The sequence below is a fragment of the Chrysoperla carnea genome, chromosome 3, assembly GCF_905475395.1.
Source record: "Chrysoperla carnea chromosome 3, inChrCarn1.1, whole genome shotgun sequence".
Lineage (NCBI taxonomy): Eukaryota > Metazoa > Arthropoda > Insecta > Neuroptera > Chrysopidae > Chrysoperla > Chrysoperla carnea.
Window position 1 is genome coordinate 63,804,156 of NC_058339.1, and position 576,716 is coordinate 64,380,871.

A 576,716-nucleotide genomic window follows, 5' to 3' on the forward strand; every position below is an offset into this window, starting at 1 on the left:
TGTTTTAATGGAAGTTGAATAATTTGTTGAAGTTTAAATTTTAATAATCTATCTATTTAAGTTTAAATTTATAAGAGTATATCGTTTTTAAATTATCATAAGTTCAATAAAATCATTCCATAATTTAAAATGCATTTTAATTTTTTTATTAAGCTGTGCTTAGTTATTGAAGACAAATAACGTATCATATACAAAAATTGCGTCCAAACACTTTCTTACCAAACATCAAATTTATTTTATCAAACATTTCACAAAACACAGCAAATTAACAGTTGAGTTTAAATTCTTCGTCGTATTGGCATCCGTAAATTCTAGCCATTTTAACTCGCCTTACATATAATTAATTTTTCATTTAAAATGATAGAACTTGGCTGCAAGTCAGAAAAAAATGTGTAAATGCATATAGGCTCCGTAATCCGAATCTATTAAAAACTTGAGGGTGTGGAATTACAGGTATTGTAGCGCAACATTCATGTGAGTGCATTATATCACGGGCCCGTACGCATGGGAAGGTGGTTGGTGGTCAAAATCCCCCTCTCCACATTGAGAAATTCTCCGCATAAATTGGAACTAGAATATAGTCATTTGTAGATCACATTTCTAGTGACTAGTTAGCTTTTCAAGATGTTTGTCGACATTTGTTGATATTTATTGATTTTTGATACTGAGACTTTCTACCACGAATTATCGTCGTTTTTTGTAAATGAGATCCGTTTTAGTAGACGAAGTTAAACTTTGGCGGAAACGCATTGCTAGACAGGACGTCGAAAAACTCTCAAAACACTCAATATTTGCAATGAAGATGCGTTTCCAATGTTTACTTCGCATTCTAGGAGTTTTACCTGTGATAACAGCGCGAATGAACTGTTTTTTTCAACTTTGCGTCGTCTCAAAACATCCCTTAGATCGACAATGCCTGAAGATTGGATAAACGTTTTAGCCTAAGACTGAGACTTCACTGTAATCTAGAAATCTAGAATCGTGTATAATAAACAACAAAATGCGGGTTTTACAATTATTCATTAAAAAAAAAACAAATATTTTATGATGCATCAAAGAAATTTATTTTTAAATCAATACATTTCCTAGTTACAGTTAATAATAATACTTAGACAACTACAATTGAAATTAACTAAATATATTAAACGCCTTGACAACTCTATGAATTAAAATTATATTTAAAAAATAATAAGTTACTGTTCAACAAAAAAAAAATTAATTAATTTGTAAAAATATCTAATAAAAAAAATTCGTGATTTTTTTTTACAAAATTTATTTTAAATAACTTTGGTTCGAACTACAAAACCATTTATTTGAATGAATTGTTGAATATCTTTCATAATGGTAATTAATTAAATAAATCGTATTCTAATTAAGTGTTTTTGTAATTAAATTAATAGGCTAATAAATATTTTACAAAACATCACTTATTGGTACAATTTTACAAGGGGAAAACATACATTTTTCTAATTTTAGATAATACCAATAAGGATTTTTTTTTCATGCTTTATTAACAATAGATCTAGACCTAGGCGTAGTATTTGATAGTCATTCTTTAACGGCTGGAAATTTGAAAAGCTGTTGTCATAGTTGTATCAAACAAATTTTTCGTCTATGAAAATTTTCATAACCGTGGAATATTTTCAAAAGATTTGGAAAATTATTAATTGCGCGGAATGCTTAAAATTTATGAATATTCCATTGAGGACGATATTCAGAATTTAAATAAGAAAATAAAAAACAAATAAATCATTTCGTCGACAGTAAAAAGATCAATAAGTCCCTTATCGTATCGTAAAAAATTGGAATTTTCTAGTGTTCGATGATGAACACTTTGTTTTTTTTTTAGTATAAAAAAGATTTTTGTAATCTTATTCAATTATTATCTTAATTGAAAACCGTAAACCGTTCTCGTGAAAATATAAATTTTAAGCTTGTCGCACAATAAAAAACATTTACAGCCTCTCTTAAAGAGAAATCATTGTTAATGAAAATTTTCAAAGAGAAAAAAGTTGTTTAACATGACTTTGACAACAGCCTTTCAAATTTTAACTATTAGAAATTATTGTCAAATACTACGCCCGACCTTAGACCTATAAATTCTAAAGGAAATCTCTAGTCACGACATTAACAAATTTTTAAATATTTGTATTTATATTATTTGGGAATATTTAAGGCAAAAATATTGAAACTTATCGACTATTTTCTTTTAAAGACACATCAAATCCTTGACACATTCTAATAAATTCGATATTATTGACGACAACAAACAATTTTATACAATTATTTATAGCCATTTTGGAATTGTTAACGCCGTTTTTGAATAGAAAAAAATGCAGATTATAAACAAAGCTTCAAAAAAACATTTACAAAATAAGTAGAAATTTGAGAATTATTCATAAAAAAGGAATTCATTCTTAAATAACTAATTTTGGTAGAAATAGAAAATAACCGATTTTTTAGTAAATTAACAAATTTTTAGAATTTATTAATTTTTATAAATTTTCCATGATACCAAAAATAGTTATTCACTCAGAACATAATTTAAAAAAATACAAGAAATTTTCAAAAAGAAAGAAAAATAAATACTAATTACAATAATACGACAAAAAAAAGGATTTTTTTAAAAATAAATACAAAATTTTGTAAACTGTAAACATTCAAATATTTTCCATATATATAAATGTGTGCGTATAATATTATATTAATGGCAGTAGAACACAAAGAAGATATACAACGTTTTTTTAAATTCAAAATTACAAAAAAGAAAACTACTGAATTCTTTTAAAAAAATCACTAGGTAAGTAAAAAGAAACAAAAAATTGAAAATATTAAAAAAAATATATCACACTTTCTTTTATTCAAAAAAAAAAAATAAAATAAAATAAAAAAAATGAAGAACAAAACAAAATCATTCATACATTAAGTTAATTGAATAATAATCATTAATTGTTTTCTACGAGTATTGCAGGTTATTATTTCTATTGCTGGCCATGGAGGTGTTTGAAATGCAAAAACTTTTCCATCATGCTTTTATTTTGAAACCGAACGTATGCTTTTTTTTATGCTCTTTATACAAGTCCATATATGATGTATTTAATTACTTAAGCAATTAATTTGCTATATTAACACATTATTCACTCAATAATAAAATAATAAAATACGCAATATTTGCACGCGTGTAACTTTGCTCTTCTTGGTTTTTTGAGCTCTACCAGCGAAGTGAACTTTGAGATCTCATATAACAGTTTTAATAAAAGGAGCTTGATACGATCCGTCTGTTAGGACAAACATTGAACTTTTTTCCTTTTGCAAATGATTTTGAATTTCTAATTGCCATGGCAACATATTGAGTCTTTAGAGTAAATTGGAGTAGTGCATATTGAAGTTCACTTCTTTGCTCTTAAAATAAACAAGAATAATAAAGTTACATTCCTGCAAATATTGTACATTTTTATTGAACAAATAGTGTTACCCTTTGATTTTTGCGGAGTGTATATTAATTACATATATGGACGAGACTGTATAATTTAATGGATTAACGCATATAACTTTTTTTATTTAAACAAATATCAAGAAGCGAATCTTCTTTTTATTTGTTGAAACGCCTCCTCGGCTAACGATAGCGACAATAATCTGTATAAACCAGTTATTGAATGATTAATTATGGCAAGATACTGATATACTCATTTTCTGATGTGCTTTGGAGTAAAATTAATGTTTTCTAATATTAAAAAACGAATAAAAAGCGGAAGTTTATGAACGATATTTTTAATAACTATCGCATTTGGAGAGCACCATAATTTAGAGGAGAAAATTCTAAGAAAAACGATTCTTTGCAGTTTTCAAATTCGATGTAAAATTAACGAAAAAGGCTTCATTAATGGCCTATTATTTTGTCAATTTCTCAACCTATTCGAATTTTTTTCTAAATTGAATATTAACGACGTTCAACGGTTTAAAGAAAAAACTTTAAAATTTTTGACAAACAATTAAATTGTGTATTTTAGAACACTGAAAGTAAATAAATATTAAAACTCGGAAAAAATGGTAAAAACAAAACTTTAAATAAATTTTATTCTTTATCTCGTTGATATCGAATTAGAATTTTATCCTTTCTCTGACTGTTCTGCAGATGCAATATTTAAGTAACACTCTGTTTATCAACAAGAAAATAAGTTACTGTTTTAACTTTCAGATTTTAACTTCAACTAATACATTTAGAGGTAAAAACTTTTGGAATAAATATATTTGTTTCCGAAAAGAGATAAATTTATTTATTGAAAAATGTTAGCTTTACGATAATCATTTTGTATAAAAAATCTAAAAGCTTTTCAGAACATTTCCCTTAAAATGACTATAATAACTTTAAAATATATTTTTTTTCTTGATTATTTAAACTTTTCTTTTGATTTCATTTCTTCAACATTAGAATACTCTAACAAAAATAGGTATCTCAGAAAATGTAATATTCCAATATCCGATTATGCCATATAAACTTTTTTCCTCAATTTATGACTTTAGAACAAAAATTAATTGGTATCATGAAAAAAACTCACAGAATTGACAAAAACACTTCAAAAAATTATGGTGGATGGTAAGTATTTATACTTATTTTTTAAACAAATGTATTAATCTGAATTGAAAAAAAAAACTAATTATTGTTTAAAAATGAAATGTTATTTAAAAATAGTCATCATTTTTTACGAACAAAATTTAAATTTGAATAAACATTGAATACAGGAAATCATTGAAGTCAGGTGTGCAATATGGAATATCCGTTATGAATTCGATAGTTCACGTATTTCTCTTTTACCTATATAAAGCTCTTATACAAAGCCCACCACAAAAAAAGTTGTGTACAAAATTTATCGTTTTTAACAAAAATTAGAAGTCATAAGCTATCGGATTCAATTATTAAATTTCGATATTAAGATATAATAAAATTTACTATTTCAAACATGACAAAATAACTTTTTTTGCCAAGGTCACTGTATCTTAAGTTCTATCAAACCAACGTAGGATAGATAGATTTCAAAGTTCGAGTATTAATTTGTAAATTAAAAATATTCTTCCTTCCTAATAACGATTCTATTCTTGATCCTGAATGCCGATTTTAATAGAACTATTACATTAATTTATAATGTAGCTGAAGAATTTTTTAAATCAGACATCCAACAAAGATGTTTGATTATAAAATAAAATGTATAAACCTGTAAAATGTACGAATTGAATTACCGTTAAGGTTAAATAACGTTGGATAAAGTAAAATATTTTCGTAGATAACTAATTTTAAATTAACAAATTTGCCTGAGTTATTAAAATAAATAATAAATATTGGTCCAAGTGTCGATCGTATCACAATCTTCCTGATAATTTGACCATAAAAATTCATTTCTATTGGAAATAATGAATCCCAGAATGAGTAAAAACAAACCCTCTTTCTTTATAAATAGTAGAAATTTAAGATATTGTAACGCAAATACGATTAAAATACGGGCGACTTAAAAGCTTTATGGATGAAATAAATATCTTTTGCCAATTTTTTTAAAATAAATGTTTAAAAGAGAAAATATATAAACAAAAATTATGTATCGGAATTGGCCCTTTTTCAATATTCTATTTCAGTTATAAAATTTGTATACTGATTAAATAAAATTTGTTATCAAGAAGGGATTAATACGATCGACTTCTCCTATTTTTATATCATTCTTAAGGCTGTGTTCATATTTAAAACATATTTTACATGTTCAAAATGAAATATGAACGAGTAAAAATTGTGGAAAGAAGTACGTTTTGATATAATTTTTCAAAATTTTAAAGCTATAAGTAACAACCCCAATGAATAATTGTTACACTGGAAAACGAGGGGAATCAAATACGAATTAAAACTATTTTCATATACTTATATTTCAATGAACACAGAGTACATATTATATTTTTTGTGCGTACTTCTCATATAATTATTTTTATTTTAGCATATCGGCCAGCGACAACAAACGATTGTACTATTTTTATCCTCTTTGTTTAAGTTAAAAGCACCAATTTTTGTAGAGCTGACTAGCTAACTAAATTTTTCGAAGTGATATATTTGATTTTACTACGAAATTCGTAATATTGATCACAATTTTTTTTTTTAAGAGATGAAAATGTTGTTAGGCACTTGGTACACACAGAGAAGAATAATTGAATCATCCTTGTTTTTTTTGTAATGAATAAATTGATGAATCTTCAATTGATTCGAACGTTTCACACACAACAAACACAGTCTTAAATAATAATTAATTACGAAATGGAACACATCCAACGTTCCATATGCTAACATAATATTCCTCGATCCACAGTGATTACTGATTTTGTTACGTTATGAGTACTGTGACAACATGTTGCACCGCATTGTGCACAAGATAAACATGTGGCGGACTTTCGTTGTGATACTGGTGTTAATGGTTGTACTTTGTCTTCGGCATAACTATATCCATTTACTGTCGTCGTATGGTTTGATTTAATATTTTCGACAGTGTTATTTGTTATTGTGTCACAAGTATCTTCTTCAGCTTCTATTTGTAAATTGATTTCATAAGATAATGGGATTGTGGAAATAGGTAGTTTACTATTTAACCATGGATGTTCTAAACATTCTGATGCTGTCGGTCGTCTCCTAAAAAAAAAGGATTACAGGTTAAATATTTTATTTATAATACTACGTCGAGTTTAGCGTTGAATTGGAACTGGAGAAATTTTAAAAGTAGATGGAAGTATTTTACCAGAATGGTTTACATTTAATTTAGCAGAATATTTTAATAAATAATATAACCAAAAATGTCAAATGTTCAGCTCTTAATGGGTGCAATCTATCGTAAAATTGAAATCGTAAAATGTCGTATTGTGGAAAAAATAAACCATATTTATGAATTAAAAAAATGAGCAATACATACCTTGGATCTAAGACTAATGTGTGTCTAATAAAATCTCGTGCAGAAGTTGATACATCTGAGAATAATTCTGGAGGAAAAGTTAATTCACACTGTGATATATTCAAATAGGTCTCTTGCTTTGTATCAGCTCCAAATGGTGAATAACCGGTTAATAGTACGTATGCTAATACACCAACTGACCATATATCTGTTGCTAAGCTAATGGGTTCATAGCTTAAAATTTCTGGAGCTAAAATAAATAAAACAAATTTTGTTAATAAAATTCAATTTTTCCATGAATTTTCATACTTTAATTACTGGACCGTGATGGTAGCGTGCAATTAATGACCAGCAAGGCAAAACGCAATCGCGATCAATTGTTGTTTTAAATCGAAAGAATGGGAGTGTCAGATATTGACTGCAAAATAGTTTTACTCATCTACTAGATGGGCATATTTAACGAAATCCAGTAATTTAAGTCTTAATATTCAAAATCAATGGGGTAATCGGGAAAAATTGATTCGGAAAAAATAGATGTTGTAATAACGAGTTGGTTGGGTTGAGTTTATCGACTATGAAAGATTCGGTTGGGTTCTGAAGTTTTTAGCCCTTACGTTCGAATGGGAAAGTATTACAGAATTTTTTTTCGGTCAATGAAAATACTTACCAACATAGTCAGGTGTTCCTAAAATTTCTCGCACTTCCACACCCGGTTTTATAACACGGGATATACCAAAATCACATAATTTTACTTCGGCATCTTGTGATGGATAGTTTGATGTAAGAAGTAAATTTTGTGGTTTCAAATCCAGATGTGCTATATTTCTTTTATGTAAGTCTGCAAGTCCTTCTAATATTTGTTGCATTGTTCGCCGTGCAGTCACTTCGGGAAGGCATTCTTCTGTATCTAAAACTCCTTGTAATTCACCACCAGCAGCTCTAAAAATTAAATACAAGAAATTTTGTTAAAAATTTATTTATAAATATGATTTGTATGTATGTTTAGTTTTATTTGGAAGGCGATAAATAATTGTAAAAGTTAAATCCTTAAAAAGTAAAATTTCAAAATTTGTATTATTTTTATTATGATTTAAATATTATAATTTAAGACCAGAATTGGGTCTAAATCAATGTTGGAAAAATGAAAATTCGTTTGTAGTGGTACGGAATTCTGAATTATAATAAAATAAATGTTTTATACTTACAGTTCTAGAATAAGTGCCACTTCTGTACGTGTATCAAATACTTCATGAAGTTTAACAACACGGGGACTTCTAGAGCATTGCAACAAAACAGCTACTTCGTGACCTATTTCACGACTTGTGTCCTGAGCACGGCGTCTCTTTCTTATGAACTTTGCAGCATATTCAATACCAGTTGCAAGATGACGTACTTTGCGGACTGCAGCAAATTTACCTCTGTAAAAACAATAAATATTATATTAATGTTTTTTAATAATTGTTTTTGAAATCAATTTTATACAATTAGCAATAACAATAGTCAAAAAAAATATTTATTTAGTTTTAAAGAAAGTTTTTCATTATGCAATTAAAAATATTGTACATGAGTTTTCACAATGTGATTGATATACATCTATGATACTTCAATTATTTTAAAATAATATAAAAATACATTCACGTTTCCTTTTACTTTTCTGTTTGTGTCACGAATCTTTTATTCCTTATTACATGATTTTATATAAATTCTTGATTAGACTTTTTAAAATTTAATGTAAAATTCAATATTGTTTAATTTTTTTATGTTCTTAACTATTGTAAATTGTTAAAAATCAAATAAAAATGTTTATGATTTAATATCGAAGAAATTCGATTTGCGATAGATTAAAATTTTTATTTTTGTCTCCAAACATCCTCATAATTTGACCATACATTTTTATATTCATATTATGAATTCCAAATTTCATCAAATTTTCTAAAACCCAGATTGTTTTAACTTTTTTTATGGTAATACTTATCCCCAAAATTGATCGAAACAGGTGTTGGAACTCGTTAATAAAAAAAAAAAACAGTCTATACCAAAGAGTGAGCCTCAGAACGATAAACCTGAAACTTCTAAAAAGCAATCTAATTACAAGATTATTACAATCTTTGATCTATAATAACCTATAGGAGTCAAAACCTGACACTCACGTAGATCAATAGATAAGAAGGTAGAGAAATCTCCATCGATTCCGTTGGTTTAGATTGATGTGATTTTTCAGAAAATATGAAAGATTAGAAAAAGTTTATATATACACATCGATCGTAAATTTGGTACTCGATAACTTTGGACTAATCTATTTTTTTCTAAAATGCAAAGTTTTAGAGTAAATTGCAAAAAATTGTGGAAAATCGTTTAATTATCCGAAATCACCCTTTTTTTGCCTCTATGAAAATATTTATTCTATAAGTAAAAAAGTTAAAAATTGGCATAGGTGGATGGCATTGTTGCGTCCGAAATTTCATCTAATTTGATGGGAGTATATCCTTAGAATTTTCGATGTGTTAGAAGCCTCATTAAGTAGCTTTGTTAGAACCATAAAAGCCCATAGATTTTTTTTTCTGCATATTTTGTATTTTTTTCGATTCTAAAGAAGATCTGGATTCGAAGACTAGACATATATAATATAGCTATTCTTTAGAATGGTAAAAAATTTCAATAATTAATATAGAAATTTTCATGTTTCTTTAACTCTGTGATCGTGCCAGAGCAATCTTAAATTATTTTCTGAATTTGATATCTATTTATTTCTCTTAGTAATTAAAATTCGAATAATAGAATTTCGATCGAATGTAAAGAATTGTTTTTTAATATTTTATATTAACTTTTTGTTACATGAGAAAGTCTATACGTAAATATATTAACAAACAAACAATTTCAATAAATTTTTCATCAATTAAATACATATATAATATAATATCTATCTCTAACGAATGTGTTTATCTTAAAAATGTTTGTTTATAAAAGAAAGTTAAAAAGAACGTGAAGTGGAAAGTTATATTAATAATCATATTTTCAATTATTGTATATATTTATAGTAAGTGTGTATTTGTTGAGTTGATTGTTATGAAATAATATGCACCAAGTTTATGGTTAACAATTTATTAACTGACCTTTGATTGGAATAATAGCTATTCTCAATTATTATATTTTTCTATTATACAAAAATTCGTGAGCATCAGGCTCCCATCATTAAGGTTATATTTTCCCATCATTGAATACTTGAGCATATTTAATATTCAAGGAATAAGAAAGGCAATTGGGAAATTGATAATTGATACTACAAATGAACTTCTTGTATGAATGCACTTCTTTAACATTAAGTCAATTGACATGCAAATTTTAAACCTTCCTACTCAATTTGATGGGGCTGTCGAGGTGCAGCCTCAAAAATCGCTAAAACATTATATTTCGATAAAAAAAGGGAATGGAGGTTGTGAGAAGCTGACATTTCCCAGATACAAATTTCGACTCTTTTGCTAAATTTGAAGAACCTGCTTAGAATGCAATTCGTTAAAAACTGCAAAAATTTTGTTACAAAAAGAGAGTGGAGGTACTGAGAAGTACCTCCAGGGGGTTTCACAAATTTTCAACCCTCGAACTCAATTGATGAGTATGGGGCTGTTGGAATGGGGTAGTTTAAAAAAAAATAGTAGGCGACGAAGTTTTCCTCCTGATTATTCTCTCTAAACTGCTGAACACAGAGCATAAGTCTATATTTTCGGGGAAATATGATTATAAATATTACAGCACTGTTAACGATAATGTTTATTTAATTATTAGTCGTGATTTTTACAATAAGCAATTTTATTTTAATAACGAGTTTTCTTATCGTTTAGCTATTTTTTTTTTAAATTAATTGTCTTGTCAGTTCAATACTTCAATCAATAAAATGAAACTTTAAAATAGAAGAATCAACGTAATTCATTATTAAAATATTCTATGTATAGGAATCTATTAGATTTAAAAGGTTTGACGCCACTAGGAGCATCATTTTGAACTATAAATTAAAGATTTCTATGAAAATGGTGAACGAGATACAATTTATGGCCACCTGTTCTGTTAAAAAAATTGAAATCTGTACATATACTTTCAATTTGTTTTAACTGTTATACAGTCTTAATTCATTAAGTGTATCAGAACAGTTGGCCATAAATTGTATCTTTTACCAGTGTAAAACATTCCCTACCCTTATTTCGAGTGTTTTGAAACGGGAATACGTGAGGCCAAGGGAGGTGGATGCTATAAACCCAACAAAGCGGGTGGATATCAAGCTAGTAATGAATAAATTGTAATGATAAATATTGGGGATTAGATATGAAATGACCAAATCTCTTATAGAAAAAAAAGCTGAGGCTTAGGAACCTTACTGCAAGCATTTTCTTGTAATTATCACGAAGGTTTATTATTTAAGTTCGATTTCATGTGAAAACTATGGAAATAAGGTACTAACTCTCCAGATTTGATTGGGAGATTCCCGAAATTGTGTAGTCTTCTCCCCGACTCCCGATATCAACATAAATTCTCCAGAGTAGTGAAAAAAATATTTTTGGATTATTTTTTTCATAATCAGGTAAATTTGACAATTCTGAGCAGTTCTTATTTTAAATTACTTGGGGCATATTTATTTAAATATTTAATTATGGGAAAACTGGGTACACATCAAAAATAACGAACAATATTATAATTCGGTGGTATAATTAGATTAATTTCACTATTTCCCGACTTTTTGGTTTATTTTATCTTTCGATTTTGCGAAACTTGAGGTATTTGGTTATTTGAAAGTAAATTGTATACGAATGAAATCGCAGATATATCTTATGAGTTAATCGTCAAATAATTTAAAGGGAACTAATTGTCTAAATTTGATTTTAACTGTTATTTGTTGATGGTACATAAGAAATTCAATTAGTGTTCAATAACCTTTTTATATTAAAAATTTTTGATGAAAAAATAATAAATAATTTATTATTCATATTTTATTGACATTGTTGATAAAATGTAGATAATTAAATACCCATTCATGACGAATTTGTTAATATGATTTAACGAATCATATGTAATACCTAGACACACATGCACACACAACGGGTACTTGTTTTCATATAAACATTGAGATGAAAAGAATTAAAAAATTGTTTTTTTTTTATATACATTTATTTTAAATGAATATGAAACAAACGGTTTTTGATTCGGGAAAAAAAAATCAGGTAACGGCTCACATAACATCACATGAAGACTGGTGTATTGTCTAGATTTTGTGTACAGGAATTTTATCAATTTTTTTTTTAAATATCTACTGATATTACTGAGTCAATCAAATTTTTTAATTTGTTTATCAATTGTGTATATAAATTTTTAAGAATTTAATTTTTTGACAGGTTCTACTGACATTTTGTTGTATTTTTTCTTCCGTAAGTTAGTGAAAAAGGTCAATCAACTATTTGGAAGAATTAAAATATATTATTTTGATTAATAACTAAAGTCGATGACCGACCTTGTTGTCACTGAGTGACTGAGAATCACATTTGACATGACAATTGAAAAGCCCTTTAATTTTTGTTTGCAGAAAAACAGTCAGACATATTATGTAAATTTCTATTGAAATTAGAGAAATAATTAATCGTTCTTTTTATGAAATTGAATATTAGAAATTATTTCTTATTGACAAGTAAATAAACGACCCTATCAAATTATAAAAAAAAATTAAGGTAGTACGGGCGCCAAAGCAAGTTTAGACTTGTGGCTGAAATTATTTGAACTTTATTTTCAACTTTGATGATGAATTTTGATATAACTTCATGAATGTAGACGAAAAATAAGAATAAAATTTTGCGATATCTGCCTTGGTTTTCGAAATATTGAAAGCTAAATAATTAAACAAAATTTTCGATATTTTGAAAATTACTTTAGATATCGAAAAATTTTATTCTTACTTTTCATCTGATATTGTCAAGTTATAACATAATTCACCATCAAAATTGGAAAATATATTTTTTTAAATTTGTATCTCATCCTTAATTAATTGGTCATTTATTTATTTAAATAATCGGGCAACCCTCCGAAAACTTTTAGAATGGATTTAAACTTAGCCCAACTTCATATTTAGAAAAAAATCAAGCTTCTTATTTAAAATTGCCTTGGTGCTTGTACATCCTTAAGTGAATTATTATATTCAAAACGTACTTTACTATACATCTCTATATATTACAAATGCGAAAGTAAGCATGTTTGTTTGTTTGTTTGTTACGCTTTCACGCTAAAACTAGCGAATGATTTTTAATGAAACTGTTCAGCAATGTAGCTGATATATCACAATAACACATGAGATATAATTTATAAAGATATATTAATAAAAAAATAAAAAAAAATTTAAAAATTAATTTAATTTGACATTACCATAAATTACTGATTTCTGTAAAAATAGTCAATATAAAATATTTCAAGGCCATCTTCTCTGATATACTCAATGAATAATTACTATTATACATTTAAAAAAATAGAAAACCATACATATATTTTACCTCTGTAAAACAATTCTTACCATTATTTCGAGTGTTATAGAAAGAGGATAAGCGAGAGCAATCTTTATCAATCTTTACTTTTATGCCCAGCGAGCGAGTGAGTATCTATAGTTTACTATAAATCGTAAATAAATATTTTTGTTTGTCTCAAAACTTAACAATAACGAAGTTTCTGGCTAGTTAAATAAAAATTTCGAAAGAAAGATAAAAAAACAGCAGTGGTTTCGTTTGTATAAAGTCTTTAACAATATTTGTTAAAAGAAAATAAATTTCACTATCATTTAACTGTGTAATGCAGAAAAGTTGGATAATTTCAAATAGAATTAAATCAATATTATTTAAAGATAACTATCATATTCGCATAGCTATAGACAATATAATTAATATAATTAAAATGCGTCGTGCAGTCAGAAAACTAAACTATCAGAATAAATTTCACTTTCTCATAGAATATATTTAAACATGATATAAATTATTAAAATTAGTGTAATGATCAATAAATGTTTTTTTGAAACAATACAAAATAACCAATTAAATATTAACATTCATTGTAAGTTAGTTTTGTATGAAAAATTTATATTTTTGTTTTGTTTAATTGTACTTTATTAGATAATTTATTTATTCATCGTGCAATACTGAAAATAACAATAAATAAATAAATTAATGTATAACATAATAAGTAATTTTGTTTTAAAACGACATTACTTATTAACATGAGAATAATTTCACTAGTATTAGTGTAGTATTTATTATTAAAATCTAATAATAATACATTTGTCTTTACTTGTATTGGGGTTTCTTGCGAGGACAATACTTTTATCGATTTCGCCCAAGTTTCGTTTCGTTTTCGAAACATTATCAGTACCGAAATTTAAAAAAAAAATCGAGTCTAGGTCGAAACTATATCGTTCGAGTCAAGAAATTATCGAATGAAAATAAATGGGACACGACGAAAAAAAAAAAGAAAAACTCTTTTTTCCTCTTAAAGAAAAAGTGAGTGTGTTAAAATGTTAAAATTAGGGCTTCAAGAGAGACTAATGCTTTTATCTGCTACGCTTCGATTTCTTAAACCAGCAAAAAAGAAACTGAAGCTATTTAGAGACCACGACCAACTAAGACTCAACAAAAGTTTTACTCCAAACAAGGAGTCAGAAATTTCATTCGGGAAGGGGAGGGGGTGTGGCTGAAGTGATTGTTAATTGAAATTCATTCAGAAAGTTTCAAAAGTAAAATTTTCAACATGTATTCTTTGGGCAGGATTGTTTAAAGTTTCTAGGATTTTTTCCGTTAGTGTTTTCCCCAAAACTACACAAGACAAGAGTGAAATTTCTGTATATTTCGTCTCGTTTTTCTTTTCTTCTCGTGAGTGGTCGCACACTTGTTGTCAGAAATCTAAGACTTCCAAAAACTTCATTGAAAAAATCCAATTATGTTAAACCCTATTATTTGGGCGGTCTATCATAGTCTAATCTCTCTCAATTTTTTTAAATTTATTTTTCCATATTTGATGTAGCTATATCAATATTAATTCAACCATAGTTTATAGGAAAATCGTGAGCTGCTTAAACCTTATTATTTTTAAAACCTGGAGTCCTCCATTTTAAAAAACCCTAAACTGCCAGCCGCCACGCTTTCTTTGCTTTTCATACTACGCAAAATGGGCAGAAATTTAAATCTTGCGTTAATGATCACTCTTTATTATTAATTTTAACTTGGAATGCGGAATTTAATGTCCAAACAAGATTTTTGATAACCAAAGATTCATGAACAACGTAAGTTAGGTTGGTTAACTTATAATAAACAAACTGATGAATATATTACCTACATATTTATAAACGTCCTTAACAAACATCCAACCGATGCACGATGGATGCAATGGATGCAAACCTTTTTATATTAAATAAAAATTATAATAATAATAATAACTTTCTCTCTAACACATCAACTAATTATGTATAATTAGATACTATTATTGCTGTCATTCAAAAATGACTATTTTATTCAAATCAGTTATTTAATTTTAATATAACTTGAAAAATATCTCCATCAGACAAAACACATTTCTCGTTGAATGAACAAGTGGAATTAAATATTCCAAAAATAATAGAAAATTTCCATTGCTTTGATAATTTTGAAAAATTCCAGGGAATTTATAAATCGAGCAAAAATAATGAAATGGTAGAATACAGTATGCCCGAAATAGGGATAGTTCTAAAATTCGGAATGTTAGCAAGTGGTAAGAAATAACTTTTGTTCAGTAAACTTTTCCGTAAACTTATTGAGTTCGGCTTAAATCGAATGCAAAACCAAACCAAATTTATTTCTAGTAATAAATTAGTCATGAATCTTTTAACTATTATAAATAAGTAACATAATTGTTTAATAAAACTTTTGTCGCATAAAAAAATATATTATATCCGGAAACATAAACAAATACGTACACAATAACATCCACTTTTAGTAATTTAAGAATGAAATATTTTTACTATTTTAGTAAAGAGTTGCGTATTGTCAACATAAATTTATAAACATTGTGGATTGCAACAAAATATCCGTATATAAATCAAAAACATACAAAATTAATACTTTTTTAATATTAATAAATTGTTTATAAATTAAAACACATTAAAAAAAAGTAAGTATAAAAGTAAAAAAACAAACATTAAAAATCTTTGAACAAATAAAATTTTTATATACTACAGGTCAGGCATGGGCAAATGTGACTCAGAGAAGTCCCTCGGACTCTTCACGTAAAATACGAGTAAGACAGTGACGACCTAACCAGCGACAACCTAAAATACGAGTAAGATAGAGAGAAAACATTTTTTTCTACCTATCTCATTACTTATTAAGAGAAACTGGGATAGGTAGAAGATTCGTATACCCGTCTCGCTTCTTCCTCTATGAGTAATGTGGACTTGGATAAAGAGACACACAATAGAGTTTATGACACACAATAAAGTTATAACAACTTAACTTCGACTTAAAATAACTCGCCCATGCCTACTATAGGAACATGTTGAGCTCTGAATTTATAAAGGGGACATAACAATATATATTTCTAAAAGTATGGATGAGATGGAATAAACAACTAGTCAGGAAGATATGAAAAATGTTGAGGATTTATATTAACAATTAAATATTTCGAAACAAATAAATATTCTATTATGAATTTTCTTTTATGGCAGAAATTTTTAATCTGTTTAATAAGAAACATAGAATATTTATTATAAAAAACGATCTAAATTTTAAAGCAGATTTAGGTCAACATATAATCAAGCCATCAAGGTTGTAAGTTATATTATACAATGGACTACCATAATTTAATATTTTTTGTTGATAATAATTTTATTAGAAAATAAAGAATTTATTAAATTATTATTTTGTAGGTAAATTAATTTGAAAATTATATTTTAATTTGTTAACAAAAGAGTTAAATAAAAATATTATTAAATTTTATTTTTTAATATACTTTATAGTGAAAGAGTGAGAGGTCTAATTTTGGGTACGTAGGTCTAGTATTTAAAGACTTGAATATCCTCTGAGCCAGTATTTATTGTTTCCATCCCTCCAGATTTGAATTAACCACTTCAGAATTTGTGTAGTTTCTCCCGACTTCCGATATCAATATAAATATGTTCCAGAGTTCAAAAAATAAATAAATATCTTTTTTATTTGTTTTATATTCTGAGAAGCTTATATTTTAAATTATTTGAAGAATATTAATTTAAACTTTTAATTATGGAAAAACTGTTTACACAAATCGGAAAAAATCCGACCTTCTGGTTTATTCCCGGATTTTGAGGTGGAGCCTTACTTGTATCTAAAAGGTTCCAGGTCATAATTTCGTAGGCAATTCTAGTTTAATTTTATTAGATAACATATTTTTATCAATTTTTAAAGATGCTTAGCTGGAAAAATAGTTCTTATCAACAAATTAGAATATTTATTTTTTTTGCATTGTAAAGAGTTTTTTTAGATTTTTGAGGCCTACTTTGTAAAAAAAGATCAGTGATTAATGTTTGATAAAACACAAAAATGGTGGTGAAATTGAAAAATTAAATTTTAGATTTTAAGCATCAAAATTAGCTTTTTTAACAAAATCCAGACTAATCACAGATTATTTTTTTTTTTTAAATTGTAAAACCTGAAAGTAGTCTTTTTACGAGGTACGCTATATTTATCACAATAATTACCTTTTTATGAAGAAATCTTCATAAAATCTACAGAAATAAAAAACTTTTTTTTTATAAAAATAACGGGGAGGTTCTGTTTTTGTAAAATAAATTAAAGCATTTTTTATTTCGCAATAAAAGTATATAATACATTTAAAACAATAACAGGGTATGTATATCAATGACTTGACTTTTCAACAGGTTTTCTGTTTCATGTGTGTGTATTAAATAGTTAAAATAGAAATAATAATAATAATAAAAATTAAATATTTATTTATTGTGTAATAATTAATTGTTTTAACTTACTAACTAACTGTTAACAATAATCATTGTATAACTTTTGTTATATTGTATATTAAAAGATTAAATTATCAAGGTAACAAACACATGGGTACTAACTAACATTTAAACATTTAAACATTTTTACGTTCATATAATTACTTACAAATTTTTAATTATAATTACCGACTAACTAATAAGATATATTCTTTAATTTATAAGAAAAAATGCTTTGTGTTCAAATTAATCGAATTTACTAAATTTATTCTAATTATAATGCTACCTTTTACTTTCATATTATACAAAATTTTATTATTATTAATTAAATAAATGTATCAAAATTTAAAATTTCAAGAGTAAAGGCTCATTCAACTTTAAAAACTTCCCCTTTGGTTTCTTAAAGTTTCGCAATATAATTATTTAGATTAATAATCATACAAAGATAATGCGAATTCTAGTTCAAAATGGTTTGTTTTGAAATAAAGTAGGAAATAATTATACAAAAAATATAACCATTTTTCTTCAATAAAATAAACTGAAAAAGGTAATGTCTAGAATTCTAATATTGTTTTATTATGAAAATTTTAGTATATGTTTATTGAAATACAAATTATAAAATCAAACAACGCAATTAGCTTAGTTTTTAAGTCAGGTAGCTAATAATTAAAATATTATTTACATAATATTAATTAACAAATGCAAATTAATATTATTATAAAGAAATTATTACCATCCATGGATGGTCGCAAAAAAAACACAGAAACATTGTAAACAATTTATATTTAAATTAGATGGAAATTTATCGAGGTTAATAGTATCAGTTTTTTTTAATATTAATTTTTACAATATCCAAACATGGTCATTAACACCCATTGGTTAAATTTTAAAGGTTAAGGTTTGAAATGGCTGAATATGTATTTTCGAATATTTGTTATAAACAATCGCCTACCGAGGTAAACGGTTCTGTTAAGTTATCGGGTTTTTTGTCATATTGATTCCCTTTTTAATATTGATTAATGCACTGTATGAAATGAATATATATTATGGTTTCGGATTTCCCGCTACGTTAATATCCATTTTCGGTGGTCGTATTTAGTTCAAATAATCGAAAATTGGGCTTGTAGAGTTTTATTTCAGGCGAATAAGGTAATTAAATGTGGCGATTGATTTAAGCAATTTGGAGAGGATTAAAGGGGGGAAACCTACTCTTCCGACGGTTTCAGGGATTTATGCACTTTTACAGCACCTCCAAATTGAGAGAAGAAGTGTGAAAATTTGCATGTAGTGTGGAATGACCTTTTGGAGGGTGTAGCTTATTCACCCCCTTATACCCTTTTATGCTGTGATGGTGATAGAGATCCAGGATTGAAAATTTGAATAGAGTTATTATTAGTCTCCTTCCTGTTTCTTTGTTTAGAATTTTATATTTTCAAGAACACGAAAAGAGTACAATTTTTCAATTTAATCAAAGGCATCTAATAATAACCATAAGCAGCTATTGAAGGTGAGATGTGAAGAAATGTGAATGAATTTCAGATTGAGAGAAATCCATCGACAAGTTTTGTACCGGCGATGATGACAATGAATCAGCAAGTTTTGCATGCATTTTCTATCATATTGAAACGAAACATAAGAAAAGTTTTAATCTATTAATCTCGCATAGTAGTTGCGTGTGTTTTGATTACACAAAACACATTAAAAACAAACATTTATTTCTCCCAAGATTATTATTTAATTTGATTCGAGTTTTTTTCTCGCCTTTCTATTGTTTACTTACATACATACAGAGATACATACGTACGTACGTAGAACGTATTTAAAAATCAATTTAACTAGATACTCTTTTGTATAGATATTTAACCTTACAATTGTATTAATTAACCCAATTCTCAAATGTGGAATTAGTATTTAAGTAAAAAAGTATGTTATTTTATTAAATACATACATTTTGTATTTATTATTTACACATATTTGGAAAGATTATTTTTATTTATTATTATTAAGATTAATGTTTTTCACATACAATTATTCTATGAACATGTCTAGTCAAACGATAGCATACACTGCTTGTGATATCGATATAACTGACAAACATATTGAGCGATAACCAATAATAATAACACAGACACTTGGTCCAAAAAAAGTTTAAGAAACAAAAAAAGACTTCGATTATCATGACAATTTTGCTATAGTACGCTACACCCACCCATATGTATATAACTGCATTGCAGAAAGTAATATGTTTATTTTTGCAAAACTTTCCTCCAACCGAGTGCCCCACGACACCTTATGTACTTCATTAACAACTTAGTATCAATAAAGAAATACCTTAAAATTTTGCTGTAATTGAGATGTTGAATATCAAAAGTGCTTATTATAATGGAGTCAATGAAACGAGATTAGTAGAAAATTTTATAGTGATCGAATGACGTATGCGTTTAAGACTCATTGTCCTTACGATTATAATATATTATAAATGTGAAAGTAACAATGTTTGTGTGTTTCCGCTTCCACGTAAAAACTATTAAACATATTTGAATGAAAGTGTACAATAACATAGCTCATAAATCAGATTAACACATGAGCTATAATTTACATCTATGAGTATAATTTCGAACTATAAATTAAAGATTTCTGTAAAATTGTGTACAATATACAATTCATGGCCATCTGTTCTGATGCACTCAAGGAATTAAGACTATATAACATTTAAAAAAAATTGAATTCTGTACATATATTTTACCTGTGTAAAATAAGCTCTAGCCTAATTTTGAGTGTTATGTGAGGGGGACGAGCGAGAGCAAGAGAGATGAAGACAATAACGCGATGGTCTTTACTTTTAAGCCAAGCGAAGCGGGCGGGTATCAAGCTAGTTATTAATAATTAGGGTAGATATATTAAATAGTAAAATTAGAACAAGAAACCTACAATCAATTTTTATTTTTGAGCTTTGAAGAGATCAAAATGAATTGTGTTCATCATAATTACATCATTCGCGTGAAAATAATAACGCTGTCGTGTGATTATACGAGGTGCTAAGCCTTTATTTAATATTTTACTCAAAAATATTATTTTATCAAAATATTACCTTTAAAAAATATGATATGACCTTAAGATTATATTATTATTATTATTATTATTATTTGTCAGAATATAATAAGATTAGAGTTGTGTTATTACATTAGATGGCATTTACATAAGTTGGTTTGGAATTTTAAATGTAAATATTTATTCTTTTAAAAAAGACTTATTTTTGGTCCATGATAACTAATTTGTTTTATTATCAAGCAGAAGATAATTATTTTTTGATTATGACTGTGTTTAACTTGTAAGAAAATGAATAAGTTTAATTTTTATGATAAAAAATTCATTATAACAAAAAATGAGAGATCTCAAAACAAAGATAATTATTTCAAACATAGTTTAATACTAGAAATACTTGTGATTTTGTTTGGGTTTAGAATTGACGCCAAAATATTTATGATATTGTAGTAGAAAAGTTAGTATATTGAAATAACGTTAAATATTTCGAAATATGTTTTTTTTTGCGTCTTCAGGCATGTATTATTAAAATAAAAAAACAAACTGATAATAATAAAACTATTTCGAGGGACAGTTAATAGGTATCGAATACCTATAACTAAATAGTATACAAAGAAATTAAAGAAAATTTCTCACATACAAGGATATAAAATTATTACCAATCAAATTTATGATTTATAATAACACCTTAGTACTTAAAATATCAAATTTTATTAATGTTTTCTTAATAAAAAAATTATTTTAAAATTCATAATCATACAAGTACACCTTTATTAGGTAGGTGGTGTTTGATTAATGGACTGTAAAAAGAATTAATGTAACTCAATACAATAAAAAATATATAAAAAAAAACGCTTCGATTAAATATCACTTTTTTATTATAAATATTTTAAACTTTACATTTTATTAATAGCTTTAAGGATGTACGAGCACCAAGGTAATTTTAGATAAAAAGCTTGATTTTTTTAAATATGAAGTTGCATTAAATCAATTCTGAACATATTAAGGAGGGGAGGGGGGGGGTTGAGCGATTATTTAAATAAATAAAAGACTTCAAAAGTAGGCATATTTAGCATTGGTTTTATGGTAAAACCGTAGATGTGGAAATGTCGGTGGAAATTTAAAAAAGTAAAAATCTAAATTATTGAAAACAAGCAAACCCGCTTTGCCACACTAATTAATTAAGGATGTATATAAGCACGGTAAGTAGCGTGGACAAAAATCTAAAAAAATATATTTTTTCAATTTATGTTTGTTAAAAGACGAAAAGTATAATAATAATGGTGTTTATCTGGCATATACGCCTATAACAGGGGCCACCCACATCATTATTTGTTAATCTTTATTTATTTAACTACATTCATATTTACATTTACAATTTTGATGTGGGTGTGAGTCGGTTACTTCGTCCTTATCCAAGCGACGACAATGTGATCAATTCTACCGCCCCAATTAATTATAAGTGTTCACACTGCCGCTGCCTGAATTTGAACCCACAACTTAAGATATCGAAAAATTTTAAATCGTCATCAAAGTTGAAAATAAAGTAAAATTTATTTCAATCCTAAATCTGAACTTGTCTTGGTGCTTGTACATCCTTAATAGCTTTAAAATGTTAAAAGTATTAAAAAAAAAAAATTCAGAACAAATGATCATGTAAAATATGGGAAAAGCTACATGAATGATGACTGTATAAGGATTGTAATATCATGATTCAGAGTGGTGTAGAATAGGTAATTATTATATTATATTTATTTATTTATGTATATTAATTATCATAATTTTAATTTGCATTTTAAAATGATACGTTTTATTTGTGTTAAAGGAATTATCAACACTCTTGACAAATTAATACCATCAAATTCAAGCTGAACTATCCGAGATGGACACTTGTAATTATACATTTTTTGTAAACATTAAAGAACGTATATTTACAATTTCTCAAAATCATGAGTAGCAGAGCCCCGTCACTAATGACAGAGAGGATAAGACATCTTTTCTTCCTCCCCTTCACTGTGACAGCTCCTGCACTAGTCATGATAAACTGTCAAATCGGCCTCCATCTAGATTGGCCTTTTTAAAATATCTTCTTTGAGAAGAAACTTACAGTTCGCAAAAGGAACTCCCAGATGTCTACTGATACTTGTGTCCGGCAGCATTGTGCCATTTCTAGCAAGGTCGTCGGCTTCACAATTTCCCAGAATGTCTCTGTGTACAGGTACATTCATTTGTTCCAACAGCTCGTTTAAGGGCGATCGACACTCCAGTGCTATCTCTGAACACCAACTTAATTCACACGCAAATTTCCACCGACTAAATTTGGAGTAGCTTTAGAGGTAAATGGGTTTTTGAGCCTTACTCCTACTGTATCCCTTGTAAACTAACTCCAACTTTTAGGGTGTTATCTACCCAAGAAACTGGCTTACATGTCGAATTTCAAACTTATTTGGCCCCAGAAAGGACACCGAGAATTCCCAGACGTAGCAGAAAAAAACGATATATAAAGGTAACCATAAATGAATAAATATTATGTAATATGTTTACGTTTTGGATAAAATGTTGTTTGTTCCACTTGGATCAATTTTGTGGTATGAAGTTGTACGTACTTACTCTGTTTTTTGTTCACCTTCAATTGACAACTTAATAATATTTATGACAATTTTATCTAAAATGCAATTAAGATAACATAAATATTGGTGGCAACTGTACAAGTATTTACAATTATATCAGCTACGGTTTGATACTTTTTAATCGCCAGGATTGACATTTTACTTAATATACGACCCACACTGCCTCGGTACGTAATAACTATTTAGAACAGTAAATTTATTTTATCGAAATTGTAATGTACTAAATATTTTTAATTTTCTTTGCAGTATTGTTTTTACTTCTATTTCATAGTTTTTGGAGAAACGGGAAATTTATTGCCATAAACTTTCCTCTTTGATCACTTCAATTTTATCGAATGAGGTGAAATTAGGATCAGTAGATACACCATTCAAAACTATTTACAAATAGGGGATCGGACTTAATTTTTTTACCACTTCAGATGAAGAAATTCTCACTTCACGAATAGAAAAGTGAAGTTGGTTTTTAAAAATCTTTACTAGGATGAAAGATGAAAGTTTAAAATTCCTAATTAAACAAAGAGGAAGATACCCACTAGTGACGTGGGTATCGTCATAGAGATTACATATAAAACTTTGTTTTGCTAAAAAGAGATGGGCAATCTTTGAATGCAATCTTTGAATTCAATCTTTGATTGCTTATAACTCCTTCGTTTTTTAATCGGTCATGGTATCAAGTCTAGTTTTACATTTTTATGGGTAATATGGCCAATTCGGCATCAGGATTATCCCCTATTTGCAATCTTCTTAAATATTTGCAATCTTTTTAAAATACTTAAATAATCATATGTTTTTTCTCGAGTCGATCGAATGATTTTTGGAGAAGTCCCTCTTTCCCAATACATTAAACTTATATTAAGCTGTAAACAAAATTTGCATCCAAAGGGGAGCTATATTTTGTAAAAAATTGTTTTTGCATTTTCGAATTTTATGAAATATTTTCCCTGATTTGATTACAATAACTTCTAATATATTATGTTTTTCAAAATGGTAATTAAAGTTTAAAACAATGTATTATTTTTATATTTCCTAGTTAATAAATCAAAATATTTTATTAATATTATCATACTAACATATATTAAAATAGCTTATTTGCATACGATAGTTAATAAATTAAAAAAAAAAAAAAACATTGCAAATAATAATATAACTTTATAATAATACATCTTAATTTATGTATTTGTTAAAAGACTTCATTAATAAACAATAAATAATATATAAAAAAAATAAATAGAAAATTGCATAGACAAGTTGCCCTTAACATAATTACAATCAATTAATATATTTATTAATATTAAATATAAAATATATGTTATTATGATGAATCCCTGCAGTTTCTGAGTACGTCTCTATTTACAAATGCGAAATATATAGAACAAATATAATTGTATTTTATTCAATATTATAGTGTTCGCCTAATAAAAATATAATACAAGATACGGTTATAAGGCTGACCTTCACCCATCTGATAATAACCAGATTTTTATGAAATTTTATTGATTTTTAAATATTATAGTTTTTCTATCGAAAAATGTTCATGGCTATTTTTAATTAAATTAATTTTAATCAATTTTTTTCATGAACGGTTTTTTTCAGGCTCTCATTATTTTCGTAATTAAATTATCTTTCCTCTGATTCCAATTTCCATTGGTATTTTTTTAAATCCTTTATCGGTCCGTTGCATTTTAATTATGTGGACTTTAATTCGTTAAACAATCGATTGAAAAATTTCCTTCCTTTGAGAAATAGTTCAAAATCAAAAAATACATGAATCTAAGCTCCTGAGTCGATGTGGAGCATTTTATCTCATAGGCTATATAAAATGGTCCACAAATTCATGGATTTTTTGACGCACCATATCCTAAACTATTTCTCAAAAGAAGTGCAATTTTTCAATCGATTGATTAGCGGTAACGATATATTTATATTATTACTCCTTGTAAATAAAATTAGTAAAATTGAAAAACATTTCTTTCCCTTACCAAATAAGTTCCCTAATGATCGAACACCTCCCAAAACGCCCGAAAAGGGGTAACATGGTTTGATTGATGGTAGTCGGGAAAAGAAGGGGAGTTATGTCTGCTAGCATTGCGTTAGATTTATGCGGTCGTTAGGGAACTAGTTTGGCTGATATTGAACTGATAATAATTTGTTCCTTTAAATTGAAATTATTTGACTTATATTTACTGTATATTAATAATAACAAGATGAACTCAATTTATCCTGACGTTTATTAATAAAATAAATAAATCCTATTGTATAAACCATCCACATATATTTTGCATTATTTAGATTGATTTTTAGCATAAAGTAGGTCATTAGAGAATTTGATGCTTAAATGGAGGTGCACTCAAGTATTTGAATTTAATATCTAAATTGCATGAATAATTAGACCAAGGTCGAGTATCTATACACAAAAAAGAACTAAAAAAAACATCATTGCAGAGCAGAAAAAAAAGCAATTAGATATAGTTATTTTTATATATTTCATTGATTTTAGTGTAAAATAATTTTTAAATTCCGTGCAAAAAAAAAAAAAAAAAAAAAAAACAATTTAACCTTTTTTAAATGATCTATTATTATTAGTCAATTTAAATTTTTTTATTAGTAATGATTTTGTGATCACAATCTAAAAATATATTCTTACTCATTGAAAAATTACAATATTGGGTTGAACAACTTCGATTCGAGAATTGAATTAATAAAAAAGAATCCATTCTATTGATTGATTCATTTGCTTTAAAATTCTTGTTAATAATAATTTTAATTTTAAAGCCAATTAAAATTGTTGAGCCTATTATGAATTGATTTGCATCTTATGAAATGATTTCTAAATTCTATTTTTCAATCCTACACTAATTGATCATAAAATTAATTAAATTTTAATTGTTGTTTGATGATTTTATAATTCGTGGCTGTTGCACTTTATGTGTCTGTCTGGACACTTTAAAGGATGAATTCATTAAAATAATTAATTACTAAATAAATTTTATTTTAATTATAACTAATTTAAATCGAGTTCGAAGAATTCGACATTTTAACGAGAGGGGAAGGGGTACCCAAATTTCATGCTTGGTTTATTTATTCTTTTTTACCCCCGAAACAAAAATAGGAATGTTTTAAGTTTGACCGCTATGTGTTGCTATGTGTCTGTCTGTCTGTGGCATCGTAGCGCTTAAACGGATGAACCGATATTGATTTTTTTTTATTGTTCGAAAGATAATTTAATGGAGAAGTGTTCTTAGCTGTGTTTCAATTGCGAGGTAAGAATTCCGTACCCGGAACAACAAAAAATAGGCCATAATCCTCAAAAGCGGTTCAATTTGGAGAAAGCTCTAAGGAAAAAGGTAATTTAAGGGAGAGTGCTCTATACATATCTTTCAAATGCGAGTTTAGAGTTCCGTACACGAAAAATTTGTCGGGGTTTTTAAATTTTGTAAATTTTACTTGTTATAAAAAATGTTAAAAGATATTTACGCAATAAGACCTTCAAATGTGTAAATATTGTGTCCCTGGCCACAGACATTAAATACGCGTTACTATCCTCTCTGCATGCGATTAGTTTGCAGAGAGGATAGTAACGAATAGTTACGAATAATGGTATAGTTTGTTTATAAAAACACAGTCATGTTTAAAATATTTGATTTAAAAATAAAAATAATTTTCCGACATATTTTAACAAAATATATTTATTAAATTTTTATATTTCTGCTTACGTAAAAACTATTCAACATTATTTGTATAAATTCCAATGGAACACGGCACAATATCAACAAATTTTTCATTATACATTATTTTTTTAAATTTTGGTAAAAATATTTGGTTTTTATTTTTTATTAAAGTAGTAATTTTTTGAAATCTTATCTGAGAAAATAAAACAAAATTCAAATGTGATTTAAAAAATAAAAAATAAATTTACTCTATATTTTGTGACACATTCTTAATAAAATAAAATAAACAAACAAGGAAATTAAATAAAAATAATATAATTTATATAAAATATTATTATCAAAAAATAAATAAAACTGAACACTGTCTGTACACATATAAATAATATTTTATTTAATTTGTATATTAATTTATTTAATATAATAATTATGAACAATAATTTCAAAAATGTGTGTGGTTTGTTTATATTATAAAATAGTAATAATAATATTAGCAAACATGTGTTTTTGTAATTGTAATTATAATAAAATTTCATATATTATTTATTGTACCTAATATTAATATATTTATGTAAATATTAAGATTATTATTAAAATTATTATCTTAGTACGGTATGAAATGACATAGACTCGATTTACTGTGCTTGTATTATATAGGTTTGATCAAGTAAATGTAACCACTTGTATGTGAAACTTATGGAAACTTAAGGAAACTAGTGGTAACCTCTTTTTTGATATCTATTTAAGTATATTTGATTATATGATCTTTAAGAAAACAAATTGTATTCTGATAGCATTTAAAATTTTCGAAAAACACTTAAAGTAATTTAAACTAGCTGCTATACGCAGTTATACCTCATATTCATTCTGTGGCGTATACGGGTTTATAATATTTATTTATTAGAGAAAAATAAAGAGATATTAGAAAAGTTTAAAAATTTCAAGAAATTCACAAGAAACTCGAACTTAATTTATGTAAGATTAAGTACTAAAATAACAGGGACCATCACGTAATAAATTTCAGTTGAAAAGTCATTTTTCTGACTTATTATTCTTCACATAGACATAAAATATAATGATTAATAATGGTCTAAGAGACGGAATAAGGTCTACACCCATCTGAAAACCAGATGAGACAAATTTTTTACGAAATTTTATTGATTTTTAAACTCTCCTACCATAGTTTTCTATCGAAAAGCATTCATGGCTATTTTTAATTAAATTAATTTTTAGCAATTTTTTCGATGAACACTTTTTGCAGGCAAGCCTATATCGTTATTTTCGTAATTAAATTATCTTTCTTCTGATACCAATTTTTATTGGTTATCAGATCAGTGTAGTTATCTAGGTTGACTTACCTGTTCATATGATATGAAGCAGATTTACACCGATCTGTTAACCAATTGAAATTGATATCAATAGATAGACAATTTCATTACGAAAATAATGCTAGGAGCTTGCCTAAAAAAATATTCATTTAATTAAAAATAGCCATGAACCTTTTTCGAAAGAAAAATTATGATAGGGAGTTTCTAAAGAACAATAAAATTTCATAAAAAATGTGTCTCATCTGGTTATCAGATGGGTTTAGATCGACCTAATACCGTCTCTTGTACTACAAATAAATAAATAAAAATTGTATTGTATCAGCTGTCAATTTTATTTAGATATTAATTCTTATTTTATTTAAAATTCTCTTTTCTCTATGGTAATGTATAAAAAAATTTATTATTTAATTCCTTCGATTAAATATTTGTATTGTTCTCGAAATGGCGATTCTGATGAAATATTGAATCTTGAATGCTTTAACTTATACTAAAATCGATTACCAAATTACTTAAAAATAATACCAGATTACTTAAATATTTAAAAAAATATCAAATAATAAATTTTGCGAATTCTGGCAGTTTTCGATATATCAGTTCCAACTAATACTAAACTAGACACATAATTACTCTATTAAGTGTGAGTGTATTGTATTTATTTTTGTATTCCAGAAAAAAAATCTTTTTAAATTATTCGATTTTAGAATTGTGTTGGTTGAATCAATGTATTTGGTTATTGTAATTGTATGTAGTGTAGTAAGAGGATGGATAAATATTTAGTCGCCTATTATTATTTATAAATTATTTTGCATAAAAATTTTAATATTTTCTCATAGAATTTATAATTAGTCTTTCGATTTATTTTATTATTGTCTTTGCTATGTTTTGTTTAGTACATATTAAATTTTTTTGATTAATGTAAATAAATTTTATAATTCATATTTTGTAAACGTATCAAATTCACACATAAAATATTTATTAGAAATTAAAAATTCAATTTATATATTAAAGCAATTAATAAAATAAATTCAAAATTCAATTTTGGAAAAATTACTAATGACGTCAAACAGTCCAAAAGGGCAGTTATAATCAGGCCTTAAATCTTATAAAAAACAACACTGGTTTATGGAATGCCAAGAACATCAAAAGAGTAGTCTATTTTTAGGTCTCGAAGCAAAAAAGAGGGTGTTATAAGTAAGTTCGCTATGCGTGTGTGTGTGTGTGTCTGTCTGTGGCATCGTAGCGCTTAAATAGATGAACCTATTTTAATTTTTTTTGTTTCGTTTGGAAAGTAATTTAATGGAGAGTGTGCTTAGCTATGTTTCAAGTGCAAATTTAAGGTTCCATATCCGAAACAACTAAATAATACGCGATGATCCTCAAAATCGATTCATTTTGTAGAAGGTTTTAAGGGAAAAGGTAATTAAATGGAGAGTGTTCTTTGATATGTTTCAAGTGAGAGTTTAGGGTTTCTTACCAGAAAAATTTGTCGGAGGTTTATTAAATTTTGGATATTTCACTTGTTTATTTAAGATAGTCAATTCATACATATGAAAAGTATTGTTGTAAATCACTGTGACCGGGGATAATTCTTATCTGTGAGGTTTAAAATTTGGTAGAAAGAGTCACTTGAGCAGCTTGAGCACTCACTTTTTTTTATTTCTAGCACCGCTCTCATGTAAAATTGACAATTTATCGCACTTGTTGTACAATATACTATTAATCAAAGTCGTAGAATTACATTGACAAATTTAAAATGTAGACAAATAAATCATTCAACATTAATTACTATACCATAAAATTAGGACACCACAAATTTATTTTAAAAAAGGGAACAAATCAAAATTAGTTATACTATTCTTTTTTTTTTTAATTGTACTCAATAAGTAATAAATTATTTTATTTTGTGCATTTAATATTATAATATTTGTGTATATGTTATTAATTATCAAAAGTATAAATAATAATAAGTTAAAGTATAATGTCCATGATCTAATAAAATAATGTACCATATATTTCATAAAAGATGTGTTTGTATACGGCGCCATATTGACTGTGTTCACTCTAATGGTTCATTTAGCAAATAAAGTACACCCATGTCTGGTGTAGTTTTTTTTTTTTTTTTTTCTTTCATATTGTATAATAATATATGCTCTTTTATAGAAATATGATGATCATTAAAACTTCAACTATTAAAACTTCGGTACTGGTAAAGTGTTTTAGGGTTCTAAAACGTGAGTACAGTGCTTCATCACAAAGATCATATTTACCCCTCATTAGATACATTTTATTGAAATAGGATTTTTGTGTTTTCAGGATTTTGAACACATGAAATTTTCACGAGGGCGAGAAAGGGACGCTGAGTGTCGACAGTACCGAAAAACATTCAATTCTAGGGTAAATATTCATAGCTCAATTTAGAAGAGCTGTGGTCTCCAAGGCCATAAAAACAGTTAAAATTATCCAAAAGTAACTTCCTTGATATTAATTTCACCTCCGAAACGCCGTTCTGGATCACTTTGGTTGAAATTGACCCTTGCTACTATCTAATATAATTGATAAATAAGAACACTGCATATGTTTACTGGGAGTATACAATTGATTTAACGTGTTATCAAAGTGGCGTATATATTCATATAACAAGATTATATGTGCGAAAATTTCTTCTTGATTTTTCTACTTGCGTTATTAAACCTAACCATATTTTTTGAAATCATGAAAATGAAAATTAATAAAAAAAGAACCAGAAGTGTATTATTATTTAATTACCAATATTAGTTTTGCGGTTACCTTACAGGTTTAGTGTAATTAGTTTCGTTAAATTTTTCTCTCCCGATACTTTTTGCATTTCTGTGCATTGGTAATTTTAGGTTCAATTTGTTTTTTTTTTTTCTTGCAAGATACAGACCTGTTTGCATATCTGTGCATTGGTAATTCTGAAAATTTAAAGTATTCATTTAAGAAATCAAATACTTGTTTTATTGTTTAAAGAATTAAATATTATAGCTTGTTTAACTCTATACTTTATGAATTAATTGTAATATTAGCTTAATAAAAAAGATGTACTTCTGATTAAGTAGTCAACCCAATATGTGCGTATATTACCCACATTTTTTTGATCAGGATATTTAATATGAAATATATTATTATATATTATAAAATTTATATAATAATATAAAATTTATATACATAACATAAAATTTCCTTGTACTTACTTTAAATTATCTCTATTATGTTTAACTTCTGATAACTCACAACTCATTTTTTTGAATGAAAAAACATAAATTTTGGACAAAAGATACTTATTGTAAAATGTTTTTGCGTATTCCCATATTTCATGGCAAGCTGAATTGATTAAAAAAGTTTTAGATTCCTAAATATTACATGTCGGTTTTTGGTGTCATGTTACGCACTTTTTAGATTCACTTCCCAACCAGCAAACAAATCAGAACGTGCGATAAGGAACATAGTTCCAATAGAAATAAGTTAAGATATTTTTGAATCAAATTGTATAAAAATTTTTGCAATGATGAATAGTGCAATCATTAAGAAAAGCACACAAGTTGAAATTTAAAAAAAATATGATTGATTATAATCAATTTAAAGTTACAAGACAACAATGCGGACGGACATCGGTCGGTGAATAAATAATCAAATGCATTCACTTAATAAACCACATGAATAAATTTGTGTGAAGTATAAAAGTTATTCACATGAATTAAATTGCAATTTATTAATGAGTTTTGAGTTGCACCTTATTTATTATGTTCAAATGTATTTCATATTTTTATGAAATGAGTATTTTTACTGTTGGTAGAAATATTTATTTAATCTCGATTGAAATTTTTTGAACTATGTTCCTTATCGAACGTTATCGTTCTAATTTGTTTGCTGGTTGTGGGGTAAAACAAAAAAAAGTACAAAAAAAACGACATCAAAACTAAACGTGTAAGTCATCTAAGAAACTAAAACTTTTTCAATCGATTCAGCTTGTCATGAATTTTGAGAAAATGAAAAAATATTTTTATAGCTGTCAATATGTATTTTTTGTCAAAATTTTATGTTTTATCATTTTAAAAAAATTGAGTGCTGAAAGTTATCAGAGATAATTTAAAGTCATTAGAATGAAATTTTTATGTTATGTCATAATAAATATCCTGATCAAACCAAACGTAATGTACGCACATATTTGGTTGAATACTAAATCAGAAATGTGTCTTTTTTAAACTAATAATACAATTAATTTATACAGTAAAAACTTAAAGTAACTACAAAAATTAAGAATCAAACCAGTATTTGACTCCTAAAATAAATACCTTAAATTTTCAGAAAAATATCTTGTAAATAAAAATTTCAATTTCTTGTAAATAAAAAGTAAAAAAAGTAAGAGATTATGTACCAAGGTACGAAAGGAATATAGTTCCTATCGAGTGTACCGCGACACCTCTCTTTTTTATTTTTCATTTAGATTGTAACTGATTAACCGTTTATTACGATTATTCTAGCAAAACTTTTAAATTTAAATCCTTGAACTTTTAAATATTAGAACGTATTTAGAATAGTTCATTACACTTGTGATTAAGTCCTTTGAACTAAATATCATTTAATCTTAATTACTTGTTTGTCAATATAATCACACAAATCAATTTTTAAATATGTAGTTCAAAAAACTTTAGTAATGAATATTATTAGTAAAAATTTTTAAACTTTTGAATGCTATTTCTTATTGTTTAAAATATCAGATCATTCGAATTTTGTTTTAAGGTAGTACGAGTGCCAAAGCAAGTATAGGGTTGTGGTTGAAATTTTTTGTACCTTATTTCATCTTTGATGATGAATTTTGTTATAACTTCATCAATGCAGACGAAATGTAAGAATAAAATTTTTAAATACCGAAATGCTAAATAATTAAAAAAATTACTCCAGATATTGAAAATGTTATTCTTACTTTTCGTCTTATTGAAAAAATATATTTTTTTTTAAATTTGTGTTCTCACTAACGTGCTCATACATCCTTAATTATTAGTCGGGCACAACGGTTTTTTTGTTTTCAATAATTTATCAAGGTTTAATTTAACTTTAATTTAAATAGTTTTTTTATTTATTTCCACCGACTAGTTTTAGAGAAATCTATGAAAACATAGCATCCATCTACCGTTTTCCCATAACACTAACGTTAAATATGCCTACTTTTGAAGTCATTTATTTATTTAAATAATCGGGCAGCATTTGAGAATTTCTGTATTGATGTTAGCGAAAGTTACACAAAATGTGATCATTTGACCATTTTTTCAAAATAATTTTTTTTAACTTCGCAATAAGATCGAATACGCAGAATTAGAAACAATCGATATTTTGCAATAGTTTGCAATAGTAACTATATTTTTAGCTTACTAACCAAAAACTGGTTTTCGTATATCGTAAGAAAATAATCTTTGATACGAAATTGAAATTTAATTCATATTATTTGATTAAATTCAAGGTTTGAAAATTAAAACATTTTGTACCAAGGCAATTGTTGATAACTACACAATTTATTTTTCAACAATTTTATTATTTAGATATGCATAATATTACGCTTATATTATATTCCTAAACATTCCAATAGCGTCAAAGAACAAATTAAGCATCAAAGTTAATATTAATGTGTATCAACAAATTTGGCGAAAATATCTTGACAACTTTTGACATCATTCAGAGAGCTTTACCCTAAAAAGAGTTGCAGAGGTAATTTCTTTCTATTTTCCTTCGTAATAGCAATTTTTTTCTAATTTTCTTCTTAATATTGCTGTGGGTAGGAATTGTGTGAAATCCTGAATCTTGCTTGAGTTACAGAGAGTATAAATAGTTAGCTCGAGTACGAGTAGTTTTACTCGAATGACAATAAACTTACTCGAGTGATTCGTGTCACAAAATCCTACTCGAGTCGGATCACTAAACCGTATACCAATTTGTCTGAAATGGGAGAGGCAGCTACAAAGCCATTAAACTGTTTGACATCATCAAGAATTGTACTAAAATTTATATAGACACTTAATATTTTGAGTAATTAATCAACTGCCATTTAAATATGACTGTCATTGAGTGATTACCACCAATTTCAATACCAAACAAACCAGACAGACATTTCGAATTACCATAATAATTATTAACAATTAACATCATCTATAACAGTCGAAACTTATTTAAAATAGATTTTATTTAAACAAACAAAAAAATTCAAGGTCGCTTTTCAACTTTATATATTAAATTGTTAAAATTAAATCATCTTTTTTGAAATAAATTATATTAGTTTTTTATGCTGTAAAAATAAGTATCAAGCAACCATTTGTAATAATTATCAGTTCATGTGTAGGAAGAACAACAATTCAATAATCGAGTTGGATGCAGGTAAAATATTGATTTATGTGAATTAATAAGACTTTAAATATATGAATATTTAAATTTGTTTGAATTTTAAATAAGTTATCAAAGAATCCTGCTGCATATATTCAAATTCAATCAATTAATGGCGCCGTGTCATGCGGGGCTGTAAATAGATATATGTTTAAAATTGTCTTTTGTAGGTATATCTTCTTTAAATATTTTCATCTTTGGCAAAATAAAAATAGATTACGCTTTCTTAAGACAATTAATGGCAATCGATTTGTAGTTAATTACAATTAACTTATCCGTGAGATTCAAATTATCGTCGTTGAATCTAATTTCCAAATATATATACTTACATTATCACTGATAATTATAAAAGTCAACTATTAACATGACAGGCGAATAGTATGTGGCTTTACCTGCAAAAAAAGAAACAAATATATTAAAATTTGTATAATAATTTCTATTTTTAATTAGGTTATTTGTAGTACTTAAATTAATACTTCAAATCATGTAGATTGAAATCCAAATGTATTCATTTTTAATTTCCTTAAATTCCTATTTTCATATCATCTGAATCAGATAAATATATTGCGTACTGAGACAAAACGGCTACAAACAAAGCCGTCGTTGGTTGGATATCAGTCGAAAAATTTGGACTCAGTAAACAAGCGGGAATAGTTTTCTAAAAGTATCGGCCATACAATTACAACATGACTTGGAAATTTTTCTTTTCTTGAATCGGATTCGTTTGAAATTTAATAACGCTTTAGGGCATATTAATGATTAAAAAAATTTTATAATATCCGATAATAATTAATTATTATCACCTTGTGGTTATCGTAAAAAGACTAAAATTTCTCAGGAAGATCAAAAAATCTCAAAGGTAATTTTTAAGAACAACAAAACAGGCGGAAGTTCAGGATAGAGGGCCTATAGATTGATTGATTGAGAAAGAAAACAAAATAGAAAAAAAATTCCTTGTATGACGCCACTGTGCAAATTTATATTTACATAATTGCATTTTGATAACAATTTATTTAGTGAAATTAACAGTTTCAAAATAAAATTTTATACAATTAAAAAGTAATTGGAAAAAGAATATTGAACAATTTATTATCATATTCAAGGATATACAGTGTGTCCCCGGATAGAGGTAGCTATACTTGTAAATTTTCTTATTTTGAATCTTGATATTTTGTATAGAGTCATAATTGTTAATTGCGAGCAACTTTTCTGAATAACATTTTGTCAACTTATAAAAAGGAAGGGTAGTTTACTAAAAATAAAAATAGTGATTCCCAATTTTTAGCTACCCTGTACATTAAGAAGTTATAAATACACCTATATACTTTTCAGAATAAGCAAAACTTCGTATAAAGAATGACTTTTTTTCGTATAATGAAAAATAAGAAAATTTATAAGTATAGTTACCTCTATCCAGGGACACACTATATGTTGCTTTAATATCTTGAAGATAAATAAATTTGCAATATATTTCAAAAAATTTAATTTAGTCACATTTTTTATAAATAGCGATGGAATTTTATCTAAAATTATAAGACTTACGTGATGATATTCCATTTTATATTTTATTATATAGGTTGGCAGTATTTAATTTTATAATTATTTATCATTATTTTTAAATTTTCTATTTATTATTTGACTTTTTTTAAATATCAAATATTTTTATCAGTCATTAGACAGAATGGTGTATCAATATAATAAAAATTCAGACTAAACCCGATTACAAACAAGCTAAAAATAGAATATAATAGAATCAGAATTTAGTTTTTCCTTTTTTGTTAAGTTGGACTGTAGTTTTTAAATTTTATTTACGTGGCAAGACCTTTTCAAAATAAAAAAATATTTAATATAACTATTTGTCAATAAAATATAAGCCAATGAATTTTCAGAAAAATTCTTGCTACTTATTAGGTGTCATTTCAACATTATTAAGTTGATAAAAAATTGTTGCAGTTGTTAAGTAATTCCACCTACAATCGCATGTGCCTAATATTCTACTATTCGTCGATAAATCACCAACATAATAACCTATTAAGACATTCTTTAAAATGAAATATTAAAAAAAATTAATTCAATATGAAATCAGTGATATATAAATATACTGAGAGATATTTTGGTTGGAAAATCTTTGACATTATACAATGATTACCACCAGTCTACATTGTAGACAATTTTTTTTTTGTATACCTTTCAGTATAACTTATAAGATTTCGCAACGAATAAATAAAAAAAAAATTGCGAACAGATTAATAGCATAAACAGTAAACCGATCGTGTTTTAATCATAGTCTATTTAACTTACTACATTTTTTTCTTGACGTCATGCATAAATAAAAATATAATCCAATAAAAAAACCGTTAAGGAAGATTAAAAACTTTTGCTAAAATTATGAATTAATCAAATTGGATTAAAATCAAAATTTTTTGTCTATCAGTGAGATTTAATCTGACATAATTGTTACGTGTAGGTAAGAATTTTTGATTTTTATGTGACCCTAAAATACAGTTTAGGCTTCCATAAAGTAATCTTTATAGACAGTAGTTGGTTATAGCGATGATAAAATTATGTTAATTTAATTTTCAGATTTGTTAATACTTTCATGTATTTTTAAAAAATTAAAAAAAATTTTCCAATATGAATTAATCATTAGCTTATATTAAAAAGCTTAAAAAATTGATTATATAATCCAAAGACATCAAGATCAGGTAGATTGATTTTGAGATTAAACGGTAAGTTTCTAAGGTATCAACCGAAAAAACTGCAGTGGAATAATCACTCCCTGTATGCGACTTTACTCGAAATCAGATCGCAATATATTTAAAACTCCTGCCTTGACAAAACGTCTATACTTAATATATAATATTTAAGCAAACCAAAGACTTAATATTTTTCTTTAACTGTACGAATATTGAGAAAAATAAATTTGATTTGGTTGACAAAGTGTAAAATTATAAAAACGAAATTACGAACCCACACACAAATTATGATAACATTCTCATATTACAAGAGATTTCTACACTCACCTACATCAGTAATAATGTTTATTTTTACCTAAAATTATGCAAAATTTTATTACAACATCTTTATTATATTTTTTTTGCTAGTTTTATTGGTTTTTTTCTAAAAACAAATGCCTCTTTAATTATTATAACATTATTAATAACAAGTTTTTTTGCATATTTTTGAAAATGTATGTCAAATGCTTAAAAAAACCAGACCTTGGAGTGTAATAAGGCTATTTAATTTGTTTCTATGTATGCCAAAAATAAACGTGATGCCTAAAATAGGTGGAAAAGGATGCCCAAAATAGGTTCGAATCTGCAAATGAAGTCAATTTGTGGTATTTGATGATATTTGGGGGGGGGGTACAAGCACTGCTAATAAAATTTACTGCATTTAATATTATTATAAATTTTGCCTTGAAATGGGCATTAACAACGGATATTTGTTTCATTTAAAGAAAAGCGTATAATTAGCATTCGAAAAGGTGAAAGATTTACAATATAATTATTTAGAGCTATATGCTCAAAATTTCTGTCTTTATGCGCATAAATTTCTCAATTGATCCTCACGTGTTTGTATAAGAGATTGTTTAAATAATTCGAGTGCAGGCTTGTTTTTTTTTCTTCTAGTAACGCAAAAAACAATAAAAAAAAAAGTTATTTAAGTTATTGTCTACCGAAACAAAAGGAAAATGACACAAAGCTTTTAATGAAATAGACAAAAAAAAAGGCCATTCTTTACTTTTGTGAATTATAAGATGTAATTTAGAAAACAAATGTGTGATTTGTAGTTTGGATTATGAAAAACAATTTTTATTTCTTACACATGTTCTGATGTGGGTATCGCACGCGTATATTTAATAGCATCATATTAAAAAAAATTTAAATATAAAAATTAATATTATTTTTGTGCAACAATTCTAGTTACTAATTAAAATAAATTTGCGTATAATAAATTCAATAATTATTAAATAATACCTACTTGTATACAAACAATTTATTTATTTAATTTTACTGTAAAAAATCGACGCTTTTTAAAAATAGTCCAGTAAGCAAATTTCACAAATTTTATTCATTATTAAAAACTTTATTTATCTCTACCAGTTTATTTTATGTGGTATTTGGAAAACTGTTTTGGAAGAGCATTTTTTTTCTTAAGTTACCTGCTTATAGAAAACAGTATATTGAAAATAAGGTACATTTTTTAATTTTCGTAAACTTAAGTCGAGGTGTGGTAAAATACGAATACAATATTTCATTTTCAAGAAAATTTTCAAACAAATTCCGTAGATTTATTGAGTGAACAATCAATTTATAGTTTTAGGGTAGTTGAAATCTTTTAGTGGATAGGTTTATTCAGTTATTTTTAATAAAATCTTATCAAATACGTTTCTGTTAAAACAAATTGGAGAATTACGAATCAAAATTTTTACTAGAGGTCTTTTTAGTCGAAGAAATTGAATGTCCGAAGCTTTGAACTTAAGAAAAGTATTCGTAGAGAAAGCTTCGAGATCTTTGCTTGAATATAATTTTTTTTCTTTTCTATAATAACATAATTCTTCGATCATTAGCAAGTATTTGTTCATTGCCCAAAAAGATGGAGCCCAAGAATAAAATTTTATTATCGCGAAATTGATCTGAGACCAAATCATGAATAACAGGAACAATAAGTTTTTTAACTGAATAATAAGATTTTCTTTTAAATGCATGTATTTTAATACCTAATATTTTAATATAGTCGCCCACAATAAAATACTTTCCGTCTTGGTGAAAAATTATCGCTTCGCACGTGTAAGAAAAATAATTACATAAAAATTGCAGTAATCAATACAAATATAGATGATAATTATTGTAAAAGAAACTTATTTTTTTAAAATTAATAATAGATTTTAAAATGAATCAGCAGACGAGTGTGATCAATAATCATTATAATTACACATACTAATTTTTCAAAGAGAGTTTGTAAAATATTGATTTTATAAATCCATCGAGTTTTCCCAACGAATTGTTCAGAGAATTGTTCATGAAAACCATTTTGTCATGTCAAAGGCGGCGCTTTTGATAAGAGCTACGATGACAAGCTTAAACCGTGTTTCATTAGGCTTTAAATAAATAGATATATATTAAGAAACCATAGCTATTTGCAACAATTTTGTAAACAAATTTATGAAGGAATTGTCTAATAAAAAATAGCCCATTCTCTTAATGGTCAAACCATTCAATAGACCACAGCCATTTTTCCAAGTTATAAGCCGACTTACCATTGACATATTGACTAATTGACGTCTTTAGTCATTTTCCCAGTAATAACATTTTAATTGTTTTACGAACTACATATTCTCAATGGGATTGTCCTTGAAAGTGCATATGGTAATATAGGAATATATTAATTATTTAATTTTAAAATATAAATAAATCATATTATAATATTGATATAGTCATTAGGTTAAGATTAGCTGCTATAGGTATTATATGCATAATATTTATTAGTCAGAGCTCGCGCGAGATATAAAGGTTACTTTTATAATAATTTGTTTAAAAAAAATTGCGTCGTTATTTTACTATTAAGCTTGATATTTTAATAAATTTAATAAATTAATATTTTATATTAAATAAAAATAATCACATTAAATTTGTTTATAATTATTATATGGCCCACGCACACGTAATTTTGTTATGTAATCAAAATAAAAATGTATACATTTTTTTATCAAATTTTTTTTGGAATTATTATAATATTTGTGTATGATATTATTACGTCACTTATGATTTGTTTCATGATAAAATGAATTCTTAAAGTTTTTTTTTAAATATTGATCTTCAATGTTTTTTTTTTATGATCACGACTCTTCCACCTCGTTATATAAGATTTTAGTTCAAAAAGGGGTTTTCATATTCTTCTTTTTTCTGAAAGGTGTTTACTTGATTCAATTTAAATCGGCCACCCTAGTTATAGGAGTCTAGAAAATTATGCATGACTGTTGAATACCAAACCTGAATGCCGAGTTCGTATAAGCAAACTAGGATTGCCAACTGTACTTTATAATAAATAGCCTATTCTTCTCTATTTTCGATAAAATATTTGCTAGCGCAGGAAATGCGTTAGCTAAGCGAATGCTTTCTTAATAGATGAGAATTCTTTAAAAATTAAAAAAATGTAATATTCGATTTTTTAATTTTTCAAGAATTTTTATTTTGAAAACATCGAAAGCATCTAGAGAAAAAATCACAAGAGTACTTTTTTGCTAAAAACTGATCAAAATATACAAAAATATTTTCCATTTTGTTAAAATGAATTTTTTTCCCGCGTACGAGCTCGTTCGTCTAAATGAAGTTACAACCGGATGTATATGAATGATTGAGGCTTTAGTTACAAAAGCAGAAAGTTCGAAATTCGAAGTTCGATGGATTTTTTAAGCTATTTACTTTGATGAATAATACAGCATTTAGATAAAATTGTATGTATAATAATTAGAGGCGTAACAGTATTTAAAATCAAAATTTCAGAATTTATTTCACAATTTATCATTTCATCCATAATAATTACCATTAATTACGAATAAAAGTGAGATTTATTTATAATAATTTTCCATATCAAAATATTATTAAAAAATAAAATTACCCAAATAACCCAGTTAATTAGTAACAAATATTATAAAAGTAAGTGATGGTTGGTTATCTTTCATCTTTATCTATGACTGCATTCATTATATGCATATTATTATTATCATTTTATAAGTTGAAAATCAAGATGATTTTATATGTTTGTTTGTGATGTATTCAATAAATCCAGCCACACCATTTTTTACAGACATATCATATTTTTATAATATGTATGCAAATTAATATTCTTTTTATTCATAATATGATAAATTAGTTTGATTTCTAATTAAAACTGGTATTTATAAAAGTAACACAGTTTTAAATTTCATTTAAAGGAAAATTAATATATCTGGATTTTTGATTATTTTTAAAACACTTATATAGTTATTTTTATCACGCATAAGACCAGCAGTCTAAAAGAGATAGAAAGCAATTCAATTTAAAATATATATAAAAAAATTTTAGTTCAGTATACTTGGGTGAAGTGGGTGGAAAACTACCCCTAACAGAATTTTCTGAGTAGAGGTAAATTCGGAACGTGATTGGATTTATTTTCTTCAGAAAGAAAGCTTGAAAATGGCAGCAAAGGAAAAATAATCTATTCATGTCATCTATACATGTTTTGTCCTGATTGACTGACTAACTAACTGACGAATCAACGCACAGCCTAAATTGCTGATCGTAGTGACCTTTTACCTGAAGCCTGAAGAGTGTGTTCTTTGTATGACGTAGGCGTCCGATAAGAAAGAAGTCTCCGAAGTTCTACCCCTTAGAAGGTGAAAAGCGGGAGCAAAGTTTGTATGAAAATCCGTCATTTTTGAATCCACTACTTAACCGATTTTAAAATTCTTTCTTCTATTAAATGCTACAATATCAGCAGAAAACATGGGCAGTGGGTTGTAATTTTATTTTCAAAAAGTTAGGGTTATGTACCACAAAATTAAAACCCAATTAATTGTGAACAAAAGCGGTGATAAGTGAGTGCAAGGGAAGAGAAAGTGGTAGTATTGCGGTAGCCTTTAAAGTTAAAATTTCCCAGCGACGCGGGGCAGGTAGCAGCTAGTAGACTATATAAAAGAACTTCTACATTTTTTTAAAGTATAAATGATTTTTTTGAACGCTATGTCAAATTATCAAATTATACGATCTCAAAATAGACTTAATTGCTTACGTTCTTAATACTCACTGTATTTTTATTTATTCTCGAGCTGGTTATTGAACAATCCGTGAATGATTCAATGTCACTGACTTTCTTTCTCAGTTTTCTTTGAAAAATGTGAAAAATAATAACTCTCGTTTTATAATTTCTGATGATAAAAATATTAACAATAGACTCCGAAATATCAATTTTGAACAAAACTTTTCATACTATAATAATAGTACAAGATCCGAATGAAAGTTATTTTTTATGAAATGTAAAATATTAACAAATATTCCTGTAACGGGTTGCCTTAAAAAATATGGTCCAGACCATTTTTAATATAAATATCAAAACTTGGAAAGCTTGTAAACATTATTTTTGACCAATATTTTGTGGCCAATCATATGCCACCGTAATTGTAACAAAATTATCTTTATTTAGATATGCGAGTCAATGAATTAACAGATGCACGTAATGACTATTTTCAACTTGTATAAATGCGATAATAGTGAACGAAAAAAGGCAAACAACATAGCTGCTGCATATTCTTTATGGCTTTTACTTTCGAGTAGATCAAAATTCGTAAGATATGCAAGTCAGTGAAAAATTTCTAAAAATTTTACTCTTGATATTTTCACTAAAAGTAGTCTGGACCACATTTTTATAGGCAACCCATTGCAGGGATATTTGTTAACATTTTATATTTCATAAAAAATAACTTTCATCCGGTAAACAGATGGGTGAAGGTCGATCCTAATTGGGATCTTAGACTATAATGGTCCGGCTAGAATAAATTTATAAAAGTATATTTAATTTTCTAATTTTAGACATAAATATTATTAGTTGAATGAACCAAAAATATAATAATAATATTATTTTAACATTGATTTTTTTTCAAGTGAAAGTAAACACTTCATATTCAAGAATATACTCTTTTCTTTAAAGATATAAAAATATAATATGTATTTATATTTGACGAATGAATATGTTGATTAATGATAGCTGGTTTTGTGGCGGCTATCACATGCAGATGAGAAGAGGCTAACTGACTGAACTGACACAATACCTATAATATATCTGTACAGATATATTTTACCTATGCATGGAGTGTTTCGATTGATGTAAGATGATCTTCTGAGACAAACTCTATTATAAAAGTTTTTCATTTAAAACTATAGAATTTTAAACTTAGGATAGTTCCTTCTTGCTCTTAGATTTAAACATTATCTTAGATTCGTGCACTCTTTGTGGCAACCATAGACTATTATACGCAGAGAACGCGAGGGATTTACTAGCGTGTAAGTCGATGCGATATGATGAATGAGAAAGAAGACTGCCAGTGAGTTCCCCTGTGTCCTTATCATAATCATATGTCATAATCATATGATGCATAGAGATTTTGTGTCTTTCCAACAATGTAAGACAAGGACACAAAGGAACTCACTGGCAGTCTTTTCTCTCATTCAGCATATCGTAAGTTTTGAGCCATGGCGTTCTCTAGTTTAATATTCTCTGGTGACAACAGAGTATAATAATAATACATTGTATCATTCTTTATAAATTATTGTTTCAAAACATTGTTTTTGAAAAAAAGTGGTAAGAACCTCTTTCGAGATATACAGAAAAATATCTATTTTTTATACTAGCTGTACCTTCTGCATGTTGATTTTTCACGTTTTAATTGTTATTAATATCTCATTCACAGGCGGTGAAAAAAATTTCCTTTTCTTAAGCTGCTATTTCAATTTTATTGAATGGACCGTTGTCCTAAAATTTTTTTATTGCTTCAAGGAGCGTTGGTTATTGAGCCAAAACATCGTGTGAAATCAATTTTTGGATAACATGAATAACTACGAAAGTATGAAGGATTTAATTGTACAAAAAGAAATAAAGGAAAATAATACTTGGTTTAATTTTGATTTCAGATCTTGTCATCTATTCTCGCGCATTTTTAAATTTTAACGAAAGATGCATTGAAATCGACATCAGGTCAAAGGCCTATTCCACTATTGAACTTTAACGTCAATGTCAATGAGAATCGACTATTTACCGTTTGGAAAGATATTTTATCTACGCCCGTGAGCCGATGCAAAAATTTTTCGGGTGAAATGACCCACCAGAAATCATGTTGAAAAAGATGCTCCTATATGTAAAAGTAGCTCGAACCGAATTAATTGCAATTGGTTGGTACCATATATCATACAATTTGCTATAAAATACTCCTTCGAATAAACAAAATTTTTAATTTTTTTCTAAATTTTATCTCATATGTACACGGGTCGTTTTAGTTAATATTAAGGTTCTACCATTTTAAATGTAAAACCTGTTATAAGGTACATATATCATTTAATTGCTGCAATGTTTACAAATAATAATTAACCTACTTTATAATAGGCTATACAACGCCTATATTTTCATGTGTTTAATAAGATGCATATTGTAAAACTTGTATATTTTTTTACATATTTTTATTTTTTAAGAACTTGTATTTTATCGTTTTGTTATGATTATAATTATTATTTTTACCAAAATTATGATTGTACTGTTTATAAATAAATTATGATTTAAGTGGTTGGTTTTTTTTAAGTGTAAATCAAATTGTTAAAGATTATTGATAGCTGTACATTTTAGGTTTATTAGTGATGGACAAAATCAGTCTTGCTCTTGCAGTTTTGGTTTTGACTTCACAAGACTTGCAAATCGACTCATGCTCTTAGTTTTTGCGAGAATCTTGGCATTGTTTTCATCTTATTATACCCTGTATATATGGAATATACATCAAAGTATACTAATTTTAATTCCAAGTTTGCAACGCTTATAAAAATTGATGATATGAACAAATTTTTAGTATAGATGTTCATTAAACCAAGTAATTAATTCATTTCATGTCAGTCCGCCCGCTCGTCCGTCACACGATAACTCAGAAACGAAAAGAGATATATGTCAAGTTGAAATTGTGTAAATGAGCAAAATAGGTCAATTGTCTTGAAAACTATTAGAGATAGAACCGTGAGGTCTCAAATTAGGACAAAACTTTGGAGCCAACTTTTGGCAAAATTATAAAAGATAGGGAGTTGGAAATTTACAGGTAGCTTCAATTATTGGTCATTAAAAAAATTCTCGAAAAAAGAAAAAAAGTTCTAGAAAACTTTCGAAAACCAAAACAACATATATATAAATGTAATATAATTGTGTTGGTTTTTTCAAGTTTTCTAATTTAATAAAAATAATGCAATCACTGACTTCAAACACTTTCTAAACAGGGTATTTCAACAATTAATTTTGTCAATTGTTTGATTTAACTTGTTTTTTACCTCTTTTTAACATGAATTTTTGTGAAAGAGATCAGAGCCCTTGGAAAATATGATTTAAATTTAAAAACTGTCAAACATTGAAAAAATATTAACAAAATTTTAGTTTATTCCAAGATGAGCCTAGTTCTATTTATTACTCACTCTGACCGAATTACATTTTGGAGGAGGGTCTACATTTTGTATATCCTTCCCCGAAGTTTTACTATTATTGCCATAAAATTATGATTATAATCAGATTCATATTGAAATAATCTAACAGATAACTTATTAAGGCGAAAGTCTTACAAATATAAAAATTTATTTCACATTTTCGAGTTCTAGGTACTTAGAAATTAACAAATTTGAACAGGAAGGTTAAACTTTGTGCTTTTCTGAATTGATATTATAAAGGCTTCTCTTCCTTGTGTAAAATAATGAATGAATCATTAGAGTCAGAATGGAGTTGTTTTGCGCCAGTTAAGGAGAGATCCAAATTACAAAAATAATTATTTCAAGAATTAAAAATGTAAAGCATATTTGTAAGTATTTATCATTTAAATTCATGTTAAGGATGTATGAGCATGACAACAATGTTTGATTTAAAGGCTCAAAATTTGTTTGTAGGTAGTCTTTTACTCAAAGAAAATGTGGTTAAAATTTCAGCTTAGGTATCCGTGCAAATTTTTAAGAAAAAATTCATTAAAAATCGATATAAAATACATTGGCTCTTATGGAGGAATCTCAAAAAACGACAGATTTTGGAAGTTTTTGATAATTTTCATTTGGAATGAATGAAAACAAATTTAAAAAGGGTTGAAATTATTTTTATCTTATTTTCAACTTTGATGATGAATTTTGTTATAACTTCATGAATGTAGACGAAAAATAAGAATAAAATTTTTCGATATGTGTCTTGGTTTTCGAAATATCGAAAGCTAAATAATTAAACAAAATTTTCAATTTTCGATATTTTGAAAATTAAGCCAGATATCGAAAAATTTTATTCTTACTTTTCGTCTTATATCGTCAAGTAATAATATAAATTTATCATCAAAATTGAAAATATCTATTTTTAAATTTGTGCCCCCACTACCATGCTCATACATCCTTAATACAACTCAAAATCACAAACTTTGTATAGTTTACAAAGTCATTCGTCATTATATGTATGTGAAATAATATAATAATAGTATTATAGGTATTCTTATATTATATTTATTAATATTAATATCAGTATGATGATTGATATTTTACACGTGTTGTTCCAATGTAAGTAAGGCCATCAATACTACTCACATATCATCAGTTCATCACATATAAGTATAAGTAAGAATAATATAGATAATACATACTTTTGTTCACTAAAAATTAAGTAATTATTATTCATAGCTTATAACATTTATTTATTATTAAATACGGATTATATTCTCATAAATAATATGATAATACATTTTTAAATCGAAATCCGTTTAGCAACTTTCTAATTCTTTTTTGTTTTATATTGTGAGTGCCAAAAAACAATAGGTACATAAGAAATTGAAACACGAAATGATTTTTAATAAAGGTTTTAAGATTTTTCTATGTATGCATGTATATTTCGTACGCGCTTAAATCTAGTATTACCAGTGGGGAATTAAGAGAGAACTAAGAGATATTTTGTATAAGGGTATCGCGAATAAAAAAAGTTTTCAATATAAAAAAAAGTATGAGTTCAAAGTAATACTAATTTTATGGTATTTATAAATAAAACTCACTAAAAGAGATGAAAAAGAGAAAAATAATTGAAAAGCTCACTGATAGATAGATATGATTTTGCCGCTTACAATAATGGTAATGATTTTAGGATATTTTCTGTTATTAAATAATGGTTGTCAAAAAGAACAAGGAATCGTAAATTATAAAATAATTTAACCCTCAATACACCACTGAGTATTACTTATCCACGCCACGGACATCAGTTTGAGATTCAATCATATACTGTGCATATCATTTACTCGCACTTGAAACATATCTAACAATACTCTCCATTAAATTACCTTTTTTCTTAGAGCCTTCTCCAAACTGACCCGATTTTGAGGATTATCCCCTACTTTTTAGTTATTCCGGGTACGGAACCCTAAACACGCACTTGGAACATAGTTAAGAACACTCTCACAATAAATTATCTTCCAAACAAAACAAAAAAAATTCAAAATCGGTTCATTCGTTCAGGCGCTACGATTCCACACACACACACACACACATAGCGTGTCATAACATACGATTCACAATCTCTATCTCTAAATCGGACTAGAATAGTCTCCGTTGAGCTTTTCCGACCTTCACAGTATTTTTGTGATATTTTGCGTAAATTCCAAAGAATACCTCAGCTATTATTTGTCTACCTTTTCTTTGAGGAAAAAACGACTCTAAATGAAGAATTATCGACGACAAAGAATCTCGGTGGTTAATCGAAACATCCAAAAAGTAGCACACATGCCTTTAAATATTTAAAGTTTAACGTGAGTTAAACTTTAGATAATTAACGCGTTCTTTTTGAAACCATAATTTTGATTCGATTGAGAAATTTTACTCCCGATTTTGCTCGACTCTTTTGTTTATTGCCTCCTAAAAAAATGGCAGAATGTGATTTTTTATTGCGGCTTTTGTATACTAATATTGGATTTTAGCCTCAAACAAATAGAAATAGGATCAATTTTTTTGTACAAAGAGTGTACTTGGATGTGCATTGCATGTACACAAAAAGATAGCCGTGACCTTTGCACTATTTTATAATAAATAAAAAGAGATAGAACGATGAAGAGAACATCCTGTATAATATTAATAATAATATGGTATGTATTACATGTTTGTTACTTATTTAAAAAAAATGATGAATTGTTATTATTTTTTGGTGCTACTTGATGATAAATCACAGCATAGGGTCTTGTCTTGTCGATAGAAAGTACAACTGTACTGACTGAATACATGTAACATCGATCGATCGTTGTTCTTCTTTTTGACTGATTGAATATATCATTTACAGTAACATATATTTAACTGATATTGTTATATTTGGTGAGAGTACACGTGGAGTACCTACTCAATTTCAAATATTGATTTTTTACAATGAAATTGTTTTCAAAAAATCTCCCGGGCACGCTTTTAAGGGTTAACAGCAGCATACAAAAATCATACCAAAAAATATTTAAGCAATAAGCTGATTTCGATCGGTTTTAATGTTTTTGCTAGTGTTACCTGTTGAAGCTACCAAAGAAAACAATTGAAAGGGCTAATTGTAAGCTGTATCCTTTAGCACTGATTACATGTATGTTTATAGACGAGCTTTTTAGTAGGAGTTTGAATTTATAAATTTCAATTCATTTAAAATGCGACATGATTTACTCAAACTAGATTAGTTGTAAAAGCTGGAGACGCTCAATATAGATTTCGAAGCACAGCAAGCTTTTCTAAATAGTTAAGTTTGTGTGACTGATAGGGAAAATTATTTTCTACTTCTTAGTACAATAAAAGCTTTTTCTTTAAAAACGGTCTTTTATTTAAATTTTTAATTTAAAACTAAAAAACGCATGTATATTATGGAAGTAATGGGAAAATCATGTCATGTTTACCATAAATATGCATTATCATCTGATTAACATATCCATGCAAAATTTTGTTTGCATAATTGCAGAACATAGATACAAGTGAAGTTAATTAAAAGCTTATAATAAGCCTATGCTCTAAAATTTTTCCTTGTTTCAAAAGCCGTTTGTTATCGAGCCAAAACATCGCGTGAAATCTTGTTTTGGATAGCATCAATAACTACAAAATATGAAGGATTGAGAAAAAAATAGTACATGGGGACGTAATAACTTGTGGCTGCCATAGAAACAACAAATCAAAAAGTATTTTGCAAGAATAAGATAAGATTATTTAATAGCTTATATCTTTTTTGTATATCAATGGATTTTAATTTTAATTTCAGATCTTGTCAAGACCCATTTTAATGAAAAAAAAAAGTAACTACTAATACATGTACACTCGTTCATGCCTACAATTTTTGAAGGAGCAACTTTCAAAATTTTGCTCTATTTTATTGAAAATAGAAAATTTTATTTTCCAAAATTATTCTGTATATGTAAGAAGTTATGAGGTATTACCTTCAGCATAGAAAATATAAATCAAAAAAATATTTCCTTACACTCCCACAAACAATGAAATAAATTTTCATAAATATTAGGTAACAAAAAAAAAAGGTTATTGTACTTGATAAAAATAAATTAAATTATTTAATAAATCGTGAGAGATTGAAATTAATATTTAAAATACAAAATGATGTTCAGATCAAAAAAAATAAAAATAAAAATTCAAACTTCGTTAGAATTGAAATGATATCGATTGATAAAAAATTGGTGTGGATTGGTATGATTGTTCTGTGTGATGGACCCCATATTGAGTACGTTGTTCTTAAATTTTTTTTTAAGATTTATCATACATGTACAAGAAATATAGAACAATAACCGTTTTTGTTTAAAATACATATTACAAAATTTTATTTGAAATTAACCGAATACGATAAAGGTGATATTCGAATAAAAAAATCCATCTTCTTTTCATCAGTTGTTACACGATGTTAGTGAAACCTTGTCATTGTGATATACAAACTTGCCGAAATATTAAAAAAAAACGTAGAGGGTTCTGTAGTTACTTACATGTAGTAGTTAATTTGCCATATACAGATTTCAATGTTTTATATATCACAAATTTTCCATCAAATTCATCCCAAGTATTATTATACTCGAACATTTTAGGTTATACTTAACACAAATGACTCAAAAATGTCATTCTAAACAAGAATCTAGATACAAAAATCTCAAAAAATTCGACTTAATTGGTAATTTTAATAAAAAAAGATAATTGACATGTTTTTAGCTAATTATTAATGGACTCTATAGCCTAAGTGTGTCCTTCGTGGATAGCCAATATAACCTAACATAACCTAACCTAGCTAATTATTATTAATTTTCCAAATTAATCATAAGAAAACATAATAAAATTACTATTCCTACAATATAATCACTTTTCAATAGCTAAATTTACAAATTTTAAAAACCCGAATATAAAAATTTAGCACCGTACGGAGTATTAAAAATTTAACTTGCTTATAATAAGAGAGACACGATTTAAAGATGATCTCAAGAAAACGCAATTTTAAAGGAATGTCGTCAAGAAATACAAAGATATACAAGCACTAATATTATGCTTTGACATTTTGACTACAGAATCGTAAAGTTATCATTTGAATGAAGTAAATTTTAAATCAAGATTAGAATTCAATAAAATAATACAAATTTATATGTATTTTCAATTATAGATATTTGTTTTATTAATTTATGTATCGAAGAATATTAAATTTTATAATTTAGATCAAATTATGATTATACCTAAAAAAGCAACAGTACATATTGATTTTTTTTGTACCTACCACACAGTTCAATGTTTTAAAAATTGTTTTAAATTTTTATAAAATTACGATTGTAATTTGTTTTTATGTAGTTCAATATCCTAAAAATTTCAAAAACCAAATCGATTATCTTAGCAATTAGAGTACGTATGTATAATTTAAAGAAGACGCACGCATCTTTGATATATTTTTCCACAGGTCACTAAAATGTTCGCATAAAATTTAAATTTATAAAAATGGAAAAATAGTTTTAAATAGTGTTAGATTTTAAAGACTCAGGAGACTTTCCCTAGTAAAACGCCAAGGAAAAAGGAGTTATAAAGATAATTTTAATTTTCGATTTTTCTATATAACACAATTTTTACGACTATTTAATTGCATAGTACGTAATATTGCAATTTTTTGTTAAATTTGATTAATAAAATAAATATATTTGTAAAATATAGTTCTTATTTATTTTTGAGACATTTATTGTTAATGGATACGTTTTTAAACTATAACTATTTGATTTTAATTATTTTTGAAATAAAAATCAACGATGAACAAGATAAAGTTTATCCGTGGAGTTTTGGTATCTTTTATTTATATAGAAACACAAAACCAGGTAGAAATTAACAATGTATTTTTGTTTTGGATATTATTTGAATAAGAATAAAATAAATAGGTTAAAACAGCATGTCTAATTATTTGACTGCACTTAATATTAGTTACAGCGATCAACTTTCAGTCATTAATGAGTGACAAGTTGATTGTCTACTTTGTAGTTTAAAGAAATTATCAAGAAAAAAAAGAAATACTACAAAGACGATTTTTGATTGTAATTTATTTTAAAATATAATTCAATCAAGATAATTTACCAAAAAATAATGGAATACATTTATTTATTTGAATATTTAGTGAGGATGAATTATAAGGTTTGTTATTTTATCCTCTTTTCAAATTTATAGATTAGCCTATATTCTTGTATTTTAAGAAATTGATGAAAAATTGTTTTCGAGATCTTAGATAAATTTTTTTGCGCAGTATTGATAAATTGTCGTATAAAATCAACCAAAAAAATTGAGGTAAATGTTTCTTGTTTGATCTCATGTTAAGAATTTTGAATAGAAAATTTAAAAAACTGCACTACGATAGCTAAAACAATATAACAAACAACAAAAAGTAATACCTGGATTGTTCCTAACTGACCCTACTTTTTATGACATGTTCTGTACAATGTTTGCATTGTTTAATAGTCCAGTACAAATAACAATTTTTTAATATACGATTCTGTTGAAATTGTATAATTTGGATAAGATAACTCGATATTGGTATAAGACATATGTATTACATTACTTTACCTTTAAAACTTAATTAAAACTCAATAATAGAGAAGACGCGGGTGGTGAATTAGCTTCCGTTGTTTGTGTTCAAACTTCTCTTACATATTTATTTATAGATACAAAGACTAAATTAAATGTTTTTAAAAAAAAAGGCTATGTTTATAAAATTATCTTTCGGATTTATGAATTTCTAATGTAATTAATACGATACACAAGAATGCATGCAATCATTAAAAAACGATAATAAATTTTATAAAAAATTCCCATAAATTTGTCTTTTAGACATACCGAATTTAGGCGCCGAACGGACAGATAATTTTGAAATAATATAATAAAAAAGTTAAAAATAAAAAAGAGATGTCAATTTTGATAAACTTAAATAAAATATTTCCCTTTGTGCGTATCTACGGTCTCTGAGAAAATAATCGAAAATAGTATTTAGATATCCATTTCAGAATAATAAGGGTAACAAAATTCTCCTCTTCCCTATATAGACTGAGATTGGAGTACTCTTCGTTATTCCACGGTAATCTGGGTTCATTTCTTGCCGACTCCGAAACCGGGTTTTTGGTCAATTTGAAAGGCTTCTTTTAATGTTGAATGAAGCTCCAGTTTCATGATTAAAATTTTAAAAAAATTCTAGAGGAATCAGGATTTTTGTTAAGCATGTTATTCATTAAAAATTGAAAATAATTTATATTGCTTCTAAATTAAAAGCTAACGAAAGTTTGTCCTTTATCTTTTAGATAATATACTGAAAAAACACCTAAGAACCTAGTTTTACTTCAAAATTGATAACAAGCCATGAGATTTTTTATAAAATCATCACAAATCTAGAATATTTAAAAGCGGGAATTTGATACTGCCCTATTCCAGTATTACATTACAAAATCACCTTTATCGGATTTCATGCTATTTTGAAGTATTTATTAAATATTATTCAAATAATAAAAGTATACTTTTTATGATAAAACTTGTAATTTATCATATTAGTCATTATGTAAATTTTATCTTTTAATAATAAAAAAAGCTGTAGTAATAATGCCTTTGGTGACAAAATATAGGCGCCATCTGTAAACTTATTATTAATAACACTACAATATTTTTTATTAATAAATGCATTTATTAATAATTTCTCAATATTTATTATTTATTGGAAACATTTTTTATTAGTAATAAAAATTGTTAAAAAATTAACTTTTTTTAATACCTTAGTTTTTTTCGAATCTTTTTGACGCCCGCAGCTAAAGAATATCATGTAGGATATTGCACCGAAATCTTAGCTTGAGCTTATTTCAATTTCATCAAATTCTTAAGAGACAGTTTTTGAGTGAATTACGTGGACATTAAAACAAGTTTGAACAAGAATTTAAATAAAATATTTTGGCAAATAAAATTCGATGAAACTGATCATGTATAAAAATATGTACATTAATCACTTGAGTAAGAAGCCCCTGCTACATAATAATCATATTATTTTCGATGTTATTTATTTTATTATTATTATTATTATTTTATAACATGAATGACCTTGGCCTCTCTTTTCCTCCCTCTTTCGTGGTCGGACGCTGACCGTTGATGTACGTGTTATTATACTCCTCAACGAACGAATAATCCTCAACGTAATATGTATATTATAATTCAGTAATTATATACTAAATATATAAAACAAAATATTTTTAATATTTCTCTTTTGTATAGAGTGTTCTTCAAACGTATCCTAGAGAGTAGATCAATGACTTATGAAGTAATTGATATTTTTTATGCACGAATTTAAACTATAGGCAAAATACAAACTTCCTCCTAGTCTCCCTTAGTAGACAGATCAAACGACAGTAGAATCGAATCAGCTCTTTTTCATTATTGGTAAATTTTTCTGTCATGTGGCAATCGATGGCTTAAAATAGAACTACGATCACTGGCTTAAATTGTGTTTAAACTGGCATTGCAAAACTAAATTGATGGAAACAAAGTAATCACAGTTACTTACAAGAATACTATTATATTATACGTATGAAAAGTCGATCAAAATTTAAGTCTAGTTACTCTTCGTCTAGTAATTCTATAGACCACTGTAGTTTTTTTTAAGACTTAAGCTTACTTATAGCTGCCATTTATTTCGACTGCTTGACCTCATTAGTGACTTGCCCAATAAAAATTTGAAATGATCTTTTATTTTTTCTATATTTAAGCCCATGGCTATCGAAAATTATAAGTTTCTGTATTGTAATAATGTTTTTTTTAATACCAAAAGAAGTTTTGAAACAAAATTAAGATGGACACCCTATATAAAACTATTTATTTTCAACCATACGTAAAGAATTTGTCTATCAAGGGAGAGTACATAGACCTTGTATATTGGTGTAGAATAATTATATAATATTTTGTTTACTAAATAATTGGTAAACATTTTATAAATATACGGAGCTGGTTTGAACTGCTTGCTCATTGCAAAAAAGCAACATTAAATTTAATTCACATATTTCCAAAAACGTGTGTTTAGCATATTAATAATAATTTAATATAAAAAAATTTTTACCTATGATAATAATTGCTGTTTTATTTATTTCATTCACTTTTCATTGCGTGCTGAATTGAATTTAATTAACACCGTGAGTAGAAACATTTATAATTTCTACATCTTTTCGTTATTTTATTGAGATTTCAAAGGTTGATCATTTATGTAATAATTTTGCCTATATTTTATTTCTAATAATAATGATTTGATGATGAATTGGTGTTTCAAGTTATTCTTTATATGGCTAGATATTTCCAATAATCAAAAAAAAAATATTTTACCTACGGGTCAGAAAAATTGTAAATACGGCACTGATAACGATAATTTATACACTCTTATAGCTACGGTGGATAGTTACTGAAAACTTTGCCTTATTGTCTGGGGGTAAAGATTAATATAATAGGATTTTTTCAGATTCCATTGCTTTATAATGACGAGGGAATATTAAAAGAAATATAATAATTGGTTTACAGCTAGTATTCAATTATTTCAATTCCTACTCCTTAGTAGGATCTCGAGTTCCATTTTAAAATTTTTAAAATGACTTATAATACAAAATATTGGTTACAAATATGACATAGTAACATTTACGGCATCATAATTCCGTTAAAGTAAAAATAATTATGTTTTAAAATATGAGAAATATAAAACTGTTTCTAAAAAAGAACACGGAAAACCTCTAATTTAAAAAACACTTATAATGTAATATAAATATAAATGATTAAATTGCATACAACAATAAAGTTATTTAGTTGTAACGAATTTCTCTCTCACAGTAAATAAAATATTCAATTTATGAAAATCAATAAAACAAAATTGATTTGTTAATAGAAAAATAACAATACTTTGAATATTATGTGATTTATTATCAAATTAATAATTTTATTCGATACGTAAGAATAACATAACCGTACCGGAACATCATACATCATAATCTGTATTTGCTATGCAATATGACACAGAATACCTGTTGAAAAATTACTTTATTGAATGAAAATTTTGTCGGACAAAATATTTTATTCTTTAATAATTATTAATATTATCATAGTGTTCGACCAATTCTCTGCTGTGTTTTTTCAGAACGATAACTTAAATATGACGTTATCATGCTCATTTGAAAGCGCAGTTGTCGTAGACTCGCCAAAAAGAAGCCACTAACGAAATTTCGAGTATGTATTAATAATTTCACAGGGCACCATTTCTGTATTGCGGTCTATTATTTTGTATTATTTCCGAAATAATAAGATATTAAAAAATAATTCGAGAAACTTAATTATCATAAAGGTACTTAGGTTAGGTTAGGTTATATTGGCTGTCCACGAAGGCTATAGAGCCCATTGTGATACCATATATGTGTTTTACCACCTTATCCGCTGATAATTTCATATATCAGCTCCTCAATTATTTTCAGAAGCTGAGTGCACCTTCTTCATGCATATACCATGCACTGACGGCGGCAATCGAGCCCTCTACCCTTGGCATACCGCGATTGGAATTGGTTTCACCCTAACCAACTGAGTTACTAGGGTTGACAGGTTGAAAGGTATCTAAAATCAACCTAATTTTTTGGTACAGTAATATGATGGCATCAAACATCGCATCAACAACAAAATCATATAATTTGATTACTTAGAAGTCCATAAACCTTTTTATAATATATTAGAAATAACGGATTATCTAAACAAAAATTCGATTATAACAATAAAATGTATTGAACCGGCACGATTGAATCGATATAAGAATCAATTTGCACTATTTATTTTATTATACAACCAATTTCTTTGTTATTGAATTTACTTGATTGATTGATTGAAAAAAAAATATTAAAAAATGTTTGATCTTTTAAAATTACATTTATTTTATGTGGAATTTAAAGAGACCTCTCTTTGGTTGTTTGTAATAAATGAAAATCAATGATATCAATCATGTTTTATTGTTATTCCAATTTTGCTTAGTACTTATTGGTAATGGATATTTAAATAGTTTTTTGATTTGTAATTATAGGTAATCGTTTTGTATGCGTACAAATTATTTCATTAACTGCAGAGTTTATCCACTAAAATGTTATCTTTTAATATGAATATATATTTATGGTATTAAGTATTAATTTCTCTAAAATTGATTTTAATAGATATTGCTATGTTTTAAAAAAAAAATGCAAACCTTAGATAATACAAACGACATGCATAACATATACGATCTATTTTTAAGAAAGTAATTCGTAGCTGCAGCAAAAGAAATAAGTTTACTAAAATTTTCCCATATTGACTCAAATTGTTTATAATTTTAAACCAATGGATAATTAATATTTGCAAAACTTAAATCAGCTTTCATTTACATCGAGGATATAAGACAAGAAATTTGTGCTGTGTAAATATAATTTCTATATTTTTCGTATTTAATCGTTCGGAAGGTTTCTTTTGGAAGACGTATAGACCGACATGGAGATACTTTCAACATAAAAAATACCTTTTTTTAGTCTTAGAAGAAGGAAGATAGTGATTTCAAAGCATTTCAAAAACTTATGCCTTAATATTATGGGACAAATTGCTTTTAGGGTCATAAAATATGTGATTGAAAATTTTGGCTCAACTTTTAAAACTTTTCGATTTCATTTTTCTCACCATATTCTTATGTTTTATAGTAACTAAATATTAAAATGAATTCTACAAAAATTATCTTATAAAGAAATTACAATAACGTGGGATCATTGAATAATACATAATCTAAGAATTGTTAAAATTGATAAATTTTATGGATAATTTAGGTGACGATTGAATTTGTATAACGCAAGAAGATAAACGGCTTTATAGATTTAAAATGAAAATAATGCAATATGTTATAAATTATCTAAAATCAATAAAATTTAACATAAGGCTAATTAATTAATTATGTAAACAAAAAAAATAAACATATTAAAATTCATAAAAATCTTACAAATTTTTGAAGACACCATATAATAAATAAATAATCGGTATTATAAACCCAATTAAATCTTCAAAACCAGCTCGCTATTATTATTAATTCCAATTAATTAACATACATACCTGAAACACATAAAAGAATGATATTAGTAATTTGTAAATTAACATAGTAATTATTAAGTAATAAAATATTATAAATTAATTAGCATTTTCTCACAACCTCAATTGGGGTTCAACAGAAACGCCATTAGTCTTGTAAGTTAAATTAATTATTGCGGATCTAATAATGAATATGATTAATTTAATCTTAACTTTAAAAGTTCTACCAAATTTTTAACAAGCATTTATTAGCTTGGTATGTATTTATGTATCTATGTAACGGAGTCTTTGAACGTGAGTTTCACCCTCTTCAAAACGTCGACAATACCGAATTTTAATAAGTTGTTCTGACCAAGATCTTCAAGATTAACGATTTTTCTCATATCTGAAGATATGTACATTTATTTGCGCTCCCACCATAATTTTTTGATAAATAAATAGTAGTTTTAAAAGCCAAAAAATACGCTTTGGTAGCTAGCTGAACTAAAAAGTAGAAAATAAATAATAGTTTAAAAAAACTAAAAAAATACGCTTTTGTAACTAGCAGAATTTCTATAAGCTCAAAAAGAATAGACTGATTAAAAAAAATCATACTGAATCACAATGAATCTAACTTGCTCAAAGCAAAATAAATTTTAACCATCACTTTGCAAACATAATCTTCGATCTATGAAAACAATGAACAGTTGAACTACCAGGTCGGGCCACGACAGTCCAGTAATACACAATAATATCAGTGTTATAATTTATTGTATATTTGATAACACAATAATTTTACCGTTATGTTAGTTTTATAACTTAATGTGACGTTTTGAATATATTTGTAGTATATTAGATCATAGATTCATAGATGATATTCTTCAGATTACAAAATTTTCAAATGTTGTAATATTTAAAAAAATAAATAAAAATATTTGTGTATTTTATTACTATTATTATTATTTATGTGATAAAACATGTTGTTTATTATCGTATCTAAGTTGTTTCTTTAGTTCTTTGTAAAATTGCGCTAAACTTACATAGAATTTACAGCATTTTTTATTTAAATTATTATCATTACCTTGTCAACAGTTTTGATCTTACATAATATTTTTATTTGCATTTTTTGCAATATTTTTTATAATTTTTTATTTATTTAGATATTCTTTATCGCCATTCTATGAGTCCGTAGAAAAAAATTTAGTATTTTATGCAAAATTTTGTTACGAAATAATACTTCAAAGTAAAGATTGTTGACGACATTGACGGTTTTGACTGATCATATCGACTGACTCACAGTTTTGGCTTTTTAACAGTATTCCTTTAAACAATCTTTAGAAACCGTAAGTAACTGCCAGAATTTTGTGCAGCTCTACGGAGGAAATTTGAAAAGTGAGTTAAAATTATTATTAATAGAAAAATAAAAAAATAAGATAAAGATATGATACGTTTTTCATCGTATTTTCTTGGTTTCGATTAGAAGTTTATAGTATATTGCTTATTATTATGTTATCCATGATTTTTACACAGGCCAGGAGAGTCAAGTTAAATAAAAAATGCTTTAATATAAACTGGAAATATTTACTTAAAACTTTCGAAAATAACTTTACAATAGACTTTTAAGGATGTACGAACACCAATTTTAAATAAAAAGCTTGTTTTTTTTATATAAAGTGGGACTAAGTTTAAATCAATTCTGAAAATATTAAGGGGGGGAGAGGGAGGTGCCCGATTATTTAAATAAATAAATGACTTTAAAAATAGGCATGTTTAACATTAGTTTTATGGTAAACCAATAGATGGATATGTTTTCATAAATTTTTCCAAAACTAGTAGGTGGAAAAAAAAAACTATTTAAATTAATAATTAAGGATGTATGAGCACGGTGGTGGGGACACAAAATTAAAAAAATAAATAGATTTTCAATTTTGATGGTGAATTATGTTATAATTTGACAATATAAGACGAAAAGTAAGTATACAATTTTGCGATATCTCGAGTGATTTTCATAATATCGAAAATTTTGTTTAATTATTTAGCTTTCGATATTTCAAAACCAAGGCGGATATCAAAAAATTTTACTCTTATTTTTCGATTACATTCCTGAAGTTAAAAAATTTCATCATCAAAGTTGAAAATAAGGTACAAATAATTTCAACCCTAAATCTAAAATTGCATCCTACTACCTTAATACGACCCTGAATAATATTTAATTTTACAAAAAAAAACCTTATTGTATCTTTATATGAATTCAAATAATCAGATTATTTTATAATCAAATAACATAATACTTAACATAGAAGAAGAAGATTTAAAGAATCCGCTAGTAGTGAGGTCAAAAGATCTATCTACATTTGCGGGAAAATCTTTTTACGGTAAAGAAAGTGTATAAAATAATATTACAATCTTATAATGTACAAAGGCATCATCTAGTCTAACTTGTGATTTATAATGCCGCCACACAATTTAATGATGATACGATGTTGTAACGGACAAATAATTCTATTTAACCTTTTTGTAACCACAAAGTCATAGGTTGGAATTACTATACTACTATCTGTTGAAAATCTTATAAATTAAACAAAAAATTTGTTGTTAGAAATAAATAACTGTTAAATTGTAAACAAAAGAAATTGTCATTTAATCGTGAAAATATAATTGGAGCAGTATGGTATAAGAACTGAAAATGTCACGAAAAAGTGATTTTAAGACAGCCATATTTTTTATTTCTTACTTACGACATACGGTAGAGATGAAGTGCGCATTCCAAAAATTGCTAATATTAAAATAAACTTTTTCTGTTATTTTTACTCCGCGGCAGATATTATTTTAATAATAACCAAAACTACTATAACTTTTACAACATGCTGTCAGTTCCTAAATAAAGTAAACTGGAAAGCCAAAAGTATTATTTTTAGATCCCGTAGTAACTTTATCAGTTTTTGTGCTGAATAGAACACACAAAAAATTCCGAGCAAATTTCTTTTCATTAGAACTCCTTAATTATTAATTTTTAAGGTTTTTTATAATACTTAAAAAGTGTACGATATACTTTTTTCAAAAAATGTCAAATTTTTCATTTATTTGTATTTCTCTTTCTATTCTCGTTGTCATTTTCAACGTATATTTCTCCACCACTTGGGCAAAAGCACTACTCGGCATTTAACTTTCGTTTCTTGGGGTCTTATCTACTTATCGTCAAACTTTCAAGTCAATCGGAGCTATAGGAAAGAATTGAGAGGTTTAATCCTCGTTTACTGGAGTAACGGTAATTGCCAAAAATCTGTAAATTTTAGAACACCGTAGCCGTGAGAACTTTTGATTCTGCTGTAAAGATCTACAACATGAACCCATTTGAATATGATTAGAAAATTTTTCTACAGAATATGTAATTTAATTACAGAATGTAGTAAATGTGAATGAGAATATGCATTTTTAGCCCCCGAACCAAAAAGAGGAGTGTTATAAGTTTGACCGCTATGTGTGTCTCTGTGGTAACGGGTGAATCGATTTTGATTTTTTTAAATTTTGTTTGAAAGGTTAATTAATGGAGAGAGAGTGTTTTTAGCTCTGTTTCAAGAAAATCGGTTTAGAGAGCCATAAAGAAAATCCGCATTTGTCGGAGATATTTTAAATTTTGTAAATTTCACTTGTTTTTCTCATATTTTGGATTAAATACGTTTTGATATAATACACATTTTTTTAATCTTTACAATCATAATTCATACGGTTTTTATTTTATTCTCCAGCAGTAAAAGTGAATTTATCTTAATTTCTACAATATAAAATTCGTACCACAAAGTGTTAAAATTAAGAAGTTAAAACAACGTTTTTTGTTGTGTACTTATCAACACTACGATTTGTTATACAAAAAGGTCACAATGTTAAGATGTAATATACTTTTTTCATTCTACAAGTTGGTAGTACCTAGTGATGCTGATGAGAGCACCTTTTGTTAGTTATATGTTAGTTGTGTGCTGTATGAGGTTGTGATCTTCACGACTCAATATCGTGATCCTCAATATTATTTTATTATATATCGCAGAGGTATTGCACTAGTAAACACAAATACATAAATACATTTACAAAGATGTATAAAATATTATCAAAATGTTATTCGATTTACAGGATGATTTGAAATATCGACGAGTCATTTGATCAGTGATTATTCAGTCTATTTAGATAATCATTTCGCCATGCGACAAAACTCGTGCCTTAAAATAGAACTACGACAATACTGTTTAAGTGCAATGAACTACTCTTTTAAAGGTCTAGTCATTCAATAGACTACTTCCGTTTTTTTTACGATTTAAGCTTTCCTACGACTGTCATATTGAATCTGTTTCCAATAATTATCCAAAAGTTTATTTGGCTATAATATGAGTTCCCAGTATCGACTAAATAGGTATGGCAGGAGTACGTCTCACAGGAAGTTCGACAACTCAATAACTTGCAAGTACAATCGTTTAATCAATTAAATAGCGATTAGATGAGTATTTTCGATATATCTGAAAAATTGCTTCGAAATAAAAGCTCTTCGTACAGGCGTTGTAGGCGAAATCTGAAAAGCTACTCAATACCAACTTTTATCGAATTCCAAAATAACGAAATCTTTGTGATTTTCTTGCTTTTTTCAAAAGAATGTACACCTTAAGAAAATTGTTAAAAATCGGGGAAATTTGTTTCTTTAATTTGGATAAAAATCATATTTTAGAGTTATTTTGTCCCAAGAAACGCTGCTTGACAATAAGTTGCATAGTTTCTGAGATTACGCTTAAAATTGTATATGTTAACTTGCTTTGGGGCAAGCTACACTAAAATTGAAAACTGTAAAATAATTTTGCTGAATAAGAAAATTTAATAATCTTAATCTCAAATTACATGAAAATTAAGCAATTATTTTGGATCATAAAAAAAACTTCTACTTTATAAACATCCTGTATTTAGATATGTAACTTAACAATAACAAGAATTAAATGAAACGTCAGGCAATAAGATGATTAAGACACTAAATTGACTTAACTCTATCAAATCATCATCATCAGTATCATAATCATTCATTCACACATTTCATCACTTTACAAAGAAACGAAGATATTATGGTTTTACAGAAAAAAAAACAATAAAATATTATAAGGTTTTATATCTATTAACTGAACGTAGAAACAGTACAGTTAATAGGTTAAGGCAAAAAAAAATTTACTTTGCGATCTACAGTTTAGTTCAGAAAAACCGAACTTGTAATCTACGATAGATTAAATTTGAGGAGTAGTCCATCTCAAATTATTGGATCAAAATATTATACAGAAATAATTGTTTCCTTGGCAAAATTTTTCTTGAACCAAAAGTATTATCTTAAAAAAAAGAAAATTTATTTGGGATCAGAATCAGTTTTTGGGAGAAGAAATTTTTTTCTTGTTTTTTTTTTTTTTTTTTAATATAAAAAATATTATTGAGTTAATAAATCCATAATTTTGTAAAAAGGGGAAGCCTAGGTACTGGTAACTTCAAAGTACGCGTGATAATATAACATGGAAGGCGAAATAAAATCAGGATTTAAATCTCCTCCATACAGCCATACTACAAACAACATTCGACGACATTAAGAGTAATTAGAATTTGAACAAGAATAAATTTGTTCAATTTGATTGAACAAAACTGTACTGATATTCGCTATAATTGTTTCAATCATTATCATTAACGACAAAAAAAAAATTAAAAAGAGAAATTTTCATCAAAAAGTTTACTATAATATACTCTCTTACAGTGATAAACGCAAGAGTATATTGTTATTACTTCAAACCTTGAGAGATTACTTGTTGAAGATAAATTAATGCATTGTGTTTAATTTCTTTGAACTTTAAGTTGATTGTTTGTACTAATGTTTAGGTCTCAGTACAGAAATCGTGTTTCAGTAGTTTATTTTAATGTGTTATTTTAAATTAACATTTTAAAACATTAAGAGCGTAAAGTTACTTTTGCTATATTAACATTAATTAGCTTCTTCGCTTTTGATTTTTTAGCTATGGTGATAAAGTATAAACTTTAAATATATGCGACGCAATACTTGTTCTTAGGATATGGAAATATTTTTTGTAGTCGATTAAAATCAACAAGTAACGTTATGCTAATTTTATAGTAATTAGAATTCTAATAAATATCAAATTTATCCAAAAATAATTTTTAAGAAGGAAAAAAAATCACTCTATAAATTTTTAATAATTTAATAGTATTTGATCAATACAAAAATGTTAAAACTACAATGTCTGAAGCTCGGGCCCCAACACATTTGATCGAAATTCATCTTGTTAATATTTTCTACTAAATGATTTAACAATATTTTATTTATATATCCCAAAAAAGCTGGTCAGATACGCAGTGTAGAAAAAGCAATGGTCATAATATTTAGTGGCTAGTCCAGTAATTTTTAAATAAACAACTCTGAAGCAACCAGCCGAAGAAGCTTAAGTCAATTTAGATCAGACAAAAAAGGTCGAGCTCGCCTGTCGACTCACCTCGGTCTCTTTTGTACACTTCGAACAACAAGTACATAATACCAAGGAAACCAGAAGAAAAAAATCTCCATTAACTTGAAAGGTAGTAAAGCTGAATTTGACAGGTTTAATTAAGGTCAAGATACTGTAGACCTTTTTAAAAGGTCTAATCTGTCCAATTATCTGGGTCTCTTCTGTATACTTCGAGGAACAAATACAAACCAAGAAAACCAAAAGAAAAAAATTCCCAATAACTTGAAAGGCAGAAAAGTCAAATTTCATTTGTTTCTTCAAAGTCAAGAGATTCCAGACCTTTCTAAAAGGTCGAATCCGTCTATCCAATGACCTAAGTCTCTTCTGAACACTTCGAGGAACAAGTACATACCAAGAAAACCAGTAGAAAAATATTTCCATTAACTTGATATATTTCATTTTTTTTACTACTTTGGCTTGTAGAAATTATGAACCTTCGTCTAAACCCTCATTTAACTACTTATTTTGTTATGGTACGAGAACTGGCAATATTTTCGAGAGTTAATTTTAAATCGGCAGAATTTCGACTACTTCTTTCCTTATCAAATTTAGTAGCAATGAAGTACGTCTTGCACCTGATACCGATTGGCACGTAATCAGTAATGGTAAAACTGTCAACCAATAGTTTACCAACCTTTTAGTAGTTAATACTGCTAAAAGGATATGAAAAATGCTTTAATAAAATCTATCAGCAACTTTCGCAGTTTTTTTCAAGAATAAGCACTAGAATGCCGTAAAAGTAACCGCAAGTCTCAGTTGCTAGATATACTTGTATATAACTTTTCGTGTCGTTGGATCTTATAGCCTTATACCATATTATCAAAAAAATTTTTTAATTTAAGACGATCTTCTTCAAAAAATTTCGATATGGCTTTTTTTTTTTTAAATTGTGATTAATTTTTTATTCTAAGCGACTTAAATAATCTTGTGAGCAAACTTATGAATGAATTAATAATATACTCTTTCAAACAGTTAAAATCTCACTGTATAATAATAATATTCAAATTCAAATCTAAATAAATAAATCAATTGCTATTTTTTTATATTTAATTCCCTAACAATTTCCTGGGGCCAATAAATAAAAAAGGTCATTGCACGTCTAATTTATAGAGTTGTTGTACAAAACAATTACATATATATTTACAATGTTTAACATGTAACACATCACTGCAAACAAGTCACACTAAAGAACATCTAAATAAATTTTGAAAACTGTCAGAAATGTTTTTAAAACAACGCAACGATGAAAAACCAATTCTCTTACTTTATAATACAAACATTCGTATATAAAGGTAATTGAGAGACAAAATTGACATAACAGAGATATTGTATTGTAAATAATAATAATTTATTATTATTAAAAATATTAATCATTAAATAAATTTTATACTAAAGGGTTTTTCATTTGAAGTGATAGAACATAAACGAGCTAGTGCATTAAAAAACAAATTTATATAAAATTATGTAGAGGTTATGATTTACAAAGTTAAAGAATATTTAACGCATGTGCAGAACGCGTGAGCAAATCTCATCACGCGACTTACGATTACCGAACGGTTGATGTGAGTGCTGACGGGATAGAAATTTTCCCAATATTAATTATATGACACTGTCCAGCAACGTTTGCGTATTACAATTAGGAAGACTGCACGAGAAGAAAAGTGAATCAACGTCATTGTACGATATCAACTTTGGTTTTCTGAAAAAAGATGGGCAATCAATCTTTGAATGCTTATTACTTCTTCGTTTTTTAAGCAATTTGAATTTCACTTTCAAATTTTGTCGTTTGATATCAAGTTTAGTTTTACATTGTTATGAGTAATATGGCAAATTCACAGGCAACTACCGTATTGACATAAAATACATTCATAAAATATTCTACAAAAATTTGTTTGATATCGCAAACACAAGTTGTTTAAGTTTTAAATTATATCATTTTAAATGGTAGACCGTTTATATTGGTATATCATATCCATTTTTTTGAACGTATGTCAGTCATTACTAGTGAATTTGTTATCAATTATAGATTTTATTGACGTATTAATAGAAAAATACAAATATTTTGAACCACAATATTTATTATCAGAATTATTATCTTAAAAAAATTTTTTATTATTTTTAGTATTAACAGCTGGTGAACTTGACGAATTGTCAAAATTGTTTCTTTAGATCTTACAATAACTGTGGATTGGAGTTAAAAAAGGCTTTATCTTTTATCTATCTTTTTTTTTTAATTTAGAAAAAAATTAATAAAATCAACTTTAAAGTAAGGATTCAAGGGATTCTTTCAATTTTTTAGACAAAAATAGATTTTTTTGAAGAAACTTAATTTTTTACGGGAAAAAAACCTAATTTTATATTTAAGTATTACAGATTATAACCAAATTCTTATTTTCGACTAAAAACTTACACATACTTGTATGAAAAGTTTAAGTAAAAATCAGTCAAATAAAATGAAAAAAGTCGTGTGAGTGCGACCCCTGTAGTCCACACGACAAGCTTCCCAGAGGAAAAACATTAAAAAAAAGATCTTGTTAGCCTTCATAGATTTCGAACATGTACAGCAGCTTATGCAAGAACGATCATTATCTCCATGGATAAATTATGTATTTATCCACGTTTCAGATTCTGTTTATTCAGTTATTTCCAGTTTTTTTATTACCATAAAAAAATGGGGTAACTAATTCTGCTGAATTAATCTTTCAGTTCTAAAATACGAAATTACGCGTCGAATAAGCCCAGTCACGTGTTAATGTCATAACTGGTTCGAGAGATAATCGAGGCGAAAGAATCCGAACGAACATACACACATACGTACACACACACACACACAGACATCACATTGAAAATGTTTGATTCGGATATTAAGGCCTTAAAACTCGAGATTTTCAAAATCGGCTTTATTACATGAACTTAATCTGGGAAGTAAAAAAATTAAAATATCAGTTATAAAGCAAAAGTTTTACCAGAAACTGCGATGATGTTAATATATTTAGTTTTTTTTTATTCAAAGTTAATAAAATGGAGAATTTACCTTATAATAAACAAAATTATAATTTAAATTTGAGTATCAAACCTATTTAAATTATATTAACATTTACATAATGAGTATATTCAATTTTTCAACTAATTATTTATGCATTAACCTTTTTCATGGCTAAAAAAATATTATATAAAATTTAAAAATAATCCAGGAATGTTTTATTTAGGTCAAAACAAAAAATAATTTAATAGTAAGTTTTCTAAATTAAAAAAAAAATTCTTTAAGATGGTTATAAAATAATCATATAATTAATTACTAAATTCAATTAAATAATTAACCTTCTAAAGAACTTTTTTTTCTTAATTAATCAATATTATACCTCATATAAAATAAAATTTTGAAAAAGCTTAATAATATAATAAAAATGTATATAAAAATTTATTTTTAAAAATAACAAAAAAAAAGTACTATAGGTATATTAAACAACATTAATTACAATCGATAAAATGATTATAAATAATAATAGATCTGTTTTACTTTACGGTGGAAATCTCGGAAATTATTATTCCAATTGTCTTTCGAAGGAAATTTTCGCATTTTTTGTAATAAGATGACCTTGAGAACTGAATATATGAAATTCGAAGAAAATTTTTTGATCATTTTTCGGTTTTTCGGAAAACTCCTCAAAAAAATTCCAAACAAATCGAAACAAATTGTTTGTATCCAAATTAATTAAAATTCAGATTTTCATTTTTTTCAAAGGAAAATTTTAAAAAATTTCAAAAAATCAAAAGAAATTTCGTTTATGATATCATAAATATTAGTTTATAAGAATATCTTGTTCCAGAAAAATAAAATAAATCCACTCTATTGGACAGTCAGATAATTTCCTCGTTATAGGAAAATAAATATAAACCTTTATAAACATAATAAAAATCCTTACTTTCAACGATTTCAAGAGCGATTTTAGGAGGTCAATATATGCAAGAACCATAATTTTGAATTATTTCCTGTTTTTTAAAAACAAAAACGGATGTTTAAGCATAAAAGTTTTTGTAAAAAAGAACTCTAAGAAGCCCCACAAAATTCTAAGAAGTCGGGAGATAAATCAGAAAGTTGGGAGATATTGATATTACTCTAATTATATCACCGAATTATTACTTAGATATTTTTGATGTCTTGTTAACTCAGTTTTTCCATAATAAAATATTTAAATACATATGCTGCTCAGAATTATAGAATTTATCTGAATACAAAACCATTAATATCAATAATATCTTTTTCTACTGAACTCTGGAGAATTAATTTTGATATCGGGGAAAGAATGCACGACTTGGGAATCTTCCGATTAAATTTGGAAATGTGGAAGCCCTAAAGAGAACTGCTACGTATAATTTTCATGACAAAACACAATATGCAGTTAAAACAGACATGTTTAATAAAGATAACCATATACACTCATACACTCACATGCTCACACATAACTATAAAACATTAGAAAACGGTAAATTTCCAAGTTGATATTGTTATATTATGATTGTATTTGTTAGTACAAGATATAAGTTATTTCATATATTTAAAATGCATAAATGTATGTATAGTAAAGTACTTATATATAAAATTTTATAACAATACTAGTGTTGAAATGAAACTTGTATGTAATAAAACATGTAAGTATATATAGTCAATATAAATGTATTATAAGGTTAATGCTCTATTATCACAAACATATATTATAGGGTAAGCTGTAGTACCGGATTAAAACAGTACCGGATTTTTGATCATAAACCGTCTACTTTTTGTGGGGTATGATTGCTCTCAAAAACTTACGCATCGCTGGATGGAAAAGTTTGAAAAGATGAAAAATCATGCATATTACATGTAACAGCATAATGAACGATTTATCACTGATTCACATGTAGTATAAGACGCTCAGACGCTCAGAGTAGTCTATAAAGAAATTCATTATGGTTTTTAATACTTCAATCACCTGCTTCTATATGATGCTTGCTTCCTAGAGAACTGTAAAGAGTAAATGTTAAAAACAATCGGGGGTGGAGGATCTTAAATAAAATAAGGTGTGATCCATGGAGCAATATGATCTTATTCCATGTATAGCATATGTTGTACCGTGGAGAACACGTTGTTATTGATAACTGTTTAATATTCAAATTTTCAAAACGTAATGTTTCCAAAATTGATCTCTGGTACTTCATTCTCCCCTACAATACACATATGTGTTATTCTTTATTATTGTAGGTATATTTTATTGTTGATGAAATTGTATAGTTTTATGTGTACAATCAAATATTTTTGGTTGGAAAATATACATTTAAGTAGAAACCCCAGTTCTCTAAATATCATACAAACATAACAAAGTCTTTGGTATTGAACTCATTTTCAAATATTGCAAGCTTCCACCTCATCAGAATAGACCTCAAAAAGAAAATTTTTACAACGAAAGAAAGCAGTAGAAGATATAAATAACAAATATTGAAAAACAGTTGTATTTATAAATATTATTGATGATTGGAAAAAAATTAAATTCTTTTAAAATCAATAACAATATCATATAACGTCGATAATACAAGTTTGTTGTTCCATGCTATAAATTTCTCTGTAGAATAAATTCTGTAATTTGCAAAAAATTAAATTTTAATTTAACAATCTTTGTAACTAAAAAAGAATCAATTTATAGTTTTAATAAAACAAGACAGGTATAAGAAGTAATTACAATCCCCTAATTTTTAAACCACTATTTAAAACATTATATTGTTTCAAAAACACATTGTCATATTTTTTATCAACTAACAAAATACACCTTGCATTCAAGTGGCATCCATCTATTTTTAAGTAATGAAAAACGTGTTTTTTTTTGTCTTAGCCGATGTATGTAACAAAATATCCAGACAAAAATGATACTATACAAAATAATACATGTATGTAATACAAACGAAAGTGCATTGGGGCAAAGTTTGAGCAATCAAGTATTCTAATGATTTTTCGAGAACACGACCCCACTTTTTAAGTCCATAGCAGTAAAAATTTCAGCTTGATATGTCTTTTCGTTTTTGAGTTACCGTGTTGTCAGACGGACAGACGGGCGGACAGACAGATAACTGAAAATGGATTAGGTGATTTTATGATCACCAATACCAACATTTTTTTTCATAGCTATATTTTTAAGCGTTACAAACTTGGGACTAAACTTAGTGTACCTTGATATATATTACATATATACATGGTATAAAAACAATTGGATTGGCTTTAAAAGTTTCATATAATAGTATCATTGTGATCAAATGTTTTAGAACAAACGCGAACTTGGTCCTTCTTTTATTTTTTGATGAAATGTATTTTATAAGATATTGCTTACACATACATTAAACATTGTTGAAGTACATATTGTTTGGTTAAAAAAAAAAACCATTTTTTTTCCCATTGTTTTTACACAAAATAACAACAACAAAAAAATCATAAAAGAACGGTTATAATTGTTATGAAAAAGTTTAAAATCATCAAATTTTTATTATAGTAATCGATTAAATTATTTAAGTATTTCACACAAAAATTCATTGATATGTTTTGGTGTAAAGATATTACTGTTGTTACTTAATGTTATTTTGTGCGTGATACTAATAAAATATTTTATGAAATGCATACACAGCAGACATTGAACTCTCACTTAATAATCACTAAAACCAAAATAAAATTTAACATGATTTAAGTATTTAATTTAATAAAAATGAAATTTTGTGTTCAAATTAAGGCTGATTGGAACAAATAGTTAAGCTATTTTACGATTATTTATACATTTTTCAAAACTTTGTGTTAAAATTAATAGAATTATTACTATCATCAAAAACGATCTCAAACTGGGATGAAGACTAATACAAATTTTCACATAACTTATAATTGTATCGGATTTTGAGCTTTCCTGTACCATAAAAAATTTGGAGTTAGGTCCATTTAAATTATGACATCAATATAATAGGGGATAAAACTAGACTTGATATCATGACAAAATTTGAAAGTAAAATTCGAAAGTAAAATTAAAAATGATTAAAAAGCGAAGAAGTTATAACTAATCAAAGATTGCATTCAAAGGTTTTCCATCTCCTTATAGTAAATCAAAGTTCTATATGTAATCTCTATGGCGATACCCACGTATGACGTCACTACTGGGTATCTTTCTCTTTGTTTAATTAGGAATTTTAAATCATACACTTCAGAAGAATTCTTCACCTGGAGTAATAAAAATCGTCTATTGTTCAAAATATTTTAAATACCGTTCAAACTGTTCAAGTCTTTTTTAAAGTTTACTGAATTTTTTTAGAAAAATGGAAATAATTATTTCACTGATATCCCTTTTCAATCTAATTTCTTCCAAAATTTAATATAATTGGAAATTTTTTTCTTAAACAAAATTGCGTTTGCCGTTTTGAGTTCGTTTGTTCCTTTGCATTCATTTTCTTGCCGTTTTTTTCTGGATAATTTTCTTTACAAAATCTTCAAAAACAAACTGCATCTATATATTTATAATATTTTTATAATTATTCTTCAACAAAAAAATCAAATATTTAAAATAATTTTATTTTTAGTTACTAAATCAAATCTAAACCGTTATTTAATTTTTTTATACACATAATTTTTTTTTTTTTTGCTAATTGTTTATACTATTTCTCCCGGAAATCTACAATTTTAATGTACATGTATAGAAGTAGATAAATATATTATGATGATTTTTGTTATTCTCTATACGAATTATTGTTTAAACTAAATTTAATTACATGCTTTATTTCCGTATAATTTTTTATATTTTAGTTAATTACATGTAAATTTAAGCGTATAAAAATCAATTTTTTTTTCTCATTACTCTAATTGTGTACAAAAATAATAAGATAAATTAAGTTGTTACATCACTACATTTATACACTGTAAAATAGAAGTACTGGTTGCCAGGAAATATGTTCTTCTTATCCATGGTTGATGATTATTTACTGGCAAATAAATATTTTCTTGTAGTAAGTAAATATTTACTTGCCATACTTCAAATACTCATTTTCTGGAATTAAGTAACGAGATGGTTGACTCGAAGAAATATTTGCTTATTCTAAATTTATTAACATCCAAGTAAATGCTTTAAGGTAGTCCTTTCACTGGCTGGAAGTAAACTGTGCACTGGCTGGAAGTAACTTGTGCTTTTTTTTAATTAACATTGGCGGCGAAAGGATCTCCTTAATTTAATAAAATAAATATTTGACTTCTTAAAAATTAAAATATAGCAAGGAAATACTGTCTTAAATCAAAGATTTTCTTACTGCCTTAAGAAAAAATTTTCCTGCTGGTACGTTTTTTTTCAGTTTTTTATTTTAGTTGAAGACTTGCACATTCAACTAAAAATTGGGAAGCATTTTTTTGTGGTTTCTATTTCCTTGTTACCCAATAAAGAAGTGGTTGTGATTGTTAGTTAATTAAATAAAATTAATAAATAAAAAAAAATATGCTTCAATTGTAAATAAAAATTATTATAAAGAAATTTCCACGAAATATAAAACGTATATATTTTCTTTCACCAAGTACATATACGTACAATTCAACTATAGGTTCGATATTTATTACCTAATTGGTAAAATATATAAAACGTTTTATAGAAATAACAAGAAAATATCATCTTGTATCAAACGGACACTAGATGAATTGTGATTATGTAATGGCGCCTATTGTTATTATTATTATTATTATTATGAAATACGAATTTTTATTACGTTTTCAGTTTTAAATAGTTTTGCTTATTTCTTAAATAGAATAATAGATTAATGATAATTTGTTTGCATTTATAAATACTTGCTTGTGTACTGCACGTGCTTGTATTTATTATTTTATTATATTATTTTGTTTACATAATTCTGAATTCAAGGTATCATCTTGATTGTAAAATGATAAAAACTTAACTTTTATGTCACAATATGACTAAGCGTGTGAAATTAAAAAAATATGTTTATATGTGTCTTACTTCATGAATGTGTTCATCATAACATCGTGATGATATTAAATTTAAAAAAAAAAATTAATTCGTCTTTGAAATAATTGGTCGAGAGCAACAAATAATTCATCCAAAAAGCAGACAAAATAAATCACAGAATTTGAACTTTAGTATGAATCCACGATACATAAAAATATAGCCTATAATCGAAAAATTCTGTTTTAAGATATAATGAAATTTTCACAGATACTTTGTTCTTTAACACTTTAATAATAGGGGATCGGACTTAATTTTTTTACCACTTCAGAATAGGAATTCTCACTTCACGAATAGAAAAGTGAACTTGGTTTTTAAAAAACTTTACTATTATGCCAAAAACGAACGTTTAAAATTCCTAATTAAACAAAGAGGAAGATACCCACTAGTGACGTCATACGTGGGCATAGCCATAGAGATTACCTATAAAACTTTGATTTGCTAAAAGCAGATGGGCAAGCTTTGAATGCAATCTTTGATTCCTTATAACTTCTTCGTTTTTAAATTAATTTAATTTCACTTTCAAATTTAGGCATGGTATCAAGTTTAAGTTTACATTTTTATGGGTAATATGGCCAAATCGACTTCAGGATTATCCGTTTAATAAAAATTTTGAATTTGAAGAATATTTTTATGATTTGATATGGACTCTAAGTAAGATTCTTTATTTTATTTTGTCTATTGGCACCATTATTATAACTTCTTATAACAAATACTTCAAATATTTCGGATGTAGTAAATTGACTAAAAATTAGTCTATTTTATGTATTAAAATTTAATAAACATGAATTAATGAATCATCCATGTCAATTTCCAACTAAAAATACAATTTAATTGCATCATTTAAACAAATATTTTAGTAAAAAAAAAACACCGTTTGTAAGTTTAAATAACTTAAATATTATTGCAATAATTACTAAAATATTTATACAAAAATATTTGTTGTAATACACAGTGTGATTACATTAAACATTTTAAAATTATACATGAAGAGATTATGTATCCAAAAATAGATTAAACAATTTATATATTTTACAAGAAGTTTATTAAATATTTAAGGGAAAGCCCATTGAAAAATAAAGGGCACTATTTAAATATTCGGTGCATTTAATTACTGTCGGTCGTATCAATACTGATTTGAGAAATAATTATTCAATATAAAATGAAAAATAAAAAATTTAATTATACTGTTATATTCATTTATTTATTTTTAGTAAAAAGTAATGGCACCATTAATTGGCTGTCGTTGTGCCGAAATAGAACATTAGAAATGTTATAGTGAAAGTTAAGACAATATAGTTTTATGTTTCGGCCATATACAGCCTGATAATAAATCTACGGCTATAGCTTTTGCACTATCATAGAAATCAAACCTAATTGACTGAAAATGGCGACATGGTTTTAGCTCTGCCTTGAGCACAGCAGTAAATATATAACATTATGAGGTTAAAAAATCATAAATTGTATTACAAGTACCACTTTTATGGGTTTTCTTAAATCTTTATTTCTTATTTTGTCAAAAAAATACATAATTAAAAGTAAACACTGTTTATGGGCTCTATAAATACCATCTAATAATCGGTTGATTTCTAAAAACCCAATTAAATTCTCCATTATCGATTGATTCGAATCCATGATTATATTAGAATCTACCGAAAGTTGTGCTGAGGACCGTTTATTAATTACATAAGCATAATGTTGACGATTTTTGAATCCCCTCTACCAGGTAAGCATACATAAGAATTTCCAACTCCCTCCCCCATCTTACGTAAGATTCAATCTCGTGCCGAATAATAAAACGTTGTTAGAAAAGAATCAGTTACACTAAAACACGCAGTTTGACGTAAATTAAATATTTTTATTCTTTAGCATAGAGATGTTAGTTCGAGATGTACACACATTATTTCTAATATTAAATTTCAACTCATAAAATCTTACATAAGAATGGGTTCAACCCTCTTCCCCTCCAAATAAACACATGAATAGATTTAAACCCCCCTCCCCCAAAAGTAATTAGCAGTTTTTGGGTCCTAAATAATTTGTGCACATAAAATAAGATAAATGGAGTTTTGTTACTTGAATTTAATAGAAACTCTCGGTATATATTATTATGAAGGTTAGTGATTCTCTTAATATGATTATTATACATTTGGTTAAAGTGAATATAATTTAATAAAAACATTTATAATAAAATGCATTACGACCTATACACACATATGTGTATCATTGATCTGCGATTATTCTATTCTGTGTTTGTGTGTGCTATCATATGTAAAGAAAAAGGGTTCGACAACACTTTACGCGGCCATACTATATAGTATAAATGTAATATGTAAACAAATAATGTTGTAGACGAACTGAATTGTTGTTGGTTATGGCGACGATAACAACCAAGATGTGGACAGAAATAGCTATCGGTTGGCGCCGCCGTATGTTCATCAGAATTATATTATATACGCTGTTTAAAGGATGTGTTCAATTACATCATTTATTAACAATAAGATATTTTTAATTTAATATTTTTATAAATATCTAGATATTAACTCTGCCCAAGTAGGGCTTCGAAAAGTAGGGCTTAGGGAAATTGACGAGAGTTGAAAATTTTTTTTTAATCTCCTGTACCGAAGTTTTCGGATTTACTTCTGTACGGCATTTATGTAATTCGCTTCGAATACTTATGCAGAGGTAGTATCCAGCAACGCCGTACATATTTGCTGGTGCAGGGTATTACACACCAAAGAGTGTGACATTCATATTCTCACCGGTACCTACCTGTACCGCGCAAAACTGACGTCATGGTGCTTAAACTCACTTTTACAAATAGGGGTACTTTTACAACATGATTTCTGGTGGGTAATTTTACCCGAACAAATTATGCATGGACTTGTAGTCTAGAATGGTGAAATGGGGAAAACTAAGCATGATCCTAAACATATTCATTTATCTTAAAAAAGTGAAAGTTTACTGTAAATCAATTGCGGATGTAACCTTATTTTTGACATTATTTGTGAAACAGCCTTTATTTCATAATTTACAAAGTAACCAAGAGTCTCTCATTGATTCTTCTGCATTACAGTATGTTTATAATATATATCGTTAACTTAACTCATTCGCATCCATCGCTAATAATTCACTGACGACTTTGTTCTTATAAATAATATCTTAAGAGAGTAAAGAAACTGCAGCCAAACAGCTCCAGCCAACAAGAAAACAGCACACTTCAATAATAAAATTTTTTTAATATTATTTTTAATACTATAAAATACAGTATTTATTTATTTATTCGGATCGAATCTCACTTTCTACATTCCATTTTTAACTTGTTCTTTGTATGTCTGATGACAATTCATTTTGGGTACTTAAGTTTTAAAATTATTATAAGCTAAGCTTATATTTGATGAAATCAATAAACGTATTTATTGTAGTGTTTATCCATCTATTACCAGGAATGGTAATAGAGAGTGCTCTTCTTTGAGTTTGAAAACCTGGGTTAAATTTAATGTGTGCGTAATATGTGCGCCTATAGACCCAAATTTTTATCGATAAAATTTATTTTACGAGTTTCAAGCATATGTCAAGTTTAAAAAAGCACTCTTCTTACCTATCAAAATAACAAAAACATCAAAATTAGAAATCAAATCTAAAATAATCTGTTCACTTTCTTTTGTAGAAACAACCCTACGGTCTCGTCTTATCTCAATCGTCAATTCTCTAATACATTTCTCTAAGTAAAAAAAAAATATCCTCATTAAAAGTTAGTTACACACGAATAAGATCGCCTCTCCTTTGTATTCAAATTTTGTATAAATTAACAATCTCCAGACATTTATTTATTTAAACATTTAGCAGCATAACGACAAGAATCCATAACGCCTTCCAAAGACATAAATGTTTTAAATCCTGATGGACATGATACTACATTACACAGAGGTAAAGTAATACATGTTATCTTGTTCCATCATGGTCTTAACTTTATCACTACCATTGCTTTACCTATAAATATGTTTGGGTACAGTATAAATAGTTGTTCTTAGCACAAGCTTTAGAACGTTAGGTAGGTATTCATATCAAGTGCGGATACAGAAAGAGGTAGTGAGAGCATTGTTGAAAAAATAACAGTTAACTAATTTGCCAAATAACACAAGTCTGCAACAAGAATATTATTGAAAAAGCTTGATTTAAAAAGCTCGTTCGGGAATTTTTTTTAGCTCATTTTGAAGAAAAATAAACAAATTTTTGAGCGGTCTTCATAAATTTTTTGAAAATAATTTTTAAAATTTGTGTAGGCTTTTATATTTCTTATCATTTCCAACCTCCGTATAAAGCGGCAAGGGATGACAACCATTTTTGAGCAATAGATTCCAAAACTAGATAACTAAGTTTTATATTGAGCATGATAAGATATTAGATAACGCCATTTTTTTTAATAAAATGGCAGCCAGTTGAAAAAACGCCTAAAATATGAAAAAATTCTGTTATTACATGAAAAAAAAAAGTTTTAAAAGAAGGTAACTAAGTTTTCGGGCGATATGAAAAAAATTCATTGCGATGATTATTTCAAAAGATGGAGAATTTTAAATCCAGAAGCATCAATTTTGCTTGGAAGGCAAAGATCTTGAAAGATTGTACTGGAATTTTTAAAAAACTCTTTTTCAAGAGAAATAAATAAGCTTTCCAGTGGTTAATAAAAATTTTTTTAAAATTTTGTTACGCTTCTAAACTATTTTTGATCAATAGATACCAAAACTAAAAAGTACAAGTTTTCAAATGAGCTATTGAAGTTCCGAATTCGATAATTTTTCACGGGGATAGAGCTGTGTGAAATTTAATAAAAAATGCACATGAAATGCTCAAATGGCCCCTTTCAAAAAATTATATGAATCCGCACTTGAATACTGACTTGTTAAATTCTTTTTAATATGGTATTCCTAATGTCAACATTTACTTCCTACTGTTGTTAACTACATTTTTATTATTTTATTTTCTAGACTTAACACATAAAGTCTAGAACTACTTTTACAATGTGTAATGTAATCTGATATTTCACACTCACTCACCTCTAATATGAAAACTGAAGAACAGAAGATACATAGATATTCATTTACATCCAGTCTGTCGCAGTTTATACTATTCAAATGTACAGGGCGTGATTATGAGATAACCAAAAAATACTATTATTTCTCTATTTTTTGGAACTATGTTTCTTATCGCACGATGTTTGTTTGCTGTTTGGGAGTTAAAACCAAAAAAACTGCAACAGACATCAAAAACCGACAACTAGGTTACTAAGGAAACTAAAACTTTTTCAATCGATTCAAGTTGCCGTGAATTTTGAGAAAATGCAAAAAACTGTAAATATGAATTTTTTGTCAAAATTTTAAGTTTATTTATTTAAAAAAATTAAGTTATCAGAAGTTAAAGAAAACAAAGATAATTTAAAGTAAGTACAATGAAATTTCTGTTATGTCATAATAAATATCCCAATAAAACCAAAGTTAATGTACTCACATATTGGGATAACTACTAAATCAGAAGTATGTGTTTTTTTTTTTTTTTTTTTCAAACTAATGCTACAATTATTTCATACAGTAAAAACTAAAAGTAGCTATAAAATTAAAGAATCAAACAAGTAATTGACTTCTAAAATAAATACCTTAAATTTTCAGAAAATTATAAAGTAAATTAAAAAAAGTAAGCGCTACATTTATAATGTATCAAGGTTCGAAAGGAATATACTTCCTACCGGGTGTCCCACGACACCTTTCGATCTTTTTTCTTTGCTTATATCAGTTCATTCTGCATGTTTATTTATTCACTGAAATATTTCTTGCAGTTTTCATCTGTTAATCGCTAGACTATAATAGTAATTCAATTTGATAGTGTTATATTCACATTTAATGTTTTGTTGCGATTATTATTTTACAGTGAAACAGTTTTTATTTATAATGTAGATCATTTACAATGGTTTTACAGTAAATCGTACTTTATTTTATGTATCAACTACTACAAGTTAAAGAGATATCAAGTTCAGTGTTGTTTTGAATAACTAATAAAATTTAATTACACTTACTTTACCTACCAATGATTTTATACCATCGTTGTCTGATAAATCTGTTTGGTAGTCAATAATCCATAATCATAAATTTGTATACTTAAAATAATGAATAAATTGATTATAGTGCTTGATTATATCTAGAATTTATTTATGTACGGATAAATAGAAATCTTTTAAAACAAAAACGCATATTTTATTTCTATTCGTTCTAATTTAAAGCAGCTTAAGCAGCTTATTAAAGGAGATAATAGAAAACTATTCTCACAAATTTCATCAAAATTTGTTCTATTCTAAGAGATAACAAAAAATAAAAACCCGCATAAAATTTTTCGGGAATGGAACCCCATACTCGCATTTGAAACATATCTTAGAACACTCTCGCTTAAATTACCTTTTTCCATAGACCCTTCTCCAAACTTAACCGATTTTTAGGATCATGGCCCATTATTTAGTTGTAACGGGTACGGAACCCTAAACTCGTATTTGAAACATGGCTAAGAACACTCTCCATTAAATTACCTTTCAAACGAAATAAAAAAAAGACAGACAGATAGACACAGACACGTAGCGGTCAAACCTATAACACCTCTTTTTTTGGTTAAAAATAATAATCAATCTCTTTTGTATATTATATTTAAGACAATATCTCAAAAGTCTGTCATCAAATGATTTTTGAATTTTATGAGAAATTATTTTAGAGAATTTATTAAAATCAGGGACGAAGAAATTTGGTCGTTTTTTGCAATTTTCTTCTGATAAAACTTGGTATATGATGAGATAACTTTGGTCAAAATTAAAAATTAAGAATTTCTTTTAACTTTTAACGATTAAAGAAGTAGATATTTATTTCATATGTTACGAAGGTATCCATGGATGAAATTGCTAACTACTAACTATTTAGCATAAGATATTTTACTCTAATCAAAGTTAATTTCTTCTCTAGCTTATGACAAAAATCTTTCCTCTAGTTTATGACATAAATCACGGATCAGGTACGAACAACGTCAAAAAAATATGCGAAGACAAAATAAATTATAAGAATCAACTTAAAAACTTCATAAGTACTTAAAATATTACAAGATGTCAAAACGAAATATTAAAGTTTTACATTAAGAACTTAAAGAATTAAAATTTACAAGATATTTAATTGGTTTAACTTTTTTAACATGAATGAAATGGGTAGTTTGGTTCAGTTTTGAATGTGTCAATTTGACGACAGATTCATCTTTTAAAATAAAATGCCATACCTAAAAATGTCAAATGTTTTGTATCAAAAAGTGTGTTCTTTTTCTTAAGATAAACCAGCATGTACATATATTAATAATTATTATTAGAGGAGACTCTTGAAAGATGATGTCTAAAGATATAATTCAATAATGAATATTTACCTACAGTAAAACTGTACTATAAACTAAAAAATCTTGTTCACAGATCAGTACCATATTAAATTTTGTTCAGTTTTTTTAACTTCTTCAACTTTTGAGCCACTTTTTGTCTAATTTGCAAAGTTTCACCTGAAAGCTGCTTACCCCTCTCTTTAACGTTTGCTTTAAGTTATCTTAATTTGTTCTTATCTTTTAGTCTTTAAAGAAAAGGTGCATGTTTGCGCAAGATTTTTGTTCATAATCATATTTTAGAAGACATAAACTTTTCCTTATTACCAAAAATTTTACTCGACAAAAGCTCACACATAAACAAAAAACTTTGAGTATGATAAATTTAATGAAAAAAAAATTACCTTTTTTAACAGCAAATATGTATAAAAAACATTCAATTATTTTAAAAGAAACATAAAAATTAATTATTAATAAATAGAGCACAAAGCTTCTTTTTCAATATCCATTATATATCTTTTCTTAATTTCACTAACGAACACAGTAAACATAAATTGAATGACACGGTAAATCGAGTTCGATAACCATAATAACATGCATCCGTAAGACAACCATAATAACATGCAGGTAGATTGCGGGCTGAGGTTAGAAAGGTGGGGATGAGGTTAAGGTAAATCAAATTGCCTGTTTGTGATGGAGTGATACACCAAAAAACAGCTTTTAATGAAAAACAACAGAGTTGGTTTTTCTGACTTTTCACCAGAGAGATATAAATACTCAACTGTGCGTCTGTGGGAAACCCAATTTATTAAGCCTGTTATCCAAATAGCGATAAAAGACTACACTTTAGTTCTACTGTACTTGCTTTAAGAGTAAAAAAACAAAAGGGTAATGTAATTTGTGTATAGACTATAGAGTAAGTCCATTCAATTAGACTGTTAACAGATATATTTATAAGAACGAACATTGATGGTACATAATGTTTTTCTTAAAAGTATGGATGCGGTATGTACATTACAAGAATGTATAAATAAGTCAGAGAAAATAAACTAAAGGCCAACCAACCTCACTTCAATTTACCTTGTCTATAAATGCATACATACTTAATCTGTCGCATATGGTTTTCTGTTTTATTACAGTATGGCTCAAACTATTCTTTGAGTTCAAAGCAAGATGAAATTGAATCATCTTGTTTGAAATAGAAAGAAACTTGAAAAAAGAAAAGCATTTTCTATATTTTTAAATTATAAAACGAAGGGTTTTTACTTCTCATGGACAGCAAGCAGGATAACTTGGTTTATAGTTTTGAGTAGGTATTTGAATAGTTCTGGAGTTTTGTTCAGTTGAATACATTTTTTTGGCTATACATATGAACTAATTTTCTAACACGGACTCTTAAAAATATGATGAAGGTTTCAAAGAAATTTTCTCCTCAGATAAAATAATTCATACACATAACTTGATTTCGGCTTGGTGATACAGAAGTGTATACGTTTTCTTTCCGACGTTTTCTTGGTAACGGTACATTACTTTATTAATATAATGTTATGGGTGGACATATAAGTGTATGGATTATGCATGCACATGGTTTACATTGAAAATTTAATACTATTTTCTAACAAATGCTACTCAGTAATTATGTTCATTTACATTTAAAAATTTATACAATTCTTCTGTTATTTTTACAATTTCTAATGCAATTTTATTTAATTTTTATTTTTCAATAATTTTAATTTGACATTTACTATAACACTTACTCTTAATACATTTACAAAGGGAGATAATTCTGATATCGAATTGGTCATACTACCCATAAAAATGTAAAACTAAACTTGATACCATGACAAAATTTGAAAGTGAAATGAAAATTGATTAAAAAACGAAGAAGTTATAAATAATCAAAGATTGTATTCAAAGGTTGCCCGTCTCCTTTTAGCAAAACAAAATTTTATATATAATGTCTATGGCAATACTCACGTATGACGTCACTAGTGGGTATCTTCCTCTTTGTTTAATTAAGAATTTAAAACGTTCATATCTTGCATACTAGTAAAGATTTTTATAAACCAACTTCAGTTTTTTATTCGTCTAGTGAGAATTCTTCATCTGAAGTGATAACAAAAATTTATTCCGATCCCCTATTGATAATTAATCATTATTTTCCCAACACAATTCACATTTACTCTTTTGAGGAAGAAGAAATCGTCCAGGATGTCTTGAAGAATTATTCCCGAAGACCAGGACCATCCATCGGCTCTACAAGAAAAAGAGAATTCATCTCGAAAGGTTTCAGCAATCTCAAAATCCATCAGCAAAATTTGGTTGCTTTTTTGTGAAGTCATATCAAAGATTTTAATAACCACATTGTTTTTATAAAGTACATATTTCCATCAACATTCACTTACAATAACAAATGCATCCTCCACTATTTAAAAATTCAACTACTTCTTTTACAATTTAAATATTGTTGCAGCAGCCCAGCCAACAACCGTTTCTTCTCGTTTGTTATCATCCATAGTTTTTCATTTAAAATTATGTTGTCTGAGTTAACTTGTTTTGTTGCCTTTTATACTTGTACGTGTATATTTTAAGTATGATATCAATTAGTTAAGTATAATCAATGAATATTTATAAAATGCAACAACATCTGTCTTTAAAAAAAAAAAAAAATTATATAATAAATGTGAAAACGGATATGTATACAGGCGGGAATTACTTAATGACATTCTGTAAATTTTTCACCTTTTAGTTTACATTTTTTTCATTTAAATGAATACGAACACGAACAAAGAAATTATTTGATAATACACGTGATTTTGATACCTGATTTTTTATTGTGTTTATGTTAAAAACCATAAGTTTTAATATTAGATGGTACGTTTGCAATCCCACTATTCTGGAGAATGTAATAGCTTACAAATATGTAGTAGTTTGTATATGTATGCATACAATGTCTCAGTATAAAGTACAATATCAATACTGTTACGAAAATGTACGTATATATTAGCATATTTATTAGGGTATGTATGAGCGACAAGGCAATTTTAAATAAAAAAACTTGATTTTGCTTTTTATATGAAGTTGGACTAAGTCTAAATCGATTCTGAAAATTTTAAGGAGGGAAGAGGAGGGGAGGTTTCCTGATTATTTAAATAAATAATTGACTTGAAAAGTAGGCATATTTAATTAACATTGGTTTTATGGTTAAAGGATATATAGATGATATGTTTGCAAGGATTTCTCCAAAACTAGTCGCTGGAAATTAAAGAAAAAATATTTAAATTAAAGTTAAATCTTAATTAAATATTGAAAACAAAAATAACATGTTGTGCCCGATAAGGATTAAGGATGTATGAGTACGGTAGTGGGGATATCAATTTAATAAAATATATATTTTGATGGTGAATTATGTTATGACTTGACATTATAAGACAAAAAGTCTTATATTTCTGGAGTATTTTTCAAAAAATTGTCAAAAAATTGAATGCGATATTTTGAAAACTATGGTAAATATCGAAAAATTATATTCTTATTTTTCGTTTATAATCATGAAGTTATAACAAAATTCATCATTAAAGATGAAAATAAGGTACACATAATTTCAACAGTATATCTAAAATTGGCTTGGTCCTCGTACTTTAGCCTTTTAACTTCTTATTTTCAATAATTTTGATTCCAACATCCCTTAGGTAAATTATTTAATAATAATTAGTGTTAATTTTGTAATAAAATGTCCCTAAATTAAATTTTTTGCCATTAAAAGAGCTAAAAGTCGTTTTGTAGTAAGTATCAATTTTATAAATTGTGCTATTCATTCTAATCCATGTGTCAGTAGAGAAGATTTAATGTGAAAGCCAAAGATTTTATATTACGCATATTCTTTTTTTAACAGTTTTTGTTTTGTCAACGTTAATTTATTTCTTTTATGTCACTTATTAGAGTATTTTAAAGAAAATAGATCAAAAGAAATGCTTAGAGGATTTTTAATCTAATAATTTTTTTATGGATGTTGATGTTTGATATCTATAAACAATATATTTAATATTTTTCTATGAATTTATGAAAGTTTGGTGAACTAATTGTAATGAGCATTTAAATGGGATTAATTGTAAAGAAAAAGTTGCTTTGAGCCAAGAATTACCCGGCATAACAGACATTGATGGCTTAAAATATAAATACGATAACAGGCTTAAACTAGATTTTAGCAGGCGTAATAAAATAATGGACTAATCATGCTATAGACCACTGCTGTTTTTTCATTGCCTGATTACGACTGCCATATTGACTGCTTGAAGTCATTGGGGATTTTCCCAATAGATTAAGTTATTTTAGTTCACAGACCACCTCTAAATATTCAATTTCTCAATCGAGTAGGTGGTCCCATTCCTTTCGTAAATTATTACTTTAATAATTTAATTTTTACATTAAAAATATTATCACCTCAATATTTTAAAATTGTTCTATTAAAAATATTTGGGAAAAACCGAATTTTGATGCATTTTCAACGCAAAGAATACAAATCTTGTTCGAATACAATATTTAAAAAAATTTTAAACAAAAAATCCATTTTTAATATAATAAGTTATTTACAAAAATTCAAGAGATAAAAAAATATTTTTAATTATTAAAACATAAATTCCAGAGAACCCTTTCATTTTATTTAATTTTATTTTATATAAAAAAGTTTATACGTTTGACATTATCACTATGACATGACCTTTAAAACTGATGACAAACAAACCATTAAAAAAAATTTAAGTGAACGTTGTTTTAAAAAATGACAACGCATAAAAATCCCAACATAAAATCGTTTGCCAAAAACGATAAGACATTTTAGAGAGTGAACAGCAAGCACTCACTACATGTAATTAAATATTACATATGTAATGCTAAAAAATAAGGCACGTTTTGTTTTTAAAATAAAATTCTCAATGTTTTGATGAACTTTTGAAGTTCATTGGCATTTCTCATCATATAATATAAATAATATATAAATATAATACATATTTTATATAAAACAATTTGTTTATTTAACGTTTGTGTATGTTTCAAGAAAACTTTACTAGCATAATAATAATAATATTCATAATAATAAAAAACAAATGGCTTTTTACCACTCACTACTGAATTTAACTTACAATACAATATTCAGTCTTATTAAATTCAACATGGTTCAAAATAAGTGTCCATCGGATTCAATTGGATAAATCCATCAATTTTAAGAACTGGATAATATCAAATAGATGTATCTTAAAAAAATTTAAAATGTCAAGTTTGATTCGAAGTGCCTCAAGCTTTTACAACATGTATGAATAACGCATAAGAAAATTTATACTTTGTGGTAAAAGAGCAGCTGATCCCTAAAAGAGTATTTTTTAGTCAAGTTTTTCATTTAAAGCTAAAAAAATGTGTATATCGAACGATGAGAAAATCAGGTTATACTTATGGTTGCATTACATTGTTATAAGAACCAAGCGTGTGGGTTAATATCAATAGCTTTCGTGGAAGTGTGTTAAATATTGATTGCAAAATTCCAGGAAAATAATTTTAAATATTAGCGCCATATCCAAAATTCACAGTTTATATAAGAATTTATTAGCCATAATGTATGAAAATATTCCTTTCTTGAAGAATATTTTCCAATAAATATATGATAATTATATTGTAAAAACCATTAACGCACAGAAGCAGTTAAGCTTTTTGTAAATAATGTCACTAAAAACTACAAAAAAAAATTACCAAATTAATGAACTTTAATTGAATTGCTGATAATTAGCTTGATATAAATACTAATTAGAATTGAAAAATTCGCATATATTTTTGATTGCTGCATATAATTTGTTTTATTTTTGTAACCTGGGAAGAAAGACATTAAAATCAGTAGAGACATAAAACTTTATTCATGCCAATTGATTTTGCAAATATAAAGAACTAGCAACAACTTTTCAACCCGTGCGTAATTCCACTCCCGTAGTTACCGTAACCCGTGGCTACCCTATAACCGTGGTTAAAAAGAACAAACAAAATTTCGTAGAAAAGTGGTGAAAAAACTCAAAAATTCTTAAATTAATATTAGGATAACATATTAAAAATATTAATTATATGTCTAGAGTATTAGGAGAGTATCTGTAAAAACTAACATGTTTGCCTAATAATGTTTTGAGTATTATATGTCTTAAGTATTAGGAGAGCATCTGTAAAAACAACATGTTTGCCTAATAAACTTATTATTTAAATTTATGATATTTTTTCGTTAAAATTATTTGTCTAACATTTTTAGACCGTGAATATATTTTTCGTCGAACCTAGACATAGTAAGCTGGAAAATGAGGGGGTGAATTATGGAATTTGATAAAGGAATAAGGAAGATAAGGGTAAAACTTGCTACAGTAATAACATATAAGATCCATTCATTGCTAGGCTAGGTCTGTTTTCTTCGTCAAAAACTAAATATTCGGAAAAAACCAAAATATTGTGGGAGTGTTCTAAATTTTGTTAATTTTTACATGCGATAATTTTTATAGATAAACAAATTCCACAATCTTTATTAGAATTGATGGCTGGGTTATTTAATTAATACCAATTTGTATAATAAAAATTTCACGTTCAATAAAATAATATGTCCATCTGTTTAAAATTTGAATGAATAATATTCCACTGCTACTTCACTTAAATTTTATAAGGTACATTGCTTTTAATAAATACATACATACATACATACATACACATAATATTATGTATCATGTATGAGTTCGAACACACATATGTGTGACTTAATTTGATTGTATTAATTTAAATAAATATACAAAATTTTATGAATGATGTGTTAAATATTGTGTTTAAATTTATTTTACGAGTTAATAATGACTTTATTTTCCTGTGTTTATTAATTATGTTTATATTTATTGTAATATATCAGAAATATAATGCGTTATTTAATAACAAAATTATCTCAACGATAAAATAAAAATCGATTTAAAAAATCCTACAAATCTTTTAAAATATAATATTAGGCAGTTTGTGAATGGGAAGGGATCATTTGACTGACACTTGTCAAAGTAGCCCGATTGAAAATAATCTATTACCTTATATCGTTACGAGAATAAACTGTTGAAGCGACGAAATTACAGAACTTCCATAGTAAAAATTATCTGTGATTATTTAAAACAGGCATTTTAATACCGAAAAAATGAAAACGATTCAAAAAAATCAATTCATCATCCTTTTATACGGCTTTTGTGAAAAATTCGTATCGATTTTTGAGAAATTAACTATCAAAGTAAGTTTTTTTTACCAAAAAAGGGCACATTTCTCATAAACCAGAGAATCGATATGAATTTTTCACAAAATACTTATATATGCAATAGTGATTAATTGATAAATAAAATTTTAAAGAAGTTTTTTGTAAAAAAGTTTTCCAATCTTATGCACAGTTCTGAATTTTGATATGATTTTAACGCTTAAAACTTGAGGAATATTGATAAAAAAATTTTGTGAAAATGTTAACATTTATAAAAGCAATTATTGACTAAAAAACCAACATTTATTACGGCATCTTCATATACCACTATGTAAAAAGGGCCTTTTTTAATAATTAATTTATCGTAAACTGTACAGAGAATCGACTTGAAATTTATACAGAGGGCGTATTAAATAACTCATTAACTGACACACAAAATTTCAGTTTTTTTGGTTTTGGAATTGACCAAAACCAAACACTTTCGTTTTGGTATCGAAACGCTAACTTGGAAAGCTGAAAAAATAATCGGCAATTAATTTTTTTTTGAAATTTGAGAATAAATTTTACTGGTCATAGGTTCACGTGATTGTAAAATAGTTAAAAATTGTAACTGAAATCTTATTTCCACAATTCTTGTAAATGATTAGTTTTATATCAGTATTCCTATTATCGTAACTGGTGTGAAACCAATATTGAAAGACTGTTGTAATTTAAAATTTCTTGTTATTGTATTGAAATAGGAAATTACAATTTTTTTTTTGAAATATCGTTATTTTAGCAAATTGTTACGAATCGAATACATCTAAAAATGATCGCATTATGTGGCAAAATTTTTTGCCTGATAAGTATCATTAAGTGTAATAAACATGAATACATAAAATATAAAAACTAATAAAACGAATTAAAAAAATACTCACATATTTCAAATAATTATGAGTAAGAAATTTTTACCCAAAACATTTAACATTAATCAAAAAAACGTACCTGAAACAGAAAGAAAAAATTTAATTAATATAAATAATTTTAAAGCTTCACTTAAAATTAAGTAATAAAAAATAATATCCAAAGGTGAACAAAAATTTATGAAACGATAAAAAAATATTTTTCAAAAATAAATGTGTAAATGTAGGGCCATTAAACTTTTTATGCGTAAAATTTTAATAGGATATTGCACTTTTTAAAATATGCACAAACTGCGTATAAATCTCAATAAATTTATGCAACATACTAAAAGGCAACGGACAATAATTTCTTGGTGTTTAAGTGTGTAGCATGCATATTATGAATGGCAGCATGAAATAACATTAACACTAATAAACGTAACACTCAAATTAAAAATAAACGAAACAATCGGAACAGTTTAAACCGATAAAAGTTATAAATCATGATCTTGAAAGGACACGAAATTTCCAAAATTCTTTTTCTTTTGCCCTTTTGAGAATTAACTTCGCCATCTATGAGCATCATTTTGAACCCTTAATTTAAAGATTTCTTTAAAAATGGTGTACAATTCATGGCCACCTATTCTGATACAATCAATGAATCAAGACTATAAAATAATATTTAAAAAAATTTGAAATCTGTACATATTATTTTACCTGTGTAAAACTATTCCTACTCCTATTTCGAGTGTTCTGGAACGGGGATAAGTGAGAGCAAGAGAGGTGGAGGCAATAACGTAATGATCTTTACTTTTAAAACGAACGAAGCAGGCTGATGTCAAGCTAGTTTTAAAATGAAACCAGCAAGCAGTATGTTAAAAGATCTCTTAAAAAGATCTATTCTGTTGTGTTGCCAGACTCTCATATTTAGTTGAAATTTTAATATAATAATTTATTTTGAAGTGAAAATAATATTTGTTTTATAATTCTAATATTCACACCATGTCCCAATAACTATCAATTTTTATGATCAAAAGCGTCCAAATTGTATTTATATATGTTTGCCAACTAGGATATGGTAAACTAAATTCTTCTCTTGAGGATGATTCTACATCATGAAGTTAGTAAATAAATCTAGTATAAGTCCATTTTATTATAGACGTAATCTTAGATCAATGCCAAATTTGTCTTGAACTCGATTTTACATTTCAATTGCAATGATACACACAAATATAAATTAGATGGTAATATAATTAGATTTTATTACTTTAAGTGCATTCTAATTGTATGGCGCACAGCACCAGTGTTTTATTATTTATTTGTATCTAATAATATTGTAATTAATTAGTTTAACTACATTAGCAGCTGTCTTATCAATAATATACCACTTTTTGCAGTCATTATTAATAATTAATGATGTACAAAATTTTATGCATTCCTTTCGTGCATCTTAAATTAGGTCTCAGAATAATATTAGATTACTTTATTCGAATTATTATTATTATTATCTAAAAATTTAAACTTTGTTAATTTTAATTTATACCGTATGTTAATTTATTAACAGGATTATTATTTAACAAGTGAAATTTACAAAATTTAAAAAACCCAAGAGAAATATTACGGTTACTGACCCCTAAACTCGCACTTGAAACTTAAATTACCTGTCAAACGGAAAAATCCAAGTCGGTTCATCCGTTTAGGCGCTACGATGCCACAGACACACATAGCAGTCAAACTTAAGAAAACCTTTTTTTTGGTTCGGGGGTTAAAAAAAGCAATAATATTCGTAGAGTGCAAAAAGATGTCGAGTTGTAGATAGAAAATTTATACATGACATGAAATAATTGCAACTGTTGAATGCTACAGACATATCTGCTATGTTCTGGCCAAAAGGCGTATCTCGAAAAAGTGAAAAGGTTTTTCTGCATTATATAGTGATATTAAATACGCCTACCTACATCATACACAGGCAAAAAATATTAAAAATTGTAGCCTCTTCATTGTCAAAGACCACTTTTTAACAAAAAAATTCAAACAAAAGAATTAATTGGTCCTAATTCATATAAAATTTAATGCATATAAGAAAATTTTTGCAAAACATAATCCATTTAAATTGAGATTTTCTTTTTATCTTAAATAAAATTGTAAAAAATACATAATGTTTCATCCATAAAACGACGAAGAAGGTCGTGAACGAAAATTTTTAAATATTTTACATGGAAAACATAAAAAAGTATATTTGAAAAAACCTTAATAGTTTAACAAACTTATAAAATGAAATTTAATATTATTATCGTACGTAGGTTTTGGAAAATTGTTATTTTAAATGCCAATTCACTTGAATAAAAATTATAATATGAAATACGAAGGTAAGTAATAAAATTTATAAAACAAAAAATGATTCTAGTAATAATAGTAATAAAAACATACGATTTACGATGAAATTATGTTTGCGTATAATAAATATACAGGATTTAAAGATTCACGTTTATTTAAAGACCGTGTATCAGTCTTTGTATCCTGTTTAATTTGTGATGTTTTATTCACAAAAAATTCTAGAGTTTTTTCAGCCAGATCTTCAGACATAAGGCTATAAGAGCAAAAAAGAAAAAGATATGAAAAGTTGATTTAAGAGGATTTTGTTTTCTTTGTATGACGTAGGTATCCAATAAGATAATATTTTTTCCGGTTTACGGCGGGTGAGTATCAAGCTAGTTAAAGAATATAATCCTAATTTGCCAAACAAAATTCTGGGGTTTTACGAGCGCGCATCCCGCGTTAATTAACGCATTTACAAGACGAGACGCAAGACATACTTTGGTACTATCACGGAGCCTCAAATATTTTCCCTTAAATGCATTTAACAGATCGTAATAAAATAATAATTTGGAAAAATTGATAAAATTTTCAAAACAGCACATTTGTCTGCCTCACTCTGTATAAAATGACTATGTTAAAAAATACCAATATTATAATGTAAAGAAAGGTATGTTGAGTTATTAATAGTGAAGATGTACCGACATTAATTACCACTTGGAACTAAGAGTTAGAGAAGACGAGACGAGACGTTACAAATATTTGTATATGAATATTATTACATATACTTACATAGATAAAATATATAAAATGCTATAATTATATTATCATTGTACATTGCAATTAAATATTAAAAAAGAGCTAGCAACACACTGAATACTGCACGTATTTGTCGCGATTATTATAAGAATTATGAAAATATTTTGATATATTTATGACAGTGTGATAGATATTTTATGTGTTATGTGTCGTCAATATAGATTACTAATTATTACGTGTGAAATTTTAAGAACAAAATATTATGATGAATAACTACATTTTAGTTATGGCTAGCTAGATTTATTTATTTTTATCACAAGACTCCTCGTAACATTTTAAACCTCAATGTTTGAGACAAAATGTTTAACAACCGTTGAGTACAATTGACAAATGGATAAAATTTTGTTTTTCCTAAATTTTAAGTTGAATATTATAACTACCCGATAATTTGAAAGTTTAAAAACAAAATTAACTTAATGGTTTTTCAAAATTTTCCGTACATAGACAAAAGTTATCAAGTGATATGAAAATGCACCAAGTGGCTGGTTATCATGAGGTTAAATTGAAAACAGTATTTGAATTGACATTTGTATACCATGTATACATGAAATATATCTCAAGATATACTAAGTTTAATTCCATGTTTGTAATTATTAAAAATATTTCTACGCTACAAACAAAATAATTGTCTGTACATGGTATTTCAACAATTAACTCAGTCAATTATTTGTTTTCACTTGTTTAATAACAGAATTTGAAATGTTCCTATGGTGGGAAATTTGTTACAGGTTTGAGCAGTGAGCTGTCGCTAGTAGCAGTCAGTTATCGTTGCATACAAGGTTGAAGCAGGCTGTTACTTGCCCATTTAAAAACCGATATAAGTCAAATCAAATTATTTTCCAATTAATAACTTCCAATTACTACCCTTTGTCTATTTTTTCACTCCGAGGTAGTTAATCAAACGGAGGTTAATCAAAGGCAAATGCTCAAGGAGATATTAGCCTAATTCAAGTTGCACTATATAGGAAAAAAAAGAGGAACTTTGTTTTTTATAAATAGATTCAAAATTTATTGACAAATTTTATCAAGAAACTTTTTAAAGGCTATTACTTTTGTTTCATTCCTCACAAAACACAATGAACCTACGTTTTTAGTACTCAAATTATAATTGGAACTTCTGAAATGAGCTGAGCTCTACTGAAGAAACGCAGTTCCACCAAGGTGGACGCTAAGTGTATTTCAACGTCAATAATAATTAATTATGTTTTCGGAATGCACCACAAAAGTTATTTATTAGTTAAAATTTGGTAGGTGATTAAAATAATGAAGTTTTTGAGAATATCTTAATAATATTTTGATAACTATGAGTGATTGATAGCCTTACGCATTGTTCATGAAATTTTTCCTCAATTTGATACTGACAAACTAGATTTGAATTTCCATTCAATAAACTTTTAATTTCAATATTTCACAAAACAGTTTTTACAATCAAGGCTATTGAGCTAAATTTTAATGCACTAAAATAAATTTAAAAGAAAATCGATAACAACAATCTAATTACGAATAATGTTGTTTAAAATTAAAGACGGGAAATAAAAAAACCAATACATCAATTTAGAATGTTACGAAAATAAAACATTGAAATATCTAAAACTAAATTGACCTTTACGAAAATAAATAAGTTGACAAACAATTTTTATGTAATTTAAAAAAATTTACCTAAAAATAAATTTGATGAAATTAAGAGTAAGTACTGTTGTTAGTGCATGTTATTAATAGGTTAATTAAAACTGGCATGTAACAATATTATTCGATATGTGCACTCGAAAAAAAATGCGGGCTTAACGTAGTGGTCATTAGCTGAGGACAAAGATGGATTGGTATGCGATAACATAAAAAGACACCTAACGAAAATATAAACTTAGTCGTCGTATAGAATCTATTCTGAGATCGAGGTCGTCTTTATGCGGACGGACAATGGAATGCATTTGCAATCTCTCACAATTAATGTTTGTTGAACAAACATTCTCACTTTTTCTTGATGATTTCATTTTAAAATTCTATGTAATGAATCACCGTTAATACTAAAAAGTTTTATTATGTAATTGACTTTTTATATGATGTGATCGATATGCATTAGCATTGAAGTTTACATTTATTTCAATAGGGAAACAAATTTTTTAAGCAAGCAGGAGAAATTCTATGGTTTTTCTTTCCTAGCGCATTTCCCTCATTTTTTGAGATTCAAGTCGGTGAAGTTTCCAGCATTGGCACAATCATTTTAACTTGTTTCTAAGTTTCATCAAAATTACTTTTGTTGAAGAGATCAAAATCTCCACTAAATCCTTTACTATAAGCATGAGTGGTCCTTCTATTGGATTCGATATTTTCTTATAAAATCCCTATCGCTAAAGACTAACAGACTTTGGTGTGGGAAATGCAAGACGACGACGCTAAACTAAACAATATCCTAGTTCTTACGCAATTTCATAGAAGGCTGACCATGTGAATCAATTATAGCATCCCGAACTGAGCTGTCACTTTTTCCCAAAGGCTAGACTGCCTTTAATAATAATGATAATGAAGTTTAACCTCCGTTTTTCTTAATTTTTATTTTTAAACTTCATCCATATATACAATTAACTTTATGATGTGGGTGGAGTCGGTTACTTCGTTCTTGCCCGAGCGTCGAAAGTATGATTAATCAATTAGCCAAAACAGTAGCCCAGTAGCCAAACGAGTAAAGTCGATTGCGCTTAAACTCGCGCGGCCACTAAGACTGGCTGCCTCTAATAAGTGTTATATAAGCAGGTTTCTGCCGGTGGTATCATAAATATAGGTTTAAACCTTTTAAAAAACAGCAGTGACCTATGGAATAGCTAGACCATTAAAAGTTTTAGGCTATCTTTAATTAGAAGTTAATTCGTGCCTTTAAAAAATATTGTTATAAATTACTATCGTTTCTTAATATACCTACATCAAATTATCCAACGCTTGCTGAAAACCCAGTTTAACTCTGTTATCGTAGTTCTATTTTAACCGTCCTACCCCAACACATCAACAAAGTGGAATAATATAAATATAAAACTTAAACTATAATATACTTATTTATATGCAAGAATGTGTTTTGTTTGGATACAAAAACCAAACGATTGGATTATGGATGATGAGAATAGGATGATGAATCAAACGAAGGTAACAAGTGTTTTATTTGCAAAGAATGTGTTATTTATTTTAAGACACTTTGCACACTTGTAAAATTTATCGATGTTATTTTTGTAATGAAGATTAGTCATTATATAAAAAGATTAACAACATTCCATGTTATGTTATTTTACTTTGCATATATTTTGAAAATATCTCCTGGAGGCGATTGGGGACACGATTGTGCCATTTTCTTAATAGGGTACTTTCGGTAATGAAAAATAAATTATGAAATTTGAAAAAAGTTAAAATTTATGTAAAATAATACATACATATTCTGATTTCGAGTCATAAAAGCACATTTTTCTTTTATAATATTAAAATTAAAAATCGTAATTTTTAAACTGTATATCACGTGTCCTAAAACGCGGGCAAGCTCTGATGTGATGCCATATCGATATGAACCATAGACCAGTTAGTTCGGTGTAGACAGCTGGGTATAATATATCCATAGATAATAAATATTTATATTTATTATAATTAGTTGTCTATGAATATATCTGTCAAACTTATCTGTGTTATTTCGTATAATGATACCGATATTACCTCACCAAAATGCCCGCGTTTTTGGCAGTCTAAAAATGGTATAAAATTTAAGTTTTTGGCAAGAAAGCGTGTGTATTTTTCCGAAATAAATTTTTGTTGATTTTTTATTAGCAAAATCAACATTTTGAAATACTTTTTCAAATATAGTAGTTTACCCTATTGGGATCTTATTAACTTATTTGGTCTATAAGGGAATTTTTTATTTTGAAATTTCTCGAATTTTTATAACCAAAAAATTAAAATAATTACAGAAAACAATGCGCCTTTGAATAGGGAATAGCGATGATTTTTTTTTGTTTGCTTTAAGAAAACCTCATTCATGTAATAAACAGCAAAGAAAAATTATTTTTCGAATAACTATTGCCAAGATTAAAGTCATTAAAAATTTGTTATGTTGAATACCCTGCGGAATCCTTATTTCTAAGTCTTAATTTTAAGCCCTGTTTTTCTAGCAATTATAGATAGAAAATCTTATTATGTTTTTGTTCTTTTAAGTTATAAGATTTTTCAAATACAGTAGAATCTCGATAAGTTAAAGTCCAAGGGAAACACAAAATATTTTAAGTTATAGAGGTTTTAAGTTATCAAGTGTCTATGTTAAATAAAGGTTAATATAGAGGTATGTACATGTTTCTATGTACCCTAGTTAATATAGAGGTATGTACATGTTTCTATGTAGTTACTGAGAGCCTATACAGAGATTATTTATTTAAGTTATAGAGGTTGCGTCTTTTAAGTTATAGAGGTTTTGGGCTCTGATGGGAAGGGAACATAGTATTTTTTGAAGTAACAGAGGTTTTTATGTTACCGAGGTTTAAGTTATCGAGATTCTACTGTATAAAGTTAAAAGTATAAAAACAAAATTTTGGCAAATTACAAATATTTTCATTATAAAAGTAAACACTAAATAAAAATGTAATTTAGTTTAAAAATAACTTAACAGTTAACATTTTAAGTATTTAATTGAAAATTACTTTAATAAAAATACAAAATTATATCATTTTTACTTTCATACAAAATGTTTGATATGTCTGTACTAAAATGATTTTTATATTCTAATACGATAAACTTTCATATTAAAATTTATATTTTAAAATTCTTTAATCATAATATTTATAAAAAACAAAATAAAACAATTATCTGATTAAAATGATTTCATAATATAAATTTTGTAATTTTTTATTTATTTAATTTTAAAAACAATCAAAAAACGTGTTAAAAGAATTAAATTTTAAATACTACATGATTTGAATACTAATACAATTATAATTAAATAGTGTTATGAATAGTTTTTAAGAATATTTTTTAAAAATGTTGTGAGAATTTTAGTAACATTTCTTTAATTAATTAAGATTGCAAGTGAAATTTACGTTGGTACGTTTTCATCAAGTTTATAATGGTAGATTTACCTTTAATAATCAGGATTGCCAGCGGTATCCATGTTTTAGCGGTACAACGTATTAATTTTTTACCCATCCTACTGCTATATCGCCCTTTTAGCTCAGCGGTATACTTAGGGTAGCGGGTTCGATTCCCGCCGTCGCAACAAATTTAATTTAATTAATAGTTGTGATGGGCTGGTGTAGTGCATGGTATATGCATGAAGGAGCTGCATTCAGCCTCTGAAATTGAGGAGCTGATAAATGAAATTATCAGCGGAAAGGTGGTAAAACACATACATGGTATCACAATGGGCTCTATAGCCTAAGTGTGTCCTTCGTGGACAGCCAATATAACCTTACCTAACATAACCTACTGCTATACCGATTATTTTCGAAAGTTTTCTGCTTTTAGCCTGGTGTGACGAGGATTTTCTTTATATAGCATTTCGAATAAGCATTGATGATGAAATACATAATTTCTGAGATATCGTCCAAAGTCACATACTAAAAGCCATTTCTGGAATCCATGATTTCAAAGGAAATATTTTTGTATTAAGCTCGTTTCAGTTATTAGCGAATTACCGAAGGAAAGGGAGTTATTGTTTTTTTTGGGAAAATTTTTTCAAATGTTCATCTACCAGATTTTAAAAATTACCATCGTTAAAATTTATACATGCATATGAAAATATATATGTATCTATACGTTTATGTGTCTGTAAACTCTCTAGCGGTCGCAATTGAAGTCCGATTTTAATAAAATTGAGTATCAAGAAGGGTTTTGGTATTTGAAAGACCAAGTTGTGTTTTTTTTGTATCTCTGAGGCAATTCGCTTAGCTAACGCAGCTCCTACGCTACTAATTTTTTTTATGTATAGTGTCATCTTGCTTTACTTTTTAACGGTGCTATATGCAGCTTTCAAATGTATGTTACTTTATTTACAACATATTATTAACGTTGCAACAATATTATATCGAAATAAAAACTTCACTATGTTTTTTCATTCAATTTAGAATTTACCTCTGTAATTTATATTTTATAATACTTTAGTAAAAAAATTTTCATGAAAGTAGTAAATTGTTTTTAATGTGTGTTTTATTTGTATATGTTGTGTATGTACAAAAAAGATATGTGTTGATCGTGGGAAATTATTAGCACCTCACGAATTATATCTTAGCGTAAGTACAGTTTTATTCAACAAAATTCAATCCAACTGAAATCGATGATGATTTCTTAACGGTTGTTTGTTTATTTTGTGCCTTATATTAAAGAAAGAAACAATTATAACATTAAATACTAACAACGATTGATCACTGGTACAGGATGCTGGTTTAATTTCAAGTACATAATGATGCAGGTTTCCTTCCGAACTTACAAAAAGATACAAAAATTGGCAGTACATAAACGGTGTGGAAAAAACATTAAAAAAAGGTCTTGTTATCCTTCATAGATTATTCTTCGAACATGTACTGCAGCTGGAACGATTATTTTCTCCATAGATAAATTATGTGTTGATTCCACTTTTCAGATTCTGTTTATTCAATTTTTTTTACCAATAAAAAACGGCTGAACTAATTCTGCTGAAAGCTCTTTCAGTTCTTAAATACGCGATTACGCGTCGAAAAAGCCCAGTCACGTGTTAATGTCACAACTGGTTTGCGAGATAATCGAGACGAAATAATCCTTACGGACATACGCACAACCGAACATACGTACACACAAACACACAGACATCACATTGAAAAGGTTTGATTCGGATATTGCGGGCTAGAAACCGCGGGAATATGTAAAACTGGAGATTTCAAAATCGGCCCCATTTCCTTAACTTCCTCTAGGAAGTTAACAAGACATTATCTTCAAGGAACAAAGATCTACCTATTCTAAATGCAAACTAGTGAAGACAGAGTACCTACTTTTTAGAGTGGATCATTGTTTTTGAATTGTTGTATACATTTTGTGTGTAAAAGTTTATAAATTGCCTTTGATTTTTCAACAACTAATTCTTTGATTTAACTAACTCTTTGAGACTGTTGAGTTGATGATGTTGCACGTACTTATCATTTACTTATCTTTTGAACAAAATGAATAGAAGAAATATATATTTACAGCAATATACCGAGCAACCGAATCAACAGCGAGCGCATCGTTTCCATATCCTATGAATACAATGTACTTTTTTTGAATTATGTTTTAGTTATAGTACGGTAGATAAATTTTATCAACTCAAAATTTGATTAGCTTTTCAGTGGACAACTATTTTTTTACATCTAACAATCGAACTTTTAAAAAATTTTCTTCTAAATTAATTTTTTTTTTAATGTAGAACAAACTGTATAATCATAATATCGAATACAATAATTCATAAAAAATATCACGCAGTTAATCCATATAAATTTGCGTCCTCTTTATGTAGACAATTTAAAAATTAAGAGAATAGAAATGCTTATAATATAATTAGTTAAACGAATTTTATATTTAGAAATATGTAATGTAAACTTGACAAAGCAGAACACTGCATGTTTTACCAATAAAAATATGAAGTGTTCTGCTTTGTAAAATTTTTATCACATATTTCTATTTAATGCGGTCAGGTGGTGATAAAAATCATTTGATTAATGCCTTTTGGAAAATTATTTTAATGATTCCAATACATTAGATTGTTGTTAGAAGTAGAATATTAAAATCTTAAATATATCTGAAAAAATAAAACAAAAAAAAAACATTATATAACGTTCGTAAAAAAGTTAAATTTTGAAAAATTAATTTTCCCTGAATACGATATTTGTTTCTGTATCTGCTATACTAAAGGCAATATAATTTTATGGTATGTATGGATAGATGTATGGGATGGGATGCTAGGCTGTTTGTGTACATCTCTATAAAACCGCTGATTTGTGCGTGATAAATAAAGTAAGTAAAACTCTATAGTGAAAATAAATTGCTATGTACAAATGTTAATGTTATTTTGTGTTAATGATTAGAATATTACCATAAATGTATTTTAAAGCATACCATAAACTTCTTTTTTTTTTTTAAATTTATTGTAATTATAGTTTCATTATATATCCTTAATTACATTAAACATTTTAGCTGCAGAAAAATCACAACCATTTTAATTAACAGTTCTAAACAATATATAGTTAACAACAAGCTGAGCTGAATATGATCCAAGCTAAATTAATCTAGGAACAAATTTGATTAATTTAGGGCCAACATTCGCCAAACATTGTCATACACTAAAGCAAAGTCCTGTATGATTCGACTAGGGCTTTAGGTTACGTAAAAACTAATGGGCGCATTTTTGTTGTTTAGATCATTAAGTACATAGACTGGACGTCAAACGATTTAAAGTGAGCCAACATCTGAGTTAATTTCTTGGGTCAAATCCATCATGGCGGCGGTGTGAAATATCAAAACAAAGTGTTGTTGTCATACTTGTAATAGTAAAAGTAAAGTCATAGTAACGTGATATGTGATAAGTATTTTTTTTAAGTTAAAAAGCGAAATTTTTTTTAAGTTAAAAAGTTTTGTGAAATCACGATGTTTTATGTACGTTTTTTTGATAAATGTCCTTATATAGAATGTATATTTTTTCGACAAATGTTCCTATATTCCTTTAACAAAAGTATTTTTTTGGTAAACGTCCCTAACTGACCCAATAATTACCTTAGATGTTGGCACACCTCTCACTGTGCGGAAAGGTAGGCGATGCTCAGTCCATGCACTTAGTGATCTAAGGTTTGAATAGTATATCAACGTTCGTTCATTCGTTCAACGTCCATTAAGTGTATGGCCGACCTTAAATAAAATATACCTATTTGAATAATAAGATTGTATGGTTTTATAAATAATAAATACAATAAAATTGTATATTAAAATTTATATTTACAAAAGCGACTGTGGCTATTTTAATACCGCCATTTCTCATAAGCTATATATCGTTTTAATTAAATTTGATGAAAGATTAATTAATAATTGTTTAATTTAATTATTATAATGTATTTATTGATTAGTATAATTTGTTGTTACTTCTTTATTAATTTTATATTTCTATGAAAAACTTCCTTCAAAGTCCGTTCTTTAATTATTATTCTGAAAGATTCTAAATTTATTTTTTTATAATCTTGATTGCATATTTAAAATGTTCGAATAAAATTCCTATATTTGCAAACAAATAGTATTCAAATATTTGCAAACAAATTCTGAGACAGAAAATTTGTTGATAATTTTCCATGCTTACACGTTAAAGCCTAGAATCAAAACTCCATAGATTTTTGTACGCCAAAACTATCAGGTGAAAATTTCTATGCGGCGTTCTATGAACCCGGGATTTAAAAATTAATCATATTAAACTAAACATTGTTGTGTTAGGTAAATCGCTAATGACGTCAAACAATCAATATGGCAGTGACCTATGGAATTAAGCAGTTCAATCATAAACATGAAAAGTATTGTTGTAAATTACTACGGTTTCTTAATATACATCTAAAACCATAGTTCTATTTAAAGACACCATTTGTCGTATGGCAAAATAATTTTCCCAATAGGGTGCATCAAATGCCTTCAACTTCGCGGTGCTTACTCTAACGTAGATCGTATCAGATCTAATTGTTATTTGCCTCTTCTTCTACACTCTATTATAAATGACAGAGCATGAATCCTTAGAAGCTTCAGTTTATTACCAGAAGAGCTATTAAAAGGTAAATCCATACAGTAAATTTCAAGTGTGACATAGATATTGAAATATGAATACATATTTCTTTATAAGACTATTTTTTCATAAACCTATAAAATGTAATTGCGTATCTAATACAAGTGAATTTATTTATACATTCATACATTAAATCTAATATTTTAATTAAATTATAAATTACTGAGTTACACAGGTAGGTAAATAGAAAATATGTGTTAATTAAAGTAAAAGTCATCATAAAATATAATCACGTAATTTATGTTTCAGGAGCAATAACAACTTTACTTACATTTTTTTTCTTTTCATAAAAATATTATTCTGCTCTATTTTTTTCTTACTATATCTAACAAACTTGTATCTATAAATAAATTCAATAAATATTTGTTGGTAATATATTTCCCCAATGGATTTTTACTTTTTTCAACAGACTTCAAAAATAATGAATCTTTTACAGTATGTACGAGCATCAAGGCAATTTTTGATAAAAAGCTTCATTTTTTTATATGAAGTTGGACTTAAAGTCTTAATCAATTCTGAAAATTTAATAGAAAGGGGGGGGGGGTGCCCGATTATTTAAATAAATAAATGACTACAAAAGTAGGCATATTTAACATTGGTTTTATGGGTAGATGGATGATATATTTCCATAAATTTCTCCAAAACTAGACGGTGAAAAAAAAAACTATTTTAATTAAAGTTAAAACCTTAATAAATTATTGAAAAAAAAAACACGTTGTGACTCACTAAAGGATGTATGAGCACGGTAGACAAAAATTTAAAAAAGGATATATTTTCAATTTTGATGGTGAACCATGTTATAACTTAACAATATAAGACGAAAACTAAGAGTAAAATTTTACGATAAATGGAGTAATTTTCAAAAATATCGACAATTGAAAATTTGGTTTAATTATTTAGCTTTCGATATTTCAAAAACCAAGACAGATATCGAAAAATTGTATTCTTATTTTTTGTCTACATTCATGAAGTTATAACAAAATTCATCATCATAGTTGAAATAAGGTAAAAATAATTTGAGCCCTAAATCTAAAATTGACTTTTGCACTCGTACTTACTACCTTGAGGCTAGTTATATTTTTTTTTAATTTCATTATTTTCAATTTACGAAGAAGTATAACACAGTATATTATGTACTGATGAAATGTAATATATTCAAATGGAGTCTTATCTTACAACAAATAAATAATAATAATAATTGACTTTCTCCATTAGAGATAGTAAGTAAGTACATGAATACTAAAATATCTACATTTGTCACACACGCATACATTTCTATAATTGATAAATAAATACTTTTTGTTTTATTGCTTCCTTGGTGTTTGGTATTTGATTAAATAAATATACTGAAAACAGAATGGATTGATTATACGCATTTTTGTTTGATAATAAAAATTAAAAAAGATATTGTATTAATATAATTTCACTTATTTGTGAATCAATTTTTGTTTATTCATTTAGAAATTATATTTTATGTTTAAATAATTAACTATTAAAGTGAGAATAAAATTTTAATCTACTGATTTTATTTCCGTGGTCTTTTTCTTACATACCATAAATATACTAGCATAGTTTCATGTGAAATATGAAATCATGAACAAATTTTTAGTAATTAAAAATTTTATACTTTCATTCTTTTTAGTTTAGTTCGATGAATACTCTTTTGGTTTGCGTGGAAAAACACGAAACTCAGGTACATTTTAGGATTGAATGAAGTTTATTAAATATCGACTGAAATTGCTCCGGAATGTTGCCTTTTCAACAAAATTTCAGACGTGGGCTCCGAAATAATTACACGTTCAATCAAATTATTCTTTTTGGAATTTCTTGTTCCATAATTACTCTACTACTATAATTTTTATCTTAATCAAGCTCAAAAAAAAAAAAAAATTTCTCGATTCTCTCAAATTTTCTTATGATACCACTCCTTTCAAGAAATATAAGTAGTTCTGAAGATATCTCGAAAATAATTTCCTAATCAACTTCTTCACTTTTTAAAGAGGGTAATAGCTCTAACTACATCCTTATCGGCGCACTAGCTTCCTAAGTCATGTTATTCCAGAATAAAACTTTAAAAAAGCATTATAATAAGATGAATGAAATTACAATCTAAATATATTCAACTCCAGCTTTGCATGATTTAAAAGTAAATTCTTGAAAACGAAATTCTTGAAAAAAATCTACGAAGAATTAATGTCATATGGTTAGTTATGGCTGCAAGATATTTGTTATAACGAAACAGCAAGCGATCATCTCTTATTTAGTTGCAATATATGCATATTGCATAAATACCTTTAAGTGGTGTTGTGCGCACATTACATTTGCAAATAGTACAAAAATAACATTGTGACTTTTAAAAACTACAAACACGACCAAGAATAATGAGAAATCAACAGGTGTAATCATTTCTTATGTTAGATTCTGTTGTATCTACATGTTCTTATAATATTTTCCTTACAGAGAATGACTACTGATGGACGAACATTTATGAACACTAAAATCTCAATAATAAATCTTGTATAAAAATTAAAGCATTGGAAACAATATTTGTATTAAATAAAGTTATACCATGCTATTAAAAGGTCTGCCAAATTATGACCATGAATTGGAATTCTTGCATTAGTTTTCTGGAAACCTTTGACGTATCATGACGGATACTTAAAAAAATGTCATTAATGATATTTTGAAGTACAAGTAGATATCTTGAATTAATCGGATCTTCAAATGAAGTTTGTCATTTGCAATTTTTTTGGGTAAACACCGTCAACCTCATCGATACACATTAATGCAAGAAACCATACAATTCTATAATTAAAGTAGTGTATCGTTACCATGGAAACGACTCCAAAAAAACTCACGCGCGGTGTGAATAATCATTTAATGAGGGAAAAATATAACTTCAGTGAGAAATTTTCAATATTATTATGGAAATAAAGATACAGATGTCATACCACCAAGGGCTACGAGAGTTCGCAATATTTTTGAGAGTCTATTTTAAGACGGCCGAATTTCGAATATTTCTTTCTTTATTGACCGTAGGTGGAGATGAAATGCGGTCTTATATACGACAGTTATCCACAGACGAAATTTGAGACATTGTTTGCCGTCGAAAAGAATCATTAAATTTAATATCCACCAGTAAACATTATTTACAACAAATATAAAAGTAGTATATGCAAAAAATATGTAAATAATTTTAAAAATAAATGCACATATCTTTCCAAGATGTAGTTACAAAGATGATGTTGTTGGTTGCTGCACTAGGAGGCGGAAGTAATGGTCGCACTTCGTCACGGTCACACGAGGAAGACGATATTATAAAGGGACTATATTGAATAAACTACACGGTCCAATATTAAAACACTATAGGCTATTATTCTTCTATGATAATGAAGTAGATACAGATACTATGTACAGGTACTTACACCTGGGGTTGTTCAACTTATTTAAGAAGTTTTATCATCACTTAGCTTACTTCTTCTTCACAGTTATTGTTTATTTTCTTGTGGCCTGACCGTTGTTGCATTTGGTTGCAGTAACATCTACATTTTATATATTATGTGTTTAACCAGACATAACCATTTACGATTTATATCGAAATATTTTGTATTCTCAAATACTTTATTCGATTTTAATGTATTCCTATTGTTTTATATGGTTATTTTTACACTTACTGTAGTGTTAGAACGATAAATAAACGGTATTTATTGTATGTTGGATCAACACTTTCATATAGTTCATTTTTTATATGAAAACATATGAATTACACGTATGTTCTTTGGTTTGAGACTGTTGAGAATACTTTTGAATGCTTCAGAGTGTTTCAAGTTATAACAGGACTTCAGCAAATGGGTTTACAAATTTTGGAAAAAACGACATTTGGCACACAGTATGAGTTAAGGATCCTTCATGAAGCTCATGGTGATAAGTTACGAAAACCACTGCTGGAGTTGATATAAGTGTTCAATAATCAAATTTCGAAAACATTTCTTTCACCACTGGCTTCATTACAAATATCATAGTGTTAAGTATCCTTTAATTTTAAATGAAGCCAACCTCAGAAGTTTTCGAAACGGAATTATGGGACCTCCAAATCTACATCGCTGGTTTTGATAACCTATCGCCACAGTTTTTAGATTATGACAGATCCACAGGTCATACTATGTGCTAAAAAAAAATTTCGGCAAACAAACAGGCAAGCACAGCCTGAAACTTTCCAGGCAGACCGCTGGTCGATTAAAAAAAAAAATTTTTAATAAAAATGATAACAAGTGAAATTTACAAAATTTAAGAAACTCCCAAAAATTTTTCAAGTACGAAACCCTGAACTCGCACTTAAAACATATTTAAGAACACTCTCCATGAAATTTTCTTTCAAATGAAACAAAAAAAATCAAAATCGGTTCATCCGTGCAGGCGCTACCCCTCTTTTTAGTTCGGGGGTTGAAACAATAAAGGGAGATAGTAAAAACTTGGTTTTTATGGGTTAGTTTTTTGTAATACTCAGAAAGTTAGTATTTTTGGAGATCTGTCCAAAATCACTCCAAAATATTAATTTAGCATTAGGAAAAATCACAAAAAAATATTTTTGGTAAAAATAATCTTAAAAGTAGGGACAAATTACGAAAAAAATTGTTGTGATTTCCCCGGTTAAGGAGGGCGGGTATTTTTAAGCAAACTGCGTAATCGGGAAAATTGACTTAAAATTCTAAGTCAAAAGTTCCCTGTATCTTGGATTTCATCAAATTCGGAAAAACTTTTCTTGAATTTATGGATTTTTTCAAAGAGATTTACGAGACTAAAATGCTTTTAATATAAAAAACAAACTATATTAGAAGTATCATTAAAATTAAAAATATAATAATATGTACTTGTATATGTTTTACAAGTACTTTTTGTTTTCTTTGTTACAATTAAAGCCTAATTTGGAATTGCTTCAAATGTGCAATGAATTATAGATTTATTTTTTTCTTCTTCCATTGTGTGAACTTTTCATTTTTACAGTAGAAACTTTCTTATATTTCGTATACGCAGGAAATAAAGTCACTCACCCAATTATTTTTGAAAACTACATTCGGAAAAGTCACCCTTTGTTGTTCTTAGTCTTGATACAAGTTTTTTTTTAAATAAAATTTTTTTCAATTGAATGGGATTGACAATCAAGCTGAGATACTTCATAAAAAACTCTATCTCTATCTAAGATAATGAATTCATTCACAGTATGTAATAATTTAGTAAGCATGAAGTGAAGTATGAAGTATTATTAATTGAGATAATCAGATAACATCATTAAAGGAACGTATCGAAGAAATGTTATCCATCCGTTCATGATATAGAATACATGATGGTGTAACTAAAACTTTAAAGCATAATTATTTCAATTACATTTCAAGTAAAATAATATTTTAAAAAATCTATTTTGTATAGATTGTTTCATAAGATAGATACAAGCACTTCAACTAACAATTTTGCAACGAGACGATTTATCTACGATATACAATCAATTTTATAATGTTACTTCTTATTCAGCATTATTTTTTTAAAGTGATGTCTGGTTGCACGCTATTTTGATAATACCGTGTATCTCACTCGTGTCTTGAATAATTTTTTTTGTTTCAATAGATCCTCAATCCTGGAATAGCAATTTAGGTTAAAAGTCATAATATTTACTAAGCTTATTATTTAATATTTTATTGTTTTTGATTTTGTTTTACAATTAAAATTTGAATCAATTATGGACCAACCATTATTTTTAGTTTCAGAGAAACATCAAACAGTTTAGCGTAAGGCGTATACCGAAAATAAATTTTTTTCACTTTTCACAATTCTATGAACTTTGAAATGAAAATTCTCAAATTTTCAGGAGGCTTGGCATTTGTTTACTCTGTTGACAATAGCTTCCATGGGGGTAAGTTTGTAAATAAAAATCAAAGTTTGCAAACTTTATTTTGATTTTTGTAGAATTTTGTGCCAGATTTTTCCTTCTATTATTTTGGACTTTCAGCTCTGTATTACTCGAGTCTCTCGAAGAAATTTGAATAATTATTTTTTTCGAATTATTCGACAAGTTTATGGAAGTTAGTCTTGTAGGTGGCCTTCATTTCTCAATAAATTAGAATCTTAATCACTCGAATTTTATTGGAAAATACAAATAGTCGAGTCACTGGGGTTCTCGGCTGATTAAGATTTGATTTATTAAAATCGGAAATAATAATTTGAAGTAATAGAATTTTAAAGTAATTGCTACGTATTCGCGATATCAGACACCGGGGACGAACTCTGTCTTGTATAGATAGAATTTCGAATTCCCCTTCAAAACAAAGAAAAATTCTTTGGGTTTACTTAATTTTGAAATATTCGACTTTATACAGTAGTCCAATAAAATGAAGATTTAAACTACCATCAAAAGCCTGCATTTTCGAATATAAGTTCGTGTTGAATTCCAATAAAGGGGTAGATACTATTGAATTCTATTAAAGGGGAAAATGTTAAAAACTCCCCCACCCCAAAATCACTTTTTTGAAAATATCTCGAAAACATACGAAGATAAAAAAGTTTTAACTAAAAATTGTAGATATAAAAATTTTCTATAAAATAATGAAAATATACTTCAAACTTATGTCAAATCGAACTTGTATTCAAAAATGCAGACTTCCGTTTGGATGGTAGTTTAAATCTTAATTTTATTGGACTATAGGTAATGATAATGAGTTGAAATGAAGACGATTTATGAAGATTCGAGTTATTGAAGTTCGTTTCCTATCATATTGACGTGTGAAAAACAAAATAGACGACGCTAGCTTGTATACTGACACCGTATTATTTTAAATGTTACCGATTTTAAATATCGTTTGTTGTACTAACAGATGATGACATAATAATGACATGTTTGCAATTTACATGAATGATGATAATTTGTTTATATATTTAATTTCAAAAAAATGTGTTTTTGCCATTGTAAAATAACAATAATTATATACCTTTGTTTTTTAATATAACTGTTATATTGTTATTGTTGTTGTTTGTAACAAGACAAGTATTAGTGGGAAAACAAAGTAACGCATCTTTTTAGTATCCAATTGTCATAACGGATTCTGTTCGTATATTATGATAATCTTTACTTATTTACTATTTATTTTATAGCAAAATAATAAAAACATGATATTATATCTTTTAAAAACCAATTTAACCAACTTGAAATAAATTACGAGGTTTGTAAGGTTCAATGGTCACTGAACACTGAATTTATTACGCCAATAATTAAAAAACTTCGTTTTAAAAACGTTTTTTCTAAAAAAATTTTATGTATAAAACATTTTATATGAAGTTGGATTATGCCTAAATCAATTTTAGGGGGGTTGCCCGATTATTTAAATAAATAAATGACTTTAAAGCTATGCATATTTAACATTGGTCTTATAGGAAAAATGTAGATGGATGATATGTTTCCATAGATTTCTCCAAAACTAGTAAGTGGAAATTAAACAAACTTATATAAACTTAACCTTAATAAATTATTGAAAAAAAAACCTGTTGTGCCAGACTAATTAAAGATATATGAGTACGATAGTGAGTGCACAAATTTAAAAAATTATATTTTTTCCATTTTGATGGTGAATTATGTTATAACTTGCCAATATAAGACGAAAAGTAAGTAATTTTTCGATATCTGGAGTTACTTTCAAAATATCAAAAATTGAAAATTTTGTTTAATTATTTAGCTTTCGCAATATTTTGAAAACCAAGGCTGGTATCGAAAAAGTTTTATTCTTATTTTTCGTCTACATTAATGAAGATATAACAAAATTCACCATCAAAGTTGAAAATAAAGTACAAATATTTTCAACCCTAAATCTAAAATTGCCTCGGTGCTCGTACTACCTTAAAAATACTTTCGAAAAATGTGGTCTTCTTCTGGCAACTCTATCCAAACTAAACCTCTTTTCTTGGAACATTTTCGATCAATTTACCTTGACACCTTATAAAAAATTAAAATCACACACACACGCAGTGACCAAACTGATAACACTCCTCTTTTTGCGTCGAGGGTTAGAAATAAAGACGTCTTTACAGTTTTTCAGATATTTGTTAATAAAAATTTTCCAACCATTAACGTTTCGACCTTTGATTGAGAATCTTTTAACATATGACAATTCTACATACGTTTGTATTTACACAATTTTTAAAACTTATTTTTTGTAGTTTTTTGATTCCCCAATATATTCAAAGATTTTTGTTGTTCACATATCCATTATGACTTGCTGCGATAGTATTTTTAAGAATAATATTGCTTAATCATAGCACGAACTGACAAGGACGCATGCTACAACCATAACAACATAAGTTCATTTATATTTTCTTCGTTGTTTTTTCTTTTTGCAATTTAAGAGATAAATGTTATTTGATTGACCCTGGTCTCTATGGTTCAATATAAAATGACAAATGAAAAACACACATTCGAATCATTCTGATATGAATCTTTGCACACATGTGTACTCGTAGATTGTAGATGTAGAAATGACATGAGAAATGTATTCATTCATTTATACTTGAATGAATTTAATAAACAACTATAAAAACCATTACAATTATTATAAATGGTTGTAGTAATTTGCGTCAATGTTTTTATGGGTAAATGGATATCAAGATAAAACTTTTCTTAATTGCAAAAAAATATTTTTACCTTTTGTTTTATACATTTCATTGCACTAGGACTATTCAATCTTTAGCTGCTAAAAAATTGTACAGTAGGTATCACCGTCACACAAATGCTCCAGAAAATTTCAAAAAATTTTTCATATTCATATAAATTATTCTAAACAATCTCAATTCATTTAAATTTTTCTTTAATGATACATCTACTCCAACGAACTCCACTTGCTTATTATCTTACAGCCTCATATTAATAAAGAATTTTTACGCAACTAATGCAAAAAATGATTTTTTTTAAACAAAGAACAAAAACATTTTAGAGAACTTAATGTTATATGAATCTCTTAATAGCTTTTATACAAGATTTGGAAAATAGAAAACTAATTACTTGCAGAAAAACGATTCCCTACGGTGACATTCCAACTTAAAGAATATTATCTCAAGGCGCTTTTACATGTGATTACATGTGACTTTAAGCCATTGCTTAGCACGATGTGTGTCTAACATAAAATTGACAAATCGTAAAAGATAGTAAATCTTTTAAAATCAGTGCAAATAAGATGCCAACGAAAGCATTTGCCTTCAAAAACTGTGTAATGAAGCAATCAATGAACGTGAATAGCTTTTCATTTAAAAAATGATTCTTTTTTGTTTCGGACTGTTTTCAATCAACTAAAGACATATCTTATATCTTCTATCCTTGTCAAAGAGCGCTGCTTGAAAAAGATAAAATATTTTTAACTTTCTTAGGTTGAATAGTTTTTTGACAACTGTCTGAAACAAAAGCAAATCGATGAAAAGGGCTATTAAAAAAAATATTCCAAATTCGTATTGCATAAAAATTACAAAGTTTTAACTTGAAAGTATCAGAATCAGGTGATAAAATACTCGAATATCATTGGCCTATAAGGACCATGTTAATTGGCCAGACACTCATGACCTGATGGAAGCTGATTGGCCGACATCACAATTTTCACATTACAACAAAAGTACAGACCGTCACCAAGTTAGCAACGAGTAACAGATACTATAAGAGTAATTTTACGATTAGCTTAATTCATACTGATGATTGACTACATGGTATTCGAAATACGTATTTATATAAAATGATTTTTAGTTTTAAATGAAAAACACTTTTTAATGGGTCACTCATAGTTTGAAGCTCTCGGAGCCATCCTTGATATTTCAAATTTAGCGCGTCCAGTGTTTACAAATACTTGTGTATGAGTGATATATTATTTAATACTTTTTAGTACAATAAAAGCTTGCGCCCAAAAAAGTATAAATTTTTAAAAATCTCATTTGAATATATTTTTGTACATATCCAACTCAAATATATATTATTGACTCTGAAAGTATAATCTCCGATTATGGAGGGTAGTATATATAATAGCATTGCATCACATTGATTATATAAATTGTATATCCGCCATTATTTTTAATTTATATGCATATATAACAAACAAACAACATTATATAGATGATTATATAAATAATATTATTTATTTGTTTTATTTTCATATGTGCGTCGTACATTACAATAATAATAATAATATTTAATAGTGTTTATTTATTTTATTAATTCACTAAATGTGTACATGATTTAATTGTGTGGCCACATTTTAACACTATACAAGCTATATCTACATGCTTATATTTAATAATATTAAATGTCATAAATGCAATACACTGCTCAATGTTAAAGTTTATTAATCAAAAATATGCTAACTCATAAATAACTGAACCAATTTTATTAACAGATTTATAATTCCGGAATAATAGATACACCGGATGATTTTTTAAAAACTTTTTACTTTTTCCTATAACAGCTCATCTAAACAAAAATTGCCTTTTCCGTCAAAGAACAAAAATCTATGTTAAAAATAAATATGTAGATCCATTTAAAAAACATATTTGGCGTATTTTTAATATGCTTTCCGTATTCGAGTTGCAACTCCTTAAAAATTTGCCTATGACCAAACTTTTGTTGGAAACATTTTTTGGTATCTGACTTTTTTTTAAATTTTTTATAAGCGAAATAACTCATATTATGATCCTTTTTTTCAAACAGATTCAATTTTTTTGATATGTACAATACAATGATGAAAGTGAGTATTCGGCCCCACATCATCTAATTCATTTATATTTTTCTCTTATTATTATTATTATTATTAATATTATTATTGCAATGTCAATAAACCCACTATATACAATATTTTATTGACGAGATCAGATCGTTCATTTTGAATGTTAATGTTATTAATAAAAGAAAGAATCGGTCGCTTGTTCTTTTTTCCCGACATTCATTTTATGCCATGTCAAATATAATTTTTTCACCCTTCAATTGAAGTGACATCTAATTCTCTCTGTAGTAGGGACTTATATATAATTGTATACAATATTGGATCGTATTTTTAATTCCCTAAAGTATTATGCTTGATGTGGTGTAATATAGTATTTGTATTACGTAATTCGAGTAGTATTTATTAGAAATACGATATAAATATTTATATAACATATACACTCATAAAAAGTTCTATATATATCAATTTTACAAGTGTTGGAAGCTGTGGCTTACTTAGTTATGGCACGGAGGCTGATAACGTTGTCGAGGGATTGTTTTTATATGTTAAGATGGTTTAATTTCGGATATTTCTTTTCTTATTGAAACATAATTTTGAAGTACATCTTGCTGGCGCAGTGATAGGCAACAATGAAAATGTATGGCAATTATAATTTATGTTGCTAAAAGAACATGAAAAATAGTTTTTAAAAAATGGCCTTTAAATGTTTTTAAGATAATCCATTTTGGCAACTTTTTTCTGAAATTTGCACTAGTAAACGTAGTTAATACAACCGTCTTTAAACCACTCATTTGTTTTTTAAATTTTACCTAATAAATTGTTGTAAAATATCTCAATAAAATTATTTCAACTTTTCAAAACAATCTCAAATTTCATTTTAAGGTATTTTATCCCTATGTATTATAATTGTTAAAGTAAGGTTGCTTGTTTGTTTGTTTATGTATTTATTCGTTTGTTTCGCGTGCACGCAAAAACTGCTGAATGGATTTGAATGAAACTTTACAAGAATATAGCTCATACATCAAACTAACACATGAGCTATGATTTATAGATATGTTTTTTTTTTAAGTTGTTTTTGGCATCAATGAATATCACTGCGCCATCTATGAACATCATTTTATAGGCAAATTAAAGGTTACTGTAAAAGTGGTGAACGAGATACAATTTATGGCCATCTGTTATCATATACTTAATGAATTATGACTATTTTACATAAAAAAAGCAATTTAAAACTGTACATATATTTTACCTATGTAAAACAATTGCCAGAGTTATGGAAGGAGAGAAATGAGAACAAGGGAGAAGAGTCTTTACTTTTCAGCCTAGCAACCCGTGTGGATATCAAGCTAATTAGAAATATATTTTTACCATATTTTAAAGAATGATATCAAAAGAATGAGAACTCTTCATAAAGAAACAATTAAATCTAAATTGTTAGTAAAAAATTTTTAATTCATCTTAGAAAAAAATATTACATATACATAATTATTTTTACACACACACTCATATAAATGTGTTTATTCTTTTATAGAAAAACATTTCTTTTTACTTACTAAGATTTCTGACTTCGTTTAACTGACTCAGAGACGACGTGACTATAGTTCATATACGTTGACCAAATTTTATATAGTTGGCACTAATGTGGGCTAACATCCTTGAGCTTATTCAGAAAATCAATAATTATTGCGAGTAAATTGAATTTTCATCAACAAATCCATCCAGTATTATTTTGTTAAAATCTTTTTCTTTTTTGCAATTTATGTTCTTTCTTGCAAGTAATTTGAAAGTTGAAATCAAATACGCACATTTATAGAGAAGAGATATGTTGTAAAAACTTACAACAAAGTGTATATGCAAAATAGACATTTTTCAAACGGAAGTCCTTGAGGTTTCACAATAATACATATATTTAAAAAACAAACGAACATATAAACAAATGTAAACATATACATAATATGTGTACACATAAACTTATAACGCAGACACTGATTGATTTATGAATATTATTATTTATTTGTATTGAAAGGGCTGTGGGTGTTTAATTCAATAAACATACCACACCATAGACCAAAAAAAATGCAAGTAAAAATTTTATACAAACATTAGTTATGGTTAATAAAAAAGTATTTGCTTGAACTGTTCAAAAATTAGTAGCAAGGGTAAAAACTTAGTACAGTAAAAAATATGTACCGGAATAAAAAGTATAAATTCTTTACAAACTTTTAAAAACAAACGTCCATTGTCATTTTGTAAGGATGTACGGCGCCAGAGCAATTTTCGATAAAAGGCTTGACTTTTTTTATATGAAGTTGGACTATTAATCAATTCTGAACATTTTAGAAGGGGTTTCTCGATTTAAATAAATAAATGACTACAAAAGTAGTTTATATTTAACATTGGTCTTAAGGGAAAACGGTAGATAGGTGAAATAAAAAAAAAATATTTAAATTGAAGTTAAAATTTTGATAAATTATTGAAAACAAAAAAAACCCATTGTGTCCGACTAATTTAGGATGCATTATGTAGTACGATAATGGGACACAAATTTAAAAAATATATATTTTCAATTTTTTAAAACGTTAGATTAAAGTTTTTCGATATCCGGAGTAATTTTCAAAATATCGAAAATTGCAAATTTTGTTTAATTATTTAGCTTTCGATATTTCGGAAACCAAAGCAAATATCGAAAAATTATATTCTTATTTTTCGTCTACACTCACGAAGTTGAAGTTAAGGTACAAATAATTTCAACCACAAGTCTAAACCCGTACTACCTTACGAATTCTTATCCACTTTATAAATAATTGAACTGTACACGCATTGTACATCGATGTGAATTATTTGTCATTGGTATTTATAATTATTTACCATTAAAATTCAATGCGTACTACACGGAAATTAACAGTTTTTTTTTATTAAATCTACATATAAACTTTATTTACATACATATGACTGAACTGAAAAAGGAAAGTGTTTATTAGAGTACAAAATTTATTTAACAAAGGTGTTGAATTGAAAAATAAAAGTTTATATGCAAATATTTGGGAAAATTTTATTTTGTGATTTTAATTCATTAATTTTGTAATTTATTATCTAATATTAGTCGCATCAAGGAATACATAAAAAAGCCATTTTTAGAAGTCCTCAATAGCAGCGCCAATTTTGATTTTTTTTTCAATGTTTCCTTTTATTTATTATTTAAAGTCGGAAGCCTTTCAGAGGGAAAAAATAATCTGAGAAGAAGAAAAGTAATGTCCCCACTGATATATATCAACGTCCTACCTAAATCGCTAACTATAGAAGTTTGAAGTCTCGAGAATACATTGATTTTATACTGTGGCCGTGGGTGGGCCAGACTGACATTTTTTATTTCTATACTTAACCGATTTTAAAAATTCCAATAGAATGCTACATTATTATCAGCGAGTAACATGGGCTGTACTTTATTATCAAAAAAATTAAGGCTCCGCACGAAAGTTAAAATCCATTTAAAGGTGAAACCATTATTTTTGAGATCACTAATCTATTAACCGATTTTAAAAATTGTTTCGCCTATAGAAAATAATCAAAATCGGTGCTGCTATTGAGGACTATACCTTAATATCAAATAAATACACATTTCGATAGATTTATGTTGATTTTTGATTTCTATACACAAACTAATAACATGATCGACTTCATTTTGGCTGAAAACACATCACGGATTGCTAGAGGATTTCGGTGCCAGAAGACTTTTAATATATTAAGGGGAATATTTTGGAATCAGCAATAAGTCTCCAGGCACCAACTAGTCGATACTTAGTTACCTCTGGAATCTCTTTTGCCTAAGAACGTTCGTGTAAATTAACTCGTCAAACGAAAATAAACCAATTTATTATTCACTTTTAGGTAAAACTTAAAAAAAAAAGGTAAAACTTTTCTAACAAACCAAAAAATATTCAATGTAGAAAAATCAACTTTTACATTACCAAATTTGTTTTCTCGATATATAAATTTAACGGACTAATTCATTTGCTTTAGAAATAAAATATATGGTTACCACACCGACGCATAATACATTACTCTTCTTAACTCCCGCAGACAAGGGAAAATATTGATTGTATAATTTAAATATTACATCGTAACCCTTTTAAAACTGTCATTCGTTTATAAATTATAAATACCCGCGGGATATCATTTTATTCTCCCTAATGTGTCTGGGATTATAAATTATTTTAAAGTGCAAAAATTGTTGAATTTTTATTTAACATCTACACTCCAGCTCAAAAAAATTTTTACACTCTTCACTAAAATTTAGTGGAGCACAATTTAAAAAACGTTTATATTTGAATCGAACCATAGATTTTAACTTTTATTCCCGTTTTGAAAAACGAAGGTTGTGTATGACGAAATTTAGTGCTAACAAGTGAAAACAAATAAATGGCTCTGTCACATTACACATACAAACATGTGACACACATATAACTGATATACCCATATAATACATACTAAACAATTTGCGCATAATTTGCGCTCTCACGGATAAACAATGATGTTTAAGAAAAAATGTTTCAAACAAAAGTTATTTATTTTTTTATAAGGAACATTTTTTACATTTAAACTTTTGTTCAATATCTGACGGTTTACAAGATGGGTCCTACGGATCCAAGATCCAATTGACTTATGTGGCTCAAATTTCAGCATGATATCTCTTTTCGTTTTTGAGTAATCGTGATGACAGACAACCGGAAATGGACTAATTAGGTGATTTCATGAGCACCTATTCCAAAATTTTGTTCATAGCATCAATATTTTTAAGCGTTACAAACTTGGGACTAAACTATTTATACCTTGGTATATTTCATATATACATGGTATAAAAATGTTTAAGCTGCGAAATGTCTATTCAGTTAAAAATAGAACAAAACGTGAAATTCAATTTATTATTCTGTAAAAGGTGATAGAAATTTGAATGTATCCTAAAATGAACAATGTTAAAATATGAATCATCGAAACTGTTCTAATAATAATATATATAATAAAATATTGATAAATTGAATAAAAAAAAATTGATTTTATATAAAAGAAACTGTGAATGTGTTCATGTTGTCAAGTTTTCCAAATATGAGCACACAATACATAAATAAATCAATTTTTATAAAATACTCATGAAGGCGGTATCAAGTATTTAAACACTTTTTTTTTGCAGGTGTTCGCTTCTAATACATAAAGTATGTTTTTATTATGTTATTGTGTTATTTATGTATCAAATATTTCATAATTTTTGTTCTATTGATAAACGAAAATAATTGAATTTTATAATTTTTAATACAATAATGATTTTATTTAAACATGAAATACTAGCTCAATCTATTCGTTGTGTGCGTAGTCATGGTAGGGACAATAAAATCGATGCCAGCGCAACCAATGAAAAATTTTGGCGTTAAAGAAGGCTGTTATGACTAATTTGAAAATCTTTCTATGGAAATGTTATAGTGAATGTCAAATTAAAATTATTGAAAAACATTAATTAATTAAACTTAATGAACTAAAAATTGTGAAAATAAGAAATTAAATTGCATAAATATTATTTTTTTAAATGTAAATTATCATAATTATTTATTTAAATTTGTGAGCCAATAATATAAAATTTTCAATGTAAGTCATAAATGCAATCCATACAATTATATATGCATCCATACAATTCTATAATTAAACTAGTGTATCGTTACCATGGAAACGCTTCCAATAAAACTCACATACGGTGCGAATAACAAATTACAAAGTTGTATTGAAAATAATAGTTCCCCAGACATAAATCTTAAAAGGTTAATTCAACCGATTATAGAATATTTACGGGAAAAATATGTAATCAATACTTAAGGTAGTACGAGCACCAAGCCAATTTTCATCCTCCGAATTAAAAAAAAGGGATGTTATGAGTTTGACCGCTATGTGTGTGTGTCAATCTGTTTGTCTGTGGCATCGTGACGCCTAAACCGATTTTGATTTTTTTTTACGTTTGAAAAGAAATTTAATGGAGCGCTTCTAAGCTATATTTCAAGTGTGAGTTAAGGGTTTCGTACCCGAAAAAAATTAAAAGTTGTGCGATGATCTTCTAAATCGATTCAGCTTGTAAAAGGCTTTAAGGAAAAGGGTTATTAAATGGAGAGTATTCACAGGTGTTTCAAGTGCGAGTTTAGGGTTCCAAGTTTAAATTTTCGTAATTTGTCGGGTGTTTTTTAAATTTTGTAAATTTCACTTGTAGATTTAGAGTTGAAATTATTTGTACCTTATTTCCAACTTTGATAATGAATTTTGTTATAACTCCATAAATGTAGACGAAAAATTATGAATACTTTTTTCAATATCTGCCTAGGTTATCGACAGCTAAATAATTAAATAAAATTTATATTTTTCAATATTTTGGAAATTACTCCAGATATCGCAAAATTTTATTCTTACTTTTCGTTCTATATTGTCAAGATATAACATAATTCTCCATCAATTGAAAATATATTTTGTTTAAATTTGCATCCTTACTACCGTGCTCATACATCCTTAATTAGGCGAGCACAACGGTTTTTTTTTTTGTTTTCAATAATTTATTGAGGTTTTAACTTTAAACAGTTTTTTTTAATTTCCACCTACTTTTATGCAATAATTACATATTTTGTAAATAATCTTCCTACCAAATATGATAAAAAATCGTTCGGTAATATTACAGAAATTATTAAATTACATTACAAACAGAAATCATACTTTTTATAGATAATTGTTTAAATATATAAGCAGTACATTTCAACAACAAATAATAACAATTATTATTTATTTAAGAGTAAAAATACACAAAGTCGGTAATTTTTTTCAATAACTTTTTAAAACAAAACAAAAAAAGGAGTAATCATCATAATAATCATAATGTGATTAAAGAGAGAACTTCTGTAACGGATTGAAACTGTTGGTATTTATCGACAACATTTATCTATAATTAGGAACATTTGTATCATTCCGTTGATTTATTGCAACAAATTGATGGTAATAATGATGAGTTTTTCAACAAAAATAAACGAGTACTTATTATTTAATCGATGTTAATGTAAGTGTATGTTCGTACTGACTCAACTACTTCAAAAAGCATTTAAATCATGAAAATGTGAATCTTCAAGAACAAAAGAATAATTAGCCATATTCATGAGTTAAATGGATAATACAGGTTGAAATTTAATATTTGGAAAAGAAGTGAAAACATATTGTCACGAGTCTTGTATTTATGAGTAAAATAACAAGTCAGTCGATATGGAGAGTTCTCTACGGACAATCATTGTGAATAGTTAAAATAATGGGCTCTTTTTTTCTGTCTCCTCAATGACTGAAATTGTCCCAAATATTCATAAATTTGACCGGGAACTGTTTCCAAAAGGAACGATTGGGCTATTTTATGCTTAACTGATGATAAGCCATTCTATTCTATAATCAAGTTGATTCATATATCGAAAACTAATAACTATAGAGTTTTGAGATTATCATTCAGATAATTAAAGAGTTTGAGAAGTTGATAAGCAAAAAAAAAATCGGTTTGGTAAAAAAAGGAGTCGTATAAGAATAATTACACGCTTATCTCAGTTTTTGTTAAAATTTTTGATCGCAGTGGTGATGGACAAGGGTGAGTAAACTATTGTCACAATCCAACGTGAAATTTGCAAAATTTAAAAAAACTCTAACAATTTTTTTGGCTACGGGACCCTAATCTGGCATCTAAGAACACTTTCCATTAAATTACCTTTTTCTTTAAAGCTTTTTCCAAACTGAGCCGATTATGGATATCATAGCCAATTTTATAGTTTTTTCGGGAACACAACCCTAAACTCGCACTTGAAACATAGCTAAGAACACTCTCCATTAAATTACCTTTCAAACGAAACAAAAAAGCAGATTCGGTTCATCCGTTTAGGCTCTAGGATGCCACAGACAGACAGACAGCCACACACTCATAGCGGTCCAACTTATAACGCCTCTTTTTTTTTTGTTCGGGGATTATAAAGTTTTTTTAAAATTAACAGAATTAATGTGTGTGTGTAAATGATGTATAAAATGCAACTCGGTATGTTATGTAAAAAAAAAAAATACAAATCAACCGTATTATAGTTGAATAATTATAATTAATTATTATTATTTTATATTGTAATGAATGTATTTAATAATATATTTTATATTAATTTGTTCTGCGTAAAAATGTGTAATTATACAAATAATTATTCAAGTTTCATATAACATCATTATACATAACTCGTATACGAAGGCGATGCGAAAATATTTTTTTTGTGATGGAAATATATTTCTTAAAAATAATTTTGAATTTTGATATCTCTATATTTTAATTTATATAATGGACAATTTATTTATTTATAATTTACTAGTTACCGATTTAACTATTCGAAAGAATTTTAATTATGTTATGATTAAATTTAATTTCATTTACAGAGAGTAATGAAAATATTGAAAGGGGTTTATTTTTTTTCATTTATGTTGTATAAATAAATTCAAGTAGGTAATTGAATTTCAAAATATTTATTTGAAAAAGAATTTTGCGTAAACTTTAAATAATTCATCGAAAATAACTCTAAACTCACCCATTTCTCGATTCTAGAATTGAATTTATTAGAGAGTTAAAGGAAATCACATGTTACTAAGAATGTTTTACGAACTCGTTTTGCTATTTCCTATAATAAATAAAATATGTTTCGTGATCGACCTAGAATTAAAAACCATACTTACTATTTGTTTTAAAACAATTTTATGGATCGAGTTTATTTCGGAATCTTACCTGAAACAAAAACGAAAATGTTTATAGATACTGTATAAAAATCCATCTTCAATAAAAGTTTGAATATGGTATTTGAAAAATTTGATTCATAATTTATAGAAGAATTTATTTGAAAAAATGCAATAAAAAACAAATTTGCATATACCAATTTATGACATTTCAATTTTGTTTATACATTTATTATAAAATTTATTAATAATAAATCGATTTTATTAAAATGACGTAATATTTATTTTATACAAATTGTTTATAAAATTTTGAATAATAGTTTATTTTGTAAAATATAAACAAAAATATCAAATTTATTAATTCATTACCCATTTGTTAATAAAAATATTTTGATTTGGCAAATATTATTTGACATAATATCAACAAGGTATCCAGACAGTATTTTTACGTGACAATAACTATAAATAATATAAAAGAATTCTTTCAATGAGTGGCGACATTTTTGGAAAGATTAGGTCGGTCGCCCTGAATTGAAAATACCATTCACAAAAAGATTCTTGAGAAAGCGGATTTAATTTTAAATTTTTATTTTGTTAAGTTAATAAATAAAAGCATTATATTGTAGAAGGAAAACTTTGTATTTTTTCTGTGCCGATGATCAGAAACGTAAATCAGAAAGGTGTAAGAAACTTTAAACCAATTCCCCTGTAAAGTTGGAACAGAGTCTTTTCTGTACTTACATATTTCACAAATATAATTTTCCTAGTTGGGATACTAAGTTATCATTAAAATCTGATGTTTAGATATAAAAATGCCATTAAGGTTTCTTAGAAACAGTTTTTACAGTTATAAAAAATATTGACATAAAAAATGTAAATATAAATCATAACTCTAGTTTAAATAAGTCTTAATTTATTCGACAACCGATCTTAATACCATATATACAAATTTTGTCAATAAAATATTTTTCTTTGCAATTAACACTTTATTGTCGAGTTGATTTTTATATTTTGAAAGATGTCTTTGCATGAGTTTATTTTTCGAATGGCAATCGTTAAAGGTGGTTAGTTTTATATTATTATATTTATAATACCACCTGTCTTCTCCTTCGGGGGCAACCATCAACAAAACAACCGCGACCTCCCGCCTAGCACTGTTATGCATCGCTTTAAAAATCAGCTAGCTATTCATTATTATTTGCTTATGTATTCAAATAAATAAAATGCACTCTTAAGTAAAACATTCAAATCAACTTTATTTCTTAAAATGCTCTTATTGGATTTGGCAAAAAATATGAATAAAAGGAACGAATCGCTTAGAACCAGCATGAAAGACGTTTAGAATTCGACGAAACGATTAGTCGTTAGCGTTTTGGATATAAACATAATTAGTATGTAAATTATTTGTTTTAATTTTATAAGCAATTTCTTACGCAAGGCATTAGTATTGGTTGTTTTTTTTTAGATGATCTCTAGAACCATTTTTATCGTAGAGTGGCTCTCTCATGCTCACTTTGAGCAAAATATACTCGTGCAACTTTTGTTATGTAATAAAGATCAATGCAATTGCAAATTATTTTTCTTCCAATACGCAACGGCCTGTGATATTAAATCCCTATTGTTGAATAATAAATAATTAAATTATGTAATTCCATCAATTTTTATTGAAAATTAGAAAAAATATGATACGTTTAGCCGTTTAGGAAATAACATAAAATAATTTTGCGGGACAATAATGAAAATAAAACTACGTAAACCTTAAAATCTCGAAAAGTTTTGACTTTTAAGTTTTCTTTATCCTCTTATCGTTTAAAAGATGAATAGTTCCTGAAATCGAAATATATTTTTCGTTCCCTATATTATACACGGTAAGAAATGTATGGCGTTTACCACGATGCTGGTTTGGTATAGAGACGGTACAAATGTTACCATAATTAATATTACAGTATTTAATAGAGCTATCAACCAGAAGTATTGTGTGTATCGCCAAATAGTATGAGCCTGATACTCATACTGTATTGACTCATCCGCTATAACTATAGCTAATGTTACTATTCCCTCATCATATTAACACATGATCGTTCGTTTTATCTTTTCCTTCAGAAAAATTTGCTTGAGTACCAACGTACCTAAGCAATGTTGAAGAAGTCTTGTGGGATTGAAAATGTTCATTAAGCACCATTTTTGCGTCCAGTCAGTTTGGAATAACCTTCAATTCAAAAACATTTATTAATCTTAAAGTTGATAAGTTTTAATTAGTTTTCTTCTACATTTTGCAACTTCACTTGTATGCAATTTTGTGTTAAAATAAATAAATAATTTGTGTTTGAGTCATATTATTATAAAATAAATTTTTGATAATTTTATATTTATTTATTATTTACTGTAATAAAAATATGAATGGTGAGTTATTTACGAGGTCATTGTCAAGTTTAAAACATAAAATTTGTTTTTAAAAATTTTTATGCCAAAAAATTTTTGTTGTTTTATTTTTTCATCGCATTTTATTATGTTTTTTTCTGTACAATAAGTAAAAATGAAATCACGATTATATATTTTTAAATAGGCGTCTAGATGTGTATTATTACAAGTTAACTGTTTTGTAAAAGAAGACATAATAATATTATAATGCAACACATAAAATACATAACGTCTCAAAAATATCTTTATTCATAGGTTGATCCAGAAGTTTGTTATTTTTTTACAACAATTTCACATTTTCGTGATTTGTATTATAAATATACTTTACTGGTGCTAATTAGCAAATTTTAATTATCTATAAAAAATTAAAATAAAAATAGTGAAAGAACGATTTCGATATCCTCAAATTTTATTTAGGTACGTCATAAACATTTGTTATTAGATATGTATATTATATTACTTGATTGATTAAGGATGTATGAGCATGTCAATAAAATACATTACACTTAAAATGAAATCTCAAAAACGATATATTTTTAGAAATGACAAAAAAACCAAGTGTCTCCGTCCCTATAAGGCATGTACGAGCAGAGCAGATTAAGGATTGAAATTATTTATCGTAGTTTTATTAAAGCTACTGGTAATAATTTTCCAAATAGCAAACTTCACTTGAGGAAACATTTCAACATTTGTTCAAACTTTATTCTATAAACAGCTTAAGTATGCAGGTTAATTAATTAATTTTTTTTAAATTGATGTATCCTTGAGATAAATACGGGAGAAATGACCTATTCTAAGTGCACCCATTTTAATAAGTATCCTGTAATTAAAAATAATCACACAAAATCACTTATTGGCGCCTAGACATAAGAAAGAGAACAATAGAAATGTGGGTTTGTGATACAAAAAAAATTATCGATTCCATAAGCAATATAAAATCAACTTGTATATAATAGTTATGTACACATATGCTGCCAGGCGTGAGTGTGATTTTTTTTTTTATTTTGTTGGTGTTAAATATTTTGGCAGAGGCGACAAGAGTCACATTCCAAATATTTAAGAAGATAATCACCATTGCAGAAGGAGATCATGCCGTGTCAAATCACTATATGTATGTCTGTGTATATTATACACAAAATTGTACGCGCTTTCAATCATTAATCATTTTATTGTGGCGCTTATTTTTGTGAACAGTAAACTCGTAAACACCAACGCAAATGCATAAAAAATGTGTTATTTAATGTTCGATAATTAGTTATTTGTAAAGCAGTAATAGATTTTTAATTTTTTTATTTATATTTTGGCAATAATGCTAAATTTTTTAATGTTCTCCTAAAATTTTATACTAATTACTTTAAAATTATTTAATTTTATAAATCTTTTAATAATAAATACAATGACAATTTTATGGCGTCTATTATTATGAGAACCCATTATTATGATGTGACTAAGATTGGATGGTCGTGGTATATATTCCATGTCTTTTTTTTCTTACACGATCTTCAAATTTATAAAATATAATTACTATCAGTGAAACTAATTATTATTAATATTACACTGAATAACCGCAATTCAGAAATTGGTTCGTTTTATAGCATTTATCAAAGAAGTAATTAAATTAGTCAGTAAATGTTTTTTCAATGACATGGTTCTATTTATATTGCACGCGAACAATCAATTCAACGTCAGCCCTAGTAGCTCAGTCGGTTAAGGCGTTACCATTTTCTTTCGCGTTATGTCTAGGGTAGCGTGATCGATTCCCGCCGTCACAACAAAAATTTATTTACTATTATTTTTTGTGTTGTGTACTTTTAATCATGTATACGATATTTATTTACATCAAAGTCTCTCGATTATAATTGAATATTTTAATCCAAGCATGAATCTCCACTACTCCGATTTTAAAATGGTGATAGAAATAAATCAAGTCCATACATTTTTTGATGGCATGTGACGAACTATTGACGTTACAATATCAATAAAATAAATTTAAAATACTCTTGCCATATAATGGTTACAATTTATTCATTACACTGATTGACATAATTCAATTAATAGATGTTTTTAAAAAACTAAATCTGGGATTGGCATCAACTATACTTAAATGTTTTGCTACATTACATATTTTTTATGAGTTCAAAAAATCAATTATTATTGACAGATTATTGATGTTGTGTATATATAAGAATAAAATTTACATTTGTATACAATTGATAATTTTAATATAATTATATTATTTTAACATTATTTAAATTGGTTCTTATGTTTTATTTATCAATAGCCATCTTTGAACAAGATATTTTTTTGTATGTTTTTGGGATGTGGGCATATTATTCAAAAAGTTTTCAGGATTATGTTCAGGGTCATTAAAGTATTTAAATGAATTACAATTAGTTTTTTCAATGTCACCGATTATATATCACCGATAATAGAAAATATCAAAACTATACCCTGACAATCAAAAATACTTACCCATTAAAAACCTAGTCTAATTTTGAAAAACAAAATACAATTTTTAAAACGAAATAAAAAGTTTTGTATTCTCCTCGTAATGTGTTAAGCTGTCGTTGGATATTTGGAATGACCAGAAAGTGTATAAAGTACGATCAAGTAAAACTTACCGTGTCATGATAAGATTTTATTGTTTTAAATGTACAAATTTGTACAAATTAATTTTTTATGACAGAAATTATCGAAAAACAAATTGAAAGTAAATAAGGCCGGTAAGTTCCACAGAAATATAATAATTTTACTTGAGATTTCACTGTTTGTGTAGGATTTTACATCCAATCATAAACACATTTTTTGTATTTTTTGGTTCAAATTTTTCGTACCGTGGGTATTGAGTTTTATTGAAATTGGAAACCACACAAATTTTCTCGATTTTTCTGCATTAACTTAAGGGATAAAGGATCCCTTTGTAAAAATCGAAACAAATGTAGACAACTTTTCATTTTCGAATTTATATAATCCCGTATATAGTGTCATTTTGATCCAAAAAAAAAAAAAAAACACAAAATTCGGAGTCATTTACAATTTTCAGTCTTACAATTTTGGAAGAATTTTTGTCGGTATTTCAAGACTCATTATTAATCTAGTCGTCAAATAAACTCGGATTTCGTGGTTTTCGTCTATTATTTGAAAATCATTTCTACTATAGTTAAATTAAAAAAATATAATTTTTTTGTACACTTTTGGGATTTAGGAAAGACCGAGCAAAATTACTGTAATAGTGTTCTATTTTTGAACTCAAGGGCTAAAAACTTCAGAACACAACCAAATTCTTTATAGTTGACAAACTCAACCTAACCAACGCGAAATTACAACAATGTTCTTTAAAATTTTAGAGCCTATAAAATTTTCGGTCTTTTTTTCCGATATTTTTTCCGATTACCAAAATTTTGACATGAATTAAGTAAAAAGTCCACGCATTAAGGAAAATGCAATAGAGAGGTAGACTGGATCTATGTGATTAGCCAAGAATGCGAATTTTGGGGATTGTATAATTTTTTGGAACTGCTTTACGATAGAAGTAAGTCCAAGAGAAAGATATTATTTAGTAAATCGAAATCAAAGTCAAGAACACGTTAACTAGTTATTAAGTCTAGGTAATAGGTATATATCTCTATCATACATTTTATAAATAGAAATAATAGTGTATGAAAACTAAGTCAATACACTTGGAGATAATACTTGCACAGCACAGCACAGTGTACTTACTTACTTACTAGGTAAATAATAATTATTTATGATTACATAAAATGATCAACATGAGATGGATGGATTGATGTGTGCATTGGATAATAACTACAGCTTGCTTGCATTCAGATACATATTACATACTAAATGAAGATGAAGATGGAAGCTTTTAAGTCATAAGCCGTTTGTTTGTTCGTTCGTCGACAGACACAATCGAATGTTGTTTATAATCATTCAACCAAAGCAAGTCAATTCCACCATTATTTATACTTATTGGTAAGAAAAATGAGAAATTTAAAAAAATCGTAAACAGAAGCCCATCACTAAGGTTATATGCCCTCCTTCATTGAATAGGATTTTGAAAACCATGGAATATCTACATAGGCTGGAAAGAGGCCGGAGTCAATATTATCAAAACTACACTTCTTCAACATTTACATTTACTCATACAGGAATTTTCAGTCAATTAAATGGTGCAGTAAATGTGCTCCAAACTTTAAAAACAATGAAATAACAAGTTACTTCTCACTAAGCGTACCTTTGACAACAAAGCTAAACAAAATTAACTGCAATTTATCATCTGGTCGATTCATCAAGGACCTAGGTCTTTTTGTTTGGGGGTAGTTAGATGATTTCGTTCCATAATAGAAATATTTTATAGAAATTTTGTCATGGTATCAAGTAAAGTTTTACATTTTTATGGGTAATATGGCCAATTCATCAATTCCACATCCCCTTTTAATTCACTTCTGGATTAGACTAAATAAACATCGGAAAGTAATTTTTGCTTATAATTGATTTTTCGTAAACTAAACAGTCAATTACAGTTTATTTAGACTAGAAACATTCCTGATTTGTACATTTACATATAATTTGGTTGCAAAGTTACTTCCTGTAGCAAAATCACGAACTAAAAATGTTCCAAATTGTTTTTTAAATAGTATTGACTCCTATTCTTTACGTGTTGTTGAAAACTACTTCTTTACACAATTTCATACAAAACTACTTTTAGTTTCATGTCATTAAAAATATCTTAAAATTATAGTTCGATTTTATAGGCTTCTGGTGAATAAATTACATAAGTATACAAAGATGATAGTTACAATTTGAAGCTTTGATTCTTTAATTTTTTTAAAGAGTGTAAGCGTAGTAATCCGGTTTTGTTACCATTCAGTATAAGTTGTTTGATTAAATGCATCATGGTATCAATCGTACCATATAAGAAATATATGGTTACCTTTTGAAGGCCATACAATGTCGTTATGTCAACGGACTGCTTATGTTGCTCACAATTCCGAATAATCCTGTTCGAGTTCGTTGGTTATATACAGTTATATCAACATTCTGCGGTAGTTGTTTTATTGCCGTCGCCAGAGAGTTGTAGATGATGTCCTGGTGCTATAGTCACCAATACAATCAAGTTTGTATTATTATTTTAGATCAACAATTGAAAGAAAGAATTTTAATTTTTTTTTTTTTTACGAAACACTGTTAATATCTTTAAAATATTTTTAAACAAACAATTGGTTTGAATAAAAAAATAAAATCAATTTTTATTTTAAAAAATCTAAAGAAATAAGTAACGGGATTTGGAATTAATGAAATTATTGCAATGGAAATATTTGTTTGAAAATTTTTTAGAATTAATAAATCATGAGGTTATATTGAAATCGCTTTATGTTTTTTATTGTTCAGTTTCAGAAAAATTTAGGAAACCTTAATGGGTAGCTAATAAGACAATTTATATACAAATATTATCCAAAAGTATAGGCAAAATAACCTTTTGAACTGAGTTTTATCAAATTCTAAAAAAAAAAATTTCTCAATTTTTCTCAATTTTTTAAAAGGATGATCGTATCATTTGATGACAGGGTGTATAGTTTCTGAGTTATCGTCCAAAATCTCATACAAATAGCGATTTCTCGTATCAATTTGAAGTATAATTTCATTGAATATTTGTCTAATAGTCAAATTAACTGAATTTTCGTGGTTTTTAGGTCCTAATTAATCTACTCTAATTAGAAAATTCAAATACCGTGATAAAAATGTTCTGATTTCTTGCAATTTTTTAAAGTTCTCAATTAAATAAAAAAAAATCGAATACAAGTAAAATTGTAAGAATCACAAAAAATAGATTTCAAATTTGATGGAAATCAATAATCCAGGGTAGTAAATCTTAGCTTCTAAGATATTTGTATATCAAAATTTAATCTCTACATTTAATTCTTAAGTAAAATCGTCAGTAAAAAAAGTTAAATTTATATGAATTTTAGGCTACAAGATTTTAATTCATGTGTAAAGGATACATATACTTTTACGATACACAGTTGAAACATTCCATGTTATTTAGAAATAGATTTTTATTATTTTCAAATGCACCGGATATTTAATCATTCCTATAAACTGAAGAAGCATGATGAACAAACAAAAATGCACACATGAAAGTGAAAACTTTTTTGTTTGTTTTATATTTCTTGACTATTTTCGAACAGTAAAAATATTTGAAGAATTTTTTTTCCGTCACTAATTTATCTGTAATATGACAGCAATTAGTAGTTATGTTTATCTCGTTATAAATATTATGAATTATTGTAACGAAATAACTATATTTATCTTACGTTGTTTTATTTTTGACTTCAAGCCATATGTAGCACACACAGCTTACAGCTCAAAGAATATATTTATTTTGGTCACTAATTTATTGTTATTCATATTTTAAATTTGAGAAAAAATGTATTTATAAGCCTTATTTATATCTTTATTTTTGTTAATATTTTTTGTTTTGTCTTTATTTTCTTACTATTTTTTAAATTTTATAATTTTATTTACGGATTTCATAAATAAGAGCTGATTCATTTGATTGACTTTATTTTAGACACATATCAAAAAACTTTTTTGAAGAATTTTGTTCGACCCATAAAATCTACTTGAAATTTGTACAAGCAATTAAAACTGTGGCAGCTGAACTAAATAGTTATAATTGACTTTATCCAATTGAAAATCTAACTAAAAATTTATCTAATCTCTCTAGTTTTAACTAAAATTTTTGATTAACAAAATTCAAAAAAATCGTAAAAAAATTTTCTTTGTGAATATTCGATTCTTAATTATTAACTAAATTAACTAAAAAATTATTTTACTCAGAAACTGTTTTTACTTTTTTGAGCTTTTGGTACAAAATATTTCCAGTGTTTATGAATGTTAGCAGAGAAATTTTGATTTGTATTTCTATCTACTTCTACTCTTCAATTTTTTTCACTCGATCTATGCAAAACGAAACCAAAAGTGTCTTGTTAAGAATAAGAAATAAAGATTTTGACACATTAAGTCGAAAAAAAAATTATAAGGTTAAGAATAAGAGGTATATGCAGTTTTTTTTAATCAAAATATGAGCCGATTTTGATAACAGTTTTTATTTTAAAATTAACAAAAAAGAACAAAAGAAATTTGAAACAAAATTTGCATCACTATCAAAATAAATGATTCTGATATCTTTTTTCATTAAACAACCGTTTTATCTTTATAAAATAATATAAAATTATTTTAAACTGTGAAGTTAGGCTCTATTTTTGTTACGTCTTAAATTCTGTTTAACATCAACCTACCGTAAGCCTAAGTTCATGTAATATTTTAATAAAATTCTCAACTTATTATACATTGTTTTTGTATGATTTGCAATTACTCACTTTTATGATTAAAAGACTCGGCGCCGTATTAGTAAAAAAAAAATTTTAGCAAGAAGTTAACATATCGTATTAGTGTTTATTACAAATTAACATGATATGTGATAAAAATTTAAGTATATAAATGTAATTTAATTAAACTTGATTGAAATAAAATAAATTTATAATAACGGACAGGCTTCGTAAAAATTATATACATCTTTATTTTGTACACAGTGTTTATAAAATATTGAAGGCAAATTTTATTTTAAATTTTGTAAAAATAAAAAAGTAAGAATACATATTTATAAATACAAAAAATACAAAAATTGAATTAGTGTTTTACAATTTTGAATAATTTTTCCTGGTTAGAATAAAAAACCACGCGATAAGAAATTTTTTACTGATATCACTATGTAAGAGTATAGGCATGAATACTGTATGGTTTCCATGATTTGCTATAAAATTAACATTGATGAATTTATTAAATGTATTGGAACATGAACAACAGTTACGGCGTATGACCATACTAACGCTGGTCATATCCATAACACTTCTGGTGAATAGTACTATTTAACACTGTAATGTTACTGATGCTACTAATGGCATAATAGCAATATTTATTAAAATTGCAAAATAGGTTAAGAATAATAGAGTGCCGAGCAATATGACTACAAGCATAGCGTTCACACCTATACGGAATAAGATCGTAGTTCAATAATGTATGTTGATAAACGTGCCAAAAATCATAGCGGGAAAAATAAGTGGTATGAGACTCAGGACATTACTGCCGAGTTGAACTTACTATTTACTAATGCAAGTGACGCAAAGTTTTTATACCATACAGTATTCTAAATAACGCCATACTTATGGATCTTACGGCAATATTACATAGAGTGCTATGGGATACTTTTTGAGTATCTGCCCATATACCATACCAGCACTTTAATAAAAGCCATACATTTCTAACCGTGTGTTCAGAACATGTTTTGACTAGCATTATAGGTGCAGTTTTCAAATTTTTAAATGTAAAATAGGCATGATTCATTCAGTATATCAGAACAAATGGTTAGGAATTGTATTTTTACATTTTAACGTTTACTGTTTTTACAAAATCTGTAATGGTTCACAATGATGTTCATAGATACTGAAATGCCAGACTAAATTTATTTTTTTAATTTTTTTTTAAAATATTTATTTATAAATTATAGCTCATGTGTTACTGTTGCGTAAATGCGTCACAAACAAACAAACAAACAAACAAACAAAAAGCCTTACTTTCACATTTACTATTTATGGAGATTGTATTCCTCCTTCGGTAATTATAACACTCTCTTCAAAATAATATTGATACACAATTCACATACTTAATAATGTTATGTAAGTATTGTAAAAGATATTATGAAGATGATAATTTTTAGTTGTTTGGGAAATTAAATGTGTAAAATTTTCAATAAACATGTCTTCTGATAATTAACGGTAATTAAGAGTGACGGATGCATCTGTAAATACAACATAAGAAAGAGGTATAAACATTACATTACAACATGCATTTTATTTATTATATAGAAATCGTTCGCGTTCGCGTCGTCAGCAGTTTAGCTAGCTAACTTGCAGCTTCCTGGAATACACTTTTTTTTATTTATTTATTTATTCCACTTCAGTTCTTGAGTTAGTATTTATAGAGTGTTTTGTGTACATTTGATTCCTCGACAGCAGCTCATGTTGGTATAATATAATACTGGATGGCGACAATAATTTAGTCTCAAGAATTTCAACTATGATATTGCTACTATTTGTGTTAGATTTTTATTTTTATCAAAAAACTATTTCCATTGAATTTATGTAGTAGCCATAATACGTAATGGCAGACAAAGTCTATGAAAAAGATTTTAAATGGAATGCTGTTAATCTGCGAGTGACACAAATATTAAACGGTTTATTTCGATTCATTATTTCATTTATTTCAAACAGTTATGTTAAATTTTTGAAATTTTTCCTTCGCTACATAATTAAAATGAAATGGTGAAAACTGGAAAGAAGTGCGTAATTTGACGATCCAAGAATAAGCTGGTGACAGTTGAAAGAAATTTAAGGCTCTACGACTGTGTCTAATATTTTAAGAATACCTAAATTGAATTAAACAAAAAACACATGCAAGGTTTTTATCCAGATTTGCCCGAAAACTAAACATAGGAAACTAAAATTGTATCACCTTTATATTTCACCTCACTTGATACAATTCTAAAAATTTAAATATTTACTTTGAATTACACGAATTTTTTAATTAAATACAAATACACCGTGTTTGAATTATAATTTATCATGTTTACAGCATCCATATCTATCCACGATCCAATCCATCTATCTCTCTAGTTAAACTCAACTCATTACTATGATAATTAATCCTGATGCATAACACAAGAAAACGTTAATTAAACTAACACTATAAATAAATATATGCAGTTAGTAAATTATACAAACAACTCATGCATAATAGTCGAGAGCTGTAATTATTCTCCTAATTCAACTTCTGAGTACTTCGCCTTTTCTCTTAGTATGTGCAGTATGAAATTTTATGTAATATTTTTTAAAAAAAATACAACGAAATTATTCAAGTGATGTTTATTTAATTAATACGAAAAATTTTCGTATGCATATCGTTTGAAGAACATGCATATTTCGATAATTAATTTAACTAGTCAAGAATTTTAGAGCCAAATTATCATAATGAATGTAGTTGAAAGTATATAAATAGTCAGGTAAATTCAAATGAAATTACTCTAAGAATATCGGGAAGAAGGAATAATATTTATTTTATTCAAGGAAATAACCTAAAAATTTGATTATAATACATGAGAGATTACTGCCTTCCACTATCAACCTCTATCTCTATATATTATAAATGCGAAATTAAGCATGTTTGTGTGTTTATAACGCTTTCACGCTAAAACTAGCGAATGGTTTTTAATAAAACTGTACAGCAATATAGCTGACATATTAAAATAACACATGAGATATAATTTATAAAAATATATTAATAAAAAAAAAATAATAATAATAATTTAATTTGACATAACCATAAATTACAGATTTCTGTAAAAGTAATCATTTTACATTACCATAAATTACAGATTTCTGTAAAAATAGTCAATATAAAATATTTCACGGCCATCTTTTCTGATATACTCAATGAATAATTAAGACTATTATACATTTTAAAAAATAGAAACCATACATATATTTTACCTGTGTAAAACAATCCTTACCATTATTTCGAGTGTTATAGAAATGGGATAAGTGAAAGAAATCTTTACTTTTAAACCCAACGAAGGGGGTTGGTATCACTCTAGTATACAATATTTTTCTCCCCTTAATCGACACATTTATTATTTTTTTTAAATAGGATATTATGAACCTTAATTTAATCGATTTAATTATCTCCAGGACTTGCTGAAATGAATTTAAACCAGATAAAGCTGCATTAAAGAAACAATCGTTGTCGTTGACTGAACGACATTAAAAAAGATGTATATTTTCCGCTATGTCGGAAACATTTTCTCAATACCACAAGAAAAAATGTATGATTTCTCAAGAAATAAAAAGGTATAAAAATCGTAATTTTAATTCATCCTGTAAACTTCAATGTAAAAGGTTATTGAACAAGAGAAATAAAAACAATACTTTATGAGGTCAAAATCCCTGATCCCTTGAAGTATATTTATTATACAAAATAGTGAATAATATCGATAAATCACACGATATGTAATAAATTAAATAGAAAAATATATTGGCTTTGGTCCAAAAATTGTATGAATCATTTATTGGTTAATAAGAAAAATAAATAATAGTTAAGTACAATTATTGAATTCTGAATTTATTTTCATCTTTGTATCCACAAATAGTACATGATAAAGGTTATCTTGATGAAAATTAAAAAAAAAATTTTCCGCGCATTATCAATTCGAAATTTGTAAAATTCAATATTATAATAAGGCCCTATATCAGTGGCGGATTTACCAGCAGGCTGAGTAGGCTGGAGCCTAGGGCGGCAAATTTTAAGGGGCGGCAAATTTAGTTCATAAATTTTTTATTTCGATTGACAAAATTTAGAAAAAATTATAATACACACACAAAATACGAATTTCAAAAATTATAGAGGAATTAAAATATTCAACAAAAACCGAAATATAGTCCTATATACAGTGCTAAATAATAAATATCTCAAAATCTCTGCATAAACAATTGCTAAACGCTTTTGATTATAATGTAATGATCATGAATTTTTAGAATATCGCAATAGCGATTCCATATTATAGTCGAAATTTAGTTATTTTTACATATTTTCTTCACTGATAATTACTATAATTTTTTCTCCGTGTACCTAAAATTTTATGAGATCTCCTTACACAATTCAATCTTGATACAATATCGATGGTCTAATCATGATTGCTGCAGCAAGTTTGCAAATTGTCAAATTCTATTCCAGAAAGTTATTTCTTTATGCGTAAAAAATACTGACTAATTTTTATTAAATAAAAAACTAGTTCGATATCTTATAGAGATTCAGAATAAGTATAGTCTTTTTGTTTAAATCAATCGAATAACTGATATTTGAACGATTGCAACATGACAATAAAAAAATTCCCTCTACTAAATATGAAGTTAGACAATTTGCGGATTAGAAAATGGATACATTTTATCAGTTAATTATTTTATTTGTAGTAAGAAAAAGTTTGGAAAATCCAAATGATCATGCCTTAAGCTTGTAACTGTAAGTGTAATAATAAATATTTATCAACGTTCGCAAAATCTAGATTTTTTGTGTAAGCTTTATTCCTATTACATAAGTATTGTATAGTTTTAACACATACCTTAACTTACTTTAAAATTGGTACATGTTTGAGATATTTTTTGCATAAAATATTGTTTTTTGATAATTCTTTGCTGTAAAAATAATCAAGGATCTAACACGATACCATAGTTCTCGATGATACTAACCATACGGAAAAAGTTGATGTAATGAGGATAATGGAGCACAAATCATAAAGTTGCAATTTTATTGATAGATAATTGATATGATTGTGAACTAAGATATCAAAATTTAGAGGCGGCAAAAATTGAATAGCCTACGGGCGGCAAATCTCTAAATCCGCCACTGCCCTATATAATAATATTAATTAATATCCTTCAAATAATAAATAAAATTAAATAAAGAACATACACGGAAATTTTATTTGTTGGTCTGGTGTAAATTTTTTTGAAAGTACTTTTTTTTAAATAAATATTGTCCGAGTATTATTATTATAAAATGTTTTTGATTAATAAAAATTGACATTTTAAAGGTTTATTACAATTCACGTTTCTTTTGTTTCCTGATTAGTAAATAAAAGTAAATATACAATAGAAAAAATCTTAAATGACTGACCCCCCACAAAACATCCAGATACAGATGAAGAAGGTATATTAGAATGTTTTAACAGTCTCTCAAATTCAACCCCTTAAACTTGTGATCCCAAGTTGTAACATGTGAAAATATATACATAACGAAAATTTTTAAAGATAGAAGTATCATCGTTTATTATTTTGTAATTTTTTTTTTTTTAAATCTGTTCAAAACTTAAAATAAATTCTGATTACAGATTTTCAAATTCGAAAAATACGTAAAAATAATTTTTTACAGTTGCAAATTTGTATTCAGGGTTTATTTTAAGTTTTGAACTTTGTTCCTTAAAAATTAGTTTTAAAATAATAATAACTCTTCGTTAGATGGATATTTTCACGTATTATCTTTCAAGGATTACAATTATAAAAAAAGCGCTTAATTTTTTATAAAAAAAATGGATTGTTCCATAAAAATTTTTGCACTCAAATGGCTTACAATGAAGCAGCCATTTCGAGATACTACGTTGAAGTCTATATTGTAACGACCTGGTGATTCTTAATTGTTACTGATCGTATACAAGATCAATGAGATCCATAGTTACCATCTCATATATATTTCTTTGGTTACACAAACAACCAATTGCCCTCAGAAATTGGATTTCAAGACGTCAATTCGCACCGTTTGTGAGTTTTATAGGAGGCGTTTCCATGGTAACGATATACTACTTTAATTATAGAATTGTATGGATGCATATGTAATTGTATGGCTTTCATTTATGACTTACATTGAAAAATTAATATTATTGTCTCTCTCTCTTATTTAAATAAATAATTATGATAATTAACATTTAAAAAATAATATTTATGTTTTTCAGTATATTAAATTTTATTTTTCTATAACATTAACATGTAAAGAATTGCAAATTAGTCATAACAGCCTCCTTTAACGCCAAAATTTTCACTGGAAGCGCTGGCATCGATTTTATTGTCCCTACCATGACTACGCACACAACGAATTAGTCGTCATTATTTCTTCTCCACATTTCTGCATTAAAATGTATGAGCAATATCATACAATATATATTATTTTGTATATAGAGGTAAAATTAAAAATGAATTGCATTATTTCTAAAAAAAATTTTTGCATAAAATTAATGACCCTTATTAGTTTACATAATAATAATATGAACAAGATTATAATTGTATTGTCTATTTGTCTATTAATAGTCATATATATTGGAATTATAATACTGTATCTGTAAGAGACAAGTTTTTTTTTTATATTATGTTTAAGGAAGTAAATGTAATTTTTATAACAAGGTCATTACAATCCAATTGTAAATGTATTTTTATTTTGTATAAATAAATTATCATTCTCAAATAAATTATATTTATTTAAAATTAAAAATAAAAGGTATTTCAGAATTTTTATAAAACCTGTTCGATATTCGATATCATTTTTGCTAGAAAAAGGGATGTAAAAGTTTTGAAAGATTACTACTTAAATACCAGTAACAAAATTACTTCCTCTTCTTTTAAATTTACTGTACCTACATTTTAGAGGTACTGGGAAAATGACGCCAGGCAGTCGGTATGGCAAACATAAGCAGGTTTCAAAACTAAGACCATTAAAAGAGTAGGCTATTTTAAGACAGTTCACTCATACATTTAAAAAGTATTGTTGTAAATTACTATGGTTTGTTAATACCAGTCTATTTATTCAACGACTGCTGAAATCCAATTTAAGCCTGTTTGATCTTTCTCTTTAAAGGTTGTTGTACAGAAAAATTACACTCCTAAAATTATTTTGAAAAAAAAAAGAATTTCGACTTCACGACAGGTGCTTATTGATTGAGATCTTCTGAATCAGCTGGCCAATTTTTAAAACGTAAGTCGTTTATTACATAAATTATCGTAAACAAAACTTTATAATTTTAGGATCTGGAGTAAAGAGAATTTAAATGTAACCCGAATCTCAAAAGTTCAAATCGATGAGAGGCACAAAAAATCCTCGTAGTCGTAGGTTAGGTTAGTCTATATTGGCTGTCCACGAAGGACACACTTAGGCTATAAAGCCCATTGTGGCTGAATGCACCTCCTTCATGCATATACCATGCAAGAAAATATTAATTAATTAAATTCTTGTTGTGACGGCGGGGATCGAACCCGCTACCCTATACATATCGCGAACAGAATTGATTTTCTTTAACCAACTGAGCCACTAGAGTTGGCTCTCTTAGCCGTAGATACAAAAATATTTTTCTACAGCATAAGGAGGAATAAATTATTCAGACAAAATATAATCAAATTTAAAGAAGCGAGTCGTCATCTATAGGGGGTAACCATTTTGACTATTCCGGAATATATTACAATAGTTTATAAGCGTAAGAACGAAGAAAATAATATGATACCCACATAAATCAGTAAATTGCACCTACTCAGATAATTTCCTTACGTATTGCCTTTACACTGAAATTATATGTACGAAAACGTCAATATTTTATGAACATTTTTCGGTGAACATGAACGGTGAACTCAACTGTTATTTTTATTAAAAATTCGGTACATGTTGTATTTATTTACAAATTTAACAACATATAATTACAAAAATAAATAATAATAGCATTTGTAATGATAATTTTCCATTTAAACGGTAGATTTTTTTGTTGTTACTAATGTTTTGGTTTGTTGTTGTAAAGGTCACCACAGAAATTAGAAGTCATAATATCACCAACATCACATACAGTCCAATATATTTTATAAATAATGTGAACAATATATTTTATTTGTTTTAGTATTTACAGTTTATAGAGATTATCTTCTTCTATGCTCGTCAATTGTCCGTTATAATTGCATAAAGATGATGATCTATGATCTAGAATCTAAAGTTGATTTTACAGATGTTATATAATATTTTAAAAAAAAACGTAACTATAATCAGATGATAATTATTATAGATGTCAACATGAAATGTATCGGTAATAATGTTGTTTTATTTTACTTCCCGTTTTGGGTCCTAACAGTAAAATTTAATTACTTTTATTTGATATAAACATGCTATTTACTGGACAGAAATTGATAGATTTAAGTATAATAAAAAAATAACTTTTTTTACAAACTTTTTTTAAGACAACGTTTTAAGACAATATGTTTTTTTAAGGATATACGAGCGTCAGGGCAATGTTGGATAAAAGGCTTGTTTTTTTTTTTTTTGTTATATGCAGTTGGACTAAGTCTAAATCAATCCTAAAAATTTTAGGGGGATTGCCAGATTATTTAAATAAATCAATAACTTCAAAAGAAGGTATATTCAACAATGGTTTTATGATAAAACGGTAGATAGATGATATGTTTTCATAGATTTCTCCAACACAAGTTCGTGGAAATTAAAAAAAAAAAACTGTTTAAATTAAAGTAAAACCTTAATAAATAATTTCAAACAAAAAAAAAAACCGTTGTGCCCGACTAGTTCAGGATGTATGAGCACGGAAGTGGGGACAAAAATAAAAAAATATGTATATTTTCAATTTTGATGGTGAATTATGCTATAACTAACTTGACAATATAAGACGAAAAGTAAGAATAAAATTGTTCGATTTCTGGAGTAATTTTCAAAATATCGAAAATTGAGCATTTTGTTTACTTATTTAGCTTTCGATATTCGAAAACCAAGGCAAGTATCGTAATTTTTTATTCTGATTTTTTGTCTACATTCATGAAGTTATATCAAAATTCATCATCGAAGTTGAAAATAAGGTACAAAAATTTTTAACCAAAAGTACTTGCCTTGGCGTTGCCATGTTAAAACGAAGTTAAATCCCACTTTCCGTTAAAACCCATTTTTTTCACAGGCTATTGCTTAAATTATAATAAATATCAAAATATCAGAAATTTGACCGTTTAAAACACGAGATAATTAGGTAGTTCCAAAATTACTATCTCGAAAACAAAACGATGGTACAAAACTTTGCAGCTGATAATTTCGCAATCTAAACGACCAAAAATTCTGCAACTTCAGAATCTTACAGTCAAGATTCATGCTGAAAATACCTTAATTTGGAAAAATTAGACACTGTGCCTAGATCAAATACTGCCAGTTGGTTAAGACGATGCATCCATGAGCTCCAGATTCAACTTCTGAGATGTGTTTTTCTTTTCGTTTGTCTTTATTTTAATTCGAATGCACAAAATGAAAAAAAAAAATTGGTGGAGTTGAATCAAAAATACAAAATCGATATTTTTGTTACACCTTATATGCAGAATCTATGCTTGAAGATATACATAAAATTAAATTTTAATTAATTTCCGTTCAAATGACATTGATGACATTGACAAATATTAAATAACTCATTTAATAAAAATAAATTAATTTAATTCATGTAATAGTTACATTTTTCAATTAATTAAATATAAAATTTTCAAATAAATACTTTTATAATTATGAGAACTTATCTATTTTAACAATAAACAATAAATAAAATAATTTACAGTTATATTTTGTTGTGATGATTCAATTTTACTCTTTACGTATATAAGAAATAAAACATAAAGTTATTATTGCCATTTAAAATGCCCTTAAATAGAATTGATTATCACTTTTACACTGTACGGTGCAAATCAAGTAAATAAATAATGGGTAATAAAAAAATGTGTGTATATAAACTAAAAAAAATTATTTTAGTATGAAAAATATTTTATATTTTTTTAAATGAGTTGTCAATAAAAAATCTTGATAATTTATAACTTTTTAAACTAATATATATTCTACATTTTCTTTTGTAAATGAAAAATAATTTATTAGCTATTTTCAATTGAAATATTTAAAAAATGTTATTGTATAATTTTACACAAATTAATATATTATTTTAATGTTATTTATTATTTTTTAACCGACTTCAAACAAAACGGAGGAAGTTATCAATTCGACTGAATTTTTTTTTTACGTGTGTTACCTCAGAATGTTCGACTGGGTGAACCGATTTTGATTACTCTTTATCTATTTGGAAGCTGGTACTTCCCGAGTGGTCAGATTTCATTTAAGTTCAGTTCTGGCAACAGCATCCATAAGAAAACCATAAAAGTATCAAATTTGCATTAAGTATGCACGACAAGAGGACGAATAACTCAATATCACGCCAACCGATTTCGATGATTCTTTTTTTAGTGACAAATTAGTTAGTTTGTAATTTAACAAAATATAAAGCGAAATGATTCCAATATTACCAAATGGGTTCATTACTCCACATTTTAACTCCCGAACCAAAAAAAATGGTGTTATAAGTTCAACCGCTATGTGTGTCTGTCTTTGGCATCTTTTGTTTGAAAGGTTGTTTTGTGGGGAATGTTCTTAGCTATGTTTCAGGTGCAAGCTTAGGGTTCCGTACCCGAAACAACTAAAAGAATGGAGATTATACTCAAAATCGTTTTAGTTTTGTGAAGAATAAGGTAATTTAATGGAGAGAGTTCTTAGATACGTTTCAAGTGCGAGTTTAGGGTTTCGTAAACGAATCGGGGGTTTTTAAAATTTTGTAAATTTAACTTGTCCTATCAAACAAGGCAAAAAATCCAAAAATATATCAGCCGCCTCTCATAAAACTGATTTTGCGATTTTTTTGTTGTTGAGAAAATCTAGCCTTCAAGCTGATCTTCAAGATGGATCATCGTTCTTACGGTACGACAAATACTTTCGTAAAGTTGAAACTAGGGAAATTATTCATTTGATCCATAATTCAATCAATATTGGCGATTACTGACTGCACCTTATACTTGATTATCTTTCGATAGATTTTTTTTAAACTTTGTGTTACTAATCATTTTATAAATTAATATGATTACATCAAATAATTTTTATTCACATTTCTAATTAAAATTAAATAATACCTACATTTTATTGATAAGTTGTGACTAACTGTTCGATATAATTTATTTAATTAATTTTTATGTACATAAATGATTATGTGTTTGTTGAAATGGCGCCTTACCAGCAACTTAACATTTGAATTATTCATTTACTTTTTTTTTTAATTAATGTAAAATTTAAATGAAGAAATATAATTAAAATTTTCATAGAAAATTAAATGTAGGATGAGAAAATTTTATTTAATTTTTCAATTATTTTTTGTAAAATAATAATTAGATGTAGGTATTTCTGCTTTAATGCAAGCTTCAATTTACCTTGAAAATTAAAGTGAACACTTCTTTCTTGTTGGATAACGAGATCGGTTTCGTTAAAAAAGCAGAAGGTAAAAATCGGATTTTGATAATTAAGTCGTAAAACTTTTGCAAGTGGTTAATTTGTTTTATAAAAAATACAGAAAAGGAGTTTTCCGGTTTCAGAACAATCCACGCGACTTTACGCACGTGGTTTTTATCTATACATTGTTTTCTTTTTTCTCAAATTTCAAGAACCTCATATTTTCAACTTTCTCTGATAAATTTTCGAAGAATGTAAGAATTAAGTTGCAATTCTGGAAAAAGATGTAACTTATGATCATAATAAAGGGTGGTAAATTTAGCCCGATACCAATCTCAATTTTGAAAATTAAAGTAAATTTTACGATTGTACGTTTATTTTTCGAGATATCATTTAAAATATTAAGATTTCAAGTCATATCTCAAAAACTACTCGCCTAATAGTGATATAAATATAAATGGTTTTCGAAATTAATTACAAAAAATACAAAAATTCGGTTCATTTGATGATCAATCGACTAATTATTTTTATTATCATGAATTATTCATCTTGTCATCAAATAGACTAACTAGAATTTTGATTTCTGGGATCAATCCCAAAACTTCCATGGTCTATATATACTATATAATACTTATGTTAGTTAAAATAAAGTAGAATTTCTTAGCAATAAAAGTAACCAGTAATTATTAATCCAGTTTGATAAAGCATTCTAATAATTCTAAGTATTCAAATTCTTGTAATTAACTTATCGAATTTTATTTTTAGTTTTATTATTTTATCAACATCAATTTTCAACTTGCGATTTATTTATGTACGTTTCAATGAAATACAAAATAAATACATGAATTATTACATCACACTTCCTTTGTTGGTTAACGTTCCTACATTGTTTATTTATTAATATAATTCAGAAACGCATAAGGTACATAATGTTTATCTAAGCATAAAAAAACTGATTCTTGGAATGTAGAGTAAAGTAAGTTGATTGCAGTTGTAATATTAGTTTGTGTGTTACTTAGAAGAAAAAATAATACGAGTACTAAACAATAAATATGTAATAAGAATAAAAATAATAAATATTTTATTATCTGAAATGAAATAAATAATAGTTATGATTCAATTAACACCTTTACATACGTGTTTATAATCTTATGTATGTATTGTATCTCATCACACTGTAGCTGTTCTTAAGATATAAAAAAAAAGAACAGTCAGTCATTATTATATTTTACACTTGTAACTTTCATATATTATGTTTAAAAAAATGTTTTATCGTCTTGTCTATATAAAATAAACTTTAATCTCGTTTAATCGTATGTTTACATTGTATACAATCAAATTTAAAATTTTTTATCTACACTGTAAGAAAAATTAGCAAATTAACAAATTATGTATTTGAAAAACAAAGTGAAGCGATATTACGAAACAATTTTTGTTTGTGAAATTCTTATTAAATTCTATCTTACTAAACCACTAAATAATCATAGGCATTTTTAACAGTGTATAGGTATGAGCACTTAAAATCCATTATTATCTCAAGACTGCTTTACATGTTGTCCTACAGTACATTTCAGTGCCAATAACACCAAACATACAAATACAATACAATAGTCACTATTAATCTTGAAAAGGTCATTCAATGAATTAGGATTCATTTTATCTTTCACCTATTTTGGATCGTTCTCCATTAAACTGGCAGACTGGCGTGTCTTGGGGTGATGGAGGATTAGAATACTCAATTTGCTGGCTTTTGTCACGGAAGGGGTTAAAGTAACGAAGTGTTCAAGAAAAAAATTTGCTCTTTTTTATTCGGATGTATAATCTTACTTGACTTGCCGACCATTGTGCTACAATATATTTTGTGGCTCTTACAATAACTACTTCCCACTTTCATACATTTGATTGGAAAAACCTTCTTAAATTCGGAAAACTACCATGTTTTGTGAGGATAAAAACATACAAGTGGTGTGAGAGACGGTATAAGATCGATCGTCACCGAATCTAATTAACAAATTAGATATATTTTTTATGAAGATTTATTGATTTTTAAACACTCTTATCATAGTTTTTCAATCAAGTGTCCATCATTTCTATTTTAATTAAATAAATTTAATTTAATCAGGCAAACCTATACTATTATTTTCGTTATGAAATTATCTCTCTTCTGATACAAATTGCGATTGGTTGTCAAATCGGAGCAGTTACTACTACCTATATTGATTTATCTGTTCATATGGTATAAACAGATATACGCCGTTAACCAACCGAAATCGGTATCAGAATAAAAATAAACTTGCCTGAAAAAAACGTTCCTGGAAAAAATTAATTAAAATTAATTTCATTCAAAATAGTCAAGAACATTTTTTGGTAAAAAAACCACAATAGAAGTGTTTAAAAATCAATAAAATTTCATAAAATATATGCCTCATCTGGTTATCAGGTGGGTGAAGATCGACGTTATATCACTATATAGATACGTAAGTGCTTAAAAAATATGCCTGGAACTGAGACATTAGGCTTAGAATATGTTTAGCATTAGGATAAAAGCATATCGGATATCGTAGATGCAGAACAAGTACTTTCAGAATTAGCCTAATTCATTCAGTAACCAAATATCACCTTGCTTTTAGCCAGTCAACTACGGTGTGTTTTGGCCTTACAAAATCATTTTATCACTTGTTGTTTCGATAAATGAAAAGTTAATGTTTCAATATGTTAAAAACAACACTTTAATTAATCATCGCTGGAATAGTTTTTAACTATCTTCGAGACTTAGTAAATAAGGCAGATCGCTGATAGTCTATGGAAGATGCAGTATAAATTCACTACAATGAAAACTCATTTATTTCTAACGAGATAAATTCCAAAATAATTTAAATACATACGTGCTGCCTGTAACTTGTTACAATTAACAACTAGCTGGTGGCCTTACCTGTAACAAAACAACAAATAAAAATTATTATAATATACTCTAAACATATGTATTTTAATTATATTTTAAATGTATACAGATAATAATACATTTATCTAAAAAGCACTTAACAGCAAAACGTATTTATATTTCTGCAAACTATCCACTTAAAAAAAAATAACTTCTTATTTAGCCTCTAAATGACAGATAAAGTATACTCTGTGTCATCAAAAACGCACCAGTTAAAACGTTCTAAATATTGTTATTGTTACTTTAACATTACATCAACATGTGTTCAATACTTTAAGAATGTTACTTACTGTTGCAAATAAATTGACACCGAGTATCGTGTAAGCTGTTAGTTGTTATTAGTTAGCTACTTGAAAAAAAATATTTTTGTTTTATTTACTTTATTTAATAATAATTACAAATCTTATCAATTAATAAATAAATACATTAAGTTTTATTATTAAAAGGTATTTATTACTCGTGTTAATCATACTTAAAAAATTTCCAATATAAATTTATCTAACAAATATTTTTTGCGTATTTGCTTAAATTACAATGTAGATAAGTCGATAAACATTGTTTACAGACATCCAAACGACAAGTTTTTTAAAAAGTTTAATCAAGGGACATAATGATACGATTATTTCTATCTTTTCTTAAAAGTAGAGCATATTATTTGTAACATGATGTTTTGTAGTAGGATTAGTAAGAGTAATTATTTATGAAGAATTCAATCCTTCGGCCTGTAATTTCATTCTTTGGTCATTCATGCTGATCGGTCTGAAATGAAATGTCGGTGAGCCCATTAGTTAGTTACTAGGTCCAGGATGTGTTGTCTTTCAAATGAGTGGATATATGGCATCTAATTTTGAAATATTTAATATAAGGCTTATAAAGGAAATTGAATAATTAAAAATGTGTATTTAAAAAAAAAATCTGGAAAATAAGAAGCCGTGAGTTCTTTATTCTACTGTCAATTTATTTGAATTTTCAGAATAAAAAATAAAATGAAGAGACTGCAATAAAATATATCAAAGTTTCTAATACAAATGTAAACAAAAAGTTAAAAGTTTCATCTAATACAATTAATATTTTCAAAAATTAATAAGAATTTTAGTATGTTCTGGTTTATCGCTGATAATATTGCAAAAAAAGGTGTTTTATCGTCAGTATGGTGAGAACTACTTTAGGACTAATAAGTAAACACGGTATTGCTGAGTAAAGTAGTTTAATGTTTTATTAATTAAATTAAGTAAATACCTTAGTCAATTTTCATGTTAGAAAGTTAAATAAAAAACGAAAATGTACAAAACTAGATCAGCTGAATGATTTTTAATTAATAAAGCATAAAAGCACTTAACTTAAAATATCTACTTTATTGGTTAAATTTCATATAATGCCCATAACTCCTTAACTATTGGGTTTTGGATAAAAGTCCAAGAGTCACTTTCGATTTAAAATTATTTAGAGAGTACACCCAGTATAACCCATGAATTACTTGACATAATTTAATAAGATTGAGAGAAATTGAGATCATGTAGGGAAAAAATTGCTGGTTAAATAATGAGTAGAATTTAAGTTGTTGAAAGGAAAAATAACATGTATTTCAGAAAAAAGTTTTATTTAATAAAGTTTTGAAAAGATTGAAAAATCTCGTTAATACACAAAATAGGTCAGCGAAAAAAATTTATTTGTACATTTTTCTTAATTCAAAACAAACACAAAAAATAATAAACATTTTACAAATTACATAACAATTTCGATTTAAAACAAAGAAATGTTAATGATGATACTCATTTCAAAAAATTTCATTTGACCTACAAACAAAAAAATTATCTTTATAAACAATTTCAGACTGTAATTTATATTAAAAAAAAAACGTAACATTACAAAAAAAGCAGTGGCATTTTGTTCAGTATAAATAAAAATAAATATTTACAAATTTCTTAAACAATCTTGCTTTGTCATATTTTAGTTAAATACAAACATTTAGCAAAAAAAAGACAATTACGAGATGACTAACCTAGAAATGAATTTTATTAAAACAATACAACACTCATATTGCATGCAAAAAGCAAAAAATATATAAAAAAAAAAACTTACAAAAACAACATTAAACGCATACTTGCTGAATGTTTTTTTAATGGCATGCCAGTTTGTTGTTTGTTACACAATTGTACAGTAATAATTGTATATGTATATGATTCGAGAAAAAAATTATTGTAATGAAAAATATTTATATGTATTTATAATACTGAAGAAATGAAAGGAAATTCTTGTGTTCTCGTTGTGAATATGTAATCATGTAATAGCAATTTGTTGTATGAAGTTATTTATATGTATAGGGTGACCTATTTAAAATATAGTACCTACTTCTGGAAATAGTTTTAGATTTTCAAGGTAATGTTTTCTCATTTGAAATTAACATCTTTACCGTCTTGACACAAAAGATTCCCAAAAATTAAAATTAAAATAATAACAAGTGAAAACAAGCAATTGACTGAGTTAATTGTTGAAATACCATTTAAAAGCAGTGTTGATAACGGAATGGTTTGTTTTTTACATCATGTAAGTAAAGAAAGACACACATACATACATATCACACACACATGACTGATTTCATATTATACTAGACATACATACATACAATATTTGATGAACCTAATTTGCGCCTTCACGGGTAAACAGTGATGTTTCGAAAAAAGTATAATGAAGTAGGTATCTTTTGACTTTTCGTTCAATGAAAAAATTGAATCTAGCAAGAATATTAACAAGAATAAGGAAGTGGAAAATCAAACAAGTTTGACAGTGTATAAGTTTGATAAAAAAAAAAGAATAAACATAGAAATGATGAAAACAGCTCATCTGAAACATCTTACGGAAAAAGTTAATTTAAGTAATGTCAGAGTATCCAATTATTAACCGTCTCATGTGCACTCATGTGTATTCAGGTGATTCATATTGTCACTTGACAAATCAAAAAAATACAAAATGACAGGTAATATGTATTTATATGACCAGTGGTAGGTATATTGCAAAATGTAGGAACCATCCGTCGTTTTTAGGACAAAAAAAAAACACACCAAATTATAACATTTTGTGTTTATTCCTAGAGACAGAATAAATTCAGACAGTATTTTAAAGACAAAATATAAATATTGTAACTGCAAATTACCGATATTATTCTGTTAATGGGCACTTATAGCCAACTGATTTTTATGCCATGTATATATGAAAAATACATAGTATAAGAAGTTTGGTCCCAAGTTTGTAACGCTTAAAAATATTGATGCTATAAAATCACTTAATTAATCCATTTTCGGTTGTCCTTCCATCCGTCCGTCTGTGAACACGATTACTCAAAAACGAGAAAACATATCAAGCTGAAATTTTTACAGCTAACTTAGGACGTAAAAAGTGAGGTCGAGTTCGTAAATGTGCAACATAGGTCAATTGGGTCGTGGGTCCGTAGGACTCATCTTGTAAACCGTTCCTTATCAAAAAATAAACAACTTTTGTTTGAAACATTTATTTGTAAACATCACTGTTTACTCACGAGGGCACACATGGGATTATCAGTTATGTATGTGTGACTTATATAGGTATATGTGTAATGTGACAGAGTAATCAACACTGTCTATACATGGTATTTCAACAATTAACTCAGTCAATTGTTTGTTTTCACTTGTTTGTTTTGTCATTATTTACTAAAGATGTACGAGCGCCATGGCAATTATGGATAAAACGCTTGATTTTTGAAGTTGGGCTCAGTTTAAATCAATTCTGAAAATTCAAAGGGGATGAGGAGTTTGATTCAGTGAGTGTATCAGAACAGGTGGCCATGAACTGTATCTCGTTCACAATTTTACAAAAATCTTTAATTTATGGTTGAAAATGATGCTCATGGATCCATACTTTCAAATTTATAATATAGGAATGGCTATAACAAAAAATGGTTAATACATATATAATCTGTGAAAATTAGATAGTACGTATTACCGAAAATTTCTTAAATATTAATATCTGCATACACTTTTGTGGTAGAGAAAGTTGTGATCATTATTTCGTACGATTTTAGAACAAAACAGACCAAAACTCGTATTAATATTTTTTCTTCTAAATTTTTTGAATATATATTTTAGTTTTCCGGATTTTCTTTCCAGCCTGTACATTGCATATATAAATAATGATAAAATATGAAATGCATTACATTATTGGCGTGATATGTCTTTTATTACATTCTATTTTACACTGACATATTTGATTACTTTTAATCGTTGTATATTTAAAACTACCACAGCTCCTATAATAATAAATGTATATCTAACAACAATAATGATATATTTATGTATATTTTATTTTACAAGTGTAAAAAAATTATAAAAGTAATTTATTTTAAAGCTATTTAGTATTTATATGCGCTATGCTTGCTATACATATAGTTTGAAAGTCATGTCATCTTACGCTCAGCTAAAAGTCATATTATTATTATTATTATTATTATTATATTAGTTAGAGTTTATAAACATTGAATAATTACAACATGTTTTCAACTACATGTAGGTATCTTTAATATCATGACAACATGTTGTAACTAACGATTGTACCTATTATTTATTATGAATGTATCTGTATGCACCTTTTAAATACCAGAAATACCTTTATGTATCAAATAAATTTCATAATATTACATATTTAGTTTATTTATTTTGCTAATAACAATTTAAAAGATCACGAAAATGTTTCAAATAAGACGTGAAGATAACAACGAACTGAGCTAAGATAAATACTGCATATTTTTCAATACTACTCTTTCTTTAGGAAATATAACTCAAAAGTAATGAAAAAAAACTTTCAACTTCAAAAGAAAAAATTTTCCAAAACAAATTAATATTCACAAAAAAGTAAAAAAATTACGATAATGTAATGTAGTTAAAATTATTGTTATTTTTGGAGACGGTGTCAGCCAAGGAAAAAACTCTGACAGAACAGCTTGCTACATAATCTTGGCTGACGCGGTCTCCAAAAATAACAATAATTTTAACTACATTATATTATTTGTAATTATTTGACTTTTTAGTGCATATTAATTTATTTTGGAAACATTTTTCTTTTGAAGTCAGTTTTATTTTTGTTAAAAGTTATTTTTATTTAATGATTTATAGTGAATTTGAAGTACACTAATTTGTCTCTAAAAAAAAACTTAATGCAAATTTAAGACTTTTATGGTTTTATCATGGATGCCGTTGTCAGAACTGAACCAAAATGAAATGGGACAACACGGGAAGCACCAGCTTCAAAAAAAGAATCATTAAAATCGGTTCACCTAATCGAAAGTTCTGAGGTAACAAACATTAAAAAAACAAGTCGAATTGATAACCTCCTCCTTTTTTGTATAGATCCGAGATCTCATTTTTCGATATGTAATCATAATCACCTTATGTAATCAGTTTTATAGAAACAGAAATTTAAAAAAATTGCTCGATTTTGTTTAGATTTTAAGGAATGAAATTTATTTAAACAGTTATAGCTCAATTATTGCAAATTTTGTATTTTATTTAAAAAAAAAAAAAAAAGATAAAATCTTATCAAAAGGCATTCGTAGATGCATAAAATTTTATATTATTATTATATTTTTTTTTTTTTTTGAGAGTTAGCATCCTTCTAATTTCAGTCAGATGTTAATCAGATTATTAAAAAAACTATAAAAATTCAACCAAAATCTAGAATTTCATACGGCATTGATTAGGCCGGCGTTGTTTATTTCAACCTTTTTAGTGGAGTTTAAGTTAATAAAATCTTACGACCTTCCTTCCATTGCAATAAAAATGAAATAAAGATGTTATTAATTAAGTTATATAAAAAGATATGATCTCAAATGTTATAATAATATTATTTGCATTTTTAAATCTTTTTTGCATATTATTTCAAGATAAAGAAATAATCAAATTTTAACATCATAACCACAGTTGGAAAAAATATGTTATAATGATTTCAAATTTACACGGAAAAATAGTTTTCTTGGCTCAAGAACATGAAAAAAAAACACTAAATTTTCTTAAGACAAATAAGATAAGAATACTTTGGAAAACTACTTAATCGAAATCAAAGAATAGATAGAGAAACACTTGACGAATATAGGTACGACGAATAGATGAATGGACGATAGAAAACATGAATTAATGATGCTCAAATTAGTTTATAATACAGTTTTACTGTAATATAATCTGAAAGTATAGTTTTAATAGAACTAATAAAAAGCATAATCGATTTAAAGAAAAAAAGAAAATAAATACTTGAATAAAATCAGCATACAATTTCGTTGTGGAAGAGAATGGAGATTTGTTTGACAAGGTCATTTGCATCAGTAATAAGACTGACTCTTCTATCTATTTTTTGTTGTTGTTTTAAGTGTAGAAGTTTATTCACACGATAATAACTAAACATTAAACATAGTTCGAAAATGCATTTTTATTAAACTTTTTTAAAATGTAAATTGATTAAATACGGATAATTTAGAAAACATAAAAATTCATTTTGTTTTTTGATTTTTAAATAAAGGAACCCTTGATTATTTTTTCTCAGCAATTCACTTTTCATCTTGTTCCTCCTCTCTACTAAAACATTAGGATTTTCTATCGTAATCAATGATATTAATATTACACATTTGTGTACACATTAGTGATGTGCTAATTTTGTGTATCCATATCCAAGAATATTCGAAATAAATCTCGAAACCGTGTCTTTTCACGGATCACTTTCTTAATTGTTTTTGGAATTTTACACCAAATAGAAGAATTAAAGACTAAATTAAAATAAGATTTACCAGACAAATTTAAAAAATGGAAAATGAAAAAGATACTTGATGATAATTTTGATTTAAATTTTCGGATTTTATTTTAGACGATCCGTTATAGCTCGCACATAACTTAAAAGATCTTTCTGGGCCGTGTACACAAAGAACACCAATAATACATTTAAATATTATAAATAAATGAAAGATTTAAATTAGTTACGGTTGGATCAAAATATATATAAAAAAATGAATCCCGCTGACTTAGTCAACGTATGTGATATTTATTGTGTTGTATTTATACATTGAATGATGATATTGCAAATTTGTGACGGAGAAAAAAAACCGTCTATATTTTATTATTACTACTATTTTTCTATTTATAACAAATAAATGTAATATTTACGACATTTGTGGTTAAATGCATGATGCATGCAAGAAAATCAAATGCATCATATATGTACAGGTTGGGTAATTTTACTCGTGATTTTATAAACGATTGATATTTAGGGAGTGGGTCGGAAAAGTCTCTCTTCCTCTCTTCTCTTCGGAACAACATGTAACTGAAACTTCACGGTATTTGAAAGAGAAAATCTTTATCAGTAAATATTTCCCACATCTTCTTAAAATGAAAATGAAAGCATAAACTTTCGGGTTATTTCAATAATTATAAAAACTACTTCCATCATGCGTTTAAAGTGTTAAATTAAGAAACCGAACTTTGTAGGATTCAGTATATTTTTACCTCATATAATGCCCCATGATCTATTACACACACAGTATGTATAATGTAACCAACACGGAATCAACAAACTTTAATATAATGCATTGTAAAATACATGAGTTTGATTTATATTTATTTCTGTTATTCTTTACATCACTTGACTTGTATTATTTACTAAAAAAAAGATATCTGTTGAGACAGAAATTTATGGAAAAAAATTGATCCCTCAACTCAAAAGACATGTCACATATATTATTTCATCGTCATATATCACCATTATTGGCGAGCGTGCGTGGTTATATTATAGGTGAAATTCTTTCAAAACAAAATCATCTGGGTAGGAAATATTCACGATTAAAAAACGATTCCTTTTTTCTTTTAAATTTCAATTTTTGTTATTCAATGCAATCGAGCAATGCTTGTCAATAAAAACGATTGTAAAATTAAATAATTATACTGAAAAAATCATTAATGACGTCAAGCTGTCAATATGACACGGAGAAGTAGGTTTACGTCCTTTAACAAACAGTTTTGCAGTTGCGCCAGAAATGATTCTAACATGTACTTTAAAATAACGCTTTTAAAATGACTTTGATTTTCCTGTAATTTTGATTTGATTTAGTTTTATAAAATTAAGTCATCTTAACATTAACTACCGAACACACTCCCAACTGTAGTATCTAATACAAAAAAAAATAATAATGGGGGTTTAATCTCCGTTTTTTGACATATGCCTTATCACAGAGGCCACCCACATCATTGTTTGTTAACCTTTACAAATTTTTATTGAATCAATTACAAACATATTTACAATTACATTTTTGATGTGGGTGGAATCGGTTACTTCGTTATTATCGAAGCGACGACAATGTAATCAATTCAATCTTGATTAATTTATTTCATTGTGCTTGTCATTGAATATATAAAATAAAGCGAAAGGTACTTCATGCTGGCCGGGTGCCTCAGATATCTCATGCACTTTCAGTTTAATATCTTTGTTAATTTATTTCATTGTACTTGTCTGAATATATAAAATATAACGAAAGAGGCCTCGTATTAGCACGGGTGTCTCAGACACTTGATGTAGTTTTACCTATTCAGTTTCAATATCTTTTATTTTTCAATTAAACAATCTTAAAATGATTTATCCTTGCATTTTAGAAGACGGGAATGGAAGTAGGTACTAAGTATAAGAAGTGTTATCTCCTCTTAAATAAATTTGCTAGCTACGTGCCTGTATTTTAAATATCAATAGAAAATTAAACGTATTACTAACAAATAAGTTCCAGTATTCATCATCAATATTATTAACAGTAATTGAAATGACACAAAAATACTAATGAATTGAAAGAATATCACACAGTATGGATAATGAGATATTTATTACTTATTATTGGTAATGTATATTTATATTTATTTATCTAACGGGACTTTTTTTTGTATTGGTATTGAACGTTCTTAATACAAGTCGCGTTAATATTAATAATTATATATTTTATAAATAATATAAATGATTTTATAATAAATTTATATTAAAATTTAAAAAAAATATCATAGATGAATCATTATATTATTTAATTATAATTATTGAAAACATATAATTTACGAAGAAGTACTACATCATGAAAAAAATATAATACACTGAAGCTCAATTTATTGTAAAACTTGAAAAAAATTTAATTTTAAATTGAATATTTATGTACGAGGACTAATGACCAAGTGAGTGAGACCAAGATCAAGATCAAGAACATAGTTATATTGCTGTTGGTCTTGTCGAATGTATCTTAGTATTGGTTCTTGCATTATTAGTTATAATCTTGCAGAGTTAGGTTTCGGTGTTGCAAAGTTGTGTCTTGGTCTTCTTTTTGATCATGCATCAAGTATATTTTGAACTTTCAAATTTTAACATAGTCTTGTATTATTTCAGAACTTTTGGAGTCTTACTTTTAATAATCATTACAAAAAAAAAATCAATTATCTAGATTTAACACATTGAAAAATTCTCTAGAGCATTAATTATTTTCAAGAACAAGTTTGGTTCAAGTTTTGTTATGAGTCTTGGCCTAGCAGAGATGAGGCTTGTTCTTGATATTGATTATAGATACGGTCTTGGTATTTTGGTCTTATCAAAGTGATTCTATATTGGCTTTGGTCTTGAAAAATTTACAAGATCAAGACCGAAATTAATTTTGCTCATCACCAACGAATACGTGAAAGTTACATGCATAGTACTAAAATATAAATGCAAACTTTATACTATAAAAAGAAAATTTCTCTGTAAGCATAAACTTACTTAAAAAATGACCTGATGATAAATTATAGTAAACTTTATTTCTCACAACTCTGCTTTTTAATTTAAAACGACAATTAACGAAGCTTTAGTCGGGAATTTTTCTTCTTAAATTTAAGTAAGGAATTCATAGTCTCTATTTAGTTCAATGATTAAGCGCACCTTGTAAACAATCGTACCAAAATATATCAAAGCAATTTTTCTTGTGTGGATAGAACTTTTGCTATGATAAAATTTATTTTCAGTTGCCAGAATGCCTGTTAGAGAAACTGACTTTCCCGACTTATTTATTTGTATGTCATCAGTGTTAATTAAAGATTAGATTAGATTTCTTACAAAATTACCTTGTATTCATAGCAATCTTCAAAGATAATCTCTTTAACCAGTATATACGGGAATGTTTTCGCTGTAAAATTTTTTTGAAAAAATATTAATTATATTTTATTATAAGCACCATGTATTCTTCAAGCGCAGAGTAACTGAGCACGTAATTTTAATACAATTTTATTATACATTAAATCTATAAACTAATTAAGAATTGTATGAAAATTGTAGAAGGCACATGAATGCATAATAGAATTACAAGTTGAAAGTCTAATAATAATAATAAAAAGCTTAATTAACTGCCATTATTACAATCTGTTCATGATCAATTTATTATTAAAATGCTTGAGTTTCAACGAGACATCCATACTACATCAAACAAACAAAACATTAACAGTGTTTTTAGTGATGCAAAAAAATTTTATACCTAATGAATGAGATGAGTTCAAACAACCAATCAGCCAAACTAAACACAGTATATATCATCAGTAAGTAAAATCGTGATACATATTCTTTAGGATCAAACTAAGAAAATGCTCATGGAACGAAAATACAACCATACAACGCATTCATTTTTGTATAGAACATAGAAATACAGAGGTAATGTTTTCTGTTTGAAAATTCAATGATTTCAATGGATTTTAACGTTTTAATTATCGCTGATTCAAAAAATATTATTTTCAACCATTTATATGCATTTGTTATGGGATGTCATCAAATTGATCCCAAAACATAAGAACTAAAAATCATTCTAATTTCACACACTTGCTGTACGTGAATTAGCTACGTTTTTGAGTGTATATTTTTAGACGATTGAATTTCGAATATTTCTTACCTAATGGAACTTATGAGGAGATGCAGTACGTCTTGCACCTAAGAGCGGATGTATTACCTAGCGCGTCGTATGGCCTCATTAAACAACCAAATTTCTGCCTGTCAAAAAAAGTACAGTGTCTTTATTTATTTATTAGAATTATATCTGCTGTAGCACCGACAAAACTGCAAGATGGCTTATTAGGTGTGTGTGGCAATTATAAGTGGATTTAATTTGGATATATTTTTTTACTTACATGACGTCAAAAAACAAACGATTGCGACATCAACACTGTCTATACATGGTATTTCAACAATTTACTCAGTCAATTGTTTGTTTTCGCTTGTTTCTTGCTACTGCTAGTTCCATTGCTATTGATAGTTCTTATACCATCAGAATATTTACTGTAGTACAATTAAATAACATAATGAGAAATGCATTGCGATTGTTTTCTACTTTCAATGGGCATTTTTAGACTTTGAAACCAAGAGCACATGTAATTAAAAACTACATGTATGACTATTTATTAATAATTTATTTTATTCATATCATCTTGATAATATATTAATTCATGTACCTATTCATTTTTATTCTTCCCTAGTTAAGCGTGTGTGGTCTTTTACTACATAAAATATTTCACCCATCATCAACTGATTGAATACACGCACAATATGGCGACCACCAGACGCCATATTGTGAAAAAGCAAAAAAAATTAAAGTCGATTATGTTAAGTGGGGTATCATTGATTAAATATTGAAAATCCTGACTAAAAAGTGTAGATACAAAAATCAAAGAATCCTACTACGTAAAAACTGAAAAAAAAAGTTCAGTAGTTTTACATAGCAACTTTAACAGTTGGGGCCCATTAAACTCTAGACCGGCTCAAATCTTCCCACCTTCTTCTTAGACTTGATTTTTTTTCGTTTCAATTTCTATTTAACGCATTCGGGTTTTGTATTATTAAAATTTATTTTTTATGTGTCTTCGATTGTTTCTAAATTAATCACATCATATTTGCTTTTTGCATAAATGCAAAGAAAAAAGCCCTATATAAAAAAATTCAAACAAAACAGTCAAATTAGTCCCATTTTTTCATTACAAAAACTACCAAAACAATTGGAATGAAGTCCTTCCTGTTCAAGCAAACATGGTTGATATTTTCAAGATATTTTATTCAAAATAAAACTTCAATGTCTAAGTTTTAAAAAAAAGCTTTGAGTTTCCTTTTCAAATTTAAAAAACTATCATTCTTATTGAAATATCCTAAATAATCTCGCCCAGGATAAATGATTAATTCAATGAACTTTCCAATCCGTAGATTAATGATTAATTTAATGAATTTTTGTAATTCAAGTTGATATTTACCTAACTGCCATCAAAATAAATTTTATAACAAATGTAGATAGAAAATCATCTAAAAGATGAATGAACTTTTAAATACAATTTGATGGATTATAACATTTCTAAAAAAAATAATAATAAATTATGCATCTTAATTTTCATTTAAACTAATTATTTCCATGAGAAAGTTTAAAATATAATAATATTAAGATACTCTTTTCTATGTATATAATAATAATTTCTTATATAAGATAATATTTCATTTCCATTAAAATAGATCGGTCATATAATTATATACAAAATAAACGTATTCTATCAAATGTCATTCAAACCTAAATAAAAAATTTCATTATATAATACCTGAAAAAAACCACAATTAGTTCACATAAATTTTAAATGGAAATGGAGAAAGATATCTATCTATCTTCTAAATAATAAATTCACCTTCCAACCTTTCTAAATAAATAATTTAAAAAAATATTTTGATTGAATTCATTCTAATCATATGTAATTATTATTAAAAACATTTATATTATGTAACACATTATATTCATCTAAAAATTCATCTAAATATACAAAATTGATTAATTATTGCATATATTTTGAATATTGCACGTTTTCTATTTAATACAAACTTTAATTACTATTTCAAGTAATTATTAGATTGTTTCAATATAAATATTTTGGTTATTATTTTTTACGTCTGTATACAAATAATACGAAATATTAATGAAATTTAAATTTGGTTCAAATATTTTTTTTCCGTAATTTTATTGGCTGGACAATTTAACTTAACTATTATTTTAGTAATTAATTACTTTTTAATTACTTAAAATAAATTAATAAAAGTACAAATTCAGTGAGAAAAATTCAAAATTTCTAAAACGGGAAATTCAAACGATAAAACTCTATATAAAAGGTAATTTTGACCCAAATAATAAAAAAATTAGGTTCACGTCACGATGATTGATGAGCAATTTCTGAGATATGGCTTGAAATTTAAAGATAATATAAGCAATAATTCGAAAAATACATGTCCAATCATAAAATGCGCTTGATTTTTGTATATTTTGGGTCAAAGTACCTTTTTTTCCAGTTTTATCAAATTCCAAAACAGAATATTTTTTTGTAGCTTTTGTAAAGGCAGATAGTTAAAAAAACGTCAAAAATCGAGTAAATTTTTATATTTCTGATTTTTATAGAAGATTGGATGTATAGTTTCTGAAATACCGTCCAAATTATCATATAAAAACCGACGTCTCGAGTTGATTGGGAAATTAGAAAATATTTGTCTGAAAGGTAAATAAACTGAATTTGAATTACTTTTGGATACTAATTACTAATGACTATAGAAAGTCCAAAACAGATTTTTTAGTTTACGGATTATAATTGAAAAGTGAATGAAATCGTACAAATTATAAAACTTATTGTTATTTTAATAATAAATAATAAGTCTTTGAACGGGATCTTAAGTTCAATATCGGTTAGTTGAGAGTCGATTAAAGTCGTTTGAAAAGTCAACAAAAATAATTTTTAGACGATTCGGTAAAAAACCATCAGATGAGAGACTATTTTTTTCATATCTACCTTTTTCAGCATTTTATATATATTAAGTTTATTCTTGTATATAGAGGTCATAGGAGTATTTTACGGCAATTTCATAATTGAGTTTTACTATTTAATTCAAAATGTTGATACGATTTTTTTAAAATCACAATTTAACTATATTTTTTATAAATGATTATTATGAAATAATTTTTAGTGTACACTGTTGTACAGATTAAAATATTAATTATTTTTTTAAAAAGTGGTATACATGGGATCAATAAAATAGATGATTTCAACAGATAACAAAACACTATTTGTATTTTATGATATGACAAAATACTTATTGAGACAATTAAACTTTCTCTAAGACATATTTCATAATCAGTCTTGCTATTTAGTTTTGAATTAAATTTGTGTGGGGTTTATTTAAACACTATAATTTTATGAAAGAAAATGAAATTGTTATTTTTCTTACAAAAACTTTATAAGAAATTGAATTTATTTATTACCCGAAGCTTGATATTCAAATTTATCAAGTGATAGTTCACAATTTTATACATATTTATTACCAATAAATAATTTTAATATCAAATTGAGATTAAATATAAATATGATAAATTATGTACTGTAAATTGTTATATTTGAATTAAAAAAGGACATTTTTAATATTCAACTTTCATTTATGTCAATCGCTAATAAATATAATAAATTTTAAAGGATTTACCACTTGTGCAATAAATTTTTGCTTTACTTTCTAAATAAATATTGTTTACTATATTTTAATAACAATAACATTTTATAATACGAAAAATATAAAAAATTACAATATGATTCATTTTAAAGGGTTATTTTTTACAAATTGTTTTTTCCAGATACAGATTTGAACGAAAAATTAAATAAAATTGGAATAAGGCAAATAAAACAAAAGGAAGGTAGGTCAGAAATTGCCTTTAGTGCACTTCTACAGCAAATCAAAGGTAGGATAGCCGATTTCCGATACAAATATCATTTCCTACTGAATAAAAGCGTATAAACTGTTAATGAAGGAATATATGTAGAAAATATTTTGGAATTCGAATATTGAAATGTTGGATTAACCCCCGAACTAAAAGAAGGGGTGTATTAAGTTAGACCGCTATATGTGTTTGTCTGTATGACTATCTGTTTGTCTTTTGTAATGGCGAATGTTCTTAGCTATGTCACAATTCAAGTGCGATTTTTAGTGTTTCGTACCCGAAAAAAACTAAAAAATTGGCGATGATCTTCAAAATCTTTTTTAAATTTCACTTGTATTGAACATTAAAGAAAGCACAAGTCCAACAAATTTCGGAAAAAAAATAGTTTTATATATGCAAATAAATATTCTATTGATCTTTATTAACTAAAACTTATAATGAATTATTATAATATAATTATGTTTATAATCTATGTGGGAAATTATGTAACTCATTTAAATAAAATTTTTACTTAACAAATTTATTTATTATTATTTTTGATGTATAATATAAATTTTATTTTTAAAATTCAATAACACGTTTTAAATTTTTGACATGTAAATATAATATTTTTTTTGTGTTTGTTCACACCATGGTAGGATTTTTTTAAATAACTTGCACGTGAAAATAGTTAAGAACCATAATTCTATCTTCAATTCTAATTTAATCCGCGGGACAACACGTTAATTGATCAATACATCATTATTGTACATTATGATTTGATCCCCCTCTCTCTAAATTTGTAACGTAATTTAAGTACAGTCCCTAATCATTTAACAAAAATGGTGCTGTCTCGCGGACTAACTAATTTTAAACCGATTAATGAACACAAGCAGTTTTTTTTTAAATTATATTAAAATAATTTGATTATCTTCTCTTCGCGTGAAAGAAAAATATAATACTACGCTGGCTTGTAAATAAATTTCGTTATTTTTATAAATATATATACATATATCATAAAACAATTGGATTGCATAAAGTAATAATATATTTTTAACACTTTGAAATAAAAAAATATTTAATTTTACAAAACACTTTTTAATATAATAGAATCAATCAATAATACCCATTGAGAGGTAGACATTTGCGAGTTTATTAGGTCAGTAATGTATTCCAATACTACAATATTTATTATATAATATCCATATAATACAAAATATTTCTTCATATTATTTGAATATTATAAAGTTAGTTTAATTTTATATTATATTCTTCAATTGTGAAAGTATTTATAATTAATTCAAGTAGTTCGTAAGTTCATGTTGTTTTTTAATCAATATTGATTTTTGTGTAGTTCTGTTATTTTATTTTGAGGAAATCATTTTGTTCTATTACGTCATTATTATTATTATACTAGTTTAATAAATTTGATTTGATTTAAAGTAATCTTCTAGAAACATTTTTTAATTTACTTAAGGAAATATGTAAGGATTAAATAATACAAGAGATTTCAATAAAACTTAATAATAAATACATTTTTTAATGAACAAAAGTTCCCAAAATCACTAAAAATTCCTAGGTCATCGGGCTTTTTATTATTATTTTATCGTTCAAAGTTGGCTGAAAAATGATGAATCATATAGGTTATCCTTTACAATTGGATATTTCTATATCAAAAATTCTAGAGAGTTTGATAAAAACTAAAATATTTAGACAATCTGGTAGTTTATAATAATACCCTTGCCGATGATATAAAAACAAAATTTTAATTTAATTCTGTAACTCAAAAATATATAATATATTGTGTGCAAGTGCTGCTTATAAATTTGATAATAAAGATATCGCTCTTCAATCATCAATACTCGAACTATGATCGTCTATCAAATGATGGATCTTCGATGAATTCACAATTAAATTATAATTTTGTTTTTAAATCATCGACAAACTTATATTTTTATGGTATTATCATAAACTATAAGATTGTCTAACTAAATATTTTAGATAGTTTTATATTACACTCTCTAGATTTTTTGATATAGCAATATCCAATTGAAAAGGATAACCTATATCAGCCAACTTTGAACGATAAAATAATAATAAAAAGCTCGATGACCTAGGAATTTTTTGTGATTTTGGGAACCTTTGTTAATTAAAAAATTTATTTATAAAATTTTATTAAACTTTAGTATTATTCAATCCTTGCATATCACCTTAATTCGGCATTAACCAACTTCAAATTTCTTTACTGGATAGAGTGTTGTTTTTAAGGTAATGTTATCCGCAATTTAAAATGAAATAAAATTATTTGTGTTTCAATAGAGTCGCTATAGAATAATACATAAATTTTATGAATCGTTCAATTGAAAATATATGAAGTGCGATATACGGTATATAAACACAAGTATGATATTGTATGTATTTATTGAACGCACATGATGTGGTTCGGGAAGTACTTATTTTTAAATTATTGAGTTGTTTATTATTAGTTTAATGAAAGTAAAACAATTTTTAAATTATAATTACATTGCGATTTATGAGTTTCAAATACAGAGTATTTTTAAAATGTTCGTGTTTGAAAATTATCGGAAATGTGTGGTTTTTAAATCAGTCAGTAAGTCATTAGTTTGAGGAACTCTAAATCTTTTTTTGCTTATACTTAATAGCACTATTTACCTATTTGTTTCTTGTGCAAAAATTCCAAAATTTTTGGTGTCATACTAGAAAAATTTGAAAGTTTCGTTTTTCGTTATTTATATACAAAACCTTCCACTCTGAGAAAATATCTTTAGTTAATTGGATATTTCTTTAGATGAAAATTGAATTGAAGCTTATATAGATAATTGCAACATCAACCAGATTACCTATCGATGAATTATTGAAGATATCTGTGAGTTATGCAGGGTGACCAGAATCCAAATGAAAATATAATTTTCGAAATAACTTCAGAATCGTATCGAAATAGATTTTGATACATTTAAGCAATATCTCTTAAACTCGCCCTCATCAAGTGAATCCATACGAAATTTTATCAAATTTCTAAAGAGGCATTTTTTGGGATTTTTTAGATTTTCTCCAAAAGAGTATTCCTTAAGCAGAATACAGTCGAACACAGAGCCTCCTTCTTTCTTTTGAAGTTTGTTAAAAAATCAATAAATTTTTTTTTGTCTACGAATGAGGTAAAGATTATTTTCGAGACTAAATTTTACTATTTTCTCAAACATCGGGTAAAATCAAATAAAAAGGATAATATCCCGAAATATTTTCACTCGATATGCTTAACGTAAATGGTAAATAAAATATGATACTGGCAAAGTATTATCTCTACAAGTCTATCCAAAAATTCAATATGCTAAATGATTTCAAAATTTGGAAATTATTTTGCTTTGGATATTATTCGAACTCTGTTAAACTTTCTTCTGAATAATACATTGATTCATAGATATTTCTTTTATTCCAGTACATTGTATTGCCTACATATTAAATTTAATTGCAAGTATTATGTAATTAGAATTAAAAAAAAAAAAAGAAAAAAAAAAAGAAGTAATAAATTAAACAAGGTAGTGATCTACATTCGCTTGTATGAATTCAATAGATAATAATAATAATAATAATAATAATAGTATTATTATGCACTAATTATTATTCATATTATCAATGAATAAATATACTTACGCATCATCCAGCGTTTATATAACATTCAATCACGAATAGGGCGTAGAAATAAATACAAAATTATATAATGCAGGTGTTGAGAGTTTTTTAAAATAATATTAAATTAAAAATTTAAAGAAATTCTCGACATAAGATCAGATCTGGTCGATTCGTTTATGGCATCGTAGCTGCTAAACGATGATCCAATTTTGATTTTTTTTTTCTGTTTGAAAGGTAGTTTGATCGAAAGTATTGTAAGCTATGTTTCAAGAAAGTCTACTCAGTCCTTTGAAGATCAGCATCTCTTTTCTAGTTGTTTCGGGTAAGGAAGCCTTACCTCCTACTTAACAGAAAAAAAAAAAACTAAACTATAAAATTTAAGATTAAAACAATTACTGGATTAATCTCTACGCACTTGACTACAACATTTAACAAGGTACAGACAAAAAAATTTTTAATTGTTCATCATGCAATAATGTAATTTTATTTAAAAATGTTTTATTATAAAATTTTGCTTCTAACCGTTGAGTTTAGAGGTTTTATACACGAATATACACGAGTTATAATTATTATGCTTCTAGCAAAGTACTACTACTATTTATAACTTAAATGCATTTTTATCGTTTCTATAGAGGGCAATTTAAAAAGAAACAAATTTGTTCTGGTAATTATAATCAAATGCATTTAAAAACTTGAATGTAAATTGTAAGTATGCACGATCTATCCATTATAATTATTATAAAGTTAGTTTAGAAAAGTTAAGGGATATATATTTATATCATACTTGGAAGCTTATTGAAAGCTTTTATTTATTCGTTTTATGATTTTCACTTAAAAAAATCAATACATTGGAAAAATTGAAGTAAATTCAACTGGCAAACTGAATGTATAATTAATAGGACCTAAAACACGTCCCTGAAGTACTCCAACTAAGTTATTATATTATTGTGCTATGTAAAAGTGTTAATGTGATTGTTTCCCTACAGTAATGTAAAAAAGTTTTGGTTTATTGCACGGTACATACATATAAACCAAATGCATGCTTTGCAATCAAGCAATGAGTTATATTTGGCTTTACAATACCACGCAACTACAAAAATATATAATATATTGTGTGCAAGTGATAATATAGATATAAATTTGATAATATAGATATCGCTCTTCAATCAATTAGTCTTAACAGCCTTCTTTATCGCCAAAATTTTTCACTGGAAGCGCTGGCATCGATTTTATTGCCCCTACCATGACTACGCACACAACGAATAGAAATATCTAATTGAAAAGGATAACCTATTTGATTCACTATTTTTTCAGTCAACTTTGAACGATAAATTAATAGTAAAAAGCCCGGTGACCTAGGAATTTTTTTTGATTTTTGGAAACTTTTTTAATCAAAAAATGTATTTATAAAAACATATCTCCTCAAAATAAACTCTCTAAAATGATCACAACTCTCGTATCAGTATATCGGATAAAGTTTATATCAAGACAAATATTTAAGTTACATTCCTTTTTGGAGCCATAAATTTTTACTTACATATCAATATTGAGAAATTAACATATAATAAAAAATTTAGGTTATACTTAAATAAAAGATTTTTGATCGTATATAATAAATTCATATTTCGAGGGCAAACATAAACATTAAAAAAATCAACGCGAGATAACGTAATATTTTTGCATGTTAATAAAAAATGTTTTTATGATTTTTTTTTTAAAACATCTTTAAGTTGTACTATATGGTTCGTATTGTTGATGATCTCAATAAAATTTATATTATTCCACTTCAATTCGGTCAACAGGTCAATATATTTTTTATTTTCTTAAGTATATTTCATATTTTTGCACTGATGAACGTATTTATTATTGTTCCACATGAATAAACATAGAACTTGTAAATGAAAAAGAGATGCTGCGTTTTAATATACGCTACAATGCATCTCATCGTATTGTAAAGCATTTTTTTTTATTTATAACTATCATTTATATGAAATATTTACAATAATTTATAATAATTTTTAATTAAATAAAAATTGGCTTGTATGTATTATACTGATTAGTGAAGTCTCTTTTTTACTCGTGTTTATTTTTTGACCTTTTGAAACATATTTTAATTTTAAACACAAATTGAACATCTAGTTAAACGGAAAAAAAAATCGAAAAAGTAAAATAAAAATTTGTCTTAGAAAATAACTACCGATGAGATATCGAAATATGATGAAAACGTTATCGAACTAAATTAATTCATTTTAAAAAATAATACGCCAGGGAAACCACTATTATGGTCGTGTGTTGTATACTACTATCTTTCTTGGCCTCTAACCAGAAGTACGATTTTTGAGTTGAATGCGGCCCGCCGAGTAAAGAGCTGTGCTTTCACCTAGGGTACCGAAAAAAATACATTTTTACGATAAACCGAAAATTTAAATTTTCATTTTTAAGAATAAGAAACTTCTCAAATACGTTAAGTTTTTGAAATATTCTTAGCTTAAAAAAAATCCGTTTTCGGTTATATTCGAAATACCGCAACACCACTATGTGTAATTCTTTTTTTTTATAGAAATTGGAAGCCTTCCTTTTCTTTCTCTCTTCTGTTAAAATATTTTTGAATCCTTCCCATATCCTAGTTGCTCTTTGAGAAATTATGTGATATTTATTATATCTAAATTACACATTGTATTACTCCTGATGCAAATTTTTAGGTATAATTATGCTATTTCCTGGAAGAAGATTTTGGAAAAATTCAAAATGACTTTTGAAGAAGAATAAATGATATTTTCAGATGGAGTCAATTTTTTTGTGAGTACAAGTGAAATTTTCAAAATTTAATAAACCCCGAGAAATTTTTTAGGTACGAGCCCTAAACTAGCACTTGAAACATATCAAAGAACACTCTCCATTACATTACCTTTTTCCTTAGAACCTTCTCCAAGTTGAACCGATTTTGAGGATCATCGCCTATTTTTTAGTTGTTCCGGGTACGGAACCTTAAACTCGCACTTGAAACATAGCTAAGAATAGTCCCCATTAAATTGTCTTTTAAAAAACTCCGTTAGGCGCAACTATGCCACAGACAGACACACATAGCGGTCACACTTATAACATCCCTTTTTTTGGTCCGGGCGTTCAATAATAATTCACCGATGAAACATGCCTTCAAATTTAGAGGAAAAAACAAGCTTTTTCAAAGGGCGAATTTCTCGAAAACGTGCGGTGCTAAAGCAATTTTGGGCTCAGATGTATTTCGCACATCAAAAACCTTTTAAAAAGTAAACTCATGCTTCTGTGCCAAAATTTGTGTTGACCAATGAATTGGCAAAAAAATGAGAGATTGGATTATACTAGAGAAATAATAATCTAATAAAAGTTAAAAATAAAAGTTATTGAAAAAAATTAGTATTATAAGCTTCCCATCCATATATACACGTGGTATTATAAAAATTATAAATCAATAAATAATATTTAAGTTTAAAAATTATACAGTATGGAAAAATATTTTGAAATAAGCAATGAATTTTGATGACAGTTTCAACGAAAATAAGATTCTGTTTTTTTCCTTTAATATTTGTTTTTTATTAATCAAAAAAAAAAAGAACATAAAAAATTACACTGCACATAAATAATAAAGTGGGATAAAAAGAGAAAGTGTCTGTTATAATGAAAACAGATATGAACTATACGCTGCATTATTATATTATTATTATTAATATGCTAACAAGTTTTTCGAAAAATTTTATATTTATGAATTAATGTATACATAGTGTTGACTTTTCACATAATTTACGACTTTTTTTTCGACTAAATACATATAATTATACAGATAATATTAATGAAGTGTGCAATCTTTTTCTATCTTCGATAATAAAATTTACTTTTTATTTTTAAAATCAAAAGTTATTAAAACAAACATTAAAAATTGCGTTATCTACACAAAATAATCAAGAGTTCATGGATTTTTTAATATAAAAAAATACTTGTTTTTATTTTTTTATTTAATTTATTCATATTTTTATGCTGAAGATGTTTCTCTTAGAAATTTTGGTCTTATAATTTTGCATACTAACATATTTTAATAAAACAAGAACATTAATCTGAAGTTTGATTTATACGATATGAAATTTATGATATCAAATTCAATTTTCAATTCGAAATTTTTGAGGGCACACTGGCATACAAATTCAAATACATTTAATCAGAACTAAATTAAATCATCAGCCATTTACTTATGGTTTCCCATAAACTATTTATGTGAAGTAACTTTTGGCGTCATTTCAAGTAACGAAGTAGTATCCTCAATCCTACCTTTTCACTCTATCCGGTTCAAAAATAAAAACCAATCGTTATTTTAACAATGACAGAATATCTAGCAGAATATCTTCACACTAAAAGCAGACAAAATTAATTTTTTCGAAATTTGATAAAACTTTGATTATATATAGTAATTTTGAAAAAAAATATATATAACAAGTAAAATATACAAAATTTTAAAAACCCTCCGACACATGTATCAAATACGGACCCCAAAATCTCACTTGAAACAAACAAACAAACAAACAAACATGCTTACTTTCGCATTTATAATATATAGAGATGTAATCTGATGCATTGAGTATACGAAAAGCTTTTGTTTCGAAAGGATTCTGGAAATATCTTAAAAAACACTCATTAAATCTTCAAATGATTTTTTTGATCCCAAGCAAACAAATATTCCCGTTTTTTTGTAATTTTCTAATGAGGCGTCCTTTTCTGAAACAATTCGTAACCATAAAAAGTATACCAAGTAACCATGCTATGGCTAAAGGCTGCAAATCCACTTGCATGATAGTAATTAACACAACTGTAATGTAAATTACCTTCTTTTAAACTTTAGTTGACTTTTGAACTCTAAAGAAATATTTAATCATTAAAATTTTTTTTTTTAAATATAATAATAATTATTTCAATGTCATTAATATGCATATATTAAATAAATAAAAATGTACATATCTTTTATGAGAGATTGTTTTAAAAAAAAATCTTGCATGTACCGTTAACCCACTTAACAATTTTTTTTTATTTTATCAATTAAATATTACAACAGCGGATATGACAATTTAATTTTGTTATTATATAATATTCATAATGCATTAACACAAGAAAATTATTATATTTACTAAAAAATTAGGTTAATTTAAAATATATATAATTTATCAATAAAAATATTATTTATTGTACATTAATATTTCGAAATGTATTCATAAAATTCATTAATTACAAATTTTACATACATGTTATCAACAAAAACAAAAAAAAATAATTTATTATTGTTTAAAGTCGAAGAACTTTATATTATATTTTTTTTGGCCAATGAATGAATATAGTAAACAGTTTTTGACGATTTGGTATCGTACCGACGAAATTCTTGTTTGTATACGATTAAATTTTGCTAAGCGGATTAAGATTCGTTAGAGTTTTGAAATTAGTCCAGGGAATCAACCCCTTAGGCACAGGGGGAAAGGAGAGGGGGAGGTTCGAATAATGTATCGCGATGCTCGAATAATGTAGGGGTCGAAAGGCTTTTTATCTTACTTCTCAGAAGAAAAAATAGCGACTGAATAACACATATCTTTCTACATGAAAAAAGAGCTTCTTGTTTTAATTGACTTTATAACCTAACATGATGAACACCCCCCCCCCCTGTATCATTCCTGTGAACGGGCCCTTCTTTGGCATTCCCTCTCTGGAAAAATTTTCAAAATTATATACCTTCGTCTTATGATTTCATGAGTGGGAACTTTCTTTTTCCTTCTGATTCTATAACTTTACAATAGATGACCAAAGTTGGAACTTTTCATATATTTAAAAAAAGTATTCATTTTCTGATCTATTATAATCGGGAAATCGTAAAATATCAAGTGGCAAACTAAAAAACTGTAATAATGAGCAGCTATAAAAGTGAAAGCCGAAGAAAAATGAAATTTATTGTGAACAAGAGAAAACAAACAATTGACTGAGTTAATTGTCGAAATACCATGTATGGACAGTGTTGATTACTCTGTCTGATACTATAACTGATATAACCATAACATACATACTATACAATTTTGTGCTCTCACGGGTAAACAGTGATGTTTACGAAAAAATGTTGTTTAATATTTTATAAGGAACATTTTTTACATTTAAATTTTTGTTCTATCTCTAACGGTGTACAAGATAGGTCCTACGCAGCAAAAACCCAAATGACCTTATGGCAATTTTTTCAAGGGGTACCCCTAAGAAAAATTCCAAAAAAATCGTAAAAAATTATTTGTTTTGGAATTTGATGAAACTCAGTTTATAAGGTAATTTTGACCCAAGAAATTCAAAAATCAAGTTTATTTAGCGATTGGCCGAGTAATTTTCGAAAAAAACGATATTTCGGATCGATTTCTGGTATTATCTCGAGAATTATTCGCCCAATCGTTAAAAGAAACCGATTTTTGTATTTTTTGGGTTAAAATTACCTTATATACAGAGTTTTATCGAAATTGGAGACGATAAATTTGTATCGATTTTTTTAAATTTTTTCAAGGGGTACCCCTTTGAAAAATTCGAAAAAATCGTAAAAAAGGTATTTGTTTCGGAATTTGATGAAACTCAGTTTGTAAGGTAATTTTGACCCAAGAAATTCAAAAATCGAGTTTATTTGGCGATTGGCCGAGAAATTTTCGAAAAAAACGAGATTTCGGATCGATTTCTGGTATTATCTCGAGAATTATTCGCCCAATCGTTAAAAGAAACCGATTTTTGTATTTTTTGGGTTAAAATTACCTTATATACAGAGTTTTATCGAAATTGGAGACGATAAATTTGTATCGATTTTTTGAAATTTTTTCAAGGGGTACCCCTTTGAAAAATTCGAAAAAATCGTAAAAAAGGTATTTGTTTCGGAATTTGATGAAACTCAGTTTATAAGGTAATTTTGACGCAAGAAATTCAAAAATCGAGTTTATTTGGCGATTGGCCGAGTAATTTTCGAAAAAAACGATATTTCGGATCGATTTCTGGTATTATCTCGAGAATTATTCGCCCAATCGTTAAAAGAAACCGATTTTTGTATTTTTTGGGTTAAAATTACCTTATATACAGAGTTTTATCGAAATTGGAGACGATAAATTTGTATCGATTTTTTGAAATTTTTTCAAGGGGTACCCCTTTGAAAAATTCGAAAAAATCGTAAAAAATTAATTGTTTCGGAATTTGATGAAACTCAGTTTGTAAGGTAATTTTGACACAAGAAATTCAAAAATCGAGTTTATTTGGCGATTGGCCGAGAAATTTTCGAAAAAAACGAGATTTTGGATCGATTTCCGATCGATTTACCTATACCAAAATTTTTTTCGTAGCGTCAGTATTTCTAAGCGTTACAAACTTGGGACTAAACTTAATATACTATGTATATTTCATATATACATGGTATAAAAATTAAATATGTTTCCGATGTATTTATATTATTTCACACTTATTTTAAAATTATTTGACACGTGCAGAATAAAACAATGTATACCCATAAAATTTATTAACGCCCATAAAACAAACGAACAATATGACAACATGAAGGCAGAATTTCTTTATGTTTTAAGATAGAACACTATGGTCTTTTTTTAATTTTATTTAAAATAATTATCAATTGAAATAGTAAATTATGTAACTAGTGTACAACGTAAGGTTTTTCTGATGAGTAGCGAAGATGCACGTGTTGATGCTTCTAATGTTTTAAAATGAGATCGAGAAGTATAACATCAACACAGAGGAATTGAAAGATGATGAAGATGTACCCAACTCACACCTAACAGGCAATTATCTTTAGAAAAGAGTTATACACATTATTTTTTGAAATAATCACTTCGAAAGCTCCATTTTTCTTCGAAAGCTCCCAAAACGCTGTACAAACAAATTCTGTTTAAGTATAAAACCATAATTGTTTTACATATTATAATAAAAAACATATGTTTACGTAATAATCTTTCCCCAAAAACTGTGGAAAAAATTGCTCCACATTTATTTCCTACAAACAAGAAGGAAAATACAGTGAAATTATATTCGTATCGTAAGACGGTTATAGTGTATTACGATTCAATTACGCTACGAGTATGATTAACAGAATTTAATTTTCACAAATAATTGGGCAATCGCAGAAGTGCGTTAATAATGCGTTATCAAACGTATATTGTATGCCTCTTAAATATGAAAATAAACTATTATTATAATTTAAAAGCCAGAAGCTATTGAGAAAACCAGAACCTTAAATAATTTACTTTAGTAACTTATTATTAGCTTTGATTTTGATAATAATTTGGCTAATTGGATGAAAATTCGTGGGGTATTAAATTATTTTTAACCCACGAAAAATGAGGGAGATAAGTAATACTTATATCACAGGCGTAGATAAAATAAACCTCATGAATTACAGCGCTGCTAACTATAGGTTTAGCTTTATGAAATAATTTCAGTAATGATAATAATGCATAACAATGATTGGAGATCCGCCAATACAGTTAAAATAATGTCGTAAATGTTTTAAAAGAATGAAAAACTGATTTAATATTTGAGTTTCGCTGTTGTATATAAAATCACAGGTAAACAAAATCAAAGTAAACACATAACAAACCTCTTATATTATATTATATAGGTATGTCTTTTATTTATTTGTTTGTTTGTATATTTTGATGACTCATTTCGCCAATCCACAATAAGAATTGATGTTCTTGGTTGGTTTGTTTAGTGAATATAAGAGAAGTTGTTGTTCTTAAAATAGCCTCTCCTTTTCAAGCAAGGTTGCTTTATTATTAAATATATACAAATGCCGGAATATGGAATTGTTTACATCAAATTCAATTTATATTTTTTGAATGTGTATTATATTAATTTACCTCTATACACAATGCATACGTATGTTTTATTTACGTTGTCGAAAATTTAAAATTTTACATTTTGTGATCACCTGAAAATATAATTATCTTATTGTAGTGACCACAATGGGAGAAGATCTGTGAGGAAGGCGTTTTTACTCAAATATTCAGAAATAAGTTGTCATGGTTACCAACTTCTTTGAAATCATAGATGGCACCACCTGCCTTGTCGCTCACGTTGTTTGTCTGTCAAGTGTTACTTCCCTTACAAGTTAAATATTTTGTGAATTCGATCAAAAGTGATCTTTTGGAAGTTCTATTTTATTACATATTCTGTCTTTTTTATCTCTGTTTTATTTGAATTGTCTATAATTAAAAAAAAAATTTTACATTTGAACATATTTAAATAGTTTTTGGTTTGTACATAGAGGTCGTGTGGCGTTCACATCACATACTATAAATTGTCATCTTAAAAAAAAACCGTAATCATCTATGTTATTGTAATTCGTATGTATAGATTTGGAGAGGGTTATAATTGAATTTTTATTATAAAAATCAATAATTTTACACTTCATTGTGTCTTATTGAATCAATTAATTTAAACAGTCACTAGCAGTTGGTATTTTAAGTAATAATATTTAACTTTTGTTAATTGCTTACCGCCCCCCATGGCTTTGTTTCGCGTTAAATTAATTTTTTATCGTTTATGATTGTCATGTTATTTTAATATTAAAAATACTTCCATAAAATTATTTTATTGATTAAAAGTTTATTATGACGTATTGTTGGAGACAGTGTTTATGGATTGATGCTAATAACAAGAGTAGAATTCATAAAATTTAACAAAGCACTGACGTAAAACATCATTTTTTCTATATTTTTACTAAATACTAAATTTCGTATATCATTTCGGTGGACGAACCGTTTCAATTTTATACTAAATACCACTGTCGCTCATGAAACGATGCATTCAAAGGAGGAAAGCTTTCTTTAGTTAAATCTTTAAATGATGATCAGCTTGTTTGACGATGATGTTCTTCGAATTCAATTTTGTCATATTTTTACCACATTTTTAATTATGATTTTAATATTCCTCTAGTAAATAAATCAAATTTATCAAAAAATGTTTCACATCTTAAATTTTTTTTATTAAAAAGTGTGTTAAAATAATAAATTTTCAGGTGGTTAAAAATCAATAAAAATATTAAGTAAAAAAAGAAAAAAAAAACTGATGAATAAATCATCAATCAATTAATTTTAAATTTATTACTCTTACCAAAATTGGTTACATGTCCTCTATAAAAATGGTAAATTTATTCATACCTGTAACAAGAAAAAAAAAGAAAACTTTAATAAATAAATTACTTATCATTTGATTAATTAAAATTATTAAAATGTTTAAGTTTTAATTTAACGAAAGATATTATACTTTTAGAATGTTTTCAAATATTGTATAACACTTCTTTATAATGCCCGAAAACAAATTCCGGGAATTTATCTACTGCTCGTGTGAACTATCTCAATAATTTAGTTATTAGAAAATTTCACCAAAATGACTTACTCATTGAAAATTATTTTCTCCTGGTTATAAATAATTTTGTCAATATCTTAACCGACCACGAATATGTCTCTCCGAACTTCAAATCTGTCTTATTTAATCTAGTTTTTTTTTATTTTTTATTTCATTAAATTCTAAGTTGGAAGGTAATATTTCAAAATGTTACAAAAACTCTAAGGCTCATCACCTAGATTCGATTATAATGGTGTTGCACACAATTCCATGGTACGCAAAAATGTTTAGCATTTTCTTCCACGAAAGCAACCCATATGTCAAGGACTGATTACGTCAAATTAATAATACACCTACTGTAGATCTCCATTGATGTTTAAACAAATACGGGCAACGATTAATGTACTAATTTTTTTAATATAAAATTTAAAAACCTATACCTGAATATTGTTAAATTTTTCAAATCATGCTTTTTTTTAAATAAAATCTCTATCTGCATACTAAATTGCACACGAAGTACTAAAAAATCAGGTTTTGTCTCAGATTTAATTTAATAATAAAAAGAAAACCGAAGAATTATGGAAAAATTTTATTTTGATGAACTTGTGTGTATGAATTTTAATGTAAATAAACGTAAATGCGTCAAAATACTGAATATACTAAATATGGTCATAATAAACAAGAAGTAGTGACGTGTTAAACTTGAATAATAATTTTAATAATATTAAAAGTTGTACATATAAACAAAACATACATACAAGCATGCATACACACAGCAAGACAGAGAATGTATCTTTGTTATAAAACTCCAAACGACCTTGCCAATGTCGTTCGTTTCTTTTTTTATTATTATTTGATCATTGTATTTTTGACTACTGTACCAAAATGCACAGAGGTACAATAAACCAACTTAAAAATATCTCGCACAACAACTATACGTGAATATAATATGATCTTAAAAATAATTATGATGCTGCCAGAAAAATACAGGTGTAATCGCTAGGTAAATGATTTTATAGCGTATTCATTTGCAGTTTTAAAAGTATTTTAACATGACCCATTCTAAATGGGTTTTAAATGTTATTTTTTATTTTATAGAATTTTTAAAATATTATCTTGGCATGTATAGTAAAAATACAGATTTAAAGATTTTGGGTTTGAATAAGTAATTAGGCAAATACATTAAAAATTTCGATATTATTTAACTCTGTCCTTAGATTTTGCATTGTGAACATATTCTGGTCCAATAAACATTATAATTGATAATGCCTGAATATCTTAAATATTCTGCATCTTGTCCATAGAAATGGTGAATTGTGGTAATTGGGGGTTTTACGCCCTTTTTTCGATGTTTAGTTATTGTGTTTACAGACAATCGTACACGAAAAATCGTTTTTCGTGATTTTCTCATTAACTTTTTTTTTCATGTGGTTATTTTGAAAAAAGTTTCGTACAAGTTTTTCAATTTTGTATTATCTACAACTTATCTGCAGATCATTTTTCGATAGAAGGTCATTTTTTTCGCCCTAAATGACAAAAAAAACAACGGTTTAGCCCCTAAAATCAATCTTTATTTTCAATGATCTCGACTTGAATTGGTTTTTACTATAATACTTACACCGCAAAATAACATTTCCACCTAATTGCCGCAAGTTTTTTCACCAACTTTTACGCTACAATCGATAGTTTCCGAGGTTCAGAGATTTAAACCATTAAATTGTTAATAACTTTTGTTTGCACCATTTTACGAAAAATCTAAGCATATATTCGTATAACATTCAGAAAAAACTGTCTACTCATCACAGGTTTACTTCCAACGAAACCTTTATCCCGCGTAAGAACTAATCGCTGATATTTCAACCTTGTATTCATGTTACTGCTAAGCAAGTTTCTTTTAACTAAAAATCCAGTTTCAATGTGTTTATTGCTCCAATGTTATCTTTGCAAAACAGCAGTCATGAGCGTAACACTATTGAATGTATAGAAGTTTTAGACCAAAAAATTCCGAAATTGCTTCCCTCTAAAAACAAAATTCATGCTTTGTTGTTATTAGCTGACAAAACTTAAACTAACTACATAAAAAATGCTGATTGTCGATTTCTATCGAATACTAGTTGGAGGATTACTATTCGGCGCTACGGTTATTTATAACGTGTTAAAGTCCGTTTCTCTAGATATAGTACAACATCTTTAAAAACATTATTTACATTATAAAATTGTTAATAATAACTGTAATTAAAAAAGAGAAACTTTCAAATAATGAATATATGATTTGAGAATGAATAAAAAAAATGTAAAAATAAACAAATTTTTTTGTCATATTAAATATAATTATTTTTTTACAGTTAATATAAAATTTATTGTTTCAAATTATATATGTTTTGTTTACATTAAGTAGAATTTAATTAAAAAAAATAACTTATTTATTTAAAAAACTAACTTTGATTTGAATCGTTTTTATTCTTATTCTTTTATTTATAAAAAAAAAAAACGTAAATAAATAAATGCTACTGTTTTACGTTTTAATTATATGTTCAAGTAAATTAAAATTTCATTTTGACGGATGAATAACAAACACATTATCAAAAAAGTTAATCAGAAACCAGTTTTGCTACATCTATAGAAGTATAATCATATAATTTATGAAAATTTTTTACTTAGTGAAATTTATTATATTTAGTTTCTTGATCCATCATTAATTTCTTCTTCATTCATTGTCTATTATTAGGCTTTTGTAGATATATTAATATCGATGTAAAAACATAAAACAAATCTAGAAACAGGTACATTTTTAATTCATTTGCTTGGAGCAACAATTTTTTACTGTATTTACAGCTTCTTAAATTTAACTGTGTAAAATACTATTTACAAATAATTCTCAAAGTATGCGTTTTACTCAAGGAGGTTCTTTTCCCACCAATGTTAATTAATAAATATTATATTACAAGGAAAAATAATTTTTTTATAATTGATTTAAGACAATATTTTCTTGCTGTACTTTAATTTTTAAGAAATCAAATACAAATATTGAATTAAGAAAGTCAATATTGAATTAAGAAGGTCAATTGTTTGTTTTTACTTGTTCCAAAGTGTATTTTTACCTGAATGCATTCAAATATAAAGATAAAAGTGAATTTTTAAAAATAGAAATTGGCATGTACAAAAATAGAACTTGGAGTAAAATATATATAATCAATAAAATTTAAAATTGAAAATAGTCTCTAAATAGTTGATGATATGAAAGTCCAAAAAAAGGTATAATGAAATATTAATGCAACTATATTAAAAAATCTGGTTTGACATTCTCATATGACCCCCATATGGAGGAACTAGAATCAACAACTTGATATTGATAGAAATTTTTTTAGAAAATTAAAATCAGCAATTATATACCGTTTAAAGTGGAGACAGCAGTTTTTCGATAAACTTAATATTTTAAGAAATTGGACGAAAGTCTATAAACATTCAATTTAAGGAATTCACAAGGGTAAAAAATTCATAAGACTGAAGCCTGAACAAAGAAAATACACACATTTGATAATACCTACGTATAATAAAAACAAATTGGGGGATATATGATTGTTTATAGCATAGCTCATTCTTGGGGTCAATTATTGAGTGTCTGAAAGGTATTCGTAGTGTTCGTAGTCATGACAGGGACAATAATATCGATGCCAGCGCTTCCAGTGAATTTTGGCGTTAAAGAAGGCTGTTATGACAAATTTGCAATTCTTTACATGTAAATGTTATAGTAAATGCCAAATTATCACAATTATTTATTTAAATTTATGAGACCATAATATTATATTTTCAATGTAAGTCATAAATGCAATCCATACAATATATATGCCTCCATACAATTCTATAATTGAAGTAGTGTATCGTTACCATGCAAGCGCTTCCTATAAAACTCACGCACGGTGCGAATAGAACATAAATGTAAGATTTAATTCGGGTATTCGATAGCATTGAATATTATATTTTTAGTTACAAACAAAGGCATAATTATTCAACGAAAGATATCAAAGAACTACAAGTTTTATCTCACTCTACCAATGTTAGTTTATCAATTTGTACATGGAGGTAAAAAAAATATAATTATTTAACCTATAATTTTTAACAACACCAATTTACATTTAATATATAATGAATAACTATTACAAAAAAAAAAAAATAAAAAATAAAAACAACGTATATTCTTCTCAAACAACCTTGAGACAACTATTTTGTGGGAGCCATCACATAATAACATCATAATACATCCCATATAGGTATATACTTACCTATATTATGATGTTTTTGTAATAAATACCAATATTTTTTAATTTTTTAAATCAAAAACCCAAATAATTAATTATAAATAAATAGTAATATTTAATTGATGTTTAGGTTTTATTGCCTCATTAGTAGGTGAATTAATCACTTTTGCTAAAAAATATACAAACAATTATCGTATACAATCGAAATCGATTGACCTTCATATTTGATTAAATTTTTAATTAAATGAATTGTGCTCTTTTTGGTTTTAAAAAAAAATAAAATATGAAATGTGTGTACATGGGTTGTGAAAAACCATTGTACAGATTTAGCTTTAAGTAAAATGAAACATGCGCAGTATTATTATTTGTGTTAAAATTGCATACAACATGTTTTTATCTTATAAATTTAAATAAAAAAATGATTTCCTGCTAGATAAAAATGTCTTGCTTTAAAATTATAGTAAAATGTAATCAATGAAATAAAATATTACTATCGGGTAACAAAACTTTTTGTAGTTTTCAGCCTTTAAACTGGAGAATAAATTATGTCTTGATGCGTTTGCGAAAAAAAACTAATACAAAAATTTTCTGATTATATGAATACCCCGAAACTACCTACGTCCAAGAGATGAAGTTCTCAAATTTATCATAGGTACGGGGCTCAAAAATTAACAGACTTTTGGAATAGAACCTAAAGGTTAGGATTATCGAAAATTACTGACGCGGGAAATACAATTACTTTACAAATTATTTACAATGGAAAATGACTTCACTTTAAGCGAATAATGTTTGAAAAAATATTTCGTAAGGCTTGGATCGATATTGGTGGCATATGTAAACGAAGAAAGAATGCAGAAGTGGGAGAGATCCTTAACAATGACGATATCATACGTATTTCTGAATCTTAAAGACTTCTATGACTGGGACACAATATAAGAATGGCAGTAAAATTAATCAAAATACGAGTCAGAATAGTATTGATAGTCACTGGCCAAGGAGACAAGAAGGTAAGGCACATGACAAATTTTAATAATAATAAACGAAGATTTTAAAATGTTAGCATATAAGATGTAGATTCTTAATAAATTTTACTAAAATTATTTTAGCCTTTTTTATCTACTTTTTAAAATAATTTAGAAAACTTTATTTTTAAAAAAAAATTTGAAATAATTAGATTTTGTAATGATAATTTGCCAATTGATAGTAATTTCTAATTAGAAATGAATTTTATCAAATTAAATATACCATATCAATTAAATAAATTTACATATGTGCTTTCTTTAGCCCATATATTTCTTTTCTTAAATATCAAGGTAACAATAAAAAATCATAATTGAAATATTTTTAATTATCATTTAACATTTTATAATTTGTATTAATAAAAACTTTATTTTGCTTTGTAAAAACAAAGCTATTGTGTAATTAGAATTAAACAATTATTATAATTTTATATTTATTAAAAAAAAATTATTATATTTTATAAATTCCTAACATTATGATTTTTCAATCAGAGGTACGAATTTACAAATTTTTTTAAATCTTTATGGATGTAAGCATGGCTAATCTTACGACAAAAATGTAAATAATATTATGAAAAAAATATAAATAATCTAACAACAAGATTATTTCAGTTTGTTTTAATATAAGGTGTATTATTAATCGAACAACCTTAATAAGTACTCAAATGTTTTATTAATTTATCATACTTAAATAGAACTAGATATTTTTATAAATCAGTGATGTAACAAAAATCTATACAATAGATTTACGCTTGTATGATTATTTAGGAGTAAAAACTTGTGTCTTGTATATTTATTCTGTAAAACAATTATTAACTTTATAATAAGAACGGTTTCGAGGTAAAAATGTTATATTTTAAATAGTACTCAACAAAAAATATGCTTAAGAACATTGCTTTCATTTTTCATAATTTTCAGCCACTTAGAAATACAAAAAAAAATTACTTTTCTCCTGCAATATCTTATTACTTTTTTTTAATATTTTGAATCCGCACTTCAATAATAATATTTTTACAAATTAATATTGTGTGGTAAATTTAAAATTGATTTTTATTACTCACGATCGGTGCAAAATATACATTTTAAAAAGTACATATTAAAATGATACCTATGATTTACTTATGCTCGCTCTATTATTAAGGTCATCTATTAATTATCTCCCTGTGTAATTTTTGTAATGAAATTTTAACTGCAATCAATTTCTAATTAAAAATATGGGTTGAAGGATAACCGAACGATGGTTTAAAATATAAGGTTTGTACTATCTAATTAAATTTTTCTTTCATATTTCAACATTCAACGAATAATTTTGTATAATTACATATATTTTATAAATTTTTCCTTTACTAATTATGCTCACATTTGATATTATCTTATTCACCTTCGCGATTTGGTCTCTTTGGAGGTAATTGGTGATGGTCGAATTTTTAGTTATACATAAAAATTGAAATATGAAAGTTACATTAAAGTTAATAACATATCAGTCTTACGAGGTTTTTGAAAAAATATTTCAAATAAAATTACGAGATTTTCGTTGAAAAAAAAACTTTTAACAAAAAGAAAACTGACTCCAAAACTTTCTCAAAACAAATTAATATGCACTTAAAAGTAAAAAAATAACGATAATATAATGTAGTTAAAATTATTGTTATTTTTGGAGTCTGTGTCAGGCAAGGAAACAACACTGACAGAACAGTTTGCTACATTAGCTTGGCTGACAACGACTCCAAAAATAACAATAATTTTAACTACAATATATTACCGTTATTTTTATACTTTTTAGTGCATATTAATTTGTTTTGGAAAAGTTTTTCTTTTGAAGTCGGTTTTCTTTTTGTTAAAAGTCTTTGTTATTTTGTGATTTTTAGTGAATTTGAAGTACACTAACTAATTTGTCACTAAAAAGGAATCATCGAAATCGATTGGCGTGATATTGATTTATTCGTCCTCTTGTCGTGCATACTTTATGCAAATTTAAGACTTTTATGGTTTTCTCATGGATGACGTAGTCAGAACTGGACCAAAATTAAATGGGACCACACGGGAAGCACCATCTTTCAAATAGATAGAATCATCAAAATCGGTTCACTCAATCGGAAGTTAACACACATAAAAAGAAATACAGGCGAATTGATAACCTGCTTCTTTTTTTTGAAGTCGGTTAAAAATAGATAACATTTTTTACAGCTTTCAAATATAAATTTCAATTTGAAGACTGGAATGGGTTGGAAAATTTTCATCGTTTATTGTATGTTGTATATTTTACAATATACAATAATAATTGTATATTGTGTTAGTAAATTGAATCAAGTTTTCTTTTTCTTATACTTTTGTGTAACAGAGTAGTAATCCAGGCGTCCTTGCGTGACACCACGCTAATGGTTGCATTCAATATGTGGAGGAATGATTTTAAATTGTCTTGTGAGTGTAAGTGCATTTTAGCTAACAAGTAAATAATACTTATAAATGTTTTTTTTATATATACAATGTGTTTATGATAAATGCCGTATAATCTACATAATTAATTTTTAATATTTTTTGTTTATATGATTATTTATTATATAGTTTATAAGTAAATAGTAGTATTTTCACTTACTTTATATTGAATTTGTTTAATTTTCTTCAATTAAACTAACTTTCCCTTGAAAATGAGTTTCTTCAAAAAATAGAAATGGATTATGAACGCAGACAGATCTTAATACAAGAAAGGCGTTTTTCTCCAGTGATTATTCCCGTGATAATTTTAAAGGGTATATTAGCCTCAGTTAGACATCGTCAATTTTATCAACCTAAACTAATTTTTGGACAATGAATAACTTTCACACATCAGCACAAAGCATTTGAAAATCAAAATATTAAATTGAAAATAATTGAAAATGGCTATAAACAAGCCGAAACGATCGTCAAAATTTTATTTTAAATAAATAATTTATAAAAAATATTAGTGGCTGTTATTGCTAAAAAATAAATAAAAAGTATAATTCCACAATTTAACGCTCGATACAATTAATAACAAAGTCTTTCCCTGTTAGTAATTAGATATGCGTGCAACGTGCGTAGAGCTTTATTATTCGTAGTTCATAAGGTATATTTTTCTCTACGTTACTTTTAAAGTTACGTCTAAAGGGTGTATTTTGTTTATATGAAAAGTAAGATTGATCAAATTGAAAACTAGCTATGAATCAATATGACCATTTACAGCAGACGCAATTTATTATTATATATCTTTGACTTGTCTGTGTTTGTATAAGGTCATTCGCTATCCATAATCCACGATACAACACTATCATTTTCAAATAAATGTACAGAGAGATTAGTTAAATGTGTTTTCATGAATTTAATGTTTTCAGTTTTACAGCGTGTTCAAAACCGAATAAACAATCGTTTGACATTTTAGCCCCAAAAATTAGTTAAGGATGTATGAGCATGGTAGTGGGGGCACAAATTTAAAAATAGATATTTTCAATTTTGATGATAAATTTATATTATTACTTGACGATATAAGACGAAAAGTAAGAATAAAATTTTTCGATATCTGGCTTAATTTTCAAAATATCGAAAATTGAAAATTTTGTTTAATTATTTAGCTTTCGATATTTCGAAAACCAAGACACATATCGAAAAATTTTATTCTTATTTTTCGTCTACATTCATGAAGTTATAACAAAATTCATCATCAAAGTTGAAAATAAGATAAAAATAATTTCAACCCTTAATCTACCCTGCTCTTACATCCCTTATATGGACGGTGACACTTAGTTTTTTTCTTTTCTAATTCATTGCTAATATGTTTACTTTCTATTAAAAAGTTTTTTTTTTAAATTTGTTTTCATTCATTCCAAATGAAAATTATCAAAAACTTCCAAAATATGTCGTTTTTTGAGATTCCTCCATAAGAGCCAATGTATTTTATATCGATTTTTAATGACTTTTTTCTTAAAAATTTGCACGGTTACCTAAGCTGAAATTTCAACCACATATTCTTTGAGTAAAAGACTACCTACAAACAAATTTTGAGCCTTTAAATCAAACATTGTTTTCATGCTCATACATCCTTAAGAGCACGGAGCTAAGTTAATTATTGTTTGAAATTTCGAAAATTTCGCGATTAAAAAAAATCTAAAAGTTTTATATTATGCAAAGTTGCAAAGAAAATAAATACACCTACTTGAATTTATCCACTTAGAATCTTTTCTTTATATTAAAGGAGGTGTTCTAATTCTAATATATACAAAATTATAAATTTTTCTACAGTAAATTTTCGGATTTTAAATATAAAAATATCTACGTAAATACTAAAAGAAAAAAATGAAGATAAAATGCAGTACGTTTTATTTTCTACAATTTTGCTTATTATTAAATTTCAAGTTGACTATAATAAAGTCGCGGGGAAAAAAACTTTCAAGTGAACTTCCTCTAAAACATTCTACTGTACTTCTACGATAGATTTTCTGCGTGCAATAATATATCGAATACCTATACTTGAATTGTTTTTAAATAATTTGTTTAAATAAAAATTTACATTTAATTAAGATATTTATTAAAATATCTTATATAATTTATTTACGAATGCAAATTAATTATATCATTAATAAAATAATATTATGATTAATAAATAATTTATTAAATATAATTATTGTAATTATTCTTAATAAAATAGAACAATTTTTGAATAATTGCATACATACACAACTTATTGATTACTTTTAATTGTACAGTAGAATCTCGATAAGTTAAAGTCCAAGGGAAACACAAAATATTTTAAGTTATAGAGGTTTTAAGTTATCAAGTGTCTATGTTAGGTAAAGGTTAATATAGAGGTATGTACATGTTTCTATGTACGCTAGTTAATATAGAGGTAATAGGTTGGCTGATAAGTCCCCGGTCTGACACATAAATGGCGTCGCTAGTATTAAATGCATATTATTTTTATATAGTACCAACCTTCAAATGATTCGTGTCAAAATTTGACGTCTGTAAGTCAATTAGTTTGTGAGATAGAGCGTCTTTTGTGAAGCAACTTTTGTTATTGTGAAAAAAATGGAAAAAAAGGAATTTCGTGTTTTGATAAAATACTGTTTTCTGAAGGGAAAAAATACAGTGGAAGCAAAAACTTGGCTTGATAATGAGTTTCCGGACTCTGTATTTTTTCCCTTCAGAAAACAGTATTTTATCAAAACACGAAATTCCATTTTTTCCATTTTTTTCACAATAACAAAAGTTGCTTCACAAAAGACGCTCTATCTCACAAACTAATTGACCTACAGACGTCAAATTTTGACACGAATCATTTGAAGGTTGGTACTATATAAAAATAATATGCATTTAATACTAGCGACGCCATTTATGTGTCAGACCGGGGACTTATCAGCCAACCTGTTATGTACATGTTTCTATGTAGTTACTGAGGGCCTATACAGAGATTATTTATTTAAGTTATAGAGGTTGCGTATTTTAAGTTGTAGAGGTTTTGGGCTCTGATGGGAAGGGAACATAGTATTTTTTGAAGTAACAGAGGTTTTTATGTTACCGAGGTTTAAGTTATCGAGATTCTACTGTATTAAATAACACAAAAATTTATTTAAATTGTTCAAATGAATGTTGTTAAATATTATGAAATTTTTAATAATAATTATTCAAAAAATTATATCTGATATAATTATAAAAAAATATACATAAAAATTATATTAATATTTATAAATTATATCTAAGCCGCGAACAGTGATAGAAATGTACAAAGCGAACATCTTCTGGTTAATATTGGAATTAAAAATATTTGACAACTTTGATTCAATGGTTTTTCCGTTTCGTAATTGGGTAGTATTTTTATGTATTATACTGGTAAAACATTAGAAATGAGATAAAAATCTAAACTACTTTAGACTCAAAAAGATTTTCAAAAATACCAAAAATGGTACCTACAATGAATGTAACAACTCTTTAGAAATATTGTGTCCGATTTGATGATAAAAAAATCCAAATTTCCAAGAAATAAATTAAAGCAAGCGACAACACACTTATAATCGTTTTCAATTCTCTTAAATAGGAAGAAACCATAAATGCAAAATTCTCTTTCTACACACACCACACACACAAATAAGCCAAATTAGATATTCTTTAGGTATTATAAAATTATAGAATAATACAAAAAGTAAATATTATTATGGTAACTAAAGCGTTGGAGGGTAACAAAAACAGTACAGAGGCACCAATCACCACACACTATTATCAATTTATACAGTAAAACCGTTTATAGCGTGTACGACATCGAATATTATGAAGAAACCGGAGAGAAGGAGGACGTAAGCTCTAAGCTAGTGGAGGCCAAAACTGACCATTAATAGGAACAAACAGTGAAACGGAAAGTAGGCATACATCCGAGAACAGTATTGGCTTTTATTTAACAATTTCTAGAGGCAGTTTTTAATGTCATTAGGAACCGTTCTTTTTAGAGAGGATGTTCCTTATTGCACGATATTTGTTTGCTTTTTGGGATTTAAAAAACTGCAACAGACACCAAACACCGATATCAAAGCTACCAAAGAAACTAAGCTTTTTAATCAATTCAGGTTGCCATGACTTTTGAGAAAATGCGAAAATCTTTTTATAACTGAGAATTGTATTTTTTATCAAAATTTTTTGTTTTATCAACTAAAAAAATTGAATTGCAAGTATTTGACTTCTAAAATTAATACATTAAATTTTCAGAAAAAGATCTTGTAAATAAGAAAATTAAGCGCTGCATTTATAGTGCACCAAGGTACGAAAGGAATAGAGTTTCTACCGGGTGTTCCACGACACCTCTCGTTCTTTTTTAAATTTAGTTATGAAGAAAAAAAGTAACCTGTTACAAAATGAGTGTTGTAATTAAAATGTTACCATATTTTGTTTAAATAAGATTATGTTTACACATCTAGTTAATAAAACATTTTTTACCTTACATTTCAAGGAATACAATTTAAATCTAAACGTACCTGTAACAAACAAACAAAAAGCATTACAAATTTTCGAATAATATAAAAGAAAAACGTTAGTTAGGGCTTTAAAACAAATTTCTTATTCCGATGCGATGATTCCGTTCGATATTTCTATAAAACACTTTTCACTGTAAAATTTATTTGTGAAACCACGAAAGGCATCAAACAAGAAGCCACCACAGGCGCAGCAGCAGCGACACCATCATCTTTGTCTTCGTTGCAACAAACACAACAACGAGGTCATCCACCATTCTCTGTCAAGTTCATATGTACACATATATCATTGTGTTCTATTCTTAGTCACTGTACCTATACATTTTTTTTTGTTATATGCTTTTTGCATTCTTTTTCAAAACATAAATTTATTATTTTTTTACTGTATATAGCTAGCGTTTGAGTTATGTATGCATATCATTATTATTTATAGCTTATAATGTTTCAAGTATTGAAATTTGAGAAATTTATGCGAATTATTTGTCAATTGATTGAGTAACCATGAATATTAACAAACATTACACAGAGGTCATTGCTGCTTACTGCTTCGACAATTTTGAGGAAAATTAGGAAATAGTATAAACATGGTATAAAACAAAAAAAAAATCACAAGTAGTCAAAATGGATTCTGGAATGTACTCAAAAAAGTTTCCTTTATATTGTACTAAGAATTAGTGATGTGCCGAATATCCGCTTCCATATCCACAGATATCCGCCATAAATAAAAAGTTCATTTCTTTTTAATAGAGTTTATAAATGTTTTTTGTATGATTCTTTTTTTATTTTATATCAAATAAAAGACGCTTAAAACATAAAATTAAAAAATCGTAATTTTTAAACTATATATCACGTGATCTAAAACACGGACAAGCCTTGCTGTGATGTCATATCGGTATGAGCCATAGACCATTAATTAGTTCAGTGTAGACAGCTGGATATAATATATCCATAGATAATAAGTATTTATATTTATTATAATCAGATGTCTAGGAATATACCTGTCAAACTTATTTGTGTTATTTCACGTAATGATACCGATATTACGTCATCAAATTGGATGCCCGCGTTTTTGAGAGTTTAAAAAAAAGGTAATTAATTTAAGTTTTTAGCAAGAAAACGAGTGTATTTTTCAGAAATAAATTTTTGGTTGGTTTTTTATAAGCAAAATCAACATTTTGAAGTACTTTTTCAAAAATAGTAGAATACCCTATTGTGTAAATAATGCATACCTGGGGATACCAAAATTTCCTGTGTGAATTATTTTTCGAATACACGACGAAATTATAATAGGGAGTTCTTAATACCTCTTTTTGTGATGTCATTCATTCTACGTAATACGCTCGACTACCCATCCGTATTACCAAAAAACAAATTCAAAATTTGTTCACAGTGGAACAACTGAAATGGCGCATACAGACACATAGATACGTAGCCATTATCATTTTGTCATGTGGCAACCGGTTGCTTAGAATAGAATTAAGATAACAGGTTCAAACAGGGTTTGAGAAGGTGTTGAATAAATAGATGGATATTAAGGAATTATAGTAATTTACAACAATACTGTCTAATGAAAAAATTGGCCGCTCTTTTAATGGTGTAGTCACTCCAATAGACACAAACGTATCAAATTGCAAAACTAATAGCCCATAATTATTATTAAAGACATGGATTGGAATATGTTCCAAAAATAAGAACAAAAACTTTCGAATTTTCACTCCTCCAAATACTTTTTTCATAAAGATTTTTGTGATTTTATTTAATATGTACTCAATTACAATGAAAAAAATAATAATTACCAATTAGCTTTATTAATTGCAAGTAAAAGTTTTTCACCTACAAATTTTAAATGCTAATCTATTAAACAAATAACAATAATTATTTTATTGTATTTTCTATTGTCGTCAAACATTTAACCTAAATTTAAATATTATATGTTTATTATTTGCAAAAAAAAAAAAAAACTTTCAATTGGGACCCATCAATTGGCTACAATTATTTAAATTATATTCTTTCAATATTTTAATAATTAATTTTAATAGTGGGTAAAAGTTGATCTATTTTATATATTACTTAATAATTGTATTAAAATTCAACTCAATACTTATGATGTCTCGGATTTATTTTTCTCTACAAGATACGAACACAACGATTAATTCTAGCAGTTAGAATATTTTGGCTAATAAATTTTGAAAGTCAAAAAACTATTATGTTTCTGAGTTAACAATCAAAAATTTCTATCACTTTGTACACCCATGAAAAAAATCAAACACACACATATTAATTAATAATTGCGTAAGAAATACAATCACAATCACTATAAAATTATCTTTTTTTTTTAAGCAAGGGGGAAAAAGGCGATATTACAACAAGTTCGACACAAACAAATTATTATTATTTTTTATTAAAAGTTATAATTACATCCCACACGGGCTATCAAAAAAAATTATAGGATACATTGTTTAACCTCATTTTAATTTACAAATTAAAAAAGATCAACGACCAATATTTATAGGTTTTTTATTTTTTATTTAATTTAATTTTTTTTTTAATTTTATTATTTGTTTGGTTATTCATTAAATAAAGTGTACCAAAAATATCGAGCAATATTTTTGATGGACTCTTTTTTGAGAAAATTGCAATAAAAGAGTACCTACGTCCAACGATGTAATAGGCTTTAACAAAAAAAAGAAAGAAAATTTTTTTGTATATATTTGATTGAAGAATTCGTATTAACATATTTTTACATTCTTATTTTTATGCAAGTAATCTCATAACTACTTACAACACAAAGGCACTATGTCTGAAAAATTTAATTTATAATTAATAAAATATAAACTGATATTTCTGATACACCCTGTATTTCGTCAAAAATTATTACTATTCAAAAGATTCATTCGCATTGATTTGTAAGTAGACTTTTTAGAGTATGGTGATTATCACAACTCAATTAAATTTGATTTTTTTTATAGCTTCGCTAAATATGTAATTATGAAATTTTGATTTCATTTGTATATTTTTTTATTATGTCTCTTTATAGTACATTTAACATAGCCATATTTAGTATAAAGGCATTAAACTTAATTGAATAAAGTTAATAAAGTTATTGTTCCTATAAATCGGTCAAAAAATCATTTTTATGATTTGTAAAATTGTCATAAATAAACTTTTCGTCACAGCTAACAAGTTGGTGTAAAATCCGGCCTAGCTTGAAGTTAATAAACTTGTGTAATAAAAAATTATATTTTGTTCATAATTTTTCATCAATTAATTGTGAAATTCGATGCTACTACAATTTTCGAGTACTAAATATCAAATTTAAGATTGGGGAAAATGTTTCTTGTAAGTATTGTACAACGATGAAACATTTCTAAAGGAAACTAACATTCATACAAATCGATAAAATCAATAAATACATAGTAAATAAATTAATAATAAGAATACAAATCTAGAATTGTTTATTTATATTTAAAAGTTAACGGAACCTAATCCACGCAATACAAATTAGTAAATCTATATTGTGTTTGTTGTGTGTGCCACCTTATATGGCTTCCAAACATGCTACAAATATCCTCTTTTTGCTTTTATATTTTTTTAATTAACATAACAAAACACCAGGCTTTTTGCTTTTGCTACATATACAGGTGATCAGGTGATACATTATTTATACATATTTTGTTTCATATTTCTAAAAAAATACTCTTTATTAACGATTTATAATATTGGAACTATCGTTGGAAACTTTCATAATTCACAAGATAGGGAATTTTTTTTTTATTAATGTAAGTTTTTATTAATCTAAGTTGTTTAACGGCTGTACGTTAACCAGCTTAGGTCATACGTGCAGCCAATAATATACAGTGTATTAATGTTATAATTTGTTAATTAATTTTGTATCTTTATGTATCAAATTAAAAAGGTAGTTGATGAAGAACCGATGTAAATGAAATTGTGTACAGAGATAGTATAGAGGGGATTGAAATAGGGGATGAAATTTTATATGGAAATTATGTCATTTCAAAAGTTTCCCAGCGAAGCGGGTAGTTTACATCTAGTTATGAACATATATCCTTCCTTCCTTGTTTGTTAGTAACATTGAGTTACTACACGTAGGACATTTTGAATGAGCTTGTTTGATGTAACTAATTCTACACTGCATACAAGTACAAAAATTACATAATAAATAATAAAAAAAGCAAAAAATCACGTATACCATTCATAATATAAAGCGTATCATGTTTTTATTAAAACACGTAAACAAATGTTAACTATGCGACAACATGTGTGCACAACATATATGAGATGATAACGTGAATAACAGCAGCAAACAACATTGGAGTTGGACTGACTAGCTGGTTAGTTTAACAGGTTGACGAATGACTGGGACACGGTGCAGATTAATATTAGTTTAGTTCAATGACGGAGGCAATATCAACCAACAATAAACATTGCAGGCAGCCTGTGTTTGTTTGGGTATAATAGCGCGTTTTTTGTTGTTATTTTGATGAGAGTGCAATTTTTAATTTCCTGTTATATAATAAAACATACAAATAAATGGTATGGTCTGTATATGTGCACAACCAGTGTGACAAATAATTTATTTGCCTGAAGAAATTCTTTTGATAATAAATACTTTGGAAACGTGGTAATGGCGGATTATGGTTAATAATTTTAAAAAAATCAAAATAGTTATTTTTAATGAAAATCTTAGCTAAAAGATCAAAACGGTCAAGACGCCGAAAAAAGCGTTTATTTACAATGAAATTCCTCTAGAAGTAATGGATAGATGCTAAAAACTTGGTTTGCCAAATCTCTGAAGAATGCAAAAAGAGCACCCCACGTTTTTTAATGCTTTTTTATTATGTATTTTTCAATCTGTTTTGAAAACGTGGTATATTTAATACTTTATCATCCAGTTCTTATCTATTTTCAAAATTTCAAGTCTTCGATTAATTACGAAATTTTAGCTGAACAGGCATACATTTAAGCGAGTTAATAAAATCGTGCTAAAATAACACACCTAAAGTTGAAGAGAAATTCCGATTTTTCGGAAAAACCTAAAAAATGTTAGATATGTTTGTCTCGTTAGATAGTTCTAAGTTTGTAGATCTCATGAGAAAGTTTTTAATGAACTTCTCTCGCTACTTTTAAGCAATTGATATTAAGCCGAATTTAGGTATCGTTTACTTTAAGATAAAACACAAACTTTTCCCTACTAATACAAGCTTAAATATTTAATTTCACTGTAACTGTTTAGATGAATCTACGCAACTTTAGCGTATTAATATAAATTAAGAAAGTTAATTAACAAATAATAATATCCTGGCGACTTTGGGATTGACGATTTAAAAATTTAAATTAAAACTTGTATAAAGGATTTGATTAAAATAAGTTTCTGAATCCAGTAGAATACTTAAAATTAAAATCTTGAAAATTTAATTATTTTTTATTGAAAACTATAATGTAATTTAAAAAAGCGTGCATATTAACCCTTACTGATTACATTTAATATAATAAAATAATAGTTCTTGAAAGAACTAATCTTGAATGCCTTAAAAAGTCTCTACAATTAACAATATACATTTAATTAAGTAACATCAATTCACTTTTTTTATTACAGTTTTCAAAAATCTGTTTAAAAAACCTTTTTTCATGCCGACATATTGTCCTGTGAATGTTTTTTTATTATCAAAATGAAAAAAAAAAAAATTACTTTATGTAAGTGATTAAAAAGATACAAAGTGGATAATTATCTTTTTTTTCTGTTATTATGCTTTAGGACATTTTATATAAAAAAAAATTTTTATAAACGATATACTTCTTGCATCTTGTAAATTATAATAATAAACACAGATGAGTTATTATTAAATCAACTGAATTTAAAACGACTTAGTACACTTGAATTTATACGTATTGAATCAATACAATGTACGTTTTATGTAATTTTATTAGTCTTAAGTCTTAGGGAAGTACCTTAATGCTTACTAAGCTTGGAAAATTGTTAGTTCCTATTTGAGTAAAATTAAGTACATACATATTTATAAAAAAAATTTAGTAAAATTAATTTTGATCCTTCAAGTCGGATTTGAAATTGATTTGACGGATGAGCAAAATCAAAGCACACTTTGCCTTGTACTTTGATGTTGCTCTTACATCTTGTTGTACTCTGGTGGAGAAAAATATCTGACCAAGTGTATAAGATAGTTTGCACCTATAAAGCTGTGTCAGTTACACATTTCGCTTTTTATTTTTAGGGTTGTTTTCTTTTATTTGTAGTGATTAATCTACCATCAGACCATTTTTTCACTAAGTATAATATTCAGTTTTCCTAATACTAGTCGAGAAATTTTTTTAATTAATAACGAAAACTAACAAAGCCCTAACTTTTAAACGATGTGTCAAATCGAAAATTGTCGGACGAATTTTCGTCTTAGACCTTCATCCCACATTCCATTTTTCGGTTGTTCACTAATTCGAAACGAATTATTTATTTCTTCAAATATGATCAATTTTTATGAAAATCAATGTACAAAGAAACATAATTTGTACAGTTCAATATTTAACATTCAATACAAAGAAACGCAAAATCAATAAATAAAATATATTAAATATATATTTATTTAACTCTTCAAATTAAAATATCTGAGTAACGTATATGTTAATAATTAGCGCATATATGTCTATACTATAAAATAAATATTTATTGATAACCCGGAAATATACTAAACTACCTACCATTACTCGATATATCTACCTATTTAATAAAGTTCAACATTGTATTATATAAACACTATTAGATTATTATATTCAAAAGACAGGAACAAAATAGTAAATAAATATTAATTTATCAATCATCTTTTTGTTTATAATATACTTCTACAACGTAAAAGAAGTATTTTATATATGACAGATTCATTAAATATATACAAATATATTTTAATAATAATAATAATAAACATAGGTACAGGTCTTTGGACTTATATAATAATAAACATTATATAATAGTTATTATTATCATACAACTTCTGACATCTACTTTACGTTATACATATAATTATAACTAAATCGGTTTCTTCAATATTATATTAAAATTATTATTATATTCAAACTAAAAATATTTATAATGATGTGGTTTATATTTACTGTCCGTTGAGAAGTCATTCCGTTTTTTAGTAGTAATAGCATCTTCATTTCGGTCCACACTATTGTTGATTATAAATCTGGCTCGAAGGACCAAATTTTAATAAATCGTTTATCTTGTCCTAAAGCAATTAGATACCTCGAAAGAATAGTTTTTGGTATAACGAACATAATTCTGAATATACCTCCTCTTCTAAGTTAGAAGTATCAATAATACTTTATTTCTAGTTTAAAATATTTAAAAAATATTTTTATAAATCCGGCTCGAAGTACCAAAAAGTCTGAGGAATAATTTTATTGTTTCTGCTGTCTGATTCTAACAACGGGAAAAAATTGAGGATTATTGTAACATTTATTAGCGTCTTACTACTCAAATGCAGACATATACATACAGTATAGAGTCGTTTTTATCAACCAATCGGTATTTTATGTTACATAATACAAATATATACAGCATTACTTACATAAGAAATATGGTCATTATTGATTTTAATTATATAATTAAGTACATAAGTATTGAGGCACGCATAACTTACTACCAATTTGATTGTTAAATAAAAACAATTTAATTCGTAATATTTAATGATGGATGATTATAGATAGTACACCAATATATATATGATTATTGTCGTTTTGAAAACTGGCATGTAATATAATTCATTCTTTAATTAATATTATCATTATTAACTTTATGTGTATAAAATTCCTTATTACTATTATCATTATTTATGCATGTCAATCATACTGCATATCTGCCTAGTCTTGACAAAAGGATGTATCTTTTTAAAACACTATATTTCTATATTATACAGTCGTATACAGTTTAAAACAGAAGAAAAACTTTTTTAAGATACACTCTCTTATCAAGATAAGGTAATTTATGTAATCTACTAGCTTAATACCTGCCCGTTTCGCTGGGTTTAAAAGTAAAGACTGGTAAAGATCAGCCTGTTATATATATAGCCTTCTCCACCCTCTCTCTCACTTATTATTCTTTCATATAACACTCGAAATAGGGATAAGGATTGTTTTGCAGAGGTAAAATATACGTAGTTTTCAATTTTTTTATTAAATGTAAAATAGTTATAATTCATTGAGTATATCAGAACAGATGGCTATGAATTGTATTTTTAATATTTTTAAGTTTACCATTTTATGGTTGAAAATGATGCTCATACACGCCGCAGTGAAATGTCAAACTAAATTTAATTAATTTTTTTAAATATATCTTTATAAATTATAGCTTATGTGCAAGTCTGATGTATGAGCTATATTATTGAAGAGTTTCAATCAAATTCATTCAGTAGTTTTTGCGTGAAAGCGTCACAAACAAACAAACAACCTTACTTTCACATTTAGAATATATATGGATAGGGATACTTGCTATTTTTTTTTTTACAAACAAATCTTTTTCCCTATATTGAAAGCTAATATGCAATTTGTTTTCATATTTTCGTATTTTGAAAAATTTGACACGATTGAATAGAATTATGAAAATCACACATTAATTAAGAAACTAATTTTTGTGTGTTTTCTTTGGTTCCAATTCAATGATTTAAACTACGAGACTAAAGGTATCTAACCATTCAGAAAACTTCAATTTAAATTGTGCAAAGATCGCCTATGAAAGTTCAATAAAATTTGTCATTTACATAAAACTAATTTGCATAAAGCAAAGTAATAAAACTTTTTGAGAAAATATTTAGTAATTCTAAGTCAATATACTAAGACAAAACAGTAGGAGAGCATCTTAATGTTCGCAAATATTTGTACGTAATTAAGTAATCATAATATATTCTTACAAATTTACTCTCACAGCTAATAAAAAGATACAGAATTAATTATAGTAGTGACATTTTAAATGTAAAAAATATTATTTACATCGATATTTTTTCTTTTCAACTACTTACTAAAAAAAATCAATGTGCAAAAACAAACGCAAAGTGTGAAATACAATGTTGAAATTTATATAAAATATTACTCAAAATCTAACATGAAGATGTTAATTTGTTAATATTTTATTATTGCATTCTTCTTATAACTGAGTACAAAAAATACAGTTCATTGAATTTATACATTGTAATAAGTTATTACATTTTGTGGTCGGACATAATTAGAAAACTACATTGAGTAAAACAGAAATTGATTTGTAAATTTTTAAATGGATTTATATAAAAAAATGTTGACACAATGTGAAAAGTTTAATAAACTGTTTAGTAAGTTTAATTGCGAAAAAGTAAAATAGTTGATTTTGTTTTTACTCTTGCAGTAAAAAAACTCCCTTTCATCCTGTAACAATTTCATCAATCGAAAATTCTCAAACCAGTCGTTCAATCGCAAAATCAACAAGATTTTTGTATCGACAGACTGTTAAGAATAACTTTAGGATCCAAAAAACGTAAAAATACAGTGATTAGATGATATTTTTCGAGATCGAGAGTACCTCTGGAATAAAAGCTGCTCAAGAAGGATTTTACGTTATATCTTCAGAGAAGAGAAAAAATAGATCCAAAAAAATTTCTGTAATTGTGTCCCATTTTTGAACGCAAGGGCTAAAAACTCGTCCAACCGACTCGTCTATAATCGACAAATTCAACCCAGGCAACTCGTAATTACAACAATACCCAGGAATTATTTTTTTCGATTACCATCTTAAGAACCATTCACCTATAATCATGAAAAATATGAGTTGAGAATATTTTGCAGTAATTAACCGTTCAGATAAGTCTTTATGACAATCAGTCAATAGGGTACATGTGGGTCAGATCCTTTGTGTTGCATATTAAACATAACTGTGATCGGATCTCTTATGTGACTAGAAACAATAATCGTTTATTTTTTTAAACAAGAGTCAAGACGCATCCTCTTTGTATAAAAAACTAGAAGATGAGAATTATTTATAATTAACTAATTAATAATGTTCGTAGTTAATTAATAAAATACATGCATTACTACTATTTTGCAGTCATATTTCTCCCTGAAAATATAGACTTATGCACGAGAACAAAGTTATAAAATTAGTAGTTGATTTCAGCAACAGAGGATTCTCAGAAGATTTGAAAACCGGTATGTAGGTTGGAATAATGTCAAGAAAGTAACTTTTGAGGATGACAACTTCTCATAAGCTCTCTTCTCCCTTTGTTTGTGGGTAGATATTGGATTTTCGGGGTTTTTTAAACTTTATTCGCCTCTACAACCTCTCCAAAATTAAACTATGTGTTGAAAATTGTAGGCTTGAAAATGTCAAGAAGTACTTTTTGGATTGGCAAAGTTTATTTCAATCCAAAAAACATGTCAATCTTTTCTCATTTATATGCCGAAAAATGATGAATTTAAGCAGTTTTTGCGAGAGGGAAACTACATTTTTGCATGGTAGGTTCGGTAAGAGTGGCTGTCCTGGGGTAGGACACACTTAGACTATAGGGTCCGTTGTTATATCGAAAAAGAGTTTACATGGTAAAATGTAATAAAAAATTAAAAATTGGAAATAACTAATAGTAAGAAGTATTTAATGAGGGGGAAATATGACTTTAGCGGTGGAGCCGTGCTGCTCAAGAGTTTTTTTTTTTTTAATTTTAAAGGGAAACACAAACAGCACGAGTTCTCGAGACGATGTTGTGCTGAAATCATATGTGAAACCAGTTTTAATAATTCGCATAAAAATCATTAATTAAATACAATATATGAAGTAACAGATGAACCGTTATAAAACGTATATATACGAATTATGAATAAAAATGTAATTAATGCGGTAATTAACCTTATGTGATATTTTGTTTTTACTATATGCGACCGCGGCACGACGGGTATATCATATGACTGTGTGACCGACCAATGATTACCAACTCAATCAAAAAATATTTATTCACTTCATTGATAAAAAATAAAAATATATGAATCCATCAGTTAATATGATTAATTTTTTGAAAAATATATTATTTATGTCTTGACAATAATGATCGATGATTATTTTGAGTTTTAAGTAACATCGATTAACACTTTTTTGTTTTGAAGATTTATTATACGTTATTACGTGATTAATTTGAAATTAGTAGTTAATATTTGCTTGATTTTATTACTTGGAAATCATTTTATACAAGTCGAAATTTTTTATATTTTAAATAAAGTCAAACCTGGGTGAGGTAGACTTTGATAACTGAGAAAACTTTACACCTGAGAGAAATTTCTGAGTCTCGTTATTTTTACCCTTTAAAACATCTATAAGAGGGGGGAGGGGCACGTCCTGTATCAGTTATCAAAATCTATACTTAATATTGAAACGGCGCTCAAGAATTTGAAGGGTTTTCAACAATTCAATCCCATACGTTTTCAACATTTCGAATGATGAACAAAATAAAAAAAATAATAAATAGGCTTTCGTGCTAAATTTGATAATTAGGTTTATACATTAATATCTGATTTACACCAAAAAAGTATTATTTATAAAAAAAGATACCATTTGCATTATGTATTTTATTACATTTTCAAAAACCAAATTAAATTTACTTCGAAAGTGTCATGGCGTCTTGAATGACATCAAGACTTACCAAACAATCATTTTTGTGTATGAAAGCTGTAAGCAGTTGTAAGTAAACCATCATTTTTGTGTGTGACAATCAATCAAGTAACATGCATCGTTCTATTAAAATGTCAACATCATTAATAGCGCTTTTTTAAATAATATTTATTTTTTTTTTTTTAATAATTTTGTGTTTTGTTATTTACATATCATGATTAATAATTAGAAACTTTTATCCAACCGATTTATTCTTAGTGGACAAAAAAAGCCTACAATAATTAAATTTTTGATTCAGGGATTTTAATATCTAATCTAGAAATAAATTCAGATAATTGAAAGTTGAATCATTCAATTCTGTGGAAATTCTTTTGAAAATCTTGCATTAATTTCAAAATTACGAGAATAAAACTAAATCCGTCTGTCATTATATAAACAAAACGTTGGTGTAATTTTTTTTGTACATATAACTTTATTTAGACAACATTGAAATTTCAGAGTACAATACGCCTATGCAACAAAAATATAAGTGAATTATTTATTTTAAAAAAAATTTTAACGTAATATTTAAGGTATCTTTTAAAGTGATTCATTCTAAATGTATTTCCTTGATGAATATTTTTGAATATAAAATTTTTAACTAATTAATTACTATTGACATTGTGTTGAAGTGATGATGACAACGAACTTTTCTTTCTTCCAAAAAATCATAATGTAACCTACGTTAGAAGTGACATTCAAATTTTATTTTATTGCATTTACTATTTTCAGATGTTTTTTGTTATTCATGAAACTTTTTATTATTATTTCAAAGAAATATACTTCACTATCTTTGTGGGGGGATGATACTTTAGTCTATTCTTTGATTTTTTTTTCAGAATCAATTAAGATTTGCTTCTGTTTGAGGCCACCCATTTAAGTTTAGTTTTGACAGTTTTTTAATAATTTTTCCACGATCATCTTCATGTAATTTAAGCTAAAGTTTATTACTATAAAACAATATAGCTTACCAAATTTTGGTATATTTGAAAATATTCGATCGTTCATCCCCACTATATCCCCTTATGCCGGGGGTTAAGAAACGTGCTATATGTGAAATTTAATTAGTTATATTAAATAATTATACCATCTTTTTCATTTTATTTTACCTTAAACATTTAGCTCAATATTAGACTTTTCTTTTAATATTGAAAATAAGTTTTTTTCACTTTTCGTATTCAGGCAAACAATATAAAAAAAGGTGTAGTTATATGTAAATAAGTTTGATAAATATGTCATATGACATGATACGATATAATATGACGATTATAACTATATACATTTAATTAATAATTAATTTTTTTAGTGAAAAAACTCTTACCAATTTTTTGAATGAGAAAAGGGGATGATTGTTGAAAAAATTCAAAAAAAATCAATTTGATAGTGTTAGAAATAGGAAAAACTTACTTTTCTACAAAAAATGTTATGATTTCTAATAATACTATTATATCTGAGTTCAATATTATTTAATATTTTCGTTAAGTCATATTCTTGTTTGTGTCATTTTTATTGTAAAAAACTTGTTTTTAATAATTTTAGCATAATGTACGAATAGATAACATAATTTGTCAATACAAAGAAACAAAAATAATTAAATAAAATTAACTACATAATTAAATATAAAATTAAGTAATCCTGCGCCATTAAATGAAAGTTTAATATTATTAGCATTACGAAAGATGTTTTTTATAGTAGTCTCATCCTTTGAATATTGTTTTCTAAACAAAGGGTAGAAAAGTCCATAAATACTCTTTGTTACCTTAATAAAAAATCGCATCGTGTGGTCTTCGAACACTCCACGACGAAAAATGCCAGCTCAAATCTAGCAATTTTTATTGTGCTGTCAACCAAGCTTAAATCAGAAAATCAAGCAGCATAGTAATTTTTTAAAAGCTAACTTTTTGTTTCAAGATTAGTTGACATACATAAAAAATTAAATTTTAAACCTTTTTTAAACTGTCAAAAACGCGGGCATCCAATTTGATGACGTAATATCGGTATCATTACACGAAATAACACAAATAAGTTTGACAGATATATTCATAGAGATCTGATTATAATAAATATAAATACTTATTATCTATGGATATATTATACCCAGCTGTCTACACTGTACTAATTGATGGTCTATGACTCATACCGATATGACATCACAGCAAGGCTTGCCCGTGTTTTAGGTCACGTGTTATACAGTTTAAAAATAACGATTTTTAATTATAATATTTTAAAAGAAAATTGTGCTTTTATGACTCGAAATTAGAATATTTAAGTATATTTTTACATAAATTTTAACTTCAAATTTCATAATTTATTTTTGACTAACAATAATATCCTATTATTAGATTTCAGTTGGCACTTCTTTCCTTTTAGTTTCAAAAACATTGTACGAGATTATCCAGAGTTTTTTTTTATTATTTTAGCAATTTTAAACAAAGTCTGAACATTGTAAAAGTTGCGCATCGAATAATTTTTTAAGAATTATGTTTCAAAAATATCATGATTCATTTTTTGAGCCATTCTATAAGTTTATGTTCAAAAGACGGTTTTAACATAAATAATTGTTATGGATTCACATTTTTAAATGATAAAACATTTTCAAATAAAAAACATTTCAATTAAGCAGCATGTCATACTAAATTATACTATCACAAATAAATTAAGATGATACACATTTTACGGTTGCCCATAAATTAAAGTTTATCCAATTTTGTTATAACAACCATGTTTTAAAGTGTTCATATGGAACATTTTACATACACTAATGTCACATTTAATTTACAGTTAGTGGTCTAAAAATCTTAAACAATTATCAACCAGAACTACTGTTGTAAATAATGTCTTATTAATACAAAAAAAAGTATTAAAACTGTAGGTGTTATATAATCTAAATTTTTTTTTTTTTTAGATTAAAAACTAGTATTGCCAAAAATCAGGTGTGACAAAGTTATAAGTTTCGTATCACCAGACGAGAAAAAAGTAGTTTGTCTATAAATGATCATATCATACACTACCACTGAAATGACAATTGATAACTAATTGTTTTAAATATTAAATTATAATTCAAGCTAATAAATATTCTCATTATTACTGTGTAGGAATTGTACAGCATTTTCCATTATGAAGTGTCACATAAATTTTTTTTTTTAAATCTTCCGTTTACTTGTGGAACACACACGATATCATGTAAATGTTCTCCACGGCTTCTCTCATAATTCTCATTTATTTTCCATCCATATTTTCCTAAAAATACCTTTTAAAACTTGTCCATGAGAATATTATGACTAAAAAAGGTCAAAAATAATAAAGTTGAATGGATGACTTCGTTAAATTATATTTTATAATGTCTATTAATACTTAATCACTAATATTTTATTATTGATAATAAATTTTAATGTTAATGTTTTTTAATATAAGGTAATTACTATTACATAATCACTACACTAAACACATCCGATCACTTTCTCTTTAATTAAAAATGTATCATCAAAACATACTCTTAAAAACTTGACTTTAAACTACATGATGCATATATGTAAATTGTTTTTTTTTTTAGAGAGATGCATCATGCCTTGGTGGGTTTTACCAGAAAAAAGTATATTTTTAAATTACTTAAATAGATTTTTATTTTATGACTTCAACATTAATCATTAAAATGATGCATATTGAAAAATTGGGAAATAGTGATATTTTTTATGATTTCTCAATTTTAAGCTTATAGCATCAAACAAAATGCAGCCTTTTACCTCTTTAAGCATTTTAAATTTAATAATAAAGCAAAGTTGTACACTATCGTTGCCAGAAAAATCAACTACGGTATTACGGGATTACCCACAGAGCAAAAGTGACTGGCCTCACGCGTCTATGCCTGCCAAAGTGTACAAATTTTGGATGGGGGCAGACGATGGAAAAACAAAATAAATTTCAAATTTATATTAAGACTAGAGTGATAACCACCCGCTTCGCTCTGTTTAAAAGAAAATATTGATAAAGATTGCTCTCGCTTATCCTCTTTTTATAACACTCGAAGAATGGTAAGGATTGTTTTACACATGTAAAATATATGTATGGTTTTCTATTTTTTTTAATGTATAATAGTCGTAATTATTCATTGAGTATATCAGAAAAGATAGCCGTGAAATATTTTATATTGATTATTTTTATAGAAATCTGTAATTTATGGTAATGTCAAATGACTACTTTTACAGAAATCTGTAATTTATGGTAATGTAAAATTAAATTAATTTAAAAAAATTTCTTTTATTAATATATTTTTATAAATTATAGCTCATGTGTTATTCTGAAGTATGAGCTATATTGCTGTACAGTTTCATTAAAAACCATTCCTTAGTTTTAGCGTGAAAGCGTAACAAACAAATAAACATGGTTACTTTCGCATTTAAAATATATAGAGATTTTGAACGATAAAGAAAAAAAATACAAAATTACAACTTTATCATGTAACTGGACAAAAAGTTTAAGAGAAATTATTAACCGAATTTACATCTTTAATGTACCTTCAATTATTTATAATTTTATTGGTTGAAATAATTGTAGTTTTGTATTTTGTAGATAATAAATTTTTATAAGTTTTTAATGGATTTTATTGTTTTAAAATCTGTACGCACGGCTGGTAATAATTTTATAATATTTAAACAATATTTGATGGGTGGGACAAAATTTAATGTTTCTATAAATATTTTTTAGAAATCGCTTCTTGTTTTCGTTGTTCAATAATAATCAGTAATATATTTCTATTGTATAATATTCTTAAACCAATTTTATATTATATGATGTAATGTTTGAAACGATCGTAAAAAAACAAAAATAATTTAAAAAACATAATTATTGATACGGAACGAATATTGCTGCGTGGGCGAATCTGAAAAATATAGAAATCGTTGATAAAAACCAAGCCTGCGCAACATCAATGCAAAAATTATTTAAAATGATTTGAAGGCTTGCGGTCTTTAATATGCGAAAGTATTTGTGAGAGGCCAAAAAGGAATTTACTTTTTTTATGCAGATATTAAATATTATCTTATAATCCAAAAGATTCTATTCACATAGTTCACGTGGATCGATAGAAACTAAATACAAGAAAAGAAAATGGCGTAACAACCCAGAGGGAGGTGAACAGTATTTGATTGCAATAAGAAACAGGTAGCACAAGGTAGGTTTTTTAGGCGGTAAGATAATTTTAATGACTCAGCAATTCAAACGTCAGGATGGATAATTAGAAAATTTTCGATAGTTAATATGACGCGAACACCTTTCGTTTCATATTTTTTTAATTTGAATTTAAAAAATTTATCTCTAAAATCTGCTCTACGTCGGATAATTCTAGGTTTCGAATATTAATCTGTATAATTATTTGTTAATCACGAATTTTGTATAAAATCTACTTAAATCTGGTTAGTAAGTTGTATTTATTATTAGGTTTTTCTTTCAACCGATTTGATTTCAATACTTTTATTTTCTTTGCAGACAGAATGTATTTAAACATTGGACGACCTTTGATTTTAATCTCATTTAATGTTTTTTTTTTTTAGTAGCCGTTATAAAAATTACATAAATTATTTTATTTAATAATTCCAAATTAATTTAGATAATTTCGTAAGATAATTCTTTTAGGATCATTTAAATTTTTTTATGATACAACTAATTACCTACTGTAAACATTTTTATTGATCTAAATACACAGTAATTAAATTTAATGATTTATATTTTATTAGACGTGCTAATTATATTATCTAATAAAAAAAATATTTCGATTTAACAAATCAAAATAGACACCCACATTCGTTAATATAGACCTTAGACCTAAATACCTCAAAAGTTTTCTAATTAGAAACACCTTCTATTACAATTAATAATTAGTAGTCGATTAACAACTGTGTTAATCAATTAAATATTATAATGAATCATAATTCATAATTAATAATGAAATAGTTTTGAAAAATATATGTATTCATATTTCTTGAATTTTATAAACAAAATATCGACTTAATCTGATTTTGCAAAATATAATTATTTATGATCTACCTTCAGGTCAAAACTATTAATTGTCCAGTTAATTTATATTTTTATTACATATATAAAATTTTATTTAATAATGGTCCATAATAATAAATATTACCAAATATAAACAATGGGACATAATGTGTACAAATGAGAGCCCTGCCCAACCCAAAATACAATTTGTGTCTGGCAAACCCAATAATAATATAATATGCTTGCTGTATTCAAAAAAAAATTCGTAGATATAAAATAAATCAAATTTTTTTATTTTATCGTTTATTATAATATCGTTTGCTGTTTTTTTTTTAATGCTACCATATTTTTTGCTGTTGGTATTTGGTAGCCCACGTACCTATATCCAGTAGGCTAAACTTACACGATAACATTGTATGTAGTTCAACACTCTAGTGGTTTGAGGTAATACGATTAATGTTTCTTAAATTTATTACATGATTTTTTTTAGAAGTCGTTATTTTTATACACTTGTATTACGTGGAACAATAAATAGGCTAAAAACATAATTGCAATAACTAAATCAGTTTAAAATTATTATTGCAGTTTTTTCGATTATGCTAACTTCGTATTTTTGTATACTTTAATTTTTTTTTTTAATTCGTAGCGCAGGAGCTACGTTTCCAAGGCTTATTCCCTCAAAAATTGAAACAGTAACACATTTATTTCGAAAACTTAAGCGTCTCGAGAAAAAATCATAAGAGTACTTCAAAATTTTTTTAGTACTTTGCGCATCATCTTTCAAATACCAAAACCCATCCAAATACCTAAACGCCAGAGAATTTACAGACACATAAACGTATAGATCATACATATATATAAATTTTAACGATAGTCATTTTTGACACCTATTAGGTAGGATCGATGAATATTTGAAAATTTTTTTTAATATTTCCATAATAAGCAGAAAAGCAATAGCTCCATGTCCTTCGACAATTCGCTAAAATGATGGCATTTATGTTATAATATCTTACATCAAGGCTCGCTTATCTGGAAATTAAAAACTGCATACTTGCGTTCAATAAAAACGCGACACTATCTATATATTTGGTGGCATTACACACATTAAAAAATGTGTATTTTTCAAGCACCAAATAAGTATATGTAGAAAGTGTCACGTTTTTATTGAATGCAAGTGTACATCCTTTTTTGATATTAATAATAATATAAGGGTATATATTTCAATTATATCAACAAGTAACCAACCATCATAACTTGGATTTATTATGACTGATTGAAAAATACTTTAATTGTTAGAATAGTCATTTATATTAAAATTTCCTATTTCCTGAAATAAGTCAACCGTTTCAACAAATATTCTTTTATTATTTAGTTAAAATCTTAAAGAACATTGTAATATAACTAAATAAAAATATTTACATATGTTTTTTTCAACTAAACGATATTTAAATTATTTTACAACAAAAATATTTAATGTTTTCAGCGCCTACAACAATAATTATATTACATGTCGCGTTGTTTAATTACACAAAATATAATACAATATTATAATAAAATATGATAACAAAATTTAAAGTATGTCAAAAAGAAAGATAGATATAATAAAGTCGTATTGGATGTGATCTTTGGAGGTAAAACCAATAACGAGTAAATTATTGTTTTCATTCCCTTATAATTATGATAAAATAAATTTTCTACCACGTATAACAAATCTTTTACTATTATAAACAGGGAAATTTCTATATTTTTGTCTCTATTTCAAGAAATCTAATTCTTCAAATTCAATTATCAGGCAATTTAATATTAATTTGTTTCATTTAAAGAGTCTATAATTTAATTTAATAATTATTAACGCAATTGCTGTGAAAACTAATTCAAATATTATAACATATATTTATTTTTATTTTCAGGCTAAAAACCAATAAATTTCTATCATAAAGTTGAAAATACTGATAAAATCATACAACAGGGACATTTATTAATTATCTCTTTTTACACTAATTTAGTACGTCTTGTTAATAAATTATGTCTACATAAAAATTGTTTATAACAGTTATTAAGATATGAAATTATTTTAGAGGACATGAAACTCTAATGCAATGCGAATCGATATTTAATTTGTAGAACAAATTGTTGATTTAACCAATTAATAATTTTTGTAATTATTTTTCAAGGTTCAGTTGCATAATTTTTATGAAAATTGCAAAAAAAAAAAAAAAAAAAAAAAAAAATTATAATAATTATCTTAAAAAAAAAATTTAATATTTTGATAACAACTTAGTATGCAGCCAAATTATTCAAGGATATATCAATTATTTTTTTGATTTTTTATCAATTATTTTCATAAAGCAAACTTTGGACAGACGACCCTTATTTCCATGTGGATATAAGCTTCGTGCGTTCCAAGGTGTTTTAAGGGAACGTAATAATTTAATTTCATATTCATAACAAGTTATTTTGTACAAAGGATGCCAAAATTTATTTCGTTTGAAGACAAAAAAAATTGTTCAATGTAGCAATACGTTTTGTAACACAACTTCTATAAAAAGGGATAATAACAATCAAATTTAAATTCTTATTCATACTTTGTACTAAATAATTTTTATTGCTTTAAATAATAAAGTTTCGTCTAAAACTCTAAACCTAAAGACGTTTTTTCTGAGTGTGTTGAATTTTTTTACTACGTCTTTACCTTAAACTTGTTGTACTAAATTGATTGTGTATTTTTATTGCTATACCAATGTTCCATCGGCCTTAAAATTAAAACCAAACCGAACTTGACAAATATAATTCTTTAATATCAGTAACATAATACTTGGTCGAATTTCCAGACAAGCGCTTCTTGATGTACCTAATATATTATTATATATGTCGTCACTGTTTTAAATTAAAGTATTCAAAAATATGAAATTAACATAGTCTGAAAAACTGCAATAATAATTATAAACTGAATTAATTATGGCAATTATTTTTTTACCATTAATCTTCATTTTAAATGCAAATTTTAAGGTGTGTTGGTTGATATAATTGAAATTAATTATTACCTATATTTACTTTAAAAAATTTTTAAACAAATAAATTTGTAAACAGTAATAATTTAAAAAATTATATTTTTGTAAAAAAAAACCCTGTCCTAATAAATTTAAAAAGAAAAAAGAAAAATGTCCAATACCACTTAAAAATAAAATGTTATTTGTCAGAGAAATTAAATTATAGATAATGTTTAAGCCACAAATAAGGGACACATCTATATTTAGAAAACAGTTCAAATGTTCAAGAACATGAAAAAAATATATTGAATACTACAGAGTTTATTAGACAAGACATTTTTTCAAGGTTTATCCGTTACTGATTGATTATTTTATATGAAACGCATAATGAATTTATATAACATGTATTGGGGTTAAAGGTTAGATTAGTAAAAGTGAAGTAAATTTATGGTTAAATTTTTTTAATAAATTATTATGATGCTTTTTAAAAAATCGTTTTAATGAAACGCAAGGGCTTACACCCGAAATTAACCTTAAAAGACGTAAAGTTGCATTTCGCCATGAAATATAATCAAAAATTTGATTAAAGACAATCCGATTATTGTAATAAAATCGAAATTGAATATTTTAAAAATATATAGTTATCGATTATTTTTGGCTATCACCTTGGTTTTATCATCCCTAAATATAACGAATCCATTTCTCTATCAATTTAAGTTCTTTCAACGATTTAACGAAAAGCAGGAAGTTAAATTTTGTTAACGAAATTCAAATGTGTTATATATTCAAGTTATATAAACTCAATCCAACGAAATTCTCAAATGATGCCTATACATTCTAAGAAAACGACGAGTGAAAATGTAAATGAAATGAAAATTCAAAATAATATGTGAAAATGTAAGAAAATAGATACATCAGAAATAAAGAAAATTTGAGTTCGAGGAGATCCTACATTTATATTTTACACTTGAATATGAATGTCAAAGTCATTTTATTGGTAAATAAAAATAATATATTTTCTATTTCTATTATTGTTGAATGGATTTTATACGTTTATCCTAAGGTCATTTTATCTTAATATGGGCAATCCAAGGCGGATATTTCTACAAATCAAACTAGTTTTCATATACATTATAAAACCTTTTAATATTAAATAAATAAATAAAAAACGATATATAATAACAAATTTGCAGACGTGGATTTATTTAATGTTTAAATCATTTAAGTTTTTAATTTCTTGTTGATCAAATTGAAACATTATTAAATTGAGAGTGAAACTTATTGGCAGATTAGCATAAATTATTTAATTACAGACATTATAAAAATACTTAAGGAATACCAAATTAATCCTAATTATCCGATTAAAAATATTAATTCTTGAAAAATTGAGTACTCATTAGTTACGCATCTGATTAGCATGTAGTATTTAAAACTTAAATTCATTTGGAATTTAAAACATATATGCTATATTTCCAAAAGCTGTATATTATTTACGGATTTAAAATTTTTTGATATTTTTGTAAACTTTAAGAATAAAATTTCAGCAAAATTTATAGAATTAATAAAGAAGTTGTCTTTTTTCAAAAACAAAATATATACATATTTGATGTCAAATTTTTGTATTTTACGCTTTCAAAGAAATATTTATGCCAAAAAACTCGTGGAAATAAACTTATTATGCCCGTCGATTTATTAGAAAAATTATGAATTTTCAAAGTCTTTCTGCACAGTTGTATGTGCGAAAAATAGCTTATTACGGAAAGAATAAGAAAAAATGGCGTGTACAACTCATTACACTCTCGAGGGGACACATCGGCAGTACTTCTGACTGTACTCGCGAGAGCAATTGACAAATATCGGAACTTGTTGTACAATATACTAATTAGATCACCATTTCATTAGCATATAGAATAAATATATCATAATTTCGATAAAAGCTTCGGAAAGTCTTGTGAATTTGTAAACTGATAAATAAAGAACGATTGTAGCTGTGAGATTTAAACAATTCTAAAGCGGTAACCAGCCGAACACGAATTATGAAAATCGAATAAAAAGCATTTATATTAAATTGTCAACTGTACATGGAAGTTTAAAATTAAATCACATATTTACATATATTTTTTAACATTTTTAAGTAAATATAAACAAAATAATTCATATTTAAAATAAAATTAAAACAACTATTATTTTGAACATTTAAATGTAATTGATGTTTTAACAAATTACGCCTGCTCATGCGAAATTTAATATATATAAATAATAAATTAAACCACCAAAAACAGTAAATAATCTCTAGGAAGTGAACATATAACACAGCGACCTTCAAAAAAATATATATTTATATAAAATAAAATGCGATGTTTGCAAAATCACCTATAACTTTCCCATTTTTGTAAAACTCATCGAAAATAGTATTCTCACTGAAGGTTAAAAATAAATAAAAAATTATTTTCAAAATAAAATGTAATATTTTAAAAATTGATAAGGATCTTACCTACTGAAGTTTAAAGTTTTTATAAGAAGAATAAAATCATTACCTGAAAAAAAAAACAGAAAAATTTTTATTAATTTTGATAAATGAGATATTTATATGAGTGTCAAAAAAAGGCATATCTGTTTTGGTTGAATTTGAAAAATAATTTGTCATTATCAGAATATTACCAAACTTATTATCGCCAAAAGCATTTTTTTTGCTAGACAAAATAAAAAACCTTGATACTAATTTGATTCACGATTAATTTATTTGATGGATTTCCAACATGTGGTGTTGTTTCAATTTCAATATTAAAAAATTAAAGAATAACTTTTCCTCTTTACTGTTGTGATGGATTATCAATCATCCATCAAATGTTGGAATTTAGCCCGAACAAGCTTCTGATTCTGCCGATTCACTATTTCCATCTAATAGTAGAATCAACTACGAAAATAAGAAAAAATAAAAATGTATTCGTTCAATCGTAAAATGTACTCGTTTTTAGTTTTTTTGGGGTTAAATTAGCCCCATAAACTGAGCTTAATCCAAGTGAAAACAAATAATTATGATCCATAAAAAAAATGGTTATGATCCATAAATGAATCGATTCATTGCTTTAACTTAGAATTGAATCCAATACCAATATGAAGTCAATAACACTCATTAAAAAATAACTTGAGGTATTCGGTTAAATGTAATCTGATGATTTGGTAAAAAATCGATTTGATTTTTTGTACTTATACAATTATATAATTTGTGTAATTAATTTTTTTTTTTTTTTGTATTATGGCGTCTATAACCACAGTTTACTGACCGAAAATGTGATATTCACTGTATAGAAGAAAAAAAAACTTGTATAATTAAACCAAATTATTTTATTAAACATTTGTTTTTTTGTTTCTTTGAAATTAAACTAAATTATTTTCACACAAAAGAATTTGTTTTATTATTTATTATTATGAGCTGTTAGAAAAGCCTTGATTTCAATTTACGTCAATCATACATATTACTTAAACAAATGAGAAAAATTTACATTTTTTTTTAAATAAGAATTTTGCAATTTTAAAAAATTATTTGCAATTTTAAAAGCATTGTAAAAAGTTTTTTATCATATGTATTGAAATAAATTGCATGGAAAATTTCGAATAATGGAAATAAGTTTGGAACAATTAATATTATTACCTAACACTGATAGGCTATTTTGGTAATAATAGGTTTGGAAATAGTAGAAGTTTTTATGATAATCTCTGCCCGAATATAATTACATTCTTTAATTGTAAAACTTTTTTCATTTGTAGAAAGGAATGGGCTAGTAAACATAATTTAATGATATATTTTTATATTTGGTCTAAAAAAGACTGAAAGTTGTAGAGGGATATTTAAAGATACGAAAATTTTGACGTTTCACAGTGTTTATGCACTTGAATTGTTAAAGTTTTTCCTTAAAAATAAAAATTATTTCAATACGAATAAAGTTAGTATAAATCGTTATACAAGACAGCAGCGCAGTTATGTGAGCTCTTTATGCGATTACAAATGTGTAGATTTAGGACCTCGAAACCAAGCAATTCGCCTGTATAATATATTTATTAGTTGTAAGATAATTATATAATGGAGAAAGATAGTTGGACTTTTATAACTGCCGTGAAAACGTACTTATTGACTATCTGTCCGTATTCTCTATATGAAGACTTTACCTAGATTCTCTTATTTTCAACAGATCATGACTTTTTGGACTCTCTGAAGCAAAAACTTATTTTAAAATATCAAGATTGTAAACTGATAAAACAAAATATTCCAGGTATGTATATTACTACAAGTTTCTATTATTTCAGTCACGTACACTCTAATTGCCTATTACTAGCATTTTCGATAATAAATTTGTACACATAAAAAATATATATATTTAAAAAAATTTTTCTTTAAAAATTATCGATTCTTGTAAAATATGGCTTGTAAAAGTACCTACACAAAATAACAAAAAGGGTAGATTTTTTGTTTGTTTGTGTGAGTAAACGATGAACCTCTCTCACAGTATGATAACTGAGTGAGGATAAATTGTTAACTGTTGTTCATTGTATTATTTTTACCTTTAAAACACTTGTTCAAATCAACTTTCTGAATCGAAGGACCGACCGACAAATGGCCACCTATCCATCCACTTACCTTATAGCGTGGGAACATTAAACATACACTACACATAAACTGGTTAAAATATAACTCTTATATGGCTTATTATGTAAGTTTTAAAAAAAAAAACTGAGTGGTTTAAAAAATGAATGCAATAATTAGTAATAGGAAATATTCATATTTTTTTAAATTCATTGTTTACACCGTTATAACAAAGTAAAAAATATAAATACTGCTTAAAAATCCTGTATTTTAGTGTAAAAAAATATTTAAAATACATTATAATTTTGAGATATTTAAACGCAGTTTTTTGGCGCTCTCTGTTGATGACGTATAATACGTGATCTGTCAATTGGTGACAGTTCAATGTATTACTTACACTTTAAAAAAATGAATTTACAACACAGAATTTACACTCGTTATTATTAAGTTTTCTAATAAAAAGCCGTAGAATAGTATAATTTAATGAAATACCAAATAAAATCTAAGTAATTAATATCAAAAAGTATCCGAACTTTGTTTAGCTAAAAGGAGTTGGAAAAACAATCTTTGAATGCTTAAAAATTCTTCGTTTTTAAATCAATTTTAATTTCACTTTCAAATTTTGTCATGGTATCAAGTCTAGTTTTACATTTTTCCGTCCGTAAATTATTACCAAATAAGGTTGTTCAACATTAAGGATGTTATATGTTATTAATTTGATTGAATTTTGGTTTATAAGTTAAAAAAATGAAATGTTTATGAGGACAAAGTTAACAACAGAAAGATACCGAGACAGAAACATAAAATACATTTTTTTAAATATCCCCGAATTAAATCAAACTATTAACCTAATTTTAAACATTTATAGAAATATAACTTTTGTAAAATTACTGTTTTCTGACACATTTTTTTGAGAAATTGAGACATGGTTAATTTAAAAAATGTAGAAGATAGATTGAAAACTGCATTTTAAGGAATTAAATAAATAATGTTAAAAATAATAACATTTTATTCAAGGTGCTACAACATCAATGTAAACCACTTTGTAATTTAGACAATACTTATATAAAAACCATATCAAATATTCTGAAGAATATATTACAATGTTTAAGTTAAATTGAAGATGACCACCAATTCATATATAATAAATATTATCCAAGTTTACAAAATGCAGTTGGTTAGAAGGATGAAACTACTCTTTACTTGTTTGGTGGGCTAACCAATATCATTTTCAATGGAATATATCACCCACAATCTGATGTAAACATTTGTTCAATAAAATTGAATCAAATGAATTTGAATTGAATAAATTACTTTCGAATACCGAGTTAATAAAAGTATTAAGATTTGTAAACCTTTCAATCGGACGAATCCAAAATTGACGAAACCAAAAACTTGTTTTTGACTCACCAAAACGCAAAGAGAAAAAAATGATAAACTAACAAAATTTTTTTCAGCAAAGCAATATTTTTTCAAAAGTACATTTCCACACATTGACGTAATTTTTGTTTATAATCTATTTTGCAAAATATAGTTCTTTGGTCAAGTAAATTGAAATGTATGAAGCAATAAATAAAATCTAAATTTCAATTGTGTATGTGTTGGGCCTTACATTTTGCTTATGTTTCATTTTTTTTTTAGCTAGAGTGTATTTTATAAATATTGTTTTTTTTATTTTTAATATAAACTATCACCTTTGATAATATTGTTGTCAAAGTTGTTACTTTTTTTTAAATTTTATTTCTTACTTTTTCAAAATAAAATACATTATGTATGTAATATTTATTTATTTATTTATGAAAATTTAAATAATAAATTTAGATGTATATTTCTGTGTAATTCTTAGAAAACATGTCGATACGATGCTAAGGTAAAAATATAATAGAGGCGTTAAAATTATGACAGTGTTTGTTGCGTGACATGCGTGAAGTGATATCTGTTTTGTTCACACCTTTATTTCTTTAACTTTTGACTGTGAAAAGACATTTAATATATTAAGTCATATTTGTGTAAACCTTTTAAATAAAATTATAGTATCCGCTTGGTTTTTTATTTTATTGGTCGTAAGGATGATAATTCAGGTGCTTTATACTCCTGGCGTCGTCTGCTTCGAAGGTAGCTGGAAAGTTTATCAGTTAGAATGAGAAAAACATTACAATATATGGCGTGGCTTTAATAATGGAAAACTTGTTTTCTATTGTCAGTTTATGCCAACGAATTCGATTATGGTAGAAATTAACACTGAAAAACAGCAGACGTTAAGGTTGCAAGTGACAAATGCGTTGAAATAAAAACATCTGATTTTCTCAAGAAATCTTTTTGAAGTACTTTAGAAGAGTTCTTGTAACGGAGTGAAAAGAAGGGCTGCAATTTTTTAATGAAAATTTTAACTGTTCATGATTATCCATTTCCCTTAGCCAACTTTTGGGATAATCATTAATGACGTCAAGCAGTTAATATGTAAGTCATAAGCAGGCTATGGAATACTTAGATCATAACATTTTATACATTTGAACAAATTTGGCGCAAATTACTATGGTTTCTTAATATCCATCTAATTATTCAATGCCAGCTGAAATTCAGTTTAAGACCGTTATCGTAGTACTTGATATTTTTCCAAATAAGCTTCTGACATTTTATGAATCGGTGAAATTGGCTCTTTTTGAATTATTTAACAGAAATTTGTTGAAAACTGTAAAAGAAAATATGAAAACCGACAAAAACATTAAATGCAATATGAATGGTATCTATATGAAAAACTAATAAAAATAATTTTTTTAATTTCCTTGTAGCGTAGGTGCAATGAATATATTTACACAACTACTGAATACAAAACCAATTATTATTATTAACTTGTTTAAAATTCAAGGTTAAACGTATTAGTAGTAAAAAAATAATAATAATATTAATAATAAAAATATAATAATTTTTTTGTAATTAAAATTGTTCAACACAATTTTTTTTAAATGGTTTTTCAGTTAAAACGATAGAACTTTACACATAAACAACAAATTTTGTACGCGATATGACATTTTCTTTGTATTTGAAATAGTATTTTACAAATGCAACCTACGGCTGTGATACAAGATGCGTATAAGAAATTTACAATTTTTCGTTCACTCAACCACATAGATTTGATTTAAAACTTCAATAGAATCGTATCTACTTTATTTTAAGGGCACACGATAAAATCTCACGTTTCGACGACATTGACATGTTGTTTGATTTCAACATTGCATGATGATTTCCGCAATTCGTTGTGTGCGTAGTCATGGTAGGGACAATAAAATCGATGCCAGCGCTTCCAGTGAAAAATATTGGCGATACAGAAGGCTGTTATGACTAATTTGCAATTTTTTACATGTTAATGTTATAGAAAATGTCAAATTAAAATTATTGAAAAACACTAATTTATTAAACTTAATGCATTAATAATTGTGAAAATAAGAAATCAAATTGCAAAAATATTATTTTTCAAATGTAAATTATCATAATTACTTATTTTTTGTGAGACAATAATATTAAATTTTCAATGTAAGTCATAAATGCAATCCATACAATTATATATGTTTCCATACAATTCTATAATTAAAGTAGTGTATCGTTACCAAGGAAACGCCTCCAATAAAAAAACAAACTCACACACGATGCGAATATACATTTTCGTTACTCCTCCAGCTAAGCTACGCGTTACAATTGGCTGTTATCATATATCACACAAATTGCCAATAAATCAAGTAAAAAAATTTGTATGATATCTCATCCACCAAGTTGTTCATATAATTTTAAATGGACAACCCCTTGTATAGTTTATTAGTTGCTAAAAGAATATTTTTGTAATTACTATATTTTTTCAAATTAATTATCATTATAAATATTATGAATAATAAAATAAAAAAAAAAATGTACAATTTGCACTTTATCTGTGCATAAAATCTGATATAATTATCATGTTATACAGATAATCATAATCATTGCTTGGTCAGAAGGGTCCGTCCTTGTGATGGTAAGATTATAAACTATATTCGTTTCTTGCGTAGGAGATGTTTATTAATTTTTTTTTCTTCAGAAGTTACACACAAAACAGGTTCCGTATTCCCTATTTGTGTATTTTATATAAAATATAATTAACCATTTAATAAATAAAGAAGTTATATTATGGATATCTTCATAACCTAATCGGCTAATATCAACCTTGTTATTTTAAATAAAATTAAATCATATTTTCATTTTTTATTTCTTCCAACCTTTATGATTCACTAATTTTAATTCGATAACAGTATATCTAATATCAAGTAACTTTAGGAAATTTAAAAAGAGCAGAAACCCTAAACAATTTTTTTAATACATCTGCTTTGTTTGACGAATAAATATTTTTCGGAATATGTGTGCAAGATTTTAGGCAATATCTGACCATAACTACTGACTTAATCGCTAAATAATTACGATTTTTGTAAATTTTTGTCACTTGTTAAAGCGAGTTTCTATTCGTTTCGAAATTTTGTGAAATTATTGATTTTTTCAAAGGAGTAAAATCGAGAAAATATTTTGTTTCACCTCATTCAACTTGTTAAATCACAAAATCAAGTTTTTACGAACAAACAAAACGTCCAGCGTCAGATGGACAACAAAAAGAAACGAATAAATTATTAATAAACTAATTCAAAGAATACTCATGAAAATTTTAATTGCCCCCTCTAAAAAATTTTCTATTTGTAGACTTTATTCTGTAAGTTTATTGGTATTCACACCAAATTTATACCTATGTATAAATGAAATATACATGGTATATTAAGGTAGTTCCTCCGCGACCGTCCAGTCAAAAAGTTTTGGACTAATACTATCATTCAGTGCATTAACTGTGCTATGACTATTATGCATATACCATATATTATTTTCAGAAGACTGTAGTTCCTCACTACTGTTTCTAGTATACATATACACACACACACTATGACATATGCCTTTAACATTAGTCTTCATATCTTTTCCACAAAAATCATCGCTAAAACGAGTTATTTATTTAAGTTTTTTATCGAAACTATATGGTAAATAATTTTTATTTTTATTTATATATTTTCTAAATATAGTATTCTACATTATATTAGTTTTTCATAGAGATGGTGGACGTCATTCATTGGTAAATAAATATAATATTTGTAAATTTGTGTATTTTTATACACTTCTCCCATGTACACGTACAAATTGCGTCACTTTTAATTGCTAATATCTCATGTATGGCATGGTAAATCATCTTCTAATTTTAACAGCAAGTGTATTATGAATTAAATATTTTATATTCTGAGTTTTGAGAAATTCTTGGAATATCACTTTCGTGTAGGTACTACCTTAAGTTTAGTCTCAAGTTTGTAACGCTTAAAAATATTGATGCAACGAAAAAAATGTTGGTATAGGTGTTCATAGAATCATCTAATTAGTTCATTTTCGGTTGACCATCCGTCCGTCTGTCAACAAGATAAATCAAAAACGAAAAAAGATATCTGAAATACAGTGCACTCAGGACGTAAAAAGTGAGGTCGAGTTCGTAAATGAGCAACAAAGGTCATTGGGTTTTGGGTCCGTAGGACCCATCTTGTAAACCGTTAGAGATAGAACAAAAGTTTAAATGTAAAAAATATTCCTTATAAAAACATAAACAACTTTTGTATGAAACATTTTTTTGTAAACATCACTGTTTACTCACGAGGGCACACATTAGATGCAAGTTTTATAGTATGTATTAATATGGGATTATCGGTTATGGTTATGTATAAGGTATATGTGTAATGTGATAACCAGAGTAATTAACACTGTCTATATGGTATTTCAACAATTAACTCAGTCAATTGTTTGTTTTTACTTGTTTAATTTAAAATATAATAATTATGTAATAATTTAACATATTTTTTTATGTTTTCATGAAATAAAAGAATAGGTAATTTTTTGATAAATTAGTTATTATAGAAACATATTTATGCATGTATTATTATAGACAATAATGTTCTATTATTTCTATTGTTTTAAAAATAAAATATATAATTTGAATATAATAACATACTAACAGGTACTTTTGATTGTGTTTTATCATTTTAAAATATCTCTCTACTCAATGCATTTAAAAAAAAAAAAAAAATACAAAAATTTTTATTGAATATTCTCGTAATACAGAAATTTAGAAACATAAATAAACTTTTATTTTATATTAATTATATGAAGGTTATAATTAGGGTATTCTTTTTCCATCCCTTAACACAAATGAGATTTTATCTGGTTTTACTAAATATAAAAATATTTATTGAAATTCATTTAATTTTTTTGGGTTAAGTAGTTTAAGGATAAACGTTTTATAAGATCAAGTTAAGATTCTCTCAGGCCATATATTTAAAAATCGAAAATAGATTGAAAAATTACTAAAGTAGTTTCGAAAACTTTATTAATATTTCATTGATACTAGATACTAGATATTTCTTCTATTACAATATTGTAAATATTATGAGTGTCAAAAAATTTATATGACAAAGGTTATATACTGAGTGCTTCGAATAACATCAATTCTACATCAAATTTCCCACCAAAAAGTTACCTTTTTTAGTTATTTTGTAGTACCAATGTATCTAAATCGAGAAAGAGTTTCTTAGTTATCGTTTTTAAAATTTTTCGAAAAATATTGGTCAACATTAAAGTTTTATAATACGAAACTTGTAAGAAACAAAAACTTGACTGCAATCTCTTTTTTCCTCAGCTTTCAAGTTTTAAAATATAAAATGAGACAGCATACATGCAGGAACCGTTTTTTTAAAAGGGTTTTGTTAAAGTTCGTGAAATAATTTTTTTTAAAACTTTAAGTTAGAAAATGAGTTTTTATATACGCGCAGAAATTTGTAAAATCCATATTCTCATCATTGATTTGATTCTCGTAAATATATCCCCTGATATATTTTAGGTCCCTGTGCTATCTGCTGTGGGTATTTAATCAAAGGTTTTAGAGACTAGGCTCGAATAATACATAATCCTGATAGAAATTCTATATTACTTTTTTAGTTGGTAAATTTACTACATCTGCTCTGCACCCAATGTGGCAACCAAGATACTTAGGTTTCCTTTTCTTTTGATATGTTCTGTATCGATTTCTTTCATCATAATTTCTAATTATATGACCAGAATCATTTAAATTACATATTATCTAGTTCCTTGCCTTAGCGATTCAAGGCATATTTATTTAAATTACATTAAAATGAATCTTAATCAACTTTGACATAAATAACTAATTTACATGAAACCAAATCAGATTATACGATGCATATGTGCAAGTTTTACGCGTAAAAAGCCGCGAGACATATCGAGCTATATAATACTAATATTTTACAATTTGATAGCAATGAATATCTATTAGATTTATCCTGCAATAAATCTATTAATAAAATATATATTTAGAACAATAAATAATAAAGAATGTCACATGCATAAACTGCAATAAATTATTAAATAAAGGAATCGTTAAAGATTATTGTATAAATAAATTATGAACACTAATAATTTGATATGTTTTTACACTGATCTTTGTAGGAGGAATTGGTAAGTGTTTTATATTAAAAAATACTGCACACATGAAGGAATTATGCAACAAAATAATAAAAATAAAAATTGTAATTGCATGCGCTAAGCAATGAATAATTAATTGGCATGTCTTTATTAAATGATAATATGCGTAATAGGATTGACTTTATTATAAAAGTTGATTGTTTGTTGGGGCCTGGCAAATGTGTAGGTTGGATCTTTAATGAGCTTGGTTTTATTTGTACACTGACTTGACTGACAATAAACGAGTATGTACAACATTTTAAAAAATGTTTAAATACATAAATAAATATTGCACTTATTTGCATAGTAAATGGTTAGTTGGTCAATTTAACAATTGCAATTTTATTAAAATTAACATTTTGTCTCTACAATTTATGAATAAAGAACGACGTACAAAGTTTGATATAAATGTCTCAACGAAAATTACTTAAGGTACTTTAAAACCGAAAAAATGGAAATGATCCAAAAAATTTTATTTATCAATTAATCATCCTATTATACGTCTTTTGTGAAAAATCTCCATATCGATTTAGGAGAAACGGTTTAAGAGAAATTAACTATCAAAGTCAAAGTTTTTAGTTTAGCAAAAAAAAAAAATTTGCATTTTTATGAACAGCTCTTACTTTTGGTATGATTTTTAAACTTAAAACTTGATAAAAGTTTTTTATGTAAATGGTAAAAAATTTTTAAAAGCACTTATTAATTAAAAAACCTAAATTTATTACGATTTCATCATATACTTTCATGTAAACGGGGCTTTAAATTATCGTAAACCGTACAGAGAATCGACTTGAAATTTATACAGAAGGCGTATTAAAATCCTCATTAATTGACATACAAAATTTCAGTTTTTTTTGGTAAACACTTTGGTTTTGGTATATGATTAATTTTTTTTTAAGTTTAGGGAATGTAAATTCTTTTTTTTTTTCACAAACTAGTGTGTTTTTCCATGTTGACAACCGCACATGGATTTATTAACTCATAGAATCGTTTATGGTACCGTGGTGATGATAATAATAATAATAATAATAACATTCGTGTAATAAGTGTTAAAAAAGCATCCATTAAAAGACTTAATACAATTATAAAAGAGTTAATAAAAATTAAACTCAAACAAAGCAACGGAAATAAAACGACGGGTCGGTCGCTTTTTAAAAACGGATATCCGAAAAAACAACATAAAACGTGATCCCACCATATCAAAATACCTATTTAACTACACAAAAAACTAAACATATTTTTTAAGAAGAAATAAACAATATGTAATATTTAAATTACCTTAAAGAAAAAAACATCTTCAATAGATGTCTAGTCTACACTACCCCTGCGCATATGTGTAGAACATGCTAAGAACCAAATGCAGGAAGTAATTAAAAATTTATAGTATTTATATGTTCTTACTTCAAATAAACAAATATGAAACAAGATTTGACTTTTTATATTGATATAATCGTAACAATCATGATTTATAAAAAGAAACTGATTGGCTGACTGACTGATCGCAGCGGAAGGCTGCGAGAAATGTGTTCACTACATTTTTGGAAATGCATCTTCTAAAGGGTTAAAAGTTTGCCTGAAAATCAATTTTAGAGTTAGAAATGTGCAAAATGAAATATGAGCTCATGGTTCAGAAAAAAACTAATTACAGATTTCCAAGGAGATAAAAGGGGTGAAAGTTTATATGAACCTTTGTCATTTTTAAAGTTAGAAAAGTAAAAACTAATAATATGTACTCATGGTTTGAGACAAAAGTTTAAGGTATCACTTTTATTATGAAAATGCATTCTTTAAGGCGATAAAATAGGGAATGCTAATTTGTACTGATTACCATAATTACGATACACGATGCACCGAAGTACATATTGTACCTATCCGAAATGTCTGCGAGGTAGTCAATTTCGGCGAGACGATTTCTTTAATGTTTTTTTGGAAGGGAAAACAAAATATTTTATATTTATAAGCCTCGCATATTTAAATACGCCCGATTGTTTTAATTTAAGAAATGAGAATATGTACCTAAAAAGAAGATTGAGAATGTACGGATATAACAATAAACCATATAAAACAATAATTTTTAATTATATATCGTTGCTATAATTATTATTAATATTTAATTAATTAATGATATTTACAGGGTGTCCGCAAATATATCATTTTATTACTATCAAAAACGTCAAAATAGTATCTCCCCCCTGCCTCACATTACAATATTTTTGGTGTTACAATAATTGCCCGCCTCTCTTTAAGAGTACTTGTTATCATGGTCTAAATATATTTACTTTGAAATATATTATTTCTCGTAGCTCCTTAAATATTTACGAAAGAATATAAAGAACCATTTTGAGCTTAAAATTGTACAAGGAATACTTTCTTAAAGATTTTGTAGGTACTTATTTATTCCGCAATCACTCTGTATATTTTTTCATAATTACTTATTGATAATAATTCTTTCAATTAATAATAAGTAGACTAATGAACTGAAAGAAAACTGATATGTAGTTCACAAATCAAAGAGCATAATTTATTTTTCAAATTTAATTAAATTCATTCGTCTCAATATTATATGAATGTATGTGTGTATATATGTATGAATCGAAGATATTTATTTATTCATTTTAATTAATCACGGTATGTCATTTAGAAAATGAAATGTGATGTGTTTCATTTTTAATTTAGATTATTAAAATTATTTTAATTTCGTGTACCAAAACAGTATATTAAGATAAATGATGTTAGCAGAAAAAAAAGTAATTTAGATTGACGAGTTTTTATTTGCTGATTGTGTTATTATAAGTTTGTGCATAATAATATCGAGGTATACATCAAAATAATTTAGAAATTTAAGGTTTGCAATTCAATACTTTAAAAGTATTATACTTTTTCGACAAAATATTATCAAATACTTCACGTTTTACTACGCCCCTTGTTATTGATCTAAGGACCATTTAAAATTCAACCGCGCTTAACACGTTGGTGTTTTTAACTTATTTAAAAAAATGATGCCTTTCATTCTAAGCTATTTAATTTAATACATGCTTAAGATCAGGTAAGTCTCTGGGAATAAATTTTGTTCTTTGCTATTTGATAATGCATATTATCATTTTTATTCTAATTATAAAAAACATTCTTCACCAAATTGAGTTGTTGAATAAACAAATTTTGAGAAAAATGCGCTGAAAATTTCATGAACTTTTACAAAACCCTATAAAAACATGTAACTGAAGTTTCAACTAGTTATTAACTGAAAATTATAAAAAAAAAATGTAGGCCGCCGTCCACCGATTTTATCAAAAAATGATTCTTTGTAATGTACTTAATAAAAAAGTATTAGGCCATTTTCCAATTCAAAGGGCTAAACACCCCCCCAGGGCACTTTGAAAATTTTTTACATATACATAACTGAAAAATGGTCGCCGCCGTCCACCGATTTTTTCAAAAAATGATTCTTTATAATGTACTGAATAAAAAAGTATTAGGTCATTTTTGAATTCAAAGGGCTAAACACCCTCTCAGGGCACTTTGAAAATTTTTTACATATACATAACTGACCCTTATTCACCTCCGCCGTCCACCGATTTTTTCAAAAAATGATTCTTTATAATGTACTGAATAAAAAAGTATTAGGTCATTTTTGAATTCAAAGGGCTAAACACCCTCTCGGGGCACTTTGAAAATTTTTTACATATACATAACTGACCCTTATTCACTTCCGCCGTCCACCGATTTTTTCAGAAAATGATTCTTTATAATGTACTGAATAAAAAAGTATTAGGTCATTTTTGAATTCAAAGGGCTAAACACCCTCTCAGGGCACTTTGAAAATTTTTTACATATACATAACTGACCCTTATTCACTGCCGCCGTCCACCGATTTTTTCAAAAAATGATTCTTTATAATGTACTGAATAAAAAAGTATTAGGTCATTTTTGAATTCAAAGGGCTAAACACCCTCTCAGGGCACTTTGAAAATTTTTTACATATACATAACTGACCCTTATTCACTTCCGCCGTCCACCGATTTTTTCAAAAAATGATTCTTTATAATGTACTGAATAAAAAAGTATTAGGTCATTTTTGAATTCAAAGGGCTAAACACCCTCTCGGGGCACTTTGAAAATTTTTTACATATACATAACTGACCCTTATTCACTTCCGCCGTCCACCGATTTTTTCAAAAAATGATTCTTTATAATGTACTGAATAAAAAAGTATTAGGTCATTTTTGAATTCAAAGGGCTAAACACCCTCTCAGGGCACTTTGAAAACATTTTACATATACATAACTGACCCTTATTCACTGCCGCCGTCCACCGATTTTTTCAAAAAATGATTCTTTATAATGTACTGAATAAAAAAGTATTAGGTCATTTTTGAATTCAAAGGGCTAAACACCCTCTCAGGGCACTTTGAAAATTTTTTACATATACATAACTGACCCTTATTCACTGCCGCCGTCCACCGATTTTTTCAAAAAATGATTCTTTATAATGTACTGAATAAAAAAGTATTAGGTCATTTTTGAATTCAAAGGGCTAAACACCCTCTCGGGGCACTTTGAAAATTTTTTACATATACATAACTGACCCTTATTCACTTCCGCCGTCCACCGATTTTTTCAAAAAATGATTCTTTATAATGTACTGAATAAAAAAGTATTAGGTCATTTTTGAATTCAAAGGGCTAAACACCCTCTCAGGGCACTTTGAAAATATTTTACATATACATAACTGACCCTTATTCACTGCCGCCGTCCACCGATTTTTTCAAAAAATGATTCTTTATAATGTACTGAATAAAAAAGTATTAGGTCATTTTTGAATTCAAAGGGCTAAACACCCTCTCAGGGCACTTTGAAAATTTTTTACATATACATAACTGACCCTTATTCACTGCCGCCGTCCACCGATTTTTTCAAAAAATGATTCTTTATAATGTACTGAATAAAAAAGTATCAGGTCATTTTTGAATTCAAAGGGCTAAACACCCTCTCAAGGCACTTTGAAAATTTTTTACATATACATAACTGACCCTTATTCACTGCCGCCGTCCACCGATTTTTTCAAAAAATGATTCTTTATAATGTACTGAATAAAAAAGTATCAGGTCATTTTTGAATTCAAAGGGCTAAACACCCTCTCAGGGCACTTTGAAAATTTTTTACATATACATAACTGACCCTTATTCACTGCCGCCGTCCACCGATTTTTTCAAAAAATGATTCTTTATAATGTACTGAATAAAAAAGTATCAGGTCATTTTTGAATTCAAAGGGCTAAACACCCTCTCAAGGCACTTTGAAAATTTTTTACATATACATAACTGACCCTTATTCACTGCCGCCGTCCACCGATTTTTTCAAAAAATGATTCTTTATAATGTACTGAATAAAAAAGTATCAGGTCATTTTTGAATTCAAAGGGCTAAACACCCTCTCAGGGCACTTTGAAAATTTTTTACATATACATAACTGACCCTTATTCACTGCCGCCGTCCACCGATTTTTTCAAAAAATGATTCTTTATAATGTACTGAATAAAAAAGTATCAGGTCATTTTTGAATTCAAAGGGCTAAACACCCTCTCAGGGCACTTTGAAAATTTTTTACATATACATAACTGACCCTTATTCACTGCCGCCGTCCACCGATTTTTTCAAAAAATGATTCTTTATAATGTACTGAATAAAAAAGTATCAGGTCATTTTTGAATTCAAAGGGCTAAACACCCTCTCAAGGCACTTTGAAAATTTTTTACATATACATAACTGACCCTTATTCACTGCCGCCGTCCACCGATTTTTTCAAAAAATGATTCTTTATAATGTACTGAATAAAAAAGTATCAGGTCATTTTTGAATTCAAAGGGCTAAACACCCTCTCAGGGCACTTTGAAAATTTTTTACATATACATAACTGACCCTTATTCACTGCCGCCGTCCACCGATTTTTTCAAAAAATGATTCTTTCTAATGTACTGAATAAAAAAGTATTAGGTCATTTTTGAATTCAAAGGGCTAAACACCCTCTCAGGGCACTTTAAAAATTTGTTACATATACATAACTGAATAATGGTCGCCGCCGTCCACCGATTTTTTCAAAAAGTGATTCTTTTTAATGTACTGAATAAAAAAGTATTTGGTCGTTTTCCAATTCAAGGAAAGAAACACCCCTCCAGGGCACTTTGAAAATTTTTTACATATACATTGTTGAACCTTATTTTTATCCGCTGTCCATAAATAATGCCAAAAAAGGATTCCTTATAACGTCCTGAAGAATTAACTAGCGAGGCATTTTTCTATTTAGAGGGCCCATCACCCCCGTGGTTCGCTTTGAAATTTTATTTTTTTTAACTTAAAAATTTTTAATTAAAATTTCGAATATGATGTAATACTATTTTAATATTACTAATAATTAGTAATAACTACTAATAATTAGTTATAACGCTTAAAATATTTTAGTGTTTCGATTTTAGTGACCAAGAGATATATGTTTTTTCATTTTTAATAAACATTCTGTATAGTGGGTTCGTACATGCTGCCTGTATATAATACACATATTATTTTATTTAAGATACTGTTTCAATTTTAAAGTTTAGTCGCTGGATGCGTTACCGTTTGTAAATTATTTTCATACTTGTTTCGCATGATGTAACTTTCATTTTATTAACGTGAATATTATATTAATAATAATTTTTCCAGTAAATTATTAAGAACAGTAAGTAAAACTCATACTACGAACAAATACAAAATTTTGATTTCTCTTTTTTGAATTCGTAATACTAAATTTCTTACCTTGTAATAAAATTTTCCTGATTTTCATTCATTCATTCCTTGTAATAAAATTTTCACTGATTTTCACTCATTTCACTTTAATCACTTTCAACATTTAAGAAACAATGCTTTTCACAGATTTTACAAATTCACTTAAAAAAAACACTCTGAATTAATTCAAAAACTACATATTCTATTTATTAAAACTCTGAATTAATTCATAAACTACATATTCCACTAATTAAAACTCTGAATTAATTCAAAAACTTAAAAAATTTTCACCCAAAACACACTGAATTAATAACATACTAACTTAACTCATCATAATAATTTTAACAACTGCAGAATATATCGAAAATCCATATAAAAATGAATTAAAAAAAGAAACGTTTATCAAAGAGAGTAAAAGATATTCAAAAAAACAATAATTCTATCCTTTTGTCCATATTATTAACTGTATCAACACTCAACGATATTAAGATATGTTATTGTAAATTTTAATCAAGTTTTTACATGTTCTTCATAATATCTTTTAGAGACTGTACTGTGGATGGACAAAAGGATAGAATTATTGTTTTTTTGAATATCTTTTACTCTCTTTGATAAACGTTTCTTTTTTTAATTCATTTTTATATGGATTTTCGATATATTCTGCAGTTGTTAAAATTATTATGATGAGTTAAGTTAGTATGTTATTAATTCAGTGTGTTTTGGGTGAAAATTTTTTAAGTTTTTGAATTAATTCAGAGTTTTAATTAGTGGAATATATAGTTTTTGAATTAATTCAGTTTTAATAAATAGAATATGTAGTTTTTGAATTAATTCAGAGTGTTTTTTTTTAAGTGAATTTGTAAAATCTGTGAAAAGCATTGTTTCTTAAATGTTGAAAGTGATTAAAGTGAAATGAGTGAAAATCAGTGAAAATTTTATTACAAGGAATGAATGAATGAAAATCAGGAAAATTTTATTACAAGGTAAGAAATTTAGTATTACGAATTCAAAAAAGAGAAATCAAAATTTTGTATTTGTTCGTAGTATGAGTTTTACTTACTGTTCTTAATAATTTACTGGAAAAATTATTATTAATATAATATTCACGTTAATAAAATGAAAGTTACATCATGCGAAACAAGTATGAAAATAATTTACAAACGGTAACGCATCCAGCGACTAAACTTTAAAATTGAAACAGTATCTTAAATAAAATAATATGTGTATTATATACAGGCAGCATGTACGAACCCACTATACAGAATGTTTATTAAAAATGAAAAAACATATATCTCTTGGTCACTAAAATCGAAACACTAAAATATTTTAAGCGTTATAACTAATTATTAGTAGTTATTACTAATTATTAGTAATATTAAAATAGTATTACATCATATTCGAAATTTTAATTAAAAATTTTTAAGTTAAAAAAAATAAAATTTCAAAGCGAACCACGGGGGTGATGGGCCCTCTAAATCGAAAAATGCCTCGCTAGTTAATGCTTCAGGACGTTATAAGGAATCCTTTTTTGGCATTATTTATGGACAGCGGATAAAAATAAGGTTCAACAATGTATATGTAAAAAATTTTCAAAATGACCAAATACTTTTTTATTCAGTACATTAAAAAGAATCACTTTTTGATAAAATCGGTGGACGGCGGAGACCATTATACAGTTATGTATAGGTAAAAAATTTTCAAAGTGCCTTGGGAGAGGTGTTTCTTTCCTTGAATTGGAAAATGACCTAATACTTTTTTAATCAGTACATTATAAAGAATCACTTTTTGATCAAATCGGTGGACGGCGGCGACCATTATTCAGTTATGTATATGTAAAAAATTTTCAAAGTGCCCTGAGAGGGTGTTTAGCCCTTTGAATTCAAAAATGACCTAATACTTTTTTATTCAGTACATTAGAAAGAATCATTTTTTGAAAAAATCGGTGGACGGCGGCAGTGAATAAGGGTCAGTTATGTATATGTAAAAAATTTTCAAAGTGCCTTGGGAGAGGTGTTTCTTTCCTTGAATTGGAAAATGACCTAATACTTTTTTAATCAGTACATTATAAAGAATCACTTTTTGATCAAATCGGTGGACGGCGGCGACCATTATTCAGTTATGTATATGTAAAAAATTTTCAAAGTGCCCTGAGAGGGTGTTTAGCCTTTTGAATTCAAAAATGACCTGATACTTTTTTATTCAGTACATTATAAAGAATCATTTTTTGAAAAAATCGGTGGACGGCGCGGCGGCGACCATTATTCCAGTTATGTATATGTAAAAAAATTTCAAAGTGCCCTGGGGGGGTGTTTAGCCCTTTGAATTGGAAAATGACCTAATACTTTTTTATTCAGTACATTATAAAGAATCATTTTTTGAAAAAATCGGTGGACGGCGGCAGTGAATAAGGGTCAGTTATGTATATGTAAGAAATTTTCAAAGTGCCCTGAGAGGGTGTTTAGCCCTTTGAATTCAAAAATGACCTAATACTTTTTTATTCAGTACATTATAAAGAGTCATTTTTTGAAAAAATCGGTGGACGGCGGCAGTGAATAAGGGTCAGTTATGTATATGTAAAAAATTTTCAAAGTGCCCTGAGATGTTGTTTAGCCCTTTGAATTCAAAAATGACCTGATACTTTTTTATTCAGTACATTATAAAGAATCATTTTTTGAAAAAATCGGTGGACGGCGGCAGTGAATAAGGGTCAGTTATGTATATGTAAAAAATTTTCAAAGTGCCTTGGGAGAGGTGTTTCTTTCCTTGAATTGGAAAATGACCTAATACTTTTTTAATCAGTACATTATAAAGAATCACTTTTTGATCAAATCGGTGGACGGCGGCGACCATTATTCAGTTATGTATATGTAAAAAATTTTCAAAGTGCCCTGAGAGGGTGTTTAGCCTTTTGAATTCAAAAATGACCTGATACTTTTTTATTCAGTACATTATAAAGAATCATTTTTTGAAAAAATCGGTGGACGGCGGCGACCATTATTCCAGTTATGTATATGTAAAAAAATTTCAAAGTGCCCTGGGGGGGTGTTTAGCCCTTTGAATTGGAAAATGACCTAATACTTTTTTATTCAGTACATTATAAAGAATCATTTTTTGAAAAAATCGGTGGACGGCGGCAGTGAATAAGGGTCAGTTATGTATATGTAAGAAATTTTCAAAGTGCCCTGAGAGGGTGTTTAGCCCTTTGAATTCAAAAATGACCTAATACTTTTTTATTCAGTACATTATAAAGAGTCATTTTTTGAAAAAATCGGTGGACGGCGGCAGTGAATAAGGGTCAGTTATGTATATGTAAAAAATTTTCAAAGTGCCCTGAGATGTTGTTTAGCCCTTTGAATTCAAAAATGACCTGATACTTTTTTATTCAGTACATTATAAAGAATCATTTTTTGAAAAAATCGGTGGACGGCGGCAGTGAATAAGGGTCAGTTATGTATATGTAAAAAATTTTCAAAGTGCCTTGGGAGAGGTGTTTCTTTCCTTGAATTGGAAAATGACCTAATACTTTTTTAATCAGTACATTATAAAGAATCACTTTTTGATCAAATCGGTGGACGGCGGCGACCATTATTCAGTTATGTATATGTAAAAAATTTTCAAAGTGCCCTGAGAGGGTGTTTAGCCTTTTGAATTCAAAAATGACCTGATACTTTTTTATTCAGTACATTATAAAGAATCATTTTTTGAAAAAATCGGTGGACGGCGGCGACCATTATTCCAGTTATGTATATGTAAAAAAATTTCAAAGTGCCCTGGGGGGGTGTTTAGCCCTTTGAATTGGAAAATGACCTAATACTTTTTTATTCAGTACATTATAAAGAATCATTTTTTGAAAAAATCGGTGGACGGCGGCAGTGAATAAGGGTCAGTTATGTATATGTAAGAAATTTTCAAAGTGCCCTGAGAGGGTGTTTAGCCCTTTGAATTCAAAAATGACCTAATACTTTTTTATTCAGTACATTATAAAGAGTCATTTTTTGAAAAAATCGGTGGACGGCGGCAGTGAATAAGGGTCAGTTATGTATATGTAAAAAATTTTCAAAGTGCCCTGAGATGTTGTTTAGCCCTTTGAATTCAAAAATGACCTGATACTTTTTTATTCAGTACATTATAAAGAATCATTTTTTGAAAAAATCGGTGGACGGCGGCAGTGAATAAGGGTCAGTTATGTATATGTAAAAAATTTTCAAAGTGCCCTGAGAGGGTGTTTAGCCCTTTGAATTCAAAAATGACCTAATACTTTTTTATTCAGTACATTATAAAGAATCATTTTTTGAAAAAATCGGTGGACGGCGGCAGTGAATAAGGGTCAGTTATGTATATGTAAAAATTTTCAAAGTGCCCTGAGAGGGTGTTTAGCCCTTTGAGTTCAAAAATGACCTAATACTTTTTTATTCAGTACATTATAAAGAATCATTTTTTGAAAAAATCGGTGGACGGCGGCAGTGAATAAGGGTCAGTTATGTATATGTAAAAAATTTTCAAAGTGCCCTGAGAGGGTGTTTAGCCCTTTGAATTCAAAAATGACCTAATACTTTTTTATTCAGTACATTATAAAGAATCATTTTTTGAAAAAATCGGTGGACGGCGGCGACCATTATTCCAGTTATGTATATGTAAAAAAATTTCAAAGTGCCCTGGGGGGGTGTTTAGCCCTTTGAATTGGAAAATGACCTAATACTTTTTTATTCAGTACATTATAAAGAATCATTTTTTGAAAAAATCGGTGGACGGCGGCGACCATTATTCAGTTATGTATATGTAAAAAATTTTCAAAGTGCCCTGAGAGGGTGTTTAGCCCTTTGAATTCAAAAATGACCTAATACTTTTTTATTCAGTACATTATAAAGAATCATTTTTTGAAAAAATCGGTGGACGGCGGCGACCATTTTTCAGTTATGTATATGTAAAAAATTTTCAAAGTGCCCTGGGGGGGTGTTTAGCCCTTTGAATTCAAAAATGGCCTAATACTTTTTTATTCAGTACATTATAAAGAATCATTTTTTGATAAAATCGGTGGACGGCGGCCTACATTTTTTTTTTTATAATTTTCAGTTAATAACTAGTTGAAACTTCAGTTACATATAAAAACACGGTTAATGTATGATATCCCATAGCCTGTCATTTCCTGACCCCTAAATTACCACTACTTATGCAAAAAATCATGTCAGTCCTTTGCTCTGTGAAAAATTAAAACAACTCTATACTATGGGAACCATACATATTACCGGGGTCTATGTGCTATTCAAGAATATAATCTATCCTTGTGCCAAATTTCATCCAAATCCGTTTGGTAGTTTTTGCGTGAAAGAGTAACAAACATCCATCCATCCAAACTTCCACGATTATAATATAATATCAGATATTTATACATAGGATTGATTTTGTATTTTAACATTACTACGTCATGGTGTACAAATAACGTTTGTAATCTGTGAATTCTTTTGTATATGTTTTTCATTTTAATAATTTTTTTTAAAATTATACATAACTCTTAAAACAATTTTCTTGGCGAAGTTCAATATTATTTATGACAAAGAATTGAAAAAACAAACAAACAAACAATTTATCTACTTTTTCATGAATTATTACTAATTCAAATTTTCCTTCATTTATTCTGCCCACTTTAATTTTATATATTAATTTCCAACAGGACGTCGTTATTCGTGATTTCCTTCATACAAAAGTGTCGTATCGAAGATGTTTTGAACGAGTTTTTAGTACTCGTCGTATACTAGGTAATTAACCCAACATTCACTTGTTATATCCATACAAATATTTAAAATTATTATTAAGTGTTATTAAATTATAAGCAAAACAAGTATGGTCTATAAAAATGTTACTTAGCATACAAACACAACAAATTACTATTTATACAAAGTCACCTCATTATGTCGTTTAAAAAAATCATCAAGTCTTTATTTAAGTTGGCAGTTTAGAAATTATAAATATCGAAAGTTATGATATTTATTTAGTTATTTTTTGTATGCTGTAAAAACCGTATAAAATCAAAGGAAATAAAATTTTACTTACACTAAAAAATTTACTTAGAAATTTACTTGATTATAAAAAAGTAAAAATATTTGAAATTACCTCATATTACCTTCATAATAAAGTCTAACTGCCTCATTGTATTGTCTTGCCATTTGCCTTTACAGTTCAAAATTTGAGTTGTGGAATTATCTTACAATAGGGAATTATCGATGATTTGTTTTGCGCATTTCTTAACAAAACATTAAAAACATCGTAAAAAAAGATGAAAAAAAATGAAATTAAGGCCAAGAAATACAAATGATATAAGCATTTTGAATTACTAATTAGACAGAGAGATCGGATATAGTATTTGACGTCATAACTATGTTTCCTATAAGAACTTGCGAAAATCGGTTTTTCTAGAAAAAGATACAAATCTTTGTTGGTTTTTATCCTGATGGTAATTATTCGAAAAATAATTTTTCTTTTCTGTTTGTTACATGAATGGCCTTTTATTAAACCAAAAACAAAAAATCAATATTTTTATAGTGATATTATTGTCTTTATCTTAATAAAGATGATGTGAATCTGGTCAAGACGAAAAAGCCGAATACAAAATATGAAACATATTTAGCGAAAATAAATAATAGTTAACTGGCATCTTTTCCTCAACTCGTATTTAGTGGTTAAAAATGCATGGGAATTTTATTCTGACCCATGAATGAAAACCATAACATAACAAAAATAATGTCAAACAAAAGAAAAAAGGGGGCTTAAGAAGAAACACTTTCTTATGGAATGAAAAATTTAAATTTTTAAATTCTAGAGTTTCTAATTTGTATTTTTTTTTCTCCTGCACAATAATAAAAAAAGTGGATTTGACCAGTTATTAGACATCATATGACCTTGATCAAGATTGAATAATTTTATTGATATCAAGAAATTGATATAATACTGGAATCATAAAAATTGAATTTCGTATCCAATCCATCACAAGAAAAAATCACCAAAATATGATGGATGTATATTTCCGTTGAAAACTCGAAGTAGAATTTTTCGCCGATTACAATACTGCATTATTACTTTGTACTACTAAGGAGTAGGTTTCAGCAATGACAGGTTTTCGATTTGTGCACAATTCGAAATGTGCACAAATTGTCTATATATGAAAGTAAAAACATATGTACAACAAATTCAGTTGATTAGAACTAGTACCGGTCAACTGTCAATAAAAATATAAAATGTAAGGGAAATATATATTATATACATATACACAATTAGTTTTGTTTAATTAAATTAATTGATATAAATGTTTATAGTAGTTTATTAAAAGTTTTAATACATAAGTAATATTTATAAATTATTATTATTTATCATTTTTAAATAACAACTTGTCAATAAAATAAACCACCTATTTGTTTAACATACACTGACAAACTGTGCACATACTAGAGCTGGTAATACTTGTTCAAAGATTTATATAAAAAATAAAAATAAAAAAAATTTAGCATATCAGCGGATTTGACTTTCACAAAAAATCTAACCACTTTATAAATATTTTATTTCTTAACAAACAAACAAAAAATAAGTTGATTGTGAATTACAACAATCGAATAATTTTGATTAAATTAGTACCCTGTAAATAAATCTAGTAAGTTGACTTTCAATCACTCTTTAAAAAAATTTAAGTTTATGATATAATGTTTGTTTTCTTTTCGAGAAAAGCAAAATCAAATTTTCATGATAACTATGTTTGAATGTGTTAGCCACGATAAGAAACTTTTGGAAATTTTTCAGTAAATATTAATTTTTTATTAAGCATAAGGATTAAAAATTAATTTTTCTATTTTTTCATTTATAGGACACTTTGTTCTTTGCTTATCCAAGTCTCTTTTAACTTCTATAAGCAAGATTGAAAATCTAATCAACTTAATTTTTATTGCAACCAAAATAGTTCATCGATTGATAATATCGATGATATATCCTTAATATTATAAAATATTAACAATTGCTACTTGTTTGACTATTGAGTACTAAATTTTATTTTTAATGATGCTTTTGTACAGAGTAGGTTACTTATTATCTTTCTATTTGTCTGAGTTAGTCAGAGTTTGATCATTATTGTCTATAGTCAATTCTTTTTTATAGATACATAATTATAATTGAAAATAAATGTGGGTTTATTATATCAATAACGTAATTTTATTAAGATTTGTGGTAGTGGATAATGGATATTATCAGATAAAGTCGAAGAAAAAAAAAATTTATGTGGTCTTTTTATTGAATAGAATAAATATGAATCGCTTAAAGATTTTGCCGTATGGATTTTCTTTTATTCCTGGTACTCCTGTTAGTATGCATTGTTTTCCTTAACCAATCATTTTTTCTAGAATTTTCTTTATCTTGAATTTCGAGCAATAACATAGAAAATATTAGAAAAATCGTTAAATGGATCAGATTTTCGTATTCTTTTAGGTCAAAACTACTTTAAATATCAAACTTTATCAAATTCCGAAACAAAAAGTTGAATGTGATTTTTTCCTATAACGATAAAATATAATTCTTCACATGGGCTTATTTTGATCAAAATATTACAAATATTGCGTTTATTACATGATTGAGTGAGTGTAGTTTCTGAGATATATCTATAGATTCTTAACATTTTAAGTGATATCTCGGAAAATGCATGTCTAATCGTAAAATAAATTCGATTTTTGTATTTTTGGATCAAATTTATCTAAGTAATAAAGTGTTATCAAATTCTGCAACAAAATTTTTGAAGAATTTTGCAAAAAATCGAGTCAATTTACTTGTTTTTGATTTCCATAAAACTTAAAGTTATTTTGACCCAGAAAATACAAAAATATGATTTATTTTGATTGAATGCATAGTTTCTGAGATATCGTCCTAAATCACATACATAAAGCGATTTTCTCGGATCGATTTCATGCAATTTCATAGAAAATATTTATATAATAGTTAAATAAATAGGGCTTTCATCTAATTTCTATGGATAATCTAAAAACAGTCTAGAATGTATATATATATTTTTTATAAATTTTAGTTTATTAGAATCGAGTTAAAAAGTGGGTTCAAGTAAAAACGTAAAAATCACAAATTCATTTTAATAATAAATAATTTTAACTATGGTGTAAGGCAACTATATTTATGGTATTATTTTAGTCACACTTTCTAAGAGTGTCACATACATCTTTTTAAAACAAAATAATCTGGCAACCCTGTATTACCACCCATAACGAAATATAAAGTTAACGACAGACTAAATGTCCCTTTAAGTAAGTATGATGTATTTATTACTTAATAAATTTAAATATGTCTACATTTAATTCATCCTCCTTACACCAATGTACTAACTAACATACAGCAAGCAGTACATAGTGTGAATTAGAATATTTAATAATTCATTGACCGAACTAAACTAACTAAATCGAACTTTATTATTATTAACATTGAACAACGGATGTGTTTGTTCTAACTCCTCCCTCACTCAATCTTATTATTACTTCTCTTATTTCATTATGAATGTGTGTATAAGTAACAACATATATAACATAGTACCATGCACACACACATTACCATTATTAAGAGAGATTGTTAAATACCGTTATTTCATTTACACATATTGCTTGTTGGACATAAATGTCTAGACATCAAGCAGTATAAATGCAAAAGACATTTAATTTTATATTATTTGATATTGGATGTTGTATATATATTCCTACAGGGAGTTTCTCTTAATTTTATTCTTCTGGAATTCTAATCGAATTCAAACTAAAATGTTACCGATAAAAGAGATATTTGACCCGATGCTTGCCCCCTCAATCAGTGTAAGACAAAAATAATTCAAATGAATCAAAATCAAGAGGTAAGCTTTCCAATTTGTATACCATGTATATGAAATATAGCAAGGTATACTAATTTTAGTCCCAAGTTTCTAACGCTTAAAAATATTGATACTAAAAACAAAATTTTGGTATAGGTGTTCATAAAATCACCTAATAAAACCATTTTCGGTTGTCAGTCTGTCTGTTGTCTGTCATTATGATGACTCAAAAACAAAAAGAGATATCAAGCTGAAATTTTTATAGCGTGCTTAGGACGTAAAAAGTGAGGTCGAGTTCGTAAATGAGCAAGATAGGTCAAATCTTGTAAACCGTTAGAGATAGAACAAAAGTTTAAATAAAAAAATGTTCCTTATAAAAAAAAAAAACTTTTGTTTGAAACATTTTTTCGTATACATCACTGTTTTCCCGTGAGAGCGCAAGTTGTATAGTATGTATTAATATGGGAATATCAGTTATAAGTGTGTGACATGTATTATGTGTAATGTGATAGAGTAATCAACACTGTCTATACATGGTATTTCAACAATTAACTCAGTCAATTGTTTGTTTTCACTTGTTTATTATTGTAATTTGCATTATCACATACCAAAACAGCAGAATCTGATAAAATCTTACTTTACACTTAGTAAAATAATCGAAAACAGTGGCTTTAAAAATTATGCCGTCTTTTATATAATCATAATAAGATCGCTTGAAAGATATCTTCCGTCTTAAAAATATCATTGACCGAAATATTTTGAACAGTGTTCAAAATATACTCAAAAAGTGTTCAGGGATGGCATGCAATTTTAGACATTAAAAATGAGAAAAAAAAATTACTTCGAAACTTGGATAAACATAAAATCTTAAATGTTTCAACAAAATTCAGTATACAAATTGCCAAAATATTTTGACGACTGCCAGCTTTATTAGAAAAGAAAGTATGTACATTTAAAAAACAGGTACCTATTCTCCATCGTGGAAAATTTACAAACTCTCACTAAATCTACCAATATAGTTTTAATAATATTGGTCCATTGATCTTTTTATATCAACATTTATTTTAACGATAATCTCAACTCGTTACAAATCCATATATCGAATCGAACAAGCTTCTCAAATAAGTGCGACCCTTAGGATTCGCCAATTCAACTTCTGAGATCAAAACCTGGCACTTGGGAAAGTTTTTTTCACGAGAAATCAACTTCAATCTAAAAGTGATATTATTACATTGTCCTGATCATGAAACGTAAAAAGATATGTTAAGAAAGGCTCTATACTAGGAAGTTCATACGACCACGGAAAGGACATCAAATTCTTTTTGTTCGTAATATGTACACGTTTATCGCAACGGATACTTTTAATAGATAAATCCACGTTTGGATTGCTTACCTGCATAAAATTTTATTAAAATTATTCTAGAAGATTTACCTGAAACAAAAAACGAATAAAATTAACAAAAATTACAAATAAAAAAAATTTATAATGCAAAAAAATTAGTTGATTACAACGCATTTTGCTGATTTTAGGATCTGCACATTTGGCTAATATCATGAATTGCGAACTTAACTCATTTTGACAAATTGAGCGTATTTCATTTTTTTAAATACTGTTTTCGAAACTGGACAACAAATTGACGCTAAAAACAAACCCAATTTTAAATACGAGATCATGAAATTTATTCAAATTAATTGCTTTTGAATTGATTGTTATTCTCTAATTATTTCACGTTTATTACCTAAATTTAATTTAAGTTACAAAAACACAAAGAAGTAATTAATATTTCATTAATAGGTTTATTATTGTTTGAAATAATAAATTCATATTAATGATTCACATGTACCAGTTAGAGCAGAGGGGCGATGTTATTAGGTATAAATTTCCTAATTTATTTCCATATATCATTAAATAGTGTTCTCATGAATACAAAAATGAATCTTGAGTTGATGTGTCAAATTTTGGATTTACAAAATTCATTAAAAAAAATTAACTATTTCAAAAAATTGTGTAAAACCTTGATATGACAAATTGACAAACTGCTGAAAAGTCGAAACATATGGACTTTTCATTCCAGATATTAAGCCCTATTTAGGTAATATTCACCCAATCGCGAAATAAACTCAATTTCTGTATTTTTCGGCTAGAAACTACCCTGTATGCAGAGTTTTATAGAAATTAGTAAAACTCAGTTCATTAGATTAACACTTTCTTTTTTATTTTAAATTCTTAAAAGAAATTAGAGACAAAAAATCTTTCTCGACTTTTAGCATTTTTTTTAAGAGCTCTTTTAAAAAGTCGAAAAAAATCACAAACAACTTGTTGTTTCGCAGTTTGATAAAATTTTATGAACTAATCTTAAGATAAAAAAAATTCAAAATCGGTTTCATTTGACGCTTAGTCGAGCCTTCACTGATTTGATATCACTCGACATCTAATATAAAGAAAACATCCACCGCTAAAACCAACTGGTTGGCAACTTTGGTTAACTCTATTTCAATCAACAAGCAATTCATAGAACAGACTTATAAAATAAGTTTTCTATTATTGTAAGAGTTTTGATTTGTAAAAAAATGTTTTCTATATTTTAAATCGAAGTGGTAAAAAATTTAATAAAACTAATAAATTAATAATCCATACTTATGATAAATAATCTAATAAAAAATGAAATCAGCAAGAAACGTAAGAAAATTTATATGTATTACAAAGGTTGTCATTTAAATATGAAATTAAATATTGAAATAACAAAGCAACAAAAAATTTTATAAAAATGAAAATGGTGATGTATCCACTCACTATAAAACAACAAACATTAAGAATATTTAAAAGCATATAAACGTTGTCATTATTAAAGCATATCAATTTACTAACCAACATGGTGGTCCTGTAAGAAATAATTATCATGCCAGTGTCAAAACACACAGATAGACACAACTGACAATATTACGAGATGTTCTTTTTACTACTGCTGGTGCTGGTACGTAAAAAACAACCGGTCAAAGAAGAATATTAAATTCAACATTTCAAAAAAACAAAAAGCAAAAAGAAACGATTTGTATAGTGACGGAGAATATGATCGAATGTTACTTAATCAAAGAAAATCATATATTGTTAAAAATATACTTTAATATTTTTATAACATGCATATATGTAATATGCAAAGTATAGTAAATTCAGTCCCCAGTTTGTAACGATCAAAAATATTGCTGCTACGCACAAAATTTTGGTATAGGTGTTCATAAAATCACCTAATTAGTGCATTTCCGGTTGTCTGTCCGTCTGTGGACACGATAACTCAAAAACAAAAAAAGATATCAAGCTGAAATTTTTATAGCGCACTCAGTAAAAAGTGAGGTCGAGTTCGTAAATGAACAATAAAGGTCAATTGGCTCATGGATCCATAGGACCTATCTTATAAACCGTTAGAGATAGAACAAAAGTTTAAATGTAAAAAAAATGTTCCTTATCAAAAAATAAATAACTTTTGTTTAAAACATTTTTTTCGTAAACATCACTGTTTACTCGTGGGGACGCAAATTAGGCGTAAATTGTATGGTATGTACTATATGGAAATATCAGTTATGTATGTGTAACATGTATGTAGTTTTGACCTGCGATGTATTAAAATTCCCTCTTTTATATAAATTCAGCTATTTTCTCACACATATTAGAAGCAGTGTAAAGTAAATAATTATTTATGAGTAAGATATTCTATTTTATTAATAGGAATTATTATCAAACAGTTAGTTGTAAATATGAGAGAAATAAAAATATATTTTATGAACTATTCTAACAAGTTTTTGCTTTATTTTATAATTTCATTCATCGTTGCTTGTTTCAAGTTTCGTGTATTATAATATTTGTTCAAGGAAGATGAAATCTTTATAGTTTATTCAAAAATATCTGCAAACTTTTCTTAATGAAATCATTAACGTTTTAAACGTTCTTTTTTCAAAATTTACTGATTTTTGTTCTTAAGTCCATACTTCATTCATTTCTTGGAATTATTTTTTCATACACTGTAAAAGAAAAGTACTAGTTGCAAGAAAACGTGTTCTCACATCAATAAGTACTATTATCAAATTTGTTTTTCTGATTTGTAGCTGATTGGCCCAGAAAAAGTATTTTTAAATTTTTCTCTAGTCTGTATATTTTTATAAATTTATTTTGTCAATACAATTTCAGTTAATTAATTAATACAATGATGTTGATAATCTAGAAAATGCATCTATATAAAATATACAGCATTGCAGCCATCCTCAGTGGTATCAAGACCGAATAGTATTCTTATTTACAGAGTTGCAAACCATAGGAACCTAAAATTGGATTACCCTTTATTTAAAATATTAATTTTCATATTATTTACACAAAAATGAAATAAAAAAGTTTGTCCCCTTGTTAAATTTGTAGACACATTTAAGTTCAATAAACGAACGAGTGACTAGACAACTGGTAATTATAGCAAGTACACTTTGAACAAGTAAATTTATTTTGATTGACAAAAATGTAAATACACATAATACATATTTTTCTTAAAAAAAAAATAGTAAAAAAAAAAACAATTAACTTGTGTAAATATGAACTGTACTATATCTTCTTTTGTAAAATCAACAAATTAAATATTCAAAAACAATATGTACAGCAATTATAATATAATTTTACGAGCACCGGAAACATTTAATTTTGATAATTAACACGCGTGAACCAACATAATTAAAAAAATGTCTAGTCCAACATTTTTTATATTTTTTGAACATCATAAAAATTATTATAGTTTTACTGAGAATTTTAAAACCGCCATGCCATACCTATATTCACATGCTATCGCAAAGATAATCACTTGTTTTCTACTGGGAAGATCACTAATAACGTTAAGGAGATGCCAGCCTAAAATATTTTCAAAAAGTTTTCGACTATGTGCGCGGTAAGATAATATGAGCTTGTAGTGAAATGAACCATAATTTTTTTCTAACACTGAGCCCGCAAAGGCTTTCACATACACAATACTCTACTATAGTATTTTTAACTTTGCGTTATTATATCTCAACAGTGAAAATGAACTCAGAAATACAATACTGAAAATAAGGTTTTTGAAATTTCTGAAATTTTTCTTCTAGAAATTTGTTAAAATGTGTTTTTAACTTCTAACTTCTCCAATGCTGTATTTAACAGTCTACTCTTTTAAAATACGAAGGAAGACTTAAGTGAAGTAACGATACTACTTTATTAAATTTGGAAATAACACTAAATTCACGTGAAAAATAACATGTAACTTAAAAACTAGCATGTAAATGAATATGCCAAATTTAATATGTCCCCAAATATAAAAAAATGTTTAAAATTTCAATTCACATGTAAACAATAAAAACAGTTTTTTATTACGACCAGCCTAGCAAACACATCAAATGATATTTATGAATTTTTTCGTGGACAGTTGATTTAATCATAAAAAGATACATCTAAACAAGGCGATTTCTCGTATTACTCCAAAATGTTTTATTAAATTATTATTTTGATAAAATATTTTTACATCTTGATTTAATGCTAATAAGTTACACACACATCTTTGAAAATTTTAAAGCTTATAATTGAAAATAATTGTCCTTGCTCATTGTCTTTATTTTTGTTAGAACCAAATTTATTTGATGGTAAGACGAAAAGAAACTCAATCGAGTGAAAATTTGGCAATTACTTTTGAGTTGAAACCTTGTATCTTTTTACGAAAACAGAGTTTTAGGATTAGCTCAATAGATTACCTCTCTTATTTCATACAAAAATGTAGAAAAATCGGATGTAAAAGGACAATAAAATTTTATTGCAGGCATAATAAATTTTTATTTAGAAATTTGTGGTAATATTTTTAAGACTATAAAATAAAAATTTATATAAAATTATTGAAGATAAAATTTTTTACTTTTTTATTACATTGTATTGTGTCTAATTGATGAAACGTTTATTGAAAATTTTTTAAGGCTTTAAGAGCTTTGGAACGTTTTATTCGTTTTTCAAAAAATTACTTGAAATTTCTCGTTTGAGTTTCCGAAATAAAAAATTTTGTTTCTCACTTTTAAATAGAAAAACTAACGATTGATAAAAAATGTAATTTAATCAAGGGATGCTCTACGAAAAGATAATTATAAGCTTAAAAAACTAGGTAGATTTAATTAGGGAAAACACCCGACAAAACAATGTTTCTTTTCAGTTCAAGATCTTTTGTTAAGACGTGTGATTTTTTTGCCACATATGACGGTAATTGAAATGCTTATCATGTTTCTATGAAAAATTTAATTAATAATACAAGAAAGCAAAACAAACTTTCCACTTGCCGTTCATTATTGAAAATCAAAATTTAATACTTCCGTTTTGATAAGAAAACACACAAAATTTTCAGTTAATGAATGTACAATAAGATGCTTGTTTTAAAATACATTACGTAGGGAATGTTTGATAAGTTCCAAAATGGCTAATCATAAAAGCAATAATTTTTATTTACACCACGTAAACAGTCAAGCCTGGTTAGTATGAACATCACAAGATATACATTAAATCAAAGAGCGTTGCGGAACGATCGATGAAGATTAAAGGAGCACTCATTGTGACGTAATGTTCGGGTTCGATTGTTGTAGCTCTAGGAAACGACCGAACCTACCCACTTTCATTACGAATGACTAACACCTAATTTGTTTTTTGGCTTCGAGTCCCTCAATTTCTGTCAAGTCTAAGTCTGGATGCCTCATTCTGACTTTGCATGTACAGTGCCAGACATTGAAGGGAGCGTAACAGTTCAGGAAGATCACACTGCCCTACAGCTCCATGATCAAAGACATCGCTGTGTTCCCGGCTTAGTCGATAAGTCGGACTGTCTTTGCTAGATTTTAGAGAGGTGAAATTTGATAATTTTCAGGCATAACTATGATGGTGGGTCGGTTGATGCTGGCATAAGTTTTATATCTTGTTGTCAAATATATTTAAAAATAGATATATAAAATTTGAGCGAATTGCGAAAGAGAAGAATCTAACTTAAAATACTCGATCTTTCAGCGGAAATTTTAATTCAAACAATAAAAAACTGACATTTGGTTAAATTTTTGTTTTAATTTTAAAAGAGGCAGATATCACTATATCTACTCAGTCCTTTTGGCCACTTATATGAAAGGTTTTCCATAACCAATAATCCTGAATATCTCATCGGAACAAGTTTAACTGTATTTATAAAAAATTTGAACTGATTTAGTTTAAATACACTAAATCAGTCATTGTTTCATACACGTGATATGACTCAAACAAACAATAAAATCAAAATAATTTAAGGAATGTAGGTAGTTTTGTGTGACCGGTTTAAGTGAAAAATTTATTTCATTGCATCAACCTTGAAAATTAACTCATAACATTTTTTATTACAGACAAAAATCTAAATTTTCCCGTTTTAAACAAAAAGTTCGAAAAAAATAGTTTACTTTTACCATTAATCAATAATAGAAAGTATTTAAGCATAGCATACTTGACAAATGAAAAACTACTGACGAAAAAGTCCTTCAAAATTGATGATTAAAACAAAAATTATATTACAATATTCCTTTGTTTTGAGTTATGTGGCATTTCTGTTATGTCTGAAATTAATTTTACCTTCAAAAAAATAGGTTTTATTTACTTCTTTTCTATTTATTGTTTGGAATTGTAAAAAATAAAATAAAAATGTTAAATAAATAAATAGATATTAGGCGCCATGTGTCTGCTGCAATTATAAACATACTTTGAAGCCAACACTATCACCCTACAATCCTACATTGTTTAGGAGAGTGGGATTAAGAAAATAATTTTATTGATTTTATTAATTTCTTAACTAATTAAGATAATTATTGACAAACTATACTATTCCTATAATGTCTTTATGAGACATAAATATTTCTCTATCTGCTTCTCAACAACGAAAACTCGAAACCTTTAAATTCGAAGCAATCACCACTCAACACAAATTGCGCAGATGGATGCAATAAGTTCGCAAAGTATATTTTGAGAAAAACGATAATTAAGAAAAGAAAGATATTTATCTTTTCCAACTTTATCTTATGCTTAAAAGTTCTTATTTCAGATTTATTTTTTACCTTAAGATAATTAATTCTATTCAAATCGTCATTGATTTAATCAAAATACTAATCAGGTTTTTATACTTTTTCATTTTTTACTTTGAAACAAAGTGAAATGAACAATATTTTTTGTGCAAGTTGATGAACTGTCGTTCAATCAAGAATAGGCTGTCGTTCAACAACCTTAAAAAGACTACAATAAAAAATTGTCTTGAAAGAGTCCTCAGCTATGAAAGTTATTAGTAAAAGTTTTCGTACAGAAAAAAGTAGGCAACGGCTCAAAATTTCTTTTCTTGTTAAAATAAGTTTCGAAATGTACCCTGACCAATTTCATTTTTTAGAAACTTTACTAAAGTCATAAAATCGTTAATGGTAGTCTTGAAACTATCACCCACGAACGTATCAAAAATTCTTTGCTAGACAATTATGCATCATTTATGAAAATCCCGGACTTGTAAAACAATCAGCTATAAAAATCTATTTTTGTTATAGCCATTAAGTGAAACAAATCCAAAAAGTTTCCATGTAAGTGTGAATTACAATAGCATGAAATAATAATTTAGACCATTTTATTGAATACGATATGAAAAATTGAAAATGCCATAGTAATTAAAACCAATAAAATTTATTGGTTCATAAATTGCATAAACATGAGAAAAATGTAGAATTAATACACGTTTTGAAACACGAGATGAAAATGAATAATGAAAAAATATGTAAATATTTATTTAACACATTTATTAGAATAAAAAAGATAAATTAGACGGCACTAAATGTCACATATTCTTCTTATTATAATAAAGGCGTACCATAGCAAAGTAAATTAAGTTCATATAATAAGGAAAAAAATCAACATCTCGAAATATATATGATCTCAGATCTTAATAAAGATTATTGCAACAGTTACATCACCTCATAAAGTTCAAATGAAATGGATGTGAAAATCCTGTTGCAACGTCAAATGTCGATTGGACATTTTGGTATGTGGGAACGAAAAAACGTAGTTCTTCATAATACTTCCATGCCACACTATTCCAAGTGTCGTTGGTTGTCATTTTTCGAAATAATTCAAATTTTCTTTGCCTTAGGTTAGGTTAGGTTATACTGGCTGTCCACGAAGGACACACTTAGGCTATAGAGCCCATTGTGATACCATATATGTGTTTTACCACCTTCCCGCTGATAATTTCATTTATCTGCTCCTCAATTTCAGGGGCTGAATGCACCTCCTTCATGCATATAACATGCACTACATCTGCAAATTAATTTTGTTGCGACAGCGGGAATCAGACCCAATACCCTAAGCAAACTGCGGACGAAATTGGTTACGCCTTAACCAATTGAGCTAACAGGGCGACTTTTTCTTTGCCTTAAAATAAATAAATTCAAATAATTTATTTACGCGAATAAAATCTATAATACACGACTCGAAAATTTGATAAAAATGTATACTTGGTTTTTAGTCTTCCAATCTCTATATTTATATACTTACTATATGATAAAATTATAAATTGCATAAAAGTAAATACAATTGACCTTGAACTTTTTACAGTATTGTAATGATATTTTAATATTCAGATGAAATAAACAGATGGTGTGGTTCTTTCTTAATGGATGAATAAATAACGCGACGCACTTGATTGAAAATCAATGATTTAGTGTACATTGAAAATTAATTATGTATAAACAACATAATCATTAATTGTTAGTAAATATAAGGCAAGTTACTGTACCTTTGAGCATATTTCAGTTTCTTGAAATATTTTCTACCTATTCGCACCGTGTGTGAGTTTTATTGAAGCCGTTTCCATGGTAACGATACATTACTTTAATTATAGAATTGTATGGATTGCATTTATGAATTGCATTAAGTTTAATTAATTAATGTTTTTCAATAATTTTAGTTTGCATTTTCTATAACATAAACATGTAAAGAATTGCAAATTAGTTATAACAGCCTCCTTTAACGCCAAAATTTTTCGCTGGAAGCGCTGTCATCGATTTTATCGTCTCTACCATGACTACGCACACAACGAATATCTGATAAAACTATGTGAATACAAAATTTACCCATAGTAGGATAAATCTACCAGATTTTGATAGTAAATTCGGTTAATTTTGTGAAAAAGGCAAATTTAAAAAAAAATAGGTTTCTTTCGTTGTAAAAAATACAAAAAGGAAGTTTTTCAGTTCTTAAACGATCCGCACGAACTTCTGCATGTATACATGGCCTCAAAATCTAAAAAAAAAAACCGCAGTTACCTCATATTTTCAACTTGCTCTTATAACTTTTTAAAAAATGAAGGAATTGAGTTGCAATTCTGGAAATGATCATAAAAAGGGTGGTAAATTTTAGCCCAATTAAATATAAATTGTAGTCTATGGTACGACACTCTCCCATATAATGTTTTCTTAAACATTGAGTTAATACTTTTTATGGACAAATGAATTTCCGTTATTGTTTATATTCATGCATTTCAATTTAATTTTATGTGCGTATTTTTATAACAAAAAAAAAAACCATACACAAATCCATAGATGTTTTTTTTATCAACTCTTGGATGTTTTAATTTAATGGTTTTGAAAAAGAAAAACTGTTTATTTAATCAATTAAAAATATTTTATTTTGTATTATGTAATATTCACATAAAACTAGAATCTTTGTTTAAAAATTGACATAAATTAAGTCGGTTTTAACTTAACAACAGTTGAAAAGTTGACGATTGAATATTGGTATTGGTCTTGCATTAATAGTTTTAGTATTGCTTTTAAAAATACGCCTTGGTCTTGCAGAACCGAAAATTGATCTTGCATGTTATGTGTCTTTGTCTTGCAGAGGTGTTTCTTGGTCTTGATCTTAATTCATATAGATAGGGTATTAGTCTTGTCGAAGTGGTATTATATTACCGAGACTAAATTGTTCATAACTAATAATATTTCGGTAAGAAAAGGGAAAGCTACCTCGGATGTTGACAACCATGCACCAGCTTGAGTGTATTTCAAGAGGCTATACAGACATTTAGGCCATTAAAACCCAAGCAAAAAAAGCAATTCTAGTAAGAATCTTCGGTAAGTTACTGAAATGAGCTTATAAAAATAAGAATAAATAATTAAACATTTTCAAATTTTATTATCAAGTATAACATTAACATTATTCACCATCAAAATTGAAAAAAAATTTTTTTTTTATGTTTCCACTACCGTGCTCACACACCCTTAATTAGTCGGGCACAGCGGGTTTTTTTCTTTCAACTATTTACTAAGGTTTTAATTTTAATTTAAATAGTTTTTTTTTTAATTTCCAACGTCTAGTTTTAGAGAAATTTATAAAAACAAAGAAGTCATTTATTTATTTAAATAATGGGGCAACCCCCAATAAAATTTTCAGAATTTATTTAAACTTAATTCATCTTTAAAAAATCGAGCCCTTTATCCAAAATTGCCCTGGCACTCGTACATCCTTGAACGATGTATATTGATATAAACAATCCCAATTTATAACAGTTGTTAAAAAATAATTTGTATAAATGAAATCAAAACGAACTCTGTTGACGTTGATGGTCAGTCAACTGGATGAACGGATGAATGGTCTCATATTACTTTTTTATATATGTGTATCTGTGTACCAAGTGAGTAGTATGTATTAAACACTATATACAATGACTACCTGGAATATCATCATAACAATATGATGTGAACGATAAAGTCAACCAATACAGGAAATCAAAAGGAGACAAGCTGGGAAATAAATTCAAATGTATAATGACAGACAACAATAAACAAACTTTTTTTTTTTAGTTTGTCAAATACAAACAATAAGGTTGTGTTTTTTTTGTAGGTATCCATCAAATCGGGGACCACCAAAAAAATAATCCATTAGTGTTTATTTAAAAATGTATACATATTTCTAGATCAAAGTAGACATATTTATTTGATTTAAGTATATTTTATTAAAAAGTCACTGTATAGGGCGAGGCCTATTTTGGTTCGTTTTTGAACTAGCGATTATTTTGTCTCTCGGTGTTCGTAGATAGGCTTTCATGTGACTGAAAATTAGTAGGTTCTCGAACGAAATGAATTTTGGGAAATATTGAAAATTTATTATTAAAACTATTACAATGTTCAATATTAACACACACAAAAATTCATTTATCAAAATATTTTACTTGTAAACTTTTAATCTTCCAGAGATAGTCTGGATGAGTTCAATCCCTCAAAATGGGTTCAATTCCACGACTCAATTGACCTATTTTTTTACGTCCTGAGTACGCTCTCAAGATCGATATCTCGTTTCGTTTCGATCACCTCGATATCTCTTTACGTTTTTCAGTCATCGAAATGATAGACGGACAGACGGAGAAATGAAAATTACCAATTAGGTGATCTTATGAATACCTATACAAAAATTTTGTTTGTAGCATCAATATTTCCAATCGTTACAAACTTGGGACTAAATTAAATATACCTTGATATATTTCATACATGTGTAGAGTATAAAAGAGAGACCTGAGACTAACTGAGAATCTAACTAATTGGTGAGGGTTGGGGAGTGATAATTTTAAATGAAGTGTAGAAGTATTCCCTTCACCCACCATTAAAAACTCCTCGAATTTCGATTAAAAGCAAATTTCGATGTATCATAGATAGAATTTTGTATTTAAAGTAATATATAAATTTTGGACGGGATGAGACGATAAATTGACTATTTATAGATACTTTTAACATACTTACCCAATGTAAAGGTTAATTTTTGAATCCAAATTATTTTACAATTACAGTAAATATTTATATACTACTATAATATTTGCGCGCGGAAATTTGAATTTTGGAAATACATACCTGAAACAAAAAAAACATTATTTATTTACAATGAACTTTGGAAACATATACTATTTAGAAAAAATTTTGATGAACAGTCATGAAATTTTATGACGCCCAAAATATCAATATATACACAAAAATATCACACATAGATTCATTTTGATAAGAAAATCAGCAACGTAATCTTAATAACGTCATTATTTTAATATTTGGACTGGCAAATTATAATTTTGAAAATAAAAGATTGTGACTTATTTTATGCCCCATGAAACTTGAAACTGTATATTATTTTTGTTCAAGTATTAGACTTTTCATTTACAAAATGATTATTTTTTGTTTCGGACAGATTTCAATCAAGTAAAGACATATCACGAAGAAAGATATATCTTCTATCCTAGTCAAAAAGCGCTGTTTGATAAAGATAAAATATATTAGATTTTCTTAGGTTGAATAGTTTTTTGACAACTGTCCGAAACAAAAGCAAATCGATCAAAAGGCCTATGAAAAAGTATTTTTTTAATGCAATATTTGCTGTAATTTACCATATCCAAGGAAATCTAATATACAAATCGAAATAAATAATACATATTTATATTTTTTACTAAAATTTTCTTTTCTATTTAAAAATAAACTGTCGAAAAATTTACTTTCTAAAGAAAATATTATGTTTTTAACCTTTTCGATTAATACCGAAGTGGTTTTTCCATTGACACATTGGATTTGAAATTACTCTATTTCAACCATCATTTTATGAATTAAACATGAATATAATAAAAATAAAATATAACCAGTTTTTGGGGAAACAAATGTTTTGACGTTTAGTTCAGATTATTTACCCTATGACCTAAACTTGTTGTGTAGTATTTTGAAATATATTATAATATTTTGCTTTCACTAAAATTATATGCATTTTTCTGTCAATTAAAATCTAAAAAAACTTGTTTTTATAATTATACCTGTTTATTTGGAATTATATTGCTTGTTATTGGTCATCGTCATATCACAAATATTAATATTATTGCGTGAGAATGATTGAAAAGTCCAAGTATAGATATTTAACATTCAAAAAATTAATAAACAAGATTGGGAGTTTAAGGTCTTAGGAGTACTCCACACCGCGTCGATCAAAATAAGATTATCCAACACATGATTAATAACAATGATTATATTTTGAATAATATGGTTAATTAAAAACAGTCAAATGATAGAAAGTTTTGAGTCTACAAAAAATTGAATGCAATTTTCTTCTCCGACTTGTTATCTATCAAGATTGAATTTCAATTCAATTTATAATCTATCCAACAAAAATTTTCTCAGCGTTAACGAATTAATCAAGAAACTTAAAATAAAATTTCTTATTAAAACAAATTGTTACGGCAAATATAATAATCATGAATTAAACAACTTTCTTTATAACACATAGATTAAAACACCGGAAATAGATTTTGAAATTGAAATGAAACATATTAAATGAAATAAAATGCGTACAAAAGAGATGTGAATATTAAAAACTTTTTTGTTAATATAAAAAGATGAAACCTGTTGAAAATAATCAGTAAAGTTGTTCGGAGTTCAAAAATTTGGTGCTTTTATTATGTATAAAAACTTAATATAATTTTTTTTTATAGAAATTTTAAACTGTTCATCAAATTGGTAGCCAAAAGTCTTCCGTGAAAGATGAAATGAATGATCATCATACGTCGGAGGATATTTAAGACAACTGTTTATACACTATCAACTTTTAAGGTATATATTACGACCTTCGTTTAACTAAATAAACAAAAATTATCTATTTTATTCATAAGAAAAATTTCTAATTTTGAATAAATTACTAAATGAATAAGTTTTTAATTTTTTTTCATTTTATTCTTACATTATTTTGATTAAATCAAAATTAATAATAGTAGTAGCTCGCTGCGCTGGGTATTTATGTACCTACAAAATATTTTTTAATTAATTTACAAAAATAAATTTCATTCAAAGAAATTTTAATTTTTGTTTATTTATTTAAATAAATCTAATTGAAACAGGTAAAAATAATCATAAATTTATTTATTCAACAAATTTGTGATTGCATGTTTTTTAAAGATGAATTAAAAAAAATTATTTAAAAAATAATTATTTTATTTTATCGCCCACATGCAAGTTTTTTTTAAATTAAACCATGTGCGTGAATTCACATGTGTGTGAACTTCTGACGTAATTCCTTGTTTATATACTACTGCGTAATTAATTTGTAGTATAAATTTATCAAATCACTCATTGATTTCCGATTTTAATACGATGATTACAAAATTTTTATTTTTCTTACTTTTGTATTTTTTTTTTAATTTACAAATTTCAACATGATTTAAGATTTTTGTTTAGGCCTTAAACTGAAATGAAATTGAATACGTATTACTTCATATTTTAGGTTCCTCATCGCACATTTCTCTTCATTGAAAGAATTTTCAGCATCCAACGAGGTAGAAAACAAAGCGGAATTATTTTTAAAAAATCAAATGAAAACGAAGTTCGTTTTAAAAACATTTTTAAGGATGTACGAGTGCCAGGGCAATTACGGATAAAAGACTTGGCTAATTAAGGATTAACTTGTTGTGTCAGTCTAATTAAGGATGTATGTAAATCACGGTAGTGGGGACAGAAATTAAAAAAAAAATATTTGTTCAGTTTTGATGGTGAATAATGTTAACTTGACAATATAAAACGAAAAGTAAGAATAAAATTTTTCCATATTTGGAGTAATTTTCAAAATAAAAATTAAAAATTTCGTTTAATTATTTAGCTTTCGATATTTCGAAAACCAAGGCATATATCAACAAAGTTGATCAAAGTAGATATCAAAAACTAAAATTCATCCTCAAAGTTGAAAATAAGGTACAAATAATTTCAACCACAAGTCTAAACTTGCCTTGGCGCTCGTATTAGCTCAAGCTGTAAATTTTTCTTTTTTTTTTTTTAGAAAACTACGTCCATTGTTTAATTAAATATGATTTCCTTTAACCAAATTTTCATGACACTTCATAGAAGCTTGATTACAAAAACAAAGATTCGTGTCCATCTTGATAATTTTCATTATGTTAAGAACTGGAGATCCTTTCTTTTGTTAGCAGATAGTTCTAATTTAATTTAAAACAAAATTAAAATTCATTAAGTTAATAAATAAATATTAAATATATATAATGTAAATAATGTTTTGTTTGTACAGCATCTCTCACAACAGGAAACGCAAGTATAAAAATATTTAGTAACAAAGATATGAGATACTTTTGATTTATATGTGTTTCTTTCAGCAGGTCATCACAAAAAAAAAAACTCGCGTATTGTTTGTATAAAACATATTGCAACGCAGTTAGTTGTCTTAAATACCTACAATTTAAATTACAGTACCTATAGTCCAATAAAATGAACTTTTGAACTACCATTCAAACTGGAAGCCAACATTTTTTAATGTAAGTTCGTTTTGACATAAATTTGAAGTATATATAGTTAAAAATATTGAATTATATTAAAAAGGTAGAGAAAAGTTAAAAACTACTCCCAAAAATCACTTTTTTGAAAATATCTAGAAAACATACGAAGATATGGAAAAAAAGTTTTAAATAAAAAATGTAGCTATCAAAATTTTCTATTCAGTCATTTTTCATCACTTTTGACGTATTTGCATTAGAAACCGAGATATTTGCAATCTAATTTATAGCTCACCCGCCAACATGAAAAAATTAATAAAAATTTTTTTGAATTTCTATTACAAGTATGTCAAAAGTGATAAATATCAAAAATTTTGATATTTACATTTGTTTTAAAATCTTTTTTCCACATCTTCGCATGTTTTCTAGGTATTTTCAAAAAAATTGATTTTGGGGGTAGTTTTTAACTTTTTTCTACTCTCTTAATAGAATTCGATATTTTTTTAACTATGTATACCTTAAATTTATGTCAAAACGAACCTATATTCAAAAATGCATGCTTCCAGTTTGAATGGTAGTTTAAAAGTTCATTTTATTGGACTACTATATATTTTTTATTCATTGGTCTGGTATATCTATCTCTTTTTATGATAGTGTTGTCTCCAGAGATACCAGTTTCATTCTTAAAACCAGCTTAGTACGTAATTCCTCGAAATATCTAACAGATATTCTAAGTTTTACAGGAAACGAAAGATTATATATTACAATGTTTGATTTTATGTCCGACAATTTCTACATATTTGAAAACTGTCATGCTTATATTAAAGTCCTGAACCTTAAAATTTTAATTTCTACGTATATTAATTTTTATATCATAAATAGGGACAGTAGAACCATAGTGATCCAAGTAACATTTTTTTATTTATGAGAAAGTCAAGTAAATCAAAATTTTTTTGTAGTTTTATGAATATTAATATTAATTTATATTTTTAAAAATAATTAGTAAACATTGTTTGAATAATGGAGTAAGGCCCTAAATGGCCGAGCGGTCTAAGGCGTTAGTCTTTGACTGTTTGACTACTTAGACTTTCAATCCAGGCAGCGGCAATGTGAACAATTATAATTAATGGAGTCTGTGGAATTGATCACAATGTCGTCGCTTGGATAAGAACGAAGTAATCGATTCAACCCACATCATTAATATAATTTAATAAATAAAGATTAACAAATAATGATGTGGATGGCCTCTGTGATAAGGTGTAATTCAGAAAAAACGGAGGTTAAACCCCTTCTTTATTTGAATAATGGAAAATAAATTAAAAAAATCTATTCTGCATGAAGTAAGTCTTTGAGATATCTCGGCGAAAATAGTAATAAATGGCAACGAATTACGTTTTTTCGTGTTTTCTCCCCAAAATCTTTATTTTAAGAAAAATGACACTTGGATTACTATGATTCAAGTGTCGTCAAATATGTCCTTCGACTACAATATGAATTACCTTATCGTAATTATTTTGACCTAATTTAAGAGAATTTATTATTACTCATCACTAATTTGATGATATTCTCAAAAAATTTAAAATTAAATTGCATCCGAGAAACGTTAATTTTCACTACGTTTCGATTAGACCTAGTTAAAATATTTAAAAAAATAAGTAATGTAAATATGATATTATAGTCTTAAAAAAATTACATTAACCATAATATCATCTTAACATTTTTTGTTGTTGTAACAATCATTGGGTTAAATTTTTTACATTATGTTCTAATTATGTGTATCTGTAATAATAATTACTCTTATTGATGTCAATTTAAAAACCGTTAAATCACAGTTGTAGGTACTTACAAAAACTACAAACAAACACAGAACTATAATAATATAATAAATATTATTATTATAAACAAAAAAATTTTTTTTGTTATCTTTTAAATATTTTATTATTATATATTTATTTTTATATAAAATGGCCTAGATGTATGTCTTTAATCATATTTTAAATACACGTATTTAATGTGAAAAACTATTCATCTATATCAATGTGGTTCACCTACCTATAAATACAATTTTGTATTTATTAATTTGGTTAATTTGGAAAGTACTTTTATATTAAGATAAAAAAATTTTGGTGTAAAACACTCATGAAACCTCTGTAAAAATGATAAGAGTGGCAAAAATGGGAAGTAGGTATAAAATCGTACGTATTCCAAATATACTAAATGAGTCTGTGATGGTTACACGCTTTTCCCCAAGATTTCTTTTAATGTCACATCTAAAATGAGTGGAAAAGGCCCGATATAAGTATTATTTTGATCCTAAGAATAGAACTACGACTAAGAACATATTATGTCTTAAGGACGTAAAACTAGACCAAAAAGGCGCAATCTGGATTTGCAAGGAAAAAGACGCTTATCTGGGCGAGGTAGTCATCTCGCTCGTAGCGTATTTTCTACTGCGCAACATGTTTTCAGTACAAAGTACGTAACGGTCGAGGACTTGACCCAGCCCTGATAAGCGCCTTAAATTCAACCACGGGCGCTGATAGCTCGGCATAGGAGTTTCCTAACTTTATTACATATACTCTTGACTACGACTGATGTAATTTATCTGGACAAAAAATGCATATTGTTAAAAAATTTTTTAAGTTTAAACAAGAAATTTTCATAGAAATATTTCTAATAGGAATAGCATCAGTTCTATTATATAGACGTTGATATTTATCAATGTTTGTATAACTAAATGTTCGACTAATTTTCATCCAACAGTCATTACAATTTTTGTTCATTTTTAACACTTTTTTGCAGTGATAACAAGTAATAAACTAACATGTTATAATTCAATAATTTTTTATATAATAATTAATCTTTTAATGTCTTGTGAAACCGTTAAATTCATACCATTGGTATATTTTTTGTATTTAGAAAGAAGTACTACTTTCATTAATTTAAATGTAATTAGGTTTTGGTACTTTTTTATGTGAACACAAATCAAAAATTTGCTTAGATTTTTAAATGGTTACTTAGTAAGATTTTTTGTTTGCTAATTAAATAATTATCAAACGAAATATTTTATTTTTTGTGGAAATTGAAACAAATCTGGGTTTGCTTAAATTTCGACACCTTATCATTTCGAATTATAAAATTATTTACGAATTAAAATAATTTTGCAAGTTTTTAAGTATCTAAACAATGTATATGTCAATTTCGTGCAAATTTTTATTGTTTTAAAAAAAATTTTAATTAATTTTACCCCCATGTTCTAAATACAGAAAAATACTTCTTTTCATCGATGATAAAAAAAATACTAACCAATAAACACTATTATTCAAACTTTCTTTTACTTTTTATAATCACTTATATCCCATTTTGATGCTTTCTAGTAAATATTTGATTTCCGATTATCTTATTCCGTTTGTATCATTTTCAATTGAAGAAAGTCTTTTCCAAATCAATTTAAACTTATATTTAATTCGTAAATTTAAACGTGGCACACATTTTGACTAATTTATTAAATACCAACAAATAATATTAAAGAAAGTGTAAAAAATGTTACCCGCCAGAAATTGAACATCGAATTTCTTGTTTTCTGGGCGAATGTCTCAAACTCAAAAAAAAAAAAGAAATATATATGATAATGCTTGCTATTTATGTTTGTAAGCTTAGGTTTAATTTTCAATGTCACGGTTAAATCTTATGTTTATAGAACTAATTTTAGAATAATAAAAACTAGCGCTGTATTGCATGTCCTTGTTATTTATTGCATTCGATCCATTTGAAGTTAAACAAATATTTACATTGAAACAAGGAAGTTGAAGTCGTAATATTATAGTTATAAAAACATTAATTAAAAAAAATTTATTGGTAGTGTATGGTAATTAATTATTAATCAACAAAAATATATACACCATTAATTCTGACAATGAACTTTGTGAATTTAATGTCTTTTAAATAAATTGAGTATATCAAAGCAATTAGTAAAAAATGTAGAACTATTATAACAATATCAAAAATATTGAGTGATTTAAAAATTTTAACCGAAGTATAACCTGGATTCAGTTGTGAACGATATTAGAAAGACAAGTTTTGCGTCATGGCATATATGGCAATTAATGGCATATTTTAAGTAGCATTTCCTCCGAAAGCTAACGTTTTTCGAAATAATTCAATCCAAATCTTGCCGTTTAGGATTTATATTGGCTATAAAAGAAAGCCGAAGAACTGGATGAAATCTGATGTCAGAACATGATGTCCTTTATCAAATTCAGCAACTTTTTTAAAATTATTTCTTGATTGGTTAACTACAAAACGAGCTATTAACCATCAGAGATTAAACTTACCCATCCTGTATATGTTTAGTATAGTTTAAAGAAAAATCTGATTCATATTTTTTGACTTTTGGAAACCAAGTGACTCGCATTTGATAATTTGGTTTTCTACTTGTGTCCTTAAGTATTAGAAAAAAAATACAATAAGTATGAAACAAATATTTCCAAAATACATAAAAAATAATCTGAAAATAAATAAAAGAAACAACAACGCAGAAAAGAATTTCCATTATTATTGAAATTGATTCGTAATCAATAATAAGGATGGAACGATTGCTTCGATATATAAACCATTGTTATTTCTGAACTTTTTGTACACTCAGTATTACGTATTATACTAACTGGCTTCGCATTTATCATTATTAATACGTATTCTCCATTCAATTTCATATAATAGGATAATTATTGGCCTTCATTTTAATTTTGGCGCCATATCAAACATACATAAATCGTAATCACATTGTTATTAAACACATATTATTTTATAGATATGTCGGACAATAATTTTCCTTTTGAACATAAATTGTAATTTATTGTTAAATAACAATAATATCTTATAAAATTGAAATAATATACATATGGTAGAAAGTAAATTGGACACTTTTTGCCACTGCTAAAACTGTTTATACAAGATTTACTTTTTCAATTCAATTTTTTGTTTAATTAATTTCCTTAACTTCTTTTTTACATCACAGTATATACAGGAATTAAAACAACCTATATATAATCGAAATTTGTTCTTTAAATGAAATGTGATCAAATTTTAAACTAACTATATGAATGCGAATATAGACTGTATCAGTCACCATTTTAATTTTTTCAATCTTACCTTCTGCCCACGCGATGCCTTCCTTCAAGGAATTTGATTACTTCATCAAATTCAATGATTTACCCTTCATTTTACAGCCTATCATGCTGGCTACTGACAAAAAAAAATTACGGTCTTAAAATGTACCGCTTAGGCTTAGGAAAAAAACAGGTAAGAGGAATAATATTAAGATTCAATTTCCTTCATTATGTAATTTTTATATCATATCTGTAAGAAAACTGTCTATAAACGAAAAGAAAGTTAATTACGGGTCCGCCTAGTAATTAATATTTTTTTTACTTGATAAGTAATATACGATCAAACAAATTAAAAAAAATAAATAAATATCAATTGAAATTTATTATTTTTTAATAACATCTTTAAAATGACAATCACTATAGTTTTAATATTTTTCATCATGTTTCTTTAATTATTATAAAAATTAAATACTAAACAATTTATTATTAATAAGTATTTAAAAAATAATACAAGACATTTCAATAAATTATGTGAGAATTACATTAAAAAATATAATTGATTTTCAAAAATTTTTATATGAAGCAATATTTGTGTGATAAACATAGCATACTAGTAAATAGGGAATATTCATCTATTTTTTTATATTTTTAATTCAATGTTTACACCGTTATAACAAAGTAAAACTTATAAATACTGCTTAAAAATGCTGTATTTAAGTTTAAAAAAAATACTTAAAATACATTAAAATTTTGAGATATTTAAACGCAGTTTTTTGCCGCTCTCTGTTGATGACGTATTAGTACGTAATCTGTCAATTGGTGACAGTTCAATGTATAATTTACACTTTAAAAAAATGAATTTACAACACAGAATTTACACTAGTTATTATTAAGTTTTCTAATAAAAAGCCGTAGAATAGTATAATTTAATGAAATACCATATAAAATGTAAGTAATGAATATCATACAGTACGTCAACAAATTTGACAAGCCCGAATTATGATGTCACGTCCGTATAAAAATTTGAATTTCCTTTTTAGAAATTTTTTAATGCCCTCACTGAATTTGTACTTTTATTAATTAATTTTAAGTAATTAAAAAGATATGAATTACTAAAATAATGGTTTAGTTGAAATGTCCAGTCATTAAAGTCACGGAAGAAAAATATTTGAACCAAATTTAAATTTCATGAATATTTCCTATTATTTGTTCTCAAGTCTTACAAATATTATCACTACATAATTTTCCAGTTGTTTGTTCTTATCAGTAATGTTATATTTAACAGTACTTAGGTTTTAACAGTGGATATTTACTTACCCGTGTATTAAATGGTAAAATCAATATTTAATATTAGTTTTGAATACTATAATTGAATGCAAATATTTAAATAAATTTTTATAATAATTAATTTTTCTTATGAAAACAAAGGAAATATTTTTATTTTCCTGGTATTATAAATGAGATGTACTTCGCCCGATTCGCTACACAGTAAAAACAATATGTTCTTAACATGGTAACAAGGAAATATTTTCCTACTTTAAGAAAGAAACAAACCGAGTGTGTATTCGTCAATTTACGCTTTTAATGTATTTGAAAATTTGCCAGTACATATCTTCGTTATAGTAATCATCAGGGTGTATGTAATACATTCCTGATATAATTTTATTTCCCAATAATAATCCTGAAAATAAAAGTTAAATGTTACCTTCAACATTCACTAGGACTCTTAGTCGTTATAAAGAAAATCTATTAGAAACCCACATAAAAATTTAATTTGTATATCATTTGAATATTTAACGCATTATAAACAAGTAATTAGTATAATTAATTACATTGCATATAAAATGTTAAATTAATATTAATTATTTTTTTAAGACAAACAAACACCACAAAGACAATATTAAAATTTTTCATATAAAAAAAATTTCCATTTAATATAAAATGTGATATAAAACGTGATTTGTTTAAATATTATTATATTATTATTGATTTGATAATTATTATTATAATATGCATTTTGCATGTATGTTAATTAATATTAATTATAAATGTAATTTATAACAGCACACAGCACATAGCCAACCTATTATGTATTGCTCAAATTAATGTAATTTTATTGAGATATTAATATAACCTCATCATAGTAACAAGATACCAGCACGTTTTTTTTCGCATAAATTAATCAATTATATTAGTTTATGATTAATACAAACCCACAGCTGTCACGAGGGCGATAAAACTTAGAGACAATTTGCAATCAGTTTTATCGCCTTCGTGGTTCACGTTATCTCATATTTAATTATGAAAATCATTTGGTCAAAATTGTAATTTTTTAAAAGAAGTTCAGCCGATGGAGAGATTTATAAAGAAGACTTCTACCAAATTTCAAAGGAATCGGTCGAGTATAACTTGAGATATGATGTCAAACACCTCGAAAAATGTAATATTAAGAAAAACAAAGTTTCGAGAGACAATTCCGGCTGAGTAACTAGGACACTTTGAACTAATCGGCGATCCCATATCCACATACTGGGCCTTCTTTTCATATGCAATGTATTGCAAAGTTATTTCAGATAACCGAGCTGTTTTGCCTTCTTTTGAAGTAGCAGAAGCTCGCAATTCAGAGCAATCAATTCGCACTTCGTTACCAAAAAATCCGCTGTATATTTGAAAAGATTCAAATTTTGGAAAATCCGTTTAAGGGCATATTCGTTTAAGGATCTAACCTTAAATTAAACATGCAATAAAAAAATTGAATTTTTCAAATTTATAGATCAGAATACTGCCTTAAGCCATTAATTTACAGCAATATTATTCAAATGTATGATTGAACTGTCTAATAGAAGAACAATTCTTAATGTTTTAGTCATTCCATAAACCACCGGATTTAAAACTTCTTATGGCTACCATATTGACTGCTTGAATTATTTTATGTAATCTGTAAGATTACGAAAAACAGGGATCCGGGCCAAAAGAGTTATGCGCTGATCAAACTACCTTAAACGATTTTTTTTAATTAACAATATTAAAGCTCTTCAAACAAACACTACCTTTCAGATACAATTAGAATAAAATCGAATCTCGAATATAAAAAGCATACCGGAAATACTGCCAGTTAAGTTCTAGTTGTGTTTTGTATTTGATGAAAAACAACGTGCGCAAAGTAGCATAATGCGATGAAATACTACTAAAAGACAAACTCTTCTTGAAATTTTACAAATAACAAGTGAAAACAAACAATTGACTGAGTTAATTGTTGAAATACCCTGTGTAGACAGTGTTGATGACGCAATCGTTTGTTCACTTCAAAATAACCACACACACATAACTGATATTCCCATATTAATACACGCTATAAAATTTGCATCTAATAAGCGCCCTCGTGGGTAAACAGTGATGTTTACAAAAAACTGTATCAAACAAAAGTCATGGACCTACGGACCCAAGACTCAAATGACTTATGTTGCTCATTTACGAACTTGACCTCACTTTTTATGTCCTCAGTACGCTATAAAAATTTCAGCTTGATATCTCTTTTCGTTTTTGAGTTATCGTGCTGCCAGACGGACGGACAACCGGAAATGGGCTAATTAGGTGATTGTATAAACACCTATACCAAAAATTTTTTTCGTATCATCAATATTTTTAAGCGTTACAAACTTGGGACTAAACTTAATATACTATGTATATGTCATATATAAATGGTATAAAAATTAAATAGTCGACTATAAAAGTTAGTGAAGAGAAACGCTTATGTATGCATATATCATCCGATATGAATGAAATTTCTTTATAAAATTGACTTGTATCGTACCGTCATACCTCGACCGTATGCTATTACACTTTTTCTACGTAATTTAATTTTATTAAATCACATCCATACACATTTTTTTATTATTCTATGAATTTTGTGGTGTATTTGATTATAATTAAATTTGTCTGACATGATGTGAACTTATCATCACAAGTGAAATATAAATATATTCTACAATATTGTATGACATTTAAATTATAATGAAAAAAGATAATATTTTTTTTTTAATTAATAAAAAATAAACATTAATTTAAATATTTATATTACGTGTTAGAAATATTTATTTACACAATTCTGTTAATAGCTTTATTTGTAGATAAGTAATTTTCACCTTTTAATGAAACATTTATCATATTATGATCAAGATAAAACTTTGGCGCACATATTCTACTGTTAGTTTTAATTGTTGAATATACGGAGAGTAGGGAAAAATGTACAAAATTAAATAACATTGATTAAGACAAATGTGCATTAATTGTTATCGAATAGCAAATACCTTTTCATTGTATTATAAATTAATATAAGATTTCACAAAATGCCTATATTTTTTGATAAATAATATTATTACTAAGGATGTACGAGCGCCAGGGCAATTTTGGATAAAAGACTTGATTTTCTTTTTAAGTTGAAATAAGTCTAAATCAATTCTTGGCAATTTAGGGCGGTTGCTCGATTATTTCAATAAATAAATGACTTCAAAAGTAGGCATATTTATATTTAACATTGGTCTTATGGAAAAACGGTAGATGGATGATATGTTTTCTTAGATTTCTCCTTCCAGTCGGTGGAAATTAAAAAAAAAATTATTTAAATTAAAGTTAAAGCATTAATAAATTATTGAAAAAAAACGTTAAGGATGTATGAGCACGGTAGTGGGGACACAAATTTAAAAAATATATATTTTTTCAATTTTGATGATGAATTATATTATTACCTAGCCTAACTTAACTTTCGATATTTCAAAAACCAAGACAGATATCGAAAAATTTTATTCTTAAGTTTTTGTCTACATTTATGAAGTTATAACAAAATTGATTCATAATCAAAGTTGAAAATAAAATAAGGTACAGATAATTTCAACCGCAAATTTAAACTTGCCTTGGCGTTCATACTACCTTAAAAATATAGGCAATATTATTGTATAAATGATAAAAACATTGGTTGATGACACAGAAATTATAAATGCTTCCGCTAAGTGCATGGCGCAAAGTTAAATTCTCTACGCAACTAATATATTAAAAAATAAATGAGAAATTCAAGGATCATTCAAGATCCATAGCTTCGAAACCAAATGTATTCCCTGGATGTTTAAATGGCAAATTTCAGTATTTTGAATTGAATTTTAATTCCAAATTAAAAATTATTCCTTCTATTATAAGTTTAAACAGAAAAGGAAACCCGAGTGTCCACGCTTTCATATCGTTGGGTCACTTTAGGTTGTATATCTCCAAATAAAAAGCTCGATTGTGTAGTAAATCGTTCATTTTTTAAAATTTACATTATCTTCAAAATTATGGATTTTAAATTTTTGAAATATTTGAGTAATCTTGGTTACAACATTTATTTAAAATAAATTACATATAGATGAAAAAAAATCAATTATGCAATTAGGCAAGAAATCGATAAAAATACCTACTATCGATTTCAACAAAATCTAATGTTAATACTCGATAATACAAAATATCTTGAATAAATAATAATAAAACAAAAATTATTAATTCATTAAAATAATTTATATTCAAATTAATAAATGCATACATTATTTATTACACACGAAAAAAACAATTTATACTTTACAAAACAAACCTACAATACAGGCTAATGACAAATTTGAAAATTTCATCATTATTTATGGTAAAAATAAAATTAATGAACAAACAACATAAGTGAAAGAAATATTTAATGATCATTAGGTTAGATATAGATACTCTAAGAGAATGGTGGCGCTGTTTGAAGTAATTATTTATGTGGTACGTACTCAAAGGTACAAATTACTAAATTATTACTTATTATTATGATTATTATTAATATTATCCCATCTTAAAACTAAATATATCTTATATTAATTTATAATTATATAATAAATGATCATTTCTCAACAATAACTAGAGCACATTAGTTTACTATATTTATGATAAATTATTGTTGAAAGTTTTTATCAAAATATAATATTATTATTTATAAAAACATAAAATAATTAAATATTATGAAATCATTGTGTTAATTTAATTACCTACAGAATTTAGTTCGCTATTTTTTTTAAATATTATTATTATACCACCTTTAGAAAAAATCATTTAATATAAAGTGTTTTCCATTTAAAATGATACAACTTGAAACTTAAATATAGCTACAGTGGAACTTGCTCAAGTGGGATCTAAATAAGTGAGAAATCCCAACACTTTGGCACTGATCTCTGTTAGAGGAACGAAGCAAACAAATCTGTATATCTGGGATTCGTTCTTTCAATTTTATCGTCATCGTTACCTCTATAACTGAAAGCGTGTAAATTTTACATGCATTAGCCACTGTAACTGAGAACTGAGATAACTGTAACTGAGAACTAAGATAGTCATGCAAACATCATCGAAAATAAAATTTGATCATACGCCCTAAAAAATAAGCTCAAACAATTCATCAATGACGATCTAGTAATCGGAAAATGCACTTTAAGCATATGCGCGTCCTTACGAAATTTTGCGTTACATTTATGTGACTGATATGAAATATCTAAAAAAATTGGCATAAAATACTCTTTAAAATAATAATAATTAAGTTTCTATCATATTAAATGGAAAACCCTTTACATAAATTTTTGTTGTTGTTGACCAAACCTTAATTATTATATTGTGTTATAATTATTTTAATATATTTTTGATAGTTTAAATATGTGTACAGATTGTGCTAAATTAAGATGATGTTGTGTAATATATTTTAACCATATGTGTAATTTCCTTTGAGAATAAAAGGAAATTCCTTGCAAAATACTTTTGTAATATGTATCAAACGTTGAGAGATTAATTAAAAAATTTAAATAGTATGTAAAAACATCATCTTAATCACAAATTTTGACCTAAAAAATGAAAATACTGTTGACAACAGATCTGTTACATATTACTTGAATAATTCTTATATGGTTATCGATCGTGTATGTAATCATCTTCCATTTCAATTGAAATGCCCAAATGCGTTCATTCAAATGCAATTAATGGTTTGGTAAGTCTAGCTTCGATTTATTGTAATATTATTAATGTAACGTAAAAAAGGGTGATTTAATTGAGGGTCTTGTTAGATGTGTTTCAAGTGTGAGCTTAGGTTTCCGTACCCTACAAATTTTTCGAGGGTTTTAAAAATTTTGTTAATTTCACTTGATTATGTTAGGTAACGATGAAATAAGTCTAGTATCTGAAAGCGGTTGCGCTAACTACGTTGTCTAGTTCGCATTCTCGAAAAACAGTCGCATTCTAAGTTCAATAACAGAAGAAATATCCGAAATTCAGCCATATTAAAACAAACTCTCAAAAATGTTACCAGTTTGCGTATTATTAATTTCATAAGGACAACTATTTCTTAAATTTATGACCTAAAAGTCGTATTTCACAAGATCCTTGATTGTCGAGAAAGTGAAATTACCTTATAGTTTTATCAACGGGTTATAAGGGGTTGTATTTTTCAATCAACAGGATGCATTTATTTATAACCTAAATCTTGTTTTCTTATTTTAATAAATATATACACACACAAAATTTTTAAGATAATTTGATTTTTAATTTTAAAATTTAAAAACACTTAAGAATAATAATTTTAAATTTTGGCCGATTTTAAATAAAATAAAAAAACAAAAAACGAAAGCAGAATCCCTCCAGCAAAATTATTGACAATCATAATTTTTTTTAGATATATACAGGACAAATTACAATAAACTCATCGCCTTAATTATGGAGTACGATCGTCTCCGTTTAAAATCAAATTGAACAAGCTCCATAATGAACGATGTCCCACAAACCCAAATAATCGAAAAAATAAAAATAAAAATTGATTTTTGATATTCATCAAACCGCTGTAGGAATATTTCCATTCCATATAAAAATAATCATTCTTGAACATAACACAATCATTCATAAAAAAAATGAATATAAATATATTGCCAAGTAGGTATAAAAAATACAATACAATTCAACAAAAGATTCTGTTTGGTTTAAATTCGATTCAAAATATTGTCCCCGAGTGTCGTTTTTTATACGAAAATAAGTGAAAATAGAAAAATTAATTTTATTACACCGAGTTAAACGAACAGATTTTCTTCTAGTTTTGAAATTTAAATGCTTGAATAGTCATTCAGTTTACGCCTGAAAATTTTTACTTCGATAAAAAATAAACCAATGCATATATTGCGACGTCCCCAAAAGATCACCCCTGCGAGAATCACTACGCACAGGATTTTTGGGAATATCGCGGAAAACTATTAATCTAACGTTTCAATTTAGTAGATTTCTGAATTTTAAGAGTCAAAGAAATCTTATAAACTAAGTTTTATGGAAATCGGAAACAAACAATAACTTTGGTTTTTTTGTAAAATTTTTTTAAGGGCGTCTTTTTCAATTTATTGCTACTGAAAATTAATACAGAGGAGCGTTTAGAACTTTTACAAATTGAAGCAATTTAGAAATTGAAAGAAGGTTTTTCAAAATGAATTAGTTTTTAAAACTACTAGATTTATCAATTTTTCTTTCAAATTTTTATCTAAAATATAACTCACATACTATAGACTCACAGACAGCACTAGCTAGACTAGCACTCTCATTCGACGCGGAACTGCTTAAACTTAAGGGAAAATCGAACTTCACCTTTTTCATTGTCAGCCGGAAAATCGGGAAAAAAACAAAATTACGTTTTTCTGTTCAATATATGCTAGAAAGATAGGATTTTCACTAATCGACTCGAAATATAGTCAAATTAATCGAATACTTCGAACAATTTCACTCTCTATAGATCTCAATTCCCGAAAATGAGATAAACAATCCTAAAACTACTCATTTTCTTCTTTGAAAGCTAGAAAGATGGGTTTTTTTTTTATGTAATAGGGGAAGGGGACCACGGGGGTCAAGAGAGGAATTCCTCTGGCAAGCACAGCTAGTATAAAATAAAGTTTCTTACCCATTTGGTCACCCAAAAATAAAAAATAGATTTTGGAAACTCATACCTAAAACAAAAAAAACAAATTTTTAATAAAAATAAAGCGCAAAATTATATAAAAATATTATTTTTCATTAAAAATTAAAATTTTTATGTAAATTACGTTTAAAATTTTAGTAATCAAAGTATGTGTGATCAAGTGTGATTTGTGTACATTGGTGTTTTAAAAACTATTTAGAACTTTATTTTCATAATAAAAAATAAATCAATCAGTGTTGAGATATGGTGGGGAAATTTGAATTTAGTCATATTAATTTCACTTTAAAAGAAATTATTTAATTCCTCGAAAGAATAATTATTTATATTACACTAATGATTAGGGGTTGAATTATTTGTCATTTTATAAAAACCTATCATAAAAATACGGCATCCTAATAAAAAAACAAAAGTTTTGCATGTATACACAAAAAATTAAATACATAAATTTGCATATACAAACACATACGTAAACATACACAATATAAATACGTATTTAAACATAACATATGTATGTGTGGTATGGTATGAATACAACAGACATATTTAGAATGTGGTTTTATGCCGCAAGGCCGTAGCCATAGCCGTAGCTTAGTTTTATGTTATTTGTGTATGAAGAAAAAAAAAACATTTATAATACAATAATAAAAATATTAATAAATAATTTGTAGGATATGTATGTGTGTATGTATGTGGATAGCTAAGTAGTTAAAACAATTGTGCATCATAATTAATTTATGCATAAAGTTTAATTCAATGTTAATAAGTAAAGCATCAGCAACAATATACTTAGTAACTTACATACGTAGTTACTTAGTTTAATATTTAACTATGTAATGAAATATTTGTACTTAAAAAATACAGAATGTTCGGAAAATTTAGCCCCTACCCATAACTTTTTTTACGCTTTGCAAGAAATAAAGAAAAACTTTTGGAATTAATCAAGTCAATTTGTTTGAATATTATTCACAAATTGAATGTTATCCTATTGCTTAAAAGTAACTTTGCAAATTCGTTATTCAATAAGCGTTTTTTGAGATAAAAAGTAGATTAAACAAGTGAAAACAAACAATTGACTGAGTTAATTGTTGAAATACCATATAACAGAGTTGATTACTCTGTCACATTAAACACACATACCTTTGACCTATGTTGGTCGTTTACGAACTCTATTTTACTTTTTACGTCCTCAGCACGCTATAAAAATTTCAGCTTGATGTCTCTTTTCGTTTTTGAGTTATCGTAATGACAGACGGACAGACGACAGACAGACAGACAACCGGAAATGGACTAATTAGGTGATTTTATGAACACTTATACCAAAATTTTGTTTATCGCATCAATACTTTTAAGCGTTACAAACTTGGGACTAAACTTAGTATACCTTGGTATATTTCATATACATGGTATAAAAAGTATAGATGAAAATTAGTAAAAAAATAAAAAATCAAATATTTTATTGTCAATATTTCAAGAATTTTTATTTCGAAGAATTAACCGTCAAAAGAAAAAAGCACAGGAGTATCCTTTTTCTTAAAATTGATATTTAGAATTAAATTTTGAAAAATGACCTCTCAAAATGATTCTTAAAAATTTATTAAAAGTTCTTCTGAAACATTCTGTTCATACTTGATTCCTCCTACTGGACAGTTGATATATTACGCTTAGAAATTTTTGAGTGCGTAGTAGACAATCCGCACGAACTGCACACACCATGTTTAGTTATAATATAGGATAATTTTTCGACTTTCCATGCAATGAAAAATACCTAATAGCCAACTGCGAACGTTGAGTGTCACTAATAAATTTGAGACTATTTTTCGCACGATAAACATTTCTGGAAAGAGAGCCACACCACACACTCGCATCTAGCATCAAATATTTGGTTTGAACAAGCTCAACTGTAAAACATTTATCCTCAAAGCGCATATATAGTTCGTTTTGTAAGCGCATCGGTCATGGCAGTTCACTTTATGGATTGAGCATTATATATGTAAATATATTAAAATAAAAATTTATTCAAATTTAATATAAAATTTATTAGCCACCCTATAAAAAACAAATACATACAAATTACATATTAGAATAATATGGACATCCGTTGTGTGTTTATAGAATAACATAGCAGTTACCAATACTGGGAAGCAGTACACAAATATGTTACTAACATCATTATAATACAATAAATATATTCATAATAATATGCATGTGTTGTAAAAATATGGTTAAGTTGCGCAGTTCTTAATCATAATTGAGTATTTATGTAAGCATTTTGTTTTATATGAGAACAAAAAGCAATTTTTCAAATATTTACCTATTTTTATTTTCATTCAATATTTTCACATCAAACTATTTTTTTATATAAATAATTTCTAATTTAACAGGTTGGCTGATAAGTCCCCGGTCTGACACTTCAAATGATTCGTGTCAAAATTTGACGTCTGTAAGTCAATTAGTTTGTGAGATAGAGCGTCTTTTGTGAAGCAACTTTTGTTATTGTGAAAAAAATGGAAAAAATGGAATTTCGTGTTTTGATAAAATACTGTTTTCTGAAGGGAAAAAATACAGAGTCCGGAAACTCATTATCAAGCCAAGTTTTTGCTTCCACTGTATTTTTTCCCTTCAGAAAACAGTATTTTATCAAAACACGAAATTCCTTTTTTTCCATTTTTTTCACAATAACAACAGTTGCTTCACAAAAGACGCTCTATCTCACAAACTAATTGACTTACAGACGTCAAATTTTGACACGAATCATTTGAAGGTTGGTACTATATAAAAATAATATACATTTAATACTAGCGACGCCATCTATGTGTCAGACCGGGGACTTATCAGCCAACCTATTATGTTAAATCAAATTGCTTCTCATACGTTTTCAGTAGAATCTTTAAACATTTATTTGAGTTTTTGAAGGATATTTTCGACCTTCTGGATCATTTCCTATTTTTAATGATGTAAGAATTCATATTAGAATGCTACGAAAGGCGAGAGAAAGGGAGCGATACGGGACTACTTCAAGGAGAGATGAGCCAATAAGACATTCGATTTTCGATACTTATTCGATAGACAGACAACAAATATTCAAGAGTTCGACGATTGATATTGGAGTGGCCCACGACAGATTTTCTTATTATTGTTTATTTTTCCGATTCTTATCAATAAATCTTTATTACTTTTCAATTCGCCAACGAGATACGAGACGATAAAAAATACGATTGTCGATACTTATACGATAGATTTTCCAACTAATCTTTATTTATCAAACGATGATGCTAGTAAGGAGACAAGACAACCTGATAGAAAACTTGTACAAGTCGAAGCAATTTAAGACACTTATTTCGAGGCAATTCTAAAACTAGTAAAATTTATGTGATGATGAAACGATTGAAACGACATGAAAAGATTTATTTCATAAAACAGATTTATAACACGAATAAGTCTATATTTTCGGAGAAATTAACTAAATTTTTAAACCTTTGATAGCCATTAAAATGTTTAAAACAAAATATCTTATGCAAAAATAAAATAACGCTGTTAATTAGTTTAGACATAAATAATAAAATAAAAAAAATTTTGGTCGGTGCTATCATACACTGATTAAATATTTGTTTTGTTGGCAAATATTTGTTCCATCAGTTTCACCTACGCATTGGTTCATATTAAATACATTTATAAATCAGATTTAAGTAAAAACGCTTTGTTTTACAGCGCTTTAGCTGTACTAAGCATTGTTTTGATTCGTTAACAAAACACTATAAATTTTAGATCTGACAGTTGTGAGTGAATAGATTTAAATAGATTTTTGTTTTAAGTTATACAACAAATGTAAAGGATACCTCCTCTTTCTTAGTTTTAAAAAAAAATGTTTATTTATAAACTAAATAAAAAAAGTGCGTATCCTGTCTCGACTATTAAAGGAAAACATAGCCACAAATGGAAGACATCACACACAAAATGTAAAAATAATATAAAATACATTGAAATTGAAGTAAAACAACTTATTATCCATAATCTTATATATTATTACTCTAGCAAGTTTGTTTCTGTCCTACCTATCATGATTCACCCCTCATTTTCAAGCTTATTATGTCTAGGTTTAGAAGAAAAATATCCTCACAGTCTAAAAATGTACCGCTTAGGAAACATGCTAGACAAATAATTTGAACGAAAAAATATCATAAATTTTAATTAATTAAAATAATAAATTTATTAGGCCGATATGTTAGTTTCTACAGATACTCTCCTACTACTCAAAACATTATTTGGCAAACATGTTAGTTTTACAGATGCTATCCTAATACTCTAGACATATAATTACTATTTTTAATGTTCTCCTAATATTAATTTAAGAACTTTTGATTTTTCACCACTTTTACACGAAATTTGTTGTCTGTTCTTTTTAGCCACGGGTCGAGCTAGTATAATATTATCGTAGGTACACATAGGAATAAATATATATACAATTATTTATCTAGACATTGTCTTCAAGGTCTTAAAAAACTGTGTATATAGTTTGTGTAGTTATTTGTTATCTTTGATATTATCCAAGAAGTGTAGCACTTTAAAATAACTTCTTTTTTTTTTCATATACAATGTATAAATTTTGTGTGGCTATTCAAGCAAAGAAAATATATTATGGTCTATAAAAGTTTTTGCCATTATTTTTTTTTATTATATTGTATTGGGACTATTCGGTATTATATGTATATATAAACAAATTATAATTTATTAAAAAATAAATAAAAGTAACCATGATAAACCAACCTAATCGTATTGTTTTTAGTTATTTTATAGATATTTTATTCAAGAGAGTACCAGTCTTATCAAACTTGGTCAAAAATTGTTATCTGCTCGATGCAATCACTGAATTCTATAAGTCAAAGATCGAAAAAAACATTTAGTTATAAAAGCGAATAACAAATTAATAATAGATGTAGAATATTAAAAGATGATAACATTTGAAAAAAAAAGATGAATTGAATTTGTGAAAAAAACTTTCAAGGTTCTAATACTCGGTATTAAATATATAATACGGTAGTTGCCTGATGTAGAATTTGCCATATTACGCATAAAAAAGTGCGTAATACATTTACATTTGATAATTGAATAGTACCAGTGGGCTTTTGAAAGATTGCAAAAAATTACCGTTGTATGAATAGGACTTTTCATCATGTCATAAGCGCAAGTGCAGATTTTATTTTTTCGGACTGATAGTAATAAGTTGGACTAAGATAGAGGATATTTAGTAAAAAAAAAAGTTAATCATGATTTTAAAATGAAAGCCCAATTATACAAGTAAGCTCCACCATAATTTAGATTACATGAGTAACATGTTGAGTTTGGAAGGCACGTGGACTGGCGCCATTATTGGTAGGTTAAAAATGTTGGCCACTTTCAGAATAATTTAACATATTTTAAAAAATTTACAAGATAAGATAAATAATATATATTATTCTTTGGTGTTATTTATATAACGATAATTATATAATTAAAAATCAATATATTATTAAGTGTCAAAATTTAATAATTTTGTGCGTAATATTTGCGAAACAATCAACTTTTTTGTTTACAACAAATATTCAAAACTTTCTATTAAATTCGATTCAGTAACGTTCTTATTATAAAACATTTAATAAACAATACAAAAATGATGAGAAAAGTGAAAGAATTTTAATTTATAGTTTTAATAAAATTAAAAAACCTGATAATGAAAAAAAAAATTGTCAAAATTTGTATAAAGATAAATGTTACTTTAAAAAAAAAATAAGTATTTTTACAACGATTACATAAAAAAAAAAATAATTACAAAAAAAATATTTAATAAATAAACACACACTTTCATATTTAAAAATCACAATAAAATCTAATATTAACTTAAACAAGTGAAAATAAAAAATTGACTGAGTTAATTGTTGAAATACCATGTATAGACAGTGTTGATTACTCTGTCACATTACACATACATACATGTCACACATACATAACTGATATTCCCATTTAATACATACTATACAATTTGCACAAAATTTGCGCTCTCATGGGTAAACAGTGATGGGTAAACAAAAGTTGCTTATTTTTTTATAAGGAACATTTTTATGTTTTAACGTTTGTTCTATATCTAACGGTTGACAAGGTGGGTCCTACGGACCGAAGACACAATTGACCTATGTTGCTCATGTACGAACTCGACCTCACTTTTTACGTCCTTAGCACGCTATAAAAGTTTCAATTTGATATCTCTTTACGTTTCTGAGTAATCGTGATGACAGATGGACATATAGATGGCAGACAGACAACCGGAAATGGACTAATTAGGTGATTTTATGAATACCTATACCAAAATTTTGCATAGCATCAATATCCTAAAGCGTTACAAACTTGGGACTAAACTTAGTATACCTTGGTATATTTCACATATACATGGTTTAAAAAGATAAATAATTAAAAATATATTAAAAATAATTTCCTTATCAAAATATATTCAAAGAAAATATACCGTAACAATATTGTTTTGCTTATGTAATTACCATAAATGGTGAAAATGATGACAATTACTTCCTTACAACTTTTTTTAAACACAATAACCAATAATATCATTATTTATTACCAACTTAAAGTAGTGTAAAAAATTAATAAGCAGCAAATATTATTATAAACCACATTGTAAGTAATAACGTAGTTTAAAATCGTGTTTAATAATTATAAGTTGGTCAACTGTTGATGCCATATTGATAAGTGCAGTTAGAATGAAAGTGTTTGTAGTCTGCGCCACTCATGTATGCGATTTCGGTATCGAAATATCTTAAATGATAAATTTGTTATCATTTTCATTTCAACTTTTATGAAATTTAAAATTTTATTTATCAATTAATCGCCCTTGTATGTGATGTGTCTTACGAGAAAAATTCATATCGATTCTCTGTGCAGTTTATGAGAAATGTGCCCTTTTTTTTTATAAAAACTAACCGATAGTTCCTCCTTTTTTTTTCTCTTAAACCATTCAGAAAATCGATACATGAATTTTTCACAAATACGTAAAAATAGCTAATGAATTGACAAATAAAATTTCCAATTTTCTTGGATCATTTTCATTTTTACGTTATCGAAATACCTTAAGCAAAGAAATTTTACGTATTTCATATAAAATGAAAATTATTTGGTATAAACCAGGCATGGGCAAGTTATTTTAGGTCGAAGTCACCATTGTTATAACTTTATTGTGTGCCATAAACTTTATTGTGTGTCTCTGTATCCAAGTCCGCATTGCTCATAGAGGAGGAAGCGAGACGGGTACACGACTCTTCTACCTATATTAGTTTCTCTAATCGTAATGAGATAGGTAGAAAAAAAATGTTTCTCTGTCTTACTCGTATTTTTGGTTGTCACTGGTTAGGTTGTCACTGTCTTACTCGTATTTTAGATACAGAAGTCTGAGGGACTTCTCTAAGCCAAGTTTGCCCATGCCTGGTATAAACTAAGTTGTGAAAAATAAAATTTTCTATATTTTTTCAACGAATATAATAACATACTTTAACAGAAGGTTATTTATAATTTAATAGCTTTAAAATAATAAGATAAAATGACCACATAGTAGTAGAGAATAATTTTGAATAAGATAAAGCAGTTTTATTAAATCATATTGGAAAAATTTTCTTCAACAATAATTTCGCATTTTTAAATGTTGATGCTTATGTCAGAAAAAAATTCCAATCTGATGAATAATTGTTCCGAATAAAAATACTTAGATTTTGCGTGGGATTTTAATCAATTCTTCGAAAATATTTTATAATTATATTATGTTTATTATTATAATAATATGTCATGCTATTTTCATATTTTCATGTTACTTCATTTTATTTTTATCGGATTGTAATATCTAACAATGCAAGGTCACGAGCAAGTAAATCACGGGTTAATGTAAACTTGATAATGGCTTTAATGGAAAAGTGATTATGGTCATTAAATTTTCATCAATACAATGTAGCTGTACAGCAGACAAAACCAAAATTTCAGCTATGTCAAACAAAACAAATTTTGGTAATTTTTCTAAGAAAAAATTTTAAGACTTGAAAATTGAAAATTAAGTTAAGACAAACGATTTGAAAAGCCCTTACAAGCAACTTGTTTGTTAGGTTAGAATGGAAAAAATTTTAAATTTTTTTAACATATATATACTGCGCATATTAATGGCATCTCTGGAATTGTCTGTAAAGATAAATTTTAATCTGGGGTAAGAATTAGTCTTCCAGTAACTTTGTTTCCAATGCTTTGTAGCATTTAAGTACTACTCGTATAATTTAGGACAAGAGCCTATTAAAAATTTGCTTGTAAATTTTGGTTAAATATCCTAACCAAAAATCAAATTATTGAATAAAATTGTAGTAAAAAAAATTCAATCAGTTTGAAATGTTTACTTTCGTGGAAACAATAACAAAAAATTGATGTATATAAAAATAAATAATTGTTAAGTTAGATAAATAAAACAAGAGTTCCGGTTATGAATTATATAGCGAAAGTAAATAATAATTGAATGATGGTTTGTGCTAGTACTAGCTATTATATTATTTACAATATAATGTTATATGATATAAACTATTTTAATATATTTTATACATTCTATATATATATAAGTCATGGTTTATTAAATTACAACAAATAATACACATCGATAATATTATTTCATCAATAAAATATATTTTATATACGCAGATGAAAGTTTGATTTATGTAGAAATGTTTTTCTTTTAAGGTAGTTCGCTAGTTTAAGTCGGTCAAGAATATAAAAAAATGATCTTCCATCATGCACTACCTTTGTCCTAAAATTTGTTTAATGCTTCAAAAGACGTTCGTTATCGAGCCAAAACATCGTGTGAAATCAATTTTAGATAACATCAATAACTACGAAAATATGAAAGATTTAAATGTACAAATAAGAGAAAGGAAAATAACACTTGGTGACGTCATAACCTGCAACTGTCATAGAAACTACATATCAAAAGTTGTTAAGATAGAAAAATTATTTAATTGCTTATATTTTTTATGTTTATTAATCGATTTTAATTTTGATTTCAGATCTTGTCATCTATTCTTGCACATTTTTTAATGAAAGATACATTGAAATCGACAACAGGACAAAGGCCTATTCTAAGGCATTGTATTTATACACATATTCAATACACACACAACTGTAATTTTTTTTATATTCCGTATATTATTTAAATCCCAAGTTTATAGCGTTTAGAAATATTGATGTTTCGAACAAAATTTTGGTAAAGGTGTTTATAAAATCACCTAATTAATCCATTTTCGGTTGTCCGTCGGTCTGTCAGTGATTACGATAACTTAAAAACGAAAAAAAATCAAACTGAAATTTTATAGCGCGCTAGGACGTAAAAACTGAGTTTGAGTTCGCAAAAGGGAAACATAGGTCTATTGGGTCTTCGGTCTATAATAAAAAAATAAAATTTTGTTTGAAAGATTTTTTCGTTAGAATCACTATTTAGCCGTGAAGACGCAAATTTAGGACACAATTTGGTGTTCATTTTTACCAAAACTATATTTGAATTTGAAAGTATGCAGGTAGCTTAAACGATAAAAAAAATTCTAGAAAATACTTTACGAAAATTAACGAAAACCAAATAAATGTCAACCGAAAGGTTGCCATAACTGTGTTGGTTTTTTAAACTCTTCTAATTTATGAAAAATAATGGTTTTTATAAAGGGTATTTTCACAATTAACTCAGTTAATTATTTATTGTTTCTTGTCTTTTCAACAAATTTGGCAAGATCCGTTTTCTTGGTACCAAAAAATTCGTTAAAAATTATTGTTTAGGTACATTGTTTTTGAAAAATGGTAATAACTGTTTAAATGAACCGAGATTTATCGAAAAGTATACTCGGTATACCTCCAGCAAGTTAATAACGCACCTCTTAAATAAGAAAATACTCTTTAAACAAATTTTATTGAATTACTAAGAATTTAACGGATTAAAATTAAAATCTAAGATTTATGAAATGAGATTATCTTCAATAAAATTTAAACACGAAATATTAACCGAAAGACGTTATCCTTAAATTTTATGAGTCCTTGTACAATCAACAGTTTTAAGGGTTTTATTACTCTGTCGATGACCAGACTTCATTAATTTTTAAACGTTCCGATCCAAATATGGTTATAATGTATCAGATAAATATTAAAGAAGTGCATGTACGTACATTATTATGTCGTCAGACTCTATAAATTTAAAATTTTTTGCATATAAACAAACTTTATACATATTTTTTTTTAAATGAATATTTTAAAGTGAAGGATACTTATGAGGTGAATGTACACATTTTGCATATAAGAGAAGTATAATATTATAACCTAGTCAGTAAGTAGTAAATGTATGAAATATAATCTGACAAAGACAATAACATTTTGTTTTAATAGTTATTATACGATTATTATTTTAATGTTTATGTATATAAAAATATGAAAAATCAGCATAATATATTGTAAAACGATACTGCTGTTTTAAGTATGGCCTACCATAGGGCATTCAAACATACCTTCATAAATGCATACTTGATAATATAAAAATTGTTTAAAAAAATAGTCGTCCTTTGTGCAGTATTTATTTTAAAATGTGTGTAGACGTAGCTTTGAATCAAAACAATTTCAATCTCAGAGAAATTTAGCACAAAACCTCGGTTACACAATCTTTCCCTTTGACGACACAAAAAATTGTCATCACGATTACTCAAAAGCAAAAAGAGATATCAAGCTGAATTTTTAGAGCGTGCTCAGGGCATAAAAAGTGAGGTCGAGTTCGTAAAAAAAAATGTTCCTTATACAAAATGTTCCTTATAAAAAAGTAAACAACTTTCGTTTGAAACATTTTTTCGTAAACATCACTGTGTACCATGAAAGCGCAAATTGTATAGTATGTATTATATGGAAATATCAGTTATATATGTGTGACATGTATGTATGTGTAATGTGACAGAGTAATCAACACTGTCTATACATGGTACTTCAACAATTAACTCAGTCAATTATTTGTTTTCACTTGTTTTTATTAGATATGGACCGGACGACATGCGTCAATCCTGGGATTGCGTTAACTAACTCTGAATGCGCCTTAGTAAAGAAACTGAATTTCTGTCCGGTAATTTAAATTACATTATTTAATTATGAAACTAAATCTTATGAAAATTACAAAAAAAATTTTGGCAATAGCACGTTTTTTTTCCTTCAAACGTTTACATATCGAAACAGTGTGATAAAATCAAAAATATCAAGAGTCAAAAAGTGTCTAGAATTGTTCAAAATAAGAAGTCAAAGTTTTCACTTCAAATTTTTGACCAGAACCTTAAAATAGTCTTTACGTTCATCAATAACAAAACTTTTGACATAAATTTGTACTTAATTTTTTTTTAATGCTTATATAACGAAAACCGCGAGGTTTCTTGAAAATTGCCACGAGTCAAAAAATACTTAGAATCGTCCAAAATACAATATAATTGCTTTCAAATTTAATCTTTTGATCGGAACCACAAAATAATGTCTATTTTCCACAATAACGAGTTTTCGGCGAAATTCCGCATTTTATTTTTTCTAATGCTTACATATCGAAAACGGTGAGGCTAGATAAAAAATGTCAAGAATCAAATAGTCGTTAAACTGACATGTTTAAGGCATGAGCATTTAATCTTACTAATGTTTATTAAACATTTCTGTAAAAGTTAACCGGTTGATACTAAATTTTCATATCCTCGTTTTTCCGACATGTTGGGGGGGGGGGGTGTAAGTCACGCCAAACGACCCAATATTTTTGTATTCCTCCATTATTCTCTTTAATTATATTCATTTATCTTGCAAGAAAAAAGCAAATGGTTGTTCATATTTTTTCAATAGATCGTTTTATTGACATGTTTTCCGTTTTCCACATTGAAAACACCCCAATTTCGAAAGTTTTCGTAAATGTAAACATTGTAGGTTAAACTAAAATGAAGCCACTCACAAAGTTACGTAAGAGTGTTATTAACGAAAAGTGCAATTGTGGAGTGTTAACTGATAAAATATACATTGACTAACATCCAAAATATGTAACCATGACAAGCTGAATTAATGCCATAGATTAAAGATTTGTTGTGAAGGTATGAATTCAGTGCCCAGCCTCGAATTCTAAAGCAATATAAATCTACCGTTTACCGTTTAAAAAATTCAATTTTGTTGTATCAGCTAGTGTAATTGTGTAAAAGAAAAAGGAATTTCTAATTGATATTCTAGAGATTGAAAACTAAATGCATGCACAAAGGTAAAGAGTAAAATAACAACAAAAAACGTTCAGATAAAAATCTATGATGTCAAGATGACGATTTGCACCATAGATAACTATTAAAATACTTTGTATAATGGCTCTGCTATACCATAAAAAGTTTACGTTCTCTGCGGTATATATTATACGTAAACAGAAAAGGTCACGGATAATAATTGATGTCTGTAAAAATTGTGTACATTGAAGTTCACCGTTTGTGAATATTTAAATGTGGCCGCCGCTGTGTTCGTTGCGGTAATTTGAATAAAACCTATTACTATAACAAATATTATTTTATTTATTTTATTATAAAATATAATAAATACAAAATATAATGACGTATGAATATTATTATGTCCAATAATGTTTACTTTGTATACGTAACTAGCTATTGTTCGTCTGCTTCGCTGAACGATTCCGAAGCTTACAATCTCTTCTTCAATAATTCTTAAGTCAAGTCACTTTGTTATGTGGTAGCTCTATTTTAAGCCACCGTAGCTCTATTTTAAAATTTCGACAAAATAATCTTCGAAATACAGAAAATTATTTTTAGGAGCAACGGATAGTGGGAATCCTGTACAAAAATGAAGTCACCACTCCATATTTTAATGTGATTAACATTGTTTTAAAGCATTTACAAAGCTTCTTACTACATTAGAAATGTCAGTAACACAAATTAGATAAGTGCAATAAACAAAGTAGATTTACAAAATAAATCATTATAATAATTTAAAATTTTTTTAGAAATTGCATCTCAATAACGTTACTCTTGGATGTTTAGGATATGTTACCATATTCGAGCTCGAGGTTAAGGTGAGTTGATAACAATATCTGTGTAAGCAATGTAATGTATCGTAAATTGTTGTACATAAAGATTTTCAATCCACTATATTGATATGCTGTAGACATAATTAGGCGTGGGTCTCATTGTTTATGATATTATTGTCATTTATTTTCTTATTTTATAATTAAATATATTCAATAACCTTGAGAACATCATTTCTATCTTTTTTTTTTCATTTTATTTCACACAAAATACAATTCCTATATATTATAAATGTGAAAGTAAGGATGTTTGTTTGTTTGTTTGTTACGCTTTTACGCAAAAACTAGCAAATGGTTTTCAATGAAACTATACAGCAATATAGCTGATATAACTGATATTAAAAAAATTAAATTTAATCTGACATTTACTATTTTAAATTAAAGATTTCTGTTTTTTACAATTTTAATGGCCAACAATTTTATAAATATTTTACAATTTGAAAAATAAAAACTGTACATATCTTTTAGCTGCGTATAACAATCTTTTCAAGTGTTATGGAAGGGGAATAAGTGAGATCAAGAGATGTGGAGGCTATGAAGCAGTTGTTTTTACTTTTAAGCCCAGTGAAGCGGGCGAGTATCAAGCTAGTCTTTTATAATTGTTGTGATCTATTAAAGGTAAAACACATTGCAATAAAATACACAGCAATATTCATAAAGGTTATTTCTATTTATAAAATTTTTCTTCTTGATTTCAAATCAAACTCTACAAACTATTTTATATGTGAATGGTAAAAGCATAATGATCTAAGTAGCATATTTGTTAAAAGATAACGCAAATGTTTTTGAAATTAATAGTTTTTTACTGGTTAATAACATATTTACAAAAAATAATATCAACCCATGTTTGTATAATGAAAAATCAATATTAATTATTTTTTTATAAATCAATAATGTAAGGATTACTCGAAATAATAAATAATAATAAAGATTTTTCAAAAAATGGAAATTTTTCAATTTTTACAAATGTCAAATCATACGTTTATTGAAATTTATAAAGAAACAAAATAGGACGATTTTTCATCGATACTGACATGATAATTATAATGCGACAATTATTAAACATAAAAGAAGGGCGTTAATAAAATATTTTTCTAATAATATAATTACTATAATTTACAATGTTTCAATATAGGTAACTAGTTCTGTATGCATAAAGTAATAAAAGGGTTTCTCATTTAAAACGCTACAATTTTAAACTTAACTTGTGTATGAAATACTGCACAACAAATTTTTTATTTGGAAGACTATTTTATGCCAATTTAAGTAGCTTGCAGCTTCACTAGTAAGTGCAGTAAGTGCTGTTTTATCAAAATAATTTTTCAATTTGAGCTACTACTGTTCAAAAAACAAGCAAACGTCGTCATAACGTGAAATTTGATCGAGTGCCCTTCAAAGCATTGGCCATAATCGATTAATAATTGTATTTTTCGCAAATATGCTCCTGGGGAAGTTCCAGATTACATTTACCTGTATTATATGCAGGTTAGACTATTTTAATCTATAATGGCTAAAAGCTCGTCTTACAGCTAACCAATCAAAAAATAACTTGTAATAAAAGTTGTATAGTTTGATGGGGGGCATGCATCATGCTTTGACATTAGATTGGACCAAGTTCTTTAGGTTTCTTTAATAGACAATTTAAATCCCAAACGGTAAGAGATAGAATAACACTTTAAATTAGAAAGTTGTTGTCAGAATGTTATTTTTTGATTGGTTAATTATAAAACGCGTTATTAGCCATTATAGATTAAAATGATTCACCTTGTATAACTCAAATTGTAGTATCATTTTAAATGAAAAACCCTTTATATATTGTACAATTAAAATAAAATATGTTACAATAAAGAGATGATACTGTTTCAAGTGTTATATAAATTATTGAGCGCCTTATTAATTTAATCATTTAGACTGATGTTGTTTTTTTTCTTTATATTTCGTTCATTATTTTCTTCAAGTGGCAATAATAATAATCATTATAATAATATATTTATATATTTATATATATATATACATACATAACATACATACACTACATATACATATAATAATAATTATATCAATCGAAGCGGAACTAAATGCACACATATTTATTGTCTAGATGCAAAGAGAATGCATAAAATAAATATATTATGCGTGCGCATTTCAAGTAACATACATGTATAAGTATGTACACTACATTACATTACATTGTGGCAAGGCCATCAACTTAGAAATGTTACACAAATATACATTATATTATCTATGAATATGTATACTATTATTTTATTGTATTATAAATATTAAATAAATAAATATTCACAATGTAAACTCAATTCAGGAGTTTCTAACTCTATAATCGGATAGTTTGGAAGGAAAGAGCACCATGTTCATTTCTTCAAAAATGTCTTACATATATACACTATCGCCTTAGACATGGCTGGATCTTTTAATTATTGTGCATTTAGATCAAAAAATGATATTTCAATAAAATAATATTACAGAATTTTAGGCGATATCTCAAAAACTTTCCATTCAGACTTTTCAAATCTTAATTCCCGAACTAAAAAAAAGAATATTATAAGTTTGATCGCTATGTGTGTAAGTCGGCCTGTCTGTCTGTAATATCGTAGCGCCTAAGCGAATGAACCGATATTGATTTGTTTTCTTTCGTTTTAAAGATAATTTAATGAAGAGTGTTCTTAGCTATGTTTCAAGTACGAGTTTTAAGTTCCGTATCCGAAAAAACTAAAAAAATGGGGATGGTCTTCAAAACCTGCTCTGTTTGGAAAAGGCTTTAACCAAAAAGGTAATTGAATGGAGAGTGTTCTCAGATATTTGAGGCGATATACATTATGATACGACTCCACATTACCTATATAGTATTTCTTCACACTTGATCGAAAGTCTTTTGTTTCATTATTTTCAAACAAGTTTAATAATTTTATTTTAAATTTTTAGTACTTACGAAGTTACATATATTCACGTAGATTTTGATAGAATTTTTTTTTACATACCTGAAATTAAGAAAAACGATTGAAATTAGAAAATTTTCTGTAAAATTATTATTTTTTTGTTTTATTGTGAAAAAGAGTATTTACATGTAACCAAAGTATATGTATGTATGCATAAATTGGTCGTTATAGCCGATACAGTGGATTTAAATTCCAATGATTATTGGTCGCTATAGCCGATATGTCGTTATAATCGATATGGTCTATTTCAAAGTTATAACCGTTTCGCTATTATAACCAATTTGTGCTTTAATAAATATGCTTAAGAAACTAAACCTAATTTCCAGGTCAAACTGCACAGATAAAATAATATTTTGAAATCTTTAAGATTAGCCATAAATATAATTGACAAAAAATCGTCAATATCCAAGAAAGACACCATTGCGTTCTTCCTACATTATAAATTTTGTAAATATAAAAACAATAAGTTTTAAATTTCATTAAATTGGAAAACAAATAATTCACAAAAAGCCTAAGTATCGGTTATTTATATGAAAAATAATACATAAATTATTAACTAAATATTATTACGAAACAATGAAATCTATTAATAAATTGTGCCAACCGCTAACTATAATTATGAAAACAATTATATTATTAATAGTCATATAAATAATATTTGTAATTCGTTTTTATAGTTCGAACAATAAGACAAATAGTACAGGACGTACCAGAAACATTGATAATTGGTATCTTACTAATAATAAATCTCTCTTCAATCACCAATACTCTAACTAGAGTCGTTTCTGTTGATAAAACAATAAAATTGATTAACTTTGCATTATTATATCTCAATAATGAAACTGTCAATAATTTTGTTTTTTTTTTTATAATTCCGAACATACATAATCAATGTTCAGTTAGTTTTTTGAAAATATCTGAAGGTTCGTCCTTTACTAGACTTTTCCAGAATTAAAAAACTTGTTAAAAAAACAACCTCTCCTGTTTCCCTCATGTTAATTATACGAACTTTTATTAAATTTATCTCGAGTTAGAGACAGTCAATTGATCTTATATTTTTATGGTAATTGTATTATAAAATCCTTAATAAAGTAAAAAACAAAATTTAGAATTTTCTGACACTATGCCTATAGTGAGCCAACAGTTGAACAGGCTCAATTACAGTAATAAATAATTTTGTTATTTTTTACTTGAGAAGAAAATCTTGAACACATTTTGTAATTGTGTATGTACTAATTCTAAAATAAATAAATCAAAAAATTGCATAATACATTAACAGCTTATCTATAAATATATAGGAGACTTTCTATAGATATAGATAGATAGATAGATAGATAGATAGTCACTCATCACGATATCTCTGGAACTATAAGACCTAGAGACTTGAAATTTGGGAGGAATATTCCTTTTGCCAAGTAGAGGTCAGCTAAGAACGGATTTTACGAAATTCCACCCACAAGGAGGGTTGCGGGGGTGTTCATGAATAAAAAATTCATATTTTTCAATTATGGCTTTTAATAGTTCAAAACTTGGTCAGAATGTTTTAAATTACATTTAGAAATTTTTTTAACCTTCGGAGGGTAGAAAGGTGTAGCGAGAAAGTGGGAAGGAAATATCGAATATTTACAAATATACCTAAGTGGGGTATCAAATAAAAGAGCATGACGTGTACATTACAAAACTGTTATCCAACGCAAGGAAATGTGGAGGGAGGGGTGCAAGTGGGGATGTTGCCCAGCAAAGCGGGTATATTTTACGCCACGCAAAGCGGGCGGGTAACAGCTAGTAAAATATATGCACAAATGAAAACACAAGCAGCACTAATGCCATTCATGCATACTCAAAGCCTTAAACAACATTAAAATTTCGATTGTTTTCAAAATAAAATATACGGATTGTATTTTAAATCATTTGATTTATAAGCAAAATTTAAGAGAACACAATTATGTTAATGAAATTTATAATTTACAAATCCAACATAGCTGACTTTCGCAAAAAAAAGGCGTTACTTTCGTCGCCAAATAACGATCACATACTTCCTAATTTTTAAATAAATACATAACCAATACGACTGTTGTCCAATAGGACAATAAAAATAAAATTTTTTTGAAATCAACCTAATTGTTGTTACTTAATTAATTTAGTGTCAGGCATCGTAAAAAAAAATATTTTAAATGGGCTAAAAGATATGAAAATAACAATTTTTGCGATTTGTAAATTCAATACTAGTAATATTTTCGTCAACCAAACAGTTTTAATTTCGAACTGTATACTTACTTGATTACGGCAATATTGTGTCCTATTTTAATTATATTATTCACCTACACATCATAAATAATACAGAAATTTATTGTGTAAATATCACTGTTATTTAATGCTATTCAACTTAATATTATTACTGTTAAAATTGGGTTACACACCTGTGAAAAAGCAAAATAGTATGATATAATAATGCATTGATCATTATGTATTTACATTATATATTTTTAAAGTTTACTTAATGTTCGCAATGTTATAATACACGTAAATATCATGTAAGATTGGCGAATCATAATGATCCAAGCATAAAAAATGATCCATGTTTCAATTTCAAAAATTTTTTCAAAATGATCTCAAATTTAAACCATTTTAAACATAGCAGAATGTTCTAGAGAGTTTTGAAACTAATTTTCATGAGAGACATTACAAGGAGAATCATTTTAATAAAACTACAATAAATTAATATTTTCGTAAAGTAACGCATAATATGCATATACGCGTTCTTTTATTATGCATACTGCAATAAACTAGTCGTCAACAATATGCGTGATTGAATAAATAATGTAATTATGATTTACTTTGTTGATACTTGTTAAAACTACCTCTAGTTTTATACATTATCATATTATATGAACCTATTAATGCATAGACGACGAACATAATAAACAAATTAATTCCCAGCACAGTCTATTCAACTTTTTGAATGAAATAACTGAATGTTTGAAATTATACAGAACAGTGTGTATCTATATATGAGTGAATCCAACTCACTGACTCATCGTTTACCGATGTTGTTTTTACCTTCCGTTTGCTTCTTGTTTCTACACTCTATACAATACCATAGTATTGATCTGATGAGATACCCCCACAGTTGCTGATTAAAAGGTGTGGTTCTTTCTATCTTAAAAAGTAAACCAGCTATGAAATTTTTTAGATAAAAAGTTCAAAAAACATAAGAAAATTCGACATTAGATTAGATATTAATTTTCAAATAGAAAATTATTTCGTTCATTACTACAATATCGTAAAAAGTTTTGGATTATATGCACGGGAAGAGTATTTTAGTAGTAAAATAATGTATAATTTATAACTATACTGTTAGTCTAGTAGCGGTATAAGGTCGATATTCATCCATCTGATAACCAGATGAGGCATAGTTTTTAGAAAATTTTATTGATTTATAAACACTCCAAACACACAATTTTTAATTAAATTAATTTTAATCAATTTCGTAATTATCGTTCTTCTGATACCAATTTCGATTGGTTAACAAATCGGTGTAGTTACCTATATTGACTTACCTGTTCATATGGTATGAAAAAATCTACATCGGTCTATTAACCAATCGAAATTGTCCGATGAATGTCCAACAGAAAACTATGATAGGTGTTTATAAATCAATATAATTTCATAAAAAATATGTCTGATCTGATTATCAGATGAGATTCTGTTAATATAGTTATTTCTCTTCATTTACAATATTCTTACTTCTGTTCAAGAATAAAATTGTTTAACTTTGCTTTAAAATGTCTCAACAATAATCAGTCAGTTATTTGAGAGCTGCCAGTTTCTTCTTTAGAATTAAAAACTTGTTAAAAACACAGCCTCTTCAATAAATTAGTCAATGATCCGATCCGTGTTAATGATCGGAACTTTAACTAAATGTATCTCGAGTTAGAGACAGTCAATATACTTTTTTTATGGTAGTTGTTTTATAATATCCTTAATAAATTTAAAAAAGTTGATATTTTTTGAGATTATGTCTATTTCGGAATAGCAGCCTTAATTATGTTGTACAATAAGTGCAGGGACTGAGAAATTATCAATTTCAGGCATCATTGATGAAATCAAGTGAAGCAGAGAATTTCCAATCTCTAAAAATTTTAAACCAAAATCGAACTAATAACGCAAATATATCTATTTTGCCAACGCATAATAAATATGCGTTGTTGATTCACCCCACACTTGACTGTTTTGTCTACATGTCGTCCGTTTTTTACTCTAGAATTTCATTTTGATATAAAAAGTGTTTGTGGATTTTAAATATAATTTTAAAATCGTAGGCATTAACTGGTTTACCATAAATGGTAACTTGCAAATTTTTTTTGTTACCTGACTGCTTACATCTATGAACGGGGAATAGTTACTTGATACAATCTACTCCATTTTTGATTCATGCTGATAAAATTGGCCATATGGTTGTATGGACAACAAAATTTCACTTCACGCAAATACTGATTTTATAAATTACACTATCGGTTTGTAAGATTGTAGCCTTCTAACAATATTGTAAAAAAGTTTTGGATTATATTCACGGTAAGAGTATATAAGTTTGTAGTGAAATAGTGAATAATTTCTAACTATACTGTACAGCTGAACAGTTGTTATTTTGCGAGATGAGTTTGTTTAAAATTCTGTTACGGTAGTTATTTCTTTTCAACTACAATCGATTCAGTTCAACAATAAAATCTTTTAACTTTGCATTATTATATCTCAACAGTTGAACGATCAATAATTTTTGTTTTTCTTTTTTTAACTCAGAACAAATTCATTAATATCTTCAGTTAGTTTTCTGAACATTTCTAATAGTTTTTTCTAGAATTAAAAATCTGTTAAAACTCAACCAATAAAATCGATGCCAGCGGTTTCAATGAAAAATTTTGGCGATAAAGGAGGCAGTTATGACTAATTTGCAATTCTTTACATGTTAATGTTATAAAAATGTCAAATTAAAATTATTGAAAAACACTAATTAATTAAACTTAATGCATTAAAAATTGTGAAAATAATAAATCAAATTGCACAAATATTATTTTTCAAATGTAAACTATCATAATTATTTAGGTATTTAAATTTGTGAGACAATAATATTAAATTTTTAATGTAAATCATAAATGCAATCCATACAATTATATATGCATCCATACAATTCTATAATTAAAGTAGTGTATCGTTACCATGGAAACACCTCCAATAAAACTCACGCACGGTGCAAATAGCTCTCCGCGTTAATGATACGAAATTTAATTAAGTTTACCTCGAAATGGACAATCGATTTCAAAATTTTATGGTAATTATTTTATAATATCCTTAATAAGTATTTTAGAATTGGCTATATATAATGTGCATAACTTTGGTATTGTTTTGTTTGATGAAGTTTATAATTTTCTTTTTAAACAAAACTGAACATTTAACATCACAATTTAAATGTTATATCAATTTCAATATAATTTATAGTAATTTTTATTTCACAATAATGATTTTGCTGTTGTTTCATAGAGTTTAATTTAACACATGTGCAGTACACACAAGCAAGCGTATTTGATAATACGTAACTCTATACAATTCCGGTTCCATATACACGAATTCAATTTCGAATAAACATTATATGATTGTAATAATATTATGACACAAAAAGTTTTGAAAAATAATAATTTTATCGTTCAAAATAGTGTTTTTATTCCAATACTCGGAGTTTTTAAATTATTGAAGGTTGAATTATTTGATTGAATCATCTCAATCTTTCAAATTCAATTAAATCATTTTTTTGAAATGTAAGTATTCTGACTATTAACACTTATTTGGTTTCACTTTCACCTTCTAAGAGAAAAATCAAATTCAGTAACATCGAATGGTCACCAAAGTTGCAACGAGTGGGAGTAACACATATGTCTCTCTCTACTTATGATGATGGTCATATTGTAATCGAAATACATATTTATAAATTTTATCTATCGTTGGGGATCTAGGCATTTTTATTTCAAATATCTAGAATTCTCAATAATAGACATGTTGACTAAATTTTTTTAATCACTTTAGGTGAACAATTCTCGCTGCACGGGCAGAAAAGTGAAGTTGGTTTTTGAAAATTTTTAGAAGTACGCACAATATGCACGTTAAAAATTCCTAAACAAAGAGGAAGATATAGATTAGTGACGTCATTACCCGATTTCATCATAGAGATACACATAAAATACATTTGTTTTGTTAAAAGGAGATGGGCAACAATCTTTGAATGCTTATAACTTCTACGTTCTTTAATCAATTTTATTTTCACTTTTAAATTTAGTCATGGTATCAAGTCTAGTTTTACATTTTTATGCATAATATGGCAGGCAAATTCGACATCAAGCAACTACCGTATTGTATATTTAACACCGAGTATTAGAACTCTATCCACTAATACGATTGAATCATGCCATAGCAATACTTCTACAATGAATATTATTTATGATAAAATTGAAATTCAAAAATTTATTATATTTCTAGCTTCAATATTTACTAAATCCACTATCATAGTTTACCAATAAAATATAAAAGTTTATTTATAAAATTATAAGCGTAAATAATTTATATTTTTGTATTTACCATTGTGAGATTAAAATATAAGTGAAAAGTTAACCTATATTTTTTTTTATATAAATGTCATATAACTTTAAATAAAAATAGACAATAAAATTGAATAAAAATTAAATTATTATATTTATCAAATAGAAATTTGTTTATAATATGGGTTTAATGTTGTTTTCTGTGTGAAAGAATCCAGTTATTATTATTATTTTGTTTAATAATATTGTCACGTAGTACTTAATATTTCTTAATAAAAAAATATGTTGAAATATAGAGAAGGTGAAATGTCATCATTTTATATAATATTTCAATTTCTTTTATAAGATTTGGATGACCGACCAAAACTATTCATGACATATTACTTAAAATGTTTTCTGTTTTAGTTCATTGTACGGGGGTGTTATTAAATTATGTTGTGTAACTTGTAGAACGTGATAGTAATGATTAAAATAAGAGAAAAAGTTCATGTCAATATTTATTCAGAAATGCTTTCTTTTTTACAAAAAAAAAAATTAACAATTTTTTACGAAAAAGATTAAAACTTTGAGAAACCATTCGTTCAATTAAAACCAAAAAAATTTCGTATCTATGGATAATTTAGGATCAACATGCAAAATTCTAAAATCAGCTCATTTTACTATTAATTGAATATTTATTTGACTATTAGTTCCGTATCTTCAGAAGCGCTTCGAAATAAATACTATTCGTACAGGATTTTGGGTGCTGTCTCTCAAGTTATTTCCTGATTTTTGTATTTCTTGGATCTAAATTACTTTATAAATCAAACATCACCAAATTCGCAAACAAAAATTTTCGACTGTTTCAAAGAGTAAGAAAATTGCAAAAAGTCCGGGAAGTTTTTTTTCGAATTGAATAAATCAATTTTCCAGGCTAACTTTGAACCAAAGAATACAAAAAATAGAATCCCTTTTACGATTGGTCAAGCAGTTTTTGACATATAAACGGAAATCCTCCGTTCAATAGCAAATCAACAAAATAATCGTGTCTACCGCTTATTTAGGATCATTTAAAAATTTCAAAAACCAGCTCGTTTGCCTATTAGATTGCTTTTCATTCGACTATCAGTTTAGTATCTTCAGAATCGCTTCGAAATTATTGCTTTTCGTGCAAGATTTTGGGTGATATCTCTCAACTTTTTCTTCGATTAATTCAATTTTTTAATCTCCGAAATTAATCTTCAATTAACTTGATTTTTTTAAGAATTACCTTAAGAAAATTGTAAAAGAACAAAGGATTTTGAATCGAATTGAACAAAAATCAATTTTTTATAGTAACAATAATAATAATGGGGTTCAACCTTCGTTTGTCAGACATCTATCTATAACAGAGGCCACCCACATCATTATTTTTAATCTTTATTTATTTTAAACTACATCCGAATATACAATTAACTTTATGATGTGGGTGGAGCCGGTTACTTTGTTCTTATCCAAGCGACGACAGTATGACCCATTTACCGCCTTGTAATTGTAATTGATCAGATTGCCGCTACCTGAATTCGAACCCGCAACCTCCCAATCAAACGGTTCAATGCGTTATCCAATTTTCTTTGCTAATTTTGACTCAAAAAATACAAAAATCAAATTCAATTGTCGATTGGTCAACGAGTTTTTTAGATATCAACTGAAAAATGGTATGTCGATTACTATCCTGGAGGAATTTTTGGCGATAACTCAGAATGCTGTCGATGAATCGATTTTCGTAAGTTTATTACCGATAGGGAACGAAACAAACTAATAAAAAAGATCATGAAAAGAGTAAAAAATTTAGTAATTACTCAAAACATAATATTAAAAATTGTTTTTTGCTTTCTTCAAAAAATTTTCTAAATCCGCACTTTTATAACCACCCTCTTATTAAAACATAAAGCAATCATTAATGGCGTATCTACAAATGATTACACACTTATTATGGTCTACCTGCATAATCGTCACAAACAATTAAAAATAAATTTTTATATAATTCTTATGAATTTCACATATGAAACGAACAACAATTGCATTCACATCAAAACAAATTACATACCATTTTTTTTTTCTTTTAGATAATCAGATTGTCTTCTTTTTCAATGGAAGATTGTTATTATAAGACAAGACATAAGCGACAAACGATGACGGGGGCTGTCCTAAAGGTAAGTAGTTATAGTAGCTACAACTATAGCTGGCCAAAGCAGAGAGACTCAAGAGTCAGAATCAACTTACTTATTAAAATAAGAGAATTTATGTGGGATTTCCTTTATGCAACAGATTTATATGCGTTCTGAGTCATAATAATAATTATCATCATAATATAACAAACAACCTTTTCTTGTAGCTCACCACACGTTTTACTCACGTTCACGTATACAATATAACATTAACAATAAGATAATGTACCTTTTGATGCCGGACAAAGTCCAATCGTTATGCACTTACTAATACAGAATGAATCAGGAATATTAAGCGGATACAACAGTGCTCAATATAATACACGAGTTTATTAGCTTGGCCTTCATGCATCTATGTAAACCGGATAAATGACCGAGCCTTCAACCGTTTCCGTTTGATTGCTAGACTGGGATGTTGCGGGTTCGAATCCAAGCAGTTAGATCAATTAGAATTAATGGGGCGATAAATTGATCACACTGTCTCGCTTGGATAAGAACGAAGAAACCGATTCCGCATACATCATAAATATAATTATATGCCTATGTAATAGACGTGTTTGTCTGAGGAACGGAGGTTAAACTCGGAATGTTACGGAATCCTTCAACGTAATTTTCCCAACTTGTAATCAGAGAGTGTAGTGGCAATGGTGACCGCACCTAATGCGGAATGCTGTGAGTTCGAAGCCCATTAAAATTAAATAATTTTTTAATAATTCTACTTTGTTACTCAAAGAGGACACATCTTTTACTGAACGAGACTAAAAAATGAAAAATTAAACTAAAGTTTAAAAATAGTAAAAACCACGCTTTATTGTCCTTTAAAGTTGAAAGTAATTTAATTATAATGTAAAATTTAAAGCGTGGGATACTCGATATCTGTCCAATCAGCTAAGATAAAGAATGAGTGTAGAGAGCTTCCCACGCTTTGAATTTTACATTTCAATTAAATTTATTGTTACTTTTAGTGAAATAAAGTCAATTCTAGTAGCTCGGTTCGTTAAAGCGTAACCAATTCTGTTCGCGGTATGCACAGGGTAGCGGGTTCGTGGGGCGCTCAATATCTGTCAAATCAGGCAAGATAAAGAATGAATGTAGAGAGCATCCCAATGTTGTATATCATAAGCCACACTTGGAACCTACTGATCTTAAGCAATACTTTTGACTTTCATGAATCATGTTGTACATAAAAGACTATGAATATAACACCCCACTTCCTTTTACAGCCATTTAAAAGTCATTTAAATTGTTTTTAAATGAACATTTAAAAAAATCATTATGAATGTTCATTTTAAAGTTTTCTTATGTACTTACTATAAAATGGTAAAACAATTAAAATTATAATAAAACTTCCGGTGTTACACACATTAAAGAGGGAGTTTCCGATAATAAAATTCCGATAAATTAAATCATACAATTTTTATAAACAATATTATCTCACTTGGATAACTTTTATATAAGAAAATGTTGTTAAGTTGCACTTCCTATTCCCGGATATTGATTTTTATCAAGTTTGCAATATACAATAAGCTTCTTACTTTCCTATGATATATATAATCTTTGATGTTTTATGTTCCTTTTATATTGCCTTAATTTTTTTCAATTTCAAAATAATTTCCTAGAATATTCATAGGCTTACGTAAATACTGAAATTCATCCCCAAAATTACATATTATATCGCCTTTTCAGAACACTAAAGTAGTAATCAAGAGACAGTTCGTATTTCTCATTAAGTTATTCTCGAACTTTTCGACGATATTACGTATTATATTAAATTATACGATAACCTTTCTTGAAATTGGTACCATTATGTAATCCATATAATACAGTTCTTATCGCATTTATTAATTATCGTAATTTATTTATTTATAAAAATATTAAATAGGTTTTCCTACAACGTTTTAACGATGAATTTTATGAAACAAACAATAATTATGTCCTTGAACAAATCAAAAACAAGTCAAAACAAATAATTGACTGAGTTAATTGTTGAATACCTTGTATAGAAAGAGTTGAATGACAGTGCATGTATAATTTCTTATAAATTAGAAGAACCAACCAAACGTGGTTTTTCGGCCGCCATTTATTTGGTTTTAGAAAATTTTTGAAAATTAATTCTAAAATTTTTTTTCGTTTTTCGAGATAGTTTCACAAGACTAGTAGTTGAAGCTACTTGCAGTTTTTCAACTCTATCTAGACACCAAAGCTTTGTTCTAATTTGCTCTCTCACGGGTTAACATTGATGTTTACAAAAAATGTTTCAAACAAAAGTTATTTATTTTTTTATAAGGAACATTCTTTATATTTAAAATTTTGTTCTATATCTAACGGTTTAAAAATATGGGTCCTACGGAACCAAGACCCAATTGATCTATGTTGCTCACACATAACCTCAACCAATTTTTTTTGTCCCGAGTACCTTCTCTATAAAAATTTCAGCTGGATATCTCTTATTATTTTGCCACAGGCAGACTGACAGACAACCGGAAATGTACTAATTAGGTGATTTTATGAACACCTATACCAAAAAATTTATTCGTAGCATTAATATTTTTAAGCGTTCCAAACTTGGGTCTAAACCTAGCATACTTTGATATATATTTCATATATACAAAGTATAATTAAATTGAACAACTTGTTGATTAAATAGTTCGATTCTTCGATTAAGAAATTGAAAATATATATGAGCTAGTTGACTTGAACTAAATTTATTTTTAATATTTCTAACACATAAACATACATACTCAAATTAAAGATCAATATTTTAGATACTAAGGACTAATTACCATTTATATTGTGCGTTGCGTAATCAATCAATGTAATAATTCATAAGTGACCTGAATGTTTCTATTCGTCTATAGTTTATATATTTATTGTTTATTGTTATACTTTAGTTCAAGGGCTATTTTATATTTAGAATATTTTGAAATAATTTATGATATCTATGTATTATAGTTTAAGGATGACATTGATACAAGGACATAACATTTTTTTGTATTTAAAATAGGTTATTATTAGGCATCATAAAATATATTAATTTTTCAGAGGTTAATAGGCATATTGATTAAAAAAAATTATTTAAACAAGTGAAAGCAATCAACTGACTGAGTTAACTGTTGAAATACCATGTAAAGACTGTTTTGATTACACTGTCACATTACACATACATACATGTCACATATACATAACTGATAAATACACACTATATAATTTGCGCCTAATTTGCTCTCTCACGGGTAAACACTGATGTTTAAAAAAAATGTTTAAAACAAAAGTTGTTTAATTTTTTATAATAAAAATTTTCTACATTTAGAGTTTTGTTCTATCTCTAACGGTTTACATAATGGGTTCTACGGATCCAATACCCAATTGACCTATGTTGTCCATTTACGAACAAACTTCACTTTTTATGCCCTAAACACGCCGTAAAAATTTCAGCTTGATATAATTTTTCGTTTTTGAGTTATCGTGTTGACAGACAGACGGACAGACAACCGAAAAAATTATAAAAATTTATTGAATTCAAAATATTTGAAAAAAATCTTTTCATTTTAAAATTTTTGTAATTTTAATTAATTTCAAATTCAAATGTTTCCGAGTGTCAACTTATAGGATCCAGAAAAAGCACAGATTTGTCATTAGCAATTTTTTATCTTGTTGGAAATAAGTCCAAAAAATACGCTACTTTTATCCCCAGTATACGAATTATTAAAAAAGAATTTGAATTAAAAAATTTTATATTATATTTTTTAAATGCGTTTCATCATTGAGCAATTTTCAAAAACACTTTTTTCGAATTCATATTTAAAAAAAAAATGAATCATCACATACTTTGCATAAATTACAAAATACTCATAAAAATATATTTAAAATCTCATAATACCACACATAAGACATGCCTAAATATAATATGCATTGAAGGATATGTCCTATGGTTCTTTCTACACCTCTAAATTTGATGAGTCACACCGTTTACAAAACAATTCTGATGAGAATAATGCTTCGTAACCTCTATATACAAACTCTAAGTAATTTTTAATCATTTGCTTGCTCGATATAATAAAACTGCAATTAACAAGACGGAAAAAGATAATATCAAAGTGAGTTATAAAGCTACCAGGAGTAATAAACGAAACTGTGCAGTCGGAATGAGCTTTCAAAAATCGCAACTGTAATAGGGGATAATTCTAATGTTGAATTGACCATATTACCCATAAAAATGTAAAACTATACTTGAAACCATAACTAAATTTGAAAGTGAAATTAAAATTGATTAAACAACGAAGAAGTTATAAGCAATCAAAGATTGCATTCAAAGGTTTTCCATCTCCTTTTAGCAAAACAAAATTTTATATGTCATCTCTATGAGGATACCCACGTATGAAGTCACTATTTGGTATCTTCCACTTTGTTTAATTAGGAATTTTAATCGTTCATATCTTGCATTGTAGTAAAGATTTTTTAAAACCAACTTCACTTTTCTATTCGTGAAGTGAGAATTCTTAATCAAAAGTGATTAAAAAAATATAGTCCGATTCCCTAAAATTCATAAATTATTCATTTTTACCTAAGAATGGGATGTGGAGAAACATTTACCAAAGGAAAAATTTTGTATCTATTGCCCAATAATTGAAAAAATGTAAACCCAAATTTATTTGGTAGAAAACATGCTATTGTTGTGATCTGTGTATGGCGATAATATTTAAAAAAATTATAAAATATTATAATTCCCATAATGTTTCAAATATTTTGATCCACAAATAAATAAAAAGTGTAACCTTTGGTGAATAACCTCCGATGTCTGCTTGTTGATTTCAAATAATGTTAAGAAGAAAAGTCGTAAAAATTTTGCGTAGATGATTGACTTTTAACAAATAAAAAATAATAATGTACAACCTTAAAAATGACCTTTAAATGTCATTGTTTTGAACAATTTTATTCAAAAAATAAATAAAATTGCCCACATTTATTTATATTTTTTGAGTGATTTTATGTGAATTTGTATCAAATTGATTATGTTTGTTCAAGTAAAACATGGAAAAATACAAAACAACTCAAATTTCGATATTGTAGTTAAGATTTATAACCACTTTATTTCTCATAGAGTTTATTTGAACTTGAAATAAATTATTTTTATTTGTTTGTAAAATGTGAAAAATTATTCTAATTTAATGCTACTGCAGTTCATATTTCCTTGGAAAAAATTTATAATATACACACGTTTTCATTTAAAATAATATTTAATATTAATAGACTAGCCTCTAGCCCAAAAAATGAGTCTAGACTCTGATCTTGCCACCACTCAACTTCTCTAAAAAAAAATTTCTAGCCAGCTCCGACAATTTTCATTCATGGTAACTTCGATAAAATAATTTTTAACGAAATACAACGACTAAATTTTTTTCTAAAATTTAAGCTGCGTTTATGCCAAACGAAACTAGAAGAGCTATGTAAATTTTATATGAGGAATTACTGACTGAGTAAATTTAAAACGGTTGTGTACAAGGGTCGAAGATTTAATATGCATAGACTTTTTTTTAATTTGCCTGCTTCGTCCTACAATATGAATAAGTTCTGACGCCATTTATTATTGTTCTTTTGCATCTTTTATCGATAGTATAAGCATCGTCAAGATTAAATTTGCGTAAAAAAAAAAAAAAAAAAAAAACTCGTTAAATCGTTTTTATTCAAAGTAAACGTAAATGAGAATTAATCAATCCATTTTAGGGTTAGAGAAGGAGCCTATAAACTCTTTTTCAATTTCGTACAACAATTCAACTATATATTTCAACTATTTTCCCACATCTATAAATATTTTTGACATTCAAAAAATATATTACAAAGTAGGAGTTATCAGTAAGGTCGTTTTACATCCACAAAACAAAATGCTAAGCTGTCAATGACTTTCATTTCCAAGGTATATTTCCTCGTTGAATTTTAGGAAGACGATTTAATTTATCATTTCATGTCCCATTTCTTTCCCATTATTACTTAAAGCAAAATTTTACTGGCCGTTTTTAAGATTTGAAATAATCCTAATCGGAACATACAAAAAATAACCTTTGCGTGAGATATTTTAATAGAATCAGGTCTTCAGAATTAAATTCAAGAGGCTCAGATAATTTCTTTATCATTTTTTTCTGAGCTAAACCCAAATTTCCTGATATTTCCAAGTTTACAAAATTCATTGCCACCAAATTTTTCAGCAGCAAAATTATAACTTCAAGTTCTTAAAATATATGAAGATGGTAAACAATACTAAATCCTTAATGAAACAAATGCAATGTGCGCTTCAATTATACATTGTTTTAAATTCAAAGATAAATACCAGACCGTGGGAAGATATTTTTTCATGTATATTATAAAAAAAACACCGTAGAACATTATAAAAATTTAAATAAAATATTATACATGTTAAAAAAAACACAGGAAGAAGTAATTTCTCCATTCATATGTATAAAATACTCTTGAAACTCTCTTATCTGTAACAAGTGATCTACTTTGAAAAAATGAAAAATTTTTACATTCCAAGTGAGTGGTATTAATACCATTTGTCTACTAATTATAAATACAACTAATGGTTTGTTAGTATGGTTTATTTTTAATTGTAATTATTTAATTAATTTGTAATCAACAAAAATTATAAATTTCTAAATTAATTAACAGGTAACGTGTTACCATATATTTTGTGTTTCATTGAACTCAACTTTGCAAGTGAATTAAAATTATAATTTTATTCAAATTTTTACGTTATGTTTATTAAATGTAATTAGGTATTGAATTAATTTCTAATAAAAACAAGATGAATTTATTAAAATTGAATTTAAGGTTGATTAGAAGATGAGATTTTTCAAAATATTACAGTTAAATTAGTTGCAGGGCCATGGTTTTGGAGGCGCCGTATTAGCCAATGGCCGGATTACCTGGAGTTCACTGTAGTATATTTTGAAAAAAGTGTAAATATGGTTTTTTCCACATACTCCATTCATTTATTTTCCTGTTTTTTGAAATGTTTAAAAATTTATAATCTAAAATACTTTCTTACTCATTTTCCGTCACTCAAATTTGTAGCTCGAAATAAAAAAACAACATACCTGAAACAAAGAAAAAGAAATTTTTAGTTAAAATATACTTGCGACGCAAATTTTATATCTCTTGGATGAAAATTGAAATTTTTATAGGAGTTAATTTTTAGGATCAAACAAATCTTATTTTTCTACATATGTCAACATGAACATCGTGTCCGGTAATCGGAAATTAAAAGAAATCTTAAAGTCATGTTCTTTTTATACAAAATACAACCCTGTGAACAGTAATTACCTAGATTTTAAGTAGTGATAGATACTTAATCTTAAACGGAAATAGCACCATGTTTTCTACCTATAATTAATGTACTACACTGTGCCAAAAAGAAAACCGTTTATCATTTAAATGAGATAATAAAGGATAACATTATTCCTGTTTAATAAATAATTACACACTATCCTTTACTATTTACACTTAGTGTACTACATCGTCATTACAAAAAGAACTTTTATAATTGTCTTTCAAATAAACTATGGTTAAATTTTGGTATAGACCACCAATTAATATTTGTTTTAAATTTATCTTTCATGTTTTGGCAGGTAAGAAACAGCCCAATAAATAAAAACTTTGAACCAATTTCAACAAGTCAAGCCATACGTAAATAAATTTATTCAACAGGTAAATATAATATTATATCATAACTAACTAAAAAAAAAAAAAAAAAAAAACCAACTCTAAACATATAATTTGCGACAAAAATTTAACTTGGGTGTTGACTATTTAATTGGGCTCGATAATAGATTAATGTATGGATGGAATGCTTACTTATTAAATACGAAAGAGACCTTACAACCGATATAAAAAGAAGCAAGCATAGACTGAGTAGTCAGTAGTATATAAAAGTATAATTCTCTCACTTTAGTAACGGTAAATTGCGTATCGGTATATGGTAAGATTTTTTTTTAATACTATCATCAACGGAATCTCTTCATGTGTGTACAAATATTAATATTGAGTCAACTTCGTTGTCTCCTCGATTGTAGGTACACTCACTGTCAGAAAAAGTGCCACAGTTAAAACCATTCTAAGCGTACGCATCATATGTTATGTTATAATAGTAACACTTAGAATGTTTTAAAACGAGCATTTTTTGTGACATTGAGTATACATGTTAATAGTTCATTCGCTGTAGCAAAATATATAGATCGTAAGATGATGCCATGTTGGGTCGCCTCTTCTATCCGCTCCTGAACCGAAGCGAAGTGTTGCCTTTGACTCGGCTACAAAAAAATACCTTTTTAGCGAACTCGTACAAGGCGAGGAAATGCGAGACACCACAAGGAGACTTTCCATGTTTTAAAACAAGTTAAAAGTATTCAATCAAATTAAGATTTTCGAATAGAGAAAAACGATTAATGTCTTGGAAACAAAAAGTTAATTTTTCGACATATTATCCTCATGTCTGCGCATTGCCAACTCCCTTCGAGAAAAACGAAATTGTGTCACTAACTTTTTTCAGACTAATTTTCATATGAATGATAACTCTAAAATAGATCTGACTGAACAAAAAAATTATTTAATTTATCTTCTAAACCAGTAAAGTTTATACGTGGCCAAATGTATTATGTTTGGAACCAAGATGTTGTGGGTTCGATTCTCTTCAACAGCAGTTTATTAATTATAATTGAGGCTATAGGCGCAAAAGTAGAAACAGCTCAATGATAATCAAAAAGAACAAAAATACCGAAACTTTAATATATGATCTGTTGGTACATTTAATTTATTAGAAGTTGATTGGCGTGCTTATTTTAATTTTTTTTTTCCAGATCCATCGACCGAATATGAGGAAAACAATATCAATCCACCTTGTGCATAAGTGGCTACGTATAAATCCTAATACACAAACTATTCTCAGAATTTTGATAAAATTTCTGTACATCTGTGCACAACGAATGAACTATACCTTGCAAGCATCTAGTTATCAATTTAAAAGTTTTTTTTTAGAATCCATTCACAAAAACCAAGCCAACGCACATACAGCATATATTGTATAATTTATGTAAAATGGACAATAAATTTGTATACCGTTATTTTTTTGTATTAAGAGAACAACAAATCATTTGTGATTATGTAACTAAGTATTTTCATTTATAAAAGACAGTACAAAGTGTTTTTAAAATATTGAAAATAAAATTATTTCCGGAATAGAACGTATATACGTTAATACTCAAGCACGAAGGCGAACATCAAACCACAACGAATTTTAATTATAAATTTTAAATTCATCTCCAATTGGATGTATTTAGAAACTTTTTATCTTTTGAGTTTTTATACTATGTCAAAATTTATCGTACTCCATTCAAAATTGGAGATATAAATTTATTCTCCGACTTTTTTGGTCTATGTGGAAAATGACCAAACGCCAAAAAATCGATATATATCCTTGACATTTACTCAATCCACAGAATAAGGTAATTCAAGTTTTCTTTGATTCAATGTTGTAAATTAATTCATATTTTAATCGCTAAATATATTACACAAAATTTCACCTTCAATATTTTACGAACTTGATTTGGTACTATTTTTTATGAATTGTTTACTCAACATTATTTTTATGGACAATAACTTTTTATAAATTTATTTACATGTTTGTTTTGGCTTGTTTATGACCCATCTTTTCTACATAATATTTACAAAAAATAATAATAATAATAATAAGGAATTGTGGGTGTTTTATAATTGACAAAATTATATATTGCAAAAAATTTCATAGACAAATATAAATGATTGTAAAAATTTAATCAATTAAAACGCCTTCAAATTGTAGAAATTAAAAGAATTATATAGTTTTCCATTATTTTTTCAAGGAAAATAACACGATTAATTTCAATCTTTTTTGATAACTATGTCATTTAAGGTTAAAGTAATAAATATGAACGGAAAATTTATGGTAGAAACTAGAGTGATACCCACCCGCTCCGCTGGGTTTAAATGTAAAGATTGATAAAGATTGCTCTCGCTTATCCTCTTTCTATAACACTCGAAGAATGGTAAGAATTGTTTAACACAGGTAAAATATATGTATGTTCATTGAGTATATCAGAAAAGATGGCCGTGAAATATTTTATATTGATTATTTTTACAGAAATCTATAATTTATGTCAAATGACTACTTTTACAGAAATCTGTAATTTATGGTAATGTCAAATTAAATTAATTTTTATATTTTTTAATTAATATATCTTTATAAATTATATCTCATGTGTTATTCTGAAGTATGAGCTATATTGCTGTACAGTTTCATTAAAAACCATTCGCTAGTTATAGTGTTAAAGCGTAGTAACAAACAAAGAAACAAACAAACATGCTTACTTGCGTATTTATAACATATAGAGATTTCACACACAAACACGTATTTTGTCAAAAAATCAATTCACTCAGAAAAAGTAAGCAAAATTTATCAAAACTTGAAATTTAAAAATAAAATCATTTTAAATATCATAAATGAAATTCCAAACCAATTGATCGTAGGTTCAAATTTCAAGTTAATTCGCTTTTAATTGATTCTATTTATGCTATTTTTCGTTCCCCGTGAATTTTCGAGATCGACTATGAAATATAATAAGCCTAAAATGCATTTTGGGCGTTCGAAGTTCCAAAAAAGCCTATAATACAGTGATGATATTTATAATACGATTTGTCGACTACATAAAATTATTCTTGCTATTTTGAATTAAAATTTTAAACATTATTATTTATTATACTATTATACTTTTAATTAACAGTTAATTTAAAACAATTGTTTAGTTACGATTCTAAATGTGTTTCTAGAACATTTTGAGGTCTAAGTTTCCTTCGTACAAAAAAAAATATGTTATGTACCTTATTTATGAATTTTTTTTTAAATCTTAAATTATATATATTTAATAAAATTAATTGCAATACTATACATAATAATATCAATTATTATTGATTAATTACTGTAATTAAATAAATAGTTTCATGATAATTTATAAAAATTAAAAATATATTTTCATATCTGTTGTAATATCAAAAATTAACCCCAGTTCTCTTGCAATTCATTGTGTTAATTTTTAGTTCAAAAATTGTATATTCCAAAAAATTTAAGGCTCTCAAGACCCATGCAGGAAATCCATATTTTGATACTGTTAATACAGTTTCAAATAAATAAGTTATTTTTATCGGATTTCCACATATTTTTTTTAAAGTTACACTTTTTTAATCATTGGGAGAAAATACAAAGTGTTATCATTCGAAAGGAAAAGCTTTTCCATAGATATTCATAAATGAGTCTGTTTCAATGTTTCAATTAAAAATAGGTAAAACAAAGGAAAAGTAATTTTCTCGTAACAATGCGATATTTATCTGAGCCAAGATACTGATCTCTGTTATGCCAAGAGGAAGATGGGTTCAAAGATAAGAAAGGAAATTTATTTCGTTGCTTTATAAACACAATTAGAAGAACTTTATCCACAAACAGCACTAGCAATTGATTAAAAAATTGAATCGAACATTGCATTTTTAATTTTTCAAGAATTTTTATTTCGATAACTAAGCGTCTATAGAAAAAATAACAAGAGTACTTTATTGCTTAAAACTGATCAAAATATATAAAAATTATTTTTTATTTTGAAAAAATTCATAATTTTGTACTTTGCATACCTCCTTTGGCACAATGCGCTAAGAAGCACACACTACGTTAATTAATTATCGATTCTACTATTAGCCCCTAATCTCAATAAGTATTAGACTAAGGTACCCGCTTCCTAAAATTTCCACATTTAGCAGTATATCTTGGATTTTCGTCAAAAATTGATCAGATTTAGACTAGTGTAAAAGCATATGGGCCATCATATTGTAGAACTTTAGTTTGCATATTTCCGAAAATTCTAGCATAAATTGAATAAATAAATATTGAAAGTATGTAGACATTTCTAAATAGACTATAATAAAATAATTTATCTGAAACAAAAATATATTCATTTTTGTTTGGTATGGAATGGATCAAAAATTACATACATAAAGAAAGTAGTTAAAGACTCTCTACGAGTGAATACAGAAGATGTGATCATGGCATGGTTTGTGTATGTATACTACACACACATACGTTGATACGCACATTGTATCAACACAGCAGCATATAAGCCACGACGGCCCAGCGACCGACCGATCCACAGCCGGCGGGTTTGACCGTCTGACCGATCTATCGATTTGTATATTATAATATTGCATTTACTTCTTTCACGTATACCATCCTCTGTTCATCAGATTCACAGTATGTGTGTATGTATAAAAAATAATACGCGTAATCACCTTTTGCAGAATAACCTGGTGATTACTAGTTTTCAAATATTTCTTTTGTTGATCAAAATTTTTTTGATTGGGTGTTTTTTTTAATTAAACATTTATTGTAATTAAATTAATTGTTTTTATTATTTCAAATTAATCTTCAAACATATTTGTAGGGAAACTACTTTTTATTGGTTTTAATCATTTAACTTGTCCCAGCTTTTTGAATTTTTAGAGAATTAGTACCTATAAGTTACAACAATCCAATTAATTTGATTATTAAACAAAAAGTTAAGAATTGCCAAAAATGGATTCGAAAAAACGTTGTTTGTATGTGATTTAATCATTAAATATTACTCTAATTTTTGTAATTTTTTTGGTAAAAATTATGTACAAAGTTTTATCGAAAAAGGAGACAAACTCTTTTTCATTTTTTCAATTTTCTAAAGGTTCTTTTTTTTTTGGAAAAAAAAAAACAGAAAATATCAAAAAATATAATGATTTTAGAATGTGATAAAGCCCAAAAATTAATTAGTATCGTTTGAAGTACATAAAACGATACATTTTGGAGAGATTTTCGTGCGATATATCGAGAACCATTCACCTGGGCGTTAAATAAATTGGATTTTTAGGTTTTCTTACTTTCAGACATCAAAATTTGGCAATTTTTTAGACCTTTTTAAACGTACCAATAAATTATTATGATTTCTCAAGTTTCCACTAAAATTTACAACGAAAGTTGTAACAATTTAATTTTTAATTCTTATTTCTAATTCTTGAATATTAGAAGGTTTATTGACATAACATATAAATCTTTTACGTCACAATTTCAAGAAAAAAAATTTACGTATTTAATATTGAACGATTATTATCAATTTATTATTGATTTCAATATTTTATATTAATGATTAAAATTAATTCATATTAAAAGCAAAGTTCAAAATCAATTTTAAGTCCATTTGTTTTCTTCAAACAAAAAATTTATTTTATTAAAAAAAAAAAATTCTAAACCATTATTTTAATTGTATTAATTAAAACAAAGAAACAATAATTTATTTTAATCAACTTTTAATTATAAATATATATTTTTTTCAAGGATATTCAACAATTCAAATCCACTCTTACTTCGTCTAACCAATCAGCATATGGTGTCTTTGTCTTTGATTAAATTGTATACAATTTTTAAAAAAGACTTCATTAAATCGGATAATTACATGTGATAATTAAACCATGTTGAATAGAGAAGATGATACCGACAGCGATTTATGTAAATAAAGTTTAAATGGATGTAGAAAAAGAATTATTTAAATAAAGAAAAATCCAGAGTTGATTTTTTGTTTGAATATTAATTGTGTTGTTAAAGTCAAGGTTACCTTTTTTGATGTACACTTTTAATTACTACACTAAAGACGAAAAACATTAACTATTACATTATTTCGAATATTTTCAGCTACATTTCTGATCTGATCTCAAAAAACATAAAAATTCAACTTAATAGACGAATATGTGAATAATTTTCGAAATATCTCCAGTGTCGTTCCGAAATAAAAGTTTTCATACAGATTTTAGACTCTATTTCAAAAGTTACTTGATCAATCGTTAATTAAACCCGATTTTTTTTTCTTGTTAAAAGAAGTTTCCGATAATAATATGCTCCTGAAACATTTTCCTCGATCAATATCTTAGAAACTTGACGTCCAACCACAAAAACCAAAAAATATTTTTTAAGCTTTAGATTATTTAGGACTCAAAATATAAAAACCCGTCAGGATATTTACAAAATCGCTCCGATATAAAAACTTTTATGGCAAGATTTTAAACAATACCTCAATAGTTGTTCCTCATTCAAACCCCATTAGCAATCTTGTAAGGAAAGAGAAAAATGTTTTGATCTTTGATATGGTTAAAGTAATTTTCCAGAGTAGTTTTGACTCAAAAAAAATCGAGAGCTTTTGATGATTGGAAGATTGAATCGTCGACTTACTTGATCCGGGATTTGCAATTAATATAAACAGGTTTTAAATAAAATGTAAACCATATTTTTTCAATTATATTTTAGTAGTTTTTTACACCCAACGTGTTTTGTCCAACTCTGTATAATATGAATACAATAAATTTCTACTAGTTCGACAGTGCTGTTTGATTATTTATAAATAAATACAGGCGAAATTGGTTATAGCGATATTGAAGATACCATACAATTATGATCAATATATCGATTAGTCGTTATAAACGATATGTACAATAATTTGTCTCATTGGAATGACATAAAATATGTATTTGGAGTTACAGAGAAAAATTACGACCAGAGGCTAATTTAGGTGAGTCTTTCACTAAGAAACCCCCCCCCCATCTCTAAATAAATATAAGCCTGTTCGTCAAACGACAAGCTTAAACACTAAAGGGTCGATATAGATCACCCCCAGTTGACCTTTTGTTGTTCCAGCTTTCTTTTTCTTAAAATATGCATTATTGTTAAAAAAGTGTTGCCACAGTTAGCTCCCTGTGATTAAGATGGCACTGATTATCCATCCGATGTTTTTATAACAATTGTACTTTGGTAATTCGTTGTCGTCGAATTGTCATTAGAAACGATGTCGCTATAATCGATTTTGATTATAAATATTTATAAAAAAAAAAAAAAACTATTTACAATCAATAAAATATGTTGTATTTACAACAATCAACAAATAATATCAATTTCACTTTGAATTGCTGCTCTACATACCTTATTTTGATTATAAAAAATAAAACTCAATAAAAAAAAAATTCAACTTTAATTTCATTTCTAATTAATTATTAATATTTGTAAATATGAACAAAATGTCTTTATACAGATTGTAGTATAAGTAAATTACTTTCCTATAAAATGAAATTAATGCAACTGAAAATGCAAGTAATTAAAAAAAGAGTTTTAATTATTTTTTTTTAAATAATTAAATGATTAATATAATTTTTTAACGAAGATATTTAATTATAACTGGAGGGAGGATATTTATTTGAATACGAATTTAAAGTAGCACATTTGTTTTTATTTATTAAATAATTTAAAATTTAATTTTATTAAATATGAATTTATTTAGTTTACAATTAATATAAAAATTCACTTTTTGTTAATGAAAAAAAGAAATAATCTTTCAATAAGAGTACTATTAATTACTGTTTTAAAATTCAACGTATCTATATTTATTTTCATTTGTAACTGAGACATCAGCTTTTTTGCAGGGCCCCGATTTTGAATGTCGAAGTTTTTTAAATTAAAGAAGAATTAAAGAATTACATCAATTCTATTTAGTTTACAATATAAAAATTCACTTTTTGTTAATGAAAAAAAGAAGTAATCTTTCAATAAGAGTACTATTAATATTACGCAATAAGAGTACGCTGTAAAAATTTCAGCTTGATATGTTTTTTTCGTTTTTGAGTTATTGTGTTGACAGACAGACAGACGGACAAATAACCGAAAATGGTGATTTTATAAACATTCATACCAAAATTTTGTTCATAGCATCAATATTTTTAAGCGTTACATACTTGGGACCAAACTTAGTATACCTTGCATATTACATATATGCATGGTCTAAAAAGTAACTAGTCTAACTTTAAATTAGCGTTTGTTAAGTCTACGTTTTCATTTTTTTGATTCATAGTGTACATGAAACAATAAATTGTTTTTTTCATAGTACCAAATGGTTGATAAGATAATGGCTGCATATTTACCAAACTGCAATGTCAATATGTTCATTCTTTTTAATTATAACAATTCATTAAACAAGACAGGTGTTTGATAATATACATAACATGTTTGAAGGTATAAGTCACCCCAATCAAGTGAGCAACTTAAAAAAGGTAGTAATTCAGGGTTAAATGACCTTATAGACCGTAAGATAATGACAGTTCAATCTCGGAGATGGAAACTTTATTAGTTTTAACAAGTAGAGGAAATTTTTGTAGGTTCGTGGCTAGCATCATTCCAGAGAAATCACGTCAAACATCGGAAAATAGGCATAAAGGATGCAAGTAACTAAAGAATTGAAACAAAGATTGGATAACAAGTTGATAACTTGTACTCCCTCATAAATTCCTGTTTTCGTACACAGATTTCTAATATTCTTCGGAATATAGTAGTTTACTCTGACTATGAAGAAAGAATGAAAATGTTAAGTAAAAGGTTATTATTGAATCATTGATTCAATTGGTGCCCGATTGGTTCCATATTATACGTTATGCAATTGAAAAACTTAATACCTGCTTTTAAAAAATCATAAGACAGACATATTAAGAAAAATATTGTTTCAAAACTTAAATAGCCATAAATGTTGTTCAATAAATTATAAATTAAAAAGAATGCTGTTTGTGAAATTTTTTTATTGCAGAGAAGAATTTGATTTACATCGATGGTTAATACGTATTTACAAGCAAAACACACAGCAACGTGTTTTGTTTAAACATTACACAAATGAAATGGTATACAAGACAAGAATTGTATAGTCTACAGTCCCAGGCTCTTTTTCCAGGGATGTGACATTGAGGGTAAAAATATAATCCACATATAATCGATTTTGTTCTATTATTTATCGGTAATTTGTCGGTCGGTTGGGCGGATTGCGAATAAATCGATAGAAAAATCAATTTTTAAAGAAAAAGTAATCGATTATTTTTCACGTCCTTAACTTTTTTACGAGTGATTATTAATATAAACAGAGGAACACTTTGTGTTTGGAAAAATTAGGGCAAATCGTATGTTTTATTCCTCTGAAATTTTTTATTGCGTCACAATCTTAAAATTATTGATTTTTTTGTTATTTGGAGCGAAATTTTACAAAACGTAATCGTTGATTGCAATTTTTGGCTTATCATGCAACAGACAACCAGTTTTGAAAAATTTCTTACCGAAAATATTTTAAATTATTTTCTAATAAGAATAACTACCTATTAAATGATTAATATTTAAAAAATTTCGAGTTTCTGTGAAAGAAAAAGAAAATTTCCCAACTAAAAATTTTTTTTTTTAGATACACCGCAACGAAATGTTTTCTGTTTTCTGTAAGTAATCCCTTTTGAAAGAGCTTGAAACATCAGACTAGAGTTACCAACATAGAAATAGAAACAATATAATAATATTGTTGTGCTGTATTTCTGTTGCTTGTATTTCTTCAATGCAATTAGAAGATGATGTGTTTCCTTATTTATTTGCAAATTTACAATTAATGTTACCTTCCGACAAACGATTATGTTGCTTTACACATATGCAACTCTAAAAACGTTCCACTATTTATGTTATACAAATCTTCGTCGATTTCAGATTGGAAAAAAAATTTCATAAAGTGATTCATCGAACTTTGCAATCTTGTATTATTTTGAAAAGAATAGATCGTCGATGCATAAGAAAAGAAACAAGTTTAGAAGTTTTATAACAAGCATTTTCACAGAATATTTAATATACTTACTATCTTCATATTGTTTTCCTAATCAAAATACAATGCTTGTTTTTAGGCATTTTCAACTATTGAAGTGAAAAACAAGAGTTTTGAGTTGTGTCCAATTTGGAACTCTTTCTATTAGGATTTTTATTAGAATTAAGGTAGTTCACTCGTTATAGTCAAATTCAACAGTGTACACAGTGTACAGTACTAAGACATTGAATCTATACATATACTCAAAACACACACACAACTGCAAATTTGAACATTGCCGTCTAAATCGAGCAAAAACCGTTTTCTTGGTAACAAAAAAATATACTTAAATGTTTCATTACATTGTTTTTAAAAAAAAAATGGTAAAATTTTTTTTCGAAATACATAGAAAAGTATTTATTTTATTATCCTTGGTATCTGCGGAAACAGCATGTTTATTCAAAACTTGATTGTTAATCTCTCATTCTACGAAGGTGGAAAAATGTCCTTTACAATTTTACTGAATTCCTAAGAATAGCCATTCCCCAAGTAAACTACCTTAATATAATGTTCAAAGCAATGGTGCCACCTAGTGACAAATTAAACATAATCAAGTCGATATCGATATATCTATCAGCTGTTAAAAATTTTTAATATATAATTTATAGCTATGTGAATGAAATATTATTTATCATTTTTTATCAGCGGATAAAAGCATTTTATCAAGTAACATTAAATACTTAATAGACATTTATAGAATATATTAATTCATGTAATCTCTTTGCAATATAATTATAGCAAGTGGCAATGATTATATTCTATACTGAATTAAGAATCATACGATTTAAAAAATAATATATGCAATGGATAATTAAATAAATAATATAAATTTTGGCGTTTTTCGAAAAATAGAAGAAAATTATATTAAGTATGTATTATGCATTGCATATACTATTTGAAAAACCATATATGATGAACGTCCTTTAGTTACCTGTGGAGCGGACTCTTTTCCGCACGCTACTAATTGGTGTAGATTTTTTAGCTCGCTAAAGCCAAGTCGATCCAGGTTGACATGTGAAAGAATTTAGCGATGATAAATAATGTTTCTTAGAGTGGAACATTTTAATACAAGATTATGTATGTAATACCTCCTCTAATGTATAATACCTAAATGAAATAATATAATTGCGGTCGGCTGAGCTCACATTGTTTAAATCTGACAGTGAATCGTGACTTGCTTGGAATGGTTTCGATTCCGTTTTTAAATAATATCGTCCGTCTATTGTACACAACAACATACAGTATGGTTTTATACACAAACTGCACAACGTTCTCGTTTTAAACTTTTTAATAATAAATATTTTTAAAATAATATCGAGTCTGTTAGTCTACATTATTGTAAGCGCTCGCTCTTTTATTTTTATAGATTGTAATAAATATATTGCCTTTAGGGTTGAGTAGTGTACATTTATTCCGCATATTATCAACTTATTGTTTAAGAACTATTCGATTTTATATGTATATTATTTGCTTATATAATAATTTATTAGATTTCCCAGTATTTTGTTTTATGGGTGCAAACGAGAATTATTTGTTTGCAATGTTTTATTTTTCAGTCATATTTTCTCCAAAAATATAGACTTAAGCATGGTATACATCGGTGAGAAGATTTCTGTAAAAGTAGTTATTTGACATTACCATAAATTACAGATGACTGTAAAAATAGTCAATATAAAATATTTTACGGCCATCTTTTCTGATATACTCAATGAATAATTACGACTATTATAAATTTAAAAAAAATAGAAAACCATACATATATTTTACCTGTGTAAAACAATTCTTACCATAATTTCGAGTGTTATAGAAAGGGGATGGGCGAGAGCAATCTTTATCAATCTTTACTTTTAAACCCAGCGAAACGGGTGGGTATCACTCTAGTATTCAATATTTTTAAAAGCTAGAAAAGGCAAAAATCTTATTTTTTTTATATCTAACAATAAGTAGCATTTAATGAGAGGAAAATATGACCATAGTAATGGAGTACAACTGCTCACCAAGTTTCTATTTTTTTAAATGTTGCTGAATTCGTTTTAAACGTTATGAAATATTATGCTTTTAGATATTTTTAAGTCATATTACTTAAACATAAATCGTTGTGTTTCTAATGTTATAGATGATTTTAAAATGGGATTACTCATGCATGCTATTTCTAGCTCATTTAGATAATTGCATAACCTTAGCATAACAGGGTGGCAACAAAAATTGCTTAGAAAAATTATTTTTGCTTGTTTCTGGTAAAATATTTCACGCCAATGACCATGGGGAATCATTGCGTATATGCTCAGACCTATGAAAGAGTTTCGTCTGCTAACATGATGAAAATTTTTTATCGTTTAGAAATCAGACAGCAAAATGCTCTTTCAAAACAGCATACATACTATTTTTAGCCAAATATGAGATCAAGAAAGCCAAAAATACTTAAAGGACTCTAAAAAATACATTAGAAGGATAAAAATCAAAGGATATCAAAAATCAAAAAAAAAAATAACTAAGAGATCACGCTGAAACTTTAAGTTTTTTATTTAATAAATTTTGCAACACTCAGTTGCGAGCAAAATTTAAACAAGTGTACTTTACACTTCCATAAATACACTAAGTCTATCTGTTATCTACGTACAGATAAATATTGTTATTACATACAATACATAAATGATACCTGCCTGCGCGCAATGATATGGAAAAAAAACTTCTCTAAAGATTATAACGATTACTCTACATATTATTATATGATTGTTAATTACTTTGGTTCTGAGGCAATAATCATAATAGAATTTGTTCTATATGCATCATGTATCAGTTTTAAAAGTAATTTTTAACCGACAGCTAAATATGGAAGAATTATTTCAATTCATCTGCTCTTTATTCGCATCGTGCATGAGTTTTATTTCATGCGTTTCCATTGTAACGACACACTACTTTATTAATATAATTTTATTTTACGCTAGTAAAATCTTACTAAATACAACTAAAATAGAAAAACGCTATGTTAAGGTGCTTTTATGGTATGGTATGTTGTGTTACCTGTGCAATCCGTGAAAAAAAGTTTTCATACTTAATCAGTTTTTAAAGTTTAATTCTAAAACAATGCTTTTGACATTAGTTAACACTCCAAAACCACAAAAAAAAAAGATAATTACGACATAAAAATGGGGGAGTAAGAAGTGGACAACAAGTCGATCAATAATAATTTTAGATTGTGAAATTTAGTAGAACAAGTAGTTTCAAGACTCGACTCTCAGTTACAAGAAGCACATTATTAATATAGAATAATCAAAATTTTTAATACTTTCTTTATTAGACATTTTAAGACTTACTTGTCATACGCTTATCGCTGACTAAAAAAGATTTTCCAAGATAAAAATTATTTTTTCTGTTTGAAGTCAATAATTATTTTTGTTTTAAAAAGTTAAATTTATTGCAACAATGTTACCTGTAAGGTGATTTAATAATAATTTGCATACACTAAATAATATTAATAATAATAATAATAATAATAATAATAATAAGTAATAATAACACATAATGTAATAATCTAGATTTCAATGGAATTTATGTATATATGTATGTTATTTAATAAATATTAGATTTGCATTTTAAGATTTATATCTTATTACGGATCTGTTTTATAGATTTATATGTCAGAGAATAAAATAAAAATTATTTTAACAATTTTTAAATACGTATACAATTTTGTTACATCTTCATGTAAATTTTTTTGAAGAAAAAATTATTTATTATCTTCTTATTCGTAAGGAGTTCATAAAGGTAGTACGAGCACTAAGGCAAGTTCCGATTTGTGGTTGAAATTATTATTTGTAATTCTTATTTGCAACTTTGATGATGAATTTTGTTGATGATGATATTTGCCTTGCTTTTCGAAATATCGAAAGCTAAATAATTAAACAAAATTTTCAAAAATTGTATTCTTACTTTTCTTCTTATAATGTCAAGTTATAACATAATTCACCATCAAAATAGAAAAAATATATTTTTTTTTTTAATTTATGTCCCCACTACCGTGCTTATACATCCTAATTTAATCAGGCATAACGGATTTGTTTTGTTTTTAATAATTTATTATTAATTTATTAAGGTTTTAACTTTAAGATAAATAGTTTTCTTTTAATTTCCATCGATTAGTTTTGGAGAAATCTATGAAAACATACCATCTATCTACCGTTTTGCCATAAAACCAACGTTAACCATGCCTACTTTTGAAGTCCTTTAGTTATTTAAATAATCGGACAACCTCCCCTAAAATATATAGAATTGGTTTAGACGTAGTCCAACTTCCCTGGCGCAAACTGCTGGTATAAACTGCTAAAAAGCGAATATTGATGAGTTTACAATTATTAATTCTCTATCCTATGTGAAGACATTTTGTTAAATAGGATTAACTCTCGTCATGAAAAAATTTTTAAGACACAAAAAACATTCTCAGGCAACTGTTTCGGTAAATCATAGATAAATACTATTTTTTATCTTCCAATATCGTGCACATTTCTTTAGACAAAAATCTTTCACCTTGTTAACCTCGCTCGCATCTTCACAAAATACATGTGAGCTACTTAACTGTACTGTGTGTGAACTAGGCGTGACCAAACCAGACACAATATAAAAAATTAGATGCGTGTATTATATATCACATCTTGTGCAAATGGAAACGAAGAATAGGAAAAAACCATAACATTATAACAACAAAAATTAATTCGTGTCTTAGAATTAGAAATAAATATCTTAAAGCATAAAATTTGACTCAACACATAAATCAACTGATTTTCCTATAATAAATAAAACTAACTAATTATTAACTTTATGATAGAAAGTTCTTGTAATCAGTCCGAAAATCACAGTTTTATTGGAACGAAATTCCTTAACGCGGCTTACCATGGTGAGCAAACTAGTAGAAATCGACACGTAAACATGTGAGATATGCTGTGTGTGTGCACCATATCCATGGAAATCACTATATGTTCACCTATTTGACACTAACCAAATTCATTACTATTCTGTTAGTTAGAATAGACTCACACCAGAGAAACGTTTGAAAATTTTTGAAATTTTTTTTACTAATTTTACGTAATGTATCTGTTAGTTGCTCTCCGAGATTTTCGATTATTTTCCTTGAGGATACAACATTCGGTGAGTTATTGTTGAAATCATATTCAACAATAACTCAACATTAATCGCATAAAGTTATCTTTCCAATAAAGCTAGTCTCATTGATATTAACCAAATTTGCTTCTTTTTATTTTAATTTAAAGTTGTGAATCTCTAAAAAAAAAACCGGTTACTCTATACTTAAGGATACTTTTTATCTTTCTCCCCAAGAACCATTAGGTTAGGTTAGGTTAGGTTATATTGGCTGTCCACGAAGAACACACTTAGGCTACAGAGCCCATTGTGATACCATATATGTGATTTACCACCTTTCCGCTGATAATTTTATTTATCAGCTCCTCAATTTCAGAGGCTGAGTGCACCTCCTTCATGCATATACCGTGCACTACACCAGCCCATCACAACTATTAATTAAATTAATTTTGTTGCGATGGCGGGAATCTAACCCGCTACCCTAAGCATATCGCGGACAGAATTGGTTACGCCTTAACCAACTAATCTAATAAGGCGACCCCAAGAACCATTATAACCAAGAGATTTTGGGTAAAAAAAATCAACTTATAAAAACAATAAAATTTTTTAATTTTGAAATGATTTTGGAATATCAAATTTGACTTGTACAGATCATATTCACCACGACGTGTTAAAATATTAAATAGTGAATAGAATTTTATGAGATAGTACTTAATATAAAACCTAATAATTATAAATATCGCAAGGCTGGTTTTATTATGTTTTGTTACTTCAAAAATATTGAGTAATGATTTTGAAATATATCGTTGACAAGCAAAAATCTATACAATACAATCAATTGAATGTGGATTGTATTTTATAATATAGGTATATGATATCAGTCACTCTCAGCTCTGGTTGGTGGTGTCACGCTTTTATCTCGTGACTAAAAACGATGTTACGAGTTCATATAATACTCACATTATTACCTATATACTCGTATAATAAATGCAATAGTCAACACGATTACAGATTACAGTGTTATTCATATAAAATTATCAAATATTCTGGTTTAATACTTCCTGAAAATTTGATATTTGTTTTACTTCTAATCTTCATCATATAAGTCAACCCTATTAGCTCAGTTGGTTAAGGCGTAACTTTCCGTTCGCAGTATAGGTAGTGGGTTCGATTCCCACCGTCTGAACAAAAATAATTTTAATAGCCTCACTTTTTTCGCCCTGAGCACGTTATAAAAATTTCAGTTTGATATCTCTTCGTTTTTTGAGTTATCGTGTCCACAGACGAACAGGCGGGCAACCGGAAATTGACTAATTAGGTGATTTTATGAACACATATACCAAAATTTTCTTCGAAGCATTATAAATCGTTACAAACTTGGAACTAAAATTAGTATACCTTGATATATATACATATATATACAGGGTATATAATAATGACATGTTTTTAAATAAGAATGAATTTTTATTGACTTCATACTTGTTGAATTGAAATAAATACCATGACACTCGAAATAAAATTTTATTCTATTTCGAGTATCATTGTATTTATTTCTAAACAGGTTTTTAGTTACTCTAGACTACCAAGTTACGATATTTCACAACATCAAAGTAATAAAAATTCGATTTACACCGAACCATTCTGTAAGTTTTTATTTTTTACTTGTTTTCTCTATAAATTCCTACTATGGTTTTAAAATAAAATCTCTTTTAGATAACATAAATTGTATCACACAGTGAAAGAACGCCATATTAACTACTTATTATTGAAAACGATCTCATATTATGGTTGAATACTTGCGCTCACTACACACAAAGACTTAGGTTATAATATCTATTTGACTTTTACACACAAACAACAAACACTCCTACAACAAACATTCTCATATAATAATATTAAAAAATAATAATCGTAACTATCCAATTATTTTTATTATTTGTATATAGTTTATAGTTTATTTACAAAAAAGAATATAATTTTAGAAAAAAAATTGTTATATGAGAGATGTATTGTGTAATAATTTTATTTATATCATGTATTATATTTGACATTTTTAATTGTATAAAAACAGTGAGTGTAACGAATCATCGGGCAAGGAATTCATACATTTTGGAACTATGTTCCTTATCGTACGATATTTGTTTGCTGGTTGGGAGTTAAAACCAAAAACACTGCAACAGACACCAAAAATCGACATCTAGGTTACCTAGTAAACTAAAACTTCTTCAATTGATTCAAATTACCATGAATATTGAGAAAATGCAAAAATCTTTTTAAAACTGTCAATTTGTATTTTTGTCAAAATTGTATGTTTTATCATTTAAAAAAATTGAGTTGTGAAAGTTATCATATGTTAAAGGAAACAGAGATAATTTAAAGTAAATACAATGCAATTTTTATGTTATGTCATAACAAATATCCTGATCAAACCAAACGTAATGTACTCACATATTGGGTTGACTGCTAAATCCGAAGTATGTCTTTTTTAAACTAATACTACAAAAAATTAATACCTTAAATTTTCAGAAAAATATCCTTTAAATAAAAAAAGTAGGTGCTACAACATTTATAATGTACTAAGATACGAAAGGAATATAGTTCTTAACGAGTGTGTCCATTGATAGAAATTTTTATTCATTTCATTTCCATTGTAAAGTCTAAGTCGCTGTGGAGCGTAATATAACTTCATAAATATTTAAAACACGTGAAAAGTATTGTTTTTCTAAATACATTCCAGAATCTTTATTAACTATTAAAATAATTTTGAAAAAGTATAATATTTCAGTTTTATCTAGAAAATTGGAAAAATTTTATTTTTAAAACTATTAAAATTATCAAAATCTCTTACCGTTATAATTTTTTTTATTTTAGTGTAGCTGTAAATCTTATCGTAGAAATTAATTTTCTTACTTACACGAGAATCAATTACATTTTTAATTTTCTCAACGTAATTGAAAAATTTTAATTATCATATGGTCTTCTTGGAAAACTATGATGCAATAATTGTTACATATTTGTTGAATTTTATAATTTCAAGGTTCGTAGGATGAAAACAAATTGAAATTCTTTAATTTAAAAGTGCCACATTTGTCCTAAAAACTTCAAGTTTATCGTAAATATTATAAAAATCAAATTTGGAGACAATTTCAAAAAAAATTGTTCTAATTTTATTTTTGCTAAAATCAATAATTATTTAAGAAACGGAAGTGTAAATTATAGCGTGTAGATTAAGGATCTTTATTTTATAAAAGCTAATAATTTATAAAATAAAGATCCAACGGTGTTAACTTATAAATTCATAGTTCAGATATAGTTTGTATAAAAATCTAAACTAGATCGCATGATTTCATGGTAAATTTGTATAAAGTTGAATACATAATTTATAATTTAACGATATGGATTATAAAATATTTTTGTAAAAAGAAATATTCAAATGTAACTTTTAAAATGAAATTTAGCATGAAAACCAGGATCTATGTAGTCTTTTTTGCTTGCTGCTATTCATATAATACATAATAATAAAAAATAATATTATGCGATTATTATTATTTAGTTTATTTTAAATAAAGTTCAAATCATGTAGCCGTTTAGTTAACAACAATTATTTATTATTTAAATAAGAGTACAAGAAAACCAACCGCACGATTTTGCTTAAAGAGACTCATAGTTCATAACATTTTATTATGCAATGTGGTTCAATTCATGTTCTACCATTATTTGTGTCCTCGAAAATTGATCAATTTTCACGAAACAAGTACCCAGCAGCTAATGAAATATTTTTCGATAGCAAAAAATCATGTTTTTGAAGTTAGAAAATAGTAAATTTAAATGACAATAATTGACACCTTTCTTTTTTCGTGTATTTCCGAAACATGTTCTCGTTTCTAATATACAGAGTACTTGTAAAAGATTGGAAAGTTACAAAATTGAAAATTTTCAATTTAGTTGGAATTAAGCTTTCAACTTCTTTAAGAAAAACTTTCAATTAAGTGTCATTGCATTCAATATTTTTTCCTCAACAAAAATTCTCATAGCCAAAGGATTTTCTTCCAGTGTTTGCGGAAAATTTAATTTAATGATTAACATTTAAGAACATTTATTTATTAGGACGCAATTCAGATGAACAAAGGGCAAAAATCATTTTGCTTGGCTAGATAAAACGGAGAATTGTCGTTTTTATATTTGTGAGAAGATATAGAAAAAAAAAGAAATAAAGTTTTAAGGAAATGATTGATGTTTACTGGTTAATATTTATAAAAATAAATATTAACGATATTTGGAACAATAGAAAAACAAAACTGTATCAAATTATGTTTATTAAAAACAAAATTATATTTATTTTAAGAAATAATATTCGTTTCTAAACCCATTAAAAAATCAATTTCTCATAAAGTTAGAGCCTGGAATATCTCAGGGAAAATGAAGACTATTGACACTTGCATGAACGATAGCATGAAAAAGTTATAAAGACTTGCACTTTTTTTGTAAAATATTTTTTTAAGAAAAATGTTTTCTGGAACACTATGGTTGTACTACAGCCTCTGAAAAGGAGGAGCTGATAAATGAAATTAGCCTAAGTGTGTCCTTCGTGGGCAGCCAATAAACCTTACCTAACCTAACCTGTTGTACTATCGTCATTTCTATGATTTCATTTCTCAAATGGTAAAAATATTTTAGTTAACCCAATTTTTCTTTCTATTTCTTCGTGGTATTATAAACACTGATTATACAAATATAAATAAATACCTTTGTATAAGGTTACAACGGGTATAAAAAAGTTCACAAAAATAAATAAAATATGATTATTTTTGACCTACTCAGTACCAACAATAAAATAAATATTGTGGTTGGCTGAATTCGCTCAGTCACGAATAGGTCAACCAACCAACATACAGCACACCATAGCACCACAAACAGATTAACGAAATCAGGAAATATCATTACAGTTTTTAAATATAAATCAATTTTTTAAATAAATCCAAGTTGCGAAATATTTAATGAAACCATTTAGTTACAATTATTAATAAATAAAATAGTAAAAGAGAATGTTTTTAAAACACATTTTTTTATTTTATTTTTGTTTACAATATCTTACAGGGTGTACCAATATAAAGACAAGTCGGACGTAATTAACATGAAAGCATTAAGGACGTACGTTTATCAACAAGTTTTGATATTTGTGTTTCATAGGGTAACATAAATGAATAGAAAATTGACGTTTCATAAATGAATAGAAAAACTGATAAATTTTGTGAAATTCTATTAAAAGTTTAAAAAATTATTAATGGTTCAAGTTTCAAGTATAGTTATCGATATTAATTTTGAAAAATATCGATTTTCCATTTAGTCTCATGCATAACCTTACTTTTTTCACCTTTTAAACTTAAAATTCAACGAAATTAATTCGATAACAGTATTTTTTTTCTTAAATCATTCAAACTTTTATATTATCACAATTTTCTCATCACTTTATTAACAAGTCTCATGAATGTCGTGCGTCCTTAGGAACCATCCATTAATTATATCAAGCGTTAAGGAGGGAAGAGGTTCAATGAAATGTGACATTGTGTGACACGGGTTAGCGGGAGGTCAAAAGCTTCCTGACGTCACATATTAAAATGTGGATAAGACTTCGTGGCGTCTAACCCTATTTGATATACATACTATTATAGCAGTTTCTAAGACAATAAAGAGTGACTTTTCTGGGGAGAGAAGACGGACACCCTGTAATAAATTTAAAATAAATATACTCATCACGATTACCTATTATTATTATTATTATTATTAAGATAAGCTGCAACAGAGAGTATAAAAACAGAAAACAACGAACAATATTTGAAAATAAAAAATTGCGCAGAACTAGTTTTTATGTGGTTTACTTTTCATTTACAATATCTACACAGTTTTTATTATTTCTTAATCGAATAATTGGTTAATACATATCACAATATATATTTTTTTACAATTCACTAACTCTAAACTTTTAGAGAGAGAAAAAACTATAAAAATATTCACACGACCTTTAAATTATAATTTAATTACAGTCAAACCTTTTCAACAAGATTGAATGATTGAATACTTTATATTAATTACAGTAAAATATTTTTTATAAATTGCTTTATCTTGATTGGAGCACAGTTGAATTTACATGTATTCGAAAAAAACAATTTTGTATTCATTGCAATTTTTATCAGAAATATTTTTAGTTCTTTATATATCTCTTGCTAAGAAGAGTACGTTTCCCGAAATGCACTCAACACACAAGGAGGAGAGTTTACACTCTAGGTAGAACTTTTTACGGTTCTTGCGTTTGACAAAACTGTAAGGGAAATCTATAGATATCGTGTAACTCTAACTTGACTTTTGAATTGAATCTAAATGAACCTTTAGAATTTGTGAGATATAGAGGAAGCTTTACTCTATCTTTAGCAGTTTCTAACAGGCCCAGACAAATAAAATAGAGCAAAATTTAATGTTAAAAATTTTTTTTCTTGCAGTAATACTAACAATACCGAAAAAGCAACAAATTCATAATAAATCCAAAATAGTGTACAAAGTTTCTAACCGGTGGTATATCCTTCCACCCTCTTGATTATTGACCGTTTGTTCATAAACACTCTATATAACATATGGATTAATATTATTTTTAATATTGACAATTCTCGGAAATTATTATTTTCAAAAATTATGTTAAATGATTCGAAAATAATTTTAGTTTATTTTTATAGTCTAACAATCTCCTGGATAATTCAAATAAATTTATTTACTTAAATAGAACAATTTTCAGATTTAATGTGAAATACTTTGTAAATCCCCCTCTCACAAATAAGACCATATTTCAACAAAACAACATGTATAAATGTCACAAATTATACGTAATACACAGATGTTTGATGTAAATAAATTAATTACACAAATGGGGTAGTATAGTATTTTTACAATTAGAACGAATTCTTCTTTCATGCGTACTTAACATAAATCGTATGTTCTTTAAATGAAACAGAGTCAATTACAATGAATACAAATTTCGTCACTTCTCTAGAGTTTCGTTAATTCGTTAGACGCCCAAAATACATTATACGTCTTTTAACACTTAAAAATAAATGTTTTAGCCTTAATTTCGTAAACTGAAAAAGCATCATAGGCGGGTTGTTATAAAGTGAAAATCATCGATTTTTAATTAATTTTTTAACAAACTGATTTAATGTTATAAACAGTGCTCTTTTTTTGTTTTTAGCCATTTTTTTATCTCCAACAAAAAATCGTAGAAATTTATTATCTCAAATATTATTTATTTAATCAATAATTTTCAGTGCATCGATATTTCACATATTATTGCAAAACATACCCTCACAAATCGATAAATACTGACTAAAGCTTCGATTTGTATATGCTTAGTTGGTAAATTTGATCTGTTTTTTTTTTTTTTTTATTTATGAAATAATCAAACCATTTTCCCATAATACTTTTCTTAAAGTAAATAAATCAACTATTATTTTAATAATATAATAATCAAACATTAAAATAAAATCATTATTTTACAAACAAGACATACTAAACGTCATTGCTGATAAAATATAAAATCTACATTTCCTGTTGTGTATTTCCGGTTGTAAGACAGTCCTCCGGAAAGAGGTCATGATCATAATAATTTCACTATCTATCTTTAATAATGATAAATCATAGAAACAAAATCAGAACCTCATTTTGTTAATCTAAAATTATAATTAATAAAAATATAAAAATTATTTAAGCGCAATAAATATAAATCATTACTTCCATTTTTTTAACTACGCATTCTAGGGCTCGTAGGGAGCGAAATGGTCATAATCTAAGAAGTAAGTTTTTTTAAATGATTTGTACTACATTAAATGTTCAACCTACATGAAATATACTATACCACATTGTAAAAAAAAATATTCACGTAAATAACGAAACCACAAAAAAAATACAAAAAAAAAATTTCAAAACACAAGCCTCTCCACTAATGTAGCGTGATATTCTAATACGTAATTGAATCTGTCAACTTCCGAAACATGTAACAGAAGGGCAATAATCTTAAAAAATATTTGTATAATGTTCGTATGTAAAATAGCAAGAGATACCAAACTTTTCAAACTTTTAGTATTTAATTACGAAAATATTAGACGCCATTATTTGATTGTGAATAAATAATATCTTCAACTTAAGCATTCTTTGCCAAAAAATAAAGATAATGGAAAGCTTTTATTGAGGAGTTAGGAATAAAAATGCAGGCCCCCTCAATATTTAACTGTATGTAAAAGACACTAAAAGAAAATATTTTTATTTTTCATACCTTTTTTTCTCGAAAGTATAGAAGACAAAATTTTGGTTACAAAAGTAGCTTTAAGATTTTGATTTGTTAATATGAATTTTATAATTAGGTTAACCGATAATTAAGAGTCGAAATAGTTTAAAAAGCATTTAGATTCCAAAACGCATCTACAAAAAAATATCCCTTAAAAATTACATAAGTAATACGAGGAATAAGGCATACAGGGTGGATCATTTTAATCTATGATGGCTAACAGATCGTTTTGTAGTAAACAAATCAAAAAATAACTTAAACAAACGTTGCAGAGTTTGATGGGGACATCATGTTCTGACATCAGATGGAATTTAGTTCTTCGGGTAGCCAATTTAGATCCTAAACGATAAGAGATAGAATAACACCTTAAATTGGAAAGTTGATCCACATAAAAAAAATGACATTTTTTATTTGAAACATTTTTTTGAAAATCTTTATCCATAATAGATTAAAATGGTCCACTCTATATAGCCTGATAATTATAAAAATAGAAAGCGAAATTTTAACGACATTTTGAGGAAGTATTTTTTTGCCACTTAATTCTAGCATAAGTTGTTTTCATATTCAATAATAACAAATTTCGCAGTATTTAAGTCATAATCCCATTAGCTACCTACTTTAAAAAAATATCTTTTTAAAATTAGTGATGAATTTTGAATCTTTCCTATTGCATCAACCACCTTAACATACAAAGTATCAGTAATTGAATAAGATAATAATATTGAAGAATTACTAAAGATCATTCATGAATATAGCAGATGTCAACCTTTGTGGGTACATAAATGACAAGCAGCTGAAGGCCAATTGCAGTCAACAAAACATGCTGAGGTTTCTTTTCATAACAATATATGTATAAAAATATATAATATATAAATATATATACAGAACACAGAGGCTACTTTTATAATGCATGCAAGATAATTCTTCTTTCAATACCTAAAAATAATTTCTAGAATTATGTATGATTTTGTAGGAGAGAAAGTTTAAGTACTCTTGTAAACAACAAAATTTTTAATAAATAATAAAAATATTATATATTTTATATATTCTTTAAAAGTTTAAAAAAAAAAAAAATAACATTTTTCTGGGAAAATTCCGTTATAATCATAGTTAAGTATTAAATTGTCAAGTACACAAAAGATAATAAACATCTGCCGTCTTGACCTTACATACATCAATCATAAAAATTTGTTGCATTTTTATTTAATGAATTTGGAGAAATAATAAATACCATTGTTTTTTTCTGAAATTAAAAATTTCTCTAATCATTTAAGGCCAATTAAAACCTGCGAATTTTTGGGTTTATATTAGTAAAGTTAAGGAATAAACATTAGAAAATAAACTTAAGGATGTACGAGCGCAAATTTTGGATAAAGGGTTTGAAAAATTTGAGGGAGGGGAGGTTGTATCCGATTATTTAGATAAATGACTTCTAAGGTAGGCATATCTAACATTGATCTTATGGGAAAACGGTAATGTTAACGGCATGTAACGGTAGTCTTATGGATAATACGTTTTCACAGATTTCTCCAAAAGAAGTCGGTGGAAATTAAAAAAAACTAATTAAAGTTAAAACCTTTATAAATTATTGAAAATAAAAAACCTGTTGTGCCAGACTAATTAAGGATGAATGAGTTTGGTAGTGGGGACACAAATTAAAAAATATATATATTTTCAAGTTTGATGGTGAATTATGTTATAACTTGACAACATAAGACGAAAAGTACGAATAAAATTTTTCGATATTTGGAGTAATTTTCAAAATATCGAAAATTGAAAATTTTCTTTAATTATTTAGCTTTCGAAATTTCGAAAACCAAAGCAGATAACGAAAACTTTTATTCTTATTTTTCGTCATTTATGAAGGTATAATATAATTCACCATCAAAGTTGTAAATAAGGTACAAATAATTTCAACATTAAGTCTAAATTTGCCTTGGCGTTCGTACTACCTTAATTAAAAACTTTGAGAGGCTATTATAAATAATTTACATTAGTAAATCTAAGAAATAAACATTAGAAAATAAAGTTGATTAAAAAATGAAAATTTAAGAGGCTGTTATCAAATACATTTTCATCTACAAAAAATTTTCTTAGTTTGAGTGGGCTTAGAAAATTATTTATTAGGCAGCAAGCTTACAATTGGTGAATATTGAGGACGATATTCAATAAATAAGAACATAATTGGATAAAAAATTCTAAATTTATTTTGTCCGCTACACAGCCGTTCTGAATTGGCTGTCAAATACTACGTCATGAACCAGGCGTAATATTAGTCTAGCCTACAAAGATCAAATCCACTACAGATGTTGTCTTTTGAATCCTACTATTTTAAGGAATAAATTTAATTTTAAAATGTTTGAAAATAATGAAATAATTTCATACATCAACAGCATATAGCCGGCTTACATTTCCTTATAAAGGAATAATTTCAATTTTAAACAATTTTTTTTTTTTTTCGTTAATACATAGAAACTTGATGAAAGCAATCTTAAAATAATGAATATGTATGTACATCTTTAAATATTAATTTTTTTTTATTATTATTTCTCAGAAATTAAAATCGAGGGTTGATTTTTTTAATTTTAAAAATAATTTTTAATATTTTTTTCTTTATAAAAAACCATTCTCATATTTCTTAGAATTATTCATTTTATAATTATTAAATATTAATTTGAATATTTTGTTGTTGGTATTACTGCAGTAATCTATATGAAAATTACATTTCTTTACCCTGCGTAGTCCACACAAAATGTGTATTATTGATTTTATTGATTAAAATAAAGAATTTCGTATGCAGAATCAATTATTTAAGCGATTCGAAAAATACATTAGTCACAAAATTAAAATTAAACAATATAGATTTTTTTTAAGGTAGTACATCCGTTACAGTCAAATCTATCAAAACATGCCATCAACATTCGTGCAAAACATGCAACATCAGTATTTTTGTTTTTGTATCAGAAGGAAAAATCGATTTTTAGATTCCAACGCATTTTTCATATATTAATGCACCATAAATTGAAAAAAATCTTTAGAAAAGTTAGGATGTAAAATGTGGCCCTTTTTGCCAACTTTACATTTAATCCATGCAAAACTTTAACCCACTTCAATCCATGCAATAACAAATTTTACTAGCAGGGCAAAAAAACAATTTTTTATTTAAGAAATCTCAAGACGTGACAATTATATCTGCACAAAAAGTTTTTACATTATCCATAAAAAGTGTGGGTTTACACTTTATAAAAATACTAAAAACTATCATTTTACTCGACACTCGACAAACGGGATGTTCTTCATCCAACATCTCGAATAATTTCGATTTAAATATGCATCGAAAAACAGCAATATTTACATTATATGATGAAATAGGTTTGAAACATTTTTAGAAGCACTGTTTCATATACATTTTTAAAATAAATGGAAATACAGAAATCAATATATTGTTTGAATATTTTATAAGATTTAAAAAGCATTAAGTAAAAAAAACATACAAGTTATTAGTAATTAATATGTTGTGTTATTTCAAAAACGTCGTCTACTTGTGTAAATTCAATACATGACTCATATTTATAAAATTTTTAATAGTATGACCTTTGTATAATAATTTCCATATATCAAGATTTAAATGTACTTATCTGGATACTAATGTATTGTATAGAGTGTCTAGCCGATCAAGTTCGATTCAGTTTTAATATAAAACCTAATTACGGGAGTCGATCGTCTAGTATAATTTTATAGGTTTAGAAGGAAATAATTCTATATTATTAGTAATACCAAGACAGATCTACTTATTTCTACTTGAGTTCAATGTTAGATATATGATATAAAAGTACACTCGAGCGAGGATCGAATCCACAACCTTTGGTCTACCGAGCTATAGCACTCTACCCAACTGAGCTATTACTATTTTATCAAAATAATGAATTTACATAATAAAATGTCGTTATGGGAATTGAATCCATAGCCTCTGACCTACTGAGTCAGCACTCTACCAATTGAGAGTGCTGTATAGTTATATAGTTTATAACTAGTTTATCAAAAGAATCAATGTACATAATAAAATGCTGTGGAAGGAACCAAATCTACAACCTCTGACCTACCGAGCTATAATAACTTTAGCAAATGAATCAAGTGACATCATTGAATGATACCATGAAAATCCACAACCTCTGAATTACCGAGTCAGCATTTAACCAATTGAGCTATGATTATTTTATCAAACGAATCGATTAACATTTTAAAATGCTGTCGTGGGAATCGGTACATAACATTTAGCCTATGGATCCAGCGCTCAAACCATTCAACTATAATTATTTTATCAAACGGATCAATTTATATGATAAAATATTGTCAATAACTCTCTCTGCCCCCAAAAATTTGGTTTTGAACGTTTTCCCCGCGTACTCTTACAAACTTCTACAATAAATAATCTTCAATATCCGCATTATCTAAAGACCAAGACGTTTATAAAAAATTGCCAAAATAATTTATTAATATTAACAGATATCGATATACATGGAAATTCGATATATAAACACTGGAAATTTTCGAGCAAGTAAAAAATTATGCAGTTAAGACTAAATAATAATAAAAAATTACTCTAGGAAAATTGGTATCTTTGTGGAAAATTTATTATTTTATTAATTATTAGAAATAATAAATTCTACAGCCTAGTATGTAATTAATTTAATGTTAATATTTTAACATAAGAAAATGTTGAAATATTAAAGAAAATGATACACTTTTAAACCAACGTGATTGTGGCGACTAAACAGAACTTAGCCGTTGTGGTCGGGTATATTTTTATTATACGGAATCAATATTAAGGAAATAGGTAGAGTTATTACATTATTTATGAAAATTAAATATTTATTTATTATAAAATGAGCATATTATCATCAAAAATTTAAAAAACTAAACTGTAAATATTACGAGACAATTCAGTTTTAAAAACTGTTGAATATTAGATGAGGCCGCATTTTGGTACGATCGAAAATAATAGAATATTTTACTTAAAATTAACAGTTAAGATCTTAAAGCTTGGTCAAATATCTTTAGACTTACTTATTTATCTTTGTAGAAAATAAATGAGCTTTGTTGAATATTATGAACCGATTACAACAAGTACAAATTTAAATTATGTAACAAAACCCGTGAAGTGATTCCTTCGAGTCAACTTTTCCAAACTTCTTACACATAGAATATCTCAACTTATAACATCCTCAAATTCTCAAACTAAATCCTAATAACTCGTCCAGGGGGGCAGGACACCATTTACGTATGTTTGCATTTAACATTTGCAATTTACTTTTATAAGATATTATAAATAATATCCTTTAAAATAAATGCGATAATTTGTAATTACTTACATAAATACGTATTACTTGTAATCAAAAAATTGATAAAAATTTATAAATATGCATTATATGTGTACATACTTATAAAACCAATATTATCTCTCTGAAAGTGATAATATATGTTTTTGTGTAAAATATGTATTATAAACAAAATCCCGTCGAGGAAAAAGAGAAATTTATGTTTTTATCATTAAAACCAATTTAAAAACTCAATTTATCAACACAAATATATTCAATGAAAGAAATGTCGTCTTATTGTAATGCTTGTCTCTTTGAAGCTCAGCAATTCTGTACAATTTTCTTATTTAGTCGATTTATTGAGTTTTCGGTAAAATACATTTTCGGTGATTTTCATTTCAAAAATCGAAAATGGTACTTATAAGAATTGAAGAAAAATAACCTACTATTCAATCAAACATTAATCTATAAATTCCTCGAATACAACAACCCCATTGGCAACTAAATTTTGTCAGATTTATCCATCTCTCAAGGCTGACATAAAACTACAATATTGCAAAAAATTTATTTAGACTTTTTTCCGTCTTTTAATGAAATTTCCCCATCAAAATTCGGAGAAGCATAATATATACTTTTTCAAATGTAATTTGTATAACGAAAGTTTAGTTTAAGGTATTTCGATACCGTGAAAATGAAAATTGGAATTTTGTTTATCAATTTATCATCCTTTTATACGTCTTTTGTGAAAATCCATATCGATTCTCTGTACGGTTTGGGAGAAATTAACTTTGAAAGTCATTATTTTTACCAAAAAAAAGTTTTTCTTTTTTATGTGCAGTTGGTTTTAGTATCGAAACGGCTTAAATCAAGAATTTTTCAATTTGACTTATTTCACTAGCATTTTTGTAATCCAAAGAATTTCAATGGAAAATTACTCAACGAAAAGTCATATACAAACTTAAAATCCTTAACGGTTGGCTACAAAAGATTTTTAATCAATTTCCAACTGAACCTTAAGTTGCTTATTTTGTATTTAGTTCATAAATAAAAAAACATAACAGATAAATTAAAAAATGCCAAATTTGTCCAAATGCAAAGCTGCGAAATATATGCAATATTTAAGAGGTAGGTTTTGCGTTTCCTAAAGAGCAAATCTTTCGAAATAATGCTTATACACAGAAAATCCTCAAATAATATAAATATTGGGTGAACCATGGGGAAGCCGTACCATGTATCAAAGCCTTTCCAAAACAAACGTGAGAAAAACTTTATGCATCTGTTCTTTAAAGAATTAAAAATAATACAAAATTGAGGCAAGTTATTCAATAAGAAAAATAGTAAAATTTGCAGTTTGAAACAGTCAGTCTTTCATTAAACATGCAACATGTTATTTTTTTACAATCATTGGATGAAATAAAAATAAAACCGTTGAATGTTAAAGAAGTATTAGTCACAAGTATGGTATTAGACCTTGTAACCACTAAAATGTTATTATAGCCGTTAAAAATTGTTTACCTTTGCTCATTATTAACAAAAAATTTAATTTATGGAAAATTGGGGTGTACTATTAACTTATCACGATGAAATTTAATTTATGTAAATTTTTATAAGTACAGACCTTGCAAATGGTGTTTGTTCCACATGATAAACGTCTGATATTGGTTCTGTTCGAATAATTTTCCTTAAACAGTCATTTGATATTTCCAAGAGACCGTCCCCGGCACTAATAATGTGGGCCATTATATCATCTAATTCACTGACACTCATGTTTTTATGAATAATTATTATAAATATATAAATAAATGGTTTTACAAATAAAAATTAATTATAAAAACACTAAATTATAACATTTCAATAAATAATCCTCAGTGTTCGGTAATAATATTTAAGTCAACACTTTTATAACTTAATATAAAAAAATACAAAAAAAACTTTTTCGCACGTATGAATAAAATAAAAACTTAAAGTTAAATAAACACGTGCAAAACAAACACTGTAATATAAGGACACTAAAAAAACCGGCAGCTGCTTCTTTAATTTACAAAAAAAACTGTTATCCGTTACTACTCAAAAATTGATTTTTTTCAAATAAAAACTGTGGATACTTATTGATATCGTATGAAATATTTTATTAAAATAATTCAATATTTATTAAAACTTTTTTAATTTGTAATCACTTTTATTATTTTCTTTTAATTTTGACACGATACAATGATAAAACATGAAATATTGGGATAAGTGCACTTCTTCGTCAACCTTACCCGCATGCTTTAATGCAACTGTCGATTGATCCAACCAGTTGTTTCATAAAATGTTCATTTTTCAAAGTAAATTCATTACACTTACCCAATCTAGATCGCAGCACTGAATAATGTACTGTCAGTATAGCAGATTGTAAGTCACCCATACACGTACAGACGTGGTATGTATCTGTTTATTCGTTTGTGTAAAATAGCTTTTTAATAAGATTTGTACAATGGTACGTACTACAGCCAAAGTGCTAAGAGGAAACATAGGACTGGAAACTAATGCCTCTTAAATTATGACTATCATTAAATCTAGCCGGAGCCCAGAGTATCTTTAGTCCGAGTGGTTTTTGTACCTTAATCAATAATATAACAACCATGGTAAAAATTTCTCATACTGATGTATTTAAATACAGATATTTCAAACCATGCTTCGGTTGAAGTTTCCATGATAAAGCTTTACTTACCAGATGATTCTCAAATTAATCCTGAAAACGTTAATGTAGAAATATTCTTTTTGATATTCTATCACTCCAACATGTCCAGTTGATCAAATTAAAGTGAATTTTTTTGTAATTTAATAAGCAGTATGTTTTTATCATTATTTGTATTCCATTAAATCGTAAGTATTGAAACGTTTATAAATATTTTGAGAAATGTATGACGTTATTTAGATGATTTATTGCAAATAGGTAAGTATATGGCACACTTCCCTCAAGAATATTCCTCTTGGATTCCTCTAGAGTACAGCACATGCAGTTGTCAATGTCATGATTAATAAACATAACCACAAATATTTATCAAAAATAATTTTTAATAAATTAAATTACTTCCAAACAGATTTAAAAAAATGAATTCAGAAATTAAATCTTTATTTTGCAATACATAATTTAGAACCATATCAACCTTCAAGAAGAATTTTTAATATTTGTATTTATAAAACATGAGAAATTTGACGTTTGAAGGAATTTCTTTATTATCCATTGAGTAAACATTCGAAGCTACATGTTTAAATTTGTATAAGATAACGATTTGGAATTCTCCATTTTTTAGAAATCTAATCAGCAAACGATGTAAATATTGAACAAAATTGAAATTTAAAACGTGGTTGAGCAAAAAAGAGACATGTGGTTAATAGGAACAGCGTTCTTATTTCATATTATACTTTTGATGTCGGTTTTTGATATATATTTTAAAACAACAATCACCTACGTAAATGAAAATTATTCTAGTCCCTCAACACCTGCAGCTCGAAGATTAGTTTTATATGTTGCTGATGGTCTTCGAGCTCAGTCTTTGTACAATTATACTGCATTAAACTCTCATCCTATTCGAAATGATATATCTGTTAAGTACTTAAAGTAAGTGCAACAAATTATTGGTAAAATTTTTATTTAATTAATTGTAATTTTTTTAAATTAGAGAAATTATCGATAATGGTTACGCTTATGGAATTTCTAACACTCAAGTACCAACTGAATCTCGACCTGGCCATGTAGCAATGTTGGCAGGATTCTTTGAAGATCCTAGTGCTATTATGAAAGGGTGGCAAGAGAATCCAGTAGATTTTGATTCCGTTTTAAATCAAACCAAAGAGTCATGGTGTTGGGGCAGCCCTGACATTGTTTCAATATTTTCAAAAGGTAAACAACACAGTGTATTTAAGGATGGGTGTGAGATAAATTTTTTTAGACTTTTATCAAAATTAGAAGTAATTATTCACAATTTCCACACAAGAAATAGAAAGAATACAAATCAATTAAATTTTTACTTCAAATAGAAGATGGGTTGTGCCAAATTGAGGCTTCTCTGAAAATAATTTTTTTATCCAAGTTTTCAATTTGTCGATGTTATGATTATTGTAAATTTAATTTTTGTGTCTAAAAGATACCATAAAATTCAGAATTTTGGTTGTCTGCCCATCCATCCAGCTCATTAGACGTTGAAATAAGTAATTCTTGAAATACCGACGATAATTTCCTAAACAGGAGGGCTTCAAAGGTTTCAATTTCGGGCCTTACATTAGAAAATATTCTGCCAATTACTCTTTGTAATTACGTCAGTTAGGCTTTAATCTGTATGGAGTTCGACAAAAAAAATCAAGGAAAAGTTTTTAAAATTATTATCAGCGAATTTTGAACGTTGATTATTGTGTCCACTCTTTGAAGTTTGTTTGAATTTAGTCGTTTTGATGTGAAGACTTCACCCTCAAAATTTATAAATGTAACTTTTATATAGCTGTATAAAATTGTATATGTTTATCGTGTTTTTATTTTAGGTGGTAATCACATTCATATATTTATGTATGGCGATAAAGAAACACAGTTTAGTACGACCAGAGATACATCCATACTTGATAAATGGGTTTTTAATCGTGTTGAATCTTTTTTTAAGAACGCTAAAGATAATATTATACTTAGACAAAGATTGGCCAAAGATAGAATGATATTTTTCTTGCATTTGCTTGGAATTGATACTGCTGGTCATTCTTATAAGCCTGGTTCACGGTAAATAAAAAAAAATATGGAGTGCATAAGGCAATTTGCTTGCTCTAAAATATCAATGGAGATATCGTAAAACCCTATTAATAAAATATTGATTTTGCGACAAAAGTATTGAGCTTTTGCTAATATCTACCCCAAAACACGGCCCGTGGGCTACCGGCATCCATTTAAATTAAAATATAAACAAGATGTTTATTGAAACTTACATTGTAAACACATGCTAAATAAGATTTTAATAGGAATGTTTATCGCGACAAAAATTTAAAAAAAGTTTCATATGGTCCCGTATATCAAAAAGATTAGTGACCTCGATTATTAGGAGTATAAAAGTATTATTTTCAAATACTACATACATTGTTAAATATTGAAAAATATTATTCAAATTAAGATGAGTATTTCATGCCGACTATATTGTATTTTGTTAAAATATATCCTCTTCAGGACCCACAATAAAAATATCAAACTAAATTTATTAATAATAATATTAAATATATTAATAATTAATAATAATAAATTTATAAAAAATTATTATTATGAATTAACTTGACTAGTTTTGATTGCTTTGACAATCCTCTTCAGTAGCATTAAACTCTTAAAACTATAAATTTAGCTAAATAATTTTAATGTGGGTACTGAAGGGGATAAATTTTAACAAAATGTAAAGAAAAAGTAATTATTACATTAAACGGGTGTACCGTGCTTTATGGATTCCATCTTTACTTGTATTCTACTTGAAAATGATCTAGTAAATAATTTTAATATTAATAAATTAATTTTAGGCAATTAAATGAAAATATTAGAATTGTGGACGAAGGTATTAGAGGCATAACAAGAATTATTGAATCATTTTATGAAAATGACAATAAAACAAGTTTTGTGTTTACATCGGATCATGGTATGACGAATTGGGGATCACATGGCTCTGGTGATCCAACTGAAACTGATTGTCCAATAATAACATGGGGTGCTGGAATTTCAAAGAAATCGAAGAATACAAATTATATGACTGCAATTAATCAAATTGACATTGCTGTGTTGATGTCAACTTTAATTGGTGTACCAATTCCAATGAATTCATTGGTAAAATGAAAAGTTGTTGGAATGTTATTGGTTTCTTTCTTATTTATTGTAATTTATTTTTAGGGTGTCTTACCAGATGAATTTTTAAACTTGAGCAAAAAAGAAATAGCCGAAGCTTATTTTGTAAATGTTAAACAACTTATAGAACAATATAAAGCAAAACGTAAACAAACTGAAAACTTAAGATGGCTTAAGAGTTTTAAACCATTAACTAACGATATTTTAAAAAATAGATTGAATGAAATTCAAGAGTTGATTGATTCGAAATCTTATGATAGTGCAGTAAGTTAATTGCATGATTTTTATTCTATAGGTTCAGTATAAACAGTTGTATCCTTAGAATGAATTAAAAACGTGAATAACTGTACATGTAACCAATAAGAAAGTTTTTTTTAGATCTCCCACAGTAAAAATTTGATTGAATTAGCAATATCAGGAATTAAATTTTATCAGAAGTTCTATCAAACACCGATACTAATTACAATTGCCCTGTCAATAGTTTTATGGATTATAATTCTTTTGGAGAATCTTTTAAAGGAAATGATTAATAATGCACCAGATAAGTATAGCGTATCAGAAAAAATCTTGGAAAAATATGGAAAGACATCACGATACAAATATATTGTGTTATTTACTATAACATGCAGTTGTTGTTTCGTCAAATGTAAATTTTATTTGACAATTTTTTTTTTAAATTAGAAAAATTTACGTTAAATTTGTTTTAGTGTTTCGATTACCTATGATGTGCTACCTGTATTTTAGTTTACCACAAGTTTTGCTTTTTGCTATTTATTTAAAACGTAAAACATGGAAAAGTGGTTGGAAAATTTTACGAGATTATGATAAAAACAATTTTAAAATAATATTATACAATATTATTTTTTATTTAATTGGTATTGAACTATTTGTAAGTAAATCATTAGTAATCGATTTTATATTTCTAGTAATTTTAATGTTAACCGAAAGAAACTAGAAATGAATTTTTTTTACTTATGCACATTTCTTTCTTTGAGAATCAGAGAAGAGAATCAAACTTTGGGTCACTTTTTCGTTTCGTATACCTTAACTTTTTGACCATGGATGGTTTAGATACTGTTGTTTACGTGTAACTTATTCATTTCTTTCTTATATATTATTACAAGTTTATATTATATTACCAGTAAATTACAAGTGAAATTTACAAAATTTAAAAAAAAAAACCGACCTCCTACTCCTCAAATTATTTTTAAAACATAACTAAGAACATCAAATTACCCTTCAAACCAAAAACCACATTCAAATCGACTCACCCGTTTAAGAGCTACAGTGCAAGCAAACACATACACACATAGCGGTCAAAATATATCCAATCGAAAATATATCTAATGGCAATTATGGCTTATAAAGTTTTTTGTCTTTGTAACAATTTTTAGATTCAAGTATTTTTTCATAGATGGATTTTAAGTCTTTTAATGCTGGCTATTGGAGGCTGGACTTATCTTAGTTTAAAAAATGTATTCACAACAAACGTTTTATGTTCATGGGTCATCAGTACAGCAATATCAGCAATATTTCCATTATTGACTGTCGTTGGAAAAGAATCAAATTTATTCGTCTTGTTAGTAAAATTTAATAATTTTGTTGAATTAAATGAATTATTTATCATTTAAAAAAAAAAAACTTGTGATTTAACAGTGCTCTAGGTGGAATAATGTGGCTGATCGCATCGATGGTTCTTATCTACTATTTCTTAAATAACGAATATCTTATTTTGGGTGTGTTTCAAACGAGTATATTGCTAATTGCAATCACACTCACATATTTGGTGCGATACTTTGGTATTCCAGAAGGAGTTCAAACTGAAATTCATGCTGTTACTTGGATTATTACGGGTAAATTGGTTGCTAATAATGAACTCGTTCGCGAAAAAATTAATTTTATAACAAACTTAATAAATAATACTTATAAATATAATATTAATTGATCACAATTCAAATTACAATTTGATCACATTAGTTTAATTTGCCCTTACTACTACTTTGACTTAAATTAAAAATTACTATAGTTAACTAAATATTTTAGAATCTTTGAACATATTTTAATGCTTTTTCTAAAACTATAAATTTTTATGTTAAAATTTATTAAAAGCAGAGTTTTTGATTCTGTAATAATGTACCTTAAAAACCTTAAAAAGAACGCGAACGAGTCCATCGATCTACTAAAAAAAAGAAATTATAGAGATACAATTTTTACATTTTAAGGTGTTAGTATTTTGGTACCACTCTTTGGAAGTAATAACATTATAAATCGACTTGGAAATCTTGTTATTGGTTTAACAACTCCATTTATATTCTTGTGTGTTTCATATGAACCAATATTTTTACTTACATTAACTGTGAATTTATTTACGTGGTTGATAATTGAACATAGAGCAAATTTTTATAATTTTAAAGGACATACTACATTTGATATTGATAATATGGTAAGATATATGAATCATTTTAAAGTCATTTAGAACCGTTTTCAAAATTACAAAAACTTTTTACTGTCATAAAGTCGCATAATGCAATATAAATTTAATATTTTATTTGAATTTTGTATACCTGGCGATGCGATGGTAAAAGCTAAATTTATATAGTAGTAGTATTCGACCAAAGTTGATTAATCGGACTTCGCCACAATCTTCAGCCGAAACCGAAGGCTTAAAAGTTCTTAGAAATTTTGTTCAAGATAGGCTCCAAGTTACTATTAATTAATAATATAAATAATTTAAAAAAATTTAATATTGAAGGTTTGTATTGACTGTATAATATAGAAAGGTAATTAAACTCATCTTTAGAAGTCCAAAGATAATAAAAAAATTACCTAGCAATTTATTTGTTAGAAACCTGTCAAGAACCTTCGGCTTCCGTTGGGATCGGGCAAAGTCGAAGATGACTGGAGATGAAGTTTCGGTCGGACATTAGTGATATGTAGAGCTTGCATAACATGGGAATTGTTGCGATTCTATCCAACTTTCTACTTACGTAAACGCAAATACGCGTAATATCTGTTAATTATCAAATTTATATAATAAGCCTTTTCATCATGTCTTTTTTTCGTACTGTCTGTAATAAGTTGGACTAGAGAAGAAGATATATGTTATTCATTTTATCACATTGGTTGTCAATCATTTAGTCCGAAACGAAAGTGGATCGTAATTTTATAACAGGGTTCGAAAATATCCGATATTTATTATAAATATCAAAATATCGAATATTTTTTATATATATCCGATATATATCAAAATTTTGATATTTAAAAAAAACTAAAATGTTTTAAAGGTTTTATTTACTTAGGCGCTTCAAATCAGACAAATGAAACCAAAACATAAAATATTCTTCTAGATCAGGCAAAATCAATTAAAAATAATATTTTTATAAATAAAAAAAACTTTAAAACAAAAAACAATTTTTTAAATTGTTATCAGTCAATGGTCATACCTACACTTAGGCAACAAAACAATAAACATTACAAATAATAACTCTAGAGTATAATCAGTCAGTCATCAAATCAGTCATCAGTCATTCGTAATAAACTGTTAATTATCAAAAAAAAAAAAAATGTCGTTTCATAATTGTGCTTGGTTTGACTGCAAGGAAGATAAAGCTAGATCATCTTCCGATTCTGAATCTTACTTAAACTTACTCTTTAGTAACGAATTTTTTCTGACACGACACGATTTGAGCTTAGTATTAGTAGGTTTTAACCAAAAATTACTTAATAATATTAAATTTTTAAAATCATTTTTGTATTGATATATATCATAAATATTCACGTGATATATATCGGATATATATCATGATATACATATCCTCGAACCCTGCTCGAAACTTAATAGAGCTAGGTTAATTTTGACCAAAAATTTGAAAAGTATGGCCCAAATTTAGTAGGATTACATACTTGGTTTATCAAAATTGGATAAAATTTGGATGTGATAGAGCAAAATTAAATTTTTTGGATTCTGTTGACGTCATAAAGTTCAAAAATTCAATTTTTTTAATGACACAGGCAATTTTTATCCGATCTTATTGGAATTTTTTTTGAAACCCACTAATTTTGGGTCATTCTTTTCAGCTGTGATGTCAGTTTTTCGCTAGCTATCACATATGTGCTTAATTCCGGAACCAGGCGTCCACATTCTTGAAATCTTATAGAGCTAGGGTAATTTTGATCATAAATTTGAAAATTATGTTCCAAATTTAGTAGGATTACGTACTTGGTTTATCAAAATTGAATAAAATTTGGATGTGATAGAGCAAAATTAAATTTTTTGGATTCTGTTGACGTCATAAAGTTCAAAAATTCAATTTTTTTAATGACACAGGCAATTTTTATCCGATCTTATTAGAATTTTTTTTGAAACCCAGTAATTTTGGGTCATTCTTTTCAGCTGTGATGTCAGTTTTTCGCTAGCTATCACATATGTGCTTAATTCCGGAACCAGGCGTCCACATTCTTGAAATCTTATAGAGCTAGGGTAATTTTGATCATAAATTTGAAAAGTATGACCCAAATTTATTAGAATTACATACTTGGTTTATCAAAATTGGATAAAATTTGGATGTGATAGAGCAAAATTAAATTTTTTGGATTCTGATGACGTCATAAAGTTCAAAAATTCAATTTTTTTAATAACACAGGCAATTTTTATCCGATCTTCTTGGAATTTTTTTTGAAACCCAGTAATTTTGGGTCATTCTTTTCAGCTGTGATGTCAGTTTTTCGCTAGCTATCACATATGTGCCTAATTCCAGGACCAGACCTCCACATTCTTGAAATCTTATAGAGCTAGGGTAATTTTGATCATAAATTTGAAAAGTATGACCCAAATTTAGTAGAATTACATACTTGGTTTATCAAAATTGGATAAAATTTGGATGTGATAGAGCAAAATTAAATTTTTTGGATTCTGATGACGTCATAAAGTTCAAAAATTCGATTTTTTTGATAACACAGGCAATTGTTATCCGATCTTCTTGGAATTTTTTTTGAAACCCACTAATTTTGGGTCATTCTTTTCAGCTGTGATGTCAGTTTTTCGCTAGCTATCACATATGTGCCTAATTCCAGGACCAGACCTCCACATTCTTGAAATCTTATAGAGCTAGGGTAATTTTGATCATAAATTTGAAAAGTATGACCCAAATTTAGTAGAATTACATACTTGGTTTATCAAAATTGGATAAAATTTGGATGTGATAGAGCAAAATTACATTTTTTGGATTCTGATGACGTCATAAAGTTCAAAAATTCGATTTTTTTGATAACACAGGCAATTGTTATCCGATCTTATTGGAATTTGTTTTGAAACCCACTAATTTTGGGTCAATCTTTTCAGCTGTGATGTCAGTTTTCCGCTGGCTATCACATATGTGCCTAATTCCAGGACCAGACCTCCACAATCTTGAAACCTAATAGAGCTAGGTTAATTTTGATGACAAATTTGAAAAGTATGACCCAAATTTATTAGAATTACATACTTGGTTTATCAAAATTGGATAAAATTTGGATGTGATAGAGCAAAATTACATTTTTTGGATTCTGATGACGTCATAAAGTTCAAAAATTCAATTTTTTTAATAACACAGGCAATTTTTATCGGATCTTATTGGAATTTTTTTTGAAACCCACTAATTTTGGGTCATTCTTTTCAGCTGTGATGTCAGTTTTTCGCTAGCTATCACATATGTGCTTAATTCCGGAACCAGACGTCCACATTCTTGAAATCTTATAGAGCTAGGGTAATTTTGATCATAAATTTGAAAATTATGTCCCAAATTTAGTAGGATTACATACTTGGTTTATCAAAATTGAATAAAATTTGGATGTGATAGAGCAAAATTAAATTTTTTGGATTCTGATGACGTCATAAAGTTCAAAAATTCGATTTTTTTGATAACACAGGCAATTGTTATCCGATCTTCTTGGAATTTTTTTTGAAACCCACTAATTTTGGGTCATTCTTTTCAGCTGTGATGTCAGTTTTTCGCTAGCTATCACATATGTGCCTAATTCCAGGACCAGACCTCCACATTCTTGAAATCTTATAGAGCTAGGGTAATTTTGATCATAAATTTGAAAAGTATGACCCAAATTTAGTAGAATTACATACTTGGTTTATCAAAATTGGATAAAATTTGGATGTGATAGAGCAAAATTAAATTTTTTGGATTCTGATGACGTCATAAAGTTCAAAAATTCGATTTTTTTGATAACACAGGCAATTGTTATCCGATCTTATTGGAATTTGTTTTGAAACCCACTAATTTTGGGTCAATCTTTTCAGCTGTGATGTCAGTTTTCCGCTGGCTATCACATATGTGCCTAATTCCAGGACCGGACCTCCACAATCTTGAAACCTAATAGAGCTAGGTTAATTTTGATGACAAATTTGAAAAGTATGACCCAAATTTATTAGAATTACATACTTGGTTTATCAAAATTGGATAAAATTTGGATGTGATAGAGCAAAATTACATTTTTTGGATTCTGATGACGTCATAAAGTTCAAAAATTCAATTTTTTTAATAACACAGGCAATTTTTATCGGATCTTATTGGAATTTTTTTTGAAACCCACTAATTTTGGGTCATTCTTTTCAGCTGTGATGTCAGTTTTTCGCTAGCTATCACATATGTGCTTAATTCCGGAACCAGACGTCCACATTCTTGAAATCTTATAGAGCTAGGGTAATTTTGATCATAAATTTGAAAATTATGTCCCAAATTTAGTAGGATTACATACTTGGTTTATCAAAATTGAATAAAATTTGGATGTGATAGAGCAAAATTAAATTTTTTGGATTCTGATGACGTCATAAAGTTCAAAAATTCGATTTTTTTGATAACACAGGCAATTGTTATCCGATCTTCTTGGAATTTTTTTTGAAACCCACTAATTTTGGGTCATTCTTTTCAGCTGTGATGTCAGTTTTTCGCTAGCTATCATATATGTGCTTAATTCCGGGATCAGGTCTCCACATTCTCGAAACATTTATAATGAAAAGCTCTATTCTTCATATAGATAAAAATTTTACCTATTCATTTTGAATTAAATCATTAGCTCAGTATAGCTGCCTTACATCTACAATGAGTACTGTTTTTGGAAATACTCTAAAAAACCGTAAAATAATAAAGAAAATTTCCGTAAACGGAAACTATAATTTGATGAAGTAGAAAATATTCTGGATTTCATTTCTACTTAGTTCAGTTGCTCGCCCCTCTGTGTAGAAAGTATGCTGCCGTAAATTTATAAAAACGATTGCAACTGAAATCGATCCATTATTTTTCGTATATTTTACTTTAAAAGTTTCCTAGATATTATGAAAGAATTATAATTTTTTTTTTTCAGTTACATACTAAATCGTTTAATCCATCACTTAACACATACATGAAGAATCCAATGCGAAGTTTAAATATGCATGATTTTAGGCGAGCTTTTTGCTATGTATCCTTTTTAAATCGCTGGAAAATTTATTGAAATTCCATAATTTGGAATCTATTGAAATGTATTGTTATGAAGTGATTTAGCGGCTTTGTCTCTGATATCAAACACAAACCCCGAAAATACTCGTTATAAAGCCGCCTTTGTGAAGAGAGTTATTGCTAAATTACAGTCATCTATCACAGAAAAAGCCTGTAAAAAATTGAAATTGATTCTAATAATATAAATATAGTTTGTAAGTAGTGATTTCCCTTAACAATATTTACAGTTATTTTATTTATTATTTGCATTTTTCGGTATTGGAAATGTTGCCAGTATTAATTCATTTGATCCAATGTGGGTGATATGTTTTGTGAGTGTATTTAGTCCATTTTTGATGACCGCCTTAGTATTATGTAAAACAATATTTATTTTTATAATTGTTACATCTAGTTTTCGTGCCATAAATATTGTAGTCGATGGAATTTTCAAAAATGTTTTATACATTATTTTAATTTATTGTGATTTTATGATAATGCATTTTCTATTTTATGTGAAAAATGAAGGATCGTGGCTTGATATTGGTTTGAGTATTTCACATTTCGTTATAATTGAGACTGTTGCATTGTTTATTTTAGTGCTTTATGTTTGTGTATCTTACTACACTAACTATAGTTTTGTGACTAAAAAAGGTTTACGACATTCGCAGTTTGGAATGAATAAATAAATCAGACGCACAAGCCTCGTTCTTACCGTTTAATTAGTTCAAATAACTTAATATCGATGAACATTTTTTGAAATTTTTCAATTATTTTACCGTTTGAGTTATAAAACACCAATGAAGCCAAGTAAGACTTTTCACTTTTTTGAGCACTAACAAGTGATAAGAAAATTTTATTAGAAAGTTTTTGTATAATTCCATACCATTTTGCAATTAATTTATTAAAAATATTTTGTTATCGAAAATGGCATTATTAACTGGATGGAATTAATGAATACTTCTCCATAAATCCCTGTGAATTATGATGTACCAATTGTATTTTTGTATATAAATATTTAAATATATTATGTTGAATAAATTTTTGTTATGAGCCAATATTGAAATTATTAATATTTTTGATATTTAATATCTCTTGCATAACAAGTGAAATTTACAAAATTAAAAAAAAATCCCTTCAAATTTTATTCCTTGTAGCTGTCTTCAAACACAACCGATTATCTTGATACATAGTTAAGAACACTTTCCATTAAAATAGCTTTCAAACAAGAATACGCTTTCCCATCTGTATAATGTATACCGTGGACAAGAGTATACCGCACACGGTATGTTACATTTCTGTATAATACGCTTTCCCATCTGTATAATGTATACCGTGGACGAGAGTATACCGCACACGGTATGTTACATTTCTGTAGAATACGCTTTACCATCTGTATAATGTATACCGTGGACGAGACTATACCGCACACGGTATATTTCATTTGCTTCAAATAAGCCTTCCAATCTATATTGTGTATACCGTGGACGAGACTATACCGCACACGGTATAAGAGCTCGACGGCATGAAGAGTATACCCTGAAAAAGTATACCGTGCACGGTATAAGGGCCCCACGGTATAAAAGGGCAAAAATAATTTCATATCGCGTCTAAATAGACCGTATACGGTATACCGTGGACTGTCTAGGCCATAGACGGTATACCGTGGACGGTCTAGACCGTAGACGGTATACCGTATAGACGGTATACCGTATAGACGGTATACCGTATAGACGGTATACCGTATAGACGGTATACCGTATAGACGGTATACCGTAGACGGTATACCGTATACACGGTATACCGTATACACGGTATACCGTATACACGGTATACCGTATAGACGGTATACCGTATAGACGGTATACCGTATAGACGGTATACCGTAGACGGTATACCGTATACACGGTATACCGTATAGACGGTATACCGTATAGACGGTATACCGTATAGACGGTATACTGTCTACGGTCTAGACCGTCCACGGTATACCGTCTATGGTCTAGACAGTCCACGGTATACCGTATACGGTCTATTTAGACGCGATATGAAATTATTTTTGCCCTTTTATACCGTGGGGCCCTTATACCGTGCACGGTATACTTTTTCAGGGTCAAAAAAAGTGGTATTTTTTTCGAAATTACCTTCAAATTGTTAACCGGCGCATTTATGCAGTTTTTCTGGTTAGTAAACAGCCTTACTAACAAGTCAAATTCGAGCCAATAGAGGAGTTGGAGATTGTCAAATGTAGCACATTTTTGGCTAAATTGGGATAATATCTTATGTATCGTATTCTAGAGTTATAAAACGGAAAATACACCCCTATTCCTCCTTGTTAATCTTCGATGCAGGATGTCGAAGTCTATTATTATTACTGGATCAGTTACCATTGGTTCAGAGGTCCTGTTTTCACGAGGAATTATAATAACTTATTGATAATGCCCTGGCAATTTCCAAGTGCGATATCAATCGCACCGGGGCGGTTATTTCGGTTCGAATAAGGCACCCATCTATATCAAATTTGGTTAGGATCCTTTAAGATGCAAAGTGATAAAGCCTAGCCTCCATTCAATTAATACAAAAATATCTGGATGACCGAGCTTCGCTCGGTTATTCGCCAATAGATGTCAGCAAGAGTCATATTTTTCACTTTAGACTATTCAAACGCCTCCTTTTTGTTATGTTATAATTTGCATTGTATTTCATTAACTACGTTATACACCAATAGATGTCTGATGAATTTTTCATGAAAAGACGGATAAAACGACATTTCTGATAAATGAAACCTAGCTAGATCGACTTATCACCCCAAAAAACCCCTACATACTCATTTTCATGAAAATCGTTGGAGCCATTTCCAAGATCGTTGATATATATATATATATATATATATATATATATATATATATATATATATATATATATATATATATATATACAAGAATTGCTCGTTTAAATATATAAGATTAGAGCATAGCACTCCAGATCACTTAACATATACATATTTTGAATTTGAATTTTTTGGCTACCATTAAACTTTTATGATTTCTAATCGGTAAATAATGCAAATATTGAAAAAATATTTACATTAAAACGTATACCAAAACAATGTGGCTAATGATAACAGCTTTCGTTCTACATATTTTACTTTTAATATCGGTTTTTGACATATATTTTCAAACAATTATTATTCATGTCAACGAAAATTACGCTAGTCCTGAACCACCTCCAGCTAAACGATTAGTTCTAATTTCCGTTGATGGTCTTCGAGCGCAGTCTTTGTACAATTATTCTGCTTTACATTCTTGTCCAATCCGGAATGATATAGATGTCAAATACCTTAAGTAAATAAATGAATATTATGAGCAATAATATTAATAATTAATTAATATTTGTCGAAAATAGAGAAATAATTGATAATGGATATGCTTGGGGAATTTCTTATGCTCGAGTACCAACTGAATCTCGACCTGGGCATGTAGCAATGTTAGCAGGATTCTTTGAGGATCCCAATGCGATTATGAATGGTTGGAAAGATAATCCAGTAGATTTTGATTCAGTTTTAAATGAAACTAGAGAGTCGTGGTGTTGGGGCAGTAGAATTGTTATCCGAATATTTTCAAAAGGTAAAATATATACTTGTCTGATATAAAAAAGATTTTTGATATTCATTTTTTCTCAATTATAGGTAAGTATTTCTTTGTTGAGAATTTGCATTTTGAAGAAAGTGTTACACTTGTTGTGTATTCAATGAGTTTTCCTTTTAGGTGAAAATCATATACATATTTTTACATATACTGATGGAGATACTAACTTCACAATTACTAAAGACACCACCGATCTGGATGCTTGGGTTTGGAATCGAGTTGAATACTTCTTTAAGAATACCACAAATTATTTTAGACAAAGATTGTCTGAAGATAAAATTATATTTTTCTTGCATTTAAATGGAATTGATACTCTTGTAGACCCTAATTCTAGGTAATGAGAAATTAAAGTTATATATAGCACTTACTCTGATAGTACTGGGCATTAGAGCTATAGTAGTAAATATTCTTTCAGAAAATTTAAAAACAATATTAAAGCTGTTGATGAAGGAGTCAAACATTTAACAAAAATTATTGAATCGTTTTATGAGAATGATGGTAAAACAAGTTTTCTGTTAACATCCGATCATGGAATGAAAGATTCAGGATCACACGGTTCTGGAAGTCAATCTGAAACAAATTGTCCAATAATTGCATGGGGAGCTGGAATTTCAAGGAAATCCGAGCTCAATTATGCTCCTACAATTAATCAAATCGATATTGCTGTGTTGATGTCAACTTTGATTGGTGTCCCGATTCCAATGAATTCTTTGGTACGTACACTACAGAAAAAAGTTATTATTTATTTTCTGGTTTATTTTGTATATATTATTTACTTTTAGGGTGTTTTACCGGACAATTTTTTAAATCTAAACAAAAAAGAGATGGCGTTAGCTTTTTTTGCAAATCTTAAACAACTCATAGCCCAGTATAAAGCAAAAAGAGAGAAGTGTGAAAAATTAAGATTGGTTAAGACTTTTAAGCCTTTAACAGATGATGTTTTAAAGAGCGGATTAAATGAAATTCAATACTTGATTGATTCAGAATCCTTTGAACATGTAGTAAGTTAAACAGTCGCGTAAGCTCATTGGTGTAAGGTATTTAATTATTGCACAGTTATCTATAGAAACTTAACGAACGATGCCTCTTATTTTGACGTCGATTAAGTAGTTTATTGGCAACATAATTCTTGAAACATATGAAGTATGACAATTACACATGAAGCTTTTATTTCAGATTACTCTTACAAAAAATTTGATAAAATTAGCAATAGCAGGAATAAACTTCTATCAAACCTTTTATCAAATACCAATACTGGTTATACTCACCCTGTCAACAATTTTATGGATAATAATTCTATTTGAGAATCTTTTACGAGAACTTGTTAATAATAAACCAGAAAATTGTAGCGTGTCACGGAAAAATGTTGGAAAATTTCGGAAAACATCAACATACAAATATATTTTGCTAGCGATTTCTATAATATGTAGCTGTTGTTTCGTTACATGTAAATTTTAGCCATCAACTAAGAATTCAAATAGAAAAATGAATACTATTTCATTTCTTTTAGGGGGTTACTTACCTACAATGTGCTACTTGTATCTTAGTTTACCACAATGTCTACTGTTTGGTATTTATTTAGCACGTAATACATGGAAAAGCAGTTGGAAAATTTTACGAGATTATGATAAAAATGATTTGAAAATATTATTATGCAATATTATTTTTTATTTCATTGCTATTGAATTATTTGTAAGTAATTTTGTACTCTTTGATTTGATCTATTCCGGTTGTTTGCTCGTCTGTCTGTTTGTCTGTATGCCTGCGAACACGATAACTCAAAAACGAAAACAGATATCAAGCTGAAATTTTTATAGCGTGCTTAGGACGTAAAAAGTGAGGCCGAGTTTGTAAATGAGCAATATAAATCAATTAGGTCTTGGGTCCTACGGACCCATCTTGTAAACCGTTAGAGATAGCACAAAAGTTTAAATGAAATAAAATTTTCCTTATACAAAAATCAACAATCAATTTGTTGGGAGTGGGATCATAGGGAGAAAAGAAGCCATGGGTAGTTAAATAGCATATGGCTTCAAAAACCGAGAAAGTAGGGATCGTTTGCAACATTAAAAATTTAAAGAATAATATTTTCATATTTGGTATTGAAAATTGAACGCTTTTCAGATTCAAGTGTTTTTTTATAGATGGATTTTAAGTCTATTAATGCTTGCCGTGGGAGGTTGGACATATTTCAATTTAAAAAATGCTTTTACTGCAAATGTTTTATGTTCTTGGATTCTTAGTACAGCAATATTAGCTATATTTCCACTATTGACAGTCACGCAAACAAATTTATTCGCCTTGTTAGTAAATATAATTTTTTAGCAATCTTATTAATGCTACTATTAAAAAACATGTATTTTAACTTTAACAGTATTTTGGCTGGTGTAATGTGGTTAATAGCTTCAGTGATTATTTTCTGCTATTTTTTAAATAATGAAAATCTTATTTTGGGTTTGTTTCAAACGAGTATATTGCTAATTGCACTCACTATCACATTTTTGGTTCGATATTTTGGTATTCCACAAAGAGTTCAAACCGAAGTTCATACTATTAGTTGGATTATTACAGGTAAAATTGTTGTAAATAAGGAAAATTTTTATAATAATCGCCATAAATTTAGTAAGAGAAATATGGGAAATTAATTAAAAATTTGATGGATTTTGGTTGAGTAAATAAAGTTAACAGATCTCTTTGTTTGTTCTGATGTCTAGAACAAAGTTGAAAATCAATTTCTAAAATTAAACCTCAATAAAACATGGTTGGTATATGTACTATACAAATCAATTTTAAGAGCAATTATTGTATTTTTAGGTCTAAGTGTTTTAGTTCCATTCTTTGGAGGCACTAAAATTGTAAATCGGCTTGGAATTCTTGTTATTAGTGTGACAGTTTCATTTATATTCTTGTGTGTTTCATATGAACCAATATTTTTACTTGTATTAAGTGTTCATTTATTCAGTTGGTTGATAATAGAACATAGAGCAAATGTTAATAATTTTAAAGAACATAAAATGTCTGATATTGAAAATATGGTGAGATTATGATTAATTTTAGGAATAATCAAACTTAAATCCTATTTATACAGTATGTCTCGTTTTGTAGAGGTTCGTAAAAACGGCCCAGCTCATTATCAGGACGCACATCGAGCATATATATTATGCCATTAAGATTGTTTAATTAATATGATAACAGCATTTTGTAGGTGAACAGTGAGGGATAAATATTAGGGCCGGATTTACCATTAGGCAGAGTAGGAATTGTCCAGAGGCTCCGCACGGGCACAAAAGAAATTGGAAATGTTGCATTGAGAGAAAATTAGGTTTTTTTTTTCAACGCATGATGTATGTTGATGAATAAAGTTTAAACTAAAACATCCGCGCTAAAACTATTTTCTTTCGTTTGTTGTATATTATTGTATTTAACAAGAATAAAGTTAAAACTAAAACGTCCGCATCTCATTTTACTCACATCTCTTCGTAAACTTGAAAAAAGCTAATGACGTTCAAACGGCTGAAAAGAAACCCGAGAAATGCATTGTATAGGGGCTCGCGATATGATTAATCCAGTCCCGAAAGAAATCGATTAAAAAAACCCTTGTTGTTATTAAAAAAGGTCTTCACAATTTGTCTTTAATGAAGAATTTATAATTATTATTTTTTAGTTACAAGATATATCATTCGACACAGCTTTAAATACACATATGGAAAATTCCCTGCGTAGTGTAAAGATGCATGATTTTAGGCGAGCTTTTAACTATGTATCCTTTTCAATCTAATTCAATCGGTGGCTAAAATTCCGAAATTATGTTTTTGCGTATAATCCAAACGGATTAAAAATTTTTGGAAAGGGAGGCATTGGATTTTAATTAATTCATAATTAGTTTATATTAGGGTCCAGTAACTTTAATCAAAAAATATGACACGATCATTGCATATTATAGAGTAACGTCGATAGTTGAGTATAAATTTATTTAGCCAGTACTGTTTAAATCAATCCTGAGAATAAAAAGCTAAACTATAATAATCTTTAACAGTATATTCAGTTCTTTTATTTATTACTTGCATATTTTGGAGCTTTTGGAAACGTTGCCAACTTTATACAAAATAATAAAATATTTGATCCAAAGTTGGAGATATGTTATGTTAGTGTATCTAGCTCATTTTTGGATATTGTTTCAATATCGTGTAAAATACTGTTTATTTTTATAATTATTACATCTTATTTTCGTGCTATAAATGTTGTGGTTAAAGGGATTTTTAAAAATGTTTTGTACATTATTCTAATTTATTGTGATTTTATAGGAATACATTTCCTATTTTTTGTTACAAATGAAGGATCATGGCTTGACATTGGTTTGAGTATTTCATATTTCATACTTTTTGAAACTGCAACATTGGTCATTCTAATGCTCTATGTTTTTGTATATGTTTATACTAAATACTCTTTTATAATGACAAAAGATCTTGCTATGATCTAATGAACTTAAAATCATCGTAATCAATTTTTATTCATTAATTTTTTCGTACAAAAACATTTTTATAAGTATAGTTTTAAACTACTTACCTAATTCATTTATTTGTTTAGAAAACGGTTTATGTGGTTATGAGCTGATCAAATTACTTTTAAACCGATTTTTTCTAATTTCTATGTTGAATAAATTTGTTGTAAAAATAATATCGTTTTTATTTTTTACTTAAACTGAAGCTGTAATACAAACATGTGGTCTAAGAGATAGAGCCGAGTTTTCTGTAATAGTGGATAACACCACTGGTGCGAGGGTGGGGGTGCAAAGGTGAAAGTGGAAATCTGAGCTTTATATGTAAAATGTCCGCCCTTTTTCCAATATAATTTACGTCACTTAAGAAGTGAAAATGTAAGTGGGCGGATAAGTTGATCTTGCCTGAGGAGTTATTGTTTTGACATTTCATAAGACAGGGTGAAGGAGATAACATTTATGGAAATCTGTTCAACCAAGGTTATCAGACATATTTCTTACAAAAAAATTAATTTGTTTAGTGTTGAGTAACGTGTTGTTTGAAATATAAAGATGTTGAGTTACCAGAAACAGTTTTCATATCACGAGCAGATTTTCACTTGTATAAGATTTTACTGAATGTATCAGAAAATCCTCGTTCGAACATCAATGGTAATGTAAATTTTTTATCTGTCCAAATGTATTACGTATTATGACTAGGCACACTTTCCTAGATTGCACCTCACTGGAATGGGCTCGTATACATGCTAATACCAGATTCTATGTCATGAACATAAAGGAAAAATAAAAACAAACAAATGAATTTGATAAAATTAGACAATTATTGCGTTTATTAATATTATTCTCAAACAGTTATTTTTTTATAATTAATTATGTTCAAATATTAATGCAGATAATGTCAATATAAAATATTTTATCATAATTTTACACCCCAATAGTTTAAAATTTATAAAACATCACAACAAAAATATTTGGAAGAAGTAAACAACATTTTTATTACAATTTTTTCAAGATATGTTTTTTTTAATGATAATTTGAAAATACATTTTTTTTGAATCCGATGTTCCAAAAGCTTTTTTTGTTGCTGAAAACTGGTACTGTTTGATGGTTTTGAACCATATGATAGGTACTTGAAAATCGTATTGTATTTGTAAGTTAAGCTTTTGGAACAAGGTTTATAAATCAAGGCTTTATTTTGTAATACACGTTTTTATATAGATAAAATTAATTCTTTGTATTTCATAAACAAGTTGAATTCCAGTAGTGATGAAATTAATTCGTACACACAAATGCAGATACCAAATTATTTACCAATAATTTTATCAAGATACCCGCAGGATCGATACATACGCAATTTTAAAGACATGCATATTTGTATAGCCACACTAGAGCTGCCTATTCCAAAATTCTTCAAAACCGGAGTCTTCAAATCAGGTTAATCTAGAATGTAGCATTTAATACATTGTTACCAAAAATATGGTATAGTGATACTGTAGTGACTCCTATACTTGTTTCTGTTTCGTAAGGTGCCAAAAAGTCTAAAGTGAGGAAGAATTCTATATAAATTCAGAACAAGGAAGTGCATAAGAGTTCTAAATGACCAGATTTGGAATATGTTCGTTACCTTGTAAGGAAACTTCGCAATTTTTCGCTTTTTTTGATTATAACAATAAAAAGTATGAAAACTGAGACATCGTGAGTAGGTCACAAAAAGGAAAAACGTTATAGATAGAGCAAAACTTTAAATGTTAAAATATTTCTAAAAAAATAAATATTAGCAATCTTTATTCGAAATATTTTTTTCGAGAGCGGATTTAGCATAAATGTGGCATGATTCGTGTAATTTGTGGCGACTGCAGTTTTGATTGCGAATGTTTCCGACTCCATGTTAATTTGAATGTTTTCTGTCAAGAATAAGCTTCTAAATTAACGGATACTTGTTCGAATCTGATTAATTAAAATTGTATTTTGGATTTGTCAATAATTCACTTGTATCTTTTCAGAATATGTAGGATCTGATTGTGTGTAGAAATATGGCATCACTGGAATTAAAATTTTCTTCATATAAGCTTTGAAAGAAAATAATAAAAGTTACATTCAGTTCTTTTTTTAAGTATAAAAATAAACTACAGTAAAGTGTGATTTAATTTTGTAAAAAATATACTGAGAATTATGCATCTAAATTAATTTCTAACTCACTTTGAAACGGGAACTCTATCTTTTTGTGCGAAATGATTTTTTTTAGTTTACCTAATATAAATTTTCACATAGGTACATTATGAAAAATATGTTTAAGACGATTACTTAAAATGTCATATATAATATACATGTTGAAAAATAAAAATACTTCAGTTTATATAAAAAATGTAGCCTTTGTTATATACCAGCAAATATGTCGTCTGTTCTGCCGTTTTACACAAAGATTCGATACCGTAAACTCAACCTAGGAGAGAGATATAAGGCGTAAAACTCCAAAATTGAAAAAATATTGGGGACGTTTTTCGGCAAGGATACATCACGAAACATTGACAGATAGGCAGCAACTAACTTATCTGAAATTTTACACCAAACTTCGTTCATCTACCTTTCAGAAAACTCACAAATGTTGAGTGATGTATATCTCTCCTCCGATCCAAGGTTGTCTCTCTGTCATGTATCGAGATGCAGTCTTGCCAAAAAACAACCTGATAATTATTTCAATTTTTGAAGCTTATATTTTCCCCCCAATTTGTAATCGAATCTAGATGAAAATGGCTGATAGGACGATATTTAGTTAAACTACAAGAAATTGAAATACCAGTAAATTAGTGCTGAATTTTGTTTGTAATGAGAGCTTTTCCTGCATCAGTATGTAATGTGAATTTCGAATAACCAATTTTCAGTTTTCGTTAATTTATTCTAATTAATTTAGTTTCAAATTTCTAATATAAACAGGAAATGAATGAAACTGAGACACTCTTGTATGTTGAAGTATTTTATTTTTCAAACATTTTAATGAAAGTTCTATAAATGAAACAGTACTAGCTGTACGCTGAAAAACTACAACTCTGGGTAACATATGTATTCTTGCAGGAATCTTTTGCTGATCACAATGTTAAAAAACCGTAATAAAACTTTTCAAACCATACGGTTACTATTTTCTACATTTTTTCATAAGACAGTCATGACTTTTTTTAAATTTATTTATTTTATTTAAGGTCGCTTTTAACGTCTAGGTCAAGTCATGACTTTTCTTATCATAGACATTTAGTATTTAAATCGTTATTTTAAATAACATATACATAACGATTTCGTTTTTTATCAGGGGATTTTGTCCTTTTTTGCTGAAAAATGAACATATTCATACAATTGTATCACCCTGGAAACTTTTTTCAATAACTACACGTCGTGGTCAGCGCTTTATGTTTTATTTTTCCCAGGTTTATAAGTTTTTAAGTAAAATTATTTTCTTTTATTTATTTAACTATTTCTCTTCATTAATTATAAATATTTAAAGTACAGCCAATAACCGAGACTGGAGAATGGATTGAATCGGATTCAAAAATACCGTTTCCCTCATTTTCTTTGTAGTTAAGATTCCTTTCTCTTAAGGTATTAGAAATAAATTTAAAAAGTTTTTCATCACATTTTATAGAATAACACATTATTATTTAATAAATACATATCTGAAAGGAAAATTTTTTATGGCGATTCAGTTTCCGGAAAATTCAACTGAAAATTATAGTTGTGCCCTTCTTACTCTTACATAGCTTAATGGAATAATTTTGACAGCCAATTTGTTTTGCGTTTTTCATAAAGAAAAGCTTCTAATGCTTTAAAAAAAAAAGACCGAAAATATTATAAACTCCGAGTATTGCTGTACTTTGAGTTGGTTGGGTTGAGTCTGTCGACAGTAGATGAGTTGGTTAGGTTTTGAAGTTTTAAGTCCTGGCGTTCAAAAATGGGATACTATTACACAACATTTTTTCGGTCTATTTCTTTAAAATCATCTTTAATTTCATCTGCGCGTTTTAATACGTGTTAATAATATGCACAATCTGGAATCCGGTTCAATTCTGACCCATACTTACCTATTTTTCGAATTTCCATCAGTTTTTTAACAGGTAATTTTTATTGTGCATGATTAAATATTCTTATTGAATGGGACTAAATTTTCGATCTCATTTGAATTGGTTCTCGGTTATTGGGTAATTATGTAGTTAGGTACTAATGATTTTGGTACAATGAAATATAAACTCTGTAAATAGATTGAAGAGTAAAGACAGCCTTTTATTTAAGATATGTTAAAAATGACAAAAATATTTTATTATGATGTCAATCAATATAATATATAATTTGTGTTAGTACCATTTTAAATTTGTTTTAATAAGAATTAATGTTCTAAGCCTAGTAAAACTTCCTTTTTTTTTGGTTAAAATTGGTTAAACATTTTTCAAATACATAATATATTTTTATTTATTTTAAAACGTGATTAAAATTGCAATTGGACAAACATTTTTTTAAAGATTGAATTTTTAACAAGAATCTTAATAGCGAATTCATTTAACGTGGATATGTAAGGTAGAATTATATTTCTGCAGTCCTATAGGTAGATTTGCAGTTTTTGTTTGTGAATTCCCAATAAAAAAAACGAATATCCAAGTCTCTGGATAATTGCCAGAGAGTCAGCTACCCTTGTAAGTGTTAATATTATCAACGATTGTTCCAAATGATTTTTTTAAAATGGTTTGCCATTGGTTCTTCGCATGTAATATTAAAGAAACTGCAATAATTAGAATCTGGACACGACCTAAAATTGCCATTTTTAACTAAAGTGTTAGAGAGAGGTACATATGGCGCACCAATCACCGTGACCAGACTCTAATTGTAGAGATTCTTTGTAGGATGTTTCAAAAGCACAAACTGGTAAAGAATAATCTAATAATCAAAGAGTGATTTTAAGGCCCAAATTTTTTTTTTTCAGCTGAGCAATAAAAATTAAAATATTTGCAATTAATTGAACTCGCCATTAAGAATAAATTATTTCATACTTTTAATGAGCTTAATAGTTAAAATGATTTATTAGCATATAGTTTAAAAATTTTCATATCTAGTATTAATTTAGAATCGGATATATGATGTCGTTTAGTGTTATGGTTCTGATGCCATACGAATTCGTGCAGATTCACGTGATTTATTATGTACTTCTGCTGTACGTAGAGTAATTCCAAAAATGTCTTCATGATATCGATTTTCATCCTGGTAATGAAAAAAAAAAAATTGATTAATTTTGAGTTTTAATGAATATTAAAATCGAGCTCGTTCATAAACACCGTAGTGGGGTTTTAAGGTAATATCCACAAGATCGGTTTTTGGATTAATTAGTGTTTCAGGTGGCACACCAGTAATAGAAAAAACTAAATTAGTAGATAATGATCCAAATTTTACGTTACTGCAATATTACTCCAAGGAGTGATATAAGCGACTTCCTAGCACGAAAATGGAAAGAACGACCCAAAGTTAGTATGTTTAAAAAAAATTTCATTCAAATCGAACAAAATTTGTTCAAGATATCCCAAAAATTGATTTTTATACTCTATGACGTCATTAAAATCCAAAAAATTTGATTTTGCACTATCACACCCAAATTTTATCCTATTTTAATAAACCAAGTATGTAATCTCACTAATTTTAGGCCATAATTTTTAAATTTTTGGTAAAATTTAACGTTACTGCCATATTTTTCAAAATTTAATTACTATGGTTTCCATATGAGTCCCAAAGAGTGGAATAGGCGACTTGCTAACACAGAAAATGGGAAATTCGACCCAAAGTTAGTTTGTTTCAAAAAAAATTTCATTCGAATCGAACAAAATTTGGCCAAGATATCCAAAAAATTGATTTTTTATACACTATGACGTCATTAAAATCCAAAAAATTTGATTTTGCTCTATTATGGCCAAATTTTATCCTATTTTAATAAATAAAGTATGCAATCTCATTAATTTTGGGCCATAATCTTCAAATTTTTTGTTAAATTTAACGTTACTGTAATATTTTTCAAAATTTAACTGCCATGGTTTCTACAGTTGCCCCAAGGGGTGGTATAAGCGATTGATGTTCAAAAATATCGAATTTGATTTGTTGTGAAGAGAAATTTCAATATAAATTAAAATACTTAACAAACCCTTATCTCGTTAATGGTTAACCGGAGCAAAAAAAATATCGTCAAAGTTTCTTCTTTGAATTTTATTCTTCATTCTCTGTGCTCTTCGAATAGCTCTGCGGTCATGATCTACGAACCGTTATAACATAATTGTCTTTACTTACTCGAAGTTTAAGCATATAAGTTTCACATTCTTCATCACTCATATGTCCACATTGTTGAATAATTTTTTTCAATGTTTGATACACATGCTCTGCCATTGTACAATCTCCACAAACATAAAAATGTCCTTTTTCAACCACCAATATTTTATACACTTCCTTAGCCTCCGCCAAAGCTAAATCTTGTACATAGGTCTATAAAAAGGATTGAAATTATAAAAATATTTTATTTGAATTTATACTGATTAGTTTAGACACGAATTGTCGTATTAAAATCAAATATTATAGAGATACCTTTGGTATATTTTTTTCTCTGGACAACGCTAAGAATACGCGTTGCAATACTCCTTGTTGAATCATTTCTTCTTTTTCTTCCTTATATAAATCTAACGCACGTAGTCTGCATCCAAAGAACAGCCACATTCGTCCAACATTTGTCTTTTTCTCATTTACAATATGATGCAGTCTTTGCTGCCAGAATCCTCTAAATGGAGCAATTCCAGTACCTGGACCCACCAATATTAATGGTTTTGATAATTCAGGCATATGGAAACTTGGTGCACTAAAATGAAATATTTAATGATAATATTTTGTTTTTTTATGGAACATAAGTATATTGTGGTACAAAGAATTGTTCTGTACAAATATGCTTTTAGTTTTGCAAGAGACTCATATTTATGTATTTGCTTCTTTTCGTTTACGTAAATCTATTAAAAAATTCGAAAAATGGAGCGTCCTACTGCTAAGAATGGTGTTAAAGCTAGTTAAGCACCAACTGGCTAAAGAGTAGGATGTTTAACTGTTTACTCTCAAAATGTTTCGGCTTCAAAAATAAGTCAAAATATTAAGAAAAGTTATGAAAATCGACGGACGGTTAGTAGACAAGCCTATGCTGAAATTTTTGGGGTGAAATGACCCACCAAGAAACATGTTGAAAAAGATCCTATATGTAAAAGTAAGTTTAAGCACCATGGCGTCATTTTTGCGTGGTGCAGAACAGTACAAGTGAGATTAATGTTACACTCCTTGGTGTCTCACCCCTGCTCCAACAAATATATACGGCGTTGCTGGATATTAACCCTGCTTCCGTACAGAAATAAACACGCAGGGCTTCGAAAATTTACCGAATTTATTACTGTACTTGTGAGACACCAAGGGATGTGGCATTCATATTCTCACCTGTACTGCGCAAAACTAACGCCATGGTGCATAAACTTACTTTTACTTATAGACGCTATTTCAACATTTCACCCGAAAACTTTCAGCATGGGCTTGTGGTCTATAGGATAAGAACCAAAATTCAAAAGAGTGATTCCCTTTGCACAACCTTGTATGACAATTTACCTTCTATGGAAAATATAAACACCCTCAGTTTCTGGAACATCTTGTAAATAATTTGAACAAACACCATAATGAACGGGACCTTGTCCATCTAGAAAATAAATTTCTGTTAGTTTTAAAAATATTAAAACGATTTCAGAATATTACCTTCCGTTCGGTATGTAACTACAGCTACAGTTAAATGTATTTGACCTTTGCATATATCAGGACTAGATGATATCGAATAGAATCGTGGTTGTAATATGCTTAGTTGTGCAACTAAAAGTGCCGCATTAGGATTTACTGATGGAAATTCTTCTAATACTTCTAATAAATGTGGGAATCTCCAATGTCTCCAATCTTCATAAGCAGCAGAATCCTACAAAAATGATATATTAGAGTAGAATTACGTCTTATGAGTTGCTCATTCTTTTTTTTTGAATTAAAAGTACTTGCAATGCTCAATTAGTAGCTATTTAGGCCAAGCGTACATTGAGACGCAGCTGGGTGAAGTAATGTGACGCAATGGATAATGCAGGTTTGTGTAGAGTGGGCTCTGTAAACTCTATATAGTGTTGCTGTCTGTCACGGTGACTGCATCCAAATTCAAAGTACAAACTGAGACTTTACAGAAATAAACATGCATAAACGTGCGTTACCCACTGCATCTGCATCTACAAAAGACTTCTTTCCGTCACCTCTCAATCAACACTCGGACCTAACGTACTAAAACTCTTTCTAAAAGGATAGGTACCTTTCCAAGAAACCTTTAAAAGCTTAATAAAAGCTTAATTCTAAAAAAAGATAGTAAAAATATTTTATGCTTACAGTTGATAAGGTAGTTAATCTTTCTTGATCTTCTTTATCTGTAGCTATAGATGCAAAATATTGCAAAAGGTTTGTTGTTGGTGGTGTTGTTAAATCTAAAAATCTTGTGAATAAATCTCGTAACGAACAAGCTGGTATTCTATCATGTGGTTCCCATGTTTTCACAACACCTATAAATAAATCGATTATATTTGCAAATAAATTCTACAATTACTATGATATTATGTAATAGGTCTAACAATTTTATAATTTTTAAGATAAATTTTAGATATGAAGGAATGCCACTGATTTTGAGTTTGAACTTCGCCGAGAACACAAAACAATAATAAACCTAGACAAGTATCGAATGGGTATCCAACATAGCAAAATGAATGGTTTGTATTCACTTTGCGATGGTTTATATATGAATGTATATTTTTATGAATGCTTCTAGAGATATACATAGTGAAACTTGGTAAAGTGAGAAACTTCCATAACTGTAACTCAAACTCATGCTGAGATCCCAACACTTTGGCACTGAATTACCTCTGTAAGTTGGACGAAGCAAATCTCTATATCTGGGATTCGATCTTTCGATTTTATCGCCATAGTTTATCGCCTCTCTAGCTGAGACAGCGAGTGAATTTTATATGCAAACTGAGAACTGAGATAACATCGTTTTATTTATATTCATATTACTTATTCTTATTCTACCCGCAAATTCCCCACTTAATTAATTTTTAATGACCATCAGTTTTAGTTTTGCTTTATTATCATACGGATGTTTATTAGAAAAATGCCATTACGAAGGCTCAAATCGTTATCAGTACGTGCAAAACTGAAGTTAATATCCGTTTATGAAAGTGTGAAGACACGCGATGAAGTCTGTGTTGAATTTAGTGTGCCAAAATCTACTCTTTGTAGAATAATTCAGAATAAAGATAAAATTCAATCACAATGTTCTGAAGGACAAGGAAAACTAAAACGTGTACATTTATCAAAATATCCTGAACTTGAACAAGGTTTGCTGACATGGGTCAAGCAACTTCGTAACAAAAACATTTCGGTAATTAGACCGATGATTAAAGAAAAGGCACAAGATTTCGCGCGAAGGCTCTTATTAATAATTTTTGTAACAGTAATGTTTGGTTGGAAGGGTGTAAAAAAGGAAACGGTAAAAATCCTCCGAGAATGGGACATGAAATCGACATGAGGTTTAATAAGAAGTAAGCTGGGAAAATATGTTGCTTGATTAATTTAGTTTAAGTCTATAGTGAAATTTTTACTTACCATTTGGAGTATGACTTTCCTTAAGTACTTGTAATTCTAAAGTCGTATCAAAATCAGCAACACCTTGCAGCCTTTTCAATACACCCTCAACAATATTTGATCGATTACAAGGGAATACACCAACATGGTCGCCAGGTAAATAATGTAAATCACTCTCGAGTTGTATAAGCAAGGTTGCTCGCGAGGTAGAATGTTCTCCATGTGGATTACTTTTTTTCAACAATTTACAAACAGAAACATTACGACTGTGACAATTAGCTAATGATGTTACTAAATCAACTTTTTCAGTTTCATGGAATCGTGTATTTGATACAGTCAAAGCTTCTGAAGCTAATTCTCTTGTCGCATCTAAGAATGTATCATCATCATCCAAACAGAATGTTTCACATGCCACCTAAAATAAAAAAATTTAATTAATTAAATAAATTAAAAATCGAAAAATTATTGGCAACATTGTTTAACTCTGATTTTAATAAAAAACCATTTTCTAAAGTTATATAGTAATATCGACAAAAATAACATCGGGTCTTTTTGACGAGTGATTTCTAAGATATGGACTAAAATCATATACGAATGGACTATGACTAAATGGACTAAACTCATAATACTCCGCAGGAATTTTTTCATAGATTCCTTGAAAACTTGATACATCACAAAATCAATCAAATTTTATGTGCACAATTTAGAGTATTTAGAATTTCAAATCATAAAATTTCAGCTAAATTGACGATTAGAAGGGTATTTTTCAATAAATCTTCGGAATCCCTCTGAAAAAAAAGCTTTTTACACTCCTAACAGAATCGTATTTTATTATTTTATAAGTGACGAAATCCACTTCACGTAAGCCCGACTCACAATTTACCGATTTTTACAAGCAATTACATTTGTAGATCAATATAGAAATCATTAGCGACTAACTCAGTTTTACATACTTTAAAAGCTTCTGGTGCCCATTTTTTAAATGCTTGATCTTGACCACACATTTCATCTCCAGTAGCCATTTTCAATAAACGTTCTCCACCTAATTCGCCTAAAATATTATCTACATATTTTCCAAATGCACAAAAATTGGGATATGCACTTGATCCAAGAGCAAACACTGCAAATCTAAAATTTAACAAAAATAAAAATCAAATCAAGTAATTTTAATTTTGAATGTTTCAGAAACTTACCTAACATTACTTAGTGGTCCAAATATTTCTTCAGCAAAATTATCGCTTAGCGATCCTCGTAATGAATCCAATCTGTCTAAATGTTTTTTTGCACCCATGTCAGTTTGACTATTTGCTTTGATAAATGATTTTGAAGATGCCATACTAAAATTAAGTTGAAATATATATTAAATTGAAAGTTATGATAAAAAATGGAAAGGTTTGAAGTCCCTCCGTTTTTTTTCTTCAAATATTTAAATAAAGGATGATCCAAATTGAGTTTCCTAACTTCTATTTAAAACAAAACACACACACACACACACACATACACGAAATTTAATAATTTTTTATTATAAGTCATTTATTGTATGAACGGCCTATGTTTAGTAAAAAAGGCTAGGCTGTTAATTAAACGGCTAATTTATCCCTTCGTTTTCGTATGTGAATTTTATCGAATAAAATCTTACCTTAACTTATGATCACCATTTTCTAAATTTGATTCATTACATTTTAATGTATACAAATTTTGTGCAAAAGTTTCTCCATTTTCTGGTGGATCACCATTACCAAACGTGGATGTTACTACAAGTAATAATGCTTCGTGTTCAATGCTTGATATGTCGTAATCAGACATATTATGAACTTCAGCATTAAATGCATGACCAAATATTTCACCTAATTTCTTAGCATATGCTTCAGATTTGCCAGTTTCCGTGGCATATAAAACAGTGGCCTTAATTCTTCGTGATAGCGCTCTTCCAAATAATTTGGATGTAAATTTAACAGCTCTGAAATTTAAAGATACACATTGTATTTTTTTGAAAAATTTAATAAATTCAATATTAATTTAATGTATACCTAGCAATTTGCTTAAAGTGGAATTTTCGTTGAGTTTTTTTACACAATCCTATTTCACGCCCTTTCTTCCATACATGACACAACCACGCCTTTTCCTATAAAATAAACATTGATTTAATTTTTAAACTATAAACTTCATATAAATATAATAGCGGTTCGAGATTTATTATATACATCGTTTTCTATTATATTCGAAAAAGGTAATTGTATTTGTATTCACAGAGGAATTCGACTGGTAGAATTTTATTTAAATGTATACTTTCTATCTAACAAAATTTCAATTAAAGATTTTAAACTTTTTTTCATGTTATAGACACAAAATAAATTTTTCTACTTTGTTAGCAAAACCGTTGAATAATCTTGAATTTTTCAATTCTACATTTCATTCTTCCTACAAAACTTTTTAACAAAATATTGGCTTTTTACAGTGTATAAAAAATATTCTAAGCAACTTTTTAAATAGTTTTTTTTTCGATACCTCTGACCATCTCTGACGCTAGGCAAAATATTAAGAATAGGCTCTATTTATTTGTCAATTTGTAGTAAACTGAGTGTAAAGTTCTGATTTCGATTAAATATCTTAAAAAATGTCACCCATCACCCTGTGCATGACTGAGCAAAATTTGAAATCGATATTCCTATAAATAACGAAAATATGACGGTGTCTTTATCTTAAATGCGGCACAATATATATATATTATATATATATGTAAATATATATGTATCCATACGTTTATGTGTCTGTATGTGTTGAATAAAATTTGATATCAAGAAGGGTCTTGATATTTGAAAGGTCTAGTTTGTTAATGAGAAAAATCGACAGATAAGAATGGGGGGAGTTGGTTTGCGCTACGTACAAAATTTTGTATATTTTCAAAATAAAATTATTTTTGTATTTTTGGATGATTTAAGCAAAAAAGTACTCTTGTGATTTTCTCTTTTCTCAATATCTGAGGGAATTTGCTTAGCTAACACAGCTCCTGCGTTACGAAATATTAAGTATATATTACATTAATCTCGTTTGAGATTTTTGCTGTTTCCGCATTTGCACGGCAACAGTACTTTCATATTATCGCTATTTCTGATAACAACTCTGTATGATAATGTTTCTGCATGTTGCTAGAAAAATTCTAATTATTTTTTTAATTAGCGATTTTTACAAAAAAACTTCGTTGACAAAATATACAGTGTTAGCACATATGAAAAAAAATAGAAGTAAATATTGCTAAATATGCTATCTACGAATAACATGTGACATAGCCCGGAGTCTTTTAAACATCGAAGATAGTTTTGTATTTTTTTCTAAATTGTATACTCACCCATACCGGAAATAACATAACATAACAGATTTTATGTATGTTATGTCATCGCATATGACGCTCATTTTATATTGTTCAAAATTGTGTACATTTTAATTAGCGAGGAAATTTTATGTACTGCAGTATACAGAAAGCTTCATTACGATGCATATATTTTATTTTTTTAGAAGTGAAGAAAAGCACACAAATACAAAAATTTTAAGTATTCAATTGAATTTCGTCGATATTAAAAACGATAGAAGCGAATAATCTCATATTGTACCACAAAAAAATTTAAAAATTATTATTGTATCTTGTTAATTGATGAAGAAAAACATACAAAAATAAAATCTGTTCTTTAACCATTCTTATATCTGGAAAACCGCTTTTCTTTATAAATTTTTTATTCCACCAATTTAAGAGGATTCTTAAGAAAATTATAATGTTTCACGCCAATCAAAAATGTATACAGAACAGCCTTATATAAGAAAATTGATAGAAGCTAGACAATAAAGTCAGGAGTCCGTGCTGAAAATAGTATCTTTTGAAACATTCAGCTATACAATCAGTGGCAAATTTAAACGATGGGCAACGCAAAGCCATATTTTTTATTAGGGAGTGCCACATATTACTTATCCAACCACACAAAGAATGCACGATGAGAAAAACGTAATGAATACGAAATTGTTTGGTGAAGTTATTCGAAACGAGGTAAAAAAATTGATTATTTTTCTCTTCACATTGTTTCTTGGTATAATTTCACCAATTTTAATCAGAAATGAAGGTATATATAAATAATGTTCTAAGTATAAAACATAAAATAAAAAATATAAATTAGAAATTTAAGGGGTTATAGTTACAATTTTCAAAGAATCGATTCATAAAGATAGACGCATCAAAAACAAAAAAAAATTCTGGACTTTTTCATTTTAAATAATCCAAATCAGAGATATGGGGCTCACTGCCGGAAACGTATTTTTGGAGGACCTCCTGGAGATCGCCTATAGGAGCAGTACTATCTTGATATTGAAGAAATGTCCTATTTGTATACATTTTTTATTTTTATGTAAAATAGATGGTGTTCCCAAAAAAAAAATTTTTAAAAAATGTGCTCATAACTGGATATAACCCCTTAATGCTCTATAAGTATTCTTGATTAATAGGTTAGTAAATATTGATTTCTATATCTACCTGATATTCATAACTAGGCTTTAGATGATACATGGCCATTTCTTGATGAAATACTGGCGTGGCAGATCCAGATATTGGTGGTACAACCCATACCCAATCAGCTGGACAACCGCTACGTAAACGTAATTCATTTTCGTAATGTTTCATAAAGGATTCGGATGCGGTATGATGATCTACAATTGTTACGTTTCCTTTTTGGAAACTATGTAACACAGCAACATTACATTCAACCATTGCCTTATCTTTCCATAATGTGACCGGTGTACGAGTGTCCAAACCCATTCCTTTTGCAATTTTTTCAAGTAAATTATACCGCTGAACATCACAGAAATTACGGCATCCAATTTCTGAGCTCATGTACCAGCCATTAAATGGTGCTGCTGTGAATTCAATACCACCACAATCGAACATCATACCAGATACGGCTGGTACACAAAACCAACGTAGCTTCATCTCTTCAAAAATTTTTAAACTGTGAAAAAAAAAGTTTAATAAAATAATATTTATTATTAAGGATGTACGAGCGCCAGGGCAATTTTGGATAAAAGGCTTGATTTTTTTTATATGAAGTTGGACTAAGTACGACAATACTGTGCCAAGGAGCATGAATTTATGCATCAAAAATTTTTTTTTAGTTTTTCGATTCGATTTTTGTTAAAAAATGGTTTTTTTTGGCAGAAGAATATTTTTTGCATATTAAAAGGATGGAAAATTTCAGTAAAAAAAAAAGTAGGTATTTGATAATTTTTCTGATCTTAAGTAAATTTCTTTTCGCTCCAATAATATTATTTTCGCTCCAAAAATATTCAAAAAGGTTAAAAAAATTATTCTGTCAAGAAATTCTATTTTTCAATGTAGGTTGATAACATAAAAAAGTTGTTTAATGAATTTAATTCAATGGAAAAGAAACCCAATTTCCTTTCAATTAAATTGACAGTTTATAGAATTTAAATGTTGTGATAGTGAAAACCTAATTCCAACATTATATTCAATTTTAATAAGCAACATTAATAGTGTATTCCATTTAAAACTATTTAAATTGAAATATCGACGTGCGACGAAGACGGTCAGAAAATTTCCTTTTTTTTAAATAAGAAAGTTTTAATTGTACAGGATTGTTCCATGTCATGAAGTTTCCGCGATATTTTATCCGGAAGTGAAAGAAATCCATTTTTACGTTGCATGCGATATTTATTTTACAACACAAGATAATTTTTACTGCAAAATTCTCAACGACATACATCTGGAAAAACAATTTTTCCCCTTCAAAAAGTCATATAGCTTTTTTCATTATGAACACATCTAAAGTAAAGATATCGTAAAATTTCCTATTTTATTTTTCGAGCTGATTGCATTAGGTAATTTTCTATCGGAAACTCGAAAACATTGGTATATTATTTTTCTTCCACTCTATATTATTTTAATGATTGATTTCATTATACAGGATGATTTACTAGAACCTTCCCATGCCGAGTTTGTATTGTTAAACCTTTCGTAAGAAGTATATATCGTCTTATGACCCTCTACAACCCAAAAATATTTGGTTTCAACTATGTTTTTATTAAAATCTTATTTCTTTAATTATTGGAATAGGAAGTTACAAAGATATACTCGATGTAGGAAAATGCCGAAGTACCCGCTGTTTATTTTGATATTTAAAGAACCTATATCTAGTATACTATTAAGTAATTTATCAACAAATCAAAGTTTTCATAGGGAATTATTTTTTTTAGACAACTAATTGAATATTAAATATGGTAGGTAATCAAAAAATAATCAAATACAAGTGTTAATCGATATAAGAAGTTAATGGTTTCGTAAAATCAAATTAAATTTGCTCTCGACACACAAAAATTCAAAGAGAATTATTCAATTTTTTATACCTACATGGTATAACGAAAATATTAATTATGATAAAAATTATAATGTTGCATGATTAACGAGTTTAAAAGTTTAAGAAAGTTAATTATTATTAAATTATTATTAATTATTATAAGAAATTAATTTTAAAATAGATTTTTTACTTGCTCCAACGTTATTTATTTTATTGTAGACTTTTGTTTTAAATAAATAGAAAATCAAGAAACTGTGAAAATCATTTGTAAATTACTTGATAGAAACAAATTATTTTTGTCCCAAAAATGAAATCGAATACTTAACGTTTTACGATGTTTTAATAAAGTTAGTAGCAATATTAAAAAAAAGTAAAACGCGTATATGATACCGGATAATTCTACTTGAAATTTGTACCTTCTCGAATGTAGGTAAAATTGAAATTTGTAGAGTTTATCATGTCTAATTTTTATCTCGGAGGCTCAGTGGTCGAGCGGTCTAAGGCGTTGGATTTTGACCGTTTGGCTACTGACTGGAAGGTTGCGGGTTCGAATCCAGGCAGTAGCAGTGTGTACAATTAAAATTAATGGGTACGATAGAATCGATCACATTGTCGTCGCTTGGATAAGAACGAAGTAACCGATTCCATCTACATCATAAAATGTAATTGTATATACGGATGGAGTTAAATAAATAAATATTAACAAATAATGATGTGGGTGGCCTCTGTTATAGGCATATGTCAGAAAAACGGAGGTAAAACGCCATTATTATTATTATTTATCTCGGTGTATTGATTTTAGAATGAGACCTCAAAATTGGAAATTCGTCGGTTGCGGGGTTTTTATTTTGCTGGGAGGAATTTGTGAGTTACATATTCTATAGCATGAGTAAAATGTAAATACTGATGAATAAATTTTACTCCACTTGATCGAAGCAACAAGAAGCTATCGGTCTGGCCTTAAACCGCATATTTCCACATCTTGTTTAAAAAATCTGCAGTAGCCAATTTAGTCGTTAAAAGTTTATTTTTAAAAGCCACCAGCTTCTTAACTAAAACGTTGACTGAATTTGAAAGTTTATTAATGTACAAAAAAAACAGTATTTTAACTAACGATTACACGAAATAAGATATTCATCATAAATTTTGTGTTTTACATATCAATCAATCATATTAAAATGAAATATTTTAAATATTAAAGTTTATAATTGATTCGTTCGTTCACTTTTCTTTTCATAAAACACAAACAAGAAACAAGAGGGAATAATTTTTTTTTTTAAATAAGTCGTGAGTGAGTGTGATTCTAACGGTAAACACCATGAATTTTTTAAAAAGTTGTTTCTCTCTAAACTATTTGAAAATTTATTCCTCATAAAAAACCAACAACTTATTTTATTTATTTTCGAAATATTATTTCGAAATGAACTCGAAATTCTATATCTGATTTTGCTTGCCATTTTGAATCAAATACACGGTCAAATATTGGGCTAGACCCAATAACAAAAAGTACAATGAAAAAAAATCGAAGAGTACCAAATCTATTGAATTCTCGATAAATTGTCTCGAAAAAATTTGTTGGTTTTTATGAGAAACAATTTTCTATTTTGAGGATCTGTCACCATATACCTAAGAGTTGAATTTCATTTTTCAGTGATCTTAAAAGTTAAAGTAACCCTCAAGGTCAAAGTTTACATAACTTCTTTAGCTCTACAACTTTTGTATAAATAAGCACATTTTTATATACAAATCCAGTAATCCAAAACCTACTGTTTTTATTAAGTCCCAATTATCGAGACTTTATATTGGATATATATATCAATACTAAAACTCTGTAGGTACTCTTCTCATGACAGAAGACAATATCACTAAAGATTTTATTTTGATTTTCTGTTCGAAATCAAAAACTTTTTTATCAATAACTGAGAAAGAACTATTAGAACACTTACGTGGGATGTGTTATAGGAACTTCCATTACTATATCGGATGGTAAATCAAAATAATCAGGATCATGGCCATTTGCTTGTAATACCAATGGTAAAACATCCTGTTGTGTACCCTTTCCTTTCCAACCAAGTTTCAAGCATACATCAGTAAAATCAACATACGCTGGATCACCAATAATTGATCCATCGGGTTGTTTATATCCAGCATATGCTATTAATTGTTGATTCCATATACGATAATCATGTTTGCCATCAGTTCGTTGAGGGAAAATTGTAATAGCAGATCTGTAACAATAAATTCAATTTTAATATCAAAATGGCAGAAGTTATTTTATCTATGTTTTGTGAGGCCAACAAAAAAATATTGGTATAATTATCTTACAGTTTAAGGCAGTATTCTGGTAAAGAAGTTTGAAGAAATCGATTTTTGTGTGTATATTTTTAAAGGTTAGGCTCTTAAGAATATGCCCTTAAACTGATTTTTCAAAATTAGAATTCGGCGATGCAGCGTAATTTGTAGTAACGAAGTTCAAATTGGTCGCTCTGTATAGTATATATATAGTATATGGATCTAGGATCACCGATTAATCCAAAGTGAGTAATATTAGTATCCGTGTTACTTTGCCGAAATTACATTTTTCGAGGTGGTTGACATCATATATCAAATTCTAATCGATCGATTCCTTTGAAATTCGGTTGAAATCTTCTTCATAAATCTCTTTATCGTCTGAACCTTGGATTTAAAAAATTTCAATTTTAAGTATTTTTAAAAAATTCGAAAAGTTCAAAAAAAAAAGGAGTCAAAAGATTTTCCCACTTAAGAGTACTTTTGACCGGTTAAGAGCTTTGACTGTAACAAATAAAATTCATAACTATGAAAAGCTCTACGGTTTAAGATCCTATTTTGTTTCTGACGGCACTTTGGGAACTTCCACTCAAGGTCGTCGAAATAATATTTCAAGTTGAAATAAAAGTTTTAAAATAATTCTAGGGTTTTGTTTTATGCATTCTTTTAACAATTAAAAACTGCGAAATATATATTTTTTCGAGTATCCAGTAAGAAGTATCCAGCATTAACATTAGCAAAAACCAATCTATCTGCCTTTTTGCATAGCTTTGTTAGGAACACTAAAACCAAATAATATATAACAGGGGTACCGTAAATAGTTTCCTAACACAATACTAACTTCTATGAAAAATAACAGCGAAATTTAGATATCGACATGTATTATTGTACGAACTTTTTATAGTAAAATATGTAAATATTCTGCTGTGTTTTTTTCTTTTTCTTTTCGTTTTTCATACTTTCTTAGGTAAAAAAGCGGATATAAGAAAGTATTGAGGAAATTAAAGAAATTTTATTATATAATACGATATCGATATAAAGTAAAATAATATGTTTTGAAATTTATTGTTTTTGAAAGAATACTCTTATGTTCTATAGTTGTAAATAATGCAATAATGAGATGTGACTTTTCTAGGAATGTAGCTAGAAAAATCATCTTTCGTTTTAACTTTTTATTGCAGGTATATACTGAGTGTTTCAAGAAATGTTTATGTGACTCTTATTTTGCCTGTAGTACTTTAAATTTCCTGTAACAATTTCAAAATTCTATATAATAAATAAAAAATGTAGAAATTAGGCATTTGTCGAAAGCTTACAGATTGTTATACATTGTGGTCCAAGTACAGCTGGACTTTCCCAATTGCTACAATAATTACATTGATATTTGGACACATTAGCATTTAAAGGCTGTGTCCAACTTATTGATCATAGATGATTTTGTGAAATAAACTTTATGCTTGACGGGTCCCTATATAGCAAAAGAAGTCGCTTGACAAATAGATTTTCAACGAAATTAAAAAATAACTCCTGTAATTTTATGCAGAAAAAAATTCTCTGCTTTCAGAGGTATCTAGTTGGTTTAGCCGATGAACATTTGAAATTTTTTGAAATTCATTGATAAAGTTACATTATCTATTTTTTCTGTCAAAAGAAAATTCATGAATAAAAACTTCATTTAAGATATTATGATAGAATGACACTTAATTGTGAAAAACAAACTCAAAGTAATGGTTAAGTATTTTAAAATAAAATAACATTGAGAAACAACACATATAAGATGTTTGGATATGATGATAAAGTAAGTAAAATATAATTTCCAGATGATGGAATAATACCATATAGAATAAGAAATATTTTCTTTACTTCGTTAGTTTGATAGGGATAAAAGTGCTTAATTGCATTGTAGACGGTTGAATAAGTTTTAACAACTTCCTATTTACAATTATATTATAAAATTTATAACAAGGCTTGTTATCATAACATTTATATGTTTAACATATAAATATATTCTCTATTTTATTTTATACAAATACTTCAACAGTCTTTGAAAATTTTTCGAGAAAGCTTTAAGATTTATACAAAAATTGGTTAAACATTCAGTAATTTGAGAGGAGTAAAACTTGTTGCATTGTTTCAAATATTGACGATTCTGGATATTGATGTTTACAGACAAGTTTAGAAGAAAGTGTTTACAACTATTACGGTAACTATTTTACGTTAAGATTGGGATTGGAAGTTTTATTGCTATAGTCGCATTCCTAAGATGGTTGCATGTATTTTTTTTAAATAATTAAGACAATACTGAAAACTTTGAAATTGATAACGAAGAAAACGAGAACCATATATTTATATTGGTTGAGGTAAACGTGGTTTTTCGGATTATCGAAAATTATCGGTAGCGGGGCGTGCTTATCGCGCCCCAAACTTCAAATTCATTAGTATTTGATTATTTTTCTGTCAAAATAACTGAAGAGTCCATTACTATGAATCTTGGGGGCGCAATCTACAATTTTCCGGGTTGCGTGATTGAAATTGACCATCAACCTTGATTTTTCTTTTGTAAAAAGTTATCGAAGAGTTTATAAAGAGCACCTCTATAATTTTCAATGGTAATGTAATCTGTAAGTTTTTAGACGTAGGCCTGCGGGCTATTATGCTACATGCGTTTCAAGATCAAAACAAAATAATTAGCACAAACTATACCACTAGTTCGATTTACATATTTACATCTGGGCATATAAATATCACGAGTATGACAGAATACATGCGTTAAGCAATTCAGCTGAGTGAGGGGTATTATATACATGTGTTGACCCTCATTCTCTGCAGGCACATAACAGAAGAACTTTCGTATAGCTTAAAAGACATGGAAGCCACGATACAAGTCACTTTTGCAATTTAATGTAACATCTATAATACCTCTTACTTAGATACTGTCATACTCGTTATATGCCTAGATGTAAATCGAACTAGTGGTATACAAAATTCTCAATTAGTAATATCTTCAATAATTTTGTGTTTTTGATTGGTACTTTTATTTATTAACCATATATTTTCCCAGTTAACTTTTGATCGAAGTGATTTATAGACGAACTTTTTTTATTTATTGTACCTTTTTATTTATTTATTTATTTTATATTTAATAAGAATTATCAACAAGTGTTCAAACAATTTATTTATATTCTTTTATTCTTGTTTATTTATTTTTTTCTTTTTTCTGGATATTATTTAATAACATTTTACAAAAAAAATAATGATTTCTGTTTGCCATTTTGACACATTTTATTATTGGTAGAAATCAAATTACCGATAGTCCTTTTTCTCTGCCTGTACGTCATTATTTTTATCATAGAAATGAATTATGTATACATACCTACGCATTATTTTTAAAAAATTTATTCTTTTTTTTGTTACCCAAAATAATCCTATTAGGGTTTGAATTTTTGTTACACAAAATTTGTATTTAGAATATTTTTGAATAATTTTAGTTAGTTTTTAGTTCTTTGCACAATGTAAAAGAATTGTTGCAACAGTGAAAGAATCCATTTTAGACAAATATCTAGCACAAAAATGGATCAGGACTCTGATGTCTTTGCCACTCGCATAATGTGCTAGCGAATCCTTTCAAAGGCATTTCTAGGCAACTCCATAATTGTTATTCAAGTTTACTCGAGATATAGGTTAGGTTAGGTTAGAGTGGCTGTCCTGGGGTGGGACACACTTAGACTATAGGGTCCGTTGCGATACCGAAAGATTTTTGGCCCCTTCTCGGTCCCTACTCAATGAATCATTTGGGGCTTTTCATGAACAGTAGGAGTGCTTTGACGTCGGCGGAATTTAGGTGGGAAAGGTCGTCAAAGAGAGGCTGGCTCAAGTTGGTCCATCTCCTTATGGCAAGAGCTGGCAAAGACAGAGCAGATGAGACATTGTCTGCTCCCCTTCCCCACTGTGACAGCTCCTGCAGTAGTCGTGATATAAGGATAAAAACTCGAAATATAACGATACAAACTTTTTTTTTATCTGAGCGCCGTTTACTTTTTCTTAATGGTCTGCCTCGCTCTAAAAAATGCAAAAATACAGACGCATTTAATCAGTTTTGGTTCTGTTTTGCGTCTACTGCGACAATATAAACAATGTAAAAATTCAATTCACGAAGAAAATCGTGATTGAGAATGGTCGTAAATTTTTTCGTTTCCTTACATTTCAAGTTCCGAACTAATACTAATGAGTATTTAATATGCTTTCTGTATAAATTTCGAGTCGATTCTTTGTACGGTTTACGATAAATTTTTACATGGTGGTATATGAAGAAGTCGTAATAAATGTTAGTTTTTTATTCAATAAGTGCTTTTAAAAATGTTACCATTTACATAAAAAACTTGTATCAATATTTCTCAAGTTTTAAGCTTTATAATCATTCAAAAATTAAGAACTGTGAATAAAAATGAAAGACTTTTTTTTTGTAGTTCATTTCTTCCTAAACCGTACAAAGAATCGATATGAATTTTTCACAGAAGAAGCATAAAAGGATGAATAATTTATAAATACAATTTAAAATTTTTGGTATTATTTTCATTTTTACGGTATCGAAATATATTAAACAGAAATAAATAGAGAAAAAAGTTTTTATCTTAAAGTTTACTTAACATTCTTGAACAATAGAATAATATAATTAAATATTGATTTACAAAATGCATTCTATTTCATTAAGTTAAAATAATAGTTTTTTTTTTTTTTTTTTTTTTGTCAACGGTAATGAACTATCTATCCAACTTTCTTTTTAACTGGGCTACTATTATTTGTTCACTAGTTGATTGTAGATATCTATTCACTCCTACATAGAAGTATGTAGGTATCTTTATCGTTTACAAATTAATATAAAGAACAACGATAAGAGTTTGTACTTCTGCTTTAGATATCTACCTATATTAGTTGTCATTCCATTGTTTCAACACTTCAAACTTTTTTCCTATTACAAGTGTGGGTATACCAGTTTGGTATTATAGTCCAACTTTTATAAATGATAGTATTTCAATATTGTGTTGTTAGTGATCTTAGCTTTTATATTTAGCTGACAGTGAAACATATCTGGCAAGCTCTTCTATCGTTTTCATACTTTAGGGACTCACTGTATACCGGGTATATAATTAAATGATAAATATAAGGAACAAGTGTCCGAAATGAGTCCCTTCAGAGCCATATACATCATGCTATTTCTAAATTATACCCCTTCTCTTAAAAGATAGTTTTTCTATAGACTATTTCATAAAAAATATTTAGTTTTGTTTCTTTTTTCAGCGGATTAAAGCCCGGTTTAGCGAACTATTTTTTGTTTGTTCGAAATACATTTGTTAAACGTTTTTTGAATGACGTCACGCAGTAAATACCATTATCAGGCTTAAATTTTGAAAAAAGTAGCAGTGTTCTATGGAATGATTAGGCAGTATTATTTTTTACTAGACGGTTCTTTAATATTTCATCCATTAGAACAAAACTTTGGGAATTACAATAGTTTTTTAATAGTTTTATATTTAGTCAACGCCTGTTGTAACCCAAAATTTGAAAAAGAAATTAAAATTGATAAAAAAACGAAGACGTTATAAGCATTCCAAGATTGTTGTCTCATCTCTTTTTAGCAAAAAGTTTAATATGTAATCTCTATGGTGATACCGGCCAATGACGTCACTAACTAGATCGTCACTATTTTTTTAATTAGGAATCTTAATCGTTCATTTGTTGCATACTACCAAAAAGCGATTTCACTTTTCTGTCCATCCAGTGAGAATTTTTCACCTGAAGTGATAAAAAAATTTAATAAACATGCCTCTTTTCTAAACTGCAGGTTGTAACATGGAAAAGTGAATTTCCCAAAAGTAATATTTGAATGGAAAAAGAAAGTCTTTGGAATTTTATAAATATAGAAAGACATAATATATTTTACTATTTATTAATGAAATTGGTTTCTCTATAGTTATATTGAATTTTACATAAACAAAGACTGGTAAAAAAATTATCTACTCTTTAAATTATTTATTCAATAATTTCTACCTATTCGAGGAAATGAATTTGTTTTTAGTACAACATATAGGAAAAATATGATTTTATTGAGAAAATTATTTCTTTTACCAAAATATTTAAGGTAAACCTACCTATACGATTGGTGTTTATAGATGTAAATATATTTTTAAAATCTTTTTTCTTTCAATTTGAATAGAAAAGTATTCATCTGCAATAAATATATAAAAGAAAACATACATGCATACTAAACGGATTTTCAAATAATATTTTCTTTTATGTATGATTTATTTTATATTTGGTTGGTTTATTTTTGGCGGTAGTTAAATGTTGTAGATATTTGCTCAGTTATTTCAGTTTTTATTTTAAGCTATTCCAAGAAGTACGAAAATATTTATATACATAATGTTTTTACTGGAATAATTATTCTTATGATAAGTGAATATGTAATTACAGAGAAATGAAAAATTACAGGTGAAAAGAAAATCTTTCGCCGAGAATTTAGTTTCTACTAATTTTTGTTTTGAAAATTTATAAAAAGTGCTATAAGTTATTTGTTTACCCGGAAAAATTTTCATTTCAGATGAAGAATTCTTACTTCACTAGCATCCAAGATATGAACGTTTAAAATTCGTAATTAAACAAAGACGACCACGATCCACTAGTGACGCCATACTTGAGTATCGCCATACAGATGGAGAAAAGGAGATGGACAATCTTTGAATGCAATCTTTGATTGCTTATAACTTCTTCGTTTTTTAATCAATTTGAATTTCACTTTCAAATTTTGTCATGGTATCAAGTCTAGTTTCATATTTTTATGGTATTATATGACCAATTCGACATCAGGATTATCCCTTATTTTAGTACTAATGGCACCAATTTATGGCGTAAATCACTTAGAGACTTGTAGACATTGAAATAGCGAAGTACGTCACTGAAATCTTTACTGTATTACGTAGGTGTATAAATGTTAATTGTGCTTCCTTAGCGAAAATGAAATATCTAATATTTGAACACGCATACATTTGAAAATAATTGTAAAAGTGTTCCATTTAAAATGATGTAACTTTTAACCTAAGTAAAACATTTTATGTATGATATATCATGTGTAATATTATTCAAACGCTTAAAATCGGTTCGATATCATCGATAGCATTGTTTCTGCTTAGTTTAAAGTGCATTCGATCAAATCACACGTTTCAATGGCGTTTGTATAATGTTTGATTATTTACTGACCCGATTGATTTTAAATTGCTTAACAAACGATAAATTGATTTGACTCATTTCGACGATATGGGCAATAAAATCATGTAGTACACAGTAAGGAGTTCAAACTGATCATCCATTTTGAAAAAAGTTGTACAATTATCAGGCGTTGTTCAACATTGCGTGGAAGCTACAATTGCTATTTGCCTGGTATATATCACACAAATTGCCATAAAATAAGGGAAGGTGTGCTCAAACGATCCTCCTAAAAAATAATTTATAGCCTAACCATTCGAGGTATGTACCTAAAACTTCGAAATATTTTTGGTTTCTTTATTCAAATGTTGCAATATTGGCATGCCAATTTCTTTTGATTTGTTAAAATTTTTAGAACTATTCAATACTTCTCGAAAGGAATCATTTTACCGACCTTGAAAGAATAAGTGGTAAAATGATTGCGTTTTTTACCAAACAGTTCACATAAAATATTAATTGTTCTTTTACATTCCATCAACGATTAGTACCAATACAAAAATCACTCATAAAATAATCTAAATCATAGCTGGGCAGGCTTTGACTTTGTCATACTCTTTATGGCTTTTAACAAGAAAAGTATGTTCCGAAGTGTTAAAAATAGTTTAAATACAGAGTGTCTACCTGTTTAGAATCCAAACAGAAAATTGTTTACTGTTGTTAAAAGGACTACAAGAGGAATGTATTCACACTGAGTGAGTCTCACTTCAAAACATACTCTCTTGCTAACTCTCATTGGAGGATACGAAAACTACCTGTAAAGCTTACTGAGTAAATAGAGTTACCGGTACGCACGTATAACTATAAATCCCCGCATTCAAGACCCGTCACATGATGGGATGGTCAATTTACCTGTTATAATAATAGGAATCATTGTAACCAATATAAAGGGGATCGTAATTTTACCCATTACGACATTTTTGAATACCGTCATAAAAACTGACCTTAAAATTCATTATACGCCTATCTTTCTGAGGAATCATTTAACACTTTCCCCTACTCTTTCAAGAGAAAATTGTATAATATTCCATACACAGGTTGTTTAATTTAAGTTTACGGTTTTATTATTTTAAATGAAAAACCTCTTATATACATAAGGACTTATGGATATTAATTTCAAATGTTAAAAGCTACCCCATTATACTTATGTTTATACGCAATTAAACAAAGTCACTATAGTTAATGGTGAATGTTGTAAATTAATGACCTATTTGTTTGTATTTACTTTCTTATTTGTTTTTTCTTACCTTTTTATGAAAAAAAAAATGTTTTGTAAAGATATGAATATTAAATTACATAAAGAAAAGTATTACTTAGAACTTAGTAAAAGTACACATTTTACAAAAGAAAAGAAAAGAATGTCTATTTGTTTTTGAAGATAACACGCCATTTTATTGTATACTTGTGAACAAAGAAATCAGTTCAATTAATATATATTCAAATCTACCTAATTTCATTTTTTTTAACATTCAAAAACTTTTTCAAAATTCAATAATATTCAAAAAAAATTTCATTTTATATTAATTTATTTCATATTATAGTTAACGTTGCATTTAAAAATTGTTTTGTACCTCCCGTTCCAGAAAAACTTTTATCAATATTCCTCAAGTTATATCTAAGCTTTAAAATCATTAAGAACTGTGCATAAAAATGAAAAATTATCGGTAAAACACTGTCTTTGACAGTTAATTTTTGCTAAACCGTACAGAGAATCGATTTGAATTTTTCAAACAATATAAAAGGATGATTAAATTACGTATTTGATAAACAAAAACTTTGGTCTCATTTTCAATTTACGGTATCGAAATACCTTAAAGAGTTGAAGTGAAAATGATAGCAAAAACTTAAAATTTTATTTATCAATTAATCACCCTTGTGTAGTTCTTTTTTGGAAAATTCATATCGATTCTTTGTACGGTTTATGAGAAATGAGCCTTTGTTTTGAAAAAAAAAAATGACTTTGATAGTTAATTTTTCCTAAACCGTTCCGAGAATCGATATGAATTTTTAATTTTTCCCAAAAGTATAACCATTTCGAATTTTCATATAAATTTAGATTGTAATAGTTTTTTAGGAATTATATTTTTCTAGTTTTACCATATCGTTGTTGTGATAAAAAGTACTATTTGAAAATTTTAATTACCCAGTATATTTGTTCGTAAGTGTACCATTATCGAATAATGAGATGGGGGTTGGGATAAAATAATTTTTTTTTAACTAGTGTGCCGTTTCATTAAAAAAAAAAAAACTTTTGGAATGTAAAATTTCAGTAATTAATTGATTTAACTGGTGTTTTTCCTATTTAATTAAATCTCAATAAGATCAATCAGTTAGCCCGTTAGCGTTTTATTGTTCTTCGATTTCAGCGAAGAGTGACAATATTGTAAAGGAAAATGTTTTAAGGCTAAGTTTAGGTAATTAAGCCACACCAGCATTTTTAAAGATGTATTTACCAATTACAATACATGTAGACAACAGGATCGACAAAAAAATTTTGTCGATTTGATAAAAAATCATTTTCCAAGCTAATTTTGAGCGATGAAAAACGATAATCGAGTCCCAATGGATAATAGTAAGTAATTTTGAATTTGAAAATCTAAACCAAGTAATATTTTTAAAACCATTGCTTGTCATGGCGGGCGAGTCAATGCAGTATGACCGTCAGGCTCATACTGGTTGGCGATACCCACGGCACTTATGGGGGATAGCCCTATTCAATATTGTAATATAACTTATGCTTACATAGATATACTATATATACCTGTCTCTATCCCATACCAGCTGTGTAGTAAACGCCATGCATTTCTTACTGTGATTTTCAATATTTGGGAATAAAAATGGTATAAAAACATTATTTTATTTTCTGGTTTGTACCCACACAAGAGGTGTAGCTAGGCCTGAGGGTCTCATGTTAAGATTTATACCAGATTTTACTACTGAAACTTACCACAATAACTCTATTGTGGTTTTTATGCCCCGTCCTCAAATTAAAATGGAAAACAAACAATTGACTGAGTTAATTGTTGAAATACCATGAATAGACAGTGCCTAAATGACTCAAACAAAAGTTGATTAATTTTTTATAAGGAGCAAGTTTTATATTTAAGCTTTTGTTCTACCTCTTACGGTTAACAAGACTCAATTGATCTATGTTGCTCATTTACGAACTCGACCTCACTTTTTACGCCCTTAGCATGCTATAAAAATTTCAGCTTGAAATCTCTTTTCGTTTTTTAGTTATCGTGCTTACGGACAGACAGACAACCGGAAATGGACTAATTAGGTGATTTTATGAACACTTATACCAAAATTTGGTTGGTACCATCAATAATTTTAAGCGTTACAAACTTGGGACTAAACTTAGTATACCTTGATATATATTTCACATATACATGATATAATAATTATTTCGAGAAATTCACTAAGTATCAAAATTCTACTCTGAATTATTGAATAACAAACACAAAAACAAGATTATCATGATGTTCAAAACAATATTCAATTAATTCAATATTTTAAAAACATATTTTTCATAAATAGATTTAAATTAATCTTAATATATATATTTCTTGTGTGCGTGTGTATGTAATTGAACTCCTCCTAGACGGCTGGACCGATTTTGATGAAATTTTTTGTGTGAGTTCAAGGGGATTCGAGAATGGTTTAGATTCACAATTTGGTCCAGTACAACTGTTTTTGAGGGCTCCGTACCAAAAAAATGAAATTTCATTAAATGGTGGGAGCGCATATAAATCATATCACATTATGTATACTATGTGTACTATGTATTTTTAATAGTATTCAGGTATTGTCAATAGGCATTTACTAGAGCTATATGCGAGCGCAGCGAGCTCTACTATCAAAGACCAGGCCAAAGGTCGAAGGTCAGGCCACTCCAATAAATAGGAGTTAAATTGGGGTTTAGCGGGATGGGTTTAGCGGACAGGCTAAACGTAGTATAGGTATTAATGAATTGGAGTTACGTTTTTACGGGACAACGTACGTCGGGACCGCTAGTAATTATATAAAAACATATGTAGTATATACGTACCTATGTAGATAATATAATATTATAAAATAGGCGAACCATAAATATTTACAATCAATTAAACGCCAATTAATTTCCATTAATTTTCAATGTTTTTGTATGGTAGGTAATGTATGCGATAATAATAATATCATATTAATATGTTAATAAATATATATTGTAAATTTTTAAAATTAATTTAGTATTAAAATATTTGTATAATACCTCCATGAAATTATTGTCAATTAATAATATCTAGGTTAAAGAACATAGGCACTACAATATATTCATAATAAAATCATTATAATTTATCTATTTTAATGTTTTAATGACCATATAATTAATATCAATTGTTGAATGAAATCTATTTAATAATACTAGGTTTGTATATATATAAATAATATCTATTTCCATTATATTGTTATAATTCTCTTTGTTTTATTCAATAAATATTGATATAAAATTTATATTGTATATATTTGATTTAGATTTATTCACATATTCATTGTTTCTTATCAAATTTTCTGGTAAAGGCTTTCATATTTTAATTTTTCAAATTTTTATTTTTGTATGAAATATATTAATTATATTGTTTGTTTGTTTGGGATTTGATTGCTTTTATACTAGTACAAGATCCAAATTAAGGTCGATTTTCACCCATCTGTTTACCGAAGTTATTTTTTATGAAATGTAAAATATTTACAAATATCCCTGTAGTCGGTTGCCTAAAAATATGGTCATAAGACAACTTTTAATAAAAATATCAAAACTTGGAAAGCTTGTAAACTGTAATTTTTGACTGATATTTTTTGGACAATCATGGTATTTGCAATAAAATTATCTTTATTTAGATATGCAAGTCAATGAACTAACTGTGTAATTACTGAATGTAATTACTATTCACATCCTGTATAAATGCGATAATAGTAAACGAAAAGAGGCACACAACATAGCTGCTGCATATTCTTTATGGCTTTTACTTTCGAGTAGATCAAAATTCGTTAGATATGCAAGTCAGTGAAAAATTTCAAAAAATTTTGAATATTTTCACTAAAAGTAGTCTTGACCACATTTTTTTAGGCAAGCTATTGCAGGGATATTTGTTAACATTTTATATTTCATAAAAACTAACTTTCATTCGGTAAACAGATGGGTGAAGGTCGATCCTAATTAGGATCTTAGACTATACAAATTACCACACAAGTAAAAATTTTTCTTTGCTAAAAGAAGTTCCCGGCTGTGAAATTTTCATAGAGCTTTAGTTAAACCTTACCTTGATAACTATTTGTTAAATTTTAAGCCATTTTGAAATCCCTAGGCTTTTACTTCTGTTCAAATAATTATCGTTACATTTATCTAAGTATTCTGAATAGTATTCGAGTATTTCTTATAATATATATCGTTTCTCGCTTTTTTTAGCTGTTTCGGGTTTGGAATCTCGCACTTGAAACATAGCTTCGAATATCGAAATCGGTTCATCCGTTTAGAAGTTAGGATGCCACTGATACACAGACAGGCACACACATATAGCGGTCAAACTTATAATACAACTTTTTGTTTCGGGGGTTTAAAATTAATAATATAATGACTTTTTCTCGTGGCTAATATGGAAACACAGTAACAGGCGTTTTCATTTTTTGAAAAAATTTCTTCGGCAATACTCATTCCGTCAAAAATTCTCGAAGCAAAATATGCTTTGCGAAAATTGCTTGAGACCACATACCTTCCACCTAAAATTTGCTTCGGAATTCATTTAAATATTTAAAAATAATCTGAATTATATTTTATAGTTATTATAGTTCAACAAGTTGGTTGCGCCTCTAATAAGGACAAGCTAGCACGAATCGAGAATATTTTTTCCAAGGATGAAACGAATAGAATTTTGAACATACTGTAATTCTATGTATGTTATAAACGTTAAATTATCATGTTAACAATATAACAATAAACAAACAGATGATATAATTATCTAAATAATCAAATATAATTATATATCTTATTATTGTATCACTATCAAAAGTGTTTACATACCAAACTATAAACTATTCCAGATTTTGATTATTATCTATCTATTATAGTATTATATACAGAATGTTCGATTTACATCTAGGCATATAAATATCACGAGTACGACAAAATACATGCAATTAAGTTATGCATCTAAATGAGAGGTACATGTGTTGAAGCTTCGATATGCTTTGAGATAGTTGTAAGACGCTTGGAGAGTGGGAGTTTCTTAGTTGAATAGATGAACTACACAACATATAAGCCACGATACAAGTAACTTTTGCAATTTCATATAACACCTAAAATACCTCTTACTTTAATGCATTGCTTAACGCATGTATTCTGTCATAGTCGTGATATTTATATGCCTAGATGTAAATCGAACATTCTGTATATACCAGCGTATTATTGTAATAATCGATATAATAAATCTAGTAAGATTTTAAACCAACGATAGATTATGAATGAATAATAAGATTTGCAATCTAACGTTTTGTTTTCGTAGGATTATAAACAAACAATAGCTAACTGTTAAATGTTAGTTTACAATTTATAGATTTGCAGACGTTAGTTTATAAAAGAACATGCACGCTATCGTCCAATCACTGCTTATGATCTTAGATCCGGTATTAGGAAAATATTCCCTTTTCTTAAAATAGCATTGAATAGGTTGATTACAATATAAACAATTTATTAATGTAATCTCTGATAGGATAGTCCTGCTGCTATTAATATTAATTAATTAATTAATAATCAATTATTTAATAATTTTGTTCTTTTACATGTTAATATAGTCTAAGATCCCAATTAGGATCGACCTTCACCCATCTGTTTACCGAATGAAAGTTATTTTTTATGAAATATAAAATGTTAACAAATATCCCTGCAATAGGTTGCCTAAAAAATGTGGTCAAGACTATTTTTAGTGAAAATATCAAGAGTAAGATTTATTGAAATTTTTCACTGACTTCATATCTAACGAATTTTGATCTACTCGAAAGTAAAAGACATAAAGAATATGCAGCAGCTGTGTTGTCTGCCTCTTTTCGTTCACTATTATCACATTTATACAGGTTATGAATAGTAATTACGTTCATCTGTTAATACATTGACTCGCATATCTAAAGATAATTTAATTGCAAATACGGTGCTATATGATTTTCGACAAAATATCAGTAAAAAATAAAGTTTACAAGCTTTCCAAGTTTTGATATTTTTATTAAAAGTTGTCTCTGGTGTAGTGCATGGTATATGCATCAAGGAGGTGCACTCAGTTGAAATTGAGGAGCTGATAAATGAAATTATCAGCGGAAAGGTGGTAAAACACATAAATGGTATCACAATGGGCTCTATAGCCTAAGTGTGTCTTTCGTGGACAGCCAATATAACCTAACCTAACCTAAGCTACCCCCCTACGCCATGGCGTTGTTGGCATAGGCCATAATTTTCCTCTGCGTATAAATAATTTTAATGCACAAAGTTTTTTCATAAAATATAGTTTTTAAATGACTTATATGTATAAGAGGTTTTGCCAATTTTTGTGATAAATATGTTTTGGCACAGACATTTGTCTTCAAATAAATTTTTTAAATAAAGCTGAATAAATAAATTCAAATACAGCATTATGCGACATGCAGCAACACAAATACAAACAATGTATTTACTATACCTACTATAATACTAACATAAAAATTTAATTGGTCGTTTACAAAAAAAAAAGTTTATATGGTTAAGACATGGAAAAATTATTACGATACCTTTCGGATACTTCATAAATATATTCGAATCTATTTTATAGAGATTGTATAGTGATCACATCAAATTCTTTTATATCAATATTTACATAAACTTTGCTTTAAAATATTTGTTCTTGTATATACATATAAATTAAATGATATGAGGAATATTTAAAATATGTTACATAATGGCTCAAATTGAGTCATACTTTTTTATAATTTAGGATAGTACTATCGGTAATAGATTTTGCATTCAGAATTTAATGAAACTTGGAATAGTTGTCCATTATTATATCATAATTACCCAGTTAAATTTTTACGGGCCTTCAGAGAACTGAAAATCTGAACGAAGTTTTGTGAAATAAAATAAAATCTGTTTTTTATCGGACAATTTTCTTCTGAATAACATAACATGATTTTATTGTAAGACAGAAATATAAAATTATATATAAATACATTTTAATACACTGTGTGTAGTATCTTCTGCGATTCAAAAACAATTTTCTAAGAAATCGACTAAAATTGTTCAGGATATTACTCCTCGTATATGATTTTAGTCAGCATATACCTATATAGTCATTAAAAGGACTCGATTTTTGTATTGCCAGGGTCAAATTTACTCAACAAAATAAAATGTATGCAAATACGAAACAAAAAGCTTTTCGTATTTTTTCTTAGGGCTCCTTTAAAAATAGAGAAAATTATGAAAAACTTTTTGTATCATAATTTGTTGAATTTAATGCATTTTTGGTTTGGTGAATAGTTTTGGGGTTATTGCCTACAATCCTGTATGTAAAACTGTTTTGCTCCAGGAAATGAGTGTGATATACTTTCTTTGATATTATATGTAGGTAACTAGTGACCATTTTTTAAATACCATTCGGTAACAATGTTATTCGTTCATTTAATCTTAAAAAAAATATTTTAAATTAAAAAAATCAATTACATTTTATGTTTATTCTTTAATAAATAATATCCCATGTATTGACATAAACATTTCAAGCATTACAATCAATATCCAATATATAAATTAAAAATTTTGTTATACATATCGATATACATTCCTACGGGATAAAACCACCATACTATTTACGGGATAAAGCCACTATACGTGTATTACGAATACATGTAATACGAATGTATAATGTTTACATGATAAAAATGTCAGATTTATGACACACAACCAAGGATCATGTAAATGTAAATAGGGATGAACTATGGATGCATGATTAAATAGGGTTGGTATTGTATTTATTTATTTTATAATATAATGTTTTTTACATAAAATAAATTAATTTTAGTGCAAATTTTAGCAAAATGTACATGTATAAGCATTGCTGTTCTATTTCGTTGTTATACGTATATCATGTGTATATGTAATATATATCAAGGTATACTAAGTTTAGTCCCAAGTTTGTAACTCTTAAAAATATTGAAACTATGAACAAAATTTTAGTATAGGTGTTTATAAAATCACTTAATTAGTCCATTTCCGGCTGTCCGTCCGTTTGTGAACACGATAACCCAAAAACGAAAAATGATATCAAGCTGAAATTTTTACACCGTACTCAGGGCGTAAAAAGTGAGGACAAGTTCGTAAATGAGCAACATAGGTCAATTGGGTCTTGCACCCGTAGGACCCATCTTGTAAACCGTTAGAGATAGAACAAAAGTTTCAATTAAAAAAAATGTTCCTTACAAAAAATAAACAACTTTTGTTTGAAACATTTTTTCGAAAACATCACTGTTTACCTGTGGGAGCCAAATTAGGCGAAAATTGTATAGCATGTATTATATAGGCATATCAGTTATAAATGTGTGACATAAATGTATGTGTTATGTGGCAGAGTAATCAACACTATGTATACATGGTATTTAACTCAGTCATCAATCATAACTAACTCATAACTAACTCAGTCATAATTAACTCAGTCAATTGGTTGTTTTGACTTGTTTTTTTACTAAAAATATCTATTATAATAATTAAATTAGAATTTTGTGAGTTATGGAATATGTTTAAACACATAAATCTATTATCTATGGATTAATAGTGAATGTGAATTATTTTTACTCGACTGTCAAAGAGTGGTTATGTTTTTCGCGTGTATCTTGTATGTATGTATATATATATATATATATATATATATATATTTGTTTGTAAATTTCTTTATTATCCCGCATCTTCCAAACGGCTCCATGTATTTCACAATTTAAGGTATCATTATATTTGTCTCAAAAACCCTAGTATGTTTAAAACAAAACGAAATGGCGGATTTTTGTGGTGAAATACTATTAATACTGTAATTAAAAGAATGTGCTGGGACACTAAAAAATCTAAAGTAAAATATAGAATTAAAATTAATAAAATCCGAAAAGGAAGAAACAAGTCCAGTAGTTTACACGGCCACTTTAACAGCCAGGGACCATTAAAATCTAGATCGACTCAAGTATTCTCAATAATAGACGCCGACTGTTAAAGTTGCTATGTAAACTACTGGGCTTGTTTCTTCCTTTTCAGATTTTAGTTAACGCAGTCGTTTTCACACCTAAACCCCCGATACATAAATACATAGGGTACTTCTTGTCGCGAAAGTTGAAGGGGTGAAATTGGAAATTAAAGCTTGTATCGAGAAAGATTGAACAAATCACTACTCAAATTAGGGTTATTCATAATATTATAGTTTATATATCAGAATACGACATCAATATAATCTATTTAAATATTTATATTAATATCTAAATCATATAGCTCCGCGAAAACAGAAAAAACACCCCTAATACTACCCTTTTCAGTTCTATTCACTCTAGAACTATGGTTTTTTTTTAATGAGGGTAGTAAAATACCTTTTTACTACCCTCCAAAAAATACCTTTTTTATTCTATACTAGCGGCCCCGACGGACGTTGTCCCGTAAAAACGTAACTCCAATTCATGAATACCTATACTACGTTTAGCCTGTCCGCTAAACCCATCCCGCTAAACCCCAATTTAACTCCTATTTATTGGAGTGGCCTGACCTTCGACCTTTGGCCTGACCTTTGATAGTAGAGCTCGCTGCGCTCGCATATGGCTCTAATAAATGCCTATTGACAATACCTGAATACTATTAAAAATACATAGTACACATAGTATACATAATGTGATATGATTTATATGCGCTCCCACCATTTAATGAAATTTCATTTTTTTGGTACGGAGCCCTCAAAAACAGTTGTACTGGACCAAATTGTAAATCTACACCATCCTCGAATCCCCTTGAACTCACACAAAAAATTTCATCAAAATCGCTCCAGCCGTCTAGGAGGAGTTCAGTCACATACACACGCACACAAGAAATATATATATTAAGATATAGACAAGAAAGATGCGGATTTGTTTTCCATGTGAAACTTCAAGAAACTTACAGTAAAAATCGAAAGCTTTTAAATTTTTATTCCAAACCATCTCCGTTTCCCCGAAAATTGATTAATTTGGGTTTTTTATATTAGTTTTTTATTTTTATTTTTTTTTTTACATCGCTTGTTTTTTTCTGTGATAAGGAGCCATGGTAGCCGGGGGAGTCAAATTTGCGAGCATTTGCAAACAGCGAGGCTTCGTAGTCGAAGTACACCTGCATTAGTGTCCAAGGATTTGAAGTAAAGTTAGTGATACGAGCCCGGGTTGGACGAGGGTGAGTAGGTTATAGAATAGCTGCTCTAATTTTGGCATTTTCTATATAGCGTGTATATATAAAGGGGATAAGTGGCGACAAAGTACGATTTCTAAATGAATATTTCTTGTAACAGCGGAAATCGAACTCATTACTCTAGCAATACCGAATATGGTAGTTGGTACAATTATAAACCTATCAGCACACTATTTAAAAAAAAATATTTTATCGGTTGATATTTCGATCATTGATGAAAAATAATTTTTCTTTGGATGATGGAATTAAACAGTTCCTATAATACATTGACAAGAATTGTTATTTATTTTAAAATTTATTACGATCAATCATAAATAAAAATATGTCTTTATATAAAAAAAAAATTATTAAATATATAAAATTGTCCTTTCTTACTTTATTATAACGAATGAGATGGATTAAATGTTTTATTCAGCAATTAATACCGTACAAATAAATATATAGTGAACTTTGTTTATTGTCACATTGTTTTAACAATTGTATCAGGTAACTAGCACATTATTAAGTCTTCAAAAAATTTAGTAAAATTCGTTTCACATTCCAGCCAAAGTGACTTTCATATAAAAAAAGTAAACGTGATTTTTTTGAATCACATATCTCTCTATTTAGAATGCTGTAATACCACAATCCCCGTAACCTCCATGAAAATATAACATCACGGTTTCTAGACGCTCCCTTCTAAAAATAATCCCAATTTTACAAAAAAAAAAACGAAGAAACTAAGGTTACGTAAAATGAAATTGGCAACAAACTGGGAACGTTCTCGCCGCACCAAGTAATACTCCTCTTATTTGTGTGACGTTTTTTATGAAAAGCCTACCAGGAGGAAATTGATAAATTTTAATACAGTTCTGAACTTTTCTTAAAATTTTTTCAATGTCCTAGTATACTGCCTTACAAATACGCTATTTATCTAGCATTTCCAGTTTTATTCTAAATACTTTGCTGTAGAAGTAAATATTAATGAAAATTACAAATGTAAATTGGAATTGTTGTTTGAATTAATTCCAATTTGATGATATCCAGATCAGGGAGCATCCATGTTAGATCTTTGATCTGTTTTTGGGGTTGGATACCCGATTTAAAACTCCTCAATGTCAATAAAAACTGTCTTCACTATACATACATTAAGCTTACTGTTTTCACTATACATACATACATACATACTCATTTCTTTTGAGCTGAATTAAACCCTCATAACATGCACATAATAATAATAATCGTATACAGGGTGGACCATTGTAATCTATAGAGGCTAATAGCTCGTTTTGTAGCTAACCAATCAAAAAATAACTTGTACAGTTTGATGGGAGATATCACGTTCTGACATCAAATGAAATCTAGTTCTTTGGGTTGTTTAAATAGCCAATTTAGATTCTAAATGCCAAGAAATAGAATATAACCTGATCCTCATAAAAAACACACAAATCTTTTTCGAAAAACGTTAGCTGTCGGAGGGAATGCTTAAAAATATGTCGTTATTGCATTTAATCGAAAGAAAATACGCTTAAAGTTTATCGATAATTATAGGTCATATTCATAGACACAGGCGAATGTCCTCTATTTCCCTTGACAACTTTTGGCTAAAGTGTTTTTAGTAGTTAGCGTGTTTTCTTTCAATTAACTGAAATTATGACATATTTTTAAATTATATGTCCTCCGAAAGCTCACGATTTTCGAAAAAATCTTTTAAACAAAAATTGTTAGCTTTTTATGAGAATCAATTTTCTAATTTAAAGTGTTATTCTATCTCTTATCGTTTGGGATCAAAATTGGCTACTAAAGAAACCCGAAGACCTAGGGCCAATCTGGTGACAGAACATGTTGTCCCCCATTAAATTCTGCAAATTTGATTCAGTTATTTTTTGATTAATTAACTACAAAACGAGCTATTAGCCCATAATAGATAAAAAATGGTCCAGCCTGTATATCAAGCTTTATAATATAAAATACATCACTTTTTTTTTGTTCAAACATTATTCTTTATCGTTCAACTGTATACAGTTAACAGTACACTAATGGTACTTTAGTATTCCTTTGCTTTCTTTTATTTTAAACCTGTACTTTGATAAAATAATCCTTTTTATATTTTAAATACAACAATATACAAGATCTAACAAAATCGTGCATTAATTGTAATTGTAAACTTCATTTATGTTACAACATTCAATGTAAAAAAAATACTTGATGAAAATAAACGCGCTTATTTGGCCGTTGGAGTTCTCATAACAATCTTGTGTCAAAGATTTCAATACTTTATTCAAGAAAATAAATCTTATCATTAAATGTTAAGCACGTAAATGTTTTCTTAAACCAAAACAATATTTAATTAGTACCATATTAGGAAATATTATATTGTTCTTTTATTTGCTGTTTATGTATCGGGAGGTATCTTTATATATTATAAATGTGAAAGTTCGGTTTTTTTTTGTTTGATTGCTACGCTTTTACGTAAAAACTATTGAATGGATTTGAGTGAAACTCTACAAAAATATAGCTTATACATCAGTATAACACATGAGTTTTAATTTATAAGAATATAATTTTAAAAAAATTAATCTAAAATTTTACTGCACCATCTATGAGCATCATTTTGAACCAACAATTAAAAATTTCTGTAAAAGTGGTAAACAATATACAATTCAAGGTCATCTTTTCTGATATACGCTCAATTTTTCTGAAGACTATAACGCGGTGGTCTTTACTAGTTTAAACCCAGCTAAACGGGTACCAAGTTAATACAAAATCAACACCTTTGAAATTTTGAAAACCTAACAACTTCTAGTTTGTCTAAAGGGTGATGTTAAATTTCAGTGTGGTGGTAATCCCAACGGCTTCTTTCCAAGTGCGACTTACTCTCTATTAATGAGTTGATGAAAAATGGCACAACGAAAAAGTTGCATAATACTCACAAAATTTGGGTTAATATGTCCAAGGTATTGGGCGTATATTCAAAGCGTCTCATTAACACCTAACTACGACTTAATACTGTGGTTTGGATCCACAAACATACAGAATCAAATACAGAAAGAATAAGAACATACCTAAAGGTAAATAAAGGAAATGTTTTTTTTAGATTCTGTATTTATAATAAAAAATGGCATTGAAATTTAAATATATTACGATCAAAGTATTATTACTGCTCTTTTTTATTATGGGGATACAATTTAAGATTGACATGTATTCTTTTTAAAATGTTATTTTTATGCGTTTTTTTTTTAACTTTTATTGAATTTCAAAATTTCTTATAAAATAAAAGTTAATGGGAATTTATTAACATAAAATTTCTTAGGAAAACAGATTCTAGGAAAATATAATTATTCGTGTATATATACGGTTTTTAATTTTATATTTGATCCAAGGTTTTATTCAATGGTTGTTTATGTATCTTGAAAATTCGATTACCTACATTTTATTATATTTTCTATTGCATATTATAGGTAGTATGTTAAAAAGTGGTTGTTATAGACTGTTTGCATACAACGAACCGAAATTTGTATGATTCTTTTTATTTGTCATTTGGAGGGATAGGTTCAGCGAAGTTTGATAAAATGAATAATTTTCAATTTAAATTAACTTCTTTTTACCATATAGGACAGCCAGAAAAGCCGAAAATTGAAAAGCAGGAAAAGCATAAATTTGACACTCTAGATCAATAACCGGGTATTTTTTTTCTGCAATTTACTGAAGAAATTTTTTTCGTATTGGAATATATTTACGGGTATCCTCCGAGTGTAAATCCAAATGGGCGGGATGGAGGGCTGTGAGCTTCAACCGCCATTTTAGAAAATACGTTTTACCAAATATCTCGTGAACCGGGCATTGCACACAAAAAATGGTAGGGATATTTTCATAGAACTTTCAATCGAAATTTTTTTCTGTATAATGCATAGGTTTTTATTTAAACCGCTCCAAACATTTCTTAATATGGTTATTGCTAAATATATTGTTAACGGTTCACGTTATATTAAAAATAATGATAAGCAAATTTGTAGAACATATAATTTCCAATAAATTTCATCCAAAAGTTTTTGCCATAATATTCGAAGTTTAAGAGCTATAGGACAATAACCAGATATTTTTGCAGTTAATTGTAGAAAAAAATACCTGGTTAATGGCCTACAGCTCTTAAACCACGAATGTTACGACACAAAGTTTTGGATAAAATTTGTTGGAAATTATATGTTCTACAAATTTGTTCATTACCATTTTTCATGTACCATGAACCGTTATCAATATATTTAGTAATAACCACATTAAGAAAAGTTTAGAGCGATATAAATAAAAATCCTTGAATTATACAGAAAAAAATTGCTTAAAATTTATAGAAAATGTTATTCTCTATGAGAATGATCCCTATCATTTTTGTTGTACGATGCCTGGTTCACGAGATATTTGATAAAACGTGTTTTCCAATTTCGATTAATACTCCTCCAAATACTCCTAAATATGTTCCAAGACGAAAAAAATTTCTGCAGTAAATTGCATTATGAAACTACTTTTTTTGCTCTGGCTATTGGGGTACTCTAGCCAGGTTTAAATACTGACATTTTATATTACTTAAACTTACTATTAATAATCCTCAAAAAGAATCTTTGAAATTTGCTTCATTATTCTACTATTATACCAAATATTTTCGTGGTTTTTAAATTCTGTGAATTTCAAAATGGAACTTATCAATATGAAAACAAACACAGCGACATCCCACATAAAGTTTACCCAAGGGGTTTTACCCGTTGAACAGGTGTTAGTGAGAAAATAAGAAATAATAATAAAATGCCTAGTTTATATAAAGAAATATATGAAGATGAACCTTTTATTTTCAAAGTAACGTACCCATATAGATAGAAAAAATCATCGAATATCCAGACAAAAAATTATGCCCAAAATGTCGAATTTTGTTAGCGAGAAGACCTGATATAAATCTTACACTAAAATTAAAATCTAATAGAAATTAAACATCGTTAACGAAATAATTTTATGAAAAATCTGTAAAAATATATGTCATGTAAAAATATTCATGCTTGAGATATTTAAAGTAGTACCTATATTACAGATCAATCAATGGGAAATAGTAATTGCGAATTTTTTTTTTAATTATCAGAATATTAATTACTTCCTGAGAACTAACTACATAAACACATATGGCATAAATTAATATCGTAAACTAATAGTGACTATTTCGTAGTTCACTATGATTTAGTTAAGATAACATACTGTACGAATTGGAAACGGAAATTAATTAATATGAATCTAAAGTTTATCATTATGATTCTAAAAAATGAGCGGCATATAATGAAACAGTTGAGTTACAGTATAGATAAATTTTTTAGTACATTATTTAATTACCAGCTCATATATTCTTGTATAATATTGTGTCCAAAAAATAAGGTGACATTTGAATTTAAACTGCGCGCGTTTGTTGTGCATTATGAATTCCTTCCGCCCGGCCAAACAGTCAACAAGGAATATTATTTGAACGCTATGCGTCATTTGCGTAACGCTATCAGCCTAAAAAGGCCGGAATTGTGGAAAGACAATTCATGGTTTTTACACCACGATAATGCACTATCCCATACTGCACTCATAAATCGTGCAGTCAACCCATATCGTTCCGCAACCACCGTATTCACCTGATCTGGCACCGTGCAACTTCTGGCTGTTCAACAAGCTCAAAAGACCGCTCCGGGGACACCGTTTTGATACGATAGAGGAGATTCAAGCCGCAGCGAAGAGGGAACTAAAGGCAATCCCGAAAAGTAACTACAACCAGTGTTTCGAAGATTGGAAAATCCGTTGGATTATGTGCATTGTATCGGGAGGAGATTACTTTGAAGGGGAGGAAATTGATTAGGAAGAATAAATCAAGAATTTTCATAATAAATACAATGCCACCTTATATTTTGCACAGTATAATCCAAAACTTTTTATAATATTGAAGGAAGGCCATATTTGCACAATATTTGTGCTTTTTGTACTCGTTGTCATTTTTCAGTTTAATTATTTTAATTTTGTAGGTTTTAAGTTTCAAGTAACCATATTGAAATAAATTTTATGAAATTTTATAACAATACATTAAATTGATATTAAAAAATTGAATAAAATTCGAAAAAAGGAACAATTTTATTAATGAAGTTATAGATAAATTTTATTTGAAATTGATCATTTTAATTTCTTTAATTAAAAATTTTTTTATAGTTTTGATTACTTAACTGAATTAGTTTTTTTAGTACAATTTGATTATTTCTAATTTAGGTATTTTGTAATGCAAATGAACAGAAGTATTTTTATTTGGAGGCATAAAAATGTTTTTTATATATATCATCCTATGTGACTGAATGAAATTACGCCTATATAGTAGAGGAGGCGATCGCAGCAAACTCTCCATGCCAACAATAATGTTAATTTTTTTAATTTAATTTTGATATTATTGAGGTACAGGTTTACTGTATAACTTCAAAGCGGTTCAAAGCCTAATTAAAGGTGTCAGTTTGGACAAAAATTTGCATTATGTAAAATCCTGTTTTATTTATTATATGAAAAATAGAAGCTTCTTCACTACCATTTTTTTCAAAATTAATCTTTACTATTTCTATCTGTTAACAAAAGAACTTAGAATGGAATATGTTTTAATTGCAAAAATTAGAAATTATTTTAAACAAATTTTAATTACTTCCCATCCCACGTGTATTTTGTAAACTCTCTTGTAACCAGTAACAGGACTGTGTTATCACAGAATAGCAAATAATTTGAGAAATTATATAAAAATTGATTACTTTAGATACCTTAGATTTAGAAAAACTACGATTCTGTTTATGATACGAGATGTGGTATCGTTTCGAGAAGCTATTTTAAAATGGAGAATTTTTGAAGATATCTTTTCTTCGTTAAATAAGGTAGGGATGAAGTGCGAATTGTACCTTAATTAAGGAGATGCGCGTTAGTAAAGCAACCTAACTGCTGCCTGACAAAGTAAAATTACAATCCCTACCAAACAAGCTACCACCATTTCCATTTCATAATTTTAAAATTGAATTTCTTCACGTTTTGCTGTGGCTTTGTTCGATATTAATTATTAAGATAGTTATTTCAAAAAATTTTGTGGTATTTATGTCATGTGGTACGCCCGTCGCTTCCAAAGTGAGGGTCCAACCCATGGTGCCTAATGGCCTACTTGAATTTTACCCACCCTTCCCACGTTATTTTTCATTATTAGGATAATATAGCTAAAAGGATTATATTGTTAAAAGGAAAAAAATATGATTTAAAAATAATTGTCTTAAGGTTGTTGTCGCGATATTTGAGTAGCGTCAGAAAATTCTAAATTTTTGTGTACTTACTAAAGACATATTATACAATTACCCTTAAAATTTGAATCTGATCGAGCGTCTAGAACCCGAGATAAACTGTCAGATATTTTCCAAAAACTAACAGTCTATTAATTGATTTGTTTCGATTCTAAAAAAAATATAAAAAAAAATTTTGACCGTCTAGTTATTTTTAAGTTCAACAATTTATTCAGCAAGTATACACAGTAGCGAGTCAGACAGAAAGAAGTAGTAGCGAGTATACATAATAGCGAGTTAGACAGAAGAGTTATAGGATTGGTGTTGTATACGTACACATGAATATTGTATGTGTAAAGTCTCCACGAGTACACGTTTGCTTAAATATTATGGATCACTTAGCAACAAGCTCGTACACTTTTACAGCGCGCATATTCCATAATATTTATATATAAATTGTACCACGACAACTATCTTAAATTGATTTAAAAATCAGAAATTTTGGTTACTTTTTCGAGGATATGCACTAGTATATTTAGTAAAACGCAACCACTCTCAGGTGCCAGACGATCTTTATCTCTATCTAAATTGAATAAGAAAAGAAATATGTAAGAAAAGTATTTCGTACGGCAAGAAGAATATTGAAATTTATTTAATATATAAAGGAATTTTTGAATTAACAAAACAATAGTAGTAAATTTTATAATAAATTCAAATAACTATGTCAACCATCATATTGGAAAGTACATAGAAAATTCAATTAAAATTTTCTCACTTTGTGTTCGTTTCACTTTAACTACTAGAATAAAAAAAAATTTTTTTTTATTTGTTCGAACACGTTAGAACAATTCGAAAGTGAAAATCTTAATTAATAAAAAAAGAAAATAAACAACACTCACACATTGTCACAAGGAAATGAAGTTGGTCACGGTTTCCTTGGTCTGCATTGTTTACATAAGTAAAATGAATAAATGGAGGAAAGAAAGAAAAAAACGTTCAAGTATGACAAAAAAAATATACGAATAAGATAAGAAATGATGAAGAAAACGATATATTCCTTTCTATGGGTACTAAAATATTCATGTTTCTGAGAATTATGTACGATATATAGGATGGTTTATGTATCAATAGTGGTAACTTCTTTATTTTTCTATATTGATCACGTCAAGCGGTCAATATGGCAGTGATAAGCAGCCTTAAATCTTTAATTTAAAAAAATACTTTTTAAAGCAAAAGCTTTTATTGTAATAATTATTTCTATGAGTCATCATAAATAGAGCGCCTCAGGATTTTTAAAATAGTCATGTAAGTATAAGTCGCTACTAGAAATAATCATTTTTTTACTTTTCAGGACAATAAATATATGGGTGAAGGGATGGAAAAATTGGGTTAGGCTAAAGATAAAAATACATCCGATATACTCATGTACTAGTATGTATTCATATACTTCTCAACAAATCCTTATCATTTAATACCTCTCAAATGAAAGAATGGGAGTCAATAAAAATAACTAGTCCACTATCTTGGGTGATCGTTCCTATCGTATTTAGAATGACGTTACTTATCTAACCATACATTATTATCCAATCGGTTGGGGATAACTGCTCAAAGTTTCAGTTGCAAGATTTGAACCGGAAATAGAAACAATACATAATACATACAAAAATTGCATGTTAAAGAATAACTAGACCATTAGAAGAGTATAGGCTATGAAAGAAAACTAATAAGTTTATTTATAGTTATGAATAGTTTTTTTATAAATTACTATGGTTTCTTAACAAACATCTATTAATTTAATGTCTGCTGAAACCCGGTACATTCATTTATTTAATATTTGCTGAAATTAAAAGCCTGTTAAGGTCCTTCTATTTTAATTTTCTGGTTTTCACATCTTGCTTGACTAACTGATCTCTGGCGGGGCAAGCTAGGTGTTGTTAATTCAACTCCACTCGATTGACGGTATACATTTTAAAATAATTCAAACAACAGAAATATGTATCACAGTTGAAAAACAAAATAGTAAATATAACTATATCGAAAGACATGTAGGACTTGTACCCAACTACCGTAAACATTCGGTAGCTCCAATGGTAAGCACTCGCCCGGCAGGCCAGAAGTTGTTCGATTTCCAATCTAAGTGTATTTTACATAAAGTATTAATGTCATAAATGACAATTTGTTAATTGCCAAGCGTTAAATATTTTAGCATTGCTACTTGCTGTGGCTAGACGCACTATGGCTGCTCAGAAAATATCTGCCAACCCGTAAATTTCACAGTTCGTCGAATCGGACGTATTTTTTAACGACCTCACAGATCGGGATAAAAAACGGTAAGCACAATTCTCTTGCTATTTCTGAACAGCTTCAAATGATAGATAGAAATGGAAAAGTTTATGTTAGACGCAAATAGAATTTCAAAATGGTTGACTGCGAGACAATGGAATATAGCACTACTGAACTATACCGATGAAAGGTAAAAGCAAAAATGTACCGGTAATTATATAACAGCATTATATGGCAAAACATGTCTGTTATATTTTAATTTACAGCTCAACATAACATTATCATCTTGTGTCATTTTATAACCGCACATATAAGACACAAAATCATACTAAAAATTTCTTGACGTTCATCATAAAAAAAGTAATTACTTTAAAAGATTGTGTGGTTTTTTGTTGTTGTATTTCTTTAAAAATGGTTTTATTACGTTCCACCCTATATATGCACCTATAAATGCATGCTCAACAACTCAAAACAGATGGTTTCAAATTGAAATAGACAAACACACACACAAATATGTTTTTCTTGTCTACTCACTATAACAGCATAACTCGTGTTCGTAATTTTCTTCAAACATCTACTTACAGACACTATAGGTAAGATAGATAGGATACAGAACACATAGTTTGTTGAATGAGCCAAACAAGCTTGGGATGAATATGGGTCTTAAAGAGTAGAACATTAACTTGCTGAACAAGTAAATTGATATAAAATGATAAAATAATTATTCCAATCTGATCATGATGAAAACTTTCTTTTTTGGAAATTTTGGATAAAAGATTTTTTTTATATGAAGTTTAAATCAATTCTGAAAATTTCAAGGGGAGAGGGTTGGTCGATTATTTAAATAAATAAATGACTTCAAAAGGAGGCATTTGGTTTTACGGTAAAACGGTAGATGGATGATTCTCCAAAACTAGTAGGTAGAAATTAGAAAAAAAAAACTATTTAAATTAAAGCTAAAACCTTAATAAACTATTGAAAACAAAAAAAACCCATTAATTTTGATGAAGAATTATAATAACTTGACAAGACGAAAAGTAAGAATAAAATTTTTCGATATCTGCAGTAATTTTCAAAATATCGAAAATTGAAAATTTTGTTTAATTATTTAGCTTTTAATATTACGGAAAATAAGGCAGATATTGAAAAATTTTGTTATTATTTTTTGTCTACATTCATGAAGTTAATAACCAAATTCATCATAAAAGTTGAAAATAAGATACAAATAATTTCAACCACAAGTCTTGTGATTAATAATAACAATAATTTCAAACTTGCCTTGGCGTTCGTACTACCTTAACCATAGTTATTCATAGTTATTATAGTTCAACGAGTTACAACAAGTATAATTAAAATTTTTTTTTTATAATATATTTTTATAAATTATAGCTCATGTTTTAGTCTGATGTATAAGCTATATGATTGTAAACTTTCAGTCTAATCCCTTCAGTAGTTTTTGCGTGAAATCGTACAAAACAAACAACTTTATATAGGGAAGAGATAGGGATAGACATCTTAAAATGGAAAGAAAATTTTCGAATTGAATTTTCAGGATGAAACCGATAATTTTCCATTAGATACATTATCCATCTAACATTGATACATACAGATAGATACAATACTATTACACGATGTTTTGTTAGCTTGTAATTTAAAAAACCACGTGATCTTGATGATGATAAATTATTATTGTTCAAAAAACATTATTATTTTTACGTTTATCATTATGAATTTATTTACGTGTATATTTTCTACTTTTTTTCCAGGTGCAGATATGAATACAAAAATTTTTGAATGAATACAAAAAAAAAGAGAAGAAAAAGACGCGAAATAGTTTAATTTAAAATAAGACGTATTGTTATAAATATTTTTGTATATATGTCGCATCGTGGAGATATTTTTACTAAAGTAGCTATTACGCAGGGTGACGAATTTTTCGCAAAGACCGCACCACTTAAGTTTTGGATAAGTATATAATGACTCTATTAACAACAATCGTCAATAATTTATAGGGAAACCTATGCATTTAATATAATCAATTTAAAAAAAAAATTAATTAAAAAAATTAAAAAATCTGACTAATATGATGAGCCTCGAATTGTCAATAATTTAATTGGATCCGATAAAATCAGTCATTGAGTATGAATAATTTTCGCATGGAAAATTTTTGCAGGATCCTGTTTAAAAAATGCTCAAGAACGTTAAAGTCCAGATTGCCGGTGGGTAACCCGGTAGGATATGGTTTAAACTCATTTTTTTAACCTAAATAATATTGACCAAATCGCTTCGGAAAAATTTGATCATATAATAGGGGTCTAAATTAACAAAAAATGTTCTTGCACAATTTTCTCTAAACCCTCCAGTTTTTTAATAGAAAAATTGTAAAATTTTAAAAAGCGCAATTTTTACGATTTTCATCCCTAAAAGTGTATGAAAAAATCAGATTTTTATTAATTTGTATAAAATTTTATTTGTAGTGAAAAGCTTACTCAACAACATCCCGAAAAATTTTTGGCCTTATTGCATTTTAAATGTTTCATTACATCTTTAGACTTTTTCCCTTAGGGCTATGTAAAGTTCAAAATTTATATCGATAAGCCGCGTGCGATTGTACAATAGGAAGTCGACATTACTCGCGTTATCAGGCGAATACCACTCGAAATGCTCGTATGCGTCATCGAAAATTGGAACTATAGAATGGGCTATGTTCTCAGCAGTTGCGAACAACATTTGAAAGAAATAATTTTAAAAATATAAATGTAAAAATGACTCTTTTCTACGATAGTAAGTAAGTATAAGCCGATAAAATTTTTCTTTTAATAATTTTTTTTTTTTTTTCAAAAGTACCTTCAAATGAATCACCCGTTACAATATCAATAAATACACCTCTGGAAATAAGTGTGTGGCTTAATTATGCTTGGCATAATAATTTTTTCCTCTGCGTTTAATCATCATTATGTGCTGATATAATCGCACTGTCAATAAAACTATTAATAAAAGGTTTTATAATGCTGGAAGCAACGAGAAGTTTAATGATCATAGTTTTAATTAAAAATTTTCCTTCGACAATTTTCTATATCAAAGATAAAAATGACCGTACATCATAAGGCGTAAAATCAGAAGTAATCTTTGATTTTTCATAAATATACTTACTTACACCATGAAATATTCATAATATATAATTTAATTTATTTTATTTTTTTTTTTTGTAATTTATATATCAAATGTACAATATTTAGAAAATACTTTCGGTGAAATATTTTATGAAAAGTTATTTTATGTATTCTTTTATTTACATGTATTTAAAAAGAAATGTACTTGTACTTAAGAAAATTGTAAGGCAAAATAAAAGTATGTACATAAGTATTTTTCACAAAAAACTTATTGTTATTTCAAATTTATCTATAAAAATTAGTTTTTTAAAGAAAAAAATGTGAATAAATAAAAATATTATCACGATATTATTACGATATTTTTTTGTAAATTTCTTATTATTCGGGGATGGGATGTTTGCTTATATTTGTTCATTTTAACACAAAATTTACAATTAAGGTCGAATTTACAAATAATAGGCCGTTTTGTTGAAATAAGATAATCTATACCATTTTTTTTTTCGAAATAATTTAAGTTACAAAGTTCATAGCCCAGTGCTCATCAACACATATTGAAATTTATAAAAACACCTCTCAGGAGAAAGAGAAATTGGCAGACTAAGCATAATTAATACGCCGAATGATAATAATTTCTAGGTGTGTATTTATTACAATAGCCGAACAGAAAGTGGCAATATTCGATGGGTGATCCTATTAATGGTAGAGAAAGAACAAAATATATCCTCTTGTTTTAGTTTTCTTTTTGACTGAGGTCTTAATCCACAACATATTTTTTCAGGCATGTGCCTGTGTTTCTTTTTGATACGAATCCGCCCAAATGTTTGGTTGTTTGATTGTTGTAGTGAATCTAGTTAGAAGAAGCAATCAACAGCAAGTATAGAAACACAAATTTTTTTTTTTCAACCTGTTTACGTTGAATCTTATAATCTTATTATTTACAAGTATAATGAAACTTTAGCCATAATTCATTTTCTTATCAAAAAATGATGAATTTTTAAAATTATAAACACAATGAAAAAAATTTTCAGTGTGTACAGGAATAAAATAAATGATGACGAAAAGTATTGAATAATAAGTAATATAAACACACCTCTATAAATCATTGCATAAGTAATAAATCTTTTGTATTTTTTAAATGTAAATTTATAATAAAAAATTTAAAAATCTGGAATGAAAAGTCACGCAACATCCATAGTCAGGATTGTTTACGATATGTGACACAGAAGATTATTGATAAACTGCTTGATTTGAACAAAATTTTTTTTCAGGAATAGTTGGAGGGTTAATATCTGTACGCTTTAAAATTATTTTCGTAATATACAGGGTGATCGAATGTAAGTTGTATTTTATTAGATGGAACATTCCGTTTATTATTTCAGGTTCTACGGTAAAAATAAAGATGGTTTTCATTAAGGTTTACTTCACTTTAATTTCACGGTTTTCGAAATATTCTGTATTTTCTGTAGCAAATTATAGTAGCAATTTTAACGTATAATTTCTCAAAGCTTATATCAGTTTTTTAAACAAAATGTAACTTGAAGTCAACTAATCGATTGATTTTTTTGCTGTGTAACTGTGAATAATTGAATTGCGTATACAAGTTGTCTCAAAATTATCACTAAAAAATTACAAGTTTTAAACGAAAATAACTTGTTTGACCTAAATACAACACAGGGTTTATGCCAACAGAAAATGTAAATTGTAACTGATAACTATTAAATAACATCCACAACTTTCCTGTTGCAAACTGTATACGTTTGATTGCAAAATGTGGTTTCACACTCTCCTAAGGGGTCCAAATAACATACATACATTTACACCGCGCTTTGCGCTTTTAATGTAGTATTTGACTGGCGTAATTATATCACCTCCATTAAATTATATTCTATTTTATGCCAGTTACATGGAGGTAAAAATAAAATACCTAAGCATGAAAGTATAACACAGTATGGATAATTTTATGATAAAAATGAAATGAAAACAATACAAGAAGAATATATAGACGACATTCTCTATTATATAAGAACTATGGAACTATACCTACGTCTTATAAAAATTTACTTTCGTAGGTTTTTTTTTTCTTTTTTACTGGAATTTATCTACATAAAAATTTAATTGAAAATAAACATAGGAATGTATCTACATAGATAAAAGACAAATCGAAATAATCGTCAGTCTGCGTTACATTATTTAAAGAAGAAAAACACTGCAGTTCCTATTTCATTATATTAAAGTATTCTTAAGTTGTTTTTTTGAAACTATGAAAACGGTATGGTACACACTAGTAATGTGGCGAATCTTAATATATATATTTCTTGTGTGTGTCTGTATGTGACTGAACTCCTCCTAGACGGCTGGACCGATTTTGATGAAATTTTTTGTGTGAGTTCAAGGGGATTCGAGGATGGTTTAGATTTACAATTTGGTCCAGTACAACTGTTTTTGAGGGCTCCGTACCAAAAAAATGAAATTTCATTAAATGGTGGGAGCGCATATAAATCATATCACATTATGTATACTATGTGTACTATGTATTTTTAATAGTATTCAGGTATTGTCAATAGGCATTTATTAGAGCCATATGCGAGCGCAGCGAGCTCTACTATCAAAGGTCAGGCCACTCCAATAAATAGGAGTTAAATTGGGGTTTAGCGGGATGGATTTAGCGGACAGGCTAAACGTAGTATAGGTATTCATGAATTGGAGTTACGTTTTTACGGGACAACGTCCGTCGGGGCCGCTAGTATTCGTATATATTTTAACATATTTGCATTCGCAATAATCGATACGAATGTTTTGCGAATGCTTTTGACAAAGAAAATTAAATTGTGTACGGATATTTAATGAAAAACAACTATGATTTATATTTTTTATTTAGGTACTTATATTTGTTAAATTTGTTGGAAAAATTCAAGTCAATATAAATTGACGAGTCCATACGATTTGCTTTAATAGACTTATACAATGAATTCTTTTGCGCTAATGAAGTATATTATGCATAAAGTTATGCTTATATATAAAAATTTACGAGCGCTTCATTTGTAATTCACATTCGCATTCGCGAAAATATTGGAGATAAACTTTGGTATTCACGAATGTACAAAAATCTTAACCTTGAAAGAAAATTGTTATGCCCGTAAAAAAAAGGAATTGAACGACCAAGGGGTGTGGTTAATAAAAACTTTAGGTTGTTGTATGCGGACGTTATCGAGGTTTTCTGATGCTAAGCTATGATGCTTTATTAAATTATGTAACAAAATGTTCTGATGATTTTCTGGAACAACTTGAGGGAAAAAGAATAAAAGCCTTAGTTTATGAAGTAAACAAAAAAGTTTAATGTTTTTTCGCAGACGATACATTTCCAGTTTTAATGTATCTTTTTTTTAATCCAAATAATTTGTAATCCAAATCAGCAAATAAGCAGTGCTCTATATTTTATGAATCATCTCATGAAATTTTCTAAGACTACTTAGTTACAACACTTTTCAGAAATCTGATTCTTTACAATGCAATTTTGCTTTTAAAATTATGTGTAAAGAAGCAAAATATTATAAATTATAAATTTTCTTTAAGCACAGGTTAAAAATAAATTTTTGTAAAAAAAGATTCTAATCATATTTAAAGTGGAAGTAGGTACTAGATATGGAGTCAAGTACCTGAATCAATTTTAATAACCATAATATATTCTAATTTAACATGTAATAAACCTAAGTGTTAGAAAACTTTGAATTAAACACATTATCAAGGGTACAATAAATAAAATGTATAATATTCTGCACTATATGTATATGAATATAATTTTTTTTATCATATATCTATTCTATTATATTATATACCTATGTGATATACAATATTTATTTATAACTTTGTTAAAGAAATAACCGTACTTGAAAATTCATCAAGTTCTTGTGTACATAAAAAATATTACGTATATACACAAGTACGGACAAAAAATAAATTAGTATTCTAAATAGAAAGGATTCGACATTCGTTTATGGGTACACTTGAATTGAAAAACATGTTACTGAACTGAAAAATTTGTGAAAAGTATGGAAATCATAAAAATGAAAAATTAGATGTGGGAACTACTTGACGTTTAAAAAAGAGTTAAAATGAATTGAGGACTAATTGAAATTGAGTTTTAAAGGATTCTAATGGTGTCTAAAAATTTCAAGTATTAAAAAAAAGTTGAAAAATTCACACAGTTCGGTGTTCAAAAGTCATAAATTCAAAATTTCAACATTCGAAGATAAAAATTTCGTTATTTCTAGGCAAAATGCTCTAAAATTAACTATTAACAAATTTTTTTGCAATTTTTTACAAATTTTGATTTAATAGTCCAATACCGCTCAGTATTTAGTTCAACATCAATTATAAGTAGACGAGTGCTATTAATGCTCAATCAGCTCCCAAATGATCTTCACTAGATAGCACCTATGGCACATAAGAGTGATTTACTTCAGTCAAATGAGTCTTGGAAAACCGTGAGGTTACCAAATACAAACTGGCGGCATAACTTAAGCTTCAATCGGAGGATTAAATTTCAGATTGGTTTCAAAATATCGAATAATTTTTTACAACAGACTTTATAAAGAAGTGCGTTTGATTTTATAATTTCCGTTATGCTCAATTCCAAATATAAAAGTTATAATTGAAAGGTATATATAGAGAATCATCTTCTTTGGCAGAAATATTTACACATAGGAAATTTATTTACAAACATACACTGATTTCAATGCCTTTTCACTATCGTTCGTTTCCTGTCGCATGTATTTGTTTATTTATTTAATAATTGAAAAACAATTTTTTTTTATAAAAGTGGAAAGATTATTATAACAAAACTGTTTTTATTTTTTATTCTCTCATGACAATTTTAAATTTCAATCAGTTTTAAAAGAACTCGAAAAGAGAAACGAAAACGCCCGACAAAAAAAAAATGTTCGTAAAAGATCGTGCAACGTCATAATGATTATTAATAATTGTATACAGTGCATACTATTCAATTAACATTAATACGTCACAACGATGCCTTACGAACATATTTTTTATCTGGCGTTTTCGTTTCTCTTTTGAAAAGTTCTTTTAAAACTGTCTGTAACTTTAAAATTATTATGAAAAAATAAAAACAGTTTTGCTATAAAACTTATATCATCTTTCGATTTTTGTCAAAAAAAAAGGTTCAAACTTCCAATTTTTTGTAGTAAGTATCATTTTTTTTGAGCTAGAGAATAGAAAAACAGACTATTCATAAGTTTTTAATATAAAATAATCGTTTATATATTTATGACTTAAAAATGTATTTTGCAAATCAACAAAGTTTACATATTAAGAAAAAATATACAGCTATAAAAAAGTTTGGATATATCCATTCATGAAATAGAGTCACTTAATTTTACACTTCATATACTTTTATTTGAATATTTCATAGTTAATATAGTAAAACTTACATTTAATAATTTAGAAACAGCCTAATCTAAGATTATGATCTAAATAAATATTACACGATTTTCCATGCAACCGATGGCTTCAAATATAATCACTGGGTTTCATCAGGCAATTAATAAATTGATATGAGAAAGCATAGTAATTTACAAAAATACTGAAACAATTTAAACTCTTTGTAAAATACGTTTATCTGTGTTCTCAATTTAAGTTGACTTAAAATTTCCGAGTTAAAACACCGAGTGATAGAGTTCATGAGATTTAACAATTACTTCTCGAATAATTAGCTTAAACAAAAACATTCACTGTGATTTCTCGTAAGTGAGGACGAATTGGTATTCTTATTTAAGTCCTTATTCATAAATAAGGGCGGACTGACCAGACCTGTTCTAACGTTTAACTCACTGACTGTCATAACTGTTATCTATGTACAATATAAAAGCTGAATAACAATTTTCAGTTTTAATAAATTCATTTAAATATTACGGAAATCTTAAATTAAACTTATCTATTTATTGTTCATATATATGGGCTGACGCACCAGCCCTGTTCTAACGTTGAACTAACTGACAATCATAACTGTTATTTATAGGCAATATACAATCTATAGGTATAACAATTTTCAGCTTTAGTAAATTCATTTTAGTACTTCGTAAAACTGCACCGTTTCGATAGCATATATCTGACCCCTGTTCTATCGTTCGCTTGACTGACCGCAGTATGTTTGTGTACACAACGAATATAACCAATCCTCAAATGATTAGCTTTAGTAAATTCAACGAATTTTTTTTGGCCTGGCTCTTCCATTATATAGATAGAAACTTTATTTTAAATAAAATTTAACCCCATCATGATGTTATATTAAAAAATATTGACATACATAAAAAGTAATGGAAGGCTTTTTATTGTTATTAATTTGTGGTAAGAATAAAAGTAATGGATGACTTAATTAAGTACACATGAATAAACATGAATTATACAATTTCTAGGAGTAGATACTTAGAGAGGAAACAAGCTAATGTTTTAATTTGTAAAGAAAAAAGCTAATGAACATTCCTTAATGTAGATAATTTATAAAAAAAATTTCCATTTTAGAAACATGAATGTTTTGAAAATAAAAAATTTTATTATAATATTATATAATATTTTCGAGTGAGCCCACAATGAAGTAAAACTTCTATGATTCTTTTGCAAACCATTTGTAGAACTGGTAAAAGGATAAGTTTAGATATACAAAATAATGACAGTCATTGACAGCACAATCCGTAGAAACTAATGGCAATGGAGGTTTGCACCTCTTGAAATATTGGAATAATCATTTAGAAAATGGTTTTTTTCGGTAATGCTAAAGCTAGAAACTCGTCCTGTCATTTTGTTTCTGCGTATATGGTTGTCAATTTGTCAATGCCTGGCTGAATAAATAGTCAAGCATGCAAAAAATTGAGGAAATACGAAAATCGAAATGCAATATAAATGAATATACATATAGATAAATAAAATAATAATAATAATATCGTAAATATTCGATTTTTCGCTTCATTATGCTCGCGGCTCACAAAATGTAAAGTCTTGCACATAATTGTAGATTCAATATTTAACGCTAAGTGTCAAAAAAAATTGGCTTTTTTATAGATCTTACTTCAAGAGCAAATATTTATTGCTCAATTAATAAAACTAATCTACATAAAAAATTTGTTGGTCTGTCATGGAAAGTTTCAGTAAAGTTTTTTTGATTTGTTTTAAGATTTCGATGTGATTCTTTTATCAGTCAAAATTCAATCACCTACGTCAAGAAATTTGTTAAAAATAACAGAATTTTATAACATTTTAATACCTATGTTTCCAAGTTTTATTTATGCAAACCATTAAGTACAAAATTTATAAATGAAACTTGTTTGAAATATGATGATTAAGGTGAAATTATGGTGTGCTATACTAAAATAATTTAATAAAATCGTTCATCGCTGCTAAAGAAGTTTTGTATACAGTTTTATTTAGTGGCTGATTTACTATGATCTGACTGATTTTAGAAGCATATTAAATAGGGTAAAACCTCACACCTGTCAATTATAAATATTGCTAATGTGAAGTAAGAAAAAAAGCGACTGACTGTGTATGTAAAAAACACACAATACCATCAACTTTGATATAAATTATCCATATCATTAAGCAGCTCAAACTATAAATATTCAGATTCTCTCGACGTAAATACATTTTTCTGTGTAGATACATCTGCAATGCAGTTTCTCTTTTAATCTGACAATATTAAAGGAAAGCTGACAGTTTTGTACATAAATACGATACAAGTTTATAATAAATCCTATCCTACACACACTTTCATTCATAAATATATTTCAATACTCAGATTTTCAGTCTTTCTTAACGGAGTAAAAAAAATTTTATTCTTACTTTTAATCGAAATATATATTTACAGTTTTTTTTTTCTTTTCATTTTATTAATACTATTTAAGAAGATATTTGACGTATTTACTATAAATTGCGTACGTGGCTGCCTTTCTGATTTTTTTAGAGATACCGTACCGATTTTCGTTTAACTGAGGAAAATTTGATTTGGTTTCGTTTTTTTAGAATGTTCATAAAGTTTATATGATATTATTATACCATGCATATATGTAATGTGCAAGGTATACTAAGTTTAGGTGTTCATAAAATCACCTAATTAGTCCATTTCCGGTTTTCCGTCCGTACGTCCGTGCGTCCGTCTGTGGACACGATTACTCAAATGCGAAAAAAGATATCAAGCTGAAATTTTTTCAACGTATTCAGGACCTAAAAAGTGAGGTCGAGTTCGTAAATGAACAACATAGGTCAATTGGGTCTTGGGTCCGTAGGATCCATCTTGTAAACCGTTAGAGATAGAACAAAAGTTAATAGTAAAAAAATATTCTTTAGAAAAAAATAACCTGTTAAGCTGTGAGGGCGCAAATTGGGCGTAAATTTAATAGTATGTATTAGATGGGAATATTAGTTATGTATGTGTGACAGTGTAATGTGATAGAGTAATCAACACTGTCTATACCTATTTCAACAATTAACTCAGTCAATTGTTTATTTTCACTTGTTTTTCTTCATATTCGAATTCGATTATCTTAATAGTCTCAGTAATCTAGGAGCTTTATATTCATTCAATTTAGAATTTTTTTTTAACAAATAGTTTAAGTATTATAAAATTTTGAGGTATAAAGTTTTTTTTTTAATTTTTATTCAAATTTTTGCTTCATATAAAAAAAACCAAAGCGCAATTTCAAATCATTTTTACCATAAAAAAAAAACGTTCCAAATTTTGTACGTGAGGATTCCATTTTAGTCATATAGTAACAAAGCTTTATATATTCGGTATTTTTCGAAATCAACGCTGTCGATACATAGTGTTTCAATAATTAACTCAGTGAATTTTTTTATTTTGACTTGTTGCTACTAATTTTAGTTTTTGTAAAATAGATTTTTCCCCGTAATCTAATTAAAATAAACGGATATGCATCGAATCATACATTACGTGAGCCATGTCACACTCAATTATTTTCTGTTTTTACACTAATGCTCTGGTGTTTAGCTCTTCATGAATTATTTGATGTATTTAAAAGTTAACACTTTTTATATCTTTTTCAGAAATGCGTTTTTGTAATAAAATACACAAATTTAATAGTTACGGTAGGGTTAAATATGATGTTCATTTGGAAAGGTAAATTATTACATTTTAGATAAAACAATATCTACTATTCTGCGAAGAAAATTTCGTACTTTTTTTACTACATAAACGTGTTTTTTCTACAATAGTTTAGTAAATTTATTAATTAAACGTTTCAATTTCTTTACTTCTTTACTTTTAGTTTCAACAACTATTTTTAGTTTAGAAGAAAGCAAACTTTACTTCGTATTATTCCCACAGCAAGTTAAGCAAATAAGGAAATAGTTCTAATATACCTATTATATAATTTGCTAGATTCTGGTTCAAATACATTCTATAATTTGGTTTCTATTTTAATTATAATTACATAAATATTATTTAAAATTTGGATGACTTTCTTGATTAACGATTGGTTTGTAATTATCACCTTATCAATAAAATATTTATTGAATATTTCTATAGAGTTTCTAAAGATTTTCAAAAAAAACCCCGTTTAAAATTTTTTCTTTGAAAAAATGAAATTACATGAAATTTGTAAATTACATCAAACTTTGTTCGATTTTTTTTTGTAAATTACACCAAACTTTGTTCGAATTTTTTTTTCGTAAATTCCTTCAAACCTTGTTTAAAATTTTTTAAAGCATGATTTTGTAGAAGTCGGGGTTTTAGTTTTTGAACTTTATTTTATTTAAATTATTTTGGGGTTAGTGTTAAATATAAAGAATTTCATACATCATTCTATTCAAAAAGTTCAAATTCAATTAATTCAATTTAATGTGAAGCTACAAGTCTATAACTAACAGACGGAAATACATAAACTTAAAACTATTTTGAGGCTATAATGCGTGATTAGGTATAACAATATATTTATTGATAGCAAACACACCATCATTAAATCGAAATTTGTTTTACGATCATAATTTTATGTCCTATAGAGGACGCCATATTCAATTTAATTTTGAGGCCATATTCAATTTAATTTTGACGCCACATAGCCTATAACCAGCAGGAAATCAAGACGCTTCTAACGATACCTAATTTGTCAAATTATGGTAAGTAGTTTAGAAGCTAGATGGGAAAAGACGAAAATACATACACTTTAAACTGTTTTGCGATTATATTTTCGTGATTAAGTATAACAATATATACATTTTTGAAAAGTGCTAATTACGTCCTTTAATTTGATGCCAAACACGCTATCATTAAATCGATATTTGTTTTTCGATCATAACTTTATATCCTCTAGAGAGCGCCATATTCAATTTATTGTGACGCCACATAGCCTATAACCATCGGGCAATCAAAATGCTTCTAACGATACCTCATTTGTAAAATTATGGCCAGTAGTTTAGAAGCTAGATGGGAACAGATGAACATACATACATATGTACCAAACACATAACCCTCGCCACTGTATAGTCGGGGTAAAATTTACTAGAAAAATTAGAAAAATGATTCAAGTGTAAAAGGAAAGTACCTACCATTTGAGTGCTATTGGTGTCAAATTTTGAATTGGAAAATTTTGCATATAAGTGTAAAATAATACTTTGTCTGTAACGTACGACTGTCTATATCAATAAGTATCAATATGTAACACATTGTCAGGAACCAATATTATTTATTAGTGACATTTCAGTTATCAAATATTTCCTAATACTGAATATAAATTGGTCATTATTATATTGCTTTTCAGTTTCATTTTATGAATGACATCATACATTATTGCTGAATGAAAATACATGACATATTAGGGTAAAGTAGTACTCCAGGTACAATATACCTTGAATCACTCTATAATTTCTCAACAGATATTGCTGTCTATGAAGTAGATACTATATGAAGACAAATTGTACTGATTAACAGGCTAGCAACTAAGAGAATGATTCCATGTGCATGCTGTTTTAAGTAAAAAAAATAGGAAGTATAATTAATGTTTCAATAAAAAAAAATTGCTTTTTTGCCATATTTTAGTTGTAATCCTTACATATAAAGCTGTAGCGTTTTTAATGTTTGAATCATATACATTATAGGATGCTGTTTCCAAGCTTGAACTGTAAAGATTACATATTGAAGAGGACGGGCGTGTTTTTAAAAAATTTTATATCAAAATAAATAAATGGAAATTTTCACCCATGGTACAATCCTCTCCTATATATAAACAATATCAGTATCTATTATTTATTTATTATTGTTTATTTTTTATCTTTTATTTTTATTTCTCTATTTTTATCCTGAATATTTTAAATTATTTTCACTTTAACAAATCCATTTCTAAAGTCATAAATTTGTTAGTAAGCGTACTGTTAAAACAAAATTTAATCTATTTGTTTTCAGTATGTTTGTATAAAAGTATTTTTTATCTTTTCCTGATTAGAAAACATTTCGAAAGCAAAATTTGAGTTTGACAGTTAATTTCTGAGACCGTCACCACACGAAACTATACCAGAAAAACGATCAGAGCAACATTTTTAACTTATTCGATACCATTTTTCTGTAAAAATAAAACTCAGAAAATTGGAAATACGGACCTGATCACTTTGACAATGTTTTCTTGAAGTGAAAACTTCTTTTGACAAGTTGAGTATTTTTTGGGTAATTGAACTCCCCCTAAACGGATTTACCGATTTTGATGAAATTTTTTGTAGATGGCTTAGATTCTTAATTCCGTCTACTGCAAAGTGTTTTTGAGGGTTCTGCACCAAAAAATTAAATCCAGTGATGTAAATGGTGGAAACGCAGATAAATAATGCATTTGCAATACATCTTACCATTCAAATGTATTTATTTGCGCTTCCACCATATTTATCTAGAACCGCTATGTATACTATGTATAATGTGTTTATACAATTCACAAGTTACTTGGTCTTCACTTCTAACGGCAGTCCCCAAAGACTACCCCGCATGTTTTTATACCATGTATATGAAATATACCGAGGTACACTAAGTTTAGTCCCAAGTTTGTAACGCTTAAAAATATTGATACTATGAATAAAATTTTGGTATCCGTGTTCATAAAACCACCTGATTAGTCAATTTCCGGCTGTCTGCCTGTCTGTCTGTCTGTCCGTCTGCCATCACGATTACACAAAAATGAAAAGAGATATCAAGCTGAAATTTTTATAGCGGGCTTAGAACGAAAAAGTGAGGCCGAGTTCGTAAACATAGGTCAACTGGTCTGTAGGACTCATCTTGTAAACCGTTAGAGATAGAACAAAAGTTTTAGTGTAAAAAATATTTCTTATAAAAAAATAAACAACTTTTGTTTGAAAAATTTTTTCGTAAACATCACTGTTTACCCGTGAGAGCGCAATTGTATACTATGTATTATATGAGAATATCAGTTATATATATGTAACTGATATGTATGTGTAATGTGACAGAGTAATCAACACTGTCTATAAATGGTATTTAAACAATTAACTCAGTCAATTGTCTGTTTTCATTTGTTTTTCTTACTGTTTCAAAAAATACTTGCTAGTTAAAGATTGTCGTTAAACTTTTCAATGATTTTCGTTACTCAAAAACTTTCTATACTATACTATACTAGATTTTCTAGAATATTGGGTTCCTTTACCCGAGTTGAAGTTTTAACCCGGTCCTGGTCGATTTATTATATACATATAAAAAAATGTATAAAATAGAATATAGGCTTTTTACTACAATAACATGAGGTCATCTTTTATTATTCGGAAATAGTATTTTTGTGTTTATATATGAGTACCTAGTCATGTTTAATGTTTATTAGTGATAACATACCCGTAGATATAACGTCATATAGTACAATAATGGTTTTCTTTTAATAGATATGTCGTATTTTTATAGAGAAAAAGTACCATTTCAATATTCTAGGATTTTATATACAATGTCTTAGTGGTAAATTAATAATGAAACGTTGATAAGTTTTTTTGAATAGATTAGCTGCCATTAAGTATTGCTTTACATCCATAATCTAAGCAAACGCTACGCTATAATTGGCGTAGTAGGGCAATGTTTACAAGCTCGATCATATATTTGGCTTTTATACATAGCTTTATTATTTAAAAAATTTGCTTAAATATTCATTGATGGAAAAAAAATTATAAAGAAAAGGCGTTTTCCAGATTAGAATGGTTAAAGTTATAATGGAATTTCAAGCACTACAATTATACCCTTTACTCTATCGATAGGGAAATGTTATAGGTATTCGTATTCTATTAAATTTTCTTATTTTAAAATTTGTTTTTTTCATACACTTTTGGGTAATAAAAATTGTAAAAATCGCGTTTTTTCAAATTTTATGAACTTTTTACTCGAAAACTGGAAGGTTTAGAGAGAAATGTCTAAGGCTATTTTTTGTAGGGACATTTGGACCCTGATTATATGATAACATTTTTTCCGAAGCAATTCGGTCAATATTATTATTTATTTGTTTAAAAAAGTTAGTTTAAACAAGATTCGACCAGGTTACTCACCGGCAACCTGCACTTTAACGTTCAGGAGCATTTTTTAAACGGTATCCTGCAAACATTTTCCTTGCGAAAATTATTCATGCTTAATGGTGGATTTTACCGCGTCGAATAAATTGAATTCTCACAATCAAATTCAACTTCAAGGCCTATCTCACTATAAGAAGAATAGTGAGAAAGGCCTTGAAGAATGTCTCACTATATAATGAAAACAATTTTTAAATGGGTTTTTCTTCCCAAAAGCGTTGAATATAATCTAGCAAGGAAAGTAAAGCAACCTATTGTATTCTAAGAAATTTTTTTTATGAATTAAATAATCTAAAATTAAATTATAGATTTTTAATTCTTATTATGATCTGATGAGATACAATCTATATACATTAAAAACAATATTTTCAAAAAAAAAAAAAAAAAAATGTAAAATTACAACTACAGGTAACTTTTAAACAATTAATTAAAAGTTAATTATCTACATATAAATATAATATTGTTTATCGGATAACAAACGTAGAAGTAATATTATTGTATATGTTTTTTTATTTTCAAACTAACTTTATATAATAAAATATCAGTCATCTGTATAATATATTCTATCCTATTTACAAAAAAATAAATAAATAAAACAGAGGAAGTAACGACAAATACAGTTTTTCATTTTTTTTTTAAAACACTGGTTTCATAAAACTATATACTATGTGGACTGACTGTGTGTTCTGTGTCATATCAAATTATATCAGTTCAATGAACAAAATATATAAAATAAAATAAAAAATAAAATAAAATTGCTAGGTAGTACAAAATATTATTATAAATATCACCAAACCATTCGATATCGATGTATATATAATATATGTACAGGATGCTAGATAAGTTGGCTACATATGGAAAACTTTTTATTATAAGGCTTACGAAAAAAAGTTATTTTTATAAAAATCATTGCTTTCGAAAATATGAGCATTCAGCTATTCACTCTTGACATCGAAAGTACAGGGTCTCCATAAAAAGTTCGATATTAATGTTAATGGTCGTTTAGAAATTTAGACCATTTTGAACATATAATAACAGAAACGGTTCAAGAAATCACTCCCGAGATATGTTAAAGTGAATTTAAACAAGGTGGATACGTTGCGGCAAAAACGAACTGAAGATAACTGTTTTTACTTACGTCAAAAATAAATGTTCTGTATTAAATATTTTGTTATTAATGTTTCAAATTAACAAGGTCGCCCTATTAGCTCCGTTGGTTACGGCGTAACCAATTCCGTCTCCGGTATGCTTAGGGTAGGGGGTTCGATTCCCGTCGTCGCAACAAAATTATTTTAATTAATAGTTGTGATGGGCTGGTGTAGTGCATGGTAAATGCATGAAGGAGCCTCTGAAATTGAGGAGCTGATTAGTGAAATTTTCAGCGGAAAGGTGGTAAAATACATAAATGGTATCAGAATGGGCTCTATAGTCTAAGTGTGTCCTTCGTGGACAGCCAATATAATCTAACCTTACCTTCAAGTTAGCAAATAAACATTTTAAGTACGATGACTTGTTAATTTGGATAACAGATAACGTGTTTTATAAGTAGGATTTGCAAAATTTAATTTAAAAACTAGTGAAAACAAACAATTGACTGAGTAATTGTTGAAATACTATGCATCAATAGTGTTGATTTCTCTTTCACATTGCACATACATATACAATTTATATAATACATACTATACAATTCACGCCTAATTTGCGCTCTCTCGGGTAAACAGTGATGTTTACGAAAAAATGTTTCAAACAAAAAATGTTTATTTTTTGATAAGGAACACTTGGGATTAAACTTGCATATTACATATATGCATGGTATAATAAGGGACATTTAAACTTTTGTACTATCTCTAACGGTTTACAAGATGGGCCCTACGGACCCATAGGTCAAGACCCAATTGACCTATGTTGCTCATTTACGAACTCGACCTCACTTTTTACGTCCTAAGTACGCTGTAAAAATTTCAGCTTAATATCTTTTTTCGTTTTTGATTTAACGTGCCCACAGACGAACGGACGGACAACCGGAAATGGACTAATTAGGTGATTTTATGAACACCTATACCAAATTTTGTTCATAGCATCAATATTTTTAAGCGTTACAAACTTGGGATTAAACTTAGTATACCTTGCATATTACATATATGCATGGTATAATGAAGTGGTCAAAACATTATCTTCGTAAACAATTCATTCCAAAACAATTATCTTCTGTTCGTTTTTACTTCAACGTATCCACCTCCGTTCCAAACATGAAATTCTTCTTTTGCAAAATTGTTTAAATACACTTCTAGATACCTCTGGAGTGATTTCTTGAACCGTTTCCCTTGTTATCTGTTCAAAATGGTCTACATTTCTAAACGACCATTAACATTCCCATCGAACTTTCTCAATCTGTGAATACCCTGTACATTCGATGTCAAAAGTGAATTGCTGCAGGTTAATATTTTCGAAAGTAGTGATTTTTAAAAATAATAACTTTTCTTCGTACACTTTATTATAAAATAGTTTTCCAAATGCATCGAACTTAGTGGACACTCTATATACAGATGTAGCAAAAATATTAAATAAGAATTTTTATTTACTGTATTGTTTCAATAGAATATTGTTTTATATTCACTGATTATACTGAAATGTTTTGATAACATTTATCTGATAACATAGCGCCTGATTTTTGATATGTCTTATCTTTTTCTTCGGCACTTTTGACCCCTAAATTACAAAAATTGAGCTATTTTATGATTGGAGCAGTATTTTTTGTAGATATCTATAAAAATTGTATCAAGATATTACATTCCGGAATAATATCTCAGTAATTATCTCGTTCTTAGTCATTTTTTGATTTATCAAGCACTTGTAACGGACACATTTTAAAACGTAAAACTCTAACTTCTTTGATGGTTGGGAGAGTTTTGCTCATATATATCCAGAATCACGCATATAGGATTTTTGATGATATATCTCAAAAATAACCTACACCAAATTTCAATGAATTATGACATAATACATTTTTCGTGATTTTCTCCATTTTTCTCTTCATCTCTTAAGAAAATAGGAAAAAAATAGGGAAAATTCAAGAAATTTATTTCTTGAATAATTTTAACCTTAAAAATACAAAAATCATGTTCTTTTAATCATCGGTCGAATGTTTTCTAAGATTTCGATTGATTACGGTTGATATCTCAGAAACTTTTCGTTCAGACATAAAAGTATTAAATTTTGGTATATTTGTATTATTTAGTGTAACCAGTACAAAAAATAATAATAATAGCAATAAAATAAAACAAAAATAAAGCTCTTTTGATGGTTAAAGGTATTATTTTTAAAGAATCCGGAAAAAAGATTCTCGTGCCGAATTTTAAGCAATGTTTCAAAAACCACTCACCTAAAGGTAAAATTGTATAAAACTCGTATTTTATATTTTTTGGATCAAAATTACTCTGTGTATTTTAATCCTCAAAATTACAAAAATCGAGTAAAAAATGATTGGCGATATTATATTATGATTAAAATTATATACAAACAGTGATACCCTGGAGCAATTAGAGTTAATTTCACAGAAGCTCGTCGTTTAATCGTAAAATATACTGCACATAGTGTATTAAAGTGCATACATATATAATATTATATTGTTGTATCTAACAATAAGTTCATGTAATGTTATTCAACAAAATACTTATGAAGAGAAGAACAATTTTGTTATTTTAATAAACTCAGATTCTAAAGTTTCATAATTTTTCTATTATATATATATTTTTAGTTGTAACAATAGTACGTATATATACTTTCTAAATATAAAAATGATTTATCAATGTCGCAGATGAATTGCCAAATCATTAGAATTATACAACCGTTAGCTGTTTTACAAAACAGTTTCGTTAAACAAAGCAGCTGAAAGACGTTTAGTGATTTTTCATAATTATTGACTTATAGCACGTATTAATTGCATGACTGTTTTGCGTTAAGACTTAATTGACGTGAAACTTTAAAACTTTTTTAAGAATTCTCATAAATATTCATTGGTTGGAAAAAAAATTAAAAAAAAAAGTTGTTCTTCAGATGATAATGGTTAAAGCTACAATTTAATTTCAAGACCTGCGATTAGACTCTTTACTCTATCGATTTGAAATTTGGATATGTTAGAGGCATTCATATTTTACTTGCCCTGGATACTTTTATTTTTCGAAAATCCTGTTAATTTTTCCAATTTTTCATTATTTACATCCAGGTATAGTGGAATAAGAAAAATTACTTGAGTGTGGACAGTAAAAATTAAGAAAAATAACAGGAATTTCTAAAAATAAACGTGAAATAACCAGGGCACGTAAAATACGAATACCTATAACATATCCAAATTTCGAATAGTAAAGGGTATAATCGCAGTGCTTGATATTCAATTGTAACTTTAACCATTCTAATCGGGAAAGCCGCTTTTTATTTTTTTTCCACCAATGAAAATTTAAGAGGATTCTTAAAAAAATTATAGAGTTTCACTCCAATCAAAAATGTGTACAGAACAGTCTTAATCAATGCAGAGGGTCAACGATTAGAGGCTATATAAAACATTCAAATTGATATCAAGTTCTATTCGAGGCTATGCAAAACAACGTGGAATGATATGTCAGATAAAATATTTGTCAAAAATTACAAATAATCTTAATAAGTGAAATAATACTAAGACTGAGAAATTATTTTCAAAGAATATTTACTGAAATAATACTAAGACTGAGAATTTATTTTTATTTTTGATTATTATTTTGTTCAGGTTTTGTAACCTAAAAAATACTTTCTTCTATTAGTACGTACAGATCGAAATTTGTTAAAGAGCTATTCCATTTATCTTGATATGCTTATTTGGAAAGTCTTTAGGTCTGCAGTCAATTATAGAGCATCCTGTATATAATTCAATATATTTGTTTGCAACAGTAATTATTTACAAATTTTAATTTTAATATAGCAGCCATACACCATACCCTTATTGCACAAACTAAAAAGTCATTCTTCATAAGGTCGAAACTCAGGTAGCAGTTCAGTTGTTAATCATAACGGAACTATTTTGTAAAATAACTGATTCAGCAATCCATCTGGGACAACTACACTATAAATACGAGGTTCAATATATTTTGAGAATGAAATACATTTAAAGAAATACCCTGCAGAAATTAATATAAATTCTACCATAAGGTCAGAAAAGTTAATATTTTTTATTTCATTTATTAATTCTTGGGTTTAATTTAATTAAAGTATTTGTTCAATTTAATATTTGGATTATGAACCGTCAATCTCCTTTGAAGCGGAAGTTCTGTGATTCTTTTACCTGTTTTTTGAAGATTGATAATATAAGTTTGGTAATACAGAAATTTAAAGTTTAAATTGTGGCTCGTATATCGCATTTATGAAAATCGAGTTTTTCGACTACTTTTTTGACAACTTTCTACTGTCTACAATGTATGTTAAAAGGTTTTGAAAACAGGACACGAAAGAATAATGACAGGAAGTTTGCCATTAGCTACAGGGTTAAAAATGGAAAGCAACTACTGTACTAATCTTTCTAATAGTAAACAATAAGAATCGTAGAAATTTCAATAATTGTAAACTCACTGTCATTCAAATCGAATAGTGGTCACTATATTCAATATTATAATTTTCGGTTCGATCTTCTATGCATTAATATATGCACCTTACGATACATCGACGATAAAATCTATTACAGTTTCAAAATTATGTATGCAGACTGAAATAAATAAGTGTCATTAAGTGATTGGTTTACTGACTATGCTCGAATTAAATACTGTATTATTCTAACACTGGGTCGATCCAAATGGAATTCTGCACCCTTGGCTACCGGTAAATACCCGTGGCTAAAAACAAACAGCAGCACATTTCGTAGAAAAGTATTGCAAAAATTTGCTTAAATTACTATTAGGAGAACATGATTTAAAAATAGTTTATATAAAAATAGTAAAATAGTTAAATATTTAGTTCTTTCTAGATGATGTTTTCAGTATTATCAAAACATTTATAAAAACTATTACATTCGAAACATGATTGCTTAGTTCACTTATTATTTAAAATATTTAAATTTATGCTATCTAGTCTGTTTTTGCTAAGCGGTACATTTTTAGACCGTGGGAGCCAGAAGCCAACATGATAAGCTTAAAAATGAGAGATGAATCATGGAATTTGTTAAGAGAATAAGGAAGACAAGGTATGAACAGACAAAAACATGGTGGAATAATTATATTATATAAGGATATATAATATATCAGGATACACGTACTGGTGGATGCAAAATTACCGTTAGTTTTTGAGACTCTTGGAGTTTGGTACGTTAAAAGAGCAAAACAAACTCGAATACGGTTCATTGTTTCAAGAACTTCTGTTTTCAAGAAGTTGGAGCTATAAGGCGAAAATGACTCTTATAAATAAATACCCGTATAAATACGAAAATGACGCTTATAAATAAAAGTGAGATTTTTGAGTGCAAAAAAATAATTTTGTTCGTTAATTTTGTTCGTTTTATTTAAGTTTTAAATATTTTTAATATAAACAAATATTTCGAAAAGTAATTGCAAGTAAGAATTGTTTTGAATCAGTGAATTTAAATAAATGTGTATCGTTTTATTATCTTTAATATGCTTACCTTATGTTACCCTTGTTGGTAGCGTATTTTATATGATTACAAATTGCTTCAAACATTCCACTAGTAGTGGTCACATATCGGCAATCAAATACCTGGAAAAATAAAATACAAATAATTACAAACTATAATTGTATCTAACAAAAAAAATAAATATTAAATAGACCTATTAATCAAATGAAATAGTTATTGGTGCAATAAAAAAATCTGAATTGTTGTTCGATTATAAATTTGATTTTTAATTAAAATGTAATTGTATTTTAAATATATATTGTTATTGGTTGCCACATCATCCTTTTCTAAAAATACATTAATTATAATGATGTTCCGACTAGTCGGCAAAGCGGACTTTCCGGTCACTTTCGTAGTCGGCGACTATTTGGCAAAGAGTGTCGACTATCCAGCTTCTTACTTTTATGTAATTTTCAATCAAATGTAAATCATTTTCGGCACTACTTACACTAGACTTTACGGAAATGATTGCCCAATTGGCGAAAAAAATCCAAGTACGAGACTTTTTTTGACATGATTAAATAGTGAGCTCTTTTACTTTAAGGCAGTATTCTGGTTAGTCCTTTAAGAATATACCCTTAAACAGAATTTTCAAATTTGAATTATATTCGGAGATACTGCTTCAAAAGAAGGCAAACAGCTAAGATAGCAGAAATAACTTTGCAAAACATTACATATGCAGTAGATTAAACCAAAGAGAGTAATATTATTATCCGAGTTACTCTATCGGAATTGTCTCTCAAACTTAAAACATGTTTTTCTTAAAACTACATTTTTTAAGTGATTGGCATGATATCTCAAGTTTTTCTCGACTGATTCCTTTGAAATTTGCTATAAATCTTCTTTATAAATCCCTCTATTGTTCCCCTCTATCTTGGATTTAAAAATAACAATTTTGAGTATTTTCAAAAATTCGAAGTTAAAAAAAAGAGATGTGAACAAAATTTTTTTTTTCATTTTGACGCTATTTTGTGAATTTTGTTTGTTGCTGGGGTATAGACGCGACATCAGTACTAATTAAGAATTTTTCAATCACTCTTTTGGATCACTACAAGGGCTGAAATCGTGTCAATCAGGATGTCGTGTTTTTTTGTAGCCTCCACTTCACGGGCCTATAATTCGAAGAATTTTTAAATTTTGTTTATAGTTTTTTTTTTATTATATTTTTAAAATGTCAATAAATATCATAAGAAAATATGGCTACAAGAATGTTTTTCACTTTTTTATAATCTTTTTCACTTTTTTATAATCTTAATCCAAAAACAACAATTATTTTAACAAGAAAATATTATCGTTATTTTTTTGCTTTTTAGTACCTACATATTAATTTGTTTTGAAAGTTTTTCTTTTGAAGTCGGTTTTCTTTTTGCGAAAAGTTTTTTTTATATCGCTTTGGTGATCACATGTCATGCACGTTGCTTTAAAAGTAACGAGCCAAACCATGGTGGCCACCAAATAAAAATTTCTTAACTCCTACTAAAATAAAATCGCTCAACGTGGCTAATGTTTTCAGTTTTCACTTCAAAAACAATTTATAATTATACTGGTTTACAATGGCTATAAATTGTAACCTTATAAAACAAAACTGCATTTAATTAGTAGCATAAGTATGAACTGCACACTAACAACATACACCTTTATTATTAAAATAAATTTATATGACGGAAAAAGTTCACACAACATATAAACTTACACATTACTATTTAAAGCACATAAAGCACATAATAATATTGTAGTTCGTTAAAACAATAAATAAATTGTTTACATAACTATGTGCTTTATCATTCTTTTCAAAGGAATGTTCACTGTTCTATATGGTAGGTAAAAATAATAAAGCTATGAGAAAAAAAAGTTTGATCATTTATAAGATTTTAAACGGCGTTATTCACAGTTTTATTGGGGGAAAACTTTCATCTTTTTATTACTATAAATTTTAAATGTAAAAAAATATGATATTTATAACATCAAATAAAACTGAGTTTGAATTTTAACATTTTTTTTTTCAAACATTTTGCAATAATTTGCTATAAAAGAAGTGAAAACAAACAATTGACTGAGTTAGTTGTTCAAATACCATGTACAGACAGTGTAGATAATGCAATCGTTTGTTTTTTGACGTCACGCAAGTAAAGAAAGATATTCACTCTTTGATAGCCACACATTAGTAACTGATATTCCCTTCTAATACATACTTTAAAATTTGAACCTTATTGACGCCCCCGTGAGTAAACAGTGATGTTTACAAAAAAATGTTTCAAACAAAAGTTGATAATTTTTTTAGTAGGAACTTCCCTTATTTTTAAACTTTTGTTATATCTCTAACAGTTTCCAAGACCCAATTGACCTATGTTGCTTGATATCTCTTTTTGTTTTTGAGTTATCGTGCTTACGGACAGACAGACGCATCAGACGGACAGACAACCGGAAATGGGCTAATTAGATGATTTTATGAACACCTATACCAAAATTGTTTTGTTAGCATCAATATTTTTAAGCGTTAAAAACTTGGGACTAAACTCAATATACTATGTATATTTCATATATACATGGTATACAAAGTTAAATTATACAAGATTTGTTTAAGAGTTTATTTTTACAGGTAGAGTCATAAGTAACTTTACTACATTTAAAAATTTACCTGTGCCACAAGCATAAATTTGATCAATATGTGTTGAAGATGAAATTAAAATAAGAATTAGATAGTTGAATAATAAATAATAAATGCAAAAATTATATTTATTGTTACACATTCAACGAACTGAAAAAGGCAGTTTTTCGGGTATCAGGAGTACAGTGATTTTAATATAGCCTGAAATATATTCTAAACTTTATTGAGACCCTATAAACAGTTCCGTCTTTACTGCCATAATATTATTTCTCTTATTTTTAAAAATTACCAATTTTTCGTTTTGTTTTTATTAGTGTCCGACCGAAGGTCGATTTTTGGCCGAAGCCGAAGCCGATTAATCGGCTATCAACCTTCGGCCGAAGCCGAAGCCAAGCCGAAGCCGAAGGTTTAAAAACATGATTTTAAAACTTTAATATTAAAGTTGATCTCTAGAAGTTGATTTAGAGGTTATGATCTTGAGAAGTTGATCTAGAAGTCAATCTAAAGATGATTAAAAAAATTACCTTGAAATTTATTTCAAAATAATAACATTTAGAACAATTCGTTCAATTCCGACGTTTGCTAAGAACCTTCGGCCAAAGCTTCGGCTTCAGCCTGAATTCAGGCCGAAGCCGAATGTTTGACCGAAGCCGAAGCTTCGGTCGGACACTAGTTTTTATTAATGGGCTAATAAATGATAAAGATGGAATTAAAATGATTTTTGTCTCAAAATTACCTCCCCCCTTATGTTACATATATTACAAGCGTAGGAGCTGCGTTAGCTAAGCAAATTTCCTCAGAGATTGAAAAAAAAGCAACACATTTATCAAGAATTTTTATTTCAAAAACTAAGCGTCTACAGAAAAAATTCACAGGATGTTATTTTGAAAAAATTAGCAATTTTGTACTTTACCCAAACCCTGCCCCTGACCTCTTGTTTATCTGTCGATTAACGACATTTCAAACACAAAAACCATGCTTGATACCAAATTTTATTGAAATCTAACTGAATTGCGACTGCTAACGAGCTTCTTAAAGCTTATGTATTTATTTGTAGGCATACCATATTATATACTACTTAGTAATTTATGTTATTTCAATTTGATAAAGGGAAAACTTTGAATTACAACGAAGAGTAATTGTATAGCCATAAATACTCATTTAATTGGTCTGTTGTCAGGCTATACATGAATGTGTTAGATGTACCCATATCTCGTACACATATCTTGAAATTAGGCCTCGCTTTTAAACCTATTAATAAGTCCACTATAATATATTTGAGATAAAAGAAAAGATCATCTAATTTATATTTATATAAAGGCAAAATTTTCATATTGACTTAGACATTTGACTACTATGTAAAGTGTAGAGAAATTTATAATACAGCCTTTTTTAACTCGAAGTATACAAGCATGATGAAAGTTGCGGTAAAATTTGAGTATAACTGTTGCAAGAACTTTTTTTTTTTGTAGATTAGAAAGACCCAAAATTGTATTATCATACAATTTTGCAAGTGGTAAATTTTTCAGTGAACTCATAAAACTTTAGTTAAAATTCTTTGAGTGTCTTGTTGAATAAACTGTTCAAAATAACTGTAGTATATAACCATGTTTTAAAACTGATACATAATATTTTATAAATATATATTCCCACAGGATATAAACTAGTTGTAAAAAACCTTTTTTTTTTCTGTTATACTTTCTTTTATTCAGTATCGTATTGTTGAATTTACAAAAATTGTGCTTGACCAATCTCTAGTGTATCATAATTTTTTTTATAGATTATATTTTTCAGAGATGTTCGGAAATTTTTATTTTCCACAATGTAAAGCGAGTTTGTAGGTACCTACATTTTTATATTATTTAAGTAATAGTGTAATTTATTACCGTTTTTATTGGACATTTAGTAAGCAAACCAAACTGACTCGAAATGGTAGAGTATGAAAAATATTATTAAAAGAAAAAAAGAGTTTTTGAAATTGTGTTGGTAGAATTTTAATGTTTTTATTTTATTATTATATAGTCTAGATGATAGTGGAACTAACCTTTCTTTTTGTTTCAATAAATACTCAAATGTTGGTTTTTAGAAATACTCTTACGATGACATCTCACATTAATTCTCCAAAAAAAATTTATTTACAAAAAAAACTTTAAAACTTTCTGTTAACTGAAAATACATGTTAATCATAATAGTATGAATTACCATATTTTCAGTGCACATATAATTTCAGTTTTCGAATGTTTGATTTCGAATTCATCGAAAAATGATACGACATGGTCGCGTGATAACACATGTATACGGAATGGTCGCTGTCGAAAAATAAAAAAAATTTCCTAAAATTTAAAAAAATTCAAGCATACCTTGCAAATAGTAGGCAAATGGATTTTAAGAATATTTAAATTACCTAGATTAAGTTTTACTGCCAGGATCATTATTTATTTTATATGTACTTTTGTCAGCATTAAGTTGCAGCACAACCAATGTATAGTCTAACCCGCAAAAAACTGGAGTAGCAGGAATTGAGAACGGAGATATGGTAGCCAAAAAAGGTTATCGTAGATGAGAATCTAGAGATATGGTCAACGATGATGAAGATCATCATGCAACTATAATTCATTATCTTTATCCCAGACACTTTAGTTTTACAGAAATTCAAGGCGAAAAGCATGACATAATCAAAGTGCCTACAATACTGGATACGTGAGGCAAAGACCAAATATGGTCATGGTTTATGGTTTTGCGTTTGTTCACCACAAATGAATTAAATTTCAAATAAAATTTTGTTTTCTGCCTGTATTTCCGCAGATCGTCGCAAATTATCAACGTGTAATATACATTATTTATTTAAGAGCAATACCGATTAGCTAATTCATACTGATGATGACTGCTCATTAGTCGAAATACATATTTTTATTATACAAAAATTGATGAAATTAGAGAAAAAATCTAAATTTAATTCGAAGAATCCTACAGTTTTCATCTTTGATAATACTTGTATAATCACTAATGGTCTACAGTAGTCAAAATGATTCTGAATGTTTCAGAAGCTTAGCGAAAATTGTATTATTTATCATACAAAACAATGTTTTATTTGAGAATCTCAGGTGACTAATCTAATTTAGAATAGAAAACATGTATGCATTGTTTCGTAACGTTCGATAGTTAAATAAACTCATTCTTTAAGACATTGTTTGGTGTTGTTTCACTTAAATGTAATTAAACAAATATTGTTTTATTTTGCTTAAATAATGATTTTATAGTGTAGTGGATTATAATATGTCTCGAAGATAGTTGTCTTATAAAGTTAATTAAAAACGAAAATGAATATAATAACTAAAACTATTATAGTACATTGTAGCAGAATCTTAAAAGATAGTTCTGAAATTATTATAATTCACAAAGCTTTACTTGAATTAGAAGTTAATTTATACAGAGAAGTTAACCACAAAGCTACGTTTTAAACACGCTTTCATTAGCTTGATCTGTATGTATGCATTTAATAATCTTTCATCTACTTTGTAACCCAAGGTATAAACAAGCCTTTACTTAGCGACACCTAAAATAAACAAAATTAATTATAGTTAAAAAAAAACTAATTCCACTTAAAAGTGGATAAACCTTTTAAATGTAATGAAAATAAAAGCGTGGGGTCAAATGAGATAATTTAAAGAAATTTAAAGAATGAACTTAAAGAGCACCTTAGGCTTTGAATTTTATATTGCGATTAAAATTATCACTTTTTAAGGCAACAAAGCGTGGTTTTTTAGTATTTTTAAACTATAATAGATTTTTACTGAAAACTAAAAGATATTTAGGTATTCTAGAAAAAGTGTCTTGGACTATACATGAGAGTACACGCGTACCAGTGTTTTCTTTGAAAACAGGCGGCTTTCTCATAGCTTGTGATATTTAGGCGAAATCTCTCGATCAATTCTTAAACTTAATTATCAATAATCTAGGCAAATAACTGCAGTTTCATAGGGTGATTAAATAAACAAAATTAAGGAGTCAAAAAATCATATAAGTTATAATATTTTGACTTTTTTATTTAACTGTTAGTTTTCTAAACATCTCTACATGTTTCCTAAACAACTATTATACTTAATAATTTAATATTATAAGCCTAAATGCGCACACAATATATTCAAAATATTTTTTTTTTTTTTTAGATACAAATTATTTAAAAAAATGACTTTTTTTCTAAAAAATTGAATTATATTTCCGTTTTGTTTTTTTGTTGTTGATAATACTTTTTGTACTTTTAAAACACCTGAATATTTTGAGTTATTTGTGGCATAAATATATGGGTAGGTCGTATTTTTGGTGGACCATTCTGTATGAACGGTAACTATTCAACATAGAGATATTAAATATGTAGATATACCCGAATATCTTATAAGATATAACAAAAATAGAAAATATTTACACTTCTAGATATAGAAGTTTTAAATTCTTGAATAAAATTTTGTATAAGAATAGTAGATAACCAGAAATCAACACGAAATTAAGTGCTAATTTGTTGTTTTTCCCAATTTCAACAGACACAAAGATTAGGGAGCTGGTAGTGTTATAGCCCAATCGTAAATGGGAATAATATAAATTGATATCTTTGTAATATTACGATGATATTGAATTTTGTTCTAAAATAGACTTGTTTTGCAAAATTGATGTGCTCGGGGGTCCATTTTTCTAATATATTAAGGTATTTATTTTGTGTCGCATGAGTTCGAGTTGATTCCAAAGAAAGCCAAGTATACTGCGACGAAATACTTTTCTAGACAGATACACGACAGTTTAAATTAAAAAAAGAAAGTATTTGCATGTTAAATGAAAAAGTAGTGAACAATGACATGCATGATATACACTTTGCTTTCTCACAGAAATGACACGTCCAACAGTGATTTAACAAACCGTAAAAGAAAATTAAGTAGCTCAGTTGCCGGTGTAAGCAATGAATATCTGAATGTAAGTTTACTGACAGACAAAACTACGGGATTTATTTTCCACTTATATGCTGATAGCTCAGGAAATAGATTTTTTATCGAATTAAAAGAATTCAACTCCACCTTTTTAATGCTAAGATACTTTGATTTAAACTTTTAATTACAATGTTGCATTTTTTAAATACCCTATTATTTCACACTATAGTTTTTTGGTTTTCCAGGGAAAAATTATACACTATCTGGGATATGAGTACCTATATCTCATACCCAATTTAATCTTATTTGATCGGTAGAGATCTGTATTTAAACACGATATTAATAATAAACCAATTGTTTAAGCAGTGTTTATCATTTATTTATTTATACAGGGTGATTTTTTAAGTAGACAAATGAAATATGTCTTCAAATGAAAAATGAAAAATCAAAACCACTTGTTATATCTACCGGCATAATCCACTTCTTATATCGGCATCGATTCTTATATTGGATCTAACTTTTCAGATTCAATTAAAACCTCGCTCTGATTCATAGCTGACAAGAATTAGATGCACGCTTAAATTGAATAGTTTAAACAATAATTCTAAGCAAAAATCAAGTTTTTTGTGCGTTTGTTTATTCTATTTAAACAAAAATCGTCTTTATAGAAAACATTACTACTTTTTTTTACAAACTACTTTTATTGGACTTATTGGAAATTTTTTTCGAAAAGTGTTTAGATTGCACAGAAACAATTCTACGAAATAACAATTTTGATACGATAAAATAATTTTGGGTAAAACTTTTCAATTTTTTTAATCAATAAAAACTTTCTTATTTAAAGTGTTCATCTATCGATTGCCAGTTATGGACTAGAGTGAGCATTTCGTTGAGCTAGAAAACATATGTTAAGTTTAATGTATGCGTATTATGTGCGCCTACACAGCCAGCATTTTTATCGATAAAACTTATTTTTCGTATTTTTAGCAGATGTCAACTTAAAAAAGCTCCCTGTATAATTATATTATCTTCTTTCCAAAGAGATAAATTCTAGAACGCTACATCCTCTCTACGTTGCAAAACTATTTTCAATTGAAGCACCAACAAAATAGTGTACAAACATACTTGTTGTCGGCAACGAAATCTCAATATCATTTGAAAATAGTTGTAATACTTAACGTTAAAACGAAAGCGTTCTTGAAATTATTAAAAAAAAAATCGTTATCTACAGCATATAAATTTTGATACAATTTTCGTTGGATGTAAGCAGACTCAGAGGTCATCATCCTTCAACAAATTTTTATAAATGAAGTGCAACCAACAGCAAACATTTAAAGTTCATTGAATTTTCAGGTGAGTTTTTTCACAAACATTTTCATATTTCTATGTTAATAAAAATGAAAAATTTTATATGCGCAATTTTCTTTTGTGAAAACCACTTGTAATTTATATCACATGTGATGTGATATGAAGAAGATGTTTTGTTGTGTTATAACAAATAACATGTATGAAGTAAAATATTTGATAACATGTGGTAAACAACATACAAAAAAGTTAAGTGAACGAGTAGATATTGTTGTGGACATGTATATTCAATACTTTACCTATAATATATGTTTAGCAAAGTTTTAAGGATCCGTAGGAAACAGAAAATTTTATTTTAAGCGCTCGAAAAAATTGTAGAGCCTGTCTATTCACTCTTTTATTAACATTACTTGCAACTTTACTAGCAGCAAGGCCCTTTGTCACGTTTATCTGAATGCCTTAAATAAGTCATTTCAATATTTGAACTTTCTGATATTTACTTGAAAATTCATAAGCCTCTTCAATTATTATGATCAAATTTCAATCATATTTCACGGTCTCCAAGACGTTTTACCTCCTACTAATTTTCTTACGCTTCTAAGATGAATCAACGTAATCGTAAATTTTCTAAAATATTTTGGAGCGTTCAAAAGAAATTGTGTATTTAAATGCCAAGATATAAGATAGTTTTCATTTCCAGTAGCTTTCAAAATTTTTTTAAATACGATTTTTGTCTCACGTGCTGATACCATTATCATTTTGTCAAAAAATTCAGTAATTCAGTAATGTAGACAGTATGGAAGATATAAAATACACATTTCATTTTTATGGGGGATTTGTTTATTTCAACGTAATATGGTTATTTCTGTCAGATTGTTAGCTGGTTTCAGTTAAAAAAACTCCAACTAGCGCTAACTCAACACTAATTAATGTTGGGGTGGTTTTTTTTTGAATGCATATCGATTGTATTTCACGTCATGTAAGTTAAGACAAATAGTCACTTTTAGATAGCCACGTTGTGAAAAAGCAATCGATTGCCCATTGACCTTCTTATATATATATACAACACGATTGTAGTGTCACACACACAAAACTGATATTCGCATATAATAAATACTATATAATGTTCTAATCTAATTTGCGTCCTCATGGGTAAACAGTGTTGTTTACAAAAAAAAAAAAACGGTTCAAACAAAAGTTGCTTATTTTTAAGGAACCGTTTTTACTCTATAAAAATTTCAGCTTGGTATCTCTTTCCGTATTTGAGTTATCGTGATCATAGACAGACAGGCAGACGGGTGGACAGTACCCATTATTAGTTGCCGGAAATAAACTAATAACTAGATGATTTTATGAACATCAATACCAAAATTTTGTTCGTAGCATCAATGTTTTTAAGCGTTATAAATTTGGGACTAAACTTAGTATACCTTGATATATTTTATACAATATATATATGGTATTGTACAGTAGTATGCTATTTTATTTACACACAAAAAAAATTCTTCAAAACTTCTGCATCTCATACGATGTCTCAACGAACAAAAACGTTTTGAATGGAACATAATCCAACAAATATTCCAGACGGCGGTGAATTTATGTATTTGTTTATTTTTTTTGTTTATCATATCAGACGTATGTATATGATGTAGTCAATACCAATAAATCTGTTTTAGATATTCATAAAAATTTATTGTAAATCATAATATAAATTTTCCTTTCAACTGCAAACAATAATAGAATCAATCTATATTCCTTGATTCTTGACATATTTTTTTGATAAAGCTGTTAAACGACGACAAAAAATGGAGGTAATTGTTTCTTAAATTAGTTAAATTCTATAAGGAACAAGTGAAAACAAACAATTGAATGAGTTAATTGTTGAAATACCATTTATAGAAATATACATGTCACATATACGTAACTGATAATCCCATATTAATACATATTATAAAATTTGCATCTAATGTGTGCCCTCGTGAGTGATGTTTAAAAAAAATGTTTCAAACAAAAGTTGTTTATTTTCTTTACGGATCCAAGACCCAATTGACCTATGTTGCTCATTAGAGTGTTCTGTAATTTCAGCTTGATATTATTTTTCGTTTTTGAGTTATCGTGTTGAGAGAGAGACGGGCAGACGGACAGACAACCGAAAATGGACTAATTGGATGATTCTATGAACACCTATACCAAAATTTTTTCGTAGCATCAATATTTTTAAGCGTTAAAAACTTAAACTTAATATACTATGTATATTTCATATATACATGGTATAATGAAAAAAGACTTAACGGCAAGATTGGTATTCTTTTTGTTTTTGTTTTCTCGTGTTGACGAACGGTAAACAGGAAATGCAATAATTTGGTGATTATATGGGCACATTTTTTAAGCGTTACAAACTTGGATTAAACTTAGTATTCTTGGTAGTCTTCATATAAAAATTTAGGATCATTGCAGTTACTGTCTGTGTGGGATAAATTTAGGCCAATTATGATAGCTTAAGAAAAGTTCCTACTCGTTGTATGTAAAACAGTTTAAGTGTAGCAGAAGAAACTTGACGTTGATAGGTTTGATGTACGAGAAAAAGTCATAAAATAGCTGTTACAAGTGTGCCATTCTCTTATTGCAAGACCTGAATAGTGACAGAGGAGATGAGTCGCTGTTTCTTCCTCCTCCTCAGTAAGACAGCCTCAGCAGTAGTCGTGGTATATTGCTGGGCCTTGTTCGGAATATTTGCCTCCCAGACAGCCGCTACAATGTTACTAATGTTACAAATTCAAACCTCCGGAAGAGAGATTAAATTTTTGGAAACGTCTCTATTTTACTCTCCATAATTGTCTTGCAGTATCACAAGTTTCTTTCCTCATTTAATATTTGATCATTCTTCATGAAATTTTGAATGACCCAGAACTCATATTTGGTATATCGACATTCAGAGAGGGTCGTCAGTCGAGGAAGTACAAGGTTAAAGCTATAAATATGTTTTTAATTTGCATATTTTTTGATAATAAAACTACGAAATATGTGTGTATACGATACACCTCCGGTATTAAAGTATAGAAAGATACTAACAAAAACTTCTTTCACAATACAAAATATATCATAGTAACTATAGAAAATGATAAAATACACAATGTGTAGGATAATATATCATAGTGCATACCCATAGGTAAATAAGTTGAAAATGTAGCCACATATATAATATGTATTATACCTATGAAGTGATTTTTATGTAGGTAAGTAAAACTTCTTTTTGATTAGGTTTGTAGCTTTGAGGGATAAAGTTTTTTTATTATTTATTGCCCTATCTACTGTATTGTATATATTTACTATATGGGTACTATATATGACGAATAGTCTAATAAAACATTTTCCATACAAATAGTTTTATCAACAGAAGAGAGCGGGGAATATCGTTGGAGGTATATATTTTATATAAATTATTAATATTATTAGGCACAGTTCAGTTCCATATTGTCATTATTTAAACCAAAATATAAGGTTTTAAATTGAAATAGTTATCGTTTATTTAATCATGAGTAAAAATTCCATTAATTCAACAGTGTTATGGTATAATCACATACTTAGGTATATCGATACAGAAAAAAAATTTATTTATCAGTTAATCATCCTTTTATATGAAAAATTCATATCGATTCTCTGTACGGTTTATGAGAAATTAACTATCAAAGTTAGAAAAAAAGAGCACATTTCTCATAAACCGTACAGAGAATCCATATGAATTTTTTCACAAAAAACGTACAAAAGGATGATTAATTGATAAATAAAATTTTAAATTTTTGGTATCATTTCATTCTTTATCAAAAAATGTAAATGGAAATATTATTAAAAGCACTCATTGATTAAAAATGAATATTTATTACGACTGCTCCATAAACCACCATATAAAATGGACTATGTTTTTAATAATAAATTTCTCGTAAACCGTACAGAAAATCGATTTGAAATTTATTGATATATTATTTATATTGATGAATTTTTGGTACAATTTTCGTTTTGATATCGAAACACCTTAACCGACTATATCAATGGAAAACACTGGTCCAGGCGTGGGAGCAATTTCTCTGACCATTTCGCCTCGGTGTGCCCATGTACTTTATTGCCGCATTCTGTTAAATTTTAGACAGTTTTGTAAATAACAGACTGTCAATTTTTTGTGAAATTTCACACGAAAATAGTGATGAACACCAAGACCAAAATAGGACCAATTTGCTTGTCTTTATCTTATACATTTAGGCTTGGTCTTTGTCATACATATTGATCTTGGCACATTTATAATTAACTGCTTCTGTCTAGCATACTTGGTGTTATCTTTGATCAAGGAGAAAGACTAATTTAGATGTAACATCGATTGAGTTCCAAAATTAAGTAACTTCTGAAGGTCCTGAGAAACGAAAAAAATATGAACTAATGTATATTATTTTTTGATAAACTGTATTTTATAAATTGTAATCGATGGATTAGTATCGAAAAAAATATGATTAAAGTGTATCAATTTTTCCTCGCATTAACATTTAAAACCTAACAACAAAACAAAAGTGAAAATGAAAATGTTATTTAATTAAATAAATTATGTTGACATAATTAAATAGATTTGTTTAACACATTTTCCTGCATGCTACAAAAGATAAATATCGAATCACCTACCATGCGTGTAATTATTGTTTATCACTATATACATGTTTCAAAAAGCCATGGTACATGGATTTATTTTTACCTAATATTTTTCACTTCGTAAATATTTGATCATGAAATCAATCCTTCTATGGCTTTGATAAGAGAAAATATTTAATTTTGAAAACCAACTCTTTACATGTTCAATTTTAAAACAAAAATTGGGGTTTATAACAATTTTTTGGCCAGTATAATTGTCGTAATGTTACGGTATATTGTTAACAAAGATAATCATACAAAATTTTTTTAAATATGCAATAATAAATGAAAAATTGGGGCTCAGATGTTTATACATACAAGAAAATTGAGTATTTTCTACAAAATAACTATTCTACTTGACTTTATTATTGAGAAACTTACATATAAGGCAGAACGATCACTCACAAATAATTAAAGGAATATGTAAGTTTTGAAATTTTTACAAGCGTATAGATAATAGATATATATATATATATCTTACCTTCTGGCAGTTTTTAGTATTTAGCCCAAAAATATATCGCGAAGTTTATGAATTCAAAGTTTTATGAAGAATTCGTTAGTCAAAGTCAAATATAACCATTAATTCGAATGCGAAAATTAAAATATTATTTTTTAAAAGATTTGTCATATCTGATGCAAATTTATTATTATATTGAATATTTCATGATTAATTTATGATTTTCAATGATCAATATTTCCAATAATTTTTTGTTTCAAGCTTTATATATATATGGAAGAACTTAGCTGCTATAAATCTGTAATATTTCTGTTACCGATCAATATGGATAAAAATTATACATCATTTCACTACAAGCGTATATACCTACTCTTATCGTACATATAATTTAAAGCTTTTTGTAGCAATTGTAGCAAGGAAATATCCTTAAAAATAGTAAAAATAATTTCTCGACGGATTTTCCAAGTGTTTTGTGAACAAAATCCGTGCACGTTCTACTTTAACGTATATATAGTTCAATTACCTTCAAGTATGCACTTCAAGTTAAATATGTAAACATTACATACAGCTTTTAAACTTTCCAACATATATAGAAACTTTATGAAATTGTTTTATTTTATATCAATTGGAAAATCAATTTGAATTATATGAAATGTAAAATTCAAACAAATCTCATAATCCAATCCACAGAATTTTCTCGACTAAGTGGGAGAGTTTCGATAATAGAGTAATGTTTTTGTTTACAAATTTTAAAATTATTAAACAAGTGGCTTTTAGGTATATATTAAAAAAAAACTCCTGACAATACCAGTTCCTTAAAAACCAAGAAAAGGTTCATTAATGTTTCTTATCAAAATTTGACTAAAATATAGTTAAAAAAGGAGTGTTAATAAACAGCTAGATATCCATCAAACCTAAATAGTTTTTACGAAATAAGTAATATTAAAATCATAATCCTAAAAGTTTGTTGTTTGTTATTTTTCCTGTCGAAACTGTAAAGGAAATTGTGTCCAATGTTTAACACGTAAAGAATAGGAATATATAATAAGACTTTTTTAACATTTTTAATTCGCGTTCTTGTTACAGCCATGTGCTGTTTGCTATATTGTGTACATACATGAGCAATATTGGAGAATATTTTTTGTAACGTTGAAAGATTCGTTGCACTAATAGAACTAAATTATTTAGTATTTATAGAGAAATATTATTACTATTTCTAAGATATCGCGTTCTCTCTCACTCCGATAGAAATACCTTAAAATAAAATAATCACTTGTCTTACAACCACCTTAGAAATTTAAAAATTGTAAAGATTTAATGTATATTAAGAGATTTGTTAACAAATAATTCGTTATAATAGTTCGAACCACTCGAACCATTATAAATGGATTTATGCAAATAATAGAACATAAGTAATAAATTCTATATATATTTCCCTAATGTTCCATAAACAATATATTCGATTCCTCACAATGACCTACACGAACAATAAAGTTATATTAGAGAACAGACGATAGCAAAGTTTTTTAAATGCAGCATGTACCACGAATGAAATATAATTTAACTGAAAATAATTAATTAAACCGATAATTTCAAAAGGTATTATTTTATAACATAGGTAACGCGTAAATGAGTACATAAAAAGATTCCTATAGCAAACATAACAAGTACCACCGAAGTGGATGAATGCGTGACCAACTATTAATAAGACTTTGTTCTTTTTATTTATACCAATAACTCATTAATGTGTTAATTATTGTTAATAAGTTTAGATTTTCTACTTTAAATTTTATCTCAGTGAATAAAATGTTATTCGAAGGTAGTCATTATGAGATACCTTATATTCTTTAATGCACGTATATTTGTAAAAATATATATTCTAAAACCATTCTAGTGCCTACATTTAATTCTGAATTCGAAAAATAAATAAGTTTATTCAAAATAAGTTGTAATATGTAAATAAATATAGTCAAGAAAATTCTGTGTATTAAGAACTATGTAAACATTTACAAAAGTTTTCATATCTCACATAAAAGTTACAACTATGCCAAGTTATAATAGAATTTCTATAACAATGTCAACCACTACAACTGATGTCATAGAATAGAAACTACTTACTATCAAAAGGAATGTGTTTTCTAATACGAAAATCATGGTATTAAATATTTAATATGTGTATAATAGGAGTTATGTGATGTTTTAAAAGTAGTTTTTTTTTTGTATGGATGTCTTATGTACGTGAGCTTGAATATAACAAAAGTAATATGTATAATACAGGGAGTAAAAGTTACATATTTTTGATCAAATCTTTAAACTCTTTGTAGTATTGGAACTCCTAAACGTATGAACCGATTTTTTTTTTTTGTTTGGAAGGTAATATGATCAAAAGTGATCTTGGCTATGTTTCAAGAAAATCTGCTCGGCCGTTTGAAAATCATCATATCTTTTCTAATTGTTTTAGGGTACGAACCCCTAAACTCGAACTTGAAACATAGCTAAGGATCTCTAGATCAAATTATCTTTAAAACAAAAAGAAAAGAACAGATACAGACAGATACAGACTAATGGCTATACTAATAGCTAATTACTCTTATAGACAATGCTAATTACCACACTAGTGCGACAATACAAGTTTAAGTTAATTTCTTGAAATTTTAAACCAATCTGCCCAGACTTTTTACTTTATCCAACCTTTGGGTTTTTCGCGTTTTTAGGATGGTTCTTACTTTTCGGTACCAGTTTAATGACTACACCTAGTTTTTAATTTTTCATCAATTTTCATCAATTTTTTTACCAGTCTTCCACGTACTTGTTCCGACAGAAATCGTCTGCGCTTCGTACACCAAACTCTTTGTCACTTCATCTACGTAATTTCATCCTTATAGCCCCACTACGTAAATCCACTAAACCTATTTTTTTTTTTCCTATGGGAGATAATTTTTTCTTAAATTATCTCTCATAGGAATATTTTTATATCAAAGGGTAAAATTTTTTGGTTTGTAGTAAAAAACCGAAATGACCGAAAGTCGATAAATGAATGAAATATTAATTATAGAAAAAAATTTACCTGCCTGTTAATTTGTTTGTACGATATCTTAAAAACTAAACCATTTTGGCTACTGCTAATAGAACACTCTGAATTCAAATGGAATATAGTCTCTGTTATAATCGTTGGACTATTTATGTCTTGTCTAGAATTAATTTTTATTGAAAGAAGACTGAAAATAACTAAATTCTTTGGAATAATCCCACATTCAATATTCTACGAACTAAGTTCATTAAATACATAAGTATTACATTTAGATAAAGTGATAAAATAAGTTTTATAAAACAAAAGCGAGTTATATGAAGATAGACGCGATAGAAGAAATTCTTTGTGAAATAAACTTGTAACATCTGTGGATATGTTTCTTGGAAAACATGACATACTCAATAGAGAAAATATTGTTAAGAACATAGTAAACGTTTTCCATATGTTAGTTAATATTATATGTATAGCGTACGCCTACATTATTATACATAATATGAAAATTGAAAATTTTAATACAAATGTTTTAAACTTCTATATTTTGTAGAAGTATTTTCCAACTTCTCCAAAAAGGAAAAAATCCTATTGAGTTTTTCCAAATTATGACACTGACAGTTTAAATCTTCTGATCAAAAGCTCAATTCATCCTTATCTTTCAAGTGTACGGGATTCATGTCGAAGGCTTTTGAAGTTCGTTTAAAATACGTAGATATTGTTATATATTGTTCTTTAAAAATTCAATATAATGTTTCGCTTAGATCTTTCCCTAATTCTAAGACTTTCTTTAATCTTGGCTTCGTACGTTAGTTAATTTCTTTGTGTACGTTTTTTTCAGTGTTGGCTATCAAGAACTAAATAACTGAAGCGATTTTTACATTGAGATCGTAAAAGGTCTTGAAAATGGTAACGATTTCTAAAAATATTTTGAAATAATCAAGAAAATGATTTCAAGACATATTTCAATTTATTTCCCTTTTGATTTGATTAGTCATTTATATTATATGTAGTAAGAAGAGTTTTTACGGACGTTCTTATGTATAAAACAAAGAGGGATTGTATACGTGTATACATGAATTTAACCGGTCATGCTCATAATTTGAAATACATATACAATAAGAAATCAATCACACACAGTAAAATATAAATATAACACACCATAACACACAGTTAACATTCCCTCTTTGTTAAATACATAAGAACGTTCATAAATTTTGCATACGAGATTCTTTGACAGTATAGGTTTGCATTAAGGAATAATTTTTGAAAATTTAACTCCTAAGGTGGTGAAAAGGGGATGCCAGTTTCTGGACACATTATAAAAAATCAACTGAAATATTTAACCGATTTAAAAAAAAAATTTTCTCTCTAGAAAGCTACATAATCAGTGAGTTATACGAGTTGTATAAAAAAAAAAGTTTTGCACCAAAAAATTAAAATCAACGAAATTGTCAATAAAAGACGTAATAAGTGAGAGCAAAAGAAGTGAAGGCTATATCACGGTAGTCACGGTAGTTAAAGTTGAAAATGCCCAGTGTAGTAGGTGAGTAACTGCTAGTTCTATAAAAATACATACAGATGTTGAAATCATTAAAATAGTTTTAGGTACGCCATGATTTGCAAAATGTATATTTATGTTGAAAATTCAACCAAGAATTTTTCAACTTTACAACTCTTCTTTTAATTTGTAAAAGAAAGAAAAAAGATAAAGAATCTACTGAATTTTATAAAAACGCCATAAATGAGATTTTCTTATCTGTATACAGAAGTAGTGACGAAGTATTTACACCAAATGTTTAATAGTAAACGTACGTAGGTACATTTTGAGTTAAAAGAATGCCTACCTTAAGATAATAATCACATGATTTAGGTAAAATAAATTATTCATTATTTGTATGCTAATGATCTTGAAAGATTTAATTTCTAGATATTATTATTATATTAGTAATTCAAACCTTTTCTTGGAAAATTACAAACACTTATTTGTGCAAAAAAAAAAGCTGATTTCAAACTTTAGATTTATAAAAACCAACGAAATATTATGTTAAAAATATATATTGATTAGTGATTACTAAAAATCCTATAATCATACTTACTACCCATACGGGATAGCAATATTGTTATTACATTATTAATAATCCGAATATAATAAGTGATATAAGTTAATATACTTACTTGCAATTTGGACCACTGTATACGACCGATGCATCGAGCTGAATTTCGCCACGCTAACTTTGCACCATAAACAAGTTCAGTTTCAGTGAGTTGATATGAGCCGGTAGCTTCTACTTCCTTTTGCACCTGTTCCCAACGTGCCACGTGTGCAGGGCTGTTCGAACTGAAACAATAATAAAAAATATATTGAATATGCACATGCATGACAATTTTATTTTACCGAGTTTCACAAAATGGTTTATAATTTATTCAGGCATCTGAACTTTGCGTGAGCATCTCAAGACATATAAGGAAAAAATAAAAATTTTGTAAGTTATTGAAAAGTTATTACTCAATACACACCCACAACTGCAATTTATAAGTGGTTTTTTGTGTTTATATTTTTAAGGATGTATGAGCACCAGGGCAATTCTGGACAAAAAGATTGATTTTTTTTATATGAAGTTGAGCTAAGTCTAAATCAATTCTGAAAATTTTAGGGGGAGTTGCTAAATTATTTAAATAAATAAAAGACTTTAAAAGTAGCCATATTTAACATTGATCTTATGGAAAAACGGTAGATGAATCTAGCTTTCATAAATTTCTCCAAAACTAGTAGGTGGAAATTAAATAAAAACTATTTAAATTAGAGTTTAAACCTTAATAAATGATTGAAAACAAGAAAAACCCGTTGAGCTCGGCTAATTAAAGTGAACACAAATTAAAGAAAAAATTTATTTTCAATTTTGATGGTGAATTATGTTATAACTTGACAACATAAGACGAAAAGTAGATATAAAATGTTTCGATATGTGGAGTAATTTTCAAAATATCGAAAATTTAAAATTTAGTTTAATTATTTAGCTTTCAATATTTCGAAAACCAAGGCAGATATTGAAACAAAATTGATAATCAAAGTCGATAATAAGGTACGAATAATTTCAACCACAAGTTTTAACTTTTCTTGGCGCTCGTACTAGCTTAAAAAGGGACTCTACCACCAGTTCGAATTTCTATATTGAAACTTTCTGCAACCTAATTTTGTAAGAACGTGTGTAATAAATATCATTTTGATAACAATACCATTGTCTATGATTGGTTTTCTATTATTCGTTTAATATTACATACGATGTATGCAAATATCATTACGTGTATTGAACAAGAGAATTTATATTTATTTCAATCAAATGATGCATTCGACAAATAATATTATATTCTGAATAAATGGTATGGTTTTATGATGAATAAAGCTGTATCAGATAAGTAGTATATATACCTTAAGGAGATATGCAAGGATTGAACAATACTAGGGATTTCAATAAAACTTTATAAATACATTAACGAAATTTCTTAAAAGTCACAAAAAACTCCTAGATCTACGGGCTTTTTATTATTATTTTATCGTTCAAAGTTGGCTGAAAAAATGATGAATCATATGGGTTTTCCTTTTTAATTGGATATTTCTATATCAAAAAATCTAGAGAGTGTGATAAAAAACTATCTAAAATATTTATACAATCTTGTAGTTTATAATACCATAAAAATATTTTAGTTGATGATATAAAAACTAAATTTTAATTTTATTATGAATTCATCGAAGATTCATCATTCGATGAACAGAGACGACTATAGTTAGAGTATTGATGATTGAAGAGAGATATCTATATTATCAAATTTATAAGCAGTATTTGCACACAATATATTATATATTTTTTGTAGTTGCGTGATATTGCTAAGCTCAAAATAACACAGTATTTGACCACAAAGCATGTATTTAGTTTATATGTATGTACCGTGCAATAAACCAAAACTTTTTTACAATACTGTAGGAAATCAAACACCTTAAACGGTTAAAAACATAAAACATAACAGACTATGAGAGTCATGTAAAGCGGAATAACAAAGAAAATTGAAGCTTTAATCATGGTGCAAGTTTCGAAATTAAAACAATATGAACCTAAAACAAATAGCAAAATGTTTGCAACTGTAGATATAGTTAAAATATTTAGAGCAATTTTTCGTTTTTTCGAATCAATTTTTTTACTCTTTCGATACTTGCAAAAAATTTTCTGTCAATGATTCACATTTATCGCAAGCAAAAAAATCTTCAAACACGAAAATGGAAAAAAGATACAATTTTTATTTTTTAGATAATTTATAATATTCAAAAATTATTTGGATAAAGTATTTAAAAAATTGAAATAAAATATTAAATACCTTGAAACCAGAGTAATATTTTCACAAATAATTCAAGTTATGAAAATATATTTTTATATTATGAAAATTTAGTAGGTATATAAATAACTGGTATTAAATAAAATAAATATATGCAAAGAATTTCTCAAAAATCTCAAAAAAAGCAACAAACATGTACGTGTACGCTCTATGCCCACTACAAATTTGATATATTACCTATTCATAATTTAAAAAAAAAATAAATCTCCATACAGTACTTTAGTGCGAAATATATTTATTGTTCAGAAAATAATTACAAAGGTGATTATTATTTCGTCCTATTTGATGAAACGTTTCATGAATTAAAAGATTTTCGAAAACCATCCCAATGGTTAAGTCGAATAAAACCAATAAATTCTACATTTTGCTCCTACACATTTCTGCGAATGAAAATATTTTCTAGGGAAATTATTATAACGCTTTATAACAGATAATTAGTAGATTTTAGGAAATATTTCAGAAAAAATTCCCCCAATCGTGAAAGGGGCTTGATTATCGTATTTTATATATTTAAAAATTTCTCTGAAGAAAATCCAGAAAGTGACGAAAAAATTTCTAAATTTAGTGGAAATTGGTATGTAAGTTAATTTTGTTCCAAAAAATACAAAATTTATATTTATTCAACAATTGAATGAGTTCTTTTGAAATATCACCCTATAAGGAACGGGTATTTTTGGGTCGAAATTATTATAGAGAATGGTTTTTATCTAAAGGGGAAACTATAAATTGATTTTTTACAATTTTCTTCATAAATATTTTTATTTGCAATCGTTGCATTTAAGAGTAGAATATGTAAGTTGACAAATCATGATCACAACTGGATTTTATGACAGAATCACTAATATATTTCTGAAGAAATATTTTCAATCACATATACTGCCTCAAGTTGCAGTAGTAGCTAAGTTGGTTAACGCGTAACCAATTCTGTCCGTGGTATGCTTAGCAGGGTAGCGGGTTCGATTCCCGCCGTCGCAACAATATGAATTCAATTAATAGTTGTGAAGGGCTGGTGTAGTAAATAGTGAAGGTGCACTCAGCTTCTGAAATTGAGGAGCTTATAAATGAAATTATCAGCGGAAAGGTGATAAAATAAATATATGGTATCACAATGGGCAAAATGGCCTAAGTGTGTCCTTCGTGGACTGAAAATATAACCCAACTTAACCTACTGCCTCAACAAAAAATAATTATTTAGTTTTTATTTTTATCCAAAAAAATTGTGTTTAATCTTCTGATGAAATTGTCATTCTTACACAATAAATAACTCACTGTTCTGTTTAGAATAAAACTAGCTCAAATAGGGTTAAAACTGGCTTAAAAACTAATATCGTATTAGATAGTAGAAATATTAATTTTGGCAAAGTAATGGAGCCTGACCATTATAGCCGTCGATTGTAACATTTTCTAGATAAGTCTAAAAAAGTCGAATAAAGTCGTAAACATGCACGAAATTTAATTATACAATTTTTTATGAATACTATCTTCTGTGAATCGATATGCGAATTAAATAACGCTAGTAGCTGATTATAAATTATTTTCGACCTACCAATCAATTTGATATTTGATGTGTATTTATATTTTTTTAATGAAAATACCTATATTATTATATTATTCATTAAAAATTTTTTAACATAGTACAAATATAAATATTGTTATTTATATTGTGTGAGTTGTACAATTTTAAATTGTTTTTTAGTGCCGTGGGTAATTTTAATTAAGATACGAGAACATTTAATAAAATTAAATAATTACTTTCAGTTTAATATGTATAAAAGTGATTCTTTTTATTTTTGATGGAAATGATTCTTTGACGATTTTATTTATAAACACGCTTTTTTAAGCTTGACTTGTAATTATTTAAATTAAAAATATTGTAAAAAAATCTTCAATTTTTAAATTTTATGTCAAACTACGAGTGACGGTACTTAATTTAAAATGGGAACAATTATATAGTTTAGTATACAGGTACAGTTTAAATTAAGTTACAGGTTAAGATTTTTCTTAAATTAAAAACGGTTTACACTGTTTTTATCATGCAAATGATTTCCTGAATGAACTCATTTTGAGAAAAAATTTTCTTCTGTAGATCTATAAAACTTTTATTATAACACAAATAATTTATAGAAACTCCAATTCAACTGGTTTAGAACTTATAGCTAATGGAAAAGTTTCGTGAAGATTATACAAACTTTTCATTTGGTTTGGTTTTGGTTTTCAAAAATTTAGCCAAAAGTTAAGCCAAATTCACATTATTCAAAGAAGATATTTTTTACGTTACTTAAATTAAAATAATCAGCTTGTAGGTATTATTTTTTTAAATTGTGGTTGGTGCTGGAATAATAAACAGTAGGTTTAGTCTTTCATGTAGGTACTTCTATAATATTTTCTAAAATCACAGAAATAATATATTTATTTAAGAGGTATGCAAACTCATAGATATAATTATATTTATTTTTAAGTACAATAAAAAATTGTCCTTTAAAAAGTATTTTTTATTTAAATTTGAAAACTAAAAAGGCATGTATATCAAGTATGGTGGAATCGATGGGAAAATCAGATCATGCTAACCATAAAAATGCATTGTGGTCCAAACTAAAAGTGTATACAATATTAAAGCTCAATCGGAGATACCACTTTAAAATTGAGTTACAAGATTGTACCCGAACAAACATAGTTACATACATACATATATTGCAAGTTAAATAAAAGCTCGTAAAAGCTGCTATTAATTCAAAAAAATATATATCTAAAATTAAGCTGAATTTTTTTATTTAGGTACTATGAATATAAATCAATGAGTGGAGAAGAATGTTCTTTATAGCAAAATTTTCAAACGCACCGTGGTTGGTTGTAAACTGGAGGTCAAATTTTCATAAAGTCTTCACAGTAAATAAGGCTATATTTTTAACAATTACTTGTTGAATGTTGGCATCTAAGTGCTCAATTGTTTCTAGTTTATTGGGGTAGATATGCGAATTTAAAAATTTCCCGGAAAAATATTCTAATGACATCAAATCACATACGTGTGGTCAGTAAATTACTAGTGACGACCACATGCCCAACATCATATTCATACATTATTGCTATAAAATTATCTGACTAAGAAAGACAATTTCGTGAATATTAGAAAAATTTTACTGAATTTTATTTCAATTTAAAGTTCTAAAAGAAACTCTTCCTTTAAAAGAACATACATCTTTCTCTAAAATGATATTGTAACAACATTGCAATTGCGTTTCTATCAAATGTGTATACTTTCGATAGATACGACTTTGTAGACAAACATTACCTAAGCTACGCCGTGTTGTTTGTACTCATATAATTGCGGAATAAATTCTCAAATATAGTTCTCTTAGTTTTATTTCATTTAGATTTCTACATTTTCAGATGTAAGAGCATATTAATTAATAAATTCAATTCAATATATGTAAGAGCATACTCTTACAAATTCGGTGCATCGTCCGGAAAATAGGAAATAAAACAAAAAAACAATAAGTATGTACTGCTTCTTTACACAAATGGGCCTTTATCGTTAAATTTTTTGTCGCCTCAAAAGACGTTCGTTATCGGGCCAAAACATCATGTGAAATCAATTTTTGGATAACATCAATAACTACGTTAACATGAAGGATTTAAATGTGCAAATAGAAAGAAAGGAAAATAACACTTGATGGCGTCATAACCTGCAAGTGCCATAGAGACTACATATCAAAAGTTGTTTTGCAGAATAAGATGAAAATTATTTAATTGCTTTATATCTTTTATATTTATTAATCGATTTTTATTTTGATTTCAGATCTTGTCATCTATACTCGCACATTTTCAAATTTTAACGAAAGAAACATTAAAATCGACATCTGGATAAATGACTACCTATTTCTCTTACATAAAATATTCCTCATTATAATTGAGTTGATCTCAAAGTCAATAGTTACAAAATTTTAATGTATATTAAATATTAAATCATAATACCATTTGAATATACATCCATCATTTAAATAATAGAGAGTCATTATTGTTGTGTATTATGTTGTATTGTTATGATTTCAATGTAGCATTTTGTTTATTGTTGTGCGAGGTGTTTGTTACAATATAAATGGGAGTACCGCAACGGTCGTCATCACAGTCATTTATATTTTATTTATATATGAATACGGCTACTAGCTGCGACTGGTACAAGTGAAGTACTGAAATATAGATAATACTTGTGTGTATCTCTGGCTATGATAATAGAATTTTACTTATGAATGTACACTCAGAACAAAAATGTACAATAAAAATTTACTTTTCAAAACCGAAAGAAAAGTAATCCTAGCTTATATTATAAATCTTAATGCAATTCTACCTGTCTGTCTGTAAAGTTTTCAAATATAAATTATTGAATCAATTTTGATGATTTCCGGTTTAGCGATTATGAGATCTTGGGAAAGGATATTGGTCACTTTTTGTCGTGAAAATATCACTTGAAGGGAGTGAAATAGGTAATGAAAGCTTATATGTTAGAATAGGGCATAGGCTATAATCTATTTTAATATTTTTGTAAATATCTAACTTCCCGAAAATAAGAAAAACGTCCCTAAAACTACATTTTTGAACAAAAAAATAGTAAGATATACGTGGAAACCCTTAGAAAATAGGGGGTTAACCAAATCATTTACCTCACTCCCCCCACGAGAAATCAACTAATTTGGCTTTTTTATTTGCTTTTTCATCATATACTGTTTTCTTAATGTTATGAGGGTCCATAGGCGCCCGAGTCAAGTTGCGAACAATTGTGAAGGCAGCAATTTCCGTTGTCGAATGCAACAACATCTGCCTTATTATCCAAGGGATGGAAGTACAGTTGATGTTAAAGGGGCGGGTTGAGCGGGGGCACGTGGGTTAAAGAATAGCCAGTGGTGGACTTGTCTTTTAAGTTGGTTATATTGGGAGTGGTATTTGGAGGGGATCATTATCGCTCAGCCACGGGATAAAGCTAATAATAGATAATTTAAAAAAAATACTTGCCAAAAATTGTAATAATATAATAATCCCGGAGATTTGAGCTCATAACTCCAGGGGGTTAAGTATTTTTAGAGTTTTCACTTCAACGAAACAAATCAACGAATTAAATGTACATCTAATTAAGTATATTGAAAGAGTATAAATATTTACAAAAATTAGGGACCAAAAGGACCCAAATGTTGACTTGAATGAATAATTGATACATCTATATAAAATTTTGGTAAAATCATAAACACTTCATTAAAGTTTTATCCAGCAAAAATAGTATTTCTTAATTTTCAGCCCTTCCAAGGGCTCTCAAGAAACTGAAAATTTGCAGATTAAACTCCACTTTGAATTTGAACTTGAATTTGTCTTTTGAATTCTGATACTCCCTGGTGCTTAAAACCTAATTCAATTTATTTTGCCGCACTTTGCTCTATATGTACTACTTTTGACTAGCACTATACGTATAATATGCATCCGATGAGTATCGTATGGTTTACCCTAGAGGTTGGTAGCTCTGTAGCATTACGTATGTAACGCATAACACAATTCATGCTGCAGCGTTATGCTATTGTTATTATGGTTTACTAAAAATTTTAATGGAAATGTTAATAAATATATATGAGTCACATTTTGTGTTTTTAATTCAATTTTTCTATGTACACATAGCTGGAGCTATATTACAAGTTTAGTTTAGTTTTCGTTTTGTTTTGTTTCTGTTTTGTTTTTCTCTTTTTCTAGATAAACCAAAACATTGTTTTTCTATTATTATAATCAGGGTTTATTACATAGACTTTATCATAAAATAAAAATTTAGATTTCTAAAATAATTTAGAAATCTTTGCAAAAATAAAATGCGACATTTTTTGTTTTTAATATTTGCAGGCATGCTACTTTGGTATCCTTGGTTCTTTTGCTATTACTAGGGCTCATTTTAAGGGTACATATGTGAAGTTGAAGTTGTACTACTTCAAAATTAATAAAGTGTTGTCATGGTTATTGGAAATTCAAGGCTATTTCTAATAAAAGGGAAAATAATATTACAGGAGATGGTATAAGGTATAACGATGGCAACGAACTTCACCAAATCTGATAACCAAGGGAGAAATATTTTTAATGAAATTCTATTGATTCCTGGAGATTTTTAATTAAATTAATATGATCCTAAAATCCTTAATTAATTTGAGTTAATTTTTTCCATGAACGGTTTTTTTGCAGACAAGCCTACTTAAACCATGATTTTTGTAATTAAATTATCTTTCTTCTGATACCAATTTCAATTGATTAACATATCGGTACAGATCGGTTCATATGAACAGGTAAGTTAGTAAAGGTAACTGCAACGATCTGTTAACCAATCGAAATTGGTATCAGAAGAAACATTTTTAATTGAGAAAATAATGGTATAGGCTTACCTGCAAAAAACCGTCTCACCTGGATATAAAATGAGTGAAGTTTAACCTTACACCGTCTCTTGAACTAGAGTTTGTACTTACGGGCTATAAAAAGCTGTTTTTGAAAGCTTCATTTTTTCTCCAACTTAATGTACCAACATAGTAGTAAGATTTTTTTTTTCGTAATATGAGCTATTTTGTAAGCAGTGATTTTATATGCCCTAAAATTTAAATAATTCGAAACCGAAAAACTATGCAAATTATAAATTATTTGCTTGAAAAAAGGATCTTGGACTTTTCGGATAAACCAAAGGAGTACAAAAAAAGTGTGCATTAAAGTATACAAATTTTTCATTTTCTGAAATGTTTCAGTTGTCTGACCACCCATATATGTTTTAAAAACGTAATATCTTCTGTAGTTTAGGACATGTACAGCAACGCTATTCCAGGGAATTCAGTCGTATCTATTACAATCTTGATTTTGGATCATATTCTCAGTTATACCCTGTTTATTTCTTCTCTCATTTAACAATTAGTTTCATTTTATTCTTTATACATTTGTGTAAATAAGCTCGGTCATTTGAACTAATAAGAGAAGTATATAATTTCTTAATATCTCATTAAAAGTGTATGATTATTATACTTATACAACTCAAAAGTGAAATGCCCTTAAGAATAACATTAAGGAAATTCTACATTTCCAACAATAATTAATTAACATTATTATATAAACTTGGTAAATTAAATTTCCTTAACACAAACAAATCTTAACTTTTTTTTAACGCGACAAATACTTAAAAAACATTCTCTATTGTGAGTTTATTAAAAAAGTTTTGTATTGTTTTTAAATGGTATTTATGTTTTGTTAAATACTAAAGATTTTATTGTTAGGCATTCCTTTAATTAATAAAATCAAGTATTTCTTATTAAAGTCTACCAATCTTTCTTTAATAAAAGAAAAGCTTCTTCTACTTAAAAATATTTTTAGTTTATAATCGTATTGTCCGAATATGGTATTACAACAACACTCTATATATTCTTGTTTTAAAATTTGGATCGTAAAAAGTTTTATAAATATCTATTCCAAAAATGTTTTTGTGTTATATATGTTTTTTATGAAATTTTAATTTGTTTATTTACGTAGTGAACATTAAAACATTAATTTCACATAAAAATTTATCCGCTTTGGTATTATTTGAAAATATATTAATGTATTATAATAATGAAAATATGCATTTTAATCCCTTAGCTCTTGACCGTACTCACCACGTAGTACTTTTTAATGCTCTTATTTTCCCACATAGGTAATGAAAACACAATATATAAAAAGTTAAAAAACCTGGTATTCATAAAACATTTAATAGTTAATGAAAAGATCGAGAGTTGTCGTGGGCCATCCGGTAGGAACTGTATTCCTTTCGTACCTTTGTACATTATAAATGTAGCGCGTAATTTTTTTATTTACAAGATATTTATCTGAAAATTTATGGTATTCATTTTAGGTATTCAAATACTTGTTTGACTCTTTAAAGAGTTTAATTTCATAGCTATACTTTTAGTTTTTACTGTATGAAATAATTGTAGTATTACTTTAAAAAATACTTCTGGTTTAGTAGTTAAACCAATATGTGAATATTACGTTTGGTTTGATTAGGATATTTATTATGGCACAACATAAAAATTGCATTGTAATTACTTTAAATTATCTCTGTTTTCTTTAACTTCTGATAACTTTCACAACTCAATTTTTAAAAATCATAAAACATAAAATTTTGACAAATAATAAAAATTGACAGGCATAAAAAGATTTTTGCATTTTCTCAAAATTCATGGCAACCTGAATTAATTGAAAAAGCTTTAGTTTCCTAGGTAACCTAGATTCGGTTTTGGGAGTCTGTTGCAGTTTTTTTTTTTTGCTTTTACTACCAATCAGCAAACAAATATCGTGCGATAAGGAAGATTAAAATCCCATAAAGCATGACAATGAACAAACATAAGTATCCATCAAAGACAAACTAATTACAATTTGAAAATTTGACGAATATGCGATGATATTTGTGATCTTATTAATATTATCAACTGTTTCAAGAAGGTTTAAACATAAAGAATTAATTGAGCTGAGAAAGAGGAATACTATAAATTTGAAGTTTTTGAATTTTGGTTTGAGTAATATACTCCCGGTAACTACAGATTTTTAGTAACAGATTTTTAAATAACAAAACTCTCATAAAAATAGCAAAAACTTTTTGTTCAAAACCTTTTTGGAAAATTGGACCAAATTGATAGAAATGGTATGTAGAGTTTCTGACATCTGTAGCACCGAGAAAGAATGTTTCCTCTGAATATTTTTTTCAGAGAACCCCATGACTCATAATTATTCACGCCTTGCTCAGTTACAACCGGTAAATAAGATGAGCTTGAAAACTCCTGAATCCATCTAAAGAAATATGCTGATATATATTTTAAATCGATGAAAACTTTTCGATGAAAATGTATACGTTTAATATATAACGAACTCCTTTTACTTGTCTAGTTTTATTTAATACATGTTAAAAATCTTATAATAAAAGCTTTCGAAAGTATTTATGTGAACAATTCGTGCATTGATTTTTACCAAAAATTTACTCTTACTAAAAATGAATAATAATTTTGAGAATGTTTTAAAAGAATTTTCAATGTTGTAATTTGAAGTATTCATAAACAGTTTATTAAAATTATTTATTTATAAACAAATAACCACAGAAAATAAATTTTTTATTTTATATTTGAGTATTTAGGTATTTTTTAATAAATAAGAATTGTTCGCATAATAATTTTCTTATGTTACATTAAAAAAGACGGCATAAAAAATTACTTGTTGTTATAGCCGATATTGTAAGGTAAGTCTTAAAACATTCGTTCTAGAACGTTCTGTCCTATTCTTCAGCTACACCGTATAAATATAATCTAAAATCTGATGTATTTGGTAGCTTGTCAAAAGCAACCAATATTTCAACAATTATCTATACATTAATGGACTAAATTTAAAAATGAATATTAAAGGACCCTGCAATATATGATAGAAAAATGGTTTTTAAATAAAATTTTTTCTATTCCACCCTAAAATCTCTCACGGTCGCAAAAATTTTGAACGAGTAGTTTTGGCGCTACGGGCGATCAAAGCTACACATATGTATTATTTATGGCCCCTATATGACTAGGAAAATGACATTCTGTGAAACTTTTTCAAACCGCCCCCAAAATGTTCTTCGGATTCTTCTGCTCAAAAGCTCTCAGGGCCAAAAATTTTTAACGGGTAGTTTTCGAGCTATGGTCCTTCGTTCATAAACTATTCGTTAAAAATTTGGTGCATAAACATCGAAAATTTTGTGTAAAACATCGCAAAGAGAATACATTTTCATTAGGCAATTATATTCCTATTTAATACTTGCCTGTTTTTGGTGTTTGCTGTTCGCCTTCGTGTCGGGCCGCAGAACAACATATGAAACTATAATGAAAGTTGATAAACGTTTTTTTTTTTACTCATAAAATTCGTCAAATTTCTTATTTGATTCAATATTAAAAGAAATTTAATTTATTATATTTTTATAATACTTGCAATTACTATACTTACCATTACTTTATTTACCCGTTACCAAGTATTCTGTACTGGCTATCGACTTCAAATCGAATTTGAGGTAAACGGAGACCTACTATATATAAAATTACTTATTCGTTCAAATACAATTTAGCAAAGTAAAGCATTTTATTTGAAAAAATCCTTTTTTTTTATTATTATTATTAACATAAATGTTTATTGTAAATAATGACCGCCAAAATTAAGTACGACAATTTCTATTTTGGCTAGAAAATAATTAAGTATTTCGAAGTTGCTGATAAGTAAGTCGCTAACTATTTAAAATAAACTATAATAATACAAAATATTATTATAAAACTAGTACATGGTAAAAACTTGCTAATACGAATACAATTATTAAAAAAAAACTTTTAAAATGACAAGCTTTTATTGTACAAAAAAGTAGAAAATAATTATTTCTATAAATTAGTTCTATGATTGTTTCTAAAACCTGAAGGCATGCAATTTAAAATATCAACGATGAGTCAGAGCACCTCAAGATTAATAGAAAATATTATTTTCTACTTTTTACTAGGTAAAATAAAAGCTTGTCCTTTAAAAGTTTTTTTTTTTTAGTAAACTAATTACAACTAGAAAAGGTGTGCATGTCAAATATGATGGAAAAATCAGACCATACTTGCCATCATAATGCATTATCCTTCGATTTACATATGTTATACGCATTACTCCCCTTTCATTTGATGCCCATATCTTGTATAATTTAGGATATCGATCATGTAGGATTTAGAATGTCGTCATTTTGCTAACCATGCATTATCATTAAGCTCGATCACTTGAGGATAACTGCTTCAAAATTAAGTTGTAAAATTTATCCGAATATGTATACATACAATCATTGCAAGTTAAATAAAAGCTTGTAAAAATGTCGGAGCACAAAGTAAATGCCGACTGAAATAAAAAAAAAAAAAAAAACGTCGTCACAAAGCTCGAAGTATCCGTTTTGTACGTCAGGTTCAAAGACATGAATTCCAGAAAAACAACTCTAACAGGGCAAACAAGAACAACCGAAAAATTTTACAGGATGAGGCTAGACTTAATTAAATTGTATAAAGTTTCCTGTTATGTTTGTAAAAACATAAAATCAAAAAAATATAAACTTTTACCCTGGTGCCGTCCAAATGATTCAAGAACTGTTCATCTATAGTACAGCTAAGTAAGAATTGTCTATTTTTCCTTTTTGCTAGTGATACATTAAAACAACTGAGATTTTATGTTCGAAAATATGACAATATATTTAATAGCATTTTATAATACAATTTGTAATGAAAAATGACTACGTGTACCAAGATATAATAAAAAAATTGTATAATAATATATAATAATTTTACTAATATAAAATTGAAGACCTAGAAGATATAATAATAGAATTGTTTCTTTTGCCTACACCATTTCACTCAGTGTAAATAGAAAAGGATAATGAATGCTATGTAATGTATTTTACAAGAATATTCTTTTCTGTTTACACTGAGAGTAAAAAGTGTATAAGTGTACGCAAAAAAGAATGTATATAATATGGCGTATTCCTTACCTATTATAATATTATATTATATTATATTTCATTAAATTTTATACTTGTACATACTTTGTTTGTCTCCTTAATGTAATAAGAATAGCTCTAGCTACCTATGGATCTTACATAGTCATGTGTAATAGGTTTAAAATATCTATTAAGACGAATATAATAGATTTACCAATAACGTACCCATAAAGTTAAATGGTTTCTGTTTATTATTATGAAACAATAAATGATAAAATCAAAATATTTTTATTTATTAAAGATATATAGACCACAGTACGTTTTAGTGACAATTTTAATTTACCGCACGTATTAGTGATAATTTTAATTTTAAGTGTATACAAACTGAATTGAAATCGATCGAGTGAGGATTAATGAGTACATCTTGATTTATAGAGATCAAATTCATACAAAATAGCCAAACTATTTCTCAGTTGTGTTAACTTAAGAGTGAAATGGGCTAAGACGTTGAAGACCCAAGTTAAATCTTAGCCCAAAGCTGTATTGAAGGCTTACTTAATTCTCCTCCCACTTGCTTAACCGTTCTTCAGGGATGTAATCATTGGAATGTAACCATAGTTACTCCTTATATCTCTAGATATGGAACTACCATATAGGCTTTTTCATCATGTCATAAGCGCAAGTGCAGAGTTTATTTTTTCGTACTGACAGCAATAAGTAGGATTAAAATAGAAGACATTTGTTATTCATTTTATCACATTGGTTATAAATCATTTAGTACGAAACAAATGTGAATCGTTATTTTAAAATGAAAAGCCCTATTGACCAGCATTGACCTTGCGTTAGGAATGTAAACTTATGTATCTATACTTTATTGCGAATGAATATACTTTATTTAGCTTTAGTCTGAAGGAATGGGTAGTCTAAAGCTAAATTACTGGTACAAGTATTTGTTACTTTTTACTGTCTTTTTTGTTTTACGGTTATAAGTTTCCCAATCATAGCTACACTCTTATACAATCAAGAACATAATAAATACTAGACTGATTCATATCTAATGCATGAGTAGGTAAATGTATTTTCGAATATTAATTTATCGATTACTGTATGTTTATGATATCTGAACACAAAATAAACACTTTTCAATATGGTCGTCAGCAATATGATACGAGATTCGAATACCCAGAAAAAATATACTTTGACAAATAATTAAATATCACAGTATAGTGAAAGGAATCTACAATGTCGTTTACATCAAATTTACAATAACTATAAATGCGATGCGCGATATTTAGATATTCGATTTTGTCAGCGTCACGAATAAAAAAGTTTTTTTAATTTAATGAAAAGGCACTCCTATATGTGCATGGTATGTGCGTATGGTTTACAAGATTGTAAAAAAACATTTTCGTTAAATAACATGTGTCTATGGGTGTTGCAAATTATAGTTCTTCTTTCTATCGCTAAATAGAGTCTTTCTTAATATTAAAATTCAATACTGAAAAGAATGAGCAACTACTTTTGAATGAGAAATATATATATCTACTAGCGGCCCCGACGGACGTTGTCCCGTAAAAACGTAACTCCAATTCATGAATACCTATACTACGTTTAGCCTGTCCGCTAAATCCATTACGCTAAACCCCAATTTAACTCCTATTTATTGGGGTGGCCTGACCTTCGACCTTTGGCCTGACCTTTGATAGTAGAGCTCGCTACGCTCGCATATGGCTCTAATAAATGCCTATTGACAATACCTGAATACTATTAAAAATACATAGTACACATAGTATACATAATGTGATATGATTTATATGCGCTCCCACCATTTAATGAAATTTCATTTTTTTGGTACGGAGCCCTCAAAAACAGTTGTACTGGACCAAATTGTAAATCTAAACCATTCTCGAATCTCCACGAACACACACAAAAAATTTCATCAAAATCGGTCCAGCCGTCTAGGAGAAGTTCAATTACATACACACGCACACAAGAAATATATATATTAAGATTTTGTAGTAATTTTATTCAGTTCATTTTTAGTTTTGCATTGGGACAGGCTCTGTGTGCAGAGTGGTACTCTTTGTCTACAAAGTTTCGTCTGCGGAATAAACAATTCCATCAAAATTATAATTCAAACTTTTAATGTTGATAAGTTATCTTAGTAAGATCGTGATTAAGAACTCGAAAACTCGCAGAGAAAAGTAGGACTTATAATTGTGATGGAAAACGACTAACATCTCGCCTTATGTCACCTTCGTGGTGCATCATTTTGTGTGCTTAATCTACAAGTTCCAGAAACAACTGCTCATAATAATCTAGTTACGTATCAATCTATGATCGTTCTTCCAAGAGTGCCATTATTTGATACTAAATCAACAATGAGGTTATAAAAGGCTTAAAAAAGGTCCATTTTCAACATAATTCGAATATTTGTTTGCTTTCTAAATAATTTGCGATGCCCTTAGAAGAGCAAAGTTTAAAGTCGAGAGAAAAGTATACCTTCTCGTATTGTACCAACAATATAGAATTTCATTTTTACTGTTCTTTTTAAACTTATTGGATCAAATTTCCAGAGTTGTTAATATTCGTCTTTCACTCTACGTATATTATTTTTGTTTTTTAATATAATTATGTGCAACAGAATTAAGTACATAATTATTTATGTAAAAGGTAAGTTGAAATAATGATGTATTACAAGAAAAAAAGTGTAAAATTACTTTATCTACTCGTAAAGGGGGAAGAATATACTCCTGGTAGTCTTTCTTTATATACCCTACAGATGATAAATCATTAATTAAATTTTTTTAAATATTACATTTTTGTTTCATTTATTCTAGAAACAGAATGAAAAGAAATGATTTTACGAAGAATTTGCGTCGCTTCAACTCTTAGAACATTTTTATTCAGAATAATTAATAAACAAACGTAAGTAGATATCTTATGATAAAATAATTAATGACCTTCCTGATTAATAAATTTTTCTATTTATATAAGTGATTTTTTTTTTAACTTTATTGATTATATTTTACAGAAAGTCGCCGAATAAAAATGCGAAATGGCTTTTCATCTTAGGTATTCGTGAATAATTCATGGTTGTAAAGGATATATATAGTCATTCAAATGAGAAAATCTCTGGTAGTTCATTTTTAAGTTAATTACCCGTTGTAAATTTATTTTTACGTCTATTTACACAAATTGAACGATATTTTTCGAAGTAAAAAAAATCTGACTGAAGTGGTTGATTTTTATTTTCATGTAGAATACTTTTAAAGGTTTCTTCTTTTTTCTGGTTGAAAAAATGTTTAAAGAATTAACTAATACTGGATGTAAAAAAAGTTTAATCTGTTCTAGAGATATTTCTTTTCCATTTGTATACCATTTTATTGTGATGCTATAATAAAATTTAAAACTACTATTTCTTTTTAGCATACTTAGGGAGTATGTATGGTTATTGTGAAAAAATTCAGGTTGGTTTTTACGGTTTGTAGTTTTATTCTACTATAGGGTTGTTGAATGGATTTGAATTTTACAGTTAGTTAAATCAGAATTAAAATTAAGAAAATACAAAAATTGGGTAATTATAAGAAGTACAGTACATTTAAATATTAAAAAGTAAAATGTGTGTCGGAGGGTAATAGGTATAGAAGTACTTATTCGGGTATATAACCTTCTGTCAGACTCACTTCATTTTTGATTTCCCTTCAGCTTACTTTGTCTTCGATAATTTACATCTTAAAACTAAGCTTTGTGTAATTTCGGCTAGCTCGTTGTCTTTAAAACTTCCTGGAATGCCTTATATCGTGGCATCCGTGTGGGGTTTACTTTGAAACTTGTCGATAGGTCACTGAAAGATTGACAGTGCTAGTCATCATCCAATGAGAGATTTTATCTGCAAACGTTCGTCAGGAACGATATTTATATACTCTGCTAAACCATAACGTAATTATTCATTGAGTATATCAGAAAAGATGACCGTGAATTATTTTATATTGACTATTTTACAGAAATCTGTAATTTATGTTAATGTCAAATGACTACTTTTACAGAAGTCTGTAACTTATGGTAATGTCAAATTAAATTAATTTTAAAATTTTTTTAAATTTTATTAATATTTTTTTATAAATTATAGTTCATGTGTTATTCTGAAGTATGAGCTATATTGCTGTATAGTTTCATTAAAAACCATTTGCTAGTTATAGCGTGAAAGCGTAACAAACAAACAAACAAATAAACAAACAAACATGCTTACTTTCGCATTTATAATATATAGAAATTAAAAACTTAATACAATTCTAACTATTTACAATTGATTTAGGTTACAAATCTCTATGAGTCTATCAGATAAAAATGAAATAAAGAAATGAATAAGTTGAATTTGCAATGTCTGCAGTTAATTTATGATTGCTATTAAATAAACCAAACCAAAGTATTGCGTTTGTATATGAACTTCCTATAAATCTTATCAACAGTTATAATTTTAAAGATAACAGTTTTAGTATTGTATATTCAACACACTATTTATTCAAAAATTTAATATAAACAAAATCATATATCAAAAATGCATTTTAAAACAGCATAAAAATGGCAGCACACTAAACTAAAGCTCTCATAAAATGGAACTTCTTCAAATAAATAATAGTTTTTGTTATAATGTAAGTATGCAATGTGTTTAAACTGCATATATTTTGTTGTTTCTATTTGTAGAAAAGCTGATCGGTATTGATTATGCATATAGAGCCGGGGAACTTTAGTACTGAAGTTCCAGGGAGCATTGAAATTGATGGATGAAAATTTGAGAGGGCAAAGCGTACAAGTTTATATATCTGAGGATGCTGGATCAGATCCAAAATCATCTGATAATTTTCGAAAGACATATATATTACGTGACATACATACCACGTTGAAAACACCGGTTCTCGATCGATCACTGTAGTTAATCAACTTTGGGCACAGTTAGTACTTTGATGGGAGAGCGTTTGAAAATATTGGGTGCTGTTGCCTTATTATTATTAATAATAGTTTTTATACCCCTTGTATATCTTATACATACAAATTACGCTACCGTATATTAATGGCTATACAACTCGAAAAGTAGTCGATGAATTGACTTTTGAATTGAATTTTGACAGGTATTTGCATTTATATGTTATATGTAGTGTTTATACATACACACTATGAATCCTGAATTTCTCACGGAAACGAATTTTTATAAATAACTCAAAAAGGGGAGAATTTAAATGTCCAGCACAACTACGGTTGCCAATTGACTAAATTATACAAATTTTTGTTAATGTTATTTCTCGGGCGCTCTTGTTGGCGAACCCTTTACAATTTTTCTATGAAATTTTTCCATTAAAAATTTTTAATAAATTTATAATTAAAAGTAGGAATAAAACCAGTGGTTTTTGATTTGACGTTGTTCTTTAACAGCAGTAAACGGTTGAATTTTTTGATAAAATCTCTGGGGTTAATAGAAAGCATGCTCTGCGTGATTTGGACTAAATCAAAACCATCTACTATCTCTATGCTATTTTACACACCAAGCAAACGTTAAAACAATAGATGAGAAGATATATATTTTTCATTTTACCATTTCTAGTTAAAAACTATTGCATTCAACCAAAGCCAAATAAATATGTTTTAAATTGCGTCGCTCGTTGAAGTTGTGTTTTTTAAACGATTTAAAAAAGAGAGGACGTTTATGTTGTGCACCTACATCTTTTTTTTTTTTTGTAAATTTTCTTTTCAAGAAAAGAAAGACATTTGAGTTCTTCTCTGGGAAATCTAATCTTTTAGTCTTCTTAGCATATTTATCATTTTAGGTGGTTGTCTTTGTACAATCTTGTAAAAATAGTGTACTACATCATACAGCAGTGGTATGTACGTATAGATCTGCTTAGCACACTCAGATAAGTATTAATTTAACATGCTTTTAACTCGACTGTCCATTTATCACGTATTCTGTATGATAAAAGCATGATAATAAACATCTGTAATTCTGTATAAAATAGACATCTCTCTTACACTACTTATACTTTAAATATAATTGTTTCTGTTATACAAAAAGTTTAAATAGCTTTGAGTGACTATATCTTAAGAATGAAGCGGTCAATAGTTTTGATTTTGTTTTATAAACTCACATGCACAAATTCATGTTCAGTTAGTTTTTTGAAAATATCTTAAATTTAGTATTTTCTAGAATTAAAAAACTTGTTAAAAACACAACAAAATGCAACCTTTGCTATGCTCTCTATGTTAATTATCCGAACACCAACCAACAATTTAATATTAAATAAGCATTTTTTAAGACCATTTTATTAGGTAGACTTATACGTATGAATGTAACGAAATTTTTCCATTCAAATTTCATCCATTTTCGGTTGTCAAATTATTAAGATATATTAAGAACCGATGACAATACAATACTATGAAGCCACCTATAATACTATATCGGAATTCGAAAATATGACACGAAAAAAAGTTAGAACAGGACAAGAGGTGTTATTACAGTCGGTATCTATGAAGACGAATGAATGTAGATTCTATACTTTCAACTCGACATAATCATAAAGGCTTCATATGATATCTCCGTCATTTACATAATATAGATATGGCTCGTAGAAAATTTTGCCCTGAATACTTTTACATATAAGATCATTTTCAACATGATTCGTGGTGGGTCATTTCCTCCAAAAAATTCTACCATGTGCTTGTAGTTTATAGCCTTTTTCCTTTTCTCGCAAAAAAGTACTAAGCGAAAAATTTGAACAATTTACATAGAGAGAGAGAGAGAGAGTGCGCCCGCTTACAAAAAAAAGAGCGGAATATTTAATTGCAGTAATCGTTTACGAATGAAACTGATGTTTACAAAGAAAATAATTGAAAACCATGTTTCATTATGACTTCTTTCACTTCCATTTGTGTTCTTTTGAACTCGATTCTTTTTTTGTTAATTTTATTTTTGTTATAATATTGTGATCATTAAAATAAATAAAAAACAATTCAATTCCGTTTAGATTTCGTTGTGTTTTCTAACAACAATACCGAGAATAAAAGTATCGTTCAAACCATTTATCAACAAATGTCAACAATTGTAAACCGTGATACAATTGAAAATATATAAATTATTTTGATAAAATCATTTTGAATCGAAATCCTTTTGAAATTTTAAAAATCATTTTGAAGCAATATTGTTTTTCACTTTAGATGGATTTAGATATAATATTTTGTAATTTTAGTTTTCTACTTATATCTCGAATCTAGTTTTCTATCTAAATGCTATTTTCAAGTATATTCCTCTTAATAAAACATAAAGTTAGAAACCTATCGACGAGGAATAGAAAGAAAATTTTTTTTCAAAAGAATGCCATCTGAGACGCGGTTAAAAGCATAAATGAGTAAGACAATGGATAATTTTTTCCCTATATTAAAGCTTAATGATTATTTACGAAACTGTAAGTTTGAACAATTATACTAAATATAATAAACATTACATTCCATATAATAACAAGTGAAATTTACAAAGATTTATTCCTTGCAAACCAATTTTTGGAAACTTATATAAATGTTATAAGATGTTCACAATCAAGTCGGTTCGACTGTTTAGGGGCTACGATGTCACTGAAAAACACACAAAAGCACAGATGAACACTATAAACTTATAACACTTCTTCTTAAATCAATATCAAAGTGATGGTCAAGGACATCAGATGAGATGAAAAGGATGATTAGGGAGTTATCATTATTTGGGACAAATTTTTGGAAATATTTTATTTGAAATTGAGTTGAGTTTGTACTTTTGAATTATTGTTTTGAATTACCTAATTATTTTACCATTTCATTTTTCAATATGAATTGAGCCAGGTTTATTTGACCATTCAATTCCAGAATAATTCTTTATATGTTAAAATTATACGACACGTCATTTCAAAACTGAATCGATTTTGATGATCATCGCCAATCTGTTAGTTTTTTCGAGTACGGAACACTAATTTCGCACTTGAAACAGAAGAACACTCTCCGTTAAATTACTTTTCAAACGAAACCAAAAAAATTAAAATCGGTTCATTTGTTTAGGCGCTACGATGCCACAGACAGACAAATACACAGACACACACACACATAGCGGTCAAACTTATAACACCTCTTTTTTAGTTCGGCGGTTAAAAATAATGCAATTAATGAATATCTACTCTTTTATAATTAAAACTTGTATTTAATAAGTTTAGCTTAATTTGAAGGAATTCACATACTGACAAAAAATATATAACAACTTATAATAAATGTTTATTGTGTAGTAAAAAAGCAAGAAAAACTTGTGAAAATCAGTGATAACGTACGCAATGAAGATTAAGTTGTTCATATTATCTTAAACTATTTACTCTAAATAAATTATGCCAATCCACAAAAATGTACAGGTTGTATGAACAATAACTTTTTACAAACATATCCCTCTTAGAGTTTCATTTGTCAATTAATAGGAAAATTATAATAATTTATCTGACAATCTTGATTATGAATCTTCATTATATTTTCCCGCTTAGGATATGAGGTCAATAAGAAAGTCACCCTTATTAAATACAATTCTGATCGAATATGAATAAATGCTGCAATTGGGAAGGTTTGCTTTAACGGTGATCATAATCAATAAATTCAGACTTATTGAAGAGGCTCCAGTTCGATTTTCGGTTTCGGAGCCAATATAGGATATTGTTCCTGAATAAAGAATGTTTTTTTGGCATATACGTGAAACTTGAAAAATAAGTTTAATCGATTTCTTCAAACGAACAATATTCAGTTTCAATACATCTTATGCAAGTATTTATTTCGAATTTTTCAGATTCACTTAAAACCTCACTCTGATTCATAACTGGCAAATATTAGTCAAACACATTAAATTTGAAGAAATTGTTCTTTAGAGAAACGCAAAATTTTTTTGTTTTTAACAATTTTTAGAATAAAAACGGTCTTTTTTGGAAAACAAATTACTTTTATTGGAAAGATTTTTTCGAAGAGTGCCTAGATTTTGCAGAAACAATTATACGAAATAGCATGATACGAAAAAACTATTTTAGGTATTAATTACTTTTCAGTCCGTTTTTGCCTAAGTTGTCCGATTTGCTGAAATATGTTTCGAACAAAAAATGTTGTTTTTATAATCAATAACAACTTCCTATTATGAAGTATTCATCTATTACCAGTTCATTGAGCCATATCTTCAGAGAGCTGTCTTCAATTACTAGAAGAGCAATAATATTTTGTGAGGCAGTTGGGAGACATTTTGCACCAAATCTATAATTACATTAATAATCGAGGAAATGGAACCAAATAAACCATCTAACCGAGGAATTGTCTCCTCGTCAGTAGATTTCCATGGGAGCCGGTGGAAATTGTTCGCCTGACTGTACTCAAAAATTTCATATACATGAGTGCTTGTGCTTTTTCGATTTACGCCCATGAGACGGGGCAGAAGTCCCTATTCCCGGACACCATATTCTTTTTAGTAAACATTTGAAAACTGTTGGATTTTATATTTTGGACAATTTTAAAAATTTTGTGTTTTTTGATATTTTTTACTTTACCTGACCGTTTTCGAGATATAAGCATTTGAAAAAACAAATTACGAATTTTTTCTAAAAACTCGTTCTTTACGAAAATAAAGATTATTTCGTGGTTCAGGTCAAAAATTTAATTTAAAAGTCATTAGAAATTACATATTGGACTATTTTCAGCATTTTTGTACTCTTGAAAATTTTCACCAAATCTTATTTTTTTTATATATAAGCGTTAAAAACATATATTTTTAAGCTTTAAAATTGTCCAAAAAATGTGTTCTTTAGCTATGTGCATCGAGTCACAGACATCCTGTATTGTAGTTAGCCGCAAAAAAAGGAAAACTTAAATATCGTAATATATTTATATGTGTATAATGTGGCATAAGAAAAAGTGGGCTGCACTTTGTACAGCAAATTATAATTTGTGAAAATGTTTTACTTAATAAATAACATTACTTTTAATACTATTTAGGTATTATGTTTTCTGAGTGAAAGGTATTGTTTTTAGTCCAGACATAGAAATTTTACAGCATATTTACGTGTTGAGGGAATTTCTTTTTTAATAGCATAAACAGGATTTTTTTATTTCTCGAAAGTAGAATATAATAAAAATAAAAAAAGTAGGATTTGACCAAACCAATTAAATACTTTTTTAAAATGTTTTTTCAAAATAATATAATCCAATTGAAATCAGTTCATATCCCTTCTTTAGTTTAATATTATTAAATGAAATATACTAATATCTACTAATTATCATTGGCTGCTGGTTATCGAATCATAGTCAGTCAGTCAGTGAATGAACAAATTTATCAATTTTTGCCATACCTGTAGCGGCCAAACTAGGGCTCAAATCCAAAATTGGTAAATGACTTTTTCCTTCGTCTTTATGAGCTTATTCTGTAGGCCGACGATCTGTTATTGACTGCAGATCGTCGGCCTACAGAATATATATATTTATATATATATATATATATATATATATATATATATAATAGAGTATCGGAAATGGCACATTATGTTGAAATAAAAAATCCAAAATTTGCAAAAAGTTATAAATTGTTTTTTTTTTCTTATGTGAATTTTACTTACAGACGTTTTTAGATACAATAATTATATTACCGAAAATATATTATCGACGGTAAAAATAGTAATCGAACACGACAGGAACTTACGATTAAATTAGAGCTCCGTTTCTTACGTTTCTCGAAAAAACTTAGTGGCGATCCTCCTCATCTTTTAACAAGATTGCCAAGTCGTTCTCGAGTATTATAAATCGGGCAAAAGTGATTGGAAATTAATCATTAATTAATCATCAAAAATACAAACTTAATCAAAAAGTTGATGGTTTGGACTCTAGTGATCGTATTATATACCTAAGGCTCTTGCTTTTTTCTATTTGTATTTGTACTTTGTTACAAGTTAAGCCAGTTTTCGTTGAGTATATCCCTGTGCTACAATTTATAGGTTTGATTATTTTAGGTTTACATTTATTTAACATTGTACTTAAATTATTACGTAATTATTTTGTTATAGTTAGTACATACTTTTTACTTAACATAAATCCTCATTCCTGTATGAAATCTTTGGCTATTATTTTTTATACTTTCCTAAAGCAATGAAGAATATAATAGATAGTAGCTTATAATTAACAGATTTGTGTATATTTAAGAAGGTCAAAAAGTTCTTTTGAGTTTAAACTGTGGCTTCTTTCCAAAGCGGGGATATTAAAACAAAATTTTAAAAGTTAATAGGCAAAATGAAAATTACTCCTCTAAAACATTAAACTTTAGATTCTAAAATACAATAAATAATGTGTAATTTACAACGCGGCGATAGAACCAACAATCAATATTTAATGAATATTTTAAATATTCTTTGAAGTGTAAAATTAACCAAATATACTAGTAATAAAATTATTTCTTTTTTTCTTTCCAATAAAGGAAATTTTTTGAGATAGGTTAATTTTGATCACAAATGTACGACCCAAATTTAGTATAATTCCATACATACCTTGTTTATTAAAATTGGATATAAATGGGATGTGATAGAGCCAAGCTCAATTTTTTTGATTTTGATGAAGTCATAAAGTTCAAAAAAGCAATAATACACCCAAATTTTCTCCGATCTAAATGAAAATTTTTTTGAAACCCACAAATTTTGTGTCAAATTTTTCATTTTTTATATTTTTTAAATCTTTTTCCAGTTACGGTGTTATTGTTTTGTCCTAACCATGAAAGATATATTGATTTCAAAAATCGGACCCAACTTCCTATTGTGGTGGGTCTGATTTTCGAAATGGAAATTATCAATTTATCGTTCATGGTTAGGGCAAGGCATTAACACCAATTTGGAAAAGAAGTATGTGTGTTTGTGTGTTTGTATGTGGCCGTAGTCATTTCCTGCGTCGTCGATACCACGCGAACAAAAATGCTATCGACTTCCTTGAAGTGTCGATCGAAGAGTATTAACGGCCATATGATCCGAAAACTATTCCATAGCATTCGGTAAAAATATTTATAACTATTTATTATGCTGGAAAGCTATGCGTATTGACACTGCCACATCAGACCCTAGCCTCGGCTTGTTTAGCATGCATTTGGTGAAAATTTTCGAATACGCTTGGTTGTAATAACTAATCTAGGGTGGTTACGAAATCTAGGGTTACAACAGCAGGATTATTATTGATATTTTTGAAATATGAAAAACTTTTTGGAAATTATAATTTCATACAATTTACTACGCTTTATATCATAGTTTTATAACAACATAAATTTCTTTAGAATTATTCTTTAGTGTAAATATCGAATTAAATTCTTTAATTTTTTTCGTTTTTTTAAATATTTTATGATGATCATGAGAAATTATTATTAATTTTTCTAATTTCATTTAAGTGTTTTTGAAAAAATTAAGTAGAAACTTTTAATAACTATATATGTATACTCGTATTATTTGAACTATAAATAATATGTGGATTATTTTAAACTTTATTATAAAAATTTGTTTTAATTAATTTTTGCATTTTAAAATATTTTAATTAACAACCTGTTTTAAAAACTATACAAATCGTAAGTATATCATTTTTCCTACTTACTAGAAATGGGAACAAATTTATGTTCTTTTATATTAAAAAAAATTATTTGCTTTATTATTCTGCTGGGAAATAGTAAAATATTTTTATGATTACAAAATACGCAAAGTTTTGTTCACAGATTTCAAATTTTTTTCATTTGTGATATATAAAAATTAAATGGAATAAAATAACAAAACTACATTTAATCCAATTACATTTAAGTATATCTTTTGAACCGTCGCTAGTTTAATATACATCTTTTGCTTCAAGGGTGCACCCCTTCTCTGGGCGAAATACTAGTTATTTCACTTGAGTGGAGAAAAGTCCATCTCAATGACTTAGCTCATCTTTTTATGGAAAAATTTATAAAGAGCTAACTTGCCGTTTTCATCGATTCCTGAGTGTAGGGTACTTAACCACAAATAACTGTGTTTTGACTTCCCAGGTTTTCCAGAAAACATTATTTGAAGTAAATAAAGCGCTTTAAGCGCAATCTCTAGATATTGTGTTTGTTTGTTTTATTTTCGTGTGTTTTTTTGTTTTATATTGTGTTTTTTTGTTATTCAATACTCGGTCGCTCTAAACATAATCCTGCTCCTACTTCAGTTTCAGTTTGGATCCGTCTACGCACTTAATTGAATCTTGACTGTTCAAGGGAATCGAAGATTATATCAGACAGTTACCTTTTCGATTAAAATATTGATCGCTGATCGCGGTATTCTAATAAGTCCATTATTCTTCCATCAAAGGGGCTCGAGTTCAATTTTCGGTATCAGAGATAATGGGAGATAATGGTTGTTAGCGTAACCGAAAATATCCGATATAATAGCCATGAATCTAATTGTTTTTGAATCAGATCAATTAGAAATATAAATCACCAGGTTACATATTAAACGTTTTTTTTTTTTCATAATAAAATTCTAATAATATGTAATAAATCTTATTAAGGCTTTTTTTTCAAATCATATAACGGTCAATTGAACTTGTAAAAGTTTCAAATATTTTCATCATCTAGAAAAAATTTAAAAGTACATTAAAATTGTTGAAGGAAATAAAGTTGATGTATGAAGTGTAAAAAATAAACTATGATTGATTCTAAAATAAATCGGATTAAGTCAAGTTGGACATCATTTTAAAAAGATATAGCAAATTTTCTGTGGATATGTCATATTTTATTTATTCAATATATAAAACAGATGTAGGTAAGTATAGTAGATAGGTTTTAGTGCCGAAGCTGTCTTAAGAGGAATAGACAACAGTGTTTCTCGGCATGTTTTAAATATACATTAAAATATGCGTTCTATACCAACTATTATTCAACCAACTTTTGTTCGAATTCTGTTTCTCGGCAAACAATGAAAGGTATACATTAAAAGTATATCACTTAACTCAAATATATAAATTTACTAAAGTTCGCTGGTTTGAAAAGATTAGGTACTAATTTAAAAAAATTTCGCAATCATAAAACAGAGAACTGACCACTAGGTTATTTTCACGTGAACTTGAATCATCGTAGGGTTTGGAAAAACCTGATGGAATGATGCATAGACAGCGCATATTGTACGTATTAGTAAGAGACCTGGCAACCATTTCGAGAATTTTTTATTAAAGATTATTAGTTTTTTTATAAGGATCAACTTTCTAATTTAGTAATATTCTATCTCTTACCGTTTAGAACCTAAATTGGCTATTAAAGCAACCCAAAGAACTAGGTCCAATCTTATGTCAGAACATGATCTCCTCCATCAAAATATACAATTTTTTTTCATTTTTATATAGGTGGCCTCTCCAGCGAGACATTATGGTGCATAAATTAAAATGATCCACACTGTATTTATAAAATAAACTTTTTCGTGAAGTCACTCATAGGCTTTCTCCAGACAAAGCTCCAGTACTATAGATATGTACCTATATTTTAAGTAACACAATGTCTAACAAATTTATTTTACAGCTTTCAAAATGATTTATTTGTTTTAACACTTTTTTGAATTTTTCGAAAAATATGTGTTAACAATGTAAAAACAATTTATATTAAAATGTAACAACTAAGATAGGAAATTATTTAAATAATGTATATATATGTCGAATGCCGATGCTTAAAATTCTTGTTAATGATCGACTAATTGATAAAAGGGGGACGACGTATATTAAAAAAAGGAAAAATTATGTATTTCAGCCAAGTCCAGCCAAGCAGGTTCTACATGTAAATGACCACAAGATTTACATTAAAGTTAAAAATTATTGAAGAGAGACGATCATTAATCTCTTTTGACGAAAACCGTTTATTTTCTCTTCGCATTTTTTGACATAAAACTCTAAAATTTTTAATGGTACTTTTTTTTATTTAGTCAAAATCCCAATAGGTAATGATTTTAAAATTTATCGGGATTTCTTTTTCATATAAAGTCATATACTTTGAATAATCAACAAAAAAGACGGTTGGATGGATATCTTATTTAAATCACATCAATAAATTCGTGTATAACTTTATTCATTCCAAAAGGATTGTAAGAATCAAATTTCTATAAAAAAGAGTCTCGATAATCGGAAATGTTCCACATTATCTACACCGCTCTATTATCACTTGAAAATAATATTGTTTGTTTGTATATAATTTTAATATGATTCATTGTTACCATTCCAAAAAGGCAATACCATCACAATAACATGTACTTTTGCAATGCTTTATATTTTACTTATAGTAAATTTTCCATACAATCCCAGTAAGTATTATGGAATCCCGATTATCGACGCTTGAATGTACTTTCAATTTAAGCTTGTCAGTAAAAAAATTAACAAAATGAATGGAAATTTCGCTGGGTGGAGTTTTTGTATAACTCCCAATATCAACTCATATATGTGGGTAATATATAGGCATATGCTGTATATTATAAATTTTGCTAAAACGTCCTGAATATGGTAAAATAATTGAAAAAGATAGTTACTAACAAATGATTGAAATTGTTCTGATTAATTTTTTTCAATTTAGACAGGTATAAATAGAATGTTTAATGAGAAATCTGACAAACGAATTGAGGCAAAACTGAAGCTCTGGTGTCAGATGTATAGTCCAAACAAATTCGACATTTGATAAGCTAATTTCCCCAATTCAATTATTTGCGCTCCCACCCTATTTATCTAGAATTGGGAGCAGGTATTTGAATAGTATTAAGGTGTTATTTATTATTATTCAGGTATTGTGAATAGATATTTATAAGAGCTAAATGCGAACACAGCGAGCTCCACTGTCGAAGACCGTAAGGTCGAAAACCGAAGAAAAAAATTGTAGGTGAAACGAATAAATATCAATAGTAATTTACTTTCTTTTTAAGCTAGAAAAGTGGTCCTGGGGTGGGATACACTTTAGGATTCATTGTAATACCAAAAAAAATTCTCTTTATTTATAGACAATTTTATTACATATATGATATATGTAATAAATTACAAATTGAACAAAATTAAATTTAAATATTAGTTTTTACCTTAATAAGCTTTAAAATTGTGGATAAATAATGAAAATTGATAAAGAAATAAGGAAGATCTCGCGAAATAAAATAAAGAGAGAAATAAAATACTTTTATACTTAAAATCCATTACCTCCAATGATTGTAATTTGCGGAGTATCATTACTAAAATCCCATTTTCCAAAGGGTGGTAGAGTTCTTAAACGGACTAACTTTGTACTAAATTTAGCTGAATCGGTTGATTTTGAGCGGGATTGTATCTCATAAAGTACTATAACGTTGTACATAATAATATAGCTTAAAAGATTTACATTGTGTCTAACGGATCTAACGAAATATTTCTGTGGAATATATTTGACCTCTACCTAAGACAATTCTTTGTTTTCAAAAAAATCAAATTATTCTCTGGCGCAGACGTCAAATTTTTCTCGATGTCAATTCTAATACTGTTACCCATTATTTGGCAATAGCAACTACTTTTTATATCAATTGGTTGTTATTGCCAAATAATCAGCAAAAGTACTTAAATTATCTTCCTTGTGATAATTTGGTAAAATTTTGATGGCACATTCGATATAAATGACATATCTACCATCCCACACGTTGTGTTATAAAAATGCTGTATATGATATGTTGTCATTCAATAGCTTTAAATGTATAAATTGAACAGTGATTAAAAATTTTATTGGAAAATCTACGTTTGGTTTGGCCTCATATATACATACGATACAAATTAATTGCTTTATTTTTTAGTAAATATTTTTACACTGATACTTCATTTATAAAACAGATATCAACCATCATATATACAACGAGTAAGAAGATAACAACATTCCCTATTTACTATTCGAATACTTCCCTTAGGAATTACGATAATATTCAGTACCTATATTCGTAAAATAAAAAATTTGATAATTTTGTTTCATAAATTTATATACGGATGGGATGTATTACGAAATTATTTAAATCATCAAAATATGTTAGGTTAGGCTAGAGAAGAGTGGCTGTCCTAGCGATGGGACGTATTGGGTCCCTTGTGATATTGAAAAAAGTGTTAGCCCATCTCTGGCTACTACTCTATGAACCATTTGAATCTGTTTAAGAACAGTAGTAAAGAAGTGAAAAGCTGAATCAAATGAATTCATCTCCACGTGGTAAGAGCTGGACATTGGTAGAGAAGATGATACATCGTTTCCTTCTCCTGTGAAAGTTCCTGCAATAATAGTAATACATTGGTAGACCAAGTTGTTTCGCGAGCCTGCCGTGAAGTCAGTGCAAAAGCCGCAACAACTTAGTTTAAAGAGGCCCTTTGAAGCTATGTCGGATCTTCAGAACGCCTACGATTGTAATCAAACTATATCTGTCTTCTTGTCCCAAAGTTTGCTTTGGTTTCTCACTTTATGAATTAATTATTCCTGAACTTAAAAAATTGTCAAATATATCAAGTCAAGAATTTCTTGAGCAAAAATAATTGTTCATTTACTATGAATTGATCACTTACTACGAATTTATACCCACCCGCTTCGCTTGGTTTAAAAGTAAAGATTGATAAAAATTGAGATAGAGATAGAGATAATAAGAAAAATCACTCTCACTACATAGAATAAAACAAAGTCGCTTCCCGTTGCCTGTCCCTATGTATCTATGTAGCTTAGATCTTTAAAACTACGCAACAGATTTTAATGCAGTGTTTTTTAGTAGATAGTGTGATTCAAGAGAAAGGTTTATTTGTATAATGCATAATATAGCAGAAAAACAATAATAATTTTAGAGGTTTCTAATGTGATAAAAATATATATAAAGACGTTCTGTAGTATATTTAGTATCAGTATTTCACCCGTGCGAAGAATAACAACTAGATAATTTAACTTACGTAAATATAATTTTCAAACGTTATTAATTTAATTAGATATAATTATAATATTACAAAATAGCTTTAAATAATTATTAAATTTTTTCTCCCTGTTTTTATACAATAAATAGAAACAGGAAAATATTTTCTAAGATATAATCTAATTTATTTTTAAATATAATATTTTAATATTATAGCAAATTATTTTACATGACGACATGTAATAATAGAAATGAAACTTTCTTGTAACTATTGCTTCCAGTTCCAACTTGGACTGAAAACTAAGTTGAACAAATTATTTTAATATAAAACGTGAGTTTAAATAGATATTACCACGTATGCTTATACTTAAAGGTGTTGTTTAGTTAATACAACATTCCCTGTAATAGACATCATAACACAAAACACAGGAGAGAACATACACGTCATAGTTAATGATAATTGAAGAAAGTGGGTGTTGCACTCAATGGAAATTAAAAGGAATATTTAAATGGGAATCATAGTAATACAATTATTAACTTCCAAGGATAGTTAAGTAAATTTAATGAAACTTTCCATTTATGTTACAGTTTCAATATTCATGTACGTCTGTGGACATTTATTCCTTTGCTCAACATCTCGCGAATTCATCTCGTCAACGTCATCCGATAAGGCTGATTACATAACAATCACAATTAACTTAATAAAAAAAATACTTTTTCTACAGGAATATGTTAAAAAATATATCTAAGGTAGCGGAACCATTTAAGGCCCAATTAACTTTAAAACATCATAAATTCCATGAAATTTTTTCCAAAAATTGTCATGAGTAAAATAATTACTTATTTACTGGCAATACAAATTTTATAAACTCGTCATGATACAAATTTTATAACTCGTCAAGAGTTGATGGGCTACGTTAGGAAGATAGTTGACCAAGAAGGCCTAAGCAATATCACAGTCAAAAATATTACACATGATAAGACCTATCTTTTTGCTTCAAGGGCACTCAAATGCAACATCCATAATCCTAGAATCCCGGACTCGGACCTTCTTAGGAACTACGTATCGGCCATCATACGAAATCTTACTCAATTGTTATAAATTCATAGTAAAAATTCATTATCATATAAAAAACAGAAACTTATCTTTTAATCAATGTCCAAACGTTTTTGTATGAAAATGTACTGCTTATAATAAAATAATTATAACAATTTGAGTTATTTTTTTTTTTTAAATTATGTCATATTTAAAAGTTAAAATACGAGCGCTGACTTTGTTATGTCAATGAAAAATATCGTTAGCCCAACGTTAAAATGGCAGCATATTTGTGTATGGGTGGACTGCCTTTTTGTATGTGATAGTTTTAACGCAAAGTCACGAAATATGTAATGCATTAGTCATTGAATACTTTTTTTTTCCAATATGGGCTATCAAAAGGACGGCCGGATCATTACCGGTTCAACTATTTTAATATTCCTAATATACCTTCGCCCAAGTATTTTATTCCTATGCATGTTAATTGGAAAATTGAGAGGGAATAAAATTTAAATCGAGTGAAAATTATGGATTGTGTTTATTAAAATTTGTTACTGAACTTTTATGTTTTAAATTTTTTACTGCTTTCAAAATAAAAGGATGAAATGCATTACTCTGGGTATTCCATAGTAGTCAAGATAGTAAGACTACTTTTAACAAACTGTTGATATGTGATAAGAAACCATTTGTTATAATAAACAACGATCATTTATTGTCATCAACTTTGTTTTGTTGCAATATTATTCTTAGTTTAGAAGATAAATGTGTGTTTAATGTTTCTAAAACATAAACAGCCAGCGACTTCCTCAAGTGATAGTTTTAATAATAACTTATGTTTTACTAAATGGATTCAAAAAAAAAACCATTAAAGTGAACCTGATGGTCCACAACTTCTAAGCAATTAATAACAAGTGAGTCATTAAAATCTCTGTCAATGATCAGATGATAAATAATAGTATTTATTTCAAACAACTTTTTTATGATTAATGATTAATTCTCATTTTATCAATATTTACCGGAAAAAATTTCTTCTTCCTTACCTCCTTCTTTCTATGTACCGTTTTTAAACTGATTTTTCCAAGAATTATTATATTTAACACGCCAGATATAATGCATATTTCATCAGGAAAACGACAATTCTTCGCAAGTTGTAGTAACTAACATATTTAATACTAGCCACTCATTTCTGGATAATTTCAACTTTAAAAATAAGGACTTTGGCTAAGATGCGAAAAAGCAAGCGGTGTTACCCGCGGTTAAAACATATTTTGAGAGTTTTATCGTTCCTGTGGAAATTAATCAAGCCTTCTTGAGAAAAATGCCCGAAGTCTATTTCAAGAACTTTTACAAAACCCTTGAAAAACACGGATTCTGTATGCTATTCCATAGGAACCGTGCATTTTTCCGGGATATAAATTAGCCTATATAATTTTCTGACCCCTAAACTACCACTACCTATGCGAAAATAATGTCGATCCCTAGCTCTATAAAAAATTAAAACAAATCGATCCCACGGGAACCAAACATTAAAGATACGAGATAAAAAGTAACCTCAGTGCTATTTCAGACTATAATCTATCACTGTACCAAATTTCAATCGGATCCGTTCAGTCGTTCTGGCGTTATGTTGTAACAAACATTCATCTATCCATCCATCAATCTCACGATTATAATATATCAACTTTCACGAATTTAATATATATCAAATTAGTGAAAATTCTTGTTATAAACCTAAAATTCCGTAAATAAAAACTGAATTAGAAATTAATTTTAAATTAAGATCTTAGACACGAATATCAAAATAAAATCAAAACATTATTCACAACAATAACAAAAGCTTCTTTTTTGAAAGTAAAAAAAAATTCTTGCAATATGTCATAGTTATGTAAATTATTGTGTTGTAATTCAAATCTGATTTTCCAAGAGGATTTCATTCTATCTTTAAAGTGATGTTGTATTATTTGTTATTTACATTTGATTACAATAAATTTAAATAAAGATAAAAACATAAATATTTACTACACACAACGAAATGTCAAAAATTTATTATTTATCTATGATTAGGATTGTGTATCGAAAAAATTTTATTGTAAAGTTTTTAGAAATGTACTAAAATTTGTAAAATAGCAAATGCTAAAATACATGATATTCAGGCCTGCAAAAAGTTATACCTAAATACAGTGGTTTTCATAAAAGTGGTCAAAGTGAATAAGGAATGGATTTAGAATTCATAGGCTAACACAAAGAAAATACATCGCGATTTGTACAATAAGATGTCATATATGTCAGAACATAACAACTTCTCACAACTTTCTCATCCTTAAACTCAACTTTGTTATACTTTATTCCCAATTTATGCATTTATACTTCAACTGAATATCATGTATATTGGTCGGCAGTTGATAACCACTTTTTATTTTTATCTGTCAAAAAAGAAAAAAAAACAGTGTTCTGTGTGAGTGTTCCTATAACTTAGGGATGTACGAACGTCAGGGCAATTTTGAAAAAAAGGCTGGATTTTTTAAATTAGAAGTTGGACTAAATCTTAATCAATTCTGAAACATTTAAGGGGCATGTGGGCATATTTAACATTGGTCTTATGGGAAAACGGTAGATGGATGATATGTTTTCATAGATTTATCCAAAACTAATGGACAAAACAGTGGAAATTAAAAAAAAAAACTATTTAAATTAAAGTTAAAACCTTAATAAATTAATTATTGAAAACAAAAAAAAAACTGCTGTGCCCGACTAATTAACGATGTATAAGTACGGTAATGGGGACAAAAATTTAAAAAAATATATATTTTCAATTTTGGTGGTAAATTACGTTATAACTTGACAATAAAAGACGAAAAATAAGAATTAAATTTTTCTGTATCTGGTGTATTTTACAAAATATTGAAATTTGAAAAATTTTGTTTAATTATTTAACTTTCGATAATTTGAAAACCAAGGCAGATATCGAAAAATTTTATTCTTATTATTTCGTCCACATTCATGAAGTTATTACAAAATTATCATCAAAGTTGAAAATAAGATACAAATAATTTCAACTCGAAGTCTAAAATTACCTTGGTGCCCGTACTACCTTAACAATCTTCCTACGAAAAATTTTGTTAGAATAATCGATTGAATAAAATGATAGCCAAAAACATTAAATAACAAAAGTGAACGTACAGCAAGGATATATTATAATCGAATTGTAACAGAAAGAACATCAAACAAATTTTTTTACTATTAAACATAAATAATTCAATATATTAAAAAAAAAATGTGTTGGTTAACCGTGAAAATATATTTTTCTTTACTACGAATAAAATTTTATTTTCTATAAAATAATTTTACTACAAATACATCAAAACCTAAAAAAATGGAATCCATTCGAATATCTACTCTTGAATTTAATTTGCTCATAAAAAATATTACTCAATATGTGCAGTCATTCTTGAACATCTTAATTCATTTTAAAAACTAAGCCATTTTTATGAGATATAATAAATTTTATTCTCTTAAACTGATAAGATTTGCGATATTAATCATTGTATTTGTGTTCTAGAAGCCACACCAATATTTTGTGATTAAGAAAATATATGTATTTAAATTGGTAATTATTTCTATGTTTATTTTATAATTTGAATTGCAACGTTTCTTGTAGTAAATATTTCGTTTAGTTATTGGGAAAATCATTTTGCCATGCGACAACCGGTTTTAAAATAGAACTACGATAGCAGGCTCAAAGTGAGTTTAATGGCTTTGAGTAAATGAATTGATATTAAGAAACCTACGTAATTAACAAGAATACTGTCCAAATAAATTAAGAAATTGTCCCACTTATAATACCTAATATAGACACGTGATAAATATTTTTGTTTTTCTGTTAATTTTTTACAATTTACGATATTTATTGTCAATGACGTCATTCTCTTTTGATTGCTTTGCTTTTGATCTATGCTTTGTTACTGAAATAGAAATATTTTTAATAAAACTCGTGCGTTTGTTTCGATTTTTGCTTTTTTTCGCGAAATTATTTCCTGTTATTGTCTAAATTATCATGTATTCAGTAGTGACGTTGAAAATTATATTCGTCTTAAGTTTTGTATACAAAACTCTTTGAACTTCTGTCAAAATAATAAATAAATCGAAGTGCGGGAGCAGTTTTGTTTTTAAACTTTCTGCCCCACGTGTTTCGTGAAGGATTTTAAAATCACAATTATTAAACATGATATTCAATAAATGCAGTTGTTTTTATTTAATAATAAAAAAAAAGAAATTATTCCCTTTTGAAACCGTTAGATAGAAGAGAATCTCTTTGTTGAATCGAGTATGCTACTGAAGAAACATAAATCTGTAACATATTCAGAATTCATAAAGGTAAGAATGTATTATAAACAACCAACGTAGTAAAATAACAACAACAAACTCGAATTATTATAATAATAGAAAGTAGAAGTGAAAGTATATTTTCGCGTACATGTCATACATAGGTGTAGGAAGATAAGCGAAGCGTATTAGAACGAGAGTTAATGAACAATTTGTTCAAAGATTTAAAAATGAAATTCAGACTATGAATCGGTAAAAGCACGTGACTTCATCACATTGGAATTTACGGAACTTGGAACTCTGCATCTCGACTCCTCCTCTAGTTTTCGCTGTCTAATATAAACAATAATTTAATTTTCCATTCACAGGTAGCGCTTGTGTTTTAAAATTTTAAAAAAATCTATTCCCCATTTACGAATGGCAATTATTGCCATTCTATATAACCAAGAGAACTTGCATGTTTTTTTGTTTTAATTTTTTCGAAAAATTGCTTTCTCAAAAGTAAACAATAAAAAGCTTAACCAAATATCATTCGATAAAGGGGTTAATTGGAAAAACATTTTGAAAAAGCAAAGTAAGTATATACCATAAAACGAATAGGAAGTACCTTTGACTCTCAATTAAATTGTTCACCAGCTCTTAGACTATACGTTATGAAAAGCACGTTATGTGTTATGTTGAGTATATAAAATGTACATTTTTCTAGAAATCCTTTTATGTGTGTCGTTGTATGGCATTCAGATGGCGTTAACCTACCATGCAAGTCATCACTATATTATTTTATGCTTAAAAAAAAACATACATTTGTATTTACATAGAAAAATAGGACGTGTTTTTGTAAAAATACACCTACAATGTTTTGGTGTAAAATATTGTTGTGTTACTTAATGAAGCTTAAAAGATTTGATTTCAAGATGAAACAAATAATTCACATAACAAGGATGATGTCGCGAAAACGTGAACGCAAAAATATCTACGAACTAACACATGTGTATACCAAGATATAAATTTAAGAATTGAGTTAATTCATTGTTCTGCCTACGTAAGGTAAAGATATGATGCAAATTTTTAGTTGAACTTTCCGATCCATTACAAGAACTTCCCTATGGGTAGTTAAAAACAAAATAAATATTTTATCATACAAAATCAATAAAATGATTATTTTTTAATGAAGCATGTAATTACAAATGTAAATATAAAATTACGAATGAAAACTTACATCTGGTCTGTTAAAATATTGTAATATAAATGCATTTACTATACATGACTTTGACCTGCAATTATCTTTGGCCTACTATACATATTTTTAAGTTGCATTTCCTCTGAAAGCTAGAGTTCTTCGAAAAAATGTTTAAAAAAATTGTTAGTTTTTTTATAGGAATCAATTTTATAATTTAAAGTGTAATTCTATCTCTTTCTGTTTAAAAAAATAATTGGATATTAAAGTAACCCCAAGATTTAAGTCCAATCTGATGTCAGACCATGATGTCCCCCATCAAACTCTACAATTTTTATTTAAGTTATTTTTTTATTACCTACAATTTTAACAACAAAATGAGCTACTAACCATTAACGATCAAAATGACCCACCCAGTATACAAGATTTGCTCATTTAAATATAGAAGATATTAAAATCCAATTGCCATTTATCGTTGATAGTTATCCTTTTTCGTAAAAATTGGTATGATTTGCGTCCCAACCCATTTTTCTGATAAGAATCCCATTTTAGTAAAAAAAGATGGAAAATTTCCCTTTAAATTTAAAAACAAATCAATATTTCATATTGCAACCGATGATAATTGAATCTTCAATAAAATTATTAAATATATAACTTGTTTCTAAAGTACGTATCTCTTTGAAAATATATGTTATAAGCTTTAAACTTACCGTAAATTGTTTGTTAATTATTACCGCATGTACGTACCTCATGAATACCGCGGAACTTTACAATGTAGTAAACATTATCACGGCGAATAAGTCACTATGGAAATAAACTCTAAACTAAATACTTTTTTTACAAAATATTTAAATGATATTGCATATTACTTCTGGGGATTTAGGTTAATATAATTTTTAATTCATTTATCATACTTCAGAAGTAAAGGTAAAAAGACTTGTATAATAAAGAAAAGTTCACGAGGTGTATTCAAAAAACATATTTTAAGAATCAACTTAAAAGAACTTAAAATTCCTCAAAAAAATATTGTCTATTTTGCAGATTGAAGTAAATGCAAGATTCTATTTGCAGGATAATATTGGTTTATTACCCCCCACACAAAAAAGGGGTGTTATAAGTTTGACCGCTATGGGTGTGTGTCTGTCTGTCTATCTGTCTGTTTGTGGCATCGTAGAGCCTAAACGAATGAACCGATTTTGATTTTTTTGTTTCGTCTCAAAGGTAATTTAATGAAGAGTTTTCTTAGCTATGTTTCAAGCTTAGCTGTGCGAGCTTAGGTTTCCATACCTGAAAAAACTAAAAAATTGGCGATGATCTTAAAATCAGCTCAGTTTGGAAAAGGCTTTAAGGAAAAGGGCAATTTAATAGAGAGTGTTTTTAGCTACGTTTCAAGTCGAGTTTAAGGTTCCTTTCCCGAAAATTTGTCGGAGGTTATATATATATATATATCTAACCTAATATTGGATATTAACTTTGCCTAGAATTAAACGCCATTTACCACTTTAAGAAAGAAAAATAACAGGAAGTAAACTGAAAAATAATTTATTTTAAGGTTAATGCATACGTATTTCTAATTGAGTGTGTAAAACGATTTGAGTGCGAAAATTATACAATCATTTACCTCACTCAAAGTTTGCGTAGTAACAGTATAAAATGGGAAATTAGACGTTTACTAATTCAGCTAATTCGATAAGTATGTACTTAAGTAAAACTTATGTATTAATATTATTTCCTCCTGACCATGCCTTAGCAACAAAAAGCTCTTGTAGGAATTGTTAGTTTATACAAAATATTGTAAGAGAGAGACAAAATTATAGGGGATGAGTAAAAATTTTATTGAAATTGAATCTTGGTTCCATTAGCTGATAGATCATAATAATTTAATAAAGTAATTTTATGAGATCATGATAAGATGAAAAATAAAGTTAATTTCCAAAGAGTATAATGTAGGTACACTGATTCGTAAGGTAGTAAAAAGGTAAAAAAAAAAAAGTTTTCGCCTAAACATCTATACAATCGTTTTAATATCCATGCTCATAAAGTAGTCGAACAAAAAGTAAGTCTCAAAATCAAAAACTTTTATTATCAGATAGCTATATTCGTTGTACTGAAATAAAATGTTCAGACTTGTCTTAACCACGTTATATACAATCGATTATTAAATGCCACTTAGAACTTATTCTATGTATTCCCAAATGATGTTTTATTCATACTGTGTTTTTATTGATCGTTTACCAAACAATTTAAATTGTTTAAGCTCATTTGAGTAAAATCATAGGCGTATACTGCATTTTGAAAGAAATGAAATAAGTTGAACGATGTACCAGTAATACGATAATATAATGTGACAAGTGTAGTATCTCCGGATATATTTTCACGCACAGATGTGAAATATCCTAAAAGAAATTTGGTGAGTATTGACGGATGTTCCTCAAAATGAAAAATCTTTTTGAAATATTCAAAAAGAAATTACAGATACTATTAGATCTGATAAACAATCTCACTTCATAGTATAATACTTCTAATGGGACCGGATCAAATCTGGCAACTGAATTTTAAAGCAGTTATCATCCTCAACCAATTGAGCCGAAATTATACATACACGTTTATTTTGAATGTCAATGTGTGTTTAGGTAAGTGACATCATTCTAAATACAATATGTCGGACCACCCAAGATAGCAGATCACTTATTTGACTACTAACTAGTTAACAGGGTATCAAATGAAAGGCTTTGAAAAAAAAAACAAACAACATATGTTATTCGGATTATATAATACATTTTTATGGCAAACATGTCATTATTTTCCCATCGCTTTCACCATTTTTGATAAACATACTTTTTATTTGTTTTATTTAAAAAATTTTAATAAAACTACTTTTTAAAGGAAGCTTTTACTGTACAAAAAAGCAGAAAATTATTACTTCAATGAGTCACTCATTCGTGACAATTTTTAAAAGCTTAAGTCAGTCCGAATCGTTCATGATATCGCAAACTGAGCGCTTCCAGTTTTTCGTAAAAATAATTATTTTCTACCTTTAAGTACAATAAAAGCTTGTGCTTTAAAAATTATTTTTTATTTAAGAATGTACGAGCGCTAGAGCAATTTTGGATAAAAATTAGAATAATATTTTCTGGATATCTGGACTAATTTTGAAAATGTCGAAAATTTTGTTTAATTATTGAGCTTTCGGTACCTCGAAAACCAAGGCAGATATAGAAAAATTGTATTCTTAGTTTTCGTCTACATTAATGCAGTCATGACAAAATTCATCATTAAAGTTGAAAATAAGAATAAATAAATAATTTATTTAACATTTATCTTTTTAGTGTCATTCCCATCTATAGCTTTTGAAGACGACAGTATTTGAAGATTTTATTTGACGCCTATGTATTTAATTAATAAATAATAATTTTATCATATTTTAAGTCGATACACATAAAGGCATTATTTAAACTTTTTAAAGAATTGTGTCACAAGTATTTAACAATGAGTTCATGATACCGGAATAAAGTTTTTTTTTTCTTGTATAGAGAAAGAAAACCTTTTGTAAATACAATGATGATAATGTGAATGAATGAAAGGTACTACATTCATAAAATATATACAATATAGGTACAGATACAACAATGATCTCTGCACGGTCCTGTTGATATCTGTTTGTCAATATTTTCCTTTGTATGTAACATCAACATCCTTTTTTTTTATATTAGAAAAACGTTTAAATGGTGTAATATGCTATAGAATATAGCAGGCATGGGCGAGTTATTTTAAGTCGAAGTCACCATTGTTATAACTTTCTTGTGTGCCATAAACTTTATTTTGTGTCTCTTTATCCAAGTCCGGCTTGGTCATAGAGGAGGAAGCGAGACGGGTATACGACTCTTCTACCTATCTCAGTTTTTCTAATAGTAATGAGATAGGTAGAAAAAAAAATGTTGTCCCTCTATCTTACTCGTATTATTGGTTGACATTGGTTAGGTTGTCGCTGTCTTGCTCGTTATTTAGTTACAGAAGTGTGAGTGACTTCTCTGAGTCACATTTGCCCATGCCTGGAATATAGACATACATATGGTTTTTTATTTATTTATCTATGTCGGAGATGGATCGATGAATCAGTTGTTTTTCAAAAACGATAGTTATTTTACAAAATAGTTCCGTTATACAAAGCAACTGCACGATGTTCAAATGGTTTGCTATAGCGTTGCGTTTAACAAGTTTAGTGCAAGCTTAGACGTAATGCAAAATGGCTATAATAACAATAAGCGTTGTGACCATTATGAAATAAAAAAAAGAGTACGCAATTGCTGTTACAACAAATTATTGTTATAACAAATATATGGAACTAGAAGTCTACAAAAATCGACACTTTATGGCAATATAATAAAAAATAGAATAGAAAACAATATTTTTTAAGTTACAAAAGCTAAATAAAATATTAATTAAAAATAGAAGTAAATATTCGTTCTTATAACAACGAATATTTAAGAATGTACCAGCGCCGCAAGGGCAATTGTGAATGAAAGGCATGTTTTTTTTTTTTTTTTTTTTTTTTTTTTTTTTTTAAATACGAATTTGGATTAAGTCTTAATCAATTATGAAAATTTTAAGGGAGGGGGGGTGCCCGATTATTTAAATAAATGAATGACTTTAAAAATGCAGATATCAGGCATATTAGAAACTATTAAACAAATATTTAGGCTTTTTAAAGCGTTCAATGTTGTTGATTGTCATAGGATAGAAGATATCGATTCAATAAACAGAAAAAAACAAATAACCGTTGTACTAAAACGATACAAAAGAAAAACATTCGCATTCACGTACATTCAAATTTTATTAAAATTCTTTGTTTTTGAACGTCAATCGAAATCGAAAGGAAGTAGAAAGAGATTCACATAATACATATTATAAGGATATGAACGGGTATTACAGGTGCTGATAAAATAATACGCAGTAAAAAAATTTACTGAATCGAAATAAACGCTTTTACGTGGCTCTTGATGTTCTGATATAAAGTAAATATTTCTTGAGTAAATGATTACAAAATTTAATTCAAGAAAATATTTGACTGCTAGTATAGTAAATATTTTCATGAATCGAGATACCTAATCATGTTAAGAACATATTTTCTTGCTACTAATGTACAAACTTGGTTTAGCCATGTCTTAAGAGCGGATTCTAAACAAATGAAACTGAAAAATTCACAGGCAATAGACAAGAAAAATAAAGTAGATAATTAATTGAAAAAATGATATTTCCATGTTCCTTATTGATGGTTATGATCTAAGACACGGTATAAGATCGGTCTTCCCCCATCTGATAACCAGAAGAGAAATATTCATGACATTTTGTTGATTTATAAACACGCATGTCATAGTTTTTTTTTTAATCTAAAAGTGTTCATGACTATTTTTAATTAAATTTACTTTAATCAATGTTTCCCATAAACGGTTATTTGTAGGCAAGCTTATACCATTATTTTCGTAATTAAATTATTTTTCTTCTGGTGTCAATTTCGATTGGTTAACAGATCCGAGTAGCTAGCTATATTGGCTTATCTGTTCGTATGTAATTAGATATTAACATATAACCAATCGAAATGGGAATCAGAAGAAAGTTAGTTTAATTATGAAAATAATGGTATAGACTTACCTGCAAAAACTGTTCGAGAAAATGGATTAAAATTAATTTAATTAAAAATAGCCATAAGCACTTTAGGACTGAAAAACTAAAATAAAGCGAGGTAAATCTACCAGATTTTGATAAATAATTTACCCGTTAAGCCCGTTCAGCCCGCCCCATGCTTTTAGCCTGCTCGTTAAACACAAGTTTTACTACTATCGACAGTCCTTCGCCTTCGGACTGGCTGAAGCTTTTGGCAGTGGAGCTCGCCAATCTCTCGATCGAATGTAGCTCTAATAAATACCTATTCACAATACTTGAATAATAATAAATAATAAATCAATACCTATTCAAATACCTGTTCAAAATTCAAAATAAATATGGTGGGAGCGCAAATAAATGCATAAGTATATACTAAGGAAATATAATGCATTGTTAATATGCGTTTCCACCATTTACTGCGTTTAATATTTTGTCTTATATGTTCCGCTCAAATTGTATAACAATAGAGATTCATTTTTAACCGACTTCAAACAAAAAAAGTGGAGGTTATCAATTCGACTGAATTTTTTTATATGTGTTACCTCATAACTTTTGCCTGGATGAACCGATTTTGATGATTTTTTTTTTGGTGACAAATTAGTTGGTGTACTTCAGATTCACTAAAAATCACAAAATAAAAGAAACAAAAAGAAAACCGACTTCCAAAGAAAATCTTTTCCAAAACAAATTAATATGCCCTAAAAATTTAAAATGATATAATATAGCTAAAATTATTGTCAGCCAATTAAGTGTCAGCCCAGCTAATGTAGCAAACTGTTCTGTCAGAGTTGTTTGGAGTTGTTCATTATATTATCGTTATTTTTTTACTTTTTAGTGCATATTAATTTGTTTTGGAAAAGTTTTTCTTTTGAAGTCGATTTTCTTTTTGTTAAAAGTTTTTTTTATTTTATATATAGATTATTTGTTTTTAAAGTTTTTGTTTGTGCAATGTTACCATTAAAGTATATTAATTTTGTTTAATTTTTTCTGTTAATTATATTAATTATATTATTATCAAATAAATAAAATTTTAGCGTCGTAATGTATTCTCCAAATAACATATCATGATTGAAGTCAATGTTTATAACATGTCGTGTGGGTTTAAAACAAATAAATTTCCCATTCATGTCTCTTGGCTTTTATTATCTACAGAATGTAACATAAAACCAAATAGTTCATTATTCTTCTTTTATTTCATTCTATTTTGTTAACGTTAAAAACCAAACATTTCTTGACACATATTCTTTATCGTATAAGTTTGAAAACCAAATAATTTTTAATTCTAGTCTCTTTTCTTCAATTGTATACAGAATGTAACGAAAAACAGAATGGTAATATACCATTTTGATTTTTTCACAATTTCGATGACAAAACTGAATAAAATTTGGATTAATTATAAGATGTTTTTCTGTTATACAATTTTTTGTCTCTCAATAACTTTTTTTTCTTGAAATATATCAAGTGTTTGAGTATTTTCGTTAAATACCTTCCTTTACCCAAATTCTTTTTTTTTTTTTTAATTCGTAAACTCAAGTCAATGTTTAAGCAAACTTTTAATGCTATTTCAATTTGCAACCACGAATTTCATTAGTTTAAAATATACCAAGAGCCAAGCCTTCCAAATTTTGATCGTAAGCTAACTTCTTGAGTACATGCGAGTAAAGTAGTCTTCATCCACTCTCATAATCGTCGTGGAACAATTTTTCGTCTTTTTTCAGTTGATCAGAAAGTTACACAAAACAAAATTTTTTGTCCATATTTCAATCAAAATTATTGGGTATCGTTTTTTATCAGTAAAATTTGAACTCACCCCTAGAAATTTCTTGGATATCTTTAATGCTGTTAGTAAACAATAGTATTTTGAAGACACCAGTAGGGATGGGTAACAAAATTCGATTCATCATGTTTTTCACACTTTCGTAAATTGATCTATAAAGTTATTATTCTCGCAAAAAAAATCTATATTATTAAGAATATGCAGAAAGAGATGGGGTTATCCTATAGTGTTTACTGACTATTCTATTATTATGAACTTATGACAGAATTCCAGATTTCGATTAAAATTTAACAGCCTTGGCTCTTGGCATAAAATATTAAGACTTCTTTGTACAAGCGTCACACTTTACATAAAAAGTATAATACAAATAGATTGTTCTGGATATATATTTATTTAATCCTATGAAGTAAAAATAATATACACACAAAAAAGAACATTGAGTTTTATAATTAACTACTTTATTAAATCATATTTTCTTTTAAAAATATACTAAAGAAAATGAAGTTTTCACATCATCATTGTGAAAATATGTAATAATTTACATATTCTCTAATTATAAATATTAGTAAATGTGTCTATCGGTCTATACTATAAGTAGATTGTGAGCTCACAGTGAAGGGAAGCCATGCTTATTTTGATGATTAGTAAATCTAAATTTGTCAATAAAGAAATTTGAAATTTTACTATGACTCGATTATCGAATTTATTGAAATTGAGTTTTTTGATTTTCGTGTTTTTAGACGATCGGTTTTGTCTGATGTATGTTAAAAGAAAAAAGAGTTATTTAAACATTAAGAAAAAAGAGTTATTAACATTAATAACTACCAAAATATGAAGAATTAAAATGTACAAATAGAAAGAAGGAAAATTACACTTGGCGACTTCATACCCTGCAATTGCCATAGAGACTACATATCAAAAGTTGTTTTGCAAGAATAAGATAGAAAAATTGACGTAATTGCTTATATCTTTTATGTTTATTAATCGATTTTAATCTTGATTTCAAACCTTATCATCTATTCTCGCATATTTTCAAATTTTAACGTAAGATACATTGAAATGGACATCAGGACAAAGGCCTATTACAATGTCGAAAGGGTTTATTCTAGAGTTTAATTGTAAAAACAAGCATATTTTTGAATGCTTTATTTTGAAAACTTCCTATCATTTTTTCACGTTTGGCATTGTTAATAACACAGACAAAAAAAAATCGTTGAAAAACACGAAAATAGATTTCCATACATTTGACAGTCGAGCCACAGTTTAAAGTTTAAAATGTAATATCAAACTTAGCTTTATTAATCCTCAAAAAGACAAATAAAAAAAAAAAAACCATGGAAATTTAGCTTCGTTATGGACCCACGGTCTATGTATTAAAGAAAGGAGTATTTTGTATTCTTTTTTTCATATCCTCAAGTATAATTTCATTATAATTTATTTTCATAAGTACTATATGAATTAATAACGGGCTAATTATTTTTATAATAAATTATGAAATTAATTATTCTATAACAAAATTTACCAACTTTCAAAGTTTTCATCAGTTTTCAAAGTAAAATAAGGGTTTACAAATAGAAACATTTTAAAGCGTTTTTTTTAAATTTTTAATTAACGAGTTTTTTTGCGATTTAGTTGCCTTGGCGATTTAAAAATCACCGCTTCTGATGCAAAAAACAACAAGTTGTAGAAGAATACAATTGAACATTAAGGATTGTTGTAAATTACTTAATAATGTTGTAAGTTTCTTAATAGCCATTCAAGTACTCAACGCTTGCTGAAACTCGTTTAGAGCCTGTTATTGTCGTTGTTTTTTAAGCCACCGGTTGTCGCATAACAAAGTAATTTTCCCAATATTAGGTGATAGTATTTGTTTTTAAACTTGATATTGTCTATTTAAGGGGAATGGGGAGATAAAATCGGTGCTCAGAACAGGGTGCAAAGAATTTTAATAAATATTATATTTTTGTTTACTTTCATTTTGATAAAAGGTTGATGTAGGCTTAAAAACAAAAGAATTATAAAAAACATTTATTTAACTGTTCTCAATTTGTAAACAAATTATCGAAAAGAAACAATAATCAGGCTCAGTTTTTGTATCATTCATTTATGAGCTATATTCAAGCAGCTTCTTGAAAGAAAATTACAAAAATTACATTAATATTTCAATAACTTTTGTTAAATTGAAATGAATACATCCATTTGTAGCTAATATCTAATAAGAAACATTTTTTTTTTTTTTTTTAAATAAATCTCACCATCTTTTAACATTGGTGTTGCTAGGATACAAAGGTACGTTTCGTTGAAATACAATTATCGTATAATTAAAGACAGGAATTTATGGTTAAATAAATAAATCTTTCCTGCGTTTGAATAGATGATTTTCGACCTATGTAACATTTTGAATGTCAATGTCTTCGTATGCTAATTAACATTGTTTTACGTATTTTACGTAACAGAAAGATATTACCATTTATTAAAAAGTTTTGATAATGAGAGATTCACTGCATCGGTTTTAAATGGTTTTAACTATTTACAACACAGTTTTAAACAATTTTGCACATAAATTTTACGATAGGTATTTATTTATCTAAAAGGCAAGATTAATGTTTTAGTACCTATCAAAGTTTTTATCTTATCTTGTTAAAAAACAAATTTATTAATGAATGTTGAAAGAATTGACTTACCGTCTGATAGATGTAAAATATTGTTCTAAAAAATCTTTTGCGTGATGCAATACTTCGTCTTTTGGTCGTGATTCGCCAGCAGGACGACCACTCATTGCCATTAAGCTTCCTAAACATGCCTGAGCAGTACATAATGTGGGCTGAAACAAAAAATAAAATTAATGAATATATATTTTGTGCAAAATAAAAAATTAAAACATATGCTAAAAGATAAAATTTACAAAATATATAATTTTTTTTTTGTCAAAAAATAAACTTTTTCATAAGTTAAAGTTATCGAAAACTATTATTAAAACATAAAAGAATTCGTATGACTATGACATTTAAGAATTATTTTCTTGAAAAAATAAATAAAAAGTTTAAAAATAGAAAGAATCTACAACTTTAAATATTTTTCCATATTTAAATTCACTTGATGAATTTTTTGTATGGAAATTTATTTTAGTTTTTTTTATACAATAAAAATGCAATACTTAAAAAAGTTACTCCAGAAAAAAATTACTAGTTGTAAGATATACATTACAGAAGTCGATAGACATATTTTATATTATTGTTTTATTGAAATTTAATTTTTATTTTAGATCTAGAACTGTAAAATAATTGAATTCTGTATTCAATTTGAACTGCTCTAAATTTGATCGAAGCAAAACTTGCATGGAATAATTTGTAATCTAAGTTCTAATGTAATATTTCTTTTATAATAATAATATATCTTTTTTTCTTGAGATGAATGAATTTCCAGCTTTTGTCTTGAAATACAAATTTCGATTGATCTTTTAGGTAGTGTAAAAACTACAAAATTGGCCGGGAAGATTTACTACGAAAAGGCAAAAGGTTGCTTTCCGCTTGCTTTTATCACTAAGATAGATGTCTTTATACCTAATACCTATTCGTTGTGTGCGTAGTCATGGTAGGTTAAAGGAGGCTGTTATTACTAATTTGCAGTTCTTTACATGTTAATGTTATAGAAATGTCTAATTAAAATTATTGAAAAACAGTAATTAATTAAACTTAATGCATTACAAATTGTGAAAATAAGAAATCAAAATGCACAAATATTATTTTTTAAATGTAAATTATCATAATTATTTATTTTTTGTGAGACAATAATATTAAATTTTCAATGTAAGTCTTAAATGCAATCCATACAATTATATATGCATCCATACAATTCTATAATTATAGTAGTGTATCGTTACCATGGAAACGAAACTCATTAACTATTCACACGGAGCGAATATTGAATCTTCAAATTTGGAAGAAACTAAAGAATAAATAACAAAACTTTTTCACCCTACTGTAGGGAGACAAACACCTTTATTACTGAAAGAGCTTTTGCAAGTTAAGATTGATCCAATTTCAGTTTCCTATGTTTGCAACTCTGTAAATTAGAATGGGATGAATACTTACGCTTGCTTTTAAGGCCAATTCTTCACTGTGCGATAGTTAGAGATAGAGTAAGGCGTTCAGCCAAGAATACTCCGTTGAATTTATTTCGTACAATTTTGTAAAGATTCGCGTCTATGCCAATAAACATAATAAATGTAAGTTTTAACCCCTGGTTCTGGTACACTCTTCCCCATTACTTTATTGTTTATTCGGGTAGTTTACCTAACCATACCAATAATAAGTAGTAGGTAGCATCAAATAATATTTGATAATGATAAAGAACTATGGTGAAGACATAGTTTAGCTTACTATACTTTTTCATAAGTTATTGTTAGTGACTGTTGAACGTGACTTTAAAATCAATTACTTGTTGTGGTACAACGTACAAAGATGTCCTTATTCTCCGTATATTATAAATGTGGTAGTTTGTATCTTTGGATGTTTAGATGTTTGGATGTTTGTTATTCAATCACGCACAAGTAATTGAACGGAAATAGATTCTATTTGGCACACAGATAGCCTATGAAATGAATTAACACATATGCAATTTTTGAAGTGAAACTTCTATAGGCGCATATGTTATATATGTATAATAATAAAATTTGGTAGGGTAAAATCTTATGAGTTTGCGTCATCAATGCTATCGTCATCGACATGTTTTAACAGAGATACAGTAGCCTAGAGACAGAGCAGTGAGCTCCGATATCAAAGGCCTACGTTCGAGCCTGGCTCAAGAATCTAAATATTTTATGTTTGTTCCTCTTTAAAGTCATTTCATTTAATTTATTAAATAATTAAATCAAATCTACCTTGGTACGAAAACAAAAAATTAAATTTATTATTTAATTTTACAATTAGTTTTGTGGAATTTTGAAAATACAGTTTTAAGTTTTCACATATCAGTCCTTATGACTGCCTCCGATTTTTTTAAATCAAAATGAATATTAGGTTTCTATGGGATTCTGAAAAAACGTACTACAGATCGTATCCTCGTGAAGAAATTATGAACAAAAAGGGAGCAAAGTGAGGGAAAGGGAAGGAAAAGCTATAATACGGTAGTATTTGTTTTTTAATTTGACTTACACCAGCGAGGCAGATCGATCATTGCTAGTTAACTATATAAAGGACTATCAGTACCTAACCATAATAAATAATTGTATATTATAAATCGTCAAAGAATGTTCACGATTTCATTTGATGAGGTGGAAAATATTTCTATTTTATATAGTTACCACTCTAAGATACGTTCGAGTATAACTATACCTATGTATCAATGCCCGCTAGAAAGAAAATCATGACGACAATTCCCACCATATAAAGTGCTATGAACATTATTAAACGCTCATTGCACTTTACAATTGTTATTTAATTGGTAAAACAAACATCTTTCGTACGATTTAATATTATATAGAGCGTTCCAGAATTTTTAGTCACTTTTTAAGCCGTATTTTATACATTTGTACGTACTACGTAAAAAGTTTTAGCTCTAGCACAATTCAAGAATGTACCAAAATTACAGGTTTAAAATTAAAAGTTCTTAATTTTTATTTATTCATATTCTATACAGTATAGGGCTTTGGAATAGCATATCTCGTAAAATTTATAGCCTATCGGATAAGATTCCTAGGCCTTGCTTGCATAAGCACTTTTTTCGTCTAATTTTTTCTGTTTTGACTATTTTGCATAAATGTGGCGTCATTTCCTTGATACAGCTTTAAATATCCTCCCTCAAGGTGTGGGTGGTTGCGAGGCTGTTGACAAAGGATTCAGATTTTACCTGGAGTAAAATATTCTATTATAAACCACGTTATTTTTTACGGGAAAAATTGCTTATTTTTAAAATCCTGAATTAAAAATTCAAAACTTGCGTTAATTTTAGGATACTCATTATTATTATCGAGAAAGGTGGATTATTAAGGATATAAATTTAATAATATAATATTTTTTGCCGCTGAGTAATTCTTGCTGCAGTTTTCGTGCTCCGATTTCTTAGCTTACATTGAATGTCGATAAACTTGAAAAGGCCATACAGCTCTTCACAAAGTCTAACGATAAAAACAGTTATCGGGAGCTATCACCAATTAATAGATCCAGAGACAAAAGTTTTTATGAACTATTTTGTTTATTTTTTAAAACTCTGTATGTAAACAAATCCGAGTATAGCTTTTGGAGTTATAATATCAAAACATTACAAAAGTCTCTCATGAAAATGGATCCGAAAACATTCTCTTTCGAAGTTACAGCTATTACAAATTTTTATCACTATTCTGTACTTGTGCAAGAATCTGTTAGCTATTTAAAAAAATGTTTCGAGCTTCATCTAAAACAGTGAATAGTTTTGAAATAGAAATGTATTGAGGGAATTCTAACAATTATGACCTACCAGTCCATCAGTTTTCCACGCATACTTTGCTAAAAAAAAATTGACGTCACATAAATGTTAAATTGACATTACCTAGATAATTTGTCAAGAGTATTTTTTTTATTATTTTTTTTATTATTATTTTTATTAATTATTAATTATTATTATAGAATAATTAATGTTTTTGCCATGCCAACTAGTCTGTTCCTGTCATCGATTACAATTTGATAATATTATTTGTTTGATAAATAATAAATTAAAATTATATTGTGTTTAAAAGTAGTATATGTACCTACGTCATAATCAAAGGATGACAGTGATAATCAACCGTTTCAAAATGAATTTTATATTTCCATAAATAGCCTTTAAAATACATCTTTGATATTTTGATAAAGAGTTTCTTCTTTCATTTTATATTTATTTCGTTGCGTGCGTAGTTATGGTAGGAACAATAAAATCGATGCCAGCGCTTCCAGTGAAAAATTTTGGCGGTAAAGGAGGCTGTTATGACTAATTTACAATTCTTTACATATTAATGTTATAGAAAATGTCAAATTAAAATTATTGATAAATACTAATATTAATTGTGAAAATAAGAAATCAAATGGCACAAATATTATTTTTCAATATAAGTTTTGCAATTTTTTAAGTGCTGAAAAACACTTCTAGCACATTTTTCTAAACACCATTCCGAATCCAACAAGCTATCACACGTATTTTTACAGCCATTAATTCTATATTTCACCAATTTGAACTTGTTAACTAGACTATTATATATAACGTTTTATAGTCGGAAAACTCAAAAAACTTGCATACATTTAGTACATGAGAAGATTTTAAATAATTTCCTCAAAAAAATCTTTTCCTTTAAAAACCACAGGTAAATAAAACTTATTTTGTTGAGAAATAAGACAATTACTAAACCATAATGATTTGAACTTTCATAAACGTTATTTAGTACAATCACTTTAAACTAATATCACACAAAGTCAATCATACAAGGATTAGTTAACTAATTGTGTAGGTAGATATATAATTGATAATATGATCAATTAAAGCTCATTATAGTTTGTAGATAATTCAAATAATAGTTTACGATTTGACAACACAGAATATAAATTTGATATCAACACAATAATAAATTGGTTCAAATCACAAAGTAAAAGGGTTTATATATATTTTAGATTTAATAAAGTCTGTACCACATTTTACATAAATCAATGATTTAATAAGTCTTAATGTATTATTTATACATTTTTTGGAGGCATTAGGAACTATACCGTAGTAGTTTTTTGATTTTAATATTGTTACCTGAAAGGATGAGTAAAAATGGTATCCAAATCCTAGTTTTTTATAGACTTTTTATATAGTTCTTTATTTTTATTTTTTTACAGTTTTCAAAAAACTATTCAACTAAAGAAAATCTAATATATTTTATCTTTATCAAACAGCGTTTTTTTGACTAGGATAGAAGATATGTGACATTATTACTTGACTGAAATCTGTCCGAAACAAAATAGAATCATTTTGAAAGTGAAAAACCTATTGCTGGGTGATTTGTGATGAATGTCGTCATAACCACTTGTTGCTAAACATACGCCTACTTTATTTACTAACGAAAATTTGAGAGAGTGGAATTTTGACTGTGACGCGACTGGAGTATACCAAATTTTATTTTTATCGAATGTTGTATGTGTATCAGGCAGTTTTTTCCACTTGTTAAGAGAATGTTGTTCATTTTGTCATAGTACCTAAGTTCATAGGATAACACAAGAGTAATTATCGAATATCTTTCAAAACAAAACATTCTAAACAAATCCCGATTTATGCTTAGAGTTTATGATTTACCTACTGTCTATACGGGTAGAGAGCGATGGTTTAAAGTTTGTTCCCTCAAACATTTATCAACTTTTATGATAAGTTAAAATCAAGATTCTTGCGTCTTAGGTAAATCAAGACTAAAAGTGGAAAATCTAGCCCAAAACCTTCGAATTTTGGTCTTTATGTTGCCTTTCAGAATTGGTATAAAAATCAACAACGCCACGCGCAAAAATTTATTTCAAGAAGGCTAGATTATAAATATTTCATTAATTTTGAAATTTCGTAGGTATGACGTACGTCTGACATCTGACCGAGCGATTGAATTTACAGCGTTTGCTAGTGCGCATTTTAAAAAGGGTGCAAAAATTGCTGATTTTTAAAGTTAATTTCAGACAAATTGTAAAAAATCTTTTATAGTTTTGGAGAAAATAAACACTTTTCAATGCTAATTTATATTCTCCTTACCCTCCGTATTCTACGCTAAAATACATTTTAAATGTGCTATAGTGTAGCCAATAAACTAGAGGGAGTTCAAACCCTCATTGTTATCAACATGAACATCATCAAATAGTGGAAATAAAACCACGTAAACCACAAATCCATATAATTACAAACAACACATATACCTCCATACTAGAGAGACATTAATTACCATTATTTTCTCATTACAACAATTATTATTAGTGTTTGTATGGTACCAATGGATGCAGCAACAGATTGTATGTAACTACATATGTATTGTTATGTTATTCCTATCATATTGTTGTCTACCTTTCAATACATACATACAGCTTAGTAATTTTAGACACAATGAAAACTACATTCTCTTATAAAGCTTAGATTTTTTCCTCCATTTTCTAGTTCCGTTTTGTATTATTAACCCAATACAGACAGGAAGTTATTGTAATGGGTCTGATTTTCGAAATAAAAATTTTCAACATATCTCTTTACGTTTCATGGTTAGGACAAGGAATTAACACTCATTTGGAGAAGTATGTGTGTGTGTGTTTGTGTATGTACGTACGATGATAATTTTTTCACCATCAATATCTCGCGAACAAAAAGTGATATCGACTTCGTTGAGGTGCCGATCCAAACGTATTAATAATGGCAATGTAATCCGAAACCACGGGTGTAGTATTATGAACACCAAATAGCCATCATCAGTATGAACTCGCAAATCGCAATTAATCTTACAGATAGCAAATGTTACTTGTTGCTAATATTGCGACGGTCGGTACAGAATTTATACTTTTCAAGTATCTAACTTATCGTCGGCCAATCAGATTCGATCAGGCGATTAGTGTTTTAACAATGAGAGTGGATCAAGTGATCTTTTAAGACAAATGGGGGCAAAAATCGGAAGTTAATTCGAAAATCCTTTAGTTCCCATTCAGAATTTTTGATAATGCTTATACATTCCCGTACTTAAGGTAGTATGAGCGCCAATTTAAGTTGTCAATGAATTTTTTTTTAAATCTACCAAAGGGAGATAAAAACACGAAACTCGAAAACCCAAATTGACAATGGCTCTCAGTGTAATGGGGCAAATGGGATTAGTTTGCGATGGTGTATGAAAGGGTAAGAAATGGAGGAATATTGTGGAAAATGTAAAACGATCCAGCGAATTAGCCAAATAACGGCTAGTTACAATTTATATTTATTAGATACAATTTATTTTTATATTATTTATTGATGTAATTCATGTTGTAGGTTATTAGTTTTATTTATTTTAACACAAAAGTTATTAATTATTATAAACTGTATATTTACTAACAAATATTTATTTTGTTGATTTAAACGCTGAAATAAGCCATAAATTATTTTGTGAAAAAATGCGGAATATAATAAATAATACAATTATGCATAATAAATTTTATTCTAGAGTGCATTTTATTTATCAAATTTTATATAATAATTTTAACAAAATGAAAGAGAATGTTAACTAAAAACTCGTGAGTAGCAGAGCTCTATCGCTTAGGCCTTTTTCCTCCTTTTTGATGATTCTTTATTAAAAAGCGTTGAAAACTTCTAATAATCGATTATTAGATGGGAAATTTTTTCATTTTATTGAAAATATTTGCAGAAGCGGAACATAGGGAGAAGATTGTAAATTCAATGCACTTATTAATTTTGAACTCTTCCACTCATTTGGTGATACTGTAGAGGGGCGTAAAGCCTTAAAAACCGCGAAAGTTAATGGTATTTTGACATTAAAAAAGACGGGATTCTTAACGCTTATGGAATTAACTCTATTTTTTAAGGCGATGTTTTCCCCGAAAATCTTTTTTTTTTTCATTCTGCCTAGTAAGCAACCCAAAATACTCGATTTCAGCTCATTTTGATAAGTTGGAGCCCAATAATAGCGTGGGAAATTATATGCTATTTTGGCCCATCTATAGTGATCTTCTTGTTTAACCTTTGATACAGTACCTACATACGTTCATATATTCAGAAAATTTGCAACATTGTATTTTTGGCTCGGCTGCTACTCATCAAAGTGGATGAGTAGCAGCTATTTCTGGATGAATTAATTTAACAAAGTCAACTTAGTAAATACAATTTTAATATTTTTCTAGTCATAGCCATGGTTACTTTAAGAATTTAAAAAATGATAAGAATTTTGAGAATGATGTTTTGGACATTTTGGATAAATAATAGTACAATGTGATAATGTTTACAAAATTGTAAACATTGAATAAAAAATATAATTTAGTGATGGTGAATTTATTGTTGAGCCAAGTTTGAATTAAAAATTCTATAATCAAAATGGTTATGAGCTTGCAGTTACAGGCTGATCAAAGCCTTTTAGAGTTTGAAACTTATGAGGATTATATTGACTCACTAGTGGCTAATCAAGATTTGTGTTTAACTCGAAGTACATTAGTTTCCAGATATATAGCAGAACTTGGATATAGGTAAAATATGTTTTGAGAAGGCTTTTAAAACTTGCTATTAATCAGAAATTCCCCGGTAGACTTCAAAACAAAATATTTAATATTTTTTATTTGGTTTTCAAGGAATTTAGAAAATCGAGCAAACGATTTATGCACCGTGACTTGACTTAAGTCCATAATTGTATCTCCAAACTATTTTGTGGGCTTATTTCGGCAGCTGACTTGAGCTATGTTATTCTGGCTCGAGTGATTTTAATCATTGTCCGTGTTTAAGAGTTTATTTGGGTTACGGGTTTTTTTATGGATCAAATTTTAGATAACAGTTACACATTAACATTTAATCACCCCTAAAATTTTCATGTTCATATGAGCACTAATAGTTTTATCATATGAAATAACAAACTGTTGCATTGATCGGTGTTTTGAAACAAACATCATATTTAGAAAGGTTTTACTGAGAACAACAAAATTACCATGCTTCACTTTTGCATAAATTAATGTAGTTTTCACTTAGGTAATGCTTGAATAGAGAAAAGAGAGATTTTTTCCCCTTTTTTTTTAAAGGTAAACTGGATTGGTTAAATTCATTGTTACAGTGAGATTTGAGCCAAAAAAATATGCATCTTCTCAAAACTAAAAGCCAATTTCTAGTTCTTAACAAGCAAACTTACAAAATTTAAGAAACCCCAAAAATTTTTCGGGTACGGAACCCTAAACTCGCGCTTGAAACGTATCTAAAAACACTCTCCATTAAATTACTTTTTCCTTAAAATTTTTCCAATCTGAACCGATTTTGAGGATCATCGCTTATTTTTTAGTTGTTCCTAAACTCGCACTTGAAACATATCTGATAAATCCAAATCGGTTCATTCCACAGACAGACACATATAGCGATCAAACTTATAATATCTATTTTTGGTTCGGGGGTTAAGAAAGACTTTTACTACAAAATATTTTAAAAATTTTTATAGTATAAAATAAGTTATCGTATTATTAGAACAATACGAAAATATTCATTTATTATACAAGATTTAATAATTATGCAGTTAAAATATTTCATAAAATTTTTACATTCGCAATTTTATTAAAATTAATGCCGAATTAAAAAAGAAATAAAAAACTTAATACATAAACTGAGAGTACACAAACTCTGTATCAATGAGTTGAATACTATGCGACGATTGACGAAAATTTAGTAGTATATCTAAAGTTTATTAACTCAAAATATATCCCAACATTTTCTACACACGTAAAAAACTTTTTATCTGATTTTTTTTTAAATAAATTTTATATGCATATCAATTTATACAAAAAATGTTCATATTGTGTGTGTGTAGGAGTTCTGGAGAAACTTTAAATAGAGAGAGTTTTTATCGACGACGTAATGCTGTACATGAAGTAATATATCCAACACGAAAGCCATACATATTATCTAGTGAAGGTATACGACCAACAGATAATCTACAAAAGGAATTAGCCCTAAGGGAACGTTCAAATCGTATTGGAATTATTCTGGTAAATATATGTTACGTCTTTAATTTTATGTGTGTGTAATCTGGGTACTATACCTATTATCTCACTTAAGAATTAGTAATTTTTGGTATACCTTCCTAGAATGTCTTTATTAATAGCCTCCTCTACACTCTCGTGAAGGTGGTTTCCTATCTTTGCTTCGCTTAGTCTAATTTCGTTAAAAAGGTGATTTTTTGAGAAAAATGCGAGGCGTCCAGCAAAGATACCTACCGTACCAACCGTAGTTGCCACTTAGTTATCAGCCATAGCAACGAATGAGATACTTGAGAAGTAAGATGAGAGTATGATAGTGAGACACTTTGGCTTTCCGAATATACTTCACGAGAAAATGAGTGAGGCAATAATCCTTGTACTCAGCTGATACTGAGTCTGTATTAAGAATCAAACTAACTTAAAGCCCCAAAATACCGAAATTTCCCAATTTTAGAAATCTTATTGTCTTAAGTCAGTGAATTTATTATGGCTTGAAAGCCCGATTCTGTTCATGAATAATTCTGAGAGTTTTAAGATTGCATATTAAATGCAGAATGAGTTTCCAAAATTTATATACAAAACGAATGAATTTACTTGTTATTGTACAAAATTTCATTTTACAAATGTGGCAAATTTGTCATAAATTTTTCTATTTACTTATTTATTGTACTAGTGCATTTATATTCCTTTACTTTATTCTAACCATGGTCCCTCTTAAATCAGTCGATGTGAAATGCAAATTTAAATAAATAAATTGCCATTCTAAATAATCAATTATAAAAAAATTATAATAAGCGAGTGAATTTTAACCTCTGTCGTGGGTCCCATGATCACTAATTATTTTTGTTTTTGAATATTTTTACAAAACAGTTCTCTTTGTCCGAATAAAATCCATAGATTTAACATTTCAGGTATCGAATACCCAGATTACACACACCACCGTTTATTATACTCCTTTATGTAAGAATTTTTATTTTATCTACCATCAACGAATAAGATTTGTCTGATGTATTTATTTGTTTTTGTGTTCTTTGAATTCTGTGCTATAGGTTTTAAGTGTTATTGGTCTGAATGTTCACCACGCAATTTATGAATTTTGTCATTTTATTTTTATTTTTTCTTGGAAAATTGTATTTCACATCGATAGTGTGAAAACTTGTCACTTTATGTTACAATATTGTTCTTTTAGTGACATTTTAATATTTCATTTGATGGAAGGTATGAAGAAGATATATATTTTTTTTCGGAATACCTTACGTGTTTCGTTTTGAATATTTTTAAATTATTTGTCAATAATCTCCTACCACTAGGAATTTTTTGTATGTCGTGTATTTCATGGCATTTACTTAAAAAAATAAAACGAAGTAGATTGATTGTAGTTTTCTAAAACTAATTGAATCATGTTTCTTTTTATTTAAAAAAATGTCTAACTTGTCTGAACACGTTCGAATCTTCTTTCATCGAATTGAGCAAAAAAAAAAAAAGCAAGTCATAAGATCGTCAAAATCATGCTTACGTCAATCATGAATGGCCCCTAACAACAGACTGGAGGCAGCTATTTATTTTATATTGTGCTCCATACATAATCTTCTTGATTATTCACTCCGTGACTACGCACAGATCCATATACTTGATATTAAAAAATAAATAAATCCAGACTAATTAATTTATTTATTTATTATATTCATTCCAAATAAATTATACATTTTATAAATCAATAAAAATACCACTATCCACACATAGTTCATTATAAATAAAAGTAGGGGATAGCGGGTACAAAAGTAACTGCGGGTCGTTAAAAAATGCTCTGTAGGTTTAGCTAGCAGTCGAAAAACCAGTTCACTGCCGTCAAATGATAGCTGATTCCGTCCTCTTCATTTGCAATCCGTCGCCGCGCGCGCACGGCGCTGTCAGGTTTTGTGAGAGTACAATACGTGATTTTACAAGTCAAAAGTAGGATTTTTAAAGTTTTCTTATCAAATATTTACGTCGTACTGATAGCCTGGTATTAATCTGGGTGTTTGCATATTATTTCTTGATTACATGGATTGTACAATGTTTTAATTCGTTTTTTGCCTACCACCGTCCGTTTTAAGGTTATCTTTATTGTTTTACCAAAAATGTGGTAGAGTACAAAAGTAACATAGCTCTGTGAGTACAGAAGTAGCATGTTACTTACACAAGTGGGTACACAAATACACAAGTGAAATGTTACTTAAGCGATATTGAATATTCTGATTTGAATATATGATTATGATATATAATAATGGATCTCATTACTTAAAGTAATAGAATATATTGATTTGTTTTCATAAAATATATAATTTTTGAATGCAAATGTTTATTGTTCATGTTCATATAAACTTTTCTAATAAGTCATTTGTGGATTTATTATATCGTAGCATATTTATTTCAAACCCCTTTGTCCTGTTACTATCGTGTTACATTCAATCCGCTAACGTGGTCGAAAGGAACAACTTACGAATTTTTACGAAGTCTATGTGATTTATAAAAAATATACAATTATAAAGAAAATGAAGACACTAATGTAAAGAGCATGCACGGAATTTATCTATGGATATAATAATTTCATTAAAATACTAACACTTAACCAGCAAGCAAGTCTCCCCTAACTATGCGTAAAAAGTTTATCAGTGATAAATTTAATTTTATGTCTTGGCTACATTTAAATTCTATTAATAAAGCAATCAGAACAAGTATTTTTCAAAAAAAATAAAAGCTTACATCAATATATATGGTATTTTCTACGCAATTCGGGCAAGATTGCCAATAAATTTTATTTGTAAAGTCATTTTTTAACATTTGACACCATAAACACCAAAATTTATTGACTAAACTGAACATAATATTGTAAAAGGAACAAAATTACATCAAAAGTAATTTTACATTTTCTCATTCAATTGAGTACAAAAGTATATAATAATATATTGTTAGTACCTACTTTTAAAATCTGAAATAATGCAAAACAAAAGGGGTTGCCATGTGCCATCATGTTTTACGATTCTACTATTCACAGTGTGATCCAGCAGAAAAGAAATGAATTCTCTGAAAATTCACTGTAAGAATGGAGTTAAACCATATCAGTTTTTTTTTCTTCATATTTATAGGTCTTGACGAAAAGTTTGATAGCCATCTAACTTCCGTACATTTCTCGGACTTATTTGCAACAATTTAAAAACAGTTTTTGGGCGTTGGCCTAGATAGAATTAAACACAAAACAAGGATGATTTTGAAAAAGTTATCTTTTTTAATTTATGTGCCCGGGTTTTAATATAACTCCCTCCATCCCCAATAACAATAGAGAATATTCATGAAATTTAAATTTGGTTCAAATATTTTTTTTCCATAACTTTATTGGCTGGAAAATTCAACTAAACCATTATTTTAGTAATAAATTACTTTTTAATTACTTAAAATTAATTAATAATATTACAAATTCAGTGAAAAAATTCAAAATTTCTAAAACGGGAAATTCAAATCAACGGACGTGACATCACAGTACTGGCTTGTCAAATTTATTGACATACTGTATGGAATGATATTACATTAATTGAACTTACATTTGGTATGATATTACATTAATTTATATCATTCTACGGCTTTTTATGAGAAAACTTAATGATAACGAGTGTAAATTCTATGTTGCAAATTCAATTTTTTTTTAAGTGTAAATTATACATTGAACTGTCACCAATTGACAGATCACGTACTTATATGTCATCAACAGAAAGCGCCAAAAAACTCCGTTTAAATATCTCAAAATTATTATGTATTTTAAATATTTTTTTATACTTAACTAGAGCATTTTAAGCAGTATTTACATTTTTTATTTTTTATAACGGTGTAAACAATGAATTAAAAATATTTAAAAAAAATACATGAATATTCCCTATTGATTAATATTTGCTTTTATTATGATTTTAATAGGAAGATTCTCTGGAAAAGTTTAGTTAATTTACGATACTATGCATGTTTCTTTTTGTTCTTTTCATATCACTCATTCACTCTGTATACAAATTATTTATGATAATTAGTAAGAAAGTTGTTTAAGCAAGCCCTTGTATTTCACCAAAAAGTTTAAAACAATAAACTTGAAAGTATACCTACATATTTAACTAAGGGTCACTTTATTATATGAAAAGACAATAATTTTCCTTTGCAAATTAATTTAACACCGATGTGCATAAAGTTAGATTCACATTTTTCGTTTCCGATCCATAGTTTCTGTTGAATGATCGAGTTTCTGGTGAATAAAAAATATTAATCATTTTTTTTATTTTATTTCAATTATTTATCACAAATAATTTCTATCTTAACCAAGAAAATTTTTTTAAAAGCTACGTACGTCATTGTATCACTAAATATAAGTTAATTAAAATGAATAAAATATATAAATAATTCACAGATTACAAACGTGACTTAGGCACAGTGTGCTGTGTTCATGACGTAAAAATACAAAATGCTATACAAATATAAACTTTCATGTGGATGTTAATTGATGTTCACCTATATAGCAGAGTTACTGCTACTCAAAATATTTGATTTTAGGTGATTTATATTTAATTAAGGAAGGTCCCTCGGCAATAATAGAAAAAATAAATAAGTAGATAAGGATCCGAATTTTTAGTATGTTATACTTAGTTCACGAAATATATTATTGTATAAAACAAAAATTTGGGTATCTTACCGTTCAATTAAGAGAGTTTTTATTAATTAAAAATACACTAAATAACATACCATCCTCATAACAGGTTATGTTATTAAGTGTATTTTTAATTAATAAAAACTCTCTTAATTGAACGGTAAGATACCCAAATTTTTGTTTTATACAATAATATATTTCGTTAACTATAACATACTAAAAATTCGGATCATTATCTACTAATTTATTTTTTTCTATTACTGGCGAGTCACCCTCCTTAATGCATATTATTTTAAAAATTCGTTCTTGTCGACTTTTGCTTAGGTATTATGTTCGATAATACATTGAAATAAAATTAAAGAACAGATACAAATTTTTCTGGTATAAAATTCACCAACGGTATATAACGGTTTACCGTAACTCCACAAGCTGAATAATTAATTGTTAATTTCAACGGAATGGACAAATCTCTTAAAAAAATTTTAAATTTTGTAAAAACATCTGTTTACTTTTGTATAAAATTCTTAATTAAAATTACTATGTCACAGGATGTTTTACGAAAATTTTTTCTTCGAACGTTTTCGAAGTTTTTTAAAACTGTATGTAACTTTCAAATTATTATGAAAAAATAAAAAATAAAATAGTTTGATATAAAACTTATATGCGATCTTTCCATTTTTGTCAAAAACATAATATTTTGTTCAACAGCTCAATTACGTTGAACAGAGACAACATTAAATTCAGTATAGCTTTGGTACAATATTTATCAAACGTTTATTGACGAATTTGATAAAAACTTATAGTGAGAATGTAAAAAGAGCTGAAAAGCAAGCAACAATTTTTTAAAATTTGAAGTATGCTTGAAACAATTTTCATCTACAAAATCTATACTAATATTACAAAGAGATAACGTTTTATTGCTTGTTTGTTTGTATGCAGAGGATAATCCCCACATATAATAAATAGTAACACGGGGACATTTTAAAGAATTTTAAGAGAAGCCGTCATTTTTGCCGTTTAACCTTCAATTATGCTAAAAAAATTGATTTTTGAAAATAATTCGGAGGATCTTTCACTTTATCGGGTGATATTTTCGTTAATTTGTTTCGCTTTTATTAACCAGTAAAATTTACGAATTTTAAGAAACCTCCGAAAAGTTTTTCGGTTACGGAACCCTAAACTCGCATTTAAACCTTATTTAAGAACACTCTCCATTAATTAACCTTTTTCCTTAGAGCCTTCTCCAAACTGAATCAATTTTGAAGATCATCGCTTATTCTAATGTTATTTCGGGTACGGAACCCAAACCTCGTATTTTAAACATAGCTAAGAACACTCTCCATTAAATTACCTTTCAAACGAATAAATAATCAATATAGGTTCATCATCCGCCTAGGTTCGTACGTTGCCACAGACAGACACACACGTTCGCACATAGCTACCAAGCTTATAACACCCCTTTTTTGGTTCGGGGGTAAAAAATAGTTTCGTTTGCACTAAACGCTCTTACTTTCCTAATATCTGGTACATATTTCTTTTAATACTTTACCTATGAATATGCTGGTATCTAAAATTGAACATTATTTAAGCCTTATTTCATACGAGGAGTGCAGTTTCATTATCATGGGACAGAATGAAAACTTAACAAAATTTTGATCTAAAAGCAGATTTTGATATGAGAAAAGTATATTCCTTAGTCAAAGCAGAAATCAATTTTATGCGATATAAATAATATCGAATGTCTCCGAGGGGGCTTAAAACAACTGTAAGTGAGATTATTTAATATATTAACGAATGGACCAGTGAAATAGATGGGTAACAGCTAGTCTTTAATATAGTAATGATCAGAATTTCAAAGTATCTAAATGACAAATGCATACATACTACATCTGTTATAACTGACAAATGTGCATGATTAAAAAAATATAAATACTTTAAATTAAAAAAATATCCGTTGAATAATTGTTATTGACGTTATCGATTGATGTGCATGTTTATATTCTATAAAGTAGTAGGACGTACTTGTTAATAATTTGTGCTGGTTTAAAGATATTCTGATTCGAAAACTCGTTTCGAGCAATTTTAAATGGTCCATTTTTTATTGATTCATAAATTTTTGTTATAAATAGCTGTGTCTTACTTATATAAAACTAACTGCACCTCACGGTGTTACCCGCTCTTGAGAAAAATGCGCTAAAAATCAATTTCTCGAACTTTTGCAAAACCCTTTAAAAAACGGTATTTAAAAAATTAACTCAATTGTTTAAATTCACTTTTTTTTTATTAGGAAACTTAATTTGGTCTATCTTTATATTAAATCGGCATTCTTTTTCATTATAATTTAGAAGAATATTTTTGATGAAAATTGAAATCGCTCAGTAATGTGGGCGAGTTACTGCTAGTACACAATAAATAATGAATTTCAGAAAACAAATAATAAATTGATTGAAATAGGAAAATATAATTATTATTTGTATGTTGAATGTGGCGCGGCGGTAAAACACTGAATTGTTTGTTATCTCATAATGAATTGACAATGTTTGTAATTCAATAATTGATTTATTTCCCCTTGTACAATACTCGAACCACTGTTATTATTGGTAAACATATATACATTTTGTATTTATTTTTAAATGAAACATGTAGGTAGATATTTCTAATTATTAGAAACAATTAATCATATACCACCATGGAGGTGCTACAGAATCTAAGTACAATATTTAATTTTATTAAATCACATGTGGATATATTTCAATCGTGTGTTACCAATTTTTATTTATTTTGAAATGTTTAAAAATTAAAACAAATCGAAAAATAAATTGATATGGGTGAACAAGCAATTCTTATAGCCCGTTTACAAGAGATGTATAAGATTTTATTTGTAAAATTTAAATGTGGTAGAGCAAAATTTAATTTTTTGAATTTTGATGACGGCATATAGTTCAAAAAATTGATTTTTTGGATAATACATAAAATTTTGTCCAATCTGAATAAAATTTTTTTTGAAACCCACTAATTTTGTGTCAAAATTTTCATTTTCTATGCTATTTTCTAGCTAACATTCACCCTTGTGCAAAATATCTGTACCAGGTCCACACTATCTTCAAAATTTTGATAAGTTGGTTAAAATTGACCACAAATTTGAAAAGTATGACTCAAATTTAATATAATTCAGTACTTGGTTTATATTGAATAAAATTCAGGTGTGCTCTAACAAAATTCAATTTTTTGAATTTTGATGACGTCATTAAGTTAAAAAAAACAATTTTTTTTGATAATACATCCAAACTTTATTCAATCTGAGTAGAAACATTTCATTTTTGATGTAATTTTTTTAGCTAACAATCACCCTTGTGCGACATATCGGTATCAAGACCCACTGTCTTCAAAGCTTTTATAGAAAGGTTAAATTTGACCACAAATTTGAATAGTATGATTCAAATTAAGCATTATTTAATACTTGATTTATTAAAATTAGATTTATATTGGATGTGATAGAGCCAAGTTCAATTTTTGAATTTTGATGACGTCATAAAATTAAAAAATTCAATTTTTTTAATAATACAACCAAATCTCATCCAATCTGAATGGAATTTTTTTTTTTTGGAATTCCTATTGCAAACATATCTACATTTTTTGTTTAAAACTTTTTTCCATCTTCATATTTTTTTCGAGATATTTTCAAAAAAGTGATTTAATAGGAACTTTACAATGTTACTGACTTCCGTTTTGATCTTACCTACTTTAAATCTTCATTTTATTGGACTATTTTAGTGAATATATTATATAAAATCCATCTTTTAATGCGGACAAATGATATTGGTCTTGATACAGATTTAATATTTAACCCGTAGGTGTACCACCTAATTAATATTCTTTATGTATACGAAATTAGATAAAGCTATTTGTTAATTACTCATTTGTGGATAAACCCCACAGAGTTCATTTAATGGGTTCACTAAACATTATTATGTTATAAAGAAACGATTGAATCAATATAATATAGTATGTAGATTAATGAATTATAATAAATTACTATATATTATCACACAAAGCATACCTTTTTTGTAAAGCTTAATATTTGTAATAAATATTAAAAAGGTGGTCTAATTTTAATATCATTTATCAACTATTGCAGTGATTTAAATTTTGGAAAATTATTTTTTGTAATTACATAATCACGAAGAGAAAAAGTAGATATATATTTGAATAGGGAATATTCATGTATTTTTTTATATTTTCAATTCATTGATTACACCGTTATAACAAAGTAAAAAATATAAATACTGCTTACAAATGCTGTATTTAAGTGCAAAAAAATATTTAAAATACATTATAATTTTGAGATATTTAAACGCAATTTTATGTGAAGAAGTACGTGATCTGTCAATTGGTGACAGTTCAATGTATAATTTACACTTTAAAAAGTTATCATTAAGTTTTTTAATAAAAAGCCGTAGATTAGTATAATTTAATGAAATACCAAATAAAATGTAAGTAATTGATATCATACAGTATGTCAACAAATTTGACAAGCCCGTACTATGATGTTACGTTCGTATAAAAATTTTAATTTACGTTTTAGAAATTTTTAAATGCTCTCACTGAATTTGTACTTTTATTAATTAATTTTAAGTAATTAAAAAGAATACTAAAGTAATGGTTTAGTTGAAATGTCCAGTCATTAAAGTCACGGAAGAAAAATATTTGAACTTAATTTAAATTTCATGAATATTACCTATTATATGTTCTTAAATATTACTGCAGAGTCCCAAATTTTTGTAATACGAAAGTTATGCTATTGAAAATATAAAAAAATCTCTTTTTTTTCTTTGTTGTTATACTATCTGAGCTTCAAAATTGCACCACGAATAAAAAAAAATTAATTTAAATTTAGGAATCGGGAAAAAAATTTTTGGACTGGAAAGTCCCATAAAATATGAAACGTGCAATATATTTTAATTTTGTTTTTAAAATAATTGTTTAAAAATAATGTGTAAAAATTGAATAAAAATTAATAAAATTGCACATAAAAATCACATTTTTTGAACAGTTTTACTTGTTCAAACACGCCACCTAGACGGCTTAGTAACTATTTTTTTTTTTTTAGAACTCACAACTTGATTTTAACGAAGTATGTTTGCTTTAAATTACATATTTAAATATTTCAAGGCTAAATGTACAAAATAGATATCTAATTGCCAATTTAAATTGTTGGGACTCAGAAGTCCCGCTAGTAGCCAACCGGCAAAATATGTCTGGTAGTTAAGGGGTTTTAAAAAGTTTAAAGAGATTGTGCAGAATTTCGCTTTCCTTTTCAGTTTTTCCTTTGCTTTTTTTATAACAACTCATTCCAAAAAAGTCGTTTTTATTAGTTTTCCTTAGTAATAAATTAATTTTTTTTTTCGTGATTATGCCTGGCCCATAATATTTTTAATTTATTGTAGTTGTAATTCTTACACCAAAATATTATATAACATTTTTAGCCCGTGTCACATACAATCGCGTTTATTTTTTTGGAAAGATTTATGTGTTTTTAATTTTATAGGAACGTATATATACCGTGTGATCATTTCAAAAGTATCCACCCTTAATAACTCTTCACGTAATGTGATTATTGTATTTAGTGAAAACACGCCAATTTAGAAATCGAGTGTGAAGTTCAAAAATGGCACCTAGATAATTTCAAGTTTTACCTCTTCGTCCCTAGCCACCCCACTTTGAAAGGGGGTAAAATTCTCTATTTACCATGATAAAAAAAATTAATTCGATCGATTGGTTCTCAAGATAGACTACACAGAAAATGGAAGGTATTCACCTTTAATGACTCTTGACTTGATGTGATTATTATTTTGAGAGAAAACACGTCGATTTAGGTAACGCCGGATATTCGTCTTTTGCAGCCTCAAAAACTCCCGAGTAACAAGTTTGGAATCATTTTCATCACTATTAACCGAATTCTGAATTTAGTATATTTACGGTCAATTTAAAATTAAATTATAATTTGCATATTTTTAATTTCTTATAGATCAATTAAGGTCACAAAATTTCCTCTTGCTCTAAGGAATCGAATGCCGAAAACTGCATTTAAATCCGTCTTACTGTTCAAATTTTCCAATTTCATTATTTTGTTTCCGCGACTGATAATAGGTATTGTATTTCTGTATACAGAACTTCTTATATACTAGTTGTGTGTACAGAAATAAGTTTTTATTAGGTGAATAAAATAATATCTATATTGATTTATCAACTAAAAACCTTATTTTCTTTTAAATAAATTTATTGGTAGTATGTAACAGGCATACAATGATTAAGTTATAACCTTTTATCATGTCAAACAAATCACTTTCTGATCATCTTAAAGAATTCTTTCACTTAGGTATATTATCTATCTACCAACAACCATCTGTTATTCAGGTCAATATAAAGATGTCTACTCAACTTTTTATATTATAAAAAAGAAAAACTTCCATCCTTTTTTCTTCCTGTTTTTATGAATAAATTAGTCACAATAAGCAATTTTTTTTCAATTGTTTATTGTGTTAATAACCTTGAGGTGAAAGTATTTCGATGTCATTTACAGATAAAATAACATTTTTATTTATACATTAATATTGTTAAACCATTTGGTAAACAGAGGATAATACCGGAAAAATTATTTAGATTTCTTTATCGCATAATAATCTAAGCGGCAAGCTATTTTTCGTGGTCAAACAAGGGGCACAGCTATACCAAAGGGGAAATATAATACTTAAATTTTTTTTCCGGATATTTTTAAGGGGTTATTTTGGCTCATCTTAAGAAAATTCCTATTTCGTAAAACTCCTGCTTTTGAAGATAAAAATTCTGAGCACTCACGATTTTAAAATCATTAACTTAAGTTTCGTAAGGAGTTAAATTTCGGTATTTTTTTCTACTTGAAAATCGAAACTAAGAATAGGGGCTATATAAGTTAAATACAAGCCGAACACTTTCCTAGGCAGAATAAAATCGTTTATTTGGATTTCGTACCGTTACTGGAATATTTTTCATCTTACTTGATTGAATTACTACTACCAGTTATAGTTTTAAACAAATTCTGGTTATTTTTTTTCACTAGTATTTGTTTTTTTATAGGTCTTCATATAATATTTAGTGGGTTTAAAATTATTTTCGAGTATTTTTTTATACCTGTTAGTTTAAGTTACTTTTTTATACGTTTATTCTTTTGAATTTATTATTTAGACAAAACTAATACGTCCTAATATCTATTTGTAACACTAAACATAAAATTGCTTTTATCGAAAAAATTTCTTTCCCATATTTTATTAAGTATTTATGTCATAGCCAATAATAATTTTTCTATTTCCAATAAGAAAGAATATATCATCTTTTTTATGTCATTTTTCAATCAATTTCATATTTAAAACAAGTGAAAACAAACAATTGACTGAGTTAATTTTTGAAATACCATGCATAGACAGTGTTGATGACTCCATCACATTACACATACATACATGTCACACATACATAGCTGATATCCCAATATAATACATATCAAACAATTTACGCCTAATTTGCGCCCTCACGGGTAAACAGTGATGTTTACGAAAAAATATTTCAAACAAAAGTTGGTTATTTTCTATAAGGAATATTTTTTTAATTTAAACTTTTGTTCTATCTCTAACACGGTACCAAGACCCAATTGACCTTTGTTGCTCATTTGCCCAACCTCACTTTTTACGTCCTGAGTACGCTGGAAAAATTTCAGTTTGATATTTTTTTCGTTTTTGAGTTATCGTGTAGACAAACAGACGGACAGACAACCAAAAATGGACTAATTAGGTGATTTTATAAACTCCTATACCCAAATTTTGTTCATAGCATCAATATTTTTAAGCGTTACAAACTTGGGATTAAACTTAATATACCTTGCATATCACATATATGCATGGTATAAAAAGAGGATACCGAGGAAAGTTTTCGTGTGCCTTTTATTAAAAGTCATAATACAACCAAAAATTAAATGAATTACATATGAAACTTTAAAATATAGTTAAAACTTTTATAAGAAACAAAATCTAAAAATATAACGACATCAGTATGTGAGGATATGTATACGTGAATTCCCCTCAATGATCTGATTACCTCAAGGTATAATTCTTGTTCGGTATGCCACAAAAGTCTCGTCGTAAGTAGATCGAATCAGATTTTGTAAAATATCAATCCTTAAAGATACAATTACTAAAAATGGAACGATAAACTTCATTCTGGAAAGTGATAATCTTGATAGAAAGAGAAACTTACTCAAGACGATGTTTACATTCTAACTAGGTGGTCTATGAAAGACTGTTTACTGCGTTTTCTTACCTGTAACAAAAATAAATATTTTTAGTACCTCAAAAAACAATAAAAACAAGTATTGCATTTATATCGTAGATATGCATTCTAAGAAGTACAAGCAAAATGTGTATACCTATTTTTACAAAACTAAACTATAAAATGAAAATAAAGTTTAAAATAAATTTTGTTTTTTTGTCAATTCGAAATTTCAAACATGTATACCCAAAAGTTTCCTTTTTGAAAGATTTGATAGTTTGAGTGATTGTAGATATATATTTTGGGGCCAGCTATATTTTCTAACGTATTAGAATAGAGAAATTACACAGGTTAATATTTTAATCATATAGTTTATATAAATAACATGTTTTTGGTTATACCTTTAATATTTTGTATAAACAGTTATGTATATGCATCTACTACTATAATTCGTTATTTTGGCTAATGGTGACATTTTATGTATTAGGTCGACTAAAAGGTAGAGAGAGATTTAATTAATCTGCTCTAAAAACCTTTTCCCAATGTATAGTGCACCTAGTTATGTACGATAAATATTTTCGAAAATTCCGAAATAGAAATTAATAAATTAAAAACCCTTGGGCCCTTGGTTTTTGACTTCTTCCAGTCTATTATTTTCGTTTCATTTTCTGTAAGAATCAAATCGTGTATTTGAAGAGAAGGTAAATCTTGAAATTTTTAGTAGGTGTAGATTGTAGAAAGGAAAATTTGAATGACAAAACAATTTCTTTTTCCTGAAAATTTTAAACCTAAGCACGTCAGTAAAAATTTTATAAATAAAATTTTTATAAATGGTAAGCTGTAACTTGCTGCTGCGCTAAGCAATAGGGATGTGAGCTAACTTAAGGCTTAAGGTGAATAATTTTTAGGAAAGTAAAGTTGGTTATAAAAAATTTTTAAAAATGCGCAAAATATAAGTGTTAATACTCTTTTTTTGATAATGAAAACGGCATTTCTATGAACTGCCATAAAAACACATATAAAAACTTCTTTTCGAAAGAAGGAGGAGGCGGTAATTTTAGAAAGTTTTTTTAATTGCATTAGTTAGGTCTAATTTTACATTGTCTAAGAAAGGATAATTGTTTAGAGAAAACGCTTTATAGAGGCTTTTAGGCATGTATATGGGATGAACTACGGGTTTAGGCATGGTTTAATTTATGGAAAAAATTTGTAGTAAATAAATCACATTACACTTTCACGAGACCTTTTTGAGGTATACTGTAAACTCCTAAAAATTTGGCACTTTGAATAGTAATACGTCAAGAAATTAATTTTAGTTCTACATTATTTCTATTAGCCAATTAGAGATAAGTGAAAATAACAGTATTTTATACAAAAAATTAGTTTGTAAATCACTTTTCATGATACTTTATATCTGAAACGCAGAATATTTTTTAGCTTATACAATTGTTAGATACGACTAATGATAAAATGACCAATTATTTTATGCCGACAAAAATACACATATCGTTCGTTCTAAACATATGAGATTATTTTATAGTTTCAATTACCGTACGGGATACCTATATATTTACAACGTATTATATATATCATTTATTTAAAGTAACGCCAGCAACACTCATAATAACGGATATACGTTTGAAAATTAAATTTGTGTAAATACTGGAATACTGACAGTATCTAAACTATAAAAACTTTTTATATGATACTTATACATTTACAACTATACAGGGTGCTTTTTTAAGTTGAAATATATTTTTTAAACTTGAAAAATTACTTTTATCGATAAAATTGCTTCAAGCAAAAAATATTTGGTGTGTAGGCGTGCAATTTACCCACACATTAAGTTTTCAAGATCAATGAAAAGGTGACTCTTCTACATAACTGGTAATTAATAGATATACGCTTTAAATAAGAAAGTTGTTAATGATTAAAAAAGTAACAGTTTTTGTTCGAAACACTTTTCCGCAAACCGTACAGTTTAGGCAAAAACGGACTGAAATTTATACCCAAAATTATTTCTTCGTATTAAAATTGTTATTTTGGATAATTGCTCTCTTCGAAAAAAACTTTTCCAATAAATCTAATTTTGTTAAGTGGTTTGTTTTTCTATAAAGGGCATTTTTGTTCAAATTGAATGAACAAATGCACAAAAAGCTAGGTTTTTCCTGTCAATTACTGTCTAAACTATTCGATTTACAAAAAATCAAACAAAGTGAGGCTTTAATTGAACCCAAAAACTTAGATCGGATTCGATACCGGTATAAGATTTGCACCTTTTAAACTAACATTTTTCGTTTTACCATTTTCCTCGATTAAATTTATATATCGAGTTTCAAGCATATGTCAACTTAAAAAAGACACTCTGTACATCTAAAATATGATCAAGAGTTTTAATTGGTGGAAAACAAAATTACACATATTTATTTTAACCTTAATTTTAAATCTTATAATTATGTATTGTATACGGATAAGCAATGAACTTTTATCAGATTAGATCGTATATTCTTCGTTTCTCTAAAATCACGTTTTCTTAAGATCATTTCAGATAAAATTTTATTAAATCCTATAGACACACAATTTTTAGATTTGAGCTGTGTTGTTTTTTAACATAAATATATTATATTGAGCTGTTATAAGCTGTATTAAAGGGATATTACCAGGGCCGGATTTAAAATTTTTCCGCCCTTGGGCAGTCGAATAAATACCGCCCCATCACTGAAATTTCACTCAAAGTTATATAGATTTGATATCTTATTTAAAAAAAATTAAAATATTTAATGAATTGCAAATAATTTATTATGCTTAATATATACTCAATATAATGTAAGAAAATATGTTTTTGTTCTTAGAACTACAAATATTGCACTAAGTTTGACTCATAATATAACAATAATTTTTTTCACAGACAAACACGTCTGACTTTTTGATCTGCAAATTGGTCGATTAAATCATCACAATTCAAACGTTGAAGTACGTCCGATTCGATGCATAGAATAGCTAAGCTATTGAGTCTATTTGCACTCATTGTAGAACGCAAGTAGTTTTTAACTCTTTTTAAACAAGAAAAAGATCGTTCTGCGCTACAGTTTGTTACAGCTAAAGTAATGAAAATTCGATATGCAATTTCTACGTTCGGAAACTCAGTGTAAAGGTCGTTTGCTCGTAAAAGTTTCAGAATATCAGAAGGTGAATTTCGTTCCACCTGTTTTTCAGTGCAATAAGCATGGAAGTGCACAAACTCATCATCTAATGAGGACTCAAGATCTGAAGAATAAATATTTTTTAAATGTTTAGCTCGTTTTCGAATCTCTCTATTATCCAGATTGCCAAATTCAATTAAAACTGAGAACGTTTTCCGAATCTTCTCATATGCAACGCATCTTTTTCGCAATTCAGAATCCAGATTGTCAAGAATGACATTAAAAGTATTGATTCTAAAGTGGTCTCGACCTGACAATTGTACATCTCCATCCCGCGATTCATCAGCATGTAATTTACTCTTTCTTTTCCTAGACACTGTTGTTTTATACTCTTTTATCTCTGAAATTTTTAAAGCATTTTCTTCATAGATTTCGAATTCATTTCGCGTATCAGCAACAACTTTAATCAAACCACGATAATCATCGATCACATCAGCAATGCTACAATCAACTTTCTGCAATCTTTGACTAACAGCATTGAATCGTGAGAGTAAAAAATGCCAAAGTATCTGCATGAATGCTGTTTCAAGTTGCTCCAATTGACTTCGTATACCTTTAGCTTCTTGTCTTGTAATTGCATTTTCTTCAGTATTTTCTTCAATAATAATTAAAGTCTCGATTATTTCTTCGAAATGTTGATTTAGTACATGAACAGCTTCATAACGAGCTGACCATCTGGTTGCAGATAAAGATTGTAACGCAATTCTTTTTCCAGTATGAGATTGTAAAACTTCCCAGCGGTGCGTCGATGCAGTAAAGAAGTTATATAAAGTTTGTACTGTAATAAAGAAAGAAGCAGCTTCTGGCGCGCATTCTACTGCGTGAACTCCAACTAAATTCATAGAATGAGCAGCACAAGGAGCATGTTCTGCAAGATCATTAATTTCATGTATTCTTGCCTGTAAACCTGAATAAATTCCTGATACATTGTTAGCATTATCATATGACTGACTTCGACAGTCTGCGAGATCGAGATCAAAAAACTCAAGAATAGACAATACAGCAACTAACAAATCTTCGGCTTTATGTCCAGAATTTTCAATGAACATCAGAAAACGTTCAACAGGCGTTCCATCTTTTTGCACGTATCTGATAACAAAAGAAAGTTGGTCGACGTGAGATATATCAGGTGTGGAGTCTACAATAATTGCATAATATTTCGCTGATTTGACTTCTTGCACTATGATAGAAGATACTTTTTCTGACAAAAGCTGTATAAATTCTTCGTATATAGTTTTCGATAAGTAACTTGTACTGCCAGATCTTTTATTTCCAAATTTTCGAATATGCTCTTCTAGAAATGGGTCAAAAGAAGCAAGAAATTCCATCAGCATTAAAAAATTGCCATTATTTAGTGAGCCAAATTTTTCATTACTTCCTCGGAATGGAAGCCCTCGAGAAGCTAAGGCTTTAGTAGCAGCGACTACTCTTCTTAAAACATTTCTCCAGTAGGAGATTTCTGTCTCTGTTTGAATGACTAAGTCATGGTCTATTCTATTCTTAGTATCCGATCTCTGCTTAAGGATTAACATACATTTTTTATGATGATTGGAGTTTTCATGCTCACTAACACGGACACCTGCATGTTTCCAATCATTAAATCCATTTTTGCCATTAAATGAACAATTTCCGCCAAAAAGAAGACAAGCTGCACAGAATACAGACCCTTTACTCTCTGAGTAAATGAGCCATGGGCGTGGAACTTTCTCACCGTTGATAAGTTTTCTTACAAATAGTGATTCTGAAAGCCATCGTGAAGTTCCATCACTGTAATCACGCTTTGTACCGGAGAAATTCAAATTTTTATTTTGTTTACACCCATGGGTAGCTACATAATCTTTGGTGAAATCATTTATAACCCATTCCCCTGGATCATCGCTTATCACAATGTCCCCACGCTTATTACCTTCTATATTTATTGTTGGAATTGTAGCTTCAAGTTCACTTTCATGATGGATATTCTGTGGCAGCGAAGAAGTCGTAGTACTATCAGTATCATTACTCGTAGACGGAGTTTGTTCTGAAGTTGAAGTAGAACATGCATCATCGCCTGTCAAAATTTACTATTATTCTATTAACCTAATAATAACAATAAATTATGAATATACATCATAAATATCGACCATTGAATCATTTTTATACATGGAAAACTATGGAAATAAAAATTGTAGCGACAAACCTTCATGACCTAAATTCGTACAACCTCTGTTACTAGCTTTCGAGTTTTGTGTAACACGTTCTTTTTTCGTTAAAAAATCATCCAGCTTAGGAGTTTTACTCAAAACCTCTAGTTCCTTTTTACTTATTTCCAAAGCACGCTTTCGATACTCACATCCACTCAATTTTTTGTGTCCAACAGCCATGTTTGACAATTGATCGTATATTTATGATCAACATGAATTAAATTTTTTCAGGTTGGATTCATGTAAATATCAAACATACAATGTAAAATAGGACTTTGCCTGACATCTATTGATGTACAACGTAGTTAATGAAATACAATGCAAATTATAACATAACAAAAAGGAGGCGTTTGAGTAGTCTAAAGTGAAAAATATGACTGTTGCTGACATCTATTGGCGAATAACCGAGCAAAGCTTGGTCATCCAGATATTTTTTTTCTTAAATATAGAAATTTTTTTCCACTTTCCAAATTTTACCGCCCTAGAAAATTTACCGCCCTGGGCACTAGCCCCGAAAGCCCCTAGTGTAAATCCACCACTGGATATTACATTTCAAAACAGTGACAATTTCTTACGATTATATTAAAAAACAAATACTCATTAATTTAAAAAATATCAAACATATTTCTATACAAAAAAATTATGGCAAGAGGAATTCGATTACATTTCCAGTCTCCATCTGTTGAAGTCAGGTTTTTTAAGTTTTTTGTCCCAGTTTCTTGATTTTCTCAATTATATTTAATTTCTTCTAATTAGTAACTTCCTCAAAATCGTCAGATTTCGATATTTCGAAAACATATGTCGAAAAATTTTACTCGTGATTTTTTTAATATACATTTCGCAAGTCTAGTAAAACTCATCAGCAAAATTTGAAATGGAAAATGTATTTGATTCACATAAATTGTGATTCATGCTTTAAACACTGGGGGGATTGGAGTAATGTTCACACAGCATATTTGTTTAGTCGCGACGATGGTTCTTAGCCAAATAAGAATTCCTCTACCAACAGTGGGCAAACTTGCGAGAGAAGCGATCACAGAGACTGGAGTGCTCCTTGATCTAACATCCAAAAACCTTTTTAAGGAGTAAGAACATTGGGTATGTAGAATACGAGAGTAATGAGCCCTAATGTCAACCTGAATGCCGGATGTCAACCTGAATGTCAATTCCTCTTTGACATCCATTTAGGAGTGTTTATCTTAGAATATGTACTATATTTGGAGCGAAGATTCACTCTCTTATACCGAAGACAGGAGTCGGAACGAAAGCCTATTTGATGTCCAATGAAAATCGATGAATAAGGGTCGTAAATGAAAATAAAAATATTGTGTGGTGATATTTTAATTCGAATTTTAGTTCTCCATACACGAGTTGTAAGTTTAAAGTTCGATCATTCTTCATGAAAAACACCTTATATCTACTTATGCACCAACCTGTATAATTAGTCTTTTTTTATAAGTTGTTCGCTATTCTAAATCTTCAATCTACCAGAATCAGACAATAGTGAAATCTATTAATATGTACATAATAATCTATATATGAGGGTGCAATTGATTCTAATTTAACTTCACATTTGAAATTAATGCAAAGGTAGTAGGATATTCGTTAATGAATCTATTCATAATCAATTTGTATATATGAGTTTATTAGAACATAATCATATTATACGGTCGAGTTTCTCGAAATATTACTAGCTTTACATCACGATATATCGAATCGAAGTCAAATACATAGGTATAGATATATAGATAATTAATTTTATATTAAACATTTGTTCAGAATAATTTTCAATTATAGATAAATAAATATCCGTTTATATTATAGATGACATATATTCAAATAATAAAATCAAAGTTTAAATGTGTTATACAGTACAATTTGATTTCGAATTTAATTTAATTGTACATAAATTATTTACATCGATTTTCTTGTGATCTTCTTCTCTAATATTCCACTTTCTAATTAGATAATTAATTTAATCGAACTTAACGTTCGATTATGTATCTACTTTCTACGAAAAAATGTTTAGCCTTTATGTGAGTGCTGAGTCACGCGGGTATCTTTTGCATTTTCAATTAATTGAAATAGTATATTTTACGCATTTTCATCCGTTAAATCATTTACATTTACATTTGTTTACATTACTTCAACTGTATGAAGGTACCTGGAGGTCTCGTCACTCTGGCACTCTGGTTGAGTTTTTTTTTGTCACTCACTTAAGGGTTAAAGATTACCCTTTAATATCTACCCTTATAAAGAAAACGACATGATTTTTATTAAATTAAATTTTTTAAATTTTGGTCATTGAACATACTCAACCTATTTTTATATTGATTTGGTCTGAGCGAAAATAATGAATCACAAAAGGCATTCATTATTTAAAATATGTTATCATTATATAAAATGAAAAAAAGTGATTTTATAAAATTTAAAAAAAAATCCGATTTTTCGCTTACGAAACCCCAAACTCGTACTTGAAACATATATAAGAACATTATCCATTAAATTACCTTTTTGACACACACTTATGGCGGTAAAACTTATAACACCCCTTTTTAGTTGGGGGGGGGGGTTAAAAAAGAGTAGTGCAGTCATGAGACTATCGCCAGAAATGAAGTTCTTTTCCTGCAGCTCAAATTAACGACGTCATGCTTACAACGTGAGTAAAATAGAAATACTTTTTAATAGGTGTTTTCTACGCATTTACATAGAGACAATTTTTTAGTTATCCAATAGAATTTGCTAGCACACACACACACACACGTATAACATACCTCATATTCTTACGTGACGATTTCTACTAGTTCACTCATCCCCGCAAGCCGCTTTAAGGAACTTCGATACAAAAAACTTTTAAAAACCGCAAAAAATGCATATATGGGATATTGGCAAAGTGATTATAATATATAATTTATAAATTTATGTAGAATCTTACATAAATTCTCATAATGGCCAATGTTCTGGAAATATTACTACAATCACCTTCTAATTCATGTGTAAAACAATAATTCTACATAATATGCGTAGGTATACTGAACATGAATAATAAGTAATCATAAACAATTGACTATGTTCATATATTACTAGAGTGATACCCATCCGCTTCGCTGGGTTTAAAAGTAAAGATTGTTAAAGATTGCACCCACTTATCACTTTTGTATAACACTCGAAATAATGGTAGGGATTTTTTTACACAGGTAAAATATATAATTTTTTTAAATGTATAATAGTAATTATTCATTAAGTATATCAGAGAAGATGGCCTTGAAATATTTTATATTGACTATTTTTACAGAAATCTGTAATTTATGGTAATTTAAAATGTCAAATTAAATTAAATTTGTTTATTTTTATTTATTTTTTTTTAAATATATCTTTATAAATTATAGTTCATGTGTTATTCTGATATATCAGCTATATTACTGTACAGTTTCATTAAAAACCATTCGCTTGTTTTAGCGTGAAAGCGTAACAAATAAACAAACAAACAAACATGCTTACTTTCGCATTTATAATATATAGAGATAACAACTATTTTGTTAAATTATATACCCATAAGATGCTTCAGAATCTATTAGGATACACGAAAATGTATATAAACGACATTCCTCCAAAAAAATCTTCTCTGGCATAGAGATATTTGTTACTTTTTAAAATCATTATTTTTTTATTCATGTATACGTACATGTTTTTACATACGTACACACACACACACACACATACTTCTTCTCCAAATTGGTGTTAATTCCTTTTCCTGACTATGAAACATAAAGATATGTTGAAAATTTCAATTTCGAAAATAGGACCTATTACAATTACTTTCTATGGTAAAAATGATGGAACAGTATAGTATTATTTACGAGAATTTTATTGAAAAAAATACTATAAAAGATAATTAATTTTTCTATAAATTTTCTTGTGAAAATTACTAAATAATCTTGGAAGATATACTTCTATGAACATCAACTGACCTTCAACTCCAATACGCTTGCGTGCTAATTTAATTAGGCGTAATTTTGTTGGTAGTTTATACTAGGGGAGACCGATGCACAGTATGATTTCAGGTAGGCGCTTGAGCCAATACATGCAAGCGTAGGTAATACTAATAGTTTCTATTTAGGATTTAATCCTAAAATGTTTGAATCGTTTAAGAGCTCCAAAATTTTTACTCTCCTTTCTTTTTGTTTCTACGGATATAAATACCTGCCTGGATTATGAGTTATCCAAGAGTTAGAATAACTCGAAAATTCAATCCCTACTGCAGGTTTTCACAAAATATACTTTTAGTTTCCCCGAGTTCTTCATGTTATCGTGTATAAATGTTTAGAAATAACTAGAAACTTAATTCTATCGATCAAATATTACTAAATTTGATTAATAAACCTATAAACTTTCATTGGTACACAATGTAAACTGTTATTTTAAAATTTATAATATTTTTTAACTTTAATTTCAGACAGTGATTTTTGTTCGAATGATAACAAAAAATGGTATGGAAATATCTGGATATATTGATTATTTAGATCGATTACAAAATGAAGACTGGATACCGTTCTTTGAGGGAAAGAAGAAACTAACACCGAAACGTACAGACTTATCATATTACCATTGGCGTATTGGTAAAAGTTATTCCGCATCTACATCCAATTGGCAGGTAAATTTTTTAATATTATGCTATGCTCCAAAATAGATTTAAAAAAATGTTTTTATCTTAATTTTGTTAAAATGCAAATGAATGGAATTAACAAACAGCGAAGATAATCGCTGATCTCATAACAAAATATATTTTTCTTGGAAAATATTTTGTATCTTAATATGTCGAATAAAATCTAAATAAACACTAGTTTAGCATTAAAAACCCCTTTAGAAAATGTTTCCATTTTTAAAAATATTTAAAGGATTAGATTTAAAAACGAAGGTATCGGATTCAGTAAACATAAAATGTTACTACCAAACCTAAATAATATTATTATTCAATGCTCAAAATAAAGTCCATAGATATTTTATATTCTCTGTACATTTAAATTCGTGGAAAATGAGCCTCTAGTATAACAAAAATGTAAAAGCCCAAAAACGTTGAATGTCAAATATACGTTAATTGATAATCTTTTGTTTAGATTTGTTTTAAAAAATTTCTTAAACAAATTGACCACTGGTTTTGAATTTTGAGCAGTATTTTACACCAAAAATAAGTCAGAACACTACTACTTTCGTCTTTTAAAGTATAATTCTTTTAAACAACAATTCCTGCGTACTATTTTCCATTCCCGTATACTTCAAAAATAAACAGAGCTTGGTTACTGATAATTAATCTTTTATAACTGATAAATGAAGATTGGGTTAGTCCCTTTAACTTGATAATAATTAAATTTATAAAAGTTTAATATTGTTTGTTTGTAAATCGGAAAAAATAGATCCCGGAGTATTGTTGTAATTATGAGTTGGTTACATTATTACAAAAATTGTTTTCGGACTATATTTCCGGTCTAGCTTTTCTTAAACTATATCCTCGCCACCTGTCAGTGAATTCAACGAAGCTGTGAGACATCTTAGTCGTAAAAGTAGGTAAAAATAAATGTTTACACACGCCAACTACGGAAAAATGACTTTACCAAAAGTTGTTAAGGCAATTCGCCTGTGTCCATGACTTTGACTAACAATTATCGATAAACTTTAAGCGTATTTTCTTTCGATTTTATGCAATAATGTCATTTTCTTAGGTTACATTTCCTCCGAAAGCTAACGTTTTTCGAAAAAAGTTTTCAATAAAATTTGTTAGTTTTTTGTTTGTTTATGAGGATCAACTTTCTAATTTTAAGTATTTTTTATCTCTTACCATTTAAGATCTAAATTGACTATTAAAAAAACCCGAAGAACTAGGTCCAATCTGATGTCAAAACACCTTTGTATAAGATTTTTTTTTTTTTTTTGGTTGACTACAAAACGAGATATTAAGTTGAATAAATTTAAATAGCCCACCTTGTATATGAACTATTATTTTTACCTGCTTTTCCGACTAAGATTTCTAGAGCAAAATAAATCACTTTCGTAATTTATTCAGGAAAAGTTTTCCGACCTGGCAACATGCATTTTTATCATCAATAAGATAATTGAAATAGAATCTTATAAAAACATTGAGGTGAAATAGTTGTTTATACTCATGCGTCGATTCGTACTGGATTTTTCTGCTTCATAGAATAAACTGAATTTATGTTTATATTTACAATACTTAAAATAAATGTATAGGTAACTTTATTTGAATTATATTTGGATACATTTTTATTGAATAGAACTATACATTTAAGAAACGCGAATATTATGCCAATCGGTAACAAAAATTTCGATTATTTTTGTATAAATATATATTTATATTGTAATATAGATAATCAAAATTCAAGATACATAAAATCATTTATAAGTTAAATCCTCTATTGGATTGGTATGTGTGTATATTTCAAGATACACCTTCCTTCCCCACTAGTATAGCGTAAGGATAGTGTTGACAACAAATTTTCTTTCCACACTATTACATTATGTTTTTTTTTTCTTTCTTTATTCTTTATAATCCCAAGTAGTATATTTGACCCAAATTCTTTTGTATTACGTGTGTATTATATTAATAAACATAATCTAAACGTGATCACAATGCTTAAGCATTTATATATGTCGTGTAATTCTTTGTTTTTTCTATATAGATACTTGAATAGAAATAGATAGAATAATATCTAACAAATTCAATTCGAAAACAATATAACATATCACAACGATTTGGCATAGAAAATGTGCTTATTATATGTTTTGAAATTAAATGTTTGTATAAACCCGAGTTAATAAGACAAACTCGACTAAAATATTCAGTGAGGCATTAGTTCGATCCAAAAAGTGCATAACGAATATCAAACTTGCGCGCGGTAAGTGAGGTATATAAACCAGCTTAATGTTTGGGAAGCAACACAGTTGCGAGATCTTCTCTAATTTGACTTGACCTAATTAGGCAGCAGTTTGGAAGCTATACTTCTTGCTGATATCCCCATCCTAGTATGGCCCAAACTCGGTTCCTTCTGAGAATGCTACACTTACAATATATAGGTTATTTTAATTTACTAACTTTTTTTTTTCAACTTCTTAACTATTTTGCGAAACTATTAAATTTGTGAACAATTGTCAGTTGACAAAACATGATGTCACAAAAAATCATTATTAAACCAAAATAATCTTAGCCATAATCTTCTCATTTTCTAATATGAACATATAATGTACCATTCTCCGGAGAGAAGGACGGCCAATTAATAACCAGTAAAAGTAAATTTATAGAAATTCATTAACAGTAATTAATAAATTTCAAGTGATACTTAAAAAAGTTAAATACTGGCTGTGGGAGTTTAAAATTATTTAATATTAATTGTGTAAATAAATGCAATATTTTCAATTTAATTTGAAAGAACTTTATTATATTTATTATTACTTAACACAAAAGCTATTTAGTTAATGTATCCCAAGTCATTTCAGGTGAATAATAAGTATATTATAAAAGAATGTCCACATATAGTGTGATGTTATATCCCAATAGGGATAGCCTATTATGATTTTTTTCAAACCATATTTTTCTATTTACAGTATTTTAGAAGGAAACTATTCTAATGTATTTTTTTTATTATACCTCTGAGACTAAAAACTATGTATGTATGATTCAATTATTTATTGTTGCATTTATAGTTCTGGAGTTATCATATAAACAATTGTACCGAATCCTAACATGGTCGTATTTACGGAAAATTTATCCCCTGTTTAACCCTAAATTTTTTACTTGTGAAAATTTAGAATTTTTTTAAATGAATAGAATAATATGATGTACAGATTAAGATATGCAAAAAGGCGAAGATTGGTACAAGAGCCCGGGAAATCAATTCAAAGTTAAATTTTGAAAAATAAGTTAGAATTGAATTTTTTTTCTTTGAACAAATGACTTGACCGATAAATTTATTCACACTAACCTAGCAAACTTTTTAAACATATAGATTTGTAGAAGAACCATGAATTTTTGCACAAATGTTATTTAAATGACGTAACTGAGCAGAGGGATTTTTTGAAAATGAATCCCCTAAGAAGTTAAAAAGAGGGTTGATAGTTTGTATGAATGGGAAATTTTTAAGTTAGAAATGTAGAAAATGATACATGAGCTCATGGTTCAAAACGAGTTTTTTGTATGGCTATTTAAAAAAAATTCATTTTTCACGATGTAATAGGGGATGGAAGTTTATATGAAACTGCCATTTTTGAAGGTAGAAATATAAAAATTGATATTTGTGCTCATGGTTAGTGACAAAAGTTTACTTAACACTTTTTTTTTTATGAAAATTAATTCTTAAGGGGGTAAAAAAGGGGATGAAAGTTTATATGAAACATTGTCATTTTGTAAGTACTTGTATGATAACTGCTAATCTTGCATACACAATCAAAAGATATCAACCAAACAAAAAATTCAAAACAAATCTAGTATCAAACAAATAATATTTGGCGTTCCTCAAGGCTTTGTGCTAGGTCCAATACTTTTTTATTTATTAATATTTGTTTACTATAATTTACACTATATGTATAAAAGTATTAACGTACGTTGGTGCATTATACTATTTGCGCCACACTTCAATCTTGAAAAGTCATCAACAAGCAATCTTGACTGACAGCACAGCGTAAAATACTTTAGACATTACCTTCTCCATGTGGAGCAAATATGTAAGTTACTATATTTTTTAGCTAATACCATAATAATACATGAGTATTTACTCTTATATATACATACAATTATAACATACAAAAAAAAGACTCTTTATATAGAAATATTGTAGCTCTTTTAATGGCCTACAGCTTTCAATATTCAATAATGTATCCACACATTCATAGATTTGCAATAACACATCATGCTATTAGTAAATCGTATAAAATATTTTTTCATTAAAATTATTGAAATATTATTTAAGTATTAACCAGTATGATATTAAAAATAATAACCTTTAATGGAACACTAGTTTTAACAGAATACAAAAAACGGATAAAGTTCTCAATTCGTATGTATGTTTGATACGCGATGACTCCACCAATTGTAGACCGATTTTGAGAAAACAGTTTTGTTTGGAACGGTATATTCTTAAGATCATTCTATATAGGCCAATAATCGGTGTTTTTTTTCTACAACTTACTGCAGAAATTTTTTTCGTCTCGGAATATATTTAGGGGTATCCTCCAAGTGTAAATGCAAATTGGCGGGACGCAGGGGCGTGAGCTTCAGCCGCCATCTTGGAAAACACGTTTTATCAAACAAATATCTCGTGAATAGGGCATCGTACAACAAAAATGGTAAGAATGATTTTCATACAGAATAACATTTTCTTTAACTTTTAATCGAAATTTTTTTCTGTATAATTCAAGGGGTTTTATTTATACCGCTCCAAACTTTTCTTAACATGGTTATTGCTAAATATATAGTTAATGGTTCACGGTATATTAAAAATAGTGATAAAAAAATTTGTAGAACACATAATTTAAGTGCTATAGGCCAATAACCTGATATTTTTGCAGTAAATTGTAGAAAAAAATACCTTGTTAATGGCCTATTGCTCTTGAACTACGAATGTTACGACAAGAAGTTTTTAATAAAATTTATTGTATATTATATGTTCTAAAAATTTGTCAATACCATTTTTCATGTACCATGAACGTTAACGATATATTTAGTAATAACCATCTTAAGAAAAGTTTGGAGCGGTATAAATAAAACCCCTTGAATTATACAGAAAAAAATTTCCAGTAAAATTTATAGAAAATGTTATTCTTTATGAAAATGATCCCTACCATTTTTGTTGTACGATGACCGGTTCACGAGATATTAGATATAACGTGTTTTCCAAGATGGCGGCTGAAGTTCACGCCCCTGCGTCCCGGCAATTTGGATTTACACTCGGGGGATGCTCCTAAATATGTTCCAATATGAAAAAAATCTCTGCAGTAAATTGCATTATGAAACTACTTTTTTTGTTCTGGCTATTGGGGTAATAATTGCTTCATCATTTTGGATTTATTTATAGTTATAATGAAAATACTATTTAATATATAGGTGTTTACGGTACTTTGTCGTACATAAGAACTAAATGTACCGACTCATACCAATAATTTCATTGAGTAATCGCGCTTGGAAGGTGACGCTAATCTTATAGCTAAAATCGATTCATTGGCGTCGACGTCAAGGCGTCATTGCTCACAAGGAAATTATTGATGAGAGTCGGTACTATAGTAGGTAATTCAAAAAATTCTCCAATTCAAAAATTTTGTGGAATTGAGCGGTTAAAAATAAAATTAATATTCCGTGAAAAAACTTCAATTAAAACTTTAATTAAAAGTTTGGCTAGAAAGATAGCGACTATTTCTGATGCCTAGAAATAGTCGCTATCTCTCTAGCTAAACAATGCATGAATAATTTTTTCTTATTCGATATACGACACTTTTTCAGTAAGTGCAGTTTTAGACAGTTACTGGTTTAGTTTTCTGGCTCTTTGAAACATCCAATAAAACAAGAACTATTATGGACTTTCGAGAGTTCCGAAGAGCCTGAAAGCAAAACAAAGAACTTATAATGGAACTGATACAAGAAAATTATGTCATTTTTAGTGATATATTCGGGTAAATGACAAAACTTGTGTTAAAACGCTTAGCGACCACTCTCGACCAATGACGCGTTCTGTCAAGCCTATAGATATATTTTTAATAATATTCGTGACATACGGTCATGAATATTTGCCGTGAAACATAACTAGCTTTTTTTAAACTCTGTTGTTTGCTCTATAACCTTCTTAAAACAACTTAATTGAAAAGTTATTTTCAAAAAATATATTTATTTGGAAGTAAGAAGTTTACATAAATTTGTTTTGAAACATACATTTAGTTCATAAAACTTTGGTCGACGACTATATTATTTTGTGGACAAAAATATACAAGATTTGTTTATAGTAGTAGTACTATATTATAATATAAAACTATTTTATATTCAACAATTGACTTTCTGAATGATGATAAAATTATCTTCAAACTGAATATAGTATGTAGTTTTAGTTTTGTAAAGATAACTTTTAAAATTTATAGATAGATGATGTGTATGTTAGAACTCTTTAGGGGAATATGTAGTATCCAATTTACATTTAACTGTTTTTTTTTTTTAAATCAACTTTTAAATTAAAAAAAATTAAGTAACACATACTTTTTAAGGACAAGCTTTAGAAAATAATTTTTTTAAACATCTCTCATAAATGAATATTTGTAAAAGCTTGAGGTGCTCAATATAAAATATCAACAATGATTCGGAGCACCTCAATGTATGTAACTATGTTTATTCGGGTGGAATCTTGCAACTCTTATATTGAGTTGAGTTTTAAGGACAGTAAAAGTGTGTCCTTAAAAAGTATTTTTTATTTAAATTTTTAATTTACTGATTAAATTGTTGAAATATTATGTATAGACAGTGTCGATTACGCAATCTTATCTTTTACGTCATGTAAGTAAAGAAACAGATTTCCTCCTCTTACATACAAATATACAACGTGTATACATACTATATATTCCTAACCTAATTTGCGTCTTCAGGGGTAAACAGTAATGTTTACGAAAAAAAGTTACAAACTTAAGTTGTTTATTTTTTTATAAGGAACATTTTTTGTATTTAAGCTTCTGTTCTCGGTTTACAAAATATACAAGACCCAATTGACCTATGTTGCATATTTTCGAACTTGGCCTCACTTTTTACGTCCTAAGCATGATATAAAATTTCTGCTTGATATCTTTTTTTGTTTTTGAGTTATCGTGTCCACAGGCAAACAGGCAGACAACCAAAAATGGACTAATTATGTGATTTTTTTAACACCTATACCAAAATTTTGCTGATAGCATCAATATTTTTAAGCTTTAAAAACTTGGGACCAAACTTAGTATACTTTGATGTATTTCATATATACATGGTATAAAAAGGCATATATATAAAATAATGGTGGAAGCGATGGAAAATCAGGAAACCCTTACCATGCATTTTCATCCAAACTTACCATGAACTGTTAACTTTTTTGATAATTTGACAGCTATCAATAAAAAAATGTAATTCATATAACGAGATGTGTGATTCAAGGTACAATATCATAATATACCATGGATTACAACTGTACGTAGTATTGTCCACAATGATTGTATTTTAAGATTGTATTTTAAACATTAAAAATCCGTAAAGTTTCTGTTCCCGCCGTCCTAATTCTTCTTTGAAGAACCATTTCAACTGAAAATTGTTTTTACTCGGAGTGAAAAGATTTCTTTTTCCCATTTGTATTACGTTAATAGTAACCCATAACCAGGAAGAAAATAATTATAAAATTAAAAACGTCCCGCTCATATATCAGTGATAGGAAGTTGTTTGATTCAAGGTACATGAATATGCGCTTTTCCAAACCTAATCCGTTCGGAATTTTACGTTATGTATAAAATTGAAATATGAAACATAACAATAGTACATACCACTAATCAGTGATTTAAATTTTATGTGTCCGGGGTATTGCACATTACCCTATTTACATCCTTTCTATATTATATAGTACACATCCTTATTGTAAGTATATGTGAAAAGTTTTTAGTTGATTATGAATCAACCACTTTTCATTTTGTTATTACAGTTTAATAACAATATTTAAGTATAATATTTGAATAATAATGGTGTGTTTTGTATGATGCAACATAGAAACTTTTTACTAACAATTAATTTTAACCAATTTACAGAAAATAAAATATACTGCATATGTTACAATAACTGTGTCTTAATTATCAAGTAAATTGGATTCAACTGAATTGCCGGAATTTTTCAAATATGAACGTATTTTAATATCATTCGACTATTGTGCATTGTCTTAGTGGCTTTTTATACCATGTATATATGTAATATGCAAGGTATACTAAGTTTAGTCCGAAGTTTGTAACACTTAAAAATGTTGATGCTACGAACAAATTTTGGTATAAGTGTCTATAAAATCACCTAATTAATCCATTTTCGTTTGTCCGTCCGTCAAAAACGAAAACAAAATCATACAACTCAAAAACGAAAAAAGATATCAAGCAAATTTTTACAGTGTATTCAGGACGTAAAAAGTAAGGTCGAGTTCGTAAATGAGCAACATTGGTCAATTGGGTTTTGGGTCCGTGGGACCCATCTTGTAAACCGTTAGAGATTTAGAAATGTAAATATAAAAAATGTTTCTTATCAAAAAGTAAACAACTTTTGTTTGAAACATTTTTTCGTTAACATCACTGTTTACCTGTGAGGGCGTAAATTGTATAGTATGTATTATATGGGCATATCAGTTACCTATGTGTAACATGTATGTATGTGTAATGTGATTGAGTAATCAACACTGTCTATGCATGGTATTTCAACAATTAACTCAGTCAATTGTTTGTTTTCACTTGTTTAATTTTAAAATCCCTTCAATGCAAAACTCGGTATTTTACAAGTATGTTATACTCATTCGATTAGACACATTTTTATATTTTAACAACACGAACGTGTTAATTAAAACTATTTTCAGTGCTTTTTATCTGTTTATAATTCAGTTATTAGAATTGGTATTCAATTTCATAACTCAACTGTAAATATTGACGGTACTTCAATTATGCTTAAAAACCTAACTAATATTATAGATGTGAAAGTAACTCTGTCTGGCCGTTTTCACGTTTAAACCGCTGGACAAAGATGATTTTCGCTTTTGAGATACACGTGACCTTGGGAAAGAACATAGTTTTTACTCTTTGTCGTGAATATTAAACTTGAAGAAATAGACGAAATTAAGTAAAAAACCTCTATAACTACCTTTTACTTCTATTCACGTTAGAATGAAAGGTTTTTATTTCACTTGAAGCGTAATAAAGTCAAGTTAACAGAAAACTTCCGCAATTTCCGGTAATGTGAAAAACACCTCGAAAATTACCTTTTTTTTCTATATATGCTAACAAAATGCAATTTTTTAACTTCGACGTGAAATTCCATGAAACTTAGGTATGTTAAAAGTCGAAAGATATAAAATTTGCAAAACATTTCCCCCCATCTCGAAAATCGGCTAATTTGGTCTTTTTTTTCCTTATGATCCAAGAGGTGGAAATAAATATGGTGTTAATGGGGTAGGATAAGCCAGGCAGGTACGTTATCTAAATGAATTAACTATTCACTAAATCAAAAGAGCGAAATCGTGGGAAAGCAATGTGTATAAACTGTGCTAACATTTGTCTAATTTAAAAATAGAGTTTGTGGAAAATAAGTGTAGATACACTATAAAATATGTGTGGGAAAGGTGATGAGAGAAAAGTACGGAATTCTGGTTATTAAAAAAGACACTTTTGGACAATTAATATATATGAAATATGCATAGTATATTAAGTTTAGTCCCAAGGTTGTAACACTTAAAAATATTGATGGTACGAAAAAAATGTTGGTATAGGTGTTCATTGAATCATCTAATTAGTCCATTTTCGGTTGTCCGTCCGTCTACCCGTCCGTCTGCCAACACGATAACTCAAAAACGAAAAAAGATATCAAGCTGAAATTTTTACAGCGCAACTCAGGACGTAAAAAGTGAAGTCGAGTTCGTAAATGAGCAACATAGGTCAATTGGGTCTTGGGTCCGAAGAAACCGTTATAGATAGAGCAAAAGTTAAAATGTAAAAACTGTTCCTTATAAAAAAATAAACAACTTTTGTTCGAAAAAATTTGTTTTAAACATCACTGTTTACTCATGAGGGCACACATTAGATGCAAATTTTATATTATGTATTAATATGGGATTATCAGTTAATTATGTGTGACATGTATAGGTATATGAGTTTGTTTTCACTTGCTTATGTTAAAATTTTTGAGAGTCTTTGTAGTTGGATTTAGAATTTTTCAAAACAAAACAAAATGAAATTGGAAATACAAAAACATGTATTTGTTTGTGTACATTGGTGAAAATTATTAATATCACCGCAGACAATATATAACCACCGCCCACTATTAAAAACCCCTTTTTTTGTACCATTGTAGTTGTTTATTTTATTGTAAAATATAATACAACAAAGAACAAACATGTCGATTTTGTGCAATATTGTGTAAATAATCATCATTTATCGTTATATAGAAAATTACATTGTATATGAAAAAAACACAAAACATGTCCATAATACACATACACTCAACGGCACAGAATGTGGTCCTAGAGCATTTTGTTGTTTTTTATGAAAAAAATATGTGAATTACAGAAAAATATATTTTAGATTAAGAAAATTTATATTTTGCTCGAATCTCAAATAATAATGATGTGGAACTAAAGAATTAATATACATCCAAATTATTATCTATAAGATATTTTTAGAAAATAGGAAAAAAATTGAAAGGTTCCTGAGATAAATAAGGACCAGAACAAAGAAAAGTAAGATCCACATCTGGAAATTCGCGGTTAAGTAATTTCGTCATACTTAGTCAGTGTAAACGATACGGTATTGGTCCGCAGTCACTTGCGCCACAATATTATCAGTAACGAACGAGGGTTTATTGAAGCAGCGGATCACAGTGTAGTTTTATAATTTTTTGTCCAAAGACACGGTTCTTTTTTTTTTTGTTTTATTCATATAACAACGTTTATCCTCGTTTTGTTTTCTTTTAATATGTCCTTTACAATACAATTTTTCTCGATAAGCTTTTCTTCTACATTTAGAATCTATTTTTGTATTTAAAAGGTTTATATACCTTTGTATGTGAAATATACAAAGGTAAACTAAATTTCGTCTCAAGTTTGTAACGCTTAAAAATATTGATACTATGAACAAAATTTTGGTATAGGTGCTTATAAAATCACCTAATTAGTCCATTTCCGGTTGTCTGTCTGTCGCCTGTCTATCGCCTGCTGTGGCCTGTCTGTCGTCTGTCGGTCGCCTGTCTGTCATGTGTCTGTCATCATGATTACTCAAAAGCGAAAAGAGATATATAGTTGAAATTTTTATAGCGTGCTTAGGACGTAAAAAGTGAGGTCGAATTCGTAAATGAGAAACATAGGTCAATTTGGTCTTGGGTCCGTAGGATCCATCTTGTAAATCGTTACAGATAGAACAATAGTTAAAATGTACCTACAAAATGTTCCTTATAAAAAGATAAAAAACAACAACTTTTTTTTTTCGTTTGAAACTGTTTAATCGTGAGAGCGCAAACTATGCGGAAATTGTATAGTATGTATTATATGGTTATATCAGTTATGTATGTGTGACATGTATGTACGTGTAATGTGACAGAGTAATCAACACTGTCTATATATGGTATTTCAACGATTAACTCAGTCAATTGTTTGTTTTCACATGTTTTTAAATTGTCTTTCAAAACAGATTAAAATTATTTTTACAAAATACAAATTGGTATCAAGGAAAATTACTAATGACAGAAGTGTTCTATGGAATAATCAGACCATTTTTTTAATAGGCAGTAATAATAAGAATAATATTTAATTTTAAATAGGAAGAGTATTTTGCAAATTACAAGCTTCCAGTCGTATCATGGATACGATTTATCAAAACGACTATAGATATATTCAAGGTTTTATAAAAATTCGAAAATATATTTTTACCAGCTATCTACAAAACCTCGTCAACCATGTTCTAGCACTAATAAAACGTATATTTTCACGGAAAATATAACTAAAAAGACAACATTCTTATAAAAAGCGAATCGAAAACATTTTATTAAACAATGTAGGTACAAAAGAAAACAATTTTCATTTGCAATATTATTAAATCTATTTACTATTGCATAAGTAACTTTAATTGTCTTGACAATTTTATACACAGTTTCTACAAACACGAATAATGCAAATAATGCATAGATAAAGGATTGGAAGAGAAATGATAATAAAACCAATAAATATTGAAGAAGGAGGTATTCTTAACTTAAAGCCATCACCGATTACTCCAAACAAATTAGACGATTGGTTGCTTAAATTCTAAAGCGAGCTGTTTCTCAAACTTAACTTGTAGAATTTTTAGTTTTAAAATTCATTTTCGGGACCCGTATTCTCACTGCACTTGGGAAATTATATATATTTATAGATACAGGGTGGGCCATTTTAATCTATAATAGCGAATATCTCGTTTTGTAGTTAACCAATCGAAAAATAACTAAGCCAAAAATTGTATAATTTGATGGGGGGGGGGGGGGCATAATGTTCTGATTGGGCCTAATTCTATAATAACCAATTTAGATTCCCAAGGGTAACAGATAGAATAACATTTTAAATAAAAAATTTGATCCTCATAAATAAACTAACAATTTTTGAAATATTTTTTCAAAAAACGTTAGCTTTTGGAAGAAATGAGACTTGAAAATATGTTATTATTGCATTTAATCGAAAGAAAATACGCAGTCTATTGCAATATTAGTGTTGGACGACTCCAAAAATCCCCGAGTAACGAGTTAGGACTGATTATCTAACGAATTTCCCGAAAACTCCGAGGGACGACGGATTGACCGTTTACCATGGGTACCATGAATCTCGGTAACCAATTCTGTCCCAATATTCGTGTTCGAATTTCGAATTTAGTATATTTACGGTTAATTTAAAATGCAATTATAAAATGCATATTATTTATGCAAATTTGATATTTTTAATTTCTTATAAATCAATTTAAGTCACAAAATTTCCTGACGGTCTAAAGCATCGAATGTAGAAAACACATTTCAAATCCGACTTACTGTTCAAACTTATTGTACTTTGACTGATTTTAGTGTTTCGTTTCCGCGACTTTCAAAATTAAAAGAAAATACGCTAATAACCATTTACCAATTTGCTTGGACTATATGCACTGCACATGTAACACACGTTTTATTCATCGCCAGTCTGTCTATTCATATTTAAATCTGCATATTTACATTTATCGTCATCAGTCTCAGAGTTAGTCAGTTGGTATGTTTATGTCGGTCGTTCTTATAGATACAGATAATATACATTATATATGATTTTATTCAGTATTAGCGAATTTGGACATTGTCAGAATTTCCTGAGCATAACGCGTTTATGTAATTTTATATTACTGTTTTGTGAACAAAAGAAAATAAGTACATTACGTTAAGAATCCTTACGGTTTTTCAAGCAGAAATCTATCCCCTATTGAGAGGTTGTAACACGTAGGGTTACAGTAAGTCATTATCGTAATTTTTCGCAAACAGTCATTTCGCTTTACTCCGAGCCTTTGAGGCTTCAAGATTCCAAAGGAGGAGAGTCTATGCATGCCTCAAAGAACTAAACCACCTGGCACTGAATAACACGGGACGAAAAAAGAAAACGTGAAAACGGACTCGTCACTTGACACTGGGAGTCGTCTTAAGCGCCTCTCTCAGCTGAACCTATCATTTTCATAGACGTAGGCAAATTTTCCATGGAAAAACCTACTATTTTCATAACCTGAGGATCTGTAATGATCACACTTGCAGAGGTTGTAATTATGGATGACGGTGCCTGACGCAACTTTTAGACATGCTTTTTGCATCTGTAGAATCCAACAAGGAGTTAGATAAGGACTGTCTGAGTCTAAAACTTTGGACCCATCGATCCTGTTTAGCAATCTAACCGGTTCGTTAAAGTTAACTTTCTGGTCAATTTACCAATGTGATACTTTCCAAAATTTACATATATCATTTGAAAGACTTTTATGTGTAATATAAATCCTCTTCGATAAGCTTTCATCGTTTTGGTCTATCCACGTGTTGAAAAATCATAAGTCTAGTTACAACGCATTCCAAACCGATGAATATTCAGTTTTTATGGGGTTTTGATTTTATTTTGTTCTGGATAAAATAAAAATATACGTATTCTAAAAATATCACAACGTATTTACAACGCAATTTTAGTAAAAAATAGCAGCCGAATTTGGCTATAGCGAATTATAATACATATTATATAAATTGTTATTCAACAATAAATTGGTTTTGTATTATATATTTTATTTAATCAACTTGAATATTCATATACAGTATGTCCCAGAACTTTTTATGCACCGCTTTAATGACTAATAAAATAATATTGTTGAGATCAAAGGCTACTCGCAGGCTCTTTGATTAAGGTTAACTCATTTATGTTACTGGCAAGAAATAGAGCATTTTTTCCAACTAATATTTGGAAGAATGTTATATTTTGGCATATAAAGAAAGAAAATTATTTACCATTTACTTTCCATAAAATATTAAATTAGATATAACATGTGTATGTATGTATTCATCGTACTACATATGTGCATTTCTTACTTGTATTTTATTCATTAGTAGTAGTTATACTACAGTAAGCAATAAACAAAACTTGGCTGTGTATATATACGTATAACATAATTTACTATTTTTACTCCAATGCTGTTAAAGAAACACTAAAATGAATGTAGAGAGCACCCTATGCTTTAAATTTTACATTACAATTGAAACTACTATTCAATTTTTAGTGCAATAGAGTTTATTAATTTTTTTTTTAATTATTTAAAACTATAATTTATTACTATGATAGTTTAATATTAGGCCATAATGACATAAACCAGAGATATAACGATTGAAGAATATTTTTCTCATGATTCATACTAAAAAAGTTAAAATGGGTATCTTGAATGTCTTGATTATAAATTTCAGTAAATAGTAAAGTTTAAAGGTAGATAGATGCTGATGCTTTAAAATTTATTTGTAAATATTCTTAACTTTAACAAAACACCTGGTATCTATAAGTTTTATTGTAGTAAGATAAATAAACTCACAATATTATTGTAACAATTCTAATACATTGTGTATTATTTTTGTTATAAATGTGTGAACTTGAAACCACATTATATTGCCATATATAAGTGGTATCATTTAGCTTATACCCAGTGTTTTCATTAGGAATTATTCTGTCATACTTGAAAACACTTTCATACGAATAGTCTTCGATTTTTAATGTTGTTCAAAACAACAGTCCAAGGGTTTGCCGTATGTGCTTAAAGAAGAAAGCTTAAAAAAACTGAAAAACGCATATCTTATCTTACAGATAAAAATATAAAAAAGCATTTTGTGATATTGCGAACCTTCTCCAGTGCACTTACGGACCGACCCAAAAGTTTTGACACTAGATTTTTTTCATTCAATCATTCAATAGGGGGTTGTTTGGAGGCCTTTTAATCTGATTCTGCACATTGGGAAATTAACTGTTTTGCTGCCATCTTGGAAAATGACTTTTTTTTACGTTTTGGCCCATATCTTGCGTTTTATTCATTCAAATTTGATAATTTTGATGTCGTTGGACTTGCTTGCATTTTATCTTCTATTTATGTCAAATTACACGATACGATTGATAGAAAAAAGTCATTCGTGTTCAAAGCCAAAAACTTTTTTGTGAGTTTCTAACCTAATTTGCGCCCTCCTGGGTAAACAGTGATGTTTACGAAAAAATGTTTCAAGCAAAAGTTGTTTATTTTTTTATTAAAAATATTTTTATGCCGAATTTTTTTTGTTCTAGCTCTAACGGTTAAAAAAATGGGTCCAATTAACCTAAGTTGATTATTTTCGAATTCGACCTCACTTTTTACACTATTAAAAAATTATTTGTAAAAAAACCGTTACAAAGAGATACGATAAAATTTTTCACTTTGAATTAGAATAACTTTTTTTCTGTCAATCCTAGCGTGTAATAAAATGGGATAAAAGATAAAACGAAGGCAAGTCAAACGACATCAAAATCAGAGGTTTCAATCATTTTAGGTCTCCAAAAAACCCGGCTATTGAATGATTGAATAAAAAAATCAAATGTCAAAACTTTTGGGATGCCTTTCTACGATTTACGTTAGTGTACTGTATTAACTAACACTATTCCATACACATACATATAAAAAATCATATCTAAATTTTTGTGCTTGGTTTGCAAGCCTTAAAATAAACTCTTGATTTTTGAAATAGCAATAATTTTTTTAATCAAAAGGTATTGAAACGCATAGAGAGTTTGATATAAACATTCGAGCTTTTTAAGTATGCCATATGTTCATATAATGCTTGAAATATTTCACCAGTCATTCAACCAGTCTGGTTCTTTCTATCTTCTTTAAAAATTTTATAAAAATATTTCCATAGAAAAAAATAATTTCCGGGAGGAATCTGTATTTGAATTGATTTCTTTATATTAAATATGATTGACATACAATAACTCTTACGTTTACATAAATAAATTTTTTTACAGTATTTATATCATGTAGTACAAATTTTAATTTTAAAATTTTAATCATACTTCAAAATATAATTTCACAGTCTCATGTAAAATTGAATTGAAAGCATTCATTTCTTTAGCAACTCTTAGCCCTAGAAAAGTACTGCCATAACAACAAGATATTATGGCAAATTCAGAAACCATTGAGACTCAGAATTATCAGAAATGCATACAATTTCAGAAATAAATAAAATATAAAGCTTCGAATTAGCGAAATTTATGTTAATTTCTTTATTAATATAATTGATTTCTTTTTATATTAATTAATTAATAATCTTATTTCAATATCTTTTTATAATATTATATAAAATGAATCTATCTTTCTGTATCTTTTTGTATATAATTTTTACAATTTGTACCAATCGATATATAGATTGTATGAATTTAATATTCAAAACAATAAATATACTACTGTTACATCAATTTCTTTATTATTGCTGATTTGTAATGTATCTGCTGTAAAACTTTCAGAAAGATTTTATTTCTATACATATTCATATTTAAAAACCATTTTTCTTGGAGTTTTCTCAAAAATAATATGAAAGTACCTATTTCTATAATTATGAGAAGAAAATCGTTTAAAAATATTTATTTAACACTTTTTAAAACTATATATCCACTTACGGCCTACTCTGTACATAAATCACCGTTCTGAATAAAAAAAGTTTCAACAATACGTCTATCGTGTTAAGGACGTAAAAAGTCCATTATTATTAATGACTTTGACCTAAAATTATTATCGATAAACTTTAAGTGTAACCATGGTTACTTTAGATAACAGATAAGATGTTTTATATGTAGGATTTTTTAAATTGAAGAGGTCAAAACATTCCCTTCGTTAACAATTCATTCCTAAACAGTAATCTGCAGTTCGTTTTTGCCTCAACGTATGGTTACTTTAGATAACAGATAAGATGGTTAGGTAACCATGGTTACTTTAGATAACAGATAAGATGTTTTATATGTAGGATTTTTTAAATTGAAGAGGTCAAAACATTCCCTTCGTTAACAATTCATTCCTAAACAGTAATCTGCAGTTCGTTTTTGCCTCAACGTATGGTTACTTTAGATAACAGATAAGATGGTTAGGTAACCATGGTTACTTTAGATAACAGATAAGATGTTTTATATGTAGGATTTTTTAAATTGAAGAGGTCAAAACATTCCCTTCGTTAACAATTCATTCCTAAACAGTAATCTGCAGTTCGTTTTTGCCTCAACGTATTCACCTCCGGGTTCCACACATGTAATTGTTCTTTTGCAAAATTGTTTAAATACACTCCTACATATCTCTTGAGTGATTTCTTGAACCGTTCCCCTTATTATCTGTTCAAAATGTTCTGCATTTCTAAGCGACCCTTAACATTCCAACCAAACTTTCTCAATTTGTCGTCAACGTGTATATTCGATGTCAAAAGTGAATAGCTGAATGTTAATATTTTTGCCAGCAGAGCTTTTTACATGGAATAAATTTTTTTAGAAAACCGTATAATAAAAAATTTTTCCATATGTTGCCAACTTAGCTAGACACTCTGTATATTTAAATGAATTATTCTGTATAAAGAAGTATAAATTATATTGATTCAGTGTGTAGTTATTGTGACTATTATATAAAATTCTGCAGATTCTTGCAATATAAATATAAATTACCCTCTTCTCATACGTTTAAATACTAAATTTAATATGTATAGAAATATGTTAGAATATTTAGAAAGTTTCTAATTCATGTTGTTATTGTTCACAAAAAGTAGATTTGTGTTGTGTTACTTTATAAAGTACACTTTACCAACCAATCTAGTTGTATACTACAAAATAATAATGTATGCACGAAAATTTATGCATAAATCAATTGAATTTATTTCCCAAAGTATAATAATGATATTGTTTTAATACCTAGAAGTGAACTGATTGTGTTAAATATGCTCGTGTGAATGCCACAAGCCCTCTATGCGTATAGTCTTTGAGGTACGGTGAAAAATTTAAAACTCTTTTTTCCCCAAATACCTGGCTAGAATACTTAACAGGTCGTCCTACTAAGAAGAGACGAAAAACAAAAAAAAATTTTCTAATAATCGAAAAAAAGATATAATTACGAAGACAGTTCTCTAAGTAGTTCGGAAGTTTCTTATTTAATAATAGAGGCACTAATTAATCCACGCAGCTATTTCTTCTTGTAAATCGAAACAAAAAGTGTTAATTATGAACACAACTTTATTTCCTATAAATCCAAACTCAAAGAACTACAAATCGTAATAAAAACAAGTGAAAACAAATAATTGATTGAGTTAATTGTTGAAATACCATGTACAGACAGTGTTGATTACTCTGTCACATCACGCATACATACATGTCACACGGGTAAACAGTGATGTTTACGAAAAAATGTTCTGAACAAAAGTTGTTTATTTTTTTAAAAGGAACATGTTTTATTTTTCAACTTTTGTTCTATCTCTAACGGTTTACAAGATGGATCCCATGGACCCAAGACCCAATTGATCTATGTTGCTCATTTACGAAGTTGACCTCACTTTTTACGTCCTAAGCACGTTATAAAAGTTTCAGCTTGATATCTCTTTTCGTTTTTGAGTAATCATGATGACAGACAGACAGACAACCGGAAATGGACTAATTAGGTGATTTTATGAACACCTGTACCAAAATTTTTTTCGTAGCATCAATATTTTTAAGGGTTACAAACTTGGAACTAAACTTGGAACTAAACTTAATATACTATGTATATTTCATATATACATGGTATGAAAATGTATAATGACGACCGGAAAAACCAGTGTACATATTACGTTCTACATTATCGGCTGTATATGGAGGTAAAAAGTGAAGTAACAAAACAATATTTAGAAAATTATAAACAAGTTTAATTGCAATTTATTGTTTAATCTCAGTGTATGATTTATATATTTAGTGCACCTGTGGAAATAATAAAATACATAATATTAGAAGCACTATTTTAATGCTGTACAAATATTTTGTTATTATTATAGTATGGCAAATAATATTATTCTAATACATCTTGGTTATTTTATTGGTGAATTTGGTTAAAAAATCGATAGTCTAGTCATTCGAAGATCACATGCCAATTAAACAATTTTGTAATTACCTAATCGATGATACTCTAACATGACATAAACCTGCCTTTAACAGGACGCAAGAGCATGTTCTTGAAGTTCTATTAGACGTCTTTTGTCACAAGTGAAATTTAAAAAACTCCTGAAAAAATTTTCGGTTACGGAACCCTAAACTCACACTTGATAACTAAGAACATTCTTCGTTAAATTACCTTTGAAACGAAACCAAAAAAATTAAAATCGGTTCATCCCTTTATGCGCTACGAAGCCAACTTATAACACTCCTACTTAAATCAATATCAAAATGGTGATTAAGGACATCAAATGAGATGAAAAGGATACTTAGAGAGCTATCATTTTTTGGGACACATTTTTGGAAATATTTTTATTGAAATTGAAATATTTGAGTTGACTTTGTTCTTTTGAATTATTTTTTTGAATTACTTATTTATTTTACCATTTCATTTTTCGAAATGAATGGAGCCAGGCTTATTTGACCATTCATTTCAATAGTAATTATTCATAAGTTAAAATTATATGTCATGCGCTTTCCAAACTGAATCGGTTTTGAAGATTATCGCCAATTTTTCGTGTACGAAATACTAATCTCGCACTAAGAACACTCTTAGTTAAATTATCTTTCAAATGAAACCAAAAACATTAAAATCGGCTCATCTGTTTAGGCGCTACGATACCAAAGACAGACAAACACACAGACACATACACATACCGGTCAAACACCACTTTTTTAGTTCGGGGGTTAATAAAATGAAAATTATCGATAGTGGAGCGTTAAAAACTGCAGTGTGGCTGTTGCTCAAAAATTTTGTTGGTTTTATTTAATATCTGATAAAATCATTTTTTCCATTCTTTTTCGAAGATATTTCTGTTGGATCCGCCTTGCTACCAATAATTTTCTTATGTAAGAACTTTTCCAGCACAGTGTAAGGAACACATTGTTATTATAAATATTTTTGAAGTCATGAGTTTGAATTGTCTGTATGTTCCCGCAAATCTTGAGAGCAACTAAACCGATTTTGATGGTATTTTGACGGAAAGGCTCGTTAATTCCTTTAACATTTTTACACCTATTTCACTTCTATTTTTTGATGCAAAGGGTAAAAATTCCAATACCTGGCCCATTAACTGATAACTTATTAACGGCAATCAACTCATTGTGTTTTGGTTAGTTGGTCTCTATCAAAATAGTACGGATTAGGGTGGTATTTGGCCTTTTTTAGTTTACAATCTGACGTAAATTACAATCTTATGATGACATATACATTTATTTATTATTTCTAAACAATTTTGTATTGTTTAGAGAAGCTATTTCTACGATACCTAAAAATCGATTTCAAACAACTTTATGTTAACACTCTGGTTATACATAAATTTATATAGATTATTAAAATAATGATATAATTTTTGTTTCTCTAATCAATTTCGATAGTAAAATTTCTTTATTGTTTTGCCAACTATGAAGAGCTATTAGAATTGATGAACATTTACCATATCAACAGTTTCGATAAACACTATTTTATAATACGATACCAAGTATAAAATATATCTATTTTATAAGTTCTAGATTTATTGTTTATTACAATCTTACAAGATAATATTTATTAACCAGATGCCAATTAAAAATGATTTAAAGTTATAAAGTTTTGTTTTTATCGTATGAAATTAATGAAAATTGAATGGTTTATGTAAATTATTCGATATTCTTTCTATACAAGATGAATTAAGTTAAAATAATATATAGTGTTATTTTAGTACGAGTTTACGAGTAGAAAATAAGCTTTTCAATTCATTTCTATTTGACTCATTCTGTATGTAAGAATTTATGAAAATTAATTCCTTGAAAAAAATTAGAAATTCATATCAATGTTAATTTATTAATAAATAAAATCTACAATCAATAAATACAATTGGCATATCAATATATACAATTCAAAAGGTGTGTCTTAGTTCAGGGTATAGAAATTTTAATGAAACAAGTGAAAATAAACAATTGACTGAGTTAATTGTTGAAATACCATGTATAGACAGTGTTGATTATTCTGTCACATTACACATACATACATGTCACACATACATAACTGATATTCCCATATAATACATACTATACTATACATACTATAAGGACCTTTTTTTATATTTAAACTTTTGTTTTATCTCTAACGGTTACAAGATGGGTTCTACTGATATAAGATCCAATTGACCTATGTTGCTCATTTGATATCTCTTTTCGTTTTTGAGTAATCGTGATGACAGACGTCCAGACAGGCGACACACAGACCCCAGACAGACAGACAACCGGAAATGGACTAATTGGGTGATATTATGATCACCTATACCAAAATTTTGTTGACAGTATCAATATTTTTAAGCGTTACAAACTTGGGACTTAATTTAGTATACCTTGGTATATTTCATATACATGGTATAATAAGTGTTACAAACCTGGGACTAAACTTAGTGTATACCTTGGTATTTTTCATGTACATGATATAAAAATCTGTTATAGACATAACATGGTTTTCTTGTTCGCTTATAAAGGAGTCAAAATGGATATCGCTATATGTTTCAGAAAGGGAGAGGTGTAAAGCTAGATATTCAAACAGTCCAAAGTCGAAAACAGCAATGTATATTACAAACTATCACAATTGGTCTCCGAAAGCTTTCGTGTTACTGATATTTGATATGCTGGAGTATGTGTATATTTCTTGCATATTTCATTGAACACTGGACAACATTTCATTCAAAGATTAAACTTGGAAGTGAGTACTAATTTAACTGACATCCTCAAAGTGTGACCCAATTTTCGTGTGATATCATACATATTATAATTTTATATAATTGAAGTCAGTGTATTTGTAGTAACAATGTTAAAATCGTTTATCGAAAATTAATCAGATCATAAAACACCGGGTGTGTTAGACCATCGGTACACCCCTTCTACAAATAAATTATCCCTTGAAATTAGAACTTCAACTTTTTTAGTTAATCTATGAAACAGTTTTTACATTAAATTTAGTCAAATTTTTTATATAGTTTACCTACAATTCTTAAGAAGTAAAATAACATAAAATTTTTGAATTTTTAGTGAAAATTACTTATTTCCGACAATTGTTTCGAGTTCACTGTCTCTTCTTCATGGCAAATTAATCCTACGTATAATAAAAATTTAGTGAAAGTTATAATCGTATATACTTAGATCAGGCATGAGCGAGATATTTTAAGTCAGAGTCACCATTGCTATAACTTTATTGTGTGTCTCTTTATCCAAGTTCGCATTGCTCATAGAGTACTAAGCGAGACGGATATAGGACTCTTCCACCTAACTTAGTTGCTATAATAGTAATGAGATAGCTAGAAAAAAAATGTTGTGTCTCTGTCTTACTCGTATTTTAGTTACAGAAGTCAGAGGGACTTCTCTTAGTCATGTTTGCCCATGCCTGACTTTCATTCTTTTTAACTTTGTACATAATTTATTTTTCGTATATTTGATTTTACCCGAACTCAACCAAATTTTTATTATACGTAGGTTGAATATGTAATTAAAATTGTAATTTTCTATATTCAAAGTTTAGCCAGAGACTGTGATCTCGAAACAAGCAAAAATGGACACAAGCAAAATATCGAGAAAAAAAAAATTTCAAAAAAATTCATTTTTAAAAGGCTTAATATTTTTATTCACTTAAAAAAGAAAGAGATAGATAGGTAGAATTCAATGTTGGGATACAACAGGATGTGGGTTATTCAAACCTTTTTCTCATGACTGATCAGAGACAGCAAAACCATTGAAAAATAGTGTAATAAATATTTCCTCATTCCTAATAAGTTCCTCATTCAAAAATTTTTCCTAATAAGTACCTCATTCAATGGCATATTTTGGATTAGTGTGCGACTAGTGAGTGAAGGCACCCAGTATTATGGTTTTACGTAGTATTAAATCTCGAAATCATCAAGAGTTGTATAACAGTCACTAGTTTGTTATTTGATGATGACAGATTTACTATGGTAAGAAAGTTTTAATTATTGGTTTAGTATAGTTTCAAATTACAAATTTTATATTACTTGCTTATTTAACACACATACGAAAATTTATAATTATCTTTTAACATGCCAACAGGGAGGGTATAAGTTAATAAGTTAGATTTACTGCATATCCTTTATTAGATAGATAGTTTATTTATGTTCTATGGAGATTCCATGTTTTATTACAGAAACAAACAACTAAAAATTGAGCATGACTTACTAAAGCTAAGATCTAATACCTTTTATCCGACGAAAAACTAGAAGGTTTTCAACTCGACCGTATTAGTTTTTTTGTATGTATATATTTTACACAATATCTGCGCTAATTAGAAATCGATTTAAATGATTCTGTTTCATATGAATAGTGTAACTTTGCGCGATATTAATTTTAACAATAAAGCCACCCTCTCCAACTGAGAGGGGAGGATATTCGAGAATAAAAAAATATACAAAAAAAATAATTTTAATGATTCCTGGACAGTCGCGTATAAAGTTAAAAAAATAATTTCATCCTGAAGGATAAGGGGGATTTCAAAAATTAACATATGAAAGAACACACAAACCTTAGAGGAATTTGTTCCCAGCTAAATTGTCTGAATTTTTGATATGTTGTTGTTGTTTTAAGCATTCTGAATAAGTGTCTCCAACTAAACCTGTTTTTTATACCATGCATATATCTCATATGCAAGGTATACCTACGAAGTTTAGTCCCAAGTTTGTAACGCTTAAAAATATTGATGCTACGCACAAAATTTTGGTCTAGGTGTTCATAAAATCACCTAATTAGTTCATTTCCGGTTGTCTGTCCGTCTGTCCGTCTGTCTGTCAACACGATAACTCAATAACGGAAAAATATATGAAACTGAAATTTTTACAGCGTAGTTAGGACGTAAAAAGTAAGGTCGAGTTCGTAAATGAGCAACATAGGTCAATTGGGTCTTGGGTCCCTAGGACCCATCTTGTAAACCGTTAGAGATAGAACAAAACTTTAAATGTATAAAATTTTCCTCAAAAAATAAACAACTTCAGGTTTGTTAGAAACATTTTTTCGTAAACATCACTGTTTACCCGTGAGGGCACAAATTAGGCGTAAAATGTATAGTATGTATTATATGGGAATATCAGTTATGGATGTGTGACATGTATGTATGTATAATGTGATATAGTAATCAACACTGATTATGCATGGTATTTCAACAATTAACTCAGTCAATTGTTTGTTTTCACTTGTTTCTGTATGCGTTCATATAGGGAAACAGTATACAATAAATTATAAATAATTTTAAATTAATAGAAAATTGAAAATTATCCTTTTTATCATTTTTTAACTTAAAATTCAACGAATTTTAATCATTTCTTAAATCCTTCAAAATCTTTTAAACTTTTATATATTTTTTACTCATGAAAGTAGACCGTTAAGTATGCCTATATTGATTACTTAACTTGTGTTTCGTATAGAATTTTATTCGATATTTATAACTTATTGATTCCTAAATCAACTTTTCCAGTTAGAAAACACGAAGCAGTTGATAGACAAATTAAATAAAAAAAGGAGGAACATAGATATTTACTTTTATATTATGTTTAACTATTTTTTCTATATAAATTTTTACAAAATATAATAATCACTAAGTAAACATTTACATTTCACATTAAGTGTACAATATTTGTTTGAATGTTCATTTTACTCTTTATTCTGTACTAGTTGGGGGATGATTCAAAATGACGAAAGTAAAAACAATAACATAGGAAAAATATGTTAGTTAATATACAGCCAGAAAACTGCTGTATGAAATACATACAAAGAAATAGGTCAAATATAGAAAATAATGCATGTGTTGTAACTACACTTGGGGTAAAATATTTTTAACTCTTTAATGGTAACGTGCATTACAACTTTAAAATGAAAAACTATGCAACAGAGATATATTATGTCAAAAAACCAGCAGTTACTGTACCACTTCGCTGATTGATTCTAGATGTACGAAGAGAGAACGGTTTATAACTTTGAAGAAACGAAACTATTCTTAAATGGTAAGTCTAAACCATTTGCTCTGTAGTATTGGAGCAGACAGTGCCTAATACACAAATTTCGAGATTTATAGATATAAAAGGAATTTGAACAAAATCTAAAGACCCTAATTCTGCACACCACTACATGACTTGTGCATTTCAGAATTCATTGCCATTCTGCATTCTTTCAATATATTGAATTTTATTTATTTCTTGGATTTGCAACGCTCAATTATGCCATCCCACTGAATTCTGCGATTGTACGCCATTTTGAGCCATACACACTGAATTTCACCAACAGATTGATAATCTATACATTGTTGTGTGTTACAAGATGTCGGGTATGTCCACAACAGCTCGGGTATGTTTTGTGCGGTTGCGCAGATAAAATTTTAAATTTGTACAATAATAATGTTTTGTAACATAACAACATATAAAATACTTGTTCTGAATGGCTGACTGACGGATCAGCGGACAACCTAAACTACTGATCGTAGAGACTTGAAACTTGGAGTGTGTGTTTTTTGTATAGTGTAGACATCCGATAAAAACCGAAATTTGAATTCAAAATAATCCGAAATTCTACTCCTGAGGGTGTGGAAAACGGGGGTAGGAATTATTCCTTGGTCCAAACTTATCCAAATTTTGCATAAACATTCTTTGACAGAACTTTTTCAGTAAGAATCAGCTTTTAGGTTACTTCTCTTCGTTTACGTTGTTAAAAAAGTTAAATTAATTATTTTAGTATAACGTTATAAATGTACATGAATAGGTAATGATTGTTTTTAATTAAAAGTGCAACGAAAACTTAATTGCAAAATGTGTGTTTAAAAGTATAAGAAGTTAGATTGTTGTTTATTTACAGCAAATATTTACTGCAATATAGATACTTGATTAATAAATAATTCATTCTCGTAAATTTTTAATGTTAAAAAATGTCCGGTTTGGTAATCATTGATAATAGTAGTTAGTAATGTATATAATATAAAAACTTATTATTATTACTACTCATTGATTCGTTTGTACTCGAATCGATTTATTTTGTCAGATATATTTACTGATTTAAATACAGCTTTCGACTTAAAAAGTATTCTATCAATGATAGATAATAGTGCTTTTTACTCTTTAGTTCATAGGAAATCTTACTGAAAAGTTTTGCTAAATATTGAGATTTTTGGAAAACCTATATATAGTTTTTTTTTTAATAAGTAAAAATTTAGCAGTTTTAAAGCCTAGATCTTATCGAAAATATTACTCTTTAATTAACAGACAGTTACTTAAGGTAGTATTATCGGTAATAGACTTTGCATTCAGAATTTAATGAAACTTGGCATAGTTGTCCATTATTATATCATAATTAACCAGTTAAATTTTTAGGAGCCTTCAGAGAACTAAAAAAAAGATATTTAAACATTGATCCTTTTGGGAAATCACAGATTTTATTTTATTTCACAAAATTGGACGTTCAGATTTTCAGTTCTTTGGAGGCCTCTAAAAATTTAACTGGTTAATTATGATATAATAATGGACCACTATGCCAAGTTTCATTAAATTCTGAATGCAAAGTCTATTACCGATAGTACTACCTTAAAAAGAAATTTTGCTTTTAATATCCTTGTCTCCTAATACCCTCAAAGTAAATGCGTATAAGAAATACATGTTTGTATTTTGAGAGAATATGCCATTATCACAACCAAATAAATCTGTTTTTATCGTAGATTTTAGTGATAGAGTAAAAATATTTTTAAATAATTAAACAAAACGCTATTCATAAATCGATTCAATAGAAATCTTGATGTAAGCAAATTATCTCGAAAGTAAATAAATATAAATTACTCTGCATAAGAAAATTACATAATTGATGTTTTTAAACTATAAATAATTAGAAGAAAATGATGGATAATTTTCTACAATAAAAGTTTCTGAACGCCCTTGACGAACGATTCAAGGGCGTTCAACTATTACGAATCTGTAATGCTCTCAATTATATGAATTATAGTATAATTTGAACACAATATTTGTTGGATGTTTGTAGCTTGATAGATACCAAATCTAAATTATTAAGGAATCCATTGGTTGAGTTTAGAGCTTCGTAAATAATATTGTTATATTACAAGGCTCTAAATCCTTTTTTAACATTTGGTTTACGTTTATCTATTTTGAAGGGAAAAGAAAAATAAAAAGTATAGCAATTCTAGAAAAAAAATTGAGTTTAATCATAAAGTAATTTCAACTTTGAATCATCAGAGTGTGTATGATTTCAATTTTCGTATAAGTCGTATAAAAGCACTTTCACCGTTTCATTCAATTTTTAAAAAAACGTACAATAGTAAAATGTGAATGTAATCGAATACATTAAGGTTCAGTAATCGTTTTAAAGTTCGGAGCAAATTTTAAAAGCATAATGAGTTTATTTTACTTATAGGTAAGAAAGAGAAAAATAAATTTGAAATGACGGAAAATCGTTTAAAATCTTTTTTTAAAATTTTTTCTGCAACTTGAAGCCTGCAATGTTTCAAACTTCGAAAAAGAAAATAATAAATTTTTGCTTTTAAATTTTTTTTCCAAATGATTAAATTATTTAAAGCATAGTGAAAAAAAGCATTTCGCAACCAGCAAGAATGCACATGGTTAGAAATCAAATAGGCACACGGGTTTCGCGAATAGTACACAGTTTTCCCAAGCAGTCACTCATCCAAGTACTGACTATTAATATCGTTGCTTAATTTCGGAAAGTATTGCTGTATAGGTAGAACTTTAGAATTTATTATTGATACAACTACGAAATTTTAATTGGAATGTATATACAAAAACTTCAGAAAAACATTGTCTAGGTGATGGGGAAAACGTGCGGATAAACAGACAGGCAGGCGCAGTGATTTTCTTTTAGTGACTTTCGTTTATTCTATTGAAAATACATAACTTGTTTGAGAATCGTGGAGGCTTCCTTTTGGATGAAATGATTTCTTGTAAAACAAATTCTTCTTGAGATCTTTCTTTAAGTAGAAGAAAAAAAAAATGTCCATCTGCATCATTTTTGATCGTCCGAAATATATTTGATTTGTCAGAGTGAAAACGTTAAATGTAAAGGTATCCTAAAATAAAGTAAAATACGCAATACCAACATAAAATCATCAAATATAACATTACACTGGAAAAAGTATACAGTTGTAATATGTTTTTGAAACAATCTTTTTCATTCTTTGTCGTCCCTAATATAGATTGTATTTTTCCATTCATTCCTCCAGTCATACAGGTAATATTCACACATGTATGTATACAGAGTTAGTATCAAAATACGAGGTGCTTCATTTTAATGAACACATCAAAAAATTTATAAATAAACCCAGATACACAAATCTGGTTTTTAAACAAAAAAGTTATCGAGCTCGAAGGGGGGCATTTTATTTTGATCTCTACAACAATCAAGCGTTTGACGGTGACTTTGCAGCACTATGGTATTGTAACTAAAAAAAAAACAACATTTTCTCGAAAAAAAGTGGGGAAGGGGGTGCATTTCAAAACATTTTATAGTAACTTTACTTTTACCAATACCTGTCAATAAAATATTAGAATAATTGAAATTTAGCACATCATGCTTTTTTTTATCTTAAAGAAATTATTTCCTACTTTTTATTTAAGGACTTTTTTTGGACCAGTCTATATGTATTTTTATATATACTTCGTGTACCAACATACATAAGTACCATGATAAAGGGTTTTCCATTGAAAATGATAGAACTAAAAATTTAACCGCAGTTTCGCGGTATAACTAAGATTGAGAAACACATCATGGAACGAATTAAAATATTGAACTTTTTTTATCAAATGGCTGCTCAATTTGAGCCTTTTTACCGTGTAGCATATGACTTTAATTGGCTCATATTGTTAATATGAAGCGACTTTTTATCATTTGACAAGAACAATTCATAAAAATAAGTCAAACTACATACGAATGTCGTCTTAACGTGATATTTGATCAAGTACCTTTAAAAACAAGCACAAGATGTGCCATCGATGCTATCGATTCAGTTCAGTAATCGACATATTGTATTTTTTTGCGTATGCTCCAACCAGATAAATTTCAATTTGCAATTACCATATAACACGTAAATTGCGATAAAATATTCTTTCAAATATACGCAAATAAGGTAATTGCCTGATGTCGAATAGCATAAAATGTTAAACCTGGTAGCATAACAAAATTTGAAAGTAAAATTGATTATAAAACGAAGAAGTTATAAGCATTCAAAGATTGTTGCCCATCTCCTTTTAGAAAAAACAAAGTTTCATATGTAATCTCTATGGTGATACCGTACAATGACTTCACTAAACTATATTTTCCTCTCTGTTTATTTAGGAATTTTAAACGTTCATATGCTGCATTCTGTGAGAATTCTTCACCTGAAGTGATAAATAAAATTTAGTCAACATCTCTATTATACAAGATTAAAATTCTAATATTCTAACATTTTAACTTGAAAACCCCTTACATCTAGAAACATGGCATTACACGTGATATAAACTAGAATGATGACTGTCAACTTTACAACTCAGTGATGTCATCAAGTTGTGTTAACAATGGTCATCACACGTATGTTCTTCTCATTCTATGGTTACTGTTGTATCACCAATCTTCTTTCCTGTTTCCCGTTTTTGCTTATATACAGTCTAGGTTGTGCACATACATACAAGTACCACCTCTATTACTAAATGCGTATAGAGTTTAAATGTATACAGACAGTTTTCACCATATGAATAAATTTCCCAAGAGAAACTATTAACACTATTTTCTAAAATCACACTCGAAAACATAATACATTTACGGTGTACATACATTCTAGGTTACCTCTCTAAAATAAATTTGTTTATAAACTTTTTTTAAACCAGTTTGTCAACTACTTTATCTGTTTACAAATACTTTTGAAATGTTTTCTTTCTTAATAAAAATTTTATACATTTCATTTTCTTTGTCCTGAAAGAATTAACATTAAAAAGCACTCCTAGTTCAGAATAAATTATGTCCAAAAACTATTCATATTTTTAATTGTTTCTCCTTCTCTTAAGTTCTTGAAGTATAAACTGTTAAGTTCGAAGATGCATAAGAGTCTCACCAGGAATCATGTTGAAATGGAAGCCCCTATATGTAAAAGTAAGTTTAAACAACATGGCGTCAGTTTTGCGCGGTACAGGTGAGAATATGAATGTCACACCCTTTGGTGTCCCACCTCTGCACCAGTAAATAATAACGGGGTTGCTAAATACTAGCTTCGAATATTTTTGCAGAGGTAGTATCCAGAAAAGCCATATATATTTGCTGAAATAGGGTTGAGACACTAAGGGGTGTGCCATTCATATTATCACTCGACTCACCTGTACCGTGCAAAACTGACGCTATGGTGCTTAAACTTTTTTTTACATATAGAAGCATCTTTTTCCAACATTTCCGGTGGGTCATTTCATCCGAAAAAATTTAGCATGAGTTTGTAGTCTATACCTATTTGGTGGAGTTTTAACGTCAATTGGAGACCGGTGATTGGAGAAACATTCAGAAATTAGCCAACCAATAGCCGGTAATGTTAGCTTCTAATTTACCTTTTACTTCGTCTACCCAAGAAATAAAATGATGTTCCTATGGTGGGCCTAATCATTCAGCATTTTTAGGTGGCCATAATATCAGAAATTTGTAGTTCACAAATGTAATACCTTAGATGCCTATTAATGGTTGTAAAGAATAGTTTTCTATCATTTCTGACAAATTTGTAAAGTCCAATATTCCCCGGAATAATCTATAGTCTTGTATATCATATATCATATATCTTCTTCTGTATCATATATCTATATGATACTCCAATCAGGTTAACATTGAAAGCTGCTGATAGCTTTAGAAAATAAACCGGAAACCCTAATAATAAAATTGGACTGAAAATAAACGATTCAGTTAAATTTGGTAGGTCAACAACATACTCTAAGGTTTAATTCGAGGTAAGTGGAGCTACATTTTAATTTATTATGATATTAACATTGTTTAAGTTAAAACCATTATTGTAATGTAAAACATCTATGGGTTTATGATTATATGGTTGATAGCCAATTTACATAGAAATTACTCTTTATCGAAGCTTCTAAACTATTACTGAACCAAATTTATTAAATATGAACTTATAAATTCTGCGTAATATTGTAATAACATTTTGTTGCATAAATTGCATCAACAATTATGGCTTTCCAAATAGCAGATGCAATTTAATCCCAATCAATCAAAGTGCTTGCTATCTTCAGACAGACAAAGATTTCACACTATTAAAACCACTGTTTTTAACACGAGGGTTATAAATGATAAATTAATTAAAATATTTCATTAAAATTCACATAATTGCTAATTAAGGTTATATAATAATTATTTAAATTGGGTTAGAAATAATAAAAATATGAATTAGATGTTTGTTGATACTAATTGAAGTATTGAAAATTAATTAGAATGTTCATATCCAATTCATTCGGTTCATAGGATTAGGTTTTCTGTTATATAATTATAATAATTAACAGGACATTTGTTGCCCTCTTTATTAATATCATTAATAATAATATATGTTGTATGAAGCGTTAAGAGTACAATAATGCGAAAACAATACATGATTTCACTGTTTCCACTAGTGGGAAGTGCATTTGCTAGCTGATAGATAATTTGTGCTCAATAAGTTTTGTGAAAAATATGAAAAATTACACTATTTCTGTGATGACAGATGTGAATATGTGAATGTGGATTATTTTTTGTGAGAATATGTGAAATCGATACACGACTGCTTATAATCCAACATAAGGATACAAAGTAACAAACTAATTTTTAAAAACAACTGGTATAAATAGAGCTTTCCAATAAACGCAGTATCATGGCGAGTTATATAATTTTTTACCGACTTCATAAAAGTAGGAGATTTTATGTTCGGCTGCAATTTTTAATGGAAATTCATCGGTTTCACAGCTAATTGAAAACGATTATCAAAATTTCTTATTGGATATACTCTCCTGATGATCGTATAATTTTTTTCATCAAACTTGGTCTAGTAGTTTTTAAGATATGGGCTAATACCTGTGTGGATTTTGTTTATTACGTATCAAGGTAGACAAACTCACTAAAAAGTAATATTTTTTTGCAAAACATAAAAACGACTTCAAAAAAATGCACAAAGTAAAAACTAATTTTAGAGTATCTACCGAATCCAATTAATAATTTCCTTATGAACAATTTCACTTTGGAGTCGACACCAATGAATCGATTTGGTTAGCGCAACGAATGCTTTGGTTAGCGCAACTTCAAAGCGTAATTCCCTTCAAAGAAAATATTGATTAGAGTCGGAACTTCAAAATTATTTCTTTCTTTTTTGTGAAGTCAAAAACATCCGTTATTTTGGCATCAATTATTTTTTCATCTACAGTTTTGAATAATTTCCCTTTGACCTAAAATTTTTAATAGTTATTATGACCTACTTATCCTGAAAATTCCATTCGTTAATAAGCACTAGTTCAATCTTTGTAGATGAGTCGTTTTTAGATGAAAGACATTTTCTTACGCCTGTCTCTTTGCCTATAAGATCAAACAAACGATTCTAATATTGACAACACATTCAAAGATTGTGTCTATCAAATAATTATGCAATGTCAAATATGTTTTAACCAATTATGTACAAACAAACAAACAAATATTTTAACCATCTATGTACAAACAAACAAACAAACATTCAGTTTGGTATGTATTTGTATTGTGAAGGTAATAATTCTTCATGACATAAATATACAATATAAAGAGTAATCCATATTCAGTATCTGGTTTTCTTCAGAAATGTTCTCATTTAATTGTAAAGGATGATCCAAATTGAGTTTCCTAACTTGACCATTTGCAGCAGTTTATTCATTCCAAGTAATATTCTATGCGTTTCGAGGGATTATATCGACTATAATATGGCTGATGTTAGCTTTTAGTTGTTCTATCGTTGCCGGTTTGTTGATACATACGTGACTCTAAAGAAAATCCCACAAAAAGATATCCAATGGCGTATTCTTGGTTGAGCTACGATAAAAAACACACTTTATCCTATCTCCAATGCATGCAGTTTCCTCAAGCTTTTTTGCTTTAAACTGGCCTAAATCTTCCCGAAAAAGTTTTACAGCATTGTTATTTTTGTAGAACAAGTAAATATTTTGAGCGTTAAGCGTTTTTGAGCTTTAGTTTACCCATATAAAGTTACATATCGTAAATTGAATGTTTGAAACTAACATTTGACGATTCAAACAAGTGAAGGTATTCGCAGCATTCTATTTTACATAGTTGCAAACATAGGAAACTGAAATTGGATCAATCTTTTCTTAGTAGTAGTAATTATTTAAATAACCAAATAGATATTAATATGGAGGTACAAATAATATACTATATTATTTGTATACAGAATGTTCGATTTACATCTAGGCATATAAATATCACGAGTATGACAGAGTACATGCGTTAAGCAATGCATCTAAGTAAGAGGTATTATAGGTGTTATATGAAATTGCAAAAGTCACTTGTATCGTGGCTTATCTGTTGTAGTTGCCCATCCTCCAAGCGTCTTACAACTGTTTCAACCATATTGAAGCTTCAACATATGTATATAATACGTCTCACATAGATGCATTACTCAACGCATGTATTCTGTCATACTCGTGATATTTATATGCCTAGATGTAAATCGAACATTCTGTATATCTTTCAAATTGTTTAGTTTGGTGTACAGTTGGAAGCAGGGAAGTATGAGATTTTGAAAATGTTGAAAAAATGCCCACCACGATAATCGAGCCTCAATAAAAAGCCAGAGGTGTTTCAATTATTGGGACTATGCGAAAAAATTCATTATCAATAAAATAAAACATTGCAAAAGCTGCATTAGAATGTATGCATTTAGGCGTAATTGTACACACAACATTAAAAACGTGTAAATTAGCATATCCCGTCTATCTTATCGATATCGTCGTAAATATTAAAATAGAAAACTTATTATTGATTATTTATGTAAAATAAATTCCTACAGATGATTAAAAATCGAATCCTCCATGGAATATTATTTTCCAATATTTTAAACATCTGCCTACCATTGAATATTTTATTTAATATTTAGAGCATGTTTATATCTAAAAACTTTACAACATTGTAGATTATAATTTGTGAATAAAGAAATTGGAAATTTTAATTATAAAATGTAAATAATAAAAATTTATATGTACTAGCCTGCCACTCGTTCACTTTCCTGGATAATTCCAGCTTTGTGAAAAAATATTACTACACAATATTGCTCCTTACCCTTTTTAACCGTCGAACTACAAAAAGCGAAAGTTTGACCGGTATGTGTGTGTGTCTGTGTGTTTTCCTGTCTGTGGCATCGTTACGCCTGAACGGATGAACCGATTTTAATTTTTTTGGTTTCATTTGAAAGGTAATTTAACAAAGAGTATTCTTAGTTATGTTTCAAGTGCAAGCTTAGATACCTGAAAAAACTAAAATACTGGCGATGATCTTCAAAATCGATTCAGTTTGGAAAAGGAATATGTAAACAATTACTATGGAAATGAATGATCAAATAAACTTGGTTCGATTTATTTCGAAAAGTGAAATGGTAAAATAATTAGGTAATTTAAAACAATAATTTGAAAGAACAAAACCAACTCAAATATTTCAATTTCAATTAAAATATTTGGAAAAAATTGTCCCAAAAAATGGTAGATCTCTAAGTATCCTTTTCATCATATCTGATGTCCTTGACCATCACTTTGATATTTATTTAAGAAGGAGTCTTATAAGTTTACCTGTTCTTCTGCGTGTTTCTCAGTGGCATGATTGAGAACTTTTTTTATAAAAATTTCCAAAAATCGGTTTACAAGAAATAAATAGCATTTGTCGGGGGTTTTTTGAATTTTGTAAATTTCACTTGTGACTTCATAATACTTCCTTGATCTTTTACCCTTAGACATAAGTTTGCGACCTGACTTCACTCCTTACTCTCAGAACTCTTTTCGCCTTATATCCATAAACAAAAGATAAAGAAGGTGAAGGAACGTCAGGTTAAGTTTGTCTTATGGGTTTGACTCCATTAAAATATGTATATAGTATCTACATTCCCAGTGTTCATGCTCCACAAGAAAGGTTCAAATGGGCAGTCAGAGCAAACGAAAGCTAGCTTTGAACTTCCATCAAGCTTCGAATTTTGACCCCAGACACCTGATTTATTAAGTGAATTTGGCCTTGATTGATATGTTACATGAAGAAGTCCAGATGTGACACGATTACAAACAGACGCACCAACGATTGCATATATATAAATATATATATATATAATGAGAAAATAATAATGTCATTTATATGAGATTTATTTCATAATTCTAATTTGTTGTATAAATATTGTAAAAGGAAATACTATTTTAAAGGCAAGTTTAACAAAAACAAAGTTACTTTCGTTATCAAAAGAATATTTTCCGTCTTATTAGGAAAATAATAATCTCTAATAGTAAATGAACTTAAGAGTAAATATGCTTGCGGTATAAAAAATACAAATAATTCTAGAAACCTCGAATACTATTGGTTCGAAAATTGTTAGAATACGGGAAAAAATAATATTCGTTTTTGCTAAACTTTCAATATCATAATACATTATACATAATGATAGTAGAACCATAGTGAATCAAGTATCATTTTTCTTAAAATAAACATTTTGGCATGCGGGCACAAAAAAAAAACGTATTTCTTTACAATTATTCCAGGCCATTCTAATCCAAGTGCCATTTGTCATTAGTTTTCTTGTCAACTTCAAACGTTTTACTAAATGAAGCATTGATTTTTCATGTTAAAAAAGCGAATATTATTTTTTAAATAAAAACTTTTTCATAGAATATTGATTTTCCACTATTATTTCCATTATTTATATTTAATTTTATAAATATTAACCAGTAAAAAACCATTTCCCACAGTTATAAAAATATTACTTGGACCACTATACCGACCAACATATGATTTTAAAAGTACTATGGCGTTACCACAGTAACTAATGCATGAAAATGCCGCAAGCATAGAGGAATATGAGTAGATAATAAAAGGTTTTTCAGTTAAAATGATATAGAAATTGAAACTTAAACAACTTGTGTATGAGATCATAAAATTTTTTTTTTTTTAATAATATTTTATAATAGATTTTGTGATATATGCCACCAGTGAGATGAAACCTTCAGTTGGCTTTTTAATGTTTATAAATTTTAGAGAAATTATTTTCTGTTCAGTAACTAATCAAACATTATACGAACGTCCAGAGTAGGTTAAATTTTATCTAGTGCTTTTAAAAATATCAAAGAATACCATTGATGATATTGAACCGAATCTATGCGGCCAAAAAATTAAATATTGTCTTATCGTTAATGGTTTATTAAATGGTTATTTGAAATCTCGGAAACAGTTTAAACAGTTTTCTTGAAATTTATTATTCAAGGGTTTCTTGGGACAAAAAATCGATATAGCTAGGTTTAATTTCAGAAGACGTCGTTTTATCCGTGTTTTCAAGAAAAAAAACATAAACTGCAAAATATGACCCTTCCTGACGTCTATTGGACAGTTGTATATGTAATATATTGTACGTGGTTTGTTTTGTATGTACCGTATAGTGTGCGGTTTGTATGCCCATGTCAGTTTTGGTTGATAGAGAGCTGCTGTGATGTACGTGTATCATAGTTAATGAAATAATTACATTACCAGGACATTCAAATTTGTGTGGAGAAATTTTAAACGACCTTTTATGTTAGTGATAAAATTTTAACTCAAAAAATACCGAGCAAATCCTAAAAAATAAAGGTCATCCAGGTACTATTACAGAATTTGCCACAAAATGTTTTTTAATAAAAAAATTTTCATATTTCTTACCTTAAGTTGTTTAAGTTTAAGATTCTAGCATTTTAAATGAAAAACTCTTGATTACGTTACCAAATAGTATTCGAATTCATTTTTTATCAATATTTACCCATTACGAACAAATTAGTAATTATTATTATTAAAATAAAATAAATACTAGGTACTATTTCCTATATAAAATAAAAATATTCTCATGTAATCAATTTATTACATGGTAAAAACATAATTGTTTATGTAATCATTCAATTACTTAATTAACTTTTTTTTTTGATTCTACTTAAAATAAACAAATATAATTTCAATGTTATGACTTACTACGCCATATCATAAATATTTATTAATTATGACATAATATTCTAATGTTTATTTATGTTATACTATGAATGTAAAATGGAGAGTTATTTGGATGAAGAGTATAAAATCTTTTTGGTACAAATTTTAAATACAGAACACAGATTGATGTCTGTGTAAGTACCTAAGCGTAGCTGAATCTTAAAAAAACAAGTGAAAATAAACAATTGACTGAGCTAATTGTTGAAATACCATGTATAGACAATGTGGGATAGAAGTGCTTGCATTATTATTAAAAGCCAACAAATTTATGGTGTTATTCGGGCTGCCATTTTTCCTGATTTTCGAAATTTTTGAAAATTCTTTAAGTAATTTCTAGAAAACTTTAAATTCGTTTTTTTTGTTTTAATTTTACGTACGGTTAGTGAGATTGGTGCTACCTACAAATTTTCATATCTCGTATCTTTTACAGTTTTGGAGAAAATGGACACCAAACTTTTGCCTTAATTTGCTCCCTCACGAGAATGAAATAATGTTTCAAACAATAAATGTTTGTTTTTGATAAGGAACATTTTTTACATTTAAACTTTTGTTGTGTCTAACGGTAACAAGACTCAATTGACCTATGTAGCCCATTTACAAACTTTTCTCGTCTTGAGCTCGCTATACAAATTTCTGCATAGTATCTCTTTTCGTTATCGAGTTATCGTGATCACAGATAGTAAGTTGATTTTATGAACACCTATACTTTTTTATCAATATTTCTAAGCGTTACCAACTCGAGACTCAAATTAGTATACCTTGATATATATTTCATATATACAGGATATATTAAATGTATGCTTAATTGCAAAATTTCCATATTTTTCCTTTTTTTTTCTTTTGCCTGCCTACTGACACTTGACCTTTGGTTTACAAGAAAAAAAAAAGAAATTTTATGATATATCGACTGATATTGCTTCAGACTTGCTTTTGTATTTTTTCTCTTTTGAAAATCTCTAAATCTGGAGCGCTTTTGAAGCCAAAAATCCCATCCGAACGCCGAAAGAGCTAGATTTTTAGAAATCTCCTCTGAATTCTTATTGCCTTATATAATTAATGCAGCGAAATCCGTTCGAATTTGTGATTGAACGCTGTGTCGAGGTATCAATGGACGAATTTATTTCGGACTATCATCCCCCTCCCGTAACAGGTTTTACATAATATCTCAGAAAACCACCGTCCAATAGTCAAAGATTTGTATTTTTAGTTAATTTTCTAAACTTTTTTGTATTTTATTCCTTGAAAGCTTTTAATAAAATAGAAAGACTTTCTCATAAACTTATATAAACCAACTGAAAACAAACAATTGACTGAATTAATTGTTGAAATACCATGTATAGACAGTGTTGATTACTCTGTCACATTACATATACATACATGTCACCCATATATAACTAATATAGCCAAAACATACATACTATACAATTTGCGCATAATTTGCGCTCTCACGGGTAATAAGTGATGTTTACGAAAAAATGTTTCAATCAAAAGTTGTTTATTTTTTTATTTTACGTCCTCAACAGGCTATAAAAATTTTAGCTTGATATCTTTTTTCGTTTTTGAGTAAACGTGATGACAGACGGACAGACAGACAACCGGAAATGGACTAATTAGGTAATTCTATGAACACCTATACCAAAATTTTGTTCGTAGCATCAATAATTTTAAGCCTTACAAACTTGGGGCTAAAGTTAATATACTTACTATGTATATTTCATATATTCTTTTTATGTTTATACCATTAGTATAAACATAAAAAGAATTAAGTTCTATCATAATGCTAATAAGAACTGTTCTAGTATAAGTCTAGGTTATTTACTTTTCGACAATGTGTGTGTCAGTAAAATGCATTATTTTCCTTTTCCTTTTTTTGAATTATTTATTCACACTAGATCAATAATTTTGTTATATTTTTATTGACAATATAAAACTGTTGGTTGTGGGTATACATATAGAATCTCAAATCTTGATAAAAAATTTACAATTTTATACGCAAAGAATTATTTTCTGCTATTTAATGTTTTATAATTCCATGAAATGTTATTTTAATTCGAAGAATTTTTTTTTTTTTTTTGTCTTTAATATTTGAACTTTTTAAGTAATTCATATTGCATGTTTGCCTGATAGACACCAATTTACAGAGCTTTTGTATTTTATATAGTCTGTTGACTGAAAATTTACTAGCAAACTAAAACTATTCGTTTATACTTGACTATTCGTATTATGTTATGATATTCGCATGTAGAAGGTGACTAAATGTCTATATACAAAACTCTTCCCGCATAAAAACTGGCTACGATTTTCATTCTTTTAAATCAATATAAACATCATCTTTGAAATTTATACATTTACGATACATTTTCAATGAAAGCACTGTATATATTTGCATTGAATGTGTATTTAATAGGTCATTTGGAGGGTAAATATTCAATCATTACCCTTTTCCAAAACATAAAATTTTTACACAAACCCTTCACTAAAGAACTGTTAAATTTAAAAATATCAAAACAGCAGCCTTTACAAAAATCTTGGTTTTCCAAGAAAATACCAAACGAAAAAAAACAAACTTTCAAAAATACAGTTTTCATACTTATTATATAAGAAATATTCTTATACAAGTGTACTAAATTTTCCAATGACACCCAACCGTACAAGTATGCTTGCAGAAGTGACAATATTGTATTGCATTACAATAATATCGGCTGACCATGCGCTTGCTTTTTGCTTTGCTTTTGAAAATTTGTAAAAGAAGAAAATCTTGTGGAAAAGAACATATAAAAAAAGAAAAGCTCAGTGAATTGGAGATATATTCCCGTAATCGTCATGATTATTTCAAAATAATTCAAGAAAATTAATTGAAGCTTTTGTCACTCGAAATTCAATCAAAGAATAAAGGGAAAAATACTATCAAGAGAGGAGCTATAAACAGCCTAAAACAGAAAGGGTTAAACAAACCAGAGTTTGTGTAAGCCTGCAAGTTTGTGGTGCACACGATCCGTTTTAATAATGCCAGCCAAGCTTGTACATAAGTGTTAATAATTGAAATTCAATGAATTCTTAATATTCGCGGAAACGAAACACTGAAAACAGTCAAAGTTTGAAAAATTTGAGCAGTAAGACGAATTTGAATGCGGTTTTCTGCATTCGGTTCGATAGAAATTTTGTGACCTAAATTGATTTTTAAGAAATTAAAAATATGTAATTTGCATTTTAAAATAACCGTAAATAAACTAGATTCACAATTCGGTTAATAGTGATGAAAACGATTCAAAACCTGATACTCGGAGTTTTTTGCGGTTGCTGAACTCGAGTATCGCGACTGAGTTTTGGAGTCTCTTGGAGTTTCGGAAAATTCGTTATATAATCAATCCAAACTAGTTACTCGGGTTTTTTTGTCGCGATATTCGTGTTCAGATATTCGAGTTTGGGCTGATTATATATTTTTGATTTCTGTGCTTCATTTCCGCGGCCACAAGTGATTTATACAGTTAAAATGCTTGTGCCAAACGTTTCTACTTGCATGAACGTGTAACACGGATTTCCTTTCAACACAAAATTTTCATAACCAGGCATCCTTTTAGTTTATCTTTTAAAAAAGTGATAGACTATGTTGAGTTATTTCATTAGCATTATATCAAATATGTTGGTTGGTGATTACTCACTGTTAGAAGTTTTAATTCGAAATAATACTTCTTCTGTACAATAAATGTTTATGTTTACTTTTTCTAGATACACAACTTGAGAGCTGTGTGGACTTATGTACAACAAACATGTACAACAAACAAATATACAAACACAATGTATAAAACTTATGTATTTAAGTATGGTTGTTTCAAAAATAACATTTTCTTTTACAATTTTATTTGTTGAATGTTATTCCCTCTGTACACAAATAGAATGTATAAACTTTGTAAAGTACATGAATGAAAAATTTATAAAAACTAGAGAATATGCATTTGTAAAAATGCTAACTTGCAAGATTTTTTTATTGCATCGGAATTTAATGATAAATATTGATTTATTAACAAACTGCCCAGACGTCATATTAACAAACGCTAAATCGTTATTAGAAGTTTAAGACTTCTAGGATCGGAAGTAAATAGAAGCATTCTCAAAAGATCTGTATTCGTAGGAATGAGTGACCACTTTCTGGTGTGTCCCTCACGGAATCTATGACTTACATAAACTGTAGATATGATGGATACATTTGATGTCCCGCTTGCATTGTCCAATTAGTAGATTTGGAGTGTATATAATAAGCTAACGCTTAGTCTGGAGTTAACTGCCCACTTTGTTCAGAACATCCTTTTTGGACATCACGGACTTTAATTTGCTTAGCAATATTTCGCTAGAAGACCCTCAATCGACCAAAAACTTTTTTGACATACACACTTTGTGATTATGGGGGTGGGTTCTTAATATTATCAAAAATTCAAAAATCACTATTTTAGCAGATTTTTTGAAAAATTATGAGAAAAAGGCAGTTTTTTTTACTGAATACAACAAATGGGAAAATTGAAGATATTACGCATTTCGAGCCAAGACTCGTCCCTTTATCTTCTGATCTTTAGTTATAAGCAATTGAAGTTTTGAAATTGACAAACTCTTTCTCGGAAACGGCGAGAGTAGAGGGAGGGGGATAATAATAGTATGAAAAGGTATTACTTAATATGTACTATTTACGTAATTGAAAATTGACGGACCATCGCTGACTATTGAGACAGTTTGCGCCCAAAATGAACTCCTTCAGGTCGAAGTATGACTAAATATGTACAAAATATTAAAAAATAAATTTTTTATTTACTTGCCTGGCAGTAATTGCAGAATAAACATTTTGAGCATCATTTTTCAAAAAGTAGGTCATTTTTTTAAAAACAATTATATTTTCTTCATTTAAAAACTTTAAAAATAATTAATTATTCACTTAAAATGTAATTTTAAATAATTTTTGAATAATACCCAAAATATTATTTCTGCACTTACTGCCAGGCAAGTTAATTTGATATCTTGGTATTTTGTAGATATTAAGTCATACTTCGACCTGGGGGGGTTCATTTTGATAGCTTACACGCTCATTTGTCAGCGTGGTCCATCAATTTACAAAAACAAATAGGTATGGACCTATTTCTTATATCAATTCAAATTGAAAAAAAATTATAAATAACACATAAAAATTTGTCAATTTCAAAACTTCAATTGTTTATAACTAGAAAACGGATAAAGATAGAGTGTCAAGTCTCAAAATATGTATTAATGAATTATCTTTTACTTTTTCAATTAATGTTATCAGCGAAAATCAATAGTATTCTCAAAAAACCCAATAGTATTCCCAAAAAATCATCATAAGTATTCAACAATGAACTCAGTCAGTTTTTTATTTTCACTTGTTTCTTATAATTCCAGTTAATATTGGTCGCTATAGAACATAAAGATATGTCGTTATAAACGATGTCGTCATAACCGATAAATTCATGTATGAGTTTATATTCGCTCCGTGCTTGAGTGGTAACGATACACTACTTTAATTATAGAATTGTATGGATGCATATATAATTGTATGGATTGCATTTATGACTTACATTGAAAATTTAATATTTTTGTCTCACAAATTTAAATAAATAATTATGATAATTTACATTTGAAAAATAATATTTGTGCAATTTGATTTCTTATTTTCACAATTATTAATGCATTAAGTTTAATTAATTAGTGTTTTACAATAATTTTAATTTGACATTTCTATAACATTAAGAAGCGCTGGCATCGATGTTATTGTCCCTACCATGACTACGCACACAACGAATAGGGATTCAGCCGAGACCTTTCGTTTTCTTCGTCATAATGTATTTCGTATATTTTTTATAAATATATTTTTGAATGAACTGTGTGTGTATTAATAATATAAGACTATTATTATATATTCTACACACAGATTGTATTTAGTATTATTATTGTATTATTGTTTGTTTATTGTATATAAACATACTAAAACCAAAACATACACACATTGCATACACATACATATACGTATATCCTCATCTCTACATTCACACATCATCCATTCATAATATAGCTAGTAGCGTTAAGTTTTCGTGGTTGAATGAGAGACAACAACCTGTTGTTATGTTATTATTATTAAATTATATTACATCATATGTATTACATGAGCTTATAGTTCATGAGCCGGGAGCCATCAAAAAATTTTATTGATAATTTTTACTTTTTATGTGAATTTGATTACAATTTCAATCCCTATATCCCTACATCCCTATATATTGTAAATGTGAAAGGAAGAATGTATGTATATTTGTTTGTTTGTTTGTTACGCTTTCACGCAAAAACTACTCAATGGATTTGAATCTAACTTATCAATAATACAGTTCATACATCTGAATAACACATGGGCTATAATTTATAAAGATTTAAAAAAAATTATATTTATTGTTTTGACATTTCATAAAACAGAGTGAAGAAAATACAATTTGTGGACATCTGTTCAACAAAGGTTATCATACATACTTACTTCTTAAACTTAAACAAAAATTGTAAAATAATTATTTGATACATATACTTTTATCTGTGTAAAGCAATCAAAAAAGTATACTTTTGATAATAGCATATTCATTGAAAAGAAGTAGTTTAAAAGAAATAAATATTTTACTTAGTAAAAAAATTGTTTTTTTAACGATAACTTCGAATCCTATTTTGTCTTCATTTATTTCCTTTTTTAAAAGAAAAGTTAATATGTCTCTCAACAAATTAACTGTTTTGTAACAAGTATGCCTGATAACCTTGGTTGAACAGATGTCCATAAATTGTATCTCCTTCACCGTTTTTGTTTCAAATAATTTTATTCACTTTTCAAAGATCTTTGCCAGTTATTTAGGGAGGAAAATGCAAGCGAAACCGTGGATAAAATATAGTTGATTAATGGCTGATCGATTTATGATGCTTTTCAATTCGAGTTTGACACTTTGCTGCTATCAGTAGCATTGGCAGCCTTGTGAAAATATACATAATTTTGAAGCCATGTATCTATCACAAGTATACTAATACTGATTTTATTAGAATATTCGTTATAATGATCATTTTCTGTTTAAGGTAGCTCTTCGATACATATATACATAGCCATACAACTACACTGAATACAACCAAGTTTTTTACTGCTTTCTGTAGTGTACACTTTTACAATCGAATACAATACAGTTAATAAACACATACACGCCTCCATTAAAATAAATACTCTGAAAGTAATATTTAAATTAATATTGTAAGGAAACTAAACGGTAAATAATTTTGTTTTTAATGATTCTAAATATAATATTCTTCCAAATATTAGTTATTTGTCAAAATGGTAACTTCACTGGAAAAAATTAGAAAATTTTTGGCAGGAAATAGTTAATATCGAGAATTTTAGGCTCGAATAACTTTTACATACAAATTGTTAAAATTCGAAACGAGGGTACTTTTGATGAGACCAGCTCTTGGGGCATTAGGTATACGATGGTACTCCATAGCTGTTATGTTTCCAACAGTATTACATATGTATTATATATACAAAGCACATAATATTATAAAAGTGTACTAATATTATACAAGCTTTAAAGTAGGTACTAGATGCAGTTAGTACCTTGTACCTACCTACCTCTAGTAGGTTTAGCATGTAGTGAATTAGATTTTCTTCTCTAGATTTATATATAAATGTTATATTTCGAAAATGGATTATAGTTTCCTATCTGTACACAAGTAATCATATTATACTATACTAGCTATTATGATTTTGCTTTTTGGGCTATTCAAATTTTTAAAACAAAAACCAAGGTATATTTATTAATTCTTATGTCATTTATAATTTATTTAGTAGTTTCTGTATGTTCTTAACTAGCTTGATACCTGCCCGATTCACTGGACTAAAAAGTAAAAACTTCCGCTTTATAGCCTCCATCTATCTTGATCTCAACTATCCCCCTTTCACAACACTTGAAGAGATTGTTTTACACAGCTAAAATATATGTACAGTTTTCAATTTTTTTTAGAGTGTAAAATAGTAATAATTCATTGTATATATCAGAAAAGATGAGAATTAAGTATCAGAAAAAATGGCCATGCATTTTTTGACTATTTTAAATTTTTATTTACTATTTTAAATTTTTACCGAAATATTTAATTAATGTTTCAAAATCATTATCATAGATGGAGCAGTAAAAAGTCTGATGGCGGTGTCATCACGACCGCACTCGTTTTTTATTTGAGATTAGGATGAAAACTAGTGAAAATAAAAATTGTTAATTGAAAATCAAAAGTTGTTGGTTAGAACTTTCTTCTCTTTTCTTTGAACTCTAAAAGTAAAATGGTGCTCAGTAAAAATTGTAGATGTAAGTAGTCAATTAAGTACTTGTTATTGTTCTTAATAAAATCACAAGGAAGACAAAAAACTAGAAAGCATTATAAAATATGTGAAATTGGTTTAAATGATATGCTGCATAAATCACATCATGAGGAAAGAAATTCTTAAAACTTGATCGAATGATACTCGAATAGCTATCGAATTATAAAATAATTAAAAGTGTGAACTGGCTTAAAGGGTATTGCATAAATCAAATCATTAGAAAAGTAATTTTTTAAACTTGATTGAATGGCATCCGAATTGTCATCGAATTATAAAAGAATTAAGAAGAGCAGCCCTTGATACACAATCTTAAAGATATACATAATCTTATATCAAGAGTCTAAACGGGCGAGCGGCTTAAGGCGTTAGTCTTTGACCGTTTGACTACTTAGACTTAGGTTCCGGGAATTGATCACATTATCGTCGCTTAGATAAGAACGAAGTAACCGATTCCACCCACATCATAAATGTAATTATAAGTATGAATGAAATTTAATAAATGAAGATTAACAAATAATGATGTGGGTGATAAGGCTTATGTCAGAAAAACGGAGGTTAAACCCCATTATTATTATATGATTATTATTATTAGATATTGTAATAAAAAACTTACTTCTTCTACAGGCTACTAATAAAAACAATTTTCTGTACATACCTGAAAAAAAACAAAAATCAAAATTAGAATCAACAATAAACAAAAGCTTTCAAAATACATAAAATATGATAATAATATATAATTCCTTCTTTTTAAAATAATTTACTTTGGTTCTGGTAAACAAAATTATTTTTATTCTTTTTAAAAGTGCAAATAACATTAAAAATAAATAGACAACTCTGTAGTAATAAAAGTAATAACAATAACATGTTATTATCATTCAACTTAATTTTAATTATCAAATGTAAAAATATATGTTGGATATTAACAAAGTACAGAATGTAAAGGATTTAATAAATGTCTAGCATCCACTATTGTCATACTTACACTTATAATTCCTTTGTACATACACCAAATCTAATCAATTTGATTCAAGGTAAAGACTCAAGGACACCCATGGTGGGTATTGTCGTTTAAAATTCGAAGCCAACTTCATGCTGCCTTCACTTTTTGAATATGCTGCCCAAAGTTGGTTATTTAAAATTTTTTTATTTTAATATAATCAATTAAGACAAATCACACAATTAAGACGAATCTAACGACACCTCTCAACTTTAGGTTATAGAGTGTGCCAAAAGGAGTATATATACATACAAGCCATACTCTCGAAAAACATAACCCACGTTCTGGTACTAGAATCGTGTCAAAATTGAGTAACACAGAAAAACGTGAACTTTTTCGTTGCACACTGTATAAATATATGGCATGTAATATCAACAACAATATTTACATTGACAACAATACGATTTCAGAATAATAATTATATTTTATTAGATTCTTCATTCTAACTTAACATTTATGATTACAATTTAAATTTATACAGAATGATAAAACTGAGTGATTTTTATAAAAAGTTTCCACATTTAATATTTGAAATCAAGGAAAACATTTTTAAACCATCTTCTTATTTTGTGATTAAGGTAAGAATGCTTGAAGGCTATGTAGTTGTATTTACAAAAATAAAAGGTTGAATTTCTTTGATTTAGGAAACTTTCCCGTATAAAAAAACAAAACAATGCATTTTCATTAATTTTTAAACCGTGTTTCTGTGTTATGACGTTTCGATACCAAAACGAAAGTGTTTACAAAACACTGTGATTTTTGTGGGTAAATTAATGAGTATTTAATACGCCTCTGGACGGTATACGAAAAATTAATTATTAAATACAGCCCTTTTCATGTGGTGGTATATGATGAAGTCGTAAAAAATGTTGGTTTTTAGTCAGTAAGTGCTTTTAAAGATATTGAACATTTGCATAAAAAACTTTTATCAATAATATTTCTCAACTTTTAAGCATTAAAATCATACCCAAGCTATGAACTGTGCATAAAAATAAAATAATTTTTTGGTTACGTATAAAAGAATTATTAATTGATAAATAAAATTTCAAAATTGTTTGGTTCATTTTCATTTTTTCGGTATCGTAATACCTTAAATGACTCTCTATTCAGTTTTTAGATGTTATGGTAGTAAATTTAAAAAATCACTCTGTATACTACACGTACGTACTATATGTAAATTTACACCTCATATATAAAATCAAATTAATTAAAATTTATTAAACGATTCCTGGTAGATATCACACAACTTACAAGAATAGCTCCTACTTGTTAGCTTGCTATATACTAGCTAGCTATGAGGATTTTATCAAAGAGCATAGGATAGAGGAGAAGCAGCCCATATGAGCTAATGTAAAATCGTAGTATACGAGTTTCAGCGCCTCTACCGAGTCAGGCTTTCAAACTTAATAGCTAATAGTCACCCCCGCAAAGTAGTTAAACTTAATAGCCATACCCGCAAAGGCCTACAAACTTAATAGTTGATCGCCTCAGACTCCAGATGTCACTTATAATTATACTTCTGCTTCTTGTCTATCCTATAGTCTTTGGATTTTATAATGATTTCAGTTTTAGTTGTAATTTAATTGTCTAAATAAATCTTTTACAAGAAATATACAAATTGTAATTAATGTGTATCGTTCTACACACGTTCACTGCATATTATACTGATATCTAATACGCATTTATTACCTTGTGTTAAATAATATTTTACTGTATCTTGGTAGGGAATTGGTAATGTAGGGGATTCACGGCTACAGGTTTATTAGGTCTTCGGTCAGGCGTAATATTTGGAAGTCAGCTATTATGCCAGAATACTATAAAGTGTTTAATTGCGCGGCATGCTTATGATGAATTTTTATTAAGAATTTGATGTTCAACTAAGAATATAACTAAATAAAAAATGCAAGTTGCTCGACATTTCTCATTTTGTCCAACACCTTGCACTTTTTACAGATTTTTTAGGTTTCATAAACCCTGACCTGATCTATAACCGTAATTCTAGGAATGTATTAGAACATCAGATCAAACATCAAAATTCAATACATTCTATTCAAGAAAATTTAAGAACTGTTTTCAAATACATAAATATGACGGATAAACAAGGATGTATACCTTCCGTTTATAAGTATTTATTGGGAAAATCACTTACTAAATCACTAATATAGCATCGGATAGTAAAAATTAGGTGGAAATCCTTAGAAAAAATTATATGGAATGACGAGACTATTAAAAAAGTCTGCTATTTTTCATTAAACACTTCATTCATACAAATGAACAGCATTGTTGTAAATAACTATAGTTTCTGAATATATATCTATTTATTAAACGTCTGACGAAAATTATTTTAAGCCTGTTATCATAATTTTATTTTAAGGTAAAGGTTTCCGCATGGCAAAATGATTTACCCAATAGGGTTCAGTTTATGTAGCACATACAATGTGTTGCATTTAAGATTAAGACACCCTCATATTTTCGTACAAGGTCACAGTTTTTAAGGTACTTAGCCTAATACAAATTGACAAATTAGGCCGATTATTAATATATTGCCTATCGTCAGTGATAGTTAGAGATACCTAAAAAATTATTAGAAAAAGTTGAATATTTTTAATACCCATATACCGATTTTTAGGACAAAATTCGCATTTTTAATTTTTTCATTATTTTGGTCTACACTCAAAATTATTACAAGTTTATTGAAATATTCGAAAAATTTATAGACACGGAGTATTGTTGCAATTATGAATTAGTTTTATTGAGTTTGTCGACTAGAGGAGTTGTTTAGGCTCTTAAGTTTTTACCTCTTCTATTCAAATTAAAAAAATATTTAACCGACTCATTAGACGTAAAGTAATTAATTAAAGTGACGACTAGAGAAGGGAAGATACGAGTTATTCTCTTTAAAATTATTCTCTAAAATCACTGCAAATAGAGATCTGTGGTCTAACTATTAAAATGACGATTATACATAGGATACGAGTGAAATGAATTTAGAAAGTTTACTTTACACCATTTTTAATGTTGTTTTGGCCAGTAAATTATTTTGTTTTTAACGTTTCGATTAACACCATATCGAGATTTTAGTCAAAAAGTGGATAAGGTTTAGTTATATATATATAACGATAAATAAATTGCAAATGTATGAACAATTTTTATTAATTAAGGAATTTAAATAAATCCGATATAAAATTGTATTCGAGATTCCCCTACTATTATTTAAATATCGACGTATAAAGACTTTAGACTGCCTGCCTGCTTTATTTAATAGCCTAACGTTTAGGTATAAGTAAGTATTATACATAATGTAAGATAACGTTTAGATCGTTAAAGTATACGTGATGGAAATATTTAACCATGTAACCAATAATTGTTCTATTATAATAATCTTTAATCTATATGAAAAAAAACGTATACACCGATAGGTACTTGATTTTCATCTTAATCGAACATAAAATGTATTATAATACAGGATGATATACTTGAAATCAATGAGGAAAGCGATAATAACATTTTATACTTCGTATCTAGCATGGCGGTATGGAGAGGAGAGGAGAGGGGAGGTCAGGACAGCTGCTCCGCCTGGGCTTCTACTATCATCCCCTTTTCGACACCAAAACGACGGAGTTTCATACACACTTTCATCCCCAATTTGAACCCCTTAAAAAATGAATTTTTATAAAAAAAGTGATTCAGTAAAACATTTCTAGCTTCAAAAATTATAAAGTTCTTTCTACAGCTTTTTAGCCCCATTAGGCGATGAGTTTCAGTAAAATACGAAACACGTCTTTCGTCAATTCTGCTTAGAAATGTTTATGCAAAATTTGAAGTAGATTGGATCAAGGAATCGCGTTTTCCCACACAAATTTTGCCTTGTTGTTCACTCCCTTAGAATTGCACAAAATCCTTTCTTATCCAAGTTTCACGTCCACTCCCTCCAAGTTTCAGATCTCTACGATCAGCGGTTGATTCGTCAGTCAGTCATTCAGGACAAAGCATTTTATATGTATTGATAAGACCAACAAATTTTGGTGAAACCTCTTTGAGATATAATGCATATATACTGTATGAGATTTTTGTCTTAAAACATCGAAATATTTTTAAGAACGCATCACTTTAACAACGCCTTTTATAAAAAATTTCCATTTTCTAACAGGAAAACCTGTCGAAATTAACCTCTCTTATCACACCCTTAAGTATATTTTTGAAAATTATTATTTTAATAATATCAAAGGACTGCAGGAATCGAGATTGTCTTTCACAGGGTCTGTAAAATTTTCGCCAACTCGCAAAGCCTCCAATTAATTTGCTGAGTTCCGTGAAAGAGAACTTTGCTACCAAGAATTATCGTTAGAAGTTGCCCAATAGAACATTAAAAAAATTAATACGATTTCTCAACGGTGATACAGTTCTTGAGTTTTTTTTAGGTGTGGGCATGTAGTCTAAAAGGAGTTGTGGTCTATTTTAATATTTTCCTGATTTTATTTTAATTTATTTATGCTGTCATACTTTCAAACTTATGTTTAAAGATAGAGACACATAAAAATTGAGACAGGAGGAAAAATATGTAAGTAATTTTTCAAATAACACTCAGTATTTTTATTTTTAACAACATAAAAGATATCAGAAAAAAGTGTCTATTCAACTTTTCTTATTTATAGTGTTATTATGAAGAATATTAGTTTTTGATATATTGTTTTATTAGAATGAAATATTATATTGTAATGAACGTAAATTTGCTACACTTTCCGATTCACCTACTTCGATAAAAAAAACATCTAATAAACTTTTCTTAGCAATTAAAATTATCGAATCACTTAAATTGTACCAAAGTCACCCTAGTAGCTCAATGGTTCGGGAGTAGCCAATTCCGTCCTCGGTATGCCCAAGGTAGCGGGTTCGATTCCCGCCGTCGTAACAAAATTAATTAAGGAGGTGCACTCTGAAATTGAAGAGCTGATAAATGAAATTATCAGCGGAAATGTTGAAAAACACATATATGGTATCATAAGGGGCTCTATAGCCTAAGTGTGTCCTTCGTGGAGAGCCAATATAACCTAACCTATATTATACCAATATAATGTATAACAAACTGTTTAATTTTTCGTCGTGTGCTAGAAAATTTAACGTTCAATTTTATTTTAAACCAAATTAGAGGTTGCAGGGACTGGCTGTGCCCCATTACGTTTGTCACATTATTATTTCTTGTGAAGAAGAATTAACCACAAGTGGAATGTAGTAATAGGACATTATTGAGAACTTGAATTATATAACCATAGTTAATCTTGTAAACTACACAGGAAAAATCGTAAAAGTTTATTGTGCTTAAGGATGTACGAGTGCTAGGGCAATTTTGGATAACAGGTTGATTTTTTTTATATAACGTTGGAATAAGCTTAAATCAATTCTGAAAATTTGGGGGGGAGGTTGACATATTTAACATTGTTCTTATAGGAAAACGGTAGATGGGTGATGTGTTTTCATAGATTTCTCCAAAACTAGTCGTTGGAAATTAACAAAAATATTAAAATTAAAACCTTGATAAATTATTGTAAACAAACAAAAACCCGTTGTGCTCGACTTATTAAGGATGTATGAGCACCGTAGTGGGGATACAAATTAAAAAAATTTATATTTTCAATTTTGATGGTGACTTATGTTATAACTTGACAATATATAGTCGAAAAGTAAGAGTACAATTTTCAATATCTAGATTAATTTTCAAAATATTGAAAATTTTGTTTTATTATTTAGATTTTTATATTTCGAAAACCAAGGCAGATATCGAAAAATTTTATTCTTCTTTCTCGTTTACATTCATGAAGTTATAACAAAATTCATCATCAAAGTTGAAATTAAAATGCAAACTTTTTCAACCACAAGCCTAAATTTGCTGAGGCGCTTGTACTAAGAATATTTTTCTTTAAGGAAATAAAACATTTTTGCATACAATTTGACTTGTAATGAAAAAAAAACAAGTGGAAACAAACAATTGACTGAGTTAACTGTTAAAATATCATGTATAGACTTTGTTGATTACACTGTCACATTACACATACATACATGTCACACATACATAACTGATATTCCCATTGAATAGATACTATATAAGTTGCGCCTAACTTGCGCCCTCACGGGTAAACAGTGATATTTACGTAAAAATGTTTCAAACAAAGATTGTATATTTTTTTATAAGGAACATTTTTTTATTTGAACTTTTGTTCTATTTCTAACGGTTTATAAAATGGGTAGCATCAATATTTTGAGTGTTTAAACTTGGGACTGAACTTAATATACTATGTATATTTCATATATACATGGTATAATAATTACTTAATGTAGGTAATGCAAAGATACTGTAGATAGTGAATAGTTTTTCAAGAATAAGTTTTCAAAATGCAGTGTTTTATTACAATATTTTATATAATTTTTAAGAAACACATTTATTTTACTTTTATACATCTGTGGAAATAAAATTTCCAGGAAATATTTTCTTTTGTTATATAAGTGAGAGATGCTTTTTAAAACCTAATGCAATATAACAAATAAAATTTATCAGAAATAAAACTTCAATGAATTTTAACTCATGTTGCTAAAATTTGAATATATTTCATATATTATTCATGAAATACGCCTCGTAAAATTTTGTCATTTTGAACACCTCACTTTGCGTACGAAATTATCAACAAGCTTCGAACGTTACGTTTGCTTGAAGACCCCTTGCTCTCTCCATACCACACTTCGTCACGCTAAGCTATATTCAACCCTATCTGCGTTTACGTAACGTATTTTATAAATGGAAATTCCCTCCTTATAAGGAGAATTTGGATATACAACCAAGAATTTGGGTGGGAGAGTTAATTTGAAATCAAAGTAAGTTTTATTTCCAAAAAAAAAGCACATTTCTCATAAACGGTATAGAGAATCGATATGAATTTTTCACAAAAAGCCAATACAAGGGTGATTAATAGATAAATAAAATATTAAATTTTGTAATAATTTTCATTTCAACTCCTTAAGGTATTTCGATACCGTAAATTGAAAATGATACCCAAGATTTCAAATTTTTGCTATCAATTAATCATCTTTTTATATATCTTTTGCGAAATACATGTACGGTTTAGTAGAAGGTAACGATCAAAATCAGTGTTTTTACCAAAAAATATTAAAACTTGAGGAATATTGATAAAAGTTTTTTATGTAAATGGTAAAAACATTTTTAAAAGCAGTTATAGGCTAAAAAGCCAACATTTATTACGACTTCTTCATAATAACAACATGTAAAAAGGGCTGTTTTTAATGATTAATTTATCGTAAACCGTACAGAGAATGACTCTAGGTGAAGAATTCTCACTGCACGGGCCGAAAACCGAAGTTGTTTTTAAAAATCTTTGGAAGTACGTAAAATATGAACGTTTAAAATTCCTAATTAAACAAAGAGGTAGATATAGGTAACTGACGTTAGTATTCGATATCACTATAGAGATACATATTAAATACATATAAAACTTTGTTTTGCTAAAAGGAGATGTGTAACAATCTTTGAATGCTTATAACTTCTTCGTATTTTTTTTAATTTCACTTTTAAAGTGTGCATGGTATCAAGTCTAGTTTTTTCATTTTTATGCGTAATATGGCAAATTTGACATCAAACAATTACCGTATCGAATTGAATTCATATCCCTCCGAGAGAGAGTCCCGCTGACCGATTCCTTCAGTCAAGATTATCCGTTCTCCTCTTCGCATTAAAAAGTTGTCTATATATAATACAATACTCAATATATCCATTGAGTGTTCAATAACAGGTGTTGAAAACTACTCTGATGGAACAAACTACGTGTAGAAAGTCAATACGAAATTACGAAATTTACAAATTCATTTTATTTGACAAAAACTACAGAACTACACAATTTTATTTTATTTATAATTTGCAAAAGGAAAAATGTAATAACAGTGAACTTACTACCAACTATTTTAAAATTTTTATTTTTGTTCAACACAAAAATAAAAAACTTTATTATTGTACTTTACGTTTTTGTAACCATAGGTACTAACAAACACATTAATCCAGGCCAGAAACGCATTTGTTCTACTTAGTACACAGACGGCAAACGTATGTTTTTAAAGAGATTATTTTGTTAAATAGCCATCATAAAAGTTATATCTATGTGCTCTTTGAAAAATATATAATATATTATTTTTGCAAAATAAAACTTTGGTCAAAAAAAATTTAATGGTAGAGGCTATTGATACTACACTATAATCTGGATATAGTTCTTTGACCAGGAAATACAAAAATTCAAAATAATTAGCTCCGAGTTATAAAAAACGCTTACATATAAAGATAAGTTATTATTTTTAAGCACTTTGCATTCTTTTTTGGCAGTTTTAAGTAATGAATGGAAACAAATGAGAAAATAACAAAACTTATTGCTTCAATACCCATGTACTGTGTTAAGTATTAAAACTTGAACTGTTTTATCATAACTTAACATTTTGAATTGACAAAACATTAAAAGATCGATAGGTGTAGTGGGACATACAGTAGGAACTACTTTCTTTTCATACCTTGGTACATTGTATTGTAGCGCTTACTTTTTTTTATTAACGAGATATTCAAATACTTAATTGATCCTTGTATAGAATTTAATTTTATAGCTACTTTTAGTTTCTATCTCTATGAAATACTTGTAGAATTAGTTTAAAAAAGACATTCTTCTGATTTAGTAGTCAACCCAACATGTGAGTACATTACGTTTGGTTTGATTAGGATATTTATTTTGACATAACATAAAAATTGAATTGTACTTACTTTAAATTATCTCTGTTTTTTTTAACTTCTGATAACTTTACTACTAAATTTTTGTTTATATGATAAAATTTTCTCAAAACTTATGGTAACCTGAATCGATTGAAAAAGTTCTAATTTCCTAGGTAACCTAGATGTCTGTTTTTGGTGTCTGTTGCAGTTTTTTGGGTTTTAACTCTTTTAGTGTTTGTCAACACCTTAAACGATTAGGGCTTCATTAATTGTCGTTTTTAACTTCAACATTTTCTTATTTGGAGAAATTTTTATAATATGGAAAGTTGTATGAAATAAAATTACTATAAAATATTTAATTTCAGATCATTTTTCGCTAAATAATTTGTGTCGATA

At 27.6% G+C, this 576,716-nt stretch overlaps 4 protein-coding genes across 4 annotated transcripts in view; 2 read left to right on the forward strand and 2 right to left on the reverse strand.

Moving 5' to 3' along the window:
• Positions 1 to 5,423: 5,423 nt before the first annotated feature.
• LOC123294851 (death-associated protein kinase related) lies at positions 5,424 to 330,098 on the reverse strand. Its single transcript, XM_044876026.1, has 5 exons — positions 329,913 to 330,098; positions 8,123 to 8,335; positions 7,585 to 7,856; positions 6,939 to 7,167; positions 5,424 to 6,661 (listed from the first exon to the last, which is right to left on the reverse strand). Exons 1-5 carry the CDS (start codon positions 330,059 to 330,061, stop codon positions 6,319 to 6,321), a joined length of 1,206 nt encoding a protein of 401 aa, XP_044731961.1. The 5' UTR covers positions 330,062 to 330,098; the 3' UTR covers positions 5,424 to 6,318.
• A 1,344-nt stretch (positions 330,099 to 331,442) lies between these two features.
• On the forward strand, positions 331,443 to 342,592 carry LOC123296176 (GPI ethanolamine phosphate transferase 1-like). The gene is made up of 10 exons (XM_044877638.1): positions 331,443 to 331,901; positions 331,963 to 332,183; positions 332,819 to 333,047; positions 333,824 to 334,124; positions 334,188 to 334,406; positions 335,537 to 335,721; positions 335,799 to 335,995; positions 336,365 to 336,585; positions 341,496 to 341,591; positions 341,857 to 342,592. Exons 1-10 carry the CDS (start codon positions 331,666 to 331,668, stop codon positions 342,292 to 342,294), a joined length of 2,343 nt encoding a protein of 780 aa, XP_044733573.1. The 5' UTR covers positions 331,443 to 331,665; the 3' UTR covers positions 342,295 to 342,592.
• A 2,121-nt stretch (positions 342,593 to 344,713) lies between these two features.
• Positions 344,714 to 349,732, forward strand: LOC123296177 (GPI ethanolamine phosphate transferase 1-like). Its single transcript, XM_044877639.1, has 5 exons — positions 344,714 to 344,949; positions 345,011 to 345,231; positions 345,373 to 345,586; positions 345,668 to 345,965; positions 349,538 to 349,732. Exons 1-5 carry the CDS (start codon positions 344,714 to 344,716, stop codon positions 349,730 to 349,732), a joined length of 1,164 nt encoding a protein of 387 aa, XP_044733574.1.
• A 4,492-nt stretch (positions 349,733 to 354,224) lies between these two features.
• Positions 354,225 to 576,716, reverse strand: part of LOC123296845 (nitric oxide synthase, salivary gland) — a 240,472-nt gene continuing 17,980 nt past the window's right edge. The window contains exons 2-17 of the mRNA XM_044878519.1: positions 487,160 to 487,299; positions 438,864 to 439,026; positions 419,692 to 419,783; positions 367,752 to 368,033; positions 363,972 to 364,443; positions 361,483 to 361,577; positions 361,092 to 361,412; positions 360,646 to 360,789; positions 360,406 to 360,580; positions 359,474 to 359,867; positions 358,205 to 358,374; positions 357,545 to 357,755; positions 357,401 to 357,488; positions 356,351 to 356,618; positions 356,060 to 356,251; positions 354,225 to 354,988 (exon numbers count right to left, since the gene is read on the reverse strand). Coding sequence (XP_044734454.1) covers positions 354,881 to 354,988; positions 356,060 to 356,251; positions 356,351 to 356,618; positions 357,401 to 357,488; positions 357,545 to 357,755; positions 358,205 to 358,374; positions 359,474 to 359,867; positions 360,406 to 360,580; positions 360,646 to 360,789; positions 361,092 to 361,412; positions 361,483 to 361,577; positions 363,972 to 364,443; positions 367,752 to 368,033; positions 419,692 to 419,783; positions 438,864 to 439,026; positions 487,160 to 487,299 — 3,315 coding nt within the window. The 3' untranslated portion in view covers positions 354,225 to 354,880. The remainder of the gene's footprint in view (positions 354,989 to 356,059; positions 356,252 to 356,350; positions 356,619 to 357,400; positions 357,489 to 357,544; positions 357,756 to 358,204; positions 358,375 to 359,473; positions 359,868 to 360,405; positions 360,581 to 360,645; positions 360,790 to 361,091; positions 361,413 to 361,482; positions 361,578 to 363,971; positions 364,444 to 367,751; positions 368,034 to 419,691; positions 419,784 to 438,863; positions 439,027 to 487,159; positions 487,300 to 576,716) is intronic.

Bases quoted from the DNA above. Each gene is read 5' to 3' on its own strand.
- LOC123296177 (XM_044877639.1), top strand. From the start codon at position 344,714: ATGTGGCTAATGATAACAGCTTTCGTTCTACATATTTTACTTTTAATA. The intron at 345,587-345,667 runs GTAATGAGAAAT...ATATTCTTTCAG, and splicing joins CTTGTAGACCCTAATTCTAG to AAAATTTAAAAACAATATTA. The intron at 345,966-349,537 runs GTACGTACACTA...TACATTATTCTA, and splicing joins CGATTCCAATGAATTCTTTG to ATTTATTGTGATTTTATAGG.
- LOC123296176 (XM_044877638.1), top strand. From the start codon at position 331,666: ATGTGGTTAATAGGAACAGCGTTCTTATTTCATATTATACTTTTGATG. The intron at 333,048-333,823 runs GTAAATAAAAAA...AATTAATTTTAG, and splicing joins TCTTATAAGCCTGGTTCACG to GCAATTAAATGAAAATATTA. The intron at 335,722-335,798 runs GTTAGTAAAATT...GTGATTTAACAG, and splicing joins GAATCAAATTTATTCGTCTT to TGCTCTAGGTGGAATAATGT.
- LOC123294851 (XM_044876026.1), bottom strand. From the start codon at position 330,061: ATGAGTGTCAGTGAATTAGATGATATAATGGCCCACATTATTAGTGCC. The intron at 7,857-8,122 runs GTAAGTATAAAA...TTTAATTTTTAG, and splicing joins GTGGCACTTATTCTAGAACT to AGCTGCTGGTGGTGAATTAC. The intron at 7,168-7,584 runs GTAAGTATTTTC...TATTTATTTTAG, and splicing joins AGGAACACCTGACTATGTTG to CTCCAGAAATTTTAAGCTAT.